The sequence below is a fragment of the Haliotis asinina genome, chromosome 1, assembly GCF_037392515.1.
Source record: "Haliotis asinina isolate JCU_RB_2024 chromosome 1, JCU_Hal_asi_v2, whole genome shotgun sequence".
Taxonomy (NCBI): domain Eukaryota; kingdom Metazoa; phylum Mollusca; class Gastropoda; order Lepetellida; family Haliotidae; genus Haliotis; species Haliotis asinina.
In genome coordinates, this window is record NC_090280.1 from 70,300,254 (window position 1) to 70,792,652 (window position 492,399).

Genomic DNA, 492,399 nt, shown 5'->3' on the forward strand with positions numbered 1-492,399 from the left:
ATTCTCGGAAACCCATGTCCAACGTATGGAACATGGTCCAGAAAATTAAAGGTAAAGATACTAAATCTACTGTTCATCATCTTAAACATGGAGATCAATTACTAACGGATAAATCAGATATTGCTAATAAACTGGGCGAAACCCTCGCTAAACACTCTTCCTCTTCTAATTATGTACCTAAATTCCAGCAGTATAAAAAACAACAAGAAAAGAAAACTATTAACTTCCATTCAGATAATGGGGAAGATTATAATGAAGCTTTTTCTCTTCATGAACTCCATACTGCTCTTGATCAAGCCCATGATACTGCTACAGGAGCTGATAACATACATTATCAACTCCTAAAACATTAACCAGAATCCTGCCTAGAAAATCTTCTAAATATTTTTGATGATATTTGGACATCGGGTAAGTTTCCTCCCTCATGGCGTGACGCCATAGTAGTACCAATACCTAAACCTGGACGTGATCATACTGATCCGTCCAATTATCGACCAATTTCACTAACTAGCTGTATTTGTAAAACCATGGAACGCATGATAAATAATCGACTTATTTGGTACTTGGAAACAAATAACCTTACCACAATGTGGTTTCCGTAAAAATAGAAGTACTGTCGATCACTTAGTGCGTTTAGAATCATTTGTGAAGAACGCACTAATCAAAAAACAACACGCTGTCTCTATCTTTTTTTACCTTGAGAAGGCATATGACACTACCTGGAAATATGGCATTTTACGAGATTTACATGATTTCGGCTTGCGAGGTCGTTTGCCTGAATTTATAGCCAAATTTTTAAATGACAGACAATTCCAGGTCCGTGTGGGTTCTACCCTGTCTGATCATTACAATCAGGATCAGGGTGTTCCACAAGGCAGTATTTTGTCTGTCACTCTTATTAGTATAAAGATAAATAGTTTATCAAAAGTTTTAAATGATTCTATTGATGGATCGTTATTTGTGGATGATTTTAATATTTCTTGTCGAGGGAAAAATATGCATACTATTGAACGGCAACTGCAACTGTGTTTAAACAAAATAAATTTTCTAAATCCAAAACTAACTGTATACATTTTTGTAGAAAATATAAGCCACATAAGGACCCTGAACTATCTCTAGATGGCACTCCCATCAGAGTTGTTAAGGAGGCCAAGTTCTTGGGCCTAATCTTTGACTCCCACGTAACATTTCTGCCTCATATTAAGTTCCTTAAAACTAAATGCCTGAAGGCTCTTGACTTGTTGAAAGTTGTTTCCAACTCAAAGTGGGGAAGGGATCAAGCGACCCTCTTACACCTATATCGATCACTGGTCCGTTCAAAACTTGACTTTGGCTCCATCGTATATGGCGGAGCCTGCAAAAGCAACCTTAAACTTCTTGATTCTGTCCACCACCAAAGCGTAAGACTTTGTCTTGGGTCCTTCAGAACTTCACCTATTGACTGTCTCTTCGTTGAGGCTGATGAACCATCTCTTGAGCAGCGCCGTATAAAGTTAGCTTTACAGTACATTACTAAGTTATACTCTAATGAAACTAACCCTGTCTATAACTGCGTTTTCAATCCCCTTCATGAGGATTTATACACCACGAAATCCTCACTTGTCCCTCCTCTAGGACACAGAATTAAACCCTTTCTTTCTTCGGCCGGCATTGAGCTGGAAAACATAGCTCCCTCCCGTCTTCTTTCTTCTCCTCCTTGGCAGTTGGTCAGGCCCCACGTGGACCTAACACTGACCACGTATAAAAAATCAGCAACAAATGAATTACAATACAAACAAGAATATCATCAATTAAAACATAAATATAGCAATTATAAGTCGTTATTTACAGATGGGTCCAAGGACGGTTGCGAAGTGGCTTGTGCCACTGTCATTGGATCCAGAACAATATCTTCTAGATTACCAGACAACAGTTCTATTTTTACAGCTGAAGCTAACACTATACTAACTGCTCTTAAGCATATTCAAAGACACCCTCAACATAAACAGTATGTAATCTATTCCGACTCTCTTTCTTGCCTTCAGGCTATTAATAATATTTCTTGCAAACATCCACTTTTAATTAAAATTACTGAATAATAATAATCTTGCTACTGGCCAGTACGACGTCGTCTTACCTTACATTGGTTATACCCATTTGGGTTGTCAGTCCAGATTTGAAGAGGTGATATTACGACGATGTCGTATTGGTCATACAAGGTATACACATGCATACCTGTTGACAGGTGAAGATCCTCCGTTTTGCATCCCTTGTGATGAGAGAACCACGGTCAAGCATATCCTGCTAAGGGATGGTAGTATAGATTAGGAACATTGATCATTGGTGGCTGTACCCTCAAAGGGGGTTGAAGTATTGTAAAGTTATTGTCCTCCTGAGAGGGTACTTAAGTCCAAAACTTTTCAAAGTAAATTTATACTTTCCAGGATTTTTAAGCATAGTATTTGTGTTCTTTTAATTTTGGCTAAAATTTCTTACACTCGCCAACAGCTGAAGGGATGGTGTCAATCCAGCTAGGGTCCATGCAGGTAGCAAAGGTACTGTAAGTCCCCATGGTCCCTAGTATGGTGATCTACCTTCTGTTGCAGGCGATCTACAGCCCGTATTTTATATTGTATTGTCCAAATAGTGGTATTTGTTTTAACTCTCCACACTAGATTTAATTATAACTATGATATTCTAGTTGGTTTACTGCACTTTGACGACGGTGTTTATAATGTATGCATGTTTCATTTTAGTATCAAAATGTTCTCGTCACGATATGGCTGAAATATTGCCGATGTGACGTTAAATATCAACTCACTCACTCACTCTTAGCAATCCATAGCCCAGTTTTATATTGTATTGTCCTCTTATAGTTGAACTGTTCTAGATCTAATTACTAGTTTTACATTTTCTGTGATATTCTAGTTGTTTTACTGTCCTTTGTTGACAGTTTGTTTATGATATAAATATATTGCATTTCATGTTAAATTGGCACCCGTGGCAAGCCACCTCCTCGTGGTGGGTGCTGGATAACGCTTAGAGCTTGCCTCCCGTGTGGACTCAGGTCAATTAGGTCCATAGCACCCCATTGCTGGTTGCAAGGAGCAACCGAATTGGGCAACCTGTTGGCCGTGGGTTGCGTCCCGTGTCGGTGGAGGACGGTAGGCTGGTGCTTGAAATCACTGGTTCCAGGAATAGCGTTCCTTTGTCCAACACACCACTTTGCCCCTTACTTCACCTAGACGAATGGTAGAATGGGCCCGATTCTAACAATCGGCTGGTCATGCCAAGCCCTGTGCATGGACAAATATGTTGCACATAATATGATTTATTCCACTATGTATTGTATTGTTTTGGCGATAAAGATTGGTTGAAAAACATAATTTCTGACTCATTTTTTTGCCTAGAGTCCTATGCCAGAAGGCGATGGCTCATGGGCCAATCTGGTAGGATTTATCTTTTCAAGATTTTTCCTGCTTGGGTATACCCTCCTAGTATCCTTGGTGCCGTCTGCTGGAGACCCACTGACATAAGGCATCGTCCATGTAGACACTTCAAAGTGGGTGGGGAGCTAGGAGGGTGAATCATATTTGCTATAACCATGACACCCCCACAAAAAAAAACGTTCACACGAATCGGATGATTCTTGTTCTTCGGATGATGATATTTTACTATCTCAAAACAAACTTGATCATTGGGCACGATATCCTGTTATGTGTTCTCCTGATGGCAGTCCTCTCAAGTTAAATCCCTTTGCCATTGCAAAGGGCATTGAAGGATTAGCAGGTGACGTCAAAGAGATAAAAAAAGCTTCGATCGGGACATTTACTAATCGAATGCAAAAAACAAATCCAATCACAGATTCTCCTTTCTGCAAAGTCACTAGCTAACGTTCCTGTTGAGGTTTCACCTCATAGAACTTTAAACACCTGTAAAGGCATTGTCCGCGATGTTGGTCAATGCCTCTCAGATATGAATGTGTGTGACATTATTTCAGAGCTACATTCGCAAGGTGTTATTGATGAGAAACGTTTTAGTCTCAAGAAAAACAATGAAATTAAAAATACTAACACATATTTATTCACTTTCGGTGTTCCAACGCGTCCGGACTCGCTAAAAGCAGGTTATTGTCATCTAAGGGTCGATGCATTTATTCCAAATCCACTGAGATGTTACTGTTGTCAGAAGTATGGACACGGCTCTAAATCATGCCGAAACCCAGCTGCTTGTCATCGATGTGGCGGAACATGTGAAAACAGTGCATTGTGTGACAAATCCCCTTCTTGTGTCAATTGTTCAGGCAATCATCCTTCTTCATCTAAAGACTGCCCAGTGTGGAAACAGCAATCCAAAATTTCACGCGTCAAATATGAACGCAATATCTCTTTCCAGGATGCAAAAAAGATTGTTCTTGCCCAAGAAACTCCAGGGCCATCCTATGCTGCTACTGTTTCCGTTTCTACTCCAGCTTCTAACACAGCCCCACGAACCATTTCAGTTAATACAGTGGGTTGCCAGACAGAATACACATGGACTGAGTCCTCTGCTCCGTTATTACTGTCTACTAATGCTCATGCCACATCATCTCAACGGACATCTGCGTCACAAACTGATCATCATTCAAATGAAAAGAAAACAAATCCAAATGTAAACTATTCCAAGCAAAAGCAACGTTCAGATCGTGTGCCCAAAGCACAGAAAAATACTGCTTTTCTCTTCAATAAGTTTGGCGTGCTAGAGGACATGGATGTATCCTCTCCTCAGAGCACCCGTTCCCGGAGTCATTCTCCGAAGAAGAAAGACCGTGAGCGATCTCCTATAACTCCACCATAATGTCTAAAAGTACATTAGTTCAGTGGAATTGTAGAGGTCTTAGGAATAATTTCACTGATTTACAGCTCTTAATTCAATATTTTAATCCATCGGCCATATGCTTAGAAGAAACGTACTTCAAAGACACTGACAAGTTTGATGTCAGAGGCTATACTTCTTATAATGTCTTTTCACCTCATGGAGCTAAAGCCACAGGTGGTACATCAATCCTAATGAAACGTGGTGTCATCCATAGCCCTATCAACATTACTACTCCTCTTCAAGCTGTTGCCGTTAGAGTAACTTTACATATTGTTTTTACATTGTGCTCTCTGTATCTTCCACCGTCTTCATCTCTCCAACAATCTGAACTTCAAGCTCTCTATGACCAGCTCCCAAAGCCCTGCGTTATCATGGGGGATTTAAATGGACATAATCCACTTTGGGGTAGTTCTCAGACCAATACTAAGGGGAAGCTCCTAGAAGATTTCATTTCTAATAATAGCTTATGTGTATTTAATGATGGCTCCCAAACATATTTACATCCCGGTACTGGTACTTACTCTGCTCTTGATTTACCGATTACAGACGCACAACTGCTAAATGAATTTGACTGGTCCGTTCACGAGGACCTCTGTGGAAGCGATCACTTCCCTACCATTCTAAACCCTGTAACTCCTTCAGATGTCCCTCCCTCCACAAAATGGAATTTTAATAAGACCAACTGGTCTTTATTTGAAATGCTTGCCATTAATAATTTAAAATCAGATGTGTTTATTGATGTCTCTGACCCTATACAATTATTTTCTGATGAGCTGAAAAAGATAGCCGATGAATGTATTCCTAAGTCCTCTATGAACCCACACATTCGAAAACCATGGTTTAATGATACCTGCAAACAGGCCAGAAAGGCACAGAAGAAGGCCGAACATTATTTCCGTCGCCATCCCACAGTCCATAACTTGAACAAATTTAAACTTTTAAACGCAAAAGCACGACGGACTTTTAAGCAAAATAAACGCCAATCTTGGCGAACATATGTCTCTAAAATCAATGCACGTACCCCAATTTCGAAATTGTGAAATATGATCCAGAAGATCAAGTGAGTGAGTAAGTGAGTTAACATTTAACGTCACATCGGCAATATTGCAGCCATATCGTGACGAGAACATACGTGACAAAAAGAATATATATGTATATTATGAAGACCCTGTCGACGAAGGACAGTAAAACCACTAGACTATCACAGTTAGTATTAAAACTAGCGTGGAAACTTAAAAAATGATAGTATCAATATTTGGACAGTACACTATAAAAACAGGTCATAGATCGCCAACAACAGAGGGTAGATCACCATACCAGGGACCATGGGGACTTACAGTACCTCTGCTACCTGCATGATCCCTGGCTGGATTTACATCATCCCCTCAGTTGTTGGTGACTGTATGCAAGATTAGCCTCAAATTAAAATGACACATATTCTACGATTAAATAAGTGGAAGATCAAATCTGACTTAAACCGTTTTGGGACTAACGTACCCTCTCAGGAGGACAATAATTTTACGGTACTTCAACCCCCTTCGAGGATACAGCCACTAACAATCTTAGTTGCTAATTCAACTTCCAATCATAAAATATTAATCTATTTACACGTCATGTAACAAGTCTAATTCTTTTAAAAACGCAATGATTAAATGAGCACTGACATTACTAAAAAGATCCTTCATAGTTCTTGATTTAAAATACTGATCCCTTGTGATGGAATATTCCACACAGTCAAGCAGGACATGCTTGACTGTGATTCTTTCATCACAAGGGATACAAAACGGAGGATCTTCACCTTTTAATAGATACTCGTGAGTATACCTCGTATGGCCAAGGCGACATCGTCGCATAATGACCTCCTCAAATCTGGACTGACAACCCAAGTAAGTATAACCGATATAAGGTTTTATTTCATGTAATTTATTTATACCCACTTGGGTGTCCCACTTCTTCTGCATCAGATCACGGATATAAGATCTTATTGCAGCTTTATAATCAGAGTATGGAATAAGAAGTGGTGTCACAGATTTGTTGAGTGCTGCTTTAGCAGCAAGATCGGCCATTGTGTTACCAGAAATGCCAACGTGACTAGGTAACCAACAAAGGACAATGTCGCACTGGCCAGTAGCAAGATTATTGTACAATTCAATAATTTCAATTAAAAGTGGTTGCTTACAAGAAATATTTTTAATAGCCTGAAGGCAAGAAAGAGAGTCTGAATAGATTATATACTGTTTATGTTTAGGGTGTCTTTGAACATATTTAAGAGCAGTTAATATGGCGTTTGCTTCTGCAGTAAAAATAGAGCTGTTATCAGGTAATCTAGAAGAGATTGTTCTGGATCCAATGACAGTGGCACAAGCTACTGCGCCACCGTCCTTGGACCCATCTGTAAATAAGGATTTGTAATTGTTATATTTACTTTTTAATTGGTGATATTCTTGCTTATATTGTAAGTCATTAGTTTCTGATTTTTTAAATGATGTTAATGTTAGATCGATCTGTGGTCTAACCAGTTGCCATGGGGGTGAAGAAAGAAAACGAAAAGGAGCTATATTTTCCAGCGCAATGCCAGCAGCAGTAATAAACGGCTTAATTCTGAGTCCAAGTGGCGGAACAAGAGAAGATTTGTTGCTGTAAGCATCCTCATAAAGAGGATTGAAGACACAGTTATATGCAGGGTTTGACTGATTGGAATACAGTTTTGTGATGTACTGTAAAGTTAATTTTATACGGCGTTGGTCAAGAGATGGCTCATCAGCCTCGACGTAGAGACTGTCAACAGGTGAAGTTCTAAAGGAACCAAGACAAAGTCTTAAACCTTGGTGATGGACAGAATCAAGAAGTTTCAGGCTGCTTTTGCATGCTCCACCATCTACGATGGAACCATAGTCAAGTTTAGAACGGACTAATGATCGATATAGGTGTAAGAGGGTCGCCTGATCCCCTCCCCACTTTGAGTTGGAAACAACTTTCAACAAATCGAGTGCCTTCAGGCATTTGGCTTTAAGAGATTTAATGTGCGGCAGAAAAGTTAAATGGGAGTCAAACATTAGGCCCAAGAACTTGGCCTCCTTTACAACTTTGATGAGAGTGCCATTTAAGGATAGTTCTGGGTCCTTATGAGGCTTGTAGTTTCTACAAAAATGTATGCAGTTAGTTTTGGATTTAGAGAATTTAAAGCCGTTTTCAAGACACCATTTATTTATTTTGTTTAAACACAACTGCAGTTGTCGTTCAATAGCATGCATATTTCTGCCACAACAAGAAATATTAAAATCATCCACAAATAATGATCCATCAATTGAATCATTTAAAACTTTGGATAAACTGTTGATCTTAATACTAAATAAAGTGACAGACAAAATACTACCTTGAGGAACACCCTAAGATTAACTTCATTTAGAAAACCAGAAACCAATGAATTACAATACAAACAAGAATATAATCAATTCAAACATAAATATAGCAATTATAAATTCTTATTTACAGTGGGTTCCAAAGACGGTAGCTTCAGCCACTGTCATTGGATCCAGAACAATATCGTCTTGATTACCGGATAACAGTTCTATTTTTACAGCAGAAGCTAACGCCATATTAACGGCTCTTAAATATATTCAAAGACACCCTAAACGTAAACAATATATAATATATTCCAACTCTCTTTTTTGCCTTCAGGCTATTAAAAATATTTCTTGTAAACAATCACTTTTAATAGAATTTTTTTAATTGTATAATAATCTTGCTACTGGCCAATACGACATCGTCTTTTGTTGGTTACCCAGTGACGTAGGTATTTCTGGGAATGTGATGGCCGATCTTGCTGCTAAGGCAGCACTCAACAAATCTGTGACACCACTTCTTCTTCCATATTCAGATTACAAAGCTAGCATTAGAACGTATATCCGTGATCTGATGCAGAAGAAGTGGGACACTCAAGTAGGTATCAATATTTTACATGAAATAAAACCGTATATTGGATTCAGATTTGAGGAGGTCATCATGCGACGATGTCGTAGTGGCCACACAAGATATACACATAAATATTTGCTTAAAGGTGAGGATCCTCCGTTTTGTATCCCTTGTAATGGAAGAATCACAGTCAAGCATATCCTGCTTGACTGTGCTGAGTATTCCATCACAAGGGATCAGTATTTTAATTCACGAACTCTGAAGGATCTTTTTAGTAACACAAGCTCTCATATAATCATTGCATTTTAAAAAGAATTAGATTTATTGACTGAATTGTAAATAGATAAATATTTTATTATTGGAAATTTAAATTTATAACTGTGCTTGTTCGTGGCTGTATCCTCAAAGGGAGTTGAAGTACTGTAAAACTATTGTCCTTCTGAGAGGGTACGTAAGTCCACAAACATTCAAAGTAAATTCAAACCTTCCACGTTTTTAATCGTAGCATAAGTGTCTTTTTATTTGCATTGCTAGATTTCCCAAATTGCTGACGGCTAAGGGAATTATGTAAATCCAGCTAGGGTCCATGCAGGTAGCAAAGGTACTGTAAGTCCCCATGGTCCCTAGTATGGTGATCTACCTTCAGTTGTTAGCAATCTATAGCCCGTTTTTATCTTGTATTGTCCTCTATAGATAAACTGTTTTAGGTATGGTTACTAGTTTATATTCTCATCTGTGATATTCTAGTTGTTTTACTGTCCTTCGTTGGCAGGTTTTATAATAGATATATATTTCATTTCAGTATTAAATTTTCTCGTCACGATATGGCTGAGATATTGCCGATGTGACGTTAAATATTAACTCACTCACTCACTCAAAAATGTGTCTCTTTACACATCAAAATCCGGCTTATTCCTGCAGCTCTCATGAATAAATATGTCAAATGCATGATCGTCTATGTACATTAGCCTGTCAGAACTCCAACAGAACAAAAGATGAGTGGAATACTAGTAACTAAGATGACCATGCTTGTTGAAACTGAAAACATAGCAGCAAAGTAAAATCCTTCCAAAATTAAAAAAATTTTCCAAGGATTGTAAATATCATCTTTCCTTTGTTGGACGTTTTTGAAATATGATATGATAATTGGAAATCACCATTTTTCTTTTTTACGTAGGAGGTTAACTAAGCCGGTAGAAATGAAGATGCCTTCAGCGGTTTCCATTTCGAACAATTTCATTTCTTTGCTGTGTGTAGAGAAATGTTTGAAAGATATAAAGGTTGCTGTTACGAGTTTGATTATTTTGCAGGTTTCCTGTGATCTGTTTTCTGAATTGTTGTACATTGCGCGTCCCGATATTGTGCTTGAGTTTTGTCGTTTTTTTAATCTAATAAGTCTTTCATTTATACAAAATTGCCAGATTTTTACCGTGATGGTGCATGTTTTATAATTGGCTGTGGTGATTCACATGTAGGTGAGGCATTTAAAACGGTATTAAAGGTGGCGAAAATTCCTGATGATTCCCAAGAGTATGTGTTGAGGGTTTTGAGCTTGGTTAATGGTAAATATACCTCAAGAAGTGTCAATAAGCTATTGGTTTCTTTCAGACTGCGAGATGTGTGTTTGAATGCTTCATCACCTTTCATATAGCATGAGTTCAAATATCGACGTCACTGTCAGCAGTCGGGAGGTGCGACATGCGGAGCTTACAATGGAATACCTAACCGCCTCTTCAGGAGTCATTGACGGTGATGGTCTGAAAACGCCAAAGATGCCAATGTTAAGGGCAGTCTTTCTGTAGGACTTAGTGTGTCACAACCTTTAGGTATGCGCTTTTTGCCCACTGGCTTTTTTTTCATTTTCTCTGGTAAATGCCTCGGCAAGTGTCGCACTCGAAGCCATATTGTTTGTTGGTCGCAGCTGGGGTTGCTGGGCTGGGAAATTTCAGTCGGTTCAACTGGGTGAATGTGAATGAAATTGATTTCTCTTATCGAGGTAAACCAGACTTTTGTCTATCTTCAGTTAAGTAGAGTTGTCCCTTTTTGATGCAAGAGCTATAGTAACAATGTATATGGTACAGCGGGATGTTTGTGGCTCGGAACTACTCTGATGTCACTTGGCGCCAGCCCAGTGTTGTCCATCCCATGGATGTGTTCTGGGAAGTCCCATTTTTTTTTTTTTGCAGAAGCCCTGCTGCATGAAGAAAAATCAGTGACGAGGTAGTTCTGAGACTATCTTACACAGCCTACTGTAAAAAGTAACGTCACGGTGACAAACATACCCTTCATACATGGCTGACATATATCTATAGTGAGAAGCTGGAGATCTGTAAAACGGGGTGTGTAAATTTAAGATTTGCTAAGCCCGGAGGGGAAGCCATATTGTGTGCCTCCGTTTAAGAGTATTAAATGTCACAATGATTTGTGTTGAGTAGAATATTCAAGATTGAAATAATTATCTTTTTGTATTGGACTCTCTGACATGTTGCTAATGTTGTCCTTTATGATGAATACTTATCATATTTGGTAATTTTGTTCTTGTCATTCCGTTGTTACATAAATATGCCTAGCCCACTCAGTCACCGCGACTTCCACCATGTGCTGGCGATGAGGTGCCTGACTCTGAGGGTGCAGGTTCGAATCCCGATGGAATATTTCAAAGAATTCTTGTGTACATCATTTACCACCAGGGGTGGTGAGTTAGACTAGTGGTTAAAGTGTTCACTCGTTTAAGTCCCTACTAGGGCCCGAAAGGTAATACACCAATTAAAGTTCAAACATACATGATTTCTCGAACATCCTTGATGCAAGACTGTGAGGAGTCTGCGAACACAGACTGGTCTGTTTTCCTCTCAGTTTCCACAGATCATGGGTTCGAATGACAGATTCCTCATGATTTTCTGTTTTTCATGATTTTCTGCATTAACTACTATTTTACACTGATTTATTTAAATTCTGAATAGCTCTTTGGCATGTTATTGAACTAATTGTTATGGATAGTTTCTTGGGGAAGCGAAATTCCCATATGTAACATATGTTACATCTGATGACGCACTAGAAAGCACTGTCAGTTGACAGTTCACGGGAAAGGGAGATGTACAAATTCTCTAGGTGGCTGAATGTAATGTATTTGTGTGCTGATTAATAGGTACGTCACTTAGAGACTGTTAGCTCGAATCCAGCATGAGACTCCCTCCCCTTCCGAAATAACAAAACAAACAAACAAACAACACACGAACAAAAAATGTAAAGAAATAAATGAAGTAAAATAAACAATAAAAAAAAACCAAACAAACATTAAAACTTAAGACCCAAAAACAAAAACAAAGCAGAAATCACAGCTAAAATATCTAATGAGAAAGTGTAATTCCAGAGATATATTTGTAACAGCTGCCTACCTTCTGTAATGCACTGAATTTTCAAAGTTGTGTAGCAGGAGCAGACATGTCACCCACAATTTCTGACAAGACATAATTTTCAGTGAAAAAAAATACGCCTGATAAAATTGTCTCTTAAAACTCTCCTTGCATGTGTTTATGAAGAGCGTCACTGTTTGGGAAGGCTACACCTACCTGCGGAGATAGGTGTAGAAAGGTGTATGTGCCTGCTTCTCGTTTTTGTTGATAATAATTTTACTAATGGCTACACTAGCGCGAGATGAAATCCTTCAGTCTGAAGTGGTCCAAGTAAACATTATGACGGTAAAACCAGTTGTCAATAAGGGATCGATTATTTGAGATATTTTATTGCATGAACATCTGCGATTTTGTTTAAACCACGAAATTAATATACTTTGGAAATTTTAATTCATTTTGATTTTGGAACAGTCAAAGTTACTTTCTCAAGATTGTCTTCCACATTTTCTTCATTATTTTCCTTCTGTGCATTCTGGTGGTTACGTTTCTGGTTTTGGCACAGCGCACATATACACATATATCTGAAAAAAAGGCAGTACATGATTTCAGCATTTTTACATTTTCTCATTTAGTTAATGTGGCTTTGTTAAGTCTGGCAAACATTACTGGTCTTTGACTGGAATCTTAGAGGTGAAATTTACGTTTACAGTTATTGTAAGTTCATAGTGACTTGGTATGACTGATTCCACCCTGCGGTTCTATTGCTGTTTCATTTTCAAGTGCCAGCTCACCAAGATATTTGGCAGCAGTGTATCTCAATCACAACTGACTGATCAGTCCCACAGATTTCTTAGCCATTGCTAGCATCATTGACAAACTCATTTACTATACAAAAAAATATTACTGCCCCCACTCCCCCAAGAGCAATCCAAAATAACAATTCCATCGCAAAACCCGATATCTTGGTCACATTTCATGAATCAATGCCACAAGAAGCACACTTTCTAAAAGTGGTACCTGTATTTTAAAGGGAATCCATTTTAAAAGAGACGATACTATGGAGGGAGCAGACCAAATAGAATGGGTCAATGGTGATCATTAAAGATATGACATGTCGCTCATGCTTTCTATGGTTGTCATGTTGTTATGCAAAATTACGAGTGTACACAGATCAGCCATTCGTATACGCATTTCTATGATGCATGCAACTGCGATATTTAGTTATAGTACTTACATCATCCATCACACCATAATACGAGGCTACTAAAGTGCTGTCACAAGATCCAATAACCATAGGCTCGTTGGATGTTTTTATATTTCCTGTAAAAACATCACAAAAGTAGACAAGCATCAGAGCAATATAACATAGACATATTAACCTTTAGCCTGCTGAATTAATTTCAGCATAAGGCGCTAATAAGAGGGTGGGTGAGTTCAAACACTCAGTGCGTCACTAAAGAAGGGACAACTGAAAAAATATTCAGCTCATTAATACTACATACAAAAATAAACATTATTATCAAAAAATATCCAGATAATTTCAAACGTACAGATATTAATTACAAGACAAACATAAATAAAGTAAATTTTCCTGAATTTACCTGAATTACTCGATTGGTAGCCGGATGCGTTTTATACTAGGAACCGTATAAATTGTCCAATTATCGCAAACCGATTTCAATATTCTTACTACTGATATTTCATAAGTATCTGACTTTAATTTCGTATATTTGTATCGGCAAATATCCGCGCGACGACAAATTAAAAAATAATTCTGAAAAAAAATAATCGAAAACGTTCGTCGTAAACAAATAATATTTTCGATGTCATGACAGGTCTTACTGAAATGGCACTATTACGTTTATTTAAACGTGTCATGTAATGAAAATAGCAGAATAAAATACATGATTCATAAGCATTCATGAGTGCAAATATCAAGTGTTATGGTTCATTACTTTTTGCACAAACCCACAAAAAGACGGTGTTAAATCGTGTTACGCATACGAAAAAACAAACATGGCGCGCTTCGTCGAACTCCTACATAAAATATAGCTTTTTTGGTCAGAAGAAAGATTACAAAACTCTTCTGTGTACGACCTGGTGAAAGAGGGAGAATTTCTCATTCTACAAGTGTTCCATGTATCATTTTCCGTTTAGTATGACGAAAGACGGACGAAAATTAAGATCGTGAAATCTAACTTGTTTTCTGGTAAGTGCAAAGGTCACCGGATGTGATGTCACAGACGGGGATTGCTTGATGAAATTCATTCGCTATTGAATATGAACAGAAAAGTTGGAGATATTTCGCCTGAATTTAGCACAAATAACTGTTTAAAGTGATTAATCAGAGCTCATAGAATTTTCTTGGTGTATTTTTGACTATATAATTCGCACATAGCCGAACCAGTTTGACCTTGTATGCTCCCGTGACCCGGAAACAGTAGTCGATCAACACTGCAGATGCAAGTTTTTCAGTATCTTTTATTTGAATTTTTGTTCATATTAGGCACGTTACTTTATTGTCCACTGAATATAAAGATAGCAAAGATATAATTGTGATGCATGTTGATCCCAGCTTATTGTTTTTTTCACATGGTCCAACACAGAAACGTGTACAAAGATCATTCTCAACAACAGGTGCGCGGATATGGGCGTGGCATTTGTGTTTCAAAATAACATTCATGCTTTTCTTTTTATGACGATGTAGTGTAGTAAGAACTGCAGTATACATGTTTTATAAACAAAAATATATTTTCAGTTATAGTTTCACATGAAATCGGAGATGATTTGATAAAAATTGCGTTCATATTACATGATTGGGAAAATTATATGTCTCACTTTAGAACAAGTTGAATTACATTCATAATTTTATGCAATGAATCAACGTTCTTGATGAATAATTACGATAGATTTGTCAATGCTTTATGTTTCATAACTGGTTACAACTTTAAATCTTTTCATATACTTTAATATGTTAAATGATATTAAAAATATGACAATTATTTTTCTCTCTCAAATAGACAAAGGCAAAGATACTTAAAATCTGTCAATGCATTTGCAACGTGTAAATAACCAAATTTTAATTAATGTCTTTCAGTAATGTGGAAAGCTGACAGTTTTGCACAATTTTGTATTACAACTACATGTATGCCATAAAATATATGGATAGATGTTACAAATTATTTTGTGTATTTTATTTCTTCATAATATCGTGCCAAAATGTATATCAAATACAAATGGGTGATGAGTTATTTTTGTTTTCAGCAGTACCTCTTTGTTTGCTGAATTATTTTGAATCGCACATGACAAATAATGTCATTTATGTTGTTGAAGTAACAGTACATGTAAATTTATCGGAAAATGTTATCATTTGATAAAAAAGAAACCATATACATGTAAGAAGTTATATTGTCTCTGGTGAAAGTAAATATGCTTCATATTCTGTAAATATATATTATTCTACCTTATTGTCTTTTCCTGGGTTTAGGAGCAATGTCACAATATGAAATGGGTCTAATGAACTTTCAAGGATTGTTTCTGTTTGCTGAAGTGTCTGATGGTGATATACTCCAATTATTTAGTGTTCAATAGCCTAAACCATCATGAAACAAGAAACATGAAGAACAGTCTTCCTTGAATAACAAAATGCCAAGGACTGAGCAGTCTTCCGTTAAAGATCTGGAACATTTGATATATATGTCTTTGCCATATACACATGGCAATGAAAAAAAATCCAAATTGAAATCTTAAAGAATAGCTCCAAACTGGACAACAAAAACCACTCACTGCAGAGCTCAGTATTAGGAAGAAAGAAATTTACTTGCCACCACATGATTACCTTGATGCCAAAGACTAACATAGGTTGCACCTCCTACTCAACACTTAATTATCTGTCACTTGTAGTTTTGATATTCCATATTCAAAACATCACTACGACAAAATTATTCTAGGTCTGGTATGATAATTTCATATTACTTCATGAAATTTCATCACAAGAAAAAAATGAGTCTGTCTTTCGATCACTGTCAGTGTAATCACTGCTCCAAGAGTTTGGATCATCAGTCTGTTTCCCAGATGAAGTCTGTTTTAACAGTAAAATATGAACATAGACAGTGTGCAAGTAGGTAAAAAGTATGGCCGTAAACATGAGGTACATTTTGCACTTCAGATTGCACTAGTGCAATATCTAAAAGCTGTATGGAACCACGGACTGAGCCACATGACATGATTTTTTTATACAAATATGCACATACGTCAAACAATTTGATCTGAAACATTACCTGCATTATACTAGGCAGAATTAACTTCGAAAGCTCTGCTGTTTGGAGTAACAAAATAATTTCAAATTTGCTCCAAGTTCGTGAACAAAGATGTGATGTTTAGCTGTTTTAATGTCTAAAATAAATACTGATTCACAAAGGCGATGACAGTTGTTTTCTAAGCAGTAATTAATTTTTATGACATACATTTACTGTACGTTACATTCTCACACTAGCTCTGGTTTCCTTCGTTTCTGCAAAAGGAAAAATGATTTTTTTTCATGACATCTTCAATCATCAAAATTGTACTTCTTATAACGATATACACAGAAGAAAATTCTGTTATTGTTACGACACACTGACAATTTATATGTCTCCCCGTGTCAGAACATTCTTTGAAAAAATAGACCGCGAAAATCATCGACTTCGGATTTGCTAAACTAAAGATCAACACATCGACGGCTAACTTCAGGAGAAATACTACAACACAAGCAACAAATGACAACTGCTATTGAACACAACTAACAGTAAATGACTGAGGATGACTGAAAGGTAATTCTGGTGTATAGTATGGATCTTACGGGAATTTTAATCAGTTTAGAAAATGTATCAATGGTCGTTTTCCAACTCGTTCACATTTTACTTCCACGTGTGCCATGCCGTGTACGTGCTTCCGGTTTCATCAAGGGTGGGTACAATTACAAATATTGTGATACCGTTTCATGATCTCCATTATATAGGTATTGAGTCGTTTTCTTTCAATGTATATGTGTTCAGATTCTGCTTATGAACGCATTTTTTCAAACATCCTTCGTATCTTGTCACTTAGAAAGACCGCGAGTTTGGCCACGCCCTTTCGGGTCACCAACGGCTGTCAACTTTGTGAATGTTGGAAGGTTTATCAAACCAAATCAAAATAAAATCGCTAAATCTGGTAATTTCTGTGCTGAGGCAATAACATTTACCTATTCACACCGTGTAATTAATTCCAGATAAAATGATTGGATATGTCAAAAGGATGGCACATTTTCTTCGGCATCACGATACATGTGGAGTTGTTTGTTTACCGCCGTTGCCATGATCGTTTCTATTCGTCCAATGGATGATATAACATTGAGATTGGTTTTGTTTATATTTATTTGAGCCGAAAGTTACTAATTTTTAGAAAATGGGAAACTTATGAGCTTTCTCTTCGTCAAGGAAAAAAATATCGACTAAACTATCAAAAAATATTTCATTATGAAGAAAATATTAGACTGGGTACCACACGGCGTGGTGCGCTGGAAGTCAACAATGGCCGTTATTTTCGACTGCGTGCCGAGAAATTCGGCGATCTCATTTTTAATTCGCTGGCGTTTCGTTTTAAGGTATATAAACGTATTGAACATTACATATTTAAATAGGTGAGAATTAGCACATTCCATACATAATTCATATGACACGTAAATCCGACTCGTTGAATAATTATTGCAAGTTTTATTTGGAGATGTCATTATCCTGCACTCCTGTCGAATGGGTTCGACGGTAGCATTGAGAGGATTAAATGCAGTTGCTGGAATGAAAGGACAATTGGTGGCTCTGGGTAATGTCTTATCAAAAAGACCACCCAGAATTGTATATCTGCTTTCTTTAAGAACGCAGTTCCTTCATTGTTTCCATAATATTTATCAAATTCGTTTCTCAACCTGGCTGCATGAAATACTGGCTAGTCGTGGTGAGTGCCCAGACACGGGATTGAATAGGTTCTCAGCATCCTATTGCTAGTAGTAAAAGGATCAAATTGGGCCACTTGTTTGTAGTAGGTTGTGTTGGTGGAAGATGGGATTCTAACGGTTGACAAGCATGGGATCGGTATAGGATAAAACATGACTCGCGTCGTGGGCATTACGAAGAAGTGAGGCTGTTTTCACAAGGGAAATGCCAGAGGGGCGTCGGCGTATCAGTCTTCAAAACAAATATTAATTCATATTTCCGGAGCAGAAAGACGTTATTGTGTAGATATTTGCCTGAGGAAATGTGGTTGTATCAGATTAGAGGGAAATTACGAAAATGATGGCCACAGTGATGAGAGCTAAGAACACGCGTAATGGTGATACAATTCGCGGCCGCGGGAGTAGTATTAATAATAAGGCCACAAGCTCACTTCAAATATAAGTCTTATACTTATTGATAATAAAGATCTAGACCCACTTTCAAAAAACTCCAAAACAAAAAAAACACAACTCATCTCCCTTCACACAAGCCCACAGCACACAGACGACTGTGCTGTCGGCTGACCTGTTCACTAGGCTAAACAATTGCGTGAATGTGAAGCGACCGATACTGTCTGGCCGAGAGCTGTGTCACACAGTGCGCCAGCATTGATCGATAAAGTGACAACCAATTGGAGAAATGTTTCACGTATGGTACGCTACAGTGAGTGAGTTGAAAAGGCTGGCACGTGGGTGTGGTATTCGTGAGTATTAAAATCTGAGTTACTGACTTTATTAGGGATAAGATATCAAAAATCTACTACTACAAAAGATTTTAAAAGGCAAGCTCGCGAGCGCGGTATGAGAGGCTATTAACATATGAGGAAGTCTGAGCTTATTGAATTACTAATGGAAGTCCCATAGAATTACAATTCAGACCTATTGAGCGTGCTATAGGAAAATATTTGAGAAGATGAAGTTCAAAGAAATATAGAGTTTCAAGATATACAACAATTGGTGTTTGATAAAGTGAATGAAGAACTGAATGATTTAAGGCATTAAATTTCAACTCACATAAAAGATGACACTAGAGAAACAACAGGCTACTGAATACACTATTGTTTACTTAAGAGGTAATCAGGAAGATACTACGCAGTCAGATACTATCAACTCTTCTATTGACAGGTCATTCGAAAAAATCAGAGAAACGTACCCCTACCTTTGCATTTTAAGAACAAACAAGCTATTGTTAATGTTAAAAACCATGGAAACAATTTTATGAGGACAATGATAAGATCTGCTAAATTTCCAGCTTAAAAATGAATAAAAATTGGATAGTTTATCACTCTCCATTTGTTGCAGCCCTGAGTCAGCGGAGGAGGGGATTTTGGTGGTTGAGGGCAATAGGAGCAGGACCAGTGTTCCTGTTGCTCAATACACCACTTTGGCCCTGACTTCGCCTAAACAGGTGGTTGAATGGGCCTGGTTCAACCAATCGGCTGGTCATGCCAGGCTCTGTGCATGGAGTATATATATATGTCATTGCACAAACTTTATTTGGACTTTTACTTTCGGTCTCGGCTTATTTGTTCATTGAGCTTTTCTGACTTTAAAATGCATTTTAAAGTTCTGAACTTTTGCCTAGAGACTTACGCCCAGAAGGCGGTGGCTCATGGACCAGTCTGGTGGACTAATTATTTATAATTCTTCTGCTGGAGTATATCATCCGGGTATCCTTGGTGCTGCAAGCTGGAGGCCCGCTCGCTTTAGCATTGTCCTTGTGATACTCCGTGGTAGGTGGGGACCTCGGAGTGAGTGAGTGAGTTAATATTTAACGTCACATCGGCAATATTGCAGCCATATCGTGACGAGAACGAGTAATTATGATAATACAAATGAATTAATAGCACATACATTGTAAAACCATGTCGACGAAGGACTGTAAAACTAACTAGAATATCACAGAGTAGAATGTAAAACTAGTGAATAGACCTAAAACAATGCATCTACAGAGGACAGTACAATATAAAAATGAGCTATAGGTTGCCAACAACTGAAGGTAGATCACCATACTAAGGACCATGTGGACTTACAGTACATTTGCTTCCTGCATGGACCCTAGCTGGATTTACATCATCCCCTCAGCTGTTAGCAATTTAGACAAATCTAGCCATAAAGTAAAAACACACTTATTCTATGATTAAAAAGATGGAAATCTTAAATTTACTTCAAATGTTTTTGGACCCTCTCAGGAGGACAATTACTTTACGGTACTTCAACCCCCTTTGAGGGTACAGCCACTAACGATTTGAGTTACTAATTTAATCTTCCAATTTTAAAATATTTATCTATTTACAGTTCAATTAACAAATCTAATTCCTTTAAAAATGCAATAATTAAATGAGGGCTAATATTGCTAAAAAGATCCTTCATAGTTTGTGAATTAAAATACTGATCCCTTGTGATGGAATACTCAACACAGTCAAGCAAGATATGCTTGACTGTGATTCTTTCATCACAAGGGATGCAGAATGGAGGATCCTCACCTTTCAAAAGGTATCTCGTATGGCCAATACGACATCGCCTCATAATGACCTCCTCAAATCTGGACTGACAACCCAAGTGGGTATAATCAATATAAGGGTTTTTTTAATGTAATTTATTTACACCCACTTGGGTGTCCCACCTCTTTTGCATCAGATCTCGGATATACGATCTAATTGTAGCTTTATAATCAGAGTATGGGATAAGAAGTGGAGTCACGGATTTGTTGAGTGCTGCCTTGACAGCAAGATCGGCCATTGTATTGCCAGAAATGCCCACATGGCTGGGTAACCAACAAAAGACGATGTCGTATTGGCCAGTTGCAAGATTATTAAATAATTCAATTATTTCTATTAAAGGTGGATGTTTACATTACAGGTTTGTAATTGCCTGGAGGCAAGAAAGAGAATCAGAATAGATAGTATACTGTTTATGTCTAGGATGTCTTTCAATATATTTAAGAGCCGTTAATATAGCGTTTGCTTCTGCTGTGAAAATAGAACTAATATCTGGTAATCTGAAAGATATTGTGACAGTGGCACAAGCCACTGCGCCACCATCCTTGGACCCATCTGTAAATAAAGATTTGTGTGTATCATAGCTACTTTTTAATTGATTATATCCTTGTTTATATTGTAATTCATTTGTTTCCGATTTTTTAAACCTCGTCAGTGTTAGGTCAACTTCGGGTCTAACTAACTGCCAAGGTGGAGACGAAAGTAGACGGGAAGGAGATATATTGGCTAGCTCAATGCCGCAAGCAGACAGAAAAGGTTTCACTCTAAGTCCAAGAGGTGGAACAAGAAAAGACTTTTTATTGTATAAATCCACATAAAGAGGATTAAAAACACAGTTAAATGCAGGGTTGGCCTCGTTAGAATACAGTTTTGTTATATACTGTAAGGAGAGTTTTATACGCCGTTGAGTAAGAGATGGCTCATCGGCCTCGACGTAAAGACTGTCAGTAGGAGAAGTTCTAAATGACCCAAGACATAGTCTTAGACCGTGATGGTGGATAGAATCAAGTATTTTGAGGTTGCTTTTACAGGCTCCACCATGCACGATGGAGCCGTAATCAAGTTTCGAACGGATGAGAGATATGTATAAATGGAGTAGGGTAGTTTGGTCTCCTCCCCACTTTGAATTGGAAACAACTTTTAACAGATCCAGTGTCTTCAGGCATTTAGTTTTAAGGGATTTAATGTGGGGTAGAAAAGTTAGATGTGAGTCGAAAATAAGACCCAAGAATCTGGCCTCCTTTACTACTTTGATGGGGGTGCCATTTAAAAATTGTTCTGGATCTTTATGCGGTTTATACTTTCTGCAGAAATGCAAGCAATTTGTTTTTGTTATCGAAAATTTAAACTCGTTTTCAAGTGACCATTTTTCAATTTTATTGAGACAAATTTGTAATTGCCTCTCTATTGTATGCATATTTCTACCTCTACAAGAAACATTAAAATCATCCACAAATAGTGATCCATCTACTGAATCACTTAAAACCTTAGAAAGACTATTGATTTTAATACTAAATAAAGTCACAGACAAAATACTGCCTTGTGGAACACCCTGATCTTGATGAAAGTAATCTGAGAGCTTTGTTCCCACACGTACTTGAAACTGTCTGTCATTTAAAAAATTAGATATAAACTGAGGCAAGCGACCTCTCAACCTAAAAGAATGTAAATCTTTCAAAATACTTCATACTTCCAAGTAGTATGATATGCTTTTTCAAGATCAAAAAAGATTGATACTGCATGTTGCTTTTTAATGAAAGAATTTTAAACAAATGATTCCAAACGAACCAAGTGGTCAATTGTGCTTCGGTTTATACCACATCTATAGCATGTTGCACGATTTCTGCAGGATTGGGCACCATGACCAAACTTTTGACACTTGTAACAACGAAATGGGTTTGGAATATACTGTTCCACTTCGATGTTACAATATCCAGCTTTTATGTACTTTGGGTGTTGGGGTTGAGAAAAAGAAATTAAATATGTGTTGGTATTCAAAGTTTCTCCATTTTTCTTAAACGTGAATCTTTTAACATGAGTGACTCCTTGGTGTTGCAGTTCAGTAACTATTTCCTTTTCACTCATGTGGGCAAGCCAGCGGTCTCTGTCCCTCACGATGCCTTTGCTACTATTCAGAGACTTGTGAGGAGAAACTGAAACTTCAGTATTTGCAAGCTGTTTTGTGGCTATGAGGGCAGCTGATTGTTTTGCTGTTTTACACTCTATGAGGAGAAACCCTGATCTAATTTTTCTGACAGCTTGGACATCGCCAACAAGTCCATAAATTGCTTTTGATGTGGCAAACGTATTTAGCTTGAGTGGTTCACCATCAGTCGAAGATACAACCAAGAATCTACTCCATGTATCTGGATATCTGTTTGTGATATTTTCCTCATCAGAGGACAAACACTCATCTAGTGCTCGTTTATGTTTTTTTGGTTGAGCCATGGTTAATAATAGAAAGTTTACCATCCCAGCTCCCCACCCTCCACCGAGTATCACATGGACAAGCTATACACCAGTGGTAGCACCAAGGATACTGAAATGTTATACTCCAGCAGCAGATTAATAGAAAATTAATCGATCTACCAGATTGGTCATGAGCCACCGCCTTCTGGGCATAAGACTCTAGGCAAAGTTAATAACATCACTTTTCAAATTTACAAGTGTTATATGAGTGAAAAGCCAAGACCTAAATTGAAACAATATCAAATCAAATTTGTACAATTACATAATCCACGCACAGGGCTTGGCATGACCAGCCGATTGGTCGAACCAGGCCCATTCGACCACCCGTCTAGGCGAAGTCAGGGCCAAAGTGGTGTATTGAGCAACAGGAACACGATTGCAGGCCCCTATTGCCCTCAACCACCAGGATCCCCTCCTCCGCCGACACGGGACGCAACCCACGGCAAACGGGTTGGTGGACCAAATATCCCCCCGGGTCCACTACGGGGGTGTCGCCGAGCTCTTGGCATTACCCAGCACCCACCACGAGGATGTGGCTCGCCATGGGTGCCATGGGGAGCTCGGATGATGAACCATAGTACACTAACCATGGCTTATGAAACTCCAACCAAAACAACAAAACGTCTACTTGATATTGACCCTGTTGATACTGACCATAGACCGTCTGCATCGATTGAGTATTGGCCGCGTTTCATTGTGATTGAGACTTCTGACAAGACACCGTTGAAGTTGAACCCCTTTACTGTATCCAGGGGTATTCAAGGTATAGCTGGGGAAGTGAAGAACATAAGATGCTTATGTTCGGGTGCCCTCCTAGTTGAGTGCAGGGAAAAGCAGCAAGCAACAAATCTGATGAACATTAAATCTTTCGTGGGCATTCCTGTCACAGTCACTGCACACAAAACCTTGAACACGAGTAATGGTATCGTTAGAGATCGGAATCAATTGTTTGCTGATATGTCGGACCTTGATATAGCATCAGAAATGAAGGATCAAGGTGTGCTCTATGTCAAGCGCTTTTCAACTCGGAGAAACAACAAAACCATCGAAAGAAATAGCCATCTGTTTACTTTCTCAACTCCAAATGCGCCTGGCACCCGTGAACGGCCACCTCCTCATGGTGGGTGCTGGGTAACACAAAGAGCCGTTCAAACCCCCGTGTGGCCCCGGGGTAAACTAGGTCCATAGCACCCCATTGCTGGTTGCAAGGAGCAACCTAATTGGGCACCCTGTTTGCCGTGGGTTGCATCCCGTGTCGGTGGAGGACGATAGTCTGGTGGTTGAGGGCAGTAGGAGCTTGAACCGTGTCCCTGTTGCTCAACACAGAAGGTGGTGGCTCATGGGCCAATCTGGTGGATTTGGTATTTGTAACTCTTCTGCTGGAGTATATCATCCGAGTATCCTTGGTGCTGCAAGTTTGAGACCCACTTGCTTTTAGCATTGTCCTTGTGATACTCAGTGGTGGGTGGGGAGCTCCGATGATGAAATCTAAACTATAAACCATGGCTTATGACACCCCAAACGAAAAAACTAAACGTCTTCTCGAAATTGACCTTGCTGACAATGATCTCAGAATGTCCAAATCAATTGATTACTGGCCACGATTTGTTGTCATGGAGACAAAGGATTTGACACGATTAAAACTGAACCCTTTTGCTGTGTCTAAGGGTATCCAAGGCATTGCCGGCGATGTGAAGAATATTAGAAGATTGCATTCAGGTGCCCTGTTGATTGAGTGTGCCAAGAGACAACAGTCAACTAATCTTTTGAACACAAAAACTTTTGTTAGCATTTCTGTTACTGTCTCATCTCACAAGACCCTCAATACGAGCAAGGGAATTGTTAGAGATCATGAGCGATTGCTGGCTGACATGTCGGAACTAGATATCGTTTCCAACATGAAGGATCAGGGTGTACTTTATGTGAAACGTTTCTGTCCCCTTAGAAATGTCACATCCATCCAAACTAACACTTATCTGTTTTCCTTTTCTCTACCTAATGCACCAAAATCTCTGAAGGCTTATTATTGTAACCTCAATGTTGAGACAGACATTCCTAACCCTCTTAGGTGTTTCAAATGTCAAAAGTTTGGGCACAGTGTAAATACTTGCACATTGTCTGTTGTGTGCAATCACTGCAGTGAAAAGACACACACAACAGAAGATTGTGACAGTAATGTCAAAAATGTGCTAACTGCAAAGGGGAACACCCATCATTCTCAAAAGACTGACCGGGCACATGGCAATCAATCGAATAAAATTTACACAGAATGTTAGCTTTGCAGACGCAAAGAAACTGGTTCAAAGCTCAGAGCAAACATCAAGCTATGCTTCCACTGTCGGAACGTCAGCAGCCACCCCTACAGTCACCAAATTATCTGTAAGTTGTCAGACCAGCTAAACATGGATGACAACAGATACTCTTCAACTTATTTCACCTGCCATATCTACTCAAACAGCAGAGCCACTTCCCAGTACATCCCAAATCCAATCACAGGCATCCTCTGATTATGAAACATCTTCTCAGTCAACAGTGAAATCTCAACAAATTACTACCAACAAAGGTAAAGAGCCAGATTCCTCAAAAAGGCTCAGCGGCAGAACCCGTAAAGGATCAGAAAACAATATTAAGTTGTTCAATAAAAATGGATCACTCGAAGACATGGACGTGTCTGAAAACGCCCGCTCTAGGACACACAGCTTGTCGCCCACCAAAAAAGTGCGGGGTAGATCCCCAATAAATAACCCCAAAAGATAGGTTATCAGAATAATATTATTCAGTGGAAAATGCAGAGGACTAAGGACTAATTTTAATGAATTGCAGCTTTTAATCCAGGATTTTACACCGTCAGCAATCTGTCTGCATGAAACATATTTAAAACACACAGATACTCTTGACCTCCATCATTTCAATGTGTCATTATTTTTCACCTCCGGGTGATAGGGCAAGTGGAGGATCATCAATCTTGGTATGGCAAAATGTTATACATAGTTCAATAGCGCTTAAAACAAATTGCCAAGCTGTAGCTGTGCAACTTACATTGCAAGTTGCATTTGCGCTTTGTTCATTGTATATTCCACCTTCTACTGTCCAGTTAACTGATCTACAAGCTCTTTAAAATGAACTTCCTAAACCCTGTATAATCATGGGCGATTTAAATGCCCACAACCCACGCTGGAGTGGTACTACTACGAACACCAAAGGTAAATTACTTGAGGATTTTCTTTCAAATAATGATCTCTGTATTTACTGGTCTCATACATATTTACATCCCGGCACAGGAACATATTCAGCTCTTAATTTATCAGTTACTGACTCCAATCTTTTAAATGAATTTGAATGGTTGGTTCACAATGACCTGTGTGGGAGCGACCATTTCCCTACAAAACTAAAGTCTGTGAACCTATCTCATGTACCTCCATCATCACGATGGGATTTTAAAAAGGCCAGCTGGACTCTATATGAATCTCTCTGTACTGGCAAACTCAATTCAGAACGTTTTATTACTGTTCCTGGTGCTATTAAATCTTTTTCAGATGTACTCAATGACATTGCTGACGAGTGCATCCCAAAGTCATCTGCAGTTCCACACATAAGAAAACCATGGTTCAATGATGAATGCAAACAGGCTAGGAAGGCAAGGAAAAAAGCAGAATATTATTTCCGTCGCCATCCTATGGTGCATGATTTAAATAAACTCAAAATTTTAAATGCTAAAGGACGGGGTATTTTTAAACAGAATAAACGCCAATCTTGGAAAAATTATGTATCTAAAATAATTTCTCGGACACCCATGTCCAAGGTATGGAACATGGTCCGGAAAATTAAAGGTAAAGGTACTAAATCTAGTATCCAACATCTTTTTCTCTTCCTCTTCTAATTATTTACCTAAATTCCGGCAGTATCAAAAACACCAAGAAAAGAAAACTATTAATTTCAATTCAGATAATGGGGAAGATTATAATGAAACTTTTTCTATTCATGAACTCCATACTGCTCTTGGACAAGCTCATGATACTGCTACAGGAGCTGATAACATACATTATCAACTCCTGAAGCATTTACCAGAATCCTACCTAGAAACTCTTCTAAATATTTTTTATGATATTTGAACATCGGGTAAGTTCCTCCCTCATGGCGTGACGCTATAGTAGTACCAATACCTAAACCTGGACGTGATCATCCAATTATCGACCTATTTCACTAACTAGCTGTGTTTGCAAAACCATGGAACGCATGAAAAATAATCAACTTGTTTGGTACTTTAAAACTAATAACCTTATCACAGATATATACAATGTGGTTTCAGTACAAACAGGAGTACACTTAGTGCTTTTGGAATCATTTGTGAAAAATGCGCTGATTAATAAACAACACGCTCTGTCTATCTTTTTTTATCTGGCAAAAGCATATGACACAACCTGGAAATGTGGCATTTTAAGAGAATCACATGATTTCGGCTTGCGAGGTCGTTTGCCTGAACTCATTGCCCAATTTTAAAATAACAGACAATTTCAAGTCCGCGTGGGTTCTACCCTGTCTGATCATTACAATCAGGATCAGGGTGTTCCACAAGGCAGTATTTTGTCAGTCACACTTTTTAGCATCAAGATCAACAGTTTATTAAACGTTTTAAAAGATTTAATAGATGGATCTTTAGTTGTGGATGATTTCAATATTTCTTGCCTTCGTAAAAATATGCATACTATTGAACGGCAAATGCATCTGTGTTTAAACAAAATAAATAAATGGTGTCTTGAAAACGGCTTTAAGTTTTCTAAATCCAAAACTAATTGTATACATTTTAATAGAAAATATAAGCCACATAAGGACCCAGAACTATCTTTAGATGGCACTCCCATCAGAGTTGTTAAGGAGGCCAAATCCTTGAGCCTAATCTTTGACTCCCACTTAACATTTCTGCCTCATATTAAGTTCCTTAAAACTAAATTAGGCCACAAGTCCTAAGATTAACTTCATTTAAAAAACCAGAAACCAATGAATTACAATACAAACAGATGGTTCCAAAGACGGTAGCTTCAGTCACTGTCATTGGATCCAGAACAATATCGTCTAGATTACCGGATAATAGTTCTATTTTTACAGCAGAAGCTAACGCCATATTAACGGCTCTTAAATATATTCAAAGACACCCTAAACGTAAACAATATATAATATATTCCGACTCTTTTATTTGCCTTCAAGCTATTAAAAATATTTCTTGTAAACAACCACTTTTAATAGAAATTATTGAATTGTATAATAAGCTTGCTACTGGCCAATACGACATCGTCTTTTGTTGGTTACCAAGCCATGTGGGCATTTCGGGTAACAGAATGGCCAATCTTGCTGCCAAGGCAGCACTCAACAAATCTGTGACACCACTTCTTATTCCATACTCTGATTATAAAGCTAGCATTAGAACTTACGTCCGTGATCTGATGCAGAAGAAGTGGGACACCCAATAGTATGTGTAAATAAATTACATGAAATAAAACCTTATATTGGTTACACCTACTTGGGCTGTCAGTCCAGATTGGAAGAGGTTATATTACGATGATGTCATATTGGCCATACTAGATATACTCATTCATACCTTTTGAAAGGTGAGGATCCTCCATTTTGTATCCCTTGTGATGAGAGAGTCACAGTCAAGAATATTCTGCTTGACTGTGTTGAATTCTCCATCACAAGGGATAAATATTTCAATATAAAAACACTTTTGGATCTTTTTAGCACAGTAAATACTCATTTAATTATTGGATTTCTTGTTGAATTGTAACTGATATGTTCTGCAGATAGTTAAATTTTAATGATTGGTAGTATAGATTAGGAACATTGATTATTAGTGGCTGTACCCGCAAAGGGGTTAAATTATTGTAAAATTATTGTCCTCCTGAGAGGGTACGTAAGTCCAAATTTTTTTCAAAGTAAATTTATACTTGCCAGGATTTTTAATCGTAGTATTTGTGTAATTTTGGCTAAAATTTCTTACAATCGCCAGCAGCTGAAGGGATGGTGTAAATCCAACTAAGTTCCATGCAGGTAGCAAAGGTACTGTAAGTCAACATGGTCCCTAGTATGGTGATCTACCTTCTGTTGTTGGCGATCTATAGTCTGTTTTTATATTGTATTGTCTAAATAGTGATATTAGTTTTAACTTCCCATGCTAGTTTTAATTGAAATTGTGATATTCTAGTTGTTTTACTGTCCTTTGTTGACATTTTTACAATATGCATATATTTCATTTAAGTGTTCTCATCACAATATGGCTGAGATATTGCCGAATGTGACGTTAAATATCAACTCACTCACTCACTCACTCACTCACAGATTGAAAATTGCTCTCAGACACCCATTAGAATACCCCATCATCAGATATTGAATCATAGTCCAGCTGTACAGGTTGTTGGCATCGAGGTAGGTGGTTTGTAGGTTGGTTAGGGTTATAGCCTTCCACATACTTTTTAGCGTTAGCATAACGTTTTGATACCATAGAAATACCCCCGCGTAACCCTTTCTCAATAAACAGATGCGGAGCATAATCTGTGAATAATTGTAACTCCACATCTAGGATATCCCATGAGACACCAGGACTCCAGTAATACCATGTCGGGTCCAAGTCATATTGTTTCGAACACGTTTTTCTGAATATCTTGAAAACATCAACCAGCAACAACACATCCTTTTTCAAATATAAATTATGGTAATCACCTAGATCCTTACAACCCAGTTTTTCCCATACATTTTCCACGTGTTCGTAATCATCTTGCGAGATAGACGTGTCAGTCAGCTGGCTATGGAATCAGTCAATGGGAGGTAACTCTGTCTCATTAAACTTAGACCAGTCATCCATATACTCATACGGGTAAATACCCTCACGTAGCAGCACAGCTCTAGTTTTCTCTTCTGTGTATCGATTAGTTATAGCCAAAATCGTCTGGGTTTAAAGACAGCCTTTAGCAAGATGTCTAAAGACGACAACAGAAACTGAAGACTATCTATGAATCTCAACCCATTTAGAGAATACATATCTCCATATTGTTTGGGATACAGGATATGTTGCTTCTACCTTTGAAATAGCTTCCATAATCAAGTGTGAATCATGTATATGAAGAGTTGATAGCATCTGGTTGCATTGTAACTTCTTGATTACCTCTGAAGTAAACAATGGTCTGGTCAGTTGCTTCATTCGCCTGTTGTTTCTCTAGTGTCATCTTTAATGTGAGTTGAAATTCAATACATCTTACATCTTTCAGTTCTTCATTTACTTTATCAAATACCAATTTTTTAATATCTTCAACGTCTATGTTTCTTTGAACTTCCATCTTCCACCCTCTCAAATATTTCCCTATAGCACGCTCAGTTTCTGTGAATTGTAATTCTATAGGTTGATGTTCCTTTAGTAATTCGATGAGTTCAGACTTCCTCATACGGGAATATCCTCACATTCCACGGTCATGAGCTTTCTTTATTTGTATTAGTTGCGTCAGATTGACTCCCTTAAACAAATTCGTGACGCCAGTGACAAGCGGCCCTTGTGCATTTCGTGAGCAAGGGATCACGATCATATCAGTTGGGTCTCACAGTGATAGAAGGCACTGACGCAGTCCCCCTTGGGAGAATGCACATTCCATCTTTCTTAAATTCTCGGCACCCATGGCGAGCCACCTCCTCGTGGTGGGTGCTGGGTAACGCCAAGAGCTCGCCGACACCCCCGTAGTGGACCCGGGGGCATATTTGGTCCACCAACCCGTTTACCGTGGGTTGCAGCCCTGTGTCGGCGGAGGAGGAGGGGATCCTGGTGTTTGAGGGCAATAGGAGCTTGCAACTGTGTTCCTGTTGCTCAATACACCACTTTGGACCTGACTTCGCCTAGACGGGTGGTCGAATGGGCCCGGTTCGACCAATCGGCTGGTCATGCCAAGCCCTGTGCATGTAGTATTATTACATTTATTAATGCACATATATCATTTAGAATTGTAACTTTGCACTTGGCTTTGTTATTTCAAACATTTTTGATTTTCAAATATGTTGTTCTGAATTTTGATATGAACTTTGCCTAGAGTCTTATGCCCAGAAGGCGGTGGCTCATGGGCCAATCTGGTAGATTAATTCTTTGTAATTCTTCTGCTGGAGTATATCATCCGGGTATCCTTGATGCTGTAAGCTGGAGGCCCGCTTGCTTTAGCATTGTCCTTGTGATACTCCGTGGTGGGTGGGGAGCTCGGATGATGAACCATATTACACTAACTATGGCGTATGAAACCCCAACCAAAAAAACAAAACGTCCACTTGATATTGACCCTGTTGATACTGACCATAGACCGTCTGCATCGATTGAATATTGGCCGTGTTTCGTTGTTATTCAGAATCCTGACAAGACACCGTTACAGTTGAACCCCTTTGCTGTATCCAAGGGTATTCAAGGTATTGCTGGGGAGGTGAAGTGAAAAATATTAGACGCTTGCGTTCGGGTGCCCTGCTAGTCGAATGCGGGAAAAAGCAGCAAGCAACGAACCTGATGAACATGAAATCTTTCTTGGGCATTCCGGTCACGGTCTCTGCTCACAAGACCTTGAACACTAGTAAAGGTATCATCAGAGATCGTGATCGATTGTTTGCAGATATGTCCGAACTTGACATAGGATCAGAAATGAAAGATCAAGGTGTGCTGTGTGTCAAGCACTTCTCGACTCGAAAGAACAATGAAACATTTCCAACAAATACATATCTGTTTACTTTCTCATGTCCAAATGCTCCTAAATCAGTGAAGGCAGGCTATTGTAACATACAAGTTGACACCTACATCCCCAACCCGCTCAGGTGTTTTAAATGCCAGAAATATGGACATGGCGTGAATACTTGCATTGTCTGTTGTGTGTGCTCACTGTGGAAAAAAAACACACACAACAGAAGATTGTGACAGTGATTTCAAAAAATGCACTAACTGTTCAGGCAACCATTCATCTTCTTCGAAACAGTGTCCTATTTGGAAAGAACAAATGGAGATAAACAGAATAAAATTTACTCAAAATATCTCCTTTTCTGAGGCAAAAAAACTGGTAAAGAGGTCTGATTTTCCAGAAAGTTATGCTACAGTAGCAAAACCATCATCGGAGTCTACCTCTAAAATAACAAAATCATCCACAGGATGCCAGACTACCTTGACTTGGGTAAATTGCGATTCTCCACAGCTTTTATACCCTGTCATATCATCTCAGACTGAGGAATCACTTCCTAGTACCTCAAAGTCGTCTTTTGATCACAAATCATCATCTCAGTCACACTCAAAGTCTCAGTCGACAGCTGATAGTCAACAAACTGTGAAAAGTAAACCAAAGCCAAAGCCTGATGCTTCAAAACAACTAAGTGACAGATCTCCTAAAGGGTCACAGAACAAAATTCAATTGTTCAATAAATACGGGTCTCTGGAAGACATGGACGTTTCTGAAAACGTCCATTCTAGGGCACATAGCTTGTCGCCCTCCAAAAGAGTGCGGGGTAGATCCCCAATAAATCCCCCTAAAAGATAGTTAATTCCAATAATATTGTACAGTGGAACTGCAGAGGATTGAGGACTAATTTGCATGAATTACAGCTATTAGTCCAAGATTTTACACCGTCAGTGATATGTCTCCAAGAGACATATTTAAAACAAACAGATACATTTGACCTTTGTCAATTTAATGCATATCATTGTCTTGCACCTCCGGGTGATAGGACCACTGGCGGATCATCCATTCTAGTCAGACAAAACGTTATTCAAAGCCCTGTTCCACTTAATACTAATATGCAGGCTCTTGCAGTGAGAATTACTTTACATGTAGCATTTACACTATGTTCTCTTTATATTTCACCGTCTTCGACGTTTGCCAAAACTGATCTTCAAGCTCTATATGACCAACTCCCGAAGCCCTGTATTATAATGGGAGATTTAAATGGGCACAACCCACTTTGCGGTAGTGTAACTACAAACACTAAAGGTAAATTGTTGGAGGACTTCTGTTCTGACAATGAGTTATGTATTTATAATGATGGTTCCAACACATATTTACACCCTGGTTCAGGGACTTATTCTGCTCTTGACTTGTCATTGACAAATTCAGAACTACTAAATGAATTTGAATGGTCAGTCCACGATGACCTCTGTGAAAGTGACTATTTTCCTACTATATTAAAAGCTGTAACTCCATCTGATGTTCCTCCATCATCAAGGCGAAATTTTAAAAAGGCTAACTGGGCTTTATATGAAACACTGTGTGCTGAGAAACTTAAACCTGAACGTTTTATTGACGTTCCTGATGCTATTGAATGCTTTTCTGATCAACTGAACTCCATAGCTGATGAGTGCATACCAAATTCCTCTGCAGTTCCACACATAAGAAAACCATGGTTCAACGATGAGTGCAAACAAGCTAGGAAGGCAAGGAAAAAGGCAGAACATTATTTCCGTCGCCATCCCATGGTGCATAATTTAAATAAATTTAAAATTTTAAATGCTAAAGCACGGCGTACGTTTAAACAGAACAAAAGCCAATCTTGGCAAAATTATGTGTCCAAAATAAATTCTCGGACACCCATGTCCAAGTTATGGAAATTGGTCCAGAAAATCAAAGGTAAAGGTACTAAATCTACTGTCCATCATCTTAAACATGGAGATCAATTACTTACTGATAAATTAGATATTGTGAATAAACTGGGCGAAACTCTCGCTAAACACTCTTCCTCTTCGAATTATAAACCTAAATTTCAGCAATATCAAAAACAACAAGAAAAGAAAACTATTAATTTCAATTCTGATGATGGTTAAGATTATAATGAAACTTTTTTCTATTCATGAACTCCATACTTCTTCATGGCGTGATGCTATAGTAGTACCAATACCTAAACCTGGACGTGATCATACGGATCCATCCAATTATCGTCCGATTTCATTAACTAGCTGTGTTTGCAAGACCATGGAACGCATGATAAATAATCGACTTGTTTGGTACTTGGAAACAAATAACCTTATCACAGATATACAATGTGGTTTCCGTAAAAACAGAAGTACTGTCAATCATTTAGTGCGTTTAGAATCATTTGTGAAAAACGCGCTGATTAATAAACAACATGCTGTGTCTATCTTTTTTTATCTTGAGAAGGCATATGACACAACCTGGAAGTATGGCATTCTGAGAGATTTACATGATTTCGGTTTGTGAGGTCGTTTGCCTGAATTCATAGGCAATTTTTTAAATAACAGACAATTTCAAGTCCGAGTGGGTTCTACCCTGTCTGATCATTACAATCAGGATCAGGGTGTTCCACAAGGCAGTATTTTGTCAGTAACACTTTTTAGTATAAAGATAAATAGTTTTTCCAAAGTTTTAAACGATTCAATTGATGGATCGTTATTTGTGGATGATTTTAACATTTCTTGTCGTGGTAAGAATATGCATACCATTGAACAACAACTACAGCTGTGTTTAAACAAAATTAATAAATGGTGTCTTGAAGTGAGTGAGTGAGTGAGTTTAGTTTTACGTTGCACTTAGCAATATTCCAGCTATATGGCGACGGTCTGTAAATAATCGAGTCTGGACCAGACAATCCAGTGATCAACAACATGAGCATCGATCTGCGCAATGGGGAACCGATGCCATGTGTCAACCAAGTCAGCTAGTCTGACCACCCAATCCCGTTAGTCGCCTCTTACGACAAGCATAGTCACCTTTTATGGCAAGAATGGGTTGCTGAAGGCCTATTCTACCCCGGGACCTTCACGGGTCAAATGGTGTCTTGAAAACGGCTTTAAATTTTCTAAATCAAAAACTAATTGTATACATTTTTGTCGTAAATATAAACCACATAAAGACCCTGAACTATCTCTAGATGGCACACCAATTAAAGTTGTGAAGGAAGCTAAGTTCTTGGGTCTCATTTTTGACTCACACTTAACGTTTTTACCGCATATTAAATCTCTTAAAACTAAATGCCTGAAAGCACTTGACTTGTTGAAAGTGGTTTCAAATTCTAAATGGGGAGGGGATCAAGCTACCCTTCTCCATCTATATCGATCTCTCGTACGTTCTAAACTTGATTATGGCTCCATTGTCTATGGTGGAGCCTGCAAAAGCAACTTAAAACTATCAGATTCAGTCCATCATCAATGTCTAAGACTTTGTCTTGGCTCCTTTAGAACTTCACCTGTTGACAGCCTGTGTGTCGAGGCTGATGAACCATCTCTTGAGCAGCACCGTATAAAATTAGCTTTACAGTATGTAACAAAACTATATTCAAATGAATCAAACCCTGCATATAACTGTGTTTTCAATCCCCTGTATGAGGATTTATACAATAAGAAACCGCCTCTTGGTTTAAGAATAAAACCACTTATTTCTGCTGCCAGCATTGAGCTGGAATACATAGCTCCCTCCCATCTTCTTTCTTCTCCTCCTTGACAGATGGTTAGGCCACAAGTTGACCTAACATTAACGACATTTGAAAAATCAGAAACGAATGAATTACAGTATAAACAAGAATATAATCAACTGAAATAAAAATATAGCAATTATAAATCCTTATTTACAGATGGGTCCAAGGACGGTGGCGCTGTGGCTTGTGCCACTGTCATTGGATCCAGAACAATATCGTCTAGATTACCAGATAACAGTTCTATTTTTACAGCAGACGCTAACACCATACTAACAGCTCTTAAATATATTCAAAGGCACCCTAAACGTAAACAGTATATAATATATTCCGACTCTCTTTCTTGTCTTCAGGCTATTAAAGATATCTCTTGCAAACATCCACTTTTAATTGAAATTATTGAATTGTATAATGATCTTGCTACTGGCCAATACGACATCGTCTTTTGTTGGTTACCCAGCCATGTAGTGATCTCTGGTAACACAATGGCTGATCTTGCTGTTAAGGCAGCACTCAACAAATCTGTGGCACCACTTCTTATTCCATACTCTGATTATAAAGCTAGCATTAGAACTTACATCCGTGATCTGATGCAGAAGAAGTGGGACACCCAAGTATGTATAAATAAATTACATGAAATAAAACCGTATATTGGTTACACCTACTGGGGTTGTCAGTCCAGATTTGAAGAGGTTATTTTAAGACGATGTCGTATTGGCCATACTAGATATACTCATGTGCACCTGTTAAAAGGTGAGAATCCTCCGTTTTGTATCCCTTGTGATGAGAGAGTCACGGTCAAGCATATTCTGCTTGACTGTGTTGAATTCTCCATCACAAGGGATAAATATTTTACAATTAAAACAATTAAAACAGCGTTAATTCATATTTAATTATAGGTTTTTTAAAAGAAATTGATTTTTTGATGGAATTGTGAATGTTATGTTGTGTAAATAGATGTATTTTAATGAGTGGTAGTTTGGATTAGTAACTTGAATTGTTGGTGGCTGTACCCTCAAAGGGGGTTGAAATATTGTAAAATTATTGTCCTCCTGAGAGGGTACGCAAGTCCACAAACATTCACAGTAAATTTAAGTCTACCAGGATTTTAATCGTAGTATTCATGTGATTTTAATTTCGGCTAACTTTTCATACAATCGCCAGCAGCTGAAGGGATGGTGTAAATCCAACTAGGATCCATGTAGGTAGCAAAGGTACTGTAAGTCCCCATGGTTCCTAGTGTGGTGATCTACCTTCTGTTGTTGGCGATCTATAGTCTGTTTTTATACTGTATTGTCTAAATAGTGCTATTAGTTTTAACTTTCCATGCTAGTTTTAATTGAAATTGTGATATTCTAGTTGTTTTACTGTCCTTCGTCGACAGGTTTTTATCATGTATATATGCTCTTTTTCATTGTTGAATGTTCTCGTCACAATATGGCTGAGATATTGCCGATGTGACGTTAAATATTAACTCACTCACTAACTCACTCTTAAATTCTCCCTTAGGGAACTGTGGCCACAAACAGACCTCTTTTTCTCTTTTCTCTAATTCTCTCTAATCTTTCTAGTCTGTGGGGTTTCCTCCACCCCCTGTTTAAACATAGCGGGGGGTTTCCCCCATACCCCTCTTTAAACGTAGTGGGGTTTCCACCCACTATATGTGAATGGTTTTGCAGATGAAAACTATTGTATAATGAGTCTCAGATGTGGTGCACCTTTGGTTTTCCCTGCAAATTTGCAGGGATTTGGCGGGTTGAGCAAAAACCCCCATTACTAATACTACTTCAGGTGAAGTTCATCACATGTACCACATGGTCTCTTCAAACTACAGTCTTCTATCTTATGTTTGCGACCACACCTACAGCATGTCCCCTTCAGCTTTTTCAAGATATCATCACAACTCATTTGCTTCATCTCCAGGCAGGAAGTAAGAAAATGATCCGATGATTCACACTTCGGGCAATAATCCTTTGGAACTGGGGTTTCCTTCCTTTGATGATATTTGGTTTTCCCAAAGAATGTCATGGTAGAGACATGATCCTTCCTTGAAGGATGAGGTTTTGTGTTGTCTTGTTTCTCGTAACAGCCCACAGTATTACTGGCCATGCGTTTTGCTCAACTCTTGATTTGCAACCAGTCATTAAAGCTCATCAAATTGTAGCATTGACGAATGCCAAGTTTCAAACAATGTTCAATAAATCTATCTCTCATACTAGGTGCTAGCTTACTTAGCAGCCTGTCAAACGTGTGAACCACAATTTAGTTCTGATCCATACACACCTTCAAGTGATCGTAGCATTCCAACAAGTGACTGGACAGCTAACGCTAAGTTGTCAAACCCTTCACTGTCACCATGGCAAACAGGTGGCATGGCTAGAACTGAACCATGTTCACTCTGTATGAGTTGCCGAAGTTGGACATACTTTTCCTGGAGAGCTTGTAGGGTCATTGTGTAGGGGCTGGTTTCATACTTGTAAGATTCAACCAACTTCTCAGCCTTTCCACCTAACTGACCATCAAAACCTGGTATCTGTACTAAAATGAGGGTTCACTAGATGCTGTAAACCCATTTTCAATAGGGCAAAGTCACGCCCACATCCATTGACAAAGGTTAGCAACGATGGTCTCGGGACACCATAAGAGGAAGAGATTAACAATACGGCCACATCTGGCATTGGTGACTGAGCATGTAGCAAAACAGGAGGTTGTTGTGGTTGTTTAACACATGTGGAAGGCATGGTATTTAACATAGTAGTTGACACTCCCAGTGAAGAAAATCTGTCAGTAAGATTTAGCACTGATGACTATATTGGCAGAGCAGAATTAGGCATGGCAAAGTGATTAAGTGTTATAGGGTTATCAACAGAATCACTGCCTGGCATGGCGTACTGGCAAGGCAAGGTTGGTTAGGGAAGCATTGCAGGTGTAGTTGTCATTACGACTGTTTGTGGCACCTTATTTTGTACATGTTCAGTTGCATAAATATTAACGGTAACGGTTTTAACAATGTCCTTATAAAAACGTATGGAAGTCTGATTTATAGTTTGGCCACCTGACAGAGGGGTTATCCCATGATCACTCTTTTGCAAAGGCAAACTAGTCGATTTAGTCACAGGCGTTGTGGATTCCTATGGAGACTCCTGTTAAACAATATTAGAGATGAGTTTTGCTTCCAGGCGTTTCCTCTCAGCCACACGATTATTTCCCTGTCGTTCAATGTCTCTCAACTGCTGCTCACGCTGTTGAAGCAACTTCCCTGTCTACTGGCCGTATTAGGGCCACGGCGAAAAATGTTTTTTTGTGTCACTATCTCCTACGCAGGACATACGATCTGCCACGTGGTAGGCACAGTATAATTGTGTGTGTGTGTGTGTGTTACGTTTGGGTGACGTGGACCTTGATCTAAATGCACTTATGGGTGTTCTCTCTCACACACACAGATACACACCCGCACTCACAGAGACAGAGACCTTATGACAGAGATTAATTGCACGAGGATGATTCATCAAACTGCTAAAAAGCATGTGCAAATATCATGCATCTGAACTGCTGCGCTTTTGGTGTAAAGGTTTGATAAGAATTTTCCATTTTCATGCATGACATTAATCTTGTCCACTTTACGAATTTGTTTAGTATACATGAGTTCATGTGTAAACAGTACCTTTAAATTGAGTGAGTGAGTTAATATTTAACGTCACATCGGCAATATTTCAGCCATATCGTGACGAGAACAATTTAACATGACATGGAATATATTTATATCATAAAAAAAACTGTCAACAAAGGCCAGTAAAACAACTAGAATATCACAGAGAATGTAAAACTAGTAATTAGATCTAGAACAGTTCAACTATAAGAGGACAATACAATATAAAACTGGGCTATGGAGTGCCAACAACTGAAGGTAGATCACCATACTAGGGACCATGGGGACTTACATTACTTTTGCTACCTGCATCGACCCTTGCTGGATTCACATCATCCCTTCAGTCATTGACTTTTATGCGGAGAATTAGCCATACATTAAAATAACAAAAATACTGCGATTAAAAACCTGGAAACCTTAAATTTAGATCAAATGTTTCGGGACTTACGTAGCCTCTCAGGAGGACAATAATTTTACAGCACTTTAACCCCCTTTGAGGGTACAGCCACTAACAATCTGAGTTACTAATTTAAACTTCCAATTATAAAATATATATCTATTTACAAAGCAGCTAACAGATCTAATGCTTTTAAAAATCCTATGATTAAATGAGAACTGGTATTGTTAAAAACATCCTTCATTGTTCTTGAATTGAAATAAGTGTCCCTTGTGATGGAATACTCAACACAGTCAAGCAAGATATGCTTGACTGTGATTCTTTCATCACAAGGGATACAAAAAGGAGGATCCTCACCTTTTAATATATATTCGTGCGTGTATCTTGTGTGGCCAGTGCGACATCGTCACATAATGACCTCTTCAAATCTGGACTGCCAACCCAAGTAGGTATAACCAACAGTGGGTTTTATCGCATGTAATTTGTTTATACCCACTTGGGTGTCCTACTTATTCTGCATCAGATCACGGATATAAGATCTAATGGTGGCTTTATAATCACTGTAAGGAATAAGAAGTGGTGTCACAGATTTGTTGAGTGCTGCTTTAGCAGCAAGGTCAGCCAATGTGTTACCTGAGATTCCTACATGGCTGGGTAACCAACAGTAGACGATGTCGTATTGGCCAGTTCCAAGATCATTACACAGTTCAATAATTTCTACTAAAAGTGGATGTTTGCAAGAAATATGTTTAATATCCTGAAGGCAAGAAAGAGAGTCGGAATAGATTATCTCTTGTTTCTGTTTAGGATGTCTTTGAATATATTTAAGAGCCGTTAAAATGGCGTTAGCTTCAGCAGTGAAAATAGAGCTGTTATCCGGTAATCTAGAAGATATTGTTCTGGATCCAATGACAGTGGAACAAGCCACTGTGCTGCCGTCCTCGGACCCATCTGTGTATATAGATTTATAGTTGCTGTATTTACTCTTTAATTGATGATATTCTTGTTTATACTGTAATTCATTAGTTTCTGATTTTTTAAATCCAGTTAATGTTAGGTCAACTTGTGGCCTAACCAATTGCCAAGGAGGAGAAGAAAGAAGGTGGGAAGGAGCTATGTTTTCCAGCTCAATGCCGGAAACAGCAATAAATGGCTTAATTCTCAGTCCAAGAGGCGGAACAAGAGAAGATTTTTTGTTGTATAAGTCCTCATAAAGGGGATTCAAAACACAGTTATGGGCAGGGTTAGATTCATTAGAGTATAATTTAGTAATGTATTGTAAAGACAATTTTATACGACGTTGTTTAAGAGATGGTTCATCGGCTTTAACGTAGAGACTGTCAATATGTGAAGTTCTGAAAGATCCAAGACAGAGTCTTAAACCTTGGTGGTGGACAGGATCAAGTAGTTTAAGGTTGCTTTTACAGGCTCCACCATATACGATGGAGCCATTATCAAGCTTTGAACGGATCAATGATCTGTAGAGGTGAAGGAGGGTAGCTTGGTCCCCTCCCCATTTTGAGTTGGAAACAACTTTTATTAAATCCAGCGCCTTCAAGCATTTATTTTTTATATATTTAATATGCGGAAGAAAAGTTAAACGAGAGTCGAAAATTATACCCAAGAACTTGGCCTCCTTGACCACATTGATGGGAGTGCCATCTAGAAACAGTTCAGGGTCCTTATGTGGACTTATTTTGACTGAGAAAATTTGAATCCATTTTCGAGACACCATTTATTTATTTTGCTTAAACATAACTGTAGTTGTCGTTCAATAGTGTGTATATTTTTACCACGACAAGAAATATTAAAATCATCCACGAAAAGTGATCCATCTATTGAATCATTTAAAACCTTGGACAAACTGTTAATCTTAATACTAAACAGTGTGACAGACAAAATACTGCCTTGTGGGACACCCTGATCCTGATTATAATGGTCAGATAAGGTTGAACCCACTCGGACTTGAAATTGTCTATCGTTTAAGAAATTTGATATAAATTGAGGCAAACGGCCCCTTAATCCAAAATCATGTAAGTCTCTTAAAATACCATATTTCCACGTCGTATCGTATGCTTTTTCCAGATCGAAAAAGATCGACACTGCATGTTGTTTATTAATGATGGCATTTTTAACAAAAGATTCTAAACGTACTAAATGATCAATGGTACTTCTGTTTTTACGGAAACCACATTGTACATCAGTGCACGTGATTAGATTATTTGATTCCAAGTACCAAATTAATCGGTTATTGATCATGCGTTCCATGGTTTTGCAAACACAGCTAGTGAGTGAAATTGGTTGATAATTGGAAGGGTCAGTATGCTCACGTCCAGGTTTAGGAATTGGAACAATTATAGCAGCACGCCATGAAGAAGGAAATTCACCAGATGTCCAAATACTATCAAAAATATTTAAAAGGGTTTCTAAACACGATTCCGGTAAGTGCTTCAGAAGTTGGTAATGTATGTTATCAGCTCCTGTAGCAGTATCGTGAGCATGGTCAAGAGCAGTACGAAGCTCATGCATCGAAAAAGTTTCGTTGTAATCTTCCCCATTATCTGAATTGAAATTAACAACCTTCTTTTCTTGCTGATTTTGGTATTTTTTAAATTGGGGTACATAATTTGATGAGGAAGAATGTTTTGCTAATATCTCACCAAGTTTGTTCGCAATGTCTGATTTACTAGTCAATAAATGGTTCCCATCTTGGAGATGTTGAATGCTAGATTTAGAACCCTTACCCTTGATTTTCTGGATCATATTCCACACCTTTGATATCGGTGTGCGTGAATTTATTTTTGATATATAGGTTCGTCAAGAGTGGCGTTTACTTTGCTTGAAAGTACGCCTTGCTTTAGCATTTAAAATTTTGAATTTGTCTAAATTGTGGACCATAGGATGGCGACGGAAATAATGTTCCGCTCTCTTCCGTGCTTTCCTAGCCTGTTTGCATTCATCATTAAACCATGGTTTTCGCACATGTGGAACTGCAGAGGACTTTGGTATACACTCGTCAGCAATATTATTTAATTCATCTGAAAAACATTGTATGGCATCAGGAATATCATTAAAAAGTTCAGGTTTTAGTTTGTCTGCACAGAGTGTTTCATATAAAGGCCAGTTAGCTTTTTTAAAATTCCATCTTAATGATGGTGTAACGTCAGATGGCATCACAGGGTTTAATATTGTTGGGAAATGGTCACTTCCACAGAGATCGTCGTGGACTGACCATTCAAATTCACTTAATAGGATGGAATCAGTAATAGACAAATCAAGAGCTGAATAAGTACCTGTGCCAGGATGTAAAAACGTATTTGAGCCGTCATTATATATGCATAAATCATTATTTGAAAGAAACTCCTCTAGTAATTTACCTTTGGTGTTTGTATTATGATATTCTTGTTTATACTGTAATTCATTAGTTTCTGATTTTTTAAATCCAGTTAATGTTAGGTCAACTTGTGGCCTAACCAATTGCCAAGGAGGAAAAGAAAGAAGGTGGGAAGGAGCTATGTTTTCCAGCTCAATGCCGGAAACAGCAATAAATGGCTTAATTCTCAGTCCAAGAGGCGGAACAAGAGAAGATTTTTTGTTGTATAAGTCCTCATAAAGGGGATTGAAAACACAGTTATGGGCAGGGTTAGATTCATTAGAGTTTAATTTAGTAATGTATTGTAAAGACAATTTTATACGACGTTGTGTAAGAGATGGTTCATCAGCTTCAACGTACAGACTGTCAATAGGTGAAGTTCTGAAAGATCCAAGACAGAGTCTTAAACCTTGGTGGTGGACAGGATCAAGTAGTTTAAGGTTGCTTTTACAGGCTCCACCATATACGATGGAGCCATAATCAAGCTTTGAACGGATCAATGATCTGTAGAGGTGAAGGAGGGTAGCTTGGTCCCCTCCCCATTTTGAGTTGGAAACAACTTTTATTAAATCCAGCGCCTTCAAGCATTTATTTTTTATATATTTAATATGCGGAAGAAAAGTTAAACGAGAGTCGAAAATTATACCCAAGAACTTGGCCTCCTTGACCACATTGATGGGAGTGCCATCTAGAAACAGTTCAGGGTCCTTATGTGGACTTATTTTGACTGAGAAAATTTGAATCCATTTTCGAGACACCATTTATTTATTTTGCTTAAACATAACTGTAGTTGTCGTTCAATAGTGTGTATATTTTTACCACGACAAGAAATATTAAAATCATCCACGAAAAGTGATCCATCTATTGAATCATTTAAAACCTTGGACAAACTGTTAATCTTAATACTAAACAGTGTGACAGACAAAATACTGCCTTGTGGGACACCCTGATCCTGATTATAATGGTCAGATAAGGTTGAACCCACTCGGACTTGAAATTGTCTATCGTTTAAGAAATTTGATATAAATTGAGGCAAACGGCCCCTTAATCCAAAATCATGTAAGTCTCTTAAAATACCATATTTCCACGTCGTATCGTATGCTTTTTCCAGATCGAAAAAGATCGACACTGCATGTTGTTTATTAATGATGGCATTTTTAACAAAAGATTCTAAACGTACTAAATGATCAATGGTACTTCTGTTTTTACGGAAACCACATTGTATATCAGTGATTAGATTATTTGATTCCAAGTACCAAATTAATCGGTTATTGATCATGCATTCCATGGTTTTGCAAACACAGCTAGTGAGTGAAATTGGTTGATAATTGGAAGGATCAGTATGGTCACGTCCAGGTTTAGGAATTGGAACAATTATAGCAGCACGCCATGAAGAAGGAAATTCACCAGATGTCCAAATACTATCAAAAATATTTAAAAGGGTCTCTAAACACGATTCCGGTAAGTGCTTCAGAAGTTGGTAATGTATGTTATCAGCTCCTGTAGCAGTATCGTGAGCCTGGTCAAGAGCAGTACGAAGCTCATGCATCGAAAAAGTTTCGTTGTAATCTTCCCCATTATCTGAATTGAAATTAACAACCTTCTTTTCTTGCTGATTTTGGTATTTATTTAAATTGGGGTACATAATTTGATGAGGAAGAATGTTTTGCCAATGTCTCACCAAGTTTGTTCGCAATGTCTGATTTACTAGTCAATAAATGGTTCTCATCTTGGAGATGTTGAATGCTAGATTTAGAACCCTTACCCTTGATTTTCTGGATCATATTCCACACCTTTGATATCGGTGTGCGTGAATTTATTTTTGATATATAGGTTCGTCAAGAGTGGCGTTTACTTTGCTTGAAAGTACGCCTTGCTTTAGCATTTAAAATTTTGAATTTGTCTAAATTGTGGACCATAGGATGGCGACGGAAATAATGTTCCGCTCTCTTCCGTGCTTTCCTAGCCTGTTTGCATTCATCATTAAACCATGGTTTTCGCACATGTGGAACTGCAGAGGACTTTGGTATACACTCGTCAGCAATATTAATCAATTCATCTGAAAAACATTGTATGGCATCAGGAATATCATTAAAAAGTTCAGGTTTTAGTTTGTCTGCACAGAGTGTTTCATACAAAGGCCAGTTAGCTTTTTTAAAATTCCATCTTAATGATGGTGTAACGTCAGATGGCATCACAGGGTTTAATATTGTTGGGAAATGGTCACTTCCACAGAGATCGTCGTGGACTGACCATTCAAATTCACTTAATAGGTTGGAATCAGTAATAGACAAATCAAGAGCTGAATAAGTACCTGTGCCAGGATGTAAAAACGTATTTGAGCCGTCATTATATATGCATAAATCATTATTTGAAAGAAACTCCTCTAGTAATTTACCTTTGGTGTTTGTATTATGATATTCTTGTTTATACTGTAATTCATTAGTTTCTGATTTTTTAAATCCAGTTAATGTTAGGTCAACTTGTGGCCTAACCAATTGCCAAGGAGGAAAAGAAAGAAGGTGGGAAGGAGCTATGTTTTCCAGCTCAATGCCGGAAACAGCAATAAATGGCTTAATTCTCAGTCCAAGAGGCGGAACAAGAGAAGATTTTTTGTTGTATAAGTCCTCATAAAGGGGATTGAAAACACAGTTATGGGCAGGGTTAGATTCATTAGAGTATAATTTAGTAATGTATTGTAAAGACAATTTTATACGACGTTGTTTAAGAGATGGTTCATCGGCTTCAACGTAGAGACTGTCAATATGTGAAGTTCTGAAAGATCCAAGACAGAGTCTTAAACCTTGGTGGTGGACAGGATCAAGTAGTTTAAGGTTGCTTTTACAGGCTCCACCATATACGATGGAGCCATAATCAAGCTTTGAACGGACCAATGATCTGTAGAGGTGAAGGAGGGTAGCTTGGTCCCCTCCCCATTTTGAGTTGGAAACAACTTTTATTAAATCCAGCGCCTTCAAGCATTTATTTTTTATATATTTAATATGCGGAAGAAAAGTTAAACGAGAGTCGAAAATTATACCCAAGAACTTGGCCTCTTTGACCACATTGATGGGAGTGCCATCTAGAAACAGTTCAGGGTCCTTATGTGGACTTATTTTGACTGAGAAACTTTGAATCCATTTTCGAGACACCATTTATTTATTTTGTTTAAACATAACTGTAGTTGTCGTTCAATAGTGTGTATATTTTTACCACGACAAGAAATATTAAAATCATCCACGAAAAGTGATCCATCTATTGAATCATTTAAAACCTTGGACAAACTGTTAATCTTAATACTAAACAGTGTGACAGACAAAATACTGCCTTGTGGGACACCCAGATCCTGATTATAATGGTCAGATAAGGTTGAACCCACTCGGACTTGAAATTGTCTATCGTTTAAGAAATTTGATATAAATTGAGGCAAACGGCCCCTTAATCCAAAATCATGTAAGTCTCTTAAAATACCATATTTCCACGTCGTATCGTATGCTTTTTCCAGATCGAAAAAGATCGACACTGCATGTTGTTTATTAATGATGGCATTTTTAACAAAAGATTCTAAACGTACTAAATGATCAATGGTACTTCTGTTTTTACGGAAACCACACTGTATATCAGTGATTAAATTATTTGATTCCAAGTACCAAATTAATCGGTTATTGATCATGCATTCCATGGTTTTGCAAACACAGCTAGTGAGTGAAATTGGTTGATAATTGGAAGGATCAGTATGGTCACGTCCAGGTTTAGGAATTGGAACAGTTATAGCAGCACGCCATGAAGAAGGAAATTCACCAGATGTCCAAATACTATCAAAAATATTTAAAAGGGTCTCTAAACACGATTCCGGTAAGTGCTTCAGAAGTTGGTAATGTATGTTATCAGCTCCTGTAGCAGTATCGTGAGCCTGGTCAAGAGCAGTACGAAGCTCATGCATCGAAAAAGTTTCGTTGTAGTCTTCCCCATTATCTGAATTGAAATTAATAACCTTCTTTTCTTGCTGATTTTGGTATTTATTTAAATTGGGGTACATAATTTGATGAGGAAGAATGTTTTGCCAATGTCTCACCAAGTTTGTTCGCAATGTCTGATTTACTAGTCAATAAATGGTTCTCATCTTGGAGATGTTGAATGCTAGATTTAGAACCCTTACCCTTGATTTTCTGGATCATATTCCACACCTTTGATATCGGTGTGCGTGAATTTATTTTTGATATATAGGTTCGTCAAGAGTGGCGTTTACTTTGCTTGAAAGTACGCCTTGCTTTAGCATTTAAAATTTTGAATTTGTCTAAATTGTGGACCATAGGATGGCGACGGAAATAATGTTCCGCTCTCTTCCGTGCTTTCCTAGCCTGTTTGCATTCATCATTAAACCATGGTTTTCGCACATGTGGAACTGCAGAGGACTTTGGTATACACTCGTCAGCAATATTAATCAATTCATCTGAAAAACATTGTATGGCATCAGGAATATCATTAAAAAGTTCAGGTTTTAGTTTGTCTGCACAGAGTGTTTCATACAAAGGCCAGTTAGCTTTTTTAAAATTCCATCTTAATGATGGTGTAACGTCAGATGGCATCACAGGGTTTAATATTGTTGGGAAATGGTCACTTCCACAGAGATCGTCGTGGACTGACCATTCAAATTCACTTAATAGGTTGGAATCAGTAATAGACAAATCAAGAGCTGAATAAGTACCTGTGCCAGGATGTAAATACGTATTTGAGCCGTCATTATATATGCATAAATCATTATTTGAAAGAAACTCCTCTAGTAATTTACCTTTGGTGTTTGTATTATGATATTCTTGTTTATACTGTAATTCATTAGTTTCTGATTTTTTAAATCCAGTTAATGTTAGGTCAACTTGTGGCCTAACCAATTGCCAAGGAGGAAAAGAAAGAAGGTGGGAAGGAGCTATGTTTTCCAGCTCAATGCCGGAAACAGCAATAAATGGCTTAATTCTCAGTCCAAGAGGCGGAACAAGAGAAGATTTTTTGTTGTATAAGTTCTCATAAAGGGGATTGAAAACACAGTTATGGGCAGGGTTAGATTCATTAGAGTATAATATAGTAATGTATTGTAAAGACAACTTTATACGACGTTGTTTAAGAGATGGTTCATCGGCTTCAACGTAGAGACTGTCAATATGTGAAGTTCTGAAAGATCCAAGACAGAGTCTTAAACCTTGGTGGTGGACAGGATCAAGTAGTTTAAGGTTGCTTTTACAGGCTCCACTATATACGATGGAGCCATAATCAAGCTTTGAACGGACCAATGATCTGTAGAGGTGAAGGAGGGTAGCTTGGTCCCCTCCCCATTTTGAGTTGGAAACAACTTTTATTAAATCCAGCGCCTTCAAGCATTTATTTTTTATATATTTAATATGCGGAAGAAAAGTTAAACGAGAGTCGAAAATTATACCCAAGAACTTGGCCTCCTTGACCACATTGATGGGAGTGCCATCTAGAAACAGTTCAGGGTCCTTATGTGGACTTATTTTGACTGAGAAACTTTGAATCCATTTTCGAGACACCATTTATTTATTTTGCTTAAACATAACTGTAGTTGTCGTTCAATAGTGTGTATATTTTTACCACGACAAGAAATATTAAAATCATCCACGAAAAGTGATCCATCTATTGAATCATTTAAAACCTTGGACAAACTGTTAATCTTAATACTAAACAGTGTGACAGACAAAATACTGCCTTGTGGGACACCCTGATCCTGATTATAATGGTCAGATAAGGTTGAACCCACTCGGACTTGAAATTGTCTATCGTTTAAGAAATTTGATATAAATTGAGGCAAACGGCCCCTTAATCCAAAATCATGTAAGTCTCTTAAAACACCATATTTCCACGTCGTATCGTATGCTTTTTCCGGAACCAAAAAGATCGACTCTGCATGTTGTTTATTAATGATGGCATTTTTAACAAAAGATTCTAAACGTACTAAATGATCAATGGTACTTCTGTTTTTACGGAAACCACATTGTATATCAGTGATTAGATTATTTGATTCCAAGTACCAAATTAATCGGTTATTGATCATGCGTTCCATGGTTTTGCAAACACAGCTAGTGAATGAAATTGGTTGATAATTGGAAGGATCAGTATGGTCACGTCCAGGTTTAGGAATTGGAACAATTATAGCAGCACGCCATGAAGAAGGAAATTCACCAGATGTCCAAATACTATCAAAAATATTTAAAAGGGTCTCTAAACACGATTCCGGTAAGTGCTTCAGAAGTAGGTAATGTATGTTATCAGCTCCTGTAGCAGTATCGTGAGCATGGTCAAGAGCAGTACGAAGCTCATGCATCGAAAAAGTTTCGTTGTAATCTTCCCCATTATCTGAATTGAAATTAATAACCTTCTTTTCTTGCTGATTTTGGTATTTATTTAAATTGGGGTACATAATTTGATGAGGAAGAATGTTTTGCCAATGTCTCACCAAGTTTGTTCGCAATGTCTGATTTACTAGTCAATAAATGGTTCTCATCTTGGAGATGTTGAATGCTAGATTTAGAACCCTTACCCTTGATTTTCTGGATCATATTCCACACCTTTGATATCGGTGTGCGTGAATTTATTTTTGATATATAGGTACGCCAAGAGTGGCGTTTACTTTGCTTGAAAGTACGCCTTGCTTTAGCATTTAAAATTTTGAATTTGTCTAAATTGTGGACCATAGGATGGCGACGGAAATAATGTTCCGCTCTCTTCCGTGCTTTCCTAGCCTGTTTGCATTCATCATTAAACCATGGTTTTCGCACATGTGGAACTGCAGAGGACTTTGGTATACACTCGTCAGCAATATTAATCAATTCATCTGAAAAACATTGTATGGCATCAGGAATATCATTTAAAAAGTTCAGGTTTTAGTTTGTCTGCACAGAGTGTTTCATACAAAGGCCAGTTAGCTTTTTTAAAATTCCATCTTAATGATGGTGTAACGTCAGATGGCATCACAGGGTTTAATATTGTTGGGAAATGGTCACTTCCACAGAGATCGTCGTGGACTGACCATTCAAATTCACTTAATAGGTTGGAATCAGTAATAGACAAATCAAGAGCTGAATAAGTACCTGTGCCAGGATGTAAATACGTATTTGAGCCGTCATTATATATGCATAAATCATTATTTGAAAGAAACTCCTCTAGTAATTTACCTTTGGTGTTTGTATTATGATATTCTTGTTTATACTGTAATTCATTAGTTTCTGATTTTTTAAATCCAGTTAATGTTAGGTCAACTTGTGGCCTAACCAATTGCCAAGGAGGAAAAGAAAGAAGGTGGGAAGGAGCTATGTTTTCCAGCTCAATGCCGGAAACAGCAATAAATGGCTTAATTCTCAGTCCAAGAGACGGAACAAGAGAAGATTTTTTGTTGTATAAGTTCTCATAAAGGGGATTGAAAACACAGTTATGGGCAGGGTTAGATTCATTAGAGTATAATATAGTAATGTATTGTAAAGACAACTTTATACGACGTTGTTTAAGAGATGGTTCATCGGCTTCAACGTAGAGACTGTCAATATGTGAAGTTCTGAAAGATCCAAGACAGAGTCTTAAACCTTGGTGGTGGACAGGATCAAGTAGTTTAAGGTTGCTTTTACAGGCTCCACTATATACGATGGAGCCATAATCAAGCTTTGAACGGACCAATGATCTGTAGAGGTGAAGGAGGGTAGCTTGGTCCCCTCCCCATTTTGAGTTGGAAACAACTTTTATTAAATCCAGCGCCTTCAAGCATTTATTTTTTATATATTTAATATGCGGAAGAAAAGTTAAACGAGAGTCGAAAATTATACCCAAGAACTTGGCCTCCTTGACCACATTGATGGGAGTGCCATCTAGAAACAGTTCAGGGTCCTTATGTGGACTTATTTTGACTGAGAAACTTTGAATCCATTTTCGAGACACCATTTATTTATTTTGCTTAAACATAACTGTAGTTGTCGTTCAATAGTGTGTATATTTTTACCACGACAAGAAATATTAAAATCATCCACGAAAAGTGATCCATCTATTGAATCATTTACAACCTTGGACAAACTGTTAATCTTAATACTAAACAGTGTGACAGACAAAATACTGCCTTGTGGGACACCCTGATCCTGATTATAATGGTCAGATAAGGTTGAACCCACTCGGACTTGAAATTGTCTATCGTTTAAGAAATTTGATATAAATTGAGGCAAACGGCCCCTTAATCCAAAATCATGTAAGTCTCTTAAAACACCATATTTCCACGTCGTATCGTATGCTTTTTCCGGAACCAAAAAGATCGACTCTGCATGTTGTTTATTAATGATGGCATTTTTAACAAAAGATTCTAAACGTACTAAATGATCAATGGTACTTCTGTTTTTACGGAAACCACATTGTATATCAGTGATTAGATTATTTGATTCCAAGTACCAAATTAATCGGTTATTGATCATGCGTTCCATGGTTTTGCAAACACAGCTAGTGAATGAAATTGGTTGATAATTGGAAGGATCAGTATGGTCACGTCCAGGTTTAGGAATTGGAACAATTATAGCAGCACGCCATGAAGAAGGAAATTCACCAGATGTCCAAATACTATCAAAAATATTTAAAAGGGTCTCTAAACACGATTCCGGTAAGTGCTTCAGAAGTAGGTAATGTATGTTATCAGCTCCTGTAGCAGTATCGTGAGCATGGTCAAGAGCAGTACGAAGCTCATGCATCGAAAAAGTTTCGTTGTAATCTTCCCCATTATCTGAATTGAAATTAATAACCTTCTTTTCTTGCTGATTTTGGTATTTATTTAAATTGGGGTACATAATTTGATGAGGAAGAATGTTTTGCCAATGTCTCACCAAGTTTGTTCGCAATGTCTGATTTACTAGTCAATAAATGGTTCTCATCTTGGAGATGTTGAATGCTAGATTTAGAACCCTTACCCTTGATTTTCTGGATCATATTCCACACCTTTGATATCGGTGTGCGTGAATTTATTTTTGATATATAGGTACGCCAAGAGTGGCGTTTACTTTGCTTGAAAGTACGCCTTGCTTTAGCATTTAAAATTTTGAATTTGTCTAAATTGTGGACCATAGGATGGCGACGGAAATAATGTTCCGCTCTCTTCCGTGCTTTCCTAGCCTGTTTGCATTCATCATTAAACCATGGTTTTCGCACATGTGGAACTGCAGAGGACTTTGGTATACACTCGTCAGCAATATTAATCAATTCATCTGAAAAACATTGTATGGCATCAGGAATATCATTTAAAAAGTTCAGGTTTTAGTTTGTCTGCACAGAGTGTTTCATACAAAGGCCAGTTAGCTTTTTTAAAATTCCATCTTAATGATGGTGTAACGTCAGATGGCATCACAGGGTTTAATATTGTTGGGAAATGGTCACTTCCACAGAGATCGTCGTGGACTGACCATTCAAATTCACTTAATAGGTTGGAATCAGTAATAGACAAATCAAGAGCTGAATAAGTACCTGTGCCAGGATGTAAATACGTATTTGAGCCGTCATTATATATGCATAAATCATTATTTGAAAGAAACTCCTCTAGTAATTTACCTTTGGTGTTTGTATTAATGCCACCCCATAGTGGACTGTGGCCATTTAAATCACCTATGATTATACAGGGTTTAGGTAGTTGATCATAAAGATCTTGCAGATCAGTTAGTTAGACAGCCGATGAAGGTGGAATATATAAAGCGCATAAGGTAAAAGCAACTTGTAATGTAAGTCGGACTGCAACAACTTGAAGATTTGTTTTTAGTGGAACTGAGCTATGGATAATATTGTTCATCACCAGGATTGATGAACCCCCAGAAACTCTATCACCAGGAGGAGAAAAAGAGTGGTATGCATTGAAGGGACGGAGCTCAAAATTATCTGTCTGTTTCAGATAAGTTTCTTGGATGCAGAACGCCGACGGCTTAAAATCTTGGTTTAATAAGTGTATATCATTTAAATTAGTCCGGAGTCCTCTACAATTCCACTGAATTATAGCAGAAGACATTATTTCTTTGGTGGATGTACAGGAGATCTACCCCTCACTTTCCTTGTGGGTGACAAGCTATGAGTCTGACCTTGGATGTGGTCGGACACATCCATGGCCTCAAGTGATCCAAACTTATTATATAGTTGGACCTGATCATTAGACCCCTTAGGAGGCCTGTTACGTTGATTTTTCTTCGTGATTTCATTGCTCGATCTGGATGTAGTGTTCACTTTTGACTTCACATTAGGGTCTGATTTAGATGCCTGTTTCTGAGAAGCAGATGAATCCTTCCCAGAGGATGCCTTAGACTGAACAATAGTTTGTACGCTGGAAGTTTCGTTTGAAGAATTCGCCTGTATTTCAGCAGACAGCAATGTTGGAGCTGATGTACTAGCCCACGTGTAATCCGTTTGACAACCGACTGAACTGCATGAAACGTTTTTTTGGTTTAGAGGCCTGAGCAGAAGCAGAAACAACAGCAGCATAACTCGGACCCGACTGTTCTTGTGCCAGAACGATCTGTTTTGTTTCAAAGAACGAAACGTTTTGCTCATGCTTCACCCGTGAAATCTTTGATTGTAACTTCCAGGAAGGACATTCCTTGGATGAAGAGGGATGGCAACCAGAGCAGTTTACACATACAGGTGTGTTATCACAAAGGGTACTATCTTTGCACGCTCCAGCGCATCGTTGGCATGCAGCTGGATTGTGGCATGACTTGGATCCGTGCCCATACTTTTGGCAATTATAGCATCTCAAGGGGTTGGGGATAAAAGTATCAACCCTTAAGTTGCAGTATCCTGCTTTCAGAGATTTTGGAGGCATCGAGAGACAAAATGTAAACAAGTAAGTATTTGTCTTGAAGACATCATTATTCTTTTTGACTGTAAAGCGTTTAACATGAGTAACGCCGTTTGATTGTAGTTCAGTAACTATGTCAAGTTCACTGATGTCTGTAAGGCAACGTCCAGTATCACGGACGATGCCTTTGCTGGTATTTAATGTCCTATGAGGGGACACCTCTACAGGAACATTTGCTAGAGACTTTGTTTTGAGCAGAATTTTAGACTGTATTTCTTTCCTGCATTCGATTAGCAGGGAACCAGATCTCAACTTTTTAATGTCTTTCACCTCTCCAACCAAACCTTCAATGCCATTTGACACAGCAAAGGGATTTAACTTGAGGGGGCCCCCGTCAGGGGCACACATCACAATGAAACGAGGACAATTGTCAGGGTTACTGGACGTTGTATGCGACTCATCATCTGAAGATAACGAATCATCAGATTCGTGTGATCGTTTTTTAAGCGGGGGTGCCATGGCAGAAAAATATATGATTCACCCTCCTAGCTCCCCACCCACCATGGAGTGTCAACAAGGACGATGCCTCATGCCTGTGGATCTCCTGCAGACGGCACCAAGGATACTAGGAGGGTATACTCCAGCAGAAAATATCTTGAAAAGATATATCCCACCAGATTGGCCCATGAGCCACCGCCTTCTGGACATAAGACTCTAGGCAAAGTTCACAACATCAGATTTCAAAATCAATAAACATTTTAGATGAGCAATTAAGCCAAGACCGACAGTAAAACGTTCAAAATCAAATTTGTGCAATGACATATATAGAAAAGCAATGCACAGGGCTTGGCATGATCAGCCGATTGGTCGAACCTTGCCCATTCGACCACCCGTCTAGGCGAAGTCAGGGCCAAAGTGGTGTATTGAGCACCAGGAACACGGTTGCAAGCTCCTATTGCCCTCAACCACCAGGATCCCTTCCTCCGCCGACACAGGGCCGCAACCCACGGCAAACGGGTTGGTGGACCAAATATCCCCCCGGGTCCACAACGGGGGTGTCGGCGAGCTCTTAGCATTACCCAGCACCCACCACGAGGAGGTGGCTCGCCACGGGTGCCAGTACCTTTAAACAGTATGGAATATTTTGCAAAATCTAATTTAGAACCAGTTGACTGAAGTATGCGGCTACATTTACACTAGTGAGTCTAAACTTTTGATGGGTAGTATAGTTGAACACACGAGTCTAATGGTGAAGGAAACAGTAGACTCTTAGAGTAAATGGAACACATGATAGATAGTAGACTCTAATGGTAAATATAACACACAACTGTGGACTCTAAAACAGTGACAGAAACACTAAAAAGGAAAATGGTTTCCGTGTCTGGGAGAACTAAGGTGACCATTTCAGATTAATGTATATTAACATATATCGAGCATCTCCTACAGGTGTTTATAAGTCCTACTGTTACGAGTGTGTATTTTCTGTATTTTTTGTTATTAATTCAGTAATAATCATTACTGGGTCACAACATTTAGTGTTCTGAATAATAATTATAATGGGTCACATTTCGTTTTAATAAATGGTCAACACTTTTAGGATTCTGGTTTTCCGGAATTTATCTGCTCCTAGTTTTCTATGTGTTTACCTCCGGGAGACTTTTTCGAGGGCATTCTACAGTGTTGACGATGTTCGTAAGTGCCCAAATGTTCGGGAAATGACTGAGAATATGTAAAAAGGCTGGTTGCTGTGTTGGGGGCGACACACACTCATTCATATTTGCTGGAGTTACGTAGGAGAGATTAAGTCCTACGTAGGAGATAATGAAACTAAATATTTTTTTCAGCGTGGCCCTAATATGCTCCACTATCTCAGATTCCATATCTAATTGCATTCGAGGGGAATATGCCTCACATTCAAGTTTCTATATTTCAGTATCAATCAGTTTATCTTCTTCCAACTCCGACGCATTTCGTCCGGTCTGTCAATCTCGGCAAGCTGAATATCACTCATCGTTGACCAAATTGATGAATGTTGTGACCGCTGAGACTGTTTAGATGCATGAGAATGTATACTTGGTGAATTCGAGGCGTGTGATCATGTTAACAATACTGACGATTCCTCTAACGGTGACTCAGTTAAGTATCTATCGAAAATATAATAAGAAAGATATCTCGGAGGTCGCCTCTAACGCGACAAAACCCGAGTACCTCTCTTGACTAGTTTCACTGCGGTCATTCTCACCAGCAATGCCACTTTCCATGTTCAGTGGCAATGTAAGGCTGGCGTTAATATCCGGCTCGCGGGGACCATGAAAAATCTATCGGGTCGCCTTGTATTTCCCACAATTCCTCATAACAAAAAAATGCGGACCAATACAGTTCTCAGTTAACCGGGCAGGCCACGGATAAATTAAATCTGGGCACACGGATGCTTTGCAACAGTAACCAAACAATGTTAATACCACTCCAAACACCAAACTAACAATTGACACGTTTTACCACTCCGTCCACCAAACGAAATATTGATACCTTTTCCAAACTACATAAACTATATAAGTTATTTGAATTTATACAGCTATGTTTCAAAATATGAACAATGCCCGAATATGACAACTATTTGTCTTAATTTACAACAGTGCAGATCCACACTCAATTTTCGACCCTTACAACTCGCCGTCCAGGACGCATATACACGACCCTGCACATGCAAAAACTGAAAAACAACTAAAATTGCACGAGGCGTGACGGTTGCGTTTTGATGTAATGTTCATGGTTCTTGTAAAGGTGTGTTTTCTCTATGGTTTTCCACTTATCAGACATATGAGCCAAAGTAACATTCTCTTCAGAACAGTTAAGATCAAATTATGAAAACGTCCATTCAAGGGCACATAGCTTGTCGCCCTCGAAAAAGGTACAGGGTCCACCTATTAATCCACCTAAAACATAGGTCCATCTCAACATATCATGCAGTGGAACTGTAGAGGACTACGAACATATTTTAATGAAATACAGTAGTTAATCCAGGATTTAGCACCATCAGCGTACTGTCTGCAAGAGACATATCTGAAACAGACAGATAATTTTCGTTTACGTCAGTTTGAAGCATATCATTATTTTGCCCCTCCAGGTGATAGAACCACTGGACGTTTTACTATCCCTATACGACGGGATGTTATTCACAGTCCTGTTACACTTACAACTAATAACCAAGCTGCTGCTGTGCGACTAATTCTGGGAGTATCATTTACACTATGCTCTCTATAAATTCCGCCTTCTTCAACACTACCACAAACTGATCTTCAATCACGCCATGACCAACTCCCGAAGCCATGTGTTATTATGGATGACCTAAACGGTCACAACCCACTATGAGGCAGTATTAACACTAATTCTAAAGGCAAATTACTTACAGATTCCATTTCAAATAATGATCTGTGCATATTTAGTGATGATTCAAACACCTATCTGCATCCTGCAGCTGGGACTTATTCTTCTCTAGCTTTGTCTCTTGCAGATTCCAACCCCCTCAATGAAGTTGATTGGTCTGTTCGTAATGACCTTTGTGGAAGTGACCACCTCCCAACTATCCTCTCAGAAATTACTCCATCTGATTCTTCATTGTTTACAACATGAAACTAACTGGTCTTTATATCAAACTATGTAAGAATCAAAACTGCGCCCTGAATGTTTCAGTGATATAACTGATTCCATTCAAACTTTTGCTGACCTTTTAGATAAAATAGCTGATGAGTGTATCCCAAAGTCCTCTACGACTCCACAAGTAAGGAAACCATGGTTCAATGCAGATTATAGACAGGCCAGAAAATCGAGGAAAAAGACAGAACACTATTTTCATACATTGTCCATAACTTAAATAAATTCAAAATACTTAATGCAAAGGCAGGCCGTACCTCCAAACAAAACAAAACACAATCTTGGAGGAATTATGTCTCCAAAATTATTTCATGTACGCCAGTGTCCAAGGTATTGTTCAAAAGGCAAGGTAACATGGTTTTAAAGGCAAAGGTTCTAAATCTGCCGTACACCATCTCAATGATGGTGATAATTTAATTACTGATGAGTCTTAAATTGCAATAAAACTTAACTCTGAATAACGGTGAAGATTACAATGAAGTGTTTTCATTACATGAGCTACATACCCCTCTTGAGCAAGCTCATGACACTGCCACTGGTGATGATAACGTCCATTACAAGCTTCTGAAACACTTAACTGAACCATGTCTGATGACACTTTTAGATATGAATATGGACGTCTGGAGAATTTCCTCCTTCATGACGTAATGCCATTGCAATCCCAATACAAAAGCCTGGCTGGGATCATACAGATCCAAAAAACTACAGACTGATATCTCTAACTAGCTGTGTCTGTAAAAGCAAGGAACGTATGATGAATAATAGATTAACTTAGTATCCTTTTAGAATCCTTTGTTGAAATGCTGCTATAGTAATTAAACAACATACTGCATATTCAATGTGGTTTGAGGAAAAATCGTAGCACCATTGATCAATTGGTACGTCTAGAATCCTTTGTTAAAATGCTATAGTCAATAAACAACATGCTGTATGAATTTTCTTTGATCTTGAGAAAGCTTTTGATACAACCTGGAAGCATGGCATTTTCAAGGATTTACATGATTTTGCGAGTGTGTTCAACCCTGTCTGATCATTACAATCAAGATCAGGGTGTATGTTCTCTGTCACACTGTTTAGCACCAAGATCAATAGTTTATCCAAGGTTTAAAATGATTCAATTGATGGATCGCTTTTTGTGGATGATTTTAATATTTCCTGTCGTGGGAAAAATATGCATACTTTTGAGCGGCAAATGCATTTATGTTTAAACTAAATAAACAAATGGCGTCTTAAAAACTTCTTTAAATTTTCTAAATCCAAAACAAATTGTATACACTTCTCTAGAAAATATACGCCATATAAGGACCCATAATTATCTTAAATGGCACACCCATCAAAGTTGTAAGGGAGACCAAGTGCTTGGGTTTAATTTTCGATTCTCATTTAACCTTCCTACCAGACTTTAAATCCCCTAAATCTAAATGCCTGAAGGCACTACATTTGTTAAAGATTTTTCAAATTCAAAGTGGTGAGGGGATCAAACTACCCTGCTTCACTTATACAGATCATTAGTACGATCTAAACTTGATTACGGCTCTATTGCATATGGTGGAGCCTGTAAAAGCAACCTTAAAATTTCTTGATTCTGTCCACCACCAAGGTCGAAGACTCTTGGGTCTTTCAGAACCTCACCTGTTGACAGTCTCTAAGTTGAGGCTGAACCATCTCTTTGGCACTGACTTCGCCTAGACAGGTGGTCGAATGGGCCCGGTTCGACCAATCGGCTGGTCATGCCAAGCCCTGTGCCTGGAGTATTGTTATATTTATCAATGCACACATATCATTTAGAATTGTTATAACTTTGGACTTGGCTATATTATCTAAAACATTTCTGATTTTGACATATGTTGTTCTGAAATTTGCCTAGAGTCCTATGCCAGAAGGCGGTGGCTCATGGGCCAATCTGGTGGAACTATTAATCTTTTAATTTTTCTGCTTGAGTATATCATCCGGGTATCCTTGGTACTGCAAGCTGGAGATCCGCTTGTTTTTAGCATTGTCCTTGTGATACTCCGTGGTGGGTGGGGAGCTCGGATGATGAAATCTAAACCCTAAATATGGCTTATGAAATCTCCACCAAAAAAACCAAACCTCTTGAAAATGATGTTGATGATGATGACCTTCGACCGTCCAGATCAATTGACTTTTGGACACGCTTTCTTGTGATTGAAACTGTTGACAAAACACCTCTAAAACTGAACCCGTTTGCAGTTGCCAAAGGTATTCAAAGTATTGCCGGGGAAGTTAAGAACATTAAACGGTTACGTTCAGGTGCACTGCAGGTTGAGTACGGGAAACGGCGGCAATCATTCAATTTGTTGAGTACAGAATCGTTTGTTGGCATTCCCGTTACTGTTTCTGCTCACAAGACGTTAAACACGAGCAAAGGTATCATCAGAGACCGTGATCGGTTATTTTCTGACATGACAGAACCTGACATCGTGACTGAAATGAAAGACCAAGGTGTACTCTATGTAAAACGCTTTTCAACACGTAAAAACAATGAAACTATTCCAACAAATACGTACCTGTTTTCCTTTTCGTCACCAACTGCTCCCAAGTTCTTGAAGGCAGGTTACTGTAATATCACTGTTGACACCTACATTCCCAATCCGCTGAGATGCTTTAAATGTCAGAAGTATGGCCATGGTGTGAATACATGTACATTGTCTGTTGTGTGTGCTCACTGTGGTGAAAAGACACACACAACTGAAGATTGTATAAGTACTTTTAAGAAATGCACCAACTGTTCAGGTGATCATTCCTCTTTCTCTAAAGAATGTCCAATTTGGAAAGAACAAATGCAGATCAACAAGATCAAATTTACCCAGAACATTAGTTTTTCTGATGCCAAGAAACTTGTACAGAGATCTGAGCTGACGGAATGTTATGCTTCAGTAACCAAAACACCAATCGAGCTAAGCCCTAAAGTATCTAAATCAACCACAAACTGCTAAACAAACTTGACTTGGATAAAAGGCAACTCTCCACAGAATCTATATCCTGCTACATCATCTCAAACTGCGGAGTCAATACCTAGTACGTCACAGGAAGTTTCACAGCCGTCATCTAATCATACGTCGTCTTCTCAATCAAGTTCACAGTCTCAGTCATCATCTGATAGTCAGCAAGCTGTGAAAAGCAAAACTAAACTGAAGCACGATGCTCCCAAAAAGCAAAGTGGCAGAGCCCCAAAAGGCTCGGAAAATAGAATTCAGCTATAGAACAAATATGGATCTCTCGAGGACATGGACGTCTCCGAAAACGTCCATTCTAGGGCCCACAGTTTGTCGCCCTCAAAAAAAGTTCGGGGTAGATCCCCAGTCAACCCACCTAAAAGATAATGTCTTCCAACAATATAGTACAGTGGAATTGTAGAGGATTAAGGACTAATTTTAATGAATTACAGCTAGTCCAAGACTTTGCACCATCAGCTGTCTGTCTACAGGAGACGTACCTCAAACAGACAGATACTTTTACTTTACGTCAGTTTGATGCATATCATTCTTTCTCACCTCCGGGTGATCGAGCCACCGGTGGATCATCGATCCTTGTTAAGCAGAATGTTATGCACAGCCCAGTAACACTACAAACTAACCTTCAAGCCGTTGCAGTGAGACTAACTCTTCATATTGCAATTGCTTTTACAATATGCTCACTGTATATTCCACCTTCTTACACACTTCATTTGTCTGATCTTCAAGCTCTTTATGATCAACTTCCGAAACCCTGCATTATAATGGGTGATCTTAATGGCCATAATCCACTCTGGGGTGGTACAAATACCAACACTAAAGGTAAAACACTGGAAGATTTTATCTCCAATAACGATTTGTGTATATACAACGATGGTTCGAGTACTTACCTGCATCCTGCAACCGGCACCTACTCTTCTCTGGATTTGTGTCTTGCAGACTCTGCTGTACTTAATGAATTTGAATGGTCAGTCCACAATGACCTTTGTGGAAGTGATCACTTTCCTACGATACTATCAGGAACTTCTCCAACTGATTCTGCATCTCACACACGATGGAATTTTTCCAAAGCAGATTGGTCCTTATTTCAAACCTTATGCACATCTAGACTAAGACCCGAATGTTTCTTGGATATTGCTGATCCTATTCAGGTGTTTTCTGATGCCTTAAATATAATTGCTGATGAGTGCATACCAAGGTCCTCTACAGCTCCACATACATGAGCTACATACTGTTCTTGAGCAAGCTCATGACACTGCAACGATTGATGATAATATACATTACCAGTTACTGAAACACTTACCTGAGCCATGCCTGGTCACACTTTTAGACATATTTGAAAAAATATGGTCGTCTGGAAAATTTCCTCCTTCATGGCGTAATGCCATTGTAGTCCCAATACCCAAACCTGGCAGGGATCATACAGATCCATCAAATTATAGACTGATATCTCTCACTAGCTGTGTCTGTAAAACCATGGAACGTATGGTTAATAATAGACTAACTTGGTATCTTGAAACCAATAACCTGATCACAAATATTCAATGTGGTTTCAGAAAAAATCGAAGTACCATTGATCATTTGGTACGTTTAGAATCCTTCGTGAAAAATGCTATGGTCAATAAACAACATGCAGTATCGATTTTCTTTGATCTCGAAAAAGCTTATGATACGACCTGGAAGCATGGTATTTTGAAGGATTTACATGACTTTGGGTTGAGAGGCCGTCTGCCCTTTTTATATCAGAGTTTTTAAAAGGCAGGCAATTTCTAAAAGACAGGCAATTTCAAGTACGAGTAGGTTCAACCCTGTCTGATCATTATAATCAGGATCAGGGTGTTCCACAAGGCAGCATTTTGTCTGTTACATTATTTAGTATTAAGATCAACAGTTTGTCGAAGGTTTTAAACGATTCCATTGATGGATCACTTTTTGTGGATGATTTTAATATTTCTTGTCGAGGTAAAAATATGCATACTATTGAACGACAACTACAGTTGTGTCTAAATAAAATAAACAACTGGTGTCTTGAAAACGGCTTTAAATTTTCTAAATCCAAAACTATTTGTATACATTTTTGTAGAAAATATAAGCCGCATAAGGACCCTGAATTATCTTTAAATGGCTCTCCCATCAAAGTTGTCAAGGAGGCCAAGTTCTTGGGTTTAATTTTCGATTCTCATTTAACCTTCTTACCGCACATTAAATCCCTCAAAGCTAAATGCCTGAAGGCACTAGATTTGTTGAAAGTTGTTTCCAACTCCAAGTGGGGAGGGGATCAAACTACCCTCTTACACCTATATCGATCACTGGTCCGTTCAAAACTCGACTATGGCTCAATCGTATATGGTGGAGCCTGCAAAAATAACCCGAACTTCTTGATTCTGTCCACCATCAAGGCTTAAGACTTTGTCTGGGGTCTTTCAGAACTTCACCCATTGAAAGTCTATACGTTGAGGCCGAACAACCATCTCTTACACAACGTCGTATAACACTGTCTTTACAATACATTACTAAATTATATTCTGATGAATCTAATCCTGCGTATAACTGTGTTTTCAATCCTCTTTATCAGGATTTGTATCACAAAAAGGCTTCTCTTCTTCCACCTCTTGGTCACAGAATTAAACCATTTATTTCTTCTGCCGGTATTGAGCTGGAACGTATATCGCCTTCCCGTCTTCTTTCTTCTCCTCCTTGGCAGTTGGTTAGGCCACAAGTTGACCTAACATTAACATCATTTAAAAAATCAGAAACAAATGAATTACAATATAAACAAGAATATCATCAATTAAAACATAAATATAGCAATTACAAACCCTTATTTACAGATGAATCCAAGGACGATGGCGCAGTTGCTTGTGCTACTGTCATTGGATCCAGAACAATATCTTCTAGATTACCAGATAATAGTTCTATTTTTACAGCAGAAGCTAACTCCATATTAACAGCTCTCAAATATATTCAAAGACACATTAAACGTAAGAAATATATAGTCTATTCCGATTCTCTTTCTTGCCTTCAGGCTATCAAAAATATTTCTTGCAAACATCCACTTTTAATAGAAATTATTGAATTGTATAATGATCTTGCAACTGGCCAATACGACATCGTCTTCTGTTGGTTACCCAGCCATGTATGGATCTCTGGTAACACATTGGCTGACCTTGCTGTTAAGGCAGCACTCAACAAATCTGTGACACCACTTCTTATTCCATACTCTGATTATAAAGCTAGCATTAAAACTTACATCCGTGATCTGATGCAGAAGAAGTGGGACACCCAAGTAGGTATAAATAAATTACATGCAATAAAACCTTATATTGGTTATACCCATTTGGGTTGTCAGTCCAGATTTGAAGAGGTAATCATGCGGCGATGTTGTATTGGTCATACTAGATATACTCATTCATACCTACTGAAAGGTGAGGATCCTCCGTTTTGCATCCCTTGTGATGAGAGAACCACGGTCAAGCATATCCTGCTTGACTGTGTTGAATTCTCCATCATAAGGGATAAATATTTCAGTGTAAAAACATTTCAGGATCTTTTTAACACCGTAAGTTCTCAGTTAATTCTTGGATTTTTAAAAGAAATTGATTTCATCTTTGAATTTTGATTATTATGTTCTGTAGATAGCTGCATTTTAATTCATGGTAGTTTAGATTAGTAACTTGAATTGATAGTGGCTGAACCCTCAAAGGGGGTTGTTGTGACGTTAAATATTCACTCACTCACTCACTCAAAGGGGGTTGAAGTACCGTCAAATTATTGTCCTCCTGAGAGGGTATGTAAGTCCCAAAACATTTCCTGTACGTTTAGACTTCCACTGTTTTTAATCGTAGTATATGTGTATTTTTAATTTTTGGCTAGATGTGACTAAATTGATAACAGCTGAGGGGATGATGTAAATCCAACTAGGGTCCATGCAGGTAGCAAAGGTACTGTCCCCATGGTCCCTAGTATGGTGATCTACCTTCGGTTGTTGGCAATCTATAGCCTGATTTTATGTTGTATTGTCCGAATAGTGATATTATTTTTAACTTTCCACACTAGTTTTAATCATACTTGTCATATTCTAGTTGTTTTACTGTCCCTCGTTGACAGGTTTTTATAGTATCCATATATTTCACTTCAGTATCTCGTCACGATATGGCTGAGATATTGCCGATGTGACGTTAAATATTAACTCACTCACTCACTCACCTATCTCTTTTTGTTTTCTACTCCAACTGTTCCTCAATCAATAAAGTCTGGTTACTGCAATATCAGGGTTGAAACATTCATTCCCAACCCTCTCAGATGTTTCAAATGTCAGAATTCTGGCCACGGTATTACCACCTGTACGTTGTCTGTCACATGTGCTCACTGCAGTGAGAAGACGCATGTGACGGAAGATTGTGACAGAAAGTTTAAAAAGTGTGCCAACTGTTTTGGAGCACACTCTTCGTCCTCCAATGAGTGCCCGATGTGGAAAAAACAGATGGAGATTAACAAAATTAAATTTACTAGTAACATCAGTTTTGCAGACGCTAAAAAACTTGTACACTCTAACTGAAACGTAAGCATCAGTAACTAGACCACCATCAGATACAACCCCAAAACAATGCAAAGTCAAAACTACATTAATAACCTATCAAACAGACTTGACATGGGTGAAAAACAATACTCCCGATAGGTTTTCACCGGAACAATCCACCCAAACAAACGTTTCAGCCCAAATCCAATCTGAGTCTTTGAGTAATCATGACACATCTACACCACAGGAGATAACACTCAGCTGCAAATGTCAAACAGGTCGTTAAAAGTAAACCCAAACCAAGGCCAGATCTTTCCAAAACATTTCAAAGTGGCAGAGTATCCAAAGGATCAGAAACTTGAGTTCAACTTTATAATAAATATGGTTCACTTGAGGACATGGAAGTGTCCGAACACACCCATCAAAGAGCACATAACTTGTCGCCCACCAAAAAAGTGTGGGGTAGATCCCCAATCAATGCCTCTAAAAGATAGTCCATTCCAAAACTGTAGTTCAGTGGAATTGTAGAGGGTTAAGGACCAATTTCAATGAGTTACAGCTACTAATCCAGGATTTTGCACCATCAGCCTTCTGTCTGCAGAACTGACGTTTGATTTACGTCAGTTCGTTTCATATATTTATTTTTCACCTCCGTCTGACAGAGCCACTGGAGGGTCTTCAATCCTTGTAAAGCAGGATGTTATCCATAGTCCTGTAACATTCACAACAAATCTCCAAGCTGTTGCAGTGAGACTTCCTCTTCACATTACCTTTACACGATGCTCTCTGTATATTCCGTCTTCTTCAACACTCCAGCAGTATGATCTTCAAGCTCTCTATGACCAACTTCCTAAACCTTTTGTCTTAATGGGTGATCTCAATGGCCATATCCCGATTTGGGGTGGTGCAAACACTAATACTAAAGGTAAAATACTGGAAGATTTTATAGCCAATAATGACGTGTGTATATTCAATGATGATTCAATCACTTATCTGCATCCTGCAACTGGCACCTATTCTTGTCTAGATTTGTCTCTCAGACTCTAATCTACTTAATGAATTTGATTGGGCAGTCCACAATGACCTCTGTGGAAGTGACCACTTTCCAACTTTCTTATCGGAAAATACTCCATCTGACTCTCCATCATATACCAGATGGAATTTTGCCAAGGCAGACTGGTCCTTATTTAAAACTTTATGTGCATCTAAATTAAGACCCAAATGTTTCAGTGATGTAACCGATCCTATTCAATTATTTTCTGACGTTTGAAATGAAATTGCTGATCAGTGTATACCAGAGTCCTTTACAGCTCCACATGAACGGAAACCATGGTTTAATACAGATTGTAGACAAGCCAGTAAAGCGAGGGAAAAGGCAGAAACTTATTTCCGCCATCACCAAACTGTCCATAATTTAAATAAATTTAAGATACTCAATGCGAAGTACTTTCAAACAAAATAAACGGCAATCTTGGAGGAACTATGTCTCCAAAATTAACTCACGTACGCCAGTGTGTAAGGTATGGAACATGGTTCAAAGAGTTAAGGACAAAGGTTCAAAAGCTGCTGTTCACCATCTTAAAGATGGTGATAATTTAATTACTGATAAATGCCTGATTGCAAATAAAATTGGTGAAACTCTCACCAAAAATTCATTATTGGAAAGTGCTGTACCTGACTTTCAGAAATATCAGAAACAACAGGAAAAGACAAAACTTAATTTTGAATCAAATAACGGTAAAGATTACAAGGAAGTGTTTCCATTACATGAGCTACATACTGCTCTTGACACTGCCACTGGGGATGATAATATACATTACCAGATACTGAAACATTTGCCTGAACCATGTCTGATGACACTATTAGATATATTTGATCAAATATGCACGTCTGGAGATTTTCCTCCTTCATGGCGTAATGCCAATGTAGTTCCAATACCAAAACCAATAACATGATGACAAATATTCAATATGGTTTCAGGAAATATCGTAGTACCATTGATCATTTGGTACGTTTAGAATCCTTTCTTTAAAATGCTCTAGTAAATGAACAACATGCTGTATGAATATTTTTTATCTTGAGAATGCTTATGATAGGACCTGGAAGCATGGCATTTAAAAGATGTACATAACTTGGGACTGAGAAGCCGTTTGCCTCTTTTTGAATATCACAGTTTTTAAAAGACGTTCAATTTCAAGTCTGAGTGCGTTCAACCCTGTATGATCATTACCATCAGGATCAGGGTGTCCCTAAATGCAGTATTTTGTCCGTCACTTTATTTAGTATTAAGATCAACAGTTTATCCAAGATTTTAAATGATTCTACTCATAAATCATTATTTGTGGATGATTTTAAGATTGTTTGTCGAGGTAAAGCATGCACACCATTGACCGACAACTGCAGTTGTGTTTAAATAAATAATGGTGTCTTGAAAACGGCTTTACATTTTCTAAATCCAAAACTAATTGCATACATTTTTGTAGAAAATATAAGCCACATAAGGACCCTGAACTATCTTTAAATGGCACTCTCATCAAAGTTGTAAAGGAAGCCAAGTTCTTGAGCGTCAGGACTCTCAGATCGTCTCGATCCAACATGCTCACTGCAGAGCCCAATTCAGTCTATGTGGTGTGCAGGGCAAATGCTGTGCTGCCCAGTTACGGTCCCCTTGTTTTTGTTAATTAGTTACAATATATATATATATATATATATGCATCACCCTGTCTTATCTGCCCCATGCTTGCTTGACAACGATACAGGAAGCTGTCCTTATCCGCTGCTGGTTCGATTCCCCAAACTGGAAACAATGTCATCGTTCCCGATACAGTGAGACTGCAAAGTCGTCTGTTAGGCCATCGTCAAGAAAACCATTATCAAAATCAGTGGAAACTAGGTGCTAAGCATCAACGACAGCAAAGTGATTTACTGCTAAGCTTCTCTGGACAATGGAGAAAGAATCTTAGGATAATGTGTACCAGGGCCTTGGAAGCACCAAAGCAACCCGATTGCAGATCAGGTATAGTTTCTCGAACAAGCAGCTCAGCACAATCGAGGGGCATTCGCTGTTGCACCAGGCCATGTTTGGTGATAGCCTGGAATGATTATGGCGAAGTCGTATGTACCCCCAATGATCACGCCGGCAGTTACACTGTTTACAGCATCTCAGTGGAGTTAGACATGGTCATGAGTATGGAGCTGGCAGTCTGTACTCTGGCAAACTGTCCGTCCTGTACGACTGAGTCCTGCATCACCGGATGATCCTCAAGGACAGGAGTGACATGCTGTGAAATGTCAACTTGAATGTGCCGGCAGCATCGATGAAAGGCATACTGATAATACCTGTGGAGGACTACAACCCTTTCTAGAGTGAACAGTGAAACTTTTTCAACCCTGAGATCACGAAAGTGGAAGTGACCGTCGAGGGTGTGCACAACCAGCTGTTCAGCCAAGGCATGAGGTTGCACCACCAGTTGGATTAGATCAAGAAACTGTCCGTGATCAAACGTTCCCCCAAATCCAATGCTTTGGCCAAGGATCTCAATCTCACTGCTGTGTCGCTTGGGGAGTACTTGACCACCAAGTGCGCTCTGTGGTTGGACGTGGACGACGATCATCTGCACAGTAGCGGATGTCACTTCAACAATGGCACTGAGGGGATCACTGTTCAAATCACCAAGAAGCCTCACGTGTAAATTGAACTTGTACTTGCATGTGATCATGGACGCCCAACTCAACATCGACAATCCTCACTGCGTGATCGTGTGCGGTCAGACGGGATGCGGTAAGACGGCATCTGCACTGGACCTGTTGGAAGGTTACTACTGGGACACGTTCAATGTTTCGTTTGAACAACTGACTGCTGTATGATCAATCAAAACACAGGGAAAAGAAACACTTCTGCGAGAAGTGCCTGCATAGCTTTACACGAGCTAACCTCTTGGAATCGCACTGGGAGTATTGCTGAGGCATGGAACCGTGGACCAGACGGCCGTTCGAATCGACATACCCAACAAAAACATTCAGATCTTCGTGCCTTACATCATCTAGACCGACTTTGAAGCCCTCGTCAAACCCATCCACCCATCGTCTGGTCAAAGTTTTACAAACTGGACAGACTAAAGTTCATCGGCAGCGTGCATTTCACGATGTCTCCGGATGCTCTCGTCAAAGCCAACAGATTGAATGCCCTCCACATCACCAACCAATACATCGACGCCGATACGTGATCTCTGCTGTTGAGGAAAGGCATCTACTCCTACACATGCATGGACAACTGGTCCAGGTTTGGCGAAACGTGACTGCCACCCATCAAACGCTTTCACAGCACCCTGAACGACTTGTCCAGCACCATGATGAACGTGTGGAACAAACAGGGCTGCAAGATGGTAGGTGGCTAACACAACTTGTACCTAAAAATGGACGTGCTGCTGCTGGCCGACGTGTTTGAAATCTTAATCTTGGGAAAAAGTGCTTGAAACAGTATGGTCTCAATCCTGCGTGGTACGTCCCCTCTCCTGGTCTCTCTTGGGACGCCCTGCTGAAATAGAAGGACGTGGAAATGTAACTCCTGATGGATTACAACATGCATCTCTTCGTCAAGAAGCTATTGCGAGGTGGCATTTCCATGGCCTCCAATGCTATGCCAAAGTCAACAACAAGTATGTGAAAGGCCACAACCCTGACCAACCGACCAAGCACCTCCTCTACCTCAAGGCGAAAAACACTGAACGACTCACACAGCAGCTATCCCCGGCTCCTGAACGATTGATGGTGAATGGATGTATGAATACCTGATGGGAAGCGAAACCTGATGGGAAGCAACAAGCCGGCAAACGTCAAAAAAACTTGAGGAACAAAACCAAATACTTTGTAACCTGCATTTCTACCTCTCGCTGGTCGTGAAGCTCATGAAAGTCCACCAAGCACTCGAGTTTGATCAAAGTCGTTGAATGGAGCCATACATCCAACTGTATACGGATTTGCAAAAGCAGGCAACCAACAATTTCAAGAAAAACCTCTACAAACTCATGAACAACTCGGTGTTTTATCAAGGGCAAGACCATGGAGAACTTGAGAAAAGGCATTGATGTCAAACTGGTGAGATCCACCAAGAAAGTCAAGCTTTGGAAACTCAATCAAAGCAAGATTTTTTATAATGACTTTGTCATGCTCCACATGAACAAAACCCGCATCAAATTCGACTGACCCGCATCAAATTCGACCGGTCCTCAACCTGTCCAAACACCTGATGTACGACTTGTTCTACAACGAGCTGAAAATAAAGTATGGTGACGGATGCAATGTGCTGTACACAGATTCCCTACTCATGGAAATTCAAAGCAAGAAAATCCATATGCATCTGTACGACACCAGTGACTATTCCAAATACCATCCGTTGTATGACACTGTCAACAAAATGTGCTCGACAAGATGAAAGATGAGTGTGCCGTCACACCAATCGCCGAGTACGTCAGATTAAGACCCAAGATGTATGCCATCAAGAAAGCCGCCTACCACGAAATCAGGAAGGCAACAGGCGTGAAGAAATATGTGGTGAAAAAGCACATCAATCACGTCAAATTCAAGCACTCCCTGTTCGAGAAGAAAATGGTCAAACACTGTATGAGCATGCTGAGAAGCTGCAGAGACAAGATACACAGGCTAACGATCAGCAAGACCTTGCTGTCTCCCATGTTCACAAAACGTTAGATCGTCATTGACAGAGTCCACACTTACACCTGCGGAAACGAGTGCATACGAACTCCATAAATTAAACACACATCTTACATGCAATAAAACGACCAATGAAGAAAATTTACTACAGCCTGCAAAGATACTGGAAAGGTGCGGATGCCATCCCAAAGCTCGCCAAAGCTGCCAGGGTCTTGGAGGACAGAGGAAAGCCTTGGTCCAAAAACAAGCCATCTGGCAAGTTTACCTGCCCGTTCCCTGGTATATCCTGAGGAGAAAATTCGACATCTCAACCAGAAATCACATTCACGAAGCCGACCCCCTGTTTCTCCCACATGACATGGTGAGAAGCAAAATGTTCAATGATGCCCTGACTGTCGTCAGTGTCGCCAGTCGCTAAAAAGGAAGATGAACCTCTTGTGACCAAAGCCTTTGGACGCATCTACAAATAGAGTCGATTCAAATTCGTCAGGTGCCTCCTCTTTGACTAGAAAAAGGCATATTCCCAGCTCAGTGGTCTGTGGGTATGATTGTTCGTGTTCACGAAAACAGGGCGATGTTACTAAGGTTCACAACTACAGAGGGATTACAGTTCTGAGTGAGTGATTTCGGTAAACCATCTGTGTCAGTTATTACTAACAGGTGTCCCCTGTCGTGTCATTGCTGAAAAAATGCAAAAAGAGGCGGAAAACAATATTCACTGATTCAAACTCTAAAGGAGATAGAGACGAACAAACTCGATCTGCTCTAACTAGACCATTACTTGATTACAGCTGTGTCAGATATGGTCCAGTCTATGTATCCTATATTCAAGAGTTTGGCACCATTCACCGCCAGTGTTTTAGACTACGTTTTGGTGCACTCAGAACTTTACTGTTGAATGCCCCTATATTGAAACTAATGATCCTTGTCTTCAGATGATATGGTTTAAATATCTCACTAAACATCATTCCAATGCATGTCTTTCTGTTTCTAACATTGTTTTACGTTGCTTTTAACCCTCTTTATCGGACCTAATGTGATAAGAAACCCATATTAATTGCTCCACCTGGAGTCTGCTTTGCGGGTCATAAAACAGATGCAAGTATAAATGTGTCTGCAATTACTGATTTCAAACTGTCTGAAGTGCCACCATGGCCGTCAATAGAGCCTGATGTAAATTTGAAATTAACCAAATGGAAAGAGGCTAATACAAACCTCCTTTGTTATCATCAGTCCTCCCGTCATGATAAGCGTCGATATATGTACCAAACACGTGTATATACCGATGGATCAAAGGATGGAGACAGTGTCAGCTCCAGCTGTTATCCACGTGACAATTTATCACATCGAGGTATTTGTGGAAGTAGTATGTTTATGTTAGCAGGTAAAGCTATCCTGTTAACTTCGTACATCAACTAACACTCTTAGGCAGGTTGTTTTAACGATCATATCGTGCGGCAATCAAAACACATAAAATTGGCCATACCTTAATTGCTGTAGTTTTGAAATGGCATTTGAATCTGTCTGTTCATTCTGTCAGTGACAAACAGTATGTGTCTATTCACTAACTTAAGATCTGATATTTGGCATTATGCCAGCGTTTTCTGAAAATAGGCCGCCATATACGGAGTAAAATAAACTCACACACTTATTTGGAAATACAAGTAATATCTATCATCTTACAACCCTTAATAAGGTATCATCCCATGCTGATCAAAATCGTCAGGTCATTATACTCAGTCATGTTTACTGAAGAGAGAGGATCCCCTTCAAATTATTCTGTGTCATAGTCACGCATATTTGCGAAGGCTTTTTGATCTGTTCAAACCATATCCTAACTTTTTATACATTTTCGAACGTTTAAAGGTGTAATTGGTGGTGGAAATTACATTGTACGATAAGATGTAGATTTTAGACGTGGAATATGTTTTTCACTGCTGACTGTGATAATTGACTGAAGATGATGTTCGTCATCACTTGTGTTATATATTCGTTTCTAAAGTAAATATTTAGTTACTTGTCACGAATAACTGTAATACTGCATTCATGGCTTACTCGAATCCCAATGGTAGATGCTCTTTTTGTTGATCCTTGAATTGTCTGGTCCAGACTCGATTATTCTTGGACCAATGTCATACAGTTGGAATATTGGTGAATGATTTGATTTGGTTAGTTATAAACATGTGTATGTGTGTTTGCGCGCGTGTTTGATGTTTCAAAATGTTGATATTGAAATATTATTTGTAAGGAATCAGAAACAACCCTGATTTTGATCAAAGTACATATGTCTTTGAGTATTTCTTTGAACCATTGTACCACATCTTGTTGTAACTGCAATCTGTCGAACAAACCAAAACACCAACAGTGTCATGGATAGAAGGGGTTGATAACGGAAGTGACCTTCAACAGTAAGATAAGATGCATTCGTTTACACTTAAATGTAACACTCAACGATCGTTGCAGTGAACAACTGGTCAGCAGAAACAAAACTGGCAAACGCGTTACTTAAGAAATGTTGATTCATCTCTTTCTTACCAGTCAGATGCTTTTGCACAGTCAGGTCGTTCACTTGACAATAAAGTTGTTTGTTGTCATACACCATCTGGACGCTATTCCACCTGGATGGCTGGAAAGGAAACGTAGGTGAAGAAGTTTGGTAACGGTTCAGTGCTACCTTTTTAGAAATTCCAGTCTGAATAAATGCAACATTCCATACTTGCATCCATATGGAAAGGCCGAAGTTAATGAACAGTGTAAGTGGAATCTTAAATGATTCTACCCTCCAACATAATCATCAATCTCTTATAATCAGCTTTTCAAAATCTGGTCAACAGTATTTTTGGTGCATGTGTGTGGAGAACCGGACTCTGAGATTCCTATGCATTTGAAGAGTTGTGGACACAATGATAAGTAAACACTGACGTGCACATGTTTGCCGTGTGTGAATGATTTGTTCAGTGCTGAGTGAGTTCTACTTAGCTCTACACAAAGTCCGTCGTCTGGACTACCACTTATCCGACTTCCTTTTCGGTTGATGCTGTGCTTTCGGAGCGGATTAATTCTCTGATTTTGTATATTCATGTGAGTACCAAAAGATACTGATACTAAAATTATTAATGCAGATTGGTTACATAAGTCATTCATTCAGACATAGTCAACTTTACATCACGGACAGAGCTTCAGTTTTGCCGATTATCACTTTGGGACCCGTGACGGTCCGAGGTAGAATAGGCCTTCAGCAACCCATACTTGCTCCAAAAGGCAACTATGCTTCTCGTAAGAGGCGGTTAAGGAGATCGAGTGGTCAGGCTCGCCGACTTAGTTAACACATGTCATCGGTTCCCAGTTGAGCAGATCAGTGCACACGCTGTTGATCGCTGGGTTGTCTGGTCCAGACTCGATTATATACAGGCCGCCGCCATATAGATAGAATATTGCTGAAATATTGCTGAGCGCTGCGTAGAACAAAAACTCACTCAGTCCTTTCATCAGTTTGGCCAAAAAGAGGTAAAGGCGCCAAAACAAATAAACTGATAACTGCCTGACTTTTCTTCTTTGTGTATATTTTTCAAGTGAGCGTTCTTCTATAAAGATGTATAATATTATGTAATGCTCTGGCTGTGTCTAAAATGTGTGTGATGTTACCAAGATGAAACCAGTAGAGAAGTTAACTGGAAGTTTTGGAGATTTGTACTTATAGAGCTCCGTTTTGCAAATGTACCCCAAAAAGCAGAACATGGTATTCGTCTTGCATGAAATATTATTTACAGTGTTTGTAAGTTTGTCTTGGATTTTCCCTTATAACACTTTAAAACACTATAAACTAAACGAAACTGAGATAAGGCTGTTCTTACTTTAATAGAGATATAACACCTCCTGTGTCCCTCGGCGTGATACTATTGAAATGTCCCCGTAACACTCTGCACTACCTTAGAAAATCCCATCTAAATATAATCCACGTCTGAATAAAGCACTCCACTGCATCTTTCCCGCAACTTGCCACACAAGAGGTGTGTTACACTTGGAACATTGTTACACAATGAATAACATAACCCCTTGAACAAATATTCATTTACAAATCTACTGAAGTGGAATGTAATTTCTTTGGGTAATTCACTTAAAATTACTTACCGTGTAAGGAATCCTGATAATACTAAAGCCTTGAGAGGTGTGAACGGAGAATACAACGTGATGTTTTATTTCGTCAACTTCAATGCTGTATGATTTTTTGTTGTAAGCATCCCAATTGCCTATCATTGCTCGTCGCATCTTTTCTTTGCTCCAGTGTACCCACGGAAAGAATCGAAACTGTATGGTCAGACTCTCCTGAATTGCATTATTAAAACGCCATGTTTCAAGGGAACCTTCAGCAAAAAATCTAGCTTCATTTTCAATTATCTGAACATTCTTCTTCTTTAAAACAAACGTGTTGCTTCCAGATTCATCTTTGATTCCATGTGTGAAAGTAAGAACTAGATCCGGACGGCATTCTGAAGTAAAGTGAGTGAGTGAGTAAAAGTATCTGCAGTATTTCAGCCATACAAAGGATAGTGAAATGAGTAGATTATCGTGGTATCGTAAAATATTATTTATGTGCACAACATAATGCATAAATGCGCTAAATATCCTAAATACAACTACAGGTAAATCACCATACTAGAGACCACAGGGACTTGCACAATCACTTCATCACACCTCATGTTAAAAGTGCAGACTTGGACCACATGCTAATGTCACTATTTAGACAATTCAGTATAAAAACAGGCTATAGATCGCCAACAACTAAAGGTAGATCACCATACTAGGGATCATGGGGACTTACAGTACCTTTGCTCCCTACATGGACCCTAGTTGGATTTACACCGTCCTTTCAGCTGCTGGCAATTGTAGGAAAAGTAAGTCAAGATTAAAACAACAAGAATACTACGTTTAAAAAGCCTGGTAAATTCACATAGACTTGAAAGTTTTGGGACTTACGTAGCCTCACAGGAAGACAATAATTTTACAATATTCCAACCCCCTTTGAGGTTACAGTCACTAACAATTCAAGTTACTAACCTAAACTGCCAAAAATTAAAATGCAACTATCTACAGAACATAATCATCAAAATTCAATCATGAAATCAGTTTCTTTCACACAACCAATAATCAAATGAGAACTAACGTTGGTAAAAATATCCCTGATAGTTTTGACATTGAAATATTTATCCCTTGTGATGGAGAATTCAACACAGTCAAGCAGGATATTCTTAACCGTGACTCACTCATCAAAAGGGATAGAAAACGGAGGATCCTCACCTTTTAACAGGTATGTATGAGTATATCTTGTACGGCCAATACGACATCGTCGTAAAATAACCTCTTCCAATCTGGACTGACAGCCCAAGAAGGTGTAACCAATATAGGGTTTAATTTCATGTAATATATTTATACCTACTTGGGTGTCCCACTTTTTCTGCATCAGATCACGGGTGTAGGGTGTAACGCTAGCTTTGTAATCAGAGTATGGAATAAGAAGTGGTTTCACAGAACTGTTGAGTGCTGCTTTGGCAGCAAGATCGCTGATCGTGTTAACAGAAATACCTACGTGGCTCGGTAACCAACAAAAGACGATGTCGTACTGGCGAGTAGCAAGATCATTAAACAATTCAATGATTTCAATTAAAAGTGGATCTTTGCAAGAAATATTTGTTATAGCCTGAAGGCAAGTAAGAGAGTCTGAAAGGATTATATACTGTTCATATTAAGGGTGTCTTTGAATATATTTAAGAGCCGTTAACATAGCATTAGCTTCAGCTGTGAAAATAGAGCTGTTATCCGGTAATCTAGAAGATATTGTTCTGGATCCCATGACAGTGGGAATACCGCCACTGCGCCACCGTCCTTGGATCCATCTGTAAATAAGCATTTATAATTGCTATATTTATGTTTTAATTGATTATATTCCTGTTTATATTGTAATTCGTTAGTTTCTGACTTTTCAAAAGTAGTCAATGTTAGGTCAACTTTTGGCCTAACCAACTGCCAAAGGGGAGAAGAAAGAAGACGGAAAGGAGCTATATTTTCCAGCTCAATGCAGAAATATAAATGGTTCAATTCTCTGCCCGAGAGGCGGAAAAAGAGAAACTTCCTTGTTGTATAAGAAGGGAATTGAACACAGAGTTAAAGGCAGGGTTAGACTCATTAGCGTATAATTTGGTAATGTATTGTAAAGACAATTGTATAAGAGATGGTTCATCGGCCTCAACATAGAGACTGGCATTAGGTGAGGTTCTGAAGGACCCAAGACAAAGTCATAGGTCTTTGTGGTGGACAGAATCAACAAGTTTAAGGACGCTTTTATTGGCTCCACCGTACACAATGGAGCCATAATCAAGTTTAGATCGTATCAATGATCTGTCCAAGTAAAGGAGGGTAGCTTGATCCCCTCCCCACTTTGAATTTGAAACAACCTTTAACAAATCTAGTGCCTTCAGGCATTTAGCATGTAGGGATTACATGTGCAGCCTGGTTCCCTGGGTCCGATGCGCCTGCGCTAACGCTCCGACACTGACCCAGGCAACCACTGCCGCATGGCAGCGTTCACTGCAGGGAGACGTGCCATACATTTACTATAGAAAAATCCGAGGACGGGGGATTAGAAGTTTTTCGTAGCATTTTCATCGATACTATGGTAAAGTGTACGTCACCAGAACAACAGCCATCGTTACTTTCAATGATGGAAAACGTTATTTAAGCAGTTTCGAGACACGAAAATCGTCGTTACATGTGCGATATGTAAACAATGACACACCTCCTACTTTCATCACCGACATGTGCTTTGATATTTCATGTCATCTCGCTATTACCGTACACATAAAATCGTGCACCAAGGTCATCTACTGCTGCACATGTAATGAAACTATGGTTCAATTCGGATTGTAGGTAAGCAAAACAAGCGAGGAAAAAGGCAGAAAATTATTTCCGCTATCATCCAACTGTCCACAACTTGAATAAATTTAAAATACTCAATGCGAACGCCTGTTGTACCTTCAAACAATTCAAACCACAATCTTGGAGGGAACTACGTCTCCAGGATTAATTTACGCCAATGTCCAAGATATGGAACATGGTTCAAAGAATTAAAGGCAAAGGTTCAAATTCTTCAGGTCACAATCTTAAAGATGGTGATAATTTAATTACTGACAAATTGCAAATAAAATTGGCGAAACACTTGCCAAACATTCTTCATCGGCAAATTATGTCCCTGAGTTTCAGAAATATCAGAAACAACAGGAAAAGAAAACATAACTTAATTTTGAGTCACATTACGATGAAGATTATAATGAAGTGTTTTCATTACATGAGTTATATACAGCTCTTAAGCAAGCTCATGATGCTGCAGCAGGCGATCATATATTCATTTTCAGCTACGTAAACATTTGCCTGAACCATGTCTCGTCACCCTTTTAGATATATTCAACAAAATATGGACGTCTGGAAAATTTCGTGGTGCCATTCATCATTTGGTACGTTTAGAATCCTTCGTTGATAATGCAATAGTAAATAAACAACATGTTGTATCAATTTTCTTTGATCTTTTAAAGCATGGTATTTTGAACGATTTACATGACTTTGGGTTGAGAGGCCGTTTGCCTATTTTTATATCACAGGTTTTAAAAGACAGGCAATTTCAAGTCCGAGTGCGTTCAACCCTGTCTGATCATTACAGTCAGGGTCAGGGTGTCCCTCAAGGAAGTACTAATAAATAAATGGTGTCTTGAAAACGGCTTCAAATTTTCTAAATCAAAAACTAATTGCATACATTTTTGTAGAAAATATATGCCGCAAAAGGACCCTGAACTATCTTTAAATGGTACTCCCATCAAAGTTGTAAAGGAAGCCAAGTTCCTGAGTTTAATTTTCGATTCTCATTTAACCCTCATGCCACACATGAAACAGTCTGGGTCCCTGGGTCCGATGCGCCTGCGCTAACGCTCCGACACTAATAATAAATATAATAAATGCAAAAACATTGTTGAATGAATCATTTATGTGTTTCAAAAGTGTTAGATCTAATTATTATTACTTATAATAATGTAACGTAAAAACATTTTCTAGTTACAATGACTGGGATTTCAGCTTGTTTCCAACACACATAACAGGAGAAAATAGGGCGAAATCAACGAACTACACGTCATCAAATTCCCCCCAAATGAAGATGCTAACTATTTTCAACCAGTGTGGTCGTTCAGATCTATGTTTTATGTGCACGATTTTATGTGTACGGTAATATCGAGCTGACACGAAATATTAAAGCACATGTCGGTGATGAAAGTAGGAGGTGTGTCATTGTTTACATATCGCACATGTAACGACGATTTTCGTGTCTCGAAACTGCTTAAATAACGTTTTCCATCACTGAAAGTAACGATGGCCGTTGTTCTGGTGACGTACACTTTACCATAGTATCGATGAAAATGCTACGAAAAACTTCTAACCCCCCGTCCTCGGATTTTTCTATAGTAAATGTATGGCACGTCTCCCTGCAGTGAACGCTGCCATGCGGCAGTGGTTGCCTGGGTCAGTGTCGGAGCGTTAGCGCAGGCGCATCGGACCCAGGGACCCAGACTGTTTCATGTGTGGCATGAGGGTTAAATGAGAATCGAAAATTAAACTCAGGAACTTGGCTTCCTTTACAACTTTGATGGGAGTACCATTTAAAGATAGTTCAGGGTCCTTTTGCGGCATATATTTTCTACAAAAATGTATGCAATTAGTTTTTGATTTAGAAAATTTGAAGCCGTTTTCAAGACACCATTTATTTATTAGTACTTCCTTGAGGGACACCCTGACCCTGACTGTAATGATCAGACAGGGTTGAACGCACTCGGACTTGAAATTGCCTGTCTTTTAAAACCTGTGATATAAAAATAGGCAAACGGCCTCTCAACCCAAAGTCATGTAAATCGTTCAAAATACCATGCTTTAAAAGATCAAAGAAAATTGATACAACATGTTGTTTATTTACTATTGCATTATCAACGAAGGATTCTAAACGTACCAAATGATGAATGGCACCACGAAATTTTCCAGACGTCCATATTTTGTTGAATATATCTAAAAGGGTGACGAGACATGGTTCAGGCAAATGTTTACGTAGCTGAAAATGAATATATGATCGCCTGCTGCAGCATCATGAGCTTGCTTAAGAGCTGTATATAACTCATGTAATGAAAACACTTCATTATAATCTTCATCGTAATGTGACTCAAAATTAAGTTATGTTTTCTTTTCCTGTTGTTTCTGATATTTCTGAAACTCAGGGACATAATTTGCCGATGAAGAATGTTTGGCAAGTGTTTCGCCAATTTTATTTGCAATTTGTCAGTAATTAAATTATCACCATCTTTAAGATTGTGACCTGAAGAATTTGAACCTTTGCCTTTAATTCTTTGAACCATGTTCCATATCTTGGACATTGGCGTAAATTAATCCTGGAGACGTAGTTCCCTCCAAGATTGTGGTTTGAATTGTTTGAAGGTACAACAGGCGTTCGCATTGAGTATTTTAAATTTATTCAAGTTGTGGACAGTTGGATGATAGCGGAAATAATTTTCTGCCTTTTTCCTCGCTTGTTTTGCTTACCTACAATCCGAATTGAACCATAGTTTCATTACATGTGCAGCAGTAGATGACCTTGGTATACACTCATCAGCTATTTCATTTAAAGTGTCAGAAAAAAAAGCTGAATAGGATCACTGAAACACTGCGGGCATAGTTTAGATGTGCAGAAGGTTTTAAATAACGACCAGTCTGCCTTGGAAAAATTCCATCCTGTATAAAATGGAGAATCAGATGGATTAATTGCTGAGAAGATAGTTGGAAATAGGTCACTTCCACAGAGGTCATTGTGGACTGACCACTCAAATTCATTTAGTAGAGAAGGGTCTGCAAGAGACAGATCCAGAGAAGAGTAGGTACCAGTCGCAGGGTGCAGACAAGTGCTTGAATCATCATTGTATATAGTGAAGTCTTTATTGGCTATAAAATCTTCCAGTATTTTACCTTTAGAGTTTGTATTTGTACCATCCCAAATCGGGTTATTGTAATTGAGATCACCCATTATAATACAAGGTTAAGGAGGCTGGTCATAGAGAGCTTGAAGATCGGACTGCTGGAGTGCTGAAGAAGACGGAATATATAAAGATTATAGTGTAGATGTGTAGTAGAAGTCATACATCAGGTGTTTAGAAAGGTCTAGAATACTCATGCTGACATAGACGGGTTGATTAAGTTTAATGTGGCTCTTTTTCATATGTATGGCCGCCAGGTCGTCATCACATATAGTACTTCTATTGTACAGGTGGGCTCGCTATCAGTTTCCTGAGCTTGTCTTCCTCGTTCGACCTGACTAGCTTCACGCTGACACGTTTTCGTAAATTCTCCATCGTTTTTCCAAATACAGAGTGGTTCATGAGTTTGTATAGGTTTTTCTTGAAGTCGTTAGTGGCCAGTTTTTGCATATCTGTGTTCATCTTGATGTATGGTTCCATCCATGGGCTTTGATTGAACTTCAGTATTCTATGTACTTTAGTAAGCTTCATACCAAGTGGACCCATGAAGGTCCCGGGGTAGAATAGGCCTTCAGCAACCCATGTTTGCCATAAAAGGTGACTATGCTTGTCGTGAGAGGCGACTAATGGGATCGAGTGGTCAGACTCGCTGACTTGGTTGACACATGTCATCGGTTCCCGATTGCGCAGATCGATGCTCATGTTGTTGATCACTGGATTGTCTGGTCCAGACTCGATTATTTACAGACCGTCGCCATATAGCTGGAATATTGCTAAGTGCGACGTAAAACTAAACTCACTCACTCACTCACTCATACCAAGTGATTGATACAGCTGTAAATTATGATAGTGAATGATAAACTTTGTTGTATTCATCAAATTCCGTACCAGGGGATAGCTGTTATGAGACTGATGTAATTCTGCCAGCTTTTCTAAGTCCACTTCAAGTATATAACCCTTGTCTGAATCCGGAGCTATATTCATAACATCCCCCATAATCAGGGTGTACCCATTCGAATCCCCCTGTTGCTAGAGATTGACTCATAGCCCAGGCATATAAGTTGTTAGCATCCAGGTAGAGTAGGTGGCTCGAAGGTTTAATAGGGTTGTATCCTTCCACATACTTGTTTGCTTTAGCATAACGTTTTGAAATACCATCACGTAACCCTTTCTCAACAAACAGGTGCATATCATAATTGGTGAATAATTCTAACTCCACATCTGTTTTCTTCAGTAAGGCATCCCACGATAGCCCAGGGCTCGAATAATACCATGTGGGGTCCAACCCATATTTCTTTGAACACGTTTTTCTGAATATCTCAAACACATCCACCAGCAACAACACGTCTGTTTTCTAATATAACTCGTGGTAATCACCTTGATTCTTACAGCCTAGTTGTTCCCATAAATTTTTAGCGTGTTTGTAATCATCTTTTGAGACAGACGCGTCTGACAGCTTGGTGTAGAAGCCATCAATGGGAGGTAATTCTGTCTCATTAAACCTAGACCACTCATCCATATATTCATACGGGTAAATACCCTTATGTAGCAGCAAGGCTCTAGTTTTCTCTTCTGTGTATCGATTAGTTATAGCCAAGTTGTCTGGGTTTTTTGCCTTTACCAAGCTGTCTAGAGACGACAACAGAAACTGAACACTATCAATGAATCTCAACCCATTTAGCAAAAAGGATATATATCTCTCCATATTGTTTGGGATACAGGATATGTTGCCTTTTACCTTTGAAATAGCCTGCATAATCAAATGTGAATCATAACCTCTTAAATTGTGACATACCAACAGGATATAAATTAGCTGGGGTATGGCAAGCCGTTTTCACATTTATTCAGGAATTACAGATATCTTCAATTGTTTTAAAGATATCTGCATTATATTTAAAGATATCAATAATGATATAAAGATATCTGTAAATATTTGAAGATATCTCTAATTAATTTTACATATCCAGAATAGAATTGCTGATATAAAGATATAAATGTTATAAAGATATCAAGATTTTTCGTGATATCTCTAAATGTTTTAAAGATATCTGCAAAACAATTACGATCAGAGTGTACATAATTGTATTAGAAATTATTTCAAGATATCTTGAATTCAATTCAACATATCTGGAATTCAATTCTAGATATCTTGAAATGATCGGTACATATCCACAAATGTATTACAGATATCTTCAATTCAATTAGAGATATCTTTAATTCAATTATTGATATCTTCAATTCTTGCTATTACTGATTTCTAACATTGTTTTACAGATATCTTGAATTGATTTGAAGATGTCTTGAACTGAATTAGAGATATCTTGAAATGAATTAAAGATATCTTGAATTGGAACGGTTTCAAGATATCTTCAAATACGTCCGGCTACATATCCGTAAATACTTCCGGTTGGTGACCATGCATGTACAGCTCTGCCGAGATGCAGTCAAGACATAATCATGTATCGCTGCCGAAAACACCGCCTATATCGATTCTACCCAGATTCGCATGGTCTATTACCCCTCATAGCTTTTTTTAGTCAGTTCCTGTATCAACGCAAGCGAGCGAACACGTGACAATGCGCCACATGTTTATAGTCTGTTTCCGATAGTGTTCTACAGTGGCAGTACGCAATGTTCATTCGAGCTTTCATTTTCGCTGGGTTTTTTTCACTTTAAAAGAACGAATAAAATTTGGGGTTTATTCATAAACTTTTAACCATAAACATATAAAAGACTTCTGGTTAGTTTTGTGCAGAACACCAAATTCATTCTTTGAAAAACTTGTGGTTAGTTAATGCCGAGCGATTAGAAAGTAGCCAAAAAGTCTGTATCCCTCTCGCCCGCTAGCGAAACCACAAACAGGTTACGTACATCTGTCGCCAGAGCACTGCAGCGAACCGCTGTGACGTTATGTAGGGAAGGGTTTTCGGTTAGCTTTACACATGTATATAAATTGTGTAACAACTCCGTAATTTTGCTGATTTCTCGACATCAACAAAAACATGCAATCATTGCTTTGCCCTCAACCCAGGGGTCGGGTGACGGTGTCACCATGCACAAATACCCATCGGACCCGCAGTTCCTGCTTAATGGGTTGTTTGTGAAGCGAGCGTTGAAGAAGCCCATGGTATATTTTAAATCCGATGGATGGACCCTCCCTTGCTTAAAGATAATAAATGCCGTTTAAGATTTGTTTTGATCACGATAAAAAACAAAAGCACTTACTAGTTGTAGTAAATGCTTAATGACCAAAAGGATTTTGAAACTCACCTCGCTTCCAAGGGTGAAATTGTTATCTATTAATCAATGTCCTGCAAAATCCTATAGGACACCAATCAAATACGTATTTTACTACCAGTAGAAAGCACTTTAGATTTTGTTACTCGGTGGAAATACATCTTAATGACATTTATTCTCAGACTGGTGAATGTTAGCCACTGGGCGCTGCTACATTTTTTTAAAAATCGTGGCGTCACAGGTTAAATTCAATTTGAGTAATTGGGTTTAGACAAACCAGTAAAAAAGACAAATTATCCTCGGAAATGTACAGTGCCCCACATAGGCATAAATCACTTTAAGTCACGGAGGCCGCCCCTCTATACATACATACATACATACATACATACATACATACATACATACATACATACATACATACATACATACATACATACATACATACATACATACATACATACATACATACATACATACACACACATACAGAGAGAGAGAGAGAGTTTATGTTTAAGTTGTTATATTTGGATTCATGTCATAATTTACAGATTTCGTTGCACAGGGCACTTAACTCCATTGATACCGATTGTCTTTTTCTGGCGCACATTTTCATAAGATAGATGAATACGTATGTTGATTAGTATACATCTAACCTGATTCCCGTTCAAGGTATAAACATATTGATATTAGAAATAAAGCTAATGGATTCCCCAGTTCTTATTGTCTAAACAGCTTATTGTCTCACAACCACAGCTCTTTAGAACATTGCCCTGTGATTTGGCACACGGGTCAGTGAAACTGTAATGTAAACGCCCGGTGAGTCTGTCTAGGGAAACGTACTTAATGACTGTAATAACAGTTACTATTGAATTGCTTATCATGAATTTACGTTTGCTTGGATTTTGAAATCTAACTTTGGGGAATATTTGCTGGCATTGCGTCAATGCTGAACAATTACAGAAATGGACTATAGGAACTTGGCGCATGCACACATGTCAACAAGCCAGCTCGCTACCGTTGATACAAAAATTGAACGGTTTACCGGCCTATTATTGTCTAAATTAATGGTAATAAAAAATGACAGTGAAATGTATGTACAGGGAAATTATCTGGGAGTACATCGATATCAATGTTTTAGTCAAAACCCCACGGGAAATATTTCTAGAACGTCTCGAGAAAATACGAGGGTAGTCGGCCACGAGAATCGGAAGAGGGTTGTGGTGACTATTTACGTCACATTGGCATTATTTCGGCCATATAGCGACGGATCTGGGTAGGATGTACAAAAGCGGTGTTCTCGGGCGCGATGCAGGATCATGTCTTGACAGTACAGGACTGCTTCTCGGCTCTCGGCATGTGCGAGGTGTACATGCATGGTCACTCGCCATTTTCCGAACCAGAAGTATTTACGGATATGTAGCCGGAAGTATTTGAAGATATCTTGAAATAGTTTCTATTCAAGATATCTTTAATTCATTTCAAGATATCTCTAATGTAATTAAAGATATCTTCATTTCGATTCGAGATATCTTTAAAACAATTTCAGATATCATTAATCCCATACTATATTTTCTCTATCTGAGATATCTTTAATTAATTTCAAGATATCTCTAATTCAAAGCAAGATATCATTAACTGTTTTTAAGATATCATTAATTTGATTCAACATATCCTAAATTCAATTCGCGATATCTTTAATTTCATTGGAGATATCAATAATTATCTCATTTCGAGATATCTTCAATTTAATTCAAGATATCTTCCATTCAATTCTTGATATCTTCTATTCAGTTTAAGATATCTTTAAAACAATTCAAGATATCTTTAATACCTTAATAAAAGTGAAAACGGCTTGCCATACTGGGGGTTAATCCGAAGCTCTAAGTTACACTCATTGTGAGTCGCACCTCTGTATTTCCCTGTCACATGACAGTGATCTCTCACTGAATCAGAGGTTTACATCATGACAATGTGTGCTTTTGCTGTGAGCCATACGATCTGCTAGGGTCGTACCCATTGGTGTTATGTTGAGATCTCTTGATCTCTCCCTTCAGATGTTGTAAACAATTTAGAAATTTCTCAGCCACGTCTGGGGTTCTATAAATAACAGGAGGGTTAGTTTGGACATTACAACAAACGACCACATATCCAAACCCACACACCTGTGTTCTTGATTTTTCTGAGAGTAACTTTTATCAGGGGATGGAGCCACCGTATCGATTGGTTTAATAATAGCTTTGAAGTCGGCACAGATAATGTATGGTACTAGCATCTGATTTTTGTGGTTTATAAACTTCAAGATATTGTTATTTTCTGTCGGCATATCTACCCGTATGGCTGTCACCCCTACACTTTGACAATCATCCCTGTGTGAATCAAGCAGATCAGCTCTAGAAAAGCTGTGAAGGCACCTTTCACAAAAGTGTTTCTTCCCCCTGTGTTTTGACAAACAGTACACAGACTGACTGAAATGCTGTATAGTTGTATAATGATATTTTTCACCCTCCTGCACTAGAAATAGATTACTTGTTTGATGACCCTCCTTATAATAAAGGACTTATCCTATGTATTATTAAGGCGTTACCCTCATGCCCATATATATTTACAGCGAAGTCTGGGTTCTGTTTTTCTACTTTTGACCACTGAAAGATATGATAATAGCCTATCATACCACGCGCGCGCGCTTGCCTTCTTAAATCTTTCATAGTAGCAGGTTTTTGATATTTTATCCCTAATAAAGTTAGTAATTCAGACTTCCTCATACGAGAGTACCCCTGCAAACCAGGCTCCCTCACCCTTATTCTTAATTCACGTATCGTAGGCATATTGCAGGGTCAATACCTTATATAAATCATTTCTCTCATTGGTTGTCACCAGCTCTCAGCTGACGCGCGAGGGTGTCAGCCAGCCAGACAGTATCACTTGATTTCCATTTAGACATTTGGAGTAGTCTAGTTAATAGGCCAGCTCACACCCAGACGGCTGTCAGCTTGTGTGGAGGGAGACAGTTTGTGTCATTTTTGGTTTGGTGTTTTTGAAAGGGGAAAACTACCATTAATAATACTAATATCCAGACCCCAGTCTCGAAAGTAGACCCCAACCAACTGTCACCAGGTGCACTACAGCTAGCTGAGGGGGACCTCTCCCTGCCTCTGCCTGCCTCTGCTGGCCCATGCTTACCAGACCTCTCCCGTGGACACAGTAATGGGACTGTGCAAGACCAGACTTCCCTTGTGGACTCAGTGATAGGAACATGATTGAATAGAACTCTTCATTCGTCCCTTGCAAAGCTTTTTGTTGTTGCCTTATACTTTTACAAGCATAGGCGATTATTAGGGTTCTTCAACTGTTGCAGTGATCCGGATCCCCACTGAAATAAGGGGCTGCTGAGGAAGAAACACTGTGCTGCTACGTGGAGACTGGCCCACTGAGAAACACGAGTAAGTAGACAAGGGTTTTGTTAGTACCTCTCCAATATTCATGGTGGCTACTCAAGAGATGGGCGAGTTCCTGCAAGTTTTGACAAATCAAATTTCGGGATATTTAGGTAATTTATCATGAAACATAGGGACGCAGGGAATATCCTTGATCATTAGGAATTTTGATGGGGACCCAAAAAGGTATAAGGAATGGATAAAAGGCATAGACAAATAGTCGGTTCAAATAGAAAAAGATGTTAGCATATCAGACAAGCACAGAGGCCGGCCGTGATTTTATGCTAATTTATGAACGACCACAAGCAGGCAACATCAGAGCAGTTAAAAGAGGAATTAGCCAGGCGGTTTGCAGAAATAACTGATCCTCAACATTCCTTTATGTTACTTGGTGAAAGCATGCAGTTATTTGCTGAACATCTCCTACGTCTGGCAGAAGAAGCATATGCAGGATTAGGACTTCAAATCTGGACTGACAGCCCAAGAAGGTGTAACCAATATAGGGTTTTATTATACCTACTAATTTATTTATACCTACTTGGGTGTCCCTCTTTTTTCTGCTTCAGATCACGAGTGTAGGTTCTAATGCTAGCTTTGTAATCAGAGTATGGAATAAGAAGTTGTGTCACAGATTTGTTGAGTGCTGCCGTGACAGCAAGATCGTGCTACCAGAAATGCCTATGTGGCTCGGTAACCAACAAAAGATGATGTCATACTGGCCAGTAGCAAGATGATTATACAATTAAGTGATTTCAATTAAAAAACAGAGAATCTGAACAGATTATATACTGGAACATTTTATCTCCAATAATGATTTGTGTATATACAAGGATGGTTCGAGTACTTACCTGCATCCTGCAACCGGCACCTATTCCTCTCTGGATTTGTCTCTTGCAGACCCTAATGTACTTAATGAATTTGAATGGTCAGTCAACAATGACTTTGTGGAAGTGATCACTTTCCAACGATACTATCAGGATCTGATTCTCCATCTCATACACAATGGAATTTTTCAAGAGCAGATTGGTCCTTATTTCAAACCTTAAGCACATCTAGACTAAGACCCAAATGTTTCTTGGATATTACTGATCCTATTCAGATGTTTTCTTACGCCTTAAATATAATTGCTGATAAGTGTATACCAAGGTCCTCCACATGTACAGAAGTCATGATTTAATGCAGACTGCAAAAATGCTAGGAAAGCAAGGAAAAAGGCAGAGAAATATTTTCGTCATCACCCAACTGTCCAGAGCTTAAATGAATATAAAATACTAAATGCAAAGGCACGTCGTACCTTCAAGCAAATCAAACGGAAATCCTGGAGGAACTATATTTCCAAAATTAATTCATGGACGCCTATTTCCAAAGTGTGGAATATGATTCAGAGAATAAAAGCTAAATGCTCAAAATCGGCTGTTCACCATCTTAAAGATGGTGAGAATTTAATTACAGATAAAGGTAAAATTGCAAATAAAATTGGTAAAACTCTTGCCAAAAATTGCCAAGTGATGATAATATAATAGTGTGTCTGGTCACACTTTTAGACATGTTCGATAAAATATGGACGTCTGTAAAAAAGAGCCTATATCTATAGATCTATTATACGTTTGGTTCATTTTTATTCGGATACAGAGTGCTTGAAAAATGTCCAGACTGTGTCAATGTGTCTGCTTGTCTATGCAGGGTTCCTGAGATCAGCAGAATTGCTGAGTTTGAGACGCACTGATATTCTGATTATGATTTTGATCATACATAATGGTTTTCATTGAGAAATCAAAGACTGATATGTATAGAGATGGTGCATAGTTATTGATCAGCAAGACAGGTTCTAAAATGTGTCCAGTCATGTGGTTGGAGAAGTATCTGGCGTTAACGCACTTCCGTGAAGGTTCACAAGAATACTTGTATTGGAATATTTCCAAGTGCCAATAGACCTATGGCTTATCCTCGTTTGAGAGAGTTGTTTGTTGAAACGTTTTCTCCGTTCGTTTCCAATATGAGGCAGTACAGTTTGCACAGTTTGCATGCAGGTGGCAGCAGCTGTTAACAGTGGTATTCCAGACAGGATGTTCAAGAGGTACGGTAGATGGAAGAGCGAGAGCACTAAAGGCGGTTATATAAAAGATTCTGTGGAAAAACGTTTGTAAGTGTCGCAGTCACTTGGCCTTTAGTTTCCCCGTTCTTTGAGTCTCGCGGTGGTTGCTGTTGCAGAGCCTTGTCACCATCGCCCTTGCCTAGCGCCAAAGTGGCTTGATGCCAATCTTGAGGCTTGTCGCCATTTTGTAAGAGGTTTGTCACCTTTTTTGAGAAGCTTGTCACCATTTTAGAGAGACTTATCGACGCTCTACCATGCAGATGGTCGTCAGTGTCTGAGTAAGCTTGTACACACTTGTAGACATCTGCGTCCTTTTCACGCAACAAACGCGGTGGTGCACAGCTTTGCCATCCAATATGTGTTATGTTATTTGTTGCATTGTGTCGGAGTGGCTAGGAGAACCCCCATGCAGTTACTAACTATATTACGAGATGTAAAGCATAATCTACCCCAAACGTTCACGTTAGTGACTGATCCTGAAAACGAGTTATGGGATTTCTACAGGGCCCTTTAATGTAATAGAGTACTTTATGACAATTAGATAGACTTAGCTGTCTCTCTCCCTGTCTTAGGTTCAGATGGTCATAGTGAGATATAGCCAGCCCATAGCTTACATGTCCCTATCCTGGTCAGTGAAATTTACAGCACTGAAGATTTGGAGGCTTGATTAATAGCAGTAAGTACTAAGCGTACATGCGACTGAAAGACACAGAAAAACATGAGTGTACTGTCAGATTCAAAGTCCCTGGTTACTGTCAGAGTCATACCCCATGAATTTTAGTCGCTTATGTATAGCATAGCTCTCTTTATGAAAAATGAACAAAAAGTAAAAGAATGTTCTGTAGAACAGAAGTGATGCCCCAGGCTATTCTACCTTTGGCCGAATATCTGGCTACTGGGCAGTGGGTCATGTAATAGATTAGCTTTCACAGTAGTTTGTGAAGGGGACGTCACATAACCTAATGTCCTAATGCTGCATCCTCCGTTGGATGTGATGAAGCTCAGAAAGTGCTGCTCCATATCACATGACTATTTGCCTCTACTGCCCTATCATCAACATGAGAACAGTTATACTTTTGAGGACAACATGGTCAATACGTTGAATCTAATGCACATGCTTTTGCTCGAACTCCTACACAGAGGGACGTTTGATCTTACAAGGGTTAGATTACCAAAGAAACTACGTCATCTGTATACAATTCTAATGGGTCACTTTATTGAACAATTAGCGTCGATCGGTATAGTTGAGGAAATGGGGACTGGGAACTATTTATGTTTTTTGTCATGGTAGCATTATCACTTGCACTGATAATGGTGTCGGTTACTGTCTATTCAAAAATTATCAAACTCTGGCTTGCCAAAAGAATTAGGAGGAGAAAAACATGCCCATGCTACTTCCGAGTTAAAGTTGGATACCTGTTGAAATGGAAGGTGCGATTACCACTGACTGGGAGCGATTAACTACTGCGCCACTCGTGCCTGGACGGGTGGACTGAACGGGATTAGCAGTGGTAGTCTACCCAAGACTGGATGTGCCTGGATGTGCCTGGATGTGCCTGGATGGGTGGTTGGGGGGGACCACTACCTGCCTCTTGCTGCCTCTGCCTGCCTCTGCTGGTCCATGGTGACCAGATCTCTGTGGTGGACTCAGTGAAGGGACAGTGCCTGACTGGACCATGTGGATTCGGTGATTGTAACATGACTGAATAAAATTTCCTAGCAAACCTTTTTGTTGATGCCTTATACTTTGTTACACTTGACCATGAAAATTCAGGAAAGGTCACCAATATAGACTAGAACCTGTGCCTTTCCAAGATAAAACCTGATGTCGAATATGAAGAAAGCCCAGTTATTGGTTCTTCAGATATCTCAATGACCGGCTTAACATGCAGCTAAAGAAAATCTGGAGTTCAGAGATAAATGCTTGGAACAAGGTCAAAGCCACCAAAACTTTTGCTGTGCCAGTCATGTTCTAATCCTTTGGAGTAGTTAATTGAACAAAACAAGACACTAAGAGTCTTGACCACCTGACCAGAAGGACCGTGTCTGATAACAGAGCACACTGCCCTCGTTTCTCTCTCTTAATATGCCAATCAATTCAAGAGATCGGGTAGGCTCTTCATCACAAGATTTTATTGTGTACTTTTGCACATATTTATTTATCAGATGATCCTCTAGTGGTGCACGTCACGATTCACGATGAAAGCAAGGAATTTCACAGCTATTTGAAGCGTGCAAAAGTTGTTGGACACGATCTGTACTAGATGGTACAGCAATGAGAGTGAAGTCCTTCGCCAAATTTGTCCCGAGTTGGTCCTTTGTGCAGAAGCTGTCTGCGAAGCCATTGCATCCTGTGTACATGCAGTGTGTGGAACATGTATAGCAACCCAACAGACTCTTTTACCTGGATGAAGTCGGCTGGTCTGAAATGTGAAACTAAGAGCCTCCATTTTGCTGCTCAAGACCAGTCACTTTCCACTCACAATGTGATTACGAACCAAAATGTTTACATAAAACGTACAATGAACTCACAGAGACTGTCCAACACCTTGTCAGCGGATGCCCTTTTATTCATACAAACAGCATATCTTAAAAGATGGCCTGCTGTGTTTACTGCCGTCTCCGCCATGCCTGTGGCTTTGACCCCACTGTCCATCCATGGTATGACCCTGAACATGGAAATTGATGCTTTTATATAATAGGAATAGGCCAAGATACAGCCTGAGACGAATTCCAGCCAACAAACTTGATCTTGTCCTTTTTGATAAAGCCTATGAAATTATTTATGTTATTGAATTTTATGTCCCTTTTGACAGTGACAGCAACATGATTGTCAAGATTCAGGAAGAGCTTGATAAATATGCGGACCTCGCATTTGAAATGTCTCGCTTACATCCCAAATACACTGTTACAATCTCGCCATTGTTCTCGGTGAACTTGGTTTGATACCTCCTGAACTCTTGGCACAGATTAGGAGAGTTCCCAAGTTCTCCAATGGGAGCAAAGCCCTTCTGAGAATCTGGGTAATGCAGAAGGCTGCAGTGTTGGGGAGCCTTCATATTTTCATGAAAGTTCTTGGTGGGTTTGACAAGGCAGTGCTTTCTGATTCCGCGATATGGTCGTCGAACACGAAAACAGTCGACCCCAAAGAAGCCCAGTTCTCGTTCATGTATCCGTGAGATACGTTTATGGAGATGACGTAACACCATTTGACGTCCCTCCACCTGTGAGGTCACATGTTGTCAAACGGACTTAGAGTGATAAGGGGTGGTGCGATTTGTTGCCGTCGAGTCTGTAATTCATGAAGTCCGACGTCTGTACCCCATTGCCATTGTCACTTACTTCAAGCATCCCATTTTTTTTTGACTCAATACATGGTGATTAATATTACAATACCCAAAACTTTCTACAACAACATTTCTTTTTTTTTGTTTAGAAGTATGAATTGTGAAGTTTTTACTTTGACTTGGTGTTAATTGAGACCTAAAATCAGGAAAATGGTCTCCAAACATATTCTGTTTAAGGTTTCAGGAGCTTCTAAGAAATCAGTCAGATGTGGCATAGGCGAGATATTTGATTACAGTTTCTCAGGATAGATTACTGACTATGATGGTGATTAGGTGCCCTGCTGTGACCGTTATCTATAAGATAATCTATTTCAAATAAACAAAAGTGTTGAAAAGGGAATATGTGAAAGAGTCCTGGGTTTCAAAGTGGTAATCAGCTGGTCACTTCATCAGGGTGGATTGCAATTTTATGTCTGTCATATGCATACTTTTAGCTTTTACACTAACACAGAAACTGTCATACTCACGTGTAAATCCGACTATGAACTTTAAAGCACATGTACAAGTGACTGGATCAAATGCAACTCCTCTGGCACACCTTCGCCGGTGAGTTAGGGTTCCAACTTTCTCAAGGTATTGTGTGGGATCCTCTGGATCCGGAGACACTCGTAGGCACTCGGGATCTACAACATAGTTGACATTAAACTTCTTTCAGAGAATGGGAACCATTCCAGTAGGTTCCAACACTACAATCAAGCAAGTAACAAACAGGATATGGGTTAATAGGGAAAGTACACAAAAATGAGGAAGTGGTTCTACAGCTGATTGGATTAGAATTTCAATACAGTGGATGGGCCGGCTAACTTTACATGATCAGGGATAAAAGACTTATAGGTCAAGGCTATGTTTACATAATGCCATTTAGAAAGTGGTCGAAAGTAACATATGTGATATTTGTACTTTACTCAGGAAGTGTAATCCCCAAACTGTGACATTGTGTAACCATAGCCTTTTGGCCATGGGAGCTGTGCCAGTTAAGACTTATCAGAGGGGTGCACAAAGTATGCAGTCTTGACTACCGGTTGTCCAACTTTCATTTTCATGGAAGTTGCGGTAGCTAAGCGGGTTAGGCAGCTGATTTTGTCTGCTGGTGATTAGGTGTCTGACTCTGAGGGTGTGGGTTCGAATCTAGGATGGGACTCAATTCAGAAAAGTGCTAGAATTTGTACTTTACTAAGAAAGTGTAATCCCAAATGTAACTAAATATTTCTAAATGACATTGTGTAATCAGTATGAACATTAGTCTGTATAGCTGAAATACGATGACTGGTATCAAATAATTCCTGCAGTGAGGCTGACCACTCGATCACGTTAGTCACCTCTTCAACGAGTATACCGATCTGTTTTCAATAAGAAATATTACAAATGAATTTTAATTAAAAAAAACCAAACACTTACGTGTATATATGTGTGTGGTGTCAAAAGATATTTGGCCGCTTCTTCTTTCATTACTTATTTGCTTTTCCATCACGGCAGATGATGAATCTGTTGTGAAAAATGACTGGCTGGTAGTAGGGGCAGGTGCTATTGCATGAGCCGAACTGGACATCTCTGCAGTCGGTTCCAAGGAATTATTCTTAGAAGGTGCTGTACTGGTAACATATGAAGCTGGGTTTCCAGTTGTGAATTTTGTAAATTTGGCTTTTGCACTTACTTTTCTTATGGATGAACTGGTGTCGTTCATACCAGTTATCTGTGGGGTTGAAGATAAGTTTGTAGTTGTGATCTTGGAAGTAATAGGTGTAGCCGGAGACGTGACATCATGGGATTGTTTCAGTGTCATGAAAGGTTTTCCTATGGGCGTTTTGCTGATAAAAGATGTAGTTACAACTGGATACGTGGTCTTACTATGTGAATAGAAAGGAGACAGTGTTCCATTTAATGCTAAAGGTGTACTCATCTGTGATGGTGTTTTAGCAATAAATAGGGGTAATGGAATTTTAATTCCAAATGAGTTATCGCGCGGTATATCATGATTAGAACCTCTTAATATGTCCAATAGCGTCTCACTCCCACCTAAACCTGCTAGCAAACCAAGAGGGATGAGTGTAAAATGATCTTGCTGCACTAATTGTCTTGTCGTTGTCGAGGTCATAAGAGTTGTTGGAAGGGAAGTACTAGCGGTTGATGGTTTTGAAGTTGTTGTTGATGGTGTTAAAGTTGTTGTTGATGGTGATGAAATTAATATTGATGATATTGAAGATATAGATGGCGTTGAGGTTGTTGATTCTGATTCAGTTTGCATTGCTGGATCTCTGGTTGCACTGGGGATGATTGTTGTAAACCTGGAAGATGAACTCGTTGCAGTATTGGTTGCATGAGAGGTAGACGTTTTAGTGGTTGGTGAGGCAGCAGTGGAACGATCAGTTGAATGATCAGACGAAGAATGTGACATTGTGTTGCTGATGACATTTGACGTTCCTGTCAATTTGGGTTGCGTCACCATGGTTTGAAGGAAGCTTGAAATGGAAGAAGCTGTGACTGAATCCATTCTCGTGAATGTTGGTACAAACGAAGTTGAAGCAATAGCGTTTGTCACAAAGACTGAACTAGTCTTCAAAGTGCTCATTGTACTGTTCTCTGTCTTGGTGTGCCATGATACTGGCGTTCCTGAAATAAAGATACCACTTGTATTGTCAGTGAGAGAGACAGAGCGAGAGAGAGAGAGAGAGAAGGAGAGAGAGAAGTAGGCATCTTTTATTACAACAAAACTCCCTTGATGTTAGAGGGACTGATGGTGCATGTAGTTTTAAGGGATTAACTTCTGCGGTACACTTCATTCTGAACAACCTAACAAGATAGAAGACATGAACTCACCCTGTGTTCGCTTACATAACTGAAGTTGATAGGAACTCACTTAGTTTGGTTTGACATGCATTGAGTGACATTGATGCACAGTGATTAATGTAAGTGAACACCAGCTAATCAATTTGGGTATATAATATTCTTGTCATACTTTTAAGTTCATCACTTTCATCCTCACCAGTACGTAGACATCACAAGGGTTTGTGCGGCGTGCAGCTTTACTGCCGTTGGTGCCAGTCGATAATGTACGTATCTCAACAACATTTCCATAAAACAACAAGGCAGTAATATTTCCACTTGTTGTTTTCTAAGTGAATACACACTCTTAAAAAGAGAAGAAACGCAAAGCCCCAAAGCCCCAAAGCCCCAAAAAACAAAGATATATATGAATGAAATTTTGTGGGGCAATGCATTGCTGTCTGGTCCATATTTCATGAGAATAACAGTCATCACAGCCATTACTGCCGTCCACCAAGTGGTGTTGAAGTCAGTGCCTCGTATGACCACCTCCAGCTGCTACCACTGCCTGACACCTCCTGGATACAGTTCGAATCAGTCGTTGGGTGGAATCTGTTAAACAACTGTTGAAAATTCTGTGGTGGACTCATAGACGTAATCGTCTATCGATTTGATTCCAAAGATGTTCATTTGGGTTTAGATCGGGAGACCTGGAGGGCCAGGGGAGGTATTGATCTTGTAATTGGCTAGATAGTCCACGGTGGTGCAAGCTATGTGAGGCCAGGCGTTGTCCTGCCATTGATGGTCAACAAGGTGAAGGATGTACAGAAGCAGAATCTGGTCGATGTATCGACTGGCCATCAGATTGCCTTGGACAAGCACAAGTTCCAATTTGTGCCTGAGGAGATAACAAGATTTATCGATATAACTAAACCATATGCGCCTCCAGTTTGCCATGTTCCATGGCGGCACTGTGTTACACCATCTCACTCATAGACGTCGATGTAGTCGGGTCAAGGAGGGAGCAACTTTTGAACATTTGGCACATATTCCTCCTTCTTGGAGACGGTTCCTGATTGTCTGATCGGACACTCTTCAGGCTCCAAACTGTTCTTGTGTTGTGTCCAAGGAGGTACGATGGTGTCACGTAGGTGGGTTACTCGGATGTACCGATCTTGGGCATTTTACGCTTCTTTTTTTTTTTGAAGAGTGTAATTTATTCATAATCTAATATTGTTTTGGTTGCTTTGCTTATATAAGCTGAGGACTGAACACCCTTGCAGATGTGCCAGACGGCCATCAATGTTTCCTGCTGCCATCATATACCTGCAAGTGATGGGTGCGACATTACACAACAAACCAACCACTGAGATATAGGGATAAAGTCAAGCTTACCTGAACATATAGCGTTCCTAACTTCATCACTGACACTGGCAAGTTCATCAAATGTGTTAAGGAGAAACACTTTACTTTTGTCGTCTACTAGAGCTGCCACTTCCTCAAATTTGATCGAGCTGCCGATGCCAACAAATATGAAATCAACACCAATATTCCTAGCCATGCGGGCTTCCTCTATTGTTTTAGCTATATTTTTGGAGTATCCATCAGTGATCAACACAGCTTTTAACAAGGTATTTCGTCGTGATTGTTGGGAGAACATATATCTCAATGTCTTAAGAGCCATGTTGGTGCGAGTGCCATCACGTGGTTGAGTAGCAGCCAGGACAAAGTTACTAAAAGTGTCAGGATCTGCTGGTTTGTCCAGTTCGGTTATGACGCTTACATCTGAACTGAATACTTCAACTCCAACATGAAGATGTCTGAAAGATGGAGCAGTCATTTGCAATGTTGCAGTATTTACCACCACAAAAGCTTTCTGTTGAAGAAATGCTGACTCTGAAACACTTTCAGATCCATCCAAGAGGAAAACGACATCAGTCTGATAAGGACAACCTGAAAAAAATGTACGCACATATTTACTGCAAAGACATTTGGTTTTCTGTATCACATAAAAATCATATTGTAAAACTTGGAGAGAGAGGATGAGATTCGACGTCGCACCAGAAACAAAATAATGTGAAACGTTGTATAACATCCATACATTTATACTAAATAACACAGATTATTCTTATATTATAAGGTATCACATTGTGTCGAGGGAAATATGGGGTTTTATCAGTCCCGAGTAATACAACCTTACGAGGGACTGAAAAAACCCGTATTTCCCGAGACACGATGTGATAACGCATTTATCTAGATGAATGTTTTCACTAAATCAAAACAAAACAGCGCACGTTACTAAAGGCTTGTCGATGCACGCTTTTCTCCCTTCGCGTTGTCACCAAGGCGTAGCCGCGTGATATGACTTTCGTAGCAGGAGTACACGACTTTTATACTCCCGCTCGCGGATCGTGACGGATGTTACATGGTATTTTATCAAAGTCACGTGGACCAATCAAAACTCTACATTCTTACATGAGGCTAGATAAAACAACTTACACAAAGACACCACATATTTGCTGTATATGCCTTGAAAGTGAAATTCTTAGTATTATCTTGGTAACTGTAACATATTTTACTCTGATAAAAAACAAAAAAAGTAACTGGCATTGCAAGTTCAGTGTTACTACACCTTCAATCTGAGAACAATGCATTAAACATGAATCAGTACACCGTAACGTCACACTGACAATGTCTCAGCCATATCGTGACGAGAACAGTTAACGATAAAAAGGATCATATGTATATTATAAAAAATACTGTCTATGAAGGACAGTAAAACAACTAGAATGTCACAGTTTGAAATAAAACAGAAGGTAGATCACCATACTAGGGACCATGGGGAATTACAGTACCTTTGATACCTGCATGGACCCCAGTTGGATTTACACCATCCCTGCTGAGGATGGCAAATGTAGCAAATGCCAGGATTTTTCTGGTAAGTTTAAATTTACTTCAAAAGTTTTGGGACGTACGTTCCTCTAAGGAGGACAATAATTTAAAATACTTCGACCCCCTTTGATGGTACAGTCACGAACAATCTCTGTTACTAATCTAAACTTCCACAGCATCCAGAGACTCAAGCTGAAACAGGCAAACATAGAGTTAGCAAGAGGAATAGCAATAGCAAGAGGAGTGATATTTCACAATAAAACCTTTCATATATTCCACGATTAAAAACAGTTAAAGCGTAACTGTTCTTTGTGTGACGTTGTATGACCCTCTCAAAGAATAATAGTTATGTAACATATATACTGAGCAAAAATGAAAAACTGACACTGGCAAATTTATGACGTTTTTGTTTCTGTTCATTAGATTTCTTCAAACAGTATCTCTAGTAAACGTACGCATTGTGAATCCTTTAATTTCATGAAATTGTAATGTCACGTGCATTCCTTGGCTTTGTAGCTAGAAACATGAAAAACTGTGAATGCACAATATCATGAGGTCAAGTGGTGCATGTTTGCCTAAACTGAATAGGCACAGTGAAATTGAATTGGACACATAAGATTTACTCAAAAACAGCGGAATTTGATTGTCTTCAGTGATGAGTCCGGATTCAACTTGAGATTTGCCAACGTCATGGACCATGTGTACAAAAGACGAGGTGAATATCACACTCAAGACCAATTGGGTGATGAAAGCGCCATGGTTTGGGCATCTTTGTTCACACATGGACATTAACCTCTTCTTGTTGTTTAAGTGAGCTTAACTGCCATCTAGTATTTTGCAACCTGTTCTGCTTTTGTTTATGCAGAGACACGACCCCAGACTAACGTTCCAGCTAAACAACACTAGGTCCCACAGCAGTTCTTACGCAGAAGTTTCTAAGAAATGGAGGTGTTCAAGTCCTGGATTGGCCATCGCGTAGCCCCGACCTCAATCCGATCAAACACATCTGGAACGAGCTGGGTCGACGTGTTCATTAACAGGTCAATCCAGCAGAGACGTTGCAAGCTCTTCAACTTCTCTTTGTTGAACAATGCCTTCATCGGGCAGTGTTCACAAACGTTCTGAGATCCATGAGGAGACGCCGTGTGGCTGTACGAGACGCTAGAGGGGGAATGAAAGTATTGGATTGAAAACTGAAAATCTATATGTTCCTAATCCTCTCATGTGCTTCAACTGCCGGAGGTTTGGGCATGGACAGAAGACCTGTAAAAATCGTGCTGTTTGTTATCACTGTGGTGGCGACGATCATGATTCTACTTCACACTCATCTGAACCAAAATGTGTGAATTGTTCTGGCTCGCACATGGCCTACTCAAAAGAATGTCCAACTTGGCTTGGCGTTTCAAAATGGAGAAGAATATACGTTTTTCAGAAGCCAAGAAACTGGCTGCTTCTGCTTCGACTCCTAGCAATGCCTCCTTGAGGGGTAAATCCACATACACAGAAGTACTGCAACCATCTGTCAAGTCCACTGAATGTCACAATGACTTGACATGGAAGTCTGTAGAGAAACCTATGTGCATTTCTGATGTGACACCTTGTTCTCCAAGTCAATCTTCCTCACAAAAAACACTGAAATCGTCAGAACGACGTCATAGCTCATTCTAAATGATTGATACTTTAGTGTATTGGTACTGAAATCATCCAGATCTCCTATTGAACCTCCATGCATTCTCAAAATATAATCCAGTGGAACTGTAGAGGTCTGCAGAATAATTTTAACGATTTACAGCTTTTAGTTCAAGGTTTGAAGCCATAGTTTTATGTTTACAAGAGACATATCTCAAAGCCACTGATACACTGACCTACGGCAGTATAGTTCTAATCATAGTTTCTCCCCTCCAGCTCATAAGGGGCACACATGGTAAGCCATCTCCTTGTGGTGGGTGCTTTGTAACACTAAGAACTCACCAACACCCCCGTGTTTACCCGGGGGCATATTTGGTCCACGAACACGTTTGCCGTGGGTTGCAGCCCTGTGTCGGTGGAGGACGGGAGTGTGGGGGTTGAGGGCACTGGGAGCCTGTAACCACGTTCCCCTTGCTCAACACACCCATTCGACCCTTACTTGACCTAGTCGGGTTGTTGAATGGGCCCAGTTCAACCAATCGGCTGGTCATGAAAAACCCTGTGCATGGACTGTATATGTCAATGCACAAATCTGATTTGGAATTGTTTGATTTTCGGACTTGGACCTACTGTTAGAGTGCAATGATTTGAATTTTGAAATATGATAATATGTATCTAAACTTTGCCTAGAGTCTTATGCCCAGAAGGCGGTGGCTCATGGGCCAATCTGGTGGATTACTTATTTATAATTCTTCCGCTGGAGTACATCATCTGAGTATCCTTGATGCTGCAAGTCGGACGCCCACTTGTTCTTAGCATTGTTCTTGTAATACTACGTGGTGGGTGGAGAGCTCAGATGATGAACCATACTACGTTACCCATGCCTTACATAACCCCACATAAAAGAAACAAACGTCACCTTGACTATGATGATGATGATAAACATCGACACTCCAGTTCAATCGAATACTGGCCACGATTTCTCGTTATGGAAACTCTTGACAAATCACCTATTAAATTAAACCCTTTTGCAGTATCAAATGGTATACATGGTATTGCGGGTGAGGTTAGAAATGTCCGATGATTACGTTCAGGCTCTCTAGTTGAAATCAACACTCCACCAACCTGATGTCGACTGAGTTGTTCATTGGTGTTAATGTCTCAATTTCCCCCAACAGTACTCTGAACACGAGCAAAGGGATCGTCAGAGATAAAGATCGACTGTTTCCTCATATGTCTCAACTTGATATCGTGTCAGAAATGAAAGAGCAAGGAGTGACTTTTGACAAATAAACTCTGAAATAAAACCTACTAATACTCATCTTTTCCACTTTTCTTCACAAACCATTCTAAAACTCAGTTAGAGCAGGATATTGCAATCTCAGTGTTGATGGCTATATTCCCAATCTACTGAGATGTTTCAAATGTCAAAAGTATGGACACAATGTCACTACCTGTACTAACTCAGTGAGAAAACTCATGTTACTGAGGATTGCAATAACAACGTTATAAATGTGCAAACCGCTCTGGGACACATTCATCTCTCTCTAAACAATGTCCTATCTGGACTCAACAAATGGAGATTAATAAAATGAAATTCACGCAAAATATTAGTTTAGCTGATGCCAAGAAACTTTTTCTTTCCCCAACATAACAGACCGCTTCATATGCCTCAGTTATCAGAATACCCTTCGCCGTCAGTCACAAAGCAACTGTATGCACTTCTTCAATTGTGTGCCAAACTGATCTGACATGGGTGGATAGAGAGAAACCTGAAATATACACACCCAACCAGTCGACTCAGATCGCTAAATCACTTCCAAAAACACTTACTCCATTTCAATAACGGTCATCTTCTCAAGGACAATCATCGTCCTCATCATCAGAGCCCATACCTACACGTCAATCACAAAATAATGGGAAAGATCTTACCAAAAATACAATCAAAACCAGAAATGACTTACATAAACGTCAAAGCAGCAGAACCTCCAAAGGTCCAAATGAAACCATCAAACGTTTTAATAAGTTCGGATTCTTAGAGGACGTGGATGTGTGTGAAAACATCCGAAATAGAACACATAGCTTGTCACCCTCAAGGAAATCAAGGGGTAGATCCGCAATAAATCTGAAGTAAACGTTTCGTTTTTTATGAATTTGAATGGTCAGTCCACAATGACTTCTGTGGAGGCACCCGTGGCGAGCCACCTCCTCGTGGTGGGTGCTGGGTAACGCCAAGAGCTCGCCTACACCCCCGTTGTGGACCCGGGAGTATATTTGGTCCACCAACCTGTTAGCCGTGGGTTGCGGCCCTGTGTCAGTGGAGGAGGGGATCCTGGTGGTTGAGGGCAATAGGGGCCTGGAACCGTGTTCCTATTGCCTAACACACCACTGTGGCCCTGATTTCACCTAGACGGGTGGTAGAACGGGCCCGGTTCTATCAATCGGCTGGTCACGCCAAGCCCTGTGCATGGTGACTATTTTTGCACATTGTATTTGTTATTGGGTATTGGCACTTCTGACATCTATTGCATAAATTATAGTTTATATTATACTGCCTAGAGTCTTATGCCAGAAGGCGGTGGCTCATGGGCCAATCTGGTGATGTTGACCTCTGAATAATGTATGTCTTCAATTTCTTGTCAAGGTCCGGACCAGTCTGGCATCAAATTGGTTGACAAAATACAGCTATTCAAGTCATATTCTCCGGAGTATAACACCCCTGTATCCCTGGTGTCAGCACCTTGGATACCCGGTGCTTATTGACACCGTCCTTGTTGACGCTCCATGGCGGGTGGGGAGCAGGGGTGCCGAATCAATCCTTTTCACTATGTCTCAAAAACTCGCTGGTTCCAAGAGACGTCACTCAGATGCAAGTTCCTCAGATGATGATCATGGCTCTACTGTAGATTCATGGGCTCGATTTATTGTAATTGAAGCTGCAGACCATACACCAATAAAGTTGAACCCATTCGCCATTTCTAAGGCTATTAATGGATGTTGTGGTGAGGTTAACAATGTTACTCGCCTCCGTTCTGGATCATTGCTTGTTGAATGTTCTGGAAAGCAGCAATCTGTGAACCTTTTATCCATCAAACAATTTGCCAATGTTCCAGTGGTGGTTACTGTACACAAAACACTGAATTCCTGTCGTGGAATCGTCCGTGATCGCGCTCGTTGTCTCTCCGACATGAGTGAAGACGAGATTGTCACTGAAATGAAACATCAAGGGGTCACGGCTGTGAAACGTTTCACTAGAAAACAAAATGATTCTATCATTAAGACCCACACTTATCTTTTTACGTGTTTTCTCTTTCCAAACTCCCTACATGTGTTAAAGCTGGATACTTCAATATCGGTGTGGACGTATATGTCCCAAACCCACTCAGATGTTATAACTGCCAAAAGTTCGGTCATGGAGCCAAGAACTGTCATCTAAATGTTACATGTTCTCGTTGCAGTGGAGCTCATGAGAGTTCAGTGTGCACGAATGAGTCTCTGAAGTGTGCTAACTGCAGTGGTGACCATCTTGCTTCCTCAAAATCATGTCCCTGTTTCGTACATGCAGCCCAAATTCTTAAATACAACTGCACTAACAATGTGTCCTATAATGAAGCCAAAAAACTAGTGTCATCACAGTCTCCCTGTTCAACCAGAACATATTCAGCCGCAGTCTCGACCCCAACTTCAACTAAAGTTTCAGTATCATGTCAAACCGACATTTCATGTGTTAAAGGACATCTTACCCTTGAGGACTCTGATCGTCTAAATCACAGTGATTCACAAACATCAACATCAGCCTCCCAGACAGAAGTCCATCAGTCAAAAGTTTCGTCATCCAATTTTCAAAAGGACGATGATACAGTTCTGTGCACTGTGCATACAGGAAAAATTAAAAAACAATCAAAGAAGAAACACAGGTCCCTCCAACACTTGGAGGTTCCACCGTCCATCAAACCTACTGAGGTTCATAACACCTTTGAACTTCTTCAGATGGAAACCACTCCTACATTGCCTAACCTGGTGAGTGGAACTCCATCTCGATCTCGATCTCCAATTGAATAGCCATGAGTAGCTCAAATCATATCATTCAGTGGAACTGCAGAGGTCTTCGGCATAATTTCCATGAACTCCAGTTATTAGCACAAGATCAACATCCATCAGCAGTTTGTTTACAAGAGACATACCTTAAACATACAGATAAGTGTGATATAAGACGTTATAGTCCTTTTCATTCTTTTTCACCACCGGGCGATAAAGCTACCGGTGGCGCATCTGTCCTTGTGCGACGGGACGTCATTCACAGTCCTGTTCCTCTTAACACTAACTTGCAAGCTGTAGCAGTCCGTCTCACACTACACATTACCTTCACACTCTGTTCCTTGTACCTTCCCCCATCTTCCAATATTCAGAAGCCTGATCTTCAAAACTTGTGTGACCAGCTTCCAAAGCCCTTTATCATCATGGGCGATTCCAATGGACATAATCCTTTATGGGGAAGTTCAAGTATAAATCAGAAAGGCAGAATGATTGAGGATTTCATAGCTGACAATGACCTGTGCATCTTTAATGTTGATTTAGTAACATACTTGCATCCTGGTACAGGTACTTATTCATCCCTAGATCTGTCTCTTGCAGATTCAACTTTGTTGAGTGAATTCACATAGTCAGTTCACGATGACCTCTGTGGAAGTGACCACTTTCCTACAATTCTGAAACCTGTGTCACCATCTGATGTTCCCCCGTCATCACGATGGAATTTCAAACTCTGTGTCTTACCAAATTAAAACCTGCAATTTTCATGGACAGTCCTGATCCCATAAAATGTTTCTCTGAAGAATTAAATATAATAGCTGATGAATGTATCCCTAAGTCCTCTGCTGTTCCTCATATACGCAAACCATGGTTCGATGACAACTGCAAGCAAGCTAGGAAGGCAAGGAAAAAGGCTGAACGATATTTCCGTCGCCATCCAATGGTGCATAATTTAAATAAATTTAAAATTTTAAATGCTAAAGCACGGCGTACTTTTAAACAGAACAAACGCCAATCTTGGCAAAATTATGTATCTAAAATAAATTCTCGGACACCCATGTCCAAGGTATGGAACATGGTCCAAAAAATTAAAGGCAAAGGTACTAAATCTAGTGTCCATCATCGTAAACATGGAGATCAGTTACTTACTGATAAATCAGACATCGCAAATAAACTGGGCGAAATCCTCGCTAAACACTCTTCCTCTTCTAATTATTTACCTAAATTCCAGCAGTATCAAAAACAACAAGAAGAGAAAACTATTAATTTCAACTCAAATAATTGAGAAGATTATAACGAAACTTTTTCTATTCATGAACTCCATACTGCTCTTGATCAAGCTCATGACACTGCTACAGGAGCTGATAACATCCATTATCAACTCCTGAAACATTTACCAGAATCCTGTTTAGAGACGCTCTTATCAATTTTTGATGATATTTGGACTTCCGGGAAATTTCCTTCTTCATGGCGTGATGCCATAGTAGTACCAATACCTAAACCTGGACGTGATCATGCCGATCCATCCAATTATCGTCCGATTTCATTAACTAGCTGTGTTTGTAAGACCATGGAGCGCATGATAAATAATCGACTTGTTTGGTACTTGGAAACAAATAACCTCATAACAGATATACAATGTGGTTTCCGTAAAAACAGAAGTACTGACGATCACTTAGTGCGTTTAGAATCATTTGTGAAAAACGCACTGATTAATAAACAACACGCTGTGTCTATCTTTTTTGATCTCGAGAAGGCATATGACACAACCTGGAAATATGGCATTTTGAGAGATTTACATGATTTTGGTTTGCGAGGTCGTTTGCCTGAATTCATAGGCAATTTTTTAAATAACAGACAATTTCAAGTCCGAGTGGGTTCTACCCTGTCTGATCATTACAGTCAGGATCAGGGTGTTCCACAAGGCAGTACTTTGTCAGTCACACTTTTTAGTATAAAGATAAATAGTTTATCAAAAGTTTTAAACGATTCAATTGATGGATCATTATTTGTGGATGATTTTAATATTTCTTGTCGTGGTAAAAATATGCATACTATTGAACGGCAACTGCAGCTGTGTTTGAACAAAATAGATAAATGTTGTCTTAAAAATGGCTTCAAATTTTCTAAATCAAAAACCAATTGTATACATTTCTGCCGTAAATATAAACCTCATAAAGACCCAGAACTATTTCTAAGTGGCACCCCTATCAAAGTTGTAAAGGAGGCGAAGTTCTTGGGACTTATTTTCGATTCACATTTGACCTTTTTGCCCCATATTAAATCCCTAAAAACCAAATGTTTGAAGGCACTCGATTTAGTAAATGTTGTTTCTAATTCAAAGTGGGGAGGGGATCAGACTACCCTCCTTCACTTATATAGGTCACTCATCCGCTCAAAACTTGATTATGGCTCAATCGTATATGGTGGAGCCTGCAAAAGCAACCTGAAACTATTAGATTCTGTCCATCACCAAGGTCTAAGACTTTGTCTTGGGTCCTTCATAACTTCACCTATTGACAGTCTCTACGTTGAGGCTGATGAACCATCTCTAGAGCAGCGCCGTATTAAGTTTGCTTTACAGTACGTTACTAAATTATACCCTAATGAATCTAACCCTGCCTATAACTGTGTTTTCAATCCCCTTTACGAGGATTTATACAATAAAAAATCTGTTGCTCCACCTCTGGGACATAGAATTAAACCATTTCTTTCTTCAGCCGGCATTGGGCTGGAAAACATACCCCCCTCCCGTCTTCTTTCTTCTCCTCCTTGGCAGTTGGTCAGGCCCCAAGTAGACCTGACATTGACCACATTTAAAAAATCAGAAACTAATGAATTACAAGATAAGCAAGAATATAATCAATTAAAACATAAATATAGCAATTATAAATCCTTATTTACAGATGGGTCCAATGATGGTGGCGCAGTAGCTTGTGCCACTGTCATTGGATCCAGAACAATATCTTCTAGATTACCAGATAATAGTTCTATTTTCACAGCAGAAGCTAACGCCATATTAATAGCTCTTAAATATATTCAAAGACACCCTAAACATAAACAATATATAATCTATTCCGACTCTCTTTCTTGTCTTCAGGCTATTAAAAATTTATCATGTAAACATCCACTTTTAATTGATATTATTGAATTGTATAATGATCTTGCTACTGGCCAATACGACATCATCTTTTGTTGGTTACCTAGCCACGTAGGTATTTCAGGGAATACACTGGCTGACCTTGCTGCTAAGGCAGCACTCAACAAACCTGTGACTCCACTTCATATTCCATACAGTGATTATGAAACTGCAATTAGATCTTATATCCGTGATCTGATGCAAACGACGTGGGACACCCAAGTGGGTATCAATAAATTGCATGAAATAAAACCTTACATTGGTTATACCCACTTGGGTTGTGAGTCCAGATTTGAAGAGGTCATATTACGACGATGTCGTATTGGTCATACAAGGTATACCCATGCATACCTGTTGAAAGGTGAAGATCATCCATTTTGCATCCCTTGTGATGAGAGAACCACGGTCAAGCATATCCTGCTTGACTGTGTTGAATTCTCCATTATAAGGGATAAATATTTCAATGTAAAAACACTTTCGGATCTTTTTAACACAGTCAATACTCATTTAATTATTGGATTTTTAAGGGAAATTGATTTCCTTGTTGAATTATAATTGATATGTCCTGTAGATAGTTGTATTTTAATGGTTGGTAGTATAGATTAGGAACATTGATCATTAGTGGCTGTACCCTCAACGGGGTTTGAAGTATTGTAAAATAATTGCCTCCTGAGAGGGTACGTAAGTCCCAAAATTTTCAAAGTAAATTTATACTTTCCAGGACTTTTAAGTGTAGTATTTGTGTTATTTTAATTTTGGCTACAATTTCTTACAATCGCCAGCGGCTGAGGGGAGGTGTAAATCCAACTAAGGACCATGCAGGTAGCGAAGGTACTGTAAGTCCCCATGGTCCCTAGTGTGGTGATCTACCTTCTGTTGTTGGCGATCTATAGCCTGTTTTTATACTGTATTGTCCATATAATGATATCAGTTTTACCTTTCCACACTAGTTTTAATGCTAATTGTGATATCCTAGTTGTTTTAGTGTCCTTCGTTGACAGGTTTTATAATGGACACAATAGTCGTTTTTTATTGCTGAATGTTCTCGTCACGATATGGCTGAAATAGTGCCGATGTGACGTTAAATCATAACTCACTCACTCACTCACTTCTGTGGAAGTGACCATTTTCCTACTATACTAAAATCTGTAACATCATCCCCATCATCAAGACGGAATTTTAAAAAAGCTAACTGGGCTTCATATGAAATGCTGTGTGATGCCAAACTTCAACCTGAATATTTTATTGATGCTCCTGACACTATCAAAAGTTTTTCTGATGAGCTAAAATCTATAGCTAATGAATGTGTAACAAAGTCATCTGCAGTCCCAGTGTAGTCGTTCAGTGATGAGTGCAAACAAGCTAGGAAGGCAAGAAAAAAAAGCAGAATATTATTTCCGTCGCCATCCCATGGTGCATAATTTAAATACATTTAAAATTTTAAATGCTAAAGCGCGGCGTACCTTAAAATAGAATAAACCCAACACTTGGCAAAATTATGTATCCAAAACAAATTCTTGGACACTCATGTCCAAGGTTTGGAATATGGTCCAGAATATTAAAGGTAAAGGTACTTAATCTAGTGTCCATCGTCTGAAACATGGAGATCAATTACTTACCGATAAATCAGATATTGCAAATAAACTGACTGAAACTCTCACTAAACATTCTTCCTCTTCTAATTATGTGCCTAAATTCCAATAATTTCGAAAGCAGCAAGAATAGAAAACTATTAATTTCAACTCAGATAATAAGGAAGATTATAATGAAACATTTTCTATTCGTGAACTCCATACTGCTCTTGATCAAGCTCACGATACTGCTACAGGAGCTGATAGCATACATTATCAACTTCTGAAGCACTAACCAGAATCATGTTTACAGACGCTGTTATGTATTTTTGGTGCTATTTGGACTTCAGGAAAATTTCCTTCCTCATACCGTGATGCTATCTAGTACCAATACCCAAACCTGGACATGATAATATGGATCCATTTAATGCAAAACCATGGAGCGCATGATAAATAATCGACTTGTTTGGTACTTAGAGACAAATAACCTTGTAACCGATATACAATGTGGCTTCCATAAAAACAGAAGTACTGTCGATCACTTAATGCGTTTGGAATCATTTGTAAAAAGCGCTGTGTCTATCTTTTTTCATCTTCCAACCCCTCAAATATTTTCCAAAAGCATGCTCAGTAGGCGTGAATTGTAATTCTATAGGTTGTTGTTCCTTTAGTAATTCAGTGAGCTCAGACTTCCTCATACGCGAGTATCCCCGCATTCCGCGGTCATTTGCTTGCTTTTTTCAAATTTTTCACAGTAGGAGGTTTTTGATATCTTATCCCTAATAAAGTTGCTTTTGCAGGCTCCACCATATACGAGCCATAATCAAGTTTTCAACGGACCAGTGATCAATATAGGTGTAAGAGGGTAGCTTGATCCCCTCCCCACTTTGAGTTTGAAACAACTTTCAACAAGTCAGGCATTTAGTTTTAAGGGATTTAATATGAGGCAGAAATGTTAAGTGGGAGTCAAAGATTAGGCCCTAGAACTTGGCCTCCTTTACAACTTTGATGGGCGTCTAGAGATAGTTCTGGGTCCTTATGTGGCTTATATCTTCTGCAAAAATGTATACGAGTAGTTTTGGATTTAGAAAACTTAAACTTTTCAAGACACCATTTATTTATTTTGTTTAAACACAGCTGCATTTGCCGTTCAATAGTATGCATATTTTATGACAATGAATATTGTACTACCGACAGAAAATAAGGGAACCAAGAAATTGAACGTAGATGACTTTGACTGTGACAGGGTCCGTTATCGTGGCGTATCTCCAAAACGCAACATCCAATGACAATGGAATTTCGCATAATGCATGCCCAGCACGTGCTACACGTGCATACAGAAATTAACTCCTGTAAATGTATTGGAGAAGTCGCAATCACTAATGCAATAGAGAGTGACACTTACAGACAGAAATGCCTCTGAGGCAGTATCTCGGTGAAGCAACAAAATAGAGAATTGTGAGGATGATAGAGGGGGGGTGGGGACGTCATTATGTGAAGTTGCCCGGCAGATGGGTAAATCAAAAAGTGTAATTTCACGCCTGTGGGATAAGTACCTTCAAACGGGTAGGGTTGCAACGAGACCAGGGCGTGGTAGACCAAAATCAACGACACCACGACAGGATCGTCTCATTACCTTAATTGCTCTACGCGATAGGTTTAAATCGGCCCCTGCCATCAATAGAGAATTCCGCACACTCACTGGAAGACGCATTTCAACCTCAGCCGTTAAAAACCGACTCTATCAAGCTCGTCTGAAAGCAAGACGACCTTTTAAGGGTGTCACCCTTTCAGCTCACCATAAGCGCCAAAGATTGGCATGGGCTAGGCAGCATCAGGGACGGGCTATGCGCCACTGGCGTTACACCATTTTCTCTGATGAGTCAAGGTTTTGCCTACGATTCACAGATGGCAGAAAACGTTGTTGGCGTCGGAGCGGGGAGCGATATGCCAGAGCAGCAATTCTTGACCATGATCGATATGGAGGTGTTAGTGTCATGGTGTGGGGTGGAATTAGACATGACAGACGATCAGATTTGGTCATCATTAACGGAGCCATGACTGGTCAGAGATACGTTGACCAAATATTGCGTCCTGTTGTGGCTCCATTGGCTAGAGTTATTGGCCGAAATTTTGTATTCCAAGATGATAATGCCAGACCACATCGGGCCCGAATTGTCTCCGCTTATCTCCGACAAGAAGGTATCCAGACATTGGACTGGCCCTCTAAGTCCCCAGACCTGTCCCCAATTGAACATCTCTGGGACGTTCTTGGTCGAAGGGTGTATGCCAGGGACCCAGGACCCGCCAACCTGGCCCAGCTTGGTGCAGCTCTCCAAGAGGAATGGTGGGCAATACCACGGGCAACCTCCGGAAATTGATTAACAGCATGCCATCAAGGTGCCGTGAATGTGTTGCCCAACATGGTGGACACACCAGATATTGAACTTGACGCCTAAACTTGATTTAGTGGATATTTAAAGCAGTTTCAAATTCGCTGTTTTTTCATTAGTTCCCTTATTTCTTGTCGGTAGTGTATAATTTTTAATTGATTATATTCTTGTTTATATTGTAGTTCATTAGTTTCTGATTTTTTAAATCCAGTTAATGTTAGGTCAACTTGTGGCCTAACCAATTGCCAAGGTGGAGAAGAAAGAAGACGGAAGGAGCTATGTTTTCCAGCTCAATGCCGGCAGAAGAAATAAATGGTTTTATTCTGTGCCCTAGAGGGAGAACAAGAGAAGATTTCTTGTTGTATATATCCTCATGAAGGGGTCTGAAAACACAGTTATAGGCAGGGTTTAATTCATTAGCGTATAATTTGGAAATATATTGTAAAGACAATTTTATACAGCGTTGTGTAAGGGATGGTTCGTCGGCCTCAACGTAGAGACTGTCAACAGGTGAGGTTCTGAACGATCCAAGACACAGTCTTAGACCTTGGTGGTGGATAGAATCAAGAATTTTAAGGTTGCTCTTACAGACTCCACCATATACGATGCAGCCATAATCGAGTTTGGAACGGACCAGTGATCGATATAGGTGTAACAGGGTAGTTTGATCCCCTCCCCACTTTGAATTGGAAACAACTTTCAACACATCTAGTGCCTTCAGGCATTAAGGGATTTAATATGGGGTAAGAAGGTTAAATGTGAATCAAAACTTATACCCTTTACAACTTTGATGGGAGTGCCATTTAAAGATAGTTCAGGGTCCTTATGCGGTTTATATTTTCTACAAAAGTGTATACTTTGGACTTAGAAAATTTGAACCCGGTTTCAAGACATCATTTATTTATTTTATTTAAACACAACTGTAGTTGCCGTTCAATAGTACGCAATTTTCACGACAAGAAATATTAAAATCATCCAGAAAAAGTGATCCATCAATTGAATCATTTAAAACCTTGGATATACTGTTGATTTTAATGCTAAATAAAGTGACAGACAAAATACTGCCTTGAGGGACACCCTGATCCGGTCAGACAGGTTTGTACCCACTCGGACTTGAAATTGCCAGTCACCTAATTGCCGCAAACCTAAATCATGGAGATCCTTCAAAATGCTATGTTTCCAGGTCGTATCATAAGCTTTCTCAAGGTTCTAGACGTACCAAATGATCTATGGTGCTACGATTTTTCCTGAAACCACATTGAATATTTGTTATAAGGCTATTGGTTTCAAGATACCATGTTAATCTATTGTTCACCATACGTTCCATGGTTTTACAGACACAACTCGTTAAAGAGCCTGTAATTAGACGGATCAGAATGATCCCGGCCAGGTTTTGGAATGTGAACTACAATGGCATTACGCCAAGAAGTTGGGAAATTCCCCAAAGTCCATATGGTATCAAATATACTTAGCAGTGTTTCCAGACACGACTGAGGCAAATGCTTCAAGAGCTAATAGTGAATACCATCAGCTCCTGTTGCTGTATCATGAGCCTGCTGAAGGGCGATATGGAGCTGATGTAGTGAAAATAATTCATTATAATCTTCACCATTGTCTGAGGTAAAATTGAGTTTTTTCTTTTCCTGTTGTTTCTGATACTTTTGAAACTCAGGAACATAATTTGATGAAGATGAGTGTTTGGCTAAAGTTTCACCAAGTTTATTTGCAATGTCAGTTTTATCAGTTAAAAGATTATCACCATCCTTCATGATGATGAGCAGTAGATGTTGATCCTTTGCCCTGAATTCTTTGGACCATGTTCCACACTTTGGACATAGGTGTGCGTGAGTTTATTTTGGAAATATAATTCCTCCAAGACTGGCGCTTATCTGTTTAAAGGCGCGTCGAGCCTTGGCATTTGATATTTTAACTTTATCTAAATTATGAACAGTAGGATGTTTGCGGAAATATTTCCGCTTTCTGCATTCTTCCTACACTTTCTGGCCTGTTTACATTCATTATTAAACCATGGCTTACGAATACGTGGAATTGCAGAGGACTTTGGTATAGTTTGGTCAGCAACGGTGTTCAGTATATCTGAAAATAACTGTATAGGATCTTCGCTGTTCGCTAAAACATCATGTTTTAAGTGATCAGTACATGCAGTCTTATATAATGACCAATCAGCCTTGGCGAAGTTCCTTCTTGATACAGGTGGATCATCACCAGGGCTGATTAATTTGAGAATAGTGGGGAAGTGATCACTCCCACACAGGTCATCATGAATCATCCATTCGAATTCATTATATATGGTTGAATCACAGAGTGATAAATCCACGGAAGAATATGTTCCCGTAGCTGGATGTAAATAGGTGTTTGAATCATCATTGAAAATGCAGAGATTATTATCTGATGTACATTCCTCGAGGATTTTACCTCTATTGTTAGTATGAATACTTCCCCAAAGCAGATTGTGTCCATTCAGATCGCCCATGATAATACATGGCTTTGGTAGCTTTGATTCTGCAGATCCGTGAGACAGATATCAGCAGATGGAGGTATATATAAGCTGCACAGAGTCAATGCAATATGCAGGGTCTGTCGAAAAGCTACAGTTTGAAGATTGGTATGAAGTGGGACAGGGCTATGAATTATACCTTGTCGTACCAAAATAGAAGCACCTCCAGTTGCTTTATCTCCTGGAGAAGAAAAAGAGTGATGATCACTATATTGTCGTAGATGGAACGTATCTGTATTTTTCATATATGTCTCTTGAAGGCATAATGCTGACGGTTTAAAATCCTGTATCAACAAGTGGATCTTATTGAAGTTATTCTTCAATCCTCTGCAATTCCACTGGATTATATTGGTCAATTGAGTCATGGTGCCTTAATGGGTGAACGTTCTCGTGAATGGGAGGAGTAACTAGACCTTTGCCTGTACATGTCCTGCAGGGACAGAGTGATTTCCATATCGAGAGGTCCAAATGAATTTTGAAGAGGAACCTCTGAAGAAGACACAGTAGATGGTACGTTTCTATTTAATTTTTTGCCTTTCTTCTTTTTGGATAGATCGCTGGCTGACTGTGAAATGGTACCTTGTGAAGAAGTCGTTTGTGATGGCTCAGTTGGAATGTCTGTCTGAGATCCAGACGTCGACAGAGTAACTGGGGCAGTAAGTTTGGGGGATGGAGAAGTTGATGACAAAACAGGTTTTTCTGACTTGACCCATGTCAAGTCTGTCTGACAAGAAATGGATGAAGTTATCACAGATCGAAGTGGTGTGTTAGGCAACAGGCACACGGTTGCAGGCCCCTGTTGCCCTCACCCACCAGGATCCCTTCCTCCACCGACACAGAGCCGCAACCCACGGCAAACGGGTTGGTGGACCAAATATCCCCCCCGGGTCCACAACGGGGGTGAACAGCTCTTAGCACTACCCAGCACCCAAGAGGTGTTGGGGATCTGTGCTGAGGAAGTCCGGGATGGTAACCCTCCTCCCTATTGAGCAGAAAACTCAAAGGATTTAGAGACAAACAAAACCACAAAGGACTAAAGGAGTCCCCCTGGAAAATTCCCCTTCTGACTGGAATAGATTCCGAAGTCTGCACCTGCCCTTGCGAATACATCTCAAGTTGAGTCGACCAGCAACTCATTAAAGACTTGAGTAAATCAAGTAGCCGCTCAGGAAGGTCAATACACTAAAGAGACTTCAAAATCCATTTGTGAGGGACAGAACAGAATCATATGCCTTTTTGTAGTCTATCCAGCACATGGAGAGGTTGCGGTGATATGTTTTAGCCTCTTCCAAAATCATTTTCTGTACAAGAAGTTGATTATTGCACCACTGAGATCCCTTTCTCTTCCACCCCCCCTTTCTGCTCTCAGTAAATTGTAAATTATCTCAATGGAAGAGCAATAAGATGACACGAGGTTTGTCAAACACCCTGTGAATAATTTGTATTGAGTATTTAGACACGTGATAGGGCCGAAGTCTTTGGGATCAGTCAAGTCTCCTTTTTTGGGAAGGAGTATTGCGCGACCTTTGCAGAACCATGGAGGAACATCACCTGTGTCCACAAGAGAGTTCAAACAGTGAAGTAATGGTGTTTGGACACAAGGAAACAGTTTCCAATACCGGTTTCAAATGCCACCAGGCCCTGGAGCTGTATTAGACTTCGACCTTTTAATAACTCTTTTCAGGCAATCTGGTGAGATGTAATAGACAAACGACCTGGTTAATTTCTCATGCATTGCATGGTCATAATCACTGACCCATGGTGCCTCCAGGTTACAGTCGCCGGGTACAGACCACAACTGTTTCCAAAACCTTTCACTGGCATCAGTGGGAGGCCGTTTATCATGGTCATCATCACCAATCATTTTAATTTGTCTATAGAACTGTTTTTGATTGCTTCTGAAAAGTTCATTTTGTTTAATGATTTTTTTTTCCTTTTCCCATTTTTTCTTTCTTTGAGTCCAAACTTTTATTTTTGCCTTCAGCGAATGGACAATTTGGAAAAGTACCTTTTCTTTTGTTGTCTTATATTGCAATTTTAATTTTCTCCAAATTGCTTTTTGTTGCTTAGAGGTTTGATTCCCTGATGATCTTAATTTCAGGCACAACTCTATCCAGGAAATATGTTTTCTTGTTTCTGTTAGTTTCACTTGAAACCGTTTTCTCTTTGGTTTACTGTTCTTAGTATTGGCTGATTTTTCTTTGGAAACTGTGTGAAGTTCCACCAAGGTTCGAGCGGCAGCATAGACACAACAATTAACTTCATATAATGAACAGTCCGCAGAAAGTTTCATAGAAATAATGTCCTAAATGGGAAAAGATATATTTGTTTGTTTGATTGGCCTCCGTTTTTCCAAAGGTAAAACAGATATTTCATCATAAGTAGAATGAGACAAAACATACACAGGGTTTTCAGAAAGATCAGAAACTGAAGAAGAGAAAGAGTAAGGGTCCAAAATTTCGGGGCCAGTTGCCTCTAAGGCAGATGAGTTTGTTTCGGGAAGAGGAAAGAGGTTCAGGTGGACGTCCATTAGAAGTTTTGGATCTGCTGCCACTTGAGCATCCTGCTCATGCAAAGGTTCCTGAAGGGCACCAGTTGTGGGTTGAACTGGGTCACGGGGCAAAAGGTGTTTAAGCAACCGGAGTTGGTCTCGGAGATTTTGCTCCGTCAGGTAAGCATACATGGGCATGGCATTGTTCCAATGCAGCTTAAGCGACTTGCCATTGATACGTGGATTATCAGGCCATTAAGTCGCCATCCCACACTCAAGTAGTGTGGATTTTAGATGTTTTGACCAAGATATTCTTGGTCGGGTTCTGTGCCTTCCCCTGGGGTAAGTCCCATCTCCAGTGTGGTTGGTGTCACTACCGAGGAAGGCTGACTGGGCTGCGAAGTTGAAAGATGGTTTACTCCTTGTCAGTCTGTAGCCCAGTAAAAACCAGGTTCGAGGGGTCAGCCCTTACTGGGTGATGTACGTTTGGTTCAGGGAATATGACATTCCCCTTTCTAGGCCCACTGCAAGGAGGCGTACATCATCATTATGTTTTACAGATTAGAATGCAGCAGAGAGGGTTTGGGTGATCCTGGCACAGTCTGGCTGTAAAGCTCATCATCAGCTCAGGGCCCTCACCCCCACCCCCCCCCCCCCCCTACACGCAGCCCAGACAGGGAATGGGACTTCTCCCTGGAAACACTGCCTAGTCGAACCCACCAAGAACTTTTCGGAGAATATGGAGGCTCCCCAACACTGCAGCGTTCTGCATTACCCAGATTGTCAGAAGGGCTGTGCTCCCTGTGGAGAACCCGGGTTCTCTCCTGATCTGAGCCAAGAGATCAGGAGGTACCAAACCAAGGGCACCGAGAACAATGGGGAGCCTGACGACTGTGTACTTGGGATACAGGCGTGACATTTCGAAGACGAGGTCCGCATATTTATCATGCTTTTCCTGAATCTTGCCAATCACATTGCTGTCAAAAAGGTTAAATTTACGATGCTTTGCTGTGATGATTGCTGCTGACATCGGGGCTAGATATTTGCGGTATAAAGCACAACTGATATAGCTCAAGGCATTATCGTAAATGGGTCCTTCTCTAAGTCCTCCCACAAATAGAATCATCGTTCCGGTGGGATTGGTAAAAAGTGTGACGCTATGCCTGTGTAAATCTGTTATCATCAGTGATGTTTTCTCCTAAATACTGCTTTCCCTTACCACCCATGACTAGCATTATCAGTCTGTCATGCTGCTTGTGTTTTTTTTCTCTGCGACTGACATCTGCTCTAGTAATCACACTCCATTTTATAATATAAAACTGTAGTTTTTATTTTTAAAAAATAATAACCAACAAACACTAAACACATAGAGATAAAGGTTAGATTACACACGACTAGAACTTCAAAAACAGACATTTTACAAAATTTGCTAAACTATTACTAAAACATTACTAAAAATTACTAACATTTACTTGGCCGACGGCAGATCATTACTAAAATTTACTAAAATATTACTAAAAATTACTAAAAATTACTATGCCGACCGCTAGGCCACGTGGTAATCCACTGGCTGGTCGGTTTTCAACACGCGCTTGGCATGTTTAGTTTCAGCGAGCTGTTTTTTAACCTGTTCCTGCTCTGATTTACTCATGACGTCATTCTCTCTCAAACACTCCTCGAACGAATCTCTGTCCATGCAGTGAAATAATGCCACCCGTCTCGTCTGATCCCTGAGATCTTTCAACATTGAGTTGAATTTTTGTGTCAGCACCCATATGCTGTGTTTTTGCGTGTCGGGCAGAGAAGGCCAAATATGACAGCATGCCTCTCTTTTTTTGTTATCTCTCTGTTAGCGCTACAGTCATCCAGGATGAACAACGTCGGCTTTCCTTTAAATTGGTTGTGAAACAATGTTAAATACTCTTGTAGACGTGTACGTCCGGTTCCGACATCACCCAAGCTCTTTCCTTGTAAATCTTGTTCATGTTCATAGTAGGGCACAAGATTGCTATTTTTTTTCAAATACTTCCTCACTATAACCCTCCAACAAATCCATCATGAAAACAGTCTTCGCACATCCCGTCTGCCGGCATATAATAGTGCAGTGTGGACCCACCAAATAGTAGATGGCTTGCATGAATCTCCCATTGTCTATATTAAGTATCCACAATTACGCATCCATAATTACATATAAATATAATTTCAATTTACCGGGTCTTTGAGCCTTCTGAATTATTTAAATGGTTATACCCTCGTTTCTATTGTTGATGTGACATCCACTATCGTGTAGAGTGTTATCATCTGTCCACCTCATATCCCAAAACAACGCATACTTTCTGGTTAAGTAATCACAGATATTCACGGAGTATAGGTCCAGTTCACTAACCACGTTGCCAACTACTAGGTTCCCCAGTAGCGTCATTATTTCTTTCCACTGCTGGTGCTCTCTCATTCCATGTCTAAATAACTGATTAGGCACTCACTCTATGGTCACTTCCATTTTGGTGATTTCTGGATTGAAAAATTTCTCGCTGTCTCTCTCGAAATGGTGTATTCCTCCACGGGTATGATTAAAATACCTTTCATCGATCGTGCCAGCATGTTCATGTTGATATTCCATATGGTGTCGCTCATGTCACGTGCTATCGTTCTGTGCTGCAGTATCCTATTGTACAGGGTGGTCATTTTTCCAGAGTACTGATTTCTAATCTGCCTGGCAAGATCCGGAGTAGTCACCATGTTGAACTCTAACTACTTGGCATACGTACAACTTTGCTGTAATCATTGAACGTGAGTTTGTATTCCAGCCTGTCCCCCAGTGAGGCTTGGTGGCAACAGTGGCAACAGTGGCAACAGTGGCAACAGTGGCAACTCAACGTCAAGGGGGATACAAAACTTGTTACCATACGCTTCGGCGATTGGTTTTTCACTATTTGGTATTTTGGATGTCTCATCTGGTGTGAAGGCCTACCCAATACGCAACTTATTCGATTTTCTGCTGCCGAGTTCCTAGTATATGCTTTTCCACAGGTCTGTGTAACAGTAATACACTTCACTGTCGTCTATACTAAGCGCCTCGTCACCGCATATTTTTATAGTGGTCTTCATGACTATGGCACGACCCACATTATTCACGAGCTCATGTTTGTCGTTGCCCGAAGTCAACGTGATGTTAGACGCCAATTGTGCCATCCCTGGCACTATGACCCGTGAAGGTCCCGGTGTAGAATAGGCCTTCAGCAACCCATGCTTGCCATAAAAGGCGACTAACGGGATCGGGTGGTCAGACTAGCTGACTTGGTTGACACATGTCATCGGTTCCCAATTGTGCAGATCGATGCTCATGTTGTTGATCACTGGATTGTCTGGTCCAGACTCGATTATTTACAGACCGTCGCCATATAGCTGGAATATTGCTAAGTGCGGTGTATAATTAAACTCACTCACCCCTGTCACTATGACGTCGTTCTCACCCAAGTGTGGAAATCTAACCAACAGTACTTGGTTCCGGTCTATCTTGCTGGGCTTGTTCGTAATAGTAGCTGATTGGCGCATGGCTTTGACGCCTAGTGGTTCTCTTAATCTTCAAAAAGGATTTAGCTTTCTACCTTAAAACATCATACATATCAATATTTAATATAATATAATTTCAAAATATGGACAATATTGAGATGGATGATTTTGGAGCTACTGTTCCTCCTGATGTTGATGATGATGAAGATACTTCATTTACTGGTTCACAATCAAGAGCTTCAATGTCAGAAACAGCAGTAAATGATTATTACGAAGGATTAAAAAGTGATAAAAACTATTCGCAGTTTACCATAGATGATTATGGAACTCTGCATCTTAGGGATAACCCAGAGGTTGACTTTTTTCACAGTTGCACTAGAAAACCACTTGCCTTATCAGCCCTTCCCACTCGCTATGGTGCCGAATTTATACGTGAAAAACTAAACATGCATGATTATGGTGGTGCTAAATCAAAAATCAAGTCACTCAAAATCTACAAACCATACAATCTGAACTTGTGGTGGACAGCCCCACTGACATTACACAGCATGCTACAGAAGTATCTGATGGTCTTGAGAAAGTGTTGAGTACTTACTAGGACAAACCATTGCTGGGGTTTAAATATAAAATGAGGGAACTGTACGCCCTAGATGAAAATGTGAGACGCGTTCGTGGAGAACTCGTGAACAACATGGCAAAACTGAGCGAACTCGATGAGCACATGATAAAATCAAACTCATAATGATAGAAGATGAGGATATAAAGCGTCGTATCACAGAGTGACTATGCGATTTAGAAGATAAGAGACACCTGTGATTAGAAGTTGCTTCCTTATTTCTTTGAGAATACGTCTGATATGGTAGTACACATGAAGTGTAAACACAGATTTACTCGGTTCATCACGTCTAGTATCTGTCAACATCAAGCCACATCCAGTCGTTGCACACCATACAGCGAAATTGAATTGATTTTGCCAGAACTGCATCGGTTGGTAAACCATGGGTGTACCGTTTTCACGTTCGTGAAAGAAAAACCATTATGTTCAAACACATCCATGAATCTGGCTCTAAAATAAGAACCATCCGCATCAACCATGATCTTCACGTCGGAAGTGTTTATGTTGTCGTTTTAGGAGAATGTACTTCGGGTTTATACATATTGTTATTATATAAAATTTATTTTATAATATGTACATTACGCTTACGGATATAACGAACGGTGAGTCCATTCAACTTACACATGCCATTGATAACACATCTGGCCAACTCGAAATAGCATTATGCGATACACCTACAACTTTGATAGGCTTACAGATGTTTATCAAAACTTACCATACAATCTAATACACACTGATGACAACAAGTGGACAATGTTGCCAGCTCAAATTAACTGGCTTCTCAACATAACACTAATCTCACCATATGTTTCATGGAAAACAAACACCACTACCTATACAAAGTCGTAAACAATGGAACCCTGCTCGTCGCTTACGTCCCATCACAGAGACACAGTGTTATCATCACACCAGCCTCGAGTAGAGTGGTCCACATGCTGTCATGTAAACCTGGGGAGAATGCGTTATTGCAGTTGGTTACTGAATTTGATGGTGTAACCACCCTCCTAGGAAGACTCTCGGATAATACCATGCTGGCCATGCAAGTTTTCCTTGGTGAACCACCGTAGAGTGATATTGAAATCGTGAAAGGGATCAAACTCTGGTGGGTTAAAAAACACCAGGGTCGCATTTGCTCAATTTACATACAGGATTGGGGTGATTCACACACCAGTTTATGAGATGTCACAGTGATAGTGGAAGACACTGTAACTCTAACAAAGATTTTTCAAACCGAGCACATCAGTTTTATTAGTTTAAAGTTCATACACAAGACACTATCAGAAAAACAATTTTAAACTATTTTCTAACAGTATTTTATAAATAATGGTATCTAATGTAACACTCGGTGAGCTAGGAGACACAAATGAGTTCAATTTACCTGGAGAGGAAGACACCCCATACATCATATACTTTAAAGATAATGTATACAAACAAATGCCACTAGTAGATTTTAAAGAGCTTGAATGGGTAATTAAATGACACTAACCAATCCTTACATCATTTTTAATCAAAATGACCTTGTTTCCAAAATTAATAACAATGGCTTTCTTCTCGCATCCTTTACTCCCTTAAAAGATCATTCTGTGCAAGTTTTAGAAATACCATATCACACTGGCAACATGTTAGCCACAGTCAACTCAGATGCCAGTTTTTACATTGGCAGAATATACGATTACCAACGTTTTTATAATATGTACATTACGCTTACGGATATAACGAACGGTGAGTCCATTCAACTTACACATGCCATTGATAACACATCTGGCCAACTCGAAATAGCATTATGCGATACACCTACAACTTTGATAGGCTTACAGATGTTTATCAAAACTTACCATACAATCTAATACACACTGATGACAACAAGTGGACAATGTTGCCAGCTCAAATTAACTGGCTTCTCAACATAACACTAATCTCCCCATATGTTTCATGGAAAACAAACACCACTACCTATACAAAGTCGTAAACAATGGAACCCTGCTCGTCGCTTACGTCCCATCACAGAGACACAGTGTTATCATCACACCAGCCTCGAGTAGAGTGGTCCACATGCTGTCATGTAAACCTGGGGAGAATGCGTTATTGCAGTTGGTTACTGAATTTGATGGTGTAACCACCCTCCTAGGAAGACTCTCGGATAATACCATGCTGGCCATGCAAGTTTTCCTTGGTGAACCACCGTAGAGTGATATTGAAATCGTGAAAGGGAGAATGCAACAACATCCATCTTTCTTAATTCTCCCTTGGAGGACTGTGGCTGCAAATGGACCCTTTTACTCTTTTTTTATTCTTTCTAATATTTTAGTTCTTTTGTGTCAGTATGTGACACCCAACTCTCAGCACTGTGTTACCCCCTGGTAATGATCGCTTCACATTTAAACATTTGTTTAGTCTAGGAAATAAGCCGGCCCACACTGGGCTTGTGTGAATGCAGATGGGTTGTGTCATTTTTTTCAGAGTTTGTGAATAAGAAGGTCTAGATCCATGTTATTGATAAGTATAAGGCTTATATTGAATATGAGCTCGTGGCCTTATCACTTATACTACTCAATCAATTAAAAAGTAAATATAACAATTACAAATCCTTATTTACAGATGGGTCCAAGGACGGTGGCGCAGTGGCGCAGTGGCACTGTCATTGGATCTAGGATAATATCTATTAGAATATCAGATAACAGCTCTATTTTACTGCAGAAGCAAATGCCATATTAACGGCTGTTAAATATATTCAAAGACGCCTTAAACATAAACAATATATAATCTATTCAGACTCTCTTTCTTGCCTTCAGGCTATTAAAATTCTTTCTTGTAAACATCCACATTTAACAGAAATTATTGAATTATATAATGATCTTGCTACTGGCCAATACGACATCGTCTTTTCTTGGTTACCCAGCCTTGTTGACATTTCTGGTAACACAATGGCTGATCTTGCTGCCAAGGCAGCACTCAACAAATCTGTGACACCTCTTCTTATTCCATACACTGATTATAAAGCTACCATTAGATCCTATATGCGAGATTTGATGCAAAAGAGGTGGGACACCCAGGTAGGCATCAATAAATTACATGCAACGAAACCCTATATCAGTTATACTTACTTGGAATGTCAGTCCAGCTTTGAAGAGGTCATTATGAGACGATGTCGCATTGGTCACACCAGATATACACATGAATACCTATTGAAAGGTGATGATCCTCCGTTTTGAATCCTTTGTGACGAAAGAATGACAGTCAGGCATGTCTTGCTTGACTGTGTTGAATATTCCACCACAAGAGATAATTATTTTAAATCAAGAATTATGAACGATCTTTTTAACAATAACTATTGTCATTTACTTATTGCATTTTAAAAGAATAACATTTGTTAAATGAATTGTAAATGGATAAATATTTTATGATCGGAAGTTTGAATTAGTAACTAAGATAGTAAGTGGCTGTATCCTCAAGGGGTTAAAGTACCGTAAAATTATTATCCTCCTGAGAGGGTACGTAAGTCCCAAAACATTCCAGGTACATTTAGACTTTCCACTGCTTTTAATCGTAGTATATGTGTTTTTTTAATTGGGGTTAGCTGTGACTAAATTGCTAACATCTGAAGGGATGATGTGAATCCAGCTGGGGGTCCATGCAAGAAACAAAGGTACTGTAAGTCCCCATGGTCCCTAGTATGGTGATCTACACTAGTCTAATTGTGATATTCTAGTTGTTTTTCTGTCCTTCGTCGACAGGTTTTTATGATATACATATATTCCATTTCAGTGCTAAATGTTCTCGGCACTGAATAAGTAACACAAAGGCCGGTAGTATCTCCAAGACACTTTATTCTTGAAGACGCTCGCACGTTGAGCACTGTTGACAAACAGGAAGCATGCAAAATACAGAATCATATAAAACACAACTTTCATTTAATGTGGAACATGGCAAGATCCCCCTTTTCATTTTTTGTACATGGTCAACTCTCAGGTCAAGATCAATTCCTTCCTTGTTGTCAGGATTAGGGAGACGGCTCAGAGAATCAGGTAAGGTAAGTTGCTTTCCAGGTGTCTACTCGATAGTGTAGCAATATCCTTGGAGTTTGAGCATCATTTGTTGGAGCCTTGGTGGAGCCGAGGTAATGTTCTGGCTGAAAATCATGATCAATGGCTCGTGATCTGTGATAATGCGGAACTTCCTACCTTAGACGTATGTCTTAAATCTCTCAACAACAAAGCACACTGGGAATGAAGGGTGATAGGTACTGGATCAGTCCTAAAACTTCCTGTAGTTCCTTCCTGTTAGAAGGTGCTGGCATTGTTTGAATGTCATTGACCTTCTTGGGGTCCGGATGTACACCCGCTGCATCAAACACCATTCCAAAGAATAATATCTGGTTCGTCTTGATGAAACACTTCTTTGAGTTTAACATGAGACCATTCTTTTCAGCCACATGGATCAGTTGCAAGAGCTTCTGATGTTGCTCTTGTTCTATTCACCCATGTACCGCTACATCATCAGTGATACCATCAGCACACCAATCTGTGTGTTCCTCGACCTTTGTGATGACATTTTTATCCTCCATCTTGTCCAACTCATATTTGAGTTTTTCTCGCATGTGCATTGAGAATGTCCATGGTGGGTCAATGTAGAGAATTGCGTGAAAATCTTTCATGTGCAATTTCACAGTTCCAGGGAAGTTACCAATTTTGTCAAATAGGTCCGGAAACAACCTCAGAAGATCACTCACAGTGTTTATCACTGTTGTGTCAGGCTTCAATTTGGCCATGTGAAGTTCGCCCACAGAGTCTACACATGTGATAGCACAATGCATAGTCACTAGTCCAAGACTGTGTGATGATCGCAGACATATTACTGGTGAACCATTCACATCTACGATGTAGAACTTGGTTTGTTGCCACTTGCCACACTCATATCTACATGGAACGTTAATGGAACATTTGATGGGTGTTTCATTGTATGCAATCAGTTTGGTATGCATCTCTGACTTGATCATACCCATTTGGGGGAATCCCTCAGCATCCATATTTTTCTGGAAACATCTGACAGAAAGTTCTTACAGGCAAGGTGTTGCCTTGAACACCAGTGTAAACTTTCAACTTGATGTTGCATTTGACTTTCCTGTTGATATCTATCTCAACAAAGGCAAAAGCTTCATCTCGATAGCATTTCTCTTCTTCCAGACACAAGGAAGATACTTGAACATTAATTGTTTCGAATGACAGGGAATCAAATTCGTTTATCATTGATTCTGGTTTCTTGTTCCTTTGTCATGTCATTCTCTACTGTGTGATCTGATTGTGCGTGATTTACCTCTCTGCCTGTTTTTGTAATCAGTTGATGGTTTCCTTGAATATTTGGATATGATACACATGTTCTGCCAGAGTCCCTGTTTACCACATGCATGACATCTAGCAGTGCTTGCTGGACATATGCTTTTAGGTTCAGACAGGATTTCCTGATAGCATCAGTCTTCAAGCTTTCTGAAGTACCTGAGTTCACAGCCTGTGTTTCTGTTATGCCTCGCTCATCGATCAGTCGCCTCATAAGCTCTACCTAGCTTTAGGGTTTCATCCATAGTGTAACCTTTCAGCTTGTTTAACAATTCCTTCTAGAAATCTTGAATTGGAGTTGAAGCAATGATTTGTTCCAAGATTTTCTCATTCAGCTCATCAGGAGTGAAGTCACATTTTTTAGCTTGTTTGCTGCACTTAGACACAGATTCATCAAGAGTTTCGCCTTGCGCTTTTTGATAGAAGAAGTGTATTCTCAGTCTTGTTACTCGGAAGTTTTGACTAAGATTGTGTTGTTCCTCAAACCATTTCCATATGTGGAAGTGGATCTTCTTTCTGATCTTCTGTTGAGTCCCAAGAATTATATCTACAAAGTCCTTCATCATTAACACCACTGAGGATATAATCAATTTTCTCCTCCTCTTTCACTCGTTTGATAACAAAGCAAAGTTCCATTTTCTGTTTTCACTGTCCCATTTCATAAATGGCATCATCTGATGAACTTGGGACATGGTTGCAAGGTTGTAGACATGACAATATCCCGGTAACTAGCTTCTGGTTTAAATGGAACATTTTCGCTAATTTGTTACGTCAGCTATTTTCGTAGGTATATGAGTATGCTATTTCTCAGGTAAGGTGTTGAGTGTCCATGGAAGCTATGCAATAACTCATAATTTATGAAAATGTCTACTTCAGATAACGCTCTAGCAAAATCCCAGGTTTTGATAAACCGTCACTCTATGGTCTAAACAGAGCACCATATGCCTGTGATGACCTGAGAGATTTCCACAGATTTTCAAATTCGCAAAATGTAACATCAGCATTCAGTTATATCGATTATCTTGAAATAAATTTGACTTTTCCTTAAAAATAAAGACACATCGGTTGTGTCGATAATTCTCTTTACCGTAGCTGCAGACACAGTAAATATGTGAGAAGTTCAACAATATAGTGTTGAGTAGACGCGTTTACGCGTTTGATGGGTTTTAAGCTTGATTTTGTACTGAAAGCAACTCACTCGTAGAAATACTGGGGGTTTGAAACGTCCCTAAAAGTGCTGTTCCTATTTTTTTACCACTGCAACCATGAATAAGTTGCATGAAGGCCGGTAGTATCTCCAAGACTCTTTATTCTTGAAGACGCTTGCACTTTGAGTGCTGCTGACAAAGAGGAAGCATGGAAAAACAGAATCGTATAAAACACAACTTTCACCTTATGCGGAACATGGCAAGATGTTGTTACTGTCACGATATACCTGAAATATTGTCAATGTGACGTTGAATATTAATTCACAGAACAGGATGACGCTCATCCTTCATGTAGCCTTATTTCCAAAAATAATATATGCCTTAGCGGGTGAAGTAACAGAACCATCACCATGTATACTACTTTTCCTTTATAACTGCATGATCTACCTTCAGTTGTTGGCGACCTATAGCCCGTGTTTCATATTGTATTGTCTTCTTTAAGGTTTTTATGGTGTACATATATTCCATTTCAGTGTTTAAATGTTCTCGTCACGATATGGCTGAAGTATTGCCGATGTGACGTTAAATATGAACTCACTCACTTGTAGTTGCATATTCAATCAGTAATGCAATTATGAAAAGTGACACCACTGTGACACCAGTGATACTGCACTTACGGTATGTGCAACGTGTGTGTTTTTGTTTAACGTCACACTCGTCGATATTCCACTTAAAAGGCAGCAGACGTGGAATCAAGTCTGGACATCACCACTATGAGCATCGATGCACACACTATGGATACGATGTTAACCAGGTCAGCGAGCCTGACCACCTGATCCCTTTTGTTGTCTATTGCGACAGAATGCGTTGAAACATTGCAATAAATATCTTCACTTACCAAGTATGGAAGAGATGGAAGCCATGATGATGACGAAGCTGATTTGTAAACCCATAATTGCTGGAGGACTTAAACCCCAAGGATCAAACTCTGAAAGGTAATCAATGCACAATACTTCAATAATGAAAGAGTAGCAACAGCAGCCATGTCTGAAAGCTGTTCAGAGTATACATTTGGGATTGTAGGTGCTGACAAAATAAATCTGTTGCAGGTCTCACATCATTACAGAAAACGTTTTCTTAGGAAAAGGTTCACGAGGTAGGCCTGTCATAAGTAGACATGATATTTTACGTGAACGTTAATGACAAACATAATGAGTAGACAAATAGTGAGCTAATTGCTAATATATAATGTATAACTCATTACGCCCGAGAGTCACTTGACTGCTCAACACCTGGAACCCTGTACGGATTGCCTGGCTCGGTGTGGCGAGACTAATAAGTGCTATTCACTCCTGATATCCCTGGAAGGTTTCGGGGATTACAGGAAACTGTCTCGTCATACGAACAAGTCCTGATTGTTTAATGTTTTAATTCTGTTGTAAAGATATATCAGTGTGTTGAAAGAAAGGTGTAAATACATATCATATATGCAACGTTTTACCTAATTTTATTGCACTGTATCTTGTAGACCTTTGATGGCTTGTACATATATATTTTCTTAACACATGTATGTATTCTTTGTGTGTGCGCGAGTACGTTTTACGCCACACTCAGCAATATTCCAGCTATATTGCACCGGTAAGTAAATAATTGAATCTTGACCATACAATCCAGTGACCAACAACATGAGCATCGATCTGTGCAATTGGGAACCATGTGTCAACCAAGTCAGCAAACCTGACCACCCGATCCCGTTAGTCGCGTCTTAACACAAGCATAGTCGCCTTTTATGGCATGCATGGGTTGCATGCCTATTCTACCCCGATTCACATTTTTTGCCCAGCGCTGGGGTAAAAATTGTTTTCAACAGCTATGTTGAACGCATGCGCGGTGAGTACGTTCGCGGAGCTTGAAACCGTATGCCTTCCCAGAGTATGAGGTCGTGAGCAGTAGTCTAATCTTGATTAGGTACATGAACAAGTAAATGACCTACTCGTTACATAAAACATGTTCAGTGTGACAAGCAGAGTCTGTCGCAGAGAAAACTCAATGTCTGGTTTATTGAATGCACCAAATACGAATACCGCTGAACATGTATGATACGAAATGTGACCCACAATAATTATTATTCAAAACAATAAACATTGTGACCCAAATAATATTTTGTACTCAGTTAATAATACAATTCACAGAACATACACTCCCGTAACAACATCCATCGGCCCTGACTGGGTTCGGTATCGCGGCTGCCTCATTTCGAGAGAGGTAAACTCAAATACAAAATATTGCACTTTTGATTTCCGACTATACACTTATAATTGTGTTTGTTTTTTCACTATCACCAATGCATTTTTTATCATGAACAAGTGATAACTGTGTTTTACATACGTTTGAGTGTTTGGTTGCATGTGACCTTTAAAAATTTGCCGTGACAAAAGGTGTGATGAAAAATCCCTTCAGAACCAGCAAAATATGACCAAAAAAGTTCAATATTTTGTATTCAGCAAAAACAAATTCAAGAAACAAAAGATTCACAGGAGAGGTTTCATTTCATGAGTTATTTCTAAAGTAGTGGGTCACAAATATAGTGTCAACTCACCGAAGTCTTGGTGTGAGGTGAGAAACAAATATGCAGAATGTAACACAGCGAGCGGTCTGGCAGCGGTTATGTAGGTCAAGCGTTGAAGGAGATGCAGAATCTTCTTGGCCAGTCTCCCGAAAGTCAAAAGTTAATCAAGACACAAGTCAAGGGGGGGACCTTCACAGGTCGACCCAATGATAAGTATTACTTAATTAATAATAGAATTTACAGAAAATACTCTCTCGTAACAACATACTTAAACAAATTGTTCCTCTCATTAACATTGTGTGAGGTTAAATTGTGCAAAACGTCTATGTCAATGGCAGTAAAGAAGAATTGACGTACACGCTGTATAATATTCTATGAAAGAAGCGTTTTCGCTGATACATTGCTAGTGTAAACTGAATATTTCAAGGAAAGTACTGATACGCTAGTCTGTGACTTACATGGAGCAGATTCACAGTTTGTCACTTTAGTTCATCTAGATTTAATTCAGAAAATATAAACCCGTGAAGGTCCCGGGGTAGAACAGGCCTTCAGCAACCCATGCTTGCCACAAAAGGCATCGGGTGGTCAGGCTTATGGACTTGGTTGACACATGTCATCGGTTCCCAATTGCGCAGATCGATGCTCATGTTGTTGATCACTGGATTGTCTGGTCCAGACTCGATTATTTACAGACCGCCGCCATATAGCTGGAATATTGCTGAGTGCGGGGTAAAACTAAACTCACTTACACAGAAAACATACGTTATCATACGAACATACATATATACATGTTGTTTAACACTATTCCTTGCATATATATATATAACACAAAGGATCATGGGATGGGGCGTCATCAAAGTTCCCGAATGAACCGTTTTGTATGTCAACTGTTCAATATAGTGGCTGATTTGTAATCAATGACCAAATGTATCACTAGATACCTGTCAGAGGACATGACAGGTGATGGGGCGTGGGCTAAATTTCTGAAGAGCACGTTTGCTCACTAGACAGCTTGGATACAGATTGGTTTTTACGCTATATCGTTGACCAGTCGATATGCTGGATTTCGGCTTGTTCAACTCTAGCTTACATGAAAAAGTGTGTATCGTGAACGTACATAATTGTGAGGACGCATGAAATTAACACGCAGGATTAATAATCACTTTGGCGAGTTTTTTTTTCCTTAGAGATCGCAAAAAAAGAACATTTTACTTTATATCGATATATCGATTAGTCAAACAAAGCGATTGAAATAATAATAAGGGTATGTGGAATGCGCTGAATTCCACACCACTGGTGATGGGGGGAGGGTAACACAGTCCAACCATTGAGCAGAGATGATAAACGAGGTTCAGAAGATTAATGGTGGGCGTGACTCCATAAAACAGGTTGTCCAATGATATAACAGCGCATTAGTTTGTTTTATACTTGTCACGGGACAACACTTTCATAAAGGGCGTAACTGGACATGCGGGCTGCCAGAGGCTGTTATTTCGAGGTTGAAAAAGGTGTCCAAATATCTCATTACTGTTGGCTGATTGAATGATCATACGCATGTGTATCAATTCCGTAACTAATATATATTATCCTGCTTTTATTGACGATGGATCAACAGAGCCTTCTTTGATACACGTGATGATTACACTGAATCAGATAATTACAGACATCAAATAGAAAATTTTTACATAGTTCTTATGTAAACTGCATTGAAAAATCACATTTCAAATCTAAATAAAGCTTGAACAAATTGCTTCAGTTACCTTTTTATGGTTTATGTGAAATAATTAAGATATTATTTGTGTCTATGTCTCAGAATGTTTTGAATTACCAACTGCGTTGATAGTAAAAAATTTCAATGTTGCAATAACACTGACATCTATCTATCTATCTATCTATCTATCTATCTATCTATCTATCTATCTATCTATCTATCTATCCTTTGAAACAATGAACTATTTTCTGTTCTCTAAACCGTGATCACACCGATCCTTTGAACTATCGACCTATTTCACTTACCAGCTGCGTTTGCAAAACCATGATCAGTAATCAGCTTGTTTGGTACTTGGAAACCAATAATCCAATTACAGATATTCAGTGTGGTTTCGGTAAAAACAGAGGTACCGTGGATAACTTAGTGCGTTTGGAATCATTTCTTAAAAACGCTCTAATTAATAAACGACGTGCAGTGTCTATAGTTTTTATCTTTAGTTTTTGAAATTTAGCATCTTAAAGATCACATATACTCTCGGGGGTGCAAATGCATAAATCACTCATTGACATCGTTATAAATGAAACCCCGTCATTAAAACTGTTCATTGCTATCTTTAATTACCTTAAATCGACCCCTTTGACAACAGTGCACAATTCTTAGCCGAAAACGAAATTTCAACCAATCAGAGCCGCGCGTCTCTGTGACGTAAGAGAGGGTATAGATATGAGGGTCTATGCAGAGTTCATCTACATTTCAGGGGGTAAACTATTTCAATTACAGGTTTGTACAAACCTGAAATCGCAACAGCTGTTTTGAAAAATGAAAGCTATATGCTCCACAATCTACTATCATTTAGTTTTGTCTCCCGCTTTGCCTAGTTTTCGAGTTACAACCCTTGTTTTCATGGACGATTCTGTCAAAATCACTTGGTGTCGCTACGTTGTAATCCGTGTTGTAGGTGGTATAAACCTACACGTTATTTGTCATCATTCACTTGATGCTCAGTTAATGAATTTCTAACTGGTGTAATTAGTGGTAACGCCACTTAGATTACCCGACAAAGGTCCCTATTTGGCATTTCTTTTGTCTGGATCGATCAAAGGATTAACCGAGAACACGCTGGTTGATTAAATACTTTTATGCAGATTTAAATGGGGATTTGTCAAAAGGCAGTGTACACGTGATGTACATTTACTAATCTATACTGACTACCCTCTGTCGTGCCTATGCAAAAACAACACCCTTCTTTCAAAGGATTAACCGCCAATACATTGATTGATTGCTCATTATTGGTTAACTAAATTAAAAGAATTACGCACATTATTCAGCAATGTGAAAAACCTGAAACGATACATCGTATATTAGGCAGTAGTTTGTCTGTCACTCTTTCTAGTACAAAGATAAACAGATTTCAAAACTTTTAAACGATTCAATTGATGGATCATTATTTGTGGATGATTTTGATATTTCTTGTCGTGGTAAAAATATGCATACCACTGAACGGCAACTGCAGTTGTGTTTAAACAAGATTAATAAATGGTGTCTTGAAAACGGCTTCACCTTTTCTAAATCGAAAAGTAACTGCATACATTTTCGTCGTAAATATAAATCACATAAAGACCCTGAATTATCTCCAGATGGCACACCAATTAAAGTTGCGAAGGAAGCCAAGTTCTTGGGTCTAATCTTTGATTCACACGTAACGGTTTTACCACATGTTAAATCCCTTAAAACTAAATGCCTGAAAGCACTTGACTTGTTGAATCGTCTATGGTGGAGCCTGCAAAAGCAACTTAAAACTATTAGATTCTGTCCAACATCAAGGTCAAAGACTTTGTCTTGGCTGATTAACCATCTCTTGAGCTGTGACGTATAAAATTAGCTTTACAGTATGTAACAAAACTATGCTCCAATGAGTTCAAGCCTGCACATAAATGTGTTTTCAATCCTCTGTATGAGGATTTATCCCTTGTTCCGCCTATTGGTTTAAGAACACTTATTTCTGCTGCCAGCATTGAACTGGATAATATAGCCCCTTCCCGTCATCTTTCTTCTCCTAATTGGCAATTGGTTAGGCCCCAAGTGGACCCAACATTGACCATTTTTCTTAAAAAAACATAAACTAATGAAGTACAATATAAACAAGAATATAATCAATTAAAACATAAATATAGCAATTATAAATCCTTATTTACAGATGGGTCCAAGGACGGTGGCTAAGTGGCTTGTGCGAAATCGCCTTTTGTTGGTTACCCAGCCACGTAGGAATTTCTGGTAACACGATGGCCGATCTTGCTGCCAAGGTAGCTCTCAACAAATCTGTGACACCACTTCTTATTCCCTACACTGATCATAAAGCTACCGTTAGATCGTATATCCGTGATCTGATGCAGAAAAGTGGGACACCCAAGTGGGTGTAAATAAATTACATGCAATGAAACCTTATATTGGGTATACCCACTTGGGTTGTCAGTCCAGATTTGAAGAGATCATTTTGTGGCGATGTCGTATTGGCCATACCAGATATACTCATGAATACCTTTTGAAAGGTGACGAGCCTCCGTTCTGCATCCCTTGTGATGAAAGAATCACAGTCAAGCACATCCTGCTTGACTGTGTTGAGTATTTTATCACAAGGGATCAGTATTTTAATTCACGAACTATGAAGGATCCTTTTACTAATACCAGCTCTCATTTAATTGTTGCATTTTAAAAAGAATTAGATTTGTTGTAAATAAATATTTTATCATTGGTAGTCTAGATTAATAACTGAGATTGTTAGTGGCTGTGCCCTAGATGGGGGTTGAAGTATTGTAAAATTATTGTCCTCCTGAGAGGTACGTAAGTCCAAAACATTCGGGGTAAATTTAGTACGACCAAACTTTTAATCGTAGTATATTTGATGTCTTTTAATCATGGCTAAATTTCAGTATAATCACCAATGGCTGAGGGGATGGTGTAAATCCATCTTGGGTCCATGCAGGTAGCAAAGGTACTGTAAGTCCCAATGGTCCCTAGTATGGTGATCTACCTTCAGTTGTTGGCGATCTACAATCCGTATTTTATATAGATTTGTCCAAATAGTGGTATTTGTTTTACCTCTCCATACTAGTTTTAACTGTAACTGTGATGTTCTAATTGTTTTACTGTCCTTTGACAGGTTTTTATAATGTATACATATTTCAATTCAGTATCAAAATGGGCTCGTCACGATATGGCTATAATATTGCCGATGTGACGTTAAATATTAATTCACTCACTCACTCTAATTCAAAGTGGGGGGAGGGGAGATCAAGCGACCCTCCTACACCGATATTGATCATTTGTCCGTTCGATGATTGATTATGGCTCAATTGTATATGGTGGAGCCTGCACCAACAACCTAAAACTATTAGATTCTGTCCATCTTCAAGACCAATGAGCCTTCTCATACCCAACGCCGTATATAATTTTATCATTACAATATATTACTAAACTGCATTCTAATAAGCCTAATCCTGCATTTAACTGTATTTTCAATCCACTATATGAGGTTTTGTACAACAAAAAGTCATAGGATTGTCTAAATTTTCTCTTTTTATAATACATACTAGCTAGTTTTAAATCTTTTTGTGAAACGCTCGTTATTTTACAGTCCGTAACTGGTTCTTTAACTACTTATCTTTATCGTGTGTCTACTACATTTCCAGTCACTATATGGCTGCAATATTGCCGATGTGACATTAAATGTTCACTCACTCACTCACTCCTAACATAAACAATGATTAAGCAGTTGATCATTGTACCAATGTTCCCAGCGCCACAATGATTGTAAACATTAACAGACAACTGATTTGAGATTCCTTTGGAGGGTTTACATGACCACTGTTTATTTACAATATATATTGGACTATCTTGTATAAAAACGGGTGAAATTGCGTTCATATGAGATGGTGTGTACAACGTAAACAAGAACAAGCAACAGTCTATTGAAAACAGTTGAAGACTGTTGAATAATGTTACCACCGCCAGGATAATTGTAAACATTCTCTGTATTTTGCCAGACAATTATTTGTGATTTTTCTACATCAAGTGGGTATACATTAACGCTGTATACTGATCCAAGGTGTTGAGTTGTCTTGTATAACCGCAGGTGAATAGCTTTTTTGAGAATCACGAAAGGAACATGCTTCAGTCAACTCCACGTTCAGCACGTGTTAACGGAGGTGGCGTCAACCACAGTTAGATATTTAACATTGAGTGGATACCGCGACTTTTCTTCTTTTCTACGACTTTTATTGACAGCATTTCCTTTGGTAAATTTATAACCATAGCCCAGCTGTCTTCTGCAACGTTCACCCTATGCTACCATAGCTTAAGATATCTTTCCTTGGGTCGGAGGGATGTGAAATGTTGTCACAATTTCATTGTAATAATGTTACGAGAGTGTATTTTCTGCACATTGTAATATTAAATTAAGTAATAATTATTATTGGGTCACAAGGTACAGTGTTTTGAATGATCAGTATTATGGGTCACATTTCGTTTCATATCATGCTCACTTCCTTTAGTATTTTGACATCAGGCCTTCAGGAAGTGTTTTACAGTTAACCCCTCTTGAATTAGCGTTTTGGTTATTTGTGTTTCCTTCCGGGAGACTGCTAGAAGATTCCACATTGATAGCGATGGTCGTATTAGCTCGAACATTCCCGAAGCAATGACTGAATATATACAGGGCTGGTTGCCGTGTTGTCGACACGGAAGGACACTGGATACTGGAGTAACATCATCGATCTCCGTCAACGCTTGATCTACATAACCGCTGCCTGACTGCTCGGTGTGTTACATTCTGCATAACTGTTTTTCACTCTCCCACCAAGACTTCGGTAAGTTGACATTGCATTTGTGACCCCTTACTTTAGAACTGACTCAGTTGTATTGCACATGAAACTTGTGAATCTCTGTATCTTGCTCTGTATCTTGCCTTTGTTTTTGCTGAAAACAAATATATTGAAAATCTTAGACTTGTCAGTGTTATATTTTGCTGGTGCTGTGGGGATTTCTTACACCTTTTGACACGACAAATTTCTAAGCGTAACAATAAGTTGAGACAATGACTTCCTTAGTTTGTGTATTGTTATTCGTTTTTGAGTTAGTTAAATTACTACACTATGCACTGACAGTTTACATGGTTGAAGAATAAGCTCTGGAAGAAGTAAAATCTTCAGCGTATCCTCTTCTTAACACGCCACAACAAGTTACACATCAATGTTTACTCTCATGCAGTGTGGATGATTAAATGACAATGACACCCGAGGGGATGAGAATTGCATCTTTGAATTGTGGGTGCCTTAATGATAACTTCAAAAGAAAACAGGCTTTCTTAAAAAGAAAAACTAACTTCAATCTGTTGCTTACAAGAAGAACATTTTAGCAAGGAACAGGAGCAGTTTTTTGTGTTTTTTGTGGGGTTTTTTTGTGGGTTTTTTTTTTGTGAATGCTATTTCGGTTTATACAAAGCAAATGCTTGGAGGAAAGGTATTCACTTTAACAATAATTTGGAATTCAATATTAAAGAGGAGTCTTTTTAAAAAGTGGTAATTACAAAGCAACAGATATTGAAATAGATATGCGCATTCATTTACTTAGAAGGAATTGCTAATGTTATGGAGGAAGCAGAGACAGATTACTTTATTCTCTCCGGGGACTGGAACTTAGTCCAAAATCCTTTATTCGCTTAGTACAACTATATTATTGTAAACAACCCTAAAGCTAGAGATAAGATACTGGACTTTGAGTTATGGAGGTAATGTAACCCTGATGAAAGAAGATATACATGGCGCCATCCAAGTGTCCCTTAACAATCAGGGCTTGATTATTTTCTTGAATCACATAATCTTCTTTCTTCGGTTACATATGCCAAAATTGCTCTAGGTTTTAAGATGGACCACTAACTTACAGAAATTAATATTCAGTTAGAGGAAATTCAATGAGGAAAAGCTTTCTTGAAATTTAACAATTCACAACTGACAACAATTACGTTACCTTGGTTAAAAAAACAGTAACTGAAACGTTAGATTTGATAACACTCAGCATAAAGCATATACAATTTCAGAACAGCTATTATGGGAAACATTGCTCAATGATAGGAGGATTACAGTAATGTATTCAAGTATCAGAAAAGCCATATTTATGGATATGAACTTCTTTATTGTGGATAACACAACTGTCTGTACGTATGCTTGCTCCTTCATCAGGTGAATAGTAGGGAATATTAAAGGGGGTATATAGAGAGAGGCCATACAAAGAAAACATGTTTAACAACGTTGCAGATTAAACAAAAAATATACACAGAGAAAAAAGTTAAGCACAGCGCCAACCCTTCGTCGCATACCCCTAACAAGACGCTGAAATTGAATCATGGGTATTCTCTGCCATTCCTCATGCAGTGCTGCCTCCAATTCATCCAAGTTCTGTGGCGGAGGTTCTCTTGCTTGCACACGACGACCAATGATATCCCAGATGTGCTCTACAGGGTTGAGATCAGGACTTATGGCGGGCCAGTCACACCTATCTACAGCATTCTGTTGGATAAAAAGGTTCACTGCGATGGAACGATGGGGTCTGGCGTTGTCGTCCATAAATACAGGTCGGGAAGCAAGAGTATGATTGTCAAAATGAGGAACGACATATGGCTGCAGCACTTCCTGGATGAATCGCGCACCTGTCAAATTGCCCCGTATAGTCAGCAGGTCCAACTTGCAATCATGTGAAAAGCATCCCCAAACCATCACAGAGCCTCCCCCAAAAGGAACATTTGGTAGGATGTTCCTAGGAGCATAGGCTGTATTTCCACGCCTCCAGACCCGCATTCGACCGTCTTTGGGATGCAGCATGAAACGAATTTCATCAGACCAATGGATCCTTCTCCAAGACCTCAAGTTCCAGTTCTCCCTCGCTCGACATCACATCAGTCGCCGTCGTTTGTGGTCATTGGTCAACAGAGGACGTCTAATTACCCTCCTCGAAACCAATTCAGCAGCCCTCAAACACTTCTTAACAGTCTTAGAGCTCAATTGGCGATTTGGAAGCCAAAGACGATTCAGGACTCTACTGGTCGCAAAGGGCAAACGTCTCGCCAGCCGTATCAGTGCTCTGTTTTCACGATGTGACGTCACAGGGGAACGTCCCGAACGTTGACGATCCTTAACTTGATTAGTCTGGGCATGCTTTCTAATGAGTCTGCTGATCACAGTGTAATGGTACCCTGTTTGTCTTCCAATCGCCTTAAAGGACATTCCTGCAGCATGAAGACCAATAATCTGCCATCTTTGGCCTTCAGACAAGCTCCTACGTGCCATTGTTTATGGTAATGACAAACCGTCTGGAAAAAGCCAATTAAACAGTGAATTTCGCCTGCACGAACATACTGCATTTCGGAAAATGCATGGGTAGTTTCTTGCACGTGCATTGTTTGTTGTGTTCTGGAGCTCTGGTTTCACTAAAACACTGACCATATATTGCAAACCTAATGTCGATTGGTGTCAACAAATGTCATATTTATTTGGGCTATTCAATGCATGGTCATAACTATTTAGTTAGGGGGGTGCTTAACTTTTTTCTCTGTGTATATAATACAGACATATAATACAGACATGAGGTCAGTAATGTACTAAACAACATCGTAATTGGCCTGATGGAGTACAACACAAATAAGAACAGTTCACTGAGGCACTAAAATGCCCAGTATTGACTAAAAACGTTACTCAAAATCAATTTGGAATGAAAGTAACAAGAATTGTTCGTGTTTATTACATCTGGGAACTCTTAAGTTCTGTTTGATGTTATCTAACTGGTAATGATTTTGCACATGTGCGAAAGTTTGGAAATTCGTGCAATTTCACACCTTCGAGAAGACATTGCTTACATGAGGGAAGGTGTCAACAATTAATTGATCGTGAGGCCTATCGCATTTCTTGATTCGCCTCAATGTGTTTAGACTGTATTGGTTTTGGTGAAGGTACACACCAAATCGCGGCAATGTATAATAGATATAGTGAGAATGAATGGCACATTAGGCTAGTCAGTCTACGTGAAAATTAACCTAACCCCAACCTAATTGCAACAGAAATTGTTTATAGGTTTTTGTCACTATTGCGGTGTCCTCTATATCCCACAAAAAATCGGAAAATGGGAAAATGTAATTTTTCCAAGGTCAAAGATCGAGATATCGATGAAAGAACGATTCTCACCTCGGAAACCTAGGAACACAAATAAAGGAGTGACATCTGATGTTTTTTTCGCACATAATGCAAATTTTAAACGTTCAAATGATCACTATGTTTGTCAGTTAGTTAACATTATTGTCTATGCACTGAAAAGTAACATTAAATAACGTTATTTTGTGACAAGTTTATCTTTCCTTAAAGAAACATTCACTTTGTTTCCAGTCAGCGAGCATAGTTTGTCACAAAGAAATAGTGTGTGCTACATTTATGGCATTACAATAAAGAAATGAAGGGTGAATAACTTCCTCGTATTCAGCAGTACGTCATGCTGTTACTGAAACTTTAACACACCGATTAACTATACTACTCATAAAACAGGCACCCGTGGCGAGCCACCTCCTCGTGGTGGGTGCTGGGTAACGCCAAGAGCTCGCCGACACCCCCGTAGTGGACCCGGGGGGATATTTGGTCCACCAACCCGTTTGCCGTGGGTTGCGTCCCGTGTCGGTGGAGGACGGGATCCTGGTGGTTGAGGGCACTGGGGCTTTTAACTGCGTTCCATTGCCCAACACACCACTTTGGCCCTTACTTCACGTAGACGGGTGGTAGAATCGGCCCGATTCTATCAATCGGCTGGTCACGCCAAGCCCTGTGCTACAACTCTGTAGTGTTGCACAAAAATTTGAGAATTGTATGTGTATATTTTCTAGCCTTGGCGAATTTCGAAACAGAATTTGAAAACGTTACTGTTTATTATTGCCTAGAGTCGTATGCCAGAAGGCGGTGGCTCATGGGCCAATCTGGTGGAATCATTAATCCTTTAATTTTTCTGCTGGAGTATATCATCCGAGTATCCTTGGTGCTGCAAGCCGGAGACCCGCTTGTTTTTAGCATTGTCCTTGTGATACTCCGTGGTGGGTGGGGAGCTCGGATAATAAACTATTCAACCATAACCATGGCTTCTCAAATCCCCATTACAAAGAAAAAAACGTCCACTTGACAATGATCCAGATGATAACGACAAAAGACTGTCCACTTCCATTGATTACTGGCCACGTTTTGTCGTGATTGAGACTCAAGATAACAGCAGACTAAAGTTGAACCCTTTTGCGATACAGAAAGGCATACAAGGAATTGCTGGTGACGTCAAAAATATTAGACGTTTGCGTTCAGGTGCGTTGCTCGTTGAGTGCAACAGAAGACAACAGACTACTAACCTGATGTCTACCACCACATTCGTCGGCATTCCAGTATCAGTATCTCCGCATAGGACACTTAACACAAGCAAAGGAATCGTCAGGGATAGAGATGGATTATTCGCCGACATGTCTGAATTTGATATTGTTTCAGAAATGAAAGATCGAGGGGTCACATATGTTAAGCGTTTTACAACACGTAAAAACCAGGAGACCATTCAGACTAATACCTACCTTTTTTCATCTTCCTCTCCAACAGCTCCCAGATCAGTAAAGGCAGGCTATTGTCACATCAATGTAGATATCTATATACCCAATCCATTAAGGTGTTTTAAATGCCAGAAGTTTGGTCATGGTGTTACTACTTGCACATTGTCTGTTGTGTGTGCTCACTGTGGTAAGAAGACACACACAACAGAAGATTGTGACAGTGATTTTAAAAAATGCACCAACTGCTCAGGCGACCATTCTTCATTTTCTAAACAGTGTCCAATTTGGAAAGAACAAATGGAGATAAACAAAATTAAAATATCTCTTTCTCTGAAGCAAAAAAACGGGTAAGAAGATCTGATCTTCCAGCAAGTTATGCTACAATAGCAAAAACATCATCGGGTTCTAGCTCTAAAACAACATCAACCACAGACTGCCAAACTACTTTGACTTGGGTAAATTGTGATTCTCCACAGCTTTTATACCCTGCTATATCATCACAGACTCAGGAATCACTTCCTAGTACCTCAAAGTCGTCTTCTGATCACAAATCATCATCATCATCCCAGTCAGATTCAAAGTCTCAATCAACAGGTGATAATCGACAAACGGTGAAAGGTAAACCGAAGCCAAAGCCTGATGCTTCAAAACAACAAAGTGGCAGAGCTCCCAAGGGGTCACAAAATAAAGTTCAATTATTTAATAAATACGGGTCTCTTGAAGACATGGACGTTTCTGAAAACGTCCATTCTAGGGCACATAGCTTGTCGCCCTCCAAAAGAGTGCGGGGTAGATCCCCAATAAATCCCCCCAAAAGATAGTTTATTCCAATAATATTGTACAGTGGAACTGCAGAGGATTGAGGACTAACTTACATGAATTACAGCTATTAGTCCAAGACGTTACACCTTCAGTGATATGTCTCCAAGAGACATATTTTAAACAAACAGATATATTTGACCTTCGTCATTTTAATGCATATCATTGTTTTTCGCCTCCGGGTGATAGAGCCACTGGCGGATCATCCATTCTTGTCAGACAAAATGTTATTCAAAGCCCTGTTTCGCTTGTTACTAATATGCAGGCTGTTGCAGTAAGAATTACTTTACATGTGGCGTTTACACTGTGCTCTCTTTATATTTCGCCGTCTTCGGCGTTTGCCGAAACCGATCTTCAGACTCTATATGATCAGCTCCCGAAGCCCTGTATTATAATGGGAGATTTAAATGGCCACAACCCACTCTGGGGTAGTGTAAATACAAACACTAAAGGTAAATCGTTGGAGGACTTTTGTTCTGACAATGATTTATGTATTTATAATGATGGTTCCAACACATATTTACACCCTGGTACAGGGACTTATTCTGCTCTCGACTTGTCACTGACAAATTCAGAACTACTTAATGAATTTGAATGGTCAGTCCACGATGACCTCTGTGGAAGTGACCATTTTCCTACTGTATTAAAAGCTGTAAATCCATCTGATGTTCCTCCATCATCAAGGCGGAATTTTAAAAAGGCTAACTGGGCTTTATATCAAACACTGTGTGCTGAAAAACTTAAACCCGAACGTTTTATTGACATTCCCGATGCTATTAAATGCTTTTCTGATGAATTGAACTCCATAGCTGATGAGTGTATACCAAAGTCCTCTGCAGTTCCACATATTCGAAAACCATGGTTCAACGATGAATGCAAACAAGCTAGGAAGGCAAGGAAAAAAGCAGAACATTATTTCCGTCGCCATCCTATGGTGCATAATTTAAATAAATTTAAAATTTTAAATGCTAAAGCACGGCGTACTTTCAAACAGAACAAACGCCATTCTTGGCAAAATTATGTATCTAAAATAAATTCTCGGACACCCATTTCCAAGGTATGGAACATGGTCCAGAAAATTAAAGGTAAAGGTACTAAATCCACTGTCCATCATCTTAAGCATGGAGATCAGTTACTTACGGATAAATCAGACATCGCAAATAAACTGGGCGAAACCCTCGCTAAACACACTTCCTCCTCTAATTATTTACCTTAATTCCAGCAGTATCAAAAACACCAAGAAAAGAAAACTATTAATTTCAATTCTGATAACGGGGAAGATTATAATGAAACGTTTTCTATTCATGAACTCCATACTGCTCTTGATCAAGCTCATGACACTGCTACAGAAGCTGATAACATACATTATCAACTCCTGAAGCATCTACCAGAATCCTGTTTAGAGACGCTCTTATCAATTTTTGATGATATTTGGACCTCAGGTAAATTTCCTTCTTCGTGGCATGACGCTATAGTAGTACCAATACCTAAACCTGGACGTGATCATACGGATCCATCTAATTATCGTCCGATTTCGTTAACTAACTGTGTTTGCAAGACCATGGAACGCATGATAAATAATCGACTAGTTTGGTACTTGGAAACAAATAACCTTATGACTGATATACAATGTGGTTTCCGGAAAAACAGAAGTACTGACGATCACTTAGTGCGTTTGGAATCATTTGTGAAAAACGCACTAATTAACAAACAACACGCTGTGTCTATCTTTTTTGATCTTGAAAAAGCATATGACACAACTTGGAAATATGGCATTTTACGAGATTTACATGACTTCGGTTTGCGAGGTCGTTTGCCTGAATTTATAGCCAAGTTTTTAAATAACAGACAATTCCAGGTCCGTGTGGGTTCTACCCTGTCTGATCATTACAATCAGGATCAGGGTGTTCCACAAGGCAGTAGTTTGTCTGTCACTCTTTTCAGCATCAAGATCAACAGTTTATCAAAAGTTTTAAACGATTCAATTGATGGATCATTATTTGTGGATGATTTTAATATTTCTTGTCGTGGTAAAAATATGCATACCATTGAACGGCAATTGCAGTTGTGTTTAAACAAGATTAATAAATGGTGTCTTGAAAACGGCTTTAAATTTTCTAAATCGAAAACTAACTGCATACATTTTTGTCGAAAATACAAACCACATAAAGACCCTGAACTATCTCTAGATGGGACGGCCATTAAAGTTGTGAAGGAAGCCAAGTTCTTGGGTCTTATCTTTGATTCACATTTAACGTTTTACCACATATTACATCACTTAAAACTAAATGCCTGAAAGCACTTGACTTGTTGAAAGTGGTTTCAAATTCTAAATGGGGAGGGGATCAAGCTACCCTTGTCCATCTATATCGATCTCTCGTGCGTTCAAAACTTGACTATGGCTCCATTGTCTATGGTGGAGCCTGCAAAAGCAACTTAAAACTATTAGATTCAGTCCATCATCAAGGTCTAAGACTTTGTCTTGGCTCCTTTAGAATTTCACCTGTTGACAGCCTGTATGTCAAGGCTGATGAACCATCTCTTGAGCAGCGCCGTATAAAATTAGCTTTACAGTATGTAACAAAACTATATTCAAATGAGTCAAACCCTGCACATAACTGTGTTTTCAATCCTCTGTATGAGGATTTATACAATAAGAAATCTTCTCTTGTTCCGCCTCTTGGTTTAAGAATAAAACCACTTATTTCTGCTGCCAGCATTGAGCTGGAAAACATAGCTCCTTCCCGTCTTCTTTCTTCTCCTCCTTGGCAGTTGGTTAGGCCACAAGTTGACCTAACATTAACGACTTTTAAAAAATCAGAAACGAATGAATTACAGTATAAACAAGAATATAATCAACTGAAACATAAATATAGCAATTATAAATCCTTATTTACAGATGGGTCCAAGGACGGTGGCGCAGTGGCTTGTGCCACTGTCATTGGATCCAGAACAATATCTTCTCGATTACCAGATAACAGTTCTATTTTTACAGCTGAAGCTAACGCCATACTAACAGCTCTTAAATATATTCAAAGACACCCTAAACGTAAACAATATATAATCTATTCCGACTCTCTTTCTTGCCTTCAGGATATTAAAAATATCTCCACTTTTAATTGAAATTATTGAATTGTATAATGATCTTGCCACTGGCCAATACGACATCGTCTTTTGTTGGTTACCCAGCCACGTAGGTATTTCCGGTAACGCAATGGCCGATCTTTTTGCCAAGGCAGCACTCAACAAATCTGTGACACCACTTCTTATTCCATACTCTGATTACAAAGCGAGCATTAGAACTTACATATGTGATCTGATGCAGAAGAAGTGGGACACCCAAGTAGGTATCAATAAACTACATGAAATAAAACCCTACATTGGTTATACCCACTTGGGTTGTCAGTCCAGATTTGAAGAGGTAATCATGCGACGATGTCGTATTGGCCATACAAGATATACCCATAAGTATCTGTTAAAAGGTGAGGATCCTCCGTTTTGTATCCCTTGTGATGAGAGAGTTACGGTCAAGCATATTCTGCTTGACTGTGTTGAATTCTCCATCACAAGGGATAAGTATTTCAATGTCAAAACTATCAAGGATCTTGTATACAACTGTTAGTTCTCATTTAATCATTGGTTTTTTAAAGGAAATTGATTTCATGGTAGAAATTTGAGCACTGCGATTCTGTAGATATATGTATTTTAATAATAGGTAATTTAGATTCGTAACTAGAATTGTTAGTGGCTGTATCCTCAAAGGGGGTTGAAGTACTGTAAAACTATTGTCCTCCTGAGAGGGTACGTAAGTCCACAAACATTCAAAGTAAATTCTAAATTTCCAGGTTTTTAATCGTAGTATAAGTGTTTTTCTTATTGTATGGCTAGATTTCCCAAATTGCTGATGGCTGAGGGGATGATGTAAATCAAGCTAGGGTCCATGAAGGTAGCAAAGGTACTGTAAGTCCCCATGGTCCCTAGTATGGTGATCTACCTTCAGTTGTTAGCAATCTATAGCCCAGTTTTATATTGTATTGTCCTCTATAGATAAATTGTTTTAGGTATAGCTACTAGTTTTACATTCTTTTCTGTGATGTTCTAGTTGTTTTACTGTCCTTCTTCGACAGGTTTTTATAATACTCATATATTCCATTTTAATGTTACGTTCCCGTCACGATATGGCTGAAATATTGCCGATGTGACGTTAAATTTTAACTCACTCACTCACTCATAAAACAGAGGGTGTCAAGCTATCCTTCTCCCTCGGCCTGAGAATCAGTTTTGAAATTATATTATAGATATTGTCGTTCATTAATATGCCTCCTATTAACTGTGTTGGAACAATCACAATTGAACAATCTAAACCATGTTTTCGACAAGTGTACTTTCCAGTATCACAGTTTGCTTTGCACTTGCATCGTATGTTGACCGTGTTGAGTATTCCATCACAACGGACAACTATTTCAAATTGGTAACTGAATTTGTTAGTGGCTGTACCCTCAACGGGGGTTAAAGTACTGTAAAATTATTGTCCGCCTGAGAGGGTACGTAAGTCCCGAAACATTTGATGTAAATTTACGTTCTCCAGGTTGTTAATCGTAGTATTTTTGTCATTTTAATGTATGGCTAATTCTCTGCATAAAATCCAATGGCTGAAGGGATGGTGTAAATCCAGCTAGGGTCCATGTAGGTAGCAAAAGTAATGTAAGTCCTCATGGTCCTTAGTGTGGTGATCTACTTTCAGTTGTTGGTGATCTATAGCCCATTTTTATATTGTATTGTCCTCTATGATCTTCATCAGTGTTTCTAGAGCAGGAGCAATATCATTTTTAATTGGCAGATTTAATTGTCTGTTATGATACAGCAGCCAACCCCAACTACATGGGTCTAATTCGGTATCGCTTTTTGTGGTCCACACCTGAACTTGCAGATGCTGGAAGCAAGGTGTGTACTTGGAGAACGGTTTTACACATCAAAACACGGCTCGAGAACTTTTCTGATCTTAATGTGTTCAGATTCTTTTGATCACTTCCTCCATACAAAAATTGAAACGAGATCTTCCCCAACCTTGTTGACATTTTCTGTGGTGCTTGTTTTACGAAGAAAGACAGTGGCTGAAGATATTAGGTGGTCACATCTTTTTCAGAGCCTCTCCTTTCCTAATTCAAAACAAATGAGAAGTTGTGTCACATCCACTGATTGCATGGATGACAGGCAAGACTTTGCGGGTATCTGCACCTAATACACTCTGGGTTTTTCGTATGTCCCATACTTTGATTTTACTGCATCCTTGCTTGTCGGACATGAAAGTGAGGCTGTTGGCTTCCGGTTTATAGAGATGAAAAGGAAGCACCAAGAGGTCCGTATCCTCTCCAAGCAAGATGGTGTTTTCTGTTCTGGCTGATTCAATAGCTGTTCGTGAAGTAGAAACTTCCTCATCTGCAGTTGCATGTTTTGTTTTGATGCCATCTTCAAAAAGTTTGGAGCTGAGTAATGTTATAAAGTTCTGTTTGTTTTCTAAGTTGGCTACAAATGCATCTTTCTTGGTAAAGGAAAGGAAAGGAGTGGTGCATTTAGATGATATCTTCGTGCCAACGATTCCCTTTGATCTTCGAAGATGGATAGCGTACTTTGTGTCAGGTCCGGAAATGTACCCATCAATGACAACCACAGCTTCTTGAATACCGTTTGAATACCGTGTACAAATTTCCTCAAATGTGTGACCAGAAAACCAATGGACACGCTGCAACATGGATCCTCCATCAATAACGTACCGGACACTGTCTGTTTCTAAAGCAGCACCTCAACAGTCACCGATATTCCAGATATGATTTGCAAGCACTGACTTCTGTGACATGCGCATCAGTCCTGCTAAATCAAACATTGAGCTGGGGTAATTGCAGAGTTCATATGTGAAGACATCACAGTGGTCATCATATACACTCCTGGCAGCAGCTATGAATCTCTGAAAGAGCAATTGCGGATCAACAAATATAGCGCCATCTTCTGTTTTTAGCGAGGAATTCTCAATTAGGGTAACAGCTTCACGTTTCCTCCTGAAACTAAATTCATGAGGTTTTTGGTTGTCCATTGACTTCAGGATCTTCCTTCCCAACTCTTTAGAATTGTCGACATTCACAGTGATATCTGCCGTAACTCCAGTTTCAATGTTTCTTAAAGTGGGGTCGACATTGAAGGGATTCTGTTCAGTCAGAAACTTAGAAAGAATCTTTGTATCCTTTGAGTCCCGTTTCTGTCTTGACTCTCCATCATCTTTGTTTTGTCCACTTGAGCAGAAGTTGAGCTTCATTCATTTGTGCACAGTCTGGCATAGACAGAATCCACTGAGCGCGCTGGATCTCTGTCATTCCTCTCCCTCTTGTCAGTCCACCAGTTGCCTTAAGACTCCTCATCAACACTTGTTCAATGGCAAGATCAGACGAAATACCTGACCAGTACTTGTCAGTCCTCCAAAAACACTTCTCGGTTCTTGGATTTCAGTTGATCCATTTGTTGGAAATATATTCTAGCAGACTTTAGGTACAAGTTATGGCCCAAGGCAGTAAGATATGGCAGCATAGCTCTCAAAGCGCTCTGCCTTGATGAGCTTCTGCAAAGGTTACATAAACCATAGCTGTGCTGTCCTGTTATTTGCGTGAAGTATCCTGAGGTCATCTGATTTGGTTTGTATTCTCTGGAGAATTACTGCCTGTACTATAGCTTGACCTATTGCTGCAATTCCGTTATCAGCATCTGTGATGTTGAATATTTCACTCAGTAATAACTTAAGCGATGCTGGTAGATCAAAATTTGTTTGTGTTGATGAGACGTCCTCTGGCATTGGATAGGCTGCTTTTTCCACGGGCAATGATTGTATTTCGACTTGGTGAGTTTGGCTGCCATTCTAACAATAGACATTTTTTCTTGTTCAGGATTTTGTCTTGGTCTTCTATAAAACTCTTGGAGAAGGGTTGCGATTGATCTGGTAAAAGTGAGAACACTGCTTTTGCTATTCACGTCTGTAATTGTCACATCTGCTCTAAAGTGGAGAACCTTGTTTTTTTATGTGGACTGGACTAAACGCGTCTTCTTGACATACTGTCTCCATCTTTTTCACTAGATCCGAGATGGATAGCTTTTCCGCGTCATTTCAAGTTGTTTCATAACTAGTAAGAAGGCATCTTCACATTTCGAACTTTTTGGGCGCCCTGAATCAGTTCCTTTCTTTTTCTTTGGACGGCCATATGTTGATTTTCCATGGCATCCTGTGTCAGTGTCATTTGTCTTCCTGTGTGAAAATTAACCCTGCATGGTTATTGTACACAGTATCAACTGCGGGCAGGTCTTCCAATACAGTATCAGGTCTGTTCATAACATGTTTATACCAGTCATCATTTCTTTTTACACAAACAGCAACTACTGATATTTTTAAAATCTGTTGTACGAACTGGATACACATCATTTCCTCGTTTCTTCTCATTAACTTTTTTCTGCAAATTTTCTGCAAAACAGACACTTTTCCTTAAAATTGAAGCCGCCTGTATGTGACCGTAAGGTTTTCAGGAGAAGATAATTTGTTGGCTGGTTGTAAAGTCTTTGCATTCACATAATCCCGGCGGCAGCATTAATGTAGTTTTTGGCCTGGATGAGTGGTAATTGTGTCATTCCTTAACAGGCTAAATCTATTAATTGTACTACACCCTTTCTCTCTCAATTATGTAATAGGTCTTCCATCACTGGGAGAATCCCCACATAAAGTGCAGGTCTCCATTGACACCTGTGGAAATATGAAAAATTTGAGCATTTGGCAATAACAAATAACTAAGTATGCTTCAGTACGTAGAACATTTCCATAAAGAAATTGATAACTGGAACTGGAAATAAAGGAGGAAGTGTTGTTTTGAAAATAATTTGAACTAAAGATTTCATTTTAAAAACGAAGTAAATAACAACTCACCACACATCCATGTCTCCTCAGATTAGATCCCAACTGGTATAATTCAAAACAATTAAATGATGTTTCTAAAACAAAGACAAATGTGTACACAAATATATCTAAAAATAATCCAGATTGGCAACAAGAAACTGTATTAGAACAGGCCAGAACAGTTTCAGTGGGAATTTTATATGCCTACACTAGGCTAATGCAACAATAGCGTTTTGGCTAAAATGGATTTCCATACTTTTTTCATTTTGACATACGGTACTCAGATTTACACTCGAAATAATGTTATTGCTGACTGAATCTTCCAATCATTTGTTGAAATTTATCATCAGAATCACACATGCTATTATTCATTATATACAGTTCATTGCTACAGAATTATTAATACGGATAAGACAGTTACGGGTGTCCATAGCAAGCGAATGCAAACTACCTCTAGGATAAATATGCACTTGTCTTAGATGGTTTAATGTTGAAATTAATAGAATGTGATCTTTTGATGTAAGGACAATGTTTTTGGGTTTGTTTGTTTTTTTGTTTTTTTGTTTGTTTGTTTTTGTTTTGCTTTTTTTGGGGGGGGGGTTGTTTTTTTTGTTTGTTTGTTTTTTTATCATAAACAAGCGAAAAACTCAGATGTGTGAATACTATGAAAGAACATTCGTCGCCTGCTTCAAACGCATTAAATTATCTCCCCTCGTAATGCTTCCGGTCTACGGTGCGCCGTATTTGCTCTGGTATCTGCGATTCAATTTTCAATTTTTCATCACTGAATGCAATATATGTTCCTGAATCGTCCGATTTTTTTGTGTGGATGGTTGACAGACGCATAAAATTTACGAATCAGTTGGATTTGATATCGTTGCAATATGTCTGAGGTCAATTCGCAGCACATCGCTTTAGAGGCATCGTTTGACTACAGAAAGAAGTCCGACAAATCCACAAAGCTGACAGCTGATTGGCCGAAAATGACGCATGCGCTAGTTTTGATTTACAGAGTGGATCGGTCTATTTCAGAGGTGTTTTATCAATAATGTGAATGACTAGAAAGCGTGGTCAGTAATCAATAGATTGTTAAGGTGGCTGTACATCATCATTGTCAAGTGAACGTTTAGGTTTTTAGGGAGTTACGTAAGCCACATTGAATATTGTTTCATCATTTGAGCTCTCCACCCTCAAGCCACAGTGCTAATAACAAGTGGATCTCCGACTTGCAGCACGGGGGACACTCGGATGATATACTGCAACAGAATAATGGAAGAATTATTCTACCAGATTGGCCCATGAGCCAACGCCTTCAGGGTATAAGAAGGTTATGCTAACTACAAAATTAATAAAGATGCTTTTGAAATTCAAGTCAAAGATCATTTGGACAAGACTGTCCACAACAGGAAGTATTTTGTGAAACACAATAACACCAAGGGCTTGGTATGACCTGCCTATTGATTGATTCAACCACCCGTCTATGTGATGTTAGGGCCAAAATGGTGTGTTGGGCAACAAGACCACCTAGTCCTTTATACAGTGCCCTCAACCACCAGGATCCCCTCCTTCACCGACACAACACATGGCAAACGGGTTTATGGACCAAATATTCCTCCGGGTCAACAACGGGGAGTTGGCGAGCACTTAGCATTAACCAGCACCCTCCACGAGGAGGTGGCTTGCAGTCAAAATGGTACGTGGTATAGTTGAGTTAATGGGTCAAAGAAACCATTTCGCAAGCAATGTTATGCCGAATAGGCAAAGTTCAAATGTTCTTTCCACAAGAATAACCTGGTAGCGCGAGTTTGTTTACATAACATTACCGTGTTCCTGTGATATGTAAACTATTGTGTGATTCTTCAAAGGCATTTAGAAGTTGGCTTAGTAATACAGGACATATTTTATAGATTGCAACTTCTTGAGTTTATTTTACGCCGTTTCGGGGCTTATCCTAGCCCCCTCATCAGGTTGAGCTGAACTGAACAGTATGGCTTAAATGTTAACTATTGTGTTCAGTTTAATTTGCTTGTATAAGACTTCTGGTTCCACTACACTATATTAGAATCACATGCTCTCTGAGGCACCGGATGGAAACGCCCGAAAGGACAAAGACTTGTGACAGCTGTGATTGTATTATAGTGCATGTATTTCCTCATACATTTTCACATTTTTTCAAAAAATATTCTTAACAAAGGAAATCTGTCAAGCACAGCGGCAGGCAATGTTAGCCTTAACTAATTAATCACAGGTGAAATTAGTCAGCTGTGTCGGCACTGGCCTTTCTTCTCGGCTACATCCCATGGTCAAGTGCAGATAAGTAGGCCCATCTCAGCTGGAGCATGTATACCATCAATCAGGTCGTGATCGAAAATCGACTTTAGCATCGTACCATCCTCTTTGTCTTGTTGTAACTGCCACGTACTGACAGATATTTGGATTAGCAGCTGACACTAGCTGACCATGGCTATACCATAAAGAAAATCAAGTTTTGTTAGGTAATCATCTCCTTACCACCTACCTCGTGTAGTAAACCTTGTCAGCATAGGGTAGATAACGCAAATGGAAAACTCCAACATCGGAAAAACTTGATAACGACAAACGGGTAGAGCTGTGGGTTATAAAATCCTGGGTTCTTCCATCTCAGGCACACTTGCTTGAATAAACCCAAGGAACTCACAGCTCTCTTCTTTCTTGTTTCAAGGTAAGAAACATTTAAACTGTATTCTTGTTTATGCCAAACTTGCTGTTTCTTTGTAATTATCATCTAAAAATGCTAGAGTTTGGGTTGAAGCACTCCTACGACATTGAAGCACTTTTTAGTTCAAGTGCTGGTTCTAGATTAATTCTTAGCCCCTACCAAGATGTATTTATTTATGCACGTTGCGTCGTCAGGTTTCATGTTTTTCATTTTTTTTCAGGGCGCCTCAGGTTTCATGTTTTTCATGTACAATCGAATGTGTTCTTTCCGTGTTTCGGCACACATGTGTACATGTATATCCCTACTCTTTGTCGCGTTTTTTTTTAATTTGCGTGTTAGATATGTACATGCGATTCTTGTTAGATTAGATTCTTGTTCAGCAGCCTAGATGCTTGTAGTTTAGTCACAGTTTATACTATTATTTCGAGCAATGATGAATTTATATTTAGGTTAGTTATTCCGTATATTTAAAAAATCCCTGGATCCAGTAATATTCGAGAGAACAGAACAGGTTACAACAGTCAACATTTGTATTTTGATGTTTCATAAACATGAATAAGTATTTCACTTATGGTTTAAAACGTTCAGTTCCACGTGCTCTTGTATACGGTACAGAACAGTTTATACCTTCTCTTCCTATTCCACGAGATTATACATTCAAACAAGCATAGTTTAGAATGTAATTACAGCCTTCATTCTGTTCCTATCTAGTGCCGTATTTTATCAGAACCGTCCTAACACCTTAACACTGTCATTTAGCTGTGTTTTTGTCTTGTTTATGAAGCACAATAATGTATATTCTGACATCTTTTGTTTAAGTATATCATTACAGTATTACATGTAGTCTATGTTAACTCCGTATATATACATATCAAAATTGTGCGTTGTCCATAGCAACACCAGTCGGAACGCATTTACCGTTGTCACCAAAATACTTCATGATAAAACAAATTAGTATTACTCTAGCTAAAGCAATATCTTCTCCCATGTAGTTACATCTACTACTTACTTTTGTCACGTACCGTACCTACTGAAATCATTGTATTGAGAGAATATTTGCTAACATTGCAGTTAGAATGCGTGCTGCCTATACAGGAGTTAAATGCCTCATGTCCAGTCTGAGCACTACATGTCGTTTACCGTGTCTGTTCAATGCATGTATTTTGATAACTGAAAACAAATTATATTTAGTCGTAAAGCTTTACCGTAGTTAATGCATCAAGCATTACCGCAGATAACACATTAGGCGCTACACCCCTAATAGTCATAAATCGTTACAATGGGTATCAATGTATCCGTGAGATTAGGTTATTTATCAGTACCGTAGTTACTCAAAGAAATGTTTATTCTTTGCATTATGTTTCTGTAAGCAGTTACTGCACATACTATGTTATACCACAATGTTTAAATTACGTGACTTATACTTAAAGTGTATTAGGATATGATTGATTATGTCTATTGTTGTATGTTATTATTACGTATGAATTGATGTATCTTGAATGTCACACACTCGCTTGATAAAACCCAAAGAACTCACAGCTCTCTCCTATCTTGTTTCAAGGTTCGCTCCCAATAGCTAATTCCCCAATTGACAGCCCCTTTAGCCTAGTAAAGTTAAAGGTTGCGATAGTCGACGCAAACGAGCTGTCTTAACTGGATGAAATAGTGTAAAATGTTAATGGTTTTGAAAAGCACTTGCATCCAGTAATTAAAACTGACAATAAATTGAAGTATGTAGAGCTGACATTTTTATCACCATAATTTATACTCATATGTGTAAGGGTATTTTCAAGTAGGTGGCATTTGGTGCAAAACTGGGGTTAATGTCTTCCGCTTCCTGTGTTTAGAAAATATGCCGGACGAATTGTCCAGAAATTGTGTTTTAATGTAGTTTATAGGCCTGACCGTACCCATGTGAATATGGATTGGCTGTTGAAAGCCTGGATGGTGTCTTAAAAAATATAAGGTTTCTATTGAAATCTATGTGCAAACATTTGGTGTTGTTTAACCTTCTTCGCTTCGCATCTAGATCATAGAAAACAGTTATGTTTAGTATAAAATGCATGCGTTCTTGATTGGTCAGTTGATGGTAAGACGGCCCTTCAACCTCTGACCTTCCTGGCATACATAATTAGACGTTTACTAATAACTGGGCTTGGCTTTGGTTTCTGAACCCGTCAAAATTATACTTTCTTTATCTCCTAAACATTTGAAACAGCAACATGAAACTTCGTGGAAAAACGTACAAAATCAATTTCAACAACAATAATAATTTATTAATACAGTAACATATCAAATAATAAATTATTATTGTTGTTGAAATTAATTTTGTACGTTTTCCCACGAAGTTGATTAATACAATAACATATCGGAACTTCCTGTTTGGAAGTGATTATAATGGAAATAAGAGGAATTACTATTTGGTACTCAGCTACTAAAAAGAAAAAGATCAAAGGATATGAACTACAGCTAGAAAAAGACATTGCGAAATCAGAAATTAGAAAGGTTAGTGGAGCACCTGACAGGCGGCACACACACAGTTTCTGTTCTCTCTTGTTTTGCTGATTTCTGTGGTTTATTCCTATTGCAGGATGCAATGTCAACATTCTAAATCTGTAATTGTGATGTCTTTAGATCTTGTGAAAACAGAGAGTTTGCTGAGTATTTTTACACAGTAATGCTTTCCGACGTGAACTCTCTAGCTCCAAACTTGAATCCCTCCTCTGACATTGCCAGCTTAATTACGCAATACAATTGTGTTCTCTCGGAACTCTTGAATAAATATGCTCCTCTGAAAGCGAAGCTTGTAACAGATCGCCCAGCCACACCCTGGTCAGTTACACCAGAAGTAATTGCGGCTAAGCAATCTCGACGCCATGCTGAGAGAGCATGGAGGCGCTCCCAGCTAGAGGTCCACAGACAGATCTTTTGTGCTGCTCGTAACAAAGTGACACTTCTGATACAACAAGTTAAACATGCCTCACTGAATGATAAGATCCGAGATTCTGTGAGCGACCCACGATCTCTACACAGGCTAATGTCACGGCTCCTTGGAAAAGTCTCAAACTCTCCATTACCAGATTCTGAGTCCAAAGAATCTCTCCCTAGTGAATTTCAAAGTTTCTTCACGCAGAAGATTGCCAAAATCCGCGCAGACATGATTGACTCAACCCCAGGGATCCCTAAGCTTGGAGTTCTTCCCGAATCAAATGAATCAGGCTCTGCCGAATCTGAGTCTCCGCAACTTCTGAGTTTTGAGGAGTTTAGTGAGGAGGAGGTTTTATAACGTGTCAGAAAATCAAACCCTACCACATGTGACTTAGACCCTGTACCTACATGCATTCTTCTTGAATACATTGATATCCTTCTGCCAGTTCCCACACGCATCATCACCGCAAGTCTTTCGTCTGGACAAGTTCCTTCTGCCCTCAAAGAAGCACGTGTAAAGCCACTTTTGAAAAAGCCTGACTTAGATCAAGACACATTGAGTAACTACCGTCCGGTATCAAACCTCAGCTTTCTCTCCAAGATTGTGGAGCGAGCAGTTTGCACTCGTTTGACTGATCATCTTCAAGAACTAGACCTCCACGATCACTTCCAATCAGCATATCGCAATTTTCATAGTACTGAGACTGCCTTATTGAAAGTGGTCAGTGATTTACGACTTGGAATTGACAAGAAGCAGCTTGGGATTTTAGTTCTCCCAGACTTAAGCAGTGCTTTTGACACTATAGACCACAACAAACTCCTTCGCCGTCTCAAACATGACTTTCACATCAGCGGGGTCGCCTTAGATTGGTTCCAATCATACCTCTCCGCCAGATCTCAGTGCGTGATCATAGATGGCCATCGCTCCGATCAAATTGATCTTACTTGGGGTGTGCCACAAGGGTCCGTCCTAGACCCAGTACTTTTTACTCTTTATGTAAAAGGTCTGGGAAGTGTCATTGATAGACACCATGTCTATCGCCACCATTATGCAGATGACTCGCAGTTATATAATCTCTTCAATCCACTCTGGCCAGCTCTTCTCTAACTGAACTTTCTGTGTGCGGTGAAGAAACAATGACTTGGACGCATGACAACAAGCTGAAACTCAATAGCTCAAAGACGGAGTGTATAGGACAGACCACGGTGACGTCAGTGTTTTGATCACGTGGTGCGCCCGAGTACTTCCGGTAGGCAGAAGTTAAACATAAACACGAGAGAACCACACAAACTGCATACATTTGATCGTTGACTTTTCATACGTAACAACTCTTCCCGGTCTGTATTTCTTTTTCTTTTGGTGCGTTGCGTAATTAGACAAGTACACAACCTTTATCTTTCTAAAACATTTGTGCAAAGTATCATATTCACAATATCCAGATTTCATACTTCAGTACTCTGGCCCAATACTGCAAGTCTTCGTTTTTTAAGCAAAAATGTAATGCAAAAACTCCCTAGTGTTTGTCTCGCATTTCTTTCAGACAATACAAATTTTAAACAAATAATCCCTCACATCCTGTTTCCTTGCTTACATTTTGTCACAGAGTCAATGATATAATCAGGAAAGGTGACTAATCTGCCTCACCTGTCAGTCATACATGTTACATAAACACCACTCCAAACCTTCCTTGTCAACTATAACAGCACATGCATCTACAGTTCAAAAGTCTTTAAATGGCATTGAGTGACCATTTCATCACAGCTTTGCCTTCTTACGAAAACAGATAAAGAAGTAGCTTTGATCTAAGCTAAGTCTTTAAATGGCATTGAGTTATCATGTCATCACATTAATTCCTACTTACAAATAACACATACAAAAGCAGCCTTGATCTATGCTAATCTCATCAACAGGGTGGATTCAAAACTTTCCAGACACACTTGTGGTAGACATCAGCAATATATTCTTTATTCCTAACAATCCAGTATGTAACTTGAACAGTCATCTCTCAAACATAATTTTCTCTTAGCAGACATCCAGCAAACACAGAGGTGATTTGCCATCGACATTGTGGTACTGTATCGGAAAAAGGTGTCCACTTTCCACATATTCATATGCTTTCAGTGACTTGAAGGCTTTCGTAGATTCGAGGGTGAGCTGACCTGGGGTGTCTATCAGATAGAAATAAAATCTTAAGTACATAATCCGACCATTCTTTGCCTTTCACGCTACACCGGTTGCCATCGTTATCATCAGCCATTGTGGCTTTCTGCCTACCCATGTATGAGTGAGCGTGGTTTGTGACGTCACTTCCGTAAACATATGAACACCGCTATTATCCTGGGACCTGTAAAGAGGCGAGCAATATGTGATAGTATCTGTCTTGAATTTGACAATACATCCATTGCAGTCTCAGACACAGTTCTAAACACTTTTTGGAGGGATGTTATATTGGCATGGGGTTTGTATCTATCTAAATGCTATGATAAGATTACAAATATTACCGACATAAAGACTCAATCACTATGGTAAAACTCTAATATTTCTATTGGTGGCAAATAGGCAGAATACTCGCACTGGGTAAGAAAGGGTATATGTTTTGTTAAGGATATGTTTAACGAAAAGGGTGAAATTTATTCATGTAATAAATTTTAGAAAAATATAATTTAGGAATATCAAAGAATCAAGTCAACAGTGGCGAGATATATTCACAATTTTTTTATTTATGACTACCAACAAAGGGCATACGATCCAACCATCCCATTTAATGTATGCAACATGATCAATACACAAAACGATAGTCAAATGTTCTATCAGGTTTTATTTGCTCCAGAATTCAGTACATATGCACAAGAGAAATGCCAAAATAACAGAACAGAACAATTGATAGACCAGAATAAGGAAATATTAGTTTGATGTCTTATAGATCTACCGAGAGTGTGAATATACGATGGTTCCAGTTTAAAATATTGAATAATATTTTAGCAACAAATAGCTTTCTGTACAAGATATGAATACCTGAATCACATTTATGTAATTTCTGTGGACAAGAATCAGAAACTACACCTGTTGTTTGCATGTCCTTGTGGAAATAAATATGGAAGGAAATTGAAAAATGGCTCAAAACTGTTTCAGAGGGTGAAGTTAATTTTTCACTAGACAATATAAATATAATAACCCATTGAATGCTGTAAAAAGCAGAAAGAGGCAAACTCTGAATATTAGATATTTTAAAGGAGAAATCATCAAATATTATGAACGTGATAGCTTTTTCTAATTGTAATTATGCCAAATTCTCTTTAGCTTCTGGTCCTCCTTCCATACATTAAATGCTAAGGATTATCTTTATCAACAGACTTGTAGAACATGTAATACTTCATATATATGCTTAGTTGACAATTTTACATATTTGTGAACATCATGATATTTGACAATGTGACTAAAGAAATATTGCACTTCTATACATGGAACTGTCTTTATTGTGCTGCACAGATGAAGTTAAGTCTGTTAACGTGTAACACTCCATAAATATGCTTAGTTAGCCAGTTTGTATACTTGTGAGTAGCATGATATTTGACAATGTGATTGAGGATACACTGCACTTGTGTAATACGATGCTACCTGTACTGTGTTGTACAAATGAGGTAAACTTTCCAAACATATACACTCCATATACGTGATTAGTTGACCATTTTTGTGTACTTGTGAGCAGCATGATATTAACAATGTTTGTACAATGTTTAAGCTGTTTCTATTGACTGCACTAGTGACTTAAAATCTGTAAACATAATTCTGGGAATAAAAACATGAAACAATACAGTAACATATCTACATATGTACACTTGAAAAGAGACTTACAAAAATACTCTAAATCTTTACATACCGATCACCAACTGACTGATAATTCTAATTAGAAAGATTAATGAATGTCCGGGGTAGAATAGACCTCCAGCATGCTTGCCATGAAAGGTGACAATGCTTGTCGTGAAAATCGACTAACGAGATCGTGTGAATCAAAATCGAGAACCTTGCACTTTTATAGTGCACGTGCGCGCCACGCCTTTTCGTAAGTGGCTCAGAAAGAACGCAGTTCCTTTTTTCGCGATGTTTCATCTGTCTACAAAGTCATCGATTTCCAAACGACTCTTTCGATTAAAATGCATTTTGCAAATTCCATAACGCAATACATTCAGCGTTATATATTCTAGTTTCCACATATCTAAATTTATGTTACTCTCACTTGTACGTTACCTTACGTGATGAGCATATGTATGTTCTGACGCGTCCCTTGCATTCAAATCATTACAAGATCTGTGAGGCAAATTAGTGTTAAAACATTTACCTAACTCTCAAAGCAAGAGATCCGTATCACAAACACAAAACCCTGCCTTAACCGCATATGTTTTCCCCTGGAAATAACAATAGTAGGAGTTTTGGAGATGTACATATAACGTTAATGTATGCGTGCAGGTCTTTCAGGAGTTCATTCTTACAATAGTTACGTGATTTTGATTTGTTCTCCTAGCGGAACCAGTTTTGTCTCACATTTGAGATTATGTATTCCCAAGTTCCCCGAACCGTAAAGTCCAAACAGTCGACACTTTGCAGGAGAATGAATAGTTATAGTAATCACTAAAATTCGGATACTGATTCAACACACGTATGTCGGCGCCCTAGCTTCCCGTTTCATAAGCACCTTCCATAAGATAGCATTGCTCTTCACCTCAGGCGTTTGGGGATTGTGACACTTGAAATATTGTCGCACATGTGTGGCATTTTAATTACTTGTATGTTATACAGAGTGCTGTATTTTATACACACTATAATAAACATTGATGTACATATGTCAGCCTGAATATTCAAAGCAGAACGTATGATATTGAGAGATTTATCATGTGTCCGAGTTAAATATCAAACGAGAACGAAGTCGTAAAGAAATGAGTGACTGTGTCATAAGCACCCTCACTAAGTGCTTCTAATCTGGATTGAAAGATTGAAACAATCTGCCTTTTGTGAACGTACAATTTAACTTTTGTAAATGAGTAAATAATCACGATTTCAATAGGATGAGGTCCTCAACGTGAGATATGTTAGGGGTATTTAGGGATAGCGTAGATAATTTGTTTTCGGGGGGTAGGGGGGGGGGGAGTGGAGTTGTGTCTTGCAAGACGGTAACGTTCGTGCCCGCCTTCCACAGAGAGTCTGCACATCCCTAAAATTATTATTGGCGGATCGATGTGAACGCCATGAATGCATTTCATAACTGATTTGCCTTTCAGCCCCTAGAATATGTTTCAATACATAATTGAGACTCATGTAGAACGGGTTTGCATGTATAGCAATATATAGCATGGTAAACACAAAGTAACATTATCTATGGCTATGGTAATATAACTATTACAAAGCCCACTTACCCGATTTGAAGTGATGAATGCTGTTATGCTGCTAGTGATCAGCGTTGTTGGACGATCTTTGTCGCCTGTTCCGTTATAGTGTTGACATATTCGTGACGTAGCTAAAGTTTGCAGTCACGATGTGGCTAATTGTCACATAAGAAAAAGCGCTAGTTGGCATGCACCTGGACACATCGTGAGTAATTGTGTCATAAGGCTTTCCTCCAGAACATTATATTTACATACTTGGAATGCGTCTACGTTGAAAAAGAAACATGATTTATGCCAGGTGAGAAGTTGAGGTGTAGTTTCGTTCACCTCACCACGATACGACTAAAACAAAGTCATATTTATTGTTAGAATTGGTTCTTAGATCACCAGGAACAAAGTTAAGGCAGCATGCTGGGGGACTGTCAATGGGATCTAAACCCAAGCCTCCCCTAACATAATGGTAGCAGAAATGTCCAGAGAATATACATTGACATGTCGATACAGTTATGTCTAACACGTCAACCGAACAAGTCACCAAGATATATACATATATAGATTATGAAATGAGGTCTTTGATGGTTATGCCCCCGACAGGATATATATATATATATATCTCCTGTCGAGGGCATAACCATCAAAGACATATATATATATATATATATATATATATATATATATATATATATATATATATATATATATTTCATAATCAGTGCATACAATGCTTTATGATATGCAACACTTCACAAAATAACTGTAGACACCCAATTTTCAAGAAACTCGAACACCTAAATATTTGTTTAAAAATTTATTTGTAGAACCTCCGTTCCAGTTCTTGAAGAGACCCCGAAACACGGTGCATGGTTCTTTCAAATACAACCCGAAAGAGTCAGAAACTGATATGTAGGAAGACAACATGGAAGCTTTTTAAACAAAGTGTTACAAATGCTTCGGTAATTGAGTGTTTTTCACCTACTGGTATCCCGGGCTTGTGATATAGAAACTACGTTTCAATTATTTAAAAAGTCCTACATGCGGTGATTGCCTGGTTCTGTCAAATACTACCCGAAAGGGTCATAAATTGACATGCAGGTACAGAACATCACGCACTATCGATATAAACATAATTCAGAAAAAAACGAGGTATACAAGTGTTTTTTCACGTCCATGTTTTCAGGGTAGAGACTTTCCGAACGCTTGTGATGTAGACACTACGTTCCAATTATTAAAGAGAGAGATCCAATCACGGGGTTGCAATGCTGAATTTTTCTTTCAAATACTGGTGGAAAAGATCAGAAATTGATATGTTATTAGAAAGCATTGTAATCTATCGATGCAAACACATTTTCAAAACATATTTAGGTATTTAGGGTATTTTAGCTTCTTTACATCAAGGGCCAAGGCTTACCTGAAACCACTGATGTAGAAGCTACGTTTCCATTATTGTCTACAGTCCCAGACAGTCTACAGCTTTGCTGCCTTGTTCTGGCAAACACTGCCCGAAATAAACAAATTGATATGTTGGTAGACAACACTGCAGTCTATCGATACAAACATAAGCTTTGAAAATATGAAGGTATTTAAAGATTTTTTTCTGCTCCGTGTATCCCGAGCCAAGGCTTACCTGAAGCCAGTAGTAGTTATACAGTTGGGATTCTATCACACGTGCCCTATAGGGTATATTTCGTCCTAGTTCCGGTCCCACTGCCCATTAAAAAATGGAGGGTGTATGGCCCGAGCCATCCTCCGATGTGCCACTCGTTTTGAATTTATGCTGAGGTCTAAAAAACAGTTGAGCGTTAATCTTCGCCCTTGGCCAAGAAGGCTCGAATGATTTGTTGTCGGCTATGTTCTATGAGCTTTTTTCATCGTTTTCACCGACGTCGGTGGTTTCCGTGTCTTGATTCGAATCTCTTCCTTTATGCGGTGGTACTTAGTGAGTTCGGCTAAAATCAGACGGAACTCTTCTTCAGGGAGTTAACTGTTCGTGACCGTCGATCGTGTTCAGCTTGGCTTAAGCCAGCACTCGAATCTGGTCGTGTTTAAAGGCCTTCCGTTGCAGCTGACGCACCCACGAGTCCCATGCTGGCAACCACGAGTGCGGTGTCCATCCCGTCGATGTTACTGATGGCCCGATGGTACTTTTTATGCAAGCCGAGTCGCGCGTTGTGTTCACGCTCCAGCTGGTGTCGGATGTCACTGATCTGTCGCAAACGACATTCATCCACGTGCACAGTTTTGAGCGTAAGAACCACGTCGTCCGTGGTCGGATACAAGCCCTTCTTGCAGTAAATATATAGTTTATGAAATCATATTTAATTGGTCCGCAGACAATCTTTGATGAATGTAGTTGAGGCTGATGAATTTCAAGTGGTTGCTTATAAAAATATGAGTGAGCAAAAATATGAGTGAGTACAATTGCACTATCATCAACGAACACCCTGACTCCCTCGAGGCTCATGGATGGGGCTGTTCCTGGTTGTACAACAACACGACAACGTTGATTTTCATGGCGTTTGTAATAGCATATTTCTAACCCTCAAGACATTTATTACGGGGGCATTTTTAAGACAGAGGTCCATAATAAGGGTAGAACCATGTATCATATTGTATCACGAGGTCAGGATATCAAAATAATATTAAAAGTCAATATTGAAGAGACATCCGAACGAGTGACTAACAAATTACCCGTTGACTCTGGTAATTGGGATACGGACACTTTTTCATTAAGTAGTTTCAGTGTAAACCCATTATTTTTCAGTGCGATGACATCACCATCCTTATCTATGACGAGATAGAGGTGCATCAGGGCCAGATTAATAATCCATGGCAATTGAGATTCGACGATGACTCTCGGGTTTGGTACAGGTTGTTTTGTAAGTGGAGGACGTCCGTACATGGCCTTTTCCCAATCCGGGTTGATCGAATCCTCGCGTATCCCCAAGATCGTGGAACCCGATGGTGGTGTTTAGATTCGGGTCTGACATCTAAAAAAGTTTATATGTAACTGATTTTCCGTCAATATTTGATTGGTGTATTTGAGACAGATCAGTGTTCCGTTGTTCGAAGATCAACCTTAAACACTAAGGTTAGAGTTACGATCACCTTAAGAAAAAGATACGCCCGTTGCACCAAACAACCTTAAGGCAAACCTTAGCCGTAACCTTAAGTAAGGCTGAACTCTTCAGCCCTGGACTAATGGAAGCGTTCCTAGTTACCACATGAGTTACCTCCCCTGCTCGCACCTGCAGACGGTCGTCGCTTTTTACAGGTTACACAACACCAAATGTTTCCCTATAGACTTCTATAGCAACCTTATATTTCTTTAAAAAATATCCAGGCTATGAACAGCCAGTCCATGTACATAGGGGTACAGTCTGGCCTTACACTACAATAAAACACGAATTATGTCCAACTTGTGCTACAATTTTTCCCAGCACAGGAAGCAGAACACATCAACCCTCCATTCCGCACCAAATGTCACCTACTTGAAAATATCGGTGCACACAAAAGCATAAGTCATGGTGATGAAAAATGACAGCACTGAATACTTAAAAGCGTGGTCAGTTTTAATTCCTGGATAGATGTGCTTTTAAAACACATAAACATCTCACACTATTTCATCCAATCACAGCTGTCACAAGCCACTGTCCGTTTGAGTTGTTCGCTCGGGGATGTTGATATAGTGTAGTGGAACCTCTACATCGTCTCAGAGACCACGACTTGTACTCCCCCGTGGCATCTCACGTATTACTTAAAGTGACTGTCATTTTAGGTGCGCGCCGAAAATACATGTGCTCCAGTGAGGTCCTAAACAACTGACGACACAGCGATATACACGTGGCAGCTGTCATTTATGAAATAGTGTAATATTTTAAAATGTTTTGTAAAATCTAACCTACACAGTGAAAGATACGGACCATAATTTTAAAAATTCCCATTCACATAAAACGTAGCCAAACATCTCAGGACTTCAGAAAAGAACACAAGGAGTCTTAGTGTAACGCCTTAGTGGTGATGCGGCCGTTGTTTCCAACACACCCATACGCACATTCGACCGCTTCAGAAGAGTATAAATATGATACTCCAAGGTGGGATGCCATGTGTTTGGCGATTTTTAAGAATATATTGGTAAGAGATGGAAAAATATGGTCTACACATAAAATGTAGGCAAACATCTGTGGATTTTGAAAAAATACAAGGAGTCTTAGTTTAACGCCTTAGCGGTGATCAGGAAACTATAACCAACACCTACGCGCACATTCGACAACAGCACTCCTCTATTAATACGATACTCCAAGCTGGGGAGAAGTCTATTCGGCGGTATTTGAGAATAATTCGAGAAGAAAATGAAAAGAATGGTCTGCACATAAAATGTAGACACACACCTCAGAATTTCAGAAATAAAAATCCAAGAAGTCAAGTTTAAGGTATGCGTTTCGATTCGGCAGCTGTTTCCAACACACCTACATGCACAATCGATCAAGACAGCCCTCTATAAAGATGACACGTCAAACTGGGAAGAGAGGTATTTGCCGACTTTTTAGAGTATTCTGGGAAGAGATGGAAAAGTATGGTGTGCACATAAAATGTGTGTCTACAAACATCTCAGGATTTCAGAATAAAACAGTAGAAGTCGAAATGCAACCGTTTAGTGGTGATGCGGCCGCTGTTTCCAACACACCTACACTCACATTCGACCGCGCCTGCCGTACATAAATATATACTCAAAGCAGGGAAGGCATGTATTTGGCGATTTTTCAGAGTGTTTTGGGGAAGAGATAGAAAGGTATGGTATGCACATAAAATGTAGGAGAACATTTAAGCATTGCAGAAAAAATACAAGGAGTCGCGAAATGCAACCGTTTAGTGGTGATGCGGCTGCTGTTTCCATCACACCTACATGCACATTAGACAACGGTGGCCCTCTGTAAATATGATACTCTAAGCTCGGAAGCCATATGCATGACTGTATTTGGCGGTTTCTTAAGACTATTTTAGGAAGAGATGAAAAGGTATGGACTCAACATAAAATGTAGACAAACATCTCAGCATTGCAGAAAAAAATACAAGGATTCTAAATTCAACCATGTAGTGGTGATGCGGCCGCAGTTTCCAACACCTACACACACATTCGACCGTGGCGGTCGCACATAAATATGATGCTACAAGCTTTGGAGCCATGTATTTGGCGATTTTAAGAATATTTTGGGACGAGATGGAAAGGTATACTATGCACATAAAATGTAGACAAATATCTCATGAATTCAGAAAAAAATACAAGGAGTCTTAGTTCAAGGTCTGCGTTTTGATTTGGCCGCTGTTCCAAAACACCTACATCCGCGTTCGATCAAGGCAGCAATCTATAAAGATGACACGCCAAGCTGGGGAGCCATATATTTGAAGAATGTGTAGAGTATTTTGGAAAGAGATCGACAGGTATGGTGTGCTCATAAAATGTAGACAAACATCTCATCATTGCAGAAAAAAATAGAAGGCGTCGAAATGCAATCCTTTAGTTGTGATGCGGCCGCTCTTTCCAACACACCCACACTTTTCAAATACTACCCAAAAGTGGCCAAAATTTGCATACAGTTTCACAACATAGCATATTGATATTTGTCAGATTGAAGTTGAATTTATTGGGATATACTGAAAGTTATTCGCCATGATCTGAAGACAATGCACTGTCGATACCTGTCACTCACAAGTCAAGCGTGAAGCTGTCAATTTCACGTGCAGCATGGGAGATTCATTAGACTGCTGGCGTGGACGCATTGGCTGTTTTTGTCTCAGTCGAAGTGAATCACGACATGTATTGAAAAAACTTTACATTCAAGGAACATTTTTAAATAGACAACTGAAGCTATTACTTGTTCTGAACTTGATTATCCACGTAAGTGGGAAATACTTATGTGATCCCCACAGCCTGAAATATGATCTGTGTGTATGGACAATGAACACTTTCAATGTCGGGACTAATTTGATGGACGTTTTAAACACAACATCAGTTCCTTTCGTCCGCCGCCTTTTGGAAATATGTTCCGATGTGGAGTCGAACCCTGGCCCAAAGGGGCGCGGCGGAGCGAGCGGGGGTGTCCGGGCTAAGGCACGACAGTCTACACTAGAGTTCGGTGGTGAGAGCAACATTGACCATGGTGAATCTGACATCTGTGATGAAGAAAGCAATAGTGTCCTTCATCTCATCAGGTCTGACATAAGTAAACTGAACAATAAGTTAGACACGATGAGAAAGGAAATTACAGATGAATTCACGAAAATAAGGGCGGAAAACGCAGAATTAAAAGAGAGAGTGTCCATGCTCGAAGATGCAGTGGATAAATGTGAAGCCCACAGTAGACGAAATAACCTTATCATTCACGGAATAGGGGGCACCTTTGGGGAGAAGTGGGCAGAGACTGAACGTCTTGTGAGAAATTTCCTACACGACAACCTCGGTATGGACAACGCCGACAACATCGACATCGAGAGAGCTCACCGGATTAAAAGCAGAGGAAACCGTAAACCTATCATCGTAAAGTTCCTATCCTACAAGGATAAGGTAAGCGTAACTGATCTTGCCAGGCAGAAACTTAAAGGCAATGAACAATTACGTGTAGCTGATGATTATACAGAGAGAGTTAGAAAGACAAGAGCAGCTTTAATTCCTTTCATGGTTGAGGCTCGTAACCACGATAAGAAATCTTTTCTCTCGTATGATAAACTAGTCATTGATGGCGATGTCTATGTGTATGATAATGAGAAAATCAGAAAGATCAGTACACGATTTACCAACGCCCGACGGGAGTCAACGCCGCGCAGTTCTAACGGGGCCCATGGAGGGACGCCTCCTGGGTCCCGTGGGAGCGGCGGTAGGGACACCCAGGAGGCGTCTGTTTCAGAGTAGGGACTCGGCCGTGACCTACATACTGAGCTGGACACAAGATCTACACCCCAAGGCTCGGGAACTGATTCCTTAATCAACTTGAACATATGTGCATGGAACATCCATGGTCTGCAGTCGCACATACAAGATAATTCATTTATGGACTTTTGTGCACAGTTTGATATATTTGGTCTTTTAGAAACGATGCAAAGCGATTCCACTACGCTTTATAGTCTATTCACAGAATTTATGTGTCATGTAGCACCTGCAAAACGGTTACGGAAGTATGGTCGTTACTCTGGAGGTGTGGCTGTTTATGTTCGAAAGGTGTTTGCGAAGGTTCTCCAAAGGATATATTCCAGCTGGGAAAATGGCGTCTTTTTCCACTTTAAGAGTAATTTCATTGTAGGATTCCTTTATGTACATCCAGAAGGATCCCCGCTTTATGTTGACCCAGATTCTAATGGCATTGATGAGCTTGATAAGAAATTAGCTGCTATTAGAGCAGATTATGGTGATGATATTCCTATAATACTTCTAGGCGACTTCAATTCGAGGGTGGGCACAAACGATGATTATTTGTTGGAAGATAATAGTGATTTGAACTTCTTACCATTATCAGATTTGTATCGTGCCGACAACTTCAGGGAGACTAGAGCAACACAAGACACTACCGTACATATGTATGGTCTGGCTCTTCTAGAAGTATGCAAGGTATGGGGTATACATGTAGTTAACGGTAGGAAAAAAGGCGACGAAGCTGGGTCTATTACATGTATTACACACAATGGCTCAAGCCTTGTTGATTTTATATTGGCGTCCACAAATTGTTTCTACTTAATTCAGAATATGTTTGTCCACTCGCGGTCAGACTCTGACCACCTTCCTATATCGTGCATTATACAGGTATGCGTCGAGTATTGTAGCGAAAATCCGCAAGTGGTCAGTGATCGTCATGTAGAGTGTGTAAAACTCGTAAAGTTCAGGTGGAATAATGGTGGTTTAGACACCTTCAATGAGTCTGTAGCGTCTAATACAGCACGTTCTATATTAGATGAGTTCCTTGATCTAGTCCATTCTGATATCAATGGTGCCACCGAGAAACTGGTTGAGTTTCTACACTGTGTAGGTAGTCACTTTAAATGTCGTGATGATCATATCCCGAAAGCAAAGAATATGCAACCAAAATGGTTCGATGAAGAATGCGAAGGTTCTAAAAAATGTAAGTTTTACTGGCTTAATATGTTCCGCAAATACAGATCAAAAGAAAATTTAAACAGATACATTGAAGCAAAGAGACACTTTCGCCTCCTATGCAGAAATAAAAGTAGAATGTTTAACAGTGGTATTGCTGATGAGATTCAGAGTGCAGCTGTAAGTGGTGACTGTAAGAAGTTCTGGCATAAGATAAAATCTCTACTGAACACTTGTAATGAAAGTAACACAATTACAACAGACAAGTGGGTGACATATTTTAAGAGTCTGTTAAACCCGGCATGTCGGGAAACAAATGTTGAGTTCAATGAGAATGTTGAAGAATTTTTGACACCGCATGATTACTGTGCGGAATGTAACAATATTGACTTTCTATCTGAACCAATTACAGGAACAGAAATAGATAACGCGATCAAAGCGTTAAAATCTGGTAAATCCCCAGGTATTGATGGTGCACCACCCGAATTCTTTAAACATGCCCAATGTTTACTTCCCTACCTAGAAATATTGTTTAATGCTGTTCTAGATTGCGGCATTTTCCCTGATAGCTGGAATATTGGCTTGATCATTCCACTCTATAAAAATGGAAGTACTCAGGAACCAAATAACTATCGTGGAATCTCTCTGTTAAATGTAATGGGAAAAATATTCACTTCTATCCTCGAAACCAGAATCCGTATCTGGCTAGATCTGAACGAAATATTACATGAATGTCAAGCTGGATTTAGACCTGATTACTCAACAGTTGATAATATGTTTGTTCTGCAAGCATTATGCCAAAAGTATTTAAGAAAACCGAAACATCGGTTTTACGCAGCTTTCATAGACTTTCGAAAGGCTTTTGATTATGTAGACAGAGACAAGCTTCTATATGCTCTTATCTCCAAAGGTATACATGGGAAAATAATACGAATTTTAAAAAGTATGTATGATAAGGTATCTGCTTGTGTGAAAATAGGTAGTGTGCGCTCAGACGTATTTTCGACATCATCGGGACTACGGCAAGGATGCATTCCAAGTCCTGTTCTATTCATTTTCTTTATTAATGAATTAGTTGATGAAATGAATACATGTGGCCTACGAGGAATATTCGTGAAAAATGGAATGAATGATATACTTTTACTGTTATTTGCAGACGACGTCACTCTTATCGATGACACAGTAATAGGTCTACAAAGAAAACTGGATACGTTAAATTCATTCTGTTTCAAATGGGGTCTAGAGGTTAACTTGGATAAATCCAGCATTATTGTTTTCAGGAATGGTGGTTACCTTCGTAATAACGAAACATGGTTTTATGACGGTACAAGCATGAATGTTTTACCTCATTATACATATCTTGGCATTGTCTTTACATCGAAATTGTACTGGTCTAAAGCATGTGAAACATTAGCTTTACAAGCTAGGAAGGCTTCATTTCCTATTTTTTCTCTATTCAAGACATATCAAAGTATATCTCTGTCTGTGGCATCCACTATATTCGATAGCAAAATTGCACCAATTTTACTTTATGGTGCAGAAATATGGGGTTTTACTTATCGTGCAAGCATTGAAAAAATGCACAGCTATTATTTCAAAAGATACCTTCGTGTTAGCAAAAACGTATCGTCAGATATTGTACTCGGTGAAACGGGTAGAAGCCACCTTTGTGTGCAGTATTTCACCCGTTGTATAAAATACTGGTGTAGACTCCTGAATATGGAAAGTTATCGCATCCCAAAGGCATGCTTTGAACTGCTAAAGAGATATGACGACAGTGGTGGTCACAATTGGGTATCCCCTGTACGTTTACTTTTATTTCATTCTGGATTTTCTTTTGTGTGGTTATCGCAAGATTGTGGCGAGGTAACAAGCTTTATTAATGTTTTTAAACAGAGATGTAAAGATATAGATTTCCAGAATTGGTATGCAAAAATCACTTCTTCGTCATTCTTAAATCATTACTCATCATATAAATCTGTACTTGAACCTGAAAAATATATATCAGAGTTTTGTTACGAAAAAGATCTTTTACGTGTTTTATTTAAAATCAGATGCATGAGTCATAAACTTAAAATTCAACACCGTCGCTATAAAAGGATAAACTCTGATTCCATGAAATGTGATAAATGTAACTGTAATTTAATACAAGATGAGTATCATTTCTTGCTCGTATGTCCATTTTACTCACAACAACGTTCTATGTACATTCCTGATTTTTATATTATATCCCCAACCAGATCAAAGTTTACTCAGTTGCTTGCAACAAAGAACGTCAAACTACTAAAAAATGTTGCAATTTACCTGAAACTATGTCTACCCGTATAAACTTGTTCACCTGTCCACGTGCTATATTATGCTCATTTAATTGTACTCTTGGTCATGTGGCCATAAATACCGAATAAAGCTCTTCCTTCCTTCCTTCCTATTGATACATTCACAATTCTTTGAAGTTTTAAACAATTTAAGTGGTTTTACACCGTCAAGTATAATCTCGGCCAAATTTTCGCAACGGCTGTTATGTAGAAACTACCTTCCAATATTAGACAAAGCCCTGGTATCGGTCCTACCTGATTCCTTCAAATACTACCCAAAAGTGGCTACAATTTGTGTGTAGGCAGACTACATTGTAGTCTATCAATACATCTACAGTTTTTGCAAATGTTGATTTATTTAAATGAGTTTACACTATCCCATACATCGGGCCAAGGCCGATACAAAGCGCCTGTAATGTACAAACTTCGCCTCAATTGCTGGAGATACCCCTACATTCCTCGCTGCCTGCTTCCTTCAAATACCACCCGAAAATGTCCCATACCTCGCACCAAGTCGCTACCAAGCGCCTGTAATGTACAAACTTCATCTCAATTTTTGGCTATAGCCCTCCATTCCTTGTTGCCTGCTTCCTTCCAAAACTACCTGAAAATGTCCAAACTCGGTCTGTAGGCAAACTACATTGCAGTCTATCGATACATCGACAGTTTTTTAAAAACTTTGATTTATTTGAGTATTTTTACGATATCCAATACACCGAGCCTAGGCCTACAAAGCGCCTGTGATGTACAAACTTCGCCTCAATTATTGGAGATACCCCTATATTCCTTGCTGCCTGCTTTCTTCAAATACTACCCGAAAATGTCCAAAATCGGTGTAAATGTAGGCAAACTACATTGCAGTCTATCGATACATCGACAGTTTTTGACAATGTGGATTTATTTGAGTGTTTTTACGCTATCCGGCTTAGAAAGCCCCACAGAGAGTACTTGAAGCCGCTAAGAGGAAGTTATCCACGTTAGTTTGTGAGAAAGAGCCTGTAACAGTTGAGTTGTTGAATAAGATTGCACCAGATAATACTGATGAATGTTCATTGTGTAAAATGAGAACTGTTATGTCTCTGCTAGCCTATCCAGGTTTCTTATGGTCTTCGTAGTTATTAGCGAGAACTGTGAATGATTTTGTATTTTGTCAATCTTACATGGCTGTTTATATTAAGAAATCAAAAACTGATGTCCATAGAGATGGGGCTTGGATTTATTATAGGCAAACCAGGTACAAATATGTGCCCTGTAGCATGGTTGGAGCGATATTTGAAGCTTACCAAAGTGAAAGATCCTGAATTAAAATTCAGAAATATGAGTAAGTCTGAAAATGGTTACATTTTGAAAGCTGATAGTAAGCCAGTGTCATTTTCTCGTTTGAGAGAACTTTTCCTTGAGGTGTTTAGTTCACATGTGAGTAATACATCGAAGTTTAGTCGGCATACTTTGAGAGCAGGCGGAGCTACTGCAGCCGCAAACAATAGCATTCCAGATAGAATGTTTAAGCGCCATGGCAGGTGGAAAACAGAAAATAAAAAAAAATGTTTAAGTGAAAGATTATATTGAGAAAAAATTGAAAGTTTCTTTCTCTTGGATTGTAAATCTGCCTGTTCTTTATATCTCAGTTGGTGCACCGTGCTGCATGCCATGTTATTTAAGTGTTCGTTGTATGTGAAGAAGGAGTTGGAGAACTATAATAATTATTTCTTTCGTTTGATGTACGAATTAGAAAGAAATTTCTTTCTCCTAGCGTCGGAAGATAGGGAAACAAAGGGAAACAATGCTATGGATACGGCGCTCTGGTAGGTATAACAGAGAAGGAAATTTGAATTAGTTCACTCTCAGCTTCGGTGCACCAGCGGTCAGTTTTAATTTGTCGTGTTATTTTATGTGATTTCTATGTGATTAGATACATACATTCTTTGTATATATGTATGCGTTCTATACTATAATTCTCGTGTCATGTTACAGACCGATGACTGGCACTGCTGAGCGGGACGGACATGTCTAGGCTGGCGAGCCGTTAGAATACGCGAGTCATCGGGGAGCATATACCATGAGCTGTGCAAGATGTAAATTTGAGATGTATTGCGGATTTGAAGCTGATTCAGTGATGTGATGAGATGGCGTTTTTTCTAAGTCCCAATGAATGGTCTTTGTGCATATTGTGTCAAATTACATAATTATTCTGTTTGAAACGAATAAACTGTGGTCTCGGTGCACCGTGCAGCATGCAATTCTATGTAAGTATTTGTTGTATGTGAATTAGGAGTTGGAGAAGGGATATGCATCACATGTGTGAACACATGTTCCGACTTAGTATCGACATACTTTTCAATATAATATACCACAATAAAGCTTATAAAGTGGTGTGAGCCCATGTCACAAATCAGTTTAAGTTACGAGATACGGGAACTCTTTGGCAAGTGAGTTAATCAAAATTGTCTCTCTTGTTTCGGAAGTGCATGGGTACCGTGTTAAATGGTCATGTGACTGTAAACCTTCTAGTGCCTCTCGCGCAGCCTGGGTTAAGGAGCTAATAATGTCCATGCATTTCTATGCACTTCAAGCACCATATAACTGTTCTCATTTTAAGCTAATCTGTGTTTTGTGTGTAGTTATTTCCATGAATGCGCAATCATAAGCAATAATAAGCAAATCTCATTTTTTATACAGGAACATACAGAATTCCTCAAAATCAAATATAATATACTCCTAAACATACAAATATATCTTCCTTACATGTCCATGTACATATCATACAATAATATAAAGTCAGTCATTGGCATTGACGAACATGCAAAAACATAGGAAACAATAAACATCTACATTCTGAAGATCAAAGTTCCGACAGACTCATCAGTGAACATGGAAGTTAAAACTGAACAAGAGTTGCATCTATAAAGTCCTGACATGGTTACACTCAGACAAAAAAAGACAATGATGATGGTACGCATTCCAAAAGTCATTTATGAAGAAGAACATTATGTGCCATATCCTGACACTAGGTTTTCAGTCATTCTGCAGAAAAGTCAGCACTTTGATGATTGTAGCATGTGACGTTTCAGATGAGCACGTTTGTCCTTGTCGAGATAAGAAACTTTCCCAGAAGATTTAGGGCCACTAACAATGTCCATCACCGGCTTTCTGCCATATCCTTCAGAAAACTCTAGGTTTGATGAATTTGCAACTGCAGATTTATTTGGATTTGGCAGTTCACTGTTACAACATTTGGCAACACTATGGCAATCAAAGAACTTATCATATCCCTTTGGGCAAGAAAGAGTAGTGCTTACGTCATAATTTAATGGCATACCATGTGTAGACATGTCCTCAGAACTAGTGTTCAAAGACTGATCTGTTTCAGACTCAGAAAAGGTCACTTTCATCTTGGGTTTTGTAACTGTATCTTTTTTAATAAGAGTTAAAGATGTGGAAGAAAATTCCTTCAGTTTTTTCATATCTGAAGGTGAAGGATTAGGCGAAGGGGCTGTTGTGACTATCTCACTGATAGGTCTGTAGATGGTTGAGAGACCTGAGGAGGATGTAGAGTATTGGCTACTTGTACTAGTTGTGCTATTTGGTCGACTCTGAACTGCACTTGTCCTAACCAATGGAGAAGCAGGCTTGTATGGACGGAAAGAGGACATTTCTGAGGAAGAACTGTAAGAGCTACGACCTTTGTTAACAAAATCTTTTGTATAGGAATTTCTGTCTTCCACGGAATGGTAAGTCACATTACCAGTCAAGTTTTTCTCTGAATGATAGCCACTAGATACAGAAGACTGCAAATTTGAATCTGCCCCCTCACTGTTGTCAGAGGATACACTATTTTCTCCAGTTTGTCCACTTGTAACCTGAATGACACTTGGCACTAAATTACTCAGAGTTTCAGACCTATGAAGCACCTCAGAAGAAATTGCTTGCCTTCCTATATTTTGATGTGAATAGTTTGAATGAGAACTCCTTTGTACTGGGACTAGATTACTGGCAGGATTTGGAACTCTCGCTTTTCCAAGTTGAATGATAGGTGAATTAATTCTCCGTTCCTTTGTTAAGTCTTTACTATCCATTGACAAAATATGCTGTTTTGAAACAACATTAGAAGAAACTTGTCGTATTTGATCACTGTTCATTTCTGATTGTACCAGACTAATTTCTTGCATTTTCTCAATCATCTCTCTGACATCTGGCACATCAGCCATAACCCTTTCTGCAATCTCTTGAGGATTCATCATTTTCTTATTCACGGAAGACTGTGGGCTAAACACCGTTGTATTGTTAACTTTTGACAGAGATGATTTCAACAGTGAAGTTGAGTGTGGACATGAGGTAATGTTGGCAACACTATGTTGCATCAGCCTTTCATTTTCACATGTGTCTTGTACATTGTCTGAACTGAACTTGAAGCTTTCCTGGGCACCTTGAAGTGTTGCACCTGTTGATGTAACAACAGAATGTGATGAAAGAGATCCAGTGTTGCCAGTCATGTTGAGGTCAAGATCAACATTAGTGAAACTTGACTGACCAGGACTAGGGCTGTCAGCTGTATCTGTTAGTGCTGGACTACTAGACAGACTCCCAGATTCATTTCCATGTGGAGGATACATACTTTTTATTTTGTTTTGATGGGAGAGCTGCAAGGATGGATTATGTTGAACTGATTTTGTGATCACTTTTGAATGTTTGCCCTCTGTATCTCCCTGAAACAAAAACAAGAGATCTATACTTTTAATGTCTCGTTCAAGATTAAAGCAAGAGTACATCAGTGGGCTGGCGGACGGACGTGTTTGCTACATGATGGGGACTCACCAGCCTTTCATCAGAGCAATTTCTAAGCCATAACATTACATTCAAAGTGTAGATATTCTTTTCATATTTTCAATCATATTGCCAATAGAAAGGTTTGAGAATAAAGCTAATTGTGCATGCATGTATCTTTACATTTGGGATATATTTGATCTTCAGCTCGACATGAATGTTGGAAACATGAACTGATGGAAACAGGTGCTAAGGCACACTGACTTGGTTATGAGAAAAGATAAACTGCTTATCATCTCAAGTACAAATGTAATTTTTATGCTAAAATTGATATTTTATTTTTTGTCCTGACTCATGCTTTACCATTCATCCCCCTTCACCTTTCGGTGGTTAAAATGAAATTTGAATCCCTCAGTTCTGGGAGGAAAGGTAAAATCACTTGTCGTTGAGTTGCCTCCCTTGGCCCTGCTGATTAGTGAATGAGTTAGGTTTTATGGCACACTCAGTTGTGGTAGTGGTCTGTAGATAATTGAGTCTGGATCAGACAGTCAAGTGATCAACAGCATGAGCATCGATCTGCGCAACTGGGAACCAATGACATGTGCCAAACAAGTCAGTGAGTCTGACTTTCCGATCCCCTTAGTCACATCTTATGGCAAGCATAATCACCAGACCTTCACGGGTCAGGATAAGTATAGCATATCAATTTTATCATAAAAATTACACATTTTTTCCTTATCCTGACTCATTGCTTACCAAATCCAATCAATAGTGTCAGATTAATATAACCCCTGGGAACTCTTCCTTATGGCTACCAAAGGTGTTGATGTTAATGTCAGTCGGGGACCACCTTCTCTTTACTCAATGAAAGAAGAAATATTGTGCAGATTTCCTGGATTTTAGATAATCTAGTACTCCTCAATGTCCAGTTATCTATAACAACCCACATATTAAGGTAAGGGCTACTACCAAAAGTGAATCATGACCCATATGTCAAGGCATGGGCATTACCATAACTGAGTCTCTCATGCACTGATTTACCTCTTAACTCATTAAGGCCGAGAGACGCGTATGTGGGGCAAATTTATTAGCTTCTCACAGCAAGAGCCGCGTATTGGGGGTTATAAAAAGCACCTCTTATTCAGTGAGCGCCGCATATTGGGGGTGATAAGAAGTACCTCCCATTCAGCGAGAGCCGGGTATTGGGGGTTTTAAATTTTAAATTCGTATTGTACCTATAATTTCAATCAATTTAGCAGTAATGATCAAAGATTAGCTTTTCTTACAAGAGAGGCTACTTTCTGTGTTAATCAGAAGAACTATTAATGTGCTTTGATAACAATTGCTTGCAATGTCAGGGGCTATACTGGCAAATGAACACATGTCTGAGAGAAAGGGGATTATGAGATGTTGTTACAGGAGGTAAGTGTTTGTTACTCGTCATTGGGAGTGAATACTAAGATACTATGTTTGCATATTGATTGAATTAACGGTGACAAGGTTACAAAACCTTCTTCTAAATTAAATCATTTATTCATTCATTTTGTGAAGTCCATTGTCAATCTTCTGAAATTCATTTGCTTTCAAAACAAATATAAGTTTGCCCATCTTCATAAATATTTGGGGAGATTCAACTGCAAGTGTATACATTATGATAAATCAATATCGTGTAACTTATTTTAATTCTATAATACATGTACTTGAATTGTGATATTTATTCATAACAATGTGCAGATTATATTGAAATGTTCAACAAGCCATTGTTTGATGTACAAGTAGTGTGCGCAAAATGTATATGCAAATAAATACTATCACTACTCAATGGTTGGATTGGGTTATCCGTGGTAAAAATAATCGGATTGTAGCACTTTGAGTGCTTCAAAGAAAAATAAACTCATCAAAGTGGTTGTTAGTCTCTACATGTACATTTCAGGCATCCTTACGATTATGTATGTTCACGATACACAAACTTTTTCATGATAGCTAGAGTTGATAAAACCGAAATCAAGCATGTCGATTGGTCGACGATCAAACCAATAGTCAGTCTGTATCCAAGCTGTCTAGTGACCGAACGTGCTCTTCACAAATTTAGCCCACGCCCCATCACCTGTCATTTCTTCTGTGACAGGTATCTGATACGATTGGTCATAGATAACAAATCAGCCACTATATTGAACATTTGAGATACAAAACGTCCTATTCTGGAACTTTAATGACGCCCATCCCATGACCTTTTGTCTTATGTATGTGCAAGGAATAGCATTATACAATATGCATACATGGATGTTCATGTGATAACGTATATTTTCTGCGTTAAATCTAGATGAACCAAAGTGACAAACTGTGAATCTGTTCCATGTAAGTCACACATTAGCTTATTAGTACTTACCTTAAAATATTCAATATATACTAACAACATATCAGCGAAAACGCTTCTTTCATAGAACATTATTAGGCATGTGCGTAAATTCCTCTTTACAGCCATTGACATAGATGTTTTGAACAATTTAACCTCACACAATGATATGAGAGGGACAATTTGTTTAAGTATGTCTTACATACAAAGAATACAAACATGTGTTAAGAAAATAGACACGCCACCAAAAGTCTACAAGAGAATGTGCAATAAAAGTACATAAAATGTTACATATATGACATGTATTCACTCCTGCTTTCTTTCCAACATATACCTTTACAACGCAATTAAACAATCAGGACTTGCTCGTATGACGAGACAGTTTCCTGTAATCTCTGAAACCAGTCAGGGATATCAGGCGTGAATAGCCCTAATTAGTCTCGCCACAGCCAGCCAGGCAATCAGCACAGGGTTCCAGGTATTGAGCAGTGAAGTGGCTCTTGGGCTTGATGAGTTAAGACAAGGTTGATCTGGTTGACTAGGTACCCGATTCTTTGCCATAAAGTCCCATTTGAGAGCCAGGTGGACTGCAGAACACTCTACGTCGTCGAACCTGGTTCATCCATCGTCAAGGGTATTTCTAACATCATGGCTGCTGTAGCTTACGCAAGGAGGAATAATGTCTTCTGAGCTAACAACTCCAAAGTTGTCAGACAGTGGTTCACAGTTGCTGCTGGTAAGATGTTGCAACACTATGCTAAGTCCTATGCTGAAACTCTAAACTTTTGCAGCTGGTTTTCTCGATGAATGACCTCAATAGCGAAACAAGGTCAAGTACATTGGTATCCCTGAAGATGACAGAGTTCAGTGCCACAAGTCCTCATCCATAAGTTGAGTTTGTCCGTTAGATTGAGCTGTAACGACAGTGGCAGTAGAGGCGCTGAACTCACTGAGCCTTGGAGATTTATGTAGAAGGCTACTTTGAGTCGTCTATGTGAATTACAGAGACTTCATTCCTTAAAAAGTGTTCCCAGTCTTGATCTGCCTCGATAACCACCTTGAATTCCAGTTGATGTATGTGCAACATCCTTTCTTCCACAGACCAACCTCTTCTTTGAAGTGTACTCCCTATTCTTGTAGAGATACAATGACAAAGAAACGTAGATTGTAGGCTGGCTCTTCCAAATAAAACCCGTCACAGACATTCGATTTATCTGTCCACCAGAGTGGATATGACGTTAGGTGCTGAAGGATATGTATCTCCTGCACACTGTTGAGAGCTCACAAGAAACACTGAAGTGGTCATATTGTCAACCTTCCTCGAGTGTGAGAGAATGTGTCTAACATGACGAGACCTTGTGAGCTCTGCCATGGTGAGTTGAGAGCTGCTGGAAAACATGCCTGTATGCTTGCCTAGGGGTGATCCAGAATCACGATGTGGTGCTTTGTGGTGAGGCACTTGATTCCTCTGAACTTCAGCTCCTGTGATGGCTGAAGTTCTCAGTTTATTTGATTTACTAACTGTTAGTAACTGGACAGCAACTGCAGTTGACGAGTGAGTTGATCTGCTTATTGATGAGCCTGGATGCCATAGGCTGGGTAGAAGGCACTGCAAAATCACTTTTCATGTAGAAACAGAGTTTTGTTAAATGTCTAAATAGCCACAGGGCTGAGGAAAGTCTAGAGAGGAGGACCCTCCACTGGTAGTGCTGCCCTCACAACAGGAATTGCAGATACTTCCTTGGGTCAGATGTATAGGGATGTGCAGTTTGGCATCATCTAGTTGTACAGAGGCATTACAGAGTTTATGCAGATGTCAGGAAGTCATTGGTTGCCAGCAGTTGAAATGCTTATAGATGGGAAATCTAACCCAAAGGTTTGAAGTTAGGGAAAAATTCATGGGTGTAATATTTTTGAGGTTTGCGTTTCTTACCTTGAAAACCTAAAAAATCAGATACTTCGAAAATTTACCAGTATATGGTAACTGTCGTTCTTGATAACCCCATACTTCTGCACATTGAAGTAAAATAGGTTTCACTTTGGTATCAAAGAGCTTAAAAAAATATTAACTGAAACATTTGGATACATATAGATTAACTTCTTAATAGAAAATAATGCCTTATTTGCTATGGTCAACAGTGTCTGCGTGCCTGAGAGGGGTGGCTGGGAGGGCTTACGTCTTCCTTATCCTGACTCATGTTTAACTGCCTACAGAATGCGACGGAAACGACGGTGGGTCAGGCCGCACAGGATTCTGCTGGCTGGCAATACGTCCGATATTCCCCCCCTTAATGGAAACCTGTAGTGGCGATAATTCGGTCCTGTTCTTCCAATTTTCATCTGTAACTTTACAGGGGGGGATCACATCCAGTCAGACTTGTCTTCTGAAGAAGGCTTCATTGACTGGAATGTGATGATATCTAGATTAACTAGCGTCCTGCTAGCATCCAATGCAACTGAATGTCAAGATATTATAATCAAGACTAGCTGCGACCCTTCTTCATGTACAAGTAACTTCATTACAAGTAAAGGGTCATAATCACTCATGCTATTCTGCCATTATACTCCGCAGAGTGTCTTGATCTCCACAAGTCACATGATAAATGGGTGAGTAAATTCAGCACCTTTTCAGGAGCTGTTAGAGGTCAGTTAGACAAGAGGTCCAAACTGATAAATGACAGAAACTGTCATTCATTGCTGCAAGCCTCCTGATAGGCAATGTTGAGTCTGCTGTTAGAAGACCTCTATGCCTCCTGAAGCATCAAATGATGCTGTAAACTGCAAATCTAGTGTGTAACCAACGTCTTTCCAACCTTGAAAAAACTGTACACAACTGTTGACAACTTCCTGTCACTAGAACAATAACACCACATTCTGTGCTGGGCATTGTCTCTCGTGGACCAATCAGATTGTAGATGTGACGTCACCGGTGTAGCAGTCAACTGATCATGGTGAAATCTTGTGCCGATGGCGATACCGTTGCTAGCCATTCAGACTTGTCCGTAACCGTGCTGTTTGGCTTGTCCCGGAGATACACGAGCGAGCACGTATATAGATGAGCAAAAGCGAGTGAAATCTCCCGCCACTAAAAGCTGATAAAGACAGATTGTCTTCCAGGTAGATGTTTCAGTATTTTTCCACCGAAGATAATACCGTCATGATTATGGTGTCAGCCAGTTTGTGTGGTTGATCCCTGGTGTAAACAACGGGAGCCGGCGCTCTTGTGATCGGAGGTGTAGTTGGAGTGGTATCTTATAGCTGTCTCGAAGAATCTTCATGACGTAATCGTTGTTGCGAAGTCCCCAATTTCTCCGGTAGAGTTGAAGATGTCCACTCACTTGAGATGGTTGTACAGGAACGGCTGGGGGTTGAAGACTCCAGTCGTTCCCAACCTGATCTTCAATGTTTACCTCCTTTAACGTACTTGGACGAACTTACTGACGTCTAAGAGCACCTAAAATTTTCACTCCATGATGAGGCGGACAAGAGACTTTGTCAACATAGTAAATTCAATCCCGCAGTAGTTGAGGCGAGGTGTTCGGACATAAATTGCTGATCCATCTGTGTGATGAAAACTGATAGGATCATCCTCTCTTCCTCGGGGTGGCTGAACTTGAGATGAGAGTCTCATTGATGGGTCTAGACCAGGCTAGTCTGACAAAGGTACGTCTTGTGGTGTCTAGCTGAGCAACACGCTTGTCCACTACATTGTAAGATATATTGCGGGCATCACTGATGAGCTTGTATGATTCATCTACGTCTGGTGCTCTGAGAAAGAGCTCCATGTGGAGAACAGGAAAACAATGAGCACTAAAAGGTGGCATATGTTGTTGCAGAAACTTGTTTGCCGACTGGAATGCCGAACAAGAAGTCTCAGGAATCATAGATATCAGAGCTATCGGCGGAAATGTCAAACTGTCGACATCCTCATTCTTCATCCTTTAAGTGTTAGCTTCATTGGAGTCCTTGCATGGCGAGACTAAGTCCTAACCATTCATGATCCACGAAGTGACTTCAGAGTCCGAAAAGAGGGCTTCCTCCGGAGATGACGATCAGCAATATCTGTCTCCATCCTTCCATGAGCAACTGCGAGATGAGGATCAATGTCAATAGAGCAAGACGCATTCAACAAATGCTGATGATCCTTTCTATGTGAGTCCGAGTCTGAAGGGGAATACGAGTGCTGATGGTGCGTAGATTGACAACCCTCGAATTGGTCCAGGAATGGTGACGATGTAGAAAAAATAGATTTAGTTGGCTGGAAATATGTTACATTCTATACAGATTTTCTTTCATTGTCAGGGAGGTGTAATAATCACAAATTGGCGATAAAGACTTTCCAGGGGGTACTCATTGGTTGGAGGTGTAGCTCTGATTATTTTACACTGAGACGGCTTGTTCTAATGCGGCAATAGTTAAAGATGGAAATAACATTGGGGTTGATAACATAAAAAGGATTTTCATAGATCATACGACACCAAGACATGCATGTCCTGTTGCAGGAAATGCCATGACAATATACCAATTTTTTTTGCATTTTCTTTCTATATCTACATCCTGTCAATTCATACAGCACTTGGAAATATACAAATGATGCTTTTCTAAACTATAAATCAATGGAAATCATGAGTCTGTTTAAGTCTTTCCATCATAAATGATCATTTTTTTCAGTGATGGTACCGGTAACCAGAGCAACTCATAAGCCGGGTTCTGTCCTTACATGCAGCAAGCTGTTGCAGTGCACATTAAGTTTGGAACTGTTATGAAACAACAAAGAGTCAAGATTTTCCAAGTTTAATGTAACGTTCGTGTTTGTGAAATTGCAAAGAAGTCGTCTGCTCCTCGCATGTAGTCAGGCACTGCACATGCGCATCTCAGGGAGAGCTTGCTATCAGGTTGTCATTGGGAGTAATCATTGCACTTTACTGTAACATCTCCTTTTCTTTGAGATAACTTGTTACCATGGTCAACATTAACTCATAACCAAACAATAAAGATGTCTGTGACAAGTAAGCATTACTTATTACTTTGGTTTAATAGGTCAAAAGACCTTTAAACCTGATTAATCACAACATGATTAACTAAAATTCAACAGTAACTTGATTTACCTCTGTAAGGCTAAACAATGAACTTTTAACTGAACTTTGAATGTGCATTTATATATCCCATTGAAATACTTCCTGACTTATCATTTAAACTTAAAGTCATTGATATGAGTGCTTGGTTATCTGATAACCGAATCTCTTGATGACTTAGGCCCTAAACATAGTCACTGAATTGTTGTGGCTTCCTCACAGTTCGGCAATTGGATGTCCTCAACAAAGGTGGACTGGCAACTGCTGGTGCTTCCGACTTTTCCTACCAGATATTTGGTTCGGCATTCTTTGGATCATCAAGGTTGGTTTTCTGTTCCTGAGAGATAGGAGGATACACTTTATACTCAGGAGTGATGTCAACACTGCCTGGCGATACCAGCTGCAGGTGTCTGCGATTATTCTGGAAGTCACCTATTGGTGTTCTGACCACATATGATCTTAGCGTTGAGGCACATTTTTGAACAACATCTGGCGTATTCCAGCCTTTCTCCCCATCAATCTAGAGACAAACTATGTCACGCTGTTTCAACTCTGGGAGAGATTTCATGTTGTGGTGTTGGTCAAAGAACTTCCTTAAACACACCTTGTGAATTTCATCACTGGTTCGCACATCATGGAAATCTGGCCACTTAGGTTGCAACACCTTCTCTAGCTTCAGAAGGGTCAAACAGAGTTGTCTCCCAGTGATTAGCTGTGCTGGACTCATCCCAGTTGACTGAATCAGAGTGCTCCTGTAGCTTAACAGACCAAGGAATGGATCAGCCTGCTTCAGAGCATGTTTTGCTATTTTCACACCCGCTTAGGCCATCCCAGTAGCTTGAGGGAAATGGGGTGAAGATGTGGTGTGTTTGTATCCATACTGATTCTTGAACAGCACAAACACATGAGCTATGAACTGCGGTCTGTTGTCTGTAACTAGCTCTTCTGGAATACCCCATCTTGAGAATATGCCCATGAGCTTACTAATCACGCTTTTTGATGCAGTGTCCATTAGATACACTGCTTCAAGATATCATGGAAAGGAGTCGATCACCACAAGGTACTGAAGGCCCTTGACTGTGCAAAGATCAGCTGCCACTCTTTGCCATGGTCAATCGGGTAGGGAACATGGCTGTAATGGCTCTTTTCTCTGTACTGATTGGTTTATCTGGCAAAAGGTACAGGAGGATACTCTATCATGAATGTATTGGTTGAGTTCAGGCCACCACACACTCAATCCTGCATGTTCACGATGCTTTGTCAGTCCCTGATGTCCCTCATGAATCCTTGCGAGATTGTCTGTCCTCATCGCTTCTGGGGTCAAAATCCTGTCTCTGTACGGTAGAATGTTTCTGGATGCTGACAGTTCACCTCTAACTGTATAGTACACTCGAGCTGATATTGGAACATCCATTCCTAGTCAGGGACATGAGAAGCTGAAGAGTCTTGTCCTGAATCTGGCTTCCAGAATCTCTTTGAGTTTATGATCCGACATAGGTTTTGTCTCAATGATAGACTCTTAGTTTAGGCTTCTACTTCCTTTACCAGGTTGTGGATTTCTGCTACACTGGAACTTTCTGTGTAATTCAGTGGTGCCTGTGAGACCATGTCTACTACCACCTTGTTCTTCCCTGCTATGTGTTCTGCCACTGAGTTGAACCTCATCAGCTACATAAGGAAATGAGTGCATCTAACTGGCGCTCTATCCAGACCTGACTTGTTGATCAAGGGTACTTGCAGCTTATGGTCTGTCAGTAGTTGGAACAACTCCAGTCCATACAGATATCTTGCAAACTTCTCGCAAGCCCACACGCTCTCTAGACATTCCTTCTCGATCTAAGAGTACCTGGTCTCCGAGGAGAGAAAGTCCATGAGCAGAATGCTACTGGCAAAAGCTTGTCACCATTCTGTTGTAGTAGTGTAGCTCCTAAGCCATAACTGCTTGCGTCAGCACTAACAACTGTAGCTTTCTCTAGATCAAAAAACTGCAGGACAGCTGGACGTGTCAGCATTTCTTTCACTTTGGAGAATGATGCATCTTGGGCAACCATCTTGTCATGCTCCTCAACAGTCCTACGTACCCCAAATCAAGACATCATCCATAATGGCTTCTGAGCCCTTCAACCCTTTTAATACTTCACGCATCTTGCTCTGAAGGATCTCTGGAGCAGACACAATTCAGAAACAACCAAAGGGAGTCTGTCTGGATCCAATGGAATTTGGTGAAATCTTCTTGATGCGTCCACTTAAGAGAATCCTTCTTCAAAGTAATCTTGACGGGCTCACACTGCAGTAGTCTAATCTCACCAAAAACATCGGCATGTGTCTCTGCAACATGTGATATATTGTTGCAGGTAACCAGTCCCATTGCAGAGGAGACACCCCTACTCAAGAGATTACTGCCCTGTCCTCTGACGATGATCACATGAAAACTGTATTGCTGCCCATTTAGGGATGTGTCAGTGACGAATTCACCAAAGTATGCCAGTTTCCCCCCAGGGCTATCCAGCTGTCTCGAAGTGTTTTCCAGTTTCAGCTTATGTGGAAAACCTTTGTACGTGTCTTCATAAATCACTAAAGTATCTGCACCTGAATCTATCTTGAAGGTGACCTGCTTTCCCCTAGTTGGTAGGTTGATGTACCAAGCGTCCTTCTCCTGGCATGTGACAGATCCTAAGAAATAACTGTCTTGTGTTTCTGTTTGTGGGTCACTTCGTTTACCCCTTTGAAGCGGCACACATTTTGAAAGGGTGCATTCTTCTGACATTTTAGGCATTGCTCATTTTGGGGCATCGCCGTGGATCCCTATAATGATCAACATTTCTGATACCATGTTATGAAACGACAAAGAGTCAATATTTTCAAAATTAAATGTAACATTCGTGTTTGTGACATTGCAAAGATGTCTGCTTCTCGCATGTGGTTAGGCACTGTGCATGCGCATCTCAGGGAGAGCTTACTATCAGGTTGGAGAGTTATCACCCCTTGCAACAAAAAAATCACCCATTAGATCTTCCCAAAACACACAATGCAGCAGCGCTTTGTAGAATGTCAGTGAAGTTACTATGTACAAGGTCAATGTTGTTGTTTGCTTGCATATGGAAAGCATCCACAGTCTCTTGAGAGATAAAGATATGCAATTCCTAAATGTTCCAATCTAAGTTTCCTTCCACACATATGGGAATACTCTTTCCATTATTATTATTATAAGAGAAACATTCACCCCATTGAACTCCACAGACAATGTGAAATGATCTGATTCACACTGGGTACATACTGAGAAATCTAGAGCTTTATCAAATAGGTTTGATGAATATGAATATAATCAACTAAACTTGCTCCCTGCTTGGCAAAACAAGTGAATGCTCCATTACAATCCTCCATGATTCTTCCATTCAGTATATGAATTCCAAATGTAGAACACATGTCAATCAACTTTTGTGTTGTGTGTTGTTTACCAAATGTATCAACATCACAGTCCATATCTTCTAGGCTTGCAATGTAATGGTTTCCATCATCAATGATATAGTCATTCTTGGAGTCCTGAAATAACAGGGTAAGAAATAACCACACAATCTGGGAAATCATATGACATTTCTGATAGAGACTGTTCTAAGTAATCAGTACCCTTACATGGTCTTGAGTGAGGAAGCAAAGAAGATGTCGCAGGGTGAATAGATACAGCATCAATCATGTGAAAACGCAAATAAGCTCAGGAAGTCTTGCTGGAGTCCCATTTCAATTTTTGTGTGAGCCATCCAAGAGCGGAATAGGCAAGACATGCGGATTGTGCTGGAAAGGGAGAGACTATTTTTGACAATTCTATGATGTTGGGTCACTCGCAGTCCATGGCAGCTGCAAGATCTCTTTGGTTTAGAAAGTCATGTACCCTTTGGAGGTATTCCACGAGACACCTTCTGTTGAGTGTGCCATAGAAATCCCTTGTATATTCGATGGAATACAAGCCATATCCGTGTGCCAATAGAGATCGTTTGAATTTGGAAATATTGGCTTGTAGTTGCTCTATGGGTATTTCAGAGAAATCCACTTTTGCCACGAATATTCTGAATATCGGGTCGTCTACAAGATTCCAAGTGCTTCTTTGCTGCAGAATTGGTTTCTTTCTCAATCTTCGGCTCATATTAAATACAAGAAATGCCATGTCAGTAAGCCTGGTGACAACATGCTGCGCCTCAGGAAATTCAGACTTTACAAGGATCTTACAGTCCCATGCACCTTTTCAAAACACTGTGTAACTAATATTTAAACAGACATAAGTGATGAGAGGACACATACTGCCACCACTCCTCTATCATTGACATCAATGTAGTTGCAAAATATATTATATTTTTTTCAACTCACGTTCAATGTTCTCTTTCTCTCAGTTATTCCATATTTCAAGAAAACCGCAGAGATTGTAGTTCATACAGACATTCTTAAAGTCATCTAGACATAGATTATGTTTCAAACCATTCATATTCCAACAAAGTAGTGTCAGACATTCAGTGTTGTCAATTTCATTGTTGATTTCAGTGTCAAGTTCACTGTCACTCAACGCCATATTCCTGTCTATGATTATATAATCCGCTGTCAACATCAAGGGTCGCCCCTGCACATGAATCTGCGTGCTTTCCAGCTGTTCCATGTAATACAAGTTTATCTTTGTCCAAGTCATAGGTATACACCCAATCATTGATAAATAGTATGTCAAACTGAAGATACGCATGATCTTCCATGCCTCCTGCCTCCATCATCAGTGATTTTAACTATGGGATTCAAGTTTCCGTGTAACAGTTGAAAGGAGAAGGGTGATAAGCCATAAAGCATGAGTCAGGATAAGGACAAATAAGATGGTTCTCACTTCAATGGCATAAACTATAACAAATGGCGCTTTGTTGCTGAACTTGTTATCCATGTTTCAGATTTGTCTATGACATAAAAATTTAATTCCCTTACCTACTTTCTGAAATATTTCAGGTTCATCTCTCCAGACAATTTTTTTGTAACAGAAGTTGGAATTTGATCAACAGATATCAGACGAAATGCCAAAGCAAAATCACAATACATAAGAAATGGTATAAATTATTCAAGAAATATACCATTTTGACACTGATTTATGGGTGAAGTTGAGGAGGGGCTTATCTATGGCACATAGTAATATACTGTAATCAAAATTAATTCAGCAATTTATTATACTTACAACCTTGTTATGCAAAAATGTTACCTTTACTTGTTCAGATAACTGATTTTCAAATGACTATTACCTGACTGAAAGAGTGAATCTTGGAGGACCTCATTTTCTCCATCTCTGCTGGATTGAAAAGTGAACACCTTCGACCATATGGTGAAAGTGGCGGGGTAGAAAAGACTGAGGCAGTGGATCCACTAGGTGATGATGACAGACTCTCAAGACTGCTGGATGTATCAAGTGAATAATCCCTGGGAGCCTCCTGAGCATCTGAAATATTAACAAATTTATCATGTTATGCAGACAAAAATATGTCATAAAACATGATAGAAAAATAAGGCCAGAAAATTGTAGCTCACATGCATTTTTCTGAACTTGGATAGCATTTACCAATGGATGTATAAATCTAACCTCAATGACATTTATGCATACACATTTACTTTCATGACAATAAAATTATTCTGTCAGTCCTTCTGGAATGTTTTCATGAATAATGTAACAAGGCCTTCATGACTTCTGACCAGCTATCTGACATTTTTATTTATGATGAGAACCTTTTGCCTTTACCATGAACATGAGTGTGTGGTGGCTGAGTGGGTTAGATGGCTAACATTATGTGTTGACATTCATTAATATAGGTTATTTATATAGTACATATATCCACACAACTAATACATGCTAAAGGTGATGGTATTTTTTCCCTTGAGCATTGAATTTCAATCTCAACGACACATCATATTATCAATCTCAACTCCCTTCGAAATCATATAATTCTTGCAGCCACTAGGCACACCAAGTTATTCACAAAGCTGGGTTGTAACATGCCTGGCTCTGAGAATGTGTCCAAATACCAGATGGGAATCAACCTAATAAAAGTACTAGCATCTGCACTTTTAAAGGGAAAAGTGCAATAAAAACTTTTCACTTATTCCTTTTAGTCAGGTATTACTACAGTGACACTGACACATGTCATATCAATAGATATAGCCTACATATTAAAGAACGATAAGCACAATACTACATGTACAATTATTAATGAAAAGTCATTCAACTACAAAATTTAATATGCAGGCATTGCTTCCTTAAATTTATGGCCATAACAAATAAGTAATTGACTCTAAGGTTCTGGTCAAGGAAGGAAGACAAAGGCAAGTGGATAATGTAGGATATTTAACAATAACAAACTTGTATTTACTGTATGTTTTCAACTGCATGTTGGATCTAAATGCCAAAACAAAATACACCGATCTTTGTCAATAAGCAAATCATTTTCAACATAACATTTGTGAAAAAGTTGTTAGTAGCATTTCCCCTGTAAAGAGACCTTCCCTTTTTGAAGCTACATGTTTGTGTTAAAGAGAATAGAAGGAGAAAAAATTGAGAAAAGAAGATTTTCTGTCTGGTTCTTGTAGGCCTGCCCAGCCATTTTGATGGCTGATGACAGGAATTGGTCTCTTGCCAAACACTGGCAGCAATATGGTGCAGTTGATTGTTAGGTAGCACTGAAGCCATGTCAGGTTGGAACAGCACACACTTAATGATGGGCCCAGATGTCCTTCATCTAACTTGAGCAAGCAGGTGGTAATCTGTGTCAGCTAGAGCTGACTGGACAGCTAAACCTGCGCTGAAATGACATCCTCTTGCATCGGAAAGACATACTTGAAGGCAGAGTAAGACAAGCCCGCTTCATCAAGTGTGTTCCTTTAGGTAACATGTGTATATGGGGTAGGACATGATATACCCAGCAGTGAATTATTTTGGGTAATGTGTACATGGGTGTAGGACAGTTCATAGTCCTCAGAATCCAAGTGATGTAGGACAACAGACAGATATCAGGTAGAAGGTCACAAACATCCTGGACCGGTCTGATAACTTAAGGCAGTAGATACTGCAGCTAAGAAACAGTAGAGATCTTGGATCCTAGTAGCCAAGACATGTTGGAATGACATGTGACTTAGGATTGACAAAGCGGTGGGATACAATGACAAAATTGTTATCACCACCAGTGATCAGAAAATAGGCATCAATCCAGACTTCAATGTTTTCACATCATGCAAACTCACATCGGCAAAATGGGCATAGAGGTACCACAACAACTGAAGCCAAGCAACGTTAAACTGCCGACACCAACCATTGCTTTTTTCAACAGGATTCAGCAGCCATGACACAATGTTGAAAAGGACACCTAGGAGCACTCACATGGCTTTGCAAACAGAAGGACAAGTTTCAAAAACGGACAGTGATAGAACGCATGCTGGAAATCAACATAGTCACAAAAGAACTCGGTGCTGGCGACGTCAATCAGGAAATACCTGTACAGGAAGTACTTGTTGTGGCTGCACATGACATCCATGGACAACAATGAGCTGTACAGCAGTGGTCAGCTGAACAAATCACAATAAAAATCATAGAGAAAACAAAACCCAGTAGCAAGTTAGATTCATATTTGTACGTGATTAGACAATGGAAGATTTGAGCAAGCCATCAATTCTGATTGATCTGCCTTACAATCTGCACTGTGCCATCACAGGAAGCAAAATGGTATTCGTGCTTTACATGCTCAAAGGACACTATCAGAATGTGTTCAATCATGTCATCATTATCTGTCCAACTTTCCACGTGAACAAAACATATATGGAAGAGCATGGTTAATGAACGACGATGTGCACAAAATCAATCTGAAAACCTGTCTGCAGGACTGATTGAATGCCTATCACCACAAGTTTAAAGGTGAGCCAACGCTGTTCATCACAGACAACTGCAGCGCAGACAATGAAATCACTACAAAGCAAGATGTTGTCGCATTTTGCTTTTTCCGGTCAGCACATGACCTTTAACGCTATGCTTGAAGACCTGCAAGAACAGACATGATGGACTGCCTTGTTCGTGGAATTTGTTCGAGGTATGCCTGTAGGAAAATACTGTGATTCCAACAAAACAGTAGTGCAACCTTGTGAAGAAACTGCCAAAATGAAATGAAACGAAACAAAACAGACCTGTTCCATCAGTGGAGACACCTGAGAATTGGAGTGATGTGACAGGACTTTTTTGACAGTTTGCATTAAGTTCTGCTCTTCTGATTTGTTGCACTGGAGCTCCTTCAAGTAGACGATTACAATAGTCAACCATGGCAAGGATCACCGGACATGCAAGTGTGGCCACTGTTTGTTCTGTGAGAAGGTAAACAAACACAGCCCACTCGCGAAACAATTGCAGCGATATCAGTAGTTTAGCGGTAACAACATAAACACAACACCCCTATCGGAAACAATGTCGGTAATACTTGAAACAAGATTGGCCATCTTCGGAGATTTCTCAGCTCAGTTCCATGATCTGTCGGTCGTGTCATGAAGCTCACACATCAAAACATGGTGTCACTGGAAGGCGCACCTGTCTCAGTACTAGTGAGTTTTGTTTTTAGTTTCCACTGTTTTCATTTTCATAATTATCCATCTTTGACAACCTGTGTTGAATGAGTTTAGGTATGAGGTGTTGTCGGAGCTATAAATTATTTTTGTAGGAAAAGATCGTCACTGCAAAAGAGCGTCATAAGTCAAACGGATGTTGTGTTTATGCTATTACCGCTAAACTACCGATATCGCTGCATTTGTTTCGCAAGTGGGCTGCGTTTGTTTACATTTGAGATGCAATTCCCTCAAATCTACCGTAATTCCTCCCATTACTTAAGGGGGCCTGATATGTTACCTACGTTTCGTATGTAAAAGTAGTATTTTTTGACGAGGTCATTGACATGCTTGATGTCAGTGATGCGTCTTGCTTCACTTCCAAGTTTCTAAGTAGGTTACAGAATGACAATTCGGGACCAAAGTTTGGACCAAGTGCGGACCAAGTCCGGACCAAGTCTGGCATTAGCCTTTTTCACCCAGTAAAGCCTTTGTCAGGCCCCTTACACTACAAAAATGACTTGGTTTCCAGAAACCGGGAAACCATCCATAATGTGGGTAATTGTGGAATCCAATTGGTTTCCATTCACTGAAACTTGCTAACTGAGTTTCCAACTAGATTCCATTTTGGATTGTGTGGGTTTGTTATTTGTGAAAATGGAAACCAAAAAGAAACTAAGTTCAGGGGTTTCTTGTTGGTTTCCATACCTGGAATTTGCAATTGGAAGATCTCATTAAATGGAAATCAACATAAAAGCATAAAATGTAGTTTTATGTGGGTTTCCAATGTGCTGTTTTGAACTAAGTAACATAAAATGTGTAATTGTTTGCCATACTGACATCCAGTTGGTACCCATTCAGTGAAACTGGGTGACCTAGTTTCCACATAGAATCCATAATGGATACCCTAAGCTCTGGATATGGAAACTAACAAAAAGCTATGGTCATGTGTATACTGTTGGTTTCCATTCCTGACTGAAACTTAGTTTTGAAGATGAACTTAGAATATTCACCAGATCTTATAATTCAATCTGAATATGCCTGGGGAAGGAATAGCAGATTCATATCATTGCTTAGATGAACAAGACAAAAGTAAATTGTTGACGCATCATTCGTTGGATATCACAATTTTAAAATGTTTCTTCAAACTGATGATGAAAGAACAAACGATACATTTTGTTTCTTCACATTCTTGTTTATCATGATGTCATGAAGCATCATATTCCAACTACCATGCACACAAACTTCACAATAACCGTACTAAACATACAAATGGTGAAGTGAAAGAAGAATGACTATATATGGCCTTTGTCCAGCTATGTGCACGAGGCGCACTTAGTCTGGTTTCTTTAGATTGGAATTAATGAGGCAAGTCCAGGTTTCGGTTGTCTGCTTTGTCACATTGAGGATTAGATGCTTTCTTTATCTGAAATGAAATAATAAAAGAGTGATACCTACAAGAATATACAAGAATATAACAAGAATAAAAGATGAATTGACTCAGAATATAAAAAAGTGACTCAGCATAGGTACATTGATCAAACTTTTATTATATATTAATTATGACTTATTGGATCATTGAGTTATGTATTCTTGTATACATAGCATTTGCTTATTCTAATGTTCCTTTCAGTAAATATATTGTATAAAAATAAGTAAAATTAAAGCCACTTAGGCAATATTTCAGCCACAGATTAATAATTAAAAGGTAAATGATGAAATATACAAAAACAGGCTATAGACTGCAAACTCCTCGGAATGTGAAAGAGTATAAGCATGTAGGAAGATTAGTATACGTCATTAAAACAATTGTCAGATTGGTACTTACATGATGATATTTCTCAATATCCATTATATACGTGAATTATAAAATAAATTGAGGCAGTGCGTAAAGTTTCACATTAGAAGCATTTATAGTTGGTATGCTTTAACACTGAGTTCAAGTATTTGACAATTAATCAGTGTCAAGTCATTAGTGTGTCGGGGTCCGTGTGTCGGCTTTATTGGGGTTGTCCCCACTTAACATTAGCTTGCTGTAAAAACAATGGAACTTACCTGAGTCAGGTGTTGACAGACGAAACTGGAAGTAATGAGTCGGTAATCCATGGGCACGCGAACTCGTGAGATTTTATAAAAGCAACAGTTTTATGTACAGAAGTGGTCGTTTTCAGTCCTTGTCTTAAAATCAGAACCAAATTGGGGCAGATAAGGATTTCATGCCTGCCAATCGAAATAAGGATGAGGTATTTGTTATTACCCACAAAGCCCCTATGCACAGTTGCTGCCATTTTGTCACTTGATCCCAAGTTGTTTATGACTCTATGCACAGTTGCCGCCATTTTGTCACTTGATCCCAAGTTGTTTTGAGATGACTAATTCGAAAGTAGGTCTTAATTGGTATCTGAAGTAACGACAAGAAACGCAACACAATGCATTATTCCTACGCTTGCCTGTGCTATCTGATTCAAGAAACTGACAATGAGAGTTACAATAGAAGCTTTGGAGACACGGATACGTGAAAAATTGAGAACAGCAACAGTCGTCGATCGCAGCTGGAGAAGAGGAACGCTCCACGGTCTGGTCAGGTACAGTGTTATTTTTCTGAATAAAGCTACAGCACATGTTATTCGTAATGTTTCATGTAAATAAGTTACTAGGACAATACACATGAAATTTTAGACTTGATGGACCTCGGTAAACAAATGCGTGTCGAATTCTTAACAAGAGAATTGGCTTCCTACACTTAGCACTCAAGAACTCAATATTACTGTGATTTGGATCAGGTCACACACGATTGAAATGGTTCATTGTCTTAATGAATGAAAAATTTCTGCAAGGAAAAAAAATCACAAATGTCTCTAGTATTGTTACTAATGGACTGTCACGACTCAGGGTAACTTCCAAACATATTTATAAATATGAATATTATCACAAGAAATACTTTTCATATTGTTTTTGATACTTGCACCATTGAAAATAATGTAGTTTGGGATTGTGAGTCATTTTGTATTTATAGGTTAGGGATTCTCTGACCAGATTTGGTGCATTGTTTGAGTGAAATTTCAAAATTCTTAGTTATTAAAGTTACAAGACACAAAATTTTGACAATTATTTTTGAGCCAACTTTCCATATCGCATTTATCATGATGCTATATGGGTGTTGCATGGATAAACTGTCAACACAGGACAGCAAGAAAAAATGTTTTCAAACTAATATTGAATATTTTTATATTACTGATGTTTGAGATAATTTAAGTTTGTCATCTGATGTAAGTGGTGTTATGCTTATCATATCAAGATTTAAAGAACTCTGATTCTGAATGAAGTAATGTGGATTGTGTTTGACCCATAGAAAAGGTTGCGAGAATTTTTTATATAAAGAAAGTTCCTGACATTACATTTCGAAACGATCTGACAATGTTATAAACATTTATTTTTTGCAACTTGCAATGATGCATTGCCAACCTAAAATAGTATATGAATTTGTTGACCTGGATTCTTTCCATCTATCATATTCTACACTTTGCAAACTGATATTCATTGTTTTTATTTCATGCTTTATTGGTATCAAGAGTGCAATACGGCAAGTTCCTGACTTTTTTTTTTAATCGATTCATTTCTACATTTATAGCATAATGGATGGCAGTGTTGGAAAAACTGAAGAAGGCTGTCAGGACCAACTCATTTTGACATACAAAAGGTATGTATAACCTAAGCCGTCCAGTACATAATGTACATACAAAATAACCAAATAATGTAAATCCTAGGAAACAGTAAAAATGCATGGCACAGTCACTATTCTTGCAACCTCCAACTGGAAACATGTTCCACTTATAGTTATGCATCATGCACATGTCTCTTTTCAGAAGCTTTCTGATGGGTTTCAAGGAACAAGATGGATCACTTAAGGAGTTGTGGGGAAAGCAGACGCCCAAGGCGTCAGAGTTCAGAGTAAGTAAACGTATCCTAGTCACTTTACATCTTGCACAGATTAAAAATTTAAAGGAAACTTTTAAAAAATCAAGTTAATGTGGTTTCTTGATATGTACATTCAAGGAATTTCAAAATGAACACTGTTTAACAAGTGCAATTTATCCATTGAAATATACAGCTTAAAGCTTGTGACCCCATATTCGTATCTTGTCTGCCAGAATGACCCCACATTATTGTTTAAGAAAACATTTCTTTGCACATTAATGGATGATTCCTAGTTTTATACACATAATATATAGGCGTATAATCAGTAACATTTGTTTACAAGCAGATTGTTGAATGTAAATAAACTTTTAATAAATTTGTGTTTTATTCTGTTATTTGTCATCCTGAAGCTTTTTACCATTATGCAATTGTATAAAATACCTGATTTGCTACATGTGAGACATGAAACAACCTCTTTTCCGGAGGAGCGAGTAAAAGATCGGCATAAGCAAGTTTCAATTTCATGGAAACTAGGTTGGAAACTAGATTGGAAACTAGGTTAGAAACTGCAACATGGAAACCAGGTTGAAACCTACGATAAACTAATACAAAAGAAACCTGGTGGAAACCTTCCATAAACTTATACATGGGAACCAGACGGATTCTGCTTTGAGGAGTGGGTAACGAATCACACTGGAAACCATCTGGAAATGGTGCAAAATTTGGTTTCAGTTTTCATGGAAACCTACAGTAAACTAAAACAAATGGAAACCAGCTGGATCCTGCTTCGAAGAGTGGTTAAGGAAACGAACTGGAAACCATCCTGAAAGGTGCAAAATTCAGTTTCATGGAAACCATCAGTAAATTAAAAACACGGAAACCAGTTGGATCCCGCTTGGAGGAGTGGGTAATGAAACAAACTGGAAACCATCCTGAAATGGTGCAGTTTCAGTTGCATGGAAACCACAATGAAACTACAGGAAACTTCCTGGATACCAACTGGAAATGTTGGTTTCCATGATGTTTCTTCTCAGTTTCAGTGTTCTGGAAACCAACTTATTTTGTAGTGACAAAAACCTGGAAAGACCAATTGTAAACCAAAAGTCACTGTGTACTGTAATCGGATTGGTTGGAAAACATGATCAAATGGTATTGGATTCCCGGAAATTGGAAAACTATTCACTGCATATTGACAAGTAGAAAACTCGCAAACAATTGTTTTGTTGAGTCATCAACAGTAGTAACATCATTCAAATCATATTGTGACATATAGTCAGAATGACGTCACAAATGAGCAACTCCAGATGCTACCATGGGAACCAGGTGAAACGGCCTGCTGATGACACTTCACTGCTGTACCCATACTTGTTTATTGTTTATTACAATGTCGATAAACATCATGTGTTGGCCAATTTCCGGATGTTATTGAGTATTTGAAACACAGGAATATTTCATTTGAAACCTTAGGCTGACACCGTCGGTTCCAAATGCATTCCCGTGCTTCAAATACTCAATAACACCCGGAAATTGGCCAACACATGATGTTTATCACCTATCAGGCACCACTTTGGGATCTGCCACACATATCTACCAAGTTTTGCTGACAGATATTAAGAAGTTTTTGAGTGCACAGGAAACGAAACACACCTCTCAGTTTTGAGACTAAGTCCAAAACGTTTCCATTTAAAATCCAGAAAATGATAAATCACAAAAACCTGTACATAGCAAAAGGCACCACTTTAGGTTCTGACTGATATACCTACCATGTTTTGCAGAAAAATATTGAGCGGTTTTTGAGTTCTGCTCTCTGCATTTTGAGTCGAAGTCCGAAAGGTTTCCATGGAAACTGAGAAAATGATAAATCACAAAAACCTGTACATAGTAAAAGGCACTAGTTTTGGTCCTTATGGATATATGTACAAAGTTTGGCAGAAAAATATTGAACAGTTTTTTAGTTCTGCTCCTGAAATGAAGCCCACCCCACCACTAGACTAACACCAAAATGTTCCATGGAAAAACAAAAAAACTAAAAATGCCAAAAATCTGTAAAGGCACAACCATAGGTTGAGATTGTAATATCTATCAAGTTTGGTAAAAAAATATTGAACGGTTTCTGAGTTATGCTCCTGAAACAAAATTTAAATTATTATGGACGAATGGACGAGCGGATGGACGTTCTGACAGACAGACGAGGCGTTGATATATCCCCCTACATTACATGCCAAGGGGATAACAAAAACTGACGCTTGTGGATTCAGCTATATGGTGGTTCAATACAAATACTCATGTGATCTACCAAGGTACCAAGAAAAAATTATCAGGAAAAATTTATACTGAATCAACCCCATGATTGCAATTCAGTCAAAGTCAATGGATCCAAACGAAGACGGATTTGCGAAAACTTGCCACCCACAAACATCTCATTGCTCAGTAAATCAAAGGAAAATCTGCAAAATTGAGTGGATGTGAAGTTAGTTAGAGCTCATGAGGATGGAAAAAATCAGGAAATTGATAGCCAGCCTTACATTCAACTGAAGCAAGATATTCAACAGCAACTTGGTGATGCTGCAAGAACAAGGAACATCAAGTCACATCAAATTCAATGAGCCTGTTTACGTAGGCATAAGTATCCTGGACCTATCCAAACACCTGATGTGCTGCTTTTATTTCAATGAACTCAACTGATGGTGATTCATACAAAGTGCTGTACATGGACACGGATTTCCTGCTGATCTTAGTTTGTACTGATGGTGTGTATGCAGACATGGCGATGCACATGCACCTGTATGACACTAGCAGTTATCCCAAAGTCCATCTCCTGCTGAGCCAAGTCAACAGAACGGTTCTAGGATGTCCAAATGACAAATGCGCAGGCATGCCAACTGCGGAATATGTCAGCTTGAGACCTAAAATGTATTCCTTCAAGAAAGTGGACAACAATGAAATCAGAAAGGCAGATGGCGATCAGAAACATGTGGTGACAAATCATATCAAGCATGATTGCCATAAAGAGGCCCTTTTCAAGAAACAAACCTTAAAAAACACAAACTGAACATGCTGGGAACTGACAAACACACACGATACAATATGAAAATCAACAAGACGATGCAGTCTCCCATGGACACGAAAAGATGGATAGACGACAATAGTGTCACGACATATGCTTATGGTCATACACATATTAAATAATTAGCAAAATATCATGGAAAAAAAATTATTATAGCCCACACGGACACTGAATGTAAGTGTAGCCCGTGTAGCCGAAGATGCTGCTAAAGCTTGGCTTAAAAGACAGGTTCTCTGATAAGTCTACCTGCTGGTGCCCTATTACATCCAACGAAGATAAATACCATATTTCAATGCTGAATTGAGTGCATCAAGCTGAATTCTTGTTTCTACCACACAATAGGGTGAGATGTAAAATGTACAAGTACAACAATGTACAACAGTCATGAATGTCGCCAGTTGTACGAAGAATCCAAACCACTGACAAAGAAAGATTTGGCCAAAGTCACCAAAGCACTAGATCAAATCTACAAACACAGTCGCTTAACCTGGCCTGCTGTCTTGCAAACTGATCTTGGATGTGAGTTTAAAGGAGCTGTGTTCCAGCTGCTGGCCAAACACAAAGTCCAGGTAAGATACGGTATAGCGGGAGCGCATTCCAGCCAAGTCATTGTTAATAGATCCAAACACACCTTAGCTAAATGCCTCTTCTCAAACCAGTACTCAATAGATATAATCACTCCTGGGAATAAATCTACGCATATTGTACATTTGGCACAAGTGATTTACAATAAAACTACATTGGTTTGAACAATATGAGATATCAGACAAATGTCTTAATCAAACTATAACAATGTAATCTACAAACATAAAAAAACAGATCGTGTGACAACTGTACTCAATAAGCTTTATTTGTTTGTAAACTTGTACTAACCAAATACTGCAACAAGAGCTTGTAATGCAAACTGTAGGTGTCTTCGCACTGCCTGCTTGCTCAAACGTAAAGTGACATCATCCAGGCCCACATCCACTAAGTCCAAACCTGCATAAAATGCATACCATTATGAAATAGCCAGTGAAGCAGAAATTAACATATTCACCACTACCTACATTGTAAGTCGGCTACATATTACACCTTCCCCCTAGCTACAGATGATTATAGTAACAACGTATCATCTGACAGCTACTTGATGTATGTTTAGACTAAATTCAAATCGATTTCATGGAAATCATGAGAAATATAAATGCCACACATCTGTCAACAGCAAAAAGCACCACTTTAAGATCTGCCTCATATGTTTGCCAAGTTGTGTTGAAATATATCAAACAGTCTTCGAGTTGTGCTCTGGAAACAAAGCCCATCCCTCCCTCCATCACAAAAGCCTGTAAATAGCAAAAGGCATCACTTTTGGTCCTCATGGATATATCTACAAAGTTCTGCAGAAAAATATTGAACAGTTTTTTAGTAATGCTCTGGAAATGAAGTCCATCCCTCCCTTTTGAGGGATTTCCATCAAAACTGGGAAACATGAAAATCCACAATCTGCAAATAGCGAAAGGCACAACTTCAGCTTCATTATGTTATGTCTGCCAATTTTGGACTAAAAATAGAGTTTTCGAATTATGCTCCGGAAATAAAATGATTACAGAAGGAGGGACAGACAGACAAGGCAACGACTATATCCCAACTATATATATTACAAGCCAGAGGTGATAAAAATAAGTCAAACAAATGAGCATACTTATGCAAAAGGTATGCTGGATCCTAACCTTTCAGTAAGTGTTGCTTGGTCAATATAATTACCTCTTCAAATATGGCCTGACAACCCAAACAGTTAAAACCAACAACATTTCTCTTCTGGTCTTAAAAACAAGGCTATTCTACAATGATATACACATGGAAAAAGTATAGAAACACCCATTAACAATATCACAATATGCAACATTATCACAGATGGGGACACCAGAAAAGTTCGTCACACATTATATGCATGTGTGGAATGGAACCCAGGTCTTGAGCATGATGAGTGAACACTCTAGGTTACTCAATCGCCCCTTATGATAACATGACAAATTTATATATGCATTTAAAATGTCATATATCAATATCAAAGTTTCATTTATCGGGTAATAAAGTAAAAGAGCTAATTTGTGTATGACACATCTCTGTCACTGCAGGAACAAGGACATGTAGGCAGATAGCCGTAATCAGTGATATAAAAGAAAGCAAGTGGGTAGTTACCAAAAGAGGCCAAGAATTCATGACATCCTGCAGTACGCCAAAGCCCAACATTCACAAGAACATCAATTGCTGCTTCCTTAGCAACGAGCTTGTTTAAGATCATACGCATCTAAAATGAGAAAGAGAAATATTTTCAAATCACATGACACAAAACTGCTGACAACTGCTAATACACGAAAAGTAATGAAAAAGATGACAGTTTACAATATCAACAAAGAAAATATCTTAAAAAAACTGCTGTAAGATATTCAAATGCTTTCTGCATAAATAGGAAGAAGTATGAAACAATTAACGCCATTGCCTAGATGATAACAAACCTGCAAAGTGCACAAGTGAATAGTATTACAGTTACCCAGTATATCACAGCTTATTGTGTGGTGCATTCATCCTGGAACAACCTAACCTCTGCAAGATGTTACCCTCTAAACTCCTCATTTCAGATTAATTGTTTGGATTTGTTATGACATGAACAACCTAACACCTTGTAATACGCACCAGTTTGCTAATGGCCGTTATTGTATTCAATGTACAGAGTAACACTCAGCCCGCTTCGTCTGAAACTACTTGGTCTTGCCACTAAAATTGTGTAAGCAAAGCCAAGCATTATATTTGGGGGGCAAACTTATCATATTTTGAGAACTTAATAATTATGCAATAATTTGATCTAAAAATCAGACGAAATAAAACTTTTGATGTTATATGGTTTGTTTTGGCATCAAATGGAAATAATGTCTGGTTATTGTTGTCAAAACAGGATACATTTCACAAACAAATGTGATACTAGGTGATAAGTATTACAATATGTACAGAGCTCCCGATAATTTTTCAAGGAATTGGGTTAACTCCCATGTCTGTCTTTTTTTATGAGTAATTGTATTCTTTCAGGAGTAACTAGCATTTTCTTTACTCCCACTAGTTAAAAGAACTGAGTAGTTTAACACAGACTCTCTTTTCCTCATTGGGTGCTGAACTCTTCTAAATACATAAATATAAATGCATCTCAATAGACTAAATGTTTTTAGTAATTGCCATATCACCAAACAATTGGCAGCCATTTCTAAATACTTACCATGGAAGTCATGTGACTATTAGAGTAAACCGCGGGCAGTAGGCATCGCTACCATTACCTAATGCTGTTGGAGAGTTTGTGCGGCATGACGAATCATACGCAAGTCAATTTAGTTAACTGAGTAATGTACGTAGGGTTATTTTTGGGTTTTAAGTGACACTGACACATTTTTTGTACTTCCAAATTTGTAATTAATTGGGTAAATGTGATTTTTATTGAGTAAAATACGCAAATACGTACCTTATCTGGAGCTCTGTATGTATGTGTGTAATTGGATATGGATAATGTCAATTGAATAGTGAGGTTACATACAAATTCCTAATCTGAAAGGCTATGGCTTGCTACATGTGGAGATTCAGATTCGCTAGTGGCAAATTGTTTTGATTCCTATGGTTTGCTAGCATTGATCTTGTGGATATGGTTTGCTTTTTGGGGCCTTCCATGTCCATGAAGTACAGGTGTCATGACTTTGATGTAAAAAGTGACCAGTTTGACTAGATTATTCAACATTTTTGTAACACCAATCCAGAAAATGAACTGAAGATAGTGGTACATTTGTCACCAATGACAGGCAAATTGCAGTATGTCACCAAATATATGAAAGTTGTCCCCATAAATATTTGAAACAGACAAAAAGTAGTTCCATCACCTTCCATTAAATCCTTGATGTTTTCAAATGGTTTTATGCCAAACTACAAACTATGTGTACAGTAAAGGTGTCATTGCTCACTGGAAATCAGGTTATGTGTTGTTTCATGGTTGGTTTACCCGATTTATGGCTGGATATAAAAAACCATGGTTAGTTTGGGAAATTCCACACTGGGAAATTAAGATCCATCACCTTCAAGTATCAACTTTGCCATTCCAAGTTTGAATATTTCATATTCAAATAATTGTGAAACAACTCATTATAACATAAAACCAATCATCATAACTCAAGTTCTTGCTTTTTGAAGTCAGTTCTGAAATGTAGTTTTACAAATGCAATAATTACTGCAGTATTTAGACAGGGAGTTTAATTGATTTCACTATTGTGGGGATTATCAGCTACAGCAACCAGTAACAGACACCGAAGCAAACCATTTTAACACACACTGTTTACCATTAGTGACTGTAGAATCATATTTATAAAATGTTGTGAATATTATGTCACATAATACAGTCAATGCAGCTAACAATCATGTTATGGTAATGCTTCTTGAACAAAATATACAAGCTGAATTTCTTCTTATGACAAATTTACATTCTAATAAACAAACAAAATCAAAAGCATCAATTTTATTTGGAATCAAAGGCTCGTAAATTCACATTTAAAACATTTCCTTGGAACAAGTTCTCGTTTTCAAATACTTCGTCTAAATACGGGCTGTCTATGATTAGCAAGACTTTTACAATATAATATAAATATGATAAAACATACCAGTCCCCATGACACAACCAATGTCATATTATATCCTTTATTTTGTTTCGGTTAAAAATTTGCTGCAACCAAAGGTGTTAGAAATCCCCTTTGAACCAGCAAAACAGAACAAAGACAAGTCTAAAACATTCAAATATTGTATTATTAAGCAAAGAGAGCAAGTTATATAAAGTCACAAGTCAATTTCACAATACCGATTTCAAATACAATACAAATGAGACAAAATCTATGGCAATGGGTCACAAAATCTTAGTGCGAGAGAGAAACAGTTATGCAGAATGTAACACAGTGAGCAGTCTGGCAGCAGTTACGTGGATCAGGCGTTGATGGATGCAGAAAGACAAACTCCAGTTAATGCGTCCGTGTCTGTCGACTATGCAGCAACTAGCATTTATATGTTCATTCAGTCATTTCCTGAAGGTTCAAGCACATACGACCATCACCACTAATGTGGAAGGCTCTAGAACAGTAGTGTACCGGAAGTCAACAAATAGAAAGGCAACGGCAGATAACTCCAAAGTACTGCCTTACAGGCGTGCCACTTAAACAATTCTCTGTTGGAAATGTGACCCATTATAGCTAAACTAAAACTAAATATTTTGACCCAATTACAACTAGCGCAAAAATAATTAATAACAACTCAAATCACCGAAAATACACTCTTGTAACACTCTCCCCCTTGAGGAAAAGAAAGTTTCATATAAACTTTCTGTTACATTCATAGCAATAATAACATAATGACATGACATGTAATAATATATGAGTAATATGAGAAACTTCTTGCAGAATTACTATGACAAAATACAGCATCATGAAGTCATCATACATCTACACCCTGGAAAGTGCATCAGCACAAACATTGTCATTGCCTTTCATGTGTTTGATCACAAGATTGAACCCTTGCAAGGTCAAACTCCACCTCTTATATAAGTCTTTTGGTTCTTGTTCTTCATTTTGTGAAGAAAGTCAAGGGATTGTGATCAGTAAAAACTTCGAATAGCAAAGTGGTGGTACCAAGGTACACTTCAAAATGCTGTAAAGCTAACAAAAGACCTAATGTCTCTTTCTCAATGGTAGAATAATTTCTTTGGTGATTGTCAAATTTCTTTGACAAATCAAAAACTGGATGCTCAATTCCAGAATCATCCTCTTGAATCAGGACAGCACCTGCACCAACATCACTTGTATCAATTTACAACTTAAATGCTTCCTCAAAATTTGGTGCCTGCAATACTGGAGAATTCATGAGTATGGCCTTGACTTTTTCAAATGCAGTCTGACAACTGCTATCCCACTTGAATTTTACCTTTTTCCACAAAAGGTTGGTAAGTGGAGATACAACATCTGAAACATTTTAACAAAACAAAATAGCCAGCCATACCCAAGAATCTTATGAGTCCTCTCTTAGATTGAGGTACTGGAAAGTGTACAATTGCTTCAACTTTAGCATGAACTGGTTGTACCTGGCCGTGCCCTACAACATGCCCTAAAAGTTCAACTTGTCCCTTCCCAAATTCACACTTGGCTAGATTCACAGTCAATTTTGCTGCAGACAGCCTTTCGAAGAAAGCATGAGTTCTTTTCAGATGGTCTTCCCACTCCATGTTGTAATCGATGACATCATCCATGTAAGCCTCAAATCTGTCAACACCCGATGTCACATTGTTGTCTCTGGAACTGTGCTGGTGTGTTCTTTAGACCAAACGGCATCACTTTGTATTGATGCAGTCCATCTGGTGTAGCAAATGCCGATATTTTCTTTGCACAGTTTGTGAGTGGAAACTGCCAGAAGCCCCCCAGTAAGTCAAACTTACTTATATATTTAGCTTGACCAATGCGATCAATGCAACTGTCCACTCTCTCGGAATAGGATACGAATCAGTTTGCGAGAGTGCACTGACAGCTTTCATGTCAGAACAGCAGCACCAACCACCTCCACCACTCTTCAGCACAAGAACACATGGTGAACACCGACTGTCATTGGGTTCAGTAAAGTCATTGTCCAGCAGGTATTTCACTTCCTTCCACAGAATTTCACACTTCACTGGATTCAACGGTTATGGGTGTTGTTTTACTGGCACAGCATCACCTACATCTATGTCATGACTAACAACATCAGTTCAACCAGGCACCTCATGAAATAAGTGAGAGAACTCATGAATCAAATCTGACATCTGAACTCTTTGCTCAGGGGATAAATGTGATAGTTTCTCATCAAGATGAGCTAACACATCAGAATTTCTCAACTTTGGAGAAACATTATCACTAAAGATCATCAAATTTCACATTGCTAACACAATCATCAATGTTTTCAAAGATGTTCAATATTGTCTTTAGTACAATTAGTACCTGAGGAGAGTGTGGCAATACAATTGACATGCTTGGTTTCTAACCTGTCATGATATTTCTTAATCATGTTTACATGACACAACCTCTTTTGTTTACGACGGCCAAGCATCAGGACGACATAGTCTGTGTCACTAACCTTTTTGTCAACAACACATGAGCCTTGATATCTTACTCTCAATGGTTGACCAGGAATGGGAAGTAAAACAAACACCTTCTCACCACAAATGAAATTTCTCTCTTTTGACTTCCTGCCATAGTTTTGCTTCAATTTTGCTTGTGAAACTTTCAAGTTTTGTCTGGCCAACTAACTTGCTTTTGAAATTCTATCCCAAAATGTGGACACATAGTCTAAAAGATTGATTTCAGGACTGTCATTGAGCAATTGTTCTTCTAAATGTTTCAAAGGCCCTAAACTTTCCTGAACTGACTTCCTGACAGAAAATAACAACAAATGCATACCCTCATCCCAATCTTTCTCTCTCTCAAAACAATAAGTTTTTATCATATTCTTCAAAGTTTGATGAAACCTTTCTAAAGTTCCTTGGATGATAAGCACTAGACTTAACTTGCTTAATACCTAGCTGGTACATAGCTTGTTGAGACACTTTAGATATAAAATTTGAGCCCTGATCAGAATGAACAACATCTGGCAAACCAACTAAGGTGAAAAACTTGATCAAAGCCTTGACAATCACAGGAGCAACAATTCCATGAAGTGGAATTGCTTCAGGAAATCTGTTAGAGAGCACATACTAGAGAGCAAATACTGATTACCAGACTTAGTCCTAGGTAGTGGACCACCACAATCAATAATAACTCTACTGAAAGGTTCCTCAAAAGCCGGTATAGGCTTCAAGAGAGCGGAAAGAATTTTCTGATTTGGTTTTCCAACAATTTGGCATGCATGACAGGTCTTGCAAAATTCAGCCATATCTTGCCTCAAACTGAGCCAAAAGAAATGTGCCAAAATTTTCTAACAAGTTTTGTTTACACCCAAATGACCTGCCATGGGACTTTCATGTGCCAATGAAAGTACATGCTTTAAAAATACTTTCGGTACCACGATTTGATGGTACAATTTCCATTCATCCTTCGCAGGAACGTCCGGCAATATATATTTCCTCATCAGAACACAATCCTTGTCGTAATAACAAACTTGAACGTTGCTAAACTCCTCAAAAGAAACAGACTTACTAGCCAACTTCTGCACTTCAACATCCTCACTCTGTGCACTAATAAGCTGCTCTCTGGAAAGAATGTGATCACCACCTGACAAACTATCAGACTTATCAAGAAGACCTGAAGAGCTACTACTCTTTGGAGATAAGTCATCAGTCTCTACCTCACACAAAGAATGATCCATGAAAGTAAATGACAAATCATAAATGGAATCATTTGGCAAAGAAGTCTTGGAAGCAATGCCTTTTGACATTGAACAAGTCACTGCACAAGAAGGAAAAATACCCAGAAATTCATCCTCCAACTTTTCTGTACTAACTTTACTCTCCAGCAAAACAGTGTTAATTGCATCAGCACCAACACTGGCCCCCATAAGATCATTACCGATCAACAAATCAACACTGGGAGAGAGTCAAGAACACCATCTTCACCTGAAACCAGATCTGAAGTCAAATTCACAAAATGGAGAGGAGCAGAAGAATAGACCAATCCAGTCTGGGCCAATATGACCCGCCCACTTCGCTTTTGACGTTAGGGGGGGGACAACCTCTGACTGATAACAATGGCATCACCGGCGGCGAAACGTACGTGATTGAGAATGTTATTGATGAATTCTGCCTGTGGTACTTTGGTATCCATCATTTGTGAATGACATGTCAAGAGGAAAGTCGTATGTATTTTATTTTTTATCAGTCTAAGTAAACTTAGTGTCAGTGTGTTTTGTTATACTCCACCACCAGTAGGGGAAAGTAACGAAAAGTACTGAGGACAGGTTTTCTTAGACTGATTTTTGATATATATTAGTTGACAGACTGTAATTAGCGAGTAAAATGAGTGAACCATGAACACAACCACATATTCAAGTTACAGATCGTTTTGATATCTAGATTGTCAACACTGCGCGAGGAGACTTCAGTTCAATCTTTTATCCAATATTCAAATTTAGTTCAGTCATTTATGTGAAATCATGGGTTTATGCCTTTGATTAACAAAGCAGAAAAATATTTCCATACTAAAAGATGTACATACCCAGAGGCAAATATTCAGCAGCTAATCTTAGCAAATCTCAGTAAAACTGCCCTCTTCAAATTACTACACCATCCTAAAATGACACTTAATACATGGAAATATATTTTTTTAATCATCCTCTTCCATTTATTTTTTCAATGAATTCTGTGTGTACTTTGTTGTGGAATCCTAATTTACAAACTTCAACAATACTGGCCTTCATGAACTGCCAGCGTTTATGTTCAGGTATATAACACCACCATAATACAAAGAAGATCCAAGATCCACTCTGCACCTGTACACTGACCCAACTTCCAGAAACAGTCAAAGCTTTGAACAGAGCATCCACAGTTACCAAAACAATTAACTTGGTTTCTTCAGAGATAATTACTAATGGACATAAGGTGCAAAGAATGTCTCAAAAGTTCAATAAAATTACAATAAAAGTTCAATAAAATGGACCTCATTGCTTCTTGAACAATGATACTAGTAATCTTTGTTTTATTATGTCTAAGACCATATCCCAAGAGGACATAGCACAAAATCTGATCTATTTCCTTTCCTGGAATACTTTGTAATGTCAGCAAAAACATACTAAAGTTGTTTCAAAATGTGGTGACAGTCATAACAAAACAGGAAAATGTCCTAAAGCATTCGCACTCTGCAAACCAGTGTGCAATTTAATATGAAGCTGATTTTCCAAATAACCCTGCATCAATAAACCTTGAAAAAGTTCGATAAACAACACTTTGGCTCAGTCATGAAACTCAAAACCTCAAAAGCTGGTGATTTCTATGAAGCATTCCATCAAATCTGGGTTAAATGTATGTTTCAATATTCAGTCCAGTTACATGAATAGTCAACTGAGATTTTGTAAGATATTCTGTTCCAAGACTGAATAATGTCTGACCAGGGTGTCGCCAAAACATAGAATTTGCTGTTGTCTACTCTCTGGATGTTGAAATAACTTTTATATGAGTTACCATATGAGTAATTACTTTCAGACTAATCTTATTACTGGATATATTACTTTTTTTAAAAAATATCTTAAATCAGGAGCCATGTAACTAAGTAAGTGCCAAGTTATTGCTCTGCCATGACATGTCTGTAGTGTTGTCTAGGTATGCCTGGTTCTGCTTTCAAACCACATGAATCTGCTATGTCAATCAGTTAGGTATAATTATTTATAACTGATTATATTATTATTAATTTTATTACCTTTCTACGTTTACTAAAGGATGCACAATTCTTAAAAGACATCTTGCTATCAATTTTAATGACTGTAATATTCCTACAGTATACCAATTACCTCTCCTGCATGAACAAATATATGTTGTACCAAGAATTAAAAACATATATTATTCTCTTAGTTAAGAAATACAATTTTATTTAATTTCCTCCAATATTCCAGAAAGTCACTATTCTTTTCGCATGGTTTTTGTATCCATCCACATCTCTTTATGGAAATTCAGAAATATTTAAGGCATGGTTTTATAAACACTCAATGCTTTTCATATTTTGGATAATATGTGATAGGCACCTGCTTACACTGTCCCTTTCAATAAAAAATATTACTCGTAAAATATTTTGACCTATTAACAGATAGTGTACTGCAGAGTAGCCTTTCAGATTGAGCTTTTGAAACTTGACAACATCATAAAATGTGTGACAAATTTAAGAATATGTGAGATCGAAGGCAACCATACCCATCACATTGTTCTTTAATGTAACATGTTTTGCCAATTTGGTCATCCCTAACCGAAATCACATCACTGTCAGATTTGTTTACATTGTGTCACGGCCTTCTCGCCTGTCTCGTTTCACCTTTGTGATCTACAGAATCAATGCCCAATATTGACTAAAATGTTAAGCAAAAACTATTTTGTAGTTAAAAATTATCTTTGTTTATAACACTTGCAAAGGATTAAAATTCTAGTTGTTGTCATCTAATTGGTAATGGTTTAGCACATGTGCGAAAGTATGGAAATTCATGCAAATTCTTAACTTCAAGCAGATGTAGGTTTCGAGGACGATGGTTCGTGAGGCCTATCGCAATTCCTCGATCCACCTCAATTTTTTTTGGCTTCACCAAAATGGTTTTGTTGAAGGTACTCATCAAATTGCAGCAATGTATAACAGATATTGCGAGTGTGAATGGCATAATTCAAAGCACATCGCTTCAGAGGCTTCATTTGACCTCGGAAATAAGTCTGACAAATCCACAATGCGCGCCTGGCCTGTTGATTGGCCGAAGTTCACGCATGCGTCAGCTATATGATTGACAGACTGGATTGGTCTATTGCCACCTATACCCTGAAACAAAACATCTGAGCTAGCTGAAGACTCATCAGAAAAAGGCAAACCTTCCTTCAAAATCAGAGACTGGAGAGCTCCAGTATCACTCACGATAATAACAGGCCATGGGGTAGAATTATCTCCCATAAGCGACACAGTACCCTTAGAAACAAACGGCAAAAACTCCTTCCCCTGTCGAAAAGATCATGAATTCTTCATGAAGTTTCTTCATGAAGAGTTCATGAAGACTTCATGAATTCATGAACATTAAATGAGACATCTACTTCATGAAGAGTTCATGATACTTCATGAAGAGTTCATGAAGATACTTCATGAAGAGTTCATGAGTTCATGAAGATACTTCATGAAGAGTTCATGAAGAATTCATGAAGATTTCATGAAGAGTTCATGAAGATACTTCCTGAAGAGTTAGTTCATGAAGACCCCGTGAACTGTTCATGAAGACTTCCTGAAGAGCCTTTTCAGCCTTTTCTGCAACACAAGTCACATAATCTGACCATGCCATGCAAGCTGGCAGGCAACATATAAATTCATCACCAATAGATGTAACATAAATTAAATATCAAGCAGCAAAGAGGGCACAAACAGAAAACTAGATTTTGATGGGATTTCCTTTTTATTCAAATCTTCAGCAGAAAATTCTGATTAATTGTTTAAAAACAACACAAGAACCTGTATCCAAACATTGTGCTCTAGAATTAAAGAAGCTGTCATCCATACATACTTGTTCTATCTTTACTACAGCTTGGATGTCAATCAGTCTGTATCCAGGAAAATGAACTTATTCAGGAACACCATTTCATGCAGTAGATTGTAATATACAATTTCAGAAAGTGTAATCCCTTCAGACTATATGTTTTTTAAAGGTCACATGCAACCAAAAAATCAAACATAATTAAAACACATTGATCACTTATTCGTGACATATAATATACATTGCTGCTATTAAAAAGACAAATAAACACAATTATAAGCGTACAATCGCGATTCAAAAGTACAACATTTTGTACTTGGGCTTGCTTCCCCCGAAACGAAGCCCTCGGGAGACCGAACCCAGTCATAGCGGGTGGATATGCACTCAAGTGTAGTGACGGCTCCCAATTGGCTGTTTCATTTGCTAATACGCTGAGGGTTCATCGTGTGTACAGAAAGATGATCTGTTTGATGGGCATTTTAGAAGTAAGAAAGTAAGATACTTTATGGATAACAACTTCTTTTTGTGTACTTGATGCGTCGTTTCAGTATTTATACATATACTGTTGTCAAACAAGATCATATACACGAAAAGAAGTCGTTATCCATGAAGAATGTATATAGAGATGTTGGGTTTGGAAAATACATGTTCTCTGAATTTGTGCTCGATCCAAAAAAAAAATCATGTCAGTAGAGATGGTAAACTACTGCGTTCCTGGAATCTGTCATTCGTCCAAGTACAAAGCAGGACTTGAAACTGACAAGAGTTTCTACTAGTTTCCGTCAGATCCAGTCATCCTAAAAAAAAAGAATGTAGTTTGTTTGCAACCCACAGACATAAAAAACATGTTATGTGTATCACACGTGCCTAGTTACATAATGTGGCAGACACGGGACTCGGGTGCACGAGTCATAAATCAACTTACAACTTGTATTTTCTTTATGCCTTTATAGGTGTTAAGTTCAAATTGCACGTGGTCAATGATTGAAGCTGTGCATTGCATGTTGTCTTTAGCAGACAGGCAGACAGACATACAGGTGTGAATAAACCAGACACTGAGCTTTCTCTGTGACAGAGATTGCTTACCACAATCAACAAGTTTTTTTACGTAACGAGTAGATTATTTACTTGTTTGTGTACACAACCAAGATTAGACTACTGCTCACGACCTCAGACGCTGGGCATGCATACTGTTTCAAGCTCCATGAACCTATTCACTGCGCATGCGTTATGGACGCAGCGCAGCACAGCTGTTGAAACCAGTTTTCCCCCCAGCGATGGGGGAAATTTAGTGAAACGTTTGAAATCCGTTTTCGTGGGCTTTTTTTTCATCGCGTTTTTTTTTCAACTTTATAGGTTGAATTGGCATTTTTTATGATTTGTTTCGGTAAGTGCATACCGAAAGGTACCAGAATCTGCAAAGTTGTGTTTTACGTTGCATGTGATCTTTAAGTAGACAATCAGAGTCACAACCAACAGAGAATTTACAACAGGGCCTATAATCATCTACCGGGAAGTTGTACATAGGGCATCACAATTAATCTCAGAAGAAACAGGATGGAAGAACCTTCAGGAAAAGCAGTGGTAACATCACTGAAGATGCCCACATTGGTTTAAGAATGGTTAGTGACTGAGTGAGTTGAGTTCCAGCAATATCACGACAAGGAACCCAAGAGAAGGGCTACATACATTGTACTCATGTGACGAATCAAACCCAAGTCTTCAGTGTGAAGAGTGAACATTTTGGCTCAGGAATATAATCATTGAGCAGAACTTCATCATTGTGTCTCAACATTTGCATGATTAGGACCATTTCCTCAGAATCGCCCAGTGGATATCTGAAAAACATTGTAACCAACAACATTTAATCATAGTCTTTCCATTTCAAAGAGTCTAAAGCAAATACTGAAACTTTGTTGTTTAAAAAAAATAATTGCTCAAAATGATAAGTATATATAACTTGTTTCAGATAATTTTTCACCTGATTAATTAAACTATTTTAAATAATTTAATAATTTAATTTTACACTTAATTTTTTTTAATACAAAGAGTGCATATCAAGTAACAAAACTGGCTTCTAAATCACTAGTCTACATTCATAATCAAATATATTCTGAAATATCTGCATTTCCCAACATTTAAAATAATCAGCACATCATAAAATATGGAAAAACGTATCTTCATGCAACTGAACCTATTTCCAACTCAAATAGATGACTAAACATTGTGGCACATTCACTTTTAATTTACAGTCGGTAATTATTCCAAAACTGAATACAAAAACGACAGAGAGAAAATGAAACATCCCTGAAAGTGCCTATAGCAATTATCTCCCTTTTCATTTGAATTTATTTTGTTGTTTATAATCTAAGCCAAACAAACTTAGCACCAAACTAGCACCTTGAACTCTGACTCTGCATGTGCTCAGATTTAAGTCACCAGCGTTACATGCCCCTGTTTAAGTCCCATCATACACAAAGTTCACATTATCATTCAGTACACATTACTGATTTTCCTTCTGAGACTAAGAGACATACACTGTGTAAAAACAACACTTGATACATTGCTATATGTTTAAAAAATGTTTCGGTCATTCTCCTCAAAGAGAGTTGCTTATCCCTTCACCATTGTTTGTATATGCATATTCCGGCAATCAAAATAATTTCAAAATTGTTGTTTTTAACGTACCGCTCATGGAAATCAACTTGGGATGCATCCATAGGCAGTTAATCTAGTCGATTCCTTTATCTTGAGTCAGTTCTTGACATATCCATCGTTGTATTATCCACGAAATGCGCGAATCGCAAATTCATTAGTGATATTCATCGCCTGAATCGTTGTCTGTTGGCGAAGTTGCATTTGGCGCCTTCTGCCTTGCTCTCGCGCTCGAAGACAGCAGCAATGGCGTCATGCCGGGAAACGGTCGCGTCTTTCCGTATCGAATGTTGCAAGTTTGAAGTAAAGACATTTTTTGATAGAAAAGAAAAATTAAGAGTAAATATAAACCTTAGATCAGGAATAAATCGTGTCTATAAATAAAATAAGATGCATGATTATTGTTATCCGTTCTTAAAGTCGCAATAGATTTCGGGAGAACGAAGGGCGGGGCAGTTTTGGCGCGAAAGTTACTCCATCATACCAACAGTGTATAATTTCTCATCTTATGAACAATTAATGGCAAGAATTACAATATTTAGATATTAATATCGAAATTACAACTTGTCAATATACATGTCGTATTATTGTCAATGGCGAGGATCCCGTAAAAACATGTTCTGAGTTCACGTTCCGTTGTCGATCATAACTTGGAAGAATAGTTTATAATGCACATGTCCTTGGTCGTAAATTTTATTTCATTAGTCTAAACTGACGTAGTTTTAGGGTCATATTGTGCTGGACAGGGAGTGACAGTGGAATGTGTTCTAAAATCGAGAGCACTGAATGTTTTCAACAAGAAGATCAACTTGCGGGTTATGAAAGCTGTCAGAAGCATGGCGATATCAAAATATTTTTCCACATATTTTTTTTCTCTAGTACCGATTTGACTGTTAATGTTTTTGACTGTTTTATGTTTTTGCTTCGTTATGAACTTTGCGAAAGACGTTCTTGCGATAGTAAAGTATCTGCATGCATGTCCGATCGTGAGCAATCACAGGAGGAATTCAAAGAAATGAGACTATTTTGACAGGAAAACTTTACCTTATGGAGTAAATATGAATAAGGAAGACAAGTAGAAAACTTCCACACTACCAACTGGTTACACAGCTATTTTAAGAAGGTAACTTTTAACTTGAACTGTCCCTATGTTACTAAAACAACTCCTGTTAGGCACAAAATCGTTTAGCGTTCTTTTATGCATTATTTATAGTATATATTATGAAACAACAACAAAAGATACTAGACAAAAACTAGTAATGCCACGAGAGATAGGATTTACAGATAAATTAAACTTAATTAAATATGTTGAAAGTATGTTTATGCCTCATCTGTAATCGTTTACATAACAATTTATCTAACATGAATAAAAGTATTGTAGCTTGTAATATTTATTCTGTATTTTCTTTTTAATGTAGTTTACTCTGGAAATTTGTAGTGAATAAGATTAAACTTACTTCATGAACAAAAACTTCAGGAAGTAACATATAACTTCATGAAGTGCGAAATAACTTCATGAAGTTGGAGAAGTCTTCATGAAATATGTCTTCATGAAGTAACAATTTACAGAAAATACACTCTCGTAACAATGACCCAAAATGAACAAACCAAAAATCATCAGGAGGACAGCCCTCAGGCTAAAGGGCAAATGTACGATAGGAAAGGTATATTGTTACCTTATCAAATAGTGATATTCAATTTCAAATATTAGGTTTACTATACATTATTGCGACACTCTGGAGAGATATGTAACTGGAACCATGACCTACCACTCATTTTGCTTTGTAACAGAAAGGGAGGCAACTCCTGCTATCAAGTTGTTTGCAGCATAATTTTAGCTGAAACTCGTGGGCTATCCTAAGTGATCATGACCTAACTAATTTTATTGACCGACTGTGAGTTTGATGAAATCCTCAAAACTATCCCTGTACCCTGAGTCTTATGATTCTGCATCTGATAACAATATGTATGTGCTTAGTCACAACATGACAAATAGATTCAAATTTTAGACACCAGGACCAGTCATTAATAACTATATCAATTACAGCATCAATCCCAGGCAGTGATAAGGTAGCTAGAAGAACAATCATCTATATATTCAGAGTGATATCACCTCTCTATAGATTTCTCATTTTTAAAAGCTGTCTTTGATGTTATATCTAGTCCATTCAATAAGTGAATGACTCAGCAATATTCCAGCTATATGGCGTCGGTTTGCAATTAATAGTGTCTGGACCAGACACTCCAGTGATCATCAGCAAGAGCATCAATCTGTGATCACATCAATTCAAATCTAATATGACCATGACCAGGTATGTCACATTTTTCATTCCACACCCATGTTCCTGATAAGGTAGGGTAATCATCATTTTCATGTAAAAAAATCAGCTGTTCCGGACTTTAACAAGTTTTCAGAGAACAATTAAGAAATGCTAAATTCCATACAATGGGCAGTGAGACTTAAAGACTTACAACAGTGATGAGAGCTTCCCCGACTTGGTTGTTGGTGATGAACTTGGACAAGGCAGTAAGGGAGCTTGGAGGGAGACCTGCAAATATAAAACCTTTGTAAGCCTTCTTCTTCTACTTGATAAAAAAAATAATTGTTCTACAAATCAGGTCAGTATAACATAATAGTTTTGCTGAAATAGCACCACTCTTTGGCATAAGAACACATGGTGAACGCCACAAACTGTCACTGGGTTCAGTAATGTCACTGTCCAGCAGGTATTTCACTTCCTTCCACAGAATTTCACACTTCACAGGATCATGTAATATCAGTGTTGTTTTACTGGCACAGCATTACCTACATCTGTGTCATGACTAACAACATCAGTTCAACCAGGCACCTCATGAAATTAGTGAGAGAACTCATGAATCAAATCTGACATCTGAACTTTTTGCTCAAGGGATAAATGTGATAGTTTCTCATCAAGGTGAGCGAACTCATCAGAATTTCTCAACTTTGGAGAAATATTATCACTGTGGTCGTCAAATTTCACATTGCTAACACCATGATCAAAGTTGTCAACATGTTCAACACTGTCTGTAGTACAATCAGAACCTGGGGAGAATGTGGCAATACATTTGACATGTTTGGTTGCTAACCTCTCATGTTTATGTGAACACAACCTCTTTTGTTTACGACGACCAGGGATCAGGACGACATAATCTGTGTCGTTGACCTTTTCATCAAAAACATATGGACCTTGATATATTGCTCTCAATGGTTGACCAGGAATGGGAAGTAAAACAAACGCCTTCTCACCACAAATGAAATTTCTCTCTTTTGACTTCCTGCCATAGTTTTGCTTCAATTTTGCTTGTGAAACGTTCAAGCTGTCTGAGCAACTCACTGGCTTTTGAACAAATACTGATTACCAGACTTAGTCCTAGGTAGTGGACCACCACAATCAATAATAACTCTACTGAAAGGTTCCTCAAAAGCCGGTATAGGCTTCAAGAGAGCGGAAAGAATTTTCTGATTTGGTTTTCCAACAATTTGGCATGCATGACAGGTCTTGCAAAATTCAGCCATATCTTGCCTCAAACTGAGCCAAAAGAAATGTGCCAAAATTTTCTAACAAGTTTTGTTTACACCCAAATGACCTGCCATGGGACTTTCATGTGCCAATGAATGTACATGCTTTCAAAATACTTTCGGTACCACGATTTGATGGTACAATTTCCATTCATCCTTCGCAGGAACGTCCGGCAATATATATTTCCTCATCAGAACACAATCCTAATTTCTCTAAAGCTCCCTGCAACTCCAGATGATAAGCATTATACTGAACTTGCATAATACCAACTGGCCAACTAACTTGCTTTTGAAATTCTATCCCAAAATGTGGACACATAGTCTAAAAGATTGATTTCAGGACTGTCATTGAGCAATTGTTCTTCTAAATGTTTCAAAGGCCCTAAACTTTCCTGAACTGACTTCCTGACAGAAAATAACAACAAATGCATACCCTCATCCCAATCTTTCTCTCTCTCAAAACAATAAGTTTTTATCATATTCTTCAAAGTTTGATGAAACCTTTCTAAAGTTCCTTGGATGATAAGCACTAGACTTAACTTGCTTAATACCTAACTGGTACATAGCTTGTTGAAACAGTTAGACATAAAATTTGAGCCCTTATCAGACTGAATAACATCTGGACAGCCAAATAAGGTGAAAAACTTGATCAAAGCCTTAACAATCACAGGAGCAACAATCTTCTGAAGTGGAATTGTTTAAGGAAATCTGGTAGAAGCACATACTAGAGAGCAAATACTGATTACCAGACTTAGTCCTAGGTAGTGGACCACCACAATCAATAATAACTCTACTGAAAGGTTCCTCAAAAGCCGGTATAGGCTTCAAGAGAGCGGAAAGAATTTTCTGATTTGGTTTTCCAACAATTTGGCATGCATGACAGGTCTTGCAAAATTCAGCCATATCTTGCCTCAAACTGAGCCAAAAGAAATGTGCCAAAATTTTCTAACAAGTTTTGTTTACACCCAAATGACCTGCCATGGGACTTTCATGTGCCAATGAATGTACATGCTTTCAAAATACTTTCGGTACCACGATTTGATGGTACAATTTCCATTCATCCTTCGCAGGAACGTCCGGCAATATATATTTCCTCATCAGAACACAATCCTAATTTCTCTAAAGCTCCCTGCAACTCCAGATGATAAGCATTATACTGAACTTGCATAATACCAACTGGCCAACTAACTTGCTTTTGAAATTCTATCCCAAAATGTGGACACATAGTCTAAAAGATTGATTTCAGGACTGTCATTGAGCAATTGTTCTTCTAAATGTTTCAAAGGCCCTAAACTTTCCTGAACTGACTTCCTGACAGAAAATAACAACAAATGCATACCCTCATCCCAATCTTTCTCTCTCTCAAAACAATAAGTTTTTATCATATTCTTCAAAGTTTGATGAAACCTTTCTAAAGTTCCTTGGATGATAAGCACTAGACTTAACTTGCTTAATACCTAACTGGTACATAGCTTGTTGAAACAGTTAGACATAAAATTTGAGCCCTTATCAGACTGAATAACATCTGGACAGCCAAATAAGGTGAAAAACTTGATCAAAGCCTTAACAATCACAGGAGCAACAATCTTCTGAAGTGGAATTGTTTAAGGAAATCTGGTAGAAGCACATATAGTGAGTAGACACTGTAATGAGCTAAATGCATGCTTTTTATAGCCCTGTATATGGTCATATGACCATAAAAGACAGCCTTGTTCTCATGTAGAAACATGGCACCCTCGTAATGCTACAGTACGTAACCATGAAAGAATGTAGTTTAAGTGAATAAATCCTTACACCTCAGATGACCTGGAAGTCAGGAAACATCTATGAAACCTGGAAACGCTTTCAACGGCATGTTGACCTCATGTTTATCAGACCTTTCAGTGGCAAGGGTAAAACAACAAAGATAAGTTTCTTGCTAATTTGGGTCAGTCAAAAGGGCAGACACATTAAACATCAGCGAAGAAGACAAGAAAAAGTTGCATAAAGTATATGAAGCATATGGTCAAACGTGATTCACGCTCGGTTCCTATTTCTGTCAAGAAATCAAGTGCCTGTCTAACACTGGACGACTTCATCACTGAACTAAAGCTTCTAACGAGGGATTGTGAATACGGAAACCAAACTGATGATCAAGGAAGAGATAGAATTGTATTAGGATTGAATTAATACCGGTTAGAGAAAAGCTAATCAGTGAAGGCAACAAACTAACACTTACATCAGCGATTGAAATAGCAAAGACACAAGAACTGGCACAGGCCTAAATCGAAAGCATCGAGGTTGAAAATAAGTCCATCAACAGTATTGGGATGGACAAAATGAATGAAAGAGAGAAATCCATTGCACAGCAGCGACAAAGGTCATATTGGAAGGATCAAGCTGAAATTAGTAAAATGCTTAAAGCAAGTACATGCAGGAGATGTGGCCACAGGCCACAGGTCCTCAAGTCATTGCCCAGCAAACAAGCATCAGGGTAAGAAATGCTGAAAATGGTGACATTTTGAATTGGTCTGTTATGCAAAAGCAATACACCTGGTGGCCCACTGTGGTAGGCTTAGAATTGTATTTTATAGCCAGCCCTGTGGCCCAATCAATTTTCCATGGGTATATATTTTACCATGTCTATGACTGTGGGTGATATTTTGAAAATAGTTTACTACTGTGGTAGCTAGATGACGTGTGTATGTATAGTTCATGATTCATCAAACCGAAAATTCCATAGATCAGCCTACCCTTTTATCTAAAACTAAACGTGACTGGTATAAAGAATGCTTTCAGCGACCAAGTCGGTTTTGTCAAATTTGCTCTTGCACATGTTTACTTTTCAAAGTCAATGGCAGTAGGCACAGATTTGTCAACATTTGAGCAAAGTACAACAGCATTGCCATTAACTTAGAACTTTCTCAATAGGCCTAGTGTTTACCAACAGCCAAAACACATACTCATCAGAAGAGTGCCTAAAAGGAGGAAACTCAAACTCTAAAGTGCTGCCTTAAAGGTCACATATGCTCTAATAGGGTACAAATGCAAAATCACTTGCTGACATCGTGAGAAATGAAACCCCGTCATTAAAACTGCTCATTTCGATCTTTAATTACCTTAAATCGACCTTTTTGTCAACAGTGCACAATTCTCAGCCACAAACAAAATTTCAACCAATCAGAGCGGCGCATCGCCGTGACGTAATAGTGGGTATAGAAATGAGGGTCTGTGCAGTATTCATCTACATTTCAGGGGTTAAACTATTTCGTTTACAGGTTTGTACATTTTACCTGAAATTGCGAAACCTGTTGAGAAAAATGAAAGCTATATGTTGTCACAATCTACTATCATTTAGTTTTGTCTCCTGCTTTGCCTAGTTTTCGAGTTACAACCCTTGTTTTGACGATTCTGTCAAAATCACTTGTTGTCGTTAGGTTGTAATTGGTGTTAGGTGGTATAAACCTACATGTTATTTGTCATCATTCACTTGCTGCTCAGGTAATGAATTTATAACAGGTATAATTAGTGGTAACGCCACTTAGATCACCCGACAAAGGCCCCCATTTGGCATTTCTTTTGTCTGGATCGATCAAAGGATTAACCGATAACACGCTGATTGATTCATTAGTTTTATGGGGATTTAAATGGGGATTTGTCAAAAGGTAGTGTTTATGTTTGTACATTTACTAATCTATACTGAATACCCTCTGTCGTGTCTGTGTCTATGTAAAACAACAATCTTCTTTCAAAGGATTAACCGCCAGTACATTTATTGATCGCTCATTATTGGCTAACTAAATAACTTTTTAAAAAGAATGACGCACATTATGCAATTAGTTGCCAGGTGTGCTATCTTGGGTGACCAATAAAACTATACAGCAATGTGAAAAACTTGAAACGATACATCACATTTTCTTATATTAGACTGTTAAAAGACACATCACTTGGGATATCTGCAGATGAATTATATTATCACTTGTTTTCGTGGATATTGATGGATACATTCCTCGAAGAAGGTAATAGCCTGACATTGCTCCTATAACTTTAATTTTATTATTTGCATTTTTGTTTTTAATAAGTTGTCATAGCTTTCAACAGAATCATTGTTTTCGTCGTTAAGTGTAATGATGCAGACGACATACACTAGGGCGTGCGTGCGAATTATGATTCATATAGGAAAACTATGAAATGTCTGCATATTACATTCCTGTTATACATTCGCAGATAGTTTCTTTTTGTTAAGTTTCAAAATGCATACAAGTATGTTTATAAAGTAATTAGGATTATGAGACAAAGTATAGAGACGTATATTGACAAGTGTCTTCATACTGGTGAGTGAACGTTACAAACCAAGTAAATTTAGCAAGTGAAGAAATTTATCATGCTGTATTTTCACTTCGACCCCAACCTCGCTTAGGTTATGTTACAGGTTGTGTCATGCAAACTGCTTTGCAAATACACATTTATGTAGTTTTGATTTTCTAACGTGATGTAAACAAACCATACATAATCTCATTAATTCAAATGGATTTGACTTCACGATTTTCAAAAATGGCGGGGCCCTGTCTTGGGATGAATGCTATTAAGTTTGTTTTCACCGACTTACAAAAGGACAATTACTTTCTACTGGTAGTAAAATATGCATTTTATTGATGGACAATAGGACTTTGCATGACATTGCTTATAACATAACAATTTCACTCTTGGAAGTGAGGTGGAGACCAATATAACATTGCTTGCATTATAAATGTCACTTCGACCCCCACCTTGCTTCCTTGGAGGAAGTCATTCTGTTAAAAGTTGTGTCATACAAAATCCTTTTGGCCATGATTCAAATGCACATTTAACTACCAGTAAAAAGCAGTTTTGATTTTCTAACTTGATGAGAACAAATCATAATCTCAATAATTCTAACGGACTTTAACCCGTGACTTCAGGATTTTCAAAAATGGCGTCGCCCTGTCTGAGGATGAATGCTATTTAAGTTTGTTTTCACCGACTTACAAAATCAAAATTACTTTCTACTGGTAGTAAAATATGTATTTTATTGATTGACATTAGGATTTTACATAGCATTGCTTATAACATAACAATTTCACTCTTGGAATCAGTCAATATAAGGGGTCAATATAACATTACTTATGATAATATTGTCACTTCGACCACAACCTCGTTTACGAGGAAGAAAGCGTTATATCCATGCAAAATCCTTTTGGTCAGCAATGTGTAGTAAGCAGTCTTAATTTTATAAACTCGATGAAACTTAAACTCCATTTTCTATCCTGGAAGTGTGGTAGGGGGCAAACTGTCCGATTTAGTATACACCACAGGCTTCCACAAAGCTCACTTCACACACACTAACAACCAATTTAAGTACAAACTACGGAGTCTGGTGGAAATCTGTGCATAGTGACACCATTACCCAACTCCAAGGAACAATTGACGGCAACACAACAATTCGGCATGTGACGAGCTTCCTACACATTTTCTATATATTTAACTGGAAACCGTTCCTTCTATGACGTCAGTGTAGGGCTCTGGCGACAGGGTTACGTAACCTGTCTGAGGTTTCAATTGCGGGCGAGAGAGAAGCAGATGGCTTTTTAGCAACTTTTAAGCGCTTGGTATTAATTAACAAGTTTTTTTTTTTAAAAATGGTGTTTCGTTTATGACTAACCAAAAGTCTTTCATATGCAGTGATAAAAAGAGTACCAAAAAATTGAGTTTTGTGGTCCTTTAAAAGGCGTGCCGCTAAAATACTATTACCGTGATACGAAATGTGACCCATAATAAGTATCACTCAAAACTCTAAACATTGTGACCCAAAAATAACTATGACTTGATCAATAATAATAAAAACTGCAGAAAACACACTCTCTTAACACAACCAAGTCAGTCCCACTAGTTACTTGTTCCGATAAGCAATAAAGTATTGTAAGGTGAATGAGTCCAAATCTGACATCACATGATAAATATTTCATTCATACTGCGACAAGAAGTTATATATTACTAATAAAAAACTCAAACAAAATATACAAATGTCAACAATGTCAATGGTCTAAACACAGCTCTGTCATCTTCCCTTTCAGCATACCTGAACCCCATTTCTACCAGAGCTACAATAAGTGCGTTTTTTATAGTTATTCATTGCATCTTTGATCTCTTCTTGTAGTTTAGCACATGTCGGTGGCATTTTGTGTTCATATAGTTTACAATCTGCACAGTGTATGACACCCTTATCAAAACAAGTGTTTGCAACTAATGTGGCAATGTCCCCCACCGCTCATGAAGACTGTTATATTTACAACATATTCCCTACTTTTCACTTTTTGGTCTCACACAAGATACATGAATAACTGGTATCTGCATAATCACCCAATGCGGGCTGTCAACAAAATTGATGACATTGGTTGCAACATTTTATGAGATATCGCGTTAACGTAAATTTAAAAAGTAAACAAAGTGTCATGGTCACATTGAAAATAAGATCAAGGTCATCAAAATCAACTGATGTCTGTGTAATCCCTGAATGTAGGCTGTCACCAAATTTGAAAACACTGGGTACAACAGTGCACAAGATATCAGGTTAACAAGAGCTTGAAAAGTGGTCAGAGAGTTCAGGTGACCTTGAAGATAAGGTCAAGATCACTTAAAGTTGACTGATGTCTACCTGATGCATGTAAGTCCTATGGCATGGTTACATAGTGTGTATTTTTTTAAAGAAACATTTGGATGGTGGCTGTCCTGAATTAGACACTATGAAAGTAAACCCAGTCATTACTGACAAGAGGTTTCCCCCTTTGTTTCTTCAGTATGAAATAATGGTATAAATTTGAAATTAATTGTTCTGCAGATATATCAAGTCGCATGTTGCCAGTTCAGTGCTCATACACAAAGTGAAACTTCTATGGGTGAACAAGATTATCTATTCAATTTCAAGGAAGACTTTGTTATGTAGTTATCTGGAATATAAGTACTACAAGAGTTCACACATTGATGGTCAACAAGAAAACAAAGTCATCAAAATCGCCCGCACTGGACAAAAACTCTTTATGTATGTGTCTACTAGTAATGATGATCTCTAATGTTTTGGTGTGTATATGACAAAGTGAAAGGAGAGTATTGGAAAGGTTTTTAAGTTCTGCTACAAAAAGGAACACATCAACTTCATTTGAAGCCAAACATGGAATGGAATGGAAGCAAAGAACATTTTAGTCAGAATACCAAAAGTACTGAAAGGCACCTGTACTCTGTCAGACCTATCAATGTGCCAAGTCTGGTGACAAAATAGTGAACAGTTATAAAGTTCTGGTCAGAAAAAGAGCAAACCCACCAAATTCCGTCAAACTCAAGCTCGTTGCCATGGAAACGCAAAAAATATTTGCTTCAAAATTCCAAAACTACCAAAAGGCACCTGTATACCACCAGACCTACCTCTGTGCCAATTTTGGTTTAGAAATATTAAAAGGTTTTAGAGTTATGGTCCGGAAAAGACCACACTCACTAAATTCAGTCAAAGTTGAGACTGTTGGCATGGAAACAAAAAATATTGTTTCAGGGAAGAAGTCAATGTATGTGATCGTGTGAAAAAAGAAAAAAATTCTGATGCTTCCACATGGAAAAAGAACTGCTTATAGTATTTGCTGGACCACATGAAATGTTTTACTTATCCATAAATGTAATTTTCTGAATGAAATTGATACTTTGTACTTATCCTAACTCATGCTTAATTGCTTACTCTCCTCTTCCTGGCAAAGCTAGTGGAACACTTGAAATCCCTTGAAGTTCCCTTCTAAAAGAAGCCGACGTAACATCACACTCACCCACGTATTACCTCCCTTTCCCTCCACATGATCAGTTGACCACCACGATACCTCACTCTCTCCTTTAATTGCCCGACAAGAGAATACGAGAATTCAGAGTGTCTGTGAGGGGCGGCTGGGAAGGCTTTCACCATGAGTCAATATCAATTTTATTCAGAAAATTACATATTTTTCCTTATCCTGACTCATGCTAAATGCTTACAGAATCCGATGGAAATGGTGGTGGGTCAGGCCACGCTGGATTCTGCTGGTTGTCAAAATTACCAAGAATTTCCCCCGCCAAGCGGGAACTTGTAACAGTGATAATATGGTCCTGCTCTTCTAATATTCATTGTAGATTCTGAGGGGATCACATCCAGTTGAACTTATCTTCAGCCGAAGGTTTTGTTGACTGGAATGTGTGACATCGAAAGTAACCAGTATCCTGCTAGTTTCTGATCAAACTAATTGTCGAGATATTGTAATCAAGACTAGTTGCTACCCTTCTTCATGTACAAGTATCTTCATTACAAGTACAGGGTCATAATCAGTCATGCTAGTCTAATTAAGACGTGTGCATGGACTTTCCACCATTATACTCCGCAGAGCGTCTGGTTTCCACAAGTCACGTGATAAAATGGGTGAGTGAATTCAGCGCCTTCATACAACTGTTAGTTGCTGAGCAACAATAAGAAGAAGAAACTGATGAATGCCAGAGACGTCCTCCGTGGGCTATGTCTTGTAGGTAGTGGTTGGCAAACACCGAGTTTGACTTCCAAAAGCAGCCCCCCATTATAGTTGATAGTGAGCAATTCCCATGTAGCGCTAGGGCAAAAGCCAAGGCTTTGACTTCTTGTGGGTTGGAGGCTTGCGGAGGTTCCAATACTGCTGCTTTATTGGCTCCCATCCACACTCACATAGTGCTGCAGGATACTTTCGTAAGTGTCTCAGAAGATATAGGGATAAACAGGCGCTTGAAGAATTGCCTTCTAGACTTGGTACGTGCGATGTATATCTTCAATGATCTGACAGGACATAATGATAAATCTAGAGTATCATGGAGTCCAGGGATTGAAGATAGTGCCGGTATGTGGAATTGTCAATCCAAGTTGCCCTGGCAGTTGATTTCTCACAAGAAAATCCCATCGCAGACCCAGATGAGCTGTCTGATGATGACTTGCATCAAAACTCATGCAGTTGAAGTCTAGAGCATGAATTTCTGACATTCATGCAGCTGTAGCCAAGGCAAGTGAAAATAGCATCTTCTGAGTTAGCAGTTCACGTGAGGTTCTATCAAGCAGCTCATATGCATCAGTTGTGAGATGTTGGAGTATGACGTTTAGATCCCATGCTGGAGCTCTAAATCTACGTTGTTGATCTTCCAATTTGAAGGAGCATAACAAAGCAAGTAGCTCAGGTACTTTAGTCAGCTTGGTCCCCGTTTAGATGGTGATGACTGAGCTGAGAACTGCCAAGCATGTAAATAATGTAGAGCCTATCAGACCTCTGAAATATCATAGGCAACATAAATATTCTGCTATCTGCGGATATGTTGTCTTCATCACTGTGAAGCCTTTCATGTTTGTGTATGTCTCAAACCACTTCCTCTTGTCATCATAAAAGATGCAGGTGAATTTCTGTAAGGCAAAGGTAACTGCTTTCGCTGCGCTCGTCGAGTATCCTCTGTATTTAAAACAGATTTTGACAGCAACCCATCAGCATCCCGACTTAACGTGAGGAACAGATTTTGATACGTTCCTCACGTTAAGTCGGAACACAAATGGGTTGCTGTGTGCCTGTTTCGTGTGGGGATGGACGAGAAGATTTTCCCATTCTGGTAGTTGTAGTGTTGGTTGTCCTAACTCATCTATGAGTGTTGGAAACCAATGTCTTGTTAGCCAGTAAGGCACGACCTAAGTCAGTTGTAGCCTCATGGTCTCTTTTATTTTCTCAATGAATTTTGGTAGCAGCACTGAAGGGGGAAAGCGAATGCATTTTAGTCCTTCCCATGGTATGCCGACAGCGTCTATTGCCCAGGCTAACGGATCTGGTACCGGTGATACAAAGGCTGTAGTCTGTTTGTGGAACCTTGTTGCAAATAAGTCTATTTGCGGTGATCCAAACATCTGGCTGATTAATTAAAACGCCTCTTGAAGCAGCATCCACTCTGTTGGTGATGGACGAAGAGGACAATATAAGGCGTATGCCATGAGGTTGCAGACTCCTGGTATGTGACATGCTTTCATTTGGAAATTCAGACTGTCGACCATGTCGAAAAGTTGAAACAACAGGTGTAGTAGAGATGGCAATCTCATTGACCCTTGCTTGTTTAAGTAGAAAGCCACTGTTGAGTTGTCTGTGTGGATCATCAGTAGCTTGTCTCTCAGTGTTGTCGACCAGTGATGGATAGCACAAATCATCACTTTCCTTTCTAACTGGTTGATGGGAAGAGTTTTTCTGTCATCCAGATTCCTGCTGCAACTCATTGTTTAGATGGGCACCCCATCCTTGGAGAGACGTGTCTGCATAGAGATGGTTGTTGAATGCCGACATTTGACAGGCAAGTTCCCCATATTAGGTGTGGTTTCAAGTTGTCCAGCATCGTAAACTGGTCAAGACATAAAACTGTGATTCAGAAATCGCTGTCATAGACATAGTTGCAGGCATCTTCTTCTGGTCATATCCTGAGAAGACGTGAGCAGACTGAGTAGACAGTGACACTGTCGTAATGGTGGCGGAGAGAGTAGAACATGTTCTAAGATCAACTAGAATTTTGACCCACAGATTCTCTGGCACAGTGGTGTATTTCCATGTAGTGATGAATCAAATCCCGAAGAATTTAGATTCACATTCCATCCGAGTTAGTAGCCTGAAAGTGAAGTCCAACTGTAGACTGAGTTGACGTCTCTCATGAAGAACTTGTATGAAGATATGTCATTCTTCGTTTCCAGATCATCAATAATATTCATTATGAGCCTGTTGACATTTGCAAGAATTATATTTATTGCTGGCTGCCTGTCCGATCAGGAGCTGTCATTCATTGCTGTAATCCTCGTGATAGGCCACCTTGAGTCTGTTGTTAGAAGACCTCTATGCTGCCCGACGAATCAAATGATGCTGTAAACTGTTAATCTGTCTGTAATCGACGTTGAAAGTCACTGACAACTTCCTGATACTGGAACAATAACACCACATTTTGCGCAGGACGCTGTCTCTCAAAGACTAATCAGATTGTAGATGTGACGTCACCGGCTTTCTTTGCAGGGCGTTGTCTCTCGGGGACCATTCAGATTGTAGACTTGACGTCACTGGAGAAGCAGATAACCGATCATCGTGAAATCTTGTTGAAACAGTGATACCCTTTCTAGCATTTAGGCTTGTCCGTAACCATACTGTTTGGCGAAGACATGTCTAGATGAGTAAAGCGCGTGAAAAAAACTTCCGCCGCTTGAAGCTGATGTAGATAAATTGTCTTCGACGTTGATGTGTCAAACTTTTTCCATCTACGATAATACTGTCATCTCTTGTGATTGGAGGTGTAGTATGCATTGGAATGTTGCCTTCAACTTTGAAGAATCTTCGTGACTTATTTATTGTTGAGAATTCCCAGCTTCCTCCAGTCGAAGACATTCACCAACTGGAGGTTGTATGGGAACAGCTGAGGGAGGAAAACTCCGGTCGTTCCGACCCTGATCTCCAATGTTTACCGCCTTGACGCTCCGGTATTAAACTTCTTATCTCTCGTTCTCTGGACTCTGGAGAACTTGGACTTGTTTTCGTGGGAAACATTAACGCATGTCTTCATTCTTCATCCTTTTTTTTTTTTTTTTTTTTTCCCAACGTAGGTGCTCTGGAGTGAGTGCAGATCTCGTTGAGTGCTCACACAGCTGAGTCGACGTAGTTAAAGATTATAGTCTTTGTTCTTCTTCAACAAGACTTCCAAACTCATGTTGCATGAAGGCATCTGCATCAAACGACTGCGTTGAGTGCAGTCAACTGAGGCTGCAGGCGAAATCTGCGCTGTCTGACGACCCGGAGGGGTGACAATGCAGTCGTGGTAGATCTAGGAGCAGCAGTCAACATAGTTGAAGATTGTAGTCTTAGTTCTTCTTCAACATGACCTAATCAAGCTCATGTTGGATGCAGGCGTCTGCGTCTCACACATGACGTCACTCCCCCAAATATAATTACTCGTGCAAGTGCACTCACTCGGCGTGGGTATATCCTTCTCTGTGCGGTTCATGCATTGGCGACTGTGTTGAAGAGTTGTCTATGATGCCTGAGGTTGCAGTCGACATGCGACTGATGTCTTCACTCCATATCATCAACGGAGACTCGTAAAAAAAATTGACGTTCTTCATCAACGAGTGATAATTCTGCAATGATCTTACAGATGGGAGACTTCGACTTCGATGACTTAGTTTCCTTGGCCTGTGATGGCCCTGCCTCAACAGATGGTTTTTTCTGAGTCTTGGGAGGGGACTCGCCTGACCCTGGACACAACCTTGGAAATACGGCTGGCATCTCGCTGGAATAAATCTCAGCATCAATAATTAAATGATTACCCGATTTTATTTCACTAGATTAGACATGGCTAATGTGATGTTACTGAATGTGGCCCACTGCATTGACAGTCTTGGATGCTGTTAGTGAGCTGATGCCAGTCTTGCAGTTGGTAGATTGTCCTAACATGAATATTGAAATAATTGTTTACCCACACTAATTTGAAATACGTGTTAGAAAAAGGCACAAAAATCACAAATTTATATAATAATAATAATAAACATGAGTCATATAAATAATAATAATAAGTCAAAACTGCATACAACACAAATTTAGTTAGAAAAACCCAAAGAATGAAAAACTTATCGCTGTATACGGGACCCCAGGGGCCTCCAGCCGCCCTCGTCAGGCGATAGGGAGAGAGTGAAGTATCATGGCGGTCAGCTGACCATGTGGAGGGAAAGGGAGGTAATACATGGGCGAGTTTGATTTTACGTCAGCTTCTTTTAGAAGCGTACTTCAAGGGATTTCAGGTGTTCAACTACTTTCGCCAGGAAGAGGAGAGTAAGCAATTAAGCATAAGTCAGGATAAGGAAAAACTTAGAATTTAAAGAAATAGCCAAACCCTAGAATATACAATGAAAACTTCTTAGAAAACAATATGAACGTACTTGTCACACATGAATAACTATGAAGTGCTCTTTGGGTGGAATACAACAACCCATTTGTGGAACTTCAAATTTCATATTGAATTTGAAACCGGTGGATTAAGAAACAAGTTTCTATCAAGTATTAGATGGATGTTTGATTATTTAGCATGTAAAATTGTAGTTTTTGGTCTTGCTAATAATTGTTTTACAATCAGAAACTATGATTTGCGTGAGCATTTTCTCGCAGGGTAACAGTATCATAGAAATCAGATATAGGCACATTTTGTACCAACTTACTGGTGATTATGTTAAAAAATATCAAAAGAAAAACTTCAAGAACATTTACCACACATTTTTGCAACACCAAATGTCTACTCACAATAAACGTTAAATGTATCCTGATATATATCAGCTGCTACAAATCATTTCAGAAACTTATCCGTTGATATACTTACATAAAACTGAAAAATATCAAATACTGGTATATCTCAAGTTGTATCTTATGTCATATCTTTGTAACAATCAAATATTACAACATACATACAGCATTTCGGCATAAAATAACTCAGTGATCAGTGTAAGTGTTACATGACACATTCCATGTAGTTGGACATGGCAATGTTTGATGACAATGACCAGTCAATCAATATATTATCAGCAGATCCATTTTACTTGAGTATATAAACATAAACGTGTGTACTCTATTTCCTTCAGTAATCCTACATAATGACTTTTGACAAACCCACTGGGCATGATAACAGTCAATGGAACGTTATCATTTGATCAATGCGTGGTCTTTGCTACTCAAGTGACCTGTTGTGTCCATTCACTTCATTAGACCTGGATGTATAACCAATTTTAGATTGAATATTTAACCCAACATGAGAAAAATGCAAACCACTCATTGTTGTATCTCTCAAAAGCTGTCATGTAAAAACATATACCATGAGTTAAGAATGATACAAAGTGAGGAGGAATTATTGTAGTGCCTAAAATTTGCCATACTGCTTTCAAGACAGTAACCCATTTCAAGGATGTCAAGGTAGTTGAAACAGTGTATGTTATATATGGCCAAAGAAGAGACAAAATGATATTTTCAACAAATCCTGAAAGACATTTAACATGACACATACTAAGTAGTCATACCTAATAGTGCCTGGAGGTTGGTGCTGGCCTGTGCTAGTCGATCTCCTGTATCTGACTGAGGAAAGAAAACTGCTGGTGGTAATCCATTTCCGGCTGGCTCAAAACGAAAACCAACTGCTTGAAGCAGGTCTTTCCATCCACTGACTCCCCCAACTTTGTTCTCTATGCTCTGATATGTTGTGTACATTGAATTCTTTGTGCCATTCATAATTCGTTGAATAGACTTTTCAATCTGAAAAAATACAACATACAAAAGATATCTATGGAAAAAGATGACAGAAATTATATCATAAAGGGTAGAAAGCATTTCACACCTATGTTGTCTTTGGGAGGTTTACAGAAACCATAGCTGCATTTTCTGCACGTCCCATCCACAATACACAAAAATCTTGTCACTTCCACGCTGCTGATACCATCTATCTATATGTAGAGTGGAAGCTGTCACGACCGGCATCTGTCCAACCCGGCAGGTTGTCAACTGGCATAAAATCTCAGTACTTGTACTTGGCTTGTACATTTGTTTGCTCTACAATCCAGCACTTTGTCTAAACCTGATTATTTCTCCAGTCAAGTTTAGACAACATCCACTGTATAAAGATTTCAAAAATAAGTAGCACAGCATTCTGCTTATCCTTGACATGAATCAAAATACTTAAATATCAACAAGTTGTAGTTTGGCCATAAGAGAGGCAGTCTTCTTTGAAAGATGAAATAAGAGTGCGTTAAAATGGCTGATGTAATAACCCTGCCTATTTACTGATAAATCCCATTTTGTAATCATGTATTGCTTTAGGATATCATCTAGTTTAAGGGATTGAAACATACTGGTAAGAACTAGATGTTTCCAAATATATATTACCTGTTTAGTAAGAATACATGCTGATGCCAAGAAATAAACTACACTGTTCCCTGCAGAAGATGCAGCACCATTTTCTTGAGATGCATAAAAAATCTGCAACCACCTGTACCTTTATTGAGGAACTGGCTGTTTATAGCCATATCTAGACATGAAGATACACATTCTGCACATCTATGGAAGTCTTCACTTCCATATGAATTCCATCTAAAACTTCACTGGTTATCTCAGATACATCCATCTGAGGATCTACAGATCAGTTCTCAGGTCTGCTGAATCCTTTTGGGATTATAACAGAGAACCCTGAATGGGAGCAAAAGGTTCAACTCGACAATAGGTTTCTTCACCAAGAGCTTGTGTGTCCCTGCCACTCTGCTGATACCTTATTAGATGAGTGATCCAACAAGTTTGTTGGCAAACTGATTATGAACACAATATTCCTCAGGCCAGTTATGATTTTCCAATTTCTGTAACAACTGACAAAATGGACACCCACTTGAGCCAAGAATACCTTCACCGGGAAAGCTGTCATGTGTTTCTAATAATGTAGAGGCCTTGCTTGAACTTCGGGCAAAATTCGTACAACCCTGTACAGGTTCTTGATTCTTTGAAAGTCCTCCTTGGAGTACATATAAGCACTGAAATGTCCATTTTAAGACCTACGACAATTGTAACTACTTTTTGATAAAAATATTTACAAAACAAAAAACACATTTTTTTCTTGTGAGACCACCTCTACAGAGCCCCTCGGGGCTTCTATACATTGGATATGCAGTCTCAAGACTATTCCCTGTCCATATTGGACGCAAGAAAACCAGATCCTGAGTTGGAACCAGTTCTGATTTCTTGAGGTTGATAATCCAATCCAACTTGGTAAGTGTATCCATATATGTGTGGAATCACACCTCAAGTGGGTGGTGAGTGCTTTCAGTAGCCATTCGTACAGGTACAGATAACAAAACTTGCCCTGAGCCTTGGTGATCTGAGTTGGAGCAAGCATGAGTTTGGTGAAAACCCTTGGCACTGAGGAGATGCAAAAGGGGAGCACACAAAACTGATAGCACTTCCCATCAAAGGAAAAGCTGAAGTATTTCCTGAACTTGGGGTGCATTGGGGCAAGGAGATGTGCGTCTTTGAGGTCCATTGACATCAGCCAATCCCCTGCCTCCACAGTGTCCCCATCTTGAAAGACGGCACCTCTATCATGACGTTCAGACCCCTGAAATTGGGAATGGGTCTAAACCCCAGGTCGTTCTTGGTAACCAGGAAATATGTGGATTTTCCTGTCCCACCATAACCACCTCAATCACTGCCTTGTCCAGCAAAGACTGGAACTGGGCACAGAGTATGTCTCCCTTCCACTGAGCGTTCAGCACGGGCATGTAACAAATCCCAGAAGGGCCGCACTTCCACTGCCAAAAATGAGCATCCCTGAGTGTGTACAGGACCCAGGGGTTTGAAGTAACTTTCTGCCATTTCCGAAGAAAGTAAGCTGGTTGTCGATAGATACATCAGTTAACAGGCAGTGCAACAACTGCTTGCACCAGGTCCACTAAGGGCTCTGGAGGAAGTTTTATTGGGAAGCCAGAGCCAGCTTTCCTTTTTCTCTGAAAAGGCTGCTCTAAAATGTCTTTGAAGAATCCCTAAACTGCTTTAGCCATATAATGTAGACAGCCATGAAGCATTCACGTTTTGTTGTGCCATCTTACTTACTGTGATCTTCCTAAGTGCTCATTGAAAGAGTTGTCTCAACTGAAAAGCATCAGACAATTTACAGTTTGTTCAGAAGGACCTTGTGTGGGTGGGTCTTTACCTCAAGTATTCTCAGAACTATTATCGTCATTGATAATACTTCAAAATTCTTTCAAATACGTCTCTCTAACCCTTGATCTGACCCTTGACAAGGCCAGGAAGATAACCATTTAACTTACAGATATAGATGTTTACTGATAGACCAATGCCTCTTGTTTGTGTAATTAATGATTTGCCTACTGATGATGTTTACGGTACCTTTGATAAATCACTGTTGACGTCATTTCTTGTTACTGCTATTCTGGATGCAATGATGATTTTACTTCGAATTTGTGTTTTGTCCACTCAAGAAAGACCAAGCGCTGTCCATGATTGGATGTAACTCAGTGGTTAGTCATTGTCAACCATATCAAGCATTTGACTCTACTATGTGCAGCAAAAGGGATTTTCCAGGATAACAAATGTCAATCTCAGGTCCCAAATATGGATTCACCCTCTCAGAGGACTGTTAGAATTAGTTTCCTGACAGCTCTGTAGGCCTGTGGCACAAACGTCTTCTCTCAATAATGAAGGTAAACGTGGAAGGTCTGAATGACTGCATAACAGCTGAGGAAACACACTGACAAGAGATTTGGGATAGTGTCCATATGTGTAACTGGAGCTGTTGATGATTGTGATGGTCAACGGTAAATCTTGAATAAACAAGATCTAGGTCTAGAAACCATGATCATGGTAGCCATACTGGTGCCAAGTTGTTAACATGGCATCCACTGAGCATGGGGAGGTGGTACCCGGATTATGTAGGTCAGCAATTGGTTGTAGAGATATACTGGAAACAGATCAAACAGAGACTGCTCCCATTTCATCAGTATCTGCCTGGATGTTTGTGTGAAGACCACTAGGAAGTAGGACGACGCAACATCGTTGATGTTTAAATTTGTTTATTCAAGTTAATCCTGTGGATCAGAAACAAGTTTAATAATAAGGTAATGAAGTGTTGGAGGGACACATTCATAAGAATTGTGTGTCTTAACGTGGAGGCAGAAACAGTAATAGAACAGCACATCAATTAACTCTAAAGGAGGGTTGTTAATTAAGTTTGTTTTCTGTCCTGGCTTAATCGTTAGTATTAAATTGATTGATTTAGAAAAGAAATATGAATTTGCTCTACAACCCCAGGTTGTCCTCATACTTAACTTAATGGAAGTAGAGCAAACTTTCTTTTTTAAATAGGAAACACTAAAGCCAACAGATGTTGAATTTAAGGGGCAAGTTTCTTTTTCGCCTTGCACTTTTCAGAAAAAAATAGTTTTTATGAAGTAGTTTCATAGTAAAAGTAGTAGATATTGTCAGTAATGTGCAACTGTAGGTGTGTGGTTATTGTGTCTCCATTAGAAGGCTACTGTTTTAACCCTCTTGTTGCCTGACCTTTCAGTTGCACTCTCTGACAAACATTGTGTTTCGAAAAAGGGAATGCACTGTACAAAGTGTTACCAAAGTAACCAAATTGCATAATATTGGAAATTTGAACCATAACTTGTGTATTTATATACATGTCCTATCTCATGTTATGTACCTCTTCTTGTTCTCCGACCATGTGTAGAACATGCTTTAAGCTAAGTCAAATCAACACTTGGCCTCTGATCACCCGACCTCTGCCCCTAACCCGATATCAACAGCTGTCAATCATCATTAAGCAGTTGGCAAGAGGGCCACATATTACCCTGACAACTCTGCCAACAAGAGTATGTATGACACAAGGAGGCCAGGAGAAGGATCAACTCTTGGTATGCTAACTCCACACTTGTGATGGGTTACATCAGATAACCCCTTGGCTTACACCACACAAAACTCCAGGGAATGGGCACTCACTCACTCACTCAATGGCTTTCAGCAAGCAAAAGGACATTGTTTGGCAAGTAAACCCCACCACCCCACTATTTTGCCAGGCACACCTACAGTATGACAGTGTAAATGCCCTAGTTTCCTAGGTGACAACTATCTAGCCCATATGAAAAAGTACTTAGATATGGATTACATCACTATCTTATATTATGTACAGAGCAAGCCAAGACAAAGGAAGACTGCTTCATCTGCAAACGTGGGTTGATGACAAGTGCTGCAGAAGGACCAAAGGGCCAAACTGAAGAAGGCCTTCTTTATCTGCTACAGAGAGGTCCCGAAGGTAATGAGATACAAACTACATATCCGATCTCCAAAATCATCAGTCCATAATGCTCTGGAGAGAACAGTTCCTGTGAAGAGCCATAGTAGGGGCAAGCGTTCTTGTCTCATGGAGGGACGTTCGCAAACTGGCATGATCGCAGGATGGTAGACCTCATCCAGAATGGTAGCGTTGTATGAGAGACTTCTGCAGTGGAGTCATCTAGGCCCACAATTGTAGACAGTGGTTGAATTGTAAACATACAATCTGGTTGATGACCTGAAAACTGGTTCTTGGTGAGGAAATCCCACCTCAAGAAAAGAGAGACTTTTGCATGAGTGGACCATCAAAACGAACCCGAGAGATGTCCAAAACAGGCAACTCAGAAATACGAGATGCAGTAGCCAAGACAAGAAGGAATAAGGTCTAAAAGGTGATATGCTCAAAGTCATTATCTTCCAACAATTCATAATCGAGTGACGTCAAGTGAATAAGAATGACAGAAAGACCCCTAGTCTGGGGTCAGAACTTCCAGGAATGGTCAGTGAGCTTATAGGATCTCAGGACAGTCTATAGCTCAGGAAACCTTGAAATCTTCACGCCTGTAGCAGCCGCAATAATGGTAATGAGGGCAGCCAAGTAGGTCAACAAAGTAAAACCTGAAGAGAGAAGCTGCTTGGAGATTCTCCGATGCTGAAGGTATTCTGCTCCCATCTGGGGTGAAGCCATAGTGGGAAATGTAATGCCCTTGGTTCTACAACAAGTTTCAAAATTCTTCCTCTTATCATTATATAATGACCGAGTGGAGGTGTGATGTGCTGTAGTAATAGCAGTAGTGACAAGTTTGGAATACCATTTGGAAACTAATAAGTGATGAAGATGTGCTAGACATGAAGATGAAGTGTGGAGCAGATCGGAGGATGAACTAGTAGGTCTCGTCGATCAGGAAGTGGCATGGGATGGGGTTCAGCTAGGTTTTGCAGGTCGATGAACCAATTTCTGCCCTGAAAAAAGGGCAGGACTAAAAGCAGTGTCATCCTTTTGGTCATGCGCAGCGTGGGATGTGTGCGTGGAAGAGCCAGTGGTGGAAAGGCGAAAGCATTGAGACCATCCCATAGAATGGCTTCAGCATCCTAGGCCCGAGCCAACGAATCTGGAAGTGGAGGTAACTGATGTTTGAATCTAGTGGCAAACAGGTCCACTGTCAGAGTTGTTAATGGAAGACAATACATCCTGAATACCACTGGATGAAGTTTCCACTCTGTGAGACTCAATCAGGACAGCAAATGACATTCTTCACCCCTGGAATGTGATTGGCCCGTACTGTTATTCCAAGTAAATCCACTGGGTCGAAAAATGGTTGTGTCCACCACAGAAGTTGAGGAGAGTCTGTCAAGCCCATCCAGTTGATGTGCCACACGACCGCTGCATTATCCAATCAGATCATGGGAGACGACGCTCAAAGACAATCTTGCCAATGGATTGTGGTCAGAATTACTGCTCTGGGCTCTGGAATGTTGATGTGACAAGTGCAATCTGCAAGCGATCGAGTAGGTGATCAAGTAGATGAGTAGGACGGGGTAAATGGCTCTAAACAAATGCCTCCAAAAATGTTCAACTCGTCTGTCCACCATTGGAGAAAAGGATGTAGCTCCAAGGAAAGGGAGATCAACGCTGCCAGATCACCCACTCTGATGTGGGGAGCTAGGAACAGCTGAAGCTGAAGTTGACCTTGAAGCGTCAGACCTTGTGCAAACGTCGGAAGACCCTAGAGCTGCTGCCACTGATGAAGCATCCTGGGCTGACACAGTGCAAGTGGAATGTGACACTGCATCTTGCAAAAACGATTCCTCGGGACAAACAGTTTATTAACCTCTGTGTCAAACACCAAGCAACTAAAGACAGCAAGTCCGGATCAGTTCAGATTTCTGCTTATTGATGAGCCAGGCGAGCTGGTGAAGTGGCTGCATCGTGAAGTTCATGTGACGAAGGAGGAGAGCACAGCTTGTCTGGACCTGCATGCAATCGTCGATGTATGCTTCAAATACAATCCCCTAGTGATGTAGAAAGCTGACAATGGCTGAAGCTGAAACCACTTGGACAGAGCATCAAGAATGAAGTTTACCAAATGAAGTGGTGGTCTGGCAGATGGATAGAAAAAAGTTAGTAGATTTGATTGGAATAGTCAATCTTCCATACATTCGTAACATGGGAGGAAAATCGATGCATGTGGACCGTCTGGACATAACTGTAAAGACCCCTGAACACTAATGTAGAAACCAAGTATCTCCCTGCTGTAATATATGGACTATATTGCCAGCCACCTCACTACCCCCTTTGGGCAGTACCATTCCTGGTGTAGGAATATGGCACTACTTGTACCATGCTTGTTGATCAGTAAACATGTGACTTAACTTGTTCTCCAGTTCTCTGTGCATACAATAGGATCATACAAGTGAGTGAGTTAAAATTTAATGTCACATCGGCAATATTTCAGTCATATCGTGACGGGAACGGAACATTAAAATGGAGTATATGAGTATTTTAACAATCAGTCGACGAAGGACAGGTAAAACAACTAGAACATCACAGAAATGAATGTAAAACTAGTAGCTATGCCTAAAACAATTTATCTATAGAGGACAATACAATATAAAACCGGGCTATAGATTGCCAACAACTGAAGGTGGATCACCATACAAGGGACCATGGGGACTTACAGTACTTTTGCTACCTGCATGGACCCTAGCTGGATTTACATCATCCCCTCAGCCATCAGCAATTTGGGAAAACTAGCCATACAATAAAAATACACTTATACTACCATTAAAAACGTGGAAATTTAGAATTTACTTTGTATGTTTGTGGACTTACGTACCCCCTCAGGAGGACAATAACTTTACAATACTTCAACCCCCTTTGAGGGTACAGCCACCAACAATTCAAGTTACTAATTCAAACTACCAGTCATTAAAATACATCTATTTACAGAAACATATTATTCAAAATTCAACCAAAAAATCAATTTCTTTTAAAAAACCTATAATTAAATGAGAATTAACGCTGGTAAAAAGATCCTTGATTGTTTTAACTGTAAAATACTTATCCCTTGTGATGGAGAATTCAACACAGTCAAGCAGAATATGCTTGACCGTGACTCTCTCATCACAAGGGATACAAAATGGAGGATCTTCACCCTTTAACAACAAACAAAAGACGATGTCGTATTGGCCAGTAGCAAGATCATTATACAATTCAATAATTTCTATTAAAAGTGGATGTTTGCAAGAAATATTTTTAATAGTCTGAAGGCAAGAAAGAGAATCGGAATAGATTATATATTGTTTACGTTTCGGGTGTCTTTGAATATATTTGAGAGCTGTTAATATGGCGTTAGCTTCAGCTGTAAAAATAGAACTATTATCTGGTAATCTAGAAGATATTGTTCTGGATCCAATGACAGTGGCACAAGCCACTGCGCCACCGTCCTTGGACCCATCTGTAAATAATGGTTTGTAATTGTTATATTTATGCTTTAATTGATGATATTCTTGTTTATATTGTAAGTCATTTGTTTCTGATTTTTTAAAAAATGTTAATGTTAGGTCAACTTGTGGCCTAACCAACTGCCAAGGAGGAGAAGAAAGAAGACGGGAAGGCGATATACTTTCCAGCTCAATACCGGCAGAACAAATAAATGGTTTAATTCTGTGCCCAAGAGGTGGAACAAGAGAAGACTTTTTGTTATACAAATCCTCATAAAGGGGATTGAAAACACAGTTATAGGCAGGGTTAGATTCATTAGAATATAATTTAGTAATGTATTGTAAAGACAATTTTATACGACGTTGAGTAAGAGATGGTTCATCGGCCTCAACGTAGAGACTATCAATAGGTGAAGTTCTGAAAGACCCAAGGCAAAGTCTTAAGCCTTGATGGTGGACAGAATCAAGAAGTTTAAGGTTGCTGTTGCAGGCTCCACCATATACAATGGAACCATAATCGAATTTCGAACGTATGAGTGATCGATACAGGTGTAAGAGGGTTGCTTGATCCCCTCCCCACTTTGAGTTGGAAACAACTTTCAACAAGTCAAGAGCCTTCAAGCATTTAGTTTTAAGGGACTTGATATGAGGCAGAAATGTTAAATGGGAGTCAAAGATTAGGCCCAAAAACTTGGCCTCCTTTACAACTTTGATGGGAGTGCCATCTAGAGATAGTTCAGGGTCCTTATGTGGTTTATATTTTCTGCAAAAATGTATACAGTTAGTTTTGGATTTAGAAAATTTAAAGCCGTTTTCAAAACACCATTTACTTATTTTGTTTAAACACAACTGCAGTTGTCGTTCAATAATATGCATATTTTCCCACGACAAGAAATATTAAAATCATCCACAAATAACGATCCACCAATTGAATCATTTAAAACTTTTGATAAACTATTTATCTTTATGCTAAAAAGTGTGACAGACAAAATACTGCCTTGTGGAACACCCTGATCCTGATTGTAATGATCAGACAGGGTAGAACCCACTCGAACTTGAAACTGTCTGTCATTTAAAAAATTTGCTATAAATTGAGATAAACGACCTCGCAAGCCGTAGTCATGTAGGTCTCTTAAAATACCATATTTCCAGGTTGTGTCATATGCTTTTTCTAGATCAAAAAAGATAGCCACAGCATGTTGTTTATTAATTAGTGCATTTTTAACAAATGATTCTAAACGCACTAAGTGATCGTCAGTACTTCTGTTTTTACGGAAACCACACTGTATATCAGTTATAAGGTTATTTGTTTCCAAGTACCAAACTAGTCGATTATTTATCATGCGTTCCATGGTCTTGCAAACACAGCTAGTTAATGAAATCGGATGATAATTGGATGGATCGGTATGATCACGTCCAGGTTTAGGTATGGGTACTACTATGGCGTCACGCCATGAGGGAGGAAAGTTACCCGATGTCCAAATATCATAAAAAATATTGAGAAGTGTCATGAGCTTGATCAAGAGCAGTATGGAGTTCATAAATAGAAAACGTTTCATTATAATCTTCCCCATTATCAGAACTGAAATTAATAGTTTTCTTTTCTTCTTGTTTTTGATATTGCTGGAATTTTGGTACATAATTTGAAGAGGAAGAGTGTTTAGCAAGGGTTTCACCTAGTTTATTAGCAATATCTGATTTATCAGTAAGCAATTGATCTCCATGTTTGAGATGATGGACAGTAGATTTAGTACCTTTACCTTTGATTTTCTGGACCATGTTCCATACCTAGGACATGGGTGTCCGAGAATGTATTTTGGACACATAATTTTGCCAAGATTGGCGTTTGTTCTGTTTAAAAGTACGCCGCGCTTTAGCATTTTAAATTTTAAATTTATTTAAATTATGTACCATAGGATGGCGACGGAAATAATGTTCTGCCTTTTTCCTTGCCTTCCTAGCTTGTTTGCACTCATTGTTGAACCATGGTTTTCTTATGTGTGGAACTACAGAGGAATTTGGTATACACTCATCAGCTATGGAATTCAGTTCATCAGTAAAACATTTAATAGCATCAGGAACGTCAATAAAAAGTTCGGGTTTAAGTTTTTCAGCACACAGTGTTTCATATAAAGTCCAGTTAGCCCTTGTAAAATTCCGCCTTGATGATGGAGGAACATCAGATGGAGTTACAGCTTTTAATATAGTAGGAAAATGGTCACTTCCACAGAGGTCATCGTGGACTGACCATTCGAATTCATTTAATAGTTCTGAATTTGTAAGTGACAAGTCGAGAGCAGAATAAGTCCCTGTACCAGGGTGTAAATATGTGTTGGAACCATCATTATAAATACATAAATCATTGTCAAAACAAAAGTGCTCCAACAATTTACCTCTAGTGTTTGTACTTACACTACCCCAGAGTCGGTTGTGGCCATTTAAATCTCCCATTATAATACAGGGCTTCGGGAGCTGATCATATAGAGCTTGAAGATCGGTTTTGGCAAAAGCCGAAGATGGTGAAATATAAAGAGAGCATAGCATAAACGCTACATGTAAAATAATTCTCACTGCAACAGCCTACATATTAGTATTAAGTGAAACAGGGCTTTGAATAACATTTTGTCTGATTAGAATGGATGATCCGCCAGTGGCCCTATCCCCCAGAGGTGAAAAACAATGATATGCATTAAAATGACGAAGGTCAAATGCATCTGTTTGTTTTAAATATGTCTCTTGGAGACATAACGCTGAAGGTGTGAAATCTTGGACTAATAGCTGTAATTCATGTGAATTAGTCCTCAATCCTCTGCAGTTCCATTGTACAATATTATTGGAATAAACTATCTTTTGGGGGGATTTTTTGGGGATCTACCCCGCACTCTTTTGGAGGGCGACAAGCTATGTGCTCTAGAATGGACATTTTCAGAAATGTCCATATCTTCAAGAGACCCATATTTATTAAACAATTGAATTTTATTTTGTGACCCCTTAGGAGCTCTGCCACTTTGTTGTTTTGAAGCATCAGACTTAGGTTTGGGTTTAGTTTTAACAATTTGTTGTCTATCAGCTGTTGAATGAGACTCAGAGCGTGACTGTGAAGATGACTTATGATCAGAGGACTTTGATGTAGTAGGAAGTGATTCCTCAGTCTGGGATGATATAGCAGGGTATAAAACCTGTGGGGAGTCGGAACTGACCCAAGTCAAGGTAGTTTGGCATCCTGTGGATGATTTTGTTATTTTAGAGCTGGATTCAGATGATGATTTTGCTACTGTAGCATAACTTTCTAGAAGGCAGATCTCTTCACCAGTTTCTTTGCCTCAGAAAAAGAGATATTTTGGGTGAACTTTATTTTGTTAATCGCCATTTGCTCTTTCCATATTGGACACTGTTTTGACGAAGATGAATGGTCGCCAGAGCAGTTAGTGCATTTTTTAAAGTCACTGTCACAATCTTCTGTTGTGTGTGTCTTCTCACCACAGTGAGCACACACAACAGACAATGTGCAGGTAGATACACTGTGTCCATATTTCTGACATTTAAAACACCTGAGAGGGTTGGGGATGCAGGTTTCAACTTGGATATTGCAGTAACCCGCCTTTACTGATTTGGGAGCATTCGGCAAGGAAAAAGAAAACAGATAGGTATTTGTTTGGATTGTTTCATTGTTTTTTCGGGTGGAAAAGCGCTTCACATACAGCACACCTTGATCCTTCATTTCGCATGCTATATCAAGCTCGGACATGTCAGCAAACAACCGATCACGATCTCTGACGATACCTTTACTTGTGTTCAAGGTCTTGTGAGCAGAGACCGTGACCGGAATGCCCACAAAAGATTCAAGGTTCATCAGATTGGTTGTCTGCTGTTTCTTGCCACACTCTATTAGCAATGCACCCGAACGCAAGCGTCTAATGTTCTTAACATCCCCAGCAATACCTTGAATGCCCTTAGATACTGCGAAAGGGTTCAACTTCAATGGTGTCTTGTCCGGAGTCTCAATAACGAGGAAACGTGGCCAATACTCAATCGATAGAGACGGTCTATGAGAAGTATCAACGGGATCAATTTCAAGTGGACGTTTGTTTTTTTGGGGGGGTATTTCATAAGCCATGATTGGTGTCATATGGTTCATCATCCGAGCTCCCCACCCACCACGGAGTATCACAAGGACAATGCTAAAGCAAGCGGGCCTCCAGCTTGCAGCACCAAGGATACCCGGATGATATACTCCAGCAGAAGAATTAAGAGATTAATAATTCTACCAGATTGGCCCATGAGCCACCGCCTTCTGGCATAGGACTCTAGGCAAATTACAGAACAACATACTTCAAATTAAAAATGTTTTAGATTATAAAGCCAAGTCCAAATTTACAACGATTCCAAATGATATATGTGCATTGATAAATATAATAATGCCCCATGCACAGGGCTTGGCATGACCAGCAGATTGGTCGAACCGGGCCTATTCGACCACCCGTCTAGGCGAAGTCAGGGCTGAAGTGGTGTATTGAGCAACAGGAACACGGCTGCAAGCTCCCATTGCCCTCAACCACCAGGATCCCCTCCTCCGCCGACACAGGGCTGCAACCCACGGCAAACGGGTTGGTGGACCAAATATCCCCCCAGGTCCACTACGGGGATGTCGGCGAGCTCTTGGCGTTACCCAGCACCCACCACAAGGAGGTGGCTCGCCACGGGTGCCCAGGATCATACAAAGTACCAATACATGAAGAATCATTACATGGTGGCAGCAGGGTACTAGCCCACGTTCCAAGGATGGATGTACACAAAAAAGTGGATATAGAGGGAGATAAGGGCTACTGAGAACTGTAAGTTGGAAACTGGAGTAGACAAAGGAACTTTGCTGATTTTGTCACCCTGTGCCTTGGCTTAGGTTTAAAGTGTTGGTATCACATGCAAATATAAGGAATTGAAGTTAAAAGACAAATATATGCAGAGAAACTGGTGTTTATATGTTGGTGTGTCAATTATAAGAAGACAAAGACCCCAGTTGTAATCCGATCAGCCTAAGCACATGTCCTAACCAAGATGACAGTGCCCATGCAGTAAACATCCTGTCTCCAGACTTACTGTTACATCTACTGGAGTAAAAGTGAAAGAAATTGGAAGAAAATGGATCCATTAGCAATCCCTAAGCTTAACTGGGCAAGCCAAGACATTGCAAGTGAGTTTAAACTGTTCAAGCAGCGATGCCAGCTATACTTCTAAGTGAAGAATGTCAAAACTGATAAACAAGTTGACCACATACTCCTGTTCACTGGTGATGAAGGCTTGAAAGCATTCAACTCGTGGTCACTTAATGATGAGGAAAGTAAAGACCCAGCTGTTATCTTCCAGAGATTTAGTACACACATACAGCCAAACACAAACTTTAGGGTGGAAAGATTCTGCTTGCAACGATATAAACAGGACCCTACTGAATCAGTTGACACCTACATGACTAGGTGCAAGTTGCAAGCATTCAAGTATAAATTTACAGACGCTGAGCTGAAAGAAAGGCAGATCGAACAACTAATTATTGGTACCAGAATACCGGAACTGCAAAAAGAATTGCTAGGAAAGGATGAAAAGCTTACCTTAGAAGCGGCTATAGACATAGTCAGGGTCCACAAGGCATCGATCACCAACATGGCCCAACTTCAAGGGGTACAGACAACACAGACCGATGTACACCACATAAGGAAGGAGCAGTCGTGTCGGTACTGTGGAAGATACCACCCACCCAACCGTTGTCCAGCTTATGGCAGTGAATGTGAAAATTGTGGACGTATGAACCATTGGAAATCTGTATGCAGACGGAATTATGGCAGTAACACCCAACAACAAGGTAGAGGTGGAAGTAACAGTCGCAGCTACAGCCGTGGCAGAGGCCAAGGCGGAACACCTCCTACAAGACGGTACAGAGGTAGGAGTAGAAACTTTGAAGTTTGGCCAACTTTGAAACTCTGACCTTTGAATCCCTATCCTTCGATTCCATCAGTGATGACCAAAACAATGACACGCGGGACGAAGTATTCGCAACAATCAATATTAGCCTCGAGGATCGACCTCTACAACCGGCAACCCTTAAGGCGAAAGTCGACACTGGAGCCCAAGGGAACCTCTTACCACTTCGTGTATTTCAACGCATGTATCCAAGAAAAGTTGACAGCGTAGGAATCCCACTGCCAGGCACAACTAAGCCAAGCTCAACTGTACTCAGAGCATATAATGGTTCCAAGATTGCCCAATATGGAAGAATAACAATTCCGTGCAAATACAATGGTAGCAACTGCCAAGCTGAATTTTTCATATCCGGAGCTGATGGACCGGTTATTCTTGGACTTCCTACATCCAGGCAACTCAGACTTGTAACCCTCAACTGCGAGATCACAAGCTCATCTCCCACATCAAAAATCAACCAGAGAGAAGACCTGGTTAGGCAATACCCTGACAGGTTCGAAGGGTTCGGCAAGTTCAAGAAGGAATGCCACATCACAGTAGACTTATCCGTACCACCAGTAGTACATCCACCAAGACAGTGCCCTATTCACCTCAAGGAGGAAATAAAGGCAGAACTTGTGGATATGGAAAAAATGGGCGTGATTACCAGAGTTACTGAGCCTGCAGATTGGGTGTCAAGCCTAGCTTACAGCAGAAAGTCTAGTGGGAATTTACGTGTATGCCTGGACCCAAAAGATTTGAATCAAGCTATCAAGAGGCCCCACTACAAAACACCCACTCTACACGAGATCACCCACAAGTTCTCAGGAGCAAAACTGTTCTCCAAGTTGGATGCTAGACATGGATATTGGTCTGTTACCCTTGACAATAATTCTAGCAAGCTGATGACATTCAACAGCCCATTCAGATAATACAGATTCCTCAGACTCAGACCTTTGGACTCTGTCTGCGCCAGGATGTCTTTCAGCACAGATCCTGGAACAGTGCCCTGGGACAGTTGGCATAGCTGATGATATTGCTGTCTTTGGAAAGAACGAACAAGAACATGACGACAATCTGCACAATCTCATGCAGGTTGCCCATCAAATTGGCCTCGTATTCAATCCAGGAAAATGTGAGATTAAGACCAATCAAATTAAGTTCTTTGGACTTGTATTTGACGCGGAAGGCGTTCATCCAGACCCAGACAAAGTCAAAGCCATCAAGGAGATAGACACCCCTACTGATGCAAAGCAGCTTCAAGAATTCCTTGGCATTGCCACATACATGGGTCCATTCATACCTCATCTCTCTCAACACTCAGCACCCCTAAGAGAACTCATCAAAAAAGACGCAGAATTAACATGGTCAGAATCTCACCAGCTAGCGTTCAACAGCATCAAAGAACTCATCTGCAAGGAAGTGACACTCACCTACTTCGACCCTAGACTCGATTCCATCCTCAGAGTCGATGCCTCAACCAAAGGGTTGGGAGCCGTCCTTCTGCAGAAAGACAAGCCCATAGCCTTTGCCTCTAAATCCTTGAGTGAAACGGAACAGAGGTATGCCAACATTGAAAGGGAGATGCTAGCTGTAGTGTATGGGTGTGAGCGCTTCCATACCTACTTATATGGCAAGCAGTTTACAGTCGAGTCTGATCACAAACCCTTAGAGATGATCCACCTAAAGAATTTATCCGCTGCACCACAGAGACTTCAAAGAATGCTTCTGCGCATACAGCCCTATGATCTGACAATTAAATACAGGCCAGGCAACATGATGCTGATGCACTGTCTCATTCACCGACAAAGTACCAAGCAACAATTGATCTGGACGTGAGAGTTGACATGGCCCAATTCTCTACAACCAAAATCCAGGCATTGAGAGATAAAACAAGCAAAGACAAAGAACTACAGGCCTTAAAGGAAATCATAATAGGAGGTTGGCCCGAAAATCGAAAACAAGTCCCAGCACCCATGAGACCCTACTGGGCATACAGGGATGAGCTGTCAATAGAAAATGGCTTACTCCTAAAAGGTGACAGTGTTATCATCCCAAGCAGCATGACAGAAGAAATCTTGGAAAAACTGCATGAAGCACACCAAGGGATTGTTAAGACAAAGCTAAGGGCCAAGTCATGTGTGTTTTGGTGCAACATGGGAGCTGACATTGAGAAAATGGTGAAAAACTGCCATGTGTGCCAAGAATTCCAACAGTGCCAACCATCAGAACCCTTGCTTCAGCACAAACTGCCTACTAGACCATGGCAAGTACTTGGAACTGACCTGTTCTACCTGGATGGCACAGAGTACATCATACTCAGCGATTATTTCTCCAAGTTCCCCATCATCTGAGAAGAGTAAATGGAACCGGAAGTCAAGGAGTAATCAACATTCTGAAATCCATCCTCGCTGAACAGGGCATACCAGAGAAGATAGTAAGCGACAATGGGCCCCACTTCTCTTCCTCAAAATTCCAGGAATTTGCAGAATCATGGGGATTTGAACACACCACATCCAGCCCTCACTATATCCAGTCTAACGGCTTTATCGAACATCAAATTCAGACAGTCAAACGGACATTACAGAAAGCAAAGATCACCAACCTCCATCTAGCCTTGCTCATCCTCCGGTCCACACCAATTGATCACCATCTACCATCACCTGCAGAACTTCTCAACCGAAGGAAAATGATGACAAACTTACCAACAAAGATCAGATCTGAAGAAAACAGGAAGGATGCTATAAAACAGCGGTTGGAGGAAAGACAACTACTACAAAAGCAAAACTTTGATAGACGAGCCGGAGATGAACTTGCACCACTCATCTCCAACCAACCTGTCCAAGTACGAGACCAGCAAATAGGTAGATGGAACGAGGCAACAGTTATTCAACCATCACCTGAGCCCCATTCTTACCTTGTCAGAACACTAGATAGCTCGGTGCCCCGTCGGAATCGACGAGATCTGAGAGAAACATCTATACCAGAGACAAGTATCAGTACACCACCAACACGTACAAGTCCGCCAAACATGCCCACTCAACAACAAAGGCATGTAACCTTTAACTTGGACAGCTACCAAACCAACAACCAAGCCAACAGCTGCAGACCACTGAAGTCCCCAGTCCCACAAGATGAAAGGCCAAAGCAGTGCAACTCTGGTTCTAGCTCCAACACCTACAGAACCAGATCTGGGAGAGAGGTTAGAAGACCAAGATACCTCACTGAGTGACATTAAAAGTGTAGCTCTAGTATTAAGTGACAAATTATAGTATAGTCTGTAGAATAGAACCCAGTGACTACAAACTCTCACTCGTGCCAAATATAGTATTAGCATCATCTGAAAAGTGAATACTCATCTCTGTCCATTTGTAGCATAGTATGTGCATATTCCCTACATCCTTAATTCTTATTAAAATAAGGGGGATGTAATATATGGACTATATTGCCAGCCACCTCACTACCCCCTTTGGGCAGTACCATTCCTGGTGTAGGAATATGGCACTACTTGTACCATGCTTGTTGATCAGTAAACATGTGACTTAACTTGCTCTCCAGTTCTCTGTGCATACAATACGGAATTCCAGGATCATACAAAGTACCAATACATGAAGAATCATTACACCTGCTGACTGGCAAATCTCGACAGTAGTCACGCTTACCAGGAATGGCACCAAAGATCATCACTGGCAATTGAAGGCTAACATAGTAATCCACATCACTGGACCAACACGTGTATGTCACTTCATAATCACTCTAAGCATCAAAAGTCTCCGGTAAAGAAACAGTCCGCCATATTGAAACCAATCTGGGGCGCTTCTGTGTATCACCCTTGGTAAGCTGTCTCTCTCAGCTGGATGAAGATTCCCGACATCGCCGCTGTAACTGGTAATGGCAATCTTCGTTGTCCTTGGCATTAACAAAATGAGGGTGTTATCCGCTTATTGGACCAAGATAATACTGTCAGTGTACTTCATAGAGCCTCCAAAAAGCAAAATTCTCCAGTATACATACAGTTGTCCGACATATGCAAAAGCTAAAAAAAACTTACAACACGGTCGTCAGTTAACCATACAACTCCTAAAATACAGTCAAAATGATGCCTGTTACTAGACAAGGCATCACTGCTGGTCCCACATGAAAAAAAATCCAAAACAACACTGTCCATAAACTTGCCCTAGAGAGATATCAACGCACAGTTTATGGTTGGTGCGTTGACTGAGGATATAGTTCATAATTAAGATGAACACTGGGTTGAGTTGTTTTATGACAAAACCATAGTTGAGTTCAAACTTTTTTAGTTGCTTACACAAGACATGACAAACAAGTATGTCATATATGGTAATTAATGGGAGTGACAAAGAGGAACAGTGATAAAGATTAAGAATGCAGATTGAATAATAACAACTAAATATTATATGGCCCGGCAACATATTTTTTGGTCTTTAGAAATATTTGGACAAGGCTGTCCTTAAGTAGACACTATAATAGAGACACCAACACTGTAACAAGCAATATATCATAACAGAACTCAGTGAAGCATCAGAGACTGGTGTCTGAAATAGGAGGGTGAAGTAATGGTTCATCAGCAAGCATCGAATATCCCTACAGATGAGACAAAAACATAGCCTAAAGCAGCGCACTGGGCAAAAATAGAGCACTGGGAGTAAATGAGCAACCGGCTGGCTGAGACAAAACTCCCATGATATAATGATGACAACGAAGTCTCCACCACAAGTGCCACACTAGGTGGGAAGGTAAAACCTGCTGTACCAGGATCACAAGATGAACTGGTAGAACTCGGCAATAGAGTCACTCCCACTGGGAACAAAGTTCGCAAAGGAGACAAGCACAGAGGTGGTAGTAAGCAGCACAATGCAAGCTGACATGAAACCAGAAGCACTCAAAGCCAACAACAAACTCCATGCACTTTGAGAATGCACCGAACAAAGTCACCCTGAGCAATCATCACTCTCGTCACACTGGAGTAACCACTCAGCTAATCAGTGTATGAGAGGGAGCTGCGGTGATGAGGGGATGGAGCATCAATCCAGGTATGCCGTAAGGAAGAGCCGAACCAGGCGTACTATGAGGATGTGCTGAACCTTCAAGTGTGGTGAAAATACATGACAAAGCAGGCACCATAGTGTGTGTAAAAACTGAACCAGGGGCAAGCTGTGCTCTAAACAAAGTCCTGAAACCGCAGTAAGTGGTGTTATGAATAAATATGCCGAATTGAGAGCAAGCGGCACTCTGCAAACGGGTACCTGTCCAGATGTAATTGACGCTGCAGAGGTAAACAACGCACTGGAATAAAGTGGTGGTCCACAACCAAATGGCAGGGTAATGCACCACCCCTATCAATCAAAGTAGAAAGCACCAGACTGAATCGTGCACACTATGAGTAAGCACTGATGCAGGCACCCTGTGTTGTTGTTCATGATAATCTGCAGTTTGTTTAAACAATCCATGTATATACATCTCTCATCATCTTGTTGTATTCACTCTTAACTTCATATCAATGTAAGAACCAACATCAAAATGTCACTCTATGCAATAAATAAGAAGTTGTCATCTTTAAGTTGTATGTTACATTCACAGGAATACTGTAAGCGCGAATTTGGGCAGTGCAAGAATAAGCGCCAAACTTGGGATAAACGGCGTACTGGTTCAAAGTGATGGTTCTAACCAAAGCAGCGCTTTGGCCTGTAGGAAAGCGACGCACTGAAGTGAATCTATTACCCATAAGCAGTTTGTAAAGTACAATCACATTTCGCTTCATATTGCATATGTTTCCCATTCCATAATTTGTATTGCCCAATTGAATACACATGAGCACAGTTTGGACACAGAAGTGGAGGTAGATAAATGTCAACATGTGCATGTGGAGAAACAGCAACCAGCATCTTGTCCAAGTTATCATAGACTTTAAAATCAAACTGAAGACATAATCGTAAATGGAAGGTTGCAAACAGTACATAATACAGTACAGCACTCAAGACCAGACACCGAATCAGGACCACACGAGCAGAATGCTGACCAACTTCATATAATCACTAGCTTGGAGGGATCACTATAGATTAGCTCACATGACAAAAGTTACTGTAGGTAAGTTGAATGCCACTGCAGAAAAAGAGATACAATGCAAAGAGTCTCTTCGTCTGGTGATGGTGATAAATGATGAGCTAGTATGACAATCTCGCTTCAAATGTAGATATGATGAAAGACCCTAAGAAACCTCCGATGATCCACATCAGCCACTCGTCTTGTCCATTCCATGATATAATAAGGGAAGACTATTCCTCATGATGAAAAATAGAGACAAGTGGGAGACCGAGCATATCGTCCAGCAGACAATGGTTACAAGCATGAAAATTGGCAGATATGTTGCTTATACTACAAAAATAAGATACAAATAGGGAGGTATGGAAAATTCAAGATGGCCACCATTTTTCAAGATGGCCGTCACTTTCCATTCAGAATTACACAATCAGAGACGTAGATTCAATGTAAATTCCACAATATTCATACAGTATGCATGAATTAGGCCACATATGATGCTTGCGCTATAAAAATAATATGCAGATGGGGAGGCATTGAAAATTCAAGATGGCTGCCTTTCTTACTGAAAATTACACTGTCAGAGACTTTGATTCAATGTAAATTCCACAATTTTCCTACAATATACATGGAATTTGGCAGTTATGATTCTTGTACTGATAATATGCTCATACGGAGACTTTGGAAATTCAAGATGGCAGCCATTTTTTAATATGACTACCATTTTCCATTCAGAATTACACTGTCACTTCTGGACCACCAACTGCCCATCTTCTCAAGGCAGATGCATTCTCTGTAAGACCGATGACGCAAACCGTCACCTTTTATGCTTGCATTATTCTGTTTATGAGCATGATCCATTGGAATTGCAGAATAAACCTTTGTGTCTTGTGAACAACAAAATTCCCTTTCTTGAACTCTTCAGTTGTGTTTGGATGAACATGACCGACTCTTTAGGTCTCAAATATGCACTAGCATCCATCTTGCATAGTTTGTATAGTCAAAGGCAAACATCCATGGTGTCATGACTTCTAGAAGTCTGATATAAAGTTTCTGCTTCTTAAGCATCCAACAAGGGACAAGAGCAACAGTTCCATGTTTAGAACCATCAACCAGAAGTGGAATGTTGGAGATATCTTTGATGTAGTGTTGATCCAGTCTTCAAATGTTGCTGAATATTGTCCATGACCCTCAAGATGAAGATGATAAAGTGCACAAGCATTGACTTCATGTGCTTGTCTAGTCCTTCTGACATGTGATCACTGAAGGAACGAATCAGCTTTGCCAGAAGATGCAATCTGGGCTTCAACTATCATATCTGTCCACCCACTGTCCATGAGTCAGCTTCCCAACACTTGAGAAATGCCATCTCTATATGTAACCCTCCCATCATTATTATCATCTTGTCCTCACCATGTGTTGCTGGATACTGCCACTATGTCTGTTTCATTGTGGCATACAATGGTTAGTCTGCAGCTATGACTGGAGTTTGTCCAGGATTGACGAAAGATGTTGCCTGTGCAATCACATCCATGCCATGTTTCAACATTGCAGCAGAGTCAGCATTTTCTGTGAAAAGTGGAAGGAGATGTGAAATGGACTTGATGATCTGATCTGAATGATGCTTCTTTGCATGGTACACAGCCCATGAAACATCAGGGTGATGAGCTTGCCTTTCTTTAATTAATGTGTCCACATGTGTTAACCACCTGAAAACAAACGAAATAACATTTGAATAATTTTTCAAAGTTCAATTATCATGCATACTTCATGTGGACATGTATGTACAGTATACAGAGGTGAAAGTTTGATCAAGTTTAAGTGACATGTTAAAGAGGAAGCAACTTTTTCTCCTAGTTGTATCGACTATCAGTAGATCAGTGTAAGTGAGTATTTATGTAATATTTACATCATTAGAAGGTGGAAGACTCTTATGATAATTGAAACATAATTGAGGATTTTTTTCTGGAAGAACTTAAATTCACATACTCATTTTCTTGATACATGAAGTCATCAAATTTCACAACTGTAGAAGCATGATAGCCTAGTATCTATGGACAGGATGAAACATCTTTCTTGAGGATAACTGTTGGAACCTCTTCAGAAAAAGCAGGCAGCTCCCTCACAAACTTTGACTGTGGTTTGGAGTTTGTGTCCTTTAAAGGTTCCATTCTGTCAACTCCTTGATTGTCTTCACTTGGATGCTGAAAGATGGATATGCCTGTACCATGAAAGAACCCTTGTGCAGTTGTTGAGCTTGGGTTGTGATCAATGCTGTCTATTGCTGATGTTGCAAAGAGGTTTAATTTGACTTTTGATGGACAGACAACTTGTTCCTCAGTGACATGCTGCATTAGCTACCTCTGTGGAAACTCTGTCATATGATATAGATCTTCCAAAGTTAAACATGAAGTCAATCAAGTCTCTTTTCCAAGTGTCTTGGCATGAAGTGTCATTCCAATATACAAGGAAAGTGGTGTCTCTCGATCCTTATTGTGCTGAAGGGATGTAGTTCCTTCCTTTGCATGTTTACTACAGCTGTAAACAAGTAACTGAGAAAGTTTGTTTCCAGCAGTTGTCTGTGAATTAGGAGTTTTTCCTTTCTGAATCATTCCGAGAGAAAGTAGAAAGTGTGGAATAGACTGTTTCTAGCAGTTTACATCAAACGCTCCTGAAAAAGGCTTGTGTGTCATTGACAAAATGTCCTTTCTAATGAGTTGAGCTGCTTTACAGAGTATCTGATCATTATCATCAAAATTCTGATAATGACCAGTTCTCAGAGCTTCCCCTACATGTTCTTTGAATACCAAAAGTGTTTCCCTTCCCCTTGAGTGAGCTTGGAGATCTTGAAACTCATCTAGTAACTTGTTCTTCAGTCTTGTGCTGTGAATGTCATATTTCAGGTCATGATATTGCAAATAGCTTGAGTACTCTCTAGACAGTGTTGACAGTTTAAGTACAGGGAGATTTTTTTGTCGACAGTCATCAACATTCTGTTTAAGCTGACCAAAAGCTAGACCTTCTTTACGTCTTTGGGAATGAGAGATATCATGTGTAAGTGCCTCTGTTTAATCTGCTTTTCTGTATAAATTGGAAAGACATACAGCATGATGCTATGCATCCTGTGCCATCAAATGTGATGAACTGAACTTAGCTAACAGCTGACTATCATGCAACTTCAAATCACACACGTGTACACTTTGTCAAGTTGAAATGTTGATACACATTTTAACTGTGATTGCATTCCTGACTGCTCACAAACAAAGCAAAGGTTGCTGGTATCTAAGGTTTTGTTCCTGTCATAAGATGAACTTCATCTGGCTTTACTTTCATTGTGTTGTGATGGGTAAAGGCAGTCACCACAGTCACTAGTTCAAGTTTTAAGCTCTTTTTATAATAATCTTTTCTTTGCCCTCTGCAGCATGTTTTGTTGAATTTGAGACCACATGACTTGTGCCAGCATGCTCTGTGAGACTAAAAAGTGGTGAAAATATTCAGAACACCCTCAAAACCACTCAAATTTATGTCCATTGGCAGCTGTCCAAGTTCAGAAAAGGCTCCTAAGTTACTAGCCATTGTAGCGTAACAATTTCCTAATTTGTTCTTAGCATTGACAGGGCAGATAACAGGATCCTTTGTGTATTTCTGGCAAAATACACACAAACTCCAATCCATCTTCGAGGCGTCTGTGGACTGTGTTTAACTAGTCATCATCCGTGGAATCTGGACAACAATAAAGCTATTATTTTCTGGAGAAGTGAGCAAAAAATATTTCATGACATGATACTATGATCTTTCCATTTGAAAATGTCCTTGTCAATACCTAATACTCATGAATGATACCTTGAGAATTGGAATAACTTGTGAACATGTCTACTTATGTTGATAAGAGAAATATTACAGTTATTCGTTATTATCATGGGCATGATTTGAACTTGTACACCCAGATCATTTTTGATATCTGAAGCTAAATTTTTCCAAATAACAGTGACAGTATTTTGTTATTAAACCATTTAGTCTTCAGAAAATAAACCACATATGGCTTTTAGTTAATAGGCAGTGAAATGCCATCAAAATTGTAATTCAACAAACCTTCTCAACAGACCCAACCATCTAAAGAAATAAGATTAGCGGAAAGGTAAGTGTTATTACATGTAAATTATACATAACCAGTGATACCAATATTTTATTAAAATACCAAGTAATCTGAACAATGTAAATTGGGCAGTTTTTGGTTTTAGACAATTCTGAAACTATACACCCATGAAGGAGATATATATTATTTGTCTTGTCCAGTATTTCATGTCCTTGCAACTTGTTAGTGATGAAGCTCCTAGGTGCCCCTTGCACATACAAAAACACAGTAAAAGGAGTTTTACTCACCATTCATATCTCTTCAGCAACAATAAACATTCTTCTGGCCACTTGTGCAAAATCAATGCAAAATCTTCCAATTAAATATGTCTATTTGTCTGAATACATCATCTTAAACTTGACTGATGACATAACATCAAAGTCAAAAGAAGAGTCATCAGAAGATGATATATCCCCCAGGCCCCCACATATTTGAAAGGACAAAATCATCTGACAGTTACTTAATCTCTTTGTTTTGCAGAAAAATATTGAACAGTTTTTGAGTTATGCTCCGGAAACTAAGCAAATCCCTCTGTTTTGAGACTAAGTCTGAAACGTGGAAACCAAAAAAATAATAAATCACAAAAAAACTACACATATCAAAAGGCACCACTTTGGGTTCTACCAAGTTTTGCAGAAAAACATTGAATGGTTTTTGAGTTCTGCTCCAGAAACGAAACCCACCCCAACATTAGACTAACACCAAAATGTTCCATGGGAAAAACAAAAAAAATAAAACTGCCTAAAGTCTGTAAATAGCAAAAGGCACAACCATAGGTTCAGATTCTTATATCTTTAAATTTTGGTCTAAAAATATTGAATGTTTTTTGGGGTATGCTCTGGGAACAAAATGATTGCAAACAGACAAGGCATTGACAATATCTTCCTGCATTACAAAGGGGAGATCACTCTCATTCGACCTCATTTCTAGTACTTTCCACACAACATATAACATTGACTCAAAATTTCACAATATTTTTCTGAACTTGATACAAAAAAAATAAAACATATTTTTGAGTGCCTCATTATCTGAAATATGTTAGAATATTATTTTCTAAGCATTTTAACTAAAATTTCACATGTAACATGAAAATGCACAATTGCATACAAATCATGACATTATCCACTGGACTAATACACATGTACACACAGTGTGACGACAGTATGACAGGCACAGGTCATTACCTGAGCAGCTGAGCTTAATGATGATTGACAGGTGTTGGTATCAGGTTAGTGGCAGAGGTCAGATGGCCAGAGGCCAACAAGTTTTGATTCAACTTAGCTTAAAGCACATTCTACACATGATCAGGGAACAAGAAGAGAGCTGCATAATGTGAGATAGGATAAATTTTAAAATTATAACCTAAGTCTGTCGTCTTTTCAACAATATCTTCTGTCAACATCGCAGATAGGACAAACTTACTGAAAAGTACAAATTACGTGGGAGCACTGAATTAAAAAAACCCATCTATTTTTGTTGCTTATCTTATCTTATCTTATACAGTTTGAACAATAATGAAACTCTTAAATTTTTAATTGAATGTACAGGTTACCTTAGCACAAAAAGTAATCAATCAATGAATTATTTTGGAATCTCTCACTAAATACCACTGAAAATAACAAGATAAAAACAAAATAAAATTGGACGGATTCAAACTAACCAGCTGTTACCCCCTGGGTGCCAGAAGGACATACAAATATGTCCTTCCTCTTCAACCCTCATTTTGAAGTCCAATACAATTCTAAAAAAATCATGTACCAGTACACAAATATGCTTCACACTTTATAATTCTATGGAAACTTCCATGTTTCTTGATACCATCCACTGTTATCTCAGACAAAGTTTAAATAACATTTCAAAATTAAAGCTTCATGATAAACGTCGCCTTTTTGAGACTGTGTGAAATCACAATTCACTGTGTTATTTGCTATAAGTTTTGAAATGTGAAAATCGGATAATTACTGGGAGTACTGAATTTAAAAAATAGCATATAAATGATCACTGATATCCGAATTTCTTGTAATCATTAATGCTAAAATTGAAGCGTTGCGATGATGAAACTATAATCATTTGGGATGTTTTTGAAAGTGCTGAAGTGAGTTTTCTGTCATGTTGGATAGTGCTTTCAAACTCATATTTTGTGAAGGCCAGTACTGAGTCACCTATTACGTCACGTATGTTTCATGTTCAGCTGCGTCAAATGCATCACTGACTTTACCATACATTTTAGAATCAAATTACAAATGGTCTTTGTCACCAATACCATCTGTCTAGCTAAACTGAAACAAAAGATATTGGGTATGAAAATGAACATTGTGCTCGAAAGACTGTGCTTGTCTGAAATGAAGACAAAGAAAAATTATGATTTACACTAACATCCACTCATCTATTCATTATTTTCAATGGCTCAATACCCTTAGAATATGCATGTAAAGAGTACAAATAGGAAATTAAATCTAGATACAATGGAATGATTTGATAATTCATAAAAAATGTTTCCATGTAGCATGACTTCATGAATGACACAAAATCATGCAGAACAACAACAGTAATTATAAGTATTTCTGGCTTCTTTTACTGACTATGAAAATTATCAAAACATATAACAATACACAAATAGTCAGAGACATTCTGAATACATACATCTCATGTTTATGTACAAACGACCCCTCAGTCAAGGGAAGAATCTCCACACAATCCTGTCTATATTTGTCAAAGTCGCCATTTTGGTAAGAAATTGGTCATGGGTAATGACATCATACATCAACATTGAGTTACACCACAGGCAAACCGTAGCGCAAATGGGGTTGTGCAGCATAGAGAATATGACAAGTCTTCTTATATGTAAGCGAAGCGAGCAAAGGTTGGCAACATACTTTCCTCGCTTCGGATCGAAATATATTTTTCATGTCCAAATAAAATATTGCCACCATCAAAGGTACTCTTCCATTTCCTCACTTGGCTGTGCTCTCACATTTCTTACTCAACGTTTAGTAATTACTCACGTGAAATATGTTTTATTCAACATCTTAAGCACCCCTCGTGGTATTCAGATCGTTCTTCACCTACATTAGCCTTGCCAGCTTCCAGTTGAACAGAGTGAGGGAACAAAAATAAGCAGAATTTAGGAAGAAATAGTATATTGCCTAATGTTATCATGAACCTGTTGTCGCTATTGGCAGAATTTTCGTAACATTATTCTACATAAAAACACTTCTGGCGCAATGGGCAAATGAGGCAAGGGAGGTAACTGTAAGTATTCCATATAGAATAATATCCTCCTGTTCCTTCACTCCGTTGAACCGGAAGCTGGAAGAAGGAATGGAGGCAAAGAAAGGTCTGATATACTGCCAATTGTGCTTAAAATGTTGAATAAAAAATATTTCACGTGAGTAATTGTTCAAGATGGGGTTGGAAATGGGAGAGCACAACCCAGTGAAGAAATGGGTGCATACTTTTGATGGTGGCTATATTTTATTTTGACATGAAAAATATTTTTCAAACAGAAGCAAGGAATGTACGTTGTCAACCTTTGCTCGCATGTAAGAAGACTGGTCATTTTCTCTCTGCTGCGCAACTCATTTGTGCTACAGTTTGCCTGTGGTTAGACATTAGGCAATTTCTTTAAGGTGAAGATAGGTTCAACAACAGAGAACACAATCACCCTTACCTTTATATTAAACCTTTAGTATTACGATGCATATTTTGTGCATCGTTCAGATATTTGTTCATGAAACAAATTTCAGTATCTACATTTAGCCTTGTTCAGTGTCATATCATGGGTATGCATTTTTAATACCCTGAAAATATCCATGACTATAATACTTTTTCACTCAAAACTTACCAGGTGCAAGAGAACTCGCATGGCTTCCCGACACTGGGTGGGAGACTGGAGAATCTCACATACAGCATGTCCCATCAATGCCATCTTGCTACTGAGACACACATCACTGCCCACCAATACCCATCCACCCCAGTTAGAGGGGTGAGAGAACTGTTTTGTACACTGAACAGTTTTCACAGCTTTAGCAAGAGCCTGAGTTACTCTCTTATTGTCTTCCAGTGCTGTGTAGAAAATGCGCATCAGTAACTTTGATGCCTGGTCAGGTACTGGCCATAATGAAAACAACACACACTGGGCTCCTGCTGAAAGTAAGGCCCGTGTCAGGCCAATCACACCATCTGTGTTGACTCGACCTGCTCTGTCATCAGTATAGCCAGAGTTCAACACCACTAGTTTTGCATGGAGTTTCAGATTCAGAATGTCTGCTGCTGTGAGAAGGTAATCTGACAATGGAGGACCTTCTAATGAGTTAAATTCACCACCACTATTTTCTTGAGACTTGATTGTTTGGTACCTGCCTCCTGATGAAACCAAATCAGTTGGTGACAGTACAATAGATGAAAGTTTCCATGAGATGTGAGTGGCAAAGTGGATCACCTCAACTTGCTCTATTTGGTGCAAAATAGCTCCCTTTGTTGCTTCTACACCAATGAGTGGACGACATGACAACAACTCACCAATAATCCTCGACTCATATTCTGCTCCTGGAATCTCATGAAGATGCCAGTGCTGACTAATGTTCCAATTTAGTTTGGGATTGCCAACAACCAAAGCACCTGATGAATCTATCATTGGACGCCCCTGGCGGTCAAGTTTTTGTGTGTTCCCAAGTGCACTGATAGAAGGAACAATTATCAAGTTATACCTTTCAAATAAATAATGTTCAGTCTGTTCCTTTCGCAACATTAGAAAAGGAACCAAGTATAGGTCACCTTGAAGCACAAGAATAAGATCAATAGGATCAGAAAAATCTGGGCTTAAATTTGCCAGTGCTTCTTCCATTGGTCCCAAAAGGAAATTATACAAGGCTGAAAGAGGAGAACGACCTCCAGTAATGTGTTTTGCATTCCCTCTGTAACATGGGAAGTTTGTGTTTACAGTTCCACCAGCACCACTGGAAAGGCTGAAAATACTGTTGATACTGTACGTTGATGTATTAAAAGAATGGCCTCTGTTAACCATTCGTAGAAATCCTGTGCGATCATTTTCAGCAATCAGGCGGTCACCAATTTCCTCCAACTGAAGTTGGAATACTTCATCAGTCTCACTTTCTGATCCACTCTGGTTCTCTGTGCTCTGTCTTGCACCTCTACAAAATCAAAGAGAAGAGCTTGGAACTTGCAGTAAGCAAAACAGTAAGTAAGCAATGTTAAGATATAAAATTTTACACCAGTTCTTAAAGTCCTTTGCCTTAATAATCATCAGCTACAACATAGTACAAGGAACTTTGAATTTTTTTAATATTTTCATTGTAAAAGCAAAATTGAACACGCAACAAGTACCAGCACTTAAGTCAAGTTTTTTTCTTCCAGAAACAGTGTTGTCAATATCTACCAGACACCATAATCTAAATCTCATTCCAAACGGTTAATGAAAAACAACATCTTTGATATTCATCAACCATAACAAGTCAAATGGTTCATGGAGGGTCAAGGAAGTGATACTGATGAAACCTTTGAGAATGAAGTCTACAACTAAATCATTAATGGAACAAAAGAAAAAGAAAAGCTATCTATTTTTTCTGCATTTATTTCTCATGAGGTATGTTGTCGGAAAAAGCATTACAATTAACACTGACACACAACAGTGTTTTGCACTGTGTCCCTTTTACTTTTGACATGGCCCTTGAGACTGACCTGGAAGCAGGTACAGCGCCGAGACTAAGTTATCTAAGTGCTATCTGGTAAATGGTGTACTCTATATAGGAGTAGTACATTTGTCTTCAGTCCAGAGTAAACAAGACCTATATTCTCTAGGTACATACATAAAGGTTGAATTGGGTTCTTCGCAACAATGGTGTGAGTCAGTTCATTTAACCAAAAATGTTGCTAACAATATATAATGATTCAGAAGTAATGATTCATAAACAGTCTAACATATTAACCACCTTCATAAGTTAAGATCAAATTCTAAATAACACTTGTTTATTGAACTACCTGATGCTGATGCTATCTGGCTGTATGTGACTGTCGACACCAATGGCTTCTCGCATCTGTCCCACACAGTTTTCTAATATGGAGGCTGTTGTGAAGCTCAAAACACTTTGGCTGTCTCCTGCTGTTGAATCTACATCTCTTTCCAACTCACTTAGAGACATCTTTTCAAACTGGACCAAACCTACAACAATGCACGAATTAATTTAACATTGCTTTGCAGCAAATATGGAAGATTTCGCACCATTATCTAGAGTATAATAATACTCACAATACTACTGGTAACATTTCACTGCCTTTTTTCCCCGAGACCAGTTTCCGAATCCACGAATTTAGCTTGAATTAATGTCCATGGTTTTGTGCTGTCTTTCATCTTGTGGTCCTCTAATTGTTACCCACAGGAGTTATCTAGAGTTATCAACCTGACTCACGTATAATGGTTGTCTCAGGTAATGTTTCAAGATTGTATCACATGGTTACACTATATAATCAGAGATGTGCCTTGTAAGTCCCCAGGATTTGATTTGTGAATCCCTGGGATGTGTATTTCAATCCCCAAGATGAGATTTGTAAATACACAGGACGTGACCTTGATCATTTCTAAACCAAGGTTTTGAAAAAACTTTGTCTTGCTATCACTGATTGTAAAATATCACATTATTGGAAACTTCCACTATATTGTGGCAACACCTGGTTTTGACCCCGCACCCCTTTGCTAGCGTGCGGTTTTATCCACTAGGCTATGAAGGACTGCTGTGAAGAATGAGCTCGTTCATCAGTATTAATAATGTGTACCTCACAAGAGGTACTGCATGCAGCACACACATAATATATGGAATGCAACTTTTCTTGAAAATCAGATAGGTTAGGGCCATGTGATGTCAACACTCACTATAGCGTGTTACCCCATGGAGATCTATTATAAAACACCAGGGCCAAGTGATATCAGTCGTTATATATTATTTTAACAGACATTTTACACAAAAAAATCCCTTCTCAAAGGGTACACAATCTCATGTAAACCATCATAGTTGTAGTTCACCTACGTAAAGACTGTTTCTTGTGGCACACATGCACAGATGTGCTTACTACTTACAGGCAATAAACTGATAAGGCCCAAGCAAGGACAATAACTCTGTACAAAATTATTAAAATCTAATTATTTTAGATATTTAAATACTTACCTTACCATAGGTCTATAGCATATTACCTCAAGCTTCGATTAATAGGAGATCTGACGAAGTTGAATTGCATTCAATCTTGAATGGCTACCTCCCAATCACGACTGTCAGGATACGGAAGTATCTGGATCTCCCCACTGCACATGCATGCAGACTCCACGAAAAACTTCACTTTTACTTCCCGGTCCAAAGAATCCGAAGTGGGGAGGAGCATCCAGCATTGAGAGGGAGTTACCGCCCTATGGTAAGGTAAGTATTTAAATATCTAAAATATTGAGATTTTAATAAATTTTTTACTTACCTTACCATAGGTCTATAGCATATGGATACCACAGCTTGGATGGTGGTGACGGATTCCCTGAGGACCGCCATTATGTAATAGAATCCCACATATGCCTCGGGGCAGACAGACCACTACTGATACTCTTGTGTGACAATCTCCCGCAACATCCTCTCAGATAGGGAACTGGAACAGAATCAGAGTAGTAGGTCACGTACTAACCACCCGAGGGGGAAGGTATCTTAAGTAAGTACAAGACCTCTATAGACCAAGGTAAGTCGCCTCATACCTTAAAGGGCGACCGGACGAGTAAGTTGCTGAGCAACTACTAGAGGTCCGAAAGACTGCAATCCCTCCATGTCTGCTATTGCCAGGTCATGTAAGTAGTGACTCACGAAGACCGTCGATGACTTCCAGAAACACCCCACCATGATATCCGGAACGGAGCAATTTCTGTGCAATGCCATAGTTTATGCTAATGCCCGAATCTCATGTGGGTTATTAGTCGCCGGGTGAAGAAGATTCTGAGCATCATACGCTGCCTAGATGGTCTGCCTCAGCCAAAGCGCTATTGTGTTTCTGTTGACTTCACCTTTCGTTGATGTCGAAATAGGTAGGAACAATCTCTTCCTAGTTCTTCGATGTGGTGCTGACTTGTACAATTTCAAAGCCCGAACTGGGCACAGTAGCCGTTCTTCTCAATCCTCTTGCCCAACTCTGGACGAAAGAGGCGGGATAGTAAATAACCTGTCAGGTTGACCTGGCAGCTGATTCTTAGCCAAGAAGTCCCACAAGAGTCCCAAATGTGCCACGTCTTGTCCAGTCTGCTCAGAACGGACCCTGGTCACGTCTAACGTATGAATCTCACTTACTCTAGCCGCCGTAGCTAAAGCCAGCAAAAATATAGTTTTCTTGGTTAGCAGGTCAAAGGACGTCCTCTCCAAAGGTTCATACGGACGACCTCTCAAATGTTGAAGTACAATATTCAAATCCCAGGCTGGTGGTCGGAACTTCGCCTTCTGGTCCTCCAGTTTGAATGCCTTCAGCATAGCAATCAACTCTGGAATCTTGGAGACCTTCTCATCACCTTTCACAGCCAACACCATGTTTAAAGCTTACAGATAGGTGCTGATCGTACTCCCTTTGAGTTTCTTCGAGCAGTGCAAGTATCGTAAGAACTCAGCCAGGAACTGGGGCGATGCTGTGAGAGGGTTCTGGGACGCTGGGGTGCAGAACTTCTCAAAGGTAGTCCACTTATCTTCATACAGTGATCGAGTAGATGCTCTATGCGCCCTGGCGATTATCTTTGCCACTTGCGACAAATAGCCCTTGGTCTTTAAAGTCCGATGCAGATGGACCAAGTGCACAGACAAAACCTTGCTGGATCCAGGTGTAACATCTGACTGTGGGGATGGCGCAGCAACTGGTCCCACTCTGGAAGCTGGAACGGGCATCTTCCTACGAGACAACATAGCTTTGGGAACCACGTCCTCGCCGGCCACCAAGGCGCGACCAAAAACAGTTGAATCCTCGCTGTTACTTTGAGTTTCGCCACATCCCCTGGTACCAACACTGGCGGTGGGAACATGTACGCGTCTAGTCCCTCCCATTACAACGACAGAACGTCGGTCGTCCAAGCTGCTGGGTCTGGTACTGGTGGAGCATCCACTCGATTGGAGACGGCTTTCCTGGTCGAGAGAGTGCATCGGCTAATACATTCCTGCAGCCGGAATGTGTCAAGCTCTTGCCTCAATGTGGTCTGCGTCCAACATACTGGCCAGGAGAAACATCTGGACTAGAAGAGACTTGGATCTGGTTGTTCCTTGTTTCCAGATTAACCACACCTCAGTTGCGTTGTCCGACGCAATTAGTACTTTGGAGTGTTGCAGTAGTGACGCCCAGTGACTTATCGCCCAAATTACCGCCTCCATCTCCAGGTTGTTGATATGCCAACCTGCCTCCACGTCAGACCAAAGTCCCGAGGTGGTCTGATCACCTAAGTGTGCTCCCCAACTTTGAAGCGACGTGTCGATGAACAACTGCACGAACTCGCTCAAACAAATTCTTTCACAGACATTCGACCGGATCGTCCGGAATAGGCCTCCTATGAAAACTAACTCCTGAGACGGCTGTAACTGCGACTTCTCTCTGTTTAACAGCCACCCTAGTTGCTCCAGAAGACATATGGCAAAGTCCATTTGTCTGCGTAGCAACTGAGGCTCGCCCTGTGATGTTGTCTCTCAACTGTGGCTCTGAGTAGATCCACAGCGCTGGATGTGATGTTAATGGCAGGGGATGAATCAACAGAAGTTTGTAGCCTCTTTCCAAAATTCCAGTCCCATAGGGATCTCCAAGCCAGTTCCTCCAGAAGATACCCAGTCTCCCGCCTACTGGTGTCAGGAACACTAACACGACTGGGGGTGGGAGGTCCCAGTCGTGACAGGTGGCGCCCTCAACATCTGGAGTTAGGGCACTTTCCTCTCCCTCTCCCGGGAGTGGCTGGGGCGTCCCTGTGTGAATCAGTTGGTCTGCAGGGGTCCGTAGATGCAAATCTCTGGCCTCGTCCTCTAGTAAAAGCTGATCAGACTGATTCCCTTCTAGGGATATAGCGCCTTCTGCCTCTGTCCTGTAATCCCGACTTGCCTCGAAAGGCAGAGGATAGTGCTTCAAACGCCGACAGTGATACTTCAGTATTCCTTAGGTCGGTGTGCTCTTTGTAGATCTCCGCGATAGCATCGCCGAAGAGCACTTGAGAGGAAAAGGGCCCTCTTATCAACTTCCTCTTGAACTCTTCTTGCCAAGAACAAGCCTCTAGGAAGCCTGTTCTGCGAATCACAGTAGTCATTGCCAAAGCTGTACTGATATGGCCCAACAAGTCATGTTAAACTTTGCCTTGCCAGACAAAGAGCAATGATAATTGCTCCACCCTCGACTCATTCTGCTCGGTTAAGTCCACTGTTGCTGTCGACGTGACTGAAGCTAACGCCAAAATCGGTTTCAAACTGCGCCTCAATTCTACATCTATGGCTTGCAGTCTAGCGTCTTGTACCTTGTAGGATGTTGACGAGGACAGCCTCGTCCAGTCCTGCACCTGAATCTGCAAAGTCTGAGGCATGAATCTTATATTCTTGCTTCTTGACCTTCGGCACCTTTTTGTCGCATTTAAGGATAGTTTGGCGAAATCCTCATTCAAAGAGAAGGTGGCATCTGCTACCATCGGGTAAGATGGGATCATCAACTCCGGCTCAATCCTAATAGCCTTGTCACTATCAACACCCAACGAAGGAGAAGGACAATCTGGTAGCCTATCTGCTATCCAGTCGAATATGGCTGACAAAGGTAGATAGGATCCCTCCTCATCCCCTACCTGTGTAGGATCCTCCTAAAGCACTGTTCCTCATCTGCCGTCCATGACACAGTAGATTTATGCTCCAGCGTCCGTCTGTCTAGAATGAGGCAACACCGATCTGGATGTCGAATGGCTATCTACATGTCTGCGACGGCCTGCGCTACCCCGCCGCTCCGGTGATCTCGACAGAGAGCGTGAGCAACGACAGGTACTCAATGAACCGCTGTGAGGGCTCCTGGACTGAGACATTCTACCTCCTGTGCGATCCACTCTCCTCCTGTCACAAGGCACATTATCGGCGCTACCTGATGCTTCAAAGGTAAAGACATCCAATCCCGACGCCAGTCTGCTTACTTTAGTTACTTGAGATGCGCTAATAGACGCTGGCGCTGGCGCCGGCGTACGACTAATCCTTGCTCTGCAGCGATTCAGTCATGCCTGTGCCAAGCTGAGACAATCAAAACAGTGGCGCTGTAGTTGATGCGCCTGGCATCAATCCAGGGGTAGGTAACAATAACACCCTCAAAATCCTCTGTACCTCTGGATGAGTAAGGCCGTCCGATCTCGACAAATCCACCCAACCTCCTGACTGGGTGGACGGGGTCTGTGCTGGAAAAGAGACACAATGACATGTTTCATGCAAGGTAGCCAACACGTGTATCAAATTTAAACTTTATGTTAAAATCGACACAAGGATTGAAAAATATACATACCACTGTGAAAACTCTCTGAAAAATACAAGAAAGTATCAAAAAAAGCTGAGACTTTATTCAATCCAAAATATTTTCAAGCAATCCAAACAAACCCGTCTGACTCAGACGACGCTTGAAGTAAAAGTAAACTTTTCATGGAGTCTCTGTGCGCATGCGCAGTAGGGAGATCCAGATACTTCCGTATCCTGACAGTCGTGATTGGGAGGTAGCCATTCAAGACTGAATACAATTCAACTTCATCAGATCTCCTGTTAAGTGAAGCTTGAGGTAATATGCTATAGACCTATGGTAATGTAAGTAAAAAATTTAATTTTAGACATGAGTTTTTTAAACTCATTTGTGATCACAACATCAGTGAGCGGAATTTCATGTCTCTAAATTATATACCCCATTTCCACATTTCCTGCAATAAAATGAAAAGCATAGAATGGAAGACAAAACTCTATCAAGATACATGTATTAACATAAGTTTGCATTTACCTTAAATGTAAGAATACAACTAGAATACTATCAGGAGCAGTTAACTCATTAAGCCCAAGAGCCACTTCACTGCTCAACACCTGGAACCCCGTGCTGATTGCCTGGCCGGCTGTGGTGAATTAGGGCTATTCACGCCTGATATCCCTGGCAGGTTTCAGAGATTACAGGAAACTGTCTCGTCCTACGAGCAAGTTCTGATTGTTTAATTGTTTAATTGCGTTGTAAAGGTATATGTTGGAAAGAAAGCAGGAGTGAATACATGTCATATATGTAACATTTTACGTAATTTTATTGCACTTTCTCTTGTAGACTTTTGGTGGCGTGTGCATGTGTATTTTCTTAACACGTTTGTATTCTTTGTATGTAAGACATAATTAAACAAATTGTCCCTCTCATATCATTGTGTGAGGTTAAATTGTTCAAAACATCTGTGGATGTGGCAGTAAAGAAGAATTTACGCACATGCCTAATAATCTTCTATGAAAGAAACGTTTTTGCTGATACGTTGCTAGTGTATACTGAATATTTTAAGGTAAGTACTAATAAGCTAGTGTGTGACTTACATGGAACAGATTCATAGTTTGTCACTTTGATTCATCCAGCTTTTAACACAGAAAATATATGGTATCACACAAACATACATGTATACATATTGTATAATGCTATTCCTTGCACATACATAAGACAAAGGGTCATGGGATGGGCGTCATCAAAGTTCCCGAATAGGACGTTTGGTATCTCAACTGTTCAATATAGTCCCTGATTTCTTATCTATGACCAATCGTATCATGAGATACCTGTCACATAGGAAGTGACAGGTGATTGGGCGTAGGCTAAATTTCTGAAGAACACGTTCGGTCACTAGACAGCTTGGATACAGATTGACTATTGTTTAGATCTTTGACCAATCGATATGCTGGATTTCGGTTTTATCATGAAAATGTTTGTGTATCTTGAACATACATAATCGTAAGGATGCCTGAAATGTACACCTAGGACTAACAAGCACTTTGATGAGTTTATTTTTCTTTAAGTGCTCAAAGCGCTACAATCCAATTATTTTTACCCCGGATAACCCAATCCAACCATTGAGTAGAGATAGTATTTATTTGCATACATTTGCATACATTTTGCGCACACTACTTGTACATCAAACGTAATGGCTTGCTGAACATTTCAACATAATCTGCACATTGTTGCGAATAAATATCACAATTCAAGTACAGGTATTATAGAATTAAAATAAGTTACACAATACTGATTTATTGAGATGTCACCTTGCACGACTCGTCATTGTGTCATATTTACAGTGTATGAAAAAATTTTCACCTTTCGTATCAAGCTTCTGTCCAAAATTATTTCCCGAGGGACATAAACTTGATATGAAAAGGGAACAAGTTTTGTATCTTATTTATTACCCATATTCGAAAAACTGAAAAATATTGTTAAAATAAAGCAACATTTGAAACCAACTTGGATTAATACATCATTTTTTTTCATTTTTTTATTCACTTTCACTTGGATACAGATTACATGAAAATATCAGTGAGAAAAGATTTCACATTGGTATAATATGAGTGGAATGAGAATTTTTTACAATATCCACTGGGGCTTGGGTGTGGGAAGAGTACAGATATGTAAAAACTGGGACAGATGGAGAAACACTGAGGCGTAAGCTATTTTGTTTACACAGTCATAGAGCATATTGGAGTAAACTCCAGTTTTGTTCAAACAAATTAATCTGAGAACTGTTTCGAGCAATATATTTCTTGATATCACAAACAGCCTTTAGTAACTCTTTACATGTGATGAAACTTGAGCTGTGTTCAGAACTGCGAGCGCCCGCAGGCATTAAGCAGGCACTCATGATTCTGAACACACCTTTGGTTTTATACCCTTAACATTCAGACAAAAATGTGGCGCTTCGCCAGCATGATCATGTGATTGAGCAAATGTTCATTATTAGCACAAAACAGTATATCCTGAGCAGGGGATAAGAATGTTCTGTGCAGAACATGATTAACAAAATTGGTGAATTCTTTCCAGAATAATCGAGTGGTTAGACATTCAATATACACATGATAAATATTCTCACTTTGGCCACATGTGTCGTTATCAACCAGTTTCATTTTAAACAACTCTTGTTTTGTATAGATAATTCTGTGTATAAACTTGTATTGAAAATCCAAAAGCTTTGTGTCTTTGATTGTTTGTCTGTATTGCGAAAATGTGGTCTTGCATGCGATTTGATGGTTTAGCTCTCTTTCTCATTTATCGCATACATTTGGAAAGTTGGATGTAGACACGAGACTATCATAAAATGATCTTGAACCTTTAGTGAGTTTAATAAAATCATTCCAAGGTGAACATATCGATGTGTTTGTTGTGGGTGGTGACCTGCTGTTTGAATTACTTCTTTCCATTTTTTTGGAATGCTAAGTAGGACTTTTTTCTTTTAAGTTCCGCAAATGAGAGTAACTCTTTGTCATGGATTAAGACATCATACTGGTGATTGGAATGTCAACTGCTTTACTTCAGGAAAACGTACGCTGCATACAGGCAATGCATTTCCTATAACTGATCAAGAAAACGGATTAGAGAGCAGATAAAAACAGTCAGAAATGTGCAAAATATTGGATTTATTAAAGAGCAAGATCAGTAAGTTTTTGAAACATTATCGCGACAGGGAAAATATAAATAACTCGAAGCGGCAAACCAAAAGTTATTGGGATTTGTAGCCAGACAACACTATCAAGGACTGTTAAGAAAGGAAGGCGAAAAAGCTTGTCTGACATTACTAGTGAATAAGATACTTCTGTTCCTGCTTCAGCTTGATCCATTCAGCATTAATTATACCATTTGGGCTATGATCGGAGGTTTGTTTGTAAGAAGCTAGGGATTCATGAGGTAAAAAGTGTCTCCAATACTGTTGAGGAAAATTATACTGGAATGATGATCACCACTGGCGAAAAGTAATATTCAGCAATGAAAGGACAATAGTTATCGAACCAAACGGAAAAATCAAAGTTTGGAGAAAAAACTCTGAAAAGTGGCTTGGCCAGTGCCTCGGTTACTTAGCTGAAAAACCTGGTCACACTTTAAAGTTAAAGATGTGGGGATGCATAACAGGTGTTTTAGGACAGGTGTTTTAGAGTTTGTGGCAGACAATATGGACAGTCAGAAGTATATTGACATACTGGTGTTTGTGGCCTGTTATAACCAAACACTTCACCAATAAACAATTCATGGATGGCAATGCTGCTACGAAGCCTAGAGGCAAACAAATGAAATTGCCCCATTTTTGTGGCCTCCACAAAGTCCAGATTTAAATCCAGTGGGCAATCATTTTGAATTCAGCTTCCTTTCACTAATCCGCTAGGTGCGGTGATCCAGATGGTCCAGCTTAAACTGACAGCACATGTTGTATGCCCGATGTGCGCCATACATGTTACTATTGCACTTAGAGACTGTTAACCAGTATAACCTTCACCTTCATCTTGTTTGCCTCAATTTTTATTGTAACAATGGGATTGCAGAACAGCAGTCCCACATGCAGAATAGCCACTGCAGATTGTGTTTTGGTGGACCAGAAAGCACAGTTCCTTGGAATTAATAATTGATTTATTTACCTATGATAAGAACTTGAAGAGACAGAAACCTTAGAATTCACTTTTTTATTGATGCTAAACCTCAAAAGGCAATCCAGTGTTCGATGCATGTATTTGTAGGAATGATAGAGTTGACTCACCATTTGTAGGTGTGAGAAGCCAGCTGTAAAGAAAGCCAGCAGCAATGGAGAAGTACAAAACCACCCCATTCTGCTTTCTGACAGTTGTGTTGATCTGGTCGAAGGTAATAGGAGACAAATCCATAGTTGTTCCATTAAACAAGCCTGCTGAACCTGCTTGCCTTTCAAGTAGCAGATCAATGAAAGCACGGGTGCATGCCCTTTCAGCCACAGCAAGTGCCTCCTCAGGACGACTAAGGTCAACCAACACTCTCTGAAAGAAGACAAAGACTTTGTGCAACAAGGGAGGATAAAAACTGCATTATTGCTGTGTGATTAACTCAAAACTGTTTCAGCTGTTGGGGTAGTTAGGAGCACAAGATGTGTGAAGATGTTACTGGCCAAGTCGGCTGTGTGCCACAATATACTGACTGCAGTATTGACCTTGCTGTTGGTTGTTCTCACTGTACTGGATGATGGCTAATTATTTTCAGTTTCCAATAAATTTTCCATACTTCTTTTCTGGTTAAGATTCCCCAAATGTGTCTCTTCACATTTGAAGATATTTTATTTATTTGTTTAGATGAAAGATGAAATTCCAATTGTGATACCTTGAAAAATACCCACTTCACTGACAATTTCAGCTAAATCCATACAACCATTTCAGAGAAGCTGAAAACGGTAATAAGTATGATGACTATAAACTGTGACAACATTATCATGAGCATTAAACATGAAAATATGTGTTTTGTACTGGTATTATATAATTTAAAGTACATCATAAACCAAAAATGATGTCACTCTATTGTTCTCAAGGGGCACTTTTTCACCCAGGCATTATCTTAATAATGTCCCTGGACCCCATACATTATCTTAATAACATCCATCTGCCATGGAAATATTACTTGTTTCAAAGATTGATATGACCTTGTCTTGCCATTACTGAATATGATCATAAAATACTTATTATTTTACTGATCATATTTTTCAATTTCGAACATGCAGTGCCAACACCCAGTTTCAAACCCGAAACCTTTGCTTACTAGTTTGGTGGTTTTATCCACCAGGGAACGAAGGATTGCTGTGAAGAATGAGAATGTTCCTCAGTATGAAATGTGTGTTCATTTAGTGTGGGAAGAGCCCAAGCAAGGCATGGGTTGCGCATGCAGACCACGTGCATTGTGCATGCATGGTGTGGTGTCAGCTGTTAGGCTCATGCCCGTTGATTTAATCAGTGAAAACAAAATATTGAAAGTATATCTAAATTATATCTTCAAATGGTTTAAACGTAAGCCCTCATCCCTCAGGAAATGCCCTAAGGCCAAAGACCCTTAGGCATTTCCCTCAGTAAGCATGGTTACTTTTCAATACTGCCAAAGGGTCATGTTAAAGCCTACACATAGCTGTTGGACAACTTTTTATGTTTTCAAAAAGTATGTGGCAATACATAAAAAATTATGCTAATGGTAAGCTATGACTGCATTTGATAGTCCAGGTATCAATAAAACTTATTTGGTTTCCAAAAGCAGTCCTCCATTAGTTGAGAGCAAGCAGTTTCCACTTAGAGCAAGTGTAGATGCTAAGGCTTTTATTTCATGTGGATTTGAGGCTCGCAGATGTTCAAGTCCTGCTGCTTAGTAGGCCCTCAGAATAACGGCTCTCATCCATATTTTGACGGTATTTCCTCATACTTCTGCAAGTGTCTCAGTAGAAAAGGGGATGAACAGGCACTTGAATTTTTGTTTGTTTTTGTTCGTTGGAAACATATTTTCAACGCTCTGGCAGGGTACAAAGATAAATCCTGTGTATCATGTGACTCAAGGACTGTAGATAATGCCATGACATGGAATTGTCTGTCCGGTTGACTAGGAAGTTGGCGATAAAATCCCATCTCAGTAACAATGTTTGGAGTCAAATCATTTTTTATTAAAATCCAGAGCATATATTTACAACATCCCAGCTGCAGTTGCTAAGGTAATTAGAAACAGCATTTTCTGTGTCAACAGTTCAAAGGATGTCCAATTTAGTGACTCGTACATATCACTTGTGATAAAAAAAGTAATCTGCCACTTGAAGATGTGAGGCCTTCAATGCTGTAGTGCCCTTCTGTTTGGTGTAATTCTCAAATCACATCCATTTATCATCATATAATGTCGATCCGCGGAGGTAAGGTTACCCTTCACAGCCCTTGTGGAATAGTCTCATATCTTCAAGCAAGGTTTGATAAGATCCATACGTGTAGTTGGAACAATGATGGATTCCTGTGACCTTGTTTGGTGTGCAGATGGACGGGTACATTCCTCCATTCTGGTAGTTTTAGCGATTGTTCTCCTAGTTCCTCTAAGAGTACTGGGAACCATTTTCTCACAGGCCAGTAAGGCATGACCAAAGTCAGTTGTAGCATCCTCATTTGTTTGATCTTCCCGGTGAGTTTCAGTAGTAAGGCTGGAGGTGGGAACACATAAGCGTTCAGTCCTACCCATGAGATGCTGAGAGCGTATATTGTCCATGCAAGCAGATCCTGTAATGGAGATACCAATGTTGATATATCTGTTGGCTGAACCTGATGGCAAATTTCATATTTGCGGTGATCCAAATGTTTGACCTACTAGCCAAAGTGCTTCCTGATGTAGCATCTACTCTGTTTGAGATGATTGTAGAGTTTGCGATAGAGCATTTACCATGAAGTTCCGTGCACCTGGAATGGCATGCCTTTGTGTACGATTCAGCTCGCTGACAATGTTGAACAGGTGAAAGGTTAATTGTAACAACGTGTGAGATCTTGTTGATCTTTGTTCATGTAGAACCCTACTGTAGAGCTGTGGGTGTGGACCATCAGTAGTTTGTTCCTTAATGTTGACCACCATCGTACTGCGTTCATTACAGCTTTCATTCCTAGTGGTTGATATGGAGAGTGCGTTCATGCCTTGTCCAAGTTTCTGCTGCAACCTTGTTTTCTAGGTGGGCTCCCCAACCATGAAGCGACACATCTACATAGAGATGACTGTTGCAGTCCGGCTGAGTCAAATAGGCCCACGCGCAAACATTTGATCTGCGAGTCCACCCTAATAGGTATGATCTCAGTGTGTCCGGTAGGGTTATCAAGTCCAAACTGTTGAGGTGAGTATTCACAAACCATTGTAATGGGAGTAGTTGTAGTCCTCCCCCTTCTGGACAGGTCCTGTACCAAGGTGAGAAAACCAAGAAGACACTGCCACTGTTGTGGTGCTAACGGAGAGAGTAGTGCTCTATCACAGCTCTATCATAGTTTGCTCTATCATAGCCTGAATCTTGCTCCAGCAGTCCTCTGGGACTGTGATGCGATTCACCAGAGTAATGAATCAAATACCTAGGAAAGGTAGATCCTGTTGCTGCTCCATCTCTGATTTTAGTAGATTCACAAACCATCAGAATAGAGCAAGCATTCTGATAGTGAAGTCTGAGAACTGCAGTCTGAGTTGACTTATCTCGTGATGAACTTGAATGCCATTGTCCAGGAAGAAAGCGCTGCGTAGCCCTCGACAATGTAGTTAGGTTATGATGGGCTTGATTACCCAATGGTAGGACATTCCACTGGAAATGGTGACCATTGAATAGGAAGAGCAGATATTTCCTGGTTTGGGGATGTATTGGGATGTACAGATGCACATCTTGTAGGTCGATGCTTGTGAGTTAATCCGCCTGATGAATGAGATAATGGGCTTGCGGTAGATGTATCTTTCTGAACCTCTAGGGTCTTAGCAGATAATCCATGACAAATTCTTTCATTTTCTAGATGAACTGAAACTCTTAGGAGTTTTTCTTCAGCACAAGAAACATTGGAGAGTAAAATCTGGGTGCAAGATCCTACTGATCCTTCCTCAACGGCACCTTTCTCCTGTAGAGATGATATGGTCTTGGCTAATTTGTCTACTTGATCCTGTGCATACACTAAGTGCATTGGGTCTCTTGTGAGCAGTGGTGATGCCTTTTGTGGGATCTTGCTGCCTTCTCTTAAGATATGTGTGATGTAGTCATTGTTCAGGATGCCCCAGTTCTCCCAGTAGCATTGCACACATCCACCCACTTGGTTGTACAAGAACAGCTGGGGGTGGTAGACTCCAGTCATTCCAAACCTGATCTTCAGCACCTTCCTCCTCTTGCACCCCTGGAAGGACATCCTTTCTCAAGGGAACACTTGTTTTCTCCAGAGAAATGACGAATAGAACTCTTGCCGCCCCAAAGGCCCAAGGGTCGCAGTACTTCCAATCTCTCACTCTCTGCACTCCAGAGTACTTTGACTTGTTGGAATAGTGCTGCTTGATGACAGTTGCCTCAGTGTTGGTGATTTGATCATCATAACTTCTCTGGAGTCGTGAGTAACTGTCTTGGCAGGTTCAAACCAGCAGATGTAGAGGCTAGGTGTTCCGATATAAACTGTTGATCCTTCTTCTGAGTGATGAGGGTGAAGAAGATGTCCCCTCCTGTCTCAGAATTACGAAAATAGGAGATGAGAGCCTCGTTGATGGCAAGTGAACATGTAAGTCCAAAGAAGGTTGGACAAGTGGTGGTATGCAGTGGTGCTTGATGTTTATCATCCACCTTGTAGGAATGGGTCTGGGACTCACTGATAGGTTGGTAGATGTCATCCACTTCAGGCATTTTCATAAATGACTCCATGTGGTGTAGAGGAGACTTCTGAGTTTTGAAGGATGGGATGGGATGGGATGTGCTATGCTGATGCTGAAAATTTTTCACTGTATTGAAAGCTGCAGATGAGTTGTCAGTAACACTAGATATTGATGGTGGGAAGGTTAGAGTGTTAAAATAGTCTACCACCTTGTAGGTGAGGGTGTACCTCCCTGCACTCCTTCAATGAGAAAGTTAGGTCTAACCCCATTAGTAATCCACAATGTGATCTCTGAATTAGAGAAAGCAACTTCTTTTTCACATCTTCTGATGCAGACCAGGAACATATATCCCTGTCTGATGAGTAATCTTTATCCTTCTGCAAAAACCTTCGCAAATGGTTTGATATGGGTTCTGCAAACATCATCCCTACGTTGAAGGTCAAACTGATCCTCTTGCCTGGAGTGGTCTTCATGCAATGAGTGCATTTGTGCAGGCCTGCATGCTCTAAGTTGTCTGATTGGTGACACGGTAAATAGCGTTTGGGGGATGCATGCGGTGATTCCTTGCAGCTGGAACATGAAGCTTGTGTGCATGCACTTGCTGAATCGAAGAAGGGTGCATCCTCCAGACTGTGTCAATATGATACAAATGTTCCTTTGAATACAAATGTTCCTTTCATCTGATACTGCTGTTACACCTTCACACAGGGTTACAGTCGTAAATGATCACTGCAGTTTTCTCTCTTCTGCAAACCAAAGCTCCAGTGTCTGCAAAAGTCTGCAGTGCATGTACATGGTGGGTACAGCCATATGACAATCAAATTTAAGGCCTTTTTAGGGCTTTTTCAAGGCCACTTCAGCCACTGCTACAAATTTTGAGATCGTGTTTGTTGCCGATTTTGCAGAAGTTGTACCTGCCAATTTTGGTGGGGCTGGAATAGTGAGAGTCAGCAATTCACTGGGAGAATTACTTTCATCGCTCGATTTATCATCGTTGCTCGTTGTTGGCACTTGCAAGAACAAAGGCATGGATGACCGTACACTTGAGCCATGTGCTCGTTTGTTTACCTGATGCAGATTACTTTGTGCGTGCGATTTTAAAGCTGACTCACCCATCTTCCCGAGATCGATCGTCTTGCAGCAGACATTCCATAATGTCTTGTGGCGTTCCCCTTTGAATGTATCCACCCAAGAATATTTCTTCTTCCAGTTGACATTAAAAACAGTGCGACCCATCTTGCACTGGATCAGTGGTCGTCACTAGGCCTAATGCACGAAGCACCCCTGCTGCCAAATATGGCATTAACCTATGACCCCTGTGCATGGTAGTGCCCGACAATGCCAGCTGGACACGTGACAAGTATTAGAACGGCCATTATAGAGCACTAGATTAATAAGTATTCCCAATATGTATATTCTTGAATTAAGAGATCAAAATTTTCTGCTGGAATCATGTTGTGGATACATAATGTTCTACTTGAAACAACTCACCTTTTATTTAATTGAAGTATTATTTAACTACAAGATTTTTCATGAAGTCAAAAAATGGAATGGCCCATGTTCTTGACAGGTAATGCCAATACTTTGGTATGTAAATACAACATCCCTGTTCAAAAATCCCATTAGCCACGAACATGCATGACGTAATTTCATGACGGTTTCATGACACACAAATGCTAATGTTTCTCAACACTATCCTATCAGTGAATGAAATTTATCAAAATGTATTTAAAAATTGTAACTTAAAGGCTGTGTAACTCTGCATGAATCTTCTAATTTGAAAACACTGATAGTATTTTCGTAAACAGACAGTTTTAGATGCCAGGAACCCACATGTACCCTTGAGCTTACATGGCCATGAATATGCCACGTGAGCGTCTATTTTTTGCAATGACCTACATCTGATTGGTTGATAAGAAGGTCAAGAACAATGATTGGAGGTTGTGCGTGAGCATTTTGAATAATGTATTTCCGTGAATGTTCATGGTTTCCCGAACTGTGACGAAGCAAACTGTGATTAGTCAATGCATACATGTAAACTGTGACCCGAGTTTACTTCTGCTGATGTAGGGGCACGTAACAAGCAGGAAGTGGACTATGGTTCTTGTTCAGCTTCCGATCATTTACGTTTCAATAACATATTGTCATAGATCTATTTTTTTAAATATCTTTAAGATCAAATTTAAGGCCAATCTTTTAATATTCAAGGTCTTTTTAAGTCAATGCTAAATTTAAGGTCTTTTTAAGGCAACTGTCAAATTAAAGGCCTTTTCCAGGCCTGTGCGCACCCTGATGTAGCAGCTGCAGATGAGCACATGATGCATCCGACATGTTGAGCTTGGATACAGATGTGCTCAATGTCGTAAAACATCAATAAGATGATTAATACAGACTGAAAGCCGAATACGACTTAAGTCTGACTAAAGAACTGAAATATAAAAGAATATTAAACACCATATCAGGACCTCCAACCCTCTCATCAAGTGACAAAGCAGAGAGTGATAAGCATGACAAGTCATGTGACATTATTGCCAGGAAACAGGGAAGCTACTCGTGGGTGAGTGTGTATGACCGCTTCAGAAGAAGGGAACTTAAAAAGTGTTCCATGATCAGTCCCTCCTGGATTCTGCGATTGCAGAAAAAATCACGGAATTTACCTTTCCATGCAGAAAAATGTCAGGTCCACAGAAAACGCATTATCTTGCAGAATCCGTGCAGAATTTGCCACTTTTCTGCCGGGGAATTTGCTTATTTTAAAAACTGAGTGAAAACTCACTGACTGTTGAAATGAAAAGTAGAGTTCCGAAAAGAATCGGTTACACATAAAATGTATTGACATGTTTACTATGACAACATTTTCAAAATAATCATGACTAAAGATACTTTATTTATAAAGCAAGTTTTAGGAATCTTTCAAATAATATTATATGAATTTGACAAAGAAATTACATTCTCAAAATCGATCATTCTGAAAACTGAAATTATTTCAGATTTAGTGTAAATATAGAATTGTTATTTGCATGAAACCGGAAGTTGTTCGTCTGCATCAAAGCTATGAATTCTAAAGCACAGAAAAAGATGTGGATGCTTTGTCATCTAACTTACTCAAGATGTGATGTGTACTGTCGACTTTATATCTGTTTCAGAATTAAGGTCTGTATAATGTTTTTTGTTGCTTTTTGTTAAATGCTTTAACCGCAAAATGTTTTGCAGAATATTGAAAAACACAGTGCAGAATTTGCTTAAATGTGCCGCGAAATTCTTAACAATTTGCCACGGAATCCAGGAGGGACTGCACTATCTTTGCACAGTGGGAGGAGATAAGAATAATAAGCATGAGTCAGGATAAGGAAAATTAAAACTTCTAGACATAAAAATATTGAGAATTTTAAAATACAAAATGGGTACTAAACATTTTAATGAATTGGTCATTACCTGAAGTGTTTGGTAGCATGCTGACTGCAGGTCAAACAATGATAGTTTGTAGTCACTGCTCCACTGAGATTCTCGCCGGATTGTCTCAAACAAGTCAGCAGCTTTATATAGCTGGACTTGACACTCATCCAACCGTCCATCTCCCCATAGAGACAGCCCAAGTCGATGCCGTATTTTGGCCTCATCTTCACGCCGTCCTAACTGCTCAGCAATGTGCAGTCCTTGCTCCAGGTACTGAACTGCTTTTGTATGGTGCCCGAGTGCATGGTGTACTCTTCCTACAGTATTAATAAAACATATAAACAGAGGCACTTCTGGTAATCTTTATCGAATCATTGTCAAGGCAAATGGATAATTCGTATGAAAGTTATGTCAAACATTGGAGGAAAATGTTCCTTAGCTCACCTTCATATCAGTGTCAAGAGTATTTTGTCTCTTAGCAATGTAGTGTCCTCTTTACCTACCCACTCACAAACAAAGACACATGAACAAGCACACATATACACACTGTAAAATGTTTTCCAAGAAGAAAATAAAAATAAAAACTACTTTTCTCTGCTCAAAATATAGAGTTCTAATGATTTATTTACCACAAATGTAAACTTACACAATAATGTATTTCAGTTTTTTTTTTCTGTCATGGCATGTGATTCCACAAAGTGGGAGCCTTCATCTTGCTGTTAGTGTGTGGGATTGTGAGGAAGTATACTGAATCAGAAAAGCAACTTCACATTGTTTCTTCAGGGCACTATAAAAGAACAAGAGATGGTAAGATGATTAAATTGCTATTACTTCATTGCTGAGATCTGTGTGATGTACTTGATACACTGACAGTGCCACAATCAGTTCCATTAGGCTACACCATTGTTCCTAAACATGGGTATACAGAATATCTAGCCACAAGAATAGAAATTCGAAATTTCTCAGTTCAATATTGTGTATGTCCACCCCGCGAATTCACCATTGCCAAACACCGTCTCCTCATCGACTGGCTGATGCTTGTGAGCACGTTGTTGGGGATTCTGCACCATTGCTCTTGCAAGGCAACGCCAAGTTCCTGCAAATTCTGAGGTTGGTTCCCAAGGCCAAGAAGCCTTCTCCCAAGTGCATCCCAAACGTGCTCTGTTGGATTAAGGTCAGGGGACCTCAATGGCCAGTCCATGACACTGATTCAAGCGTTTTGAAGGAAATTTCATGTCAACATTGCAGTATGCAGCTGAGCATTATCATGCTGGAACTGTAAACATGGGTCATGAGCTGCCATGAAAGGAACAAGTTCAGGGGTAAGCACCTGATCGCGGTAAGCAGCAGCTGTGAGGTTTCCTTGGATGACCAGAAGTCGGGAGCGGTTGTTTCCACAGAAAGCACCCCTACTTCCGCCCCTAATCTGTCGACTTCCTGTACACAATATTGTTCATAACGTTCCAGACTCTATGCCTGCCATCTGCGAATCTGAGGGTAAATCTGGATTCATCACTAAAGACGCCTCGATTCCAGTCTCTCTGGGTCCAACGGAGGTAACACTGAGCCCACAGCAGACATTGACGTTTATGAAACAACGTCAATATTGGCCCATGATATGGACATCGAGAATGGAGACTGGCAGCCCGCAACTGATTTCGAATGGTCGACAGTCGACCTCTAAACATCTTAGTAGTGGTTTGTGTAGCCGGCCGAAATCCGTCACATAGGTGACGTACGATTTGATGGTCTTCTGCTCATGATGTCACACATGGAAGACCTGTCTATGGGCAATCAGAAGTGGTGCCTGTTTGTTGTACACCACCTCGCAAGTCATACACAAGGCAACAGCTGCATCCCATTGCTCTTGCGACGTCAATAACTGATCTTCCTGCTTGCAACATGCCAACAGCAGATTCACATTGCACATTTGACAATCGTGGCATTTAGAGTACCATTAGGACTGTGGTTTTAAAAGATTTCTTTCAATTCTTGAGGCCAATGCAAACACGTGTAAATGAAGAAAACTTGCGAAGCAAAGATCACATGATCAACTGCACATGCAAAACCTCAATTGGCACTAACATCATCTGCATGACAAATGTATTGGTTTCAGTGGGTTTTGCTAACATTCCATGGAATTCATGAAAATTATAAGTGCCATGTATCTGTAACCAGCAAAGTCACAAATTAAAGATCTGTCTCGTATATCTGCCAAGATCTGTTGAAAGATATGAAATGGTTTTCAAGTTGTGCTCTGGGAACAAAGCCCACCCCTCCATTTTGAGACTAAGTCCAAAACATTTGCATGGAAACCAAGAAAATAATACATCACAAAAATCTTTAAACACCAAAAGACACCACTTTGGAGTCTGCCACACATCTACCAAGTTCCAAATGAAATGAAATGAAACACACCTCTCACTTTTCAGACCAGGTCCAAAACGTTTCCATGGAAACGGAGAAAATAACACATCACAAGATGCTGTACATAGCAAAAGGCACCACTATAGGTTCTGATTGATATATCTACCAAGTTTTTGCAGAAAAATATTAAACAGTTTTTGAGTTCTGCTCCGGAAATGAAACACACCTCTCCCTTTTGAGACTAGGTCCGAAACATTTCCATGGAAAACGAGAAAATAATAAATCACAAAAACCTGTACATAGCAAAAGGCACCACTTTAGGTTCTGACTGATATATCTACCAAGTTTTGTGGAAAAATATTGAACGTTTTTTGAGTTCTGTGAGTGAGTGAGTGAGTGAGTGAGTGAGTGTGAGTTTTACGCCACAGTATTCCAGCTATATGGCTGCAGTCTGTAAATAATCGAGTCTGGACCAGTCAATCCAGTGATCAACCGCATGAGCATCGATCTGCACAACTGGGAACCGATAACGTGTTAACAAGTCAGCGAGCCTGACCACCTAATCCCGCAGCCCGCAGCGCTTGGGTAACAAAGAAACCTCGAGGGTACATGATGTTACTGCGACAAGAACTTGTGGTACAGAGAACTTGACAGCCAATCAAGAACGATTCCACGGAGGACTAATTTGTCTAGGATAAATAGCCATGGACTAATCTTGAAAGGTTGAAGTGACAAGACTGGCTTCTAACCTAGTCTGAGAAACTCCAATTCCTGTACTAAATATGCAGAAAAGAGATCAAGAATCCCTCTGCCGACACAACAGCATGCAAAGGAGACCCATTTATCCTCATACTGAACGTATGTCAAATCCCTGTGTGAAGCCAGAATTGTGTCAGCAACAATTCTCCTCTCCTGCACTGTGATCAACATCAATTTGGTGAACACCACTGGCACTGTGGAAATGAGAGGAATGTTATTATTTGTGCAAGAGTGACCATGGTAAGCCAGGCAGGGTTCCCTTTTCCCTCGAAAAGGCTGTCCTGCTATGGCATCAAACCTTCTGGCATTGTATTCCATTTAACAGCCTAGCTGGTCAGTGCCAAAGGGTAAGAAATGTCAAGAACTGATGGCCGATGGCGAGGACAGCAGGGTTCCAGAAAGACTTAATGGCCTCATGCCCAATGAGATTAACTTGATACGCATATATGAAACATAAAACTATGAAACATATTTTCTAAAAATTAAAACTTCAGCAAGGCAATGTCAGCATTATGCAAGTGTACAACCCTGGCCTTGCACATCATGATGTCAAGGTAGTGTGGGAGGGGGTCAACCCACCATGCCTAAAATATGAAATATTTTTAAAATTGAAAAATAAATAACCATAAATTGTATGTACATATACTTATCACATCTCATGCATTGTACCATCCTCAGCATCTCCTGGGTAATACGTTATGATAAGTCACCACTACACCCTGGACGCATCTACCGCTCGGCCCTATAATTTTATTACTTCCCCTTGCTGGCTCTGAATTCTCACAGTAGCCAATCAGCTAAGCTGCCATTACAACCAAGCTTGCCAGTGTCAACAAAGATAGCGGTCACAACTGAGAAGGTTTGTTCACAGTGAGACACAGATTTGGGGGAAATGATACAGACAAATTGACATGTGGAAACTTTAACATGATATACGCAAGAACTATTCTGCCTCTTTCAGAGAACCTCCTCATGGTTTGTGATGCCAAGTTTAATCGATTTGATTAGAATCAGAAGATGACATATCCCCACCGGCCCCCACATATTTGAAAGGACAAATCATCTGACAGTTACTTGATGATTTTTTAGACTAAGTTTGAATCGTTTCCATGGAAATCATGAAAAATATAAGTGCCATATTTCTGTAAACAGCAAAAGGCACCACTTCAAGATCTGTCTCATATATCTGCCAAGATCTGTTGAAAGATAAGAAGTGTTTTTTGAGTTGTGCTCCAGAAATGAAGCCCATCCATCCATTTTGAGAGTAAGTCCAAATTGTTTCCATGGAAACCAGGAAAAATAAAAAAGCCAAAACTTTGTAAATAGCAAAAGGCACAACTTTGGGGTCTGCCTCACGTCTGCCAAGTTTTCCTGACAGATATTCAGATGTTTTTGAGTTCTGTTCCGGAAACGAAACACACCTGTCAATTTGAGACTAAGTCTGAAACGTTTCTATGGAAACCAAGAAAATAATAAATGACAAAAACCTGTACACAGCAAAAGGCACCACTTTCTGGTCTGCCACACATATCTACCAAGTTTTGCAGAAAAATATTTAATGGTTTTTGAGTTCTGCTCTGGAAATGAAGCCCATACCTCCATTTTGAGACTAAGTCTGAAATGTTTCCATAGAAACCAAGAAAATCATAAATCACAAATACATGTAAATAGTAAAAGGCACCACCACTTTAGGTTCTCATTGATATATCTACCAAGTTTTGTAGAAAAATATTTAGTTCTGCTCCGGAAAAGAAGCCCATCCCACCATTAGACAGACTGACACCAAAATGTTCCATGGAAAAACCAAAAAATTAAAATGCCAAAAATCTGTAAATAGCAAAAGGCACAACCATAGGTTAAGGTTATTATATATATCAAGTTTGGTCAAAAGATATTGAACAGTTTCTGAGTTATGCTCCAGAAACAAAATGATTATGGACAGACGGACAGACAAGGCATCGACTTTATCCCCCCGCATTACATGCTTGAATTACTTGAATTACAGAAAAGATTTTCGAAATTTGTGCCGTAGTAAACAGCAGTTGAACAAAAAACAGTTGGTTCAGGACATTAAATCAGCTGGTGCTGAAAAGGACTGCAAACAGTTCTGGTGCAAACTTAAGTCTTTGATGCGTGTCAAGGATAAGGATGCATCCATTGCACTTGATATTTGGTTTGAATATTTTAAGAATTTATCCTGATACTGATACTTCCGAAAACCACTCTTCGTTTGATAAATCTGTTGTAAATTTTATAACAAATCATGATATTGAGAGCTGCTGTAGTTGTGATAATTCCTTCTGATCCACTTTCACAAGTTGAGATTATGAAAGCTCGTATATCAGTTAAAAATGCTAGATCTGCCAGCTTAGATGGCATCCCTCCCGAGTTCGTCAAGAAAGCAGTAGCCTTTGTTTTGAAATTCTATTGGATAATGGTGATTGGATAATTGGATAATGATACGGATGTACACATAAACTGCTCAACTCTTAACGCTGCCATAACACAGATGGAAATCTCCGATGTAGTCTCACAACTAAAAAGATACAAAGCATCAGGTGAAGATCTTATAGAAAATGATTACATGATTGACTCCATAGATTTATTTCTCCCATTCTTAGAAAATCTTTTTAATGTTGTATTGGACACAGGAGAAGTTCCAGAATCATGGTCAATTGGAGTCATCAAACCCATCTACAACGGTAAAGGTGACTCATGTGATCCGAGTTCATATAGACCGATTACAATCTTAAGTTGTCTTGGAAAGCTTTTTACTAGCATACTTAACTGTAGATTATCCAGATTCTTAGATACCAATTCTTTATTATCACCTTGTCAAGCCGGATTTCGTAAAGGTTACTCTGCGGTCGACAATAAGATTGTTCTAAACTCAGTCATTGAATTTCTAAAGCATAATAAGTACAAGCTGTACTGTGCTTTCATTGACTTTTCTAAAGCATTCGATAATGTCTGGAGAGTTGGCCTTTGGTCAAAAATGTTATCTTATGGTATTCAGGGAAAGCTTTTTACATTAGTTCAAAATATGTACTCTAACATCAAATCAAGTATAGAGTTTAATTATGAAAAATCGGCATCTTAACCAAGTTTCTCCGGGGTCCGACAGGGAGAAAATCTCTCTCCTTTATTGTTCTCTATTTTCATAAATGATTTAGAATTATGGTTAAAAACATTTGATTGTAATGGCGTTAATATATCTATTAATAACTATGATATGAATGTAATCTACATACAGCTTCTGGTACTTTTATATGCACACGACACCGTACTATTTGCTACCTCAGCAGCATCCCTGCAAAGGTCCCTGGACCAGTTTCATGGGTACTGCCAGATGTGGAGACTGACTGTAAATAGTGATAAAACTAAAGTTGTTATTTTTGGAACTTGGAAGTGTAGAGTAAATAAGCTATCGTTTCATTAAGGCACAAATGAAATTGATATAGTAGATAATTATAACTACCTGGGGTTAAATTTTCACAAAAATAGAAAGGTTTTCTTCGGTATTAATGTACTAGCTACACAGGCCAAAAAATGTATGTTTTTGTTGTTGAAAATGGCAAGAAATAATGACTTACCACTAGACTGTGTGCTTAAAGCGTTTGATATAATGATTTTACCTATCATGTTGTATGGCTCTGAATTTTGGGGCCATGGTAAAATTGATATACTTGAAACCATACATATAAAATTTTTAAAACTGGCCTCGGGTCTCAGAATGTCTACACCAAATTACTTCTTATATGGTGAATTCGGAAGATGTCCTATCAGTATCCATGTATCTAAAAGAATTATTAGTTATTGGCATAAACCTACTACCACCATGTCCCAATCCAAATTATCGCAGGTAATCTATAATCTCATGTCACTAGATAGTGTAGTAACTAATCATTCCCATCCTCGGCTTAAATTTGTTGAAAATATCTTAAACTCATGCGGACTTAGCAATGTGTACATGTTCCCTAGTAATTTTAGTCGAACCTGGTTGTTGAATATGGTAGAATGCAGATTAAGAGATCATTTTCTTCAAGATTGGAGGAATAAAATAGAAATGAGCTCTAAGGGACAATACTATAAATATATTAAAACTCTATCCTCATTTGAAGCCTTTCTATTCTTGCCCAAGCATATCTATGTTCCATTATTAAAATTCAGAACTTCCAATCATTGGCTACCAATTGAAACCGGGCTCTGGAATAAAATTCCAAGAGAAAATAAAACCTGTAAATTTTGTGACTCCCCAGCAATTGCAGATGATTTTCACTACATTTTTCGCTGCCCTGCCTTTAACGAATCTAGACAAAAATTAATACCAACTAAATTATTGAAACACTCAAACATTGTATCGTATAAAATTTTGTTTACTTGTTTAGATTTTACTGTACAAAAAAACTTGAGAATATTATCTCTTCTGCTATAAGAACTGTTAGGAAACAGACATGTCATATCATCAACTGATTTGTTATAATATATTGTCAGACTCTGCCGCCATTTTGACTGTATGTAAAGATTGATGTGTTTACCATGTACTCTCATACCACCATTGGTGGTCTTTGGAGAATAAATGAAGTTGAAGAAGTTGAAGTGTTTTTCCACACATAGTGTTGGAATGGTTGCTTCTATATTTAAAAAGAAGGTGGCTTTGGATCCCAATATTTATTGTGGCATATCTATTCTAAATGTTTCAGGTAAAGTGTTTTCTTCAACTGTGGAAGATAGATTCAGGAAGTAGATTGAAATATATGGTATTATTTATGAATTACTAGCTGGCTTTAAAAGCAATAATTCAACAGTTGATAACATATTTACTTTGCAGACACTATGTCAGAAATATTTAAAGAAACCAAAACATTGTTTTCATGCTGCTTTCATTGACTGCCGCAAAGCTTTTGATTTAGAAAACTGACAAAAGCTTTTACATGTTCTCCATGAAAGGGGTATAGGTGGTAAAATGTTCTTTGTGACATGTATTATAAAGTCAAGGCATGTGTTAAGGTGAAAGAAGGTAGAACAGATATTTTTTTTACATTAGCTGATGTTGGACAGGGATGCATGTTAAGCCCTGTTCTCTTTATCCTCTTTATTAACGAGCTAGTGTGCAGAATTTGAACAGAGTGAGTTGGGGATATTTGTCCAAGAAAACCTGAAGAAAATTTTGTTACTTCTATTTGCTGATGATCTTATGTTGATCGATGATACAGTTTTAGGACTACAAAGGAAATTAGATTTTCTTGAGAAATTATGCATCAAATGGGGCTCTGAAGTAAAATTGGAAAAGTCAAATATAGTAACATTTAGAAATGGTGGCTCACTGAAAAGGTTGGAGTGGTAGTTTTAAGCAGGTACAGAATTGAAGTGTGTCTCATATTATAAATACTTAGGATTCATGATTTCCTCAAGACTGGTTTGGTCCAATCCAACCCTGTCTATTCAGGCTAAAAAGATGTTTCCTGTTTACAAATATTAATGACATCTCTCCCCTCTTTACAACTTCAGTCTGTAATTAAAATTTTTTATTCTAAAATTTATCAAATCATTTTATATGACTCGGAGATATGGGGCCATACATTCAGACAGTCAACAGAAAAAGTTCCAACTGATTTTCTAAAGAAGTGTGTCTCGGTGTCCCCAGAAGGACACCAAGCAATGCAATTCTTGGTGATACAGGCAGAAGATATTTGTGTGTTAGTTATTATAGTCGATGTATTAGATACCAGTGCAGACTTATTTTAATGGAATTGATCAAGGACTAGTTGATGAACAGGATAAACCATGTTGGTTTTCTCACATTCGAATATTGTTGTTAGAAACTGGCTTTTCGTATGTATAGTTTACTCAAGATTGTGGTGGTATTAACATATTCAGGAATTTGTTCTCACAAAGGTGTAGAGACATACAATTTCAAAAACTGTATCTTGGCATTGCAAGATCTCTAGGTCATCATTTTTTAATCATCATAGTGGTTTAAATCTGCTTTAGATATCTAGTTGGAATGTCTTTTCTGGAATTGTTTCCTGAAAAAGACCTGAGGTTCTTGAGAGGCATTTAGAAGTCAGTATTCTAATATACGACAAAATGTTATGGATGTCAACTTCTTTTTTATTGTTTTCATGATGTTTCTGGGCTATTCCTTGCCCCTTCATCAGGTGGATGCTAACTAACAGTTACCATGGTTAAACAGGATCTAAAGTCAGCCCTTTCTAAACACATTGTGAACAATCCATCACACTTCATTGACTGGCAAGCAACAACCATCATAGCATCCAACATCCATGACTGGCGACGACACAAAATCACAGAAGCTATCAACATCAAGAGATTAGTCCCAAAGATGAACAGAGACCAAGGGGTTTACCTACCCAATGCCTGGGTAATCAGTTGGATGCAAGGCTTCACCAATCACCTGCTAATCCACTGTTACAGCTTCATCCCACCCTTAGTATCTCATCCTAGTTTTTGTACATTGTTAGACTATCCACCCCCTACTATTGTACACCAATCAAATACATTGGCTCCTATTGCTTAATACATTGTAACAACACCATACCAGCTTTTGTAAATCTTAATTCTCTTTTCATCAGCTATGTTTTAATTGTACATATATGCTTAAATCATCACTCTGGCTTCATGTACATTACTAGTATATATATCCTGTTCTACTGTTAGTTAGCATCCACCTGAAGACGGGGAAAGGAATAGCCCAGAAATGTTGTGAAAACAATAAAGAAGAAGTTAACATCCATAACATTTTGTCGTATATACAAAAAAGACCTGTCAAGGTCTTATTGTAAGTGTTGCTGTGTATCTCATAAACTGAATGTTCAATTAGACAGGTTCAAATGCTATGATAACCCAAATGCATTATGTACAAAATGTCAACTTGGTTGCACTGAAGACAAATATCATTTTCTACTCATTTGTCCTTATTGTAAGACAAGTGGAGAACTGTTTTGACCTGAATACTATCATACAAATTCTTCCACTTTCAAAATGTATCAACTATTAGCATTTACCGGCACAAAACATTAAATCTCTGTCACTGTATTTGAAAAGAAACTTGCCAATCTGATATCGTTGTAAATAAATGATACAACGATATGTCCATTGTATGTAAATATTTATGATGACTGTTTATATTCATGTAAATGCAACCAATACAACATGCTAATGACTGTTTTTAACCATGTAAATGCAACCAATACAACATGCTAATGACTGTTTTTAACCATGTAAATGCAACCAATACAACATGCTAATGACTGTTTTTAACCATGTAAATGCAACCAATACAACATGCTAATGACTGTTTTTAACCATGTAAATGCAACCAATACAACATGCTAATGACTGTTTTTAACCATGTAAATGCAACCAATACAACATGCTAATGACTGTTTTTAACCATGTAAATGCAACCAATACAACATGCTAATGACTGTTTTTAACCATGTAAATGCAACCAATACAACATGCTAATGACTGTTTTTAACCATGTAAATGCAACCAATACAACATGCTAATGACTGTTTTTAACCATGTGAATGCAACTTGTACAACATGCTGTTGATGGTTTATACCCTCTTTCTGTGTTGTCACACAACCTTATGCACTTAAAAGAACCCACAAATCCGTTGGTATATGACCAGACAGTGGCCACATTAATACGTGCATACACCCAGTTGTGGGTACAGCAACGTGCAGTAAACTTGGACAAAGTACTGTGACTGTGTCCCAGTCCACCCAGCTGTGAATTGGGTACCTAGTTAGGATAAGAGAGCCACAATAAACTCAGTGCACCTAGTGGCAGCAAGTTTTGTACACTAACCACAGGGAGTAGAGACTGATAATATGTGATGCTGAGACGGACATCCAGTGATCGAGGGTAACTAATACCAGCGCTTTGAGCAAGCAATAGTTGCATGGATATGTTCGCTATATAAATATACAATAATAATGTGCACTGTGGGCAAACTGTTTGAATAGAATACAAATAAAACTTGTCATTTGTCACTTGCTTGACAATTATGTAACAAAGGTTAAATATTATTTGCAGGAGTTATTTGAATATGCTAGTTTCTTATTTGTCAAATGATATTTTGGGTTGTTTTCGGAGGAAAATACCTGGAAATTCATGGACTCTTGTTGATGAAAACTGAAATCATAGTCACAATGACCTACTTTAAGGACAATGTCTAAGCCATAGTTTCTTTGTAATGGTGTAGAAAAGTAATAACCATTTTCATATGACTAAGTATTTTCCCCATATTCTAACTGCATACCCTTATTATTAAAAATGAAAACAATGTTCCCTGTAACACTTGATTTCTTCTTTTCAGGAAACTGAATCCAGAGGCTGACTTTAATTTAAAAATAACTTTTAGCCCTCAAACATTGATTTGCCCTCAACATAGAATAGACAACCTAACACAACAGCATCTAACTGCTAACAGATAAGACAAACAAGCCGGAATTTGGTTGCAGTGACATTATATAATTACTTCCTGTTAATGCTACATCTAATAACACCAGGATGACGTAATGGTGACTACTGAAATCTTGTGGTTCTGGAAAGGATGGCAATGTCCTGCTTGATTTATCACCAAGCGGAACTTGTAGCTAAACTATAGGTGACATCACTTCCTGATGCATCTGAGGATCAACTGTTCTATCATGATAGCCAAATAATCTGTATGGGCTGATAGATGGCCACCACCTGCACCTGGAGAAATCATCACAGGAAACTGCTGCATCTTCAACATAAAGTCCTAAGCAGTAGTTCAAGTAGCTGAAGACTGAGAAGTGTTGGCGCTATCAGGTCAGCTTCTTTTCAGGCCTCAGTCTCCTTGTCAGGATGTCCTTTCCCATAGTTTCTCTAGCAGATCCACCCTCTAGAACATCTTTTGTTTGTGTTTAGTCTTGTCCAAACAGACTGGACATTTGAGACACCTGACTCCCCAGGTACTGACTAAATGTCCAAAATATTGCCTGTCTCCAATGTTATCTTAGTAGGAGTGTTAGGGCATGGTTTCATGAGTAATGTTTTTCTTGTCCATTTTTTATAACATGCTCTCAAATGCTTGAGGGTTTGAGAAAACCTACATCTTTGAAAAAGGAACATGGAGTTGCAATGCACTGCAGTCTGATTCTGTGGGAACAGGTTGTTGGTGGTAGGTGAGGATGCAGAAAAAGGTCTACGTCCTTTACATCCACTGATGAAATTAACAGAAACAGATGAATAGGTGAAATAAGATGATGAAAGAATGAATTCTTCAGAAACTTGAGGCTAAAGAACTCAACACATATACTTTGTTAAGAATTGTTGTTTTGTTCAGAACTCGACAATATTCACTGATTTTCATCACTTATTGAAGTCACGACAATAATCTTTACAAAGTTACATATTCGTGTTACAATTCATCAGTTCACGTATAAACAGCACCTTTAAACAGTTTGGAATAATTAGGAAAATTTAGTTGAGAACACTTGCCTGATGTAAGTGACTATACATACACTAGTGAGTATAAACTTCTGAAAGGAAGTTTAAAGTATACTACTGACAAGAAATAAGGGAACTAATGAAATAATAGCGAATTTGAAACTGCTTTAAATATCCACTAAATCAATTTTATGCGTCAAGTTCAATATCTGGTGTGTCCACCATGTTGGGCTACACATTCACGGCACCTTGATGGCATGCTGTTAATCAATTTCCGGATGGTTGCCCGTGGTATTGCCCGCCATTCCTCTTGGAGAGCTGCACCAAGCTGGGCCAGGTTGGCGGGTCCTGGGTTCCTGGCGTACACCCGTCGACCAAGAATGTCCCAGAGATGTTCAATTGGGGACAGGTCTGGGGACTTAGAGGGCCAGTCCAATGTCTGGATACCATCTTGTCGGAGATAAGCGGAGACAATTTGGGCCCGATGTGGTCTGGCATTATCATCTTGGAATACAAAATTTCGGCGATAACTCTAGCCAATGGAGCCACAACAGGACGCAATATTTGGTCAACGTATCGCTGACCAGTCATGGCTCCGTTAATGATGACCAAATCTGATCGTCTGTCATATGTAATCCCACCCCACACCATGACACTAACACCTCCATATCGATCATGGTCAAGAATTACTGCTCTGGCATATCGCTCCCCGCTCCGACGCCAACAACATTTTCTGCCATCTGTGAATCGTAGGCAAAACATGGAACATGGTGTAACACCAGTGGCGCATAGCCCGTCCCTGATGCTGCCTAGCCCATGCCAATCTTTGGCGCTTATGGTGAGCTGAAAGGGTGACACCCTTAAAAGGCTGTCTTGCTTTCAGACGAGCTTGATAGAGTCGGTTTTTAACGGTTGAGGTTGAAATGTCTTCCAGTGAGTGTGCAGAATTCTCCATTGATGGCAGGGGCTGATTTAAACCTATCGCGTAGAGCAATTAACGTAATGAGACGATCCTGTCGTGGCGTCGTTGATTTTGATCTACACTTTTTGATTTACCCATCTGCCGGGCAACTTCACATAATGATGTCCCCCCTCTATCATCCCCACAATTCTCCATTTTGTTGCTTCACCGAGGTACTGCCTCGGAGGCACTTCTGTCAGTAAGTGTCAATCTCTATTGCATTAGTGATTGCGACTTCTCCAGTACATTTACAGGAGTTAACTTCTGTATGCACGTGTAGCACGTGCTGGGCATGCATTATGCAAAATTCCATTGTCATTGGATGTTGCGTTTGGGAGATACGCCACAATAACAGACCCTGTCACAGTCAAAGTCATCGACATTCAATTTCTTGGTTCCCTTATTTTCTGTCGGTAGTATATAAAGGGCTCAGTGCTTGTTCCTTTTTTATTCATTGTTTACATTAATGACATAGCTGATGAATTAGATTGCTTAACATGTTTATTTGCTGATGACTCGTCTTTGGGTTACTCTTCAACAGATAACAGCATTATTGAAATGAATCTAAATACTAATTTAAGTAAGTTAAATACTTGGGGTGAAAGATGGCTAATAAAGTACAATGGAGAAAAGACCGAAGCTGTCCTATTCTCGATAAAAAATGATATCAATATACCACATCTTTACTTTAATGGAGTTAAAATTAAACTTGTTGATAATCACAAACATCTTGGAGTTACTCTTACTCCATGGTCATGTTCAAAATATGATACAAAAGGTTTAAAAAATGGTTAATTCCTTGTGACTTTTGAAATATGTATTGTGTAGGGGTACTGTCAATAAGATCTATACCGTGTTCATTAGGCCGCATCTTAAATATGCATGTGAAGTCTTGGACAGGTGTACTCTCGAACAAATAAATAAGTGAGAACAGATTCAGTTACAATCAGCAAGAATAGTTACTGGTCTACCAACATATACATCTCGAGAAATTCTTTACTTTGAAACTGGATGGGAAACATTACAAGTTCGTTGTAGAAAATGAAGGCTATGTTTGATGTATAAAATTCAACATGAAATGACTCCTTCATATCTAAAAGAACTCCTTCCTTTGAATGTTGGTTCTAAATCTAAGTATAATTTACACAATTCCCTAAATATAGCGATTCTTACTCCAAGACTTAAACATTCAAAAGAATCCTTTTTTCCTTCTACAATATGCTCTTGGAACAATTCATCAACCACAGTTCGTAATTCAAAAAGTGTTTCTAATTCTAAATCATCTATCACTGACAGCCATGAGTATGCACCTCAGTATTATTCATGTGGTAAAAGAAAATTAAATATTATTCATACCAAGTTGCGATATTGTTAGTTGTTTGAACTCTGATTTGTACAGAGTTGGGCTAAAAACTGATCCCATTTGTACATGTGGTGATTTTATTGAGCATTCGTATCACTACCTGTTTGTTCATTGTACAAACAAGAGAGAGTTAACTTCATGTTATCTGATAAGTGCATTTGTTTATCAGCTGGTATTTCAGTTGACCTCAAACTTTTGTTAGAAGAAGTGCTGGCCTATCATCATGCAAAAATACAAATGTATTCAAGTTTGTGCAATCATTCATCATTGAGACAAAATGATTTGTATAGCATTTCTATGTTATTCTGTATAGCTGTATCTCTTTTTCACTTCTACGACCTACTTGCCCACATCTGTCATCTCTAGTTGCAGGAATCTATACTATCTATGTACATACCAAGGAGAGGGTATTCTAAGTTGGAGAACTTGTTCCTTATCTTTTTCTCCGTGAATAAAATATGTTTAAAACAAGGAAGTATATTTACATACCTAAACTGCTGTATGCAAGAGTTTTTGCAACTCGGTCATTCATTTGTGCTGCAATGCTTAGATGTTGTTCTTGGTGCCGAACTGCTTCTTGGTAGTTTCCAAGGGACTCATAGGACAATCCCAAATTCCCATAGGCTCGGCCTGGGCAAAAATGTATATGGTTCATATATTTCTAGAACAAATTCATTGTTGAGAGGAGCCATCGAAAAGTTGATTTGTCTGACAATTTCTGTGTAGTAAATGTTTACAGTTGATAATGGATTTATGACAAGCAGCTTATTAAATTCATTTACTTGATTTCATGTCAAACTAAGAGAATTCACTAAAGACAAGTTAATAAAACAGTTGTGTACAGTTTCATCCCTGTATCTTTAGGCAAGCTTTGAACAAGCAAACATTTATGTCAAGCCTTTCACAGACAAGATATAACCTTGGAATGAGAAACAAAACCATTTCTGAATACCAAAATTACTACCTGACCAATCACTTAGGCATTAGTCATGTTTTTATTGTACTCACATTGACAGGCTGTTTTGTTGCCAGCCTCTGCAATCTGCAGGTCCATCTGATGGTACTTGAGTGCCGATTCATACTCCCCCATTTGCTGGTAAACTCCACCAAGCCCACAAGCAGCATCACCTTCACACTGTTCATCTCCCATTTCTCTTGATATGCTTAGTTGATGTTCTAAACATGAGATTGCCTGTTCAAAATTCCCAAGTAGGCTGTGCAGACAGCCAAGCTCACCATAAGCCGAGGCCTTAGCAACAAGGCTGTTAAGTTCATGAGAAACAACAAGTCGCTTTTCAAAACAAACCAAAGCCTGCTGTAAATTGCCAATAGCTCTGTGTGCATTTCCAAGCCCACGATAAGCTCGGTCTTGTTCATGAAGATTACATGATTGTTGAGCTAGAGCAAGAAACTGCTCATGGCACTTAATGGCCTCTTCAAAGTCTCCGAGTGCCTCATAACAATCACCAAGGTTTCCAAAAGCTTTCCCTTTGTCCCTCAGTGGTATTTCTCCATATAGTTGTTCCAACATTGCTAACTGCTGTTCAAACAAACCAATAGCTTCCTCAAAATGACCCATATTCATTTTTGTGATGCCAAGGTTTCCACAGGCTTGTCCTTCTAACTCAATGTCATGCAAGTCACGACTTCTCTCTAGTTGTTCCTCATAGCATTTGAAAGCACTGAGATAATTTCCCAATGACATGTGCACATTGCCCATGTTACCATGAGCTCTACACTCTCCCTTCAAGTTATTGTTCTCTTGTCTGATATTTAATTCTTGTGTGTGGAAGGCTAAAGCTTTGTCATACTGTCCCAACATACGATGAGCTACACCCAACGAACCATAAGCAGCAGCAAGTAGATCTTGATCTTGGCAGTGTTTGGCAAGTTGCAACTGTTGTTGATACACCTTTATGGCCTCATCTATATCTCCAGTTTTTAACAGGAGATCACCAATATTTCCCAATGCACGGAATTTGCCAGGACTATTTCTTAAAGCATCCATCAAACCCAAACATTTCTTTTGGCACTCTAAGGAGTCATTAAAGTTCTTTAGAGACTTATGAGCAAGACCTAAATTGCAATATGCCCTTGCCAATGACAATCTGTTTTTCATCTCTCTTGCAAGTGACAAATCTTGTTCATAGTAGCGAACAGCTTCCTCATAATTACACAATGAGTAATGAGCATACCCAAGACTAAAACAAGCTTTGCTCTCACCTTCCATATCATGGAGCTCTTGTGAAAGGCTCAAGTTTTGCTCATAAAAGGATACTGCACTTCTGAAATCACCTCGTGCACAATGGAAGTTACCAAGATTACTGAGAGCCCTTGCTTCACTGGACGAATCTTTAAGCTCTCTGGCAATATTCAAGTGAGAGAGGTAATGCTGTAGTGCATTTTCATACAAACCAAGAGCTTGGTAGGCCACAGCAAGATTGCCATTGGTGGATCCTTCTGAGTGCCGATCATTTACTTCTGAGGCAATTTTAAGTTCTAGTTTGTGGTACTTAACAGCCAATTCATGCTGACCTAGTGCACTATATGCATTTCCAATATTGCCATAAGATCTGCCCTGTCCAGCTTTGTCACCAAGAGCTTTGGCAATACGCAAGTTGTTATTATGAAGCTTTAGTGATGCCTCATATTCACCCAGCTGATGATAGATAATACCTAGATTGGAACAAGCTCTGCTCTCTGCAACTCTGTCTCTGGTCTGCAAGGCATTATCAAGTTGCTGCTCATGGAAGCTTTTTGCTTGTGTGGTATTACCCATGCATCGAGATGCATGACCCAGACCAGCAAATGCACGAGCCTGTAGTGCCTTATCTGCGTGCAGTTCAGCAATTTTCAATACACTGTTATGATACAATATTGCTTTTTGAAAGTTTCTGTTGTAATGATAAGCACTTCCAAGGTTGCTGTATGCGCGTGCCTCCTCTACATGACTCTTTAATTCCTTGGCCATTTTCAAGTGCTCCTCATGGCACTCTACTGCGCTGTCAAAGTTGTTCATAGCTAAATAAACTGCACCAACATTACCAATTTCCCTTGCTTCTGCCAGCTTATCACCACTCTGTTTAAGTAGAAGGACACACTGTTTATGACTGTTGAGTGCATTTGGATAGTCCCCAATTGCTGTGTATACATGGCCAAGACTACTGAGTGAGGAGGCTGCAGTATCCCTGTCCTTCAGCTTCATGGCGATGACAAGCTGGTACCTGTGATTTGATAACGCTTCTTTGTAATGACCTTTGGAAAAATATGCAGACCCCAGGTTGCCATATGCACGGCACTCACCATCTTGGTCTCCTGAAAGAAAGATATTCAAAATGAAAGGAATTTCAAATTGAGCCAGAGACACCCTCCAGTTTTCTGTGATAATGTTTCAGGTTAGTTTAAATTAGCTTTTTTGTAAAACACACTCACACACTACGTAACACTTGCATACATTGTGTTTTCATGTCACTGTAACTGGTCTAAGAATATCTGATTCCTTTGTCAAAAGTTTAGGGGAGGACTGTTATGAAAGAAATGAGTCCACCTCATTGTTCAAGATTTCAGAGCCACAATGAATATCATTATAACCAGGTGGTAACAGTTGAAATATACACTAACATAGTGTGTTATACCATTAACATACAGTTATTATAAGGGTAACGCTATTTTCAGGGCATTATCACTTGCATTTACTGCTAACAACACAAGACGAAGATCACTGACACACTTTTTACAAATATGGACACGTCAGAGGACAACATAGATGATGTCACTTTTGAGAGTGTTGACATTGTTTTTAGTGCTCTACAATTTTGACTTCAAGTCGATATTTTCATCACAGTATGTGGTAATTTATGGTACAATTGTTACGGCTGGCACAGATAAGAAAGTGCATAATGGCATATGAACATGTGATGAATGCGAGCCAGAGATATCAACAAGAAGACATTGTCATCAATATCCCCACATTACGTCCAATTTCAGTCTAAGTCACTCTTGTTGCCATGGAAACGCCAAAAAGATTTTATTCAGAATTCCAAAACTATCAACGGGCATGAGTACACCACTAGACCAATCTATGTGTCAAGTTTGGTGAAGAAATATTGAATGGGTTTCAGAGTTCTGCTCCGAAAAAGATAAATTTGCACGGCCGGACGCAACACGTTAATGAACCCAAATTCAAACGAGCTGTAGGTGACTGAACTTCAACAGCTGAGCTACCTATGACGTCACCTAACAATGGGTCTGAGAACGGCCCGTCATCAAGTATTTTGCAGTCATTATCAAGTTACAGTGGCCAACTCATTCCTGATAATCAGACAATCTCCAAAAGATCATTCTGATTCTTGGAACCACTGAATAACATCAATCTTGGAGAATCTGCATTGCGAAGAAGATATAAATATATAATATATGTTAAGATTTTAAAATTTTAAAACTTATCCTATCTCAACAGTCAGATGGTGGGACACAAATACCCTACGTCTTGATAGTATAGTGTGAACAGCTGAACTGTGTGAACAACAGATTAGAGCAATGCTCAAGGACACCTGTTACATATAGCGCACACATATCCTAATAATAATAACAATAACAAGTTATCTTGACCTCCTTGGCTTACTAAGCACAATGTCTCCAACTGAAATGGGTGCTTCAGAGTATTTTGAGCTAGGGGTTCATAGTTTACAAAGGTCAAATGACGCAGCACTAAACTTTGTAGACTAATAGGCCAACTTGAAGGACTGGGACAATTACTGAAGCCGAGGAACCGTCAATACCTTGTAGTGGTAGCCAAGACCAAGCTGATTGCAGCAGGGTAAGTTGCCAAAGTGGAACCCTTCAGCTTCTTAGACCACAAATGCTGATGAAATTCAGTTATGATTTTAGGTAAAATAGAAACGAGAGATGTAATGTCTCTAGACGTGCAATATCCCTTAAAACACTTCCACTTCTCATCATAAACTTTGCATGCGGAAGTCTGGAGAGCAAAAGAGATGGCCATAGCGACTCTCCCAGAATAACCCTTGGTTATTAAGGACTTCAGCAGATGCGCCACCATGCAGAGACAGGGTGCAAAAGCATACATGGCACCAATCCAAGTGAGGGTGTAACACAAGTAGGTTGTCCCATCTGGGAAAAGGAACTGGGTTTAGGTCTGTGAGCTGTGCAAGATCGACAAACCAATTCCTGACCAGCCATAAAGGTGTGACCAAAACCAGTAGAGTCTGTCTGGTCGCCCTCCACTGAAATCGCCAAAGCATGGAGATCCCATGCTACATGATCTGGTGGTATCACTGAGACAAACTTTGGGACCTGATGGTTGAACCATGTAGCGAATAGTTCGAGTTAGGGTCATGATATTGGGAGGACAAGTTCTCAGAAGATCTGAGCGTTTAATTACCACTCCATGTGACATGACTGATCCTACAGACGCAGAAGAACAACTGGTTATCTCTATGCCTAAGTGCAGCCTTCTGTGTAACTATTGAACACGACCCCAGGCAGATCAGCCTGGTGATCAGCCTGGTGATCAGCCTGGTGATCCTGGCAAATAGCCACGGGGCCATAGAAATTCCAAAAGGCAGGACAGTCCATTGATAATGGATCCCTTGGAGCATGAATCTGAGGAATTTCTGCAAATCCAGATGAGTGGGCACATGAAGATTTGCATCTTGGAGGTCTAGGATGACAAGAAAATCTCCTTATTCAAGATGATGCGAAGGACGATAGATATCACAGGGAGGTGAGGTGGGCGCTGGATACAGTTGGCATTTCATGTTGAGAATGTGTCATAGTTTTGTGGAGTGTTTCTTGGGAACCAAAAAGACGGGTCAGGGCACCAGACAGAGAGTCTGGACTGCACCTTTCTCTAGCGTACCTATGGTGGAGCAAAGAAACTGGAGAACTGAACAAACTGTACTGCATGCACTCTCAAGGGCGGGCATCTGTTGACTGCAAGTGGATAGTCTCTGGCATTGAGGTCAAAACTCCCTAATCTACCATCCACTTGGGAGTCATAAATGGTGATGGCTGGTGGCAAGAGTTCCCAGTCATGTCCTTGTTTCAGCAAGACACTGATTGGGGACCCAACTTCCAGCCCCGCCGTGAGATTTGGGAGGATGTCAAGACAAGGTGCCATTGGAGGATCAGCTGCCTCTAGCTCAGGATAAATGGCCACGAAAAAAACTGACACAGTTCTGAATGGCATGAACCGCAGAGCCCTTCCCTGTGTAATGGAAGCTTGCAGATGGTATTTCAAAGTGTTTATAATTCCACCAAAACATGAAAATGAGTGTCCCTGAAACCTGTCATCCCATGACACCAACTATGTTGGCCACAATGTCTAACTGCCATGAGATAACCAAGGAAATGAGACAACTGGTCAAGTATGATCTGAAATTGGTACAAGATATGGGACATACAGTCCCTGGGCAGTGACAGAGTGCTCCACTGATGCCGGAGCCACGTCTCCAACAAGATGATGTAATTGATCAGGGGTAAGGAGCAACGAATAGTTGTGTCCATATGAGACAGTTCTCTACCTTGAACAAAGAAAGCTGAACAAGTCCTCTTCCTGCAAAGTGTTTGGACATCTTCATCCGCCGAAGGGCAGTGGACAATGACTAGAATACATGGGAGTGATCCCCTGCTAGGGAGAATCCGGAGAAGACAGGCCATCCTTAATCCCCTTAAGGCTTTTAAAGGTATGATCCTAGGGTGTAGTTTCTTAGATGAGCAATACAAATGTGCAGGAGACGTTGAACCTGGTGGAACCACAGAACTGGACACCACAAGTAGTCTGAGAGGAAGAACACTGTTGCTGACTTCAAGCAGTAGTAATAGCACTCAACACCACAGACAGATCTGGGGGAGGAGTCCAGGAATTTGGCTCAATCCGAGTAGGGAGACATGATGAGGCAGGAGCCCTGTCACAAGTCATAGCACACTGAAATCTATAATCTTAGCCCTTTTGAATACATCTCCTACATGTAGAACCACATCTGGGTGGGGACAAACCGGGAGAAAAGTCATATGGACACTCGCTGAGGTCACTGGAAGCAAAGAGTGGAAGTATCGAAATGAGAATGATGATCCCTGGATCTTGAACGATAGGCAGCAGACAATCATAAAGGCGATCTAGGCTGACGGGTTGAGTGCACAGAAGAGGAAGTCCCAAGATAATGAGACGTCAAAGTCTGAGGAGGTGACTTTGATCATAGAACTGAATAGAGTTGAATGCGAACAAGTCAAAGAGTGACATCTTGGCAGTAAAGTAGGCCGACCAGGTCTATCCGGTGAACAAATCCAAAGAATGATAGGAGACTGGTCCAAATGACTCATTGAAAGCCACGTCCATGCTGAGGAGGCATGACTGTAGGAACCAACAGATTTTGGTGAAGCATTCAGATGGTCAACAGAAGGGCGTTCCACTGAATACCGCTTGGAAGTGAGCTATGTCGGCCAATTCAGCAAAAGTAGATGTTCTGGCAAAAGTCGAGATGGAGGGGTGCAGACAGGCTAAGTGTGATCTGGTGAATTGTGATTCAACGAACTGCCAAGCTTAAGTGAAGTAGAAGACCAAGGTAGCTGGATGCTAGAGACAATACTGCCAATCGCCGAGTGGGAAGCAAACAGCGAACTAACCACTAACAGGCATTAAGGTGAGGTAGACTGGTTCCAGTCACTGCTGGGTGAACGACAGTGAGAACAGCTATGGCGCATATTCTCTGGGCATAGAGATCAACTGATTCTTGTGCGCAACAGATAAGCCAGGTTGCTGAGATAACTGGTCCACGGAGTAAGAGACGGAAAGTATAGATTGAAGGTCAAGCTGTGCAGAAGTGAGCTGAGGGATGGAAGCATGCTCGACAGTCACTACCCAAGACATGGTAGAAGATGAAGGACTCAGGCTGGAATGACAAAAGCCCATCAATTTCCAAAGGTCCTCAGAGTCTGACAATGCTTCCATGAATCTTCTTTCGAAGCAGATGACTGTACACAGCAGACAAAGTAGGACACATAAACTTGCTTTTATTGGAGGGTCCATCAAGCAAAGTGGCATAATGAGCTCTATCACAACACGACACGACACAACACGACACGACACGAGCAAGCCATATCATAATCACAAAACGTGTGGAAGGTAAGATGCTTGCATTTATCACCATGAGAATTCTATTAACGATGTCCTATACAGTCTATTCAAAACATGTGGATCACTAGCAAAGAACACCTTTTTGCACAGCGGACATTTCTTCCTCTTTTTGGTGCTGGTCAGCCTTTCCTATGTTGTAGACTAATGTTGAAAACGTTGAGCAAAGTAAATAAGTTCACATTCATATGAGACAAGAAAGACTGATGATTCGGAGATAGTCACATGGGAACCTAGTGGTGCATGCCGCATACTTTGCATGGCAACTAGGAAGTTAGGCCTTAATTTTCAAAGCTCTCATAACGCTAAGATAGTCATAAGTTAATGTTAATGTATGGCATTTTCGACCATCTTATCACTAAGAGATCTTCAAAACTCTGGGTTCTATCTTATAATGAGGGTAGCATGGAGTGCTTGGGCAGATGGACAAGAGAGGCCTGGTGAAAAGGTTTACATCGTTCCACTCAGCATCAAGAATGTAGAAAGAGAAATGCATACAGTGAGACAGGATATGTTTTTAAATTTTTCATATTTGTTACTGTATCTATTACTAATAGGCTGATTACTGATTTTGGCCACCTACACTGCTTGTATGTGTAAATGACGATTTGCATACAATCTGTGTGTGACTTACACAACTTACACGACAAAGGTACAATGTAGTTGTACTTCATACATCCTAACAGCTGATCTCTCCCATTAGATGTACAATGCACTTACAATAACATTGCCAGTATGTTCCCACTTGTTGTCAATATTCCCACGATTGATGCCAATCTGCTATGATCAGATTATGATTCCTGTCGATGTTACTGCACTGTATTTATTGATACTGCCAATCCATTCTGGGCCTTATCTTGCTTGATGTCATGCAAAATGATCAGTCTATTCTCATAAAAATCTCCAAAAATCATCCAATTGGGTGTAAAAAGATCACCATTACAACCGATTTTCATTCTTCGATAAATCTACAAGAAGGATGTTACCCGCTCTACAAATTCTCATCCTTCAACAGCATAAACCACTACTTGCAGTCCAACGTTGGATTGCTACGTATTAACCTGCATTTCAGAAGGAAGAGCGGCCTTTTGGGTGCATCTATGATGTAGAACAAGAGTCATCAAAAGATGACATATCCCCTCGTCTTCCACATATTTGAAAGAACAAATTATCTGGGAGTTACTTAAAATCCAGCTTGATGCTTTTTGAGATTAAGTCCACATTATTTCAATGGAAATCGAGAAAAATCTAAAAGCCAAAAATCTGTGAACAGCAAAAGGCACCAAATCAAAAACTGCCATACAAATTTCTGTTGAAAGATATTCAATGGTTTTCACACTGTGCTCCGGAAACAAAACCCATACCTCCCTTCTGGGTCCAAATCATTTCCATGGAAACCAGGAAAAGTAAAAATGGCATAAGTCTACAAATAGCCAAAGGCAACACTTTGGGATCTGACTCGCATATGTGCCAAGTTATGCTGAAAGATATTTTGAAGTTTTCGTTTGTGGTCCAGAAACAAATGCCTGCCCCCACCCTCCCCTCCTACCCTCCTTTTGAGCTGAAATCCGACTCGTTTCCACGGAAACCATGAAAAATAAAAATGACAAAAATCTGCAAATAGCAAAAGGCAGCATTTTAGCTTATGTTTGATACATCAAGCAACTTTTGCATAGAACTGTTACACAGATTTTTGAGTTATGCTCCGGAAATGAAGCCCATCGTTCCCTCTTGAAATTAAATCCAAATTCTTTCCAGGGAAACCAAAAAAATAAAAATGACAAAAAACTCGGCAAACAGGAAAGGCACCACTTTAGCTTAAATCTTATATATCTACCAAGTTTTGCATCAAAAAAGATTTAACGATGTGTTCAAAATTATGCTAAAAAACCAAGCCCACTAATCCCCTTAAAACTAAGTCAAAAACGTTTCCCATGGAAATCAAGGAAAATAAAATGATAAAAATCTGTAAACAGCAAAAGGCACCACTTTAGAACTGTTTGTATAACTACCAATTTTTACTGAAAAACATTGAACTTTTTTTTTTTGAGTTATGCTCCAGAAACAAAATGATAATGGACCGACATTACAGTCACTGTGATAAACTCATGACAAAATTGGAGTATGAGGATACTACTTCATTTTTCAGCTACCTGCGGATGTCACCAGAGATGTTTGATGAGCTGCTAAATAGCCAAGCTAATAGACTGACTAAACAAGACACTAGTTGTCAAAAAGTCCTGGAACCTGGGATCAAACTAATTAGAACTCTCCAACATTTGGCATCAGAAGACAAGTAAAATTCACCTCTTAGCTCTTCAGAGTCTCAAGGCATACCACTGAAAACCTCATATCCAAGGTTTGCAAGGCCACAGTTGAATACTCGTGTCTTATAACTGGCGAGGGTTGGAGCCAAATCAGCAAACTGTTTTAACAGAAGTGGAACCTGCCTTATATTGTTGCACCCTAGATGGCACATAGAAGTTACAAAACCCTTTCCATATTCATAAGAAATTATAGTTATATGATGTTGTTTATACACAAATCAGGTCTGACGCAGACAATACAATATTTGTCAGCATATGATACAATGACACACTGCAATCAGGAAACCTCCCATTTCAGGCTCACTGTACCACAACTACAAGGAATTCTTCTCCTCCAAGGAATAGTGGATAATAACAACAAATTTGTCTGGACTGATATTGGAGGTATGGTTTACATGTCAGATGCTCAAATCTTCAATGCATCAGTTGATGGAATATACAGTCCCAATCACACGAAGTGCCAACACCCAGGCAGGTCAGTCACAGTCTCAGGAAGTGCCAACACCCAGGCACGTCAGTCCCTGTCACAGGAAGTGCCAACACCTGGCACGTCAGTCCCTGTCACAGGAAGTGCCAACACCCAGGCAGGTCAGTACCAGTCTCAGGAAGTGCTGACACCCAGGCAGGTCAGTGACATCCATAGGAAGTGCCAACACCCAGGCAGGACAGTCCCAGTCTCAGGAAGTGCTGACACCCAGGCAGGTCAGTCCCAGTCTCAGGAAGTGCTGACACATTGTCAGGTCAGACCCATCCTCAGAAAGTGCAGACACCAAGGCATAACTGACTGCATTTTAGGGTGTGGCATTGAAGTCATCACGTTACTAAGACTGAATGGGACAACAATACTGGAGTCATCCCTGCAGCACAGTCCAATCACAGTTTAAGCATGGAATCATGTCGACTTAAATGCAATCTCAACAATGACAGGTGCACAGACTGACCATGGTAAGGTAGTGATTAGAGATGGCATTTGGCCTTGTGGATAGCAAAGCTTATGGTATTACACTGATAGTGTTCTTTTAACCCTGAATAAATCCCCAACAATGTAAAAGAGATCACAATACAATGAGATTTGGGACCCGATGTCTTGATGCACATACACCACATTAAAAGTGTTGATGATAAAAAGCAAAATGCATACCAGGATAGCAGTAATCAATTGTTTCTTTTGCATAAATGCTGTCACATCCATATGAGAAAGAGATCCCTCATCAAAATGTTAGCACACAAGCACAGTTTATCACAAAGAAAAACATGTACCTGTATGAAAGTGTAAAAGTACCATACTCAGCAAAATTGAAACCTTGACACTGATAAATAGCAACAATTTCCTTTTTCTGCTTAACCAAATAAATTTACAAGCATATTAAACAAAAGCAAACAAAATGAATGCTAGAATTTTGTGAAATTGTAAGTTAACATGCAAACCTTGACTTTGTAACCTATGAGGATGAAAAACTTGAAATGCATGTGTGAATAGCAATCTTATGTGGTCATTCTGTGCATCTTGGTATAAAATGAACATGTGCACACTGAAGTTTTCATATTAGTCTTTGTTTGAAAATGCCAAACATTTCAAACGATGAACGTAAGTCTGCTATGTGGAAGCCTGATGCTGGTCAAACTCTGCTCTCTATAGCAAAAGCTTATAATTGCTCATGACAAACTATTCTTAATCCTATGAAGAGATGAGATGCCATAATGAACAAATCTTCATCACTACATCTAAATGGTGTAGGCCACAAGATACATAACATTAAGGAGAGAGGGATTTGGTTGTCCTCAGCATAGAATCTCAATTCAAACTGAGATTTGCTGAGGGCAGGCCCTGAGTGTATTGAAGGTGAGATGAATGTCACGCTCAAGTCCGTGATGTGGACAGATCTGGTGGCAAAGGCGTAATGGCATGGGGTTCATTTTAACCATATGGACATTCTCCCCTTGTTGTTGTTCAAGGAAACTTAAATGCTGCCCAAAACAGTGATCAGATATTGCAACCTGTGCTGCTTCCATTTAGCAGACATGGCTCTGGCCGTACATTACAATTCTTACACAGAATTTTCTATTACCTGCAGCATTCAAGTTTTGGATAGGCTTGATCTCTACCCTATCGAAAACATGGTTTAAACATATTATTACCTCACCAATGTGTGCAGAAATCTGGATAGGTAAATAAGCAAAGTGGCTGATATAAACTCTGCCCAGTACATTAAATTATTCCAAAAGCTGGATACGATTGCCTGACAAAAGACCCACAGACAAAAGCCCCACAGCAAAAAAAAACATATGAGACACAAGCCCCACATTATGTTTTTCAAGGTGGTCTGAGTAGGAAGTGGGGCCTGAGGACAAGGTTAAGAAATTAGGGATTAAGACATTTAAGTGTTGCATTTTGGTCTGGAGGAGGAAGGATGAATTAATGTCAAGACTGTACAACTCAACAGTATCTACAACACAGTCAAGTTGCTGATATTGACTACCAGTGGAAATGGAAATTCTGAGAAATAAGAAAGGTGTTGTCAAACTTAGCTTTCACGGCTTCATGTACACTAAGAAGAGCATAAAAAAGTCAGCCATTCGATGGAAGTGTCTGTCACCAACATGCAAAAAGACAGCAAAATCTGTATGGACTTAAAAGATAATGTAAAAACTGTTCCCGAATTTCTCAAGGACATTGGACACACATTAAGATTAGGTTAAAATGTAAACAAGATTAGCATCAATATCAGGTTTCATGTAGCAAGTTTTAGTAGTGCTGCTACTTTTGTTTTCAAAAGCTATGCTTATCTTTGTTGTAAAAAGATAAATTCTTGTTAAATCTGAATTGTTTTCTTATATATTATTTGGGGCTTTTGTCTGAGATGTCAGGCTTTTTTGTCCAAAGAGACTTCTGTCTGTGGGGATTCTGTCTGTCCACTGCTTGATACATAGATGAAATAGTTGGGCAACAAAGAATAATATTAAGACCAAAACAACATATGATTGTTGTTTGCTGTTGGTTGCCGTGTAATCAAGCTGCTGCAGGAAATCAAGTTACATCAAACTTGTCTTACATTGAATATACATGAGGTGGTAATCACTGAAAACAGTTACTTTTTTAAATGAACTGGTGTAATGAGTTGAGAGTGTCACTATTTGTTGTGTTATTCAATGTGCCCTTATCATGTAAAGTACTTTTAACATCATATCTTTGAGTATAAAAATACATAACTGTCCTTAAGATTCTTATAGTTCTGATATATTAAAAGATAATAAAAAAAACATTTTTATTATAACGACCAAATGAACATTTGGATATATGTCAATTATAGCTGTCTGCATTTAGATGGCTACAGCAGAGCTTGAGGCAACAGTGGATGATTTGACAAAATCTTGATCCAAAATTCAAATCAAAGTAGTTATGAGTCTCCAAAGGGTCTCTCATGATTTGACTCCATTAGGCAATAATTCCACAACATAATCGTGTTTGATAGAAATGACAGAGAATATCATTGTGTTGTACAGTTAATAGTTTGAATGGAAGTACTATTCCTAAGATTATAGTTGCTTTGTTCAAATACTCTACCTGGTACTAGATCAATCACATAATTTGGAGTTAGACGATGATACATGTCATAAAAACTTATGAAAAACTCATATAACCTATATGAACTTTCCAAGAACAATCGCTTTGAAGTGTAAGACCTAAATGTTTATAGGTATCAATTTCTTTAATAATTTCACCATTCATTAACAAGTTTGGTCTGACCATTTATTACCTCTCTCTGTATTCTTCTATCTAGATAATTTTCAAACCATTGTGAGAGACTACTTCTTATACCATAAGCAATAAGTTTATGAAGAATGCCCTGATGCCAAACTCTGTTAAAGGCTTTGCTTATGTCACAGAATATGGCTCTAATTTTCTTCGCTTAGTCTGTGACAGACTGCACCTGTGATATAAAGTTATAAAGGTATGGAAACTGGCAAATGTCCAAATTTTAAGTTTAACAGAGTATTGTTATCTCCGAAGAATATGAAGACATGCTTATAAGCACATTTTTCAAGAACTTTAGCAACACAGCTAGTTAATGCAACTGGCCCATAATTTGAACAAATTGTGTTCATCTCCTTTCTTGAGGCAGGAATACTGAGGGAAAGTTTGATTACAAATGGAAGGTTAAACAACAATTTTAATACAATATTTCCTATGCCATCGTGTCCCGAGCTTAACAGAATATCTCAAACATCTCCATTAACCATTGTGATTGATGACAAAGCATGACCAATTTCACGCGGTTTGATATCAGGCAGATTGGTGTTAGGATCAGCAACTTTGGATTGCTCTAAGAAGATATCTTGTTCATTGCCATATACAATGTCATTGCTGACAATTGATGGAAAACGGTGTTTCATTTCAATTTGTTTTTACACAACTCTTAAGTAATCACCACCTCATTTTTGTACCATGATTATCAGTGTTAGTTATAGTTTCATTAACTTTAACATCATCAAAGCACGTTTCACAAATTGCATTTCTAACACTTGATACTACATAGTTACGGAGAGTTCTGAACTTAAACCAGTCATCAGGACAGGGTTGTTACAGCAATCTTATGTATACCATTACGCTTCCTTATTAATGATCGGATTTCGTTATTCATCCATGCTGGATCTTTGATTCTAACTATAACAGTTTTATCTGGGATATATTCATTCATGATATTCAAAATTAAGGATGTAAGATTTTCTGTTATATTATCAACATTCTCTGAAGGAAAAGGTGTAATTGAGTTTACTCCTTTGATACTTTCATTCATACCATTAACATCTGCTGAAGAATAATCACAGATTTCCCTTTTAAATGAATTATTGTTCTGTATGGTTTCTTTTATATTATGAAATATCAGGCAGTGGTCACTACATGTGGGGTCTGAAACACAAGATTCTCTGACATGATACAAATATTAAGTTGATCAAAGTTTTACTACTTTGGGTTATTCTAGTAGCATCTCTGACGACTTGTCAAAGGCCGTAATAACTTTGTATATATTCTATCTATGATTATTTCTGTTTTGATGCATTATCTAGCAACTTTGGTTTTTTCTATTATCAAAGGAAACCCAAACACAAAACATCTAAATTAGTGAGAAAGAAATAATTCATAGTGTTCTCGAATGAGAAACATAAATACCAAGAAAACTTCAGGATTATCGATCAGGATACAATAAAAGTGCAATTAAAAAACACAGCTGAACCACTTTAATAAGAGCTATCAGACTGAATGTTTCTTAAAATTTAACTCATTAAGGCCGAGAGATGCGTATGTGCGGCAAATTAATTAGCTTCTCACAGCGAGAGCTACGTATTGGGGGTAATAAAAAGCACCTCTTATACAGCGAGAGACTCGCATATGCGTTTTACATTTTAAATTCGTACCTATTATTTCAATCAATTTAGCAGTAATGACCAAAGATTAGCTTTTCTTACAAGAGAGGTTACTTTCTGTATTAATCAGAAGAACTATTAATGTGTTTTGATAACAATTGCTTGCAATGTCAGGGGCTTATACCGGCAAATGAACACATGTCTGCAAGAAAGGGGATTATGAGATGTTGTTACAGGAGGTAAGTGTTTGTTACTCGTCATTGGGAGTGAATGCTAAGATACTCCGTTTGCACATTGATTGAATTAACGATGACAAGGTTACAAAACCTTCTTCTAAATTAAATCATTCATTCATTCGTTGTAATAGTTCATATAATGAATCGTAGACATAAATGGCAATACTGTATTACACCCATGTTCGTGCAGATTTGAAATAAACCAAGTTACTAATTTAGACCTAACTCATTTGCGACTATTCATTTTTAAAGTTGACATAATCGAATATGAAGTGATACCTCTTATATCTACTCATAATATACATATATATTACACATAAACCATACAAAGGTAACGGGATCATTTTGTTCAAGCTGTTTCATGTTGATTTGAAATGTGACTTTTCAATACAGTTTACAGAAGCATTGTGTAAGAAACGTTTGTATTTGATCTCTGTAATTATCTTATCCAGTGTAATGAATAGTTTAACAGATCCATCGACAATAAAAGGAGGATAATATATATTACGGAATTGATGCATATAATCATTCAATCAGACAACACTAAACGAGATACATGAACACCTCTTTCAACCTCAAAATAACAGCCTCTGGCCGAATGCATGTCCAGGTAAAGTTTTGTCCTGTGACAAGTGTAAAACAAACTAATGCGCTGTTACATCATTGGACAACCTGTGGACAATGTGCAGATTATATTGTAATGTTCAGCAAGCCATTATGTTTGATGTACAAGTACTGTGCGCAAGTCTTGGACTGGGATATCCGGCGTAGAGATAATCAGATTGTAGCGCTTTCAGCGCTTCAAAGAAAAATAAACTCGTCAAAGTGCTTGTTAGTCCTACGTGTACATTTCAGGCATCCTTACGATTATGTATGTTCACGATACACAAACTTTTCATGATAGCTAGAGTTGATTAAGCTGAAATCTAGCATATCGATTGGTCGACGATCAAACCAATAGTCAGTCTGTATCCAAGCTGTCTAGTGACCGATAGACAACAAATCAGGGCCTATAGAACAGTTGAGATACAAAACGTCCTATTCGGAACTTTGATGATGCCCATCAAATGGCCCTTTGTCTTATGTATGTGCAAGGAATAGCATTATACAATATGTATGCATGTTTGTTCGTGTGATAACGTATATATTCTGTGTTAAATCTAGATGAACCAAAGTGACAAACTGTGAATCTGTTCCATGTAAGTCACACACTAGCTTATTGGTACTCACCTCAAAATATTCAGTATACACTAGCAACGTATCAGCAAAAACGTTTCTTTCATAGAAGATTATTAGGCATGTGCATAATTCTTCTTTACTGCGATAGATGTTTTGAACAATTTAACCTCACACAATGATATGAGAGGGACAATTTGTTTTAGTATGTCTTACATACAAAGAATACAAACGTGTTAAGAAAATACACATGCACACGCCACCAAAAGTCTACAAGAGAAATTGCAATAAAATTACGTAAAACGTTACATATATGACATGTGTTCACTCATGCTTTCTTTCAACATATACCTTTACAACGCAATTAAACAATTAAACAATCAGGACTTGCTCGTATGACGAGACAGTTTCCTGTAATCTCTGAAACCTGTCGGGGATATCAGGCGTGAATAGCCCTAATTAGCCTCGCCACAGCTAGCCAGGCAATCAGCACAGGGCTCCAGGTGTTGAGCAGGGAAGTGGCTCTGGGGCTTAATGAGTTAATGAACATGTCTCTCTAATACTGTCTACGTCTTAAAATAAACTGAAGTAATATCAAAATAAGCATACACACATAGATGTACAGACTCACATACACATATACATACATGAACATGCATACCCTCATACATCCATGTCCACATATATGCACACAAACATACACAAGCATGTACACAATTACACATACATGAGTGCATGTATATACACACACATACATACATAAACACATGTGCATATATACACACATGTTGTGTGTCTGTAAGAGGAAGCCACCACCTTTACTGAAGGAATCAATCAAATTGTTCCTTATGCTGTGCAACTTTTTCCTTTTGATGTCTAGATGTTCTGTGTACATCATACAACTAAAAAGTATTGTCTTAAACCTAATATTGAAAACCTTGTCTAAAACATTCCGAGTGTCAAGTCTTCAGTTTTACTCAGTATATAACATTAGTTACTGACACCTTTAGGCAGATTGCTGAAAGAGTCTGATTTTATAGCAAGATACAAACAACATATCCCACCTAAAGACTTTGATACAGCCAGGTCTTGCTGCATGTGGTAGATGGCCTTGTCCATATTGTTCATTGCCCAGTATGCACTGCTCAGTGCTGAGAAAACTGAACCTTTTAACTTGAGACTGCATGTTCCAATGTGCAGTGCTGATTCGAGCATCAACAAAGATGACTCATAGTTTCCGGCTGCCAGCAGTTCCTGCCCAATCACAGAGATTATGACAAACGGACTTCTGTGCAGTCTTAACTTCTCCAGCTGCAGGAAGGTTGGAGCCAGTTTATCTGAAATACCATCACATTGATTACTGATGTTTGAATCCTGAAAATAAAATAAGCAGTTGAAATATTAATTTGTTGAACAGTAAATGACACAGATTTAACTGAAAACAATGATGGCATAAAAATATTTATTAGGAACAGATACCATCTTCATATTTTCACACGAGATTGGAAAAGTGGTAATATGTTCAGAGTTTCCATTTGTAAATGGATATATGTTTAGAAACTTCTGTGCATATTTTTATTTCTATTGTCAATGACCAACAAGTCGAAACAATCACCAACTTCAAGAGAATTTATACCCAAAACAACAGGTGCTGGACAAATAAAATTAGGAAAAACCCTATGTACTATTCCACACATCACATATTGCTGCATATCAATTTTCTACTCAAATATGCAGAAATAGGAGAAGAATATGGCAATACCTGACCAATAATTATCATTGTACATAATCCACAGAAGACTGTGTATTACATCATAGCAAACATTCTTGCAATTTGCTTCACATCACACAAAACAAGTAGTTAGATTGAAAGACGTCCTCTTCATTGGGAGGTATCGCAATCAGTTGGTAGAACTACACTACATCTATCAAGCTAAACACATTAGAACACTTATTTCCTTCCAGTATATTACATCCATTAGTTGCAGAAACACTGGGAAAGAGGGAAGAACCTATAAAAGTTGTATTCTTTGAAGTGTTTATGTTGATAACCATAAAGTTCTGTCAGAAAAGAGGAAAAAAAATGGTGTGAAAAATATATTAGACTAAGTTAAACCTAACTACAGTTCCAACGGTAGGAAGATAAGAAATGTAAAAAAAAAGAAGAAATTACTAAAGAAAGATTAATGCAGAAATGAGCAATGCAGACTTTTTGAAAGTCAAAAGCAACTACAGTGGAAACTGTCAAATTCTGACCTTGAGTAAATCGGTTTTCTTTACGATTCGGACCTTAGTGGTGGTCCCGGCAGAACATAGTTAAGTTATCATTACACAAACGCTGAATAACTCGGACTCGGTATAATTCGGAATTCGGACTAAAATCTCGGCCCGACAAGGCAATTGACTATGAAAACATGCTGACTACGTCGGACTTCCTGCCGGAGGCGGAGTCAGTGGCCTAATTAGCGGTCCCCGACTTCAAGTGGATTATTGGGTTAATCAGTAAACAAACAACTCAACCAAGAGGACTCAGCTCAGTGTCACTCAGTGTCACTGTAATTTTATTATAAATAGAAAACAGTTTCGATTATTTTTCATCAGTAGCAAAATGGCTGAACCACCTCCAAAGCGAAGACGTGCATATGCGACATTAAGCTTGGCTTCTAACATCAAGTTAATAGAAGATGCCGAATCGACACCTCCCATTAAACAGAAAGACTGCCGAAAAGTACATAATCAGCAAGCAAACAGTGTCGGATTATAGCAATGTGGATGTGAAGTTTCTTCCCCCTAATACAACTTCTGTGTTGCAACCGCTTGACCAAGGGATAATACTTGCGTTTAAGGCAAGGTATCGAAGACACATGCTAAAAGTTCTCTTGACGCGTAGGGATGACAGTGAGAGTGTGGCCGAACTTTACATAAGCACCAAAGGTGAAAAATGTGCATGGTCTTCTTGAGCATTGACAACAGCATTGCATCATCTGTACATGGAGTGGATGAGATGGTTGGTGGAGGCCATGGGAACTTGCAACCAGACTTGATGATACACCTGAGACAGTTCAGCTGCCTTGGTTGCACATCATTGAGCCTCCCCTGAATCTCATCCCACAAGTGTTCTGTCAGGTTTAAGTCTCGACTGACAGCAGATTATAGAAGAGTTTGAATGTCTTGTTGATGGAGAAAGTCTCTAGTTGCTCTCGCAGTATTGGCACTTGAGTTGTCTTGCTGGAACATGTGGTTTCCATGACGACCAAAATGTGACATGGCGAAGGGTCTCAGATCAATGTAGCTGGCAGACATTTCCTCTACCAAGACCAATTTTCTGAACACGATAGGGCCTAGTTTGCAAATGAGAGTAACAGCATCCCACACCATTAAGCTTGGTCTCTTTCCAGATCACAACCATCAGCAAAACGCTCCCCATGCTGTCACCACACTTTCACTCTGCCACCACCTGTCAAGACTCATTTCTGAGGTCAGAGAAGACTACGGTCTCACAGTCACATCAATTCAGATGATGTGTGGTCCACTTGAGACAAGCACAACAATGTCCAACATGAACAGAAAAATGATTTGCAACACGTCTTGCAGTCTGGCCAGCATTCAGTCTTCCGAAAGTTTGGTCCCTCTGTTCCCTTGATAATTGTGGTATGCCACTACTGTCTAACAGTGAATGAATGATTCAGTGTATGTTTGGGTGCTCTTCTTATAGGGACACCTCAAGATAAACTGTCGTTTTCATGAAATATGCACAAAAACCTCATCCCATCATTACTTAAGTAACTGCGTTTTGACATGTTTTTCATATCAAATGCATAATCTGAAACCAAATTTTCTTGGAACACTGGCTACGATCCAGGTCTAACTAACATACGAAAAATAAATAGCGAAAAATAGTGAAAAAAACAATTAAAATAAGGAAGGAACATATCTGGCCAAATGTTTGGTAGGGTAATGTTTCTTTTGTGGTTCAGTATATGAAGAATGTAGCTCCATGAAGTCTCACTATCCCTATAAAAAAAGAAACATGTAGGGGGGGCGCATCTCAAAATCAAAACCTGGACAGGTGAAGCAGCTAGATGATGGTTAGGGTCGGGCTCGGGGATAGCGATATCACCTAAAATACGATAATCCCTTAGTGGAGGTAAACTGTGGAAGTACCCAGCAAGTCATAGCAGTTTACAAATAATATCCAGTCCTGTCAATCTTCAGGTGGTCATGCTACATATATATTCAGAGACATTTAATACAATGGTTTTCTGTGGGCATCAGGTATCATACTCTTTTAGACATCTCAAGATAAGCTTTATGAAAGAAAGGCACGTAAGATGTTAATCAATATATGAGATGTATTCAACACACATGAAAAAGCAAAAAATATCTTTGCAATAGTCCATTTTTTGTCAGTAGGCACTGCATGCTTTACATGCCAGGTGAGTCAACAGTCCATCATCTTACCCGGCTAAGCAACCTAATTGCCATCTATAGTCTGATCCTTTGTTTTCAGCAGCTAGTCATATTTTTTTCAAGTTTTGCCTAATTTTACGAGAAAGCATGCTTTGCTGGATAACCTCTTACTTCCCACTGAATGCCCAGTTAAACCAAAGTGAGTAATTCCCCTTTCATATAAATTATTTTCAATTATTTCACAAGGGACATAAACTTGATATGAAAGGGGAACGAGTATTGTATCCTATTTATTACCCACGTTCTAAAAACTGAAAATATCATTAAAATAAAGTAATGTTTTGCTTTCCTATATAGAACCATGTAAGGTGGATTAATACATCATATTGGTGATTGGAATGTCAACCACTTCACTCCATGAAAACGTACGCTGCGTAGAGGCAATGTATTTCCTATACGGCACCAAATCATAAGAAAATAAACAAACTGAGACAGAATCAAGCCGTAATGAAAATTCAATTCTTTTCAGTTGAGGATTTGTTTTCAAAAGTAATAATGTAATTTATCAAAACACTTGCGAAGTGTAAATATTTTGAACTTGACTACGTGACCTAAATCTAGCCTGAACGTCAGCTGGCCATCACTGTCAGGCTAGTCGTCATGTTGAGAAGTGTTCCCTGAGAAGATTCTGGGGAGCACTTAATTAGGAGCGGCAAACTCAACAGCAAAGATGAATGTGAATAACAGGGAACTGTATGTCTCAAATAGTTGAGCTTAATGTTCTTCATCAGAGGACAAGTTACTGTAAATAATTTGGTGACCCTTTGCACAGGATGCCAGTGATGCCTTATCACCTCAGCTTGGAATTCACACTTGCCGACATTTGATGTTTATGTTGAAGACTCCACTGAAAATTGGGTCTGAAAACACAGCCTACAACCTCAAACGAAGATGATTTCAAGCCTATTGTGTTCAGATTCTGGGAAGCGCTTTTGACCCCTACATAAGAAACCACGGGAGGCATGGCAGTGACAATATGTTTGTGCGGGAGGACGCGAATGGATGCGGCTGACAGTGGCAATGATAGAGATACAAGAGCGCCGCTCGTCTTTTGATGTTGTGTGTTACTGTGCAGTCCTGACAACATACACACAGAAGGTATTCAATCTCTTGATAACATTCACAACTCTTCCAATCAACTGTCCGTCAATTTTGATGAAATCAATAACTTTTACTTGCAACGTCATATTTGTTTACACTCATGAGAGGCCTACTAGACGTATTTGTTTACGTATTGTTATAGATTGTTTTATTTTCGCTTTTATTACAGAAACTTGAGTTATCATAGAATTGAAAATAATGCTTGTAACCATAATAAATGAAATAAATTTTATCTAATTCCATAGAAGTGTTAGTTTTACATGCTCTCAGGTGTGAAAACTTGAATGAAAGTCATGAATGGAATGAGTGATGAAAGTAGCACCAGTAATGTCAAAGTTCACGTATTAGCCAATCAAATCACTCGAAGGTGTTATAACTGGCAACTGGAATCCTACATGTAGAAGATAGGTTAACTACTTTGTCACTTCAGTTTAAGTCAAATAATTGGTAGTGTCAGTATTAGGACAGTATATTTGTAGTAAAGTTTCAAGTCAGTATGTTATAGCTCACTGGCTTCCATTCTCGATTCACCACGAAGACAGACTAAAGTGTGCCGATAAAACCTTCTTTCACACATTTGTTCAATTTTTAAACAGGAAATATGCCTTTAGTTGAAATGTATTTGCAAGTTATACTGATAGTTTCATAACCTAAAACAAGCATGTTAGGGTGTATTTGAGGTGTGTGAAAATGTGACAAATCGCAGATCTGATCTGATCCACCACTGATGCTTGTGATGCTTGAGGGTTATAGTTCCTAACTTCTTTCTTTCTTGTTGATCTTATTTTTTGACAAAACTGGAAAGGTGTTTACAACACTTTGTGATAGTTTTACATATTCTGTTTTTGAGAGGTGTGTGGCAGTGGCACTTATTTTTTGTTTATGTCCATTCCATTTACCACATGCAATAAGATATCTGAATTAATTATTAACGTAATTATGTCTATATTAATGTCTTAATGTAATAATAACGTATTAATGTCTCAAAGCAGATTTTTTAAAAAGCTGATAACACGTGTCCTCGTGATACTTTTGCGTTCTTAAAATGTTTTGGGAGGGAAGGCCACAGTGTATTATTTATTCTTTCATTTATTCACATATGTACGTCTTTTTTATTCTTTTTCTTTCTTTCATTCATTCACATATAATTCTTGCTCTTAATTTTTACTATAATTCATTCATTCACTCATTGTAAAACTGATACAGTAAACTGAATGAAGTTCTGCTAAACACAGCTGAAGTTGGGAATGAGCCAAGTCACCATGTGTGCTGAAGCATGACGAGGCACACATCAATTAGTACAAATGGTAAAGAAAGCAAGGGAGTGACCTATCCTTGTTGTAGATTATCCCTGCCTACAGTGATGAGTTCTGTGCTCAACCCTATCCCTTACTCTAAATGAAATTTACATCACAGACCTGGATGAGAAGGTACTACAAACTGCACCTGTACCAACTGGTACCAAATATGGATGATATATTTTGTCATCCTCCAACCTCTTCAAGATCCTACCCAACTTCTTCCTGACAAGGAAAACTGAGGAAAACAAGCAACTACCTTTCCTTGACACCATTGTATCCTTGGTTAAAAAGTATCAGTACAAATATCATAAATTTGCACACGTAAAAATTTCCCCTGGAAAAAAGTACTCGTTTCATTTTCTAACAAGAACTGTGAATAGAATAACAATGATTTTTATGTCTTGCAGCTGCATTTAGAAGTTGTTACTGATTACCAAGATCTTTCATGGATAAATCTTCTTTTAATCTTTGACACAATACATTTCGGGATCATTTCAGACCTCTTCATCAGGTGAATTGACAGTTGATACAATGATGTCAATCTTATTATGTCATAACAGTGACATGACGTCACAACGCATGTGATGTCAAAATCACAGGGAAGGGTACAGAATTAGTGTAGTTGAAAACTGACCAGTTACTAAAATAATGATGATGAATTTATGCTAGATTTGAACCATGTAAGTTAATACACAGTGAATGCTAATTTCACACTGATTGCTAATTATTTCTCAGAATGAATAGATAAGTGACTTCTGTTATGGTTAAGAATTTGCCGTGACAAAAGGTATAAGAAATCCCTTGTGAACCAGCAAAACAGAACAAAGACAAGTCTATAACATTCAAATATTGTATTATTACACAAAGAGAGCTAGTTATACAAAGTCACAAGTCAATTTCACAATACCGATTTCAGATACAATACAAAATCTAATGAGACAAAATCTATGGCACTGGGTCACAAAATATATAGCAAACTCACCAAAGTCTTAGTGCAAGAGAGAAACAGTTATGCAGAATGTACCACAGCGAGCGGTCAGGCAGCAGCTATGTTGACAGATATTGATGATGTATACCCCAGTTAACATGTCCGTGGCCATGTCCAACACGGCAACTAGCATTTATATATATATTCAGTCATTTCCTGAAAGTTCGAGCACATACGACCATCGTCACTAACGTGGAAGGCTGTAGAAAAGTTGTAGCCTCGTGTATCACTTTGTCAAAGGGAGGTAACTCCAAAGTACTGCCTTAGGGGTGTGCCGCTTAAACAATTCTCTGTAGGAAATGTGACCCATTATGACTAACACTAAAATCTTAAGTATTGTGACCCAATTACAACTACAGCAATAATAATTAATAACAACTCAAATCACGGAAAATACACTCTCGTAACACTTCACATGTATCAAACATTCATCATCAGTGAAATGAGGTAGGCACCTTGGTCACGATTCATTGCCAGTTTATTAATGAAATTTTAGTTTGAATTTTTCACATAGATAACAACAGTAAAAGTCTTATGACATAATGATGTATCAAAATGTTGATATACTAATCATATGAGATCGCTTCAGTTAACATCATAAGTTTTAGGCTACATAAGATATGACATGAGACAGTCTAGGCCTCCTGATCTTTATGAATTTGAGGATGGTCTTCCTCCAAGCGACAATGTCACTCCAATTCTTTAACTAATGTTACGAGTGTGTATTTTCTGTATATTTTTGTTATTAATCATATAATAGTTATTATTGGGTCACAACATTTCATGTTTTGAATAATAGTTATGATGGGTCACATTTCGTTTTAATAGATGGTCAACACTTTTAGGATTCTGGTTTTTGGAATTTATCTGCTCCTAGTTTTCTATGTTTTTACTTCCAGGAGACTTATTTGCGGGCATTCTACTGTGTTGACGATGTTCGTATGTGCCCGAACTTTCGGGAAATGACTGTATATATATAAAAAGGCTGGTTGCCATGTTGCGAGGAACACTCATTCATATTTGCTGGAGTGAATCTACATTATCCGCTGTCAGACTGATCACTGTGTTTACATTCCACATAGTTGATTCTCTCTTGCACTAAGACTTTGGTGAGTTTGCTATATTGTATTTTGTGACCCATTGACTTAGATTTTGTCTCTCTTGAATTGTATTTGTAATGAGTATTGTGAAATTGACTTGTGACTTTGTATACCTTGCTCTCATTCCATAATAATACAATCTGAACGTTTATGACTTGTCTTTGTTCTGTTCAGCTGGTTCACAAGGGGATTTCTTACATAGATTTTCACGGTAAATTCTTAACCGTAACACTACGGTTACTTTAGTTTCCATGAAAGGAGTCAATTGGTCAATTGCAATTCTTACTGTTGTCTGTTCCTTCAGTAACCATACAGTGGTCATCCAGGCAGATGGATGGTGGTGACCAACTCAGTTAAAGATGTTCATATTCTAGCCTTCACACACATTGGTCCTTGGACCTGACAGAGCAGCCTTTAGGAAATTCTAGACAAACAGGGAAAGGAACTCTCCTGACACTCAAGGATAATCCTTCGCCGCGGGGAAGCATGTGAAGGTGCCACTGACATATGATCCTCTCAAAATACTTGACAAGTTCTTCTCCTTATGGGTGATCAGGGAGCTGTGACCTCACAAACAACATTCTACAAAACCGACAGAACTCTTCATTGTAGTTGTGGTGGGCTACAAAACCCAAACATTTAATAAGCAACCACTTTACCGGAGTAAACATCCCATCCAAACACTACAAGAATGACCCATGCCACTGGAACTGGACTTGCGACTACATTTCCATACAATCTTGGCTTTGCCATTTGCATGTTGGTGTACATTTGACCATCAAAGACCAGCTTCAAACCAAACTTGTTCTGAAGGACTTCCATCATGGAATGGAACTGGTACTAATGTTGTATAAGGACACATATTTATACCCTACATAATAGCACAGAGACCAGTCCATGTAATTAATCTTCATAATTAATATTCCTCTAAACAAGAATTGAGATTCTTCAGTGTTTTAACAAGTTACAGAGTTAGAGTTTCTGAGTTAAAGACTCTGTGTTTACCACATATCAATGTTCAGTTTAGACATTTAATCCATGAGCATGTCATGTTGTGTCAGATGTTGTTTAAAAGATCAAACATCAGTTTAGAAAATTAATCAGACATATTTCTTCATATTTGTTTACAAAAAATCTTTGATGTCAATCTTGTCATAAGAACTAAATCAGTTTCTTTTCTGACGAGAGAACTTTTTTAACCAGTTCTTTTTTCACCAAGGACATATTTCCTCCAACCAATTCCAGACCAATGAGTACAAAAAACATATACTGATCCATAAATTTACTACAACTCCAAAGTTAGTGGTGTTACAGGTCTCAACAAATGGGTGACAAATATATTAGTCATGTATATTCCTAGGATTTAATTATTTCAAAAGAATAATTTAATAGTTAGATTGATATTTTATGATAACTCAAAGCAGCTTTAATATCAGTCTTAAGTATACAAGTTATATCAGAAAAATGACATGTTGCCATTTCATTCTTCTCACACCAAGACTTTTGCCAAATTTACAAATTTATTGAAAAGAACACCATGAATTTGTCAAAGCAATATGTGAGCAAATTTCTGATTTAGAAAACATTAAGAGCTGAACAAATCTGTCAGTGTACAAACCACTTCAAGATCATGAAGTAAGTCTAGTTTTCAGTCTAAGTAAACTCCACCACTGAGTCTAACAAAACCTAGTAGAAGGTCGCGTCAGGTAACCTTTGAGCGACCAATGACCGTCCAATCAAACGCGAGACGGTTAAATAGATTTGACCAATCAGACAACGGCTACTACTTAGGGATTGGAGGGACTTTCAAAATATTCAGGTCACTGACACAGATCTCTCCACAAACAAAACTCTGCATATAACATAGCTATTTGACATTTGATCCTTGAATATTGCCCAAAACACTATTTTCATCGACTGTTTACTCACCTTTGTCATGGCTGTATGTACACTGTGTGCATCACCCGGAAGCGAGCGTACGCTAAATGGAATCGTTCGGGTACGAACCTTTTCGAGATAAAAAATTCAAAAGGTATGTGCTAATGTCCACTTTCGCGATTTGGTAAGCTGTGTTCTGATTCGTCATTTTCAAAGGTTACCTGACGCGACCTCCCATAAGGTTTTGCTAGACTCAGTAACAGAGTGTAACAAAAAGTACTGAGGATAAGTTTACTTAGACTGGTCCAGACGACTGAGGTTGCAGCAGAAGCAGCTGTTTTGGAGGTTAAATTGAAATTTCTTGTGACTGAAAGAGCAAAAAGAGTTGAGCTGTAAAGATGCTAGATATGCCTCTATCAATGGCCAAGGCCAAACTGAAGACAATAAATACACTTGAATATGAACTTTCCCATTCTTATTCCAAAATGAGAAAGTCAATAGCGCCAGAGGAAAGCCATGATTTTGTCAGACAGAACATAAAATCTGGGCAAGTCAATGCAACAAACCAAATTCAACATGAGCAGTCCCTTGCAAAAAGATCATGAATTCTTCATGAATTCTTCATGAAGACTTCATGAAGACTTCATGAACATTAAATGAGACATCTACTTCATGAAGAGTTCATGAAGATACTTCATGAAGAGTTTATGAAGATACTTCATGAAGAATTCATGAAGATACTTCATGAAGAGTTCATGAAGATACTTCATGAAGAGTTCATGAAGATACTTCATGAAGAGTTCATGAAGAATTCATGAAGATACTTCATGAAGAGTTCATGAAGATACTTCATGAAGAGTTCGTGAAGATACTTCATGAAGAGTTCGTGAAGATACTTGATGAAGAGTTCATGAAGAGTTCATGAAGACCCCCTGAACTGTTCATGAAGACTTCCTGAAGAGCTTTTTCGGCCTTTTTCTGCAACACAAGTCACATAATCTGACCATGCCATGCAAGCTGGCAGGCAACATATAAATTCATCACCAATAGATGTAACATAAATTAAATATCAAGCAGCAAAGAGGACACAAACAGAAAACTAGATTTTGATGGGATTTCCTTTTTATTCAAATCTTCAGCAGAAAATTCTGATTAATTATTTAAAAACAACACAAGAACCTGTATCCAAACATTGTGCTCTAGAATTAAAGAAGCTGTCATCCATATATACTTGTTCTATCTTTACTACAGCTTGGGTGTCAATCAGTCTGTATCCAGGAAAATGAACTCATTAAGAACACCATTTCATGCAGTAGATTGTAATATACAATTTCAGAAAGTGTAATCCCTTCAGACTGCATGTTTTTTAAGTAGACAATGAGAGTCACAACCAACAGAGAATTTACAACAGGGCCTTTAATCATCTACCTGGAAGTTGTACATGGGGCATCACAATTAATCTCAGAAGACACAGGATGGAAGAACCTTCAGGAAGAGCAGTGGTAACATCACTGAAGATGCCCACATTGGTTTAAGAATGGTTAGTGACTGAGTGACTTGAGTTCCAGCAATATCATGACAAGGAACCCAAGAGAAGGGCTACATACATTGTACTCATGTTACGAATCAAACCCAAGTCTTCAGTGCGAAGAGTGAACACTTTGGCTCAGGAATATAATCATCGAGGAGAACTCCATCTTTGTGTTTCAACATTTGCAGAATCACCCCCATTTCCTTAGAATCGCCCAGTGGAAATCTGAAAAACATTGCAACCAACAACATTTAATCATAGTCTTTCCACCTAAAAGAGTCTAAAGCAAATACTGAAACTTTGTTGTTTAAAAAAAAATAATTGCTCAAAATGTTAAGTATATATAACTTGTTTCAGATAATTTTTCACCTGATTAATTAAACTATTTTAAATAATTTAATAATTTAATTTTACACTGATTTTTTTTAATACAAAGAGTGCATATCAAGTAACAAAACTGGCTTCTAAATCACTAGTCTATATTCATAATCAAATATATTCTGAAATATCTGCATTTCCCAACACTTAAAATAATCAGCACATCATAAAATAGAAAAACGTATCTTCATGTAACTGAACCTATTTCCAACTCAAATAGATGACTAAACATTGTGGCACATTCACTTTTAATTTACAATCAGTAATTATTCCAAAACTGAATACAAAAAAGACAGAGAGAAAATGAAACATCCCTGAAAGTGCCTATAGCAATTATCTCCCTTTTCATTTGAATTTATTTTGTTGTTTATAATCTAAGCCAAACAAACTTAGCACCAAACTAGCACCTTGAACTCTGACACCATCTGCATGAACTCAGATTTAAGTCACCAGCGTTACATGCCCCTGTGTAAGTCCCATTGTACACAAAGTTCACATTATCATTCCGCACACTTGATACACTGCTATATGTTTCAAAAAAATGTTTCTGTCATTCTCCTCAAAGAGAGTTGCTTATCCCTTCACCAATGTTTGTTTATGCATATTCCGGCACTCAAAATAATTTCAAAATTGTTGTTATTTACGTACCGCTCATGGAAATCAACTTGGGATGCATCCATAGGCAGTTAATCTAGTCGATTCCTTTATCTTGAGTCAGTTGTTGACATATCCATCATTGTATTATCCACGAAATGCGCAAATCGCAAATTCATTAGTGATATTCATCGCCTGAATCGTTGTCTGTTGGCAGAGTTGCATTTGGCGCCTTCTGCCTCACTCTTGCGCTCGAAGACAGCAGCAATGGCGTCACGTCTTTCCGTATCGAATGTTGCAAGTTTGAAGTAAAGACATTTTTTGATAGAAAAGAAAAATTAAGTGTAAATATATAGCTTAGATCAGGAATAAATCGTGTCTATAAATAAAATAAGATGTATGATTATTGTTATCCGTTCTTAAAGTCGCAATATATTTCGGAAGAACGAAGGGCGGGGCAGTTTTGGCGCGAAAGTTACTCCATCATACCGACAGTGTATAATTTCTCATCTTATGAACAAATAATGGCAAGAATTACAATATTTAGGTATCAATATCGAATTAGAACTTGTCAATATACATGTCGATTATTGTCAACAACGGGGATCCCGTAAAAACATGTTCTGAGTTCACGTTCCGTTGTCGATCATAACTTGGAAGAATAGTTTATAATGCACATGTCCCTGGTCATAAATTTTATTTCATTAGTCTAAACTGACATAGTTTTAGGGTCATATCATGCTGGACAGGGAGTGACAGTGGAATGTGTTCTAAAATCGAGAGCATTGAATGTTTTCAACTAAAAGATCAACTTGCGGGTTATGAAAGCTGTCAGAAGCATGGCGATATCAAAATATTTTTCCACGTTTCTTTTTTTTCTAGAACAGAGTCGACTGTTAATGTTTTTGACAGTTTTATGTTTTTGCTTCATTATGAACTTTGTGGAAGATGTTCTTCCGATAGTAAAGTATCTGCATGCATGTCCGATCGTGAGCAATCACGGGAGAAATTCAAAGAAATGAGACGATTTTGACAGGAAAACTTTACTTTATGGAGTAAATATGAATAAGGAAGACAAGTAGAAAACTTCCACACTACCAACTGGTTACGCAGCTATTTTAGGAAGGTAAGTTTTAACTTGAACTGTCCCTATGTTACTAAAACAACTCCTGTTAGGCACAGAATCGTTTAACGTTCTTTCATGCATTGTTTGTTGTATAAATTATGAAACAACAACAAAAATTACTAGACAGACACAAGTAATGCCACGAGAGATAGGATTTACAGATAATTTAAACTTAATTAAATATGTGGAAAGTATGTTTATGCCGCATCTGTAATCATTTACATAACAACTTATGTAACATGAATAAAAGTATTGTAGCTTGTAATATTTATTCTGTATTTTCTTTTTAATGTAGTTTACTCTGGAAATTTGTAGTGAATAAGATTAGACTTACTTCATGAACAAAAACTTCATGAAGTAACATATAACTTCATGAAGTGTGAAATAACTTCATGAAGTTGAAGAACTCTTCATGAAATATGTCTTCATGAAGTAACAAAACTTCATGAAGTGTGAAATTACTTCATGAAGTTGACGAAGTCTTCATGAAGTGTGTCTTCATGAAGTAAGTTCATGAAGATTTAAGCTAAAGTTGATGAACTTCATGAAGACTTCATGAACTCATGAAATGAGTTTCGCAGGGGAGTCTATTATGATTGATGAGGTCAGCAAGGCCAAACAGGTCAACTGCCTTAACCCCACTGCCACGGAGTTTGTTCCAAGGTCTGCTTCCAACTCTGATGAATTTGTCAAAACACTAGCAGAGCAAGTGAGCATGGGCCTATCGCCACGCACTAACCAGGTGTATTTACAGGTGACCCACTCACATTCCCTTGTTGGAAAACAGTGTTTGAGATTCTGATAGTAAGATAGGGCTTTCACAAGATTGAGAAGATTTACCATGTAAAGAAGTGCTTGGATGGGCCGGCAAGGGAAGAAGTAGAGGGATATCTTCTCAACTCAGAACAGACATTTACTGAACAAAAAGGCTTTATTGGACGAGAGATATCGCTACCCCTTCAGTATTGGTAAACTCATGAAGTTCCGGAAAGTAAAGCCCATAGTGCACAACAAGTCTTTTCGTCAAACGCCAATGAGACAGTTAATGAATCTCCATTATACCCTGGATGCATCTACAACTAAGCCCAATAAATTGATTACCTCCCTCGGCTGGCTTTTCATCCAGTCAAGTGTATACACTGGGAAGTTAAACAAACAAACAAACCAATCACAACTCACTTTCGCTTCTTAAATTATCTAACTGATAAAAACTGGCAACACAAATCATGCAGATGTTCTCTGAAAGAGGCATAAGGAGTTCTTGCATGTATTTTTTTTAAATTTTTGGACCTATCAATGTGTCTGTATTATTTACCCCAAGTCTGAGTCGCACTGCGAACAAACCTTCACACCTCCGACCACTACCATTGTTGACACTGGCCAGTTCAGTTGTAACGGCGGTTTAGCTGATTGGCTACTGTGAGAATGCAGAGCCAGCAAAGGGAGATAATAAAACTGTAGGGCCGAGCTGTAGATGCATCCAAGGTATAGTGGAGACTTATCGGCATGTGTACCCTGGAGATATCAAGGATGGTGTGGCCTATGTCTTTCATGCAAACAGGAGCCCCTTTTGTACAAACGCCAGACATTTCTCTCTAAGCAATGGTGAGATAAGGGAAAGCATTCCTTATTAATAGTCAGCTGTGTATTTGTGTATTGGGTGTCTCAAGTCAGGTCATGGGTCACATTTTTGTCCAAACAGGGTATCTTGTAGAACAAGCTCAAGACATAATGTAATGTTAAATGTTTTTTCATACACTGGCCTTTATATTTCTTGCATATTTCAAATTTTCTAAAGCATATTATACGCTAATACACTGTCTGGTCATAAAAACAGCTCACTGAACATTTTAAGTTCACAGGGAGGACATGGGTTGATGTACCCTCTATGTTTATGTTCCCCTCGCCCCATGAACATGTGACCAGTGACAAAATTATAATGTACGCTCAACATAGAGGATACATCACCCTATGGGCCCCGATTGACCAGTGAACTACACAGTTATCTTATCGAACAGCTCAATGTTAAATTCAACTGTTTGAACCACGGGTATTGTTAGGGAGTACCAGAGTTGGCTGTTCAACACTACTAACATGAAACACCAAACAAATTCCCACAGTAAACTGCAGTTAACAAATGAAATATCACTCACTTGTAAGCAGGGTACATTGATTGGCTCAGCCAATCAGAAAACCACATTTCTGTGTTAGGTAAGATACGAGGGGATGTCAATAAGTTTTGAGTCTTGCATAGAAAAACACAAAATATTGGTATGAACCACATTTATTTTTCAACATAGTCCCCTTGTGAGTCATTGGACACTTGTTCCATCTTTTCTGCCAGGCACTGATGACATCTGTGTAGAAGGCACCATTTTGGCAAGATTTCGTACCCACATTCCTGGACAGCAGCGGCTGCAACGCAAGAGGTGTGTACTGGAGTATTGTCTTGATGTAGATGAATACCACGTCTGATCTTGCCCCGGCGCTTCTCCTTGATTGACTGTCGCACTTGCCTCAACAAGTTAGCGTAATATTCCCCATTCATTTTTCTTCCTTTTGGTAAGTAATCTATGTGGATGACGCCTTTACTATCCCAGAAGACTGTCGCCATTACCTTCTGCACTGATCTGGAGGCTTTGAACTTTTTGGTCCTGGGAGAAGTGACATGTTTCCATTCCATGGATTCTTGTTTGCTCTCAGGATCATAGTGGTGGATCCAGGTTTCATCACAGGTTACTAGCCTAAAGTGACAATCTTTTGGATTCTTGTTGTATCTGGTTAGCATGGAGTTTCTTATGGTGACCCTTGTTTGCCTCATTTCATCTGTAAGCATTCTTAGCACCCATCTTGCGCACACATTAGACATGACGAGATGTTCATGAAGAATTGTCTCGATGGATCCGTGTGAAATGCCTGTGGTCTCCTCTAACTTGTGGAGTGTGATTTGACAAGTTTACAGCACAAGTCTATGCACTCTGTCAATGTTTTCCTGACCAGTGCTTGTTGTTGGGCGACCTGGATGGGGGTCATCTTCAAGACTCTCTCTACCATGCTTAAATTCATTGACCCATCGTTTGATGGTAGCAGATGAAGGGGAAGACTTCCCATAAACTGCTGAAAGCCTTTCTTCAATGTTCTTTGCCAAGCTACTTTCAATAACTAAAAACTTAATTATTGCACTATACTCAATTTTATTCATTTTCACTGTGGTGAGGGGGGTCTCTTTCTGTCAATGTGAGCTGTTCAATAACTTCTGAGAGTAGGATACCAAAACTTATATATCACATCAGCTATACCCCAAGGTTCATTGTCGTACCATAGGCTGTGACACCTGGGTATGAAAAATGCTCAAGGCTCAAAACTTATTGACATCCCCTCGTAAGTACACAAAATTATTTTGTTTATTTCATTCAGATTTGTTTACATTAAAGGGGCACTGAACCAGAGCAAGTCATGTTTCACGACAACACTCTAATTACGGTGAGTAGCTGCCAGGTGGTCATCGCACACAGGGACTGGACCTGCAGAATGGCATGTTCCCATTTTGCCTACACTGATATTAAAACAGAGTAGTGTATCAGCACAAGTAATTATACTTGGGACATACTCATTGATGCAAAAAGGGTGTCCCAAATTCCCTTCACTTTCACTGTAAGCAAATTGGGATGAAGGTAAAATGGGACCAAACTAGCAGAATTTCTTCAACCTAAACAATGAGGAAAATGTAAGAGTGGGTACCCATAAGATGTTAGTATTTGAAAATATCCTTGGTAGTTCTTTTTTTATTGTAATAAAGTATTCCAGCGATATAAGCATTTTTGGATTTTCTGATTTTCATTTCTGTTGTATTTACCTTGATATTTAATCATATTCTGTAACACTGTGATGTATGTTTTAGTGTTTATATGGAAGAAAATAAACACACATTTGTTCTTTTGTAATAGATGTCACATTGCCCTTGCTAAAAAATTCTATAAATATAGATCTAAAATCTATGTAGATATACCGAATACACCCATTTGCTGTCATAAAGTGCCTGTTTAAAAACAACATCATTCCATCAAAGGATTAACTATCAATACGTTGATTGCTTGATCATTATCATCTAACTAATCAATTTAAAGAATGGTGGACATCATGCAAATAGTTATATGAGGTACTGTCTTGGGTGACCAATAAGACTACACACCACTGTGAAAACCCTGCAACAATGTCACATGACCAGTTGAGAAACTACCAGTAGAAATCATTAAACATTATACATAATTTTTCCACATTAGACTGTTTATGCTGGGGTTACACTATGTTCCCAGGGGAATTAACTCAGCACGAAGTCACAAGAAGCTAATTACAATTTTATTTACAAGAAACAAGGGTGGCCACAGAGAGTCGGTACAACCCTTTGGGCTGAGGGCTAAAGCTGACCTGTGTTGGGAGTCTAAACCCTACTCATGGACAAATGGAGGTGGAGACTATTTAACTAAAATTAAAACAATAAAAAGATTATGATTTGCTGACTGATACAAAAATGGGTGTAACCTACAATAGGCAATGAAATACAGATTAAACAAAATGGGGTGTGTCCTACCAGAACAACTTCAATGACCAGACAGGGGGAGTACTTAATCTTTTAATCCTATTCTAAGTTGCATTAATCCTGTTGGCACATTTACTGGATGCTTGATTGCTTACTCTGGGCTGGATCTTTAACGACCCTTAACTGGTGTTGGCATAATGTTATTTTAATGTAGGTGATGGCATGTTTGCCTCATCAAAACAGTTTATTAACCTGTCTAGACATAACTTTTGTCTTAGTGAATGGTTTGTCTTACAGAGGAATTTTGATTACCTCAGACTAGGATTTAACTCTAGAACATCTGTGAAATTGTGTGGTCATAACTTTTTCAATAGAATGTCTGTGAGATAAGTTTTACTACTTTTGACAGGAGTCTTTGTCTAAGCTTTTACTGATTCATGATGAAACTAATATTCTGTGTTTACATTTTCCTAATATTTGAATGCTAATGTATTGCTTGTACTGGTTACAATTAATAATGAATTTTAATTATCATTTCATGATAAGGACCACAACAAAAAGTCAAAAGGGCCCCATATTTAATAAGTGTATCTTTGTAAAAGGTTCTACATCTATACAATGTATAGATTATTTAACAGTAACTTGATCAGATGGATGCACTTTTTTTATGATTGAAAGATCTCATAGTGTCACTGTAAATGCGATGAGTTCCTCTGTTATGTACCTGTCCTGTGGGGGTAGTCCCGTAAGTCCAAGTTTGACCTTTGGGCCAAAGCAAAAATCCTTTGATGTTCGATATTACAAAACCAGTGATGTTTTAAGGGATTAAGACACTGGTTTTCTACAAAATAAAAAAAGTGTTCATTCAAGCAACTGTTGGCCAAGTTCTTTGCAGATGAACAAGGAGTGAACAAGCCAAAGATGCTTCAGTACAACATCAACCAAAGACTTCCCCCTAAAAACAAATACAGAAATTGGGAGACACGGCTAGACATGTTGAAGTTCAGGCTTACAAATAATGAACTGGCATTGATGGAAACAATGCCACCTATCCTGTAAAGTTATTGGTTCTTGCTTAGGTATATCTGTGTTGCCTGTATAATTTGCTTTCACTGTACATGAAGTATATTATTTTCTTTAATTCATAAGGAAATGGTCATCCGCAATGCTAGTAAACCTTTTTTCAGAAATAATGTCAGATTATGTATTGTATGATAAGTTATTTAAAGTTGATTCTTTTAGAGCAGTGAACCTTTATGTATATACAGTGGAAGCTGTCTAACCCAGAAGAAATCATCTGGTTTAGAAAATGTGCTGGATCGTTGTGATAAATGTACAAGTCACAGATGAGACTGAGATTTTATGCCAGTGTTGACAGCTTGGACAGAGGCCAGTTTTGATACCTTCCACTTTATTACATTTTATGAGAGTGTATTATTTACCGTCCCATTGAATAAATTGGTTCCTTCCCATTATGACTACTCCCAGTTTGACTACCCATCCAATATACAACTTGTTGCAGTCCAGTGGTTTTTAATTGCTAGCTCTCTCCCCTTCATCAATGTTAGACTGTTCCATCGATATCTTCCCATTGTGACTACTCCAAGTTTCTCATCAACATACTCTTACACATACGTTCCAACAGCACCGTAAACAACTATAGCTGTACCGGGTTCATAAACATTTATTCAGCTAATTACATAGGTAATCATATTGAAGTATATATGTAGCTATACATGATGTACACCTTATAGTAAGTGAATTAAGAATAATAATTGACATCTCAATGAAACTTCTGGAGTCAACATTTCTTCTTCTTCAGTTTACAATTTGTATTTACAACAACTGTTTCGCAACACAGCCTGCTGCCCGAACAAATTCAATGGGCGAATTCTGTTGTCTCTGGAGCTGATCCTGCAAGCGACGGATGCGAGCATCTAAATCTCTGTACTTTCTTTTCCTTGGTGGTGCAGGTGCTTCATACTCCAGCTGGGCAATTCTTCTTCTATTCATGGCCTCGATTCTCTTGATCACCTCGATGAATTCAAAAATGTTAGGGTGACTGTCTGATGCTCTGTTTGAGCGAGTGGTGAAAACCCTCGAGGTGATTATTTGTCCGTGGACCATCTGTTTCGGAATGGTTCCACACAGGAATGGAGAATGTATGCATCGTCATCAACCCAGACACTCACAACATAGTCCTTGAATGCTTCACATCCCCGGATGTCTGAAGCTTGGTTCATGGCCTCAAGCCAGACGTCTTGGACAAGTTCAGGAGGTAAAAAGGGAAGGGCTACCGCAGATCTAAACAGCTCAGATTAGTCATTATTCTCTTTGTACATTGTCACAAGCCCTAGGTAGTGAATTTTGCGCCACAAGGATTGTCGGGCCCGTGATTGTGCTTGCCGGTAACTGCTCTGATGAACTCTCCAGTTGTTGACAAGTAGCTTCTACACCTAGGAACAACACATTTCCAGTAGTCAGACACATTTCCAGACTTGTTCAACTTTTACCGAAACCCAGCATGCAACACTTGGCGGGGTCCTCTCTGTCATATAACAAACTCTGCTCTCTGAACACCAGCCATAGCTAAATCAAAATACATGTAACTGGGTCTTATATACTTGTTGATAAATATGGTAGTTAAAACGTTTTATTTTTTTAATCAGAGTAGAGGGATTACTTAGCTTGGGTTGTACAGGAGTGATCTCCAAATATGTCCGGTTTTCAAAACAAGTATGGATGAAGCATGAGTATCTATATCTTTGATCAGAGTAGAAAGATTATCATAGCTTGGGTACTTTAAAAACAATCAATCTGTATTTTAAATTTTCAAAGTACCTTAGTTTGGGTTGTAGAGGAGTGATCTCCAAACTGGGAATAATCAGCTAAACAGGTACAGTACATTATTAAGTGCAGGGGTGGTCCATTATATGTGTATGTTAATTAGTAGTCAGAATGAGAGTAGTCATAATGGGAAGATACCAATAAATTAAACAAAAATGACATTTTACTGCCTGATTCTTGTACAGGTATTTTTTGGTGAACATGTAGCCAATGAGTTAAGAGTAATTACAGGAATTTGCCAGAGTTAAAATAATGTTCACAGTGCCGAGTCAATGGAAAGAATACGCCTCTTTGGGGCAGGAGTTTGACTACCAGAGGAGTCATTCGAGATGCTGAAGTGGAATACACCATGATAAATTGGACCTGAGATTATTGTACCTACAGAATGAAGATTTAATGCTTGCAACAAAGACTGTACCATCATGGTGGCAGTCTGAGGCAGAGGACACGTACAGAGTCATACTGTTACTGCTACAATCTCCCTATAGATAAAACTGAAACGTTGGAGAATATATATATATATAATCAGAAAGGACACATATTATTTATTATACAAATGACTGTATCAGTAAAGCAGCTAAATGTGGCATTATCAAATTTGCCAATCGCACTCTGCCACTAAACAATATCAATCTCTCAAACATCATGTGGTTTAATCAGCAACCACGAAATGGATAAGACCAAAAACTATGAAAGGTGAACAATATCATTCCACACAAAAGAGAAGAAATGAATGCTGATCAAGGATGATCGTGTGACTGCCCTTCCTCCTGCCTTCTGGAAAAAACAAATCAGTTGAACATAATCTGTTAGGGTTCATCATTAGGTAATGTCTTGAGCAATATTATGTGTAAGTGATGAATAATATCAAGTAATGAACAGGCATTAAGTCAAGTTCCACTCGCCACATCGTTGCCACACTGATGGGGCCCTAATACGCTGAGATCACCTCAAAGGAGTGAATATGTCTGCCACAGTCTCTTACCTTGGTGACTTCAGGTTCAGATCTATTGCGGAGTCAGATCTACCTGGATTGTACACTCCAGGGGGGTCAGAGATGAGAAATTTTGCAGACTAGGAATGAGCAAAACCTTAAATATTTGTCAGGTTCAGTCAAGCATCTGATTTGGTCATTAAGAGTGATTCTGAGTAGAAATGGCATTATCTGGTAACAGTCTGACAGCAGCACCTCATATACTCTCCAGTGAAACTGAGACTGGATAAACTTATGTATTTGGAGACACGTCTGTCACCACAGTAACCATGTACTTACTCCGAGTACAAGTCTCAGTCAGACTTGAGACACACAAAATCACCTCAAGAGACATCACATGGATCATAATGAAGACTACCATAAGCTGTGGATTTGCTGCTTTAAGGATCAGTTGTCTGTCGCAGAGAGGGAGGTTTTCGCCCATGATTTGGTCTCTCTAAGTGAGTATCTCCTTAGCAGAAAGTCCCCCTTTCCATATTCAGATTTGGTCTCTCTAAGTGAGTATCTCCTTAGCAGAAAGTCCCCCTTTCCATATTCTGCAGTTCAAATTGGGTGTTATATGGTTCAAAGTAACTGGTGAGAGATGACCCCCTGCAGGATTGCAATGTAGAAACTCAAGGCCTAGCTCCTTAACTGCTTTCTAACTGACAGGGGTGTTGTTAGGATTCTTCCAGGAACCAATTTTCAAATAAATGCCTTTTGCTTAAAATTGAATTCATCGGAAGTGAGATAAATCCAGGGGCGGGATCCACTTTGATGAGACATCCATCAGATCTGCAAGGCTTGAGGTCAGCTGTGAGCATTAAGGTGGCATTCCTCATATCATCAAGTTTCTCACTGGGTATGATGCAAGACTTTGTGAAAGACAAAACTGCGGCAAACGTGGAACATATCATGTCCGGTACAGTTCTTGTTGACTGAGGGAACAGTTGTGAAGGGATATGCTTCAAAGACATGCAGATATGGCAAGCTTCTGTTGCTAGTGATGTAGCCTTAATGATCAATATCCAATTCACAGAAGTATCTGCTAAATATCTGTTTGCATTGGTAGCAGGAGGGGTGATTGAAGCACATATGAAGGGCAGTTAAGAGCCCATAGAGGACTGTTCTTGGTTCATCAATACATTCCCATGCTTGTTGGAATGGCGTGTTGTCTTTGACAACTAGGAGGCCATCATTTGATGTGGTAGTCACTCTCAAATAACATTTTACATTAGGAATGTCAGTAATCTTCTCATCTGGGTGTGTCCCTTGAGACAGATGAGTGTGTGTACATTTCAGGTCAGGGCACTCATGCTGTGATGCTTGCTTTGCAGCATGACTTGTACAGTGAAAGCTGTCAAAACCATCATCTGTCCAATCTGGCAGGTTGTCAACATCAGCATAAATACCCCATCTGTGGTTAGCACCTTGATCTTAAGCTGTACAATCCGGCACTAAACTGGATTATTTCTTCAGTCTCACTGCTTCAGCTTCCATTGAAACTGGCATTTTGGCAGAATTCTCAATAACATCCCCAAAAGGAGAACACCACAGACTTGGTTGATTCTGCAATGAACCAGCAAACCTGACAGCTCTGGTCCATGCACTATCTAGGATGAAGACTCATGTAATCCAAAGGTATATTGGGAACTCCAGTGTTGTGTGTGATGGTAACATGGTACCTGCTGACCACAGACAGAAATCTTGTGACACTGGAACTAGCACCGAAACAGCCAAAGTTGAGTTTGATGAAGGCTTGAACACAGTGTCTTCTGTCTGTGAGAATCTGTGTTTCAGATAATTCTGCACTGTATGGGCGAAGTGCATGAAAGAAGTGCCAGTAGCAAATGCACAAGTTCAGCTATTGCATTTGACGCTTTTTCAATTTGGCATTGAAAAAAACAATGAGATGGGTTGTTCCATTCTGGTTCACATACAAGGAAGCTGCAACACCTTGAGCTTTAATGGACGCATCAGTGATCTGTCAGGTGAGATTTTACAACAGTCTTGTAAGGCGTCAATGCAGATTGGGCATCACAGAATGCTACAATGAGATTATCTCACCGTAAGATCTTCTCTTTTGACTGTTATGCAGCAGTTACAGAATCCAAAGGAGACATCAGTTTCATGTAACCAGGCATAACACAACTCAAGGCCTTTAATTTATATCTGTAATAAACTAGTTGTTTCACTGTCCTTTGGTGACAGGTGTTTATAATCTACCATTAATTATCATGAAGTTATAACTTGTTTTTAGTCATGATATGACTGAAATATTGCAGGCGTCACTCAAAATGCAAGTCAAGATATCAAATCACTCCCCTACTCCCTGTCTACTGACGGACGTGAGAGAAAACATACTTTCACTACCAATTGCAGAGTAATGAGAACATGTTCTTCTGTGTGTTTATGTGATAATTAATTGTTGACGGGTGAAGGTGAAATACCGAAATATTCCTTTCTGGTCATCTGCCACTACTGTTGAGGAGGTGATGACAGACACACTTGACCTTGATCAGCCAGACAGTACCCATTTATATATCAGTTTAAGAAAGACTTGAAACATTGTTACTTGATAGATATGGTTGTTATTTATTCTAGGTACCTCTTTAGTACACGCATCACCATATATTTTATCAATTACAAGAAAAAACATAGCATGTTATGTAAAAAACATAGCATTATTATATATATTGCATTGCAGAAACAAACAAATACAGAGTGGTAGATGAATAATGCATACAACTTGTAGATGCACAATATAAAACTTTGCCATGACCATGTGATCAGTGTTGCTGCCTTCTTATTGTGATATTAATTTAGAGACGAATACAAGTAAAATATAATACATGAAGCTTTCTGTTTCATAGAATGGCCGTTTTCTCTAGCAGTGTTGGCCATTTTCCCGTGAGCGGTGGCCGTTTTCTAAAATTTTATTTTTTGGCCATTTTCACTATATAACCCCCCTTGAATGCGCAAATGAAAGATTGCAGTCCTTGAAAGGTGGTTGGAGGTTTCACAGTGGATAAACCTGCAATCTTGTGTGGACCTGCAGTTAAAGAATCACTACTCCAGATAAATCCCAAGATGTTGGTTGATTTGGGGCAAATTACTGCTTTGGAGGCGCTAAGGTGAAGATTATTGTGATGTATAGCAGTGAGGACAAGGTGCAAGTTACATAGAGCTTTTTCAGCTGTATCTCCACCACAAAACAAATCAACAGCCAGTTTGATCACACATCCTTCCTGAACATGATGACTAAGCACTCATGACATCAGTCCCTCAAGATAAGCCTCTGAACCTGGCATCCCCATAACACAGTGTGTTGTACACCCATATTCCTTTGAAAGGTGTAACAACCACACAATTTTTCACAGATTTGTGAGACAAAGGTTTTTGATAAAATGACTTCAGTAAGTGTGTTTTAACAATGAACCGCCACTTGCCAATTTCTCTGATCACCTTGTCTACATTTGTGCATAAGGGCAGTCTGTGGTTTAAAATACTATCTAATCTCTCCAAAGGCAGTCACTTATCTACTCCCGCAGTTTAGTTTTTGTACCAGGAAAGGCATATTGAAGTATTCAACCATGACATTGACCAAGCTTGGGCTCGGCAAAAACACCCTCCTTTTCCAGCTCTTCAAACTTACATTAAAGTTCATTCAAAGCATCTCGGTTATAGTGTGGGAGACGGCCCTTTTGCTGAGGAGGCAAGATTAGGCCCATGTTCACAACAGCCTGCAAGTCTCTACTAGCTGCATCGACACTATTGGATGAAACAGTTGATCAAATTCCTCATGGTGATCAGTAAATTTCCTAACCATTTCGGGGTGAAGGATGTTGTCTAGATCCAGCAAAATGTCCTTAGATGGCAGTACTGGGTCTGCACTGGGTCCTGGCATGCTCATATGATGCGCATTACATTGAATAGGTTTAGTGATGCATCTGATGTGTCAAAAGTGTTCATGACCCTTGTGGGTAATTTCGTTGGTTGTGGTATTTGTGATCTTTATTTTGTTACCTACAGATGTAATGGGCTGACATGGAGGTCTAGCCTTCTCATGTGATATGCCCATATTGCAAGGGCAATCATGCCTTGGTTCTAAAGTCCTGCTAAGGTTGGGCACACTGTCCTTAGGAACATCAATGTCTAGGACCTCATTTGGCAGGAGAGTAGTCTGTCATTCGCCCCATTGATAACAATCTGATACTTGGTGGAATGAGTAGCAATATCACTGCTTTTATAGAAAGGAATTCGTGCAAGGATATCGACATTAAGTTGCTTGACAACAAGGGCATCAAGTCGGAAAGAATCGTTTTCTCTGGTCAACATGCAGTGGACTTCTCCAACTGCTTCCAGCGGAGTAACACCAGTGCTCGTTGGGATGCACTAGTAAGAAGGAGATGAATGGCTTTGTGAAAGGGGCACTGACAATATTGGTCATAGCACCAGTGCCTAATGTTAGTCGAACTGGGTGATGTTCATAAAAAGTGTTGAAGTATGGAAAGGGCTTAACACCCAAATGTTTAATGCTGGGATGATTGTATAAGAGGTTCTGACCTTCTTCCCAATCATCCTCCGCCTCCTTGTCATTAAATCTGGTCCTGCCAGACATGTCTCTTGTCGTAATTCAGGAGATATCTGCAATGACTGAGGTAATGGGTATCATAAGCTGGACACCCAGATGTTTTGCACAAGATACTGTGGGCTTAACTTTCCTAGACATCTGGTTGCTACAAGTGGGAGGCTGTCTGTTGTTTGGGTAGGTGAACGTATAAGCTTCAGTGCTATGCAGATCATCCAGCAACAAATGTAGGGCTTGTGAAATCTAAGGTTTGTGTGACATCAGAGTCTGATTACGGAGTTAAGGATGGAACAATTGTAACCACAACACAACAATCATGTTTTCCATGGTAGGTGAAAGATCTTCATCAACAACCAGTTCCTGACCATGGTGTTGAATGCCACCTCCGGTAGTGAGAAGGTTGTCTTCTATAAAGATAACAAGCCTTTGATACAAGTCCTCTGGGCATTCATTCGTTTGAAGTTTTATGTCAACAGTATCTAGGAAATGGGATCCAGTGGATTGGAACCTCTTTCAAGGTTTTACTTTTTGTTAGCAAGACTGCGTCACAGGTTTTTTACTTTTCCTTAATTTGTATGAACATCAACATTCAGATATTACATGAGTGTTTGAAATCAACTGAAAAATATCATTCAAGATTAAGTTCGAAGTACATATGCTTTTCCATGCAGGATTGGATCCATAAGTCCTAGACAAGTAGGCAGATGCTCTACAATACAGCCACCGAGCCAATGCAGGTGGTGGGGTTAAATTATCTACTTACAGTTACTGTCATCAAATTGATTTTATGCACGCTTCAGCTGTTGTTAAGTAGCTTCATCAAATGATCATCTACATTGTAATTATCCATCATTGACAGTATATATGCTCCACCCCTCGGGATTTCCCTCACCCTCTGCTTTTACATTGTTTACTGAAACCTCGGAAGTGTGTTTTCTCCAATACATAATTCCTAATCTGACATTGCATGAAGTCTAGCTGCCCATTTTTCTGCTGTTTTTCTATGTCACTGTGGGACATTTTCTCCATCATATTGTAAGACTGAGTAGGATTGAGGGCACTTTATTTCTCCCATGTGAAGTCTTCTGTGAGAAAAGGTGCAAAATTGTCGTCTAAAGACAAGATATAAAGAAGACTGTTGCTAGTTTTCAAGAGAGTTTATGGTCAACTGCCACTGCTTTGGAATCTGATTTTGAGTCATGATTTCAATTAAATAATGTCACAAATTTGCAAGCACTCATGCATGGGCAATGAATATGTTGAAAACATCTTGAAATACACTTGTTTATGCAGGGAGGCTCACTGATTGTGTACAATGAGGATAAACTGGAATCCTGTTTACCGGTTTACTGACATGAGTAATCCCAGCGCTGCCACCACATCAATAAACACCTATATCTCAAACATCATGCAGTTTAATCAGCATCCACAACAAGGATAAGGTCAAAAATTAGGAATGGAGAACAATAACATTGCCTACAAAGGATGTGCAATTCTTTGAGGCAGTCTGTTTATTTAAAACCAACCCCTAATATCTGAAACTGACACATTTCAGTGAGTACACATTTTGACTCAAAATATCAATTGTCTATCATCTTTATTAAATGGCCTATCCAATGAAATGAATTGATAAACGTCCAGGTTTAAAATACGGGAGTTTCCTTGACTTCCCTTAGCAGATTCGGGTGCTTCCATGTTACACGTTGGGTTGAAAAATCAAAATTTCACTGAAGCCCAAAGGAGTATATTCCTTCTGGATTTCATGAATTTTGTCACTGTTCAGTAATCAACAAGACAAATTTAACTTAGTTCTTGTCAATTTTGGTAACAGATTGTGAAGAAATATGAATACTGTGATGAAACCACAATCAAATATATGTATATGTTTTCATTACAGTAATCTTGGCAAACCTCAAAATCGTACTTTTCTCTCAAGTGCTTTATAAACAGCTATGTAAAATAGACAAATGCATACCTCGAAGGGGACATGTTATTGCTGCCTGTGACAATTCAGAAAGTAGAACAACATTGCTGGGTTCTTGTGCCAGTCCAGCAGCAAAAGCTGCCAGAGCCTCCCCATACTGCCCCAGGTGTTTCAATGCCACTCCTTCACGTAGATATGCCTGAAACAGTATCAAGTAGTATGTATGCAAGTGACAGCTTCATACAAAATACTGACAACTGAGTGATACAAATGAAACATGTAACTACATTTCATAAAACTGAAAATTGGTACAACTGGCACATTTTATAATGGTCTTGTTTCAATGTTTATCAACATACATAATGGATTAGAATTTCAAATGACAATACTTCAAATTATATAACACATGCTTTATTTGGGACTACACTTTCGTTGGAAAGTACAGACTCTAGTTCTTTTGTTGGGTTGAGTAAATGAGGCACCAGCACACAAAGTCTGACGCCTTACCCACCACAATTACCCAATTTTCAAACCATTTCCATAGATTTCCATTGAAAAATGATCCAGTTATCCAGACGGAGAGATCTGTGAAACTTGCATGTGTATGTGTCACACCAATACCGTTTACCACACACCTATGTGATTTCATTCTTAATCTGTCTGAAGTCATTTGACATGAATTGATTAATTAGCCATCAAAACGCTAGGGACGCGTGTCACTCGGGTTGTTCATTTGGATTTGGTGGGTGTGAGAATCAGTAACAAAAACAGATGTTGAGTAGGATTAAGGTAAACTACACTGTCATTGTATTGTATATAACACTTATAAATGGACCCCTACTATCTGTTGTGTTGCAAGTTAAAAATAACCTGCCACATTATCTAAGTCATGTGATCCCTTCCGGAAGTTTACTTTCAGCAGACATCATAAGTTTGATGCATATGTTTTTAGGGCAAGAAATGCATCATTAGAATTAAAATTTTTCATCTAACTTACCACCTGAAGCTCCACATGCTACATGATTACATCTGAGACAACCTGACAACATGTAACCTGCATTTCGCCTTCCATATATTATCAGTACACTTATATGTTGTGATGATTCACTGTTATTACTATTGACTGTTGATTTATTGAAATACATACATGACATTCTTTTGCTTTCACTTAATTTTCATGTTCTGCTTGTTTGATCCAGTTAACCAGATGTCTCACTATCCGGACGATTTTCGAGTGAAACCTAAACATCCTGATAAATGGGGTTCGACTGATGTGTTAATAAATACAACAAATCTTTTGGTTAACAAAACTACTTAGATGCTTGATTGGCATTTTAGAAGATGCTACATGATGAACATAGAGATTTTTCAGGGCTACATCTTCTTGCTTTATTTCGGACCACAATGTTTCAGGGCTATGCTTGACTGTTCAGTTCTACCTGATGATGGGGTTAGAACAAACCCAAAAACATTGTGCTCCAAAATAAAACAAGAAAATGTAAGCCAGAAAAATCTCTCTGTTCATCAAAACTACTTAGCTTGTTGAAGTAGCAGAAACAGGAGATGTTTTGATAAGATGAAATTAAGGAGCATTAGTTTTAATGATTGTATGGACAAAATTGTTTAAATTTTCTGAAATTAAATAAATCAAAATTTTAGAAAACATTAATTAGGGTAGGCCATATAAAATATTTCACTTCCAATATGGGCAACCTAGTATAATATACTTGGTTGTCGCAGAAAGGAGTTAAGAAAGTTCACTACGAAGGATATCGCTATGTCAGACACAAGAACCTACCACTGTGAGATGAGCCATAAAGGAAAGTGTAACTAGGTGTTGTGAAAGCATTTGATGATCAGTGTGTTGGCTTCCTGTATGAACAGCCCTGTTGTTCATCACTGAAGATTTTGGAAAGAGACACCAAATGGAATTCTTGTGGAGTGTAGCTCACATCATCAGACTTTGCATGAAACCAGGATGATAATGAAAGCAATAATGAAAGTTTGTAAATGAAAATGAATTATGCAAATACATCTTGGGAACATGATAATGTGTTGTTGGTTTTCATCTATATTTGGGTTTCATTTGTCCCAGATCCAATTACTAAATGCATTGGTCGGCTCATTCCCACTTTCATAACTTACTGGGGTGATTAAAAGAAATTAACAGCTATGGGTCAGTAATTGTGCAGGGGGAATTTGTCACCCCCAAAAGTGCAATATTTTGTTCTTGGGTTTACTACCCTTGTAACAAAGCAGCTGTGATACCGAACTCAGACAGTCAGGTAGGCATGCACAGGTGTAACAAAGACATTCATTGGTTGGTTTATTTACCTTTATTTTCAGGGCTCTCTATGTGTGTATGGAGATGATGGGTTTCATAAATACATGCTCATTTTTTCTGTATTTGTGCTCAATCCAATCAACAAATACAAAGTTTGTGAACTGTTGTGTGGCTTGAAACTGGAAACAAGTGAGGGTCTTGAAAATGACAATCTGTGTTTGCACTGGTTGACATCTGATCCAGTCATCCAAGAAAAATGGATGCAATTTGTTGCAATCAACAGACATCATAACATGTCATATGTACAAGTATCACACCTGCCTGTCTATGTAATTACATAATGTGACAGAGACAGAAATCAGGGGCACGAGCCATAAATCAATGTGTTTTGTTTCTGGTGTATAGCCTGATAGGTGTTAAGTTCAAATTGTATGAGGTCAATGATTTAAATTTTGTATTGCATATTGTCATTAGCTGATATGCAGACAGATGCATAGGTGTCAACTTAACATTGAGTTTTGTATGTGACAGAGGCTGTTTATTACATTTAACATGTTTCTTTCTAGTTTCCAAAGACATGAATTAAAACATTTCTTTTTTTAAATAATGAAATTGGTATTTTAAAGCTACACTTTCTTGAAAACTAGGTTTCCAAATCTGCCAACCTCTCAAAAAGCAAGATGTGAAAAAAATCAGAAAAAGTATGGAAGCAGTGTATTTTATTTTAGAGATTCTGGCCAAGCAAAGCCACTTTTTCACTCCCATTGTTCTCATATCCATAGGCAGAGATTCTGGGCCAGCTAGACTACTTTTTCCCCACCCTTGTGTTCAAAACAAAAGGTTGAGATTCTGGCCTAGCTGGGCTACTTCTTCCCTACCATTGTTCTTACATCAAAACAGGGACAACAAGTTATTACAAACATCAAACCGATATTTGTCTTAGCTTTGCAAAATACAGTGGAAGCTGTCTCATCCGTGGCTTGTTCATTTATCATCAGCTCTAAAATCCAGTACATTGTATGAACTGGATTATTTCTTCAGTCCCAATGAGTGCTGGTTTAGACAGCTTCCATTGTAGTCCATTCTTGCCTCTAACTTGGGTTTAGTATTTGAATGCATACATATTTGAATGGCATATATCTCTTAATCCATCCTGCTCCTGATGCCATTCCTATGAAGGCACACTGCATATGTTCTTCATCTGTACAAATCATATCACCACAAGATGTAAAGAGTCAATCAAACATATGGTGGGTACATTTTGGTGAATGAAATATGTTTCAGACATCCATGGGCCAGGTATACCCCTTATGAACCTTGGTTTTTGAATTTAGAATAAGTGGAATGACAGATGATACAGTATTTGATAGAGATGTTGTGTTGGGCTGTTGCTGAGTTGATGTTTATCTCTGCTTCCATCTGTTAATCTGATGTCAGGGACATGGGAATAAAATTTGATTGCATATGGACATCCAAGTTAAAACCGGGTATCCAGTTAATGTTCTGAATATAGCAACGTTCAAGCTGTCCAAATCTAATCATCATGTATCCGCTATGTGTGCAGCTCAGCTGTTGAAACCAATTTTGCATCCCAACTGTAGTGAAATTTGTGAATTATTTGAACTCCGATTTTGCAGGATTTTTTTCATCACATTATTTTTCAACTTATATAAAGCTGAACTTGCATTTTTTATAATTTGGTACTGCACATCCATACCGAAAGGTATCAGAAATCATAATTGTTCATCTGAGTTCTACCTGATGATGGGGCTAGAACAAGTCCCAAAACGTTGGGTTTATACCCAGACTGTCGACAACAACGAACAATCCATCCAAATTACTTGTCGACAGTCCGGGGAAAGGGAGATGATGTTCCACATGAGTGACTTCACGCCCAATGTGCTCGCAATTAACAAACCAATAAAAAACACAGCGTAATATCAACCTTGCATCATATGCTAAGTAACAGGGTATATAACATACATTCTGATATATTTTGAATATATATTATAAGTGAAAAATGTATAAACATTTGAGAATTGTGATGATAAAGTCCATTTCAGTAATCTAAATGTTCAACCAAAATGAAGCAACTCTGACACATGGTCTGTGTAGTTCAAGACAGTAAGTCTGTCGGCAAGAAGGTTGGCCTTCAAGGATCCAATCCTAGTGTTGATGATTCTGTAGCAACGTCTACGGACTGGTAATATGCTTGTTATAGTTAGTTTGATATGTTTCATCGGATACATCTGGGGTGATGAGGTTGTTTTCTGTAACCAAATATGATGGACAGGTAGCATCTGTACATCTCCAGCATGTTTTCTGAGCTCTGCATCTGTTGACTCTGTACGTGAATCCATTGTGGTAAAGATTCTGACCTCCATTAATGTTGTCAGACAGTGTACCCCGCACCACAGCATTTGCCATTTTGACAGTGATAACAACATTTTCCTGATCTATTATATACCCAAATGATACATTTTATCAACATGATTTCAATAATCCTGCTACTCCCAATCACAACATATTTTCCAGGGATTTTTTTGTTTTGTGGTATGTGAAACTCGAAAATGGTAATCCTTCCACTTGCATAACGTAAAATAATAGTTCGTTTGCAACCTTAATTCTCTTACAAATTGTTAAAAAGACAAAGTTAATTCATTTCCTCATGATATGCACTTAACGTAAAATAACAGTCTTTTTGCACACGTAATTCTCTTGCAAACTGTTAAAAAGATTAACTTAATTCATTTCCTCATGATACGTACATAACGTAAAACAATAGTCTGTTTGCAATTCTCTTACAAATTTTTAAAGGATTAAGTTAATTCAGTTACTTATGATTGACTAAGTCAGTAAGCAAACATTCTCTTTAACACTGTCTCCAAACGTTGTGGTCCAGGATAAAACAAACAGATGCAACCCAGAAAAATCTCTATGTTCAACATCCACCTTGAGTAATATGGTAAATAGCTTTAACAATTCTAATAATCAAGCTTTTCAGCCCATCTGACCTTGTCCTCACTTTCAGTTGTGTTTCTGGTAACTAAATACCACTACAAACTGGTTTCTATGCTTTGATTGGTGTTATGTCTCTGAGACTATGACAAGTGAGCAAAGAAATGTGTATTATATTGCATACAAGGTTTTATGAGTTTTGACTATTGGTGAATTTTGACTCTAAATACAAGTCATAATTCCAAAATTTAACCTTTCCTATTTCAGTTACTAGCACACAGATGCACTAATTCATGCTTTTGTTGAGAATATTATGCAGCATGCTCAGATATCAAAATATTTCTATAGGAAAACGTAAGTTAGGATCAGTTTGTCATAGTCTGTGAAACCTCTTATTCCACAACCACTTAAAATCAATTCAGATTCATTATTCACATCATTACAACTTTGTTTATGCTCATGTGTGTAATGGCAAATATATAAATAGTACAACAGTCATCAGCACCTGACAAACTGCTTAAACTTCATACAAGTACCAATACAATGCAAATAGGGCAAACTCAAAGAACATTACAAACATTTATGTAACTTGAAATCAAAAGGTTTTGACACAGATAATAGTATATAAATACAATCAAGGAATTTGTCTACGGGATCTGACCACCGGTCATCACCATGGAATATCCATCAACCTGGACATCAGTCTCACATGTTCATATCATCTGTAATGGGTGTCTCAACCACAGAACTGAAAGACAACACCTTCACTGCATCAGCATTCACATTACGTTGATAACAAGCCAGCTACCTGTCCATACACTTTCAGTTATCAATGCATCAATCACCACCAACATAGGGGTGTCCGTATTTAATTCTGTGTTTCTCATCTCCCGCCACCTGTAAAAATCCACCCACCCATACAATAAAAAATATATTTTTATTTTTAAACTTTGCACCACCCATTCTCAGTTGTACAACACACACTGAAAAAAACCGCCTACAACAAGAACAAAAGAAAAAAATGAGCTTAAAATGTATTAAATTTCATTGAAAAATGAAAATGAAAAATGAACCTTCAGCATCTTTACACCCTGTCATGACTTAAGATTGCCATCCAATATTATTTATGATCTGACAATGTTAGGGAGTTTGAGATTTTCACAATCGTACATGGTGACCAAGTAAACAATACCATGTATCACTGGCAGGGAACTTGGTTACAGTGAGAGTGGAGTCTTTGTGATTCTTGCCACAGAATCTTTATGATTTGTGGCAGTCTTTGTGATTACATATAGCATCTGCAAGGCGAGGGTAAGGTACAATAAATGTCCTGTTGACATCCAAGATCAGCTATAACAGGAATTAATTCCATGTGTACCTCAATGATATGTTCCTTCAGGATCGAACATTGCTATATTACTCAGAAAACCCTTGATAATCATGCAAGTCATAAATTGAACTTTTCATAATTTGTTTATAATGTATTGATATATTTGAAAAAAAAGGATCGAATAAATTATTGAAGTATGCACAGTCACTATACTGATTGGGTTTACTGCCCACTATGAAAAAGCATGTGACATTTAATCAGGGAAAAGCAGACACATATTTAAAACACCTTGGAGATGCTCTATAGTGACAGATAATATTTGTGAAATTGATGTAATGAAAAATTGATTCTTGATCACAGATAATTCACAATCCCCAAAATGGAATTGAAGGGACACATTTCCCGACATCTCATTCATGAATCAGATTTGGATGTTACTATTAATGTATCTGTGTCGTCTAAAGATCATATGAATGTTTGAAGCCATAATTTGAGGTGATTCAAACTTGATGTAAAATTTTCATATTTCGTCTCTCAACTGTCCCATGTCAGAATAATTTTGACTTGAACACAAGTGGTCAAGATTAATGTGGTGACATTTGTCCCCTGCTTTTGATTCCACCATGAAGAGTATGAATATTAAGTGAATTACTGATAATGGAATTGTGCAGGATCGGTTCACTTTGGTTGAAAATCTCCTGGAATAACTATTGCAGGCAGACCTGTCATACCTTCCTCTTTGGCATAATTTTCTCCATGCTTAGATTTACTTCAGTATTCCGGAAATACATAATTAAAAAATCAACGTAATAAATCCATGTATGGAATTAAAATAGCCACTAGTCGCTACTTGAACATTGATGTAACACTACAGTCTGTTCCTCAAGCCTGAAGTGCTTATTCAAATATTGTATTACATGAGACAACACTTCACTTCACATTTTGAAGTCTAATTATGACAGAGAGCACCTTAATAATTACTATCTATAACAATGTGTAGACCACAATCATCATCAAAATCATCTTAACTATTGACTTCAGTGTCTTCTTCTGAAAATATTTGCTTTGTACAGAATATGTGTGCCTTAATGCCATTGTGAATTGAGTTTGTATGTGTTCCATTTCGAGAGGTAATGGTATTTTATTTTCAAACACTGGCAGGTACTCGTTGAAATGTTTTATAGACTAGAGAACTGTACATGGTGCTCACAAAATTTCCCTTGAGTTAAATAAATCATCTTATCGAGTTACTATTTCATTTGATTGACTGAAATACTTTGTTATGATTATTTTTTTTGAGGGTTGATAATCTTGATGTTTTACACATCAACAAAATGACTTTCACTGCAAATTATAAAAAAATTGACGTCTGTGCTATTGCTATATAAGTAGATAATAAAGTTGCAAGCTGATGTCATGTGTAGAATAGAAAAATTATAGTCTTTGATACCACAAACTAAAGCTATAATTACCATTTTATAACACATATCATTGCAAAGACTGTCAGAAATCATAAAGTTTCTGTTGCAAATCATGAAGACTCCACCCATACCGTAACAAAGCTCCCTACCAGTGAACATACACACTGATAAGAAATTTAGAGGCAAATTATATTGTCTTCGCCAATGCATTTGGTGAGTATGCATTCATATTTGAATACTGGATTGTATTTATTATTATTATGTTTTACAGATTAAGATAGAAATGCAGCAGTGAGGGTTCGGGTGATCCTGGCAAAGTCAGGCTGGTAAGGCTCACCATCAACAAAATCAACTTAAAATTTCAGATTGTGTCCAACAGTCTTGGCATGCCTAAAATAGCTGTGGAATTCTTTGCTTTCATCTTGAGTCTTGACATGCTTCACCGGAGGATCATCCCATAAATAAATATGTGCAAAAGCACACAACAAAATTCTGTCATGAAAAGCCTCCACATTAATCAAACTCCCGACCTGATTGGCATACATGAATGTTTAAGAGAGGGTGGTGTGCCCTGTTATCAGACATGATCCTTCTGGTCAGGCGGTCAAAACTACTCCAAAAGAATAGGAAAGGAGTAGCACAGCTAAAGTATTAGTGGCTTTAACCTTCCTTGTTTTGAGCATTTAGCTCTGAACTCCAGATTTTCTTTAAATGAGATATATACTTGGCCCAAAATTTAACTTGAATCTGTGCAATCTGGAGCTTGTCTCCTAAATAGGTATAAGCTTGATCTTCCACAAGATGCTCAATAACTGCGCAGAAACCTGACAAATCAGTCCAGAAATTTGCTGATGATGTAAAAGGCAGGATGGTGAAGATGATGCACCAGGTAAAGAAAGACTGCACCCAGCAATGCACCAAAACAATGTACTACAAGTCTGTAGTACCCAATGACTCAGTGAAGCATCACAGAATATTCTTGGATAGCAAGTTTATTTAGTAATGCCCAAATGGGTGGTTGTAGAGATATCTACAGCAAAGAGTAGATTCATTGAACCAAATCATTCATTAAAGGTGAAATCGGAAGGTAGTTTAAGTCTAGAATGAGATGAACCACAGAGAAATCTTGAGATCTGGGATCAATGAGAACATCAAGTGACTAGCATCAATGTCTAGATGTTTGTGCTACTGATATCAAATGTGAATCAATTGAGCATGGCGAATCACATAGCTACTACCTCTGTTCAACTAGCAGAAAAAGGGTACCAGGTGGGTTATGTTATGTGACTAAAATCTTTAGGCATCTTATAAGCCGTAAGGTAATAATCATATTTATATAGTGCACATATCCACACAACTAGCACATGCTCAAGGTAATCCGGACAAACAGACTGTCAGGCTTGGAGCTTGCCACTCCATAGTGAAGATTCAGAGTTTCACTAACACCCTGTAAACTAGAATCATGTTGAAAACTAGTGTAGTTTGGCAAATTCTTGATGCAAATTCATGATTCTCAGGAGGATGTAAAAACCCAGGGTTGACAAGCCCCGATCCTTCATGTTGACAGCGATAACGAGAACATCAGGTAACTTGTTCTAGATTGTATGTGGTCAGCAAACCAAGCAACCATATGTGTCGAATAAACCAAAACAGTTCCTGCATTTGGTGGGAGTACAAAATTCTGCACTGCAATATATATTTTTTCCCAACTGAGAACAAAAAATAGCATCAAGAATATATAATATGCAATGAGCAATAAGAATTCCTTTTTCGTCAAACTGGTAGCATGCTGAAATTCTGAAGCACAGCATTATATGATTAATACAAACCTTTTTTCTTTTAGGTCGATATCGATAGGACCATTTCATCATTCTCCAGTTTCCAAATGTACAGGATATTTGTCAAAACTTAAAATTGTTGAGCACTAAAGTTGGCAGTCTGTGAAGCATTATCTTTCTCTTCACTTATCTTCTTTTGAAACACTTAATAAATTTCACAATTTTCATATCAGAAGGCATATTTCCTTTCTGTTCTGCACACCTTGACACCAGCACAAGAAATAACACTGAATTCCTGAAAGCAGTGCTGGTTTTAGAGGAGCAACTTTTACAGAGGACCAGCCAGGCATTATGGTAGCTGCCCATTTCTAGAAGAGAGGGAGGTCAGGTGCTGCAAGTCCCTTTTATTCATGTGAAAATATTATGGTATCAATGTCAAGCTAGAGGTCCACATTCACTGGAAAACCTTTGTTACACGCTATTATAGCCACTTACAATCTACTTTACAATGACCATACTAGCAACTGCTTTTCCACAGGCAATGTTAGCTAAGAACAATACCTTGTATGAAGGCTTGTACTGAAGATACAATCTCCAGCTGTTGACATTGTTCTAGACTGGGCTCCTTCTAATCAAAAAAGCATTCAGCTGCCATGGCAATCACACAGCACAAAGAAAACATTGAAAAGAAACTGTGAGCAAACAAAATACTGCCTAATATCTGACATAAACATATATCATAAAATTAATTATGCATGTATATGATTTGCACTAAATCAGACAAAGTGGGGTGATATGTTGAGAAATTGTAGAGCAAATAACAACATATTTGAGTCATGTTTGTTTCACAAGGAAACAGGTGATTCAAACAAAGATATTAATACTGAATCCAACACATCTATGTCTTATGCAAATCATCAACAAGGATGATCCTTTGTAACAATTTAATTAGTCTTTAGATTCTAGCATTGACCAACTGTGTAAGAGTATTTTTACTAATGTGGCACCATCATCAATGAATCTGTTATCTAATGGAAATGTCCACAGCACTGCACGAAGGTGGGAAATCCACACTTCGTCTTTGTATATAAAGGGGATGGTGGGGTAGCCTTGTAAGCATTTGCTCTTCACGATGAAGTCAATTTCTGGTGTTGCTGCTACGATTTTCCTTGAATATTGCGAGAAGTAGCTTAAAACCATATTCATTCACTCGCTCACTCACTGACTCACTCATGGGAAACAGCTGTAGAGGCTGCACTCCCCCAGTAGTATGTGGGTAAGAAGTCACACTGTAATATTTAGCTATGTTTAAGCAGTTTATCTACTTATTTTATTTGTGGCTTTATGGTAGTTGCCTTTAGAACAGAAGGAGGGAGTGTCTTTGATGTATTTCTTAAAACATAAATATGCCCAGTCTCAGTATCTAACAAAAGTTATTCTGGATAGCCACATACACTGACAAAATTGTAGAAGCCACAGTTTATACTATTCCATATACAGGAATATCTAATCCAAGTTTTTGGTACCTAGTAGGGTCTTGGAATGTACAAGATGAAGTCATATACATGTAGTGAGCAAAGAGGCAACATTACAACATTGTTTCCATATGATTCATACTACAGTACAGACCTAAGTTTGGTGTATTTCGATTCAATACACAAACAGCAAACAAAACAAGAAAAACACAACTTTTTGGTTAACAATTATTTTTCTAACAAAAAAAACCAATGACAGTTTACCAACCCCTGACTAGAAGGAACAGTTATCTACCCTGGACTGTAAAATGTCATATTCTTCACTGAATGACAGCAGATGCAGAGTGGACAGTGGCACAATAAGGCATAGGAAGAAGAAGCCCTGTCTGTCTTAGGGTGGGGAGGCAGCTACATATAAAAATGTAGTATTTCTCTCTAAATGCTCATGTTTCACTTTACCTGATACTACACAGTGCTCTCTTCAAGGGACGTGGGCTTACCAAAACACACGAGTCCCCGGACTGAGGAACACTACATATACATCAGGTAGCGATCCTCTCATTTCAGGGCAGTTATTCATTGAACATAGACAATGTCATCTGCACTTAAAATAAAAATGAAAAGCTTGAATTTGTATACGAATACTTTTCTTACCTTAGACCACTTGGAGTTAAGACTTCTAGCTTTTTGGGCATCTTCAAGACTTCTTTGAAACTGGTTTACTTTGAGGAATGCTGCAGATCGATTTGTGTACAAGATGTGATTGTTACTGTCCAATTGGATGGCTTCGGAATAAAGCTGAATGGCACGATGGTAGTCTCCATTGTTGACAGCTTCATTACTTTCCCTTATTTTTTGCAAGAAAAGCGCCTGGTTATTTGGGCTGTCTCGACTAACAGTATCCATTGCTCCCCCACCAAAAGCACCAACAGTGGACTGCAATAAAGGATAAGAAATCATGTTCATAATGCCTGTAATAATCGTAGTGGCTAGTAACCAGTTATTGTCATTTTTCAGTGGTTTAACGATTTTCTCCATTGTTTCTTGACAATAATGATAGATCACCTATTCACTGATGTTCCCTACTTGTTTACAGTTGCTGATCATGTTTCACTGAAACACGGTCAACAGGAAGTGGGGTAGTGTATATTGTGCTTTTCAAACAATGAACAAGACCAATTATCGCCATTTCTGAATTTTCAATGTTTTTCACCAAATATGGCATAACTCTGGTGATAGCAATATTGTGTCTCAAACCTTGACATATTATAGAAATTTCATGATTGGAACTTGTTTGTTAAAAAAAACATTTAACAGATCAAATCTCGCTCTCATTGTGAATGTTGATGGATGCTGAATAAAGCTAACATGAATATGGAGATGTTACCGCACGGTTGAACTTATCAAGGTTGACTTCTTGAGTAGTTGTTTGCATTTTGGGTAATATTTGTTCTTACAGGGAAAAAAAAAACAAAAAAAGGGGTGAAAGTTGACTTGTCAACTGCTAGTTACACTTTGCTTTGTAAGTGTTGTCTGCATTGTATCTGTCAGGTCCATAAAACAGAAATGGAAACTTATATCAATTCAAAGTTTAGTCATTGAATGTTGGGTATATTTCAACAAATTTTTTTAAAATCTGCACTTTTTATGGACTGAACTATGACGTTATAGATTCACAACATAGCCAGGATGAGTTTCATGAAATTTCAAGTCAAAACACAATTAAGGTCACATGACATCCACCCCAACAAGTATAGGTCCAGTCTTCTAAAGGGGATTTGTATTTGTAACATCTGCAATGTAAAATACTTACAGCGATTTTTTAACTCTCATACCTATCGCTTTTCTGATGTGTCAGTGTGTGAAATACTACGGAAGTGTCAAGCTGTCTTGCCAGGTGTTGGTGATAACTGGTCCCTAGCCAATATATGCTACACACAAGTTTATTCTAGCATCTACTAATGGTATGAATGCATGAAAAACACAACCTCGTGATCATGTGCGGCTAGAGGAGTAACATGTGGTTACATGGTATTTCTGGTTATTTTCTGTCATTAAATAACAAGAAAATTAAACTTTAATATTTATCATGTTTACATTACTTATGCTGCATTGCAAATTGCATTCCTTTTTATTTCCAGAAAAAAATGACTGGAAACATCATTCCATGAGGAAGAAGCAGTTCTTGAACAAAGTTGAAACTGTCTGCAAGAACACATCCCACCAACTGAAGAAAGAAGGCAGGCAGTGCCAGGGTGGATGGGACCATTTGTCATGGAATGTAGGGTATGCAACTTATAATACAGTATATATATTTAAGGAAATATACTGAAATCTATAAGATATCTATTGCAAAGTCAGCAACTTTGTGGAGAACAACTCCTTTATTATGAAAATTTTGATTCAGGTTCATGTACGAGGGGATGTCAATAAGTTTTGAGCCTTGAGCATTTTTCATACCCAGGTGTCACAGCCTATGGTACGACATTGAACCTTGGGGTATAGCTGATGTGATATATAAGTTTTGGTATCCTACTCTCAGAAGTTATTGAACAGCTCACATTGACAGAAAGAGACCCCCTTCATGGCAGTGAAAATGAATAGAATTGAGTATAGAGCAATAATTAAGTTTTTAGTTATTGAAAGTAGCTTGGCAAAGAACATTGAAGAAAGGCTTTCAGCAGTTTATGGGAAGTCTTCCCCTTCATCTGCTACCATCAAACGATGGGTCAATGAATTTAAGCATGGTAGAGAGAGTCTTGAAGATGACCCCCGTCCAGGTCGCCCAACAACAAGCACTGGTCAGGAAAACATTGGCAGAGTGCATAGACTTGTGCTGTAAATTTGTCGAATCACACTCCACGAGTTAGAGGAGACCACAGGCATTTCACACGGATCCATCCAGACAATTCTTCATGAACATCTCGTCATGTCTAAGGTGTGCGCAAGATGGGTGCCAAGAATGCTTACAGATGAAATGAAGCAAACAAGGGGCACCATAAGAAACTCCATGCTAACCAGATACAACAAGAATCCAGAAGATTTTCACTTTAGGCTAGCAACCTGTGATGAAACCTGGATCCACCACTATGATCCTGAGAGCAAACAAGAATCCATGGAATGGAAACATGTCACTTCTCCCAGGACCAAAAAGTTCAAAGCCTCCAGATCAGTGCAGAAGGTAATGGCGACAGTCTTCTGGGATAGTAAAGGCGTCATCCACATAGATTACTTACCAAAAGGAAGAAAAATGAATGGGGAATATTATGCTAACTTGTTGAGGCAAGTGCGACAGTCAATCAAGGAGAAGCGCCGGGGCAAGATCAGACGTGGTATTCATCTACATCAAGACAATACTCCAGTACACACCTCTTGCGCTGCAGCCGCTGCTGTCCAGGAATGTGGGTACGAAATCTTGCCGCATGCCCCCTACTCTCCAGACCTGGCACCAAGTGATTACCATCTCTTCCCAAATCTCAAGAAACACTTGCATGGTCGTAGATTTCAGGATGATGATGAGCTTATTGCTGCTACTGAGGCTTGGTTTGAAGACCAAAATGGTGCCTTCTACACAGATGGAACAAGTGTCTTGACTCACAAGGGGACTATGTTGAAAAATAAATGTGGTTCATACCAATATTTTGTGTTTTTCTATGCTAGGCTCAAAACTTATTGACATCCCCTCTTACCATTGTATCGAAACAAAATTCTCTCGTAATAAAGAAGTTGTTTTCCATAAAGCTGACAATTTTGAACTTCCTTGCCTCTAAAATGTGAATCAAAGAAGAAATCTACTATTACCCTGATAAATGAAGAAAGAACTTGACTTACTGACATTAACACAGTCAACAGTAGAAGACATTACTTGTACATGAGAAATCCCTTGTTACACATACAAGTGACCACCTGAGAGGGGGAGAACTCATTCATGTGATTCTGCATGTCACACAAAAATGTGTCTAAAAATGCTATTTATGAAAATAATGGAATACAATTTGCTACAGTCATTAAAAATGATTAATAAAATCAAAGCAAAGTGTACATTGTTTTTACGTTCTATCACACTTAATGAAGCCAGCATTTGGGACAATGCATCAACAATGTCTATAAGAAACTCATCACAGATAAAGAGCATGTGTCATGTAATGGACAGAGGGGTAAGAATAGCACAGTTCACACCGAGTGTTAATCAGGAATGTTTCAGTCACTGCAAGTCTCTAGTCACGCATTTTATCATTTGTAAGGAGTGTGACCAGACTCAATGTCTTGTCGATATCATAAGCCAAGGAATGACGTCATTTCGGAATCCTATGCCACCGATTCCTGAGAGCGTCTGAGAGCGTCTTGTCAGTTTGCTGAAGGTCATGGTTGTCTTCCCACCAGGATTTTCTGGACAATTCACACTGTGTTGGGCCTGGCATAGTCGTGCTGCAGAAGTGTTCCTGTTGTTGCTGCTGGCAAAGAAATGGTATTGCCACAGGTTCAAGAATGTCATCTCTGTACCTCTGCACTTCTTGGACACAATTTGGCACTAGTCATTGTCCCCTGGAACAGTATACCCACTCATTTATGGAACATGGTGAATCGACTTTTGTCTGTAAAAATCACTCATATCAATTTTCATATCGACCAGTGATTTACAGTCCTTGCCCAAACCTGCAACAACAATGTTCCTGGGTCAATGCCATTCCACACAGAGCACATCAAGTTCTGACACTTGCTACACGTACACGTCACAACACAGTATATCAACTGATGACATGTCCCAGAGCTGTTGCCACCATTTCAGTTTCCGTGATGACCCTGTTGCACTGATGAAGAGAACGTAGATGCTTGTCTTTCTGTGGGATCGTCACCTTTGGTCTGCCTGATTATGACCTGTCTTGGATGGTGCCTGTCTGCTCCCTAATGCTGGAACCGCCTGATTATGGTACCATGTGTACAGTTCAGGGCCCTTGCAAATTGGCTGTTTTCGCATTAAAAATATTTTTTACGAAGTTGTTGTATTCTGTTTTGTCACTTATAAAGTGTTTTGATATTCATACGTACACTAATTTCATGACAAAGCATTGTCGAAAAATGATTTGGACATGACCCATGTAGTGTCCAGACTGTGTCGGAAGGTTTACACCTAGAAAGGTCAGTTATTGAGATCTGTATCATGTCCTGGTTGCTTCTGATGTTATTCTGATGGTTCAGCAATTGGCTCTTCAAACTCATGTATAACCATTTCTATTATTGTTTATCAGTGAGAGCCGTTTTATACAAATATTCCAATTTTTAACTCAGTAAGCCTTTTAGAGTCTTACAGAACAGCTAAGATGAATAACAAGCATGTTCTATACATGATAAAACAGTAATTTAAAACTTTATGAAATGTAATACTAAAACAGGGTGGGTACAGTCATATGACAATCAAATTTAAGGCCTTTGTAGGGCTTTTTTAAGGCCACTTCAGCCAAATGTAAGGCCCACTGAGGATGATTAAATTTACTAATAACCATGTACTGGATAACAGATTTGTATTGAATTTCTGAACGGCATTGTCTGCTACAAATTTTGAGATCGTGCTTGTTGCCGATTTTGCTGAAGTTGTACTTTCCGATTTTGGAGGGGCTGGAATAGTGAGAGTCAGCAATTCACTGGGAGAATTACTTTCATTGCTCGATTTATCATCGTTGCTCATTGTTGGCACTTGCAAGAACAAAGGCATGGATGACCATACGCTTGAGCCACATGCTCGTTCGTTTACCTGATGCGGATTACTTTGTGCATGCGATTTTAAAGCTGACTCACCCATCTTCCCGAGATCGATCGTCTTGTAGCAGACATTGCATAATGCCTTGTGGCAATCCCCTTTGAATGTATCCACCCAAGAATATTTCTTCTTCCTGTTGACATTAAAAACAGTGCGACCCATCTTGCACTGGATCAGTGGTCGTCACTAGGTCTAATGCGCGAAGCACCCCTGCTGCCAAATATGGCATTAACCTATGACCCCTGTACATGGCAGTGCCCGACAATGCCAGCTGACACGCGACAAGTGTTAGAACGGCCATTATAGAGCACTAGATTAATAAGTATTCCCAATATGTATATTCTTGAATTAAAAGATAAAAAATTTTCTGTTGGAATCATTTTGTGGATACATAATGTTCCACTTGAAACAACTCACCTTTTATTTAATTGAAGTATTATTTAACTACAATATAACTTAATTTGTACATAAGCTGCCCATCTTACCTATATTCAGCAATAGATTGATCCAATACAGGTCATGAAGTCCAAAACTGTTCTTGACAGGTAATGCCAATACTTTGGTATGTAAATACAACATCCCTGTTCAAAAATCCCATTAGCCCCGAACATGCATAACGTAATTTCATGACGGTTTCATGGCACACAAATGCTAATGTTTCTCAACACTATCCTATCAGTGAATTTATTTAAAAATTGCAACTTAAAGGCTGTGTAACTCTGCATGAAACTTCTAATTTGAAAACACTGATAGTATTTTCGCAAACAGACAGTTTTAGATACCAGGAACCCACATTTACCCTTGAGCTTACTTGGCCATGAATATATCTGTTTGATGGGCATTTTAGAAGTATAGCCAGTCACATGAAAGTAAGATTCTTTATGGATAACAACTTCTTTTTGTGTACTTGATGCGTTGTTTCAGTATGGATTCATATAATGTTGTCAAACAAGATCATATACACGAAAAGAAGTCGTTATCCATGAAGAATGTATATAGAGATGTTGGGTTTGGAAAATACATGTTCTCTGAATTTGCGCTCGATCCAAAAAAAAAATCATGTCAGCAGAGATGGTAAACTACTGCGTGGCTGGAATCTGTCATTCGTCCAAGTACAAAGCAGGACTTGAAACTGACAAGAGTTTGCACCAGTTTCCGTCAGATCCAGTCATCCGAAAAAAATGAATGTAGTTTCTTTGCACCCCACAGACATAAAAACATGTCATGTGTATCACACGTGCCTAATTACATAATGTGGCAGACACGGGACTCAGGTGCACGAGTCATAAATCAACTTATTTTCTTTATGTCGTATAGTCTGATAGGTGTTAAGTTCAAATTGCACGTGGTCAATGATTGAAGCTGTGTATTGCATGTTGTCTTTAGTAGACAGGCAGACAGACATATAGGTGTGAATAAACCAGACACTGAGCTTTCTCTGTGACAGAGACTGCTCACCACAATCAACAAGTTGTTTTACGTAACGAGTAGATTATTTACTTGTTTGTGTACACAACCAAGATTAGACTACTGCTCACGACCTCAGATGCTGGGCATGCATACTGTTTCAAGCTCCGCGAACCTATTCACTGCGCATGCGTTATGGACGCAGCGCAGCACAGCTGTTGAAACCAGTTTTCCCCCAGCGCTGTTTAGTTCAGTGAAACGTTTGAACTCGGATTTCGCGGCCTTTTTTTTCATCGCGTATTTTTCAACTTTATAGGTTGAATTGGCATTTTTTATGATTTGTTTCAGTAAGTGCATGCCGAAAGGTACCAGAATCTGTAAAGTTGTGTTTTACGTTGCATGTGACCTTTAAGATCAAATTTAAGGCCTTTTCAAGGCAATCTTTTAATATTCAAGGTCTTTTTAAGTCAATGCTAAATTTAAGGTCTTTTTAAGGCAACTGTCAAATTTAAGGCTTTTTCCAGGCCTGTGCGCACCCTGCATCCCTTGATCGGGGCATCCGAGTTCAAATTCACAGGTGTAGAGTGTCTCACACCCATCTCCTACTGGGCACGATTCGAAAAACTAAATCCTTTGGTGACTATCAACATGTTCAGTCATGAAGGCAACAAAACCATCTCGCACTGAATGAGCTCCAGGTCTGGACGCAGCATCAATTTATTTCAGATCGAAAAAGGCAATCAGTATCATTACAGAGCAGTTAAAAGTTTGAGCTGGTTGTTGCACTATCAATCGCTGCACAGAGAAATGAAACATTTCTGCGAGCGGTGCCTGCATGGTTTCACATGAGCCGACCTACTGGAAGCACACAAGGGAGATTCCCAAAGCATGGTTGAGATGGCAATCCGAATCGACCTGCCTCGAGAACATCAAAACATCTTGACATTCCTCTATCACAAACATCAAATGCCCGTGCTTTGTGTCATATATGTGAACTGCGAAGCCCACATCAAAAACATCAACACCATCGCTCTGTCCTTGGACTAAAGTTTCACGCAAAAAACGCAGGAACACGAAGCTTGCGGATTCAGGCACATGGTCATTTGTTGCAACAGGGAAACAAACGCTCTAATTATCTATCAAGGTCCTGATGCAGCAAAAATGTTTCTTGCGTCATCCCAACAAGAAGAGAGAACCATCACACAAGTGTTGTCACTTGCTCCCATGGATATGACGCCAGAGGATCAATTCGCTCACAAACAGGCTCAGTATTGTCACATTTATCGCCAACCCCTGAAGAGGGATGTTGTTCGAGATCATTGTCACATCACCAGCAAATACCGAGGTGCCACTCACAACACTGAGAATAGATCCCCAAACCGTGCCCATTCCCATGGTGTTTCACAATTGAGAGGGTACGATGCTCACTTGTTCATGCAGGCCATCTAAAAGTCAAAAGTCGACGGCAGTATCAACTACATTCCTAACAACATGGAGAAATGCATTTCCTTCTCGCTCAATAGTCTGATTCATCGACAGAGCTCAGTTTCTCCTGTCATCACTTGACCATTTGGTCAAGGCCATCGACACGTTCACCATCACCAAGCAATACACCAATGTGGTGACTCAACCTCTACTGCTCCAAACGGGTGTGTACCCATACGAGTACATGAATGATAGGCTTTTGCAGCAGTTTGACAGACTCCACCATCTCCCAGAGCAAGTACAATCACGCCCAGCACATGTGGGAAAAACTGAACTGCTGTACCTTAGGCGATTATCACAACCTTGAAACTGGATCACAACCTTGAAACTGGACATGCTCCATTTCGCCAAGGTGTTTAAGAACTTCAGAAAGATCAGCTCTACCCCACGTGGTATTACACCAACCCAGGTCTCTCATGGGATGCACGCTTGAAGAAAACATGCATGTGATCATATTTTCATTCTCACCTCCCTAGAGATCAAACAACTCTCACAGCCATTTAGGCACACCCAGTTAATTCGGCGTTTCCATCCTTACCATGCTTACAACCTACCTATTCACAGCTGAGTGGATTGGGTCACATAATCACAATACTTTGTCCAACTGCATGTTGCTGTACCTGCAACTAGGTGATCAGAATACGAAGGAATATAACCTTTCAGCAAACTGAATCAAGTCAGACCACTGAGCTCTCAAATCCCTATAAATGGCTTCCTACAGCATTTTGCACTTCTTCTTACATTAGGATAATTGTCTCTGGAATCCATTGCCTATCATTGTCAACATTACAGAACGGTTTCTCTCTCAGTCGCAAACGAAACCACAGACAGGTTATGTAACTCTGTTGCCAGAGCCCTGGAGTGACGTCATAGAAGGAACGATTTTCAGTTAGTTGTATAGAAAATGTGTAGGAATTTTGCTGATTTCTCAATGTCACCAAAGACATGCTGAATTGTTGTGTTGCCGTCAATTGCTCCTTGGTGTAGGGTGATGGTGTCACTATGCACAGATTTCCACCAGACCCCGTAGTTTGTGCTTAAATCAGATGTTTGAGTGTGCAAAGCAAGCGTTGTGCAAGCCTAAATTTTTAGGCGATTGGCTAAATCGGATGGTTGACCCCCTACCACGCTTCCAGGATAGAAAATGGAGTTCAAGTTTCATCAAGTTTATAAAATCAAGACTGCTTACTACACATTGGCGACCAAAAGGATTTTGCATGAATATAACGCTTTCTTCCTTGGAGGCGGGGTTGTGGTCGAAGTGACAATATTATCTTAAGTAATATTCTATCGACCTACGCCTCACTTCCAAGAGTGAAATTGTTATGTTATAAGCAATGTCATGTAAAATCTTAATGTCCATCAATAAAATACATATTTAACTACCAGTGAAAAGTAATTTTTATTTTGCAAGTCAGTGAAAACAAACTTGAATAGCATTTATCCTCAGACAGGGCGCCGCCATTGAAAATCGTGAAGTCACGGGCTAAAGTCTGTTAGAATTATGGAGATTATGGTTTGTTTTCATCAAGTTAGAAAATCAGAACTACTTTCTACTAGTAGTTAAATATGTATTTGAATCATGACCAAAAGGAGTTTGCATGACACAACCTGTAACATAAGCGAGGTCGGGGTCGAAGTGAAAATACTGCGCGATAAATTTCTTCACTTGCTAAATTTACTTGTTTTTTAAGCGTTCACTCACCAGTATCTAGACACTTATAAGTTGTTTCAAAGACAAAACAGTAGACCGATAACAATGGGTAACAAGATATACAGGTTTGTATTAATTGATGTACAGGCTTCGATTGATTGATGTACAGGCTTCAACTTATGTGCCATTGCAATCAAGCGGAACAAGCCCTCAATCAACAGAGACGGAGGTGTTTACTTACCCAATGCATGGAACCACCTTATCCTCAGTGACTAATCTTTATCCAAACATCTTTACCTGTAACTCGTTAACCTAATCAACACAAGCCTGCACACCAATCAGTTCAAGCCTGTATATAAGTTGAAGCCTGTACATCAATCAATCGAAGCCTGTACATCAATTAATACAAACCTGTATATCTTGTTACCCATTGTTATCGGTCTACTGTTATGTGTATATATACTACAACCCTTTAGTTTTACCCTCACTTCACCTGAAGAAGAAACTAGAATCTGTCTCGAAACGTTGTGACCTTGTATAATAAAGAAGTTAAACCATAAAGCACTTTTAGTTAGTTTTATCTAGACACTTGTCAATATACGTCTTTATAAAAACAAAATGCAAATATTAAAATTAAAACAAATTAAAGTTGTAGGAGCAATGTCAGGCTATTACCTTGTTCAAGGAATGTATCCATCAATATCCATAAAAACGAGTGATCTATAATTCATCTGCAGATATCCCAAGTGATGTGTCTTTTAACAGTCTAATATACAAAAACGTGATGTATTGTTTCAGCTTTTTCACATTGCTGTATAGTCTAATTGGTCACCCAAGATAGCACACCTGGCAACTACTTGCATAATATGTGTCATTCTTTAAAAAAGTAATTTGGTTAGCCAATAATGAGCAATCACTCAATGTACTGGCGGTTAATCCTTTGAAAGAGGGGTGTTGTTTTTATATAGACACAGACATGACATTGTGTATTCAATATAGATTAGTAAATGTACATACATAAACACTACCTTTTGACAAATCTCATTTAAATCTGCATAAAAGTAATTTATCAATGTGTTATCGGTTAATCCTTTGATCGATCCAGACACAAGAAATGCCAAATGATGGTCTTTGTCAGGTAATCTAAGTGGTGTTATCACTAATTACACCTGTTGTAAATTCATTAACTGAGCATCAAGTGAATGGTGACAAATACCATGTGTACGTTTATACCATCGTTGTAACGAGAGTTACAACAAGGAAGATGTAATCTCTGTGTCGCATGCAGCCTGAAAACACTTATGGCCTGAAACTGTTTTGATGATACCAACGGAACTTCATTGTTACAGAAGAAATTCACATTGGCATTTGCTGTGTACCTGGGTAAATGGGTATAATCAGTCATTTTTTTACATAGGAAATTTTTCAGATTTCTCTAACAATAGCAAAGTCATTATTAGTTTACGAAGTCAGATAAATCAACTGTCTGTTTTTATTATCATAGATAATGAGCCAGGGTCGTAGCTACCAAAATTTATGTCTGATGTTTTCTATGACAACTGGGCCAACCCTCCTAACTATCTAAATATAAAGCTTTGCAATCTTTTGGACTTTAAGAAACAAATGGCTTGCTACGTGTAAGTAGACATCATATTTTCACATGACATGATTAAATATCAAGGTAAAAAAACAGAAATGGGATCAATTTGGATCAGTCACTATACCATCCAGGCATCAGAAAAAAAACTACACTGCTGGGATACTTTACTACAATCAGACCAGGAATAATATGGATATTTTTAAATAACGGCATGTGATGGGCATCCGGCCTCCTCACTTTTTAGGGTGAAGAAACTCAGCTAATGTGGACAGGAGCCCAGTCCCAGTGTCCATCACGGTCGAGGGAGCGGGTGCTGACCAATTTGCTGCTTGGATTCGTAATTTGACCTTTGGTGAGAAACATTCGCTCCGCATCAGTGACCCTTTAACTATGACAGAAGACAGTGGGTTGTGTTGAATATTCGGTGCAAAAAATAACACAGATTAAATCAGCATGACAATATTTGTGTTGTGTGCAAATATGACGAACATATAATTAATGTTACCACTGAAAAAAACATAAATATTTGATTCTACTACAGTTCATATTGGTGACATGCTAATGGAGGTGCTGTTTTAGTCCACACCCAAAATGATTGCCAACACTGAACTTTATAAATGAGTTATTCAGATAAAATTCTGCTTTATAAGACTTACAGTTGCAGAAATTACATTATATATATTCTTTCCACAATTTTCAAAGGTAAATTTTTGTTAACTATATTGAATTTGTCATTTTATATTTAAACTTTGTAACTACATCAATCAGAACAGTGTATACTACAAAACATCTGACATAACTTATAATGGTTGAAACATCACAACCATAATGACTACCTGGCCAACAGCAGAAAGCATCCCATGAAGATCCAGGTGAGAACTGATCTTTCAAAACCTAGCACGATTAGTAGACTCACAAAAATAACAGAACTTCAGTTAACCCCCTGGATGCCGAGTTTTTTTCAGGCGCATATTTTCGTAAGGTTTGAAAATTGAATGTTGAGCGAGAATTGCGCTCGCGGTCCTGGATCTGCGTACGGCTATGAAATTACACAGAAATGTAGAATATTTAATTTCCTATCCGTTGGTATAAATATACTTGCGACTACCTCAGGGGTTTGAGAAACAGACACTGCTAAATGTTGTCCAAAACTTTTGTGTGCGTTAAGAAACAGTAAATTTCTCAGTTTTTCATTGTGCACCAACAAAAGCACTCTGCTACGACATTTTTAATTTGTCATCTTTACGGAAAGGGTGAGCGAAGAAAATACAGCTTGATATCTGAACGACATAAGTATATATGAAATGGGTGTAGGTGCTTATGCATAACATCATACTCACAAAATAAAAAATGACCTGCAATGAATGTCAAAAATCGATTTTCTTCTGACCTCAAACATTGACAGTGAGGTCATGCACTTATATAGATAAGGGGGCAAAACTCTGCTATGCTTTACATTAGGTCAATGTAACTCCATTCATATGGAGAGAATTTGCTATGGATACGGACGGTATATTTTCATTATGTTTTGTTCACAGTGAACCAAACTATTCCACTACAAAGTTCGCCAATGTGAGAGGATACCTTTTGGTAGTTTCACAATTTGTAAGAAAAGATGCCAATGTACTACATCAGAAACCAGGTAATAACGATTTGGATGGACCTATCCAATACATAATTTAGTTTTTAGATTCCCATATTCTCCTGTTTATGTAGATGTATTTTGATTAATTTTGCATCATTATTAACAGAGTAACAGACACATTTGCAAATGTAATGAAACAACTGAAAATAATGTGACATTTTAGTTGTCATGGCATGTTTTGTGCATTTTGTGACGTCGGAAAAAGACAACACTGTTTTGCTGATTAGTATATCTAACCTAATTTCCACTTAATGTGTAAAAGATCTTGGCTTCTGTGTCAGAATTTAATACTTTTTAGACAAAACATAAAATGAATGGTTTTACCACTGAAATAGTGTTCTGAATATATCAACAATTACACGGTTTTACTACGTATCTTATTGTGAGCAACACGCGCACCTGTCTGGCATTAGTTTAGCGTAAATGAAAATTTCACAACACCTGAGTATTCATTGAAGGTTTGTCCAAATTAAGAAATGACCTGCTTTATATATTTTTAACAATTTTCGTATGAATATTGTTTGAGTTAGATATTCTGCCATCAGATATGTTTTAATCGAATTTGAATTGACTTTATTATCTAAAAAAATGATAATGAATCATAAAACATTTTTGATAAACTCACACCTGGTCAATATTCATAATTGTTTTGTCTATAAAAACGACACAAACCACCAATGCAATGAACGAGACAATTCCTTTAAATATGTGTGCCTCTACATTTCATAAAATGTACAAATCATTTCCACTAATATTATCAGTTTTACTTATAAATTGGAATTAAATCGCTGTTTGTAACCTGTTCATATGGAACTGCAACATTTATCCCAACATACTGAATATTGTAAAGTTAACTAAAGTACATGTTACAGTAATGGCTACATGTGATCTTCCAAAACTTGTGTAGAGGCTTAAAATGTGGTATATCATTCAAACAATCAAAAGCTTTCAAAGAATAAAAATGCATACCTTATATCCACATATGATATGGTGTTGAACATGGATATATGTAGATACTGAAATCAGTTTCATGAAAAAATATTTGAACAATATGCAAAATATACACCACAATACTGACAATGCAATCGACATGAAATGGCCATTGTGCTTACTCTTGTTCAACAAACCTTCTCCTCAAAGAAATTGCCTAATATGTGCAACAATGTTGACATGTGACATCACTACCCATGACCAATTTCTTTCAAAATGGCGGCTTTGCTGACAAGGGTACACAGGAACTTATGAGGACTCTTTCCTTGATTCAGGGATCTTTTGTTCATAAATGTGAGATTTAAGTATTCAGTATTATTCTGACTATCTGTGTATTGTCATATGTTTTTATCGTTTGCATTGTAAATGACGGAAGAAGCCAGAAATACTGATAAGTCGCTCTGCGTGATTTTGCGTCAGTCATGACGTCACGGTGCAGTGAAAGTTTGACAGCTTGTTATGAATTATTAAATGATTGCATTGTATCTAATTTTAATTTGCTATTTCTTTCTACGATATTCTTCCCCTGACTATTCTAATAGCTATACCTCTGGCTACCACTAATTGACTGGATTTGGCTAATTACCCTGGAATATTTTCTTTATTTGTATACTACAGAAAAACTATTGAATCTTTTTCAATTATTTCTTCTGATATGTTTAGACAACATATTAAAGTAAAGAATATCCAAAAATGGTGTTTGTTGTTTGTTTAGTAAATTAGCGACAGCAAGGTGAATGTCAGCTTTGGCAGTCTGTCAAAGGTCCCGTCTCGTGGACCATTTGATGGCAGTGCCCAGTTTCTAAGCGTATTGAGCCATTGTAAGCAATGATTACATGGCTGGATGTTAGAAGATTTCCTAAAATGCTATGGAGTGTAAAATCAGAATTTTTCTCTGTTTACATTTCAAACTTGCACAGTCTTTCGAACAGACCGTTCGTTTTCATACCAAGTATATTTCAATTCGTTTTATCTAGACAGTTGGTATTGATGACAAAGACCATTTGTAATTTGATTCTAAAATGTTTGGGGAATTCAATGATGCACTTGTCACAGCTGACTATGAAATATACATGATGTAATAGGTGTCTCAATACTGGCCTTCTCGAAACGTGATTTTGTAAACACTATCCGATGTGGCGGAAAGCGCACTTCGTCATTTGTGTACATGTATTTTCGAAAACATCCCAACTGATTCTGGGTTCATCGGCGACGTTTCAGAATTATCATTACTGGTTACATGAAAACTTGGTATCGGTGATCATTAATATGCTGTTTTGAAATCCAGTACTCCCAGTAATTATCTGTTTTTCACATTTCAAAACATACAGCAAATAACGTTCTGAATTGCTATTTTGTATGGTGTGAAAAATGGCGTCATTTACGATGAAGCTTACTTCAAAAGACAATTTTTAGTACTTTAGCTTGGTCTGAGATAATAGTGGATGGTATCAGGAAACGGGAATTTTCCGCAGAATTCAAAACTTTGAAGTATATATATATATGTGTGTGCTTGGTATATTTAGAATTTTATTGGACTTCAAAGCGAGGGGTGAAGAGGAGGGACATGTATGTCCGTGTGGCATCCAGGGGGTGAAAGGGGCACTGATGCGGAGCAATTTCCGCGGACTGGTGTAAACGTTTGTTATTGTTTTTCCCCAGTGAGTACCCGGATGATATCCCAGAATTCGTGACTGGTTCGTGACCTCTGCTGCGCAGTCCGTATGTGCAACTGATAGTTTAATTATAGACAGATCAACTGAGGTGAAGTCATTTTTACTTCATTACAAATGTATTATGAAAACAAATAAAACACTTTGAAGATTAATCATCTGCCAGTGATAGAAATGGTAAAAAACTATTAGGACGGGAAAATACCGAAGCCAATGTACGTCTCTATATTTTGTCTCATAACCCTAATTAGTTTATTGTCATATTTGTATGATTTTGAAAATTAATAAAAGAACACACTGTCTGCTTATACTCATAGTAAATTTCTAACATAACAGCAACATTTATACATTGTATAGATTGCCAATGTGGATCCTATTTCACACACATACGCGATCTAGTGTGTGTTTTCTGTCATATCGATTCTGCTGAATGCTACAACAAATAAATTAAAACAAAATGCAAATAATGAATGTAAAACAGACTAATTTTATAGCAACAATGTCAGGCTACTACCTTGTTCAGGAATGTATCCATCAATATCCACGTAAAAGAAATCGTATTCCATTCATCTGCAGCAAGTAAATAATCCTGCTTTGTGTTGTGTGTCTTACAACAGTCTAATTTGCGAAAAAGTAACACATCGTTTCACGTGTTTTGTTGGTGAAAACTAGAAAAACCTCTCACTGGTCACCTAAGATAGCACACCTGGCAACTAATTGTATGATGTCCGCTATTCTAAGTAATTTAGTTAACCAATAATGAGCAATCAATCAATCAACGCAAGGTGGTTAATTCTTTGAAGGGAGGATGTTGTTTTTACAATCGCACTTTACGACAAGGTGTAGTCATCTACACACACTACCTTTTGACAAAAGTAATTAATCAATCAGTGTGTTATCAGTTAATCCTGTGAACAATGTTTGTTTTTGTAACTCAGCTGATAAACCCTCTTGCATCACTTACATGCACATATTACATAACATACAATACATTTGCCATTACAGACCTTAATTTATAATGTTGAGTATTTACTCCAGACAGGAGAAATGCCAAATGGGAACATTTGTTGAGTAACCTGAGTGGTGTTACTACTAATTATACCTGTTATAAATTCATTAATTGACCATCCAGAGAATGATGACAAATAACACGTGTAGGTTTACACCATCCAACGCGAGTTACAGCAAGGAAGATGTAATCTCTGTGTCGCATGCAGCCTGAAAACACTTATGGGCCAAAACTGTTTTGAGGATACCAACGGAATTTCGTTACATAGGTAATACATACAGGCATTTGCTGTGTACTTGGGTAAATAGGTGAAATAAGGGGGGGTTTTACGTAAGAAAATTTTCAGATTTCTCTACCAAAGGCAAAGTCGTCGTTCATTGTTTTCGAATTCAAATAAATCAACTGTGTGTTTTTATTATCATAAATAATAAACCACTGTAGCTACCATAGCTACCAAACTTTACGTATGATATTTGCTGTCACAGCTGAACCAACACTCAAAATTACCTAAATATGAAGCTTTGCAATCCTCCGTACTGAAACAAATGGCTTGCTACGTGCTTGTAGACATCATATTTTCATGTAACATGATTGAATATTGAGGTTAAAAACAGAGAAATAGGATCAAATTGAGTAACTATATCATCCAAGCATCCGAAAAAAACTACACTGCTGGGATATTTTGTTACGATCAGACAATTAATACCATGGATATTTTTAAATAATGGCATATGATGGGCATCCGGCCTCCTGACTCGTTTGGGTGAAGAAATTCTGCTAATATGGACAGGAGCCCAGTTCCTTCGTCCGTCACGGTCGAAGGAGCGGGTGCTGACCAATTTGCAGTTTGGTTCCGTAATTAGACCGTTGGCGAGAAACATTATTCGCTCCGCATCAGTGCCCCTTTAAGTACTATATATATGTAGCAATTACTAGCATTGCCATTGGGCTACTTAGTGGTACCTCTGTTTGTGTTAATCTATCAAATAAAGCATATGGGTGAACGGGAGGAATGCTTTCCTACTATTTCAACGTTTACATACCTCGAGGACAAACTTTACACTATAAACTGACGGCGTCATAAGTAGGGGCCAGAAGTCCCAGTAAATTGCTATATATAGTCTGAACAACGTACTCTATCATACAACTACATTCTACATTACGTGGTTACGGAGATAACACAGGTCCAGAATAGCTGATGCTATCACAGCAATTACAATTAAACGTCTTTTAAGTTCATCTGGGGGCATATTCTATATTGATTTGCAGACAAGGCTTTTGGGATCTCCGACTTATCCAAACACAAATGACATATTTACCTTTCTCTCAGGTCGCCTTGGTTTATGACTTTCCATGTTTCACTAAATCCTGTTCAGCATACTAGAAGCACCCCCGATAATCAGCAACTCCCTGGTAAATCCTGTAGGCACCCATCCTGCCATTCTTCGTTTAACCACTGACAATATCTGCAGTCCGCCATGTTTGAATCAAGTGACATTGTTGTAGTTTAAACTAAAAGTTGTCAATATCCATAAATTGTTGATAACAGGTGGCAGTCACGAAGCAGACACGAAAAACTGCATCTCTTGTATCATACGAGCCGTTTCACTGACTTTTGGTGTACAACTATAGATTGTACATGTTATTTTCCTATGTGGGTCACAGGTAGCGCACCTTGCTACCTCACCTGTCCAGATGACGAGCAGAGGAAATTGACAAGTTGGATTGCAGGGACAACAAAAGGGAGACAATCACTGTTAGTACCTCTACAAGGCAGGTATTTCCAGATTTGGGTACATACAGATAATATCAGTGTGTGGTCTCATCTCCGCTGGAACACTGTGAGAGCGTTTAGGTTTTTCCTCCTCAATATGATATTATTAAATTTGAAATTTAATAAAGAAAAGTGCTTGACAGAAACCGTTTTACACTTGCTTCGAAGAAGATATTGTGTATGGGAAGCTATTGATAGAATCGCTGGAATTCACATCACATCACGTTCAGTCAAACCGGTAGTGTTTTGCTTTTTCAACACAAAACATTTATGAATAAAAATTCCACAAGGCGTGCATTACTCCCCCCACGCAACTAGCACATACACACACCATCCTTTTTCTCGAAAAGCTGTATCCGCCTGTACAGAGGTTTGTACTTGGGAAAATGTCAAATGTTACATCGGCGGATTATTGTTTCCGCCACCTGTTGAGGAATGAAATTCTGGTGTATCTGCATCATTTTCGTGATGTATTTAACCTTAAAACTGCGAGTGGTACAACTAATGATAACGATATTGTGGTTGATGACGATGATAATGACAATGATATAGTTTTAGATGACATTGATAATGTCGTGTTGGAATCACCCATCACGGATAAAGAAATACACACAGCTCTTAACCATTTGAAGAATGGTAAATCGCCCGGCAATGATGCTATTATATGTGAAATGTTGTGAAAAACATATAATGCCGCTCTTAGTTGCATTATTTAACAAGCTCTTCGATACTGGGTCGTTTCCTGAAGATTGGACAATAGCCACTATCATCCTTCCCCATAAATAAGGAAATATAAACAATCCTGATAACTACAGAGATATCTGATTATTGTGTGTAGTTAGTAAAATATATACCAGTGTGCTAAATACCAGACTGACGATTTGGGCTAATCTAAAGGATAAGATTGCTGAGACTCAAGCTGGTTTTACACAGGGCTATTCCACTGTTGATTATATATTTACACTTAATGCAATTATACAGAAGTGTCTATTTAAAAAAAAAACTAAAGAAATTATACGCTGCATTCGTTGATTTTAAAAACGCATTTGACTCTGTCAATCGTGTTAAATTATGGTCATGCTCAAGAGGTGAAGGCGTCTGTGGTAAAATGCTGGCAGCCCTTAGAGGAATATATAAATCAGTTAAAGCTTGTGTACGATTTAGCAAGAATTGTTGTGCAAACTACTTTGGCTGTCCAGTTGGTCTGAAACAAGGTTGCATATTAAGTCCAATCCATTTTTTTTTTTCATCAATGAACTGTCAGATGATATTATCTTGAATGGAAAATATGGCAACTATTTCCCGATATTCTTGAAATATTACTACTGATGTTTGCTGATGATGTTATTCTAGAATCCGATGCCATCTCTGGATTACAGAGACAACTAAATTTTTTAGAAAATTTTGCTGATACTTGGGGAATAAGCGTCAACCTAAATAAAACTAAGATTGTTGTATTTAGAAGTTAGCAAAACGTGAAAAAAGGTTCTATAAAAATGAATGATCTCAACTGTTAATACATGCAGGTACCTTGGTATTATTTTTTCTTCTACCTCTAAATTGACTGTATGTGCATGTGACCTACCTCTCCGTGGTAAACGTGCACTGATGGAAATTCTCCATAACTTGAATAAGCTGAATACTGTTGACCCCACTGTATTTTGTAAAATTTTTGACTCGCAGGTTGAACCTATTTTATTATACGGCTCTGAGGTGTGGGCACTAAATAGATTCGAGAAAAATGAAAATGTACACATCACAGCTTGCAAAAGATTTCTAAATGTTGGTGGGCAACCGCCAAATGCTAAATTGTACGGCGAATGTGGCCGATATCCACTTTATATCAATGCCTTATGTCGGGTTGTAAAATACTGGTTAAAGTTAACTGACCTGCCGAATAACAGACTACCTAAGAAAGCATAGGACATGTTGATTAATTTGGATAATCATTCATACACAAACTATGCTTCATCAATACGTCTTTTGTTGTTTAATCATGGATTTGATTTTGTATGGGTTAGCCAATCAGTTGGAAATCAGTTGATATTTCTTCGACGCTTCAAAGATGTTGCTATAAACATGTTTTATCAATCTTGGAATGGAGCTCTACAAAATAGCACAAGATATAGATTATGTAAGGAGTACAAACATCTTCTATCTCCAGAAAAATACTTAACTACCATTACTATAAAGCCTTACCTTATACACAAGATTAAGGGCTGGTTTACTAAAGTTAAACGTGAATGAAGGCAGATGGTCGAATGTTGACAATTGTTTAAGAATATGTCCACTGTGTGAATTAGACGTGGAAAACGAGTATCATTTTCTACTAGTGTGCGAACATTATAATGACTTAAGAAAATTATATTTCCCATTGTATTTTTTTAGCAACCCAAATATGTTCAAGTTTAAGCTCCTCATGACGACAGACAATGATACCCTAATACTCAAAGTATGTAAATATATGTTACATAGCCTTAAAAGAAGGCAAACATCATTGAATGTATGATTATTGTCAAAATTGTGTAAGAATTATGCATTGCAATGTATATGTAGATGGGCCAACGGCCTTAAGGCATGAATAAATACACTTGAACTTGCAAAGAGCGTGGCCAAGAAGCTGACTTAATACATTATGACAACCTTTTGGTGTCAGGCAGCTAAAGGTAAAAGCCTCGATTTGAAGCAATCGGGGCCTAGGTTGCCTAATCGTGGAATAACACATCTAGGTGAGAGCTGAGTTCTTTAGGATGATTCAAGTAAATGTGACCATCAGGTTCAACATGGATCAATTTATACGTAATAATGACACACACTGTGGATGATGAACATGACAATTTCGGTAAATACGGTTTACGCCCGGATTCTAATTCTTTGAGTTGCGCGTTCAAATTTATTTCATTCGCAGTCGCACGCTCAGTACACAGCTGATATGCATCTCAATCGTTTTGCGTAAGTTTTATGTACGCCTATGTGCACACATCTTATATTATGACCAATCCATAAGAAAATATTTCTTTGAAAAGTGATTGCAGTTCATTTTTTGTGTTAAACGGGTGATTGCAGGGGGTTTGGGGATTATAGGCATTCTAAAAGTCACCTTCCGTGATTTAAACTGAACAAAACGTTTATAAAACACAAATAATGTAGTCGTGCTCATAGATCCTGAAGCAGTAAAAAGATGTTCCTGATGTCACATCTGAAATGGATGTTAGACTGTATCATTACGATCTGATTTTACAGCTTGCAACACAATCTTCTAGTGAAGATGAAAAAGAATATTCACGCGCATCGAAGGCACCGGTTGATGTCAAAATATTCCACTTTAGTTTAGTTTGCAGGACAATGTTTTAGTGAAAAAAAGACAAATGATACATGTCATGGGCAGTTTTATCTGAATATGGTAAGATAAAATAAAAAAATTGTTCTATTTGTCGTAACTCTTGTCTATATTAAATGCTCGTGATGCGTAAAGTTTTAGATGTTAAAGGACCAAAACTAGTTTAAACTCAACAAAGATGCAAACTGAAGAACTCAACACCGGCAACTCAAAAAGATGGCCTCCATTTTTTTACACGATCACTACTCAACAAGATGGATCATACAGAAGTTTTGGTTTGCTTTAGATTGTCTTTGCAGATTTTCACCACCATGATATTGATACCTAAATGTGTTACATAAATATATGATCAAGATGTGTAATACAATGTTCATGTTTGTTTATCCGTATTGCAATACGTTTTCTGAGAATCGTTATATCGGACAAAGAACTTATATGAAGTTTTAGTGATTTTTTAATAGTTTAAATTAAAATCTACACAAACAGTAAATTTACAATGAACTTCAATTCCCAATATATCACCAAGGTATATTTCAATAGGCGGATCCATTGGGGTGACCATTATAACTCTCTTGAGAATGAAGTGTCGCAAAAGCACAACCGATCCTAGGTTTTTGTTTCTCAACAAAGGTAATAAAGCATAATGTGATGCGATTCGTGTGCTTCTTTTTGCATGCACAATCCAGGCAACGTTTACAATACAAACCCGTGGGTCTGATTGTTTCAGTAGCAGTTGAGAAACGTAAACATAGAAGTGAAGCCATGCATAGAGTTACGGAAGCTCGACATAACAATGCGATCGGTCATTTGTGAATCCCAGTCAGCGATCACAGGTTACGACCGCATCCTTCATAGCATCTGTCGTGCCGAGACTCCGAACAGTCTCAGACCAAACTGTTAGGAACCACCTTTGTTAGGCTTATATTCGTCCTACGGGACCTTTGCGGGGACCTGTCCTTACACATCATCAGCAACAACACAGTCAGTGGTGTCGAAACCATTTCCAGTGGCCATTACAAAGCGAAGAACTGTCTTGTTCAGTAATGAGTCATGCACGGCCAGGTATACGCTCACCCGTCCTGACGGAAGAGCATGTGTATACAGGCGACGTCACAAACAGTTTTCTCTCAGTTGCGTGCATAGTGTAGACAGATTTGGTGGCCAAAGTTTTATGGTTTGGGCAAGCTGTGGAAGAACCGATGCTATTCAAATTCAAAGCAATCTTACAACTAAAACGTTTCTGTGATAAAAATCATCAGACCTTATGTCATTCCATTTAGGAACCGTCAAAACGCCATTTTCCAACATGACACTGCACGACCGCATACAGCAAGATTCGCAAGAGATTTTGAATGATTGCTCTGTGACCTTGACCTTTCTGCTCAAGTCATTTGTTACGTACCTACTCTAGCTCCAGTTGACAATACATAGAGGATATTTTGTTAATGTTGTCAAATAACATGTATATTTCACCGAGTGGTCTGACAAGGCTGATATATTCACGAGTGGCGATATCAGCTTTGTCAGACCACGAGATGAAATACACATGCTATTTGACAACATTAACAAAGTATTCTATTTATTATATTTTCAATATTGTTTTTAAATGATCGAGACATCATGTAAGTCTGCATTTTGTTACGCAACCTAACTACAGTCTAGTCCTTGTGCACCCACACCAAATAGTTAGCTGAAAAAAATTATGATAGAATAATTCATGCCATGCCATCTCCTGTTTGTAGTCATACTTTGTGAAAAACAAAGTCACACAAACAGTAAATGTATAACTTTAATAAAACATACACGTCAGTATTTGTCTGGAGATGCAATCAGTGCGCGTATTAATATACCCAAACTTGCAGAGCCGCCATTGTTTGATTGAATACGAAGCGAGGAATCAGTCCGAGAAAAGCATCAAAATAACAACTTTGAAGTAACAAACAGTGAACGTAGCATACGAAATTCAGGCAATTATCCACCCAGGTATGTTCATCATGTTTATTGAAGCATGTCACTTTTGTCTGATGTCATTTTGTTCACACTGGATACAACGGCCTCCAGCCCAACACGCACTGTCGACTGCGAGAGGGATACTGCATCAGCTGCTTGTGTAGCCGATGGCCGGAGCATATCTGCACTAATGATAATGTTGCCATAAATGTTATTTCCAGAGAATATACTGGAAAAGGTTGGCAACTGGTGTCGTGACCGCGTTTCGGAGGAAAACGTAGCGAGGACAGGCGGCGTTTGGAGCCCTGGCTGTTGTAGACAGATACCGGACGGACGGGTGGGACGATGACGTCACCCTTGTCAGCTGATGTGGCAGTTGCACAAGTAGTAGTGGAAGATTTCTTGGACAGGAGATGATATATGTTTTTTTTGCTGATCAGGATTTAACTTTGAGTAGTTGTTTATTGAGTTGACATTCCGGTGCCCTGAAAGTGAAAATAATCCTAGCTATTCACAAGAAAATTTTTGTTGTTGTTGTGTTGAAAATGGTTGAATTTTTCTTTTGATTAGGGCTATTGATCAGAATCAGAAATATTCTGGACATGTAAATAATAACAAATTCTAAATATACAATGGATATTTTACAATGTTGCACAATACATGATACCATGCTTATGCTTGACATTTATAATAGTATTTATTTCAGCTGGTTATTTTAGTTATTTTAGTTATCAAGTTACCACCATAATTTCACATTGCATATAATCTATATACTTTAACATTTTCATCCACAGTACCTGATACTTGGATTATCTGGTTGGCAGGGAGCCCTTTATCTGTGAGAGTCTGCATGAGGTGTTTTCTGGCACTAGAAAAGGTAAAACCATGATATAAATTTGATTGATTGGAGAATGGTGATAGATCTACACTGAATGGGATAATTATAAACTTATTAGCATCATTGGTGACTAGTACATTTGTATTAAAAAATAGAAAGTGATCAATTTTATGAATTTATGTTAAGAATTTAATATCTAACCTGTAAGGAGTTATTCTTTTGTTTTCTTTCATTGTTGTCCCTTCAGTCATTGTCTTCATTATCTTTTACAAAGAATTGATCCCTAGTGGACATTTATTGTACCACGGTGTACCTTGTTGGTAGTTGGTATTCACAGCAAGAAAGAATGGACAATCTGGTTCTGACCAGCCAAGGGGTCTCTTTGCCGAAAATAATTGGTATTGTACAACAGGGTCGGAGTCACTGCCATCAGTTGAGTATGCTCTAGGTTTTACAATGCGGATATCACGAGGATTTTCACCTGTTCTGGTTTTTGTTTGGCGTTCCTGTGTGTAAATGAGATATTCTGCTCCTTCTCTAATGAGTTTCACATCTCCCCATCTCAGATTATGGGTCTCTCTACCTGTACGCATGCCAAATTGAACAGTACAGATCATCCACATAGAATTCTGTAGGGCAGTGGGATTTGAACAACCTAGAGTTTGGACCTGGTACATTTCCTCAATGTTGTGAGTTGTTAGTGGTTCTGCAGCATGAGGTTTGTTCCCCTTTCCCATTGAATTTAGGTGTTTTTGTTTAGCTTTCAGTGTTTTTCTTGCCTTTTCAAAAGTATCATCTTTCAGAATGTTTATGCCAGTTTCTTTCTTTTTCATGTACCGGTCCAATGATGAAAGGTAGGATCTGAGGGTTGAGGGCTCATGTTCGCTGCCATCACGCTTCCGAACTGCCATCAGGAAGGAACAGATGTATTCATTCAGCTTGGATGCTGGTACCTCCTCTGGTAATCTGAAATCTCCCACTGAAACCAACTACTGGCAAAATACTTTGACATCAATCTCTGGGGTTTTTTTTATATTCACATTCTCTTGCTCATCAAGGAACTGATCCACATCTTCACAAGTGACTGAAGAAAATCTTTTGTTACCTTGTCTGCCTTCTTGTAATACATTAAAGTCAATATCCTCAACTACTTCTGCAATTTCTTCCTCTGTAATGTCAAGCAATTTGCTTATGTCCAATAAGCCATTTTCCAGTTTCGCGACAAAAGTTCGTTTAGAGTGATGTCCCTTTGCAAAACCACGTGACCGCGGGCAAACGGTCAAAACAAACAGCTGTCAAATTTTGTAACGTGTTTGACGGTGCACCGACCACTATCTGACGTGTACACCGAGAGAAGTTGAAGATGCCTTTCCACCACTGTTGCTATGGCTTGTGCAAGTCTGATAACAGGTACAAGGATCGCCATGACATGGCACACGTATTTTTTATTCCTTTTCCGAAACCGAAGAGTCAACCGGAGAAATGTTTGAGGTGGACGAGGGCCTGTGGTCGAGAGGGATTTGATGTGAAAAGCATCACGAGGCACACGTACATTTGTTCCAAACACTTCGTAGGTGAGTTTTTTTGTGAATATGCTACTCTGCTGTGTTTGTTTGCGTCAGGTGAAAGTGAAAATTGAGCATGTATCGTCAATGCAAATCATTAATCTCTCGAACAATGAAAAAAACTACAACCTGAGTCACAGATATATAAGTGGTTACATGTTGTAAAATAATGCACCTATGCAAATTTTTAAACTGTTGTTTCAGTGCTCGTGTTAACTACAACTGGTTTATAAATATTCTGTCAGGTGGCCGTGGACCAACTGTGGATTTCCCCGACCCAGTCCCTGTAACCTCCACGCCCTCGAAGCCCAGACCACCACCTCGTCATAGACAGGCTGATCGAGTGACTTCAGACACTCCATGCGAAAAGAGAAGTGTGGAGGATGATGTCTTACCTACCAAATGTATGCATGTTTAAAAACATTCACTTTAGCATGTTGCTTTACAATTAATGCATTGTCTTGTTTTGGATTGAATCCTTTTTATGTGATAATTGTACATACTTGTATATGCTCTATGTTAATATTCGTTCGGTCTAATTATGTTCAATTATTTAGCAGGTGAAATTCAAACGGGCATGAACATTGTTGGTCCAATGACAGCTCTTGGTGATCATGCCTACTGCACTGTCAAATCTACTGCTGATGCCTCTACACAAACAAACCTGTGTTTTGATGACATCAGCACATACACAGATGATATGCTGCAGAACCCCAAGATGTTGACAAAAAAATTAACAATGGATAACATCACTAAAAACAACAAAAGCAGCAAGTTTTACACTGGTAAATATATTACATGTTGTTGTGTATTAACATAAATACATACAAAATACCTGCATGAAATAACTTAATTATTACACTGATAAATCCTTTGGGGTTTTGCACTGTAAGCAAAATATAACATTCATGTTTAATTTATTATTCAACTTCACATAGTCAATGAAGATAGATGATCAGTTTTACACATTTACAACAGGGCTCAGTATTGCCATGCTCATGTTGGTGTTCAACTGGCTGAAAGACAAGGCTGCCAGGATGACCTACTGGAGAGGACAAAGTGAGACAAAGCAGGATGGGGTGTGTTTGTCATTAGTGGTCATGTCAGAACATATCAAAGGATCTTACATACTATATACACCATTCCATACTGGTTACATTTTCAGAAATAGTTTATTATGGTCAGAACATAAAGACATATTACTGATAATAAAGAATGTTCCTAATTAATACATCTCTGAATTTTAGCTGGCAACCAGTGCATTATTTCCAAAATAGTTTCTGACAACATCAGTTCACAATGTAAATGGTACAGCAGAGTAAATGTTAACAATTTCCTACTTGGTATTGCAGCAAAAATCCAGCAGAGGCCCCTCAAGACTGCTCTCTCTGTATGAGGAATTCATCATCACTCTGATGCGTCTACGCAGATTTATTTGGTGTTTCAAATTCCCACATAAGTAGAATTTTCAACACATGGATCAATCTGATGTGCAAAGAATTATGTTTTCTTATCAAGTGGCCTTCCACAAGACAGGTGAAACACAATCTTCCTAAATGTTTTAAATATTTTCCAAATACCAAAGCAGTTATTGATTGTACAGAATTTCTACTTCAAAAACCAAGCATTCCTTCCAGCCAGAGAGTAACATGGTCATCTTATAAACATAGAAATACCTTAAAGTGTTTGGTTGCTTGCTCTCCTAAAGGTTCATTTACTTTTGTTTCATAATTATGGTCAGGCAGCATTTCAGATAGGAAGATAGTTCAGCAGTCTGGTTTCTTAGATTTACTCTCTGAACATGATGACATCATGGCTGATAGAGGCTTTTTAATAAGAGATCTGTTAGCCTTTAAGAAGGCAACTCTCAACATACTACCATTTTCTCATGGGAGACAACTCAGTTCAGTAGCAGTTACCAAAACTAGGAGAATAGCAAGTGCTAGAATACATGTTGAGAGAGCTATTGGTAGGCTGAAAGAATATAAACTATTACAGGGTGTTATTCCTTTGAAAATGAAAGGTTCTCTTTGTCAGTGTGTGAATGTGTCAGCTTCACTGTGTAACTTGGACAATGTTCTTGCTAAGTAGACTTTGGGTTCATTCAAAAGAAATACATGTACCTCATACAGTAAACAGGAAGTTTCAGTCAGAGCTGACAAAAGTCTTCATCTATTTTACTTGTTTAAAGTCTGCAGCAATGAAGGAAGCAATTGTTTTACATAAATAGATTTGATTTTTCTGATCATAGACTCAAAGAATTGTTCATGAAAAGGTACATTAATAACATGTATACCTTTCCTTGTGTAAATGACCAGATCACAGGACTGAAATCCATATATGCCTAATTGGCCTTGAATTTGATAATAATAATCACTGTCAACTTTAAGGTGCCAATTACCATCTTTTAGGTAACACCCCCTATTTTGTGCAGCACTTTTAGGATCACAGTCTCGCAAAGCCCATGGACATTTAATTTCTAACAGTTTGTCTTGATGATTTTCTTTGCATTGACATTCAACTGTACCATCCACTGAAGTACCAAGGAAAGGATTTTCCTTATCAATCAATAAACCTTTTATTTTCACAGATAATTTTGTATGTCTCCTTTCAATCTGTGTGTACATTTCTTTGGCCTTGCTTTCCCTTTTCTTACCCCACACAATAGCAGATGGTACATTGCTAATGTCAGTGCTAAGACTGTCATGGAGCAAACATTTCACTAACTTTGAGCAGTCAATGTTTTTGTTCTTTTCAAAAGCATCTGCCCTGGTGCAAACACGTTTAAAATTTGAACTAGTCACCATGCCTTTTCTCATAACTGACCATGTAGGATTCTCACTCTGCCCTGTTGTTTCATGTTCAATGTAGCTAATGTCATCAGGACAATATTTCAGTCTATCAATAATGTCCTCAGAAATGTCAGAACAAGGAGGCAACTCAAGGGCCTCTAGTTTCTTGAATAGGGACATAGCAACACATTCCTCATTAATTTTCATTGCTTGAATCTGTGTGTCAGTGGGATCAAGGAGGCTCTCCAAGGCACAAGCATTAGGATTGATCTGCAAATGTGAAAGTTTTGGATAAGTTACATAATACATATATATTATAATTCACCTGGGATACATCTCGTGCTGAACACTGAAAACTGTCCTTTTCTGTCATGATTCCACATTGGAAGTGTTATAAGCATTAAGTGCATTGTTTCACAGATGGATATTCACTGATTTCACCTTTTCCAAAAACTTTTATATGAATACTTGACATTTTCATGTTTAAGCTACATATCACATGTTGCAAACTGAAATAGAAATATTTCAGTCATTCTAACCTGATGCAGTGAGGCTGCAAAATTGGCCACCTGTTCAAGTGATGGATTTGATCTGTCACTTATTGGTCTAGGATCAAAAGTATCCTGGCCATAGTCACTACTTGTGTCAGCAAGCGTTTGTCCATAACTGCAACACAGTACAGATTGGTTATACATATAGCAACATTAAATATATTTCCATTTATTTCCTGTTGTTTGTCATTTATTTAAAACCAGATTATGTTATATATTATTGACCACTTACAGACTAATGTATTGAAAATCCCCATATATCCTCGTTTTTCTTTTTGTACCTGATTTTCTTGACTTTTAGGTGAGCCAGTGGCACAGGCTCATCATGAGGTCTTGGTCTTTTGGTCCAAAGGGAAGGGCCATCAGTGATGCTCTTTTTCTCAAAAGCTTCAATATCAAAAAGTGTTGCTGCTATATGTCTGCAGGCTCCATCAGAACTGAAATATGTGAAAAGAATATTCATAAAGGGTTTTATTTTTCAGGATAAGGGTTACATCAACAAATATTGAATATGTAATCTTCATGAGCAACACCAATAACTACTTTCACAGTATTCTGACTACGTATACAGAAATATTAGGAACTTACAAATATTGGCTATGATCCACTGAAACAAGGATATAAATGCTCATTGTTTCCAAGAGTTTGGGACTGTTTGTTTCTTTGCAAATTGAAGACAGTTGGGAAATTTGGCTTTAATGGTATTTAAGCTTGTTTAAGTTTTATGCTATGTAGTCAAAAACAGCCAATCCATTTAATTTTAAGGATCATTATGAGATTTAGACCTTCCCAGTGTTAGATCACTTACCCTCCTGGGCACTGACAGTAAGCGGTCTTAATGTCAACATTCATTTTGTCCACAGCAATCCATAGGTTGTAGAACTCGGACTTTAAGTAGGTCTTGTCCCGTTGTGTTGGCTTCACAGATGCTTTAAAAATTCCGACGGTGTCAGTAGCATCAACATACTCTACACTGTTGACATGCCCATCAGCATACAAGCGATAGTCTTGAAAAGATTTGTAAGCACGGAGCTTCCTTCTGTCGTAATCGGGCCTGAACGACACCAAGTAATTAAATACGTCATATATTCCAATTTCCGGGGATTGTGACAAATTGTTAGAGTAGCCGGGTATAAGGAAGGGATCAGAATTAATGTTCAGGTGTGATAATGTTTGGGATGCGCAGCTTACATCGGAAACATCATGCAAGACTGGCAAATTCAAGTTGGCAACACACTCGCACAAAGTGATCAATTCGCGACGAATGTAGCCTGTAAATGTCACACCACGATCTTTCAAATACATTTTCAACTGTGTTACAGTCTTTGACGAGAACATACTTGATATTTTCTTCAAATAATGATAGCAGGCCAAAGGTAAACAATATCGTCTGTCGACAAAACAAACGGAACGTCAACCTGACAGCTGTTGTTTACGTGTCGTCATGCCCACGGTCACGTGTCACAGAGGGCAGATAACTCTAAACGGCAAAACTGGAAAATGGCTCATTCAGCCACGTTTCTAGCAGACGAACAAAGGGACACAACTCTGTGGTAGGGGAGGTAACTCGTTAATCAGAAAGTAGTTCCAAGCAGAAGTGATATTCTACTCAGTGAAATAACATGTTATTCTACTCAGTGAAAATATCATTTATATTAGGTTAGGTAGTGGAGCATGCCTCTGGCGTCGTGGCCCTTGCATGTACCCTCTCGTTTCTCCTCTTGATTATATTGATGAATTGAGCCCATTCATTATTTCTGTTTTCAAGGGCTTCTTTAAGATTGTTGTTGACTGTTGACCTGATTTCATCATATTCGGGGCATCTGAATAAGATGTGCTCAAGATCTTCCTCTTCTTGATTACAAAATGTGCAAATGGGGTCAGTTGCCAGATGATATTTGGCTAGATAGCTCTGACAGGGAAAGTGGTTCAGTCGGATTCTAGAGATGGTAACTTGATCCGTTCTTTTGATATTTTTGTAGAAAATTCTGTTGGGTTTTTCCTGCAGTTCAAAGTACTTTCGACCTTTGCTGTTATTGAGCCAGATATTTGACCATTTATCACTAGAGGTTTCCTTCACTCTGCATTTCAAACTAGGTAGAGATGACATAGGTTTTAGCAGAGGGCCACACTCAGATGCTTGCTTGGCAAGTTCGTCAGCCTTTTCGTTCCCAATAATCCCTACATGGCTTGGGATCCATTGTAGGCAGATGACAGTTTTCAGGGTTTGTAGCAGACTGTTGATGGCTTTGGTTTGATGGTAGTACTCAGTAGGTTTGTATGACAACAGAGTGTGCAGGGATGATAAAGAGTCCGTCAGGATGGTGTAAGGACCGGAGTTGGAAAGATCTTTAATTTCCAGCAAGGCTCTTTCTATTGCTGTAAGTTCTGCACTGAGGATTGAGCAGGGGGTGAGTGGAATGATGACACTACTCTCATCGTCTTGGAGATATATGCCTGCCCCAGCTTTTCCATTGTTTGGATCCAGGGAGCCGTCAGTGTAGATCTTTCTGTATTCTGAATATTTAGTCTGGATTAACTCCAAGGCTAGCATCTTCAACTTGACTGGGTTTTCTGACTTATTGGCTTGTTCTGGAATTGATGTTACTATGGTTGGAGGTTTCCATTGCCATGGTGGTATATCATTCATGATTGCTGTTGGAGAGAAGTTGGGGTCTGACCTAGAAGGGAGATAGATGTTTCTTTCCTTGAGTAGCCTGCTGGATCTTGCATAGAAGGAGTTCTTTGCTTTGTTTTTCTTGAGATGCCCTGGAGAATCTTTTGGAAGGAAGTGATTTTTAATCCTTCTGTTCAGGATAACTGATTCCGAATGGATCTGAAGTGGAGGGATGTTTGCTTCTATCTCAAGTGACCCAACTGGCGTGGTTTTCAGAGCACCAACTATGAGACGGAGAGCACAATTTTGTAAGGTTGAAAGTCTTTTCATTCTCGTTGGGCAGCATGATGACCAGATCTTACTCCTGATATATGTCAGATAGAATGTTCTTAGGGTGGTAAAATCGGCCCCCCAAGCTTTTGATGAAATGACCTTCATGAGGTTCAGCCTCTTTAGACAGTCATGATGTAACCGGTCAATATGGGCATTCCATGTGAGTTTAGGGTCGAGTGTTAGCCCTAGTATTTTCGGATTTTTGTTGTAGCCTATTGACCGACCAGAGATTTGTATACCAAGTTTGTCAAGTGGCAATACATGTTTTCGTTTTCTGGTGATGACTGTGTATTCTGTCTTATCTTGGGATATCTTTAATTTCCACTTGGTTGCCCAATTGTTTATTGCTTCCATACATTCATTGGCATGCGTCACAATGTGGTTGAGATCTTTGTGAGTGATATATATGGAGCCATCATCAGCATATGTGACTTGTCCCAGTGGCTTTGAAACTACAGATGGTAGATCCTGCATCATGATGTTAAAAAGGATTGGGCTGATTATTGAACCCTGGGGTGTTCCAGTGTTGATGCTGATTAAGTCTGAATACTCATTACCTACTTTGGTTTGGATGTGTCTTTCGCTGAGGAAGCTTCTGATGAATTTAAGAAGTCTGCCACTTATTCCCAGTTCAGCTGCCTTTAAGGTGACTCCATCCCACCACACCTTATCAAATGCACCTTCTAGATCGATCAGGATTATAACCGTGTATTCATTCCTGCTTAATCCTTGATGACATTGTTCAGTTAGCTGCATGAGTGCATCTATGGTACCTGATTTTGGGCGGAAGCCACACTGAGATTTGTGAAAGATCTTTTCTGTCTCCAATTTCCATGTTAATCGTCTGGTGATCATCTTTTCCATGAGTTTACCTAGGCAGGAGGTGAGGGCAATAGGACGGTATGATTTAATGGCTAGTTTATCTTTGTTTGGTTTTAGAAGAGGAATTATTTGGATAGTCTTCCATGCTGATGGATAAGTGCCAGAGTCCCAAATCTCATTAAACAGATTGAGTATGATGTCTTTTGCATTTGGTGGTAGGTCCATCAGCATCTGGTTGTGAATTTTATCAGGACCAGCAGCTTTTAGTGTCAGTTCTTTTATGGCAAGGTCCATTTCATGTCTCGTGAAAGGTTGGTCCTCCTCAGCCTCAGAAGAATACAGCAAATCTAGGTTGTCAGCAATATGTTGTTCACTATCAGAAAAGGTACTTTTGTTGAAATCCGTGTCAATGGAGGAACACTTGTTGGCATAGTGATTTCCAAATAACTGCGCCTTTTCTTTCGTGTCAGTGATCATTTCACCATCATGGAATAGGGCTGGTTGACTTGAGTTGGTGTTGCCGTTGATTGCTTTTATTTTCCTCCAGATAGTATGGGAAGGAGTGTCTCTTGTAAGAGTTGAGATGAAATTTCTCCAACTAGTGGTTTTGGCGATCTTGATATCCCTCTTTACTTTGGCTTCTAGACATTTGTATGCTATTTTGTCCCTCAAGTTGCGGGTGCGTTTCCAAGTTATTCTGGCTCTTCTACTAGCCTTTCTGTCCTTGCTTATACTTTCATTCCACCAAGGTGCAGGTGGTCTCTTGTGAAGTTTGGTTGAAGGATAAGTTTCTTCTGCCACATCAACAATACACTTGGTAATTGATTCCACCTTCTGTTCAACAGATGAGTGTGTTATGATGGCTTGTGTTTCCTCAATCTGGTGTGCTAGTAGAGATGTGAATCCTTCTCTGTTAGCTTTTTTTATGTTGAATCTCACTTCTTTGGTGGTGTTTTGTGGGGAACCGGGAAGTTCTATCTCTGTGATGATTGGGAAGTGATCGCTGCCGAGAGTATCATCCACGGTTTTCCATGACTTTATTTGAGGGGCAAGATTTGGGCTAACAATTGTTACATCGATGGAGTCAGTATGCCCCGTTGAGTGGCTTTGATGAGTGTGCTCAGTACCATTGATTGGCAGGAGGTTGCTGTCAGTTATCCATGCTGAGAGTCTTGCACCAGATGAGTTGGTTTGGGTGCTGTTCCATTGGGTGCTTTTAGCATTGAAATCACCGGCTAGATATGAGTTGGTACCCTGACTGATATCATCTAGTTCGTTGGACAGCCTGCTACATCCTTCCCTGGCATAGATGGATGAGGCACAGAATGTGAAGTTTTTACAGACTGTGATATCTGCACTGATGTACTCTATGATCTCAGAGTAGTAGGTCTTTACATTTGACACTCCTAGATGACTTTTTGTCAATAGTGCTACACCTCCGCCATCCTTGTTTGGCCTTGGGGAGTTATATAGGCAGTAGCCTTTGAACTTGTCTTGCCAGTTCTCATGTTCTGTTAATCTTGTTTCACTGAGCAGTGCTATGTCAATGTTTTCCTCCTGTAGGAGTAGCTTGAATTCACTAACTTTGTTCTTCAGTGACTGGGCATTCCACTGTAGTACTTTTAGAGCTTTAGTTTCATCATTTACAGCTTCTGAGTCTTGAGGTAGGTCTATGGTATTTACTTCAGATATAGAGGTTGTGTCATCTCGATAGTGGCGTGATTTTCTTTGGAGGTAATTGCAACCCAAACTACAAAACTGCCTCCATTTGTTTTCATGACATTTTTGTCGAATTTGTTGAAAAAGCGATTCCGCTGATTGTCTATCCGTACACCACATTTCGATTCTTTTGTTTCTCTTGACACCTCTTATCACCATTGGTATGTTGTTGCTTATCCCAAACTTACTTCGAGTAAGTTTGATGAGGGTTTTTCCATGTTTCTTGTCTGGAACAGCTCTCCATAACAACACTTTCAGTCTGTCAGGGTGTCCATGCTTTCCCACCTTAGGTGGTTTTGAGGTATGAGTATGTTGACCCCTGGCTTGTATGATAGGTTGGACAGTTTGAGTATCATTGACATTGTTCTCTTTCATGCAGTTCTCTGTATGTTTCTGATAACTCTTTTGGTAGACATACTCCTTGTTGCAATCATTTATATTTTCATCAGTATTTACTGTATTTCACTCTTAAAAATAAATGACGTCATTGATAACTAAGCGACGTGTTTTGGGCCGCATATAACAGAATGCGGAAGTAAACACAAGAATACGGAAGTAAATGCGAAAGCTGGAGAAGAATGGTTTTGATAACTGCATTTAGTGTTAATCACTAAATGTAATTACCAAAACACATTCTCCGTTGGACGGGCAATGTCAACCCAATATGCGTCGACGTCGCGCTTAAAGCAAAAATAATTAAAGTTGTTGTGAGTTAATGGTCATGAGCGTGGCGGTTCTTGGAGGGTCCCTAACTTAATATAACTATGATAGTGGAGTTAAATTGGGCACCTACAGAGTAGGCAGCAGCGGCAGCAGCAGCAGCAGCAGCATAAAGTATTGGCAAATGAAGTTGCAGTGCAGCAGCAGCAGCAGCAAAATGACAGTTAAAGAAATACTTCTGCTGAGAGGCAGGAATTTATTTATAGAGCAAAATAGTCCCCACCACTGACAAGTGGAGGGAAAATAAGATGTAACACAACACGGTTCTTCAATCCAGGCTACTTTTATTTTAAGGAGAAAGTACAGGTTAAAGAGGCGATGATTCTGGCTCTGACCCTCAGTCTCGCTCGGGACCTTTTCTGTTGCATGCTGCTGGAGAGGTTGTTTGTTGTGCCTCGGTCGTCTGGCCAGCCGTCTCTTGCCGCCTCTCTCTCTCTCTCTCTCTCTCTCTGCTCAGAAAAACCTTCGTTTTTATGGGCAGAAGTTTGTGCCCATTGACCCAGTTCGTGACCCTATCGTCACGTTTTCTGTCAGGCACCGGAGTTGGATGTCTTAGCGACATCTTTAAGTTGTTTGTCACACCTGGTTGTCGAGACACAACCCATAGCCCCAGACAGCAGTATCTGGTTGTGATCCTTCACCTACTGTTGCAGGTTTTTTAACTGTCACAGTGTCCCACAATTTAGTACTTGAACTACTTCATTAGACCGATGGTCATCTATCAAGACTGTCCATTGTCAGCAAAAACACATGCACACTTGCTAGCTTCAGTAACCCGCCCAAGCATACGTGACTCTCTTCAGGTAGCTTGACCCTCGTTACAGTTTTTCACAGCTGTGTTACACTCACCCCCATCTACTTAGAAATATGCGGAGGAGATTTCTTTAAGACCGAGCCAGTTTCAGAGCCATTTGACAGAACCAAGCTTACTACAGTATACCCATATTCACATTATAAGTACAATCATATGCGTATTATCAATACAATTATAGATGTACAATTCACATCTATTATCCATACAATTGCCGACCAAATTATCAGTATAATCGATATTAATAACTGACAGTGTCCTTATTTTCCTCTTAACCGAGTTATGGTCGTGCACTTGCACTCCTCACAAAAAGTTAAGCAACAAGTATTTTTTTCCACTCATTTTCTTCATGGGTATATGAAGTTATTACTTGGCATATAATCCATGCAGGAGAACCCTTTTACGATTGATGAACTTAGAGCATTTCCCATATTGTTTTTCTGAGAATATTGTTAGCACCGCCTGAACACAACCACCCTCAAAACTCACATGCAAAATGCATGGAACACATGTGCTCTACACGTTGCACATGCGTTCTGATTGCGTTAAAACTGCCAGCAAGGATAAATTGTTGACAGTAACATTTGAGAAAAGGCTAGGCATCACTTGACACCAATTGAAGTTGCTCAAATTGTTGGAATGGTGCAGGGGGGTCAGACCCAGAGTGCTGTTGCCAACCACTTCCATGTTCATCGAAGTGTCATCTCCAGAGCGATCGCTTGTCACCAACAGACCGGATTGCATGACTGAGAGACCACGCTCAGGTCGTCCAAGGGTGACAACTCCCAGAGAGGACCGATACTTGGCTACCCTAGCCCGGCGGAACAGGTTCACCACAGCCAGATCTCTCCAGAATGACTTCCAGACAGTTGCTGGGAACAGAATCTCCGCACAGACAGTGGCGAACAGACTCCATGCTGAAGGTCTCAGGTGCCGAAGACCAATGCAACGCATCCCACTGCCCGCACACCATCGTCAACAGAGACTGAATTGGGCTAACCAACGACGTAACTGGAGAGTGAATCGCTGGCGTAATGTTCTCTTCACAGATGAGTCAAGATTCTGTCTGGACTTCAATGATGGTATGGCTCGTGTGTGGAGAAACCGTAACGAACGATACGCCAACTGTACGATTGCTGAACATGATCAGTATGGAGGTAGGAGTTCGATGATCTGGGCTGGAAGCCAATTTGGACTGATCTAGTGGTCATCAGACGAGGTACCATGACAGGTGTGAGGTACCGAGACGAAATTGTCACACCTGCGATCATTCCGTGGGCTCAGCAAGCAGGTCCTAACTTCATCTTCATGGATGACAATGCCTGCCCACATCGAGCAAGAGTTGTCACTGATGTTCTTCAGACCAACAACATCACCCATATGGACACATCGAGCAAGAGTTGTCACTGATGTTCTTCAGACCAACAACATCACCCATATGGACTGGCCTGCAAGGTCTCCTGACCTGAATCCTATTGAACACACTTGGGACATCCTTGGAAGGCGTGTGTACGGCCTCGTTCATCCTCAGACTCTGGATCAGCTTGAACAGGCATTGCGGAGAGAATGGCGTAACATTCCACAACAGACTCTAGACAGACTCATCTGGTCAATGCCTAGACGTCTTGAAGCGTGTATTCAGGTCAGTGGTGGCCATACACGTTATTAAACTTTGGATCAGTGCTCAAAACTGACAGTAAAAGTGTTTTCAGACATTTTCGTACCCTGATGCAACACATTTTGCGCGGCTATTTCAGTGACACTGTTTTTGATGATTTGCAAGTCAGTTATTGTTCAATGCATTTTGATTTCTTTGTTGGAAAATTGTGTGGATATGCTTTATCTCTGTTATGTTTGATTCAGCTGTAAGGATCATGAGTAAAGGCATATGTACTGACCAAAAATACACTTGTTGCTTAATTTTTTGTGAGGATTATATGTATGTACCGACTGTTTTTATTTACCCATGTGGAGAATTCTGTTCTCCCAACACTAACTGAAAGTGTCCTTGGGCTTCTGTGCATTTATTTCACTTCTAAATGCAGCCATTAGTCCCTTTATGCTTCGCTGTAGACCGGGAAGATCACAGCACACACTGGTTACACTGTATATACTCCCAACTTATATACACGTTATGGTGCCCGTCCCTTAGTGCTCTAGGAAACACACCGTCGTACCGTCAGACAAACACACCCTTCTGGCCTTCCCAAGACACCTTTCTTCATGAATCAAAAGCCGGATAGAGGCGACGCACTGCATGTTTCACAGTCTCCACGTCTTCTTCTTTAAATGGCGCAGAGGGTATCCCAACATATTGCCATTTTGGATCCTTATCCTCTACAACCTGATTCTGCATTCATTTCAGTTCATTTACTAACTGGTCCATTGATATTGTTTCAAGGTCTTTTAACTGATCTGGCAATTTTGTTGCGTTCGTCTTACTGAGGATAGGATGAACCGGTTCCCACCATTTTAGACTTGTAACATTAAATACCTTGATAGCATCAAGGAAAGATTCTTCTACGTGAAATTGACTTTGTTTCTGGCAATATGGTGGCAATGTCACGTGATCATTTGAGGCATAACAGCCTATATTGAGCCGGACGATGCCTATTGGGGGTTCAACAATGACTGTCGAGGCTGCTGCTATATTATCGTGGCAGATAACAGAGAAGCTTAGTTGTCTCATAATTGTAACTACCCACACGCCATGAGACAGGTATTCTGCTAAAGGTAAGACAGATTTCTACCTGACAATGGCATTGCATTTGTCTTCAAAGTCAACATTCTTATTCACAAATAAAGTAGTGATACACAACTTACTTAGGTTTATAGGATAAACAGGGCTTTTAATAGAACAGTAATAGGTAAGTAATACAAATTTAGTCTGAGTGAGTGAGTTCATATTTAACGTCACATCGGCAATATTGCAGCCATATCGTGACAAGAACATACATGACAAAAAAGAATATATCTGCATATTATGAAGACCCTGTCTACGAAGGACAGTAAAACCACTAGACTATCACAGTTAGTTTTAAAACTAGCATGGAAACTTATAAAATGACAGTATCACTATTTCGACAGTACAATATAAAAACAGGTCATGGATCGCCAACAACAGAGGGTAGATCACCATGCCAGGGACCATGGGGACTTACAGTACCTCTGCTACCTGCATGGTCCCTGGCTGGATTTACACCATCCCCACAGCTGTTGGTAACTGTATGCAAGATTAGCCACAAATTAAAATGACATATTCTACGATTAAAAAACTGGAAGATTAAATCTGACTTAAATCGTTTGGGGACTTACGTACCCTCTCAGGAGGACAATAATTTTACGGTACTTCAACCCCCTTCAAGGATATACTAACAATCATAGCTGCTAATTCAACTTCCAATCATAAAGTATTTATTTATTTACATGTCAGTCAATAAATTCAATTCTTTTAAAATGCAATAATTAAATGAGAACTTACGTTACTAAACAGGTCCTTCATAGTTCTTGATTTAAAATAATTGTCACTCGTGATGGAATATTCAACACAGTCAAGCAAGACATGCTTGACCGTGATTATTTCATCACAAGGGATGCAGAATGGAGGATCCTCACCTTTCAAAAGATATTCATGTGTATACCTAGTGTGGCCATTACGACATCATCGTATAATGACCTCTTCAAATCTGGACCGACAACCCCAGTAGGCGTAACCAACATATGGTTTTATTGCATGTAATCTATTGATACCTACTTGGGTGTCCCATTTCTTCTGCATCAGATCACGGATGTAAGATCTGATGGTAGCTTTATAATCAGTATAGGGAATATGAAGTGGTGTCACAGATTTGTTTAGCGCTGCCTTAGCAGCAAGGTCAGCCAAAGTGTTACCGGAGATTCCAACATGGCTGGGTAACCAACAGAAGACGACATCGTATTGGCCAGTCGCAAGATAGTTATAAAGTTCAATAATTTCTATTAAAAGTGGATGTTTACATGATAGGTTTTTAATAGCCTGAAGGCACGAAAGAGAGTCTGAATAGATTATGTACTGTTTTTGTTTAGGATGTCTCTGAATATATTTAAGAGCTGTTAATATGGCGTAAGCTTCTGCTGTAAAAATAGAACTATTATCTGGTAATCTAGAAGATATTGTTCTGGATCCAATGACAGTGGCACAAGCCACTGCGCCACCGTCCTTAGACCCATCTGTAAATAAGGATTTTTAATTGCTATATTTATGTTTCAATTAATTATTTTATTGTTTGTATTGTAATTCATTAGTTTCTGATTTTTTAAATGTAGTTAATGTTAGGTCAATTAACCAACTGCCAAGGATGAGAAGAAAGAAGATGGGAAGGAGCTATGTTTTCCAGCTCAATGCCGGCCGAACAAAGAAAGGGTTTAATTCTGTGCCCGAGCGGTGGAACAAGAGAAGGCTTTTTGTTGTACAAGTCCTCGTAGAGAGGATTGAAAACACAGTTATATGCAGGGTTAGTTTCGTTAGAGTATAGCTTTGTTATATACTGTAAAGATAATTTTATACGGCGTTGTGTAAGAGATGATTCATCGGCTTCAACAGGAGAGGTTCTAAAGGACCCAAGACAAAGTCTTAGACCTTGATGATGAACAGAATCTAATAATTTTAAGTTGCTTTTGCAGGCTCCACCATATACGATGGAGCCATAATCAAGTTTAGAACGGACAAGTGATCGATACAGATGGAGAAGGGTAGTCTGATCACCTCCCCTCTTTGAATTGGACACAACTTTCAATAAATCAAGTGCCTTCAGGCATTTAGTTTTTAGGAATTTGATATGTGGAGGAAAAGTTAAATGCGAGTCGAAAATCAGACCTAAGAACCTGGCCTCCTTGACTGCTTTGATGGGAGTGCCATTTAAGAACAGTTCAGGGTCCTTATGTGGTGTGTATTTACGACAAAAATGTATGCAACTAGTTTTTGATTTAGAAAATTTAAAGCCGTTTTCAAGACACCATTTATCTATGTTGTTTAAACATAACTGCAGTTGGCGTTCAGTGGTATGCATATTTTCCCACGACAAGAAATATTAAAATCATCCACAAAAAGTGATCCATCAACTGAATCATTTAAAACCTTTGATAAACTGTTGATTTTGTGGGACACCCTGATCCTGACTGTAATGATCAGACAGGGTTGAACCCACTCTAACTTGAAATTGCCTGTCATTTGAAAAGTTGGATATAAATTGAGGCAAACGGCATCGTAATCCAAAGTCATGTAAATCTTTCAAAATCCCATGTTTCCATGTGGTGTCATACGCTTTTTCTAAATCAAAAAAGATTGACACTGCATGTTGCTTATTAATTATCGCATTCTTAACAAAAGATTCCAAACGCACTAGATGATCAACAGTACTTCTGTTTTTACGGAAACCACACTGTATATCTGTTATTAGGTTATTGGTTTCAAAGTACCAAACAAGTCGATTATTTATCATGCGTTCCAAGGTCTTGCAAACGCAGCTAGTTAATGAAATGGGCCTATAATTGGAAGGATCAGTATGATCACACCCAGGTTTGGGGATGGGAACAACTATAGCATCACGCCATGACGAAGGGAAAGTTCCAGTTGTCCAAATGTCATCAAAAATATGTAAGAGTGTCTCCAAACATGATTCCGGTAAGTTTTTCAGGAGTTGATAATGGATGTTATCAGCTCCAGAAGCAGTGTCGTGAGCCTGATCAAGAGCAGTATAGAGCTCATCAATAGAAAATACCTCATTGTAATCTTCCCCATTATCTGAATTGAAATTAATAGATTTCTTTTCTTGCTGTTTTTGCTACTTTTGGAATTAAGGGTCATAATTGGACGAAGAGGAATGTTTTGCTAAAGTTTCACCAAGTTTATTTGCAATTTCGTTTCTACCAGTTAACAACTGGTTTCCGTGTTTAAGATGGTGAATGCTACTGTCAACGGGTGCCTGTCGTCAACGCGTAGTATGTGATTGACGTGATTACATATATAGATGCAATACTTTGACGAACACAAATGAATACGCTGATGACGGCGAAGGCGTAGTTTAGTTGTTCAAACTTCTTTAGTTGGTTTCACAAGATATGACAAGACGTGAGCGGACTTCCAGCTCAACCCCAGGGCCTTTCCTGCGAGCGGCATAATCCTGGTCTCGGTCAGTCGGAATGCCGGACCCCACACTCACATCTCACACCTCACGTACAGTATAGATGTGAGCATACATATATATAGTTTTTAACAACAATAGACGGGCAAAGATTCAACAATTGACAGATAGAGAAACAATAGCACTTCCTTCTACAGTTGATGTGATGACAGACCCAGCCAAGGGGGATGACCAATAAAGGCCATAAATGCCATATACAGATCAAGATTGCAGATTGAATAATAAGAACTAAATATCATATAGCCCGTCTACATAGTTTTTTGTCTGTAGAAATATTTGGACATGGCTGTCCTGAAGTAGACATTTTAACACTACATTTGGAACCCTTCCCTTTGATTTTTTGGATCATATTCCAGACCTTAGATATTGGTGTACGCGAATTAATGTTTGATACATAATTTTGCGAAGATTGGCGTTTACTTTGTTTAAAAGTACGCCGTGCTTGAGCAGTTAAAATTTTAAAATCTATTCAAATTATGCACCATGGGGTGTCTACGGAAATAGTGCTCTGCCTTTTTCCTTTCACTTCTAGCTTGTTTGCATGTATCGTTAAACCATGGTTTTCGAATATGTGGAATTGAAGAGGCCTTGGTCAGCAATGTGAGTTACTTCATCAGAGAAACTTTTTATGGCATCAGGAACATTTTTGAAAGTTTCCGGTGTAAGTTTGTCAACACAGCGTTTCGTATAAAGACCAGTTTGCCTTTTTGAAATTCCATCTCGATGATTGAGAAACATCAGATGGGGTTACAGGTGTCAGTAGTGTGGGGAAATGGTCGCTACCACATCATGGACTGACCATTCAAATTCGTTTAGTAAGTGTGAATCAGTAACTGACATGTCAAGGGCTGAATATGTTCCTGTGCCAGGATGTAAGTATGGATTGGAACCATCATTAAAAATGCATAAATCGTTATTTGAAATAAAATCCTCCAGTAATTTACCTTTGGTGTTTGTAGTTGAACAACCCCACAGTGGGCTGAGGGCATTTAGATCACCCATAATAATACAGGGTTTAGGAAGTTCATTGTAAAGGGCTTGTATATCAGCTAGTTGAAGAGTTGAAGACTGTGTGATATACAGAGAGCATATTGTAAAAGCCTCATGCAACGTAAGTCGCACTGCAACAGCCTGGAGATTAGTTTTGAGCATAACATGGCTGTGAGTAACATTCTGTTTAACAAGGATGGAAGATCCTCCATTTGCCCTCACTCCCGGCGGTGAAACAGTGTGATATGCATTGAATTGACGCAAGTCAAAAATATCAGTTTCTTTTAGATAAGTCTCCTGTAAACATATAGCTGACGGTGTAAACTCTTGCTCTAATAGCTGTAAATCAGTAACATTGGTCCTCAGTCCCTTGCAATTGTTGGCAGAAGTAACTGACTTTGCCTGTTTCATTGCATGCAAGTAACTGACTTTCTGCTCACATTTAATTTTTTGCACAAGCGACTGATATTTGAATTCAGTACAGTCAGCTGAGGAGGACATATGGTTTTCATCACAGTTAGAGCATTTTAAAGGACGAGTACACGTATTTCCGTCATGATCAATTTCACCACATCTGACACATGTAATTCTACCTTTGCATGAATTCTGACCATGTCCGAATTTCTGACACTTAAAGCAACGAGTAGGTCATGGGATGTAGAGGTCTACAGGCATGGAAAAGCAGCCAACTTTGATAGAACTGGGTAGAGTCGTGGCATCAAAAGTCAAGAGATAGGTATTGGATGGATACACAGAACCATCTTTGCGGTATGTAAATCGTGTGGCGTCAATCACACCTTGACTTCGGAGTTCTGACACAATTTCCTCAATGGATTCATCAGCAAGACTGTGATCACGGTCTCTTATGATACCTTTGCTGAAGTTAAGTGTCTTGTGTGCCGAGCAGGTTACGGGGATATCTGTTAACTTTGTTGAAGTCATCAAATTTATAGCTTGGGCTTTTCGAGCACATTCTATAAGAAGAGCTCCAGAACGCATTTTTTAAACATTTTTTAACTCACCAGCCTTCCCTTTAAGTCCTTTTTCTAAAAGAAATGGTGAATATGAAGCTAAAGCACGTTCGCCTTTAGCTTCCATGACAAGGTATCGAGGCCAAGCATCTCTTTCAGAATAGAGAAATTTTGTGACAATTTCATCATCAGAAGAATCTAATTCAGAATCAGATTCTGAAAGTTGCCGTTTTGGGGGGTTTTTTTTATTTTGTTTCCCCATATTGAAATGTTATATGGTTCAGCAAACTTGCTCCCCGCCCACCACGGAGCGCGAACAAGGGCGATGTCATACGTAAGCGGAAATCCAGCAAACTAACACCAAAGGGATACAGGTTTGTTATACTCCAGCAGATCTAGATCAACCAGACTGACCCATGAGCCACCGCCTTCTGGGTATATGCTCTAGGTAAGTATCTCATATATTATCCGAAACTGTGTCAACAGAGATCATTACACAAGTAAGGTTTCAATTTTACCTTTCTGATCCTGGTCAGTCCCGTGTATCGCAGCTTCTACTTGTGCTTTATCCTCTGGTAGCCTAGATAAATAGATCAGCACATGTATTCTCCGTCCCTGCAATATATTCTATTTTGTAGTTATAGCCACTAGTTCCAATCGCCCACATTTGGATCTTTCTGTTCTGCATTGGCGATTCCACCAGATACTTACGGGGTTTGTTGTCAGTTCTAATGACAAATTCTGCATTGTACAAATAGTGGTAATGCAAAGTGTATAGCATAAGCTTCCTTTTCTATGGTAGACCACTTAGCCTGAGAGTCAATTAGTTTCTGGGATGAAAAGTAGATTGGCTTCTCATTGTGAATGCCTGGGAGAAAACATGTATATCCCTCATACGCCTAAGTAAGACACGCACCAACACGGTCAAAATACAGTCGTACTCCGTTGTCTGTCAACCACTCACGACCTAGAATCACATTGCGCTTGATGCTTCATACAACATAAAACAACTTATGTTCTATCTTGGACGGTACCTTTATACATCCTTCTACTGTCAACGGATTGCCATTCACTGACTGTTAGGAAATGTTTTAAGAGATTGTTGTTGGGGTTCCCCGTAATGCTTCCTTTACCCTGAATCAATGATACCTCGGCCCGCGAATCCACTAGTGCCCTATACCTACGTTTTCCTATTCTTATTACACACGAGTTTGGATTCCCTGCCAAATTGATAGTAAAGGTGTTTCTTTTGTAGTCTCCGCCTGTACCTCTCCAGGAGGAGACATACCTAGTTAAATTAAAGTCTTACGGTCACTTCGTCCCGCGCTTATGCCCCGTCTCCTAATTTGGCACTATGCCTTGATATGTCCCGGGCTGGTACAACACCAGCATAGCCTGTTATCCTGCGTCTTGTTCTCAGATGTAATTGCATTTATTGTTGCCCGTTTACATTCTTTCGCCCAATGTCACGTTTAAAACATTTCTTGGGAGTTCTGTAGTGTTCTACTTCCACAGGCTCAGGTGTAGCCCTGCCAATTCTATCAACCCGTTCATGTGTCCCTAACCTCAGATCAAATCGCCTTCGCAAATTTTGCTCTTTCATTGCTATCGTTACTGCTTCTGCAAAGGTATTCGGGTGTGTCTCATGATATTCATTTTCAAGTCATTATGCCTTAGTCCTGCCACAAAGAATCCTATCAGTTGGCGTTCCACTGCAGTATTACTGTTTAGCCCTTGATTTACATACGTGAGTGAGTGAGTTAATATTTAACGTCACGTCAGCAATATTGCAGTCATATTCTGAAGAGAACATTCTTGAAAAAGGAATTTATGTATATGGTAAAAAACCTGTCGACGAAGGACAGTAAAACAACCAGATTATCACAATAACAATTATAACTAGCGTGTAAAATTAAAACTAATATCACTATTCAGACAATACAATATAAAAACAGGATATAGATCACCAACAGCTGAAGGTAGATAACCATACTAGAGTCCAAGGGGACTTACAGTACCTCTGCTACCTGCATGGACCCTAGTTGGATTTACACCATCTCTTCAGCCGCTGGCGAGTGTACAAAATGCTAGCCAAAATCAAAACAACAGGAATACTACGATTAAAAACCCGGTATACTTAAATTTACTATGAATGTTTTTCGACTTACGTACCCTCTCAGGAGGACAATAATTTTACAATACTTCAACCCCCTTTGAGGGTACAGCCACTAACAATTCTAGTTACAAATCTAAACTACCAATTATTAAAACACATCTATTTACAGAAACATATTGCTTAAAATTCAACCAAAAAATCAATTTCTTGATCACGGATATAAGATCTAATAGTAGCATTACAATCAGTGTAAGGAATAAGAAGTAGTGTCATAGATTTGTTGAGTGCTGCCTTAGCAGTAAGATCGGGCATTGCCTTGCCGGGAATGCCTACGTGGCTGGGTAACCAATAGAAGACGATGTCATATTGGCCAGTAGCAAGATTTTTATGCAATTCAATAATTTCAATAAAAAGTGGATGTTTACAATAGATATTTTTAATCGCTTGAAGACAAGAAAGACTTGGGGACTTACGTACCCTCTCAGGAGGACAATAATTTTACGGTACTTCAACCCCCTTCAAGGATATACTAACAATCATAGCTGCTAATTCAACTTCCAATCATAAAGTATTTATTTATTTACATGTCAGTCAATAAATTCAATTCTTTTAAAATGCAATAATTAAATGAGAACTTACGTTACTAAAAAGGTCCTTCATAGTTCTTGATTTAAAATAATTGTCACTTGTGATGGAATATTCAACACAGTCAAGCAAGACATGCTTGACCGTGATTATTTCATCACAAGGGATGCAGAATGGAGGATCCTCACCTTTCAAAAGATATTCATGTGTATACCTAGTGTGGCCATTACGACATCATCGTATAATGACCTCTTCAAATCTGGACCGACAACCCCAGTAGGCGTAACCAACATATGGTTTTATTGCATGTAATCTATTGATACCTACTTGGGTGTCCCATTTCTTCGGCATCAGATCACGGATGTAAGATCTGATGGTAGCTTTATAATCAGTATAGGGAATATGAAGTGGTGTCACAGATTTGTTTAGCGCTGCCTTAGCAGCAAGGTCAGCCAAAGTGTTACCGGAGATTCCAACATGGCTGGGTAACCAACAGAAGACGACATCGTATTAGCCAGTCGCAAGATAGTTATAAAGTTCAATAATTTCTATTAAAAGTGGATGTTTACATGATAGGTTTTTAATAGCCCGAAGGCACGAAAGAGAGTCAGAATAGATTATATACTGTTTATGTTTAGGGTGCCTTTGAATATATTTAAGAGCTGTTAATATGGCGTAAGCTTCTGCTGTAAAAACAGAACTGTTATCTGGTAATCTAGACGATATTGTTCTGGATCCAGTGACAGTGGTTCAAGCCACAGCGCCACCGTCCTTGGACCCATCTGTAAATAAGGATTTATAATTGCTATATTTATGTTTCAGTTGATTGTATTCTTGTTTATACTGTAATTCATTAGTTTCTGATTTTTTAAATGTAGTTAATGTTAGGTCAGCTTGTGGCCTAACCAACTGCCAACGAGGAGAAGAAAGAAGACGGGAGCTATGTTTTCCCACTCAATGCTGGCAGCAGAAATAAGTGGTTCTATTCTTATACCAAGAGGCGGAAGAAGAGAAGATTTCTTATTGTATAAATTCTCATACATAGGATTGAAAACACAGTCATATGCAGGGTTTGATTCATTTGAATATAGTTTTGTTATATACTATAAAGCTAATTTTATAGGGCGCTGCTCATCAGCTTCGACATACAGGCTGTCTACAGGTGATGTTCGAAAGGAACTTAGACTAAGTCTGAGACCTTGATGATGGACTGAATCTAATAGTTTTAAGTTGCTTTTGCAGGCTCCACCATAGACGATGGAGCCATAATGAAGTTTAGAACGCACGAGAGATGGAGAAGGGTAGCTTGATCCCCTCCCCATTTAGAATTTGAAACCACTTTCAACAAGTCAAGTGCTTTCAGGCATTTAGTTTTAAGGGACTTAATATGCGGTAAAAACGTTAAGTGTGAGTCAAAAATGAGACCCAAGAACTTAGCTTCCTTCACAACTTTAATTGGGGTGCCATCTAGAGACAGTTCAGGATCTTTATGTGGTTTGCATTTACGACAAAAATGTATGCATTTAGTTTTCGATTTAGAAAATTTAAAGCCGTTTTCAAGACACCATTTATTAATCTTGTTTAAACACAACTGTAGTTGCCGTTCAGTGGTATGCATATTTTTACCACAAGAAATATTAAAATCATCCACTAATAACGATCCATCAATTGAATCGTTTAAAACTTTGGATAAACTGTTAATCTTTATAGTAAAAAGTGTGACAGACAAAATACTGCCTTGTGGAACACCCTGATCCTGACTGTAATGATCAGACAGGGTAGAACCCACTCGAACTTGAAATTGCCTGTTATTTAAAAAGCTGGCTATGAATTCAGGCAAACGACCTCGCAACCCGAAATCATGTAAATCTCTTAAAATGCCATATTTCCAGGTTGTGTCATATGCTTTTTCTAGATCAAAACAGATAGACACAGCATGTTGTTTATTAATTAGTGCATTTTTAACAAATGATTCTAAACGCACTAAGTGATCGACCGTACTTCTGTTTTTACGGAAACCACATTGTATATCTTTTATGAGATCATTTGTTTCCATGTACCAAACAAGTCGATTATTTATCATGCGTTCCATGGTCTTGCAAACACAGCTAGTTAATGAAATCGGACGATAATTGGATGGATCCGTATGATCACGGCCAGGTTTAGGTATTGCTACTACTATGACATCACACCATAAAGAAGGAAATTTCCCAGAAGTCCAAATATCATCAAAAGTATATAAGAGTGTCTCTAAACATGATTCTGGTAAGTGCTTCAGGAGTTGATAATGTATGTTATCAGCTCCTGTAGCAGTGTCATGAGCTTGACGTAAGTTAAAAGTATTTGTCTGCTTTAGATACGTTTCTTGCAAGCAGAATGCTGATGGTGTGAAGTCTTGAACTATTGGGTGAAGCTCATTGTTTGGAATCATTAGATGTCACCTATGGGCTAGGTTGCACCTGAATTATTTTGTTGTCACTATCTTTTGTGCATCAGTATTGTTTGTTTATTATTTATATTGGTATTATGGTATACCATGCAGACAGTCGTATTATGTATTTGGTTAAGAGAATAATATTTCATAACACTATGACCGTAATAACAGTTAGTTTAAGGGTTTGTGTTATTTATTTTCCTGATATACTCATAATGTTGACAGAATTGTTTTTGGTCTGAAATGTATAGCAGTATTTTCCATCATGTGTATTAGTTTGGGATAACATTTTTACTTAACCAGTAGTTTCGAGTTCTCAAACTGTAGGTACATAGCAGTAGTGGTTTAAGTCTTTGACATTTTCATAAAATAGATGCTCCCTGGCTGTTGAGTTGAGTGAGCGATGCGAGCCAAACGCATGAGTGACCCGAGATGGTCAAAGTTTTCCAAGAGGGAATGTTAGAAATACATCTATATTTCCGACGGTCGAGACGCACTCTTCAGGTACAAATATCGTTTTTACAATATATCCATGTTTGTGAGGGTGTGGTATGCTATTTTCAGAGTATTTTAATAAGTTTCAGGAATGTTCAGTTACTTGGTCACGTGCAACAAATGTAACCTATTTTCGTGGTAATCTGTCCTTTAATACACAGCGAGTTTGCATGTAGCAGTTTTAAGTCATAATAACAGAATGTTAGAGTGAGTTTATAGTTTTAGAATCCAAATACAGTCAACATGCTCAGCGTAAATACATGGAATTTGATGTGTAGTTTTTTAGACACTTCAAAGTTTTCTGTACCAAGGGAGTAGTCATTACATGAGAGTGTTGGGCATTGTGAACTGATTGTTTGCAGTTGCATATATTGCAAGGTGCAAGTATTTTTATTGTATATGTCTGTAATTTCAGAACCTGGAAGTAAACATCCTTGTTAGAAGAATCTCGACCAGAGTTTTATGGTTCTTTCTATTATAATTCCTACCACCCATTAAGATTAGTCGTTAGGCCCCTGCAATTCCACTGAATAATATATGAAGAAACTATTTCCTGGGGGGGTTTATTGGGTATCTACCCCTTGATTTCCTTGAGGTCGATAAGCTATGTGCCCTACTTTGGATGTTTTCAGACACATCCATGTCCTCTAAGGATCCAAACTTATTAAAAAGTTTGATGGTGTCATTTGAACCTTTGGAGATTCTGCTACTTTGACATTTTTGTATGTCATTTTTGGTTTTGATTTTATTTTTGGTAATATCTTTCCCATTATTTTGTGATTGACGTTTAGGCATAGGCTGTGATGATGATAACGATTGTTCTTGAGAATATGACCATGATTGAAATGGAGCAAGTGTTTTTGGAAGTGATTTAGCGGTCTGGGTCGACTGGTTGGGTGTGTATATTTCAGGCTTCTCTGTATCCACCCATGTCAGATCAGTTTGGCACTCCATTGATGAAGTGGATACAGTTGCTTTGTGGCTGACGGCAGAGGGTATTCTCGTAACTGAGGCATAAGAAGTGGTCTGGTCTGTTGGGGAAAGAACAAGTTTCTTGGCATCAGCAAAACTAATATTTTGCGTGAATTTAATTTTGTTTATTTCCATTTGTTGAATCCAGATGGGACATTGTTTCGAGAAAGATGAATGTGTCCCAGAGCAGTTTGCACATTTTTTAATATTGTTATTGCAATCCTCAGTAACATGAGTTTTCTCACTGCAATGAGCGCATGTTACAGAGTTAGTACAGGTATTGACACCGTGTCCATACTTTTGACATTTGAAACATCTCAGTGGATTAGGAATATAGGTATCAACACTGAGACTGCAATATCCTGCTCTAACTGATTTGGGAATGGTTGGTGAAGATAAATGGAAAAGATAAGTATTAGTAGGTTTAGTTTATTCGAGTTGTAAATCTTTTGACCAAAATCACTCCTTGCGCTTTCATTTCTGCCGCGATATCAAATTCTGACATATCAGAAAACAGTCGATCACTGTCTCTGACAATCCCTTTGCTCATATTCAGAGTCCTGTGAGGGGAAATTGAGACCGGAACTTCAACGAACAACTCGGTAGACATCAGACCTTCCGGTTGCGCATGCTGAGCGCCTGACGTGTTTTACCTGGGCTCTCGCCACCCCATGGATAAAATCCAAGTAATCCTCAAAGTTTGATTTTATTTTGTGCCTCAAAAGCTCTAAATCTGACACTGATCAGTATAGTCTAAAACCTGGGACAAATCTTGTTCTTTGAAATTTGACATTTTGTGAATTTTTGAACTTTGATATCTATGGCCGAGACACAACGTGTGACACGGACTATGTCAGGTGTTGAAGATACCATCTTAGCGTCAGAAAAGAGACTGGCTCAACTTATCACAACCACCAAAAATGAACTACAAGAATCTATAGACAATATCCGAGAAGAATTTCAAGGGATGAAGACCAGAGTGAGTGATATCGAGACGGATGTCTCACGGCACGAAACTGATATTGAAAAGCTCCGAAAGGAGCTAGCAGACAAAACAGAGAGTCGACGTCAGCTTGAACGCCAATATCTTCTGAAGGATATTCACGACAGACGCCCAAACCTGCTGTTTTACGGGATACCAGAAACCCCAGGTGAGAACACTGAGAGAGCACTCCGTGATTTCTTTGTAGAGAAACTTAATTTCACGGAACAGAGAGCGTTTGACATTTATTTTAAAATCGCTCATAGGCTGCCTATTTCTGAATATCAGCGAAAAAAACAACCAAAACCCAATTCGATGCATCATAGCTACATTTGTGTATATGCCGGACAGAGAAGCCGTATACAATGCCAGGAAATTGCTCAGTAAATCTGGGATCAGTATCCAGACTGACTTACCAACCTTTCTCAAAAAGAAACGAGCGATCCTCAGTCGAAAGGCCAACACTCTACGTCAAGAGTCCGGTGTGTGGACAAGAGTCAGAGTCGTTGCCACAGAGGTTGTTCTGGAGACACGCGACCCCAAGAAAACAGGATCACCCTGGACCCGATATGACCAACAATAAACAAAGAAAAAAATCTACCAAAACATATGTGTAGTGTTGATACTTGAAAAGAAACTATTTTCTTTGTGCCTTATTCCAAGACTGACCCTAAACGTAAATGTTCTTTATTGTATCTAAAGACACTGAACCGGTTACATTCTGTTCCGGTTGTAATAAATAATGTCAAATTTTCAACTTGTCACCTTCAATTCTGAAGTTGCTCATGCCTAGCTTATGTAGATTGTCGACAGGACCCGATATAATTTTGTTGTACTCCATGCCCTATGTGCTATTTTTAGCTCCAGTACATGTCCTGTGTATGCCGGGCCATTGAGTGCACGGTGATATCGAAAGCACGTGATGCACGCCTTGATTGTGTATGAAACACGTGTGTCAATGTGATGTTCCACAACAGATTTTCATCTTTTGGATATACATGTGTACTAACTAAGGATTCGCAACAGTGAGTAACCTTTTAATGTTGCTTCATGCATATGTTTGATTCTGATAGGCATTGTAACGTGATGGTATAATATGACCATGTAATGACGTTCAGTTGCTTGTTGAAGTCATGGAAATGTTTTCTAAAACAATTTTACTTTCTTTTCCCGTATCATGCAACTGATGAGTTATATTTGATGTACTGTAGACCATAGGTTCAAAATATCACCAACGTTTGGATTTTCAGTATATGTGTATTGTTAGGCAAATAGGGCATTTACTGACCATGTGTATGTTGTGTGATATTATTGACTAGTTGCTTCCGTTTGGTCTATCGCACAATGTAATCTTTACGGATTTGCAACTGTGAGAAACGTTAAAGTTGTTTTAACCGTCGTACGTACACTGTCACGTATATTCTCAGTACTTGACATGGTAGCATATTGCTAACATTACTATTTTGTCTATCTATATCGAAATATTATTTATCAGCATATAACTATAAGTTATATGCGTGCCCTATGCCATTAATCTTGATAATATTCACATTTTTATACACCGTTGATAATTCAAATTGATTTAAATAAGATGTAAATAGATTTGACAGATTCCTGATTGTATGGCACCAATACACGTATATCACTTATATGTATTGTCACAGAGTTTGATATACTAGTATCTGGCAGATTTCAATTTGATTCTTTCTGCAAAGCCGTACACTATGTAAGTATTGCTTTGAAATTGACGCTCATACATGCGCAATTTCCGTCGGTTTTAGATTTTTGCTAGATAGTAAACATGTATTTGATAACCAATCGTTTCTATCACTTGGTTTATAAGGTGTAACTAGACACTGTAATGGTATGTTTCATTTTAATACGCTTCAACTTGTCTAAGTTTACTTATCCATGGGGGAGGCGGGGCCATCTACCCACCCACCACGGTGTCTGTGGCAACCACTTTGTTTTTATTATCTTGTTTTCTTTGTTCGATCTTAATCTATCACAACCAGCTATCCATGCGTTTCGATATCAGATTCAAGGATGACGTGATCTTATCCCAAGAGAACCTTTACCCGCACCTACTCTGTTTAGTTCATGTTGATATATTTCTCTTGGCATCATTTTCATTCGATACCGGAAGTTATCTGATTGGCCCTCTCCCTTTCTTCATAGTTATTTATGTTCATAATACATTAAAACCCAGCATGTTATCTCTTCCTATGCCAACTTTCAGTTACATGCATTTCATGAAATATGACTTTATTTATAATGAATAATAATATTAAGGTAGTTTCTATGAACTGTAGAGGCCTGGCAGAAAAACAAAAAAGAAAAGAAATAATGAACATTTGGAGAAAAAAGAAATTTTCAGTGATTTGCCTCCAGGATATCCATATATCCCATGAATTAGAATCCACTATGAGAAATGAATGGGGACTCAGCTCTATCATAGCGCCATTTAAGTCTAATGCCAGAGGTGTAGCTATCTTATTCAACAATAACATAGAAATAAAGATACATCAGTTTAAGAAAGACGACCAAGGTAATTTTATTATAGCTGATACAACTATCGATGGCATCAAAATGACTCTTGCAAACGTATATGGACCTAATTCTGACAAACCCGCATTTTACAAGAAACTATTTGGAGATATTGTCAACTTTGAAAATGAATCCTTAGTATTATGTGGGGATTGGAATCTGGTACTAAACCCTTCGGTCGACCTTGAAAACTATAAAACAATCAATAACCCTAAATCACGCAATGAAGTAATCAGCCAGATTGAAAACAACGACTTAGTAGATATTTGGAGAGAACTTAACCCTTCCACTAGAAAATACACCTGGTGGAAGAAAAACCCTCGTCAACAATCTAGACTTGATTTTTTTTTAATATCTAGAGATTTAGCCAATCTCACAGTAAGAGCAGATATTCTTCCAGGATACAAGTCAGATCATTCAGCTATTACGATAACAATATTATACTCCCATAGTAAGAATAGAGGAAAAGGCTATTGGAAATTCAACACATCCCTATTGAGAATAAATGAATATACTGATATTGTCAAACAAATCCTAATGGAAACTAAGTTAGAATATGCTAAGAATAACTACAGTTTAGAAGAACTCGCTAAGATGGATGACAGAAATTTGGAACTTACTGTAAGTGACACTTTATTCTTAGAAACATTTCTCATGAAAGTAAGAGGCAAAACCATATCTTATGCAACTTATCATAAAAGGAAAAAAAACACTGACACGCAAGAGCTTGAAAATAAAATTAAGGACAAAGAAGAAGAAATTAGAAATAACTTTCAAGTAATCAGTGAAGAACTTTTAGCAGAGTTATCATCTTACAAATCGCAACTTGAAAACATAAAGCAAGAGCAAATGAGTGAGCTTAACTTTAAAAATAGATCACAATGGTACGCAGAGGGTGAAAAACCAACTAGATACTTTTGCCACCTAGAAAACCGTCATTATACAAGTAAATTGATTAATTCTCTTATCAAAGAAAATGGAAAGGAAATATTTGATGGCAAAGAGATAATTAATGAACTTAAATCATTCTATGAAAAGCTTTATAAGTCATCAGGTGAAGCCACAGAGGACACCAAACATCTTTTAAATGAGGTAACAGTGCCACTTTTGGATTGTAAGATGACTGAAACATTGTAAACACACATCGATCTTAGTGAAATCGCATGTGCAGTGAAAACAATGAAAAATAACAAGTCACCCGGATTGGATGGATTCCCTATAGAATTCTTTAAAGGGGCACTGATGCGGAGCGAATAATGCTTCTCGCCAACGGTCTAATTACGAAAGCAGACCGCAAATTGGTCAGCGCCCACTCCTTCGACCGTGACGGACAAAGGAACTGGGCTCCTGTCCATATTAGCAGAATTTCTTCACCTAAACAGTCAGGAGGCCGGATGCCCATCACAAGCCATTTGTTTAAAATATCCATGGTATTCCTTGTCTGATCGTAACCAAATATCCCAGCAGTGTAGTTCTTTTCGGATGCTTGGATGGTATACTTACTGATCCAATTTGATCCTATTTCTGTGTTTGTAACCTCGATATTAAATCATGTTACATGCAAATATGATGTCTACAGGCACGTAGCAAGCCATTTGTTTCAGTACGGAAGATTGCAAAGCTTTATATTTAGGTAGTTTTGAGTGTTGGTTCAGCTGTGATAGCAAATAGCATGCGTAAAGTTTGGTAGCTATAGTAGCTACAATGGTTTATTATTTATGATAATAAAACACACAGTTGATTTATTTGAATTCGTAAACAAAAAAAACCCGATGACTTTGCCTTTGGTAGAGAAATCTGAAAATTGTCTTACGTAAATAAACTTATTTCACCTATTTACCCAAGTACACAGCAAATGCCTGTATGTATTCCTTATGTAACGAAATTCCGTTGGTATCCTCAAAACGGTTCCGGCCCATAAGTGTTTTCAGGCTGCATGCGACACAGAGATTACATCTTCCTTGCTGTAACTCGCGTTTGATGGTGTAAACCTACACGTGTTATTTGTCATCATTCTCTTGATGGTCAATTCATGAATTTATAACAGGTATAATTAGTAGCAACACCAATTCGGTTACTCAACAAAGGTTCCCATTTGGCATTTCTCCTGTCTGGAGTAAATACTCAACATTATAAATTAAGGTCTGTAATGGCAAATGTATTGTATGTTATGTAATATGTGCATGTAAGTGATGCAAGAGGGTTTATCAGCTGAGTTACAAAAACAAACATCGATCAAAGGATTAACCGATAACACACTGATTGTTTAATTACTTTTATCTTCTAGCGGATTTGTCAAAAGGCAGTGTATGTAGATGACTACACCCTGTCGTAAAGTGTGAGTGCAAAAACAACATCCTCCCTTCAAAGAATTAACCACCCTTGCGTTGATTGATTGATTGCTCAATATTGGTTAACTAAATTACTTAGAATAGTGGACATCATACAATTAGTTGCCAGGTGTGCTATCTTGGGAGACCAATGAGAGGTTTATCTAGTTTTCACCAACGAAAGACGTGAAACGATGTGTTACTTTTTCACAAATGAGACAGTTGTAAGACACGCGACACAGAGCAGGATTATTTACCAGCTGCAGATGAATGGAATACGATTTCTTTTACGTGGATATTGATGGATACATTCCTGAACAAGGTAGTAGCCTGACATTGTTGCTATAAAATTAGTCTGTTTTACATTCATTATTTGCATTTTGTTTTAATTCATTTGTTGTAGCATTCAGCAGAATGTGTATGACAGAAAACATACACTAGATCGCGTAAGTGTGTAAAATAGGATCCACATTGGCAATCTATACAAGGTATAAATGTTGCTGTTATGTTAGAAATTTACTATGAGTATAAGCAAATCGTGTGCTCTTTTATTAATTTTCAGAATCATACAAATATGACAATAAACTAATTAGGGTTATGAGACAAAATATAGAGACGTACATTGGCTTCATTATTTTTCCGTCCTAATAGTTTTTTACCATTTCTATCACTGGCAGATGATTAACCTTCAAAGTGTTTCATTTGTTTTCATAATACATTTGTAATGAAGTACAAATGACTTCACCTCAGTTGATCTGTCTATAATTAAACTAACAATTGTGCTTACGGACTGCGCAGCAGAGCTCACGAACCAGTCACGAATTCTGGGATATCATCCGGGTACTCACGGGAGAAAAACAATAACAAAAGTTTACACCAGTCCACGGAAATTGCTCCGCATCAGTGCCCCTTTAAGTTCTTTTGGAAAGACCTAAAAATTTGGATATTGAGATATATTACCACTGTTTTTGATAATGAATTACTACCATTGACAATGAATAGAGGAGTAATTACTTGTATTCCTAAGGCTTCCAAAAATAGAAAACGTTTGAAAAACTGGAGACCCATTTCACTTCTAAATTCAATATACAAAATAATCAGCACTTGTTTAAGTAATAGGATGAAAAGAACTTTGTCATTTCTTATTCACGAAAACCAAACCGGCTTCATACCAGGTAGATGTATCAATGACAATACCAGATTGATGTATGATATAATGTTTGAAATGAAGGAACAAAATCGACGTGGGATGATACTGCTCGTAGATTTCGAAAAAGCCTTTGATACCGTCTCCAAGGATTTCATTATGCTTGTTTTAGAAAAATTTGGCTTTGGAACTAACTTTAGAAAATGGATCTCAATTTTGTCTAGTAATGCTAGTTCCTATGTAATACAAAATGGTAATTTGTCATCTCCTTTTTCAAACAAACGTGGCTGCAGACAAGGCGATCCCCTTTCTCCCTATCTTTTCTTGCTAGTGGCTGAAATTCTCGGAAATATGATCAGACAAAATAAAGAAATTAAAGGTATTACACTAAATGAGAAAGAGTATGCTTTAGGCCAGTATGCTGATGATACTCAACTATTTTTAGATGGAACTGAATCGAGTCTTGAAGCTGCTATCAAAACTTTAAATACATTTTACAAAATGTCTGGCCTCAAACTGAACATAGAAAAATCACAAGTTATTTGGATAGGCTCTATGGCAGGCCAAAAACTAAAACTTTGTGAAAGTTTGGATCTAGATTGGCAGTCCGGTAACTTTGACATTCTTGGCATAACTCTTAACCCAAATCTACAAGATCTCTGGGTCATAAATACTAGAAAAAGAATGGAAACTATTAAAAGAATTCTTGCTTCCTGGAAGCATAGACAACTAACTTTAATTGGTAAAATAACAGTTATCAAAAGTTTATCACTTTCTACATTGATACATATATTTTCTGTCCTACCCTCGCCCCCTGAAGAATTTGTTAAAGAATTGAATAAGATATTCTATGACTTTTTGTGGAGTGGAAAAAGGGATAAGATAAAACGAATTAACATGATTAGGTCCTACGAGGATGGAGGCTTAAGAATGACTGATGTAAACTCGTTTGTGCACGCCTTGAAACTCGCTCACCTAAGAAAATGTGCCCGAAACCACAATTTTATTAGTCCCAGCCATTTTCCTTTAGACGAAATTTGTACTTTAGGCGCCAATATTAATGTATATGGTAAGTGTAAAAATCCCTTCTGGAGAAGTGTCTTGGACTCATGGTCAAGTTACGTAAAACGCTAAAAGCATTGTCCAGAAAATATTGACTACATTCTTTCTCAGCCTCTTTGGTTGAACCACCATTTTAAAGACAAAACCTTTTTCATTAAAAACTGGTACACTAAAGGCCTTCATTCTATTAAAGATATTTGTAATTCTAAAGGCTTAATGACATTTGAAGAGTTTAAAATGGCGTTTGATGTCCGAGGCACTTTTCTAGACTATCACAAGTTGCTTACTTGTATTCCTTCTGAATGGAAACAGACTATAAATGAACAATTTATTATTTCAAAACAAAACTTAAATATTAGTTGTAATGTATTAGACTTGCTCAAACCAGGCAAGGGCGCTAGATATTTTTATGACCGCATTATCGCCTGTAGCGATTACCCATCAGTTTGTGACAAGTGGGTTAAAAACTTTAACCTTTCTTCTCTTGACTGGAAAGAAATATTTCTTCAGTACAGACGGTGCACAAAAGATATCAAGCTACTAGAATTTCAGTTTAAATTCCTACACCGGATAGTGTTCACGAGGAAGGAATTAAAGGCTATGAAATTAATTAATGATGATACCTGCTCTTTCTGTAAAAGTGATAAAGAAAAGTTTAGTGCATGTTTTTCTGGAATGTGTATATGTTAAAGACTTCTGGTCGAGTTTGCAACTATTTTGGAATACTCATACAAACTCCTGTGTAACTCTAGATACGAAAGCTATACTCTTTGGATTTCCTTCACGCTTTAGACTGCTGAATCACTATCTTTTACTGGGCAAACGACATATTTTCTTAAGCAGCTTACATGGCGATAATCTATCAATAGACACCTTTACTAACAATCTGAAACAAATATGTGCCATAGAACGATTTAATGCCAATAAAAAGAACAAAACTTTAGTAATCGAAAACAAATGGTCAATGTTATTAAAAAAGTTGTAAACTCCAACCAGACTATTCATACAAATCTGCCATAGAACCATGCTCATGCCAACAGATTGATTTACTACTATTTTCACTTTGTATTTGCATTGTAACTGCCTGTGCATTTTCTTCTTTGCTGGAATAAAAAAAAAAAAAAAAAAAAAAAAAAACTCGGTAGACATTAGGTTGGTGGATTGTTGTTTTCGATTACACTCTATAAGGAGAGAGCCTGAACGTAATCGTTTGACATTTCTGACCTCACCCGCAATACCATGTATACCTTTTGATACTGCAAAAAGGTTTAATTTGATAGGTGATTTGTCAAGAGTTTCCATAACGAGAAACCATGGCCAATATTCGATTGAGCTGGACGGTCGAGGTTCATCATCATCATCATAGTCAAGGTGATGTTTGTTTCTTTTTAGGGAGGTTGTGTAAGCCATGGGTAATGTAGTATGGTTCATCATCTGAGCTCCCCACCCACCACCGAGTATCACAAGGACAATGCTAAAAACAAGTGGGCCTCCGACTTGCAGCACCAAGGATACTCAGATGATATACTCTAGCGGAAGAATTATAAATAACTAATCCACCAGATTAGCCCATGAGCCACCGCCGTCTGGTATAAGATTCTAGGCAAAGTTCAAATACATATTAACATATTTCAAATTCCAAATCATTGCACAGTAATAATAAGTCCAAGTCCAAAAATCAAACAATTCCAAATAAGATTTGTGCATTGACATAAATACAGTCCATACACAGGGCTTCTCATGACCAGCCGATTGGTTGAACCGGACCCATTCAACCTCCCGTCTAGGTGAAGTATGGGTCGAAGGGGTGTGTTGAGCAAAGGGAACGCGGTCACAGGCTCCCAGTGCTCTCAACCCCCAGACTCCCGTCCTCCACCGACACAGGGCCGCAACCCACGGCAAACGGGTTGGTGGACCAAATATGCCCCCGGGTCCACAACCGGGGTGTCGGCGAGCTCTTCGCGTTACCCAGCACCCACCACGAGGAGGTGGCTCGCCACGGGTGCCACCACGGGCTATAGATTGCCAACAACTGAATGTAGATCACCATACTAGGGACCATGGGGACTTACAGTACCTTTGCTACCTGCATGGACCCTAGCTAGATTTTACACCACCCCTTCAGCCGCTGGCAAGTGTACGAAATATTGTCAAAAATAAATCAACAAGAATACTACCATTATACACTCGGTAAACTTAAATTTACGTCGAATGTTTTGGGACTTACGTACCCTCTCAGGAGGACAATAATTTAATCGTTTCTCCCGTTACCTTGTGGCCTCTTGAAGGGTAAACATCACATAACCCTGACCGGTCAACCAGGGATCAGATATGTGATCGTTTCTCCACGGTTATCTTGTGGCCACTTGGTGGGTAAACACTTGTTTGTTGCTGTTGTCAGAACAGCACCCTTTAAAGAACCCTTTAAAGAGTCTTTCCCTGGACATTCTGTGGTCACTCGGTTGTAAACCACTCGGTGAGCAGTCAGCTTCTTTGTCGTCCTGTCCCTGACCTCCTGTCCCTGAACTGTCCCTGACCGCTGCTGTCAGTGGCCCAGGGTCCACAGGGCTGACTTTGTTACAAAGCTCCATTAAAGTATGCACCACCAAGTGCCATGCATGCATCTATAAAGTATTTGACAGGCCTTGAGGCAAGGAACTTCTGTTTCCCATTGAAAAATATTTAAGAACTGAGTCCACCACCAAAAGCCTGCTATAAAATCACTGTCAAAGCTTTGTCATTGGAGTCAGAATTCAACACACTGTAAGTAAATCATCTGAGTAGTAAGCGATGGCATCCAACCCATACCGGTTATTCATGATTCTATACACAGCTGTTGTTAATGTCTTAATGATCTTGGAACTCCTTTCGTGAGTAATTTGGCTGCATGTGGACGGTCCATATGATCACAGTCACATGAAGTCATCAAGCTATTCACTCCTTTACCTTTACCAGCAGGCAAGCTGCCATCATGAACTAATGTCACTTTTCCATTTGATTTTTGGATTACACCATTGGCACTAACAATATTTGGTTTATATGATACTTTTACATAATCCCTTAAATTAAATTCGGCTAAACTTTGTTGTCCAAGTAACTTACTTTCCATTGCTGATCTACTATTCTTAGAAATACTATGTTCGGTCTCACCGCTCACATCATCATCATCACATCCATCATCAGCATCACCATCACCAAAATCATCATCATCAACAACAAGGTTAAAACCATGTGCAAATCCATCATATATATAGCCTCTATCTGGCTACTTGACCATCGCTTGTTGTTGTTGTCCATTCTGCCCCAACAGTTCTTTGACTGATTGACCCATTGATGGTCACGGGTGTTTGCCTTGCCGCATCCAGTGCACTGACCCATATACAATGTTTGTAGTCTAAGTGTTGGTTTTTACAATGGACGCCACTGTCTTATCTTTGATCTTCACTTTGGTTGACCTCTCTGTTCACGTGGACGACCTGTTCACGAGTCACCTTTAACCTGTCAATTTCTCTTCTTCGCCCTTTTTTTTGTCCTCTAATCTGAGTTGGTGTACTTCTTCACTTAATCGTCTTTATTCAGAATGAGAGTAATTTTCCTCCACTCAATGCATCTATCGACAAGGACACAGGAAACATTCGCGTAAGGCTTGATCTTCCCTGTTTTGTGTGATAACGCCTCCATCACATCTTGCACCCTGTTGCCAGCGGTCTTACCTTTGGGTTTCACCTCTTGTATACTTTTTCCACCGTGTTTTGTTTTGTTTTGTTTTGTTATGTTTTGTTGTTTTCATGTTGACTGATCTAGTTTAATGATGGGACAAGCGAGCCGCCATTTCAAACGTTAAAACGACAAGTTTTTAGATTTATACTTCATGTTAAGCACGTTGTATATAGAGCATTCGTCATATATCCAAAGTATTAATATCAATGAATATTGATAAAGGTATGTATGCCATAAATAGAGGTATTATGTGATATACAGATCCCTAACTCAATAGATATTCTCAGATATTAGGCAGATTGTATAACTTGTAACAATGAAAGGTAATGTTGATATAGATGCAATGTTTTACATGTATCAGATATTATAACCAACTTGCATCAGTGAATACTGAGTGAGTGAGTGAGATGATATTTAACGTCACATCGGCAATATTTCAGCCATATCGTGACGAGAACCATTAATATTATACATAATAGTGAATGGTTAATAATCTGTCGACGAATCTACGAAGGACAGTGAAACAACTAGATTATCACAGAGAGATATTTAAAACCAGTAATTACATCTAAAAGAGATTAACTACAGAGGACGATACAGTACAAAAACGGACTATAGACCGGCAACAACTGAGAGTAGACCACCATACCGGAGCCTGCTTGCACAGAGCAATCTTAGTTACAATCAATCTTAGGCCCCTACAATCAACCTTACAATCACCATACAGTTGCCCTAATCCACATGCACAAAGACGACCTTAAGACAGCACGGATTTAAGATCGCGATCTTAACTAAGATCGAACTCTTCAACGTTGGAGGTAGAAATTTCTTTTAAAAAGTCGACTCCTGTCTACAGTAAACGTTGTCTGCAGGTAGAACTGGCCCGGTTCTATGAATCGGCTGCTCACGCTATGCCCTGGGCATTGACATGTTCATGTTGACAATATATATTCCTTACATTGTATTTTGACACTGAATATTGAGGGTATTCTATTGTAAATAATAATTGCCTAGAGTCCTATGCCAGAAGGCGGTGGCTCATGGGCCAATCTGGTGTTATTGACCCCTGAATTCTATGTTTCTTGAGAAATGTGTCATGGGCCGAACCAGCCTGGCATATGTTCTTTTAGACATCATGGCTATTCATGTCTTTATTCACTGAAGTATAACACCTCTGTAGCACTGGTGTTACAGGCTGGCTTCCACTGTAATGTCGTCCTTGTTGACACTCGATGGCAGGTGGGGTGCAGAGTTATCGAATGTATTTATCCCATCATGTCACTCCACATTCACTCTGGTTCTGCAAAAGCTAACAAACGTCGACATGTTGATTCTGATGATGAAATATCGGCTGAAAAATCTGATTCTTGGCCTAGGTTTATCGTTGTTGCTTCTGCTGACGGTACCCCACTGAAACTCAACCCATTTGCTATCTCCAAGGGTATTGAAGGTGCCTTCACCTGTCCCATCATGTCACCTGCCTTCGAAATGGTTCATTGTTAGTTGAATGTGCTCGGACTCAACAATCTGTCAATCTGCTAGGTCTTAAGCAGTTTGTTAATACACAGGTTGTTGTCTCAGTGCACAGAACATTGAACTCAAGTAGAGGAATCGTTCGAGATCGGGCAAAGTGTCTTTTGTTTATGAGTGAGGAGGAAATTGTAGCTGAACTGAGAACCCAAGGTGTTACAGCTTTGAAGCGTTTTACCAAAAAGCAAGACAACAATATAATACAAACAAATACCTACCTGTTTACATTTAACTGTCGGACCATTCCAAAGTCTATGAAAGCTGGTTACTTCAACATTGCAGTGGACGTATGTTACATATGTCAGATGTTACAAATGTCAAAGGTTTGGGCATGGTGCGAAGTCTTGTCATGCAAAGAGTTCTGTTTGCTACCGTTTGTTTGCACTCATGAAAGTTCTGAATGCACAAATGAATCATACAGTTGTGTCAACTGTGGCGGGGAGCATGCAGTCTCATCTAAATCTTGCCCTGTCTTTGAATGAAAATCCAAAATACTGAAAATTAAACATACAAACAATGTTCTTATCACAAAGCAAAACGGTTAGTTTCTGTTTCATCTCAAACTTCGTCTATTACTTACTCAGCTGTAGTTTCCTCTGCTCCTCTACCTGTTGTCAAACCTTCCAGAGTTTCTACTCAATGCCAAACGTCGATCAGTTGGGTGAATGATGATCAGATCATTCTGGAACAAGTTTCTTCTGAGGCGGACACATCAGTAACCAAAACACAAACAGATGTCCAACTGACACAACACTCAGAATCAGACAATGTTACATAAGAAACTCCTTTACAATTGTCGAAGAGAGAAAAGAAACAAATGAGAAGAAAGGCTAGGGCCATACAAAACTTGGAAGTGCATTCTTCTCCCTCAGCTCCTGCTTCGGTTCAAAACCGATTTGAACCTTTGGACATGGAGGTCAGTCCTCCAGTCTCTACTCACGGGAGTAAGCGATCATCTCGTTGAACGGTTATCAACCAGTAATCCAGTGGAACTGCAGAGGACTTTGGAACACTTTCAGTGATTTGCAGTTGATATCACAAGATCTGAAACCATCGGCATTTTGTTTACAGGAAACATATTCAAAAAGTGCAGATCAGCTGAAAATCAGACAATGTGATTCATATCATTCCCTTTCACTGACGAGGGCTAAGGCCACCGGGGGTACTTCAATATTGGTCAAACAAGGCATAATTCACAGTCCTGTTTCTCTCAAAACACCTCTTCAAGCTGTGGCTGTTCGTATCACTATGCACATTGTTATCACATTATGCTCTCTTTACATTCCTAGATCTTATTCTCTTCAGCAAAATGAACTTCAAACTCTCTATGATCAGCTCCCAAAGCCTTGTAGTATAATGGGCGATCTAAACGCACATAATCCCCTTTGGGGAAGTACGCATACCAGCAGTAGGGGAAAGATTTTGGAAGAATTTTTGTCCGCCAATGATATGTGTATTTTGAATGATACTTCTAAAACATATTTACACCCTGGTACTGGCACATACTCTTCACTTGATTTGTCACTTACAGACCCCACTCTGCTCAATGAATTTGAATGGTCAGTTCATGATGACCTCTGTGGTAGTGATCATTTCCCAACCATTCTACAACCTGTAAACCCAACTGATGTTCCTCCATCATCACGATGGAATTTTACAAAAGCAAACTGGTCTTTATACGAAACACTATGTAGAGAAAAACGTCTACCTGAACTTTTAAATGGTGTTCCTGATCCTATCAAATGCTTTTCTGATGCACTAGCCACTAGAGCCGATGAGTGTATTGCAAAGTCCTCTGTGGTTCCCCACATCCATCCGTAAACCATGGTTCAACGACTGCAAACAAGCTAGGAAGGCAAGGAAAAGGGCGGAGAATTATTTCCGTCGCCATCCTATGGTCCATAATTTCAACAAATTTAAAATCATAAATGCTAAAGCACGACGTACCTTTAAACAACATAAACGCTAGTCTTGGCAAAATTATGTACCTAGAATCAATTCACGTACGCCAATGAATAATGTATGGAACATGATCCAGAAAAACAAAGGTAAGGTTCTAAATCTAGCATTCACCTTTTTAAAGACGATGACAAATTATTGACTGATAAATCAGATATTGCTAACAAACTTGGTGAAACTTTGGCTAAACATTCTTCCTCTTCCAGTTATGTACCCCAATTTCAAAAATATCAAAGACAACAGGAAAAGAAAACTATTAATTTCAATTCAGATAATTGAGAAGATTACTACGAATTATTTTCTGTTCATAAGCTCCATGCTGCCCTTGAGCAAGCTCAAGATCTTGCTACAGGTTCTGATAACATCCATTATCTGCTCCTAAAACACTTACTGGAGCCATGTTTGGAAACTCTTCTATTCATATTTGATGAAATCTGGACATCTGGACACTTTACACCATCATGGCGTGAAGCAATTGCTGTTCCCATACCAAAACCGGGTCGGGATCATACTAACCCTTCGAATTACAGACCTGTATCCTTAACAAGCTGCGTTCAAAAACAGACTAGCATGGTACTTGGAATCTAATAATTTAATATCTAACATTCAATGTGGATTTCGGAAAAATCGCAGTACCATTGACCATTTAGTTCGATTAGAGTCATTTGTGAAAAATGAAATTATCAATAATCAACATGCAGATCTTTTTTTACCTTGAAAAGGCATACGACACAACATGGAAATATGGCATTTTAAAAGATTTGCATGATTTTGGATTATGAGGCCATCTGCCTAAGTTCATATCCGAGTTCTTAACTGACACGCAATTTCAAGTCCGAGTGGGATCTACCCTGTCTGATCATTATTAACAGGATCAGGGTGTCCCGCAAGGCAGTATTTCATTTGTCACATTGTTCAGCATTAAAATTAATAGTCTCTCTACGGTTTTAAATGATTCCATTGATGGATCTCTTTTTGTGGATGATTATGTCTAAATAGAATTCATAAATGGTTGTTAGAAAATGGATTTAAATTTTCAAAGTTAAAAACAAACTGTATCCACTTTTGTAGGAAATACAAACCTCACAGAGACCCAGACTTAGTTTTAGATGGCACACCTTTACAGGTTGTAAAGGAGGCTAAATTCCTAGGTGTAATTTTTGATCACCACTTGACCTTTTTACCGCACATAAAGTATTTGAAAAATTAATGCCTGAAGGCCCTAGACTTGTTGAAAGTTGTTGCGAATACTAAGTGGGGAGGGGCATCAGAAAACTCTCCTTCACTTATACAGGGCACTAATCCGTTCCAAACTTGATTATGGCTCCATCGTACACGGTGGAGCCTGCAAAAGCAACTTGAAAATACTTGATTCAATTCACCATCAAGGTCTTACACTGTGTCTTGGATCTTTCCGTACTTCTCCTGTTGCCAGTCTTTATGTAGAGGCCGATGAACCATCTTTAAACCAGCGCCGCATAAAATTATCATTACAATGTGTCACAAAACACTATTCTAGTCAGTCTAACCCTGCATATAACTGTGTTTTTGGTCCTCTTTATGAGGATTTGTACAACAAGAAATCTTCTCTTGTCCCGCCTCTAGGGCACAGAATTAAACCATTTATTTCTTCTGCTGGCATCGAGCTGGAAAGTATATCTCCTTCCCGTCTTCTTTCTTCTCCTCCTTGGCAGTTGGTTAGGCCCCAAGTTGACCTAACGTTAACATCATTCAAACAATCAGAAACTAATGAATTAAAATATAAACAAGAATATAATCAATTAAAACATAAATATGACAATTATAAATCCTCATTTGCAGATGGGTCCAAGCATAGTGGCGCAGTGGCTTGTGCCACTGTCATTGGATCGAGAACAATATCTTGTAGATAACCGGATATCAGTTCTATTTTCACAGTTGAAGCTAACGCCATATTAACAGCTCTTAAATACATTCAAAGACATCCCAAACATAAACAATACATAATATTTTCAGACTCTCTTTCTTGTCTTCGAGCAATTAAACATCTTTCTTGCAAACATCCACTTTTACTTGAAATTATTGAACTGTACAATGATCTTGCTACTGGCCAATACGACATCGTCCTCTGTTGGTTACCAAGCCACGTTGGCATTTCTGGGAATACAATGGCCGATCTTGCTGCTAAGACAGCACTCAACAAGTCTGTGACACCATTTCTTATTCCTCATTCTGACTACAAACCTAGCATTAGAGCTTACACCCGTGATCTGATGCAAAAGAAGTGGGACACCCAAGTGGGTATCAATAAACTACATGAAATAAAACCCTACATTGGTTATACCTATTTGGGTTTTCAGTCCAGATTTGAAGAGTAAGTAAGTGAGTTAATGTTTAACGTCACATCGGCAATATTGCAGCCATATCGTGACGAGAACCAATGATAATATACATAATAGAGAATGGTAAAAAATCTGTCAACGAAGGACAGTAAAACGACTAGACTATCACGTGTCAATGGATTATGCATTGTTTGTGTTTAGGGTGTCTTTGAATGTATTTAAGAGCCGTTAATATGGCGTTAGCTTCCACTGTGAAAATAGAGCTGCTATCCAGTCGTCTAGAAGATATTGTTCTCGATCCAGTGACAGTGGCACAAACTACTGCACCACCGTCCTTGGACTCGTCTGTAAATAAGGATTTGTAAATGTTATATTTGTTTTTCAGTTGATGATATTCTTGGCCTCATCAGCCTCAGCGTAGATTCTGTCAATAGGTGAAGTCCTGAAAGGCCCAATACAAAGTCTTAAACCTTGGTGGTGGACAGAATCAAGAAGTTAAAGGTTGCTTTTGCAGGCTCCACCACATACGACGGAGCCATAATCGAGTTTTGAGAATGGACCAGTGATCGATATAGGTGTAAGAGTGTCGTTTGATCCCCTCCCAACTTTGCTGGAAACAACCTTCAACAAGAACTTGGCCTGCTTTATAACTTTGATGGGAGTGTCATTTAAAGATAGTTCAGGGTCCTTATGCGGCTTATATTTTCTAAAAAAAATGTATACAATTTGTTTTGGATTACGAAAATTTAAAACTGTTTTCAAGACACCATTTATTTATTTATTTTATTTGAACACAACTGTAATTGCCGTTCAATAGTACGCATATTTTTACCACAAAAGGAAATATTAAAATCATCCACAAAAAGTGATCCATCGATCGAATCATTTAAAACCTTGGATAAACTGTTAATCTTAATACTAAATAAAGTGACGGACAAAATACCGACTTGAGGGACACCCTGATCCTGATTGTAAGGATCAGACAGGGTTGAACCCACTCGGACTTGAAATTGCTTTAACAATTCTGTTATAAAAAGAGGCAAACGGCCTCTGAACCCAAAATGCAAATCCTTTAAAATGGCATGTTTCCTGGTCGTATTGTCCAATAGCGTCCGTCGTGGTTGCTCTCAGGTGGTAGTTCAGGGTGGTGAGCAAGAGACAGGGAAGAGGAGAGTCGGTGTTAGAGATGAAGACAGCAGCAGCCATGGTTTATTATTGTTTGGTTGAATGACGGTCGAAATGGTATACACAGTGGTAAACATGTGACAGAACACACATCGGGACTGAGTGGCCAATGATCCCAATGTCGAGACCCGCTCTGTCACTTACACACATTCAGAAGTCCGACGGCGATTCTTCATCATGGACGTAGCCCCGACTAGCCGCACAATCCGTCCACTTCTCGTTTCCGTTACTGGTCTCCTTGGTCTTGCTGGTTGGTCTAGCTGGATGGTCTGCTGACTGACCATATCAGTAAGATTTTTATACACAGAGTTATTACGCCACATTGTGCACACGTACACACGTAAGATTCGACGACTTAGGGAGGTGTTAATTGACATATATTGATAGCGTTTGAGAATTAAGGGTCCTGCCCGGAGAGGGGTTTATGATAAGAGAGGATACACCGAATGTTTGCTGAATACATTACACAGAAAAAGGGGATAGAATTTCGGTGCACTTTGGACATATATTGAAACAAATAGATCGCGTGAATAAATGAAATTTTGAAGAAGCTAATTGAAATGATTTAGTCTATGACAGTATCATAAGCTTTCTCGAGATCAAAGAAAATCGATACAGCATGTTGTCTATTTACTATAGCATTTTTAACGAAGGATTCTAAACGTACCAAATGATCAATGGTACTGCGATGTTTCCTGAAACCACCTTGAATATTTGTGATCAGGTTATTGGTTTCAAGATACCAGGTTAATCTGTTATTCACCATACATTCCATGGTTTTACTGACACTGGTAGTTAGAGATATCGCCCTGTAATTCGACGGATCTGTATGATCCCGGCGAAGTTTATGTATTAGGACTACAATGGCATTACGCCATGAAGGAGGAAATTCCCCAGACATCCATATTTGGTCAATTATATCTAAAAGTGCCATCAGACATGGTTCAGGCAAGTGTTTCAGTAGCTGATAATGTACATTGTCATCACTCGCTGCAGTGTCATGAGCTTGCTCAAGAGCTGTATATGACTTATGTAGTGAAAACACTTCATTATAATCTTCTGCGCTATTTTAATCGAAATTAAGATTTGTTTTTTCCTGCTGTTTCTGATATCTCTGAAACTCAAGAACATAATTTGCCGATGATGAATTTTTGACAAGAGTTTCACAAATTTTATATGCAATTTTATATGTGTCAGTTATTCAATTATCACCATCTTTAAGATGGTGAACGGCCGATTTTGCACCTTTGCCTTTCATTCTCTTAAACATGTTCCACACCTTGGACATAGGCGTATTTTTTAAATATAGTTCCTTGAAGATTGCCGTTTGGTTTGCTTGAAGGTACGACATGCCTTCATATTTGATATTTTAAATTTATTTAAGTCGTGGACAGTTGGGTGATGACGGAAACTTTTCTCTGGCCTTGCCCTCATTTCTAGCATTTTTGGAGTCTGCATTAAACCGTTGCTTTCGCACATGTGGAGCTGTAGAGAACCTGGGTATACACTCATCAGCAATTTCGGTTAAAATGTCAGAAAACACCTGAATAGGATCAGCCATATCCAAGAAACATTCGAGTCAGAATTTAGATGTGCATAAAGTTTGAATTATGCACCAATCTGCTTTAGAAAAATTCCACCTTGTGTAAGAAGGAGAATCAGTTGGAAATATTTCCGATAGTATCGTTGGAAAGTGATCACTCCCACAAAGGTCAATGTGGACTGACCATTTAAATTCATTAAGTGCAGTAGAATATCTGCAAGAGATAAATCCAAAGAAGAGTAGGTACCGGTTGCAGGATGCAGATAAGTGCTAGAACAATCATTGTATATACACAAATTATTGTTGGAGATAATATCTTACAGTGTTTTACACTTAGTGTTAGTATTTGTACCGCCACAGAGTCGATTATGGTCACTAAGATGACCCATTATAATGCAGGATTTCGGTGTGAGTGAGGGAGGGCGTTTAGTTTTACGCCACACTCAGCAATATTCCAGCTATATGGCAGCGGTCTGTAAATAATCGAGTCTGGACCAGACAATCCAGTGATCAACAATATGAGCATCGATCTGCGCAAATGGGAACCGATGACACGTGTCAACCAAGTCAGCAAGTCTGACCACTCGATCCCGTTAGTCGCCTCTTACGACAAGCATACTCGTCTTTTTTGGCAAGCATGGGTTGCTGAAGGCCTATTCTACCTCGGGACCTTCACGTGTCGCAGGGTTTCGGAAGCTGATCATAGAGAGCTTGAAGATCAGACAGGTGAAGTGTGACAGAAGGCGAAATATACAACGAACATATTGTAACTGCAATATGAAAAGTTATTCTCACTGCAACGGCTTAAAGATTAGTTTTAAGTGTTAGCAGGCTATGAATAACATTCTGCTTTACATGAATTGAAGATCCACCAGAGGTCCTGTCAGCTGAAGGTGAGAAAGAATGATATGCATCAAACTGACGTAGATTAAAATTATCTGTCTGTTTCAAATGAGTTTCCTGCAGACAAAATACTGATGGTGCCAGGCCTTGAACTGAAAGATTAAAATTAAAAATTAAAATTTGTCTTTAATCCTCTACAGTACTACTATACTATATTTCTGGAATACATTATCGTTTGGGTGTTTTGATTGGGGAGCCTGACGAAGTTAGTGCTGGCGTCGTTGTTCCTTTTGATAACGTTTCGGATGTATTTTTTTGTGACAGAGGCGTACGTTTCAGTGTGCTCAGTAGATTGTGCAATCACTTTTGCTTGAGCAAAACTGACTTTCCTGGAAAATTGATTTTGTTAATTTCCATTTGTCTTTTCCAAGTGGGAGAATCTTTAGAAAAGGATTAATGATTTCTGGATCAGTGTGCACATTTTGTTATTACTGTCACAATCTTCTGTTGCATGTGTATACTCAGCACAGTGAGCACATGTAACAGACAATGTGCAAGTATTTACACCATGTCCATACTTTTGACACTTAAAGCATCGCAGAGGATTTGGAACATGTAAGTCAACATTCAACTTGCAGTAACCTGCTTTGACTTTGGAGGAGTTTGAGCTGTAAATGAAAACAGATATATATTGGTTTGGACAGTCTCATTATATTTCCGCGCTGTGAAACGTTTGACGAAAGATACTCCTTGATCTTTCATCTGGGACACAATATCCAGCTGTCATGTCTGCAAGAAGATGCTCACGGTCTCGAACAATATCTTTGCTAGTATTCAGTGTTCTGTGAGCAGAAACTAACAGCGGGATTCCAATAAACATGTCAGTTGATAGCAGGTTGGTAGCTTTTTGTTTTCTGATACATTCAATCAGCAGCAATCCTGATGGCAAGCGTGTGATATTATTCACCTCACCTGCAATGCCAGAGACACCTTTTGAAATTGCAGATGGATTTAATTTCAAATGGGTCCTGTCGAGGGTCTCGATAACCAAAGAACGTGGTCAGTAATCATTTTGTTTAGATGGTCGTTGCTGGTCATCATTTTCCTGTGACGTTTGGGATTTTTTTGGTTTTTGTGTTTGGTAATCCATGATTGTTGGTATATTGGTTCGTCATCCCAGCTCCCCACTCACCACCGAGTATCACAAGGACAATGCTAAAGCAACCGGGCCTCCAGATTGCAGCACCAAAGATACCCAGATGATATACTCCAGAATTAAAAGATTAATTAATTAATAATACCACCAGATTGGCCCATGAGCCACCGCTTTCTGGGCATAGGACTCGTTCAACACTAATGAGCAAGCGACTGTGGTAATGTCGGTCTATCTCATTAGACAAAAGAACACACCTGTGTTGTGTACAGGCTCAAATAGCAGAAAATGACGTCATCAAACACATGCATGACCTCTTTAAATGTCTTAATCCCTAATTTCACAACCACCTCCTCAAGCCCCAATTCCTACTTAGACAACCTTGAAAACATAATATGGGGCTTCTGTCTCATATGGGGTTTTTTGGGCTATGGGGCTTTTGTACCAAGGGGCTTTTTGTCTGTGGGGATGCCTGGAAGAGCGAGGTATCAGACAAATGTATTCATGTATCCGAGAGCAAAATAAAGACTTATTGAAAGAGAAATGACAGCTCTATGTAAACAAGGTTTAAACCAAGACATGATGCAAGCCAAATTGAAGAAATTCACCTGGAGCTCATTTAAAGACATGTATGCTCGATTTATTCATTACTTATCTGTACCATTTGCAGTGGGGTCTAAAGACGCGTGCATTACTCAAGCAAATACAAGACTTGAATAATGTGTTTACAAACACAGGCTTGGATAGAGGACTTCATTGATGATTATGATGTCCTCCATACATTCTTTTTTTGTTGTTGGCCAATCCTCTAGGTATATAACACGTTTTTCACTCATATTTGTCCATAGTGGTCTTTACAAAGTCGTGGTTCTCTTCCAACACGTGTTCCAGTCTTTTGTTTGCCCAAACTATTGGCATTGCTGCACCCTTTTGCAACAGACCACTCTGCTGGATAGAAAAGTACAATACTTTCTATGATGCGACGTTTTGGTATGGCCTCTTACACTGTTTTCAAGCAAGAGTAAAGCAACACAGCACAGAACCGGCTTTTATACATATAACAGGGAGTAACATATACGTAAGACAACATAAAGGAATGCATCAAAGGGATTAACAACAACAACAACAAAGGGATAGGTAATAATACAGTAACAAAGGGAGTAGGCCCATGTTGAGGAGGCGGAACAAGGTATACATAGCAGGAGGAGTAGGTAATAATGCAATAACAATAGGGAGGAAGCCAGAGTAGAACTAGGTATACACAGCAGATGAGGTGGGCAGTAATGCAATGATAATAGGAAGTAGCCAGGGTATACATAACATGTGGAGTGATAGGGATTAATTGGCAAAGATAGCTGGAGTGTCATGTTTTGTTGTTCGGAGTTCATTGTAGACTGAGGGAATGAGGCATCCTTGGTCTCTGTTGATTAAAGGCTTGTGTTGACGGATTTGGACTGCTTCTGTCAGTTTTCTTTTGATAAAGTCCTGGAGGTTTTTTTTTATTATTTTCACATTGTCCCATTCAATGTTGTGACCAGGGCTAGAGAGGGCTTGGAGTAGAGGTTTCAGTGGGATAGAGCTGGCGAAAAGGGTTTCAATGCTGGCTTGTCGTTTGAGGAGACAGCTGATGTGATAGGAGGTCTTTCCTGTGAAGGGGAGAGAGATGCAGACGGGTGCTGGCTCGGCTTTGGTCATGTCTGGTTTTCTTGCTGGATGGAGAGAGGTGCTGATGACATTGTCAACTAGCTTGGTTGGGTAGTGGTTGAACTTTGTGAAATAAAGAAGTTGTTTTCCATAAAGTATTACTTTTATATTACCCATCAACTTCTAAAATGCCAGTCAGATCACTCTGCTGGATGTTTGTGTTTCTAGCGGTTTGTGGTATCATACAATGGACCATGTCGTATTGGCAATGTCTGCTATTTTGTGTGTGTGTGTGTGCTTCGTGTAGTAGTTTCTACTTTTTTGCGGGCTTCTTCCAATCTCTGTGTATTCCTGTTTCTCCCGTACTATTTCTCCAAGTCAATTCAGTTCTTTTTCTCTATGCTGTACTTGTTCTATCTGCCGTGCTGTCTTTCTGCCTTCTAGGATAGCCCATGTTTCTCTCCTCCATTCTTCCACACTTGCTGCTTCTTGTATTTTTTGCAATCGGTTTCCTCGATTCCAGGCAGATCCAGAATATACTTCCCTGTCTTTTCAAATCTCTGGTCTGGTACTTACTGCAGTTGGAATTTGGAAGAGGTCTTGCCAATGGTGCGACATTTGGCTGTTCTGCATTCCCACTCTACTGTTTTGCAAAAAGGCAATAGGATACATGTATCAGCACCGTTTAGATGTAGCTGGGTTGTTCTTCTACTCTCGGACAGTATTGATTTTGCATCGGGATCCTTTGTAAAGTAACGTTGTGGACCTAGCTGTATACCAGTATCTGTAACGGATAGTCTACTTGAAACATTCTATATGCTCAGAAACCAAAATCAGCTGGAGGAGGAGTGTGGAGGAGATACCATTTCTTGAGTCCATTCTACCAAATCGTTTGGTATGTCTTCCGAGTTGTGTGGATGTGCGTATAGCGAAATTTCTATGTGGATACAACCACGTGCAGGAAAGTTTTCCGCATGTGTTGGTTTTGGGCTATACACATAGTCTAACAGATGTCCACCTATTTGCTCCCAGAGTCAGAGTTTCGTTTGCATTGTATAGCCATTCCAGGTCTCAACCTGAGTACAGAAGTGGGCCCCTACACTACCGTTATTGTCTAGAATTGTTGGATTGTCTGACTGCCATCTTCTACTCTATATAGTGCTATACCTTGGAAATTTTCTACTACTTTTGTTGGGGAGAAAAAAATGCAAAAAGATCCTGGTAGTCCTGACCATTTATATTGTGCTCTCGATGGGCGGGCATTTTCTGAATTTTATCTGATATTGTCACCAAGGTATTGTTTGGCCACCCACTGCCAGCATCACCAGTCTATCCTGTTTATCACCGCTTTTATCATCCGCCACCATTTGTTCGAGCAGTTCGCTGCACTCCATTGTATGATATAACAAACGATTCTTAATTCTAGTAAACTAATATCCAACACACATGAAACATGCAAGAGGAAAGTTAAGTTAAACAAGATGAGAATTTCAAAAATCCATATTTAATATGAAAGTAAAAACTGGCAGTAAATTGTTTCCCTCATATCAACACAATCAAGCTGACCAGGATAATTATAAGTGGTATACATACAAGCGAGGGAGAGGTTAGGGCTGAACCCCCAGTCACAATAGTTGTGTCATTACACAGGTATGCGGTTATAAACTCCACATTAAGTGTGAGTAACTCCGAACCCGAAATCGTCTCCGACGCTGGTGTCAGTCAGATGAGTCACCATGTAGTTGTCGAAGGTCATTGCCCTCTGTGAAATGAGGTCACGCATGTGTTTGATGACCTCATTTTCTGCTGTTTGAGTCTGTATACCATTTGAAGAGTAAAATACCAGTGTAATTAGTCAATTAGGTAGAAAAATTGTTTTGTTAGGGTAAAATAGTCATGTACAGATTTTACAATATTTTCATTGATTTCATCAGAATATGAGTAACTTCCACACATTAAAGATTGAATACTAAAACCATTCATGTTATAGAAACACTTTGATTGAATTGTAGTAAAATTTGGACAGATAGATAGAACATGAATGACATCTTCATAATGGTTGCCACGAGAGCAAGAAGACATATTTTTAAAAAAACGGCCAAATTTTGTGTGCATTTAAGTCATGACAGCCAAGTCTTAACCTACAGTGAATTATTTGGTTATATCTTCTTCCAGTGTTTCTGAAGACACAATGGAAACTGGATGATACAGTTCGATCAAAGTGTTTCTTGAACTTGGCAATGGAATCTACGTTTCTTATATCATTATCCAGCTTGTTCCACTCCATCATAGAGGATGGTAAAATGGATTTTTTTATGTTTCCGTACGACTTAATGCAACTTGGAGTGTGATAATGAGGAAAAGCCAAAATGTCATGTTAGTTTCAAACTTTATTCTGACTGTCTCAGGCACCCGTGGCAAGCCACCTCCTCGTGGTGGGTGCCGGATAAGGCTAAGAGCTTGCCAACCCCCGTGTGGACCCGGGTCAATTAGGTCCATAGCACCCCATTGCTGGTTGCAAGGAGCAACCGAATTGGGCAACCTGTTGGCCGTGGGTTGCGTCCCGTGTCGGTGGAGGACGGTAGGCTGGTGGTTGAAGACACTGGTTCCAGGAATAGCGTTCCTTTGTCCAACACACCACTTTGCCCCTTACTTCACCTAGACGGGTGGTAGAATGGGCCCGATTCTACCAATCGGCTGGTCATGCCAAGCCCTGTGCATGGACAAATATGTTGCACACAATATGATTTATTCCACTATGTATTGTATTGTCTTGGCGCTAAAGGTTGGTTGAAAAACATAATTTCTGACTCATTCTTTTGCCTAGAGTCCTATGCCAGAAGGCGATGGCTCATGGGCCAATCTGGTAGGATTTATCTTTTCAAGATTTTTCCTGCTTGAGTATACCCTCCTAGTATCCTTGGTGCCGTCTGCTGGAGACCCACTGACATAAGGCATCGTCCATGTAGACACTCCATGGTGGGTGGGGAGCTAGGAGGGTGAATCATATTTGCTACAACCATGGCACCCCCACAAAAAAAACGTTCACACGAATCGGATGATTCTTGTTCTTCTGATGATGATATCTTACTATCTCAAAACAAACTTGATCATTGGGCACGTTATCTTGTTATGTGTTCTCCTGATGGCAGTCCTCTCAAGTTAAATCCCTTTGCCATTGCAAAGGGCATTGAAGGATTAGCTGGTGACGTCAAAGAGATAAAAAAGCTTCGATCGGGACATTTACTTATCGAATGCAAAAAACAGATCCAATCACAGATCCTCCTTTCTGCAAAGTCACTAGCTAACGTTCCTATTGAGGTTTCACCTCATAGAACTTTAAACACCTGTAAAGGCATTGTCCGCGATGTTGGTCAATGCCTCTCAGATATGAATGTGTGTGACATTCTTTCAGAGCTACATTCGCAAGGTGTTATTGACGTGAAACGTTTTACTCTCAGGAAAAACAATGAAATTAAAAATACTAACACTTATTTATTCACTTTTGGTGTTCCAACGCGTCCGGACTCGCTAAAAGCAGGTTATTGTCATCTAAGGGTCGATGCATTTATTCCAAATCCACTGAGATGTTACTGTTGTCAAAAGTATGGACACGGCTCTAAATCATGCCGAAACCCAGCTGCTTGTCATCGATGTGGCGGAACATGTGAAAACAGTGCATTGTGTGACAAATCCCCTTCTTGTGTCAATTGTTCAGGCAATCATCCTTCTTCATCTAAAGACTGCCCAGTGTGGAAACAGCAATCCAAAATTTCACGCGTCAAATATGAACGCAATATCTCTTTCCAGGATGCAAAAAAGATTGTTCTTGCCCAAGAAACTCCAGGGCCATCCTATGCTGCTACTGTTTCCGTTTCTATTCCAGTTTCTAATACAGCCCCACGAACCATTTCAGTTAATACAGTGGGTTGCCAGACAGAATACACATGGACTGAATCCTCTGCTCCGTTATTACTGTCTACTAATGCTCATGCCACATCATCTCAACGGACATCTGCGTCACAAACTGATCATCATTCAAATGAAAAGAAAACAAATCCAAATGTAAACTATTCCAAGCAAAAGCAACGTTCAGATCGTGTGCCTAAAGCACAGAAAAATACTGCTTTTCTCTTCAATAAGTTTGGCGTGCTAGAGGACATGGATGTTTCCTCTCCTCAGAGCACCCGTTCCCGGAGTCATTCTCCGAAGAAGAAAGACCGTGAGCGATCTCCTATAACTCCACCATAATGTCTAAAAGTACATTAGTTCAGTGGAACTGTAGAGGTCTTAGGAATAATGTCACTGATTTACAGCTCTTAATTCAAGATTTTAATCCATCGGCTATATGCTTACAAGAAACGTACTTCAAAGACACTGACAAGTTTGATGTCAGAGGCTGTACTTCTTATAATGTCTTTTCACCTCATGGAGCTAAAGCCACTGGTGGTACATCAATCCTAATGAAACGAGGTGTCATCCATAGCCCTATCAACCTTACTACTCCTCTTCAAGCTGTTGCCGTCAGAGTAACTTTACATATTGTTTTTACATTGTGTTCTCTGTATCTTCCACCGTCTTCATCTCTCCAACAATCTGAACTTCAAGCTCTCTATGACCAGCTCCCAAAGCCCTGCGTTATCATGGGGGATTTAAATGGACATAATCCACTTTGGGGTAGTTCTCAGACCAATACTAAGGGGAAGCTCCTAGAAGATTTCATTTCTAATAACAGCTTATGTGTATTTAATGATGGCTCCCAAACATATTTACATCATGGTACTGGTACTAGTAGTATATACAATGGGGGTTCTGGACCACTTTCAAGAAAAGTCTCTACAAAGCCTTATTTAGTAAATAAGGCTTTGGTTGGGACCTTAGCTCTTGCTACTATTACCCCTACTACAAAAAAGTTGGCGGTAATTACTGTGCCTATGTCACGTTTACCGTGTGTTGGTAGGAGGTAACACTGTGCCGTACGGTACGATCAATAATTCTTCTCTTACAAACCCCCTACCCGGCCCATCCCTCATGTAGTACAAGTTAGGTTCGTCGGCTTTTATATCCACTTTATCTATGTTGTAAGTTTTGACTGACCATATAGGATCGGTGGCCCGCTTACGGCTATCGCCCTCGTGTTCCCCCGGCTGGTATAGATACCTCACTAGGGCCCTATCTGGTATCTGTTTCTCCTTCCCACGCAATGGAGCGGCCGACTCTGCAACTATTGATTTTAGTTTGATAGTGTCTGCCGGTTTCTTACCGGTGAGACGGGTGACTTCATGGTTGATTGCCGACACCACCTTGGGTAACCTCGTGACCCATTCAGTCGATCGTTTTCCAGGGGTGGCCATCTCCCTAGCATACTGATGGCCGAACAAGCGCTCAGCCAAAGTCCTATTAAATCTCTCAACTATGGCTTGGCTGCGATGGGCTCCGGCCGTGCCACGCCTGACCTTTGTATCGTGTTTGGCTAGCAGTTGTGACACGGCACCCATGAACTCCCGTCCGGGGTCAACTTGCAGCTCTGTTGGCCACGTCAGCGGACTGCGTTTGTATATGCGTTCGAATCCTCTGGCTACCTGGGCCGAATCTTTCGTGGTCAAGGGTTCGGCTTCCTTGTAACGACTGGCTACGTCCACTACGGTTAAGGCATACTTGTACCTATTGTCGTGGGGTAGGAACAGTAGGTCTGCCTGGTGAACGCTATTAGGTATGTTAATACCGAACCTCCTCCTAGGCACGTAGCGTGGTGCCGGCAAATAGATCTGCCACAGGGCTTGTTTTTCAAGCCACGCTTTGGCTTCCTCCGGGGGTACTCGCGCTATTTTAGCTAGCTTATCTACTGCGCTAGCTCCTTTCCAGTACCCACGCGGGCTGTAGTAAATAGCCTCAAATTTTCTCATGTCCATACGCGTATGTGTTTATCCCATCAATAGCTATCCAACGTTTCGTGTCCATAGGCGACAGGGACGTCTTGTTTATAGTCAGTCCGGATATCTTATGTCCATCACTTCTAAGTGTGTTCATTTTATGCCTAAAGGTACGGGTCTTGAACAGGGCTTCCTTGAACCTGGCGTGTTTGATGTGTTGTTTCACCACATACTTCTTAACCCCCTTAGCCTTCCGGATCTCACTATTGTCGGCTTTCAGTATGGAGTACATCTTAGGTCTCAAACCTATGTACTCGGCTATGGGCGTGCCAGCACACTCGTCCTTCATCTTACCTAGGACCTTTTTATTTACCGTACTGTGTATGGCATGGGTCTTAGGGTAGTCGCTGGTGTCGTATAAATCGAGGTGTTTTTTCATGTTCTCGTACACGTCCTCGGTTCGAATCTCCATCAGCAGGGAATCCGTGTCAGTGTACAGCACTTCACACCTGTCACCGTACTGTTTCTTGAGCTCGTTGTAGTAAAAGTCGTACATCAGGTGTTTGGATAAATCGAGGATGCTCATCCCCACGTAAACAGGCCGGTTGAATTTTATGTGGCTTTTCTTCATGTGTAGGGCAACCAGGTTGTCTGTGAATATCTTACTACGGTTGAATGCCGGACTGGCTATCAATCTCCTGAGCTTGTCTTCCTCACTCGACCGAACCAGCTTCACGGTCACGCGTTTCCTCAGGTTCTCCATAGTCTTACCAAACACCGAGTTGTTCATGAGCTTGTAGAGATTTTTCTCAAAATCACTGGTGGCTTTTTTTCGTAGGTCTGTGTTCATTCTGATGTAGGGCTCCATCCATGGGCTCTGGTCGAACATGAGCACCCTGTGTATTTTGGTCAGCCTCATACCCAACGACAGGTACAGCTGTAGGTTGCGATAGTGAACGATGTACTTGGTCTTATTCATTAAGTTAGGCACGAGTTTTTCAACGTCTGTCACACGCCCACCTGACAAGTTATGTTGGTACTCAGACATCCAGTCTGGGTTAACCCTCATACGTTCGGGGGCCAGGGGGTAGCTGTTGTGTGATGTGTGTAATTCCTTGGTATACTCTAAGTCAACCTCGAGGATATACCCTTTGTTCAAATCTGGTGCAACCCCCATAACATCAACGTGGGGTACCCATTCGAATCCCCCTGTAGGTAGATACTGGCTCATGGCCCAGCCGTACAGGTTGTTTGCGTCGAGGTAGAGAATGTGATTGGTTGGCTTGTTAGTATCGTAACCTTTCACGTATTGATTATTTGCTTTCGCGTATCGTTTGGATGCCATGGAAATCCCACCTCGCAAGCCTTTCTCAATGAATAGGTGCATGTCGTAATCTGTGAGCAATTCCAAATTAACTCCGGTCTTTTTAAGCAAGGCGTCCCACGACAGACCTGGGCTGGTGTAATACCATGCGGGGTCGAGTTTATACTGCTTGAAACACGTCCGCCTAAACGTCTCAAACACGTCGGCTAACAGCAGTACATCTGTCCTCAAGTACAGGTCGTGATAATCACCCAGGTTCTTACAACCCAGTTTATTCCATACGTTAGTCGCGTGCGAGTAATCATCTCGTGAGACGGACGCCTCATTCAGCTTGCTATAAAAGCAGTCAATAGGGGGTAGTCTGGTCTCGGTGAACTTGACCCAACTATCCATGTACTCATAGGGGTACACACCCTTCCTCATAAGCAGGGGTCTAGTCTCGGCGTCTGTGTATCGATCGGTGATAGGGAAGGTATTGTTGGCCTTGACCAGACTGTCGAGTGACGACAGGAGGAACTGAAACGTGTCAATGAACCTAAGTCCGTTTAAGCTGAAGGAGATGTATCTCTCCATGTTGTTGGGGATGCACGTTATATTACCATCGATTTTCGCGATGGCCTGCATGATCAAGTGTGAGTCGTACCCTCTCAAGTTGTGAAAGACAACGGGGATGTTTATTGTCTTAGGGTTGATTTTAAGCTTGAGGTTGCACGCGCTGTGAGCGGCGCCTCTATACTTACCAGTTATGTGGCAGTGATCTCTCACCGAATCACCGTTAAGTGGTGAGTCACACACGTGACAGTTAGTGCTACTAGCGTGAGCTAGCCTGTCGACTCGGGTCATACGCATGGGAGCGATTCTATACAATGTATTCCTAATAATTTTTTCTTCCTCCTGCAAACACTTTAGAAACCTTTCAGCCGCGTCAGGGCCCCTATACACTACCGGAGCTTTCGTTTCCCCGTCACAACGGACGACAATGTATCCAAATGAACAGGCTTTATGCTCTTGTGTTTTGTGGGTGAAGCTACCGGCGGCACCACTGGGGGTATCCCCCACAACTAAGGCTTCGAAGTCGGCGTATATGATATAAGGCACAGACATTTGGTTCTTGTGGTTACTGAATTTTAGGATATTATCACCTTCCTTAGGCATGTCGACTCGTATGGCCGTCTGCCCCACACCTTGACAATCATCCCGGTGGGATTCTAATAAATCAACTCGTGTGAAGCCATGTAGGCATCGTTAACAGAAGTGGGTCTTTTCTCTGTGTGCCGATTGGTCATACAACAGCCTGCTAAAGTGTTTTATCCATGTGTAGTGATACTTGTCACCTCGCTGGATCATGAATATATTGATAACTTGGCGATCCTTCACCGGGCTGACCCTGTGTACTATTGTTGTGTTACCTTCGTGCCCAAAGACATTTATAGCCAGATTATTCTGTTTTTCTACTTTAGTGATCTGGGATATAGGGGTGGGTTCATCTACACCATCCCAGTTGAGCCCATCGTCTTGGGGATAGCTAGAAAGCCTATCTGAATGAGTGTCAGCTGGAAATAAGGCTGACCTGATAGCTAACCTCAGGCAATCGTTTCCTCTATTCTTAACGTTTACTATGGCATGTTTGTTCCTATAGTAGGGAGGCAAGGCTAGGTATGACCCGCCTCTGAACGGCACGTAGTTAGCTATGTCTAGATAGACATTATCGATTTTATCTACAGCCCACCCGGACCCCAAGTGTGTGTAGCGTTCTAGGTATTCTCGTATCTGCTGAAAACTGGTATCGATTGATGCGTCAATGGTCTCTGTATGTGTGACGACCTCTTGTTTACCTCGGAAGTAAGGCTGAACATATTCAGTGGCCCCTGTGGAGCCCCCAACCTGCTTATCGAGCGACATTTTCACTGTGATCTGAAACTTGATACTTCCTAGGTTATTTAGTTCCTGGTTGACCTTATCAGCTATCAGAGGCTTGATATCTGTAATGTCTATGTTTCTATCAACGTGCATGCGCCAACCTCTCAAATAGTTGCCTACAGCGCGCTCAGTGCGCACGAACTGTAGGTCAATAGCTCTATTCTGTCGTAATAATTCTACAAGCTGTGGTTTTCTCATACGGGAATACCCGCCTAAACCCAAATCGTGTGCCTCGGCTTTCAGTTGTTTTACAGTGGGACGTGCTACGGGGGCATGTGATAACAATTCGACTAACCCGGCTCTCCCCAGGTTTGAATAACCCGTGTATCCAAGCTGTTTTGCTTGAGCTTTTAATTGTGTTACCGTAGGAGGGGCTTCTAAACCTAGTAATCTCAACAATGCTGACTTCCGCATTCGAGAATACCCGATCACACCTCTCTGTTTTGCGACCCGCTTCAGCTCGCGCACAGTAGTCATAGTGTTTACACCTAAGAGAACCAATGTCTAATTGGTTCACAGTAAAGGGAGGTAACCCTTAAGTGGCTGTTTCACGCACTGTTGGATATAGTTTAATTGGAGTCTATCTTGAGCAGTCGCCTACGTTCTTTTATGTAGCCCTTTTTATTCTCGTAGATGAGTTGATGTCTGACTACGTTCGCTCCGTGAGCTTTACATAGACAGTAGTGCCCTTTAACCCCGATACCACACACAGAACACGTGTAGTTAGGACTTCCCATATGGAAACAACAGAACCCCTGATTCCTGCATTTCCTACCACAGGCCTCGGTCTTCCCCATAAGTATGTATTCGCATCGGTATGGAGCGGGTCTCATGTTTACTTATATAGGTATTTAATTTAATTGCTTCGCAACCAACGCAGTAGCTGCTATACCCAACACTATGAAGCCCAGTTCACGATTCATTTGCCCCTTGGATGGTGTGTAGTACTGAGCGAGTGTGGGTTTATTGAGCGGTTCCAATCGTTTACCAGTTAGTAGGTAGTATTCTTTCATTGCTTCATCGACATCGTTGAATGTTTGAACGGCATGGTTTTCACGCTGGAGTTGTTCGTTAATAAAATCGATCCTCTGGAGGCGTTTTTTAGCGTACTCGGCCTGTGCTTTTTGTAAGTTCTCAGTAGCGAGATCGTGCCACTTCCTTTCTTCCTGTATTTCAGCCGCGTGATCATCTCGTAGTTTCGAGAAGAGGAAATTACTCCCGGAAAATGCCAGGGCATTCACTAACGCCCCACCGACCATCATAGCTATCGTGGCCATCCCTATATTTATTTCATTATATTATCAGGTATTATCCCTTGTTTTACTAGGATGTCTTTTGTGGCCATCGCCATACCAAGGTTCATTATGAGCATACCCATATCCTGCAGGTTGAAATCTAGCTTGATAGTTGGTTGTTTAAGCACCATTTTAGTCAACCGAGCGTACCCTACTGCTAGACTGGCGACCACTGTGGCGTGGTATGCGTCGTTGACGAACGTTTTCTCCTCAGACATTATGTATATGATATAAAATATTAAAATTATAACACCTCACGGTGAGGGTTTCCCTCACGTGTATATAACCACGAGATAGCCAAGGCAGCAGTTACGCCTACAGCCAACAACAGTCGGGGGTTGGTCACTGTAATAATTTTATGTTGGTTACACCACCGTTTTTTACTGGCAGCTACTCTCTTAGGATTCTTCTGTCTGGTTACTGTTGGGGTCACTTCCCCCACTGGTTCCTGTGAAGGGGTCACTTCCCTCACTGTTGGGGGTGTGGGGGGTATCACCTCGGGAGCAGCATCCATCTATACTATTATTATTATTTTTTTCTCTCTCAAATTGACAATGCTTTGCCGTGATAATCGCCGCCGTCACTGGAGCCAACAACATGCCATATTTGTGGTACAGACCGCAGCTGATAGAACTCACGGCGTGTTCGATAAAAGGGTCTTTCTCGAGGTCTTCCCACAGGTAAAGTCGGCGCTCTGGTGGAATGGGAAGGAAGTATGACACAATACCGGTGTATATCTGGGTCATAGCCGATCCTATTGTCTTTGTCATTTCTGCTCCGAGCCGGGACTCGTATCTAGCGTACAGCTTACCGATTTCTTCGGCTGACATTTTGTGAATTTTATCCGGAGTGTAGTCTCCAAAGTAATGTTTGGCTTTGCCGCCAACAGCCAACGCCACCAGTTTCTCTCGCTTATCATCAGTGGGGGACACAGACAATTGTTCGAGCAATTCCTCACACTCCATCTTATAATATAACAAGTAAGATTTAGTTTTAACTATATAATACCCGATGCAAACAAAACACAGAGAAATGAAGGTTAAGTTGCACACGACAAACACTTCAAATATCATAGCTTTGCTTAGCTTTAGCACACTCTATATGCTACTGGTTGGTCGGTCTTGAGCACGAGCTTAGCGTGTTTAGTTTCAGCGAGCTGTTTCTTCACCCGTTCCCGTTCTAATTTGCTCATCACATCGTTCTCTCTCAAACACTCCTCGAACGAATCCCTGTCCTTGCAGTGAAATAAGGCCACCCATCGCGTCTGCTCCCTGAGGTCTTTCAACACCGAGTTGAACTTCTGCGTTAGCACCCAGACGCTGTGATTTGCATGCCGGCCGGAGAAGGCCAGGTACGATAGCATGTCTCTCTTTTTTGTTATCTCGCGATTAGCGCTGCAGTCGTCCAGTATAAACAGCGTCGGTTCCCCTTTAAATTTCTCGTGAAGAGCTTTCAACCAGTCCTGCAGGCGTGTTCCAGGGTCGATTTTGTGTACGTCCGGGTCCGTCATCACCCAAGGTCGCGCGTACGTTTTATTCATGCTCAGAGTAGGGCACATGATAACGATGTTATCGAACACATCCTTGTAGTAACCCTCCAACATATCCAACACGAAAACGGTCTTCCCACAGCCAGTCTGCCCGCACATTATGGCGCAGTGGGGGTCAGTGGGCAGTTGGGGGTGTGGGGGTGTCCCCCACTCAGTAGATGGCTTGCACGAATCTCCCATTGTCTATATTAAGTTGCGCGTCCATAATAACGTACAGATATAATTTCAACTTACCAGCGGGTTGAGCCTTCTTAGTAATCTGGATGGTTATCCCTTCGCTGCCGTTATCTATACGGCGCCCGCTACCGTGCAGTTTATCATCATCCGTGGATCGCATGTCCAACCATAGGGCGTACTTGGTGGTCAGGTATTCACCGATCTGCACGGAGCCGAGGTCCAGGTCCTTTGTTATATAATGTGGGGTCCCCCCCACTGTCCCTGGTAGCTTTTTTATCTCATCCCACTGCTGGTGTGGTCTCATACCATGACTGAACAGCTGGTTGGGCACGCCCTCGATGGTCACTTCCACCTTTTCAATCTCGGGGTTGAAAAACTTCTCGCTGTCCCTCCGGAATGGCTCGTAATCCTCCACGGGGACGACCAGGATACCTTTCATCGATCGCGCCGGCACGTTCAGGTTGATATTCCACACAGTGTCGCTCTTATCTCGCACGACTGATCTATGCCTCAGTACGCGATCGTACAGGATAGCCATCTTCCCAGAGTACTGGCTTCGAACCTGCCTGGCCAGCTCCGGGCTAGTGACCATGTCGAACTCCAGAGAGATGTTGTCTATGGCATAACTGGCCTCATCACCGTTCGGCGTACGCACTACTTTGCTATAGTCGTTAAACGTGAGCTCGTATTCGAGCCTATCACCCAGCACGGCCTGGTAAAACGGCGCGTGTCCCGTGAGCAACTCGAAGTCGAGCGGCACGCAGAATCTATTCCCGTATGCTCGAGCGATGGCCTTTTCACCGTCCGATAGCTTGTCTAGCTGGTCTGGCGTGAAGGCATACCCTATGCGCGACCGGGTTGATTTGCTGATGCCCTGGTACACATCATTGACTCGTTCTCCCTCGCTTTTCCAGAGATCCCCGTAGCAGTGAAACACGTCGCTGTCGTCGATACTCAGCACCTCGTTAACGGTCGTTTTCTTGATGATAGCTCGACCCACGTTCCGCACTAGCTCGCGTTTGTCGTTGTCGGAGGTCAACGTGATATTGAACGCCAGTCGAACAGTGCCTGGTACAATGAGGTCATTCTCACCAAGGTTTGGAAATCTAACCAGCAGAGTTTGATTCTGGTCTATCTTGCTGGGATTGTTGGTGATGGTCACCGACTGGCGCACGGCTCTGGCGCCTAATGGCTCTCTCAATCTTCTGAAAGGATCTAATTTTCTGCCGTACATTGTTATATAAATGAAATATATTTTTAATACTAATGGATGAAGACATACCTATGGATGAGATGCCGGGCGATAGTGCCCAGGCATCCAATGATGACCAGGAGACCTCATTCAGTACTTACCTACAGCCGGCTGCCGACGAAGTTGAAGATATAAACATCTCGAAGCAAAGGGCCAAACTCATTAGGGGCGCCGTCGACGGATTTTATGATGGTTTAAAAAAGGATAAAAATTACGTAAAGCCGTTGGGAAGGGAATATTCCAAGTTTTTTGTTGATACGGATGGCACGCTGCGTTTGAAGGCTCGCCCGGAGGACGATCTCATGCATAAAAACAAGAGAAAACCGCTTGCCTTAAAAACATTGGAAGGTAAATATGGGAGGGACTTTATCCAAAAGGAACTAGGTTTCAGAGATTACGGTGGCGCGCGACCTAAGATTCCTCCGAAGTTAGTTCAAAGTCTGGAAGGTATCAGGGACGCCACATCTGATCAAAACATGACTTATGATATTGAAAAGGTGTTGGACGACTACAAGAACAAGCCCTTCCCGGGTCTCGAAAATACCTTTCGGGAACTGAAGGGGTTGGACCTGTTGATGCAAACCATTCGTGGTCATCTCTGGAAAAGCACGGCCAAAATGAGTGAGATAGACGACCACATCGCCCATGAAAAGGACAAACTTGGTGAAACTAAGGACGAGGCTCTGAAAGCCCCCATCGAGAAACGAATACGTGATTTGGAAGAGGAAAGGCAGACCTGGCTGGAGACAGCATCCTCCTTCAAAGAAAAGCTTCGATCCCAGGTCAGCCGTATACGGGAAACCATCAATCAAGTCCTCCACCGAGACACCACGTTAGCAGACAGGATTCGGATATTGTTCCGGGAGCAAGGGATCACCATCGCCAGCATTCTGACTGCATTGGGTTTCATCATATCAACCCTGGTGGTGTCACTGACAGGGGGTACCCCTGTGGGGCCTGCCGGCGGCGGAACTCCCACACCTACCGGCGGTGGTGTTAAAGACTGGATAAAAAAACTCGGGGAAGGCCTAGCTAAACTGGCTGGTAAAGCCGCCGAAGCCCTTCCCGGCATCCTGGGTAGCATCGTCTCGTGGTTGTTGGGCGCTCTGGCTAAAACTGCCATGTGGCTCAGTCAAAACATGTGGGCAGCCATCGTCGCCGTGGCGGGTCTGGTGTACGTAGCGGCTAAGAAATCTTTAACCAAATAAGTCCCAAAGTTACCCCACCAACCACCAGGGCCGTTTTATTATCGATGTGATTGGAGGCCTGAATATGGGGGTGTGTGGGGGGTACCTCCACATGAACTTTAGACTCCGGGGGTGGCGCCACTATACCCGTTTCACGTGGTTGGATGTGTGGGATATAGGGGGTGTTAATATCGGGGTTGATACCCAACTTTTGATCCGCCGTGGCTATGACTATTTTGTTGTTATAACCCACCACTTTTTTTACTCTCAGTTGCATATCACTCGGAGCCATGTACAGCCCCACACCAAACACGTAATTGACTTTCGATCTGGCGTATTCTAATACATTTTGGTAACGGTCGATGGCCCGCGGGAGATCAACTGGAGAATTTATAGCATCCTCAACGTTGGAAACGAACTGTTTCTGAGCGTCGTAAGCAGTTCCCTTACCGAGGATGTTGGAACGCGTCATCGACTGCGCACCCAACAGCGCCCACACGTACGTTCGAATCGAGTCGTTCAAGCGTATTGTACCAGCACGAGTGAATTCTTTCGATGTTTTTGAGATCATTTTAGTCCAGGCTGTGGCTGCATCAGGATTGGTTTGCTTTATACAGCTGACATGGATCTTTTCATTCGTTGTGGGGCCTGTAAATGTATGACGGTTTGGGTTGTATGAACCATCTTTAGAACCGGCCTGATATGTTCCGGACCTGTAGAAGTACACGAGAACTATACCGAGACCATGGTTCACACCAGGAAGGCGAAAGTCTTTATTCGTTGGAATCTCAAACTCCCCACAAACACGTTCAAAAGCGCGTCTATCATAGGGGTTATTCGTCATACTCCACGCTTTATCTTGGGGAAGAGGAGCACTTATTTCCTTCAATATTCGTCTCGTTTGATAATAGATATGAAACAAAATAACCGCCTTACTCAGTTCGTCTATACCGTAGTCTGGTGTCACACCCGACCCTGTCGTCGCACACCACACAGCAAAGTTGAGTTGGTTCTGCCAAAACTGCATTGGGTTTTGATTCCAGTTTACCACCGCCTGCGCGTTATTAACGGACACGATATAGTTTTCAAAGATATTAATAAAGGTTGTTTTAAACCCCATACTACCTTCCACCACGATTTTCAAGTGTGCTAAATCCATATTATAATATATAATTTATATATTATAATATGTACATAACACTTCCAGGAATAACGAGCGGTGAAGCCGTTCAGCTGACGCACGCGATCGATAACATGTCAGGTCAACTCGAAGTCGCACTCTGCGATATCACCTACCTACCGCAATGGACTAACATCAACGCCAGCAACAATAAGCTGTTCGTCAGTGGGGCTCGCAGTCAGATAACTGACGGCTACTACAGCGTGTGCTCTCTAAACGACGAGGTCTTCAAACCCCTGGGAGCCGAACTCAAGATGAACGACTCAAACGGCACAGTGGTGTTAATCAACAACAGAAGAACCTCCTTGAGGCTCGGCCGACCATTAGCGAGGATACTCGGTATGTCTCCTGACGAGATAAAACCAACAACAACCGTCACAGGCACGAAGTTACCCGACCTAGTACCGTACCGAGAGCTGTACATTCATCTCGGTCAGGTGAGCACAACGTACAACATTCAAGGAGGTCACCCTTCCACTATACTGAGAGCAGTGCCGGTGAAAACTGAGAAATACAACGACGGTAGAACCGAGTCGTTTTCACCACGGCAGTATAAGAGATTAACCCAGGGCAACATATCTGAGCTGATAATATCGGTGTTAGATATAAATCATAATCCTGTAAATATAGGATACCTCAGCTTAACGCTTCATGTAAAATGACCAGCGCACAAGGGCCCGGAGTGAAAAAATGCGTCAATATCGGGCTCTCCGACCTTGGAGACACGCGCGGTTTCGACGCTCCCGGAGTAGATGGTAAATCGTACGCCTTGCAACTGAAAAACAACATTTACAAACGCGTTGAAATCCCCTCCGGTGGAACCCTAAGTGATATAGTAGATACCACAAGAGCAACAGTCAACACTAAGTACGCCCTTGTCAACACCGGTAATAATAATTGGATAATATACCCATCGTTCGGGGGTAAACTGTTCGACTTAGACGATGTTGAGAGCACTACCGTCGCCCGAAACAAGCCATATATGCTCGTCTTCACCGAAGATGACAAGTGGGTGTTGTTACCCGATAACGACGACTGGTTTCTCAATATTAGACTCGTCTCTCCCTACGTATTCACGGATAACAAAGACAACCACCTAAACAAAGTCGTGAACAATGGAACCCTGCTCGTGGCTTACGTCCCAACTCAGAGACGTAGCGTAGTCGTCAGCCCACTCAACACTATGGCAGCCCACATGCTATCGAGTAAACTGACCATACAAAACGTGACATTGCAGTTGGTGTCTGAATTCGAAGGCGTGGTCAAGATACTAGAGGATCTACCGGCAAACTCAACACTGATCATCAAAGTCTACCTAGGGGAACCATCTGGGAATGATGTCGAGATCGTGAAGGGGATCAAACTCGGGTGGGTGAAACGACACCAGTATCAAGTTTGCAACGTTTACGTGCGGGTGGGTGTTGGAGCCAACACCAGTCTGGAGGGGGTCAACGTGATCGTGGAAAACAAGATATCACTAACCAAGATCTTCCTGCCTGACAACATACACTTCATGGGTATGAAGTTCACCCCTGAATTATTATCAGAAAACCAGTTGGAAATTATATCGTAATAGTATAATAATGACCAGTCATCCCAACACTACACTTAACGACCTAGGAGATACGGAGGGATTCGATCAGCCTGGTGAGGAAGATGAATTATATATCCTGCACTTCAAAGACAACGTGTACAGACGGGTGCCGTTACCAGATTTAAAAGAGCCCAAATGGCTGATCAACTTAACATTCACCTCACCTTATATCACATTAAATAATGGGTTGATCTCTAAGATTAAGAACAACGGTATCTGGGCCGGGGATTTCATTCCGGAGAGGGCATTAGTACACATAGAATCTATTGGTTACGAAAAAAAGGGGTTAAGTGCTTTGCCAAACAATAAATTAACATTTAGCAGTAATCTTGATAGAATATCCTCCCCTTTCACCCTCATCATAGAAGTCTTCTTTACGTCTTTATTCGATGGAAACCCCCCAATAGTACACCAAATTTTACCCGGGGTGTCAATACACTGGTCTTACGTAGACCGATATTGTCGTATTGTTATACAACGGGATACCACGGGTCCTATAAACCACTTAATAAGCCTCCGTGGGGTTTCTATTACAACAGGAAATTCTATTAGCCTCTCACCTATTGCCCTGACTAGTAGTCTAGAACTTGTAGACTTCAAATTCATTGATAGACTTTTAACTGAAACCCAATTAAAATATCTTTCAAAATATACATTATAGGATGGGTCTGTACCCAGTCGTAGAGGAAGTAGCGAAGACGCTGGAAACCGTAGATGGGTTCCGCTTGAGGCAGTTATGTGATGTGAAACGTCAACTAGAACAAGACCGTGACACGCGGAAAGCACTATGTAAAAAGTACAATAGAGCTTTCAATATCGTGGACGGGGCTGACACTACCCTTATGGCAACCAGCATGGGACTAGGGGCGGCAGGCGTTGGGTTGTTGGCTACCATCGTGGCCGCACCTATAGTGCTAGGTATTGAAATAACAGCTGGGGTGGCAGGGTTGGCAGGGTTGGCGCTTAAGCTAGTATCACGCAGACTGCATCGTAAGGCATTGAAACACGACGAGATCAGGGTTCTGGCCGAAGCAAAGCTCAACACAGTGAGTGAGCGTATTTCCACGGCACTCTCTGATAGTAAGATCTCAGAAGAGGAGTTTCGTTCAATCCTCTCTGAACTCACAAAATATAACGGAATGAAACAAGATATTCGGTCCAAGTCTCGTAAGTCTGCTATCAGCGAGGACGAGAAAAAAAAGTACATAGAACAGGGGATACAAAAAGCCCAGCAAGCCTTTATTACGAACACCAAAGTGATCGTAGGCGGTTCACGTTTAACTGTTTCATCGATATAAACGTGACATAGGCCGCCAACTTTTTGTAGTAGGGGTAATAGTAGCAAGAGCTAAGGGCCCAACCAAAGCCTTAGTTAGTAAATAAGGCGTTGTAGAGACTTTTTTTAAAAAGTGGGATCCAGATAGGGCCCTAGTGAGGTATCTATACCAGCCGGGGGAACACGAGGGCGATAGCCGTAAGCGGGCCACCGATCCTATATGGTCAGTCAAAACTTACAACATAGATAAAGTGGATATAAAAGCCGACGAACCTAACTTGTACTACTTGAGGGATGGGCCGGGTAGGGGGTTTGTAAGAGAAGAATTATTGATCGTACCGTACGGCACAGTGTTACCTCCTACCAACACACGGTAAACGTGACATAGGCACAGTAATTACCGCCAACTTTTTTGTAGTAGGGGTAATAGTAGCAAGAGCTAAGGTCCCAACCAAAGCCTTATTTACTAAATAAGGCTTTGTAGAGACTTTTCTTGAAAGTGGTCCAGAACCCCCATTGTATATACTACTGGTACTTACTCTGCTCTTGATTTATCAATTACAGACGCACAACTGCTAAACGAATTTGACTGGTCCGTTCACGTGGACCTCTGTGGAAGTGATCACTTCCCTACCATTCTAAACCCTGTAACTCCTTCAGATGTCCCTCCCTCCACAAAATGGAATTTTAATAAGGCCAACTGGTCTTTATTTGAAATGCTTGCCATTAATAATTTAAAATCAGATGTGTTTATTGATGTCTCTGACCCTATACAATTATTTTCTGATGAGCTGAAAAAGATAGCCGATGAATGTATTCCTAAGTCCTCTATGAACCCACACATTCGAAAACCATGGTTTAATGATACCTGCAAACAGGTCAGAAAGGCACGGAAGAAGGCCGAACATTATTTCCGTCGCCATCCCACAGTCCATAACTTGAACAAATTTAAACTTTTAAACGCAAAAGCACGGCGGACTTTTAAGCAAAATAAACGCCAATCTTGGCGAACATATGTCTCTAAAATCAATGCACGTACCCCAATTTCGAAAGTGTGGAATATGATCCAGAAGATCAAGGGTAAGGGTTCTCGAGCTAGCATTCACCACCTAAAAGACGGAAACCAGCTACTAACAAATAAATCTGATATTGCTAATAAGCTTGGTGAAACATTGGCCAAACATTCTTCTTCAACTAATTATGAACCTCAATTCCAAAAGTATCAAAAACAGCAAGAAAAGAAATCTATCAATTTCACTTCCGATAATGGTGAAGATTATAATGAGGTATTTTCAATTAACGAACTCCATACTGCTCTTGACCAGGCTCATGATACTGCCACAGGAGCTGATAACATACATTATCAACTCCTGAAGCACTTACCTGAATCATGTTTAGAGACGCTCTTACATATTTTTGATGACATTTGGACATCTGGATCATTTCCTTCATCATGGCGTGATGCTATTGTTGTTCCCATACCGAAACCTGGACGTGATCATACCGATACATCGAATTATCGGCCAATTTCGCTAACAAGCTGCATTTGTAAGACCATGGAGCGCATGATAAATAATCGACTTGTTTGGTACTTGGAAACCAATAACCTAATTACAGATATACAATGTGGTTTTCGTAAAAATAGAAGTACTGTCGATCATTTAGTGCGCTTGGAATCTTTTGTCAAAAATGCCCTTATTAATAAACAACATGCAGTGTCGATCTTTTTCGATTTAGAAAAAGCTTACGACACGACATGGAAACATGGAATTTTAAAAGATTTACATGACTTTGGCTTACGAGGCCGTTTGCCTCAATTTATCTCCAACTTTTTAAATGACAGGCAATTTCAAGTCCGAGTGGGCTCTACCCTGTCTGATTATTACAGTCAGGATCAGGGTGTCCCGCAAGGTAGTATTTTGTCTGTCACATTGTTTAGTATAAAGATCAATAGTTTATCCACGGTTTTAAATCATTCAATAGATGGATCACTCTTTGTGGATGATTTTAATATTTCTTGCCACGGAAAAAATATGCATACTATTGAGCGGCAACTGCAGATGTGTTTAAATAAAATAGATAAGTGGTGTCTTGAAAACGGCTTTAAATTTTCTAAATCAAAAACCAATTGTATACACTTTTGCCGTCAATACAAACCCCATAAAGATCCAGAACTGTTTTTAAGTGGCACCCCCATCAAAGTTGTCAAGGAAGCTAAGTTCTTATGTCTCATTTTCGATTCACATTTGACGTTTTTGCCTCATATTAAATATCTAAAAGCAAAATGCTTGAAGGCACTTGATTTATTAAAGGTTGTTTCTAATTCAAAATGGGGAGGGGATCAAACTACCCTCCTTCACTTATATAGATCGTTGGTACGATCGAAACTTGATTATGGCTCGATCGTCTATGGTGGAGCCTGTCAGAGCAACCTAAAATTACTTGATTCCGTCCACCACCAGGGCCTAAGACTTTGTCTTGGGTCTTTTCGAACTTCTCCTGTTGACAGTCTGTACGTTGAGGCCGATGAACCTTCTCTTAACCACCGTCGTATAAAGCTCTCTTTACAATATATTGCCAAATTATTTTCTACTGAGTCAAATCCTGCATTTGACTGTGTCTTTAACCCTCTTTATGAGGATTTGTATAACAAAAAGTCTTCTCTTGTCCCGCCTCTTGGGCTCAGAATTAAGCCATTTATTGCTGCTGCTGGTATTGAGCTGGACAATATAGCTCCTTCCCGACTTCTTTCTTCTCCTCCATGGCAGTTGGTGAAACCACAAGTCGACCTAACATTGACCTCATTTAAAAAATCAGAAACCAATGGCTTACAATATAAACAAGAATATTATCAACTTAAAAACAAATATACCAATTACAAATTCATATTTACCGATGGATCCAAGGACGGTGGCACAGTGGCTTGTGCCACTGTCATTGGATCCAGGACAATATCTTCTAGAATACCAGATAAAAGCTCTATTTTTACTGCAGAAGCAAACGCGATATTAACGGCTCTTAAGTATGTTCAACGACATCCTAAACATAAACAGTATATAACAGTATATAATCTATTCTGATTCTCTTTCTTGCCTTCAGGCTATTAAAAATGTGTCTTGTAAACATCCACTTTTAATTGAGATTATTGAATTGTATAATGATCTTGCTACTGGCCAATGCGACATCGTCTTTTGTTGGTTGCCCAGCCACGTGGGCATTTCTGGAAATACAACGGCCGATCTTGCTGCCAAGGCAGCACTCAACAAATCTATTACACCACTTCTTATCCCTTACTCTGATTTCAAAGCTTGCATTAGAACTTACATCCGTGATCTGATGCAGAAGAAATGGGACACCCAAGTAGGAAGAAATAAAACCGTATATTGGATATACCCATTTGGGTTGTCAGTCGAGATTTGAAGAGGTTATCATGCGACGATGTCGTATTGGCCACACAAGGTATACCCATGCATACCTGTTGAAAGGTGAAGATCCTCCGTTTTGTATCCCTTGTGATGAGAGAGTTACAGTCAAGCATATCCTGCTTGACTGTGTTGAATTCTCCATCACAAGGGATAAATATTTCAATGTGAAAACACTTCATGATCTTTTTAGCACAGTTAATTGTCCTTTAATCATTGGTTTTTTAAAAGAAATAGATTTTCTTGTTGAATTTTGATTAATATGTTCTGTATATAGTTGTATTTTAATGCTTGGTAGTTTATGTTAGTAACTTTGATTGTTTGTGGCTGTACCCTCGAAGGGGGTTGAAGTAGTGTAAAATTATTGTCCCCCGGAGAAGGTACGTAAGTCCCGATACTTTCATTGTCAATTTAAATTTACCAATAGTTTTTAATCGTAGTATATTTGTTATTTTAATGTATGGCTAGCATTGTCCAAATTGCTAATGGCTGAAGGGATGGTGTAAATCCAGCTACGGTCCATGCAGGAAGCTGAGGTACTGTAAGTCCCCATGGTCCCTAGTGTGGTGATCTACCTTCAGTTGTTGGCAATCTATAGCCCAATTTTACATTGTGATGTCCACATTGGTTTGTATTGTTCTATTATTTTTTAGATTTCGACGCTAGTTTTATATTCTCAATGTGATAATCTAGTCATTTTACTGTCCTTCGTTGACAGGTTTTTACTATATGCACGTCTTCATTTCAATATGTAACATGTTCACGTCACAATATGGCTGCAATATTGCCGATGTGACGTTAAATATTAACTCACTCACTCACTGACTGTCTCAAAAAAGATTTTACACTGACAAGCTATGCTATCTAACTGACCCCCGTGGGCAGTCACGTGCCCCCTCGTCAACGATTTTTCCATAAGACGCACATGCTGTTTCGTGAAGCAGGGTGTGTTTTCTCAATACGTCACACCAGGAAACGCAACTGGTGCGTTTTGGCTCGCAAAATCTCCTAAACATACCTCCTACTTTGGCAGGATTTTGGCAACTATAACTGATATGCAACATTCTGACTAAACCTGAAAATTTAATGAAGACGTGTAAACAATCGGTTTACTCTAACCAACTGTCAAAAAACTGCGTCGCCCATGATCACGTTTCACAGAAATTCGCATTATATAATTCAAACTAAAACAGTTCAATAACAATAGCTTCAATAATAGTCCATGCTGAATTGCTCAAAGTTCATAGCTACCTGAAACAAAATTCACAAGTCACATCCTCTGCTGAATACTGCAGTTGAGAATATACATGAAACAAAAGAATCACAAGTTTCATGTTCCACAGAATCCTTCCCTGGAAAACACCTAAAATAAAAAGTCACAATTCACTCACTAGTCCTCTGTAAAATACTCCGGTGGGCACATCTTGTTCACCGGTCTGGTTAGAATAGTCTGTCCTACTTTTACGTCCAGCACTCTGACGAGTCTGTCCCTTCCAGGATGAATCTTGACGATTATATCAATATCAAGACGTTGCCGACTCGTAGGTCCTCGCATGGAGCGGTCCACTTCCTTCTTGTATTGAGGCTGGGTAGCCACTCGCGCATCCATCGCCTCCAAAAATGATGTACAAGTTCCAGAAGTCGTCTTCATCTCTTCCTAGGGTGGTAATCCATCTCCTCTGTTGATTCTGGTGCAAACATCCCTCCTATCTGTCCATGGAGGAAACGATTCAGTATGTGGGCGTTGACATCGAGAGGATTAGCGCTTTGATACGTTAGTGGACGTGATTTTATCAGTGTTTCTGCTCCTGTGAAAACTGTGCTATATTCCTCATCTGTAACACCACTCGTGCTTAAAATGGCAAATATTGCATGTTTAGCGGACTTGATCAGTCTCAAACACTCCACCAAAATGTGGTGCAGAAAGTTTATTAAAAAGGCATTTGATTCCTTTGTTGGCCAAAGACCGAGTGATGGGTCTTTTATCCAATGCTTCAAAAAGTTGCTTCAGTTCCCCAACAGCTCCGATAAAGTTCGTTAAAAATGACGTCAGATGGTAGCCCTCTTCTGTTCAACATCCAAAAGAATGCATTCAAAAATGCATCTGTATCCAGACTGTTAGCCATTTCAAGATGAATAGCTCTTGTTCACAAGCACATAAAAAGACATAGGTATCGTTTATTACATGCTTTTCCTCCGCCTTGAATGGTGAGGAACGGACCTGCAAAATCAACGGCTATTTCGCTGAAGGCACGAAGTGATACTTGAAGCCTGAACTTGGGCAACGGCACCTTAATTTGTTCAATTGGCTTTGCTTTCATTATGCAACAGCGGGAGCACTCCCTTTCCCATTGTCGTATAACCTCTCTGGCAGAGATTATCCAAAACTTTGAAGACAATGCTGCTAACGTCTGATTTGTCCCTGACACATGATGGCCATCCTCATGATACGATTTCACAATGAGTTTTTTTACCCAACTTCTCCGAGGTAGAATTATTGGAAATCGTGCCGCACAAGGCAAACAGTCTGCATCCATCAACCGACCACTTCACCTCATCACTCCATGTTCATCTAACTGTGGGTGAAGTGGTACAATCTTTGAAGAACCTGGTATAGGTTTCTTGGATATCAGCAACGAATATTCTATTGAAAACTCCTCACTTCTGTCTTCAGCATCTTCCAGCTCTTCAGCAGATTCAACTGCTTGTGCAGCTCAAAGCCCTCATCCTCATTTTCAACCGAGTCTATACTGTCATAATATATATGTGGGCTCTCAGATAGTCTCAGCAGCTTGAGGAAGAGTGAGTGAGTGAGTTAATATCTAACGTTACACCGGCAATATCTCAGCCATATCGTGACGAGAACATTTAATACTGAAATGAAATATATGTCTAGTTTAAAAACCTGTCAGTGAAGGACAGTAAAACAACTAGAATATCACAAATAGAATTAAAACTAACGCGGAAAGTTAAAACTAATATCACTATTTGGACTATACAGTATAAAAAGATCCTTAGTTGTTTTAACTGTTAAACACTTATCCCATGTGATGGAGAATTAAACACAGTCAAGCAAAATATGCTTGACTGTGACTCTCTCATCACAAGTGTTACGGTTTAAGAATTTACCGTAACAAAGGATGGAAGAAATCCCCTGTGAACCAGCAAAACAGAACAAAGACAAAGTCACAAATCAATTTCACAATGCTGATTACAAATTCAATTTAAGAGACAAAATCTAAGCCAGTGGGTCACAAGATATATATAGTAGCAAACTCACCAAAGTCTTGGTGTGAGAGAGAACAGCTATGCAGAATGTAAACACAGCGATCGGTGTGACAGCAGATAATGTAGGTCAGGTGTTGACAGGTTTTGATGGGTCAGGCGTTGACGGTTTTTCAAGCGTTGGCGGTGATGTAACTCCAGGTAATATGAATGCGTGTGAGTGTCGCCCTCAACACGGCAACCAGCCTTTTTATATATATTAAGTCATTTCCCGAAAGTTCGGGCGCTTACGACAATATCGTCAACACTGTAGAATGCCGGAAATAAACACATAGAAAAGTAGGTGCAGATAAATTACTTAAAACAAGAATGATAAAAGTGTTGACCAGCTATTAAAACGAAATGTGACCCATCATGATTATTATTCAAAACACTAAATGTTGTGACATAATAATAATTATTACTGAATTAATAACAAAATATACAGAAACTACACATTCGTAACACAAGGGATACAAAACGGAGGATCCTCACCTTTTAACAGGTATACATGAGTATATCATGTATGGCCAAAACGACATCGTTGTAAAATAACCTCTTCAAATCTGGACTGACAACCCAAGTAGGTGTAACCAATATAGGGTTTTACTTCATGTAATTTATTTATACCTACTAGGGTGTCCCACTTTTTCTGCATCAGATCACGGATGTAGGTTCTAATGCTCGCTTTGTAATCAGAGTATGGAATAAGAAGTGGTGTCACAGATTTGTTGAGTGCTGCCTTGGCAGCGAGATCAGCCATCATGTTACGAGGGTTGGCTGAAAAGTTCTCAGCCTGAGTGGTTTTTCCCCATCAGGTAGAGACAGGTGTTTGCCACCAATGAGGACAATCATTTAGTGAATCATAGACACAAGAACTACAAACGGACTAATAGTTTTATCTCAACTACAGCTCTTTTGGTAAACCTACCCTCTGAAATCATCAGAAATGGACAAAACTGAATACAGGGCAGTCATCAAGTACTTGCAAAAGAAAGGGATGTCCCCAAAACAGATACATGCTGACATGGTCTCCACTCTAGGGGATGATGCTCCTTCATTTTCCACAGTAAAGAAGTGGGCTTCAGAATTTAAGCGTGGCAGACAAAGCCTTGATGATGACCCACGCTCAGGAAGGCCTTCAACAGCAACCACTCTAGAAAACATCACGTGAGTGCTCGATATGTTGATGGATGGTCGACGATTGACTACTCGACATATTGCTAGTGTAGTGGGCATCTCTCATGAGAGGGTTGAGCATATTATCACCAACGAATTAGGAATGACTGAAGGTTCTGCAAGATGGGTGCCAAAGCTCTTGACAGCAGAACAGAAACGTGTCAGGTTCCAGACGTCCCTTGACAATTTGCGTCGTTTTGAAGCAGATCCCGATGATTTTGTGGCACAATTTGTAACCATGGATGAGACCTGGATACATCACTTTCAACCAGAAACAAAACTACAGTCAAAACAGTGGAAGCATCCTGACTCACCAGCTCCGAAGAAAGCCAAGTCTGTTCCTTCAGCTGGAAAGGTGATGGCATCAGTCTTTTGGGATTCCAGGGGTATTCTGCTCATTGATTATCTTGAAAAAGGTCAAACTATCAACGGCAGATACTATGCTGATCTACTGAACCAGTTGCGAGAAGCAATCAAAGCAAAACGATGAGGGATGATCGCTAAAGGTGTCCTCTTCCACCAAGACAATGCGCCTGTTCACAAATCGGTGGTGGCCATGTCAACAATCCGCGATTGTGGCTTTGAACTCATTGACCATCCTCCTTATTCACCTGATTTGGCTCCTTCTGACTTCCACCTGTTCCCCAAAATGAAAAAGGAACTCGCCAGTCGCCATTTTGCAAGTAATGATGATGTCATTTCTGCTGTGACTGATTTTTTTAGGGTAGCTGAAGAAGATTTCTTCCTGACCGGGATTCGGGCCTTGCAGCATCGCTGGCAAAAGTGTGTGAACTTGGAAGGGGACTATGTAGAAAAATAAATTACAAACGTGGACTTTGTAACTTTTTTTCACAGTGAGGCTTAGAACTTTTCAGCCAACCCTCATAGCTATAGCAGAAATGCCTAGGTGGCTTGGTAACCAACAAAAGACGATGTCGTACTTGCCAATAGCAAGATAATTATACAAGTCAGTTATTTCAATTAAAAGTGGATGTTTACAAGAAATATTTGTTATAGCCTGAAGGCAAGGAAAATAATCTGAATAGATTATATACTGTTTATGTTTAGGGTGTGTTTGAATATATTTAAGAGCTGTTAATATGGCGTTAGTTTCTGCTGTAAAAATAGAACTATTGTCTGGTAATCTAGAAGCGATTGTTCTCGATCCAATGACAGTGGCACAAGCCACTGCGCCACCATCCTTGGACTCATCGGTAAATAAGGATTTATAATTGTTATATTTGTGTTATATTCTTGTTTATATTGTAATTCATTCGTGTCTGATTTTTTTAAATGCAGTTAATGTTAGGTCAACTTGTGGCCTAACCAACTGCCAAGGTGGAGAAGAAAGAAGTCGGGAAGGAGTTATATTTTCCCACTCAATGCCGGAAGCAGCAAGAAATGGCTTAATTCTGAGCCCAAGAGGCGGTACAAGAGAAGACTTTTTGTTATGCAAATCCTCATAAAGAGGATTAAAGACACAATTAAATGCGGAATTAGACCCATTAGAAGCTAATTTTGTAATGTATTGTAAAGATAGTTTTATACAGCGTTGGTTGAGAGAATGCTCATCAGCTTTGACGTAAAGACTGTCGACAGGAGAGGCTCTAAAAGAACCAAGACAAAGTCTTAGGCCTTGGTGGTGCACAGAATCAAGTACTTTTACGTTGCTTTGACAAACTCCACCATATACGATGGAGCCGTAATCAAGTTTAGATCGCACCAGTGATCTAACCAGTGATCTATAGTCTGGTTCATAATTATTGAGAATTTTTCTTCTTACTTTGAGCTATCCTAACACCTCAACTGATTCACTGATACTTAAAACTAAGTAATGGTATAAGGGAGGTAACTCATCTTGGCCTACTGAGTATAGTACAATTAGAGTTACCTCCCCTGAATTTGTAGCAGACGTCATTTTCCTCAGCACTGTCAACAATGTCTGCTGAAGATAAAAGAAGGTTGATTTTTGAGTTGTGTAATCAAGGAATTGATGATGTAAATACATTGGCAGAGAGAACAGGAACTCCTCTTTCTACTGTGTATAGGATTAGGAAGAATTTTAAAGAGGGAAAGGATTTTGGGCACCGGAAAGGAGCAGGGAGACCCAGAAAATTGGACTTCTCAGATCGCGTCCGGCTGGGAATTTTAGCGTCTAAAAAGCAAAGGCCAAGCATCTCCAACATCAGGTATGAAATGATAGAAAGGGGATCAACAGTTGTATCAAAATCTACAGTTAGAAGAAATTTGATTGATCTTGGATGGGAGAAAAAGACTGGAATTCCTTCTCCTCTCATGAAACAAGAACATAAAGACAGGCGTGTCAAGTGGTGTTTGGCACATGAAAACTTTGACTGGGAAAATGTGATTTTTACTGATGAAAGCTCAATATGGGTATATCCCAATAATGTGAAAATATGGACAAAGTCTGCGTCAGCACCGTTGTATCGACGACCTAAATACAGCCCAAAGTTTCATGTATGGGGAGGGATATCCTTATTAGGAACGACCCCGCTGTGTGTGTTTGAGGGAAATCCGACAAATCAACGCTACAGTAACATATTAGATATATTCTCCTTCCAAGTGCACATGTGTTTTATGGAAATGACTGGATTTTGCAGCAAGATAATGATCCTAAACACACCGCAAAACATGCCAAGCAGTGGTTTCAGGAGAAAAATGTGACTGCATTACCATTTCCTGCATATAGTCCTGACTTAAATCCCATTGAGAACATTTGGGGGATGATGAAGGAATGTGTGAATCAAAAGGGGTTGACAAAAATTGAAGACATGAAGAGAGAAGTGGTCCGATACTGGGACAGCATAACTCACGAGACACTAACCTCTCTGATAGGAAGTATGCCTACCCGTCTTAGACTGTGCCGTGAAGCTCAAGGAGACTTGATAAAATATTCAATTGTTACCTACAAAACATGAAAAGGTCAGTTCACTTTCACAATACATTCAATCTTATCTGATTTGTTCTCGTTTAATAATATGAAATGCTTTAGCTATTCTCAATAATTTTGAACCATACTGTATATAAGTGAAGAAGGGTAGTTTGATCCCCTCCCCATTTTGAATTAGAAACAACCTTTAATAAATCGAGTGCCTTCAGGCATTTTGCTTAAAGGGATTTAATATGCGGCAAACAAGGTCAAATTGGTGCTCAGCATTTGTCCTCATTCTCCCAAAAGTTCCTCACCATTGAAGATAACTCAGCATCAAGACCATGTGTATAATATGCATATGAGCAATGCGTTTGTGAACCTGTCTGGCCTATACTGCCGATACAAGTCCACCCAAGAGGAGTCCTTCTGGCGACAGGATCACACACTTGACCTGGAATGTCTAAATATGACTGATGAAGCTGTAGGTAATCGATTCCTATTAAGAGATTTACCTTTGGATTCCGTTCTATAACTTGGAAACGAAAGTTCTGCAAACGATACAACTTACCTTTATATGGCACCCGTGAACCTCCTCGTGGTGCTTGGTAACGCCAAGAGCCGTTCACCCCCGTCGTGTACCCGGGGGCATATTTGGTCCACCAACCCGTTTGCCGTGGGTTGCAGCCCTGTGTCGGTGGAGGAGGGGATCCTGGTGGTTGAGGGCATGGGAGCAGGACCAGTGTTCCTAATGCTCAACACACCACTTCGGCCCTAACTTCACCTAGACGGGTGGTTGAATGGGCCCGGTTCAACCAATCGGCTGGTCACGCCAAGCCCTGAGCATTACTATATGTAATGGTGCACAAAATTTTGACAATTGTACTGTGTGTATTATTAGGTCTTGGTCGATTTTTGAGTCTTGTGAATTTCAATTTTACAAATTTTTGTTTTTGCCTAGAGTCGTATGCCCAGAAGGCTCATGGGCCAATCTGGTGGAATAATTAAACTTTTAATTTTTCTGCTGGAGTATATCATCCCGGTATCCTTGGTGCTGCAAGTCGGAGACCCACTTGTCATTAGCATTGTCCTTGTGATACTCGGTGGCATCACAAATGTATACATTAAACATGGCTTATGAAGCCCCAACTAAGAAAACCAAACGTCCTCTTGAAACTGATCCTATTGATGATGACCTGCGACCGTCCAAATCAATTGATTTTTGGCCACGTTTTTTAGTGATTGAAACTATTGACAAGACACCTTTAAAGCTGAACCCTTTCGCCTTATCTAAAGGTATTCAGGGTATTGCTGGAGAAGTCAAGAACATGAGAAAGTTACGGTCGGGTGGGCTGCTGGTCGAATGCGCTAAAAGACAGCAGTCGGCCAACCTTATGAGCACTGAATCGTTCGTAGGTGTTCCAGTTACTGTCACCGCCCACAAGACCTTAAATACAAGCAAAGGCATCGTCAGAGACCGCGATCGACTATTTGCTGAAATGTCAGAACTTGATATTGGGTACGAAATGAAAGATCAAGGTGTGCTCTACGTCAAACGTTTTTCAACCCCTGAAAACAATGAAACCAACACGTATTTGTTCTCCTTTTCATCTCCGACAGCTCATAAATCACTCAAGGCTGGTTATTGCAACATCAAGGTTGACGTGTACATTCCGAACCCGCTCAGATGTTTTAAATGCCAGAAGTACGGCCATGGTGTAAATACTTGTACAATGTCCGGTGTGTGTGCTCACTGTGGTGAGGTGACACATACAACAGAAGACTGTACAAGTACCTTTAAAAAATGCACCAACTGTTCAGGAAACCATTCATCTTTTTCGAAAGAGCGTCCGATTTGGAAAGAACACATGGAAATTAACAAGATCAAATCTACCACAAATATCAGTTTGTCTGATGCCTAAAAACTTGTAAAGAGATCTGAACTTCCAGACAGTTATGCTTCTATAACCAGAACATCAACTGAACCGAGCCATAAAATATCTACTTCTTCCACAAGCTGTCAAACAAATTTGACTTGGGTCAAATGTGATTCTTCACAGATTTTCTATCCTACTGCATCATCTCAAACTACGGAATCACTTCCTAGTCAGTCACAAAAGCAGCCAGAGTCATTTTGTGATCCTAAGTCACCATCTCAGTCGCGTTCACAATCTCAATCGTCATCTGATGCGCAATCAGCTAGTACAAGCAAAACTAAACTGAAGCATGAGTCCTCAAAAAAACTTAGTGGAAGAGCCCCGAAAGGGTCGGAAAAAAATAAATCAGATACACAACAAATATGGATCTTTGGAGGACATGGACGTGTGTGAAAACGTCCATTCTAGGGCACATAGCTTGGCGCCCTCCAAAAGAGTGCTGGGTAAATCCTCAATAAATCCCCCCAAAAGATAGTTTATTCTAATAATATTGTACAGTGGAACTGCAGAGGATTGAGGACTAATTTACATGAATTACAGCTATTAGTCCAAGATTTTACACCTTCAGCGATGCGTCTCCAAGAGACAGATACATTTGACCTTCATCATTTTAATGCATATCATTGTTTTTCGCCTCCGGGTGATAGAGCCACTGGCGGATCATCCATTCTAGTCAGACAAAACGTTATTCAAAGCCCTGTTTCACTTAATACTAATATGCAGGCTGTTGCAGTGAGAATTACTTTACATGTAGCGTTTACGCTATGCTCTCTTTATATTTCACCATCTTCGGCGTTTGCCAAAACCGATCTTCAAGCTAAATGTGATCAGCTCCCGAAGCCCTGTATTATAATGGGAGATTTAAATGGCCACAACCCACTCTGGGGTAGTGTAACTACAAACACTAAAGGTAAATTGTTGGAGGACTTTTGTTCTGACAATGATTTATGTATTTATAATGATGGTTCCAACACATATTTACACCCGGTACAGGGACTTATTCTGCTCTCGACAAATTCAGAACTGCTAAATGAATTCGAATGGTCAGTCCACGATGACCTGTGTGGAAGTGACCATTTTCCTACTATATTAAAAGCTGTAACTCCATCTGATTTTCCTCCATCATCAAGACGGAATTTTAAAAAGGCTGACTGGGCTTTGTATGAAACACTGTGTGCTGGGAAACTTAAACCCGAAGGCTTTATTGACGTTCCTGATGTTATTAAATGTTTTTCTGAGGAACTGAATTCCATAGCTGATGAGTGTATACCAAAGTCCTCCGCAGTTCCACATACTCGAAAACCATGGTTCAACAATGAATGCAAACAAGCTAGGAAGGCAAGGAAAAAAGCAGAACATTATTTCGTCGCCACCCTGTGGTGCTTAATTTAAATGAATTTAAAATTTAAATGCTAAAGCGCGGCGTACTTTTAAACAGAACAAACGCCAATCTTGGCAAAATTATGTATCCAAAATAAATTCTCGGACACCCATGTCCAAGGTATGGAACATGGAGCAGAAAATTAAAGGTAAGGGTACTAAATCTACTGTCCATCATCTTAAACATGGAGATCAGTTACTTACAGATAAATCAGATATTGCGAATAAACTGGGTGAAACCCTCGCTAAACACTCTTCCTCTTCTAATTATTTACCTTAATTCCAGCAGCATCAAAAACAACAAGAAAAGAAAACTATTAATTTCAATTCTGATAATGGGGAAGATTATAATGAAACATTTTCTATTCATGAACTCCATACTGCTCTTGATCAAGCTCATGCCATTGTTACAGGATCTGATAACATACATTATCAACTCCTTAAGCACTTACTAGAGTCCTGTTTAGAGACGCTCTTATGTATTTTTGATGATATTTGGACTCAGGTAAATTTCCCTCTTCATGGCATGACGCTATAGTAGTACAATACCTAAACCTTGACGTGATCATACCGATCCATCCAATTATCGGCCGATTTCGTTAACTAGCTGTGTTTGCAAGACCATGGAACGCATGATAAACAATCGACTAGTACTTGGAAACAAATAACCTTATAACAGATATACAGTGTGGTTTCCGCAAAACTGTCGATCACTTAGTGCGACTGGAATCATTTGTTAAAAATGCACTAATTAATAAACAACATGCTGTGGCTATCTTTTTTGATCTAGAAAAAGCATATGACACAACCTGGAAATATGGTATTTTAAGAGACTTACATGACTTCGGTTTGCGAGGTCGTTTACCTCAATTTATAGCCAACTTGTTAAATGACAGACAGTTTCAAGTCCGAGTGGGTTCTACCCTGTCTGATCATTACAATCAGGATCAGGGTGTTCCACATGGCAGTATTTTGTCGGTCACGCTTTTTAGCCTAAAGATAAATAGTTTATCAAAAGTTTTAAACGATTCAATTGATGGACGTTATTTGTGGATGATTTTAATATTTCTTGTCGTGGGAAAAATATACATACTAGTGAACGGCAACTGCAGCTTTGTTTAAACAAAATAAATAAATGGTGTCTTGAAAACGGCTTTAAATTTTCTAAATCCAAAACTAATTGTATACATTTTTGCAGAAAATATAAGCCACATAAGGACCCTGAACTATCCCTAGATGGCACTCCCAACAAAGTTGGAAAGGAGGCCAAGTTCTTGGGCCTAATCTTTGACTCCCACTTAACATTTCTGCCTCATATTAAGTCCCTTAAAACTAAATGCCTGAAGGCTCTTGATTTGTTGAAAGTTGTTTCCAACTCAAAGTGGGGAGGGGATCAAGCAACCCTCTTACACCTATATCAATCACCGGTCCGTTCGAAACTCGATTATGGCTCCATCGTATATGGTGGAGCCTGCAAAAGCAACCTTAAACTTCTTGGTTCTGTCCACCATCAAGGCTTAAGACTTTGTCTTGGGCCTTTCAGAACTTCACCTATTGATAGTCTCTACGTTGAGGCCGAAAGCTAATAAAATTAGCTTTACAATACATTACTAAATTATATTCTAATGAATCAAACCCTGCCTATAACTGTGTGTTCAATCCGCTTTATGAGGATTTGTATAACAAAAAGTCTTCTCTTGTTCCACCTCTTGGGCACAGAATTAAACCATTTATTTCCTCTGGCGGTATTGAGCTGGAAAGTATATCGCCATCCCGTCTTCTTCCTTCTCCTCCTTGGCAGTTGGTTAGGCCACAAGTTGACCTAACATTAACATCATTTAAACAATCAGAAACAAATGACTTACAATATAAACAAGAATATCATCAATTAAAACATTAACATAGCAATTATAAACCCTTATTTACAGATGGGTCCAAGGACGGTGGTGCAGTAGTTTGTGCCACTGTCATTGGATGCAGAACAATATCCTCTAGAATTCCAGATAACAGCTCTATTTTTACAGCAGAAGCAAACGCCATATTAACAGCTCTCAAATATCTTCAAAGACACCCTAAACGTAAACAGTATATAATCTATTCAATCTTAATCTATAATCTCTCTTTCTTGCCTTCAGGCGATTAAAAATATTTCTTGTAAACATCCACTTTTACTTGAAATTATTGAACTGTATAATAATCTTGCTACTGGCCAATACGACATCGTCTTTTGTTGGTAACCCAGCCACGTAGGCATTTCCTGTAACGCAATGGCTGATCTTGCTGCTAAGGCAGCACTCAACAAATCTGTGACACCACTTCTTATTCCATACTCTGATTACAACGCTAGCATTAGAACTTACATCCGTGATCTGATGCAGAAGAGGTGGGACACCCAAGTAGGTATAAATAAATTACACGAAATAAAACCGTATATTGGTTACACCTACTTGGGTTGTCAGTCCAGATTTGAAGAGGTTATTTTAAGACGATGTCATTTTGGCCATACTAGATATACTCATTCATATCTTTTGAAAGGTGAGGATTCTCCATTTTGTATCCCTTGTGATGAGAGAGTCACAGTCAAGCGTGTCCTGCTTGACTGTGTTGAATACTCCATCCATCACAAGGGATAAGTATTTTACAGGTAAAACAATTAAGGATCTTTTTACCAGCGTTAGTTCTCATTTAATTATTGGTTTTTTAAAAGAAATTGATTTTTTGGCTGAATTTTGAAAATATGTTGTGTAAATAGATGTATTTTAATTATTGGAAGTTTGGATTGGTAACTTGAATTGTTGATGACTGTACTCTCAAAGGGGGTTGAGGTATTATAAAATTATTGTCCTCCTGAGAGGGTACGTAAGTCCAAAAACATTCATAGAAAATTTAAACTTTCCACTGTTCTTACATATCTGTATTTTTAATTTTTGGCTACATGTGTCTAAATTGCTAACAGCTGAGGGTATGATGTAAATCCGACTAGGGTCTTTGCAGGTAGCAAAGGCACTGTAAGTCCCTATGGTTCCTAGTATGGTGATCTACCTTCAGTTGCTGGCAATCCATAGCCTGATTTTATACTGTATTGTCCGAATAGTGATATTAGTTTTAACTTTCCACACTAGTTTTAATCTCATTTGTGATATTCTAGTTGTTTTACTGTCCATCGCTGACAGGTTTGTATACTATACATGTATTTCATTTCAGTATTAAATGTTCTCGTCACGATATAGCTGAGACATTGCCGATGTGACGTTAAATATTAACTCACTCACTCACTCACTTACCTTTATGCCTTTCCCAGTCAATTACCTGCATATCACCTGTTACACGTGATGTCACCACTTACACTTTCAATTTGGAAACTGACAGACTTTGACTGAAGTGTTTCTGTACTGCCATTCAATACATTTATAGAAACTGTCCCAATACTAAAGCTACATCGTCAGTCAGATAGGACATACTACTAGCATCATCCAGTAACGCATTCACACATATTCTTCTTTTGCCATTTGTGAGAATAACTGGCACAGTTCTGAGAGCTATCGATGACATCCTAGGTTCTGGTTTTGCAAGGGTAGTGTGGTCTCTTTCAGAGTAACGGCTATTCTAAGTCTGAGGCCTCCCTCGAGATTCCTTATGTATAGTATTCCCAGAAATTATTGAGAATCATGTTGCGTCATGTAACTCATTACGTTTATTAACTTCTGGCGTTTTACTTACATAATGTTAAAACATCATCCTTTTACAGTCTCAGTCTTGTTTTAGTACTTTGTTAGACCTCCTCGCTCAGCAATGCATGCCTGAATACGCCTAGGCACACTACCCATCAAAGTTTGTAGGTAATTGTGTGACAGGGTATCCCAATATTGGACCACCTCGGCCTTCATATCTTCAATATTTCTCAGTCCCTTTTGGTTTATTCTGTCCTTCATGACTCCCCACACATTCTCAATTGGGTTTAGGTCTGGGCTGTAACTGGACCAGTCTAAAACTTGAACATTTTCGCCCGACAACCACTGTTTTGTGTAGCGCGCAGTGTGTTTTGGGTCATTATCATGCTGGAAAATCCAATCATCTTCATACAATGTTTGTGCTGTCGGAAGAAGGTGACCATTTGGAATGTCAACGTATCTTTCTTTTGTCAAGTTTCCCGTGAAAACACACAATGGCGTCACTCCGCGAGCCGATATGCCACCCCACATGTGAAACTTCGGGCTGTTTTGGTCGCTGGTAGATAGGTTTGACAGTATCTTTGGTCCAAATTTTCACACAATTAGGGAAAAGCCAAACAGAACTTTCATCCGAAAAGAAAACATTATCCCAATCTTGATTTTCATGAGCCCGACACCAGTTTAAACGTTTTTCCTTTTGTGCATCTTTCACCAACGGCGAGGGAATTCCAAGTTTTTTCACCCAATTAAGTCTCTGTAATTCCTGCCTAACTGTTTCATTGCATACCTGAGGACTTCCTCTGCTAATCATTTCATTTCTGATGTTCTCAACACTTTTCAATTTGCCCCTACTCACAATCTGCCCAAGTCTTCGGCGATCCACAACACTGAATTTCCTAGGCCGACCTGCCCCTGCTTTGTGCTCTATCCCGGTTCCTGTTTGAATATTCTTCAAAGTTCTGTATACTGTAGACAGAGGAATACCATGTCTACAAGCTAACACTTTAGCATCAGCCTCACCCCTTTCAAAATCATCTAGAATGAGCTTTCTTTTCTCTCTTGCTGTAAATTCTGCCATGTCAACACAGGAAGCCGTCTGCTCAGACAAGGGAGATAACTCTTGACGTAATGAGCTGCCTTCTAAGCCTTCAAGAGTTGTCTCCCTTATTTAGTATGCTTAGTGCATAGTGAAAGCCCTTTTTCCAATCTTAGCATCATAAGAAAAAAAACAAAGATTTTCTCAATAATTTCTGGGAACACTGTACTTCTATGATACGGTGACTACCTGAAATTCTTGAATCTAACTTTGACAAGAAAGGAATCAGAATCTGCAAAGTTGTATTTTTCGTTGCATGTGACCTTTAAGCAATTGATCATGGGACTAACTTTAGAAATAATTGCATCTGTATGTGTATTCCAGTGGCCATCGTTTGGAAAAGTCAGCCCCAGATGTTTATGAGTGTTGACAGCCTTTATCAGTATAATTCATTATGGGATCTTGCATTGATGTTACTGTTAACTTTTTAGGAAATGTGATAGATTCAATTTTTGTTGGGATTAAAGCCTACTTTCAATGTCAGGACACATTTAGCTATTATATTTACATCATCGTTTAACATGTTGGAAGATAAAATAGGACCATTAATTATCACATATCAGGATGTACCATCGGCAAATAATATATTATCTTCATCAATATCATTGATATAAACCACAAACATGAAAGGTCTTAGGACTGATCCCCGAGGGACGCTAGCTTGAAATGATTAGACATTTGATTTATACCCATGTATTACTTAAACTGTTTTTGTTTTTTTTAAAAATTAATATTTAGATAATTTTCAAGCCATAATACGAGAGATATGCGAATTTCACTAGCCCATAACCTCTGCAAAAGACCCCTGTGCCAAACTCTACTATCAAACGCTTTACTTATGTTGCACACTACGGCGCGTACCTCTTTGCCACTATCCATCGTCTTAGCTATGCAGTCATACAAGTGAGTGAGCTGGTAAGATGCAGAGGATGTAGATTCAATGTTTTATCATCCAAAACTGTAATACCATTTATTTTACACGAGTTAATGATTTGGTATTAAACGAGCCAAAGCGAGTTTGATACTAAATCTTTAACGCGTTAAAGAAAAATGGCATTTCACGGAAGCAAGTTTAGTATTCTGTTTATTACTCGTCAACATAAATTGGCAGAAACTGCGGCAAAATTGCCCGTAGTGTGAGCACACACTCGCAAGATCTAGTAAAATTGCGACAGGGACATTAGCATAGTGAGGTCACAACTTTGAATCATTTTGACGTCACACGTCAAGCGGTATTACACTTGTGTAATAACAGATGATATCTCCATGGTGATATCGTTTGACAGTAGATTTTGGCAGTACTGTGTTCTACGGAACCGTAGAGGGGACATGAGATGAGAAAATAAAAATCAATAATAAGTCGTGGCCACGACATAATTTGGCCAATGGACATTCAGGTTACGTATTTTGGATTTTAAGATGGAGAACCTCGAGCGTTTTCTCAGAGACAGGGGTGTTCCCAAAGAAAACGTTCAGCTACTTGCTGCTGACAAGGTAGAAAGAAGATAGGGTTTTCACGTAAAATGTATTCTTTAGGTTTGCATGTAAAAATCACATTCATTACGCAGTCTGCATTTTCCCTCTAAACGGTTCTCTTGGCACAAGTGTATATATCATTAAGCGATGAAGAAGTAAGCTTTGCTTTTAGATAGGCGATTTTGTACCATATTTATGATTCTTGACCATTTCCCCAAAGACCTAATTACAAGTTCAAGTTCAGCGTTTTGAAGGGCCAAATCTTACCAATAGATTGATAAATGATTTCATATGTAATCAGAAGATAAAAAACGGTAACATTAAGATAAGTTTAGAATTATTACTATTATTCATATGAGTAAAAGTATAAGCATTCATGTGATAAAACCGCTAAAAGACATAAAAATATTTGTTAAGATCGACCCAAGCCTTATCCTTGAGATGAATGATGAAGAGCTTTCTGTATGAAATCCCTTAGATTTGTTCTTTTGGAGATTCTAGACATTGGTGTGTTTTTTTCTAAATAACCTGGACAACAAAGATTGATGAAGGCACTCCAGTTGCTTCTACCGGGACGCCTACTGCTTCTACTGGGACGCCTACTTCTTCGACCGGGACACCTACTTCTTCTACTGGGATGCCTACTTCTTTTACCGGGACACCCACTGCTTCTATTGGGACGCTTCTACCTGGATGCCTACTGCTTGTACAGGGACGCCTTCAGCTTTAACGAGGACGCCTTCTAGTTCTTTGGGGACGACTACTGCTTCTGCAGGCACGCCGACTGTTGTTTTCAACTCGTGCAGTGTACGTATAACTTTAATGGATGGAACCATATTTATACCGTAGAAATTTGATTTAAATCAACTCCCGAAGAATAAAAGTGATGTGATCCAACAAATGGGTTATACATTTCTAGGGGTTACAACAGAAAAAAAACACCCCAATATAATGATGAATGATGACGTCACCCTTATACATCGTTCGGTAAGGATAAACTAGAATTCATAGAGTATTGTCAAATAAAGCATACAAAAGATAAACTAGTTTATAAAACAGTCAGCGAAATATCATATCTTGTAAAGAGATAAAATTTCACCCAACCCTATTCTACTTGCTAAACTATCTCCACCCTATAAGATACAGTTAATATAAGTCAGTTGCTAAGTCTTTGCAAACATCTAGTATCCACTATTATTATCTGCACAATGTCTCTTGTAAACGTCACGCAATCGCTGATGTGTGTGATTTGAGGTTTGGTTGGGGAAAGATCACGGTCAATGTCAGTTGGATAGTTATTATTTTAATCAACCTGTCTGGACATATTTTACATTGGTAGGCACTCGGTTGTGGTACTTTATATTTCATACTTTATTGTTTCGCCCCCTTGCAGCCAATGCAGTCAATTTCAACTGATGATTCACTACCAGATCTAGACTATGTTATTTCATCAGATGGCGAGGAAGCCGAAATAGATGTTGAGGACCAGAGTGGCGAAACTGTATTCAACACGGTCACATACAATGGCGTGGATTCAAACGAAGAAAGTGACTTACCAGTATTTGACATACCAAGGCAGTCCAACAGGGACCTTTTGCATACTCGGAATGACCAGCCACTGTCCCAGCCTTCACCCATTAGACTTGAGGCCGTGCGGTGAGAGAATTATTTATGTGATTCAAACATAAGGGAAAATCAGTTTCATTAGTAAATTTAAGTTTACTAAATCTGAATCAGTCACGCTAATAAAGTAAAACGTTTGCCATTTTCCCGTTTGAGCTGACTTGCAGCTTATTAAAAATCCATGTAGGTATCATCAGTCAGCATTTCCGCAGTCACTGACATACGTTTATGCAAACATTAATCTTAGATATAAAGTATAAGGTCAGTTGTATTTGCCATAGGTATTATCAAGTGTATTCTTTCATATCCATAAAACGGAAAATGAAACATTAAAGGTCTCCCACAAGCTGTTAAAATAATTTGGCCTGAGTTCAGAATTGTTTTTCTTATTTTACAGCCTTTCAGAAAATCTACACGATATTTTGACCAGACTCGCATCAGTGATCAATAAAGAAAGACGGAACATTGTAAATGTCACAAGACATAATGTAATGTCTGGTTGCATCAGAGCTTTCAACAGGCCATCTTTCAAACCTTAAAATGGATTGTCTGTTAAGTTTGCTGGAGAATATGCAATAGACGATGGCGGTCCAAGCAGGGAGCTTTTAAGATTGCTTATGAAAGAAATATCTTCTCCCAATATTCAAGGGTGGCGACACAAAAGAGATGCTGGATTTGAATTACACTGGTAAGAACCGACACGTTCTGTGATGTATATTGATTTTTGCATAACCATTTGTTTACTTTGAACTCAACTTTACGGATAGAATATGGGTCATTGGACTTGAATTGAACAGGATTATATTGCTATTCAATATTTTGTATAATTGTACTTTTTAGCTCTTTGACATATTTATAACAGTATCATGACTAGATATGTTTTATTTACATATGTCAAGCTGTATCCCAAATAGTAAAAGGTAGAATACATCTATAGTAGTAGTCTCGGAACAAATTATATTTAAAGGTGTATGGTTCCACTCATATAAGTTTTCTTATTTTAGCTCTACAAAGCGGTCTCTACTTGACAGTTGGGAAGATGATAGCATATTCTATAGTTCACAATGGACCTCTTCCACGGTTTTTCAGTCCACTGCTGTTCAGTACAGTTGTTGGAGACAGTCAAATTCAGCCAAAGATTGATGACATCCAAGATGTCGCACAGAGAGGAAGTCTGCTGAAGGTCGATTCAAACTCAGTTCCCTGATTAGCTTTACATGATGCGTTTAAAGATGTGTAACTGCCTTAACAGCATTTGCGTGGTCGTTTAGTGTCATATATGTTTCATTCATTAAACAAAATGTATCAACTAGAATTACACTTGAGAAATACATGTATGTATAGTTTCATACTCTTTCAACATTGCTATATTGGAAATAACACTATATGTAACAGTAGCGATTCAAGTACTTTGTGCTTGAGTGCCATTCGGCATACCATAAGAACCCACACCATAAGAATAGGCACCAGTTTGCCAGCATGGCTACTTCCACCATGTACCACTACAACCATACAGTCACCGGACATGGAATCCAGATGTTATCCCTCAAATAACATTTTTGCGTATATTCATCAATTAAATGTCATTAATTAACTCTTTCATGATTTCTTTGTTTCTGAATACTTAAAACTATAGTGTTTCTAGATACGAAATGCGAAAGACATGTCTTCGTTCCTGGATGCCGTAGGAGGTGCTGATCAACTTATCCAACTTGCTGGTTGCTATTCTCTTACTCTCTCTCTCCTTTGCAAAGAAGGATGAACTTCGTGATGCCCTGATCCTTTACATTGTGCTTGGCAGAATCAAAGAGTGCCTAGATTAGTATGTATTGCTGCTAAACTTTTCAATGAAGATTTGGTCAAGGGTGAAGACTATTTTTATGAATATACGACTTCCCTATTTTGTATGGACGACGTTTCGACATAGATTCACTTGTCACTTACAGCGACATCAGAATCTATGTTGCAACGTCACCTATACAGAATGAAGAAGTCGTATATCCATAAAAATAATTCACCATCTTTCACCTACCCAGCTTCTAGAATGAAAAAGGCAACGTTTAATCGTTCACGGTCTTGTTAAATCCTCCCAAACGTTTTATGCTAGACAGAATTATATTTCTACCAAATAGGTCACTAACAGTATAAGTGCATGGTGGGTGCTACGGCTAGATCAGTCCACGTTCCCTCTTTTCGCGAACACCTGGAGTCATTCTGACGTCTAATCAGTATTGCCTGTATTGTTTTCTATACGTCGCCACAAATGGCCCAGTGAATCTTATTAGGCAGCCACGATAAATGACAGTCCCAAGGCGTTGATGTTTACTATTAATATTGTTAAATGCAATTGGGTTCGTTAGTGTTGGTGTTGCTGAATAGTGTCATAATGCAACAAAGGATAAAGTAATTTTAGTATCTGCCACAATTTAATACGCAAAAGTTCATTAAAACCCAAACATATTAGAAATGTTTTCACAGTAAAACCAGAGATTATTCATGACAGCTATTCACAATTATACACATGAATTTTGGTATTTTAGAATTGATCGTTCATGAGATATGTATGAAACTGTCTTTAGGAGAGCGTTCCAGTGACACAAACACATGAAATGGGAAAATGATCAAGATAAAATTTATTTCATAAAGTGGATAATCCGTGGATATCGTGAGAGTTAAAGTGCGTAGTTTATTTGTTTCCTTACACAAACTACTTCAAGCTAAGTGAAGTTCATGCCTTCTGGGTCTTTATGAGATTCATGTCTACTGCATAATAGCACAAATTATATTTATTCCTAGATTCCAAAAGGGACTAGCCACTTTGGGAGTGCATGCAGAAATGATTCATCACAGCACAGAAGTAAGAGAACTTTTCTGTTTTGATGAAACGTACGAATTGAACACTTCTCTGCTTGAAATGGTGTTCAGCGTGTCATCATTTTCCGAACCTGGAAGCAACAGGCGCAGAATGGAAGCAGGGACAGTCAGCCATTGGATGGACTATCTTCTGGACGTAGCGGGTAATGGGATAAGAAAAACAGTCAGACGTTATATAAACGTCATAATAAACCGACAGTGACGTCACTCTATTGCTCTTAAGTGACACTTTTCTTTATAATATTCCTCAAATCTGATACAATCTCACTTCTTCGGGTATTACTTATCTAAATAATGTCCCTGTGTCCAAGGCAATTATCTTAATAACGACCCTGAGCCCCGGGCGTTATCTTAACCCTCTAGGACCCAAACCAAGTTTTAGACATCCGAAAAATATGCAACTTGAAATCTGACACATATCTGGTCTAACTAGAACAGACATGTTTTGTTTTCAACATTTCGAACAGTTGTTTATTCTTTTTTATTTGTATCACATGTGATACGCTGGGTCTTTGTGATTTGTTAAGGATCCGTATCACCTGTGATGCACTTTGGGTCAAGACTGAAAAAACATAACACATACTTAAAGAGACTGAAAACAACACTTTTTGTAGACTGGGTTTATTAATAATTCATAAAACTATCTTCAAACGATGAAGAACCTTGGCACAATTTGAATTTGCACAATATATCTGAGTATCTTTGCATTGCACAGATGGAAACCGAACAGTAAAATGTCTTGTCGATATCCATTCAAGAATGACACAAAAGAGCTTGTAGAATTAAGAACATTTGAACAATTGCATTAAACACAACTTGAACAAGTGAAAGCAGGTGCAACTTGAGCAGTATCAATCAGCATCAAGGATGTTTGGACGGACATGGCAGTTAGAGTCTTCTACAGATGAAACTGACCAAAACAGTTTCTCTCCTTAAGGATGCAAGCATACTCTTTGCACTTGACACGCATTACATATGTGAGGTGTGTACAGTTCCTTTTTTGGCATCGTTCCTCTGCAAATTCAGGAAGATGGTTTACTTGGTCAAAACGGATGTCAGCAGCTGTCTGTTTACGCTTCACTGCGCGAACTGATGGAGGGCTAAGATCAGTAGCTCTTGGGCGACCAATCGACTGCTTCTTGGCAACCAGGCTTCCTGCAACAAGCTCTTGGAATGTGCACAGCTTCATGTGATGTTTCACCTTCAGTAGTTTGCAGTGTCGCCGATACAGCAGCCAGGCATTTACCAGTGCAATGTGAACTGTATGTAACCAAATGTACATGTATCACCTGCGTGATTTCAAACCAGGTTTATATAGGGCTGTTAAAGAATCCAGTAAGTCAATCCCTCCCATGAAAGTATTGTACTCTTGTACAATCTTAGGGCACTTCACCATCATCGTCCTTTTCGCCTTTTTATCAAAACTCTTCACTTCACATTGAGGCTCCCTGCCAACATAAGAGGACACCAGATCCACAGCACGGTTATCGTACCATCTGACGGCTATGATTACAGCGTTGAATTCCACCTTTGAGTCCATACTTCCTTGCCCTTCCTTTTTCAAGGACTTTTCATCTTGAGCCTCACTGTTCCAACATACAAAATTCCTTGCTTGTCTAGCTCATTTACTAGAGGAAGGGACGTGAACAGGTTACCTGCGAAAAGCCTGCTTAGGTGAACCTCTCCTTTTGTTTTTTGGGAGTGGCATCGACTTCATCCTCACTCTCACCCGCTGTGCTGGGAATGTATTCATCACAGGAGGTTTCATACTCACCTTCTGTTAAATCCTCATCAAGGATGTTCTCCATTCCGAAGAAATGGAAGGTACTGCATCTGTGTTTCACACTCTTTGATACTGTAACTAATTTAATTATAACTACATTTTTCATGATTCATTACCATCGATGTTAAAATAGTAAGTGAGTTTACACATTCCTCAAAGTCCCGAAATGTATCACTGGTGATACAACAAAATATGCCTTTGTCCCATTGTATCACGTGTGATACATATGATTTTCTAAAATTATCTGTTAAGAATGCATAATTATTTCAGTGAAATGTTGACATCTACTGTTAAATTCATGTAAAAGAGAAAGGAAAACAACAACTTGAACATAAATGGAACTTACATTTTAGTCAGTGGGGATGGATTTAAATTCCACCTGTTTCACGCATCATCAGACCATGTGTCAGTGATTGAACAGGAAGTGCTGGGTGAGTTGAAAGTTAGGAAGGAAGCACGAAATGAAATGTGATCTTGAAATATATCATATTAAGAATTCGGACGCTGTGAAATTAATTCTTTCAGTATAATGAGTGATTAGATACCAACAATTAAATTTTCTGTATCACTGGTGATACAGTGGGTTCTAGAGGGTTAATAACGTCCCTCTGCCCGGGGATTTTCTGAGGAATAGCCCTGGACTTTGAATTGTTATTTGTCTTGGAGATTGACGCGACTTTGTCTAGCCACCGCTGACTTTCTTACATGTAGGGCCGACACCCGGTTTCCAACCCGCAAACCTTCGCTTATTAGGTTATATCCACTAGACTACGAAGGATCACTATGAAGAATGAGGTTGTTTGTCGATATGAACCGTGTGTTCCTGCTGCAGCGCAAGTGCATTGTGAGGCGTCGACTGCCAGTCGCATCCCAGTTGATTTCAACAGTATAGACCAAATATTGAAATTATATCCAAAGTATCTCTTTGGTTGGTATATATGTATTTATATAACATGACCCGAGGGCATTAATGAAAAGTAAGCCCTCTTACCTTGGGAAGTGCCCTCGGACCTTCAAACCTTGGGCATTTCTCGCGGGGACCGAGCTTACATTTCAATAACGCCCGAGGGTCATATCCCAGACATAACACACGACTATCTATATGTAAAGCTAGAGCACGTTTTTGAATCCGGATAACGAGACATGATCAGGACTGAGTAAATGACCTCTCTTGCGCGTGGCTATGCTCACCTGCAAAATTCTAACTGCTTTCGCGTGTCACGATCTATTTTCCGTTTGTACTATTTATGACATGTCTAATGGCTATGCCCCACAATCCCCACCCCACAATCCCATTCATACCAATACAATAGTTATAGCAGTAACAGTAATTTTAGAAAGAATTTCGATTCCACATTGTTAGTGAGTGAATATGGTTTGTTACATACTGTTTAGTGAGTGAATATGGTTGCTTACATATTGTTTAGTGAATTAAAACGGTAAGTTATATAGTATTTAATGTGCTGATATGTTTGGTACACTTTTCAACCTATCTTTGTTTGACAAAACTGTACTTCCAGAGGGCACAGAATCAGTTACCCTGAGGGACATATTGGTTTTTGCGGCTGGCGCGGGATCCATTCCTCCCCTTGGTCTCCATCCATCGCCACAGCTGACATTCCATACTCCAATGGAGCTCAACCCTGAGAACAGAGAGAACTTCCCCCGAGCTAACACATGTGCAAATGTATTAGACATTCCAATGGTCAGTAATTATAACCTGGTCAAGAAAAACATGAATGCTGCAATTAGTGTGAATATCTTCACTTCCGAGTGAAAAGACGAGCAGGTTGTAAGCCCCCCCCCCCCCCCCCCCCCATGTATCTGGTTGTTTAAGAAGATTGTATTACACGTTTAGTGTTCAAAACAGTTTTAGACGAATGTCATATCGTAATTATTTCTAATATATAGACTTTATTGAGTTTGCAATGGTTTGAGGTATATTGTGAATGCTTTGTTTAAGGAGCAATGTCGTTTTCCATGTGTTGTTTGAATCATTTTCGTAAATTACGATGACTCTTTTAAATCTGTCTCTTAATGTGCAAATTGGGCAGAATTTGTTTTAAAAAAGTGAACGTTTATTGTAATGAAAAAATAAGGGTGCAGATATATGTACTTTCTTTAAAACCCCAAATACGTTTATATGACCATTTTAAGCATGTCTGTTTTGCAGTGAGCATGTTTGTTTTGTAATGTAAATAAAAAAATGTTTACGTTGTGGACTACTAAGAATTAATAACATGGGCCCTGTTAACAGGATGTATTGGGATTGCATATTATGAACATCTTGTTATGTTTTGAACAGACAGAATAAATCCTGTTTCAGGAATAACACTTAATGGAAGTCACTCTACCCCAGACATCCTGTTTTGTTTTTTTTGTTTTTTTTGTTTGTTTTTTGTTTTTTTGTTTAGTGTGGGTTACACCATTAGCATTACAGCTTTTTTTATATAGTTATTGTAGCAAATTTCCAGTAATTTTGAAAAACTGTCACGCAACACAATAAACAGCTATCAGTTAGCAGCTGTAACAGGGTATTTTTGTCATTATGTTAATGTTCATTTGTGAACATCCATTTTATGTATCAAACAGAATGATGATTTTTTGAATGAACGTTCAAAGTGCATAATTTGCCTTACATGCTGATAAAGAGCTTATTATCATAGCAAATAGTCATCTGATGATGTTATATTAGCATCAGTGCTGTGCTTGTAATTCTACAAAAGACTGTGACTATAGAATTAAAACATTTTAAGAATGACGTGTGAGCTTTATGTAATTCAGAGATTATGTTATTCATGCACAAAACAAGTAAACTAAGCTTGTGCTTTGTTTGCATGCACATGCATATATCACAGGGTTGCGGCTTTTGTGTCAGCAAACATTTGTCATATCTGCAATCAGTTAGAACTTTTAGTTCACATTGCCTTTATTTCTTGTACAACACCAGATGAAGAGTGAATCAGTGTAAATTTTTTAAAACGGTTTATGTCTGAAATAGAAACATTCACGAAAGTTTGTGCTGGCATTTATACATAACTTATACATCATAACCATCCATAAGAACGAGCCTCGTGGAAGGGAGCAACGACGTACACCTGGTAGTCCCAAGTGGCTTGCTTAACTATACATAACATTTTAAGAGAGGAACTCATAGATTTCTTGTCGGAGATATCTGTACAAATCAGCTGCTTCTTGAGCATTCGTTGCTGGTTGTAGGTTGTCTCTCCCCATGATCTTAGTACATATTTCATAAACGTCTTCGTCACAAGGAATTGTTGAGCGAAGCACGGATTCCTCAAGGCAGGTTGAGACGTCTTCGTAGGACACAGCACAGAGTTGATCTTCAGTTTCCCATATAGCAGGGACACTGTACATTTGCTCTGGATGGCCACTGGCAACACTGTGTCTTGAGGGTCTAATACAATGGTTGTCCCAGACGGCAGCCACAGAATCCAGATCATCCTAAAATGTTAATGCGACACAGTTGTTTGAGACCGATTTATCTGGTGCATATTAAGACATTAAAACAGCAAAAATACGTGCTTTATACTACATTGACCATTGCATGTAACAGCAACATAACTGCCTTAATAAAGAAAATTTAGATGTATAAAGTCGTCACTCTACGTAGGAACAATCGTTTCTACTTGATAATTGACGTAATACAATAAAGTGTACCTGAACAATAGCCATGAAACAAAACTGGTTTTTGTCCAAGAAATCTCCCCTGAAATCACCATTGTCCTCCAGACCTTTGAACATGTCAATCCAAAACTGTGTACATTCCTTTCTTAGAAATGACCACCAGATTTCCATTCTTTGATTTGAGGTGCTTGAACCGTCAATGAAGCATCGTCTGGCCTGTAGATCTGTATTGTCACGTCTAAGATATTGTTGATACTGTCGGACGTGCACATTTTCTGTACCAAGATCAGCCCTTACAATGCGTGGACAACCTCTGTGGGTCTTAACGGCCTCTTAAAAAGTATCCACCAATTACCTTTTGATTGTTGTTGGTATTGTAGACCTTGATCCATATTACCTTTCTGGAAAATCCACAAACACAAGCGTGGATACGAAGTCCAAATGTTTTATGCTTATCATATCCATCTACATGTATATGCCACACAAAATTTGGTCCAACGCCATAATAGGAACGTCGACGAAGTCGATTAAGTCTCTTTGACACAACTCCCACTGGATCTAGATAACGCAAAATAATCGAACGTCTTCCATCCTAGCTTTCAGACCGCTTTGTTGACATTTAGTGTACATGATACGGTAGCCACACAGCTGTCCTGAGGCCGATAGCTGACACTGTATAAAACTCACAACATCCACGAGAAGGCTGAATTGTCGACGACTACGATTCATACTCCTCACCTCTTAAGGTGTCGCACACTTAGTTTGAAACCATAGATTTTATCCAGAATGTACACAATATCCTTATAATTGATTCCGATATAGAAATAATGCGATATAACTTCACTGCGAAGGTCAAGATTCATAATATGACCAAACTTGAGAAGTAATGGAAGTATGAAAAGTCTACAAAATGGCTGACCAAAAACTGCAATTCTATTGCCTAACTTATCTCGTGGCCTCACCTTCATTATCTCGTGGCCACGACTTATTATCTTGTGGCCACGACTTATTATCTCTTGGCCACGACGTATTATTGATTTTTATTTTCTCATCCCATGTCCCCTCTACGGTTCCGTAGTGTTCAGAGATGTACACTTTTCACTGAAAACTAATGAAGAATGATTTGGGATGATAAATAGAATTTCATCCCACTGATATCCCCTCGCAACAAAAAGATCGCCCATTATATCAATACAAGATCGTTGATGAAAGTAAAAATATTTTTACTTTATCAACTGGTGTTGAGATAATTGTAATCTTCTGATAGTCTGTTTTAATCGTAGATCGATGTGCATGCTGTTGATCACTGGATTTTCTGGCCCGGACTCGATTATTTACAGACGGTCGAAATACAACCGGAATATTGCAAAGTGTGGGGATAAACTACAAACAAACAAAAACAAAATCAAAATGTGTTTGACTATCATATGCTAAGCTTTGGTCACAACTGCAGGTTTTTACATGAAGAACACCACTGAATGTTTGACATAGGGGAGACCGGGTCAAAGCGCACCCCTTAACTTTGTAAGGCAATTGTGATAAACCCTATATCGTTAAGGAAGATGTTTAGATGCCTTCGAGAGAAATGGGTTATCTATTTTTTAAGTAACCAGTTTATTTCCTTCACGTACCAAAAGTACATAATAAAGGAAAGGACGTGGTCAAAGACACGTTTATTTGTATGCACCATATGAAATGATTGTTTCTAAACAAGGAACATTTGTTTAAAACAGCCTGAACTTTAAACCGAACATGCAGATCACTGGGAGCTCCTTGTGTGTCAAAGCAAATACAACATTTGCAAAATCACAAACATCTTCTTCACCACATTCTGCTTGATACAATACGTTACAGATAATGCATTCGAACCAATCTTCATTGGGTGGGTCAGTGTACTTTTCGTTACAATGCAAACAAAATGTTTGTTTCTCCTGATCACTGTTGCCAAGTCACGAAATGCATTTATCTAAACAAGGAACATTTGTTTAAAACAATCTGAACTTTAAAGTGAACACATAAATAACTGGGAAGTCCTGGCCTGTCAAAGCACTCAATCATTTACATAAATCACAAACATCTTCTTCATCACCATATTCAGCATGATACCATAGCTTACAGCTGATGCATTCGAGCCAGTCTTCATTGGGTGGGTCAGTGTATCTATCGTTACAATACAATTTGTTTGTTTCTCCTGACCAGTGTTGTCAGTTGAACGTGGCTTCCTGTTCTTCTGTCTTTTTTGCAGTCGTTCCTTTGGTATTAGAATGTTTTCTCTTGGTGCTAGTGTCAGGTTGGCGTTTCTCTTCTTCAAGCCTTTCTTTAAAAAGTGAAGAGGTGACAGCTGCAGAAGACATATTCCTCCTTTTTCTGACACGTTTCTGTTGAGCTTTAGGGAGTGGAGACAGTGCAAGTATCGCGTCCCTAATTTCCACCGATGCCGCACGGGAATCATCCATAAGTTCATCGTCTGTTGGCAGACAGCTGGCTTCAACATAATGATCTTCATCTGCATAAGATGTCTGCTTCCTGGTGAAACTTTGTCTTCAACGGGCCAAAGAACGTGCAGTCCAATGGTTGAAGTCGATGGGTTGTGTGGGGCGGTAAAACCAACATCGAAATGTGGTTGTCTCTGGCAAATGAGATTGCTTCAAGTGTTTTATGGGAATTGTGATCATCAAGAAGTAGTAGACATGGCTTCTCACGTGTAGGTTGAACAAAGTCTCTGAAATGGCGTAACCAGTCAAGAAACAAATCCTGATCCATCCACTCATTTCTACTACATTTCGCCAGCGACCCAGCAGGAGCTCCGTTCATCAGAGTTGGAGCCATTCTCTTACGTGGATATATCATCATTGGGGGTACGTATGTGCCAGCTGCATTGAAACAACACACTACAGTGATTGTTTTACCCCTTTGCCCACTTGTAATTTTGCCAACCTGCTTTTGACCTTTCTTCGCAAGAATATGTCCTGGCTTGTGGACCACCGTCAGACCACTCTCATCCATATTCCATAGGGAACTCTCTTGAATTGAATGTTTAGTAATTTCACCTCTCAAAAGTCCATAAAACTTGTCTACTGCTGGTTTGTTAAATCCAGCTACACGTGTCAAGCTTGTAGGTTCTGGTTTCCTAATGGACAGCTCTGGGTGTCGCTTCAAAATGTTGGATAACTAGTCTTCTCCGGTTTTTCTTTTGCTTTGGTTAAAGCAATGTTTAACGCCTTTGCTTTCTGCTGAATCAAAAGCTAATTTCCGAATGTCTCTAGTATGCAGCCCGTAGAACATTTGTTGCATAGTAATTATGTGATTGACTAGTTCAAGTTCGTACGCGTCATCTAATGTTGGTCTGCATCGCCCAAGTTTTGCGGAACCAGGTTTATTAACCTGACCTTTCATATGGCGTGATAGTGTTCTCCTTGGAATATTGAAGTTCTTGGAAGCCGCAGAAATAGATGTTCCCTCTTTGACAGCTGCCATAGCTCGCTTCAGTGCATCTGCACCATAACTACCCTGGTTTTCCTTTTCCATTTTCTTTAAATACGCAGTTCATCTACATAGGCCTCTATCAATGAATACTCCTGACAGACGTGTGCTTCCTTGAAGTCAACATACAGCGGTATGCGACGAAGGTATTTCTTGGCGAATGCAACTACTGACATAGGATCATCATCTTCCTTTGGTCTGTTTTTATGGTCCATGAACACATCTAACATCACTTCTGTTGACTTCAACCCAAAGTAGAGGTGGCATCGAATCAGACTGAAAAGTAAAAAGACAATACACCACTGTGTGCCATCGTCCGGTTCAGAGAAAAATAAATTTGATATTGCAACACTAAGACATTATGTCTCTGGTTTTCGTAATGTTTTCTTGTTGAATTTATATCCAGTTTCTCTTTTCAGTTGTTGGGTTGTAAGATTTTCCCCGCTAACTTCAAATATCAGGCCATCAACAAGCATTGTTTCAGACTGAAAAATAAAGACTTCATTTTAAACTATGCTTCAACATCTTGAACAATTCGTTTATGTATTTACATCAATGTGTTAACGTGTTTTTTAGTTTAAAAAACTGACTTTTGTATGAAGTATATGCATAGGGGCAAAACGCGCCGGTACTAGTGCGTTTTGCCCCAAAGTATATGCCTTTTTGAAATGGAAATGAAATAAACGTGAAGAGATAATACGTGCGTGCGAACTCTAGAATTACAAGCTTTCACATTGTATTTTCACTTAAAATGTTAAGGTTTAAGTTTGTCAGTAACGAAGATAATAGTCAGTTAGTTATATTTCTAATGATTCATACATGAAAATGCTAAATTTCAAACTTTTTCCCCACGTACCGATTTTATGCTTGCTATTTATGACGCCGTCAGCTAGCACGATGCATGACGTCATCTGTGATATCTCTGATAGCAACGTATAGCTCCCTCTGTTGTTTATTCTAAAAATACACCATTTGGTCACTTTGCCCTGGATGCGCGCTTTGACCCGATCTGCCCTAATCACAGGATATTAAACGAGCTTCCCCTTTCATATCAAGTTTATGTTCCGAGTGAAATAATTTTGGTTTGTCACGAGCTTTCACGAGGGACATAAACTTGATATGAAAGGGGAACGAGTTTTGTATAATATTTATTACCCACGTTCTAAAAAGTGAAAATATGGTTAAAATAAAGCAGTATTTTGCTTTCCTACGGCGTTTAGCAATATTCCAGCAATATCACGGCGGGTGGCATCACAATTGGGCTTCACACAATGTACCCATTTGGGGACCTGAACCTTGTCTTCAGCGTGACTAGTGGATGCTATAATCATTAGGCTACCCAACCGCGCAGAATCAATAACGATTAGGTTAGTATATCAATAACATTTTTCGTTTTGCAGGTATTTCTTTAGGCTGCTGCAGTTATGATAAATACAAACAAATAACAAGTCCTATTTATTTGTTTTCCCCCAAAGTATCCGTGGGATTCGAGCCAGTATCAATTATACTTTGAATAAAAATCATGTGCAGCTCTACTGACTTCCGTTAGAATGCATCAGAGAAATAAAATATTTAATCTCCGTGATGAAAAGAACTTGTCACTGTTGACATAAATCAGAGGAAACACAAGAAATGCCAAAGCAGTCATTCATAACAATATCTTTGACGGTTGTCACACTTAACTGACACAAACGTTCAAAGCGTCAGTGTCAGCAACAGGCATCGAGCACAGCCACGGAAGGACAGGAGTGTTGTTGATGAACGTGCATGCTCTGTTTAAAGGGGCGCTGATGCGGAGCAATTTCCGTGGACTGGTGGTTTCTTTTGTTATTGTTTTTCTCCCGTGAGTATCCAGATGATATCCCAGAATTCGTGACTGGTTCGCGACCTCTGTTGCGCCACCCATATGTGCAATTGATAGTTTCAGTATAGACTGACGAACAAAGATGAAGTCATTATTATGGGAACATATGAAACACTCTGAAGTTAATCATCTGCCAGTGGTAAAAAAATGGTTAGGACTGAAAAATAACGAAGTCAGTGTACATATTAATACTTTGTCTCAAAACCATAACTAGTTTTCCTTATACTTTCGTGACCCGTGAAGGTCCCGGGGTAGAATAGGCCTTCAGCAACCCATGTTTGCCATAAGAGGCGACTCAGCTTGCCGTAAGAGGCGACTAACGGGATCGGGTGGTCAGGCTCGCTGACTTGGTTGACACAGGTCATCGGTTCCCAGTTGCGTGGATCTATGCTCATGTTGTTGATCACTGCTGAATTGTCTGGTCCAGACTCGATTATTTAAGACCGCCGCCATATAGCTGAAATATTGCTGAGTGCGGCGTAAAACTAAACTCACTCACTCACTTTATACATTTGTATGCATTTTGAAAGTTAGCGAAAAAAAAAAAAAACACGGTCTGCTTACACTTATAGTGAATTTATAACGTGACTGTAATATCTAAACGTATAGATTGTCAACGTGAATCATATTTCACACACCCGCTATTCACGACCTAGTGCATGTATTCTGTAATACAGATTCTGGTGAATGCTACAACGAATAAATTAAAACAAAATGGAGATATTAAGTTTAAAAGAGACTAAAGTTATAGCAACAATGTCAGGCTATTACCTCGTTCAGGAATGTATCTATCAATATCCACATAAAAGAACGATATTCCACTCGTCTGCAGCTGGTAAATAATCCTGCTCTCTGTCGTGTGTCTTACAACTGTCTAATTTGTGAAAAAGTGACACATCGTTTCAGGTCTTTTACATTGGTCACCCAAGATAGCACACTTGGCAACTAATTGTATGATGTCCGCCTTTCTAAGTAATTTAGTTAATCAATAATGAGCAATCAATCAATCAATGCAATGGTGGTTGATTCTTTGAAGGGAGGATGTTTTTACACGCGCACTTTACCACAGGGTGTAGTCACAATAGATTAGTAAATCTACACACATAAACACTGCTTTTTTGACAAATCCGCACTCTAAACCACAAGTGTTCAAGCAGAACAGTGGACGCGTCCGTGCCTGTTCTGAATTGGAACACATAGCCCATATTTAGAACAGGCCTGTTCTGTTTTTGAACACAGATGTTCAGTCTGTGAGGTAGGACTTGGGTGTTCTAGTTTTAGAACACAATGTGTAATTAGAAGACTGTGATTTTGAAAATGAAATGAATAAAATACTTTCCACATAACCATTAACCTGTTAAGATAATTTAAGACAATATTGAATATTAAGCAAGTGGATATTTGGAAAAAAAATATTTAAAGAAAGTGATAATAATTTCTGTATCAGAATGCATAGTGTTCTTTCACATTCGATAAAATGAACACATTAGGACTGTATGTGTTCTGTAAAGTTTGATTTGATTTCTGTTCGGACGACGTGTGTTCTGATCAGAACAGGTCATGTTCTAAGAAAGTGACGTCATGAAACTGACGTCATGATAAGCACACGCGGTTGCCTCTTCCCAAACGCTACCAAAAGTTGTTTGGCGCCAAGAGTCAAAAGGCTATTGTTAGTGATAACTGGGCATTCACTAAAGGTATTTTCTACAGTTCATTACCCAAAACATTTACACATTTACAAATTTCATAACTTTATTTGCTGGAGTACTACAATGACCTACGTATCAGCTGAAGTTTGATTCGTGTGTCTTAGCGACTGCCATTATTCAGCTCTAGGATCAGCTCCCTGTATCTAAAGTAGCATATACCACGATTTTAAAGAACAGACGTATGTCATGCTGCCGCATAGATGACCAATTCTCAGTCTCACAGTCGTAATTGATTATATATCTAAATATATAGAAAAACTAGAACAAGAGACGTCAGAAATTAGAATACTAAGCATTCTCTGTCATGCGCAGTTCTCATATGCTACTGACGGCCATTTTGACGTCAATTCTGAAAACGTTATTCTTTTTGTAGTTTTGAAGATTTATTTCAACCTCGTGTCGGGCATTTAGACTCACAAAGCCTGCGTGGTACTTTGTATCCCGTACGTCGGTCATAAATGTTTGTTTTGTATAGAATGTTTGCGTAGTATTTGTGTCCCTTCTGTGATGATCTTTTCATTATAAATATTCATTACTCATGTGGGTTAAGCCATGCATCGTGTCTGCAATGTTGTTTCACGGGTTCTGTTGGTAACATGCTTTCTTCTTGCCTTTGACAAAAGTTGTCTAGAGCCCAGAATCTGTGTGTTTACAGTACAAATTAAACATCATATCTTTCACATTAATGAAGACATTTTAGTGTAAACTTGTGTTAATTTTGTAGGATGTGACCGTTGAAGATACTGACGTGGCTCTGAGGACATATGGTCCATAAGAGATAATACTCTGACCGGCCTATACATCGTTGCCAACACCTTGTCATGAGAGGTGAATGTGGAGGGTGGCATCATGGCTGCGCTTCTGAAACTCATGGCGATGTACTATATCTTTAAGTTAAACTACCCGAGAGCGTACACAATGGTTTTGTCTGTTCTTCAAGCCTTCGTGACCCGTGAAGGTTCCGGGGTAGAATAGGCCTTCAGCAACCCATGCTTGCTATTAAAGGCGACTCAGCTTGTCGTAAGAGGCGACTAACGGGATCGGGTGGTCAGGCTAGTTGACTTGGTTGACACATGTCATCGGTTCCCAAGTACGCAGATCGATGCTCATGTTGTTGATCACTGGATTGTCTGGTCCAGACTCGATTATTTACAGACCGCCGCCATATAGCTGGAATATTGCTGAGTGCGGCGTAAAACTAAAACTCACTCACTCACTCAAGCCTTCGTTATGGAAGACACGGTGAGTTCAAGATATATATCCTCAAAGTACAAACGCTTCGTCAGAGAAATGGGGGAGGTTATCTCCTCCTTGCCCAACCGTGAGATAAAGGAGCTCTTTTTGAGTCCAATCTTCGGTGACATGCGACTGTAACTGCAAATGTGGTAAGATGTGCACAAATGAGCTAGCGTTAAACTCCGTTTACCCATCTGCGATCTAGCCACTAATTATACCTGTTGTACAGTCATTAACTGGCCATCAAGTAAATGGTGACAAATAACACTTGTATGTTTATAGCATCAAACGAGAGTTACAGCAAGTAAGACGTAATCTCTGTGCCGCATGCACCCTGAAAACACTTATGGGCCGAAACTGATTTGAGGATACCAACGGAACTTTGTTGTTACATAAGAAATACATACAAGTATTTGCTGTGTACTTGGGTAGATAGGTGTAATCAGTTTTTTACATAAGAAAATTTTCAGATTTCTCTACCAATGACAAAGTCGGTGTTTCTGGTTTACGAATTCAAATATATCAGCTGTGTGCTTTTATTATCATGGATAATAAACCAGGGTAGCTACTAAAATTTACGTATGATTTTTGCTAGACAGCTTTGCTAACCCTCAAAACTATCTAAATATAAAGTTCTGTGATCTTTCGGGGTTATATGAAACTTGGCTTACTACGTGCCTGTAGACATCATATTTTCACATGACATGATTAAATATCGAGGTGAAAAACACAGAAATTGGATCAGTCACTATACCACTATATACCATCCAGGCATCAGAAAAAAAACTACACTGCTGGGATATTTTGTTACAATCAGACAACGAATACCATGGATATTTATAAATAGAGGCATATGATGGGCATCCGGCCTCCTGACTGTTTAGGGCGAAGAAATTCTGCTAATGTGAACAGGAGCCCAGTCCCCGTGTCCGTCACGGTCTAGGGAGCGGGTGCTAACCAATTTGCAGCTTGGTTTCGTAATTAGACTGTAGTTTTGTATCTTTTCTATGCCTTCATAACACCTAGCCCAAAAATTCCTGAACCATACAATAATACAAGCATGATTTTCATATACATGTTTTACATGCAACTGTGAAGGAAATATGCTTACAATTATGACATATTCTATACATAGAGCAAATTACTTTTCCAGCTTTGAGAGAGATAGTTTGACAGGCTTTCGACCACTTCAATGATGATGAGAACAAAAGACAAAGGTAGCTATGATAAGTTACAATTTGAACATCTTGACCACTTGATGTAAACATCGGAAGACTCGGGATTGGAAAGTTCGTCAGATAGTCAGATAGTGTATGTTTCGTAAGGGGGGAGGGGGGGGGGGGGGGTGACGCACAGGCCCATGATACAGATACTATAGCACAGATATTTGTTTATTTGTTGAGTACAAAGAGTTTGAAATGGTAGCTAACAATCATAATAAATGTATTTATACTCGAATAACGGCTTTTGCAAAATAGATGCATTAAAGATGTTTATCAAAGTGGTACATCTTTGAAGAACATTTGACTTTCCACTAGTTCGTCACATAAACAACTGTCGAATAACCGGTTTTATCGTTTGAAGTATACTGTTAAAGTGCCAAATTGTGAATGATATATAAATTTTCTTCATGAAGTACTAATTGATGTCTATAGTCCGTTTGGCTCAAAAGCGGACTGATGTATTGCAGTCTAGCTCGAAAACTAATAAACATACTCAGTGAAACGCCGATCATAATTAGAACACCATACCAACTCCACATGTGAGGTTTTTGAAAAATATTTGTCCTTTAAATATAAAAAGTTGTTTAACAAACTATCAAGAAAATAGTGACACCGTTCATTATTTGTTACGAGGGTGGAGTGCAGAGAAAAGGACAGCCAGCTAGGTGTGTGAGAAAGGATGGAGACGGCACAGCACAGCTTAATGAATAAATAGCTTTCTGGGCTGTGCACATTCTTCTCGAACACCTGGCTGTGCCTTTCTCTACACTCCTCCCTCTAAAACAGTGAAATGTGCAAATATTTTAACGATAGTTTCTTAAACAACGTTTTTCTTATTAGGACAAAAATTCTGCAAAAACCGCACAGTGTTGGTATGATAGTTTTGATTATGATCAGCGTTTCGTTGAGTATATCATGTGTATTCGTTTTCGAGTTACAGTGCAATTCATTTTGAGCCAAACGGACTATAGGGGCAGTTTTGTTCATCCTAACTTTTTACGCTGTAGGCAGTGGCATTTTTTCACATCTTACAATCAATGCAGTAGGTACCATTTTATTCTTACGTTCATCAGAATTGTTTTGTTGTACCAAATCGTCACGTGAAAGGCACGACTTATGAGATATTTGTTTATAAGAACATTCGAAGCAATAAGCGCGTTTTATGCTTGCTGGGTAAAGTTGATTGATTCTCATTCTGAAAATTGTTCATTACAGTGTGTCACACCCTGGTAAAGAGCCCTGCCTCTTAAGGCCTATGAGGCACAACAACACAAGAATAAAAACCAAGATGATATTGAAACGGCACACCTCTAGTGAACACACATAATATAACAGCCAGCATACAGGGGTACAAACAACTCTCAAGCATAATATCTTATTGCATAACACCCCTCCATTCCTTCAACGGCCAGTCTGTTTAAACAATTTAACTTCACACACACACACACACACACACACACACACACACACACACACACACACACACACACACACACACACACACACACACACACACACACACACACACACACACACACACACACACACACACACACACACACACACACACACACACACACTTCAATCTCGCTACATTTACCCGCTCATACAAACAAAAATGGTATTACAGTTCACAAATGTTTTCATTGTACATTGATATAGTCTTAGGCGTGACTGTGGCGAGTGCATTCCGATGTCAACTGGTCTTGAAAGTAAGCGCCTGTCCCGGAATGATCGGAACATTTCTTTTGCTTAAAACGGGTGAAATCCTGGCTCTTTTCATGATTCCGTGCATCCTCAGGCAACTGAATAAACCAGCGAACCATTTACAAAAACGACAGAAACAACACGACTTGTATTATGGTAGCGTTTGGTCTTTGGACGTGAATCAACATTTGACGTCACGAAAGGGCACGTGATTTCGCAGCATAAACTGTTTTCGCGTTTCACTGTGCATAATTTGTAATTAAAACTTTGGGTATATGTTCCTGATGACTGTATCTATCACTCGGCAAATTATTGCAATTCTCCTTGAAAGATCACATATACTCTAGGGATTACAAATACATTTATATCATTTATTGACACCGTTATAAATGGTACCTGGGTATTAAAACTACTCATTTCGACATTAAATTACCTTAAATCGACCTTTTTGACAACTGTGCATAATTCTCTCCCGCGAACGAAATTTCAACCAGTTAGAGGGGTGAGCCTCCGTGACGTAATATGAGGATGTAGTATTCATCTACATTTCCAGGGTAGATAATCTTGTTTATAGGTTTGTCTAAACCTGCAATCGTGACAACTGTTTTGAAAAAAAAAATGAAATCTTTATGTTTTCACAGTCTACTGCCATTTCATTTTGCTTATTTTCCGAGATACAACTTGTTTTCATAGATGATTCTATCAAAATTGTGTAGTTGTCATAATGTTTATTAATCGTTCTGTTACAAGCGGTGTTGTGCAAAATCTTTTTGGTCATGATTCAAAAACACGTTCAACTACGAGTAGAAAGTAGTTTTGATCTTTTAACTTGATGAAACCAAACCGTAATCTGAGTATCCAATTTAGAGCGTCACGCCACGATTTTAAAAAATAGCGTCGCCCGCGAATATTCGCCAGTCTGAGAATAAATGCTATATAGCATTGCTTTCATCGAGTTACAAAATCTAAAGTTTTCCTATTGGTAGTAAAATATGTATCATATTGATAGGCCATAGGAGGAGGAGGAGAGGGTAGGGTGTCAACAATAGTATGGTCACTCAGACAAAAACCTCGAAGAAATCCTTATGTTACAAGTCGTGTCATGCAAAATCCCTTTGGTTACTAATCATTTACTCGTAAGTAGTTTTGATTTTTTTACTCGATGAAAACAAATCTATATAGCATATTCCATGTTGGAAGCGAGGAAGGTGTCCAGCCACTCGATTTAGTACTACAATCTTCCACAGCCAAATCTGTGCATGGTGACACCATCACCCGACACCTGTGAGCATTTGACGGTAATCTAACGATTCGACATGTCTTTGTTGACGCCGAGAAATCAGCAAATTGACGAGCTTGTTTTACATTTTAAACTAACTGAAAAGCCTTCTTCAAATGACGTCACCGCAGTGCTCCTGCGATAGAGTTACGTAAACTGTTGACGGAAGAGAAAGAAGGAGGCGACTTAATTGGCGGGGGGGAGGGAATGTGAGTTTATTCGTTCTTTAAAACATGGAGTTTGAAGAATGGACGGTCGATGTCGACGCTGGCATCGAGGGAAGTCACACTGACTGCTCTCTCGTAAGGTAATTTTGTATTTTTTGTTTTTGTTTTTGTTTTCAGATTTAGCAATTAGATAGGTGACAATCTGTAATTTGCACGATAAAGATCACATACGTCCCTTATAATTGTCGGATATTCTGACAAGGAATATTCAGGTTACTTAAGCAAATCGTTTATTTAACGAGAAAGTTGATGAAACGTTTGTCACGCATCGCACTGGACACCGAAGCACAGCTGTCCAGGCATACTAAGAGAACGTGATCCTCTCTTCTACATCTCCTCCTATACCAGCCTCCACAACTACACTCATGTGCCATACTAAAGTTCACAAAATGACTGCTGTGATTCTTGCCTACATGAGCTGGTTCTTTTACATGAAAATTTATTTTCATCTAAGCAATAGCTGTAGGGTTTCAAATTTTAGGGGCTACAAATTTGACTAACACCTGTTACATTTTGTTAACAAAGGGGGAAATGATTCTCAAGTACTTAGTATGACGTCTGCTCAAATCTAAATGGCACCTAGAGTGAAATATGTTACCACTATATCCTCTCAAAACAGGATCACAAGAGGAGCCTTTGTCGGAACACATTTGAGATGGAATGTAAATTAAGATTGGTCCAGGGTAATATTTTCAGATGAGGCGCAAGTTGTTGTAGGAAAGATCAGAAAGTTATGTTTGGAAAACCAATGAAGAAAAGTGGAAACCCCGGTGCCTTGGTGTGTACAGGGATAACAGTGCCCCATGTTTCAGTATTGGTTTGGGTGTGTGTTTGTTTAGGAGGTGTTGGAGCCCTTGTCAATGTAAATGGTCACATCAACTCAACAAAGTATATGAATACACTGGACAACAATCTGTGGCTAGTAGTAGCCACAGTTCCAGCATGTTGGGGCTATATATTTCAAGAGGACAACTGACCTGTCCATGTTTCTAGACAGACAATTCAGTGGAAACGTGTGAATGACACTAAGACAATGAATAGGCCTCCTCAGTCCCCAGACTGTAATATCATTGAAAATGTATAGAGAAGTCTGAAAATCAGGCTACAAAGACATAAACAACAAGCAGGATCTGATAGATCACATTCAAGGATTCTGGACATCACTAATTCCAGAGAATAATCGCTGTATTCTACTCTGCCTAAGTGAATGAGGGCTTTACTTGCAGAAAATGGCTGTGTTACTGCGTACTGGAAATATCAGGTAGGTGACTTAAGGCATTATTTTGAAATAAAACTTTATCAAACTTCCCATCACAGAAAGTGAAAATTACATGGCGGCCATTTTGTGAACTTTGATATGGCACATGAGTGTAAGTACGCCAATCCCTACGGTGTGGAAAGCAACAATATCAAGTACACTGCACCAGAAGGAAAGGCTGAGACTGGCTTTGTTCCCCCGAAAAAGACTTTTTTTTCGTGCACAAACGGAGATACCATACAACATTGTTGAGTCAAGAAATAAACAATTTGCAGTCCCTCTTGTCTTGTATGTTTTGCTTGGGACCATAAACCGCTACAGTACTCACTATGACGATACTGTTTCATGTCAAAACATAGGAGTATCGTCAAGTATATCTTCAGGAAAAACGAGACCGGAAGTGAAGTATATAATTAGTGCCTACACTTGGCCTATACCTGTTCCTTAAATGTGAACGATGGGTGATCTTGGGTCGTGACACGTTTGCCCGGGTGTGGTCGCCGACGTGTTGTGCCAGTTCGTCGTTGGGGCCGTGATAATCTGGCGATTCTTTAATTGTCACATTATTAAGCCTTCACAATTTCACAATGTATCAGGTCACCAATTTACTGGACAAGTGGGGGTGTGATTTTGGTGAAAACATGAAAACTGGCCATTAAGGAGCAAGAAGAAGACAACTGGCTGAACAGAACAGAATGGAGTTCGCTGCATGTAGCATTTAGGTTGCGAGGAGTACAAGAGGAAACGACATATTGGCATAAACGTGTCAAATTGTAAGGCATGCTTTTTTAGACTCCTGATTTCAACTTGGACATGGGACTAAAATGCATAGATTGGTTGTGATAAACTCAAAATGTTGACAGGTGAGATCGATCTTGTCGATCGCTTTGTCCCTGCCGCTAATGAAGAACAACATCCACTTCCAGGCAATGGGGCAAGGGATGTAAATGACAATTGAGTTATCCCAAAGGGCAGTGTGCTAGAGAATGTCAATCCATTGGAGAAGGGTAATAACATCAATCCACATGGGGTATCCATAAGTGATGAGTGATTAGTTAAATCTAATTATAGGCGTATCAATCATTCGGTACAAGTCAATCCGTTGAGCCATGTCAATGTCAGTCCTAGGGAGAGTCTCACGCCAATTGTTCAAATTCAGATCTTGACAGGGTGATCTTTCGTGACCATATGAGTCATGTCTATTGTATTATTTGTGTTGATCCGATATCCATGCCAATAGTTCAATACATGCCAGTTAGGTGGTAAATGTCTATTGTTCAGTGTAATTCCAATCATCTTGAAAGTAAAAGCCCTGTCAACTCGTCAGGTGATGCATTTTCGATACATATCGATTATTATATTACCAATAATCGTTCGATCACTGACAGTTGTCGTTGGGAGATCAATATTGATTGGGTATTCTATAGACATTACATCGGTTTGCTGACCAACATATGATACGTCTGCAGCACATGCTGAACTATGCTACCAGACTCGCAGGAGCATAAAGGAACACATCACACTAGTGCTCAACTTGCTTTACTGGCTCCACATTCTTGAGCGAATCGTATTCAAAATACTCTCGATTACTCACCAAAATGTCCATGGTACTGGACGTGCGTATCTGGGTGATCTGACTATCCCACTCTTTCCTTCAAGAACTCTGTATTCAAGTGAACAAAAGTTCCTTTGGGTGTCTGCCAAGGAACCCAAGCTTTGATGGAAGATGTTAAGAAATTTTCGAGTTGTACTCCGGAAACGAAGCCCATCCCTGCCTTTGGAGACTAATTTCGAATCGTTTCCATGGAAACCAAGTAAAATGA

General features: G+C 39.2%; 5 protein-coding genes and 1 pseudogene across 9 annotated transcripts; 2 read left to right on the forward strand and 4 right to left on the reverse strand.

Annotated features, from left to right (window-relative positions):
- Positions 1–12,476: 12,476 nt before the first annotated feature.
- Positions 12,477–160,627, reverse strand: LOC137296382 (uncharacterized). 5 transcript variants are annotated; one of them, XM_067828180.1, is made up of 10 exons: positions 160,441–160,578; positions 135,940–136,017; positions 127,662–127,751; positions 96,884–97,441; positions 94,124–95,335; positions 93,193–93,348; positions 74,689–75,047; positions 73,093–73,183; positions 13,342–13,427; positions 12,477–12,688 (listed from the first exon to the last, which is right to left on the reverse strand). In XM_067828180.1, exons 3-10 carry the CDS (start codon positions 127,714–127,716, stop codon positions 12,647–12,649), a joined length of 2,559 nt encoding a protein of 852 aa, XP_067684281.1. In that variant the 5' UTR covers positions 127,717–127,751; positions 135,940–136,017; positions 160,441–160,578; the 3' UTR covers positions 12,477–12,646. The 5 variants fall into 5 exon arrangements, with proteins under 5 accessions (XP_067684281.1, XP_067684270.1, XP_067684302.1 ...); XM_067828169.1 differs by lacking the exon at positions 135,940–136,017 and having other exon boundaries at positions 160,441–160,627; XM_067828201.1 differs by lacking the exon at positions 135,940–136,017 and having other exon boundaries at positions 94,124–94,210; positions 160,441–160,576.
- A 12,832-nt stretch (positions 160,628–173,459) lies between these two features.
- Positions 173,460–370,906, reverse strand: LOC137296373 (tetratricopeptide repeat protein 28-like). Its single transcript, XM_067828159.1, has 16 exons — positions 370,497–370,906; positions 352,611–352,892; positions 340,762–340,909; positions 312,433–312,705; positions 295,116–297,422; positions 294,597–294,737; positions 279,246–279,523; positions 271,222–271,474; positions 261,474–261,654; positions 259,318–260,626; positions 231,073–231,304; positions 215,921–215,997; positions 200,759–200,867; positions 199,451–199,558; positions 188,265–188,458; positions 173,460–175,511 (listed from the first exon to the last, which is right to left on the reverse strand). The coding sequence occupies exons 1-16, from the start codon at positions 370,530–370,532 to the stop codon at positions 173,841–173,843; spliced, it is 7,599 nt and encodes a 2,532-aa protein (XP_067684260.1). The 5' UTR covers positions 370,533–370,906; the 3' UTR covers positions 173,460–173,840.
- A 5,243-nt stretch (positions 370,907–376,149) lies between these two features.
- LOC137296440 (G2/M phase-specific E3 ubiquitin-protein ligase-like) lies at positions 376,150–475,694 on the forward strand (annotated as a pseudogene).
- On the forward strand, positions 378,036–381,321 carry LOC137296429 (uncharacterized). Its single transcript, XM_067828226.1, has 5 exons — positions 378,036–378,653; positions 378,890–379,048; positions 379,202–379,429; positions 379,623–379,723; positions 379,997–381,321. The coding sequence occupies exons 1-5, from the start codon at positions 378,443–378,445 to the stop codon at positions 380,105–380,107; spliced, it is 810 nt and encodes a 269-aa protein (XP_067684327.1). The 5' UTR covers positions 378,036–378,442; the 3' UTR covers positions 380,108–381,321.
- Positions 380,608–383,408, reverse strand: LOC137258574 (uncharacterized). Its single transcript, XM_067796286.1, has 4 exons — positions 382,796–383,408; positions 382,269–382,424; positions 381,172–381,515; positions 380,608–380,618 (listed from the first exon to the last, which is right to left on the reverse strand). Exons 1-4 carry the CDS (start codon positions 383,323–383,325, stop codon positions 380,608–380,610), a joined length of 1,041 nt encoding a protein of 346 aa, XP_067652387.1. The 5' UTR covers positions 383,326–383,408.
- A 3,398-nt stretch (positions 475,695–479,092) lies between the features above and the next one.
- On the reverse strand, positions 479,093–479,596 carry LOC137274804 (uncharacterized). Its single transcript, XM_067808136.1, has one exon. The coding sequence runs from the start codon at positions 479,594–479,596 to the stop codon at positions 479,093–479,095; it is 504 nt and encodes a 167-aa protein (XP_067664237.1).
- Positions 479,597–492,399: the final 12,803 nt, after the last annotated feature.

Coding starts and splice junctions, on each gene's coding strand:
- LOC137296429 (XM_067828226.1), top strand. CDS start 378,443: ATGCCTTTCCACCACTGTTGCTATGGCTTGTGCAAGTCTGATAACAGG. Junction 378,654..378,889: donor TTGTTCCAAACACTTCGTAG/GTGAGTTTTTTT, acceptor ATATTCTGTCAG/GTGGCCGTGGACCAACTGTG. Junction 379,049..379,201: donor TGATGTCTTACCTACCAAAT/GTATGCATGTTT, acceptor TCAATTATTTAG/CAGGTGAAATTCAAACGGGC.
- LOC137274804 (XM_067808136.1), bottom strand. CDS start 479,596: ATGGATGAGAGTGGTCTGACGGTGGTCCACAAGCCAGGACATATTCTT.
- LOC137296373 (XM_067828159.1), bottom strand. CDS start 370,532: ATGGAAAGTCATAAACCAAGGCGACCTGAGAGAAAG. Junction 279,524..294,596: donor TCTTGCATACAGCAGTTTAG/GTATGTAAATAT, acceptor TTAATACTGTAG/GAAGAGTACACCATGCACTC. Junction 261,655..271,221: donor GCTTCTCACACCTACAAATG/GTGAGTCAACTC, acceptor GCATTGTTGTAG/GTTTGGTCCAGTTTGAAAAG.
- LOC137296382 (XM_067828169.1), bottom strand. CDS start 127,716: ATGGGTTTACAAATCAGCTTCGTCATCATCATGGCTTCCATCTCTTCC. Junction 93,349..94,123: donor CACCACACACATATATACAC/GTAAGTGTTTGG, acceptor ACTATGTTGTAG/ATCCCGAGTGCCTACGAGTG. Junction 73,184..74,688: donor TTATCAGGATTCCTTACACG/GTAAGTAATTTT, acceptor TTTCCTTTCCAG/CCATCCAGGTGGAATAGCGT.
- LOC137258574 (XM_067796286.1), bottom strand. CDS start 383,325: ATGTTCTCGTCAAAGACTGTAACACAGTTGAAAATGTATTTGAAAGAT. Junction 382,425..382,795: donor TACTGTCAGTGCCCAGGAGG/GTAAGTGATCTA, acceptor CACATATTTCAG/TTCTGATGGAGCCTGCAGAC. Junction 381,516..382,268: donor CTAAAAGTCAAGAAAATCAG/GTACAAAAAGAA, acceptor TGATGACATTAG/CTACATTGAACATGAAACAA.